This window comes from Mauremys mutica, chromosome 10, assembly GCF_020497125.1.
Source record: "Mauremys mutica isolate MM-2020 ecotype Southern chromosome 10, ASM2049712v1, whole genome shotgun sequence".
NCBI classification, from domain to species: Eukaryota; Metazoa; Chordata; order Testudines; family Geoemydidae; genus Mauremys; species Mauremys mutica.
The window spans coordinates 12695109-13194200 of record NC_059081.1 but is presented as its reverse complement, the minus strand read 5'-3'; the positions used below and the strand labels follow the sequence as shown (position 1 = coordinate 13194200).

Here is a 499092-nt window from a genome sequence, read left to right as displayed (position 1 = left end):
TTTTGTACAATACTTGCTGAGAGGCCAATGGGGAAAAATGAGAATTGGCAAACTTGCTTATTTTCACACTGAATCATTGTCAGGGTTCCTTCCCCAATCTGAACTCTAGGGTACAGATGTGAGGACCCGCATGAAAGCCCCCTAAGCTTATTTCTACCAGCTTAGGTTAAAACCTGGTATGCTGCCACCACCAAGTGATTTAACAAGAAACAGGGAAAGGACCACTTGGAGTTCCTTTTCCCCTAAAAGATCCCCCCAAGCCCTTACACTCCCTTTCCTGGGGATGCTTGAGAATAATATCCTAACCAATTGGTTACAAAGCGATCAAAGACCCAAACCCCTGAATCTTTGGACAATGGAAAAATCAGTCAGGTTCTTGAAAGAAGGATTTTATTAAAAAGCAAAAGTAAAAATCATCTCTGTAAAATCAGGATGGAAAATAACTTTACAGGGTAATCAGATTCAAAGAGCACAGAGGAACCCCCTCTAGCCTTAGTTTCAAAGTTGCAACAAAACAGGGATAAAGCTCCCTCTAGCAAAGGGAAAATTTACAAATTGAGAAAAACTAATACACCTTGCCTGCTTGTTACTTACAAGTTTGAAATACGAGAGACTTGTTCAGAAAGATTTGGAGAACATGGATTGATGTCCGGTCCCTCTTAGTCCCAAGAGGAACACCACCAAAACAAAGAGCACAAACAAAGCCTCCCCCCCCCCCCCCAAGATTTGAAAGTATCTTGTCCCCTTATTGGTCCTTTGGGTCAGGTGCCAGCCAGGTTACCTGAGCTTCTTAACCCTTTACAGGTCAAAGGATTTTAGTGCCTCTGGCCAGGAGGGATTTTATAGTATTGTATACAGGAGGGTTGTTACCCTTCCCTTTATAGTTATGACATGCCCCCCAAATCACAGATAGTGTTGGACAACCGGTTTCACACTGGCTATGATTTCTACCTGGAGCTCTAGGAGAAAACAGAGTTAATAAGACACATGTACTTTTAGATATACTAATGACTATATAAGAACTAACAATATTTTTTACATTTTAAGTACGATTTTAACCAGTTGATTCTGGGAAACTTTTACGGGAAAGTGAATCAGCCACTTTGTTAGAAGCTTTCGAAATGTGTTGTATTTTAAAATTAAAATTTTGGAGAGCTAAACTCCACTGAAGAAGTTTTTTGTTATTTCCCTTGGCGGTATGAAGCCACTTTAGCGCAGTATGGTTGGTTTGTAGTTGGAAACGCCGTCCCCAAACGTATGGGCGTAGCTTTTCCAGCGCGTACACAATGGCATAGCATTTCTTTTTGCTGATTGACCAGTGGCTTTCCCTCTCAGACAGTTTCTTGCTGAGAAACATGACAGGATGGAATTTTTGATCCAGTCCTTCCTGCATTAAAACTGCTCTCACACCACGCTCGGACACATCTGTGGTTACCAGGAATGGTTTGTCAAAGTCTGGGTCCCTTAGCACAGGGTCAGACATGAGTGTCGCTTTAAGCTGGTTAAAGGCCTTCTGACTCTCTTCAGTCCACTGAACTGCATTTGGCTGTTTCTTTTTGGTTAGGTCTATCAGTGGGGCGGCAATTTGGCTGTAGTGCAGTACAAATCGCCGTAATATCTGGCCAAGCCTAAGAAGGATTGGACCTACTTCTTTGACTTTGGGACAGGCCACTTTTGGATAGCATCCACTTTGGCCTGTAGGGGGTTGATAGTTTCTTGACCCACCTGGTGTCCAACGTAAGTCACTCTGTTTAGGCCTATTTGACACTTTTTAGCCTTAACAGTTAGTCCTGCTTCCCTTATGCGCTCGAAGACTTTTTCCAGGTGATCCAGGTGTTCTGCCCATGAATCAGAAAAGATGGACATATCGTTAAGGTAGGCAATGGCAGATTCTCCCAATCCCACTAGGAGACCATCCACAAGTTTTTGGAACATGGTGGGTGCATTTCGCAGCCCGAAAGGGAGCACATTAAATTCATACAGCCCGACATGGGTGATGAAGGCTGACCTTTCCTTGGCAAGTTCATCTAGCAGTACTTGCCAGTACCCCTTGGGTAAGTCTAAAGTAGAGATGAACTGGGCACGTCCCAGTTTCTCCAATAGTTCATCTGTGCGTAACATTGGATAGTTGTCTGGGCGAGTTACAGCATTTAGCTTACAGTAGTCCACACAAAAACGTATCTCCCCATCTGGTTTGGGAACTAGAACCACTGGAGATGCCCATGCACTGTCAGAGGGTCAGATTACACCCATCTGTAGCATATCCTGGATCTCTCGTTCTATAGCAGTTTTAGCTTGAGGAGACACCCATTAAGGTTGGGCTCTAATTGGGTGAGCATTACCTGTGTCAATGGAGTGGTATGCCCGTTCGGTCCTCGATAAAGCCCCTTATGAGTCACAATAGTCAACAGCTCTTGGGACTTTTCATCGACGTGCATCTGTAAATATGCTTGACTCAGATCAATCTTACTGAACTTTTGTCCCCCAGCCAGGCCTGCGAAGAGGTCATCGATGCGGGGAAGCGGGTATTGCTCTGCACACAACACTGGGTTGACAGTGACTTTAAAATCACCGCAAATCCGGAGAGAGCCATCTTTCTTCACGATTGGAACGATAGGAGTGGCCCATGAGCTATGGGTAACTGGTATTAGGACTCCATTGGTGACCAGGCGCTCCAGGTCTGCTTCAACTTTTGGCCTGATGGCATATGGCACAGTTCGGGCTTTCAGATATTTTGGTGGACTGCCAGGTTTAATGTTCAATGTCACAGTGATTCCCTTCATACTTCCCAAATCATCTCCAAAAACAGCAGCATGTTTCCTTAATATAGGGGTTAGACTGGTTTCTTCTTTAGTCATCCGGTGCACTTCTGCCCAGTTCAGTTGAATCTTCCCAAGCCAAGACCTACCCATTAAGGCTGGGTAGTTACCTCTCACCACAAACAGTGGCAATTTAGCCACCTGTCCATTGAGCTCCACCTTAACATCAATAGTGCCCAGCATAGGCACAGCTTCTCCCGTATACGTCTTCAGAACAGTTTTTGTTGCCTTAAGCGGAAGATGCTGTAGCTTTTCTTTATACACAGTCTCGGAGATCAGTGAGACGGCTGCACCGGTGTCCAGTTCCATGCGTATACGTTTGCCATCCAATAACGGGGTTACCCAGTATTCATGTGAGCCCATTGCCAAAGACAAAACATGCAGTGGCACTTCCTCTTGCGATGAGGTGTCACCTTGATCATCCTGGGTCTGCTCTAGGGTATGCAGGGTTCCTCTTTTTGTCGGCCAGACCACAGGCCTCTTTTTCTTTTGTTTACAGGCACACTCAATGTGTCCCTTTTTGCCACAGTGTCGACACACCAGGCCCTTACACCAGCATTCTGATGCCTGGTGACCTGGCTTACCACAGCAGTAACATTCTTGACTCTGCACAGTTTTGTGGGTCGGTTCTTGTGACACTTTTTGCACCCTAGGGGGTGCACCGATGTATTGTGCCTCCCTTGTAGCCAGTTCCATGGAGACAGCAATATCAACAGCCTTCTGTAAGGTAAGCTGAGCCTCTGTCAGTAGGCGCTTCCGTATAGCTTCACTGTACAGGCCACACACTAACCTGTCACGCAGGGCATCATGTAACATTTCTTTAAATTCACAGTGTTCTGCTAGCTTTTTTAAAATGGCTACAAATTGTACAACTGTTTCATCTTCCTTTTGGTCTCTTTTGTGGAACCTATATCTTTCAGCAATTACCAGTGGTTTTGGGGAGAAATGAGACCCCAGGATTTCCACAATGTCACTGTAAGATTTAGTCTCAGGCTTAACAGGGTGTAGTAAGCTGCGTAGCAGAGAGTAGGTTTTAGCCCCTACAACAGTTAAGAATATTGGCACCTTCTTTGCTTCTGTAATGTCATTTGCAATACCAAAAAGCTCAAAACGCTCAGTATACACATGCCACTGCTCTGTATTCTCATCAAAAGGCTCCAGGGGCCTGGTCAGAGTAGTCATGATTTTTAGTTTCACTTTCACAGTCAGTGCAAACAAGCAGCTTTTTTTTCTTTGTTTGGTCTTTACCTTGACTTCTACTTCCTTCTGTTACTGGAGCAGCACCGGAATCCCATCCTCGTCGCCAGTGTTATATCCTTGGGGCAGCCAGTGTAGGAAACAATCACTTGAGGCCAGAGAGCAGGCAGCTAACCAAAACCTCCATTTTATTTACATATCTACAGAGAGCTCCTCAGCCGGTTGAAACCGGTTGAGCTAACCCATAATAATCTAACTCAGTTGCCATAGCAACAAAACCATGACAACCAAATACACAACAGGTCCAATCTGGGGTGGCTGAGAACATTGCCATGAAGCTAGTGCAAAGCTCCTTGATCTGCTGTCGCTGCATACGTCCAAGGGTCATGGAGAGGTTCACCTCTTCCACGCCACCATCACTTTTTCCTTCATAGTATTATACACCTTCAGGCCACTTAGCATTATCCCTTCCCTGGGCTGTAAACTGACAAACCTTTAATTCTCTGGAATAAAGGGCTTTAGAGAAATAACACTGTACGCTTTAGGTTTGGGGTGGGGGATGCTATGAGATAGGTAACAGCTCCCAGGCACTCTTGGACTGTGAATGGCCCTTCCCACGATGCTTCAAGACCATAACCTGGTCCCCTACTTTGAAGGAACGCTCCCTGGCATGTTTATCATACCAGGCTTTTTGCTTTTCCTGAGCCTCCTTGTGTAAGTTTATCTGTTGCAGCTGCCAGTGCAGGCTTGGCGGTGCCCTCTGGTGTTGAAGTTGTAGACGGGTTTGCAAGCGCTGGACTCAGTGCTGGCAACGGTTCTGGTGCTGGTTGCTTTGCCAGTTCCGGTTCTGGGACGGGCTTTGGCTGGGTCTCTGGGATTTGATCTACTATGGCTGTTGCAGTCGTTGGCAGGGGATCTGGTTCCACCACCTCTGTCTGGGTCTCTGGTAACACAGACAGGGCCCTGTGGAAAACTCAGGAACAGGGATAGGTGCATAGGCGCCGACTTATATGGGGCTCTGGGGCTTTAGCCCCATGAATAAATCCCAAGCAGGGGCTCTGCCCCACCAATGTTTTTTCTCCCCTGCTTGGAGCGCCCCCCCGCCGCTGCCGCCGCCGCCAGGGCTGCCCAGAGCCCTTTAAATCCCAGCCGCGGCTGGGAATCAGAGGGCTCTGGGCTGCCTGCTGCAGCGGGAAGCCCAGAGCCCTCTGATTCCCGGCTGCGGCTGGGATTTAAAAGGCTCTGGGCTCCCCGCGGTTGCAGGCAGCCCAGAGCCCTTTAAATCCCAGCAGCGGCTGAGATTTAAAAGGCTCTGGGCTCCCCGCGGTTGCAGGCAGCCCAGAGCCCTCTGATTCCCGGCGGCGGCTGGGATTTAAAAGGCTCTGGACTGCCCGCCGCAGCAGACAGCCCAGAGCCCTCTGATTCCCGGCCGCGGCTGGGATTTAAAGGGCTCTGGGCTGCCTGCAAACGCGGGGAGCGCAGAGCCTTTTAAATCCCAGCCGCGGCGGGGATTTAAAGGGCTCTGGGCTGCCGGCCAACGCGGGGAGCGCAGATCCTTTACACTCTCTGCCGCGGCTGGGATTTAAAGGGCTCTGGGCTGCCTGCAAACGCGGGGAGCCCAGAGCCCTTTAAATCCCAGCCGCGGCCGGGAATCAGAGGGCTCTGGGCTGTCTGCTGCGGCGGGCAGCGCAGAGCCTTTTAAATCCCAGCCGCGGCCGGGAATCAGAGGGATCGGGGCGGTCTGCGGCGGCGGGCAGCCCAGAGCCTTTTAAATCCCAGCCGCGGCCGGGAATCAGAGGGCTCTGGGCTTCCCGCTGCAGCAGGCAGCCCAGAGCCCGCGGATTCCCGGCCGCGGGGGGGGTTGGGAGGGCTCTGGGCGGGCTGCCAACGCGGGGAGCGCCGAGCCTTTTAAATCCAAGCCGCGGCTGGGATTTAAAGGGCTCTGGGCTGGCTGCGAAAGCGGGGAGCGCAGAGCCTTTTAAATCCCAGCCGCGGCTGGGATTTAAAGGGCTCTGGGCTGCCTGCAAACGCGGGTAGCGCAGAGCCGTTTAAATCCCAGCCGCGGCTGGGATTTAAAGGGCTCTGGGCTGCCTGCAAACGCGGGGAGCGCAGAGCCTTTTAAATCTCAGCCGCGGCGGGGATTTAAAGGGGTCTGCGCTCCCCGCAGCGGCGGGGAGCCCAGAGCCGTTTAAATCCGAGCCGCGGCCGGGCCTCAGAGGGCGCTGGGCTTCCCGCTGCAGCAGGCAGCCCAGAGCCCTCTGATTCCCGGCCGCGGCTGGGATTTAAAGGGCTCTGGGCTGCCTGCAACTGCGGGGAGCCCAGAGCCTTTTAAATCCGAGCCGCGGCCGGGAATCAGAGGGCTCTGGGCTCCCCGCCGCGGCGGGCAGCCCAGAGCCTTTTAAATCCCAGCCGCGGCCGGGAATCAGAGGGCTCTGGGCTGCCTGCTGCGGCGGGGAGCCCAGAGCCCTCTGATTCCCGGCCGCGGCTGGGATTTTAAAAGCTCTGTGCTCCCCGCGGGTGCAGGCAGCCCAGAGCCCTTTAAATCCCAGCCGCGGCTGAGATTTAAAGGGCTCTGGGCTCCCCGCCCCAGCGGGCAGCCCAGAGCCCTTTAAATCCCAGCAGCGGCTGAGATTTAAAGGGTTCTGGGCTCCCCGCCGCAGCGGGCAGCCCAGAGCCCTCTGATTCCCGCCGCTGGGATTTAAAAGGCTCTGGGCTCCCTGCGGTTGCAGGCAGCCCAGAGTCCTCTGACTCCCAGCCGGGGCTGGGATTCAAAGGGCTCTGGGATCCCCGCGGCTGCCAGCAGCCCAGAGCCCTTTGAATCCCAGCCTCTGTCCGCTGATTGCCCCCTCCCCAGACCCCTGCCCCAACTGCCCCCCAGAACCTCCACCCCCTATCTAAGCCCCACTGGTCCTTGTTCCCCAATTACCCCCTCCCGAGACCCCTGCCCCTAACTGCCCCTTGGGACCTCAGCCCCTATCTAAGCCTCCCTTCTCCTTGTCCCCAACTGCCCCCTCCTGAGACCCCACCCAACTTCCCCCCCGCAGGACCGCACCCCCTACCTGTCCCCTGATAAACCTCTTAGACTCCCATGCCTATCCAATTGCTGCCTGTCCCCTGACTGCCCCTTCGAACCTCTGCCCCATCCAACTCCCCCTGCTCCTTGTCCCTTGACTGCCCCCCGGAACTCCCTACCTCTTCTCCAACCCCCAAACCGCTTACTGTGCCACTCAGACCAGCGTATCTGGCTCCATGCAGCTCCAGACAGTTGCTGCCATGCTCCCCCATGGAGCCCACAGCCCTCTCCCACCCCCAGCACCTGCCTTCCAGATTTGAACACCTCAAAATTCAGGAGTGCTCAAGCTCGGTTTGGGCAGCTTTTACTTCATTTCTCCCAAATCAGTTTCCCCTGCAAGGTGCCAACTGAAGGTGTTGGAGAACAGAGAGATCAGGTGGCCTCCTAATGCCTGGAAAAGAGACAAAGGCCGGAGGAGGGAGTGTCAGTGCCTGTGCGGACTTCTGGGAAGTGCACGGTGTGGAAGGGGATGCTGTGATGCTTTGGAACATCTCCATACAAAGCCAGTCAGGACTCTGGGGGAGCCTCCTCTCTCGGAGCATACTGTCTCCAGGGCAAGAAGCTTACACCTTCCTGGGTCTGACCTCGGAGCATTCAGCATGCCCTTCCACGTCATGCACTTTCCAAAGTGAGTCTGCCCAGGCTGGTCCTGGGGCAACCAGAGGTCGCTGCACCCCAACTCTGCAGTCAGATGTGACTCTCAGCCAGACAGTAAAACAGAAGGTTTATTAGATGACGGGAACACAGTTTAAACAGAGCTTGTTGGTACAGAAAACAGAACCCCTCTGTCAGGTCCATCTTGGGGGGTGGGGAGCCCAGAACCAAGTTCTGGGTCTCTCCCAATTTCCCCAGCCAGCTCCAAACTGACACTCCCTCCTCTGGCCTCTGTGTCTCTTCTGGACAAGGAGGCCACCTGATCTCTTTGTCCCCAACACCTTCAGTTGGCATCTTGCAGGGGAAACTGAGGCACCCACACAGTATTCAGAGAAAATATTAAGAACATTCCCACTTCATCACAACAGATGCAACAAAATATAATACCGTATATTGAAGTAGGCAAGTGCTGCTTCTGACTTTCCACTTTTAATTGACCCTTGTAATCTTGTGGCGCTGACGCGTTGTAGCTTCATTTTATATCGGCTTACAGGGCGGGAGCGGGGGGGCACCACCATTTTGGGCCCCACCAAAAATTATACAAACCTGCCGCCTATGGATAGGTGTGAAAGCTTCCTTAGCCTGGCCATTCCCACCCTCTTGGCTCGCTTCACGTGGTTGGCCAAATCATCCCCCAGCAGCATGGGATAATCATCATAGACTGCAAAAGTCCACATTCTTGACCAGACCTTGTACTGGACAGGCAACTCAGTTGTAGGCAAGTTTAAAGATTTTGACATGAATGGTTGAATTGTCACTTGGGCCTCTAGGTTGATGAATTTGGGGTCCACTAAGGATTGGTGGATAGCTGACACACGTGCTCCAGTGTCCCTCCACGCTGTAACCTTCTTCCCGCCCACACACTCAGTTTCCCTTCGTTCTGAGGGTACCTGGGAGGCATCTGGGCCTGAGGACCTTGGGTGTGACTCCGGCATAATGAACTGCAGTCTGTTGGGGTTCTTGGGGCAGTTGGCCTTCACATGCCCCAGCTCATTACATTTAAAACATCGCCTAGCTGACTGATCACTGGGGCGAGGTGGGTTGCTGGAGACAGGTATGGTGGGACGATAAGGTGTCTGGGGTTTTCCTTGGGATGTAAGTGGGGCCTTGGGTTGCCCCCGGTGATAGGGTTTTGTTTCGGGTTGCCCCTTCTGATATTCACTCCAACTGCTACTAGTTTTTTGGGGTTTTTTTCTGCCACCTCCACCCATTTGGCTCCAATTTCCCCCGCCTCGATTACAGTTTTGGCCTTTCTATCTAGGATGTACCTTTCTATTTCCTCAGGAACACCCTCTAAGAACTGCTCCATTTCCATTAGGAAGGACAATTCTTCTGGAGATTTAACACTTGCTCCTGATGTCCAGGCATCCCAATTTTTCACAATGTGGTAGGCATGTCGGGTAAATGACACATCTGGTTTCCACCTTAGGGCTCTGAACCGCCGATGGGCATGCTCAGGTTTTAGCCCCATTCTGATTCTGGCCTTGTTTTTAAAAAGTTCATAACTGTCCATGTGTTCCTTAGGCATTTCAGCTGCCACCTCTGCTAAGGGTCCACTGAGCTGCAGTCTCAGCTCTAGCATGTACTGGTGTGTAAAGATGCTGTACCCAAGGCAGACCCTTTCAAAGTTTTCTAAAAAGGCCTCAGTATCATCACCTGCCTTGTAGTGGGGAACTTTCTGGGATGCGAAGTGGTACCTGGGGAAGGATTGCTAGGGTTGTCTGGTGTATTTTGCTTAGCCCTCGCTAACTCCAGTTCATCTTCTGGGCCTCCCTCTGAGCCTTCCTAGCTCTCTTGTGGGCAGCCATTTTGGCTTTCTCTTCACTTTCAGCAGCTTCCTTGAGTTGTTTTAATTAGATCAGTTTCTTATGTTCCTTCTCTTTCTCTTGTGCTTGCAGTCTGGCTAAATCCAGTTTTTTCTGGACGTCACTGTCATCCTAGCCTTTCTATGTTTAACCTAGCTATAACTGAGAGCTAGAAAGAAAAAAAACAAACAAACCCCAGCTTGTGAATTCCTTTGCTACTGTAACTTGACCCCTCTGCCTTCAGGCAGAGGAAAAAAAACTCTAACAAGAAAAATTCATCCTTTTAAAATCCTGCTGTGCTTTTGGTTCAAAAATGATCCCACCACTATCACAATGTCAGGGTTCCTTCCCCAATCTGAACTGGGGGAGGGGGGGAGCAGTGAGATCCTAAAAGGTAAAGAGAAAAAATTCCCTGGGAGTTGTAGCATGAGATGAGCTGAGGAACTATTTTTGTTGTTTTGGCTTAAATTTGGAAAATAAAACTGCCTAAAAGAGACTCTGGGTGGGGCAGTGGGTTCCTTGGGAGAGAAGAGGAGAAGCCCTGTCTTGTTACACCATCCACAACCCTGTACTGGACATACACAGGAGAGCACTGTGGGTGGAGCCCTCACATAGGTCTCACCAACGTTCTCTGTGCACCTATAAGTGGCTGTGATTCAATGCATCAAAAAACATTCAGTAATAGTGGAGGTGATTTACCTTCCCACTCATCTTACAAAGGCCCAAACCAGCTAAGATATATTACCATGAGTAGTTTCACTGGCAGAGGGGTTCTGGTAGTACTGGCCTCTGCCCATTCAGGTCTACACCACAAAATAATTTTAGTTAAAGAGAAAATAAGGGTGATGGGACAAAAATGGATTAGTGGTTAAAAAGTGGAAGCGTTAAGAAAAGTATACTATAGAAAAAAATGAAATCAACTAGGACATAAGTGACAACACAAGTGTAGTCAGTGATAAGGAAGCATGCTCAATAACTGTCACTGGGTGAAATGTAAAAATATGGAAGGTGACAAACTTAACGAAAGCACAACAGGAAGTATGAGGAACTTTACATTAGATTTGGCTTTATGTGCATTATACAAGAAGATATACAATCACTTAGTCTTGGGGAAATACAGTGCCAAAAAATTCTGCACACAATATTTTAAAATTCTGCATATTTTATTTGTCAAAATAACGGTATAATCATGGCACTTTCAATTATGTTGGTAATTTATTTCAAAGTACCTGTCAGCAAGTATGTCTCTAACAATACAGGCAACAAAAAAGATTCTTCCAGGAGTAGAGTTAAAGAAACCCCTATGGCAAGCCAATTCCTGTTTCTTTGTCATGTTTTTGTTGGGCACCTCAGTCTGAGTGTGTCATATGTGCCATCTGGGCACATCTTGGGGAAAAATGCTGCCCCTCTGGTCTTTTAGTTGATTCTCATTTTTTCATCCTGTCCCCATCCTGACACTGCTGGGGGGAGAGAGGTACAACTGGGAGGTACTGGAGGGATTTGTGTTTACAGGGAGAGAGTATTTGGAGGGGGCTGCATGTGGCCCCCTGGCTCAGACAACCCTGGCCCCCAGAGCCAAGCAGCAGGTCCAGGCACCTGCACTCCCTCCCCCCAAAAGCCCAGCTACAGGATGTCCCCCAACCCAGACATCCACTCCCCACCCCTGAGCCCAGTCTCAGGCCAGACACCCGCACTTTCTTCCGCCAGAGCCCAGGGATCCAGAGGGAGAAACAGCCTGATGCTGGTCAAACCCAGCTTGTGTGAAGTTTCCTGCATGCTGCGTCCTTCCTTCAGGGTGTGCCAGGAACAGCAGCTGCTGAGAACCCTCCAGCTCCCGGTCCCTCTCCTGCTTCTCTCCTCCCTGCAGCAGTGTCCTCTATTTGGGGGCTGGGGAGCCAGGCACTGTGTGGTCTAGTGGCCCCTAGTGGTAACTAACAGCTCTGCAATGTCAGTTCTGTGAGGAAAAATGAAATTCTGCACAGAACTTCCTTTGACCACTTTCCCTCTGAGAATAACTTTGCCTCTGCTGCGGATTTGAGCCCAGTATTTTTATTTCCATATATTTGTTTTCTTCCTAGATTGGTTTTTGGTTTTGTGTATGGGAGGGGAAACAAAAAATTACAACAAAAAAGTAAAAAATATTAACTGTTGTAATACAGAGGGAGGTGGTGTGGCTAAAGGGCAGAGCAAGAGCCGATAGCTGCAATTCTCAGTTATGCCAATTTTGTAGGCTCCATATTCTCAGGCTGTCCAGGGACTGGACCTTCACACTGCCACTTTCACACCTTACTGTATCTCTCTAATATCCTGGGATCAACACAGCTACAACACTGCATTCTTTCACACATGACACACAGTCCCCACAACATGGCTGCTCCCAGCAGGAGGCTCGGAAGTGCCAGCTGTAATTAAAAACTTTCAGCAAATCTAACCTTTTCCCATTTTATTCATAGGGTGAAGTGCTAGGATTTACCAGACTGTATAGTGGACATTCCCCTTCCTAGAGATCCTTGCACTGCAGAAGGATTTAGAAGGCTATAAAAGACTAGGCCAGTGAAAACTCCTGCTGTCATAGGGGTGTAATTCAGAAAGTGTAAAAAAGTTGACAGTGGCTAAGAAGTTGAAAAATTGGACAGTAACAGATTATGAATCCCCATGATGATCTAACCTGGTGACAGTCTCAACAAAAAGAGCTCTCCAGCATGCTTGTAGCTGTTTCCATCCCTTTCCACTAACTCAACCAACCTTCAAGGGTTTACAATGACATAGGAGACAATCCTGACATCTCATTACATAGATGAATGTATTTGTAGCAGATTGTTACACAACCACCGGGGTCTTTCATTTCTTTCAGTTTACAACCCTTTAAAAGGTGCAAGGGGGGAGGGTGTCCCCAGTTGTGCTGTGTGATGTTACTGACATAACCTATGACCATATAGATCATTGTTGCAACTACTGTTATATACTTGCATCACATATTATACAAAGGTTGTAGTGTAAGGTGTCTATGGAAAGGTTATAATTTGCTGATTATGATTATGCTGTCTGTATGTGTGTATCATTTTTATAGTTAAAGGTATGAATATTGGCTATGTACTTGTATCTCAATGTGTTTTGATTCTAAGAAGCCTCAGTGAAGCATTTGGTCAGCTTCTTAAGAAAGGATTATTCTCAGTAAGTGCCCAATCAAGAAACACTTGGCTAACAATGAACTTTGGGAGATACCAATCCACATCTGCGCATTCCTGGGAATATTCAAACTAACATATAAACAACGGCATCGGCCTGTGAAGAACTGAGTCATGCATGAAGATGTGGCTTGCCTATGTGACTCCAGGCTCCATTTTGCTGTTGTGATCTTCCACAGGGCAGAAGATATAATTAAAAGGTCCTGAAAACTCCTCCTTTTGGTCTTCAATCCTGCTTCTTGCCTCTGGAGGAACTTTGCTACAAACTGAAGCTATGAACAAAGGGCTGAATGACCCATCCCAGCCATGGATGTAGTCCAGAGACTTGATTTAAACATGCAGCTTATTCCATCACTGCTACAAGCCTGAACCAAGAACTTTGCCATTACTGTATGTAATTGATTCCATTTAACCAATTCTATCTCTCATCTATATCTTTTTCCTTTTATGAATAAACCTTTAGATTCTAAAGGATTGGCAACAGTGATTTGTGGGTAAGATCTGATTTGTATATTGACCTGGGTCTGGGGCTTGGTCTTTTGGGATTTGGAGAACCTTTTTTCTTTTACTGGGGCATTGGCTTTCATAACTATTCGTCCCCATAACGAGTGGCACTGGTGGTGATACTGGGAAACTGGTCTCTCAGGGAATTGCTTGTGGGACGTATGGTTAGCCAGTGGGGTAAAACCAAAGTCCTCTCCGTCTGGCTGGTTTGGTTTGCCTCGGTGTGCAAAGGACAGGGGCGGCTCTAGGAATTTGGCCGCCCCAAGCACAGCAGCACGCCACAGGGGGCATGCTGCCGGTCGCCGGTCCCACGGCTCCGGGGGACCTCTTGCAGACGTGGCTGCAGCAGGTCCACTGGAGCCGCAGGATCAGTGCACCCTCCGCAGTCATGCCCAGGGCCGCCCAGAGGATTCCGGGGGCCCGGGGTCTTCGGCGGTGGGGGGGCCCTTCCGTTCCGGGACCCGCCGCCAAAGTGCCCCGAAGACCCGCGGTGGGAGCCCCCCGCCGCCGAATTACCGCCGAAGCGGGACCGCCGCCGAAGCGCAGCCCGGTCTTCGGCGGTAATTCGGTGGCGGGGGAGGTCCCCGCCGCGGGCCTTCCGGGCCCTTAGGCGGCGGGTCCCAGAACAGAAGGGGCCCCCCGCCGCCGAAGACCGGGCTGCGCTGCGGCGGCGGCGGGTACCGCTTCCCCCCGGCCCCGGCCTCTTACCGAGCGCGTCTCCGGCGGGGCCTGAGCTCCGTCCCGCTCAGAGCCGCGTGGTGAGGGGGCGGGGCTGTGAGCTCCACACCGAGCGGAGGCAGCTGCCCCGCCCCCTCCCCATGCCGCTCTGAGCGGGGCGGGGCTCAGGCCCCGTTGGAGCTCACAGCCCCGCCCCGCTCCCCACGCGTCTCTGAGCGGGGCGGGGCTCAGGGGCTCGGCCGGAGACGCTGAGGCTCCAGGAGAGGGGCGGAGGCGGTTGCCTCCGCTCTTCTCTTGGGGGCCCCTGCGGAGCCCGGGGCCTGGGGCAAATTGCCCCCTTTGCCCCCCCCTCTGGGCGGCCCTGGTCATGCCTGCAGGAGGTCCGCTGATCCCGCGGCTCCGTTGGACCTCTCGCAGGCATGACTGCGGAAGGTCCGCCGGAGCCGCCTGCCGCCCTGCCGGCAAAATGCCGCCCCAAGTGTGCGCTTGGCGCGCTGGGGTCTGGAGCCAGCCCTGGCAAAGCCTTGGGCTGTAACTCCCCTGCTCTCAGCAATTTGTCCTGAATTGGTACTCTCAGCTAGGTCCCACCAAAGCCAGCATCGTTACATGCTGTTTTATCTTTGTTGTGCTTTTTTTGGTACATCTGCAGGTAGGGCTGCGCTGGCAGAGGAGGGGGGGTGCTCGGGGGTGAGGTTGGAGGCTTGCAGTGTGCCCCAGCGGGGAGGTGCTTCACGTGCAAAGCTAATGCCTGCCCCTGCCCCCAATTTCCTAGCTCAGAGGCAGCCCTGGATCACGTTACAGAAAAGAAACCCTGGGAGGTGCTTTCTGGGAAATGAAAGTGAAAGCAGCTCAACAAGCAGGGAGTTTTCCTTGCCGTGCGGCGGCAGATTCCTCCTGTGGCCAGTTTGCCGCTGAGAAGTAGCTGATCATGGCCGGGGAGGCGAAGTGCCCCTTCCCGCTGCTGGTGGAGGGGGACTGGGGAGACTCGGGGCTCCCCAAGACCCTGAGGAAGAAACTCCTCTGCTACTTCCAGAGCGGGAAGAAATCCGGAGGGGGGGAGTGCGAGATCCGGGAGCGGCCCGGCCAGGTCCTGGTTTGCTTCGCCCAGGAGGACGGTAAGGGGGGAGTGGGGACCCTGACCCGTCTCTTAATGTTCACGATTTGCAGTTTGCGTGTAAGCCAGGGCGGTGCCGGCCCCTGGCCGTTGGGGGGGCGGGGGAGCTGAGATGGGCTGGACAGAAAATGGCGCGCGAGGGGGGCGGATTACAGAGCTTGTGGACACACCCAGGGGGGCACTGAGGCTCCCTGGCCCCTCGCTGCCTGTCTTGGCGGGAAGGGTCCCCGAGCCCTCGGACAGCCCGGCCCAGCCTCTCACAGCAGCAGTGTCCCCTGCCTCCCAGCTCGGCTGCGGGCTCGTCCCTGTGCCACCCCTGGGTGCAGTGCCCAGGTGCCCGCTCTGTAGGGTGACCAGACAGCAAGTGTGAAAAATCAGGATGGGGGTGGTGGGTAATAGGCGCCTGTATGAGATAAAGCCCCAAATATTGGGACTGTCCCGATAAGATCAGAACATCTGGTCACGCTGGCCTGTCTGCCAGTTCCCCACCCCTCCATGGGTAAATCTGCCCAGTGGTCTGTGAAGGGATGTTAGATGGGGTGGGGTCTGAGTTACTACAGAGAAGTATTTCCTGGGTGCTGGCTGGTGAGTCTTGCCCACCTGCTCAGGGTTTAGTTAATCACCATATTTGGGTTCAGGAAGGATTAGCAGAGGCCCTGGGGGGATTTCGCCTTCCTCTGCAGCGTGGGGTGCGGGTCACTTGCTGGGGGATTCTCTGCACCTTGAAAACTTTAAACCACAAGTTGAGGACTTCAGTAGCTCAGACATAGGTTAGGGGTTTGTTACAGGAGTGGGTGGGTGAGATTCTTTGGTCTGCAATGTGCAGGAGGTCAGACTAGATGATCATAATGGTCCCTTCTGACCTTAAAGTCTATGAGTCTATGGTGCCTGCACATCCGGGGCTCCTCTCCAATCCACACTCCCTCTGTTTGGAGCTGTCCGTGCCCCCCATTTCCCACAGCATGTCCCCTCTCTCTGCTGTGATTCCCTCTTATCTGTGCATCCTCCCCCATGTAGTTCCCCTTCCTCTATGCATCCTCCCCTTTGCCTGTTAATGAGTGATCCCTCTCCCCTATGCCTGTCCCCCTTCCCCTGTTCTGTGACCCCCTCCTCTAACCAAACCCCACCTCCCCCCGCCTGTGAACTCTCTCTCTTATGCACGATCCTTCCATCTCTCTCCCTGGATGCTCCCTCTCCACCTTTGTTATTTCCATGTCCTCCCCTTCCCTGTGCTCATATGGCCCCCTTCTTTGCTGCTGCTGGCAGCGCTGCCTTCAGAGCTGGGTGGCAGGAGTGCAGCGGCTGCTGCCTTGGCACCCAACTCTGAGGATTGCACCGCCACCAGCAGCAGCACAGAACTGCAGAAGTAAGGGTGACCTTTGTGCTGGGAGGGGTGGCTATGGCGGGGGGGTGAGGCAAATTTTAGGGTGACTACAGCCCCTGCAAGTCCCCCTCCCTGATGTCTCTGGAAATAAGTGTATTCTAAAAGAGTGTGTGTCAGAAGGTCCTGCTTCAATTGACTAGGCTATTCCTCTCTTCCTGTCCTTAAAAAGATACCATCATTGTGAACTCTAGTCACTTTCGAAAAGCCAGTTACAAGTCCTTTCAGTATTCTGCCTGACCCTGAGTCCCCCTGCCAATTTTTGTGCCACTGGAATAAAAAAATGTTATTTTTTCAAATATTTTTCTCTCTCTCCTGTTCTGGTGTGAGAGACCACCTTGAACAAGGGAAACTGACTGCCTGTGCAGAGGAAACAGTGAAAATGATTCTACACAGTGTTGCAGAAGTTGAGCAAATGGGGGAAAGAGAATGATTTTCCCCCAAATCTTTTGTTCTTGTAACTATGGGGGGGGGAGAAGTTACTGCTGGTTAAGATGAATAACTCCCCATATATATTTATTCAGCGCCCCTCCAAAGGAGGGCTCTGGAGCGTCACCCAGTGGGGACGATGCTGCCATGGGAGAAGGGATAACCCAGGGAGCAGTGTAGAAGCCCCATGTTCCTGCAGATTTCTCAAGATCCTCACAAATCTATGGGTTTAGGGGACCGAACACCCTCCCAGTTCCGTGCCTTTACTCACCCCACTATTACTAATGGAACAATTGGAAGGAAATTGTGAGGAAACTCATGTAGGGTATGTATTATTATTTATCTAGTCTCTTATTTATATAGCACCAACAATGTGCTAGGCGCTTTAGAGACTGGTGTGACAAGGTCCCTTCCCCAAACTGCCTGCAACCTAAGGGCATGATCTTCCTTGCCCTGAAGTCAATGGGCACAGAATTAGCCTTAACTAGGCAACATGAAAACAAGGGGAAAGACATGGGAGGTAATGAAGAGCAGTTTTATTGAATGAAGTTTAGCCCATCATTCTAGTGCTATGATTTTTTAAATGTTGGAGTTTGTTGTATGATTTGTTAACAGTGCCCAGCAGGGAGGATTATGTTGCCCATAATGGTGCATAGACCTATAGACTAACATCCCTTCTACCAAGATTATAATAGTTTTGTTTATTTGTGCTTTAGTGAGGCAGCGAGTTCTTAACAAAAAGACCCATGAGCTTGACAGGGCAGCGGAAGGAAAATTAAAGCTGGTTGTCATGCAGCTTGAAACAACTGGTGCAACCAAAAAAGACGTGTCCAGGGAAGTGCCGGGTCCTAAAGAGGTAAATAAATATGAAACAGAATCCTAACCTGCAGTATTCAGAGTTTTGAAGTAACAGCAAGACTGTCACATGCTGTTTTTAATTGGCTTACTGTTCTTTTTGTTTTAGGAGTCCAAGACACCAAGCAAACCCCAAGAACCAGGTACGGTTTTGTTCAAAACAAAAAACAAAATGTTTATAAAAACTAGAAAATTATTTGTGAGAAATGAAGCTTTTTCTTCTGTGTTGAGGAATGATGTATGGAAGATAAAAACTACTTTTAAGGGAGAGAAAACGCTTTCCACAATGACTCCTAACTCTTGGCCCAATGTAGAACCCATTGAAGTCAATGAAAAAATCGGAAAAGCTGAACTGCTTCCCCTGTAGAGATTTATTCAGCAGAAATTCTAATATGTGATTTTTCTGCCTGGATTTGGGTTCTACAGCCAGGCTGAATATAGTTATTCAGAAAGGCAGTTAATTTATGGTATGTGTATACAACTGCTGAAAAGTGATCAAGCTAGTGTGCTAAAACCAGAAGTATAGCCACTCGTGGCAGGAGGGGCTAGCCATCCCGAGTATGACCCCATCCAAAACCATAACTATCTACCTGAGGCGGCTATGCCACCATGGATACACTTCTATTTTTAGTGTGCTGGTTCGATCACAGTTAGTACGGGTACGTCTCCTCAAGCTGGAATTTACATTTTCCAGTTCCAGTGCAGACAAACCCTTAGAAGGAAGTAGTGTTTTGGACATAATCGGTAAGTTCTATTATCTTTTGCTGTAAGCGCTTCTCATACTCTGTTGTCATGTCCCTGTCCAGCAAAGTACTTTAAGTACATGGTTAACTTTTAGCACTGTGAGTAATATCATTGACTTCAAAGGGATTATTCATGTTCTTAAAGTTTGTCATAAGCTTAATTGCTTTGCTGGATCAGCATCTATAATGCTTTGCTCCTCCTCTCTAATTCCTGCAGAAAGTTTTAAATTTGTTACTCTTGTGAAAGCTATTTTTCTCCTCCGGTTTTTCATTAGTCTAGCTGTGAACTACAGCAGCCATAGCATATTTCCTTAACTGGTTGATTGCAGCTGAGAAACCAGGTGGATGTGGTAATATCTTTTATTAGACCAACTTCTGTTGGCGAGAGAGACAAGCTTTCAAACCACACTGACAGGTTTCAGAGTAATAACAGCCGTGTTAGTCTGTATCCGCAAAAAGATCAGGAGTACTTGTGGCACCTTAGAGACTAACAAATTTATTTGAGCATAAGCTCTTCTTCTTCCTGAAGCTTGGTGCCGCTCAAAAGCTTGTCTCTCTCACCAGCAGAAGTTGATCAAATAAAAGATATTACCTCACCCACCTTGTGTCTTTAATATCCTGGGACCAACATGGCTACAACTACACTACATACAGGGATTGCAGCTGAACATTCCAGGTGCCCTCAGGCCCGAGCTGTGCTACTCAGGGTACGTCTACACTACGGGACTATTCCGAATTTGCATAAACCGGTTTTGTAAAACAGATTTTATAAAATCGAGTGCGCGCGGCCACACTAAACACATTAATTCGGTGGTGTGCGTCCGCGGTCCGAGGCTAGCGTCGGATTCTGGAGCGTTGCACTGTGGGTAGCTATTCCCTAGCTATCCCATAGTTCCCGCAGCCTCCCCCGCCCCTTGGAACTTCCGGGTTGAGATCCCAGTGCCTGATGGGGCAAAAATCATTGTCGCGGGTGGTTCTGGGTAAATGTCGTTAGTCACTCCTTCCTCTGGGAAAGCAACGGCAGACAAGCATTTCGCGCCTTTTTCCCCTGGATTGCCCTGGCAGATGCCATAGCATGGCAATCATGGAGCTTGTTTTGCCTTTTGTGACTCTCACCGTATGTGTACTAGATGCCGCTCACAGAGGCGATTCAGCAGCGCTACACAGAAGTATGCTTTTGCTTTTGCATGACAGCAGAGATGGTTACCAGTCATACTGCACCATCCAAACCCTTCCATAAATTGGAACTGGTGAGGATGATTATGGCTACCAGTCCTTTTGTACCATTTGCTGCTGTCATAAGTGCCCCTGGCTGCTCTTAGCCAGGGGCGCAAAAGCCAAAATTGGGAATGACTCCCTGAGTCAATCCCTCCTTTTTTGGTATCTAAAAATAGAATCAGTCCTGCCTAGAATATAGGTAAAGTGTACTAGATAACCACTGTATCATAGAACCAGAGAGCACAGCTGCTCTGTGTCAGATCCTGCAGAAACTTGATCTGTATGCTATTCACAGGGGGTGCTCCTGTAACAAACCCCACCTGTTGATTCCGTTCTTCCCCCAGCCTTTCTGGGCTACCGTAGCATTGTCCCCCACTTTGTGTGATGAAGTTAATAAAGAATGCAGGAATAAAAAGACATGGTGACTTGCTAGTGAGAAATGAGTGGAAGGCAGCCTCCAGCTGCTATGATAGTCCAGACAGGACATTAAGCAGTGTGGAGAGAAGCCCAGCATCCCTCTGCTAGTCCAGGGGCAACTGAAATCTGTTCTTTACACATGAAGGGTGGGGGCTGATGGAGCTCAGCCCCCTGTTGCTATGATGACGATGGTTACCAGCCATACTGCACCATCCACCATCCACCAGAAAAAATTAGAGCCAGGAGCCCTTGATCGACCTGACGGATGCTAGTCAGCATGGTTACTGCCCCATGTGCCAATAGGCTGATGACGAGGACGGTTACCAGTCCTTTTGTACCATCAGCCACCCATGGCAGGGGGGGAGTGAGGATGTTGGTGTTGACGGCTGCAGCATCGTGTCTATCTGCAGCATTCAGTAAAGATAGGGTGACATGTAAAAGAGTCAGAGGGATTGTTTTCCCTTTCGCTTCTGGGGGTGGGTGGGGGGGGTGAGTAGATTGCCAAGCTATGCCTGACCCACCGCGGACACTGTGTTTGACCCTAGAAGCATTTGGAGCTCAGCCAAGAATGCAAATACTTTTCGGAGGCTGCAGGAACTGTGGGATAGCTTCAGTCCTCCAGTCCATGAGCGTCCATTTGATTCTTTGGCTTTCCGTTACGCTTGTCACACTGCAGTGCGCTGAGTCCCTGCTATGGCGTCTGTCTGGAGATTTTTAAAAAAGGATTCTGAATTTCATCTTCTGTAACGGAGCGCTGATAGAACGGATTTGCCTGCCCTTACAGCGATCACATCCGCATGGTCCGTGCTGGAGCTCTTTCTTTATTTTGATTTCGGACTGCATCGCCACCCGTGCTGATCGGAGCTCCACGCTGGGCAAACAGGAAATATTCAAAAGTTCGCAGGGCTTTTCCTGTCTACCTGAGCACTGCATCCGAGTTCAGATTGCGGTCCAGAGCGGTCACTGCTGCACTGTGGGATACCTCCCGGAGGCCAATACCGTCGATCAGCGTCCACACTAACCCTAATCCGATATGTTAATACCGATACTAGCGTTACTCCTCTCGTTAGGGAGGAGTACAGAAACCGGTTTAAAGAGCCATTAAAATCAATATATGGTGCCTCCTAGTGTGGACGGTTGTGGCGTTAAATCGGTTTTACGCTCCTAAAACCGGTTTAAACGCCTAGTGTAGACCAGGCTTCAGTGTGATTAACACTCAATCCTCATCTGTGAAACATCGGTGGAACATTGGCAGCACAACAGTTGCCCTGGAGAAACAGTATCAAAAGTGTTAATGCAGTTCAAAAGTTAAATTTATTTTTATAGAGGCTTGATGTAAGCAGTGGCACTTTCAAGGGACACTGTCAACATTGTTTAGCCATAAAATTAGCATGCAACTCTCATGCTAAACTCTGGTATCTGTGTTCCATGGTCTATTTTTAAAACTGATGTTTGCTTTATCAGTTCCACCCATCAACACCTGAATTCACTGTGAGTCACAGGGGAAACAAATCTATGCATAAAGGATCCCTTGTCTATTGAAATAATTGCTCATTGAAAATCCTTGTGCCTAGGCTCTCAATGTGAAGTCATACATATGAAACTCCCTTCAGCCCTTTGTGAGCTGTTGGTGGCTCCTACATGTCATCACAGCAACATTTCAGGGCCAGACTGTGGAGTGGGATCACTCTTAAAGGCTTGTATAATCATCAGAAATATTTGTTTAAATCATTGGCTTTTAGGATTCTTTCAACCCTGTGCATATCTGCATTTTTCTTGGCCTAATTAGAAAGGTAATTCCACAGCAACTTTTCTTTAATCCACATTGAGGTCTTTAAAAATAACCTTCCCATTTGATAAAACAAAGCTCCTTGACTAATCTCCAGTGACTGAATGAAAATTAAAGAGCCCCTTATGCTACAGGATTGGAGAACTCATCTGATATGCAGTTTTTGTTGCAAGATTTTTAGCTAAGAGAAGGGTAAGACTCTCCCTTCCTATTAGTCAGCCTCTTGCATACCCCTACATGATAAGTGCTTATTTGAGTAATCTTTACTTGCACATGTGAAAGGGCCAAAGTTTCAGGCCATAAATGCAGTTTGGCAGCTTTTGTCATTTACCTTCTCCCTTCTGTGTTACTATTATTTATTTGTATTGCGGTAGTGCCCAGGGGCTCTTAGTAATGCTTCTCACAACAAAAAGATTGGTTTCAGAGTAGCCACCGTGTTAGTCTGTATCCGCAAAAAGAACAGGAGTACTTGTGGCACCTTAGAGACTAACACATTTATTTGAGCATTAGCTTTCGTGGGCTACAGCCCACTTCATCAGATGCATAGAGTGGAACATATAGTAAGGTGATATATATACACATACAGAGAACATGAAAAGGTGGGAGTTGTCTTACCAACTCTAAGAGGCTAATTAATTAAGAGAAAAAACTTTTGTAGTGATAATCAAGATAGCCCATTACAGACAGTTTGACAAGAGGTATGAGAATATTTAACATGGGGAAATAGATTCAATGTGTGTAATGGCTCAGATCTCTTGTTCAACAGCATCCATTTCGCAAGAGCCAGAGTTTACTTTGAAATGCTGTAACAGATTGCAAAGGCTCTTAGCCATGTTTCTGACAAAGTGGATGGATACAGTCTAATAAGCTTTCTGCCTACTAGTTTGTTTTTAATATGATGCATCATAATTTTTGAGGTTGTGTGTTATTTTTGAGTAACATAATGCTTGGTTTGAAATAAAAAGATACATCACAAGGTGTAATTCTAAGGTAACTGCTGTCAAAGGAGACAATAATCAAAGTAGATTCATTCTGAGCTCTAAAAACTGTGACAGTGTTCCTTCAACTGCAATAAGCACCAAGCAATCACATTTATTTAGCCTTATGGGATTTTTTTTTTCCAATTAATGAATGCCATGTATCTTTTCCAGTCTGCTCTGATGATGGGAATTCTGGGTCTGTAGAGCAGGAAAAGAGGACAGGTACGTACACAATTTGTTAAATAGGACTATCACAAATTCTACTCTTGCATTAATTGATAGTTTGCATGGAAATTTAAACTATAACAGCTTCATGGAAAATTAAATGGCTTATGGTGTTTGTTTAATGCAAAGTACACGTAATTACATTAGTGTAAAAATACAGACTGTGTCTTTCGTAAGTTGCCACTGTCCTCGAGGAGCCTGTCCACTCTCTCTTCGGGGTCTCTCTAACTATATCCCACAGGTGTCAAGCATTGAGCCTTCACTTCTCCTAGGGTGGAATTGAACAGTTTGCCCACTCTCAGACCAGGGCCCGGGTTACAGCCCCCTGGTATCAACCATGGCTAATGTAGCGGGCGAAACTGGGATTGGACCCTGCAAGGCTTTGTCTTTGGGAGCTTGTGGCAGCATACATTTGCAGAGAGACAGAAATCACTTCTTCAGAACAAAGCATGATTTATTTTTGCCCAGAGGTACACAGCACTTTAAAAAGTGGATTTAAAAGCAACAAGGACTACTGCATGCATATTCACTTGTTAGATTAACCTCTCTTTCCACAGCTGAGGCAGGTCTGGTTTATTCCACATCTCTGAGTTGGGCGAACCAGCCTACGCTGCTTGCAGCCTGCCTCAGGGCTTGACTACAATACAAAATTAAGTCCATTAATTTAAGTCAACATACAGCCACCGCAGTAAATAAAGCGATGGTTCACATCCACACTTGCCCTTTCTGTCAGTGGTGCACATCCTCACCAGGAGCGCTTCCACCGACTGAAATGGGGCATTGTGGGACACTGACAGCTGGAGCCTGGCAGCCCTGCATGGGGCTGACAGCTGCTCTCCCTGTCCCACCAGCCGCTCCAGGGCTGGCAGCCAGGCATGGGCTCACAGTTGGGTCCCTGGCACTGACAGCATGAGTTGTCAGCCAGGTGCTGGGTGAAGCCTGCATCCAGATGACAGCTCAGGCGGTCAGTGTCCAGGAGCAGGAGGCAGCTGTGTACCAGTGCCCAGCTGACAGCTCGGGTTGTCAGTAGGGGGAAGTGGGGAGCTCCAGCTGTCAGCCATCAGCTACACTCGGGGCTGACAATCAACAGATGACATAAGTACGCAGTAAACAAACACTGTGTCGCCCTAACTACATCAACATAAGTACTATCCCTCTTGTGAAGGTGGAATTATGTCAGTGTAGCAGGGGACTTACTTCAGCAGAAGCAGCATTTTAATGTAGACACTGATGTAATTAGGTCAGCGTAAGCCACCTTGCATTGACCTAAGTCTGTAGTGTATCGCAGGCCTCAGTCAGCCTGTCAGCCTTTTCACTGACACATCCGGCTAATCTCTCTGACCACCTCCCATATCACTTTCTGCAAGGGGCTTTGAGGGGATTGGTCTCCTTTGTTTCCAGTCTTAGCCTGTAGGGAATCAGGTGAGCTCACTTACCAATTGGTGGCCCCGCCATTGTTATCTTAATTCCTTTGAAGATCCTTAAATGAGTCTGACTTCTCTATATCATTGTTTTACCTTTCTTGGGTTCCTTAACAAAATACATCAAAGGAGACTGTAAAATAACTCTATGCATTCGGTCAGGCAGCAATATAAAATTGAAAAGGGAAACCAAGTCATACAAAATATTGCTAAAAAATAATCCAGAGAGACAAGGTGGGTGAGGTAATATCTTTTATTGGACCAACTTCTGTTGGTGAGAGAGACACGTTTTCAAGCCACGCAGAGGTCTTCAGGTCTGGGAAAGGAACTCTCAGCATTACAGCTTGTCTCTCTTATCTACAGAATTTGGTCCAATAAAATATACTATCTCACCCACCTTGGCTCTCTAATATCCTGGGACCAATATGGCTACAACTAACACTGCATGCAAGAAATAATCCAGACATTTTCCCAGTTTGCCACGTAAGTATCAACAGCACAGAACCACTAGCCTCACTGGCAATCTCAGAAGAGGCCAAGTATTAAATGAGCATGAATACTGACTTCCTCTCTCACTGTTGGCTGTGTCTACACAAATTTCCCATTGTTTCCACTGACAGTGCATCTCCACCACTGTCAACAGTGGTGCAAACATTGTTATCCTACACTGCTCTAAATGGGTGTAGACGTCATAGTGGTTTAAAACACCAGTATCCTGTTTATGTCGGAGGTCCCATCATTGCTGGCACTGGTGGTGACAACAGTGGGACATGTAAGAGGAAAATGTCTGTGTAATCAAAGTGTTACAGGTGGTCCGCTTTGTCATGGATGAGCCAAACTGGGCATTGTGGAGAAGTTTGCACAGCCATTCCTCTGCTGTTCTGGTTTTGTGGAGGAGACATTGTCTCTAGGACTGTGAATCCACAACCCTTCACTATCATACATTCAGTTTATTTGGCTTTTTTAAAGAATTTTGTGAAACAAATTTAAGTAAAGTCATTTTAGAAATAGCTCTCTATTTCCCTTTCTCCTATCATTATTTTTGTGCTGATAAGCTTGATATTAATGCTGAGAAAGATAAAAAGATCATTTTTCCTTTTTAATTGTTTTCAGTCGATCAGATTTCTGTTCTGTGATTTCATCCTCTTCAGGGAATTTGGGAAAAGAGATGACATCCTCTGAGCAATCCACTGTAGTAATCATCACTGCCCCAGGGGAGGAAATTGATGATGACCTTGTGAGCATGTACTTTGAAAATAAAATGCGGTCAGGTGGGGGACCCATCAAATCCTGCGTCAGAAATAATCAACAAAGAATCATCACTTTTGAAAATGCTGAAGGTATGATAGACATACTTCTCAAAAATATGCCCTCTTTGGTAATGGGTCTTTGAAATTCCATGTTGTAGTAGGAAGAGAGCCTGAGACATAAGCCCTTGTATCAGAGGCCTGAGGCCTGAACTAAAGTAATGGTCAAAACTTGCTAATATAAAGCAAAGTTAAGTTGTGAGCAAGAGGCAGGCCCTGCTTACAGAATCTGGCAAGAATAGGGCTGATATTGCAGAAACACACATTCCAAAGTAGTGCTAGGCTTAAGAATATATACACAAACACATTCCAGAAAGGGGGTACCAGAACACCTTGATACCAGCACATTCCCCAAAGGTAACAGAAACACACTGGCCCAACCTAAAAATAAGGTCAGGATGACAGCATGATGGATAGAAATGTTTTGATCGAACCATTATGTGCAAGGTAATGGGTGGTGGTTAACCACATCTGACATAGTTAGGTGCCACCCTCTGAGGGGTGATACGTAATTTGTTGGTATCTGTGTATAAAGATGTATCTCAGAGGGAGTGTCTTTGGCCAGCCTAAGGAGCAGTGGAAAGTCCCACCACTGACTGAGATGTGTCCATTGTCACGGGCATACATGTCTTAGTATCCTCGTAGAGTCTGCCAGGTGCTATTACAATGCTTCATCGACAATAAACCTGGCCGGGCGCCTTCATATATGGAAACCACTGTGTAAGGTGCATTGCAGGGCAGCCTGTTCAGGGGCTAAAATAGCATGTGGGGAACTGCCCTATATACTGGCTTCAGATAGAAGGTAAATTCTCTCATTGGCCTTTTGCCCCACGCAAGTCCCATTTTGTTTAGGTTTTGGAAGTTGTGAAAAGAAGGCAGTAAGTTTCATGCCATTGTGAAAACCAGAGAAACACTACTGCTGTTTGTCAAAATTCTTCATACTATACTCAGTCTGCTATGGCACCATATGCTGGGGAAAATTTACCAGTTGGCTGAGGAGTTGCTGGAAATTCTGGACACAAGGTACAGGGCAGCAGTTAAGATAGGGATCAGGAAGATGAAAGGGGTTATAGTCATAAAGATTTAGATGGCTTTTCTTTAGGTTAGGTTAGCTTTGTACTGATGTGGTAGCTAGCTATTCACTTGATAATATGGAATCTCAACGGAATTAAAAAGGAAGTAAAGAAAAAGTTTTGGAACCAAGTTACCATCCTAGGCAAGTAAATTACATCCTCGTCTGCAATTAGCAAATAAATTAGCTCCTTGTCTGTTTCTCCTCTTCTGCAATTAGACACCCATTCAGAAAAGTCTTTATTTACCTTCCTAAACTGGGGGCCTTGAACATGAAAAGCAAAAACATCTATACCATGTAGCTTCCAAGAGAAAATAGAATCTCCTAACTCCTTGTTTGACTCCTGTTTAAGACAAGTTGCTGCATAGGGCAGAAAGACTGATTAAGATAAAGTACATAAATCTCCATGGCTGGCATCTGTGTGCCTCCTTGAAATTGTTTTTCTGCAGAATCGCTGAGCTGGGTGCAAAAGCCATGGTCTGTTGAAACTCACAGGTCTTTTGTGGAAAACAGACTCCTAGCATATCTCAGGTTTCTCACCTACAACTTTAAAATTGAAGAACTACTTTTTCCTTACTACAATGACAATATTCAGGGGAACTTTTCAGATTTTTTCCCCTAGAATCTTAGTCAAACTGAGACATGCGGTGCATCGTTCCTGTGTCTTCCTTTTGGACCACACTCTAGCTGCTTGTTGCCTGACAGTGACCCTCCCAGGCTGAGCCGGCTCGTACATTCACCTCTTGTGAGGCTCCACACAGCCTCAAGCAGGCCTGCAGACAGCAATTCTGTGCCCCTCTAGAAAGGTATAGCTGAGGTTTACGATACGACTACCCTTCTTACTTTTTTCAAGTTGGGCTTCTTTGTCTTGTTTTCCTCTCAGTTTCTGAGCTCCGGACTTAGGTTTTTGCTCCATAATGAACAGTAAGGACTGATTTGAAATACCACACTCCACATTTCAGTTGAGACATCACATGCTTACTCAGGCTGCTGTTGCTGATGCTCTGCCAGACCAGCAGGATGTAGCAGCCCTCTGGCAAACTGTGACTGTCACAATGAGGGACGCCACTCAGTACAGAGCAGCAGCAGGAAACCGGATTTCTTTCCTTTTTTTTTTTTAATCTTAGATACATATTTTTTTAATAAAAAAAATTATCCCATCTGCCCGGGCCCTTTTAAATTGCCAGGCACCTGGGCAGTTGACCCCTTTGCCCCTCCCCTCCCCCCCAGTCAGCAAGCCTGACCTCAAGTACTGCCCACCATTCACCCCACACGATTTACCATTAGATGGTAATTAGGGAAGCAACAGAGGAAATAAATTCTAATACTTAAACCAAGAGACAAGAAGAGAACTGACCAAGTAGAGATAAGAGAGTGCTCTAAGGGGCCCTGTGGCTGGCAGGTCAGGAATGTGGGGCGGGGGGTGTTTGTCTGTATAGTAAGGCTTCAGTGAAGCCTTATGTGGCATAGTCCTACACTCAGGAAGAACAATTGTATTAGATAATATTTGCTTGACTACATAGCTCAGTGGCAGATTAATAGGGCACCATCTAGCCAATTTCAAAAAATGAGTTTAAAATAGCCTCAAGTTTTACACTTGCCCCCCGCGATTTCCCCTGACCTTTTCCATGATTTTACCGTCACATTTCCATATGTTCTAAAATGCTTTTCTCTGCTTGTTGCTGTGTGAGGGATCCAAACGAACAGGAGAAACTGGCTGCTATGCAGGGGAAATGGCAAAACTGATATACACAAAGTGCTGTCAAATAAACAGACTGAAAAAATAGAAAAATATGTTTTCTCTAGTCATTTTAGGTGTTGTGAAAATAATGGTGAAGAACATTACAGACACAAGTGTGATATTTAAGTGTGGCACTGTCAACTTCAAGTCCAGATCTAGCAAAGCACTTCAGCAAGTATTCTCAAGGGAGCCTAGGGAAATTAGGGACATATTTCCTATTAAAACTCCAAAGGGATTTGGGCACCTAACTCCATTTGAAAATCCCAGCCTGAATAACCTCATTAACTTTAATTGTGCCTGTGGTAACTTTGCTCCATAGGGTCCTAAATACATATATTGTAAATAAATTAATATATTTCAGGAATAAATTAATCCGCTTCATTAGCCCTCGCTGAATGTTGTCATTTCAAATCTAATCTAGAGAACAATATTTGGCACTTAAGGACTCGTTGGCACTAGTAACATTTAGTACTAGGGGTAACTGCATTTTTTAAAAGGAGACTGAGATACTCTGGATGTCCCTTTATGGGGCTGTAGAATAACTTTTAACTTGATCATAACGTTTGACCACATGACTTGTTTTAATCTTTTCCATAACAAGAGAAAGTAAGACTCCACCTGAGAGAAGATTTTAAAATATATCAGAACTTAATATAGGACTTAACATATCGATCCATTCTGAGTAACTACAGGTATATAACAGAGATCTCCATTTATTTGTGCTTCTGTGAAACTAGATGCCCAAGAAGTCTTAAAGAAAAAGGATCATGTAGTAAAGAAAATTGCACTCCATGTGAAACCATGGCAAGTGGAGACTATCCAAGAACTCCCACAAATGACTTCATCCCTAGTCATGCTTGAAAATATACAAGAGACTACAAAACAATGCATGTTAACTATGCTGGTGGAGAACATCGGTGGCTTATCAGAAGATGACAATGACTTCAGTATGGAAATGATACCTGAAATAAATGCGGCTGTAGTTATATTTATCAAAGATATTGGTAAGATGGAATGTGTGTGTACAATATGTTGTTTTCACTTGATACTTTAAAAGGGGCCATTCAGCTAACACTTCAGCTGAGCTGAAAAACAGAGGAACATATTCTGCCATAGGCTTCAGACAAAATCGAATCTCACTTACATCATTGTAAATCAGGAGTAACTCCACTAAAGTAAATGGAGTTGCACCAGAGTAAAGATCACTGTGAGAAGAGAACTAGATCTAGTGTGTTTGGTAACTTAATGGGGAACTACAGTCATTTGTAAATTACAGTTCTGTGTACAGAAGTGCTGGGCAGCTGGCAGTGTGTAAAAAGAACTATTGGAAATTATATAAAATAATATTTTGTGCCTGGTGAATTATAATTATGGGCCAAATGGTGCCATCAGTTTATCAGCAAAACTGTTAATGGAACAGTGCATGTTTATTAAGACAGAAGCCATCATTAAACATTCATTAAGGACCAAAACCTTGTTCCATTAAAGTCACCGCAATAGTTTTGCCATTGACCACAATGGGAAAATTATTTGATCCTACGTAATGAATGGTCATTAAAAGATGTTTTTTTTTTCAAACCAATACAGATCTATTCTGTGTGTGTCAACATACGCACATATAACAGTCATATTATAGTGTACTCTCTTGAGTGATACTTTAGCCTATTTTATACAATATGTTCTTATTTACATCAGTATGTATGATTGGGAACATTATGATTACAACCATTTCAGAAGATAGGCATTCCCTTGTATTGTATAGCAGTGAGAAGTGTATGTGAATTTGTCCTGAACAAGAATTGTAGTTGATCTAATTAACAAATCAGATCTGATGGTATGGAGAACTATAGCCACTATGCATAAGACCAAATTCAGGTATGGTATAAGCAGGCACAACTGTTGTTGCAGTAAAGAGAGTAGCACCTGCTTATCAGTAGGGTTGAATTGGGCTGACAGTTTTAAACTAATTGCAGCATCCATAGTCCCTGGTATACATGAGTTCTTTTAGGACAACATAATTCCAATATCACCACTATACAGCATTTCAACATGTTTTTTTACTTTAAAAAGAGTAGTACCCAGTATAAGAAAACAACTATTATTTTTTTAGAGGATAGAACTTGAGCAATTTAAAGTGGTACATAGCTATCTTATTTTTAAATTAGGTTGAATAAGACAGTTGAGTTATTGATTCCAACTGCAAGACATACTAACTGCAAAAAGATTTGTCCGATATAATTAACCCACTGTGTAAAATAAACATCTCTGGAGAAGTATGGTCTATGGGAATTAGCATCCAGTTGGAAATCAGGAATGTCTGAATTCTCTAATCCTGGCTTTGCTACAGATTCCCTCTGTAGCCTTGGGGAAATCATTTTACATTTGTAAAACTGCTATTTACAAGTTCAAGCACAAAATCTACTCATCTACCCTCTACCACGATGGCCGATGATAGTGAAAAAATTAATGATATTTTGCTTCCCTGTTTAAAAAAAAATAAAATCACTCAGGCAAGTGGGAAAGTAGACTTTAGCAAAGCTGGTTAGTAAGGATTAAGTATAATATAACTTAACATTTTGATCCCTACATCTATTGCTTATTTTCTTCTGTTTTTCTAACGTCATAATAGTAAAAATCAGTTAAATGTTTTTCTTTTCTGTTTATAGATATAAGGGAATTTGTTGAAAAGTTCAACCAAAACCATAGAGCAAAGCAACAAAATATAACAGCACGGCATCTTGAGGTGACAAAAAGCATTAAGGCTGAAAATGTACCACCTAACGTATCTAATGACTATATAACTGTCTACTTTGAAAGTAAAAGAAATGGAAGTGCACAAGTATCAGATGTTCAACAGTTACCTGAAGAGAATGCAGCTATCATTACTTTTCATGATCAGAAAGGTAACATACAAATATGTATCATTTATTTAATCTTGCAGTTAAAAGATCAACGTGAAAATGAATGTACTCTTTTAAGAAATGGCTAACTTACCCTTAGGCCTGGTCTTCACTAAAAAGGGGGTTCGAATTAGGGTACGCAAATTCAGCTACGTGAATAGCGTAGCTGAATTCGAAGTACCCTAATTCGAACTACTCACCCGTCCAGACGCGGCGGGGTCGAACTCCGCGGCTCCAAGGTCGACTCCGCCACCGCCGTTTGCAGTGGTGGAGTACCGGAGTCGACCGCGGCACTTCCGGAGTTCGAACTATCGCGTCTAGATCAGACGCGATAGTTCGAACTCCGAGAAGTCGAACTCACCGCGTCGACCCAGACTAGCCCTTAGAGAAAAGTTTACTGGTTTGATGGTTTGGCAGGTTGTTACTCTGTTAGATTAGAAACCTAGATTTGGGACTGGATATAATATGAGGCACTTAGTTTCCAGTGGACCTATATTACATTGTTAGGATCTCTGCAATGTCTTTGAGTCTGCACAAGGATTCTGTCCTTTCTGTTTCTTAAATTAGGGACTCCAAAGCCAACAAAAATGCCGCATAAGTTGAAGGTGAATTTTCATCAGGCATTCTTAGGAGCCTGGATAGCTTTTTCTGTCTTTCTACCTAGATTTTTAGTCTACCTTCCTCACCATGGTATCCAAATCTCTTTCAGGGGCTTGGTCCTTGTGGGCACTTGGGCTGAGTTCAGTACATCTGAGGGGTGTCTGGATGGGCAGATATGGTGTTATTACCACATTTCTGCCCTCACACTCCTGGGGCCAGAGGGGGGTGAGTTCAGCTCCCAGCTTCATTACAGCAGCCCTGAACCTTATGCTCCCTTAGTCCTGAGGTTACTTGAATTTACATCAGCTGCAATGGCTCCCTGTGGATTGGTTGGAGCTCTGTGCAGAATGGGGAATGTTGTGCAGAAACCTGTATATTAGCTCTGCACCAGCCGAGAACTCCTCGGGTGACTCCAAGAATCCAATGAAGAATCTGGCCCCAAATTTTTATAAATTAGCCACTAGTGCTGAGCGCTCACATCTTTTATGTAATTGCCTAAATATGGATTTAGGTGCCTAACCTTAGTTAGAGTATGGATTGTGTTGTAGATTACTGGCACTGTATGAAAGTAGTTAAGGACTTTTTAATCTGTTTGGCTAGACACCACAGTAGTATTTGATTTAATTCTGATGCAGTATTAATTTTGGCTATAATTATGCCAGATCCTTTAAAATAATATATATTTACCCAGTTACATTTTAACCAGTCTCCTAAAATGGGAAGTGTTGCTCTGTTTTGTAGTGATAAACAAACAGCTATGGGAGAAGACGTTCCTGTAGCTTCAATATAGAACCAGATCCTCAGCTGGTATAAATCAAAATAGCTCCATTTATTTACTCCAGCTAAGGAGCTGGCCTTAATTGTATAGGTAGGTTTGGCTTTCTCACTCACCAGCCAGGAGCGTGGGAACTGTACCTTTCAAGGAGCTGTTAAGCAGCAGGGTGGCTGCCTCCTCCTCCTTACAGTGTTGGTGGGGGTGGGAGTCTCTGCTCTGCTGGACCAGGACAACCACACCCTCCAATTCACTTGTGTCTACAGGAATCTGGTGTCACCAGCCCTGTGGGAGTGCGTGCAGCTCTGTTGTCATGGAGCCGCTCCCGGGAGTTGCACAGAGCTCCTACACTGCAACAGGGCAGTGACACCTGATCCCTGCAGGCGCACCGACCCATTGATTTTTATTTTTCATCGATTTTAGTGTCAGCTGAAATAGACGTTTACCTACAGTTATCACTTATAATTGAATCCTGCCAAGTCTATGTATAGGTAAGGCAAGCAGCATCTGGTGCTAAGAGATTAAAAGTATAGAACACCAACATCTATGTTAAACTTCTAATGTGGAACATTGTGTGCATTATGCATCTGTAAGTCCACTTAAAATCTCATTACCATAAATGAATTGTTTTCCTCAGGAAGCTGATTAAAATATATTTGGTCTGACTCTGCAATCACATGATAGAGTTACACCTCTTTAATCAGAGTCTTGTTCATTGTTCACACAATGGATATGCTGTACATAAAAAAAGTAGAAAGAGCTTTACAAAGTAACTCTTTTTTTTCTGGATGGAATGTCTCAGATTTATTTATAACATGGCAAGAGTAAGTATTACTATTACTAGTATGATGACTTGTTAAGCTGTGGGCATGTACAGTAACATACAGTATATACAAGGGGGGGCTAATGTCAGGGTATCCCCCTGCTCCTGCACCCCACTTACCCCTTCTCCATATAGAGCAGGGAGGGAACATGGATGGAGAGAGACAGAGAGAGCTTGGGGCAGCAGCTGCTTTCTCAACTTCCTGATCCTCTTAAAAAGACAATGCGCTTAAGAGTGGGTCATCTTACTTAAAGGGGCAGTGTGCATCTCTCTCTCTCTCCCCCACACACAAGGTGTGTGTATGTCTCTGTCTGCTATGCTGTCTCCCTTCCCTTGTGTTTGTGCTGCCTTGTGTGAGAGGCTACATTAAAAACAGTGTGTTAATCCTTGAAGGCTCAGCCGAGTGCTAGTTCATCATTTAGCAGTAAGGCATTCCCTGGGAAATATCCCTCCCTCTTCCACCCTCTAACTTCACACCTCAACCAAGCTTCGCAATCATCATAGCTGTGAACAATATTAAATTGTTTGTTTAAAACGTATACTGTGTGTATATCTATATAATATATAGTTTTTTGTCTTGTTGAAAAAAATTTCCCTGGAACCAAACTCCCCCATTTACATTAATTTTTATGGGGAAATTGGATTCACTTAACATGGTTTCACTTAAAGTCACATTTTTCAGGAACATAACTACAAACGTTAAGCGAGGAGTTACTGTACTTAGAAAAATGGCACTTGTCAGTAACTTGGAAATATTCTTATTCAATTAAAAAAAAATTCAACCTAAAAAGCACTCCTATCAAAATAAAAAGAAATGCAATAACTCATGAATTGCAACTTGTAAGCTAATTATCTTCAGATGTTTTAAAAAGTGTTAGAGTTAATTGATTTGATTTGGGTAATTTTTATTTTATTTTTTATTTAGATGTAAACACTGTCTTGGCAAAGCAGCATTCACTCGACAAAGTACCAATTTCTGTGTATCCATACTACAGCTCATTGGGTACAGCGCTATATGGAAAGGAAAGGCCACAAATAAAGATGCCAGAACCAATTACAATGTCCCTGGATCCTTACATCTTGCAGTTTTTACAGACCGATAATAGGCTAATCCAGGAAATAAATCATGAAATGGCAGATTGCAAATGTGAACTAAAGTGGCCTCAACCCAACTGTGCAAATCCAGAAATAACATTGTGTCCCTCAAATGCCTTATCTAAACAGAGATCAATGATCAGGTTGATCAAGACCTGGAATGAAGATGTTTCTAAAAAATTCTCATGTAGCATGTCAAAGTACAAGGCCATTAAATGTGAAGTAAATTCAGTGGTGTGGGAAGCCATAAGAAACAGCTTGGTAAAGGATGGTGTTTTGGTCATACCTGACATTCCCAAGAACCTAGTTGTCTTAGTAGGTAACACAGAGATTATGAAGGGGGCAGAGCAAGAACTGAAGGAGCTAATAGAAAATGCCAGGAAAAAAATTGAAAGAGAAAAGCAGAGCATAGAACAAACTATGTCAGTTGACCCAGGAAAGTATGCAATTTTACACCTTGCTGGGCTAGAGGAGAATGTTTACAAGGAGTACCCATCTCTGAAGATACGTTATGATGCATCATCAAAGAGTATTAGTCTGTGTGGAGTGGCTGCAGAAGTATTTAAAGTCAAAAGTGAAATACTAGAAAAAGTGCACAGCATGGCGCAGAAATCGATCAATGTCCATCCTTACATTTTCCAGTTCCTACAACACGTAGATAATGAAACTCTGTCACAGCACTTATTTATGTCAAATCAAATTAATGCCTTTTATGAGCTTGGCACTGATAACATAATGCTGATAGCAGGTTCTCCTGGAGTTCTTCTAGAAGCAGAAGAAGAAATGAAGAAGGTTTTGACTTACAAATGCATTGACCTGGAGGACAACTCAGTCCTCAAAAAGAGAGAATGCAGGGAGCTCATCAACCATTTGTACAAGGCACATAACTGTTCCAAGGAAACTATAATAATTGTTGAGTTGGAGGATCAAATAGTCATTGCTGGTTATTTCAGAGCAGTAGCAGAAGCATATCAGCAACTTTCTGATTTTGTAGATAAACACACTCAGGTACAAAAAGTTATCATAGCTAGGTCTGTGGCAGTTGTAATGTTTGTGGAGAAGGAAAAGTCCAATATTTGGCTTGAATTAAAAAAGAACGGTGTGAAAATTGAATTTGGCACACCGAATAAACGTAACGGTATTTCCCTCAGTGGACCAAGAGGGGAAGTGTTCCAGGCGGTCACCAAAATTGAACAAATTCTGTCTCCGCTACATTCGGAAAATGTGGTAATTGATAAACCAGGGGCCAAGGTGTTTTTCAAAGAACAAGAACACTTGTATGTGACTGGTGTGAAACAACAATTTAACTGTCTGATCAGGCTGCAAGAAGGAGAAGAACAAAGAGAAGATGGTGAAGTTAGTAATGTGTATACGAAGCAAGGCCAGCCCGTCTATGAAAAGATCCTGCAAGATGGAGTTGTAGTAGCAGTTTATAAGGGAGACTTGTGCACTCATCCAGCTGACATTGTGGTGAATGCATCCAATGAGGACTTAAAGCATATTGGTGGCCTTGCTGAGGCACTTTTAAAAGCTGCAGGGCCAGAACTACAAACAGAATGTGACCGTATTGTGCAGAAACGAGGCCCTTTGCAGCCCGGCCGTGCTGTTATTACAGATGCTGGGAACCTCCGGTGTAAACAGGTGATTCATGCTGTTGGGCCCAAGTGGAGTGATCATGGACCAGAAAAGTGCGTGCACTTGTTAAAAAGAGCAGTTAAGGAAAGCCTACGCCTGGCTGAAACGTACAATCATCATTCCATAGCCATCCCTGCTATCAGCTCTGGGATATTTGGATTCCCATTAAAATTGTGTGCACAGTCAATTGTAACATCTATCAAGGAAACCTTGGAAGATTCTCCAGGGGAAAGCTGCTTGAAAGAGATTCATCTTGTGGACTCTTCAGAGAAAACCGTTCAGGCTTTCACTGATACCTTCAAAGACGTGTTTAGAGATAAATCACCCCGACACAATTCGTCACCTCCGTCTGAAGCAGCCTTCGAGCCCAGAAAAAGTAGAAATGCTCAAAGCAGAAAGGGTCTCCAGATGGTAACAACAGATGAAGGATTAAGCATCATACTGAAGAAAGGCAGCATTGAAGATGCTACAGTAGGTATTTTAATTATCAGATGTTATCCAACTTCAAGTAAAGTTGGTTTTCAGTTATAAAATATATGAAAAGATACTTAGATTTTCAGTTCTAATAAACAATTAAACATATACAATATGTTAATATAAGTCATAATTGATTATTTTAACACAATTGTATAGGTTAGACAAGTTTAGTTTTTCTATACATATATAGAGATGAGCAAACATATTTTAGACTGACTGTATTTTGTTATTTGAACTGTATTCATTATCACATTAAGCTGTTGCAACCACGTGTTTCTCTTCCATCATTTCTTTATGGTTTTGTCTGTGTTTATAGTTCACACTGTGATATGAGCTGAAACCAGCTGTGAAATGTGCTTTCAGGACATGTGCTTTGCACTCTTGTGCTCTCACCAGCTGTGTAAGAATACATACTTGTTAGTCTATAGGGCAGAGGTGGGCAAACTATGGCCCACGGGCCACATCCAGCCTGCGAGACAGTCCTGCCTGGTCCCTGAGCTCCTGGCCCACGAGGCTAGCCCCTGACCCCCCCCCTGCTGTTCCCCTCCCCCGCAGCCTCAGCTCGTTCACTCAGCCGCTGGCACAATGCTCTGGGCAGTGGGGCTGTGAGCTCGTGGGGCAGCGCAGCTGCAGAGCCTGGCCTGACCTGGTCTCTATGCTGGTGGTGGCGGTGTGGCCTGGCTTCAGTCGGGCGGCACGGCTGTAGCACCACCAGCTGCCGGTGCTCCAGGCAGTGCTGTAAGGGGGCAGGGAGCAGGGTGGGTTGGATAGAGGGCAGGGGAGTTAGGAGTGGTGGTCGGGGCTGGGGTATGGATAGGGGTCGGGGTGGTTAGGGGGGAACAGGGCATTGAATGGGGGCAGATGTCCCGGGGGGGGCAGTCAGGAAGGATGGGGTGGTAGGGGGCAGTCAGGAATGAGAGGAGGGGTTGGATAGGGTGGTGGTCCGGGAGTGGTCAGGGGACGGGGGTGGGGGTTGGATGGGGCAGGAGTCCTGGGGTGGGGGGCACAATCCCCTCCCCTAACCGGCCCTCCATACAATTTACGAAACCCAATGTGGCCCTCAGGCCAAAAAGTTTGCCCGCCCCTGCTATGGGGGAGGGGGTAGGAACTGCCTATAGTCTCTATGAGGGGAAGTGGCAGAACTTCAAATGTTTAAACAGGTAAAAATTAAATTGCTGATCCTGAACACCCTTAAATGCCATTGAAACTTGTCCCTGGTGGCATATGGGCCTGTAACAGTGAGCTATCTTCTATCTGTAAACATACATGGCCCCATTGCTGCAGTATCTTAGTGGTGCTTTGGATCACGTCTCTCAAAGATTCTTTACTGGGGAAGGATTAACTATCTCTGGTACCTGTAGTGAATCGATCTTGCATATTCCATGCAATGTTAACTGCCTACCAATTTTCAGATTCCACCAGCACTGAATTCTTTTAACCATTAATTGGACCAACAGCCAAAACTCCCAATTAAATAACTCACTTATTTCCTTCTCTGTTTTCTAACTATCTCTTCTTTTTCCTTAATGTCTTTGTCTTTTCCCTCTGGCTTTCGAGTTGATGCATTTCTCTTCCATCTCCACCACTTTATTTCTATCCAGTCTTTATCTCCTTGTTCTTTACATCTGTCCCTCTCACTCTCTTTGATTCAGCAATCTCTCCCTTTTTTGTCTGAGGCAGAGAGCATCTTCTGGAGCCTAATTTTTGCCCCTTTTAGTGCCACTCAGAGGATCCACATGATAACCTGCTGTCCATCCTAAGAGTGCTGGCTGTGTAAACATAACATCCTCTTTTGGTCAGAGCGGTTTACTAGAGCATGATGTACTGCACTCCTCTCTGGGACTGACTGTGCTGTTTGCACATCATTCATAACCCATGTTGACCTACGGAGTGAGAGAATTAACACTTTCCTCCTCCTCTTTCTCTCCTTCAGTTTATTCCTTCTCTTTTTTTTCCTCTTTCTCTTCTGTAACTCCTCCTTCCCTTCCCTTTCCACATAACTGCACCCATGTCGTTGCTCCTACTCATACCAGTTTACCCTGTGGTGCTAACAGGAGCAGCAAGGCATCTGGAATTCAGTAGTAGTATCATGCAATATGGGCAGGACCATTACAAGTATGTGACCCCCCTGCAGGAGAATCACATATGGGGTTTTTTCAAATGGACATAGAGGCAGTAGAGTAAGAACACAGGATTCTGACATTTCCATGTAAAATATAAACTGCTGCATAAGGGACAAATTTCACTCTATTATACTCAAGCTACCCCACAAAAGTCAGTGGGATGATGTAGGTATAACTGAGCATAATTTGGCCCATTGTGTTCAAAAGATTTGCTTTATTCCAGATTGCTACTTTTTAAATTTGCTTTATTTCTTAAATCTGTAGGTGCTGTTATAGTCACTTAGCCTTAAATGTTCCAAGTTTAATCTTATAACCGATATTTGATTTTGTTTAAGACGGACGTCATCGTAAACAGCGTTTCCCGAGATCTACAGCTTGATAAAGGTCCACTCTCTAAAGCCTTGCTGAGCAAGGCGGGTCCGATGCTCCAAGCACTATTATCTGAAGAAGGCCTAGAAAAAGTAGCTAGTGAAGGGTCTGTGTTCAAAACAGATGGATGTAATCTGGGCTGCCATTTTGTGCTTCATGCCATTGTTCCTGGATGGAAAAATGGGCAAGAATCTGTACAGAAGGTAGAAGGCTATTTTCCTAATTCTCATTTGATTGAATGGGTTTCTCAGTTGGTAGTAATGTAGATTTAATGTGAATTCTCCACTGAAATCAGCGGAGCATTTCCTAGGGGTCAGCTCTGTTAATTTTGATATAACTAAGCTCATTTTGAATTAATCCATGTTTAATTATGATATTTTAATATAAAATACACTATTAAAATATTTAACTGCATGTACTAACGCGAACTTCGTTGTGATTCACAGCTCCTAAGAGACATCATCACAGAATGTCTTCAGACTGCTGAGCAACTGTCTTTAAAGTCAATCACTTTCCCAGCAATTGGAACAGGGAATTTAGGGTTTCCTAAGCCTGTCGTTGCTAAATTAATGTTTGACCAGGTGTTCAAATTCAGTCGTAAAAAAAAAAATCAGTCTCTTGAGGAAGTTCACTTTCTGTGGCATCCAAATGATACAGAAAATTTTCAGGTAACTTGTATCCTATTACTGTGCTTTCTGTTACACATGGGTTAAGGAAATGAAGTGAGGCCAGAACTAGATTACACCATTTTTGTCAGTAGTTTCTTAAAGTCTCATCCTTCTCTCCCTCCTGCCTTTACACCGGGAATGGTCAGCCCTCCTTGCACTGGTGGTTTAGCACCAGTGCAGCTCCACTACTGGTAGCTATGGTTGATGTGTTAGTGTAAACCAGTCACAGGCATGTTTACCACTAAGAGTTAAATAATAGAGTGGTAGAAACACTTGTTGCCAGTCTACTCTGTGCTTCCACCATTGCTAGCACTGGTAGAGCTTCACTGGTGCTAGAGCAATGTTAGGAAAAGCACTGTTGGAGACAAAGACAGTGTGTCTCATGTCATCCTCCAGTGTCAGATTCCCCTTTAGTCTGGAGGCCATTAAATTATGCTGCTTCTGATTTGGGCAGATGTCAACATGCTCATTATCATGCTAGCCAAGAAAGTATCCTTGGATTTCCATCTTGATAATAATATTCAGGTGACCTCTGCTCCTGCTCTGATAGAATTGCCATTGGACTCCTCCTAGAATGTAAAGCTTCCCTTTGATTCTTCCATACACAGTCACCTGGCTTTCCTGCACAATTTTTTTTGCATTTGCTGGAGCTGGCACAAGTTAACACTGAAATATACCTTAGCCCATGGAGTCATGTGAATCTTTCATGCATAGCCTCAGGTAGCATTCTCTTTCCCCCTCCTCTCTCTGGCTCTGTCTTCACTGAATAGATCACTCAAATTATCTACACTTGAGTTTAACTCCTTTTGAGTTCACTTAGCTTGAATGAGAGCAGCCACGCTGTGCTGCTGCAAGCAGCATACAGTGATTGTGTTAGCAGGTGACGAGTTGTGCTAACTTGAGCTGCCGCCCATACTCCCTGATGGGCCATCCAGCTTGAGTTAAAAGCACCACCAAACTTGAGTTTTAAGGGTTTTTGTGTGTGGACAGGAATTGAGTTAGCGGTATCACTCCTGTTAGGAATAAGCCCTCTGTCTATGCACCCTATTACATGCTAATTATACTTTCACTGTACTGCCTGAAGGTGTTAAACCTGAAGCAATTTGCCAGTTTCTCTCCCTTGCCCATAATTTTGAAGGCATCATGGTTCCTTTATGATTCCAATTTATCAATATTTCCATTCAGTGTTGAATAAGATTGCTCGGTGGACAGCATCTAGTCCATCACCTTTAGTTTTTTCTAAACATTTTTAAATTTAATTTTTACTTTTCAAATCTATATTACTACTGAGGAAACGCTAAAGAAGTGATGTCTACAACTGATGACTGTGGTTCTTTTTCTAGGCATTTTCAGATGAACTGCAAAATAGAGCAAGTGGAAATATTACCAATGTCAAAATGCACAAGACTGTGCCAGAGAATGCCCAGCAAGGACAAGGTAAGTTTGTTTTGTTAATGTTTTGTAAGTTTTATAAATATTGTAGTGATAGATGAAAATTTTAAGATTTTTTCAAATATATATTTTTTGATATTGGTTTGGTGAACATGTCAGTCCCAGTGTTCAAAGTAAAGCAGTGATAATCCTATTAGTAAAAATCAGTAAAAGCAGAAAATTGTATCACTCCAGCAATAGGTTTGTGTACAATAGTAAAAATCATGCCCATAATTCACCACCAGTCATAACAGTAGCAGAAGCTGTAGTGTAGACAGGGCACAGGTATTTTTAGCAGCGTACCAACTAACAAAGATTCTGAGCAGGTAAACAGTTTTACTACCACCTGTGATGCTTGGTGAATTACTGGATCATACATCCCATGGGGCCAGTCTCGCTCCTATTAAAGTCAGTGGACATTCTGCAAGAAAGTAAGACTGAGGAGAAACAAATGTGAAACTAAATAGTTTTTTTCATTGTCCAACCTGACAGGATTACAAAGAACAGGATAAATATTGCAAACTTAATTAGATTTTTTTAAAAAGAATATAATATTCAGATCCTGGAATAGTGAACCAGCCCAAAGGCTACTGAAAAAAAATGAGAATCCACAAGCTTGCTTATTTTCATACTAAATCACATTTCCACTCGTATATCCTGCAGTGGGCCCATATTGTCTGAGTGTACAATCATACAGGGATCACCTCTGCTCCATGTACACTGTAAAAGTGTTTTCTGCGCCATCCCAGATTGGAGGGCAGTGATGAGAACAGGTAAAGACAGAGACCAGGGACTTTCCATTTACAAAGAGGCAGTGGCTACAATACATTAGCATTGCGGGGCTATGGCTGCTATTTGAGCCTACATATTGGAGCAGCAGCTATAACAGGATAGGTTGTTTTGAAGTTGTGTGCCCTAGACCCAGGTTGGGGGTGGATCTTATCTCCCTGGCTCAGCTTTCTCCCACACAGTTACCTGGGCTTTGTGTGGATGAACATGATTTAACTTTTTTTGTCATATTTTTTGGGTATTTTTGTCATCTTCTCCATGGGAATGTGCCATATTTTGGGTATTTTTGTCATCTTCTCCATGGGAATGTGCCAGACTAAAAATCAAACTTTTTGTGAGCTCTCTACTAAATGCACATAGAGGCAGGTGAGTCCCTCACTTTAGGGAATAGAACCTTTGCTGAGATACACTTTTATCCATTTTAATTTCTTTTTTTTCCCTTGCAGTTTTCTTTGGGCCCATTACAACCCCAGTACAAGGAGTGCATGAAATGCAGATTGGTTCCATTACATTCCAAATAGCAAGTGGAGACATTACCACGGAAAAGACAGATGTCATTGTAAACATATCAAATCAAACGTTTAACCTCAAAGCAGGTACTTTAGCCTAGTGATTGAGATTAATGAGAAATACATTGTGAGTGGTTTGAGTGCATGCATAAGGGAATGGGGGGAAGAATTTTCAATATATACAAGTCTTTTTTTATACATTGTACCTTGACATTTTCAAACCGGGAAAGCTGTACTAGGAAGTGTCTGTATTTTGATATAATTTGTTACACCAGAAAATAATACTGTTTGCCCCAGTATATAGAAAAATCCTATTGAATTTAATAGAGAATGAGAATCTGTCTCTAGAATGTTTAAACCTCCGTATAGAATTCTAAGGCGGGGAATCATTGTCTGTTATGTTCTGTGTAATGGGGTCAGCTGTCTCCCATATACCCCTCATGGCCAGGTACCTACTAACAATTTCTCCCTCAAAGGGCTTTTTAAACAAACGCCACATGGGCATTTCTGATCCATTCGTCACCCCTTCTCAAGGGTCCAAGTTTATTTGTTGGGAATAGAATGTGAAATGCTGAGATTGTTTAGGCTTCTGGGACGAGCCGATAACGCTGGGAATTGTGTATAAAGGGCTGGCCTTGAGCGGCCAGCTAATTGTAAATAGGATGATAAGTCAAACAGGTGTTAGGATGATAATTACCCTATGGGGTTACAGCTGCGGCTGTGTTAATTTTGTTAACCAATTAGCAACTGTCTGATTGCTGGCCATAATGGGATATAAGAGTATGCTGGAAATGAATAAAGAACTCTCTGCTTATGATCACATGGGTTGTCAGACTCTGTCCCTGCTCCTCTGCGATGCAACAAATGGTGACCCCGACGTGATTCGTATCGAATGAGGATAGTGTTGGTGGCCTGAACTGAAAAGAAGAAAAGGAGGCGCACCTGAGCTCAGTGTCGAGCGGCTAGGAGCCGCAGGGCGTCCGAAAAGAGGGACGCACCTGAGCTCAGTGTCGAGCGGCGGCCGCAGGGCGTCCGAAGAGAAGGGCGCACCTGAGTTCAGTGTCGAGCGGCTAGGAGCCGCAGGGCGTCCGAAAAGAGGGGCGCACCTGAGCTCAGTGTCGAGCGGCAAGCCGCAGGGCGTCTGAAAAAGGGAGGCACACCCCAGCCCAGAGGTGAGCAGCTAACATGGGAACCGCTGCATCAGCGGAAGAAAGGACGGTGCATGAATATTTGATGCGCATCGCGGAGCGGCAGGGAGAGAAGCTCCCCTCTGATAAGTTATCCCGTCTGCTGCGGTGGGGACGGAGAAGGGGACTTTCTGTTCAACCAAGTACAATTTTTGATAAAACTGTTTGGGAGCGGCTAGGCTCCGAGCTTTGGAAGTCGGTGGCTCGGGGCGATAAGGAGGCCTTCTCCCTGAGTCCAGTATGGAATAAGGCGAAGGAGATAGTAGAAACTCTCGCGGCCGAGGCAGGAGTGCAGGCGGCCCTTTCTGAGCTTTGCCGCCCAACGCCCGGAATGCCTTCTGTGTTGCCGGTTGGAGCCAGAGAGTTTTTCGGTGGTGAGGACACGGTGATACCTTTGGCTTCCAACCCCTACCCTATGGATGATGTTGCCCCTGCTACGGCCCCACTACCCTCCAATGTGGCTATCGGCCCCGACATGATTGATCCTGCTACGGTCCCGTTACCCCCCGATACGCCCGAGCCTATGGAGACAGCCTTGCCGTATGCACCCCCTCCAAAGCCATGCCGTGTCCACGGGGCCTGGGGGTGCCACGATTGCGGGGGGACAGAGGAGGCTCGGGTGGAACGTGTGCCATCAAACCCATATCCCGATTTGACTACGTTTACTCAGTTTACTCAGTTTGATGCCTTCTATAAGGAGATGGAGCGCCAGGGTCGACAGCTGCAGCATATATGTGACAAGTTGGACCAATTGGAAGGTCTTCCACCTGGATCATCGCGATCGCATCTTCACAAGTGCTTTCATTCGACTCGCCCCCCCGCCCCGCCTGGCCCCGGGGACCCTCCAACTGGAGACCCTCCGGATCCGGTACAGCGTTGGCATGGGGTTTTAAGAGAAGCCATCCTTGAAGGTCTAACACCCGAGGCCTTTCCGGTGATTACGCCAGATCCTCAACACCCTAATCATAGACGGTGGGCCCCTTTGGACTGGAAGTTGATCCGTGAGGCACAGAAATCGATCATGGCTTATGGACTAGATAATCCGTATGTACAGTCTATCATTGAACAGGTATTTGTTGGCCAAGCAATGTGTCCGTACGATGCGATTAAGCTAGCTGATATGCTTCTTACACCTACACAGAAACTGTTGTGGAAAGATGATTGGGCTAAGAGAGTTGACTTGGCTCTTGTCCGCAATTTGGATTTACCGGATGATGATCCTCGGCGCCTGGCCACTGCTGATATGTTTTTGGGAGCCGGTCGCTTTGTTGACCCGCATTTGCAAGCCCGCCTCGATCCCCGGATCCTGCAGCAGTCGCAGGAACTGGCTTTGGCTGCCTTTAAAGTGGTGCCCCAGATGGGAAAGCCGAGCCCTCCCTACGCTAAAATTATGCAAGGCCCATCGGAACCGTATTCCACCTTTTTGGATCGCCTTCGAGAGGCTATTGATAGATCTCCCAATCTGACGCCAGAGGCCAGAACTGCAGTTGGACTTGATCTTGCAACCCAGAATGCAAATCCCACTTGCCGCCGTATATTAGCCACCTTGCCCAAGACTGCGACCCTGATGGAAATGATTGAGGCATGTGGTAGGGCCGCTATGCTTGAGGAGACGGATAAGGCGGCAATTCATGCTAAGGCACAGGCCTCTGCACTGGCCGTGGCGTTACAACCCCTGCTCGGGGGACAGCGGGGGGCTAGAAGACCGACCCGGCCAGCCGGCCCCTGTTTTGGTTGTGGAAAACCCGGGCATTTCCGGCGGGACTGCCCTATGCAAAATGGGCAGCAGGCCTCTGATGTGTCACCTAAAGCTGCAACTGGCGCTTGCACACGATGTGATAAGTTTGGACATCGCGCCGCCGACTGTTGGGCGCGTTACACGAAGGATGGAACACCGCTGCCGGGAAACGGATCGCGGAGCGCCCCTCGGAGGAGCGCGACGACACAAGTGCCTCCACCCGCCAACCCGGCTGCCTGGAACACCTCACCGGAGCAACCCGTGGCAGTGCCGGAGTGGACTTGGCCACAGCGACAGATGTAGTTTTAGACACTGACGAGGTTCAAGTTCTTCCTTCCAACACCGATGGTCCATTAGGATTTGGACTGAGTGCCCTTTTGATTGGCCGTTCGTCGACATCGAAACAAGGTATTTTTGTTTTGCCTGGCCTTATTGATGCCGACTATACGGGGAATATTGGGATAATGGTACGTGCCCTCTGTCCCCCTGTGACTATAACTGCTGGTACACGTCTTGCTCAGTTAATACCTTTCAAGGGATGTGTGCCCCGATCGACCCCAATTGACCGCGGGTCTCGAGGGTTTGGATCCACTGGCCCTCCCCAAACTGCCTTTGCTATGGACATCACTTTGCGCAAGCCCACCCGAACTGCTCGGCTTTAGGGATCCGATGGGCGGCAAATCACTCAGGAAGCTTTTATTGGGGATGCAATGCAGAGTGGGGTAACTGAGGCACCTGGGACGACAGAGGTAGAAGATACTGTGTTTACCTTGGAATCAGAGCACACTGAAGCGGTTGCAGCTGAGGCCCCCATGCAGACTGATGTAGGAGATGCGCCATCTAACCTAGTATCAGAATGCCCAGGGGCAGTTGTAAATGGGGCCCCTCTACAGAGCGACATGTGTCCTCAAGAACTGCCTGTGTGTGGAAAGGGAGACGAAGAGGAGCAAGGGAATTTAGCTGTGCAGCTGGCAGATACTGGCTCACCCATTTTTAGTATTGAAAGCTCTGGGGCTCAAAAAACATTTGTGCCTGTTACAGCTGCAGCAATTGAAGAACAAATCATTGCAGAAACTGTAACATCTATGGAAACCTCAGCTGAAACTTTAAAGCCTTTAGAAGCAGTGCCTGGAAAATTATTTCCTGAACTAGTCCAGGATATTACCACTGCTCATTCGGGATTTGAGGCTGCAAGCAGTAGCAGTGAAGCAATTGCAACTGTGTTAGTATCAGAGATGTCTGCTGCAGTGGTGGATGGAATGTCTGAAAGAGCCACACGATGTACACAACCTGGGCCCCTGGAGGAAAGTTGCTTGTTTGCTATGCCAGGATTCTTTTTGTTTGATCCTCCCTGAATGATTTAATTGATTGAGATAATTTTTGCTTTGCCTGAATGTATAGGATGATGTCCTGATAATTTCCCCCATAGAACTTGAACCACGATGGTGGTGGAACAGGAGAAAAAACACTCACATCATTGATATTGCCAGTGTCTAGAAATTCCTGACTAAAAAGACATTGAGAACTGACCCTGGTAAAGAAGCAAAGAATTGCACACTGGCAGGAAAAAATTTGGGACTCCTGCTAAAAACTGTGGTATTGATTGGATTTTGGGGTTTATTTTGCAGGCTGCGCCCTGTGTTGTGGAATTTTTTTTTAGCATGTATTGCCCTCCCTAATTGGATTGTAAATGATATTACCCCTCCCCATTACTAACCCCTGTTTTTTAGAGCCTATTTGTTTTTTGTTTTTAAAGTTTGAGAAAATTCGGCCTAAAGGTTTGTTGAGTATTCTTAAAGCGGGGAGTTGTAGGCATAAATTTAGGAAATTTGGGAGAATGGCTTTGAATTTATGTGACCCAAAATACCTTTATGTAAAGTGCTTTGGATCGGGCCCAGGCAGGCACGCAATAGATAGAGAACTTGAAGAGGAAAAAAGGATCGGGCCCAGGCGGCGGGCAACAGACAACTAGCTTGGAATATTGGTTGATAACCTTGAGGGTGTAGTTGATAGAAAAGGTAATTAACTACTAGCGAGTAATGTTAGGCAGAGTACAAAGTTAACTCTGTGGTTGCTGGAGGGAATAGCAGTTGAATTTTGTAAAGATGCTAAAGAGAAAAGTTTTTGGTATTTTTGAAATGTTTGTAAATAAATTTAGGCAAAGAATTTAGTTTGCAATTGTTTGGTTATAAATAATTTTGTTGCATTAGTTGAAGATTGTATATTGTGCTATGTAATTGTAATTGTATTAGGCTAAGGGTATATAAGTGGTGATTTTTTTTTGGGTTTAAAAGTAGAAGTTAATAGTAAGAACCCTTAAGCTGTGAATAGCTTTGAATTTAGAAGTAAGTCAGGATGCAATTGTATTACTGTAAATGATTTAATTGATGATGTAATTTTTCTTTTTTGCCTGATGGTACTAAGGGTATTTGTATATTGTATGTAATGATTGATTGCCCAGTAGGGGTAGTTTTGTTTTGTTTTTTAGATATTAAGAAAATTGGTGTTAGCTGCATAGCATTTTATGTACCATGCATTTATTTACAGAGTTAAATTTATGTTATGTGTTTTTTGTTTTGTTTTGTGGTGTTTGTTTGTTTGTTTGTTTTTTTCTCTGGCCAGAATTGTTTTTTGCGTTTTATGTGGTTTATGTTGTGTTTTTTCTAGGACCCCCCCTCCCTCAGTGTCAGTTTGATCGCCTGACATCTGAGGGATGATTTGGTAATAGAAGGTTGCCACAAGTTGGTGTGCAATAGAGAAGGGGGGAATCCTGTAGAATTTACACCATTTATTTGTTGTGCTTTGTTTTTGTTTGGTGTTGTTGGGGTTATGTTAAGAATTGCATGGTTATATAGGTTGGCTTTATAAAGTTTTAATTTTGGTTTGTGATAGATTGTGGTGTTATGTTGTTATAAGTTGGAAATGTTTTGCTAATGTTTTTATCCCTTTTTTTTTCCCCTCCTTTTTGATTTTGGGTGGAGGGGGGAAGTGTTGGGAATAGAATGTGAAATGCTGAGATTGTTTAGGCTTCTGGGACGAGCCGATAACGCTGGGAATTGTGTATAAAGGGCTGGCCTTGAGCGGCCAGCTAATTGTAAATAGGATGATAAGTCAAACAGGTGTTAGGATGATAATTACCCTATGGGGTTACAGCTGCGGCTGTGTTAATTTTGTTAACCAATTAGCAACTGTCTGATTGCTGGCCATAATGGGATATAAGAGTATGCTGGAAATGAATAAAGAACTCTCTGCTTATGATCACATGGGTTGTCAGACTCTGTCCCTGCTCCTCTGCGATGCAACATTTATTCACCTAAATAAAGCTCCAAAATAAAACCCAAGAGTTCCAAAACGCAGTCCATCTGTTTTACTCTCTTGTCAGGTCACTCCCAAGCTTTTCCTGCCTGTAGTCTCAATAGGGAAACCTTGCGTCCCAAGGTTTTCTGCTGGAGCCTGATCATTCCCAGCAGTCTCCAATTCATCCTACAGGGGTCTTTCCCACTTTGGCAGGCCACTCCCAGGCCCAGTCTAGCTGGAGCCTCAGGTTTGTGGCTCTTGCTTCCAAACCCCGCTGGGATTAGGTTCTTCCTTGCAGAACCCTCTTTTACTTCCTGCACTTTCCTGAACTTCCCCCTGCACTGCAGCCACTTGCTGCCTTTTATTGGGAATTACCTGATCCAATCCAGGTGTGCATCTTTAGTAGCAAGGGTTCACTACCCCTAAGCCCTCCAGCCCTCAAGAGGCAAGCCATCCTGACCCTGTTACAGTCTGTATGAAGTTTAAACATTACATAAGAAGTAAAAATTTCTTTTTTAAATATTATAAGCTTTATAATATTTATAAACCAAGTTATTGATATCATCCCTATTAAATTTTATAGGACTTATCTATAAGGAAGTAACAGTTTTATTTGACCTCATTGGGAACTGTTGGGTATTTAGCACTTTTGAAGATCAGGCAGATGCCTTAACAGGCATCTGATGTAGGCTTTTATTTTTTAAAAATCTTGGCCTATACTATTACCAGATGTGAGAGATATTGTGTACTTGGTCTCGTTGACCTAGGTGAGACTTTAAGAGTACTCTTCATTTATTTGATTTGTCAAACTAATACGCCTTTTCTTATTTTAGGTGTCTCTAAGGCAATTCTGGAAGGTGCTGGACCACAGGTTGAAGCAGAATGTGCTCAGCTAGGTATAAATACAGCATTTGTGACCTGCTTTCTAGAGTCACTGAGCACCCACCGTTTCCACTGAAGGCAGTGGGAGCATACCACTGCTGAAAATTAACCCACTACTGTACTTGTGTATATCCATGATCTCACAACTCCTTAATTAATTAATACAATGCTTGTAAAACATCTTAAGAGATGTTAAAATAAAGTACAAAGCAAAAGAAAAATCCTTAAGAGATGTCAGCATCAAGATAAATTAAAAGAACCTGCTCTGCTATATGACTCATCCTCTTGTGCCAGTAAAACCCTTCAAAACAGGGCAAAATACAAAGGGTTAGATGGTGCCTTTGGTCAGAGCCTGAGCACTAGGTGGTACATATTTATATGTAATTAAATAAGCTGCACCACCCAGGGGAAGCCTCAGAAGACATTGTGCTTCTGACACAACCCTCTGACTTCCTTTCTTGTGTCTCCATTTTTCTTAAGTTAGGAAGTAGCAATGTGCTGCTGGCCTATACCAGCAACCCACCACATCCTCCGCATGGCTCAGAGACAAGTAAAAAAGGAAAGTTCCTACTTTAGCAGAACTTATATCTAATTTTAGACATAATCTATGGAAGAATGATAAATACAACCAATGGAAGATAAAGATCCAACAGGAAAAAGTAATGAGTTCCGTGTTTGTTAAGTAAACATAACTGGAGGGAAGAAGGTCAGGGAAGAGGTAAATGTGTAGGTTAGCACTGAAAGGCAATTGCAGGAAGTGGATCTGAGTTGAAAGAGGAGTGAGGCTGTGTAGTCCACAGAACCACAGAGGAGAGTCTGGATACCCGTGGAGCACTAAGTTGCACCAAGCTGTCTGAGTGCACAGAGCAAGCTGAGGAGTAAGGCCTGATAAGATGTGGACAGAAGCTGAGCTGTGGCCTTGAAAGCAGGGATGAGGGGTTTGAATCAGCTGGTGCAGACGGAGATTGGAAGCCAATGCAGGGGCTTAAGGAAAGGGTAGTACAGGCAGGTGAAGATGATGATTTAGAAAAGTTTGTATTATGGATAATTAAAAGATTTATCACTTTCTGTCATGCCTTATATATTTTCTTTCATCTTTCAGCCTCACAACCTCACAATGGCTTTATAACCACACAAGCAGGAAACCTGATGTGCAAAAAAATAATTCATCTTGTTGCCCAGAACGATACCAAATCTTTAGTCTCCAAAGTGCTCCAGGAGTGTGAACTGAAGACGTACACGTCGGTTGCCTTCCCAGCTATTGGAACAGGTTTATGTTTTTGTTGGGAAATAAAACTAAAACCAATCAGCCTTCTTGAGACCAAATTCATCCTGTGTGATTCCATTGACTTCAGTGCTCCAGGGATTTGATTTACCTGAAAAGTTTATTCTCCTATATTAAGAAAATTGTTGTGGTATTGGGGCATTCAAATAATGTCTAGTGAAGGTCAGAGCAAGGATTTTGAAATGATAAGGAAGCTGGAGATCACTCTTGTTAACTTAAATATGAAAACCATATCAAGTGATTTAAGACTGTCATGTTTTAACGTTAGAGACTTGAGAATATCCATATGATATTACTATCTAGAGAATCATGAATGCTTGTCTCAACTGATGTTCATGGATATCCCACTGGAAGGTGTCTGTGTGCCTGTTCCTGCTGCTACTGAAGTCAGTGGAAGTTTCCACTCTGACTTCTGTAGGAGTAGGAACAGGCCTTAGATAGGATATGAACCGATCTCTTTAGGCCTGATTTTTCCTTAGCCTGCTTCTGCATTCCTGGACCACCCAAAATGTCCATTCACATCAATGAGAATCACTGGAATCAAAGAATGCAGGATTGGGCGCTATGTTTAAGATCTAGTTTTGCATGGGTCCATTGCTTGAATAAAAGTATATCTGTATTAACTGTCTTTCAACACATTGTATTTTTTGTATTGTTACATTTGTTACAGGTCAAGCAGGCCTTGATCCAGCAGTAGTAGCTAATAACATGATGGATGCTGTAGTTGATTTTGCAAGTGATAAATCTGTTCAAATTGTGAAAAACATTAAAATTATCATCTTCCAGCCACAACTACTAAGTGTGTTCCATGCATGCATGCAGAAAAGAGAAGGTACTGCTAATGTACCTGATACACCTGCATCAGAGTCCTTCTTGTCAAAATGTGCTTGTAAGTAGATGTCTGGTTGTTCATTTTTAAGTTGAGGCATAAATAACCCTTATTTAATTTTAGCAACTGAGTAACTGCAAGTATTTATACTTCATTACAGCATTCTTCGGCTTTGGAAGACAGAAACAGAATTCTTCGGCTATGGAAAAAAAGCCTGCAATGGTTTTGCAAAAGAAAATTGAGAGAACTGTTTTTCAGATTTGTGGTGAAAGCCAAAAAAATGTGGAAGATGCTGTATCCTGGATTAAAAACCTGATTTTAAAGGAACAGCATGAAAGCACTATCTCAGATGAATGGATTTCAAGCTTTGATGACCAGGAATATAAGAAACTGGAAGACCTCCAGAAGAAACTGCACATCAATATTCATCTGGAATTCAAGGATTCTGTGCCCTTTATTCGAGTATCTGGTGTTACCAAAGACGTCTTACGTGCTTGTTTGGAAATTCAACATATGATCAAAAGAGTTAGAGAGGTTCAAGAAGAACAGTCTAAGGCAGAACTTCTCAGCAACCTCGTTGAGTGGCAATATCTAGAAAAGGATCGGTACCTGCCTTTTGACAGGCTAACAAATCTACGCTTAGAGGATGCTGCAGCATTAAACCAAAAAGAGATTAACATCACCATTTGGAATAAAAACTATAAAGTGGATCTGGAAGCCAAACGTGCCATAGATGACAGAGGGAAAATTATGGCCATTCTAAGAGTCTCAAAAGATGAAGGTGAATGAAAGCTGTTTGGTGTTACTTAGGGCCACATTATGTCTAGCATGAGTGAATTGTGGGGAGAATATAGAAGGGACAAACAAAGTAGCAGTTCATGTACACATCTGGAATACTAACAGTTCTGAGCAGCCATATACTGGAGAATTGAGAAAGGTGCTAGATTTGGAAACAAAGATGATAAAAGAATAGGAGTACTTGTGGCACCTTAGAGACAAATTTATTTGAGCATAAGCTTTTATGGGCTACAGGCCACTTCATCGGATGCATGCAGTGAAGAATACAGTAGGAAGACACACACACACACACACACACACACTCTGAAACAATGGGTGTTACCATACACACTATAAGGAGAGTGATCAGTTAAGGTGAGCTATTATCAGCAGGAGAGAAAAAGAACTGTTTGTAGTGGTAATGAAAATGGTCCATTTCCAGAAATTGACAAGAAGATGTGAGGAACTGTAGAGGGGGTGGAAATAAGCATGGGGAAATAGTTTTACTTTGTGTAATGGCCCATCCATTCACAGTCTTTATTCAAGCCTAATTTAATGGTGTCCAATTTGCAAATTAATTCCAATTCAGCAGTCTCTCTTTAGAGTCTGTTTTTGAAGTTTTTTTATTGTAATATTGCGACTTTCCGGTCTGTAATCAAGTGGCCAGGGAGATTGAAGTGTTCTCCAACTGGTTTTTGAATGTTATAATTCTTGACGTCTGATTTGTGTCCATTTATTCTTTTACGTAGAGACTGTCCAGTCTGGCCAATGTACATGGCAGAGGGGCATTGCTGGCACATGATGGCATATATAACATTGGTAGATGTGCAGGTGAATGAGCCTCTGATAGTGTGGCTGATGTAATTCAGTCCTATGATGGTATCCCCTGAATAGATATATGGACAGAGTTGGCAATGGGCTTTGTTGCAAGGATAGGTTCCTGGGTTAGTGTTTGGTGTGTGGTTGCTGGTGAGTATTTGCTTCAGGTTTGGGGGCTGTCTGAAGCAAGGACTGGCCTGTCTCCCAAGATCTGTGAGAGTGAGGGATCGTCCTTCAGGATAGGTTGTAGATCCTTGATGATGCGCTGGAGAGGTTTTAATTGGGGGCTGAAGGTAATGGCTAGTGGTTTTCTGTTATTTTCTTTGTTGGGCCTGTCCTGTAGTAGGTGACTTCTGGGTACTCTTCTGGCTCTGTCAATCTATTTCTTCACTTCAGCAGGTGGGTATTGTAGTTGTAAGAACACTTGATAGAGATCTTGTAGGTGTTTGTCTCTGTCGCATTTGCTCCAACCCCTCAGACAAATGTGTTGGGGAAAAGTCAACATGGTTTTTGTAAAGGGAAATCATGCCTCACCAATCTACTAGAATTCTCTGAGGGGGTCAACAAGCATGTGGACAAGGGGGATCCACTGGATATAGTGTATTTAGATTTTCAAAAAGCCTTTGAGAAGGTCTCTCACCAAAGGCTCTTGAGCAAAATAAGCTGTCATGAGATAAGAAGGACGGTCTCTCATGGATTGGTAACTGGTTAAAAGATAGGAAACAAAGGGCAGGAATAAATGGTCAGTTTTCAGAATGGAGAGAGGGAAATAGTGGTGTCCCCCAGGGGTCTGTACTGGGCCCCGTCCTATTCAACATATTCATAAATAATCTGGAAAAAGGGGTAAATAGTGAGATGGCAACATTTGCAGATGATACAAAACTACTGAAGATAGTTAAGTCCCAAGCAGACTGCAAAATGCTACAAAAGGATCTCTCAAAACTGGGTGACTGGGCAACAAAATGGCAGATGAAATTAAACGTTGATAAATGCAAAGTAATGCACATTGGAAAACATAATCCCAACTATACATATAAAATGATGGGGTCTAAATTAGCTGTTACCACTCAAGAAAGAGATCTTGGATTCATGGTGGATAGTTCTCTGAAAACATCCACTCAATGTGCAGCGGCAGTCAAAAAAGCAAACAGAATGTTGGGTATCATTAAGAAATGGATAGATAAGAAGACAGAAAATATCATATTGCCTCTATATAAATTCATGGTACATCCACATCTTGAATACTGCGTGCAGATGTGGTCGCCCCATCTCAAAAAAGATTTATTGGAATTGGAAAAGGTTAGAAAAGGGCAACAAAAATTATTAGCGGTATGGATTGGGTGCCGTATGAGGAGAGATTAATAAAACTGGGACTTTTCAGCTTGGAAAAAGAGAACTAAGGTGGGATATGATAGAGGTCTATAAAATCATGACTAGTGTGGAGAAAGTAAATAAGGAAGTGTTATTTACTCCTTCTCATAACACAAGAAGAAGGGGTCACCAAGTGAAATTAATAAGCAGCAAGTTTAAAACAAACAAAGGGAAGTATTTTTTCACACAAAGCACAGTCTGTGGAACCTGTGGAACTCCTTGCCAGACGATGTTGTGAAGGCCAAGACTATAGCAGGGTTCAAAAAAGAACGAGATAAATTCATGGAGGATAGGTCCGTCAATGGCTGTTAGCAAGGATGGGCAGGGATGGTGTCCCTAGTGTCTGTTTGTGAGAAGCTGGGAATGGGCGACAAGAAATGGATCTCTTGATGATTACATGTTCTGTTAATTCCCTCTGAGACACCTGGCATTGGCCACTGTTGGAAAACAGGATACCAGCCTAGATGGACCTTTGGTCTGACAGCCTTCTTTTGTTCTTACCTGTGAATCTTCGGATGTCTCGCTAAGATAAGTTTATGGCTGCTTTGAGCTGCCAGAATGGTGGAAAGCAGCTTGGGTGCATCAGTAAATCTGACCCAGAACCCATGGATTATGCATTCTCTTGACAAAGAATGGCATTAATTAGAGACTAGATAATAAATGGGTGTTCTACTTTTAGAAAGGATTTGTAATAAGTCATATGACTGCATAACCAGAGGAATGTAGTGTAAATAATATTAACAGAATGTTTACTTTGCAGGTAAACAGTTAGTAACTCTCCCTGAAGAGTGGTGTGATATGAAACAAGAACGTGTCAAAGTAGTGGAGCTACATCCAGAAATGAAAGAATATCAGGATGTTCAGATGAAGTTTCAACAGACGTGTTCAGCATTCAAAATTGATAAGGTAAAATGCTGCACTGGTTTCTGAGCCTACATATCTTGGTGACTGGCACTAGATTAGATAACGAAGGGTGGATGAAGAGTTGGTTTAGATTTCTAAAATGTGGACAGTTCCTTGATAGGAAAGGAATGATTAATAGATTTGTACATTCCAAGGTCCGAAAGGATCATTGTGATCATCTAGTCTGACCACCTGTATAAAACAGGCCATAGAACTTCCCCAAAATAATTCATTTTGAACAAGAGTAGATCTTTTTAAAAACATCCAATCTTGATTTTAAAATTGTCAGTGATAGAGACTCCACCAGGGCAAATGGTAAATTGTTCCATTTGTTGTTTACCCTTGCCGTTAAAAATATGTGCCTTCTTTCCAGTCTGAATTCGTCTAGCTTCAACTTCCAACCATGAGCAGACACAGTGAAGAATATCCTTTCCTAGTCTGTTTTTATTAAACAGAGAGAGAGAGAGAGAGAGAGAGAGATCCTATTATTGCTTTGGAGAAGGAAGCTCAGAAAAGAAGCTAAGCTATCACAGATATAGCACTAGCTTTCGGAAGTCTAGCAAAGTCACTCTGCCCAACCTTAAAGTGAGACTGCTTCTCAGAACAAGTCTTCTCAAGACAGTGCTGAGAATGGGGGCTGGTGATGGAAAGACATCAGCACTACCTTTCTTCCACCCTACGTCTCAGACCAGAACCTCTGCTGGTGTAAATCAGCTTTGTTCCACTGAAGCCAATGAAATGATGCTGGTTTATATCAGCTGAATATCTGGGTCCTGATCTATGACAGGTCTTCTTGGGAGGGAAGCTCATCAGTCTTCTAGCATCTATCAAAAGAATTTAGGAGATCATCTCTCCTCTCTAGAATCTTTGAGGTGGTTGATGGCCCCTCCCCTGTCCAGTGCTTTTAGGGAGTGGCCTGCATTCCCCTTTCAGAAACTTGGGATGCTTTGTGGAGATTTCCCCTGGAACCTCCAAATTCCTTTTGAGATCTTCCTAGGTGTAACTAGTCAGGAAAAGCAAGACCCAACAGCTCCTCTAATTGGTTCCACTGCTGTGCTTCTTTAAGGTCTAACTGCACACTAGAGATTACTACACACAGGGAATTCCTTACAAAAAATATAATAAAAAGGGACTTGACCATGAAGACGGTTGCTACCATTATATCTACACTAGCTTTTTCCCTAAAATCTCTCCCTACTGCATTATGTGCTGCTCTGCCAGTGGGAGCATACTATAGACGGTTGCTGGGGTTATAATCACCATGTAGTCTAACCCTGCTGAGAGCAAGTCTAGGCAACATGGGGTCAGATTTTTAAAGGTACACCTCTACCCCGATACTACACGAATTCGGATATAACGCGGTAAAGCAGCAGGGAGCCCTGGGCCCTTTAAAGCGCTGCCCAAGCCCTGCTGCTTTACCGCGTTATATCCAACTTCGTGTGGAGCCCGCCTGAGCCCGGCTGCCGGAACCCCAGGGCTCTGGCAACCAGGCTCGGGTGTGGATTTTAAGGGCCAGAGGCTCCGGCCGCTGCGGATAGCCCCGAGCCCCGCTGCCGGAGCTCCAGTGGTGATTTAAAGGGCCCGGGGCTCCCCGTAGTGGCTGGAGCCTCTGGATATATATATACCTCTGGATATAACGCAGTTTCAGCTATAACTCGATAAGATTTTTTGACTCCCATGGACAGCATTATATCGAGGTAGGGGTGTATTTAGGTGCCTAAAAATGCAGATAGGTACCTAGTGGTTGAAATCAATGGAAGTTAGACACCTAAATGCCTTTGAAAATCCCACTCGGCTCCTGTCTACATCTTTATGTGCCTAAATGTCTTTAAAAATCTGGCCCATGGTGTTTAAAACGCTGTCTGCCAGCACCTTGTCTGCTCTAGTACTTCCACTGTTATTGCCAGCAGTGCAGTTGCACCAGTGGTACTACAAAGATGGGAGACTTCAGGAAAATTGCTAGTGTAGACAAAGCCAACGTCTCACCTGCTGATGTGTGCAAACAACCTGCTAGTTAGATGATTTGGGAGAATATTAAGGATCTACAAAAAGAATCCTAACACTGGCAGAGCAGATGGTATCAATATCACCATAATACTAACCATTATCAAAGTTAACATCACAGTTAAGATATTCAAAGCAAATCTTATGCAGCGTATAAGTCATATGTTTAGTACACAATATTAACCCTTTCATAGTAGCCTTTTTGCTACAGTGAAGCATAGCAATGTACTGTTGTTTAAATTCTAGCAACCAAGAAGCTAAAATAAGGAAGAGTGCAGGAGAACAGATCTCTAAAAGCAGAGGATAAGCTCTCCTTCCTCTTCATCCCACTGGTTTGGGGGAGCTCCCCCTTCTTTCTGGCTGGGGTAGTGAGGACTTTCCAAGTAAAAGAATCTGAAGTGTGAGCAATAGGAGGAGGTACCTTTCCACTTCCTCGCCTATAAAAGATGTTCTGCCCACTGGCCATCTCCCTCTCTTTTCCAGACCAAATGCTGCCATTTGCTGCTCCTCCACTTGGTGAGGAGAAAAGACAGATAAACAATACATAATCATTTAATTTTATGCAAAATCCCTCTTTTGAAATACCTTAAATCTTCTAACACGTCCTGAAGCAGGACTTTAGATCTATCAGTTATAATAATTGTTACATTGGTACAGATGCACCATCCTGCTCAAGTCTAAATGATGGCAATTAGATGAATTGGGATGTTCTGCTACACTGATTACCACATTGCTAATACACACATGCATACACTTATTTAGCTGGATATAGGCCTGGTGGGGCACTGTTTCCTTTCAGATACTCTTCTTGGCTGGTCTCTACTCTTTTCCTTTTGATGCATGCCGATCATCACAAGAAGCTACCACATCATCATATAATAGCAAGACAGTAACAACATGCACCAAAACTGGTGATCTCCCCATCATATTTTGATATATTTTAACCACTGCAACATGCCATTTGAAAGCTAGCTCTTCACTGAAGATATATAAAAGATATGGGACAGCAGTGAAATGGTACAGAGAGAATCTAACTAATGATTCATTCATTCATTCATGCCCGTCACCCTAATCAGGGTATGGGCCGCCAACAACCTTTTCCTAAATGGATATGTTATTTTTGTAACTACTACTTCTCTTACTGCACATTCTAAATATTTTTGATATCCTGTTAACCAACTATAAAAATGATACATCAGTCACAGAATGAGGCTCTGAAAGCAAAATATTTTGTATCACGTTGTGGGCCAGGTGCTGCTCTCAAGTGATGCCAGTATCAATCTGCTTTAATTGCAGATGTTGGTCATTATCAATATCATGTCTCATTTTTTAACTTTGTAGATTGAGAGCATACAACATCGTTACTGCTGGCAGGCTACCTAGTAAAGAAACAGGAGATGGATACCAAAAATGGCAGCACAAATAATGAGAAGCTTCTATTTCATGGAATACCTAGTGCTGCCTCTATCATAACAAATCACAATGACACAATCAGTGCCAGTGACACAATCAGTTAAACCCATGTCAATTTGGAGAAATTACAGTGTTTAGTGGAGTTACTCAAGAGAAATATCAGTATAAATAGGGCCAGAAAATGCCCCTTTGTAATTAATCATCATGTTTTTCTGATTTGATGCCAAGGGTTTTGGTCATTATCAATAATATTTCATTTTTCTAATGTTGTAGATTGAAAGGATACAAAATCCATTCTACTGGCAGACCTACCAAATAAAAAAGCAGGAGATGGATTCCAAAAATGGCAATACAAATAATGAGAGGCGTCTATTTCATGGAACAACGAGTGGCTCATTAACCATTATTAACAATAAAGGATTTAATCGCAGTTACGCTGGAATGAATGGTAATATGAAATTTAAAGCATGTTGCTTTCTTACGCAGAGGATAAAATAGGATGACAAGGTGTAACAGTATCATGCCGTCTATATACACATGCCTCAGATGGACAGTGATTCCTTAGTGGCCCTGGAGACTATTCCTTTCTGTACATAGGTTGTATTCTGTATTTGCCTCAGCTGTGCTCCACTGCAGTCATGACTCAGCTTTAGAAGTAATAATACAATAATGATTCTTAACACTTCCGCACTTCCTTTCATCAGAAGATCTCAGAGCCCTTCACAAACATTAACGCATTTAGGCTCCTGTACCACCCCTGTAAAGCAAGGAAGTATTATCCTCGTTTTATAGATGGGGAAACCATGACATAAAGAAGTTAAGCATCTTGCCAAGGGACCAATAGCTGAACTGAAAATAGACCTCGGGAGTTTCAACTACCAGCCCTCTTTTTGTATATGCCAAATAGTGCATCAAAGATACATGTGTGCATCCAACATAAAATAAAATTCAAATGTGATCAACTGATTAAGTTCTCTTGTGAGCCTAGAATCAGCAAGGTGCTTTTATGAGACAGCATTACTTTAAACGTTAAACTAATTGTTTTGCAGACAGCCCCACCACAGTCTGGTCAGTGGAGGCATTCATCTATTTATATCAGTCTGGATTGTCTCCCTCCACATGTAGATCTCACACCTGCCATGTTGAGGAAGGATAAACCTCCTTTGCAGAATGGAAAGGGGTGGAGAATGGCAGATCAGAAAGATTTGTGAATTGGCTGGGAGCGTATAAGTATTTTGTCCATTTGGTCCTGTGAAGGTTAATCAGAAAAGATAATACAGCATAGTACTAAATGTTCTTTTTGGTATGGGGACAACTGTGATCAGACTGAGTCCCTGATGAAGCGGTTCTAATGGATCTGTGCTGCCAGGGAGCTGGGGGAGGACCTGACCTCCTGGATTGGTCAAAAATGGAAATGAGCCCACAGTCTGTTCTGTAGGGGTGAACCCCAGTCCTTAAAACAAAATGATAGAGGAGGAATTCTGCAGGGAGATTCTCTAGATGTCCTGTCCCAGAGTCTTCTCACTGGCCCCCAATTTTGTAGAGTACTGTGAGACAATACTATTACTTCTGTATAACTGACAGTGTTATGTCAGATCATCCATCTTTCTGTCTCTGCTTCCCTTCTCAGCCCCAGTGTCCCTCCAGAAACTCCCTGTTCGTTTCCCATTTTCAGAACCCCCCATCTCTGCCTTCTTCCAGGAAATACCCCCTCATTTTCCATGTTGATTGGTGCACTAGATACACCTAAGATAGAGATACAGAGATAACCATTAAAAGATAACATTTGCCAACCTACCATACATCTGATTTATTTTCTGTTCAAGGTGTCAGAATAAAGTGGTATCTCAGGTACTGCTGTCTGGAAAACGCTGTTGGCAAATACTGTTTTTGTTTTTATTTGTTTTTTTTAAATAATGTTCACTGTGGACAAATAGAGCATCTCACATGGCTATGACACGTAGCTCTAATATTTGCCTGTTGTTTTCAGTATGATGTACTGATAATATCTAACCCTTACAATACTACCCAATTTCCCGGTAGATGACACCTGGAAGCTGAGTACCTCGTGAGGGCTGGAAGTAGTTCTTGCCTGTGTATTTATCTAGGATTTGCAGGACTGTGTTGGGAGTGGGATGGGTGGGTCCTTGCGGTTTATTTTTCTGGTGTGGAGAGATTATAGGAGGAGAGTTTAGGCAGCTGGTAGGTACTATGTGTTTGGGGTGTGTGTGAATGTAGTAGGAGGTTTCAACAGCTGGGATTGGATTCAGATTTCTTATTGGGGTGAGGGTAAAGGGAGAATTAGGCTGCTTTGCCAGTCTGTGAATGAATATAGTTGTCTGCAGAAGCTCAGTGTAGTTTAATATGCTCATCTTCAGTGTTCTGCTATGCCTGTTTTAGCTAATGACTCACTGCTCCAATGGAAGCTCTAGGACGCATTGTGTTTGAAGCAGAAAGTGTCTCTCAAAGGTCTGGAGAATGTGGCCGATGCATTGGCCTTGGAGAGTATGCAGCATCTGCTCTCCTCTCCACCTAAACAGTTCTTCTCAGGTCTACTTTTACCTTTGACAGTGTGTCTCAGATCAGGACACAGTTGTTTGTAACCAATCAACAAGTTTTTATTAATTCACTCAGAACCCCATAGGTATATAATCAACAGTTGTCATGTCTTCAGTATTTCTAATACATTTATCAATCTTCAGGTCATTCTGCAAGATGTAAAGATGCACTTTGTCTAGGGTTTGATTTGAAATGGACTAGTTTAACACATCAAAAACACTTGTTTAAAAGTTTGCTTTGACATTCTATTAGTCTAGTTTGCTTGAACTTACAAAGGAGAAACATTTTTATAGAATCACTTAGTTAAAATACCCAAATAAATTTCCTTGAAGTCTGACTAGAAAGTGTGCAGACCCAACCAGTTTCTTATTCCTAGTGGAAGAGAACTTCAAATTTCAACTTATCTGGGATTCCTTAGACATGCCTCAAACATTTAAGATGTGGATTGTTGGTCTTTTGTTGTGAGCAAGCAGAGGTGGGGTGGACAAAGGTACATCTTGTAACCTTGGCTTGTAACAATGGAACGGCTGCCATATGAGGAGAGATTAATAAGACTGAGACTTTTCAGCTTGGAAAAGAGCTGACTAAGCTGGGGATATGATTGAGGTCTATAAAATCATGACTGGTATGGAGACAGTAAATAAGGAAGTGTTAATTTACTTCTCATAACACAAGAAGTAGAGGTCACCAAATGAAATTAATAGGCAGTAAGTTTAAAACAAACAAAAGGAAGTATTTTTTCACGCAACGCACAGTCAACCTGTAGAACACCTTGCCAGAGGATGTTGTGAAGGCCAAGACTATAACAGGGTTAAAAAAAGAACTAGATAAGTTAATGGAGGATAGATCCATCAATGGCTATTAGCCAAGACGGGCAGCGATGGTGTTCCTAGCCTGTTTGCAAGAAGCTGGGAATGGGTGACAGGATGGATTACTTGATGATTACCTGTTCTGTTAAGTCCCTCTGGGGCACCTGGCATTGGCCACTGTTAGAAGACAGGATCCTGGGCTAGATGGACCTTTGGTCTGACCCAATATGGCCGTTCTTATGTTCTAATCTTGTTTGTATACTCAATGGAGTGATCACTTTCCTGATTTGGGGCTGGAAGGTGTATAGTTATTAACAATATATTCCAGGCATATTTGATATCTGTGCACTTCGTGCCCATTCTGCTTATGAAATACTATTTGTTTTAGCAATTTTCTCCAGATATCGGTAAGAAGGAATGGGCCCCAGTGCAAGAAACATGGTGCCACTGCAGTCATGACATCTGTAACACCAATATACTAAATTGTAGTGTGAAAGAGATTCCACAGAGGATAAACAGAGCGAATGTGTGTAATGTCCTGCAGCAGCTCCACAGTGAGAAAAGAACCTGGAGCTAAGTGATAAACTCCCAGCTCGATATTATTACACTTGACATTAGTAAAAGCCTCCATGCCAAGTAAGTCTGGAATGGTGCTGTAGCTCTAATTTCAATCCCAGATGTTTTTTTAATTATTATTATTCATGGCAAGGTTTGGCAAAGGTTGTAGGCATCTTGGATATAGAAAAGTGAGACAAATGATGGTTGCTCATGAAAATTTCTAAAATCTTTCTTTTTCTGATCTCAGCTGCATGCTATGGGAATGGAACCTACTTTGCTGTCAATGCCAATTATTCTGCCCAGGATACCTACTCAAAACCAGATGCAAATGGGAAAAAATACATGTACCTGGCCCGAGTCCTCATTGGAGAATATTGTGCTGGACAAAAAGGAATAATTGCACCACCATCAAAAAGCAACACTGATCCTACAGATCTGTTTGATAGTGTGACTGACAATAAGACAAATCCATCGATGTTTGTCATATTTAATGACATTCAAGCTTACCCGGAATATCTTATTACTTTCACTAAATAAGCATTCTTGGTTACATGCAAGAGACTTTTAATCTTTATTTTGTAAGATTACCTCAAAGTTAATTATAAAATTATAAAAAATTAGTGAGAAAACATTTGCGACGAAGGATGGTAAAACATACTTCACTGTGAGCTTTTTAAAGTTTGATTGCTATGCATATGCCCAGTTGCTTAAATACAGTTTTGTAATAGTCAAAAAACAAGACAGCCTACTTTAAACAAAATATTTGCAACTACTAGAACACGGGTGGGCAAACTACAGCCCAGGGACCACATCCAGCCCTTCAGACATTTTAATCCGGCCCTCGAGCTCCTACTGGGGAGTGGGGTCCGGGGCTTGCCCCGCTCTGGCGCTCCAGCTGGGGGGGAGTGTTGGGGGTTTGCCTGGCTCCCGCAAGCAATAGCATGTCCCCCTCTCTGGATCCTATGCGTAGGGGCACCCAGGGGGCTCACACACTGCCCTTGCCCCAAGTGCGGCACCCGCAGCACCCATTGGCTGGGAACCGCAGTCGGTGGGAGCTGCAGGGGCGGCACCTGTGGATGGGGCAGTGCACAGAGCTGCCTGGCCATGCCTCAGCATAGGAGCCGGAGAAGGAACATGCCGCTGCTTCCAGGAACTGCTTGAGGTAAGCGCTGCCCAGAATCTGCATCCCTGACCCAGCCCTTATTCCCCTCCTGCCCACCAAATCCCTCAGTCCCAGCTTGGAGCACCCTCCTGCACTGCCAACCTCTCATCTCCAGCCCCACCCCAGAGCCCCCACACACACCCCTGCACCCCAACCCTCTGTCCCAGCCCTGAGCCCCCTCCCACACCCTGAACTCATTTCTGGCCCCACCCCAGAATCCGCACCCCCAGCCAGAGCCCTCACCCCTCCCACAGCCCAACCCCCAATTTTGTGAGCATTCATGGCCTGCCATACAATTTCCATACCCAGTTGTCACCCTCAGGCCAAAAAGTTTGCCCACCACTGTACTAGAACATGCAAACAGTTTACACTGCATGAAGTTTTGAGTTCAGTTTTCAAAAATGAAAACTGCTCAATTACATTACATATCAACCAAATGAAAAATATTCTTACATTGTATCCGAACACATTTTAATTATTAGTCTTTCTTATTCAGAATTATGACTGAGCACAACTAAATTCTACAAGCCAGGTATTCAGTTCTGGAGTTTGTAAATTTTACAGCAGAGGCTAATGTAAATCAAGGAACAAATAAACTTAAAATAGTACCAATTAATAAGTGAATGTCCTAAGCCTTATGATGCTAATATACTGAACAATTGTACTTCAGAGAGTTATCTTGTATGAAGATACAGACAGAGTAAGAAGCTATCATGTTACTAATTCAGCTTTATTGCAGATACTATAAATGTAACAGTAAATGGTTATGGCATGTTGTGTTATACTGATAGGATTTGCTCTGGGGTAGTTTGTATTTCTATTATAAATCTGTTACTGTGTTTTCATAATTCATCTATGAAAATATGGACTGCAAATTTTCTAATCAGGTTTTCCTTTTTTAGAAAAACTTTACTCTCAGGATTTTTCTATATGACTAGACCATAACTTAAAAACAAAATGACATTTAAAAGCTGTATATAACAGCAATATCACATTCCATAATCTTTCATTCAGCAGCAGCACATAGCATAGGGTCTGACCTTCCAAAAACTTACTTAACGCAGTAGTGGACAGTTGCAAGATTGGACCCATTGTTTGCATAATAATTTATAACACTTTTTCTGGTATGCTATACCACAAAAAAGCACTCATTCTGGGATAAAAGTGGGGAGATACTAGCACAGCTATAATGGTATAATTATACCGGTATAGTTCTGGCAGTAAATTTCCTCATGTATACAAGCCTGAAGGAGTTTTGCTCCATGGTAGCTACAGTGATTTTACCTGGTTTGTCGGGGTAAGTTGCACCATTGCAAATCCTTCTGTATGATGGTGCAGTTTTTCTGCAGTGCAAAAATCCCCAATATAGACAAGCCCTTGGAAAGTTCTGTGTACTAAAGTTTTAACACTTGACTGCCACTGTCTCTCTCCCACACACATTCACTTCTTATAGTTGATATAATTTACAGGAAAGTCTTAGTAGACTTATGCTTAGGCATGAACAATACTGCAGCCCTAAATTTCAGGTTATTTTTATTTAACAAGGTTTGGAAAAGGTTGCTGATTTCAGGAGCTACATCTGATGATGATTGCTTGTTAAAATGTTTCAAAACTTGTGTCTCTTGCCACAGCATTTGGAAGTGGAACCTATTTTGTTATCCCTGCGCAGTACTCAGCTGAAGATACATATTCTAGACTGGATGAGAACTGTAAAAAATACATGCACCTCACTCAAGTAGTCACTAGGAAATACGGTGTTGGAAGTGCAGGATAATGTGAGCCACCACCAAAAAACAGTAATGATCCTACTGACCTGTATGACAGTGTCACCAATAACATGACAAGTCCATCAATGTTTGTCATATTTAATGATGGTAATGCATGTTCAGAATATCTTCGAGTGATTGCTCATGTGTGTTCCACAATAGGTGCGCGTGCTCACCACGTGCACCAATGCCAGAAATTTTTCCCCTAACAGTATCCGTAGGGGAGCGCCCCAGTGACCCCTGGAGTGGCGCCTCTGTGGTGCGGTATAAGGGGCGTTGCGCGCTCCCCCACCCTCAGTTCCTTGCCGCCAGTGAAGGTGCATCGGAACTGCTCTGTTCCAGCTTGGCTGCAGCTTTCCTCTTGAACCCTTGTTTGTTCATACAGCGAAACCCTGCTCTAACACGAATTCAGATATAATGCGATATAACTCTGCCTCTCCCCCCTGCTTCCCCTTTTGGCGAGAAGAGCCATTCTCCTTCCCAGCTGCTTCTTGCTCTTCCTCTGCCCCTTGCATGTCTCCCCTGCTCTCCTCAAGTGTTTCCCTCTCTTGCTGCATGGATCTCCGCAGTCGTCACCTGGTCGGTACTGTTTGCGGTCTAGGGAATGTTCCCAACGCCATTCGCTGCTCAGCGACTGCCCCGTGCGCAGTCCGCGGCAGGCCCTGGTGACCCCCACCAGGTTGTCTGGCTGGGTTCTGACTGGCAGGAGTTCCAGGCACCGCTCCACCTCAAGAGACCATAGACCTCGCGAGGGGAGTGGGCCCCATCGAGACCAGGACAGATGGCACTGGAGGTCCTCATCTCTGAGAGGCTACCATAGCCCATCGCGATATGGGCATCAATGCCGTTCCCGTTCTTCATCTCGCTCCAGGACCCCGCCATGGCACCACTCCTGTAGTCCCAGGCATCAATGGCTGGCACCTCGCCATTGCAGATCCACCTGTTGGAGCCCATCATGGAGCAGCTGCTACCGGCAGTACTCCCGCTCCTTGTGTACTCATACCTGTTATGACCTGGTGGGAATCCCCCCACCACTGATTGTGAGGGCACACTCGACTAGGGCACAAGCCTTGTCAGCTGCCTCTTTAGTCCATGTCCCCATTCAGAACATTTGTCGGGCTGCCATATGGTCCTCTGTTCACACATTCACTTTGCATTATGCAATCGTCTCCCAAACCAGGGAGGATGCCGGATTCAGCAGGGCAGTGCTCTGTCCCGAGTGTCTGTGAATTCCTATATCCAACAGATATAGTTGGAATCACCTATTGAGGAATGCACATGAGCAGTCACTCCAAGAAGAAAAGACAGTTACCTTTTCGAGATGTTGCTCATGTCCATTCCACATCCCGTCCTCCTTCCCCTCTGTCGGAGTTGTCTGGCAAGAAGGAACTGAGAGTGAAGGGAGTGCACAGCTCCCCTTATATGGCGCCAGAGAGGCGCTACTCCAGGGGTCGCTAGGGGAAAAATTTCCAGCACCGATGCACGTGGCAAGCACACACACCTATTGTGGAATACACATGAGCAACACATCTTGAAGAACACCAGTTACGGAAAAGGTAACTGTCTTCTTTCAAAAAGCGACAGAGTCCGGTGGCACCTTATAGACTAACAGAAGTATTGGAGCATAAGTTTTCATGGTGGAAATTTCCAGAGGCAGGTATAAATATGCAGGCAAGATTCTTGCCTGAATATTTATACCTGCCTCTGGAAATTTCCACCACATGCGTCTGACGAAGTGGGTATTCACCCACAAAAGTTTATGTTCCAATACTTATGGTAGTCTATAAGGTGCCACAGGACTCTTCGTTACTTTTTACAGATCCAGACTAACAGTGCTACCCCTCTGATACATTTCTTCTTTCAGCAGATATTTTTTAATACAGAGGTGGGTTGGGTTGTGTGTCATTTTTAAGGAAGAATTCAAAGGTCATCTCTCCAGCACAGCTTCTGATTCTCCTGACTGCACAAATGGGCAATGCCTCTTTCCTGTGCTATTTGGAGGCAGTCCACTCTAATTTTTAAAGGTTTGGGAAGCCCCATCCCTCACTCTTGGCCACCAGTGAGTGTACACACAAAGAACACCACACAAATAAATATTAAAATGATAAAACACATTCTGTGGTTTGTATTAGGCAAGGGATCAAGTTAGATGAGCATAATGGTCCCCTCTGGCTTTAAAATCTGACTCTATGAACTCACTAAATGCAATACAGAATCAGGTGTCCCAGACCAGCTCTGCATGTCCCATTTTGGGTGGATTAGTCCAGAGGACATTCTGAAATTTTCAGATCTGCATATTTGTGCAGAACTGACTTATTCGCTTAATACTAACAAGTGGTTGTTGGAGTGTGTCTACAGCTTCGGAAGAACTCAGAAGTGAGGGATGGGCCTTAGTCCAGAGCTCCTATCAAAAATACTGGATCAGCTCCAAATTCCACAGAGAAGAGGCCCAGCCCATTGTGCAAAATTGGGAAGAAGTTGCCCACAGAAAAGACAATTATTGTAAGAAATGTGTTTTTAACAAGAAGTTTGAAGAATGGGGAAAATATTAACAACATGAGTATTATATATTTTGGCTTCTGAAACTCTGATGACTACTTTTATATAAACCCAGTTACCTACATCTTTAAAATATTAGGAAAAAAGTTTTATTAAATAGCTATTTGCTGTAGCAGTATTAATAATTTTGACTCAGTCTGGCAATGGTGTGTATGAAAGTTACAAGGACAGCCCTGAATGAGCCCTGCTCAGGTTAAGGAGGTAGGGCTGCTTAGAATGGTGCTTTGTTAAATTCTGCTCAACTGAAATGAGGAATTGACTATAGAGAGTTTCCTTAATCCCTAGATACATACATGCCTCACAGAAGCCGCTGAACTCAGTTTTTTTCTAAATGCAGCTGTTAATTGCACAGAGAATGCTCCAGACTGACAGTGGGAGCCACACATCCTAAAACTATTTGCTAAGCACCTTATGCATTCACTATTTCCACTCCGACACACTTTCAGTGCATAATTCCATGCTGCCATAACGATTTGCTCTTGTTTCAATGCATTCTGCACATCTCTGAGTTATGCAGAAGCTTTTTTGCACAGCTGTGGAGCAAGTGACAAGTGTTGACTATTAACACTGTCACTCAGCATTTAATTCAGCAACCTGCAGGATTTAACCTTTTAAAGTACAAAATCAAAACTTCTCAGAGAATTACAGTAATCAGTAACTGAAGGGCATATGTTAAACTACTGAATACTATACTAGTAAAAAGCCTATAATATACACATTGACAAACTACTTGTCTAAACTCTACAAAGCCAATGTATTGTGACATTTTACTTCCAAAAAAATAAGCTTGGCACCTTTGTGTTTCTGAAAATACAATCATATATTAGTTTCTAATAGGGCCATTTCCAATACCACAAATGTTATTAATCAATATTAGCTTCTTACATTGCCAATTCTAAAGCCAGTGTCATATTTATAGGGTCCCTAATAAACATTATTTTAAATCATTGGCTTTACTACAATGTTGTCATTTGTACAGCTGAAGGGAAATCATCAACTTTAAAAAAACCCACATTTTCCATCTGAACATTTTTTTTACCTATGTCTGATAGGCCCAAATTAGCAAAGGCCACTGTAGCAGTTCCTGCTCCTGGCCCCTCCGCAAACACAGAGACCAACTGAAGTGCAGCACCCATGTCCTTTTATTGTTGGTATCCATTCCCACCGCCTATTATTTACAGGTATTTACAGAGACCAACACTCTGAGGAACTACTAACACCTCAGACAGCAGGGATCTAGGGCCCACACTCCACCCCTTCCTGTCTCTTAGCCAGCTTTATAGGGCAGGCTGGCTACCCAGGCCTGCAGGTGGATCCACTCTGGTAATTAGGGCGTGGCCCCTCAGCCAGCCCAACTACTACCCTTCTTCCCCTGGAACAGGATAACAGGGGCCTGGCTTGTTTCTCCTAGCCAGCACCCTGTTACAGCCACACTCACAGTGTGTTTAAAAAAAATCCAAAAATTCCCCTGCTGATCAGTCTGGCAGGCCATAACATAGTGTAAAATGCCCAAGCAAGGGACCACATCTACATTGTCCTTTTTAAAAAACAAAAAAATGTCCTGCTATGGGTTTTGCTCTCTCCAGGTCTATAAAGTTGGCACAGCTTTACCCCCAAAAGGCTCTGCTACTCAGCCTTTTCAAAACCATGCGCATTTCCCTTTCCCCAGTGTCAGGGGCGGCTCCAGGCACCAGCACACCAAGCGCGTGCCTGGGGCAGCAAGCTGCAGGGGGTGCTCTTCCGGTCACCGCGAGGGCGGCAGGCAGGTTGCCTTCAGCGGCTTGCCTGTGGAGGGTCCGCTGGTCCCACGTCTTTGGCGGACCTCCTGCAGGCATGCCGCCGAATCCACGGGACCGGGGACCTCCCGCAGGCAAGCCGCCGAAGGCAGCCTACCTGCCGTGCTTGGGGCGGGAAAATACCTAGAGCCGCCCCTGCCCAGTGTTCCACATTTACCATAGGTCCTCCCCAGAGGTCTGCAAATTCCTCTATGTTGAAAATAACCAAAACAAAACAATTAATGGGTTGTTTAATTTGCTTCTAAAGAGAAACTTTCAGCCCCTCGTCCTCCTGAGAATCTCTCATCTGGGAGAAGACAGTTTATATTATCCCTTCTCCCAGGAAGTCTTGTCTCATTCCAGGACTACAATTGTCTGTTAGGGAACGACATTTCCCTGCAATCCCTCAACACAGAAAGTAGGGGAGTTCCAGCCCTACCTGCATTTGGAACCTTGCCCTTGAACTTTACACCGAGTTGGCAGCCTCGCTTTCTCACCTAAACCTCACATTACCAACCTGAGCCCTTTCCCTCAGTTAGGTGGCACCCTACCCACAGGGACAGCCTCAGAGAAAAACAGGGTAGTGCTCTCCATGGAGACTTCCCTTCCTAGCCTTAAGGACCTGGTATAGCCCCTCTCAAAGCAGTGCCATGGCCATGCTCTCTATAAGCACACATGACCTCACCTGAGAAAAAGGCTACTGATGTCGTATTTTGTTTCCCAGGGTGATCATAGATGCCCAAGGCACAGAGCTTCAGAGCTAGTTACCATCTTGTGATCCAGGGGTTAGCATCCTTCATCACATCTAGCCATCCCAATGGCTCCTGTTTGGTCACCTCGGAGGTGATGCCTCAGTGCTGCCACCACCCACCAAACAGTATCACTTCCTTTCTTGATGGTGGAATATCGGGTCTCTTATGATAGTGCAGATCCTGACTCGCGTCAGGCTGAAGCACTGGCTTTCAGTACAAACTGTCAATCCAAAAAACTGGGCTGTGTAAAAAAGGGTTGTGTACTTAATATTTCCTTTTTCTTACTGAATGCCTTTTCATAATGCTGAGTCCACATAACCCATTTGAGTGCCAACTGTCTTTTTTGTGTGTGGTGGAAACAGGACACTTTTTAAGTGTTTTTTTCTTGTCTATCAGAGTCTGAACTTGACCATTTCCTGCTGAATTCTCTGGTATTTGATGTCTTTGTTCTCCAATTTATACTTCTCTGGATTTGCTGTAAGACCAGCCTCCCTTAGAGGGAGGTCCATCTGCTGAGAGGAAGACTAGAAAAGGGGAAGGAACTCTGGGTTCACTTGTCAAAGGGCCAAGAAAAGAGTCTTGCAGAGACTTTGGAAGAGGTCTTAAGACTTTTTCAGGACTAAAGAAGCAGCCAGACAGCTGAGTAAAATATCCCAAGAAAGGGATTCACTTGCCTAGAGACCCAGACAGCCAAGTCCTGAGAAGGAGACATATGCCTCAGCACTAGAAGGGGGTTTTCTGTCACTGCTGTAAATCTACCCTCTTGAGAGGCAGTTGGTAGGTTGATGGAAGCAGTGTCTATACTGGGTCTTAGGTCGGTTTAACTGCGTCTCTCAGGTATGAATTTTTCACACCAATGAGAGCGTAGCTTGGTGAAGCTACATTTTAGGTGTAGATCAGGCCTTAGACTCTAAGGGACCACCAGGGGTATTGCAGTTACATCTTGAAGAAGAGAGAAGAGCTGAAATTATTTGCTTTTATTTGGGCTTTTGTTACTTTGACCGGTTGTTACCCTGGAAAGAGTGGCATTTTCAGCGCAGCTGGAGATGTAAGCTGAGCAGACTGCTGCATTCCTAGGACTAGAAGGTAAGGTTCTCCCTCAGAGCTAAGCCTTCAATATCGGCAGAATCTAAGTTTTCCTTTTAATTTTTTTTTATTAAGAACATAAGTTTTGTAATGGAAGATTCTTTTTCATCAATACATGTTGGTAGCTGTCACATCAGCAAGACAGGTGTCAGAACAAACAGCCCCCTTCCTTCATGAGGCATATTGTCTACTTCATCAGGACGACATGGTTCTTTGTACTCCTTGGTATTTTCTGAGCAAGGTCAGTGCTTCTTTCCACGCATCTCAAGAAACAATCTGATCATCCAGAGCACAAACAGGAAAAGTCGTGGCAGCCCAAAGAACTGGTGTAGCTGACAGAAAATGTTTCTAAGCACCAGCTTGAGTTGCTCCCCAATAATCCTTTGCAGAGCAGAAAAAAACCCAGTAGTGCAGACTAGTGGAGATGCTACTGAAAGAAAATAATCAGGAAAAACATTTGCCATACCCTCCCTGCCCTTCGTTCCTCCAGTCTCTGTCCCCTCCCCTTTTCACGGCTTTTGCCCCTTCTCCTTTTCCCCATTTTCTTTCTGTTCAACTTCCCTTTCTCCCTCCCAGCCTGTATTCTTCTTTATTCCATCCCTTTCTACCATCCCTCAGGAAACCCCATTCCATAAAATCCCTCTTCCTTATATCTGTCCCACCTCCTAGGATTTCCCTTAGTTGGGATTTCAGCCCAATACCTTTATTCCTCTTAATATATTTAGTTTAGTTATTTCTAGATTTAACCATTATATATGAAAAATATTAAATTCTATTTACATGTTTAAAATATATATTAGCTTGTACTGGAGGGAGGAGTGTGATTAGAGGTTAGGGTGACCCTGATTCTGAACTGAGGCCAAGCTGAGCAGGGCATAGTTTAGGTCAGTGGTTCTCAACCTTTCCAAACTACTGTATCCTTTTCAGGAGTTTGATTTGTCTTGTGTACCCCAAGATTCACCACATTTAAAAATTACTTGCTTACAAAATCAGACATAAAAAAACAAAAATGTCACAGCACATTAATACTGAAAAGCTGCTGACTTTCTCATTTTGACCATATAATTTTAAAATACATCAATTGGAATATAAATCTTGTACTTACATTTCAGTGCATAGTATATGGAGCAGAATAAATAAGTCATTGTCTGTATGAAATGTTAGTTTGTGTGGACTTCGCTAGCGCTTTGTGTGTAACTTGTAAAACTAGGCAACTATCTAGATGGGTTGATATACCCCCTGGAAGACCTCTGTGTACCAGCAGGGGTACACACACATACCCCTGGTTGAGAACCACTGGTTTAGGTCAGAGGACGAAGCAAGGTGGCTTTATATGATCTCTGTGTCCTCTCAGATTCTTGGCTGGGCTCCCACACTTCTAGTCGTTTCATACCTCACATTAGGGTGACCAGATACCAAGTGTGAAAAATCGGGATGGGGGTGGGGGGTAATAGGTGCCTATATAAGAAAAAAAACCCAAATTGGGATTGTCCCTATAAAATCGGGACATCAGGTCACCCTAACCCTACCTCACATGCATTTTTCACCAGAGGGCTGCTCCCAGCAAGAGGCCTAGAAGTGCCAACTGTAAATAACAGCTTCATAAATACAAACATCTCTTCTCTATCATGAGAAGGAAGTGATGCAACTTTCTAGGGTGTGTATTGGAAATTCCCCTCCCCAGGGACCAGGCCTTGCACTGCAGAAGAATATAAAAGATGGACATGATCTACATGACTGCAGATTATAGAGTAACCAGCTGTGTGTGTTGTATACTTATCCACTCTGCACTTTGTACCGTATCCCTCCCTGATTAGGCTATTTTGTGTAAATAAGGCTACAAAAACAGTGGCAGGTAGGGCTGCCTCTGGCAAAGGGACACAGCATGGGGGAGACGGCTTTCCCTGTGCCCAGTGAGAAGCTGTTTTCTTTGCCACAGTAAAGTTATATACACCAGCACCTCACTCTCTTTTGGCTTCACCATACTCTGAAGGTCATTTCGCTGCTTACACTGCACAATCCAGGCAGGTCTCCTCTGCTAAATAACACATTTTACTAGGCCACCTCGGTGGATGGATGAGTGTGGATGGGGGGGTGTCTGGTGGGTGGGGAAGGGAATGAGGGGTGCAGGGAAAGGGATTAGGCCAGGCGGGGGTCCAGGGGACATGTGTTTCCCCTGGGCAGGAGCTCTGGGTGGCGCGGGGGAGGGTTATTGCCTGCAGGGAGACGGGCGAGGCCGGGAGCAGAGGGAGATTTGGCTTCCCTGGGGCGGGGGCTGCTGCTGTGTCGGCGCGATGCAGGTTTGGTCACCGGCTCCGCCGCCCGCCCGCCCCGCAGCCAGAGAAAAAGAAACTCGGGCAGCAGGGAGGGGACGTGCGGAGAAATGAAAGTGAAACTGGCCCTGCAGGGTGCAGAGCCGCCCAGGCTACTCCGAAACAGCCGGTCATGGCCGGGGAGGCGAAGTGCCCCTTCCCGCTGCTGGTGGAGGGGGACTGGGGGGGCTCCGGGCTCCCCAAGACCCTGAGGAAGAAACTCCTCTGCTACTTCCAGAGCGGGAAGAAATCCGGAGGGGGGGAGTGCGAGATCCGGGAGCGGCCCGGCCAGGTCCTGGTTTGCTTCGCCCAGGAGGACGGTAAGGAGGGGGGCGTTGCCACGTTTGATCTGACCAGATTGTGCTCTAGAGAGGCAGGGGCACCATTGCAACTGGGGGGCAAATTTCCGCGGCGGTCTTAGGCCCCTGCAAGGTCTTGGGTGGTTTTTTTTTTAGGATAAAATGTGAAAATCAGTCTATTTTGGGAGCATGTGTTGCGAGGATTTCCTGCATTTTAAAATAACAATTCACACAGGATTCTTCAGGAAAAGCTGTAACAACTTTCCAGTACTGGAAATGTTTCAAGTTCTAGCTCTGTACTTTGTCAATTTCTCTAGTGAAATTTACCAATGCACAGAAAGCTGCTGTCCTGTATAGTGGCCTCATATGATCATCCTCACAGGTGTAGTTTATATCTGCCAACCCCTCATGGACATGCCTACAATTTCATCAGTTCATGGAGGCCTTGATTCAGCAAAATCTTCAACTTGTAAGCATGTGCTTGAGGCCTGTTGACTTCATTGGGGTTTGTTTAAGTACATGCTTAAGCTCCCATCCTAAATGGGCAAATAATATCCAGGCCTGTACATGTTCTTTCAAACCGTGGGTAACGGTATGTTTACGCTGCAGTTAAATATGTGTGGCTGGCCTGTGTCTGCTGACTCAGGCTTGTGGGGCACAGGCTGCAGGGCTATAAAACTGCAGTGTAAAGATCCAGGCGTCTGTGTCACATTAATCTTCTCTTGACATTTCACTGAGAGATGAGAATCTGTGCCACTTAGACCTCTATGCTGTTCACATCACATCTGGTAGTGTTAGATCTCACAAGCTGGGTGGCACTGGGCTTTATCAGTATTTGGATAAAAGACCTCCATCTTGGAAAGCCATGTGACTTGGGAAGCAGTGCTGGTAATTCAGGTGGCGATGTTCTTCCTCGATAAGTGGCGTTCAGAGGTTGTTATATGCCAGTATTTCTGCATTGTAGCTAGGGGTCCAGTGCTGTTAGAGATGCTTTTACCACTGAGCTGCACCCTTGCACTCTGTGCAGTCACATATGCCTGTGCAAAATGGGTGTATGATGTTGCCACTTTGTACTGACTTTGCACAGTAGCGCACAAAATGAAAGTCAGTAGGGAACCAGCTCTGCTGTCCTTTAGATGGGATATAATATAAAAATGAGGTGATGACTTCTTGAGACCGATAAAGATTTGTTGGCATTTTTGCTAGAGTTAGGGGAGTGTTGCAGTAATAGCAACACCAGCCCTGTGGTCCCTGACAAATGCCTCGGTGTAATTGCCTTCTCATTAACTTAAATTTGCCTTGTTGATTAATTAAATAGGATAGTCTCCTCCTCTGTCCTTAAAGGGATATGATCAGCTCAAAATCTAGTGATTTAAAAAAAAATACAACAGGTTACAGGTAGTTTTGGGTATTACATGTACTTTTGAGTCCCCCTGCCAATTTTTGGCTTTTGCAATTTTTTATATTTAAAAAATATTTTCTCCTATTGATGAAATAGCCACAGGAATTGGGGAAACAGAGAAAATTACTATATACAAGGTGCTGCCAAATACACAATTTAAGCAAACTTATAAAAAGAGAACTCTTTTCTTTTCGTAATCTTAAGTGTTGTAAAAATAAGTTCAGATGGAGGCATTATTTTGTCAGCACACTGTTGTTTAGTGTTGCTCTGTGCTGTTAAACAGTTCCTGCATGCCACCCAGAAGTGGCTGCATTTCAGGACTGGGTGAAATACTTCTTCCATATATACAATACTTTACCAAGAGCTAGATGGAGCCTTTGCTCCTGCCCTGAATAAGGGGCAGTATCTAAGTGCTTTGCCCCAGAAGGAACCTTGGGAAGGATTTGTGACTTGGAGAATGGAGTACTTAAATTATTGCAGCCTTTTACAGGATGCAGCTTACTTCCTGCTTGTGTCAGCCCAGCTCTGTTGGTCATTATATCATGGGGTGGGGCCTTGGAGCTGATTCAGTCCCCACTTCCTGCCTGTCTCTACCATTCTCTGTGCACATGCTCATGTTTGAGGGCTGGGGGAGGGAGTAATGGTCCCCCAGAGCCAGCTCTCCCAGCACCGATCTCATGATGATCTGTCCAGGCTGCACAGAGATGTGGAAATAAACCTTACTCCCCTGAGTGGCCACGTTAGGGGCACTGACAGCCTTCCCCAAGCTCTGTAAAGCACTGGGTATGAAAGTGCTATATTGGTGTAATATCTTATTATTTATTACAAGCTTCTTCTCTTTAGAACATATTCCTGTAAACGATTGACTCATAGCTCCTGAATGGAAAAGCGGGTGTCATCTGTATGTCCCTTTTCCCCATCCCACACACGTTAGATTCAGTAGATCTCAGGCCTCCTGATACAAGTAATGCTTTTTTTCTTTTTGTAATTTTTTTTGTTGATTAAGGCCGTTCATTTGTTCGTATCACAAACATGCCAAATATGTATCTTTGATGCTGAGCAAGCCTTAAAAACAAAAACCAACAAAAAACAAAAAATCCACTAGTTGGAGCCAGGGGTTCAAAAATGGTGTACAAGAAAGTAAACATATTCAAGTTTCATGGCGCAATCAGTATCTGGTATCCAGGATAGGTTAATCCTCTGGTATGTCTGCATTGACATCATGACATTTATGTTGGTATGCACAATGGAAAGTCTCTGTAACAGGTTCCCCTTCATAACGCAGGGACTAGATCCACCTGATACTCTAATCTTGCAAACATTTCTTGCTAACTTTCTGCATACAAGTAGTCAGAGGTGCTGGAACAATTTGTACAGTGTGGGTGCTGAGAGCCATTGAACTAAACAGTAAACCCTGTGTCTGAGGGAAACCACTTCAAACCAGCACCCCCAGCTAGGGTGACCAGATGAGGGGAAGAAAATATCGGGACACATGGTGTGTGTGTGGGGGGTGCCCGCAGAGCAAAAAAAAAAAGCCAGATCCTGGCCCGGCTGAGAAAAAAGCCCACAATGCTGCCGGCGGATATTGGGACAAAACGAGAAGACGAGACACGATACCCTGAGCATTAGGATATAAGAGTGCCACATAGACCTACAGACCATCTTTTCTACCAAGGTTAGACGTTTTCTTTATTTGTATTTTAGTGAGGCAACGAGTTCTTGACAAAAAGACCCATGAGCTCGATTTGCCAGAGAAAGGAGGATTAAAGCTGGTTGTCAGCTGGCCTGAAACAACAGGTGCAACCGAAGAGGCCGTGTTTCAGGAAGAGTTGGATCCTGAACAGGTAAATAAATACAAACCAAACCCGCAGCATCCAGAGCTTTGAAGCAATAGCAGGAGCATCAGGTCGTTCGTTAATATTCTACTGTCTTTTTATTTGTAGGCTTTAGAGACAGCAGGCAAAGCTCAGGAGCAAGGTAAAGTGTTCTTCATAATATAGTATATAGAAGAACAGTTTGGTTCTTGATAAAATGAAAATGTTGGTGCTAGAGGTAAAAACTTCTTTTTCACCACTGACCTGTACTTCTGTAGGGAGTTGTTCAGAACCATCTCTCTCTGGGTTTGGCTTCAAAAGCTGGTCAGAAAGACTGGCTGAGAAACAGGACTATCTGGGACGGGATCAGCAAGTGCCTATACCACAATTCTACTAAGAGTGCTCAAACTCTGAGACTTTATTATGACACTTTTCTCCTCCCTGTGCAGAAAAGACGACGTCAGTCAAACTAAAGATGCTCTTGAAACTAACAATTTTCCATTCCTTTTTATGAACCTGTCTCCTTCAAGGTTTAAATAGCCATGGTGTGTCCCTTAAATACCTTGGCTGTCACTGAAAATTCTAGGCATTACTAGGGAAAACACACCACCTGTCTGGTCAACGTACCAGATTAACAGGTACATCCAAAACTGTCTTTCATATTCCATTGGTTTCAATGGGATGCCAATGGAAGCTGTGGAGGACAAGCGTTGAAAGAGTTAAGCTTAGGTGAGGGATCTTTGTATACCTCGAGTTTAAAGATTCTTGTACAGAACTATGGTGCTTGCAAGTATTTCCTGGTTCTATGACATAGTTACACCGATGCCCATGTATTCGGGTCAGGTTGTGTAGTCACATGTTGTGATACTAACTTGAAAAGACACAGTGGGCAGAATGCAGAACCACGAAGGGATAACTTCAAATGTTGTTATGAAAAATGATACATCTCATTAATACGTTAATGAGTTTACTTAGACCCCCTTCCCAGCACTACTTTGGTAAACTTTCTCATTCAAAGTGTGGTCTAGAGCAGGGGTGGGCAAACTTTTTGGCCTGAGGGCCGCATCGGGTTTTGGAAATTGTATGGAGGGCTGGTTAGGGGAGCGGGGCGTGGCCCAGCCCCCACCCCCTATCTGCCCCCACTTCTCGCCCCCTGATGGCCCACCCCAAGGACTCCTGTCCCATCCAACCCCCCTTGTTCTCTGACAGCCCCCCGGGACCCCTGCCCCATCCGCCCCCTTTCTCTCTGTCACCTGATCACCCCCGGAACCCCCACTCCTGACTGTCCCCCGCCGCCCCATCCAATCCATCCTCCTTCTTGACTGCCCCCCCGGACTCCTGTCCCCATTCAACCCCCCTGTTCCCCACCCTCTGACCACCCTGACCCCTGTCCACACCCCCACCCCCTGACCACGACCCTGAACTCCCCTGCCCTCTATCCAACCCTCTCTGCCCCCTTACCACGCTGCCTGGAGCACCGGTGGCCGGCGGCACTACAGCCACGCACCGTGCAGCACAGAGCCCCGGGTCAGGCCAGGCTCTGCAGCGGCGCTGCCCCAGGAGCTCGCAGCCCCACTGCCCAGAGCATTGCGCTGGCGGATGGGCGAGCTAAGGCTGCAGGGGGAGGGGAACAGCAGGGGAGGGGCTGGGGGCTACCCTCCTGGAGCAGGAGCTCAGGGGACGGGCAGGAGGGTCCCGTGGGCTGGATGTGGCCCGCAGGCCGTAGTTTGCCCACTTCTGGTCTAGAGAATAGTATCTCAGACAGCAAAACTAATCATCACCAGTGAAAAAGTAATGTTCAGTCTTCAGGTTAAGGACGTTAGGTTAACCAGGAAATTCTTTTGTTGTTACAATTACTTTTATAGACATTTTTGATTTCTCAAAATTTAACATCAATCCTATTTTAGACATTACAATAAACTATAGCAGTAAATAGCTGCCTCTATCTGAATGTTTATTCAGTGCTTCTTTTCTTAGCTCTTCCCTGCTTCTAACAATGGGTACTTAAATTTAGCATCTATGTTGTATTAGTTCATGCTAGAGATGGGCCCCCCAAATAACCCCAAATATTAAAAACCTCCAAACTTTGGATCTGCAGCCATGTTTTGTATCTTAAGCCCATCTTCAGTTTATGCTTAGGTGTGCTTACTCCTGGGGGAATTCCGAGCCACTGCGCATGCGCAGAATTTATGTCTCCCCACATATTTCTTTGCTTTCCTGCAGAAAAATGATTTTCTGACAGGGAAGCCGCAAGAGCGGTCATGCGACCCTCTCCAGCAGAATGTTTCAGGTGCCCAGGACAGCCAACAGAGAGGTAAATCACAGTAGGGCAGGAGGCAGGACTGGGGAAGACCCAGCTGGTGGCTCCTACCCTGCGCCAGCCTCAGTTGCTAGTCACAGCTGGGCTGGGAGGACAGGACTTCCTCTTCCCCTGAACAGCATCCGGGTCCGGGTTGACCCACCCCCAGATTTCTCCCCCTGTTGCAGAAAGCTCTGTAAACTCCCCTCATGCCCCTCCCCATTGCTCCTCAGCTGCAGGGAGAAGGATCCCTGTACAGGGAGCTGCTCCCCCATCTGCCCAACCCCCGTGCATCCAGACTCCCTCATACCCAGACCCTCCTGCTGAGCCTCACCCCCCCTGCACTCAGAACTCCCCCTGGTGAGCTCCACTCCGCCTGCAGCTGGACCACCCTGTTGAGCCACGTGCATCTGGATCCCCACCCCACTGAGCCCCATCCAACGGTCCCATTACTGTTGCGCCCAGAACCCACAACAAGCCCCTGTGCATCCAGATCCCCCCCGCATGCGGATTCCCCACTGAGCTGCCCAAACCCAGATTGCCCCACCCAGAATCCTCTCAACCCATACCTGGATCCCCCCACATTAAGCCCCTCCGCAGTTGGATCCTGCCTTGCCGAGCCAGCCTGCCCACACAAAGGGGCAGCGTCCTGGGGTGTTTCTGGGGCAGGTCAGATCCTTGCACTGTGTCAGAGTTGGGTGCAGCCTCACCGCTGAGCCCGTGGCGGGGGAGTTGCACAGAGATCTCCCATCTCTGTGTAGCCAGTGGCCTGTGCTCCCCAATGCCATGCTAAAACCTCCACATTTATTTGACAAATAAACTTTGGAGAATTTTAAAATATTGTGCACAGAATTTTAATTTTTTTGGCGCAGAATGCCCTCAGGAGTAGTGTGCTTTCGACATTTTATTAGATGTGGTGGATGAGGCTCTATTCCTGTAGGTGATTTTCCTGTAGATAGGTCTGACAACCCTTTGATGTTTTACAGTATCCAGTAACTTAAGCGAAGCTTTTGTCCCCATAATCATTTACTTTTTCCAGAAGAGAAAGCAAGAGCCCTTTTAAGAGGAAGAGATGAAAGTTTTAAAAAATTAAAAACATTAGACAGTAAAATAATATTGAGTTTGCCCTAATATATTTACCCCATGAAATGTATTGAGTGTGTACAGCCTTGTAACCCAGCGACATCCTTTTATTTGTACTTCTGTCAAACTAGATGTACAGGAAGTCTTGCGAAGAAAGGAACATTCAGTGCAGAATAGTGCACCCTGTGTGGAGAATATTCAAGAACACCCCCAGACGACTTCATCTCTACTTGTGCTTGAAAATATAGAGGAGTCTGTCACAGAATGCATGTTAATTATGCTGTTGGAGACTATCAGTGGCTTATCGGGAGACAAGGACTTCAGCATGGAAATGATACCTGAAATAAATGCTGCTGTAGTTACCTTTATCAAAAGTATAGGTAAGACAGAATCTACACTGCCAGTAATTTTTATGTGTAGTTTTAAAAGGAGGCTACCACCTAATGCATTAAGAATTGCCATAAAAGAAATGTGAATAGTAAATTGGGATCTAAATTGACTACAATCACTCATGAAAAAGACCTGGGTAGCATTGTGGACAGATCCCAGAAAACATCTGCTCAGTGTGCAGCTATTATCAAAAAGGCAACCAGAATGTGAGGATGTAGAAAGATTTTGAGAGAAAATAATATTGAAAATATTATCTTTCCAACTTCATAAATTGATGGTGCAGCCACACTTGGAGTGCTGTGTTTCATTCTGGTCATTCCATCTCAGAAAAGATATAACAGAAATAGGAGTGGATGGAGTCCAGAGATGGGTTGAAAATATGAGCAGTATGGAAACACTCCCATATGACAAGAGATTAAAAAGATTAGAACTACTTATCTTGCAGAAGAGATTAATAGGAGACACGTCAGAGAAATACAATAATGAATAGTATTGAGAAAGTAAATTGCGTGTTCCTATTTTACCTTTATGATAACACAAGAACAAAAGGACAGCGAATGAAATTGGAAGACAATTAATTTAAAACTAATTACTGGAAATAATGTATTACAAAATAAATAAATACCTTATTACACAATTGGCCTGTGGAATTCATTGTCACAGACACTGTGGTATTTACACTAGGAAACTTGCCCAGTGCTGAAAATGGTTTCATTCCAGGTGTAAACAGAACCAACCCACACTCAGTACCATTGCAGAAATCATAGCTGAGCCCTAAGAATGATACAGTAAAGAATGTTTCACGAATGCCTTTTTTCTGATTTCAGACACCGTGGAATTTTTGGACCTATGTGCCCAAAACAACAGAATGAAAAACTTAAAAATTACTGCCAGGCTTCTTGAATTGACACAGAGCATCAAGGCTGAAAACATACCATCTAATGTTCCTAAAGATTATATAACCATCTACTTTGAAAGTCCAAAGAATGGAGGTGGCCCAGTATTAGATGTTCAGCATTTCCGTGAGGAGAAGTCAGCTATCATTACTTTTTGTGATCACAAAGGTAATACCGTCTCACTTTCAGTACGTCTTTTCATTAGAAAATGAACATGATATTCTTAGAAAATGGTTAACCAGCTTGGTGTCTGAAAGTAAATGGCTACACTACTAATAAGAGACCCAGGTCGGGTTTGGTGTCATAAAAGTAAAGTGCTTAGGCCCTGTTCCAAGGTTCTGAGTTCTTTCCAGGAGGTGTTGTGCAACCTCTACTCAGCATTGGCCTCAATGTGACTTGCAGGTTTTCAGCATCTCAGAACTTGACCCAACAAAAGTTCATATCTAAATAAGAATTAAGTAGAATCTCATGGTTTGATTCACTAGAAATACCCATGTGTATTTGTTGCCTGTTCAGGATTCCAGAACCATTCCATCCTGTGTTATCTTTATATAACCTTTAATATCTCTGTTATGCATGGATTGATGACTCTCGGATGTTGTTTTTTAATATAAACACATCCATGTTTTTTCACTGTAGTTTTATTATATGTGACGATGGGGAAAGCAGGTTCTTTAAATCACTTTGAGCTGTGATCTGTTTGGATTTCATAAGCTAAGCAGGGACAAATTTCTTCTGCGTCTGGACGGGATATGTCTAAGTGGTGATGATTCAGTAGGTTGCAATGTTTCCTTTGAATCAGCATGAAACCAATGCCCCATCCTAGTGTTAGGGTCACCTCCAATAAATAACTCCCTGTAGTCAGAGTCCCAAGGTTTCCAGAATAATTTTGTTTGACTTTTAATTGAAGACCTCTGGTAACTGACTTATTTTTGTCTAACATGCTAAATGATTGCTTAAGAGGTTTCAGTATATTAGACTTTGATGTATAACCTGGCTCATGGTAATGACACTTTTTGTACTCTCATCAATCACATTTTCCTTTGCATTGTCTATATCCCAATTAAAATTGCAGGAAAGTGCCCAAAAATTGACGTAACTTTCTGGTTGAACAGTGGACCAAGAGTTCTTTTGATAAAGTTTAGAATAAGAAATATTTGCTTCTCCTTTTGATATGGCACCCTTTCATGCCCATCTCTCAATAAGGCCTCATAGTAAAGCGTAACTGTGAATTTAAACGATGCCTGGGTGTACTTAATGAAACAAACAGAAAACAGAACCCTGAAAATAGTGTTTTGGAAGCCAAAAACCACAGAAATAGACACACAAGACAAATTATTATTCTATTTAATAGTGTTTCAGGCTGATTTTTTAATTTTTATTGAAGTTCTTTGTATATTTTAATTTTTAGATCTGAACACTGTCTTGGGAAAGCAGCATTCCCTTGATCAAACACCAATTTCTGTACATCCGTACTACAGTTCTTTGGGTACAGCTCTTTATGGAAAGAAGAGACCACTAATAAAGATGCCAGAACCAATCAGAATCCCAGTGGATCCTTACATCTTGCAGTTTTTACAGAGCCATGATAGACTAGTCCAAGAAATAAACCAGGAAATGGAAAATTGCCATTGTGAGCTAAAATGGCCCCAAGCCAAATGTACATACCCAGAAATTATATTGTGTCCTTCAGCAACTTTGTCTAAACAGAGAAGGTCAATGATTAAGTTGATTAGGACTTGGAAAGAGGATGTTTCCACTGAGTTCTCTTGTGTCATGTCAAAGTACAAGGCTAGTAAGTGTAAAGTAAATGCAGTGGTTTGGGAAGCCATACAAAACCGATTTGAGAAGGACCGTGTTTTGACTATACCTGACATTTCTAAGGAAATAGTTATCATAGCAGGTGACATGTTGGCTGTGGAGGATGTGGAGGAAGAACTGAAAGAACATATGGAAAATGCTGTGAGAGAAACAGAAAGGGAAAAGCAAAATATAGAAATAACTATGTCAGTTCCCCCAGGAAAGTATGCAATTTTGCACAATGCTGGGCTAGAGGAAAATATTTTCAAGGCGTATCCATGCTTGAAGATCTCTTATGATGCTGCAAAGAAGACAATTGGCCTATGTGGAGTAGCTGCAGAAGTTTATAAAGTCAAAAGTGACATACTGGAAAAGGTGCAGAACATGGCACAGAAGTCAATTACTATTCATCCTCAGATTTTCCAGTTCCTACAGCACATCAGTAATGAAACTCTGTCACAGAGCTTATTTGTGACAAATCAAGTCAATGCCTTTTATCTGCTTGAGAATGATACTGTACTGCTGGTAGGAGACTCTCCTAAAGTTCTCTTAGAAGCAGAAGAACGAATGAAGACAGAGTTAGACTATAAATGCATTCCTCTGGAAGACCGAGAAGTCATCAAAAAGAGAGAATGGAGGGAACTCAATAGCATCTTGTACAAGACATATAATGCATCCCAGGAAACGCTAATAATGGATGACCTGCTCCCTCTTGAAGGAGATCAGAAAGTAGTTATTGCTGGTTATTCTAAAGCTGTAGCAGAAGCTTATCAAAAGCTTTCTGAGTTTGTAGATAGAAACACACAGGTGCAAAAATTAATCCCAGTTCAGTCTGTGGCAGTTGTACAGTTCATAGAGAAGGAAAAATCCCACGTTTGTCATGAATTGAGAAAGAAAGATGTGACAATTAATTTTGGTACACAGACTTCACGTAAAAGTATTTCCCTGAGTGGACCAAAGGTAGAAGTGTTGAAGGGCATCCACCTGATTGAACAAATTCTATCTTCACTATATTCTACAAATGTGTTAATTGATAAACCGGGAGCCAAAGCATTTTTCAGAGACAAAGAACGCTTGTATGTTAGTGAGGTAAAGCAACAATTTAACTGTCTAATCAGGCTACAAGAAGATGGAGAAGAACAAAAAGAAGATGGTGAAACTGGTAATGATACGACCAAACAGCTCCGCTGTAAAATGATCCTGCAAGATGGAGTTGTAGTAGCAGTTTATAAAGGGAATTTATGCACTCATCCAGCTGACGTTGTGGTGAATGCATCCAATGAGGACTTGAAGCATATTGGTGGCCTTGCTGAGGCACTTTTAAAAGCTGCAGGGCCAGAACTACAAACAGAATGTGACCGTATTGTGCGGAAACGAGGCCCTTTGCAGCCCGGCCGTGCTGTTATTACAGATGCAGGGAACCTCCCATGTAAACAGGTGATTCATGCTGTTGGGCCCAGGTGGAGGGATCACGAACCAGAAAAGTGCGTGCGCCTGTTAAAAAGAGCAATTAAGGAAAGCCTACACCTGGCTGAAACGTACAATCATCGTTCCATAGCCATCCCGGCTATCAGCTCTGGGATATTTGGATTCCCGTTAAAACTGTGTGCACAGTCAATTGCAAAATCCATCAAGGAAACCTTGGAAGATTCTCCAGGGGAAAGCTGCCTGAAGGAGATTCATCTCGTGGACTTTGCAGAAAAAACAGTTCAGGTTCTCACTGATGCCTTGAAAGAAGTGTTCACAGAGAAATCACCCCAACACAGTTTATTGCCTCAGTCCAAAACAGGCCACGAGCCCAGAGAAAGTCGAGGTGCTCAGAACAGAAAGGGTCTCCAGATGGTAACAACGGATGAAGGCCTGAGTGTCATCCTGGAGAAGAGAGACATTCAGGAGGCTACAGTAGGTGTTTTAATTGATTAGATATTACCCAGTTTCATATAAAGATTTTTCTCAAAGTTAACTGGGAAATGAGAAGATACTAGGTTAACTTGATTTCTAAAATGAGTATTCTATAATGAAACACACATGGTGTGTTAATTAAATCAATACATGGGAGAGGGACCCAAGCCACAAAGTTTACATCTAGGTCTGAATTTCAAACATTCAGAAGTTCCAGAGTTTTTGGCCCTGTGGTTTTGGTTCAGCTCACTAAAACCAATTGAAAACTTCCCCGTCTGGGGGTTCCAAACCCCAGTTTTCCCCCAACTACCACAAATTCAGGATGTTTCAATCTAAGTTGAGTGTGATTTGGGGTCCACCTCTAGAGTCAACATACAACATAATTGGCTTTTTCAACAAACTGTATTGAAGTTAAATGGGTTAACACTGTTATTCATAGTGCTCCAAGCTGATAGAAGGGAATCCAGGCCATGAGGTGCCATCCTCTCTGGTCTTGCTACTGTACAAGGGGTGTCCTGGGAGTTTCCTTCCCTTCTGCCTCCACTGGGGAACGCCATGGTGCTGAGTCTGAGTCTGCAGGAGTATTGAAAGAGCAAGACCAGAAGCGGCTGCTTAATTTGCTTTTGCTGAAGGCTGGATCAGTAGGTTGGAAACCTGAACTAACTGCACTTTGGTTTTCACACTCTCTGCTTATCCAGAGCTCAGCTGATGCATTTCAGACTGGCTTATCTGGAGTGTCTTTGTGTAGTCCAGTGTGACTCCTTATTACACCCTTAGTGTTTGTTTGTGTTTTTTTTTATATTAGTGGCTCCAAGTGCAGCTCAGTAGTCTGGACATATTAACAGCCCCTGATTTTTCTTTTAAGTAAACATCCCCTCGCTGACTCACCGCAGCCAGTTGTGGTGCTCTTTCATAAAGTGTGGTCCTATTGCACTGGCCATTGGCTGCTCTCTTTGAAAGCTTTATATTTGTAAGTTCTATTGCAGTAGCAGCCCTATCCAACCCAATAACCCCATTAAAAATTCCTCCGTATTTAATGTTAAAGGGGAACTACAAAACAAAAAATGGTGGGTTTTGCTCTTTACTGTGTCTTTATGATGCAAACAGACAGCCTCAGTGTCTACCACCCAGGTTTTATATCTGGGATCTTGCTTTTCTGAGAAGTAGCATCCTGTCCCATCTCAGTTGTGGGGAGGGAGAAGAGCCCCAAGGTTACAGCTGTATATGACATCAGAGTCATAACTCATGGGTAAGGCTATGATTTGGTCGTGGAAGCCATGGAATCCGTGACTTCTGCAGACCTCCAGGACTTCAGCCCGCAGTGGCTGGGAGCTGCAGGGTACCCTCATCTCTCATGGTGGCTGGGAGCTGTAGGGTACCCCCACCTCCTGTGGTGGCTGGGAGCTGCGGGGTACCCCCACCTCCTGTGGTGGCTGGGAGCTGCGGGGTACGCCTGCCGCTGTGGGTGGGGGGGTCCCTGCAGCTCCACAGTCCCTGCAGGTGTGGGGATTCCCCTGGAGCTCCCCAGCCTCCATGGGGGGGAATCCCCTGCAGCTACCCAGCTTCCATGGGTGGGATCCCCCAGAGCGCCCCAGTCCCCGTGGATGCAGGAGATCCCCGGCAGCTCCCCAGCTGCCGCCGGGGGAATCTCCCAGAGCTCCCCAGTCACCGCGGGCAGGGGGACGGGTGTCCCCTCCATAGCTCCTCAGCTGCCATGGACGCGTCCCCACTGGTGCAGGGGACCCCTTGAGCTTCCCTGCCTGGAGGGGGAAATCCCCCAGAGCTCCCCAGTCCCCAGGATCCCCTGCAGCTCCCCAGCCACCACAGGCATGGGTCCCTCCCACCTCCCAGCCACTGTGCAAGAGCAGGGGCCACAGCTCCCAGCCACAGCAGGGCAGGGTGCTGGACCCTCCTCCCTCCCCATTTTGTCATGGACATTTGTAGTAGAAGTCAGGGACAGGTCATGGCTTCCCTGAATTTTTGTTTATTGCCCGTGACCTCTCCGTGCCTTTTACTAAAAATGTCCATGACAAAATCGCAGCCTTACTCATGGGTGTTAAGTTACTCAAGGGCATAAGTGTTTTGGCCTAAATTTGCTTCAGTTTCGTTTTGGTGCAGCTGTTTCTTCTGTTGGTGCTGCTGGGAAACTACCCTGGAAAGGAGAAGCTGCACAACAGAAACTCTTCCAGAGGAATTTAGAAAATGCTGCAGGGAACGTTAAGAAGCAAAATGCAGGATTCTTGTACTCCCATGACGGATTGACACCTCTATATACCTAGTATGCAGAGCTTTTGCTGAGAACCTCATGTCTGTGTCAACACATTACCTCTTGCAGCATGTGTGACATACACAGTCTAATGGTGCTGGTAAACACTTGCATTTAAGATCCTGTTCGAAATATTTTTGTTTTGTTTTTCTTTCAGACGGACGTGATCGTAAGCAGTATTGGCATGGATCTGCGGCTTGGGGTAGGTCCACTTTCTCAAAGTTTGCTGCAGAAGGCTGGACCAACACTCCAGCTAGAGTTCAATGAAGAAATCCAAAGACAAGTACCTACTCAAGGGTCTGTGTTCCAAACAAGTGGATGTAATCTGGCCTGCAGCTTTCTGTTCCATGCTGTTGTTCCTGTATGGGATCAAGGAAGAGGCGCTGCCATGACGGTAACAGTCTTTATAAATTTTCTTCAGGGCATTAATTTTGTTTGAAGGTGCTGCTCATTTAACATGAAAATGGATTTAATGTGAATCCTGTATTGAAGTTACATAGTAATGAGCAGGGAGTATCAGCTCCATTTATTTCAGTTTGAATGACCTCAAGGTGTGTGATGCATGTTTAATAATGAGGGGTGGGTTTTTTAGGACCAGCAGACACTGTTTGGGATTAAAGAATAAAGACCGTGTTGACAGACACAAATGTCGCTATTTCTTGTATACAGAACCTAGAAGACATAGTCAAAGAATGCCTGAAGAAAACCGAAGAGCTGTCTCTACATTCAATCACGTTCCCAGCAATCGGGACTGGCGGGTTTGGGTTTCCTAAACCCGTTGTTGCTAAATTAATGTTTGATGAAGTGTTCAAATTCAGTAGTAACCACAACTTGAAGTCTCTTCAGGAAGTTCATTTTCTGTTGCATCCAAGAGATACAGATAATATTCAGGTGATTTCTTTCATGTTAATGTTTTTCCTATTACACACTCTTTTAGTTATTTATGATCAATGTGATTTAGTTATAATGGTTTTAAAGGCCTGATTTATTATATTCATTATAAATTATTTTAGTGACAGGTTAAGACAGCTGTCTCAGTGGGCCTGATCCTCTGACCCTTACATGGGACATCCATGCTCATGAGAGAGGTGCTGTTGATCTCAATATTTTAGATTCTGAAATCGTTACTTGGGCAAACCCCTGTTTAGTTGAATGGGAGTTTGCCCTAGTGAAGACTTAGTGAAAAGTGAGTGAGGAGCTCAGGGTTTGGCCCAGTAAGTGAGGATTGCAGGATTGGGCTCTGAAAGATCAGCTGCTTCCTCATAGAAATCTGAAAACATGCTGAGTGAAATCATGGTGCCACTGCAGTCAAAGGAAGTTTTACTCATTGACTTCATTGGGACCAGCATTTCACCCTCTTGAGAAACCTTTCTTCTGTATACCACTTGTTTTCTGTTTTTGTTGGTTGTTTTCCTTTGCTCATTATTAATAGAGATATTTGCATGATAATAGATTATTTGTTTAATCAGATCCTTCTGCTTATTCCTCAGGTAGTCATTATCTTCTGCAGGTGACAGTATAATTGTTTCCATAGCAATCAATTGTGATGTCACAAACAGATGACTTTTGACTTAAAGTGGGGTATAACCTCCATAAGCAGATGACCCCTAAACCAAAAAATAAAAAAATCCTGTTTTCTTTCATATGTAGCCAGTAATAAAACTCTGGGGAAGAGGAATTCAGAAAACCTGTATGTGTGTATCTTTACTCTGTAGACACATGAATATAATGTGCATATATTCAACATTGTTTCCAAACTGAGGTCCTGATTTTCAGACCTCATTCCCCACTCAGACTTCTTAAGCACCAGTGCTTCTGCATGCAAGTGACAGGTGCTGCACTAGATGACATTAGACGGTGCCAAAAAGCACCTAACCAATTTCAGAACAAAGTAACTGCTTAGCAGTGTAAAGTTTCAGTAGGCTCAGGATTTTAAGGTTCAGTCTGCATTAGGCTCCCAAAATGTTTCTCATCTTTGCTATTACTGGCTCAGCTCCACTACTGGTAGAAATGTTGTATTAATGTAGATGAGATTCCCAGGGTGGTAGGCATTTTAAATGTTGTATTTTCTAACCCTGCTCAGAGCAGTTCTAGATGACACAGTAGTAAAAATACCTGCAACTACCAGCACCTTGTTTCCACAAAATTTCCCATTACTACTACCACTGACACTTAGACTCTGCTGTAAGGTGAACATTATGTGCATGCAGATACATAGCTGTTAATTTTACTTATGAGACTAGCCAGGTTTGAATCTGTGTCTGTTGGGCAAATTTCTGAAACCTTGTCTGCAGTATCTTTGATTCTATTTCTAGGCATTTACAGATGAACTAGAATCCAGGACCAATGGGAATTTCCAGGCTGCATCATCGAGTCCAAGTAAGGTTGTTTATTTGGATTGGGTTTTATAAATACACAGTTGGAAGGAGAATGTCACCAGGACGTAACATAGTCTAATGAACTGACATTCCTAAACCCGGGAGGTGAAAAACTCAGGGGAGAAAATATTTTGTTATGGCGACATTCTTGCTCTTCAGGGATGCTGCCAGCCTTACTACATGGAGGAGAATCCACTAGTACTATACTGATAGATTGCAGTGGTTGCTGGGATCGTAAAGATGCAGTCACCATGCCAAGCAAACCACAGATAACATGCTACAAGAGCAACCAACCAAAGGGCTCTCAGCAGCATTATTTCCCTTTGTGCCCTTTTAGGCCATCTGTGAAGATTACCCCCTTACCTCTGTAACTTGAATGGTCCACACAGAGGTATCCAGCAGATGTAGTTCCTTTCCATTTATTAATTTGCAGGAGGGGAAATGCTGACAGCACGGTATGTGAGTAAACAGCACGCAACACCAGAAATTCGTTCAGGAGAATCTAGCACCTATTCCCTCTTCCATTGAAGTTCATAGCAAAATTGCATCAGCATCAATGAGAGTAGCATTTAATGGATCCATGGTATTTAAACTGAATGAGTTCTCTGTCTCCTGGGTCCTATGGACTGAATAATGGAAAGCAGCAGTAAAAAATCTGGGTTAGAGAATATTGGAGTCACAGAGGATACTTTATGTCTGGGGATCCCAATCTGTGAACTCTGTACTGAACTTACAAAGCATACATAAGCTCAAGGGAATAGCACTTTTACTAGGACAGACCACTCTTAATGTATTTTTATTTTCCTTGCAGTTTCCTTTGGGCGTGTTTCAACCCCGGTATTGGGAGTTCATGAAATGCAGCTTGGTTCCATTACATTCCAGGTAGCAACTGGAGATATCACCAAGGAAAATACAGATGTGATTGTAAACATATCAAATTCATCATTTAATGCCAAATCAGGTACTTTATTGAATATACATGAATTTAATGATAAATTCACTGCCACGTATTGGAAATGGAGGGAGCATTTTCAATATGCAAAACTTTTATAAAGTTTTTTTTCATGCTGGAAAAGTGGGGTGGCAAATGTCTGTGCTTTGTGTTAATTTGTTACGTTAAAGGCCACCAGTTTTGTCCTTTCATTTTAGGGCTGTGGTTCTCCAACATTAGTGCTATTCCCAATGGTAATTTTCCATTGTGAAATGTATCACTTAGACCAGTGGTACCCAGCATTGCCGCATTTGAGAGCCTCTTCGTCTAATAGAATTGCAGAGAGCTAATAAATAATGGCTGAGTGCTGTCCTGACATTGCGTTGGGATGTTTCAAGATAGAAGCGCAATGCGAACACATAGCAATACAACCTCATGACACAAAATAGTATCAGGGTATCCCAACACAGTTATTTTGTGATTTCTTTTGACACAGTGGCCCACATTGTCAGTGGCTGCTCGTGAGCGCACAGTGTAAAGCAGAGTGGAGTGGCAAAGGTGACATCAAGCCATCTTTGTGCTTCTCTGAGCCTGGGTGATTGATATGCTGGGCTGGTACCCGGTCACAAGTCAGAGCCGCCTGAAGAGACAACCCTCTTGTTCTCCCGCTCTCTAGCCTATGCTGTAATGTTGATTTCCCCCACAAAAATACTAAATATATTGGTAGGTGCTTATTCTGGAAGCCTGGTCCATTAGCTAATATATGCAATGGGCCAGGTCACAGAAAGGACTGGCCATAAGTAAATTAACATTCACCACACCCTGCCAACCCTTAGCCTGCCCCCCTCCTCAGGAGCCCAAGAAATAAGATGGGCCTGGCCCCTTGCCTAGAAGACTAACAAACGTAGGCTCTGGCATTCCGTGGAGGTGAGTCAGTTCCAAAGTCAAGGACCCCACACAGAAAACACCCTGCCAGCAGCCCTCACTCATTTGTGTCAGGGGGGCTTCAACTTGAACATCTCTGCTGATTCCAGCAGTAGCAGCATAACACAGGGAAAGACGCAATCTGTCAGGCAACATAGCCTCGTGACTGACGTACTGTCAACCAAGAGAGCTATGAAATAAAGTTAATTCGTAAATAGAGTATATTCTTTGCAGGCAATATGAGATGTTATGCAGATTACTGAACACAATGGGAATTGGTGGGCCTCAGCATCTTGTAGGATGTGGCCCCGTGGGAGTTTTGGCTATTCAAAGAATGCAGAATTTGGTTGTTAGTGCATGAAACGATAGCTCAGTGGTTTGAGCATTGGCCTACTAAACCCTGGGGTTGTGAGTTCAAGCCTTGAGGGGGCCATTTAGGGATCTGGGGCAAAAAAAATAGTTGGGTATTGGTCCTGCTTTGAGCAGGGGGTTGGACTAGATGACCTCCTGAGGTCCCTTCCAACCCTGATATTCTAAGATTTATGAGAGTTTTCATACAGTGTGATGTGATTTTTGGGTAACATCACTGTATGAATGTGATGTTACCCAACATTCACTGAATGTTACACTGCTTTAGTGAACTGACATGCTTTCTCATTTATTTAAGGTGTCTTCAAAGCAGTGATGGAAGCTGCCGGACCCCAGGTTGAACTACAATGTGCTACGCTTGGTATGATGCATCATACATTCCATTTGATTCCATTATTAGTATACCTGCTCTTTCCACAATTTAAATGGCTGCTTATGCTTATTCATGATGTTACAACCCCCCAGTTGGATCATATAATTATAATAGGAAAGCACATTACAGTAAGTGAAATTGTGCTGGCTTTATTGATTTTTTGCAAACCCTGCCCTCATGGCACCCACATTATTTTTGCAAAAGGAAGATAATTTGGAAGAGAGAGGCTATTTGATCCTAAGGAGTACGTGGGAAGTAGTGCAACCCTAGGCTCCTGTTCATGAAGGTACTTAAGCACATGCTTAACTTTCAGAACTTGAAGAGGCCCATTGGCTTCAGTCACTTTAAGCTCATGTAATTTAAATTTACCTGCTTAAAGTTAGGCACATGCTTGACGTACCTTCTTGAATTGAGGCAATAGCAATTTGGGACTGATCCCGCTCCTGGATGAGACAATGGGAGCTTTGCCACGGACTTCAGTGCATGCAGGATCAGTCTCTTAGATACTATCAGTGTCTCTCCTTTTGTATTCAAAAGTGCACTGTTGTTAATTGAAATTATGTAACCCAATAAGTACTGTGTCTGTGAGCTCTTCTACAGTCTTTGGATTCTGCCAAACCAGTGCTGAAATTAAACCATTGCCAACTGTGGTTGGCACCCATTAGGCAAGAAAAACCCGTAGTGCACATCCTGAATCACAAAATGAAATAGCGCCCCCATGGTTCTGGCAGTTCCTTTCCAGTATTGCACCTTTTGCTTCAAATGTTTTCACTTTTGGCAAATCTGTGGATTCTCCCCATTTATTAGTCTGATCCTGCAAGGTGCTGAGTGCCTCCCACATGGTGCCAAGTGCCCTCAACTCCCAAGCCAATGGGAGTTGAATGTGTTCTGCACTTAGCAGGATGAGCACATAATCTCACAATCAATTTCTTGCCTTTCTGCATAGTAGTGCTATTTGTACCATTGTGCTCATGAGTCCATCAGTTTTTTGCAGCATAAGCCCTTTTTGATGTGTTTATAACTCACTTTAAATGACCTAGCACTTTTAAAGGATTTTATTACATGTGCTTCAGCCTCCTTGAAATAGCCCTAAAATCACATGAGCCCTTTTTTAGTCTCTCAGCTTATCTATAAAATGATAATTGTAGATTTCTGGAGGTAAATGACATAAATAAAGATAAGGGGTTTATCATGCAGAGGTATTGTGTATCAGTGGAATGTGCACATTTTAAGAAATGTTGATAATGCAAATAAAATTATTTAAGTTTCATATACATTAAAAGCTAGCGTGTGTTAAATTGTAAACTATTATTTGATGAGCACCCAGATTTCAGTCATAAGTAAAACAGGAAATTCTGAGCACATACAAAGTTCACCCCCAATTTAAGATATCAGCTTAAAGAAATTTTAAAAGCAGAATGTTAGCAGCGAAAACGTTAACCAGATAAAGCCGGTGGAATGTCAAGATCCTGAATGGATAAAACATTCAAGATAGATTTGCTTTCCACTTTCCTGTTTGCAAATACCAGGCAAATTTATATCCAGAAGCTATATTCTCATCTGGTGTAGATCAGCATGGCTCCATTAAAGACACTGGAACTGCTCCATTGTACACGACTTCACTTGAGGGTCTGGTCCTTTGTTATTATAAAGTGTTGATCTCTTTATTTTGTGTGTCATATTTTTTTCTTCTATCTTCCAGCCTTGCAGCCTCACAGTGGCTTTATAACCACACAAGGTGGAAAACTGATGTGCGGTAAAATTATTCACCTCGTTCATCAGAAAGATGTTAAAGCTCAGGTCTCTAAAGTGCTCCAGGAGTGTGAACTGAGAAAGTACACATCTGTCGCCTTCCCAGCAATTGGAACAGGTTTGTTTTTTCTTAGTAGATTTTGAAAGGAAAAGCAAAATCAAGATCACTGTAGTAAGTTTACACACACAGTCATACCAACTGACAGTGTGGTTTAAAACTGTCATGTAAAAATTACAGATTTGTATAGCAAGTATCCATATGGTATTAGCCTCTAAAGGCCTGACACTACTCTTACTGATTTCAGCAGACGCATATTCTGGTCCGAAAGTAGCCTAACTACTTGGTTCAGCTGGCTTGCTATAGACCAGGGGTAGGCAACCCATGGCATGGGTGCCGAAGGCGGCACGCGAGCTGATTTTCAGTGGCTCTCACACTGCCCGGGTCCTGGCCACTGGTCTGGGGGGCTCTGCGTTTTAATTTAATTTTAAATTAAGCTTCTTAAACATTTTAAAACCTTACTTACTTCACATACAACAATTGTTTAGTTATATATTATAGACTTATAGAAAGAGACCTTCTAAAAACGTTAAAATGTATTACTGGCACGCGAAACCTTAAATTAGAGTGAATAAATGAAGACTCGGCACAGCACTGCTGAAAGGTTGCTGACCCCTGCTATAGACAATCCGTGTGTCACAACATTGGCAGGTAACTGTATGGCTGAGGGACTGCATTCAGTGAAGAGATGTTGAAAAAGCATGCAGTAATGTACAGTCACCTGGCTAAGGGAGGTGCCAGCTGATGGCTTTCAGTTTAGAGAACAGACATTATTTGATCTTTTTGCTCAGACTGTTCACAAGGTCTTCAGAGAGTACAAGTGGGGAGCAGAGGGGTTCTTTGATATAGAGACCATCTCAGTTCACATACTGTTCACCAGTAAATATGTATTTTTTTATTTATTTGTTACAGGTCAGGCAGGACAGAATCCAGCTCAGGTAGCTGAGGACATGATTGATGCTATAGTTGACTTTGCAAGTACAAAAGCAGTCCAGCATGTGAAAAAAATTAAAATAGTTATCTTCCAGCCACAGATGCAAAATGTATTTTATGCAAGTATGCAGAAAAGAGAAGGAGAAACAATTTCACCAACATCAGAATCATGGCTTTCTAAGTTAACATGTGAGTACTGAGTGTTTTTTAAATGGGTACATAACATTAAATATTTTCTAAAATAAAAGTTAAGTAATTACAGCCCTTATACTTCATTACAGCACTTTTAATAGGCAAAAAACGTCATGCTGGAAAGAAACGTGGATTTGTTCTGGAGAAGAAAATTGAGTTAGCCACGTTTCAGATTTGTGGTGAAAGCCAAAAAAATGTGGAAGCCACCGAATCCTGGATAAAAAAGCTGATTTTAAAAGAACAGTATGAAAACGTTATTCCAGATGAATTAATTGACTGTTTTGGTGACGCAGAAGCTAAGAAACTGAGTGAACTCCAGAAGAGCCTACATATTACCATTCAGGTGGAAACCAAGGAAACTCCTCCTTTTGTTAGAGTTTCTGGCATAACTAGAGATGTCTATAAAGCGTCCATCAAAATTCAAAACTTGATCAAAAGCATTAAAGATAACCAAGAAGAGCAATCAAAGGCAAAACTTGTTAGCAATTTAGTACAGTGGAAGTATTCCATAAACAATATGCCTTTCACAGACTTTGACCCTCTGACAAATATGCACTTAGAGGATGCTAAAGCAGCTAAAAAACCTCACATTAATATCCAACTCCTCATGAAGGACTACAAGGTAGACATGAAAAATCTACGTGCTACAGATAAACAAGGAACAGTTGTAATCATTCAGCGCAAGCCAAAGGATGAAGGTAAATTAAAGCTTTGTTGAGCTGTTCTTCATAGCTTTATTATTAATTATTATTATTTTGTTTATTATTGCATGAAGGGTCTGACAAAGGACATACATTTTCATTCATATATTTAAAAATTCTGAATAATGCTAGTCTATTTTCTTAGAAACTATTAATGATTCTGAACATATTTTTAAACGTATTGAGCTTGATTCTCCTCTCACTTACACTAGTGTAATAACATTGACTTCAGTAAAGTTACCCCTGATTTATACCAGTGTAAAGGGGTAAAAAGAATTCAGAATTGAAGAGGGACATAGGATATCTCCCAACAGGGACTGATCAAAATTCTTAGGATATACCAAAAAGGCTTTCTCAAACATCCAGCAGCAGTGCTTCTAGATGAAGATTCATGCCCAGAAGTAAACATATCTCATGTCATAAATTTTCAGTTGCTAGGCATTACCTACCACTGGCAGTGATTCCACTCAGCAATTTTAGTTTGAAACAGGGCCGCCCAGAGGGGGGGGCAAGTGGGGCAATTTGCCCCAGGCCCCGGGCCCAGCAGGGGCCCCCACGAGAGTTTTTCGGGGCCCCTGGAGCAGGGTCCTTCATTTGCTCTGGGGGCCCCGGAAAACTCTCGCGGGGCCCGGCCCGGGCCCCCGGAGCTTCTTCGCTGGCGGGGGGTCCTTCCTCTCCGGGACAGAAGGACCCCCCCTGGCCGCCGAATTACCGCCGAAGCGGGACCCGCCGCCGGAGTGCAGCCGAGTCTTCGGCGGTAATTCAGCGGCGGGGGGCGGGGGTCCTTCCGTTCCGGGACCCGCCGCCGAAGTGCCCCGAAGACCTGCAGTGGGGGCTGCACTTCGGTGGCGGGTCCCGCTTCGGCGGTAATTCAGCGGCGGGGGGTCCCCGCCGTGGGTCTTTGGGGCAGTTTGGCGGCGGGTCCCAGAACGGAAGGACCCCCCGCCGCCGACTTACCGCCGAAGCGGGGGCCCCCCGCCGCCGAAGACCCCGGGCCCCTGGAATCCTCTGGGCGGCCCTGGTTTGAAATGTAACAGCAGCTGTGTCAGACAGACAGCACATAATTTTAAACTAAGTTTCTTAGAATCATAGGACTGGAAGGGACCTCGAGAGGTCATCTAGTCCAGCCCCCTGCTCTCGCGGCAGGACTAAGTATTATCTAGATCATCCCTGACAGGTGTTTTTCTAATCTGCTCGTAAAAATCTCCAGTGATGGAGATTCCACAGCCTCCCTAGGCAATTTATTACAGTGCTTTACCACCCTAACAATTAGGAAGTTTTTCCTAATCTCCAGCCTAAACCGCCCTTGCTGCAATTTAAGCCCTTTGCTTCTTGTCCTGTCCTCAGAGGTTAAGGAGAACAGGTTTTCCTCCCTCCTCTTTGTAACAACCTTTTATGTACTTGAAAACTGTTACCATGTCTCGTCTCAGGCGTCTCTTGTCCAGACTAACAAATCCAGTTGTTTCAATCTTTCCTCATAGGTAGGGCCCTACCAAAATTAGGGTTGATTTTGGTCAATTTCATGGTCATAGGATTTAAAAAATAATAAATTTCACAGTTTCAGATACTTAACTCTGAAATTTCACGGTGCTGTAACCGTGGGGGTCCCAACCCAAAAGGGAGTCATGGGGGGTGGAGGGGATTCACAAGGCCATAGTAGGGGGGTCGTGGTATTGCCACCCTTACATCTGCACTGTTGCTGGTGGCACCCTTACATCTGCACTCTTGCCTTTAGAGCTGGGCAGCTGGAGAGCAGCAGCCGCTGGCCAGGTGCCCAGCTCTGAAGCCAGTACTACTGCTAGCAGCAATGCAGAAGTAAGGGTGGCATGGTATAGGGGACTCCTCACTTTCGGGGGAGGGGTACGGCCAGCCTTATGGATGGGTGACGTGGATGACCGCCCAGGGCACTGTGGTTGGCGGGGGGTTCCCATGGTCACTCTCCCATACACACACAGCCAGCCTCAGGCCCGAATGCTGGGGCAATGGGTCCGTAGCCAGAGAGGGGCAGGGCTCGGGGAGCCCTGACCGAGAGCTCCTTCAATATGCCAGACTCCAGCGGCTGGTCCTGGCTGGGCTGCTCAGGGACAGGACTTCCTCTTCCCCTGCAGGGGCCTCTCCCAGGGCTGGGTCAGATCCACCTCCAGGAATCTCCCCCAGCTGCAGGAAACTCTGCAGCTGCTGGCTGGGAGCCCAGCTCTGAAGGCAGCACCACTGCCAGCAGTAGTGCAAAAATAAGGGTGTCATGGTATGGCATTTCCACCTTGACGTCTGCACTGCTCTGGCTGTGGTGCTGCCTTCAGAGCTGGGTGGCCAGCCAGCATCCACTGCCCTCCACCTGCCCAGCTCTGAAGGTAGCACAGAAGTAAAGATGGCAATATCGCGACCCCCCTACAATAGCCTTGCAAACTCCCCTTCCTGACCCCTTTTGGGTTGGGACCCCCAGTTTGAGAAATGCTGGTCTCCCCCGTGAAATCTGTATAGTATAGGGTAAAAATACTGAAAAGACCAGATTTCATGGGGAAGACCAGTTTTCATGGTCCGTGACATGTTTTTCACAGCCGTGAATTTGGTAGGACCCTACTCATAGGTCATGTTTTCTAGCCCTTTAATCATTTTGATTACTTTTCTTTGGACTTTCTCCAATTTGTCCACATCTTTCCTGAAATATGGTGCCCAGAACTGGACACAATACTCCAGCTGAGGCCTAATCAGCGTGGAGTAGAGCGGAAGAATTACTTCTCATGTCTTGGGCCTGGTCTACACTAGGGTGGGGGGTCGAACTAAGGTACGCGACTTCAGCTATGCGAGTAGCGTAGCTGAAGTCGAACTACCTTAGTTTGAACTTCTTACCTGTCCAGACGCCGCGGGATCGAAGTCCGCGGCTCCCCCGTCGACTCCGCCACCGCCGTTCGTGGTGGTGGAGTTCCGGAGTCGACAGGAGCGCGTTCGGAGTTCGAACTATCGCGTCAGACGCGATAGTTCGAACTCCAAGAAGTCGAACGCTACCTGTCGACCCGGCCGTAAGTATGGATGTACCCTTGCTTACAACACTCCTGCTAATACATCCCAGAATGATGTTCCCTTTTTTTTTTTTTTTTTTCCAACAGTGTTACACTGTTGACTCATATTTAGCTTGTGGTCCACTATGACCCCCAGATCCCTTTCTGCAGTACTACTTTCTAGGCAGTCGTTTCCCATTTTGTATGTGTGCAACTGATTGTTCCTTCCTAAGTAGAGTACTTTATATTTGTCCTTATTGAATTTCATCCTATTTACTTCAGATCATTTTTCCAGTTTGTCCAGATCATTTTGAATTTTAACCTTATCCTCCAAAGCACTTGCAGTCCCTCCCAGCGTGGTATCGTCCACAAACTGTATAAGTGCATTCTCAATGCCATTATCTAAATCATTGATGAAGATATTGAACAAAATCAGACCCAGAATTGATCCCTGTGGGACCCCACTTGATATGCCCTTCCACCTTGACTGTGAACCACTGATAACTACTCTCTGGGAATGGTTTTCCAATCACTTATGCACCCACCTTATAGTAGCTCCATTTAGATGTATTTCCTTAGTTTGTTGATGATGTCATGCGAGACAGTATCAAAAGCCTTACTAAAGTAAAGATATACCACATCTACCACTTCCCCCCTATCCACAAGGTTTGTTACCCTGTCAAAAAAAGCTATCAGATTAGTTTGACACAGTTTGTTCTTGACAAATCCATGTGGACTGTTACTTATCACCTTACTATCTTCTAGGTGTTTGCAAATTGATTGCTTAATTATTTGCTCCATTATTTTTCTGGGTAATGAAGTTAAGTTGACTGGTCTGTAATTCCCTGGGTTGTCCTTATTTCCCTTTTTATAGATTGGCACTATATTTGGCCTTTTCCAGTCCTTTGGAATCTTTCCCATCTTCCATAACTTTTCGCAGATAATCACTAATGGCTCAGATAGCCCTCAGTCAGCTCCTTGCGTATTCTAGGATGTATTTCATCAGGCCCTGGTGACTTGAAGACATCTAACTTGTCTAAGTAAATTTTAATTTGTTCTTTCCCTAATTTAACCTCTGATCCCACCTCATTTTCACTGGCATTCACTATGTTAGAGGTCCAATCACCACCAACCTTTACTGAAACTGAAAACAAAAAACTGAAACAAAAAAGTAATTTAGTCATTTCCACATTTTCTGTTATTGTTTCTCCTCCCTCCTCCTCCCCCATTGAGTAATGGGCCTACCCTGTCCCTGGTCTTCCTCTTTCTTTTAATGTATTTGTAGAATGTTTTCTTATTATCTTTTATGTCTCTAGCTAATTCAATCTCATTTTGTCCCTTGGCCTTTCTAATTTTGTCCCTACATACTTGTGTTATTTGTTTATATATGTCCTTTGTAATTTGACCTAGTTTCCACTTATATAGGACTCTTTTTTGAGTCTCAGATAATTGAAGATCTGCTGGTCTATAATAGGGTTCAAAAAAGAACTAGATAAGTTCATGAGGATAGGTCCATCAATGACAATTAGCCAGGATGGACAGAGATGGTGTCAGGGCTGGCTTCAGCTTTTATGCCTCTGCAAGTGGTGAAGAAAAAAAAAAAAAAAAGATAAAGCTGCGATCGGCAGCACTTCGGCAGCAGCTCTACCACGCCACTTAATTCTTCGGTAGCAATTCGGCGGCTGGTCCTTCCCTCCGAGAGGGACTCAGGGACCCGCCGCCGAATTGCCACCGAAGACCCGGACGTGCCGCCCCTTTCCATTGACCGCCCCACGCACCTGCTTCCTGCGCCGGTGCCTGGAGCCAGCCCTGAATGGTGTCCCTAGCCTCTGTTTGCCAGAAGCTGAGAATGGGCGACAGGGGATGGACCACTTGGTGATTACCTGTTCTGTTCATTACCTCTGGGGCACCAGGCATTGGCCACTGTCAGAAGATAGGATACTGGGCTAGATGGACCTTTGGTCTGACCCAGTATGGCCTTTCTTATGTTCCTGGTTAAGCCAGGGTGGTCTCTTGCCATACTTCCTATCTTTCCTACGCAGTGGGATAGTTTGCACATGTGTCCTTAATACTGTCTCTTTTTGAAAAACTGTCAACTCTCTTGAACTGTTTTCCCCTTAGACTTGCTTCCCATGGAATCTTAACTAGTAACTCCATGAGTTTCCTAAAGTCTGCCTTCTTGTATACTTGCTGCCATTTTCCAGTATACCAAAAACAACTTGCCCTTTTAAAAAAAATTCCCTTCAATTGTTTAACCATGGATTGAACCACAAGGTTTGAGCTTAATCATCCACCACATCCTGGTGTACATCAGCACACAGATAGGCTACAATGATGTGTGCTGTAGGGAAACTAAGATACAGTCCAACACACTTGATCTACCAGGCACTTCCATAGATTTATCAAATAGAGATATAGTCAAAGGAAGTTGGCGTGATTATGGCATGATTATGGGGAGAAGTTTTTAGTTCAGGAAATGTGAAAGTGTTTAAGATTTCAGGCTGGGTTTTACTTCCTCTGATTCCACTTCAAAAGATGGAGATGGTGAAGATGTATTTAAAGAACTATTTTAAAATGTTAACATTATTAGCTAGAATATATTAAATTGTAAATGTTTCCCTGTTCTTTTCCATGTTGCATTGTGGATTATGTTTTCCAAAACCGTTTACAGTAATGCCAGTAGAAGAGTATTCAGACCCCAGACACAGCAAAAGTACATGTTTATGTTTTTTGCTGGATCAGGATCTCAATAAACAAATATCTCCTACTGACAGAAGAGTGAATTAGCTGTAGCCGTGTTCTTTTTCAGCTTAATCACTTTGCTAATAAATCACTTGATTTACAGATATAACAAAAACTTTATAAGCCAGAAGCAAATACCATTCCATATAAAAAGGATAAATGTTCCAGTCTTGCCACTCACTTGAATTGTCCTTAGTCATGCGACTTGTCCTACTGACTACCGTTTGTACCCTTAGGTCCAAAATGTTGAGTGGTCCAGAAGTAATGAGTAAAATTTCCCAACATTTCTAAACTTTACTTTAGTTAATTGTTTTTGTTTGGTAAGGGAGAGCTCAGATTGGTAGCAAAATAGAAAATCTAATCTGTGCTCCAGAAGCCAAGGGGTATTCATGGCAAAGAATAGGCTTGCCAAAGAATTTGTGGAAGAAAAGAATGGATAATAGGTGCTCTTTTCAGTTTTTAACAAGGCACAAGCCCATATAAGCAGAGTCAGTTCTAGCTGTATTAACAGAATGTTTACTTTGCAGGTAAACAGTTAGTAGCATTCCCTAAAGAGTGGTGTGATATGAAACAAGAACGTGTCAAAGTGGTTATGATAAAGGCAGCAGAGCAAGAATATCAAGATGTTCAGAAGATGTTTCTAAAAACCTGCTCCACATTCAAAATAGAGAAGGTGAAGTAACATGAAGAGAGTGACGTTTTTTGTTTAAAAATCAAACAGAAACGTTCATCTTTTATTTTGTATTAAGTATTTATTTGTAGTCACCCCTTCCAATTCTGTATGTCCCCGATACTACACACTGAGGTCATTGACAAAATCCAAAACTTCATTGCAAATCTAAGGACATTTTCCATTCGAATAGCATATGACAGTGACTGTCAACTCTTAGATCAGTGATCCCCAAACTGTGGGGCTCCTAGGGGGGCATGGAGGAACATTTGGGAAGGTGTGGTGGGGCCTGGGCCAGCCCCAAGGGGGGCAGGGAGGGAGCGCCACCCAGCCCTGCTCTGCCCACAGCTTCGCATTCAAGCAGTCTGTGATCAGTATCCCCAAATTAGGAGATGAGATATTGACAGTAATTTATATATGAAATATAGGCTCACACACATACACCGTCGGAAATCAAATGAAAATCTGTCTGCTGCAAATGTTCTAGTAAACCGTCTCTAAGAAACAATCAGATTCATCTCCACTAAGTAAATGATTGACTCTTGAAGTCCTTACTTATGCAAACCTCTCATTGGGCCAAATCCTGCTTCTTCGTCTACATGAATTTTCATTGCTGAAAGGAGTCAGGATTAAGGAACCCTGTGCAGGAGATCTACACATATCTCTGCATTGTGGGACTCTGACCTGTAGAAAACAGAGCTCCCAACAGCCCATTGTACATGGTGGGAGGCAGGCAAGGGGAACACTGGGTCCAGGAGAATGGCACCTACTCTACACAGATGCTTCTGCAGGTAGAGAGCTGCTTGGCCACACACACTTCTGCAGCCATGAGGCTACAGTAGCAGTCATAGAGCAATTCCCTTGTTAATCCACAGCTTGGGGGACAGATTCCTTTCCTGTGAGTCCCATAGGGAGATCCCCTTCAAGCTATGTGCTGGTTATAGGATACGGGCCACTGACTTCAGTAAGTTTTTGTCTGAGTGTAAATTGTAAAGCACTTTACAAAGGTGTCAGCACCAAGGACAAAGTAGAATTAGTTAACATGAAAAGGGAATATAACTAGGAGAAATCGGATGAAATTAAGAATGAGAAAGTATTCTGAATATCCCAGGACACTTGCCAATGGTGAGAGCCTCTATCCTTGAGGGACAATGTTCTGAGAGAATAGAGAAATGCCATAGCACTTGGCACATTTGAAAAAATATATGGAGCAAAACGCTAGTTAGCATACAGTGGGAACAGTTATGCAATGGCATGACCTAAGCAAGCTTCTCCAGCTCTAGATCCTATTAATGTTAATTTGCCAATTGGAAGCTTTTATACCAGTGCTCTTTGGGCCAGCTCTAACAAGAGCGTTTCCAATTGACATCAGTGGGAGATGGATCAGGGCTTTGATGCCGATATACCAGGTTGTGCCCTGGAACCATATCCTGTTTACCTTACAAATAGATTGCTTTCATGAGTAGGCCAGCAAAATTTGCTCCCTGGAAGTGTATTCTTAAATGGCAATTTTCAGCAGGCTAAGTTATTGACATAATTTTAAGCCCCAAGTTGGGATCTAGAAAAGAAGCTTGTTCTTGTAAAAGCATAATGGTATCTCTACAATTCTCCCCTTTAATGGGAGAATTATCAGCAAAGAGCTCAGCTGTTCAGAGTGCATCTTACTCAAAAGCCCCTTTTGCTGCTGGTGATAGTACAATAGCAGAATACAACAGCACACCTCTAAAAACTTCATCACTTTGCTGAGAACATGCAGGTGTTTGCACCACATACTTGGCACATTAGGCAAAGCTCAAATGATTAAAAGGAAATAGTCAAACTAAAGAATTTTTCTAGGCTATCATATTCTGGTTATTTATTGGTTCACATTCTATAATGTTTGGATTTTCAGTGTCCCAACTCTAAATAGACACCACAGGGCAGAGTGATCTGAAAACCAATTAATTTATATTTATTTTTTGAATGCTCTGCTGTCATCCTAGATATTGGGCATTGTCAATAATGTATTTTATTTTCGAACTTTGCAGATTGAAAGGGTACAAAATCCTTACCTGTGGCAGACCTACCAAATCAAAAAACAGTCGCTGGACAAAAAGAATGGCAACCCAAATAATGAGAAGCTCCTATTCCATGGAACACCTAGTTCCTCACTGAGCACAATTAATTACAATGGATTTAATCGTGGTTTTGCTGGAATGAATGGTAAATTATTATTCAAAGCAAGTTAATTTCTTAAACAGGGAATGGATGAGTAAGACATGGTGTGAGATAATGGTGTCATATGCACAGCGCACGGTGAGGAATGAGGTCAGAGAAAGAGACAAAGAATTAGTAAATATAGGGAATAATTCTCTACAGAGGGAAGGAAATATTAGACGACCTGTTAGACTCTTCTATGCGTGCCTTGAGCGTATGAAAGTTCATATGTCACCATCCGTCCAGGCTCTGAAGTGCGCTATTGTATTCAATACTTATTGAAATATTTAGCTAATGAGTTCCAATATACCTGTGCGGATATCTTAATTACGCAGCTGTTTATTCTTATCAGACAGATCATTCCTTAAGCCAAAGGGTTTTCTTATGTTTTGGAGGGTTTTGAAATCTAGCCAGATAACATGCTTTCATTATTGGTTAATTTGCAGGCTTTAATTTTCAGTTTATTTGTCCTGTTTATTGTCTAAAAATTGTAAATTGTGAATAAGATCTGAGGAGTTTATCAGTGTCAAGTGGTTAATCCCTTGGCCCATGCACAGTATCAGCTGCAGGCTAGCACAGAGAGATCATCGTACTTCACAAATCTAAAATCATTTAAAACTTTGGTGGCCTTTGTGCAAGTTGATATATTATGAAATGTATTACCTAGCTCACAAAAACCATTAATCAGACAGTCACTGCCTGGCTTCCTTGTTGACATTCTCAGCTGAGATCTCACAAAGTGAATGGACATAGAGATACAACTAATTATCTTTTATGCCTAGAAAATGGTACCGCCTTATCAGATATGAGACAAATTGGCTGAACAGTGTGGGGAAAGCTTCCACCGCTGCTTGTGCTGTATCTATTCTTGGGGATAATTAGATGACACCACTCAATCTGGCATTGTATTTGGTGCAGAGACTATCTGAGGCCCTGATTCTGCAAAGACTTGTGCATGTACTTAGCTTTAAGCATTGAACTCAGTCGGATTACTCCGAAAACATACTTTGCAGGATCAGGGATAGTATTATACATGACACAATGGACAGATGTGATGAACAGCAAAGAGCAGATGGGGAAAGGAAGGAGGAAGTCTTTAGCAGTAGGATTAAATTCCCTGCATATATTTTTGACTATTTCCATTAGAAGCTTCCATGATTCCTCTGCCTCTGTGAAGTATAATTATATTATAATTACAATTATATAATCTTATATTAAAAAATTCTAAGTGTTTGCCATGTTTTAGATAGAAAACTACGCAGTGACAAATAGAGGGAGAATGTTTAACCTTCTTCACCATAAGAAAAGGCAAAGTCTGCATGATTAGCTCAGTGATAAGTGTCATCTCTTATGATTGATATTTTGGTACAAGGCCCTATTCCAAGTGAGGCTGGAACAATGCTGTCAAACTCTTCATTTTAATTTCAAATGATCCTTTTTCACTGATAGTAGAAGAGAAGGTTGCGCATTTTAGGGGTTACATAAGAATGAAAGTCTTGTTCTTTAAACGTTTTCAAAACTTTGTCTTTCTGACCACAGCTGCAGCAATTGGAAATGGAACCTATTTTGCTGTTGATGCCAGTTATTCTGCTCAGGATACATACTCTAGACCTGATGTGAATGGCAAAAAATACATGTACCTTGCTCGAGTTCTCACTGGACAATATTGCCCTGGAAGAGGAGGATTAATCACTCCACCAGCAAAAAACACCACAGATCCTACTGACCTATATGATAGTGTGACTGATAACGTGGGTCGTCCATCAATGTTTGTCATATTTAATGACATTCAAGCTTATCCGGAATATCTTATTACTTTTAGAAGATAAGATTTATTTTTTATTAACAGTGGAAGAGGTTTTTTTGGTGCCTTTATTTTGTGACTAATACCGCAAGGATAATTTTGTAACCAGAAATTTGAAGAATGAGAAAAGTACCGGCTTTCTTATAGTTCTTCATGTTTTGGTTTATTGACTCAAATGACCGTTTATATATCCAATTGCCTAAATAAATATAAATAATATTAAGAAAAGAGACGGAGTTAAGTAGATTTTAGCATGCACCTTAACAGTGCTCATAATTTTGGTGTCAATGAGGGCTGTGAGAATAGCACATTCAGGTTAGGTAGCAGGCTAGGTATAGGGCTCATAGCAGGAAGGGCTGTTGGATGCAATTTTTTGTTGTCCACAACCTAAAGTAAACTGAGTGTAGCAGGCTGGTGCGTCAGTAAGGACGCTATTCCCAGAACACATCATAAGGCACTGAATAGCTGAAAGAGAGTTTCTTTCAAACTCTCAGATGTGTATGCCACAAGCGGGGGGCCCTTGGTCTCAGTTTTTTCCAAGTACACGTATTAATCATTCTCAGCAAACTACTGCTCCTGGTTAGCTTAGGGTTCAAGGAAAACCCAAAAACATAGCCACAAAGCACATAATTTACATTCAGTAAATCACCTTTGCCCCAGGGGGAAAGTAGAAATAGGGACTTACCGGTACGGGGCTGGCTCTGGCCCCCGGAAGGGGCAGAGATGGGGGGGTCAGAGCCAGCCCCGGCCCACCCTGTACCAGTAAGTGCCCTCCCCCTCTGGGGTAGCAGCAGCAAGGGGCTCCGGCAGGAGTTTAAAGGGGCGAGGGCTTGGACGCCGCTACCGCCCCGGGCCCTTTAAACGGCTGCCGGAGCCCCTGGCTGCTGCTGCTACCCCAGGGCTCCAGCAGCAGGGCTCCGGGGGCTATTTAAAGGGCCCAGGACTCCCCTGCTTCTACTGCCCCGGCCCTTTAAATAGCCCCCAGAGCCCTGGGCTAGCGGTGGCGGGGCTCCGGCAGCTATTTAAAGGGCCCAGGGCAGTAGAGGCAGCAGGAGCCCCGTCCCTTTAAATAACCCCTGGAGCCCCACCACTCTCCAGAGCTCTGGCAGCAGGGCTCTGGCGGCAATTTAAAGGCCTTTAAATTGCCGCCTGGGGAAGCCAGGCCACCTCGGTATGGCTCACCGGCTCTTGTCGGTACGCTGTACCGGGGTGTACTGGCTTACTTTCACCTCTGCCTTTGCCCCATCTCCTACACACTAGGGCTCATGTCTATTTGGGTATTCCTCACATTTCTCTGCATTATCCAGATGCCTTTCTTCCCAGGTGCCTAGCTGACTGCTGGTGCTTTTGCACTTCATTCAGTATCCTGCAGAATGAAAACAAAATCAATCCTTCTGGAATATTCAAGATAATCATCATATAGAGAGGGCGGGCATGCTTTCTGCACAGTCATGAGGCATAATAAGCCCTTTTTCTGTAGAATTATAACCTTGTATATATGGTAACCTCTGGACATGTGTTAAATTACTGAATTCTAGAAAACGGTTGAAAAACCATCTGTTGATAAACTACTTTTCTAAGCTTCATAAAGCCAGTTTTAGAATATTTGTACTTCTGAAAATTAGCTACATTGTGATGATAGTGATATTAACTTCTTATGCTGCCACAGGGTCATATTTCTGGTGTCTTCAATAAAGCTGTTAATTATTCTGTATAGTTAATGGTGTATTATATGGTCATTAGTTATACAGCTACTACAGACACAATCAATTAAAATGAAACTTTGAACATTTTTGTCTGCTATGATACAAGTTATACATAGGATCACTATCACTGAAAGGGTTTAGCGAAAAAATAGTCTCTTTATTCAGTTTGTTCATTTTGTGTATTTGACAGCATTAGGCACGTAGGCCCTAATTCAGCGATTCATTTAGTACAAGCTTAAGTGCTTTGCTGAACAGGGATTAACTGATATGATGGGCCATCGACTGTTTCACCTTTGAAGAGATTCGGATGGTTTAAACCACAGGCTCTCTTCTTTGCCACTTGGTGTCCCCTTCTGCTCTGTTGCAGAAACTCTCCATCAAAGTGAATAATGCTTCTGGGTGACCATGGTAAATGTTTCCATGGCTTTGCACTGGAGATTTTATGATGCCCTATTGTACTGGTCCTCTGAGAAACGGTTAAAATACAGCATTGTGTCTTAAGATTGCTGGAGAACCACTGCAGATATACCAGAGATTTACTCTAGTGATGAGTTTATTGCAGCAGAGCCACAAGAACAACCCCACCCCACAGTGGTAGGAAAGAGCAGCATGAGGGGACCATCTGGTTCAGAGTCTCCCTCTTTTCTAACACAGTAAAATAATCTTTTATTATTTATAGAGCAACGTGTACCTGGCACTTTTCCAAAAAGGAAAAGACCCGTATTGGCTGCCCTCCAGATTGCTGTGGGGGAATCCCAGTCTCTGGATCCCAGGTGTTTTCCGCTTCCCTGGGTCTCCACAGGTTGCAGCACCGTTTCCTCCCTTGGCCTCTCTAGCACATTTCTTGTGCACAGACCCTCAGGCTGTTACCCCTTCATGGAAATGGAAGCAGGGACGCTGGAATGGGGCAGGCGGCGGGGGGCGACCCTCCCACTTTTTGAAAGTGGCCTGTCCACTTTTTGCCATGGACCTCACCTCCTGCCCCTCCTCTTCCCCCTGAGACTCCACCGCTGGCCAGGCCGGCAGCTGGAACCCAGGCAGCAGTGGGCAGCCACGGACACTCCACTTGCCCAGAGCAGCCCCCGGGCCTCCTGCCCAGAGCAGGTGGCGGATTCATGGCTCCCCCCAGGTTCTTACTATGGCTGAGCTGCTGCTCCGAGGCCCCATCCACTGTCCGGAGCCGGGCTGGGGTAAGAGCCACGCAAACAGGTGTGGGGAGCCGTGGACTCTCCACCTGCCCTGGGCGGGGCTCCGGGAGGCAGGGACACAGGCCGGAGGCTGCTCTTGGGGGCCCCCCCACCTCAGGTAGCTGGAGGGGCCCTAGGGTTGCCAACTTTCTGATTTCAGAAAACCTAACACTCTTGTCTCGGCCACTGCCCCGCCCCTTCCCCAAGGCACTAGCCCCACTCCCTCCATCCTCCCTCCTTTGCTCCCTCTCCCCCAACCTCACTCTTTTTCACCAGGCTGGGGCAGGGGGTTGGGATGTGGGAGGGGGTGGTGGCTGAGGGCTGGGGCATGGAGTTTGGGTGCAAGAGAGGGGGTGGGGGCTCTGGGGTGGGGCTGGTGATGAGGGGTTTGGAGTGTGGGAGGGGGCTCAGGGCTGGGGCAGGGGGGTTGGGTGGGGGAAAGGGAGTGAGGGGTCTGGCTGGAGGTTGGGCTCTGGGGTGGGGCTAGAAATAAGGGGTTCAAGGTATGGGAGGGGGCTTTGGGTGCAGAAGGGGGGTGGGGTGCAGGAGAGGGCTCAGGGCTGGGGCAGGAGATATGGGCTCCAGGCGGCACTTACCTCAGGCGGCTCCTGGAAGTGGCTGGCATCTCCCTTCTGTTCCTAGGTGGAGGTGCATCAAGGTGACCCCGTGCACTGCCCCAGCCTGCAGACACTGCCCCCACAACTCCCATTGGCTGCAATTCCAATTCCCTAAAAGTCTGGTGGGTGGCGCAGTGGGGGGCTATCAACTCTGGTTCTGCGGCATCTGGCATGTCCCTCTAGCTCTTAGGCGCAGGGGTGGCCAGGAGGTCTCTGCGTGCTGCTCCCGCCCTGAGCGCCGACTCCGGAGCTCCCATTGGCTGGGAACCACGGCCAATGGGAGCTGTGGGGGTGGTGCATTTTGGCAGGGGCAGTGCACATAGCCGCCTGGCTGTCCCTGAGCCTAGGAGCTGGACATACTGGTTGCTTCCAGAAGCTGCCCAGCCGAAGCCCGCACTCAAAACCCCTCCCATACCCCAACCCCTTGCCCCAGCCCTGAGTGCCCTCCCACACCCAAACTGCCTCCCAGAGCCTGCACCCCAAATCTGCTCCTTCATCCCAATCCCCTGCCCCAGTCCTGAGCCCCCTCCTGCACCCAAACTCCTTTCCGGAGCCCGCACCCCCTTCTGCACCCAACCTCTGCCCTAGCCCTGAGCCCTTCCTGCATCCAAACTCCCTCCAAGAGCCTGAACCCCAAACCCCTTCCCACACCCCAACCCCCTGCCCCAGGCTCAGCCAGGAGCCCCTCCCACACTCTGAACCCCTCAGCCCCATCCCAGAGCCCACGCTCCCTCCTGCACCCCAACCAGGGGTCAACATCACCATGTTGAGCAATGGACACTTGACAAAATTACTGGACTTAGTGATGGAGGTTGGCAGGCTTAGTGGCAGGCTGAGGCAGGGGGTTGGGTTTGGGAGGGGGATATGGGCTCTGAGCTGGGGGTGTGGGTTCTGGGTGGGGCCAGAAATGAGGGATTCAGTGTGCATGAGGGGACTCCAGGCTGGAGAAAGAGTTGAGGGGGTGAGGGCTCCAGCTGGGGTTGCAAGTTCTGGAGTGGGACTGGGGACGAGGGGTTTGGGGTGTAGGAGGGTGCTCCAGGCTGGGATCGAGAGGGTTGGAGGGGGATCAGGACTGGGGCAGGGGGTTGGGGCATGGGAGGTGGGCAGGGGTGCATGTTCCAGGTGGCATTCCCGGAAGCAGCAACATGTCCTCCCTCTGGCTCCTACGTGGAGGCATGGCCAGGCAGATCTGCTCCATCCGCATGCGCCACCCCCACAGCTCCCATTGGCTGCGGTTTCTGGCCAATGGGCTGGGAGCCACAGAGTCAGTGCTCGGGGAGGGGGGACCGAGGCAGTGTGCCTGCAGAGCTGCCTGGCGCCCGGCTGCGCCTCCGCGAGCAACAGCAGGGATGGGGAGCTGCTTGTGGGGAGCTGCCTAAGGTGAGCGCCCCCACAGACCTCAACATTTTTTTACCATGGACATGTTGCCAACCTCTGACCCCAACCTCATGGCCCAGTCCAGTGAAAGTGGGGGAGAGCCAATGATGGAGAGAGGGGGATGAAATGAAATGAGCAGGAGCAGGGCCTTAAAGAAGGGGCCGAGCATGGGCGGTGCCTTGGGGAAGGGCGTGGCATGGCTAAGTGTTTGGGTTTGTGCAATTAGACATTTCACACTCCTCAGCCTGGACTACCCACCTCAGCCCAGCCTAGCCCCGCCCACCTCAGCCTGGACTACCCACCTCAGCCCAGCCTAGCCCCGCCCACCTCAGCCTGGACTACCCACCTCAGCCCATCCTAGCCCCGCCCACCTCAGCCTGGACTACCCTCCTCAGCCCTGCCCCGCCCCGCCCACCTCAGCCTGGACTACCCACCTCAGCCCATCCTAGCCCCGCCCACCTCAGCCTGGACTACCCACCTCAGCCCAGCCTAGCCCCGCCCACCTCAGCCTGGATCCACCACCTCAGCCCTGTCCAGCCCTTCCCACCTCAGCCTGGACTACCCACCTCAGCCCATCCTAGCCCCGCCCACCTCAGCCTGGACTACCCACCTCAGCCCATCCTAGCCCCGCCCACCTCAGCCTGGACTACCCACCTCAGCCCTGCCCCGCTCCGCCCACCTCAGACTAGCCCCGCCCACCCGGCCCAGCCGAGCAGTTCAATGAACCCAGCCAGCCCAGCCCCCGAGGGCAGCGATTTGCTTCTGCTCTTACCCCGCCCCTTGGGTGTCGCCCCTAAGAGCCAATCAGACGCTTCTCTCGGCCGGAGCCCGCCTCCTCCTGCTCTCGGTTGGCTGCTTAGGGCGGAACGTGCTGCCAATCACTCGCTCCATGGAGACGCGGCGGAAGATGGCGGCCGAGCCCCGCAGTCGGGGCCGGGGGCCGTACCGGCGGCCGCCACTCTCCGCCCTCGCCGCTGCGTTCCTCCTGCTGGGCTGCAGCCCGGCCCCCGCCGCCGCCGTCGCCGCCTCTTCCAGTTGTCACCACCGCGTTCCCAGCGGCGGAGAGGTGAGGCGTGCCCGGGGCCAGGGCTCTGCGGGCGGCCTGGGGAGGTGATGGCGTAACGCGAGGGGCCGGTGTGAGGGCGCGTGTAGAAACCCTCCCGTTTTGCAACTAGGTGCAGTTTCCACGCGACGTAACCATCTGGGCTCCTGCTCAAGACTTGCTGCCGCCTGGTCCGAGGGGTTGCGAATCGGGAGGGAGGGGGGTTGTGGTCGAAAACACTCGCGATCCGCTTCCTCCTGGCTCATGTGCCAGATCGATCTATTGGATGATTGAGGCGCACTCGTTCACTGGGTTGTGTGTGACTACGTGAACAGGGAGGTAAGGGTTGGGGATATGGAGCACGCCCCTGAACCCAAGGTGATACCAGAGTGGCCCCTTTCATTTTTTCCACTGGCTTCCTCCTTGCTTTTTTCCAATGACTTGGCTGCCTATGCACCTGTCACACTGGTCCAGGGATGGTTGTGCACCTGTCACACTGGTCCAGGGATGGGGTTTGTGGTCGAAAACACTCACCATCTGCTTCCTCCTGCCTAATGTGCCAAACTGATCTATTGCATGGTTGAGGCGCGCTCTTTCACTTGTTTGTGTGTGAATACGTGTGTGGGTACAGAAGGGTTTCATTGCGTCTTCTCTCTTGGCCCCAGCTATTGTTCTCCCTTCGTGTTGCATTGATAGTGGATGGGTGTGTCTCGCCTTTTTTTTTTAATCATATATGCTAGGGACAGTCTTGTCCTCTTCTCCTCTCCTGATGTTAGTGTAGATGCAGGCAGTGCAAAATGTACTAGAGTCATATAGTATCTCAAATGCACAGCTGCATTTCAATGATCTGAGGTTTGAACTAGCTATTCTTCTTTGAGTGATTGCTCCTGTGTATTCCACAGTAGGTATGCGTGCTCGCCATGTGCACCAGTGCCGGAAGTTTTTCCCTTAGCAGTACCCGTAGTGGGGAGCACTGCTGCGACCCTTGGAGTGGCGCCTCTATAGCGCGCTATAAGGGGAGCTGTGCGCTCCCCCGACCCTCAGTTCCTTCTTGCCGCCAGTGAAGGTAGTCGGAACTTTGTGCTCTAGCCTTGCTGTAGCCCTTCTAGTAGTCTTACTACTCCTCTTCTCCTTAGTTGGATAACTTCTTTAGTTTGTTGCCTGGTGCGGGGCGTGCCCCAGGCTTCAAGTCGTGCGACTCCTGTCGCAGTTCTATGCCAAGAAGCAACCCGCACACTCAGTGTCTTCGCTGCTTGGGCGAGACTCACGTAACTGATCGCTGTAAGATCTGCTGGTCGTTCAAGCCTCGAACGAAATGTGAGAGAGAGATCCGGCTCCAGACCCTGCTGATGGAATCTGCATTGGCCCTGGCACCAGCACGCCAATCGGACTTGGCACTGGGTGCCTCATCCTTGGTGCGGAGCGAGGCGCCCTCCACCAGTCGGCACCCCTCACCTGCTAAGAAGCAAGGGAAGACTCAGCGGCGCCAACAAAAGGACAAGGGTGAGGCTGGACCTGAGTTGGGCAGCCCACGAATCTCCCCGGGACCCAGACCTCCGACTTGCACCTAGCGGAGTAGTCTGGTCCCGTCCGCATGTGCCCCTCCTGCGGTGAGAATGCCGTCGACGCCGGAGGCTGCACAGGTGGTGCCTCTTTTTATGTGTTTGCTCCCCTGATGTTAGAACCTGGCTATGCCACTGCTGTAGAGGGCTCATCACACAGCAGCTGGGGGCCACCAAGTGGGCTCGGCAGGGCTGCTGGCCACAGGGCCAATGGGTATGGGTGGGCTGGCTGGGATCTTGGGAGTCACGTCGCAGGGATCTGCCCCGCTCCCCAGCACTGCTCCAGCACTGAGCTGTCTCCACTGCCTGAGACCTGTGGGGCCCCACCTGCCTCCCCGGGGGAAGAGCCACCTGGGACCGGTGCAGAGGCTGGGCTAGTCTCAGCCAGTCACAGGGGACAGTTGGGGGAGTGGGGGGAGGCTCAGCTGGGTCCTAAGGGAGCCTGGCCCGAGTAAGCTCTGCTCCTGCTCCAGCCTGGCTGATTGCACCAGCTCTGGTCACCTCCCTTTAGGGCTGGCTATTGTGGCTGGGGGTTAGGGTGTGGGAGAGTAGGTCTCTAGTGGGTCTGGGAGGGTGCTGGGCAGTGGGGGGTGGGGAGATCTATGTGTGTCGGGGCACTGGGAAGTGTGGGGGGTCTGCGGGACACTGTGCAGTTGTGGTGGGGGGCACTGGGCAGTGAGGGGATCTGTGGGGGAGTGGTCTGGGAAGGCACTGGGCAGGGGGTTTGTGGGGGTCTCTGGGTGGTGCGGCACTGGGCGTAGGGAGTCGGAGGGGTGCTGGGCAGGGAGTTTGTGGGGGTCTCTGGGTGGTCTGGCACTGGGCGTAGGGAATTGGAGGGGTGCTGGCCATGGGGGTAGCATGGTGCAGCATGGGCCCACCCCCAAGGGGAAGAAGCATGATGGCAGCGCAGGGCCAGGCTGGACAGCGTGGGTCTGGCAGCTCCCGGTTTGCAAACAGTGCCCTTGTAGTGGGCTGGGTGGAGCGGGGCTGTCCCTGCCGTGCCATGACACATCTCCCATTGCCCCCGGCCGGCCCCTTGCTCTGAGGACTCTGCCCCCTGCCCTATGTCCCCATTTCCCCCATGGGGGCCCACAAATATGTTCAGCACCAGGCCCACAAAAGGTTCATCTGGCCCTTTTTGGGGTGCAGGCTCTGGGATGGAGTTGGGGTGCAGGAGGGTTGCAGGCTATGGGGAGTTTGAGTGAGGGGTGCAGGCTCTGATCTGGGGCAAGGGATTGGGGTACAGGAGGGGGTGCAGACATGTGGGCTCTGGGAGGGAGTTAGCAACTCAGCACGTGTAAGAGAAAGGAGCTGCAGTGATTTCATATAGACATAGAAACTGATAAAAGACACTTTTACATAGTCAAAATGTGAGAGGCAGAGTTTGGGGGAGGGAGGGGGTGTCTGTACAATATTTCACCACATTCAGTCTCCTGGCTGGAGCAATAACGTAGCCCCGCAGCACTTGTGTAAGACAAGTATCAGAGGGGTAGCCGTGTTAGTCTGGTTCTGTAGAAGCAGCAAAGAATCCTGTGGCACCTTATAGACTAACAGACGTTTTGCAGCATGAGCTTTCGTGGGTGAATACCACATCCGAAGAAGTGGGTATTCACCCACGAAAGCTCATGCTGCAAAACGTCTGTTAGTCTATAAGGTGCCACAGGATCTTTGCTGCTTCTTGTGTAAGACAGAGAGGAGCTGCGGTGTCTAAGCTTTGACAGTCTAGGAATCGGGCTGCCTGTGCTTTTAAGACTCAGCTCCAGGAACCCGCCCCCTGCTCCGGGGCTGACATGCAGCGTCCTGGGAGCAGAACGAAAACAGCCTCTGCACCCCCCCAAACCCCCAACACCCCCAGATTAGCGAGCCCAGCAGGTGGCTCATCCTGAGGGGCCACTGTTCCCCCCTCCCCCTCCCTAAATGGGGGTTTTGTCCCCGCACAGGGTCTGGCAGCGTCTCCCCCCCTGCCCCGGGCTTAACCCCGGCTTCCACCCCCCCACCCCTGATTTTTCCCCTTCAGCCCCTCTCCTGCTGCTACCTACAGCAGCTTGATCCCCCCGGCCAGTAAATTTCTGCCCCCTGCTCAGACCCTGGCAGCCCCCCTGCTGTGATTTGCCCCCCTTGGTGCTTTTAACCCCCCCCCCCCAAAAGAGCAGGCAGCAAATCGTAAGTAGAAGTGAGGGCAGTGGCGACAGCGAAAGTTACTGGGCATGCTCAGTTCGGGTGCGCATGCTCAGTGCAGCCAAAGTAGGGAATCGGGAGTGGGATCTGTTTGCATCGTTACACCGGCGGTAGTGTGGGTGCTCTCTGTGTAATGGGTGGGGGCGGGGCACGGAGTGTCCTGTGTGTAATGGGCGAGGTATGGGGTGCACTCTGCATATGGGGTAGGGGTGGTGCAAGGAGTGGGGCTGGAGCATGAGGTGCCCTGTGTGTAATGGGTTGGGAGGGGCATGGAGTGCCAGCGGGGCTTGCGGTGCCCTCTGCATACAGGGTAGGGACGGGACAAGACAAGGACTGGGTATGGGGTGGTGCCCTCTCTGTAATGGTTGGGGAAGGGGTAAGGGATGGGATCAGGGGGTATCCAAGCAGCCTGGTATCAAATGGGGTAAAGGGGGCATGGGGTAAGGAGGATTGGTCAAAGGGTGGGAGAAGTGGGGACCAGGCTACCATAGTATCTGGGTGGATTTTATAGGTATCTATGTTAGGAGTCAGGTGGTGGAAGGATGTTGGAATGTAATGGTGCTCCAGTGAGAGGTGTCAATATCTCAGTAATGCCAGAATCAGCTGTTTTGAAAAATGGCTCTGCTGAAGCTCTGCAGAATAACCTCAAACTAAAGTATCAGAGGGGTAGCCGTGTTAGTCTGGTTCTGTAGAAGCAGCAAAGAATCCTGTGGCACCTTATAGACTAACAGACGTTTTGCAGCATGAGCTTTCGTGGGTGAATACCCACTTCTTCAGATGCAAGAAGAAGTGGGTATTCACCCACGAAAGCTCATGCTGCAAAACGTCTGTTAGTCTATAAGGTGCCACAGGATTCTCAAACTAAAGCAAACAGATGGCAGATAATGAGATCATTCCAAAACAATCAGTTGCAAAGAAAACTGATATTTGATATGATATTCCAGGTTTAAATGCTTTGGTCATAATCCTGTTACTTCTAGGTCTGATCCTTGCTGAAGACATTTGAGGCAGCTTCCTGGAACTTGCATCAGAAATTCAAGAGAGTAAATGTAAATAGACAGTCAGGGCTTCTGCTGTAGTCAAAAATATAAATTTAGCCACTTCTGTAACTGTCTTTTTAAAAATTCAGACTATTTTAGTCAATATATAACTAATACAAGTAAGAGGAGATAAGGTGTGTGTATGTGGAAGTAAGTATGTTGACTTTTGGGATGATGCTCAGAGTACTGAGTGATCTTTGATTAGGAAGGTGAGAATTATTATTATTTATTATTTTATTTTAAATCAAGAGCCTTTCAATATGGAGGCATTCAGAATTTGTAAATACCTGTCAGTTTAAAATAAAATTGTAAAAATAACTTGTCAAATCAAGTTCTCTGTTCCTGTTTTTACCAGGTTGTCTACAAAGTTTATCTTAAGGAAAATCATGTTCTCAAGAGAAATGTTGATCAAAAACTGAGAATTAAGACTATATATGACAGAAGTGTCGAAGAGTAAGTATAGTGATATTTTTCTGCAGTTTTGAAATGTAAAAATATATTATCTATATCAAAATGTTTCCTTTTTTTCCCCCTAGTTTGCTCCCTGAGAAACGACACCTTATAAAGGTATGTTACACTTGTTTCTCCTTTTTGTTTGTATGTATGGTATTCTGCTCTCCCAAAAGCTATTCCACAATGTGCTGTACATCAGTTATCTGCTATTTTTTACTCTAAAAAATGTCTAGTTTCCAGTGGCACTTTGTGTATAGTTTATAAAGCACTTTGGGATCCTTCAGAGTAACTGTATATTACTGTCAATATTCTTGCTGAGACTGCAGTGCCATACAGTGGCTTAGCTGCACTTAAGACTTCAGCAAGTCTTCGTGTCATGCCATCCTTTCTTCTGCTGTGCCTTCATGTTTAGCAAATGCCCTGTAATGTGAGAGTTAGTGGTCCTAGGATGCATTTTGTACTTGTATTGCAACAAGGAGTCCATTGTGTGTATTTTTGTTTTTGTTAAATTTAGAACAAACTTTTCCCACAAGCTATTTCTTATTTGGAAAAGACTTTTCAAGTTCGCAAACCAACAGGTACTATTTTGCTAAGCAGGTGAGTGAAGTTGGTTTACTATTGTTTGCTGTGTTGATATTTAAAATACTTTGAGTGAACTTTAATATAAATGTGGAACAACATCTTGTTTTTCCACTAGTGTAATAGTAACCCCTTGCGAGTAATATTTCTCATACTAATGCCTTATACAGTAATATTGTAGCACCTGTTTATTTCAGTATCTTTAGCTGCCATGAATTATTTTACAGCTTGCCTTTTCACTTATAAAATAATTTTGACTTTAATTTAAATTAATTGAAGGCAATGCGCAACAAACCAGTATTTAAGGAAGAAAGGTGACCCTCATAGATATTGCCAAGGAGCCTGTGCAGAACACACAAGATGTGGCCCAGTTGTAGTTCCTGAGGAACACTTACAGGTAGTTCAAACCAAGTGACATCTACTTAACATTATACGTTTTATGGTTTGTGAAGATTACTAATAAAGTTAATATTAATATGTTTGACCTTTTTATATGTAGTTTTTACTTGTGGGAGGTGATCAGATTTGAGCAGTAAGACACAATATAATCTAAGGCAATAGCAGAGTTTCTCTGCTTATATTATAGAGCCAAAAGTCAAGTGAATTAATCCTTACAAAAATTGCTGTAATTGCATGACGGTGCATTGGTGTGGAGCGTGTCAAAATTATGCGATAGAAATTTTACGAATACTAAGGAAAATAGATTTAAAAAGGACATTGTTGAATATTAAGCCCTAGATATTACCAGAGTTCTAAAGCCAATTTATAATACCCCTTATTCAGTGTGTCCAATTTTCTAGAATTAATTTGCCATCATAGAGTCCAGTTTTGAAGTTCTTACTCATCCAAATCTTCTACTGAAGTCATGTTGACACAATATATTTTCTCACTTGGCTGTTTTGATTCATACTAAAATACATGATTAGCACTTCTCTTACTTGCTCTGATCATTGTAGCTTTACACTCTTGATACCATTTTTCAAACGTATTGTATGGCACTTTTACTCAGTTTATTTTTAAATTTAATTGAAATTTCATTAAAATGAATCAAGGGACACACTTATATGAAATACAGTCAGAACCTCTAGTGATAAGTGTGCCTCAGTTTTTGGATGTCCAAGTTGGAGACACCATAAAAGTCTGATTCTGAAAGGGCTGATCACTGCCTTTTTAGTACACTTCGTACTGGGCACCACCAGGAGTGAAAGTAACTTACAGGACTTATCGGTACTGCCGGAGTCCGGAGGGGGCGTGGCCTCATCCGGAAGAGGCATGGCCTCTCAAGATTTAAAGGCCCTGGGGCACCAGCTGTGGCTGGGAGACCCAGGGCCTTTAAATCAACCAGGGGCTCCCAGCTGAAGAGGTGGCTGGGAGCCCCCCAGGGCTCAGGGGCAAATTAAAGGGCCTGGGGCTCCAGCCACCGGGGGGAACCCTGAGCTTTGCAGGGCTGGGGCAGGGATTTAAAGGGCCCAGAGCTCCTTCCACTGAGGGGAGCCCCGAGCCCTTTAAGTCCTGGCCCCAGCCTGGCCGCCAGAGCTGTAGCCGGGATTCAAAGGGCTCTGGGCTGCCCGCCGCCGCGGGGAGCTCTGAGCCCTTTAAATCCCAGCCATGGCTGGGATTCAAAGGGCTGTGGGCTGCCCGCAGCCACTAGGAGTTCTGAGCCCTTTAAATCCCAGCCGCGGCCGGGATTTAAAGGGCTCTGGGCTGCCTGGTGTAGCCCTAAGAATTAATCTGTTGGTCTGTATAAAATGTCTTTTTGATAAATTTATGTATGTAATAGGCTTATAGATTTGCAATAGCTGAAATGCAAAATACCTACAGATCAGACATCCTGATCTGATGCTAAAGGCAACCTTTGGGATCCTTACTCAGAAAAGTAATAATAAGACAAAATAGCTATGCAGATGTCTGGAAACCTTTAACTAAACCAATAACAGTAAAGGGTGGAAAAAGGGATTTTTGCCCACAAATCTAACAAATACACCACAAATGCGTACATAACTGTCATTCATATGCACACACATGTTAGCCTATGAGGCAGGTGTACCCTAACATTTCCGTGGGGGACAGATGAAATTTGGGCATAGGAGGAAGGATTTCCGAATAATGCTCTATAAAAGCTGAAACAAATCACCATTAGGCAGGCGATACACCCATCTATCTGTTCCTGTCTACACTCCATCGCCTCCACCACATCTACGTATCGATGCTACCCATCTCCGAAGGCTATTAACTACTAATAGGCCGTAGTATTATCTTTTCAAAACTGTAAGTAAAAAAGAATCTAATTTCCCTTCTGCTTTACCTTCTAAAGCACCTACTTTATGTAGGGTTAAAACCAAAACGCAATCTTAAAATAGCTTCCTCTATCAGAGGGGTAAAAAACACCCAAAGTGCTGCTGCACTACAAAGCTTATAACAGTGTATTATCATAAATATCTCTCTTAAAAAACTGTAATATTTTGTAGCTTTGTAATCTTAAACTGTTTTAACATTTACTTATTGTTTCATTAATTTTAATAAAAAGGTCTTTATAACTATCTGTCTCAGTGTAAGTTCCTGTCATATACCCCGAAGTTCCTTTTATAAACTCTCTGAAGCCTAATTCAGAACGGACTTTATCTTCTAATCAAACACATTGGCGAGCCAAACCCATACTATTAATATCCAATAATAATTATTAATATTACTAATTAATAAAAAATTAATCAAATAAAATTAAATTAAGTGAATAAATTCAACCAACCCTACTAACCCACCCCAAATCAGGCTATACTGGTGCAGTCCAGCATGGCGTACTGGCTTACTTTCACTTCTGGCCACCACTCAAATTGATGAATCAAAATCACTAATCACTCTTTAAAACTTTGTCCCTAGTGTATTCACCCAGTCCACAGCAGGGATTCTAATCTTTACTTGGCTTAAAAGAACAAATATTTGTGAATGGCTTTAAGATTGGCATATTGCATTTCTAAGAACTTAAGTTATTTAGGCTAATTATTTCATATCTTTCCCATTTTAATTGCATTATCATAGCAATGTAGGGAATATAGTGCAAAAGAAGGGCATTGGGGACCTGCTGGCTTACCAGACCAAGAAGGAATTCGAGATGCCGATTTTGTACTTTATGTCAGTGCTCTTACTACTGAAAGATGTGGTCAGGAAAATATTATTGCGTACGCAGCCTACTGCCAACTGGAAGCAGAAATGGACAGGTAAAAATTCATTCCAGGCTAATTTTTACTGAGTAATTTTTTCAAGTCTTTGCATTCATTTATGCTGAACTCACTAGATATGTCTGTTCTGCTGAGTGCAATGGGTTGTTGGTTTACATCTTGTGTTCCTAAAATCTCATGCTTCATGGCTTTAGCTGGTCACCTGCATGGGTCTAGAAGGGACTCCCCCAGTGTGTTCTGGGTTTTTGCACTGAAGCATCAGAAATGGTCACAGCTGGAGATGGGACACTGGATGTGGTGGGCTGGTGCCCCAAGGTAGTTCTGAGCATTCTCTCTCTCTCTCTCTGTTGTCCAGCTGGCTGATTCTTGTTCGTGTGCTTATGGTCTAACTGATCACATATGTAGGTTTGGGAAGGAATTTTCCCTCAGGTTAGATTGTCAGTGACCTTGAGGGGTTAGCAATTTCCTTTGCAGCAGGGGTGTGAGTCACTTGTGGGGTTATCTGAGTGTATATCATTTAATCAGTTCCCTGCCATTGCAGGGACCTCGGGCATTGGTTCACCTCGGTCCCTCTTATGCGCCATAGGCAGAGAATAACAGTTCAGTCTCCTGTGACTTGTAATACTTAGGTCTAATTTTGGTTGTTGGGTTTAGCATGTGAGTGCTGGATGATGTTGGTGGCCTGTATTATACAGAAGTTCAGACTAGGTCAGTTGCTCTCAACCTTCCCAGACTACTGTACCCCTTTCAGGAGTCTGATTTGTCGTGTCCACCCTCCCCTCCCCGCCCTCCAAATTACACCTCACTTGAAACCTACTTGCTTACAAAATCAGACATTAAAAGACTGAAGTGTCACAGCACACTAGTACTGAACTTTCTAATTTTTACCACATAGTTGTAAAATAAATCAATTGGAATATAAATATTGTACTTACATTTCAGTGTATAGTATATAGAGCAGTATAAACAAGTCATTGTCTGTATGACATTTTAGTTTGCACTGACTTTGTTGGTGCTTTTTATGTAGCCTGTTGTAAAACTAGGCAATTATCTAGATGAGTCGATGTACCCCCCGGAAGACCTCTGTGTACCCCCAGGGGTACATGTACCCTTGGTTGAGAACCACTGGACTAGATGACCCAGTGGTCTCTTCTGGCCTTAAGCTCTGTGACTCCACTACAGTGGAACATGGTAATGTAGACAGGTTACATGTTAAGAACCAAAACAGTCATTCTCATATCTCTCCTTGACACAGTACGCTTTGAGATTTTGCAAAACAATATTTTGCGTAAATATTTTTCAAGTACAAAATATGCTAACAAATATTTTCAATATTTATTAAAATAAACTAAACTTTCTTATTAATGTGTGCGTACACACGCGCACACACACACGCGCACACAAAAATCAAACTACACGAAATCCTGAGAAGCTGGGACATACCGAGTCAAAGCTAAACCTCTTTCCTTAATATGCATACCGTATAAAGCTTCCATTGAAGTAAGTGCAAAACTTCTACTAATTTAAATGGGAGTAGGATTGGGCCCCTTATCTGCAGAATATGTGCACCTAGATCTTGCAATTGTATCCATTATCACCTATGTGGAGCCTTATGGAAGTTGACCTCAGTGTAGGGTGACCAGATGTCCCGATTTTATAGGGACTGTCCCGATATTTGAGGCTTTTTCTTATATAGAAGTCTATTACCCCTCCACCCCGTCCCGATTTTTCACACTTGCTGTCTGGTCACCCTACCTCAGTGATGCACTTTGCCTTAAATTTTCGTGCAGACTAGCTCCCACCCCTCTGCTGCTGCCTGAAGTTTTACAAGCTTTAAGCAAAGTGAAAATCTCTTTTTATTTTAAAATAGATCAGGGGTTCTCAAACAGGGGGTCGTGAGCTGTCAGCTCCATGGGGCTGACAGCCCAGAGCCCCCATTAAATTAAATTATACCCCCCCTTTTTAATTTATAAAGGGGGTCACACTCTGAGGCTTGATGTGGGAAAGGGGTCACCAATACATATGTTTGAAGACTAATGCCGTAGAGCTCCTAGGGGTGGTGGTAGAGAGGTCTATGTTTCTGCTGCAACAAGTCAATTTTTAAGAACAAATACTGGCCTTGTGGGACATAATTCTGCAGTACTGTATAAAGCAATAGCTTGACCTAATTTTTATTTTCATTTTTAAATAATTGTGTGTGGGTGGATGGGGATTTATTTTGGGTGGTCAAGTAAGGGAGCTGAAATAATACTCCTTGTGGGAATAGAATGTGAGATGCTGAGATTGTTTAGGCTTCTGGGATGAGCTGATTGGGCTGGGAACTGTGTGTGTGAAGGGCTAGCCTTGGGCTTGTTCTCATCGGCCAGCTAATTGTAAATAGGATGATAAGTCAGACAGGTGTGTAGGATGATAATTACCCTATGGGTTACAGCTGCGGCTGTGTGAGTTTAATTAATTAATTAGCAATTGTGATTGCTTACCATATTGTATATAAGAGCATGCTGGGAATGAATAAACGCATATGCATACACACACATGCTTTCTCTCTCTGCTTGGGATCACATTGAATGTTGAACTCTGTTCCTGCTCTCTTGCGATGCAACAACTCCTTACCCTCCACTTGAGGTTTTAAGAGATAACTGGTTGTCTCTGTTTTCTGTCTCTTATTATGGCTATAAAACAGGTGGTTTGTAATGGAAACTGACTGACTGACCCTGAGCTTCAGTTGTGCAGTGTCTGCTGCTAGATTGGAATTCTTTTATTTAACGAGTTAACTCAGTGGTTTTCAACCTGTGGTCCATGGACCCCTGATTTCCAAACGTGTCTACACCTTCATTTGAAATCTTGTAAGGGTCTGCAAATGAAATAAAGGTTGAAAACCATTGGGTTAACTTATTGACCTCCAATAATTACACACTTTTTGCAGAGTGTGTGTGTGTGTGTGTGTACGTACATGTGCTACTGCTAGTAATCTATCTAGTCAGGAAAAACATTACATGGAAGGATTTATCCCCAAAAGAGGGTGAAAAGTTATTTGCATTAAATCAGATGAGTGTTTTTTAGGTTTAATTTGTTACCTCCATATTTAATGTGATTTTTTTTTTCAAGTTGCCCAGCATTTAATCAAAATCCAATTTATAAAACAAAGCAATGTTTGTCTTCCAGGCCAGTAGCAGGATATGCTAATTTGTGTCCAAATATGATTTCTACTCAAGCTCAGGAATTTATTGGCATGCTGTCTACAGTGAAACATGAAATTATTCATGCACTGGTAAGACTTGATATTTTAACATGTCATTTCCTTGCATTCTCCCAGCTAGTTTATATAAAAAGGAATGCACTTAATTTGCATCTTTCAGCATCTGTGCTAATTGCCTTCAGGTATAATATTCTCAGTATATATATTGGGGGTTGTATATTGGTCTCTTAATGGCTTTTAGTATTTTAGATGGATTAGTATTGTCTAAACATGCTTTTTATTTACATTTTTGAAGGGTTTCTCTGCTGGGCTATTTGCATTTTATCATGATGATGATGGAAATCCTTTGACAGCAAGATATGCAAATGGGCTCCCACCTTTTAATGACAGGTATATTTTTAAATCCCTGAATCCTCTTGGTTTGGTAACTTGACAGTGTCCTTTCATTTTTGCAAGAATATATTCTGGCTGTTAGGCTCTTGAAAGTCAGAGTTGTTTCCTTTGCAGAAATGTTCTTTCCCTTCACACTCAAACATTAGTTTAATTTGTTGTAGAGTTGATTCATTTGTGGCATTATGCTTTTTTTGTGTTTATCTCTCTCACACACACACACACACACACACACACACGCGCGTCAGATTTAGGATGTCAATTACAGGGCTACCCGCACCTTTGCCTCCATTGGTGGTCTCTTTGGGTGCACTCCCTCAGGTGTCAGGCCTCATGCCTTCACCTATTTCAGAATAATTTTACAGTTTTCCCACTCTTAGATTGGGCGCTGGGCTGCAGTATACTGTGTATTAACCATTCGTACCTGAATTCAGCCAAACCTGCAGGGGTATTTGTTGTGCCATTCTTCCCTTTGGGAGGCTGTGACCAGTGGTACACAGTGATCGGACATCCTCCTTAAATCAAAGTATTGTTTGCTTTAGCAGTAGGAATAAAGAATTTAGAGCAGTGGTCCCCAAACTGTGGGTCATGCCCCCCAGAGGGGGGTGCAGAGGAACATTCAGGGGGTGGGGCCTGGGGCAGCCTGCATGGGGAGGGCGTGCCACCCACCTCTGCCACAACCATGGCTCTCTGCTGCGGCTCCGCTCCCGGCCCCAGCCTTAGCCCTAACCACGGCTGGGCCATGGCTTCCGCTCCCATCCCCAGCCTTGGCCCCTGGCTGTGGTTCCGCTCTTAGTCACGGTCCCAGTCCCAGCCTCAGTTCCTTTTCCCCTGTCTGTGCCCCCACCCCAAGGTGGGGGACTGACTCCTGGCTTGGTCGGGGAGTGGGTGGGCAGGGGTAAGGTGGGACAGACAGTGAAAAGTTTGGGGACCACTGATTTAGAGAAAAAGGATTGTAAATAAATATTCTATAAGCAGTGGGGTGTCTGTGTGCTGGTCTGGTTCCCCGGAACTGCTCCCTTTTCTGAGAGAGCATTCCTTTTTAAACCAGCCAGAGTTCTTTTGACCTGCTGGGTTCCCAGCCTTTTCCTGTCCTGGGATTGTCTCTTAACTCTCAAGTGTTTGCTGAGAAGTTGCTTATCTTGAGCCATTCTTTCTCTTTGGCTTGTGATTCCCCACAGCCTCCTATTAAACCAAAATATTCATACTATTAACAGCCCAGTAACCAGGTCAATATACAGTATTCATAAGCTATTCCAGAGCAACTCCAAATTAGTCACATAGGGTCTGTTGGATCTGGCAGCATAACTTCAGCTTCATTTCCCCCATTCCTCTACACTATGGGTAATGCTAAGTAGCAGTAATGCCCACAGTTAAACTGTGCTGATTAAAAGTTGACAGAATCCTATCAATTTTGCTTAAACTGACCACTTCACCTGCTAGCGATTCAAGGACAATCTATTCAAATTTGGGTATTCTGAATATATGAAATCTTCCTAGACTGAAAAGAGTTGGCAGTCCTGTCATACTGAAATGTGACTGTCTTCATTTTTCAATAAGATCTCAAATTTGACCCTAAACCTTAATCTGCAGTAATTTGGTCAGTTTTCATGTCTGTTCCTTAACTGATACCACCAATAGTTAGTTAACTAAGGGCCTTCATGTCATTGAAGTACTACAGTAGACAGCCATAGGTCTGCAGTATTATTATTCTGTGTGTTCAGTAATGGACAACTACTGGATAATACTGTAGGTTACAGAATATCGAGGTTGAAAGGGGCCTCAGGAGGTCATCTAGTTCAACCCCCTCCTCAAAGCAGGACCAATCCCCAACTAAATCCCTAAGTGGTCCCCTCCAGGATTGAACTCACAACCCTGGGCTTAGCAGGTCAATGCTCAAACTGCTGAGCTATCCCTTCTCCCCTGCAGCCCTTTTAGGACTTCAATCCGGATTATCCTGCAGTCCTCTTAGGAACACTGGGGTCTTGCCTCTGAGGACTGCATGATCCATCACTGTGGATCAGTTCAGTGGTGTACTTAAACATACACCTAACTTTAAGAACGTAAGTAAGCTTACTGAAAACAGTGATTATATTCATGATTACACTTAGACATATGCTTAAGTACCTTGCTGAATCAAGGTTTATTCTTCATATATATCTTGTATTGAGTTTACTTAAATCACAATGATGTATCACATGTCAAATATCATTGTAATTGAATTTACTCAGTATAAGATGTCTATCTTCCAAGGTTTTTAAATATAGAATCATAGAACTGGAAGGGACCTCAAGAGGTCATCTAGTCCAGTCCCCTGCACTCAAGGCAGGACTAAGTATTATCATTCTAGTCCATCCCTGACAGGTCTTTGTCCAACCTGCTCCTAAAAATCCCAAATGATGGAGATTCCACAACCTCCCCAGGCAATCTATTCCAGTGCTTAACCACCCTGACAGTTAGGAAGTTTTTCTTAATGTCCAACCTAAACTGCCCTTGCTGCATTTTAAGCCCATTGCTTCTTGTCCTGTCCTCAGAGGTTAAGAACAACACTTTTTCTCCCTCCTCCTTGTAACAACCTTTTATGTACTTGAAAACTGTTACCATGTCCCCTCAGTCTTCTGTTAATCATTTTTGTTGCTCTTCTCTGGACTTTCTCCAATTTGTCCACATCTTTCCTGAAATGTGGTGCCTAGAACTGGACACAGTACTCCAGTTGAGGCCTAATCAGCGCAGAGTAGAGCAGAAGAATTACTTCTCGTGTCTTGCTTACAATTCTCCTGCTAATACATCCCAGAATGATGTTTGCTTTTTTTGTAACAGTGTTGACTCATGTTTAGCTTGTGATCCACTATGACCCCCAGATCCCTATCTGCAGTACTCCTTCCTAGGCAGTCATTTCCCATCTTGTATGTGTGCAATATGTAATGGCACTATGTAGGATGATTTCTGCATGCCTATAATTCTCATTTACTATTAAAAAAAAATCACAATACACTTTCCTGTTTTTCAGTTAATTTAGATATTTTCAGTATAAATAAGCAATTTTGCAACTGTTTTCCCTTTTAGTAGTAAAAACTCATTCCTTTGTGCAATTTCTGCAAGTGAAAGTTCTTAGCTTTTTAGATTCTTTCCTGATATGTGCAATATATTTTATTAATGCATAATAATTCTGAAAATATCTCCTTAGTAAACTTCTTCAGTCTGGCTGATCACAAAATGCAAATTAGGCTTATAACTTGGAAGAATATTACTAAGGAGGAAAGTTGCCCAGTTAAACTACTTCATTTTCATAAGGAATTAAAGTACATATTAAGAGGATACTGAGCACTGTTCATTTTTTTGGAAGGTAATGTTTAGTTTTGGAGCGTAGTCTAGGTTTATTGCTTAGATTCTGGTAAAACATCTCTAATTAAAACATTCTCCTTACAGTCTAGGTTTGTATCAGTGGAGCAATAAAGTTGTTGATAAAGCAGTGAGGTTATGGGATATACGAGGTAATAAGATGCTGCGCCATGATGTATTTCTTCTGATAACACCTCGAGTAGTTGTAAGTACTGATTAACTTAAGCTTCTTTCATAGTGCATCTGTCCTGATTACCATCAGATACTTGAACTTCAGTCATTACCATTTTGTTGATAACAAAAATGTTAATTTACTGGATACTACAAAGAAAAAAGAATTCTTGACCACATAACCTGGTTTGGGTCAAACTTTAAAGAAAATCATACTCCTAGTTAATTGAGAGATATTTAAGTAAGATGGAAAACAGTTAATTGGGTCTTGAGGTGTAAGGGGAGAAGTAATTGAAATGCAAAGACAGAATGTAGGGGTTGGGTAGAGATACCATGAAGGATAGAGTAGAAGATTAAAGCAGATTTGGTAGTGATTAAATGGACCATCCCATCCTGCTCACATCTTGTTTCCATAAAGTCTGATCCTGAGGCTTTGATCACTCGCAATTGCTATTGACTTAAGTGATAAGGCCCTTAATCCTTTTTCTGTTCAGTATTCATCTTTTTTTTTTCATATGACTAGTATACCTTTCCTTTCCCGTTTAAATACTACTTGTTTTCCTAATTCCGCCTATAATGAAGTGTCAGCGTTGAAAAATTTCATCACACCTTTCCTCTTGTTTTAGAAATTATTCCAAAATGTTTGACACCCTTTCTCCTCCAAGCTCCCTCCACCTCACTCTCTCACAGTCTTTCCTTTCAAATTTTAACTTTTTTATTTTTAAGGAATTTGAGGACAGAAACCAATTAATAAATGAAACCGAACAACAGTACTTTCACCCAAACATTAATTTTGGTATTATAGATTGTTTGGAGAAATTCTAGTCAAACCTTTACTTTTAGGAAATTGAAATAACTATTTGTAGCCCAACTCTTTAAAGCTGTACTGCTAACTATAGTAAGGGGCTTCTGCTCATCCTGGTTACTGTCCTATTGTGAGGTGGGAGCTGGGAGGGCAGGCCACAAATCTTAGACAGGGTGATGCCTGTTGGCTAATAGCGGTATGTTTTGATTTTTCTAATGGAAAATTCCACCAGAATCTCTCTTCTCATGGAAAATTTTGATTTTGACAAAACCCCGTTTTCTAATGTGAAAATGTTTTGTTCAGAATTTCTTGAGCATACCTAATCGTGAAGGGGGGGCTATTTCATGAAAGCTTATTTTCTGTGAAACATTGTTTTCAGATGATCCTGATATGAACTTGGAATAAGTAGGTAGTATGGTATGTTCCTTATTAGCGGCTAACAGCCAGGTTGCTGGATTCAGTATTGGGAGATTCACTAGTTTGTTAGAGCTTCAGTAAGGAGAAGTCCTTCTGCATTCAAAGGAAAATAGCAGGCTGTGGTAAAAGGAGGACATTAAAATAGTCCTTTTAAAAAAAAAAATCTTAATCAAGAAGTTCATTTCTGAGTTTTTCTCAGTATTTTGAGAATGAGGTTGTAACAGTTCTGTTTTGTAGGAAGAAGCTCGGAAACATTTTGACTGTCCAATTCTAGAGGGAATGGAGCTTGAAAACCAAGGTGGTATGGGTACTGAGCTCAATCACTGGGAAAAGCGATTGTTGGAGGTTAGTGCTGGTAAATAATTCACTAAAGGGGATAAAAATGTAGATTTTTTTTTCTCCAGTTTTCCAGGTGTATCGTAGATCTATTGGAAACCCACCAGTGTTAAACTAACTGAAATACATTGCAAATAACTCTAAGCTGTGCACATTAAACCTCTATTCATTCCCACACAACTCTCATACCATTCTCCAAACTCTTAATTCTCAGAGCACAAGGTTCACCAGTACCTAGAAAAACAGCATCAAATGACAAACAATTAGAGGTTCGCTTTTCTATAGTTCTTTCCCTATCTTCCCCCAACTTGCCCTGTAGAGTTTATTAGTGTAATACAGCTATGCAGTGATCCTAGTTTAATTTGTTTTATGTACTTCTGTACCAACTAGTCTCTTCATAAGAAAACTACATTTATAAGGGCACTTTTGAACTTGATCTTTGTTTACTGAGTGAGTGTTTCTGGGAGGAGAGGGGAGTGGAACTTCCTTTGAGCCAGTTTATCTTTTTGTCATCCCCTCTCCTTCTACCTTTTTGTCTCAAATCCTGGGGAGCGCAGTTTAGGCACTACCGTGACTTCATAAAATCATAGAAATGTAGGGCTGGAAGGCACCTTGTGAGGTGATCTAGCCCTTCTCTGTGGGATAGGATTAAATATATCTAGACATCCCTGACAGGTGTTTGTCTAACCCAGTGGTCCCCAAACTATGGGGCATGCCCCCCTTAAGGGGGTGTGGAGGAACATTCTGGGGGGGCACAGTGGGGCCCAGGTCAGCCCCCACAGGAGGTGGGGAGGGAGCGCTGCTCAGTCCCGTTTTGCCCCCAGGTCTACTTCAGCCGTGGTCTCACACTCAGCCCCAGCATCGGCCCCTTACCGCAGCCCAGCCAGGACCCCAGCTGCCGGCCCCCATTGCGGCCCGGCCGTGGTTCTAGCTCCATCTCTGGCCCCAGCTCCAGACCCTCCCCCAAGCTGTGGCCCCAGTCTCAGCCCCCTTACCCCTGTTCGCATGTCCTCATCTCCACCCCCCCCACAGGAGCCATAGCCTTGGCTTGACCCTGAAAAGTCTGGGGACCACTGGTCTAACCTGTTCTTGAAAACCTTCAGTAACAGCAGATCCACATCTTCCCTAGGTAACCTGTTTCAGTGCTCATCTGAATTTCTATGATCCCCCTCCAGTGTGGCTTTTGCCATCTCCCCTGTGCAGAAATTCCTCTGAACAAGGCAATTGACTTTTCTCTCACTAAGACGGTGGTCATTTAGCCTATTTGATTGTCTGTGCAGCATTGTTCCTTTTATAGTACAAATGTTAGTGACCTCGTAGTCATGGGTAAAGCCACAATATCAAATCAATATTGTGCGTTGTGGAGGTAAGCAATAAGGGAACAAATTTCAATTTCAAGATTTCCTAGGGAAGTTGGTAAGAAAAAATTAAACATTTTTGGAAAATACTTTTGGTGTCTTTTAACTTGCAGTGAAATGTTTTCAGTATGGAAAAATAACTTCTTAAAATACTTGTCAAGGAAAATGTGCTCTGAAAACACTGTGAATCACTTTTCAGAAGCTTCCTAACGGTTACTGGTAATTTTCAGAATGAGGCAATGACTGGATCCCACACACAGAACAGGGTCTTCTCCCGGATTACCTTAGCATTAATGGAGGATACAGGGTAAGAGTGAAAAGACCAAATGTTGTTAGTCTTCAGTTTCAGACCTGTGTATTTTCAAGCTATAAACAATGAAAGTACTGTGGAGTTCATGCACCTAGAGATGTTGCAGTTAAATGAATACAGCTTGCTTTATGTAAAAAGTTAATAATTAAAGATATTTGGTATAGCACTATGTTGTTATCTTCATTTTTCTTCAGATGTCTCTTGAATGCCATCTATCATTACTCTGTCCATAAAGACCACACCCTTGTGTGTATCTAGTTTGTATAATCAAATTATGCCTTTGGGGTAAAATTCTCCTTGAAAAGCTACATAGCAGATCTTCACTGTCATTCAGCTCTTATTACAGGTATAGAATTTCCATGCCTGGAAGGAGGGCAGAATCAGTCAAGATCTAACCTGTGGATATGAGAGCAGAATTTCCCCTTTATATATGTAAGCCCTTTGGCCAATTACTCCTGTTTATTTGGCACACTTTATCCATTGTACAATGCCAGATGTAGTCACCATTTATTCAGCAAGAGATGCACATTAACAAATAAAACAAGTTTTAGCTTTAATTCACTATTTGTAAAGTCAGAAGGAAATATTCATATAATTTATATATACAAGGGACATAACCTACATTAAAATTTTCAGTGAATGAATAAGGAGATTATCAAGTTTTTAAACTGTCTTCTGCTGATTGGTCAGAAGACCAATTTCTCAGTTGTATTTCCATTTCAAAATATCTTTACAGCTGGTATAAAGCCAATTACAGCATGGCAGAGAAATTAGACTGGGGCCGTGATAAAGGCTGTGACTTTGTGATGAAAAGCTGTAAATTTTGGATTGACCAAAAGAAAGAGAAGTAAGAACACACTTTTTTTTTTTAAAGCTCAATGTTCATGTTCATCTGTGTGTGTTTGTCTTCATTCATATTATAAACTTTTTGAAATGTGTGGCTGTTTAGTGTTGTGAGCCAAAAGTCCAATGAACTATTCCACTCATCGCAATGCGTGGTAGCTTTTAAATTGGAAGAGAGTTCAATTTTAGCTGCAACAAAATTTCCAGTCTGTCTCACCAAAGTGCTACAAAATCATTTGACTTGCAACAGAGGACAGACGGCCTTGACAATAATTATCCTCTGTAGATGTTCGCTGCTTCCCTTCATCATGTGTCTCAATATGATGCTTTGAAACCTGTTGAATTTGCAGTTTGTCAGTATTCAGTATTCACCTACATCTTTCTCTTATGTTGTGTAGACCACGAACTCACTTTCATTAGGTTGTGCAAGAATAATAGTTGATTGGCTTCTATCACTAATATCCTTGCTTTTACTGTAATTTTTTTTACATTTAATCTTGAAAAGTGGACATGCTATTACTTTGCCTCCATTGAATTGGAAGTGCAAATGACTCTTAGAAGTCTAAATATCTGATTGCACCCGCAACAATGGGGAGCGGGCTACGGTCATTTTCAAAATCAGGCCTAGTTTGTGTTAGTTCTAATAGTATTTTAGATACTGCTCTGACCCATAGGGGGCATATCTCATTACACTTTGTATTAGCAGGCCTTCTCATGTTTTTAATCTTTTCACCGACTTAAAAATTTCTAAAGACTAGCAAAAAATTAGACCATCTAGATGAGTAAGAGCATCCTAGATGAAATACTTTTTGATTTAGAGAATATTGTGTTGGTAAATGTATGGATGCGTTTCCCATGACATTGAAGACCAATCAAATGGCAATAGTTTGCTGCCAAGCTCATTAAGAGACCAGTGCCCAACACATGATGGACCAATGAAGTGGGGAAAAGTAACACCAGTCCTTATAGAATTGTCTAGCAAAAGCAATTGATATAAATATGATCTAATTCAACTAAGATTTTCTTTCCTCTTTTGAAGGAGGCAATTGGTGAGTCCATATTGTGACACTCTGAGGAGTAATCCACTGCAGTTAACTTGTAGACAGGACCAAAAGGCAGTAGCAGTATGCAATTTACAGAAATTCCCAAAGCAGTTACCTCAGGAGTATCAGGTATAATGCATCTTACTCCATGGAACAGCTCAAATTATTTTTATTTACGTCAGGAGTTCTCAAATTTCATTGCACCATGACCCCCTTCTGACAACAAAAGTTACTACACGACCCCATGAGAGGGGACCAAAGCCTGAGCCCTGCCGCTTCGGGGATAGGGGAGTCAAAGCTGAAGCCTGAGCCCTGCTGCCCTGGGTGGGGGACTAAGCCTAAGGGCTTCAGCCTCAGACAGGGGCCTTATAACCTGAGCCTCGCCGCCCAGGGCTGAAGCCAAAGCCTGATCTCTGCCATCCAGAGTAGTGGGGCTCGGGCTTCGGCCCCGGGCCCCAGCAAGTCTAACGCCAGCCCTGGCAACCCCATTAAAACAGGGTTGCAATCCACAGTTTGAGAACTGATGACTTAGGTGGTGCAAGATGTAGTGGTGACTTAGGGTGTAGCATTCTTTCCCTCTGAGTTGGTACTGTACTAATATGTGAAGGGGATGTGTGTTGCTGAAAGTGCCCTATTTCAGAGAAGGACAAATGACATGCTGACCGTTTATGGTCATTAGAAATCTCATGTTGGTCTCTTCTGAAAGAACAATGATGTTCATCTGGCTCTCTGACCAAATTCCATCGTAAGTCATTGCAGGCTCCTACATAGATTTCCCTGGAAGATTTTCTGTATATGGTATTTCTTCAATGCCTTACCTAACCTGCTGCCGGGTATTGCTGTGCATTGTTACAATAGTGCTGTTTCACTCCGGAGGTGGCTGTGATTTGGCAGGAAAAGTGATTTCTCTCGTGTGCATATATGTGTGTATATACATGCAGAGTTTAAAGTGCTTTCGGATCCATCTGGCACAAAGGCATTTCTTAAACATACCAGTGCCCATGTGCAGCACCACTGATGTTGGCAATTTGTGATTATGATAGATTCAATGAAAGCTAAATATACACTTGTCCTTATTGCACAAACTATTTCACTGTCTCATTTTTTTTCCTCTAGTACTTTGACAGTCTTAATGGAGTACCATCAGAAGATTTGCCTTATTATGGTGGCTCAGTAGAAATTGCTGACTATTGCCCCTTTAGTCAAGAATTTAGTTGGCATTTAAGTGGTGAATTTCAACGCAGCTCAGATTGTAGAATAATGGAAAATCAGCCAGGTCAGTTTCTTGTGAAGTATATTTTCAAAGTGTTTTTCTTGTTGCAGAATTCACAAGGATGGTCTTATCTGGACAACCACACATTTCTAGTTAAGAACATTCTTTAGAAAACAAGGTTCTTTGCTGTTTTCAGTCCACTTTCTGTTGTCTGGTTTGTTCAGCAGACTATTTTTTCCCCCTCTTCCTTTCTCCACTCCCAACACTTTCCTTTTAGTCTCCATTTTTCTTCATGAACAGATGGGGTGGAGTAAATTATATTGAACAGTTACCATCTGATACTCCTGCCTAATTTGATAATCTGAGTTTTTACACTGCCAGTGACTCAGTGGCCTTACTGGGATGGTAAATTAGCACTGCTAGTGTACAGTTTAGCTGGCAGGCATACATTTGCAGTCTGGTGGAAGACTTATTCAGTTTAATGTTAACAGAAGTTGATTTATTCCAATGGACATTAAGCTGTTTCAGATTGTGGAAATGGTGTCCTAGCATTTTAGTCCTAACATTCTATGAGCGGTCTGAAGAGTTAGATTTTCTTTCTGGTGTTTGTTGAAATTGCCCTATAGATCGTTTACTACTTGAAGTTAATTTTCTTTACTAATTTACAATAGGGGCTTGCTGATGTTCATTTAACAAAGCTGAGTTAACTCTTCAAAAATGTGTTCCTCTTTCCTTCAGATCCTTTAAAAAACTATGGTGCAGAGAAATATGGACCAAACTCTGTGTGTCTCATTCAGAAATCAGCATTTATCATGGCACAGTGCAGAAAAAAGCTCAGTTATCCTGATTGGGGTAGTGGATGTTATCAGGTAAGGATGACATTTTAAATAAATTTAGAAACCATTTTTTAAAAATCACACCTTTTTTATAAAAACTCAGAATTTGTTTTAAAAAATAGGATAAGATTACTTAATATCACAGGCTGTTTTTGTTAAATAACCCAATATTTTTAGCAATGCTTTAAAAATAGCTTCCTAACAAGAGCATGTAACTTAAACTATCCACTGGAAGTTTAATAAAAATAAAAAAAGATTGGGGTTAAGAACAGGGCTAGAGGACAGATCTGGATGTTATATTTATCTCTACCACAGACTTCCTATGAATGACTTGTCCAAGGTAGTTTTTGTGCTTCAGTTTCCCTAGCTGTAAAATAGGAATACTAATTTTTCTATATTTTGTAATTTATATTGGGATGTCATCCACACAGGATGTCTAGCTTAATTTGTTTTGTGAGTCCCATTGAGTTTAGGTGGAAGGCACTGGATCTATGTAAGTTTATTTTTCATAATCATGATCATCTTGGCTATACTAATTAAAGAATGGGTTCAAAAATATTCTTAGCACAACTGAAAATGCACTTATATCAAATCATTGGCAGTATGCAGATGATTATAGTAATTCTTAATTCAGTGGTTCAGTTAGTATAATTGCAGAAAAGAATATGACCAAATCCTTGAAACAAATAGCAGATTAAAATAGTTAATTGTTCTAAAATTAGCAATATGGGTTTCCAGTTCATCTGTGCTGTCTCCAAGCCAGTTTGTGAACAAAATATTTACTTATTGGAAGAATCTATAAACAAGTTTGGATAATAAACAAAGCGACATGTTTAAACATAACAGACCTAACTTGGTTTCTTTATTTTAAGGTTTCTTGTTCTCCCGAAGGGCTGAACGTTTGGGTCAAGGACACAGCATACTTGTGCAGCCGCTCTGGACAAGTGTTAACTGTTAGCGTTCAGATGAATGGATGGGTACATGCTGGAAATCTAATTTGTCCAGCTTGTTGGGACTTCTGTGATTCCTGTCCCCCTGAACGGGATCCTCCAGCTTCTAACATAACAAGGGCACTATCAATTGGTAGGTTGCTTTATGATTTGCTTATGTGAAATAAAGATAGGTAAAACATCCGAAAACTTCAGAGGATCTTGTCAGTTATTGGAAAATATTAAGTGCTACAGGATTTCAGCAGTGTAACTATTCTTAAATAACTTGAATGGTTTGTACTTCGATTAATTAGATTGAAAATCGAAATGTAGACATCTTTGGGGAAAGACTGTATTGACTGCCAAGTAAATCAAAATGGAGGGGCAAACCCTCCCTTCCTCTCTATTCCAAAGTCCTGAAAACTTTGAGAGCGAAGGGAGCAGAGCCGGAGTGGTGGTATCTTAAAACTGTATGGTAATGTTTCTGATGGTCTGGGGGATGGTTGGTTGGAAGAAATATGGCTGGGGAACAGCCACTTCATATAGTATAATCTCTGGCAGTCCTCCCAGAGATGTCTCTGTAGCCTATGGAACTTCCAGTAGACCACAAGGCACTTGTGTGTTTGGAAGATTATGACTCTCTCTTGCAACCTCTATGGGCCTGGACTCCTGCTTGTAGTCCCCACTGGGATGTTGAATTAACACTTTTGTAATTTCACCTGTAAACTTGACCTCATGGAGATAAAATAACACAGAACATGTATGACCTCTCTAGACAGTGGTGGCTGCATGAGCATCAGATTTTAATAACTGGTGGTCTTCCTTTACTGACTTGGAGCTTTCATTTTATTATAATTTGTTTTGCCTAGCCGCTTCCTAAAATTGAAGTTAACAAAATCACATCATTTACCTTTAAGTATCAGAGGGGTAGCTGTGTTAGTCTGGATCTGTAAAAGTGGCAGAGTTTTCTGTGGCACCTTATAGACTAACAAACGTATTGGAGCATGAGCTTTCATGGGTGCATCCGACTAAGTGGGTATTCACCCACGAGAGCTCATGCTTCAATGTTTGTTAGTCTATATGGTGCCACAGAACTCTTTGCATCATTTACCTTATTCATACTAATGGTATATTACTTTTCCATAACTCCTAAAATGTTGTGTAGTCCTTAGATATGCTGGCCATATTCCAGCTTGGGTAACTACATTGTCTCTGTGAACTTGCCATCTAGTCTCAGCTGAATATGCTATTTATCTTCACCTCCTGTCCTTAAATTTCTATATAATTCTGTTGCAAACTGTTAAAACAGCTGTTTTTGTTCCATCGTGGAAGTGACCAAATTGCAGTGATTAGGGAAAGAACTAGTGTATAGTTTGTAAAGTTTTTCTAGGAAGAAAAATATTATACACATTAATATAAGGTAAATTAACTCGAGTTCAAGTATCTGCTTTAAGTTTAGCATAGTGTATCCTGTACTCCTTGTGTATAGAGATTATTCAGAACAGATCTCTGAGACTGCTGGTTATGTTAGTATCACCCACATTCTAATAAATCAGTAGAAAAACACGCAGTCTCCCTATTTCTTTCTTCCTGTTCTTTTCTTTACCTCAGTTCTGTGGTTTGGTTTTCAGCGTTCTGCTTTTATGGCAATCTAAATCAGAATTATTCAAAAACCCAACTCTTGTGAAAGCCTGAGGCACTGTTAAAATGTTGATTCTACCCACCCCAACTTCTACCCGCCTCTTTTTCGTGCTGTGTTCAGCTATTTTCTGACCATTTTCCTAACTGCTAATCCTGAATCAGCTGTAGAAGCAACACAAAGCACTTCCTATCCTAGGGGCTAATCATGTTGCTACTGCAGAGTTCCTAGCCATGGAAGGCTAATTTGCATTAACATAGACAGTATTTCAAATGAAGTTTTGTATGTTTTCATGCCTTTTTTTTTAACTGAAATTCATGCTTGTTAAATTGTTCACTATTTTGTGTTTTTGGTGTGTATTTTGTAACTGTATTTTCTTTATATTTGACTTTAGATTTGTGCTCCTGTTCCTCCAGCCTGGTTGTAACTCTCTGGCTGTTGATGGCTAACTTGATCCCCTTGCTGACAGGATTTCTTCTGTGTGTATGGACTTAAGTGTGGGTAAAAAATGTACTTACTCCAAGACTTCACCACCATGCTGCATTCCTCGAGTCAAGAGCACTACCGTAGTGCAACATCTCTGCAGGCAGCAGTCTCACACTGGACGATTGCCTTTTGGTCTATCTCACTACTGCTTGTAGCCAAGAAGGTGCTCACAACAGCAGCTAGCTTTTAAGAGGAGGCAAAGTTTACTATGCTTTCTCAATAAGTGCCAGTATTTTCGGAATTCAGACCTTTAATTTTAACAGTAACAACTTTTGAAGATCAAATATGCTAGCTGCATTAGGCAACTGGCAACTCAGTCATTAGTGATATACATGTGAAACTGTAAGAGTGCTTCTTGGATTTTGTTTTGCTAAATCCTCTGTGTAAGTGATAGCAGGATGTTGTTTTTTAGCATCCTCAAACTGGAGATATACCTCAATGTTTCTTTAGTGAAAAGCCATGGAAAAAAATCAGTTGGCATTGCTGCTAGGAACCTAGGCTGAAATGGGCTTTTAGCGAGTCTTGCAATTTCAGCCACACACGCACAGACATACACACAAAACACTGATATTATGGCATTGCTGCCAAAATACTATTCTGTACTTTGAAACTTATGGTGAATTGATGGTATATTTTTTCATCAGATTTGTTTCTTTACATTTATTCAAATATTTTAGTAATCCCACTTCAGCTTTTTGAAGCCCACTCTCATTGAACGCGTGCCAGTTATATGAAAATTGATGCACTACGTATTTGAATCTTACCAGGGTAACTTTAAGAAGGGGGTTCACTGATGTACTTTTGATGGTATGGTCAAAATATTTCACTTCACTACAGTAGTTTTTGTCCTTTACCTTCAGTATCAGTGTTCAGAGTGCAGGTGAGGTGGGGGGTGGGGGTGGGGGTGGGGGTGGTGGGTTTTGGGTTTTTTTTGGCACTTTATGGGTGTTGAGAGCTAAACAGCAGTGAAGTAATGTGTTCTATTCTGCATAGATAATGTGAACACACAACACCTGTACTCTAACTTGACTTTCCTTTGGGGGAAAAATAATAGTGATGGCAACTGTAGTAAACAAAGACAGTGACTACTTTAGGCCAAAACAAGATAAACACACTAAGAAAACTATAGACTGGCTCTTCTGATGGACATGTGGCTGATCTCTAAAGTGATACTGGATATATGAAGATTTAAAATACTGCTATGACAACAGCTATTTTTTTAAACCAGGGCATACTGTGCTATAAAGAAGCACAAGTTAGTGGTGCACAAAATCTACTAGATTTAGGGAAATGTGTAGAATTGCTGTTTCTACAGGATGGCTGCTCCTGGGGGCACTTAGAGATGCAAACTTGCCCGTATCTTACCCCTTTTGGACTTACAAATAAGTCTTGCCCTATTCAGTCTGTCCATGCTGATAGTTCTGATTCTCAGAAAACTGTTTCCATTACAGATGTGAGGGGGCAGGAGTGCCCAGTGGTTCCAGCATATACCAAGACAAGGAGGATAACTATCTTCTAACCTCCCTTTAAGCTGCTATAAGGAAATGGATTTGTCAGGGACTTTTTGCAAGGAAAAAAGGGTGAAGATATGGAATAAAAATCCTCTGGTCACAGATGAACTTGTCCATTAGTAGGGAGAGTTTCCGTTATGGTTATATGCATGTTAAAGAAAAATCTTTGTATGCCTACTGCATTTTTTTTAACATTATCCCCATAAAAATAGGGTTTTTGTAATGTGGCCAATGTCACTGAATCCCCAATTTGCTACACAAGTTAAAACTGCCCTAAGGAATCATAACTGAGAATCCTTTGCATTGGGCTAGTTCCAAGTTATATACACTGCTTTAAATTATACGAGGCCTAAATTAGCTTTAAATATGTGTGTTTAAAACATTTTATCCCTAATTGCTATAGTTTTTTAAAACGCATACAAATTTGGATTAAGACACACTAAAAATAATGAACAGACCGATAAATGTTAATATATACACAACGCAACAACAGTGTGAAATGGTTCCTTGAAAACGCATAATGGTTTGAAAAGATTTCTTAGGCCCCAGAGGTTGATATTGTATCTTTTGTCTGTCGTGCAATAATAGAATTTAAGTAGCATCACTCAACAATGATGCTTTTTATACTTGAAAATTTTTCTTGGTTATTTTTTCTTAATAATGTAAAATATTTGCACTGTCTCAACTTTCTGATTAACTTTATAGCTGTTAAGCATTTTTACCAGTGTTAATTTATTGCATTTGACATTTGATCTCCTGTCTGTACAAATGTGAAACTTGCTATCTTTGAATGAATAATCTTATCTTCAACTGAACAGTTATCTATCCCAATTGCTCAGTCTGTTCTCTGAGAATGTAGTGAAACATGTAAGGTGACTTGAAAAGACAGTGCTTTCTTACATCTGCATTGTGTACTATATAATAAGTGAAAGTGACCATCGTGCATTGTAGAGGGAGAACTCACCTACGTGTCAGAACACTTCCAGGCAGACTTAACAGTACTTGCTGAGTAGTTGTTTTTAATGTATCCAGTGAAGTAAAAATATAATTGCCTTAATAATCCTGAGATTTCAGTCATGATTTCTGTGAGCACATGCAGCAGTCAAGAATCCAGCTATGAATGGTAGAGTTGGAAGTGACTTCCTGATTTTTGTAGAAAAATGTATTTGAACAGGTTAAATCAAACACTCGATATTTTTATATTAGTAAGCTAATGACAGGTAGCCCCATTGTAATAACAATGTGATGGCTGATAGATGTAATGAGGTCACCTTTAAGGTGAGAGTGAAGAGGTGGCTGCCAGTGCAGTGGAAATATCCCTTTCCATCTCAGAAGGAATAACTGAATAAAACCACCTACCTCAGTTTTCTATACTGTCTTAGATTTAAATATTCAACATACTGTTAACTTCCAAATCTCAAGCTGAATAAGTAAAAACATCTCAGGTTTTTAAGAGCAGAATTAGAGTAGGAAGCATAAGCCATTTCAGAATGCAGAATATACAGCTGAAAGTCCTACTTTAAACAGTCATTTAGGCAGCCTTAAGTGTTGTCTAACAAAATTGTCAGTGTTATTTTTCTAAAATAACCTGCAGGAAGCTACTCTTGCTTCCTAGTTGCACTTATTCTGTGATGTACTTACAGCTTTCTTCCTGGACTAGCAAATAAGTTACTTGACTTGCTGTAGCTGAATTTTCTTGATTTATATTATAATTATTTTGTAAAGCACTACATATTTGCTTATAGGAAAAAACAGTGTCGCCTTTCTCAAAGGTGTTTCACAATTTTTTTTCCTAGTTTTAATCTAAAATAGCAACTGAAAGTTCAGGTGAGCTAGATTTGAGGAACACAACAGTGGCACTGGTCTCAAAGAATTACAGGGAGAGAGGGATAGTTCTTGGTCAGATAAATTGTTTGCAATGAGCAAAATGCTCCAAACCACCAGGCAGTACTGTTACTCCAGTGCTGTGCTCTCTTAAATGAGCTGACTCCTGGGACTTTGGAATCTGGATCCATTGCAGGTGTCTAAGGAGAATTTTGCTCCAATGTTTTACTTGACTGTTAGTACAATGTAGTTTATCTTTTTGATGTGCACTAGTAAACTAGGAACAAATATCTAATCTAAAATCGTATGTCCTCTGCCCTTATTTAGGAGGGACGGTGCCTGTTTTCAAATATTTTCTGTCCTGAAATTTTTTCTACACTAATGTATCTCAGTGCAGCTGGAGAGGCGTATGTTTTTTCTTCTCCAGAGTTCCTATTAATGTCAAGTTGGTGACCTGTGGCTGAGCAGTATAAAGTCCTGACTCTGCAAAGTGAGATGGAAGGGATGATGTGGGTGTAAGGCTCTGTATGCATTTATATCGCTTTGCAAGGTTAAGGTCCATGCGTATACATTAAGTGGTACGTTTGTGTGGTATGTGGTATTGGGCCTATGGGTACAAATGTCACCTTTATTCTGAAAACAGAATTATTTTGGATGAGAGAACTGACTGTGACCTTGAGTATGTGTTTCCTATTTTAGTACAGAATATAAATGTAGAGTAAATTTTACATTATTTTTTGTGACTGGAATTGAGGATTAAGGGCTAACTTTTGTTTGTGCTGTTGTGAGTGGAAGGTTTTGTTTTCATGTGTTAGGTACTGCCATCTTCAAATAATGAAACAAATCCTTGTACATCAATAAACACTTGTCTAGAAAATTGTATCTCAGTCTTGCCCTTCTCTGAGAATGACACACATTGTAAATTCAAACTAAACAGAGAGTAATTTATGTATTAGAATTGTCAATTATTTTAACCGTGCCTTTGCAAAATGAAATTACAGCAAATATTTATAAATTTAGCAGAGTTAAATTGCTTTATACTTATATGAACTCGTACTCGATATACATTGTCTAAACCTGAAAACGCACTATAATATTAAAATGACTTCAAATGGAGTTTGGCCTGACTAAGGAGAGCAAAGAAAGGGCCCAAAACTTCAAACCTATGATCGTAATTTCCATTTAAAAATCATGCAACATATTTACATTCAACCCCAAAAAGACGTAAGTTGAAGTTTTCAAAGCTGTGTAAGGAATTTAGGCATACACTTCCCATTGAAATGGATGGGAGTTGTGTGGCTGTTTCCTGATCATCTTTAAGGCGGAGGTTTTTGTTTTTTTTCCCCCATGGTTCTATATTTTTAATCTGAACAAATCAATGTCAGGGATGTAACAGGGTTCTTGTAAAATGTGGAAGAAAAAAATCTTTCTAATGTAAAAATCTTTTTCTTCAGTCTTTGTATAGAGAATTTATAAAATACTAACTTATGCCCTAGCATGACAGCGAAATAGAGGCAATTTTGTGCAAAAAGTAGGTTACATCCTTAATGTACATGTTTTTTCAGAAGGTTGGAATATAAAAAAGTACCACAATTCATTCATAGATGGCTTTAACCCTGGAAAACATCAAGTATGCAAAGTTAGCCAAACAGTTATAAAACGGTGTTCAAAAAGTTAAATTACAGCCTTGAAATCTGGCTGCCAACTGTAGCAAATTTAAAACATTGGTGCATGAGTCAGCATGGGTGTCACTAAGATTCAGTAGTGATGTGGATATCTTTGAGTGTAGAATGCATGATGGAACTGGCTAGCTTAATCTCTAGGAGGAGCAGGGTTGTGGCTGCAGTGCTTGCTGTCTACTGGATGATGCATGAAGTTGCACTGGCCTCTAATGGGGCCTCCTACCTAGAGTTAAAATGCAGAGACTCATTCACCAATGTAATATAGGAAGTCTGTGCGTTTATAGCAATTATTTTGTGCGTGTGTAGCAGTGAAACCTCAAGGGCTTTAACTTCACTGGCCAAATTCTACCGCTCTTTGCACACTTGTCACCCCCATTGAAATCAACAGTATTGCACATGGTATACATCAGGGTGAAGCTTGGACCCTAATTATCAGTCTTAGATACATTTGCTATCTTGACTAATGATAATTACTAGGCATCAGTTGCTGAGAAATACTGATGCTAAACACAGATGCATTTTGCACTGTTATTTAATCTCTCCGAAATCCTTGTACTTTAAGAAAAGAAATTAATGAAAATCCCTCACCAGGACACATGGAAGCTTCAGAGGTAAGATTTTCATTCTATTAAACTGCTTTGATTGTGTTTACTGAACAGTCAGTCATATTTGAGTAGAGTAACAATTACCCTTTTCTACAAGCTTTCTATTAGGAAATCAAATTGGGTAAGAAATTGTATTGACACCTTGCTTTTGAATTGGAATTGTATTTCAGGGGAACTGTATAAGCCCATGTTTGCCGCTTGACAATACTGAAGTAGTCTTTTCTTAAGGAAAAGTTAACTAATTTTTTATTTATTTTCCAAGTGGTTTTTCTCCAAATTACATGCATCTTTGCACTGTTTCTGTATGAGAAATATTAGTGGGCAAAGTGATAAGGTGCACGAGAATTAGATTTGATGTGGGTGGGGGGCAGATGAGTATGAGGACTGCTTATAATTAAGTCTCTGATTTAGTCATGGAATCCGTGACTTCAGCCTCCGATGGTTGGGAGCTGCAGAGTCCACACCGCCCACTGGCGCAGGGAGTTGCAGGGTACCCCCGCAGCATCTGGAGGGCCCCGGAGCTCCCAGCCACTGCGGGCAGCAGGGGAACCCCCAAACTCCCTGCTGCTGCAGGCTGAGGAACAAGCTCCCTGCTGGCGGTGGCAGGAAAAACCCTGACCTCCCAGCCTCTGTGGGCATTGCAGCAGGGGAACTGGAGTCCTGGCATGAAGTGGCAGGGGAGCCCCAAGCTCCCTGCAACCCCAGCTGGCGGGGTAACCCCTGCAGCTCCCAGGTGCTGGGGGGTGAGGGAAACATCCACCCAGTTTCAGGCTAGAGGTGGAGGGGAACCCCAAGCTCCCAGACACTGCAGGTAGCGGGCAGCCCTGGGCTTCAGTGGGGAACCCAAGCTCCTGGCTCCTGGGGGATGCCAGGAGCTGCAGGTGATAGGGATACCCAACAACCACCAACTGCTGCAGGCGGCTCCTTGCCCCTGCATTGCTGCCTCATAGTGTGGGGATCCGAGGATCCCCATTTTGTCAGGGATATTTTTAGTAGAAGTCATGGACAGGTTATGGATTCCATGAATTTCTCTCTGTTTTGCCCATGACCTGTGTCTTTTACTAAAAACATTTGTGACAAAATCTTTAGCATTACTTATTATCAACAGGAAAGAAAAGAATTTTCCTAGGGCTGATTCTGAAAAGACCAACCAAAGTCAAACCCGTATTAATTAAGGTTATTAAATCCTGTATCCATCCTACTTCCTTGGAGATAATATTGAAATATTCAGGCTGACTGTACCAAAAAAAAGTCTACATTGCCTTTACAAGAAGAGTTATGTGCCACATGACTTATTTGGCAGCTTTTATTTACTACCAAGTCGAGAGAAGCCCAGAAGAGATGAATGCACATCCGGATGAGCCACGTGAAATTCTTACATGTGTTGTGGATGATTCTGTAGACAAGAGATGAATTCTTGGACCAACCTACCCTCATAGCAGATCTGGTAGACAGTTGAGAACAATGGAAACCTAAAAGAAGGATGAAATAATTGAAAGTGGTTTTGAAAGTTTACTTTTATGCAAACAGCTTCACTATTCTTGACACCTATGAAAATGGGGGTTGGGGGAAAAGTGCTGCCTTTTTCTGCTTTGGGATGTAAAAGTTTGAAGGGTTTACATGCTGCTTTTCCCCACTCCTTTCACAATTTCCTCTTCTCTCAAAATTTTAGGCCTATCTATCATGTGTTTTTTTCCCCCCCAGAGATTGTCTGGATAACTGGAGAGCTAGTTGTAGGATTTAGACATGAAGTACAAAGAGAATGAAACTGGCCCAATTGAGAGGAAAGGATGTTACTGTTTATCTTAGGCAGACACCTTCCCTACCCCATTTAACACTAATGCTTGACAAACAGGTGGGAGAATATGGAAAAAACTCAACAACCTGTGCTTTCAATTAAGGACTTGGAAAGCTCCCTTCTGCTCCCTACTCCTCCTAAGGAGTCTTCCAGGAAAGACAAGCTGTGATATTTCTAAGCTAAAAGCATGCAGAACTGAACCTCACATGGTTTCCCTTACATAGCATAAAGAAGCAAAGAATTTTTTCACTTTGCTGGTTGCCTTTTAAGTTAGATAATTTTACAGTCAAGAATGAGAGAATGGAATTGATTTGAAACTAAGTGCATAATTTAGCTGTCAAAACAAGCTTTTATGAAATCTAAAACCAAGAGAAGTTTTTTCCATAATTATTATAATTCCAATGGACAAGGTTTTTTTTCCCAATGCCTCCTTACAGTGCTTCCACCCTAAATACTGCAGCAGTGTGCTAGTGTAAGAGAACCTGAAAGACTCAGCTACTTTCATTGTGCAAGCTGAAACAGAGGCAAAGCCTAATTGTAATTCAAATGTTTTCATTTGTAATCTCAAGTGCATATATAGAATCATAAAAATGTGAGGCTTGAATGGACTTTGAGGTGTCAGCAAGTCCAGCCCCTTTGGCCGAGGCAGGACCAAATAAACCTAGACCATCTGACAGGTGTTTGTCCAACCTGTTCTGAACTCGCTAAGATGGGGATTCCACAGCTTCTCTTTGATGCCTATTCCGGAGCTTAGCTATCTTTATAGTTAAAAAGTTTTTCCTAATATCTAACCTAAATCTCCCTGGCTGCAGACTAAGCCCATTACTAGTTGTCCTACCTGCAAGGACATGTAGAACAATTGATTAGTCCTCTTTATAACAGCCCTTAACATATTTGAAGACGTAAGTCTTCTCTTCTCAAGAGTAATCATGCCCAGTTGTTTGTTTTTGTTTTTTTAAACCTGTCCTCCTAAATCAGGTTTCCTAAACCTTTTATCATATTTGTTGCTCTCCTATTGACGCTGTCTCCAATTTGTCCACGTATTTCTTAGTGTGGCACCCAAAATTGGACACACTACTCCTGCTGAGGCCTTACCAGTGCCAAGTATAGCAGAACAATTGTCTCCCATGTCTTACATATGATGCTCCTGATAATATACCCCATAACTGCTTTTTTTTTAAACTGCATCGCACTGTTGACTCGTACTCAATTTGTGATCCATGATAACCCCCAGATCTTTTTCACCAGTACTGTACCCGGCCATTTAGTCCCCATTGTGTAGTTGCGCGTTTGCATTTAGTTATTTTTTAATTCAAACCCAGCCTAACCCTTCCTAACCCCATTGGGTGGGGTTGCAAGCACTTTGTCATCTGCAAATATTTATAAGCACACTCTCCACTCAGTCTTCCAAGTCATTAATTAAAATATTGAGGTAATTCCAGGCTCGGGACTGAGCACTGTGGGACCCCACTGGATATGTCCTTCCAGACTGACAACGAATACTTGAACTCTGAGTACTCCTGTTTTTTTTTACTCTCTGAGTGTGGTCTTTCCACACTTTGTGCACCCACCTCACATTAATTTAATCTAGACCATTTCCCCTAATTTGTTTGAGAATGTCATGTGAGACATCAAAAGCCCTACTAAAATCAAGATATCACATCTCTGGCTTCCTTTCCCATCCACTAGGCTAGTAACCCTCTAAAGGAGGAGATCAGGTTGGTTTGTTGTGATTTGTTCTTGACAAATCTATGCTGGCTATTCCTTATAAACATATTCTCCTCTAAGTGTTTACAAACTGATTGTCTAATAATATGTTCTAGTATTTTGGTATCAATGTTAATATGGCTGATCTATAATTTCCCAGGTCCTCTTTATTCCCCCTTTTAAAGATGGATACTGTGTTTTTTGTCCTGCGCCAGTCCTCTGAGACCCCGCCAGTCCTCCATGAGTACTCAAAGGTAATTACTAATGGTTCCAAGATTGCTTCAGTTGGTTTAAGTACCCTCGGATGAATTTCATCAATCCTTGCTGACTTGAATACATCTAATTTAAATAGCCTCTAATCTAACCTTTTATTTTCCTATTTTGGACGGCTTTCCTTCCCCTTGTTAATACTGTGAGTAGCTAGTCATTAACCTTTTTGGTGAAGACTGTAGCCAAATAGGCATTAAACACCTCAGCCTTCTTGATGTCATCGGTTATTAGCTCTTCTTCTCATCTAAATAGATGACCTACACTTTCCTCCGTCTTTCTCTTGATCCTAGTGTATTTAAAGAACTTCTTGCCTTTATGCCCCTTGCTAGATAACTCATTTTATGCCTTTATCCTTTCTCATTGACCCTACCTGCTTACACTGTTCTTTTGTACTCCTCCTTAGCATTCATCCATGTGTCCACTTTCTGTAGGATTCCTTTTTTGATTTTTCAGGTCATAAAGGAAACTGTGTTTAAATGGCTCTGTACTCCAATAGCATCCCCTTGTGCCACTAAAATGCTCCTACTGCACAGAAATTTTTCAGCACACAAACAGTCTTTGTTTAGAAAGATTATTCTGCATAGCTTACTAAGAGAAGGCACAGTTAAAGTTAATACTGTAGCTAGTATCCGTGAAAGGTGTAACACTGATACAGCATGAAATCTTACTTGTCTACAGATCAGGTACCCAGGTTTCCTCCAACACTGCATCTCAAACTTTCCTTTTTTGTTTTTTTGGAAAGGACCATTGTTAGGTGAAGCAGTTCGTTCTGCATACCATTCAGCCTTTGGCCTGTTCTGTTGGTACTGCCAGTAAGAGTGCAGGCTAATGTGAACAGTGATGGTGCCTTGAGATGTGGACACCTGGTCCTTTATGGACATGGACAGACTATATACTTGTTTCATAAAGACCTTTAAACAGTTGTGAACTAGTAATAACTTTTGCTTATAACAAGTCTGTCAACTAAATATTCAAAAAAATCAAACTTACTTATCAATCATGTTTTTCTGTTTCAGCATCTTATAGACTTCAGCTGAAGTCTGAGGACCTTGTAGCTTTTGTCCATTCAGCATCTCTTTTTCCAGTTCCTCAATAGACTAGAAGAAATGAGAGTGATCACACAAACAGAATAAAAGGAAGCTGCATAACGGAACAGAGTGTTTCAAGCAGAAGGCTTCTGAAAATGTTAGACAAAAGAATCCAGTGATTAAACTGCAGCCCACGCCTGCCTTGTACTTTTGTTATAGGCCAAGTGATTAATGAACAGAAGGTAGTGGGAGGCTTGAACAGATTCTTTCTCGGGTCCCTAAGCAGTGGCTGAGGCATTCAGTCCATATTATATAACCTTTTGCTTTTATAAGCAGAAGGAAGCAGCACTGGATGTGCTGTTCCAAGGGGGAAGAGGATTTTCACTTATTCTAGAATTGTGGGGAACTATTCTCTCTCCTTCCAATTTATTTTAGTTCATCTTTGTTCAGTCCAAAGCTTTCAACTCTTGGGACACGTTTGGAATAATATGTGCTACTGAAACAGTCTTTGCAGTTGGCAAGGAGAGCAAGAGTCACTTCTGAACCCTCCTCTCTTAGATCATTGAGGGAGTGTTATCCTTTCATCAGGAAGATGACTGTTGTGTGTGTAAAAACGCAATTGATTAACACATGGGCTTATGATGCCTCAAAAATGCTCCTTACTTTTCCTGTCCGCACAAAGGCTTCAGCTACTTTCCTGTTGCGCCCCCCGTAGCATGTAGTGATTAGATCAGCAACACCGCAGCTCTCCAGAAAAGTAGCTATTGCTACTGAACCCCTGCAGAACAGCTTTGCAAAGGCTACCATTTCCATGAGGCCCAAACGAATGACTGCTGCTTTAGTATTATCGCCAAAGTCCAATCCATCGCAGAATCCAGCTCCTACTGCTACTATGTTCTAAAACCAGTTTAATAGAAAAGGTGCAAAAGAGAGAAGGAAACCAAGTCAGATAAGACGTGCAGTTCTTTGGTAGCATATGCTAAACTGTAAGTGAACACAGTAAGTAAACCTGTTTTTACCTGAGTGCTCCCAGGTATTCCAATTCCAAATAATTGTAAGCATACTTCATAGCACTTAAATGTCAAGTAATTGGACTTCTAAGGCCTAAAAAAATGTTCCCACTTATTTCCGGGTGCAAAATGAAGGGCACTGTGTTAAAAATTTGGCCATATAATGCAGCTGGAATAATTTTTTCCCCTTGTTGCCAGGTTGGCAGCGGGATCTCGTGACCCTTCTGTTCTTATCTTTTAATTGAATCTTTGCCTAGCCTGGATTTCTACCTCCATAAACATTGGTTGCAGTAGATCAAACTTGGCCTATGCCTACAGCAGGAGTAGGCAACCTGCGGCACGCGAACTGATTTTCAGTGGCACTCACACTGCCCGGGTCCTGACCACCAGTCCGGGGGGGCTCTGCATTTTAATTTAATTTTAAATGAAGCTTCTTAAACATTTTAAAAAACTTATTTACTTTACATACAACAATAGTTTAGTTATATATTATAGACTTATAGAAAGAGACATTCTAAAAATGTTAAAATGTATTACTGGCATGCGAAACCTTAAATTAGAGTGAATAAATTAAGACTCGGCACGGCACTTCTGAAAGGTTGCCGACCCCTGGCCTATGGGAACATTTTACTATCCTTACAAAAGTCGGAAAGAGGTTCACTGGGCATCCCAATCAAATGCTTAATCAAAAATATCCCAAACTTTGTAGTCAGACAGCGTAGTTCACGATATATTGTAGTAGTAGGTGTTAGTGTGGCTACCTTTAAGTTTGAAGTCCCAGAAATGCTCATGCCTCAGTTTTGCTCTCTGCACCATTACTGCTGAAACTCTCATTTCAGTAGGAGCCAGGACTGGGCTATTTCCATACAAAAAACATTCCACTGAAACCTGCCTGGGATACATGTTTGTGTGTGTAAATAACTGATTTACTTATAGGTAAACCACACACCGATTCAGTTCAAGCCACTGATGCTTTTTGTCAGAATAAGTTGAATGATAAGAATATACGACTGCGCTGTATGCTGGAGTGCATTTTCAATGGGTTTTAAAGCAAACTATCCATCTCACTCAAGTGCTGCTTGGAACAGGCTTCAACTTTAGTAGTATTTCTCATTTACATTGCAGTTGAATGCAGAGGTCCCAATCAGGATTGGAGTGCCACTATTCCTAAATGTGTTACAACACCACTGGGAGACATGGTTCCTGCCCCACAGAGCTTACAGTCTGTTATTTCCTTGTAAGTTATTACTTGAACTTAGAAAGAAAACATTTGCTTAAAGAGGACACTCCATCCTTTTGCCACCTTTTTATTTATTAAAAAAAAACCAACTCTTTGATAAAGAAATCTAACTTAAGTTGTAATTGTAGTTTGAATGATAGTCTGTTATGATTACTTGTATTACAGGAGGGCTCTGAGGCACCAAATAAGATGAGAGTAACAATTGTGCTAGATGCTGCACATACACGTGCTAGGAATTCCTACCACTACGAGCTTATGATCTGCCTAGACAAGGAAGTATTAAGGACCAAATTCCGCTCTCAGAAGCATGCATACCTACAATAAGGAAAGCATTTGTATAATTTGTTCCGAAATGCTCTACAACCAATCATTCCTCAACACACTTATGAGGTACGTACATATTCCCATATGATTTGCCCAAGGCCATCTAATGACCTGGTGGTGGAGCCAGCACTAGACCAGGGAACCTTGAAACGAGACGTGAGGGTAGAATTTGGCCCTAAAAAAAACAATTATTTGGTTTGGAATCACTAACTTTTAAGGCTCCGCAGATCTCCACTGTATCACAGTCATCCACCACGGTAATCCTGAAATTTGGGGTCTGCATTAATTCTTTAAAGATCTGCCCATGCTTTTCATTTTTGCACCCTGTGGAAGGAAGGATGGGAGTTAAACATTCTTTGTTACATAAGTTACGGGGTGGACAAAACGTGTATGTTCATAAGATACTGAAGTAGGGGGATGACTCTGAGGGAAGGGTTAGGTTTTGTAATCTGTATAACTAGACATTATTAAAGGGGGATTTGTGAACCAATACCAGTTCTTGCAGCTGGCAGCCAGTATAACCGCACAAGTCAAAATGCATTAGCAAAACGTGTCCAATAACACTTCAAGTGGTTACGGGTAGATAGCCTCCAACACCCATCTCTGCCCAACAGGTGTGGTTAGCTTGTATAATTCCAAACCTGGCCGAGAGCGGTTTTCTAGTGTACGTTTAGTCTTTGTGTAAAGCACCGATTTACACAAATATGCCGTCAGCTCACAAAGCCCTGCCCGAGGGCTATGGCAGCCTGAGCACGGGGCTGAGTTAAACTCCTTAGCTCTAATCCTGCCTCAGCTGTTGACTCACGGTTTGGGTATGGCCAAGTCACTTAACCTATTAGCAGGGTGGTGTCAGGATCAATTCAAGTTTGCACACAGCAATGATGCTGTTTTACATTTTCAAAGCAAAGTATTACTAACTCACTAGGACAAAGGCTTCGTAACACCAAATACATTCCCACTTACAGGAGGATCCATAGACCAGGATGTTCGGTGTTGGAGCTGTTAGAAAAGTGGTGTTACCAGCCATACTGAGGTCATGTATCAAACTATTAAAACAGTGTCCTTCCGTATGGAGAAGGGGAGGAGGCAGTGCTACTGGGAAAGCTGTGTGGGGATCTTTGAATGAGTTTTTACCTGATTTTTAGAAAGTTGTGTTGGCCTTTGTTTTCATAATAGTGATGTGGCCCTGATGTTCAGTGGGCTGAGCATCAGGAGTCCCCATTCCAGTGGGACTTCTGGGTGCTCGGCCCCATGTTGTTAAATATCAGAGCAAGCCTGAGCCCTTGGATTAGTGCTCAAGCTCAGAAGCCTGGTTTGTATCCCTCACTCTCTAGGTGAGTTGGCATGTGGGAATACGTTGTTTCTCTGCAGTAACAATCCCTGGCCTGTCTAGCAGCAAAGGAAGCTCTTCTAGACGCTCCCAAACAGAAGTGGCAGAAACACTTTGAGGGAGGGCACAAGAACAAAGAGGCAAACTCCTCTGAAGAAGTAACCTCAAAACCATCGTTAAAACGTAGGCAAGCAAAGGTGCTAAACTCACCTCCGAGCCTTCAGAAAGATCTACTGCAACAGAATTGCTTAGCTAATGTTCATAATAGCCTCCTCAGGGAGCAAAAGTTGCCAAGATGCTATAGTTTTCACAATTAATATTGCACAGGAATGGGCAGTTTGAAATGTGTACATACAATCTGAAACAGCCAGTCAAGCTGCAATAAATTAAAGTTGCATTTTTAATGTTCATGTAGCGAGTCGGTGTGGCTCCCCTCCGGCCCAGCAGAGGGAGCTCCTTGCCAGACGCCCAAGTGGGCTGAGACACCACTTCCTGTCCCCGCCCCCCGGAAGTCAAGGGGCGGGACAGGAAGTATAAAAGGAAGACGCCAGAGCTCAGTCAGGAGCCAGCAGCCGCCGGGAGCAGACGTGCCGGCGGGAGCTCCTGACCGGGAGCCTTCTAGGAACCAAGGCAGCTGCCCAGACTGGCCTCCGCTTCCCCGCGCCCACTACGAGGAGGAGGAGCCGCCCGAGCCGCCCCGTGACAGGTACTGGGACCACCCGCTGGACCGCCCCTGCGCCCCCCCCGAAGAGGAGCCGCCGGGGCTTTCCCGGCCCTGCTTCCCGGAAGAACCGCCGGAGCAAGCCTGGCCGGACTTTCCGGAGGCACTACCCGACCTCCCCGCAAGCCCGGACCCGGAGGAGCCGAGGACCTTTGACTGGCCCGAACCTGATCCAAGTGTGCAGGTAGGCCCCGAGGGGGATATGGAGTGTAGCCCGGGGATAGCCGACCCCTGTCAGGCTACGGACACTGAGGTCCCCATGTCAGTGTGTTGCGGTCAGGACCCCACTGACCAGCGGCTGTGAGAGCCGCTAATAGGGCCCCGGGCTGGAACACAGTGGAGTGGGAGGGCCTGTGTTCCCCCTGCCACCCCACTCGCGGGTGGCAGTTTCCCCCTCACCTCAGCGCTCAGGCAACTGAGCCTATATTGACTTTGCTGTTGCTCAGCCCCTGCTCCAGAGGCCTGAGCCTATATTGACTCTGCTGTTGCTCAGCCCCTGCTCCAGAGGCCTGAGCCTATATTGACTCTGCTGTTGCTCAGCCCCTGCTCCAGAGGCCTGAGCCTATATTGACTCTGCTGTTGCTCAGCCCCTGCTCCAGAGGCCTGAGCCTATATTGACTTTGCTGTTGCTCAGCCCCTGCTCCAGAGGCCTGAGCCTATATTGACTCTGCTGTTGCTCAGCCCCTGCTCCAGAGGCCTGAGCCTATATTGCCTTTGCTGTTGCTCAGCCCCTGCTCCAGAGGCCTGAGCCTATATTGCCTTTGCTGTTGCTCAGCCCCTGCTCCAGAGGCCTGAGCCAATATTGACTTTGCTGTTGCTCAGCCCCTGCTCCAGAGGTCTGAGCCCAAGGACTGCTGTCCGGTTGCCCGCCCTAACTGAGGGCCGGGGCGTATACTTAGTGACTGTGTGCCTTGTGCGGCCCCTGCCTGAGGGTCGGGACCTGGACTCATATTGAGACTGATTGCCGTTATCCAGCCCCCCCTGCTCCAGAGGGACTGGACTTATATTGAGACTGATTGCCGTTATCCAGCCCCCCTGCTCCAGAGGGTCTGGACTTCCCACGTAGAGGGGACAAGGAGCGAGTCGGTGTGGCTCCCCTCCGGCCCAGCAGGAGGGTTGAGCCCCGACGCGCCAGCTTACAGTTCACAACAGATTTTAAGCTACTGTAAAAATATGAAGGTTAGAGACACCACTGAAACAGTTTGTGCTCAGGTAGGCATTGTGACACAGAGAGAGAAAATAATAAGTGATACCATTTCAGTTATAAAGAGGTGGGAGGATTGAGAAATTTAAACGAGGGGTGGGGGAGGCTTTGTGGGGCTGGTTGCACTTTCCTTGCAGTATGTCAGCCGCTGAAGGACTTGACACAATCTCTTTGACATTACTAGAAGTCTCCCATTAACTCCTGTAGAAGAATTAAGCCTCATTTTTAATGGAAGAGATTAGCTAATTGCTGCATGTACTAGCACCTGCAGCTGTTTGAGTCTGATCCTGTTTCCATTGAGATTGTTGGAAATGTGGCCATTCCTTTAAGGGAAGGAGGTTCAGAGTTTAATACATGGTGTATACATAAAACTGTTCAGAAACCTTTCAAAGGTTTCCATGTTTCATTTACATGTTGCTATGTTTAGATGCTGTCCTATTCCTCTGCTAGGGACTGCTAGAAGTAGAAATGAACATCTGTGGTAGAGCCAATGAGAGCTCTTGATGATTGCCCTGAATGATCATTACCAATGGTGGTTTCACAGAACTTCTCATCAGCCACTTCACTGGCTATATTGGCCCCCATGAGCACGCTGACTTCTATCTTCAGTTTCTCTCGAATGATGTCTGAGATGAGCTTCAAGCCTTCGGCACCCTCGTCAACCCCCTGGTGAAAAGATAATATTCAAAGTCAAGTCATTAGAAAAGAAAGGAGGGTGACAGAGCATCAGTGTGTGAAATGTAGGCCTCATGCGGTAGGCCCTCGGCAAGCAGTTTTCCCTTTAAGCGAAAGGACTTGGACCCAGTGCAACAGTATGTCCCAATGTTTTACTTTATGGTGAGGCTGCTTTTTCTTTATATGTTAAACTTCCCATAGTTGTAAAATAATCAAGTTTTCATGTAATGTGTTTTTAAATGCCCTAGGCAAGATTTAAACGTAAGACATATTCTATGAAAGCAGAAACAGCACAGCCCCAGTTTTGTTTGTATAAAGAAATAAGTCAAGGTGCATTATGCTTTCCTTCCTCTTCTGTTGCTGTTTGCAGGAGAATCTTAAAAGGGAGGGAAAAGGCAACAGCTGGAGAATTGTAGGTCTGAAATTTTAATTCTATTTTCTTCAATTCACGTTTTAAATGAGACATTTTCTGTAACAATTGGAAAGAAGGAGCAGTGGACTCAAAGCTGGAGGCAAACTGCAAGTTTTAAAAACATCCTAAATGTGTTTTTTTTTTCCTTTTCAGGATAGCCTCCCTGATTCCAATTGCAAATCACTTCAGTTCTGTAAAACCAGCTATAAATGTTGTTGTCCATTTTTTTTGTGTGTGCGTGTGTACTCTCAAAAACAGCCCTGGAAGGGGAGAATACATGACATGGAATAGAGCATTAAGGCTTTAGAGCTGTAGCTCTTTGGCATTTCTAGCCCCAAGTTTTCCATACTGCATACTTATTCCTTCACTGCATACGGACTGATGATAGAGATCCCAAATTACCTTGATCAGTGAAATGCCGAATGCTCCAGGTTTTATGTGACCAACAATCTGGTCACAAATTCGTGTAATGAACTGATGGGGTATAACAAAGATGAAAACATCTGCCCCAGCCGATGCTTCAACGACATCTGCTACAGCCACCTAGGACAAAAGTGAGGGAAAAAATTAATTAACCGTCCCTCGTACCATGAGTGAGTTAACGTACTTACAAAATAATGTACACCTAATCCATCACAGAAAGGCATTAAAATAAGAATCCATAAACTAAAAATAAAGGAATCCTTAAACTAATTAATGCTATGACAGTGTTGGCCTTTAATGCAATCAGCTATTGTATTCCAGATTAAAATGTCCCCGAAGGCAGCATAGCCTAACTTCTTAAACCAGTGTGCCATACTAGCCCTGTGGAGATGATCAGGGACGTATAATACAGCCCACAGCTGCATTACCTCCTCAAGTGCCCTTCAGAGCAGGGAAGGCCCTTCACCCCTTTCAATACAGTTCTTAAAGGCAGCCAAGTGACCCTGGTAATACAGTTAAATTGGAGCCATCCTGCCAGGGTGTAGAGGCATAGGGCCTCTCCTCAGATGACTCTGGTCACCTGTGAATGCTTCAAGATCCATGGGGATCTGCAGGATTTGTGCCAGACCCTATGGCTTACCATGTTTGGGTTACTCCTCTCATCCTGATGGAATGATCAAGGAGAAACTCTGCCAGGGGATCCTTATAGTTACCCTGCCCAAGCAGGATTCACTGCAGGAGATAGTGATTTGGCCTAGTATTTGCAAAAAATTAACACAAACATGCCAAGGAGCTGGCAAGCCCTACCCTGTCCCAAGCGTAAACCATTCCAGCTGGAATTAACAACAAAACCAGGGCTTATAAGGAAGTCAGCAGCTGAATTTCACTCTGCCACAGCTACCAGTAGCTTTATTGATGATGATAAGAGAACATATCCCCCTAAGAGTGGGGCCCTTCATCTGTGCCATAGTATGAGCTGAGCAGAAATCAAACCGCACTTTCAGGTCCACAGCTAGACAAACTGCAGCTCTCTGCATCAGCTCCTTCAAAGCCAAGGATTCGCATTCTTTTAAAATAACTGGCCTAACCCAGTTAGACCAATGTGAATGGGGAATTCCACTCTGTCGTCGAGCATATTGGAGCGACATGAGCCATCAAAAACAGGGCTGATTTTTAACTAATTAAATTAGCAAATTGTTCATGCACACGTCTCCCATAGCCTTATCCATCTAAGATGAACTGGGAGACTTAAGACCTAAGCAACGAAGAGCTACTCATTGTTTAAATTCTACAGTGATGTGTGTGGTACAAACCCCAGCATGGGAAGTGTCTCCAGTGGAGTGACAGGGTCCCTGCTCATTAGCATGTTATAAAAGGCACAAGATACACAGGTGGGTCCAGAATTCCTAGTGGTGTTCTTCACCTTCCAGTATAATTACCTCAGTGCCTTACCCTTTGTGCAATGCTGGGGCTTTTCTTTGGGGTAAATATCTGAGCTTCACCATCTCCTTTACCTCATCACTGTAACTATTCTTCCTGCAGGAGCAAAGTAGCCTGCACACACTCCTCTCCCCACAATGCAAGGAAATCTAGCACCTCCAGCCTGGACCGGCAGGAGACCAAAAGCAAGGAGCTCGTGATTTCAGCAAAAAGGTAGCAGATAACAGGAAGAGATGTGGCTGCGAAGGCAGTCCAAGGCATTTAGAAGCGGGGGTGACTTCCAGGCACAGTGACCCTGGGCAGTGGAGTTCAAAAGTGCTGCCGGAGAATGTATGTTGTATGTATGAAGGGAATGTATGTTGCATTAGGGACTGCAAGTAGAGGACTGCTTATACCAGTACAAGTTGTGCATTGACACTGCCACTGGTCTGATAGACCTATATCAGCAGGGACTTATGTTCCTCCGAAAAGGGGAATAACTATGCTGGAAAAAGTGGAAGGTTTTGTCAATAAAAGACTAAATTAAGCATGGACACCAGCCAGGCTGTGCTGGAAAAAGGCTGGTTTAGCTGGTACAACTTTCCAGCGTAGGTCAGGTTTTAGGGTGAGTCTGCTACCAGGATAGGAATAAAAACCAAGCTTTTTCTCGTGTTATATTGTTGTAAAAATAATCAAGGTGGTTCATGTCTTGCTTGCTGTTAGGTGGATTTGATCTCCTTCCTCTATGTCAATTTCAAGTCATGTGAGTGCAAACATGCTATTACAATACTAAATTTAGAAAAATTAACTACTCTAAGCAAGGAGGCCACTCATATGCAGCATGTTAATTTCTGTTTGCACAAATTAAAAGCTACTCTGTTAAGGCTGTGCTAGTTTCTTTACTTTCCAAAACAGGACCATCTGGCAAGCTCCTGAACAAACAAAATGTCACCCTGCTTGCTTTAAATTAAATAGCTATAAATAATCTAGAATGATCACGTTTCTTTAAGTTTATGAAGCTATAAATTATCTAGTATGATCACACATTTTGAATGGCTGTAAAAGTTATAGTTTTTTGCTTTTGGTAGATTTTACTGTATTACGAATTAAAGTGCCTCAGTTTTTCTACTCTGAAATCACACAGGTAATTACAGCAATGCTATTCATGCTGTTTGTTAGCTTTTCTATTGAACTTTTAGTTAGACAGGAAGGGGGAGTTGAAACAACCTTAATTTTGTTTAGGGTGGACGCTCTGGACCACATACTCTGCTGGTGTAAATCAGCACAGCTCTATAAATGCTGTAGAGATGTGCTGATTTACAGCTGGGCAGGATCTGGGACTTTGTGTACAAAAACACAAATATAGCTGGTTTGTTTGAAGTTGTATGTCCTTTAGAATTTAGATGAGACATTTGTAAGCGACGCAAAGAGTGGGTCAAATTCATAAGTAATGCAAATGTTAGAGTAAGTTGGCCAGAAAAGAGATGTAAGTAATCTTAATACTTGGCATGTGTACATAGGATGAGATAGTAAACCTACAGATAAGGTTGGCAATTAAAGCAGGATTAAAGTCCCTCTGATTCATACATTAATGACTAGTTGTAAATGATCCAGACAACAGGGATTCCATTTGAAGAATTAAGGTCTAAACAAAGAACTTTTAGTTTCCCCTGAGTCAACCTATCACCTCTGCCTAGTGTTAAAGCCCCTTTAAGGTGTGTTTTTTAAAGCAAAGCAGGGATTGTGAAATTCTTAGTCTGGTTCAACCATCAGTCTTAAAGCTTTGAACAAACATTTCAGTTGTTTAGCCAACTTACCACATTTTTAGGTAACGTATGTCCTGGAAGATACTTCACATTTTCATGCTCTTTGTTTATGATCTCTGTGAGTTTCCTCCCATTTATGATTTCTTCAAACACCCACATCTTCACAACAGGATCAAACCTGTTGGACTTCTGGATATTTTTGCCAATAATTTTTGCAATAGCAGACCCCCTGTGTAACAAAGTAAAATACTTAGAGACAGGAGTCTGTATATTTGTTTTGAAACAATCTCCTTAGGAAAGTTCAGTAACCCTAGTTTCAACTGGAAGCACAAACTGCACTGAGCAAAATACTCCTACCTCATTGAAAGGCCTGTATTACAGGACCCTATGGCCATGTTTATATGCTCACTAAGCCCAGCACAAGGCTCTTCCCTCAGTCAAGAAAATACCCACTCAAGAAATACAGAAAATGGATACGAAGTAAAATACAGTTGTGACCGGAAATCCAGGGTTAACATAAGCATGATGTACCATGTTACATCTTGTTTTTAATTTAGAACTTTGAATAATATTTTTTATCAGATACTTTTCTTAGCTTCTTAAAAAAAAAAAAAGTAGAGTAACCCAAGCAAGAAGATGCTTCTGAGCAATCTGGATACACTGAAGTCTGTGCATCTTACCTGAAATGTATCAAACTTTCCTATCAATAGCCGCACTCCAGGAGGGGCCTGCCTGAGGGATGGTCTAGCTTAGTTAAAGGGACACTATCAGGTTAAAAATCACTCTTAAAGTCTCTCGGTGTGACAAACAAGACCTTAGATGATTAAAACCTGAAACAGCTGAAGTCATCTAGTTTACTTTGCATCATTCATGCTGTGCATTTACTTGCTTTTCTGTCAGCTTGGACCAGTGGTTCTCAACCTGCAGCCCGCTGGGCTGCTTGCAGTCCAATCAGCACACAGCTGCAGCCCATGTGACATCCTCATGGCTATACAGGTAGTATATATGTTGTGTTGATGTGACCCACGTAACACACGTTGCCCACAATGGTAAATAGGCTCAGAACCACTGGCATAGGCTGTGAAATTACAATACAAAAACAAGGAGTCTGGTGGCACCTTAAAGATTAACAGATTTATTTGGGCATAAGCTTTCGTGGGTAAAAAACCTCACTTCTTCAGATGCATGGAGTCATGGAGTGAAATTAGACTAGTCCTTTTCCCTGATTTCATCTTCTCATGCACCAGCACAATACTGACATGTTTGAGTTATGAACACTGCAGGAAAAATATTTAAATTAAACAAAAAACTTGATTTAACTATAGAAGACACCCATGAAAATACTGGTTAGTGGTCTTTAAGTTTTAAGAAAGAACTTAACATTTTGAGCCTACTTTGACTTTCAAGGACCCGTCCACACTACAAATATTTTGAGTCAGAGGATCTGGTTACAATCCTCTTGTCCCCTGACCCAGTTACAATTAGAAGCATGAACAGACCATAATTTGTGTGTTAGCCAGTTATCAGCAACTGATAAAAGCTTGGGTTTATCCAAGGTTAAGTCCAATTAGATGTTGTCCAAACAGCAAGTCATAACTGCTTTGCAACTGGGACAGAGGGAAACCATGTTGTAACTGCCGCCCTTCACTCAACTATAGTAGTGACTTAAATCAGCTTGCACAAGGCCAATTGCTCAATAAGCAATAACAGAATAAGGGCCCCTGTCTTACTGTCTTTATTCATGCAAAAGTCCCACTGACGTCAATGGGCATTTTGCCTGAGTATTGGTTGCAGGACAGGTGCCAATGTATGCAGTGATACCAGGCTACCCAAAGACCATGGGGGTGTTGGGAGGCCTTGTCTCATGACGGCAATCTGGTTATTTTTTTAAGCCATTTACAAATGTAAAGTATGTAGGTAAAAATTTCAGGAGGAAATATTCATTAAAGGGGCATTAAGGATTCTCTTTGTGAAACAGATGAGGCCTACCATATTTAATACTAAAATTATATCTAATTTATAGTTCAGTTCTCGGCCCATCCCATCAAAATGGGAGACTGAAAGGAGGGCGACGGTTTGTGGAAGAGCGCAGTGACTAAGCGTTGGGAAGAAAGGTTGCTTTTGTGGTTAAGGCACTGGCCTGGGACTTTGGAGATTGGGGGTTCCTGGTTCTGCCACACACTTTCTCTGTGACCCTGGATAAATGATTTAATCTCTCTGTTCCCAATCTGTACAATTAGGATAACAATGTTCTCCCCCTCCCTCCCATCCTTCATCGGCCCTGTAAACTCTTGGGGGCTGGGACTGGCTCTTACCAAATGCGTACTCAGTACCAAGTACAATACAGAGGCTCAGATCTCATCTGGAGCCTCTCTGGGCACTACTGTAATATAAAAAGTTGGCCTAATTTTCAAAGCTACTGAGCATCCGCAGCTCCTGTTGATTTCAATGGGAACTATAGATGTTTGGCATCTTTGCAAATCAGGCCAACAAAGGCAAATCTAAAATTACTTAAGTATAAAAAAATTATGCTGATTATTTTGGATACCAGCTAAGGAGCACTAAACATTAAGAGAAACTGCTTGTTCTGGCATTTAAGCAATCCAAGCTAATTTTAAAATTGGAAGATAGGCTCCAGCACACTGTAACCTCTCTTTAAAGTTTTTAGTAGTTTACAATGGACTGGCAGCTCTCAGAGAACCAGACTGCTTTTCCAGCAGAGCCTTCATAACTGATGTGCTCAGATGCTACTGGGGCACAGTTCTGAAACTGACCAGACTGGAACACAATGGAATCTAGGTTACTAAATAAGCAATTTTAGAAAAATCTGAGGCGGTGTTCAGCAGTTAGCAGGAAAAGATTCTCACTGTGAATTAATGGGAGACTCGTACATAAACAAAGAGTTCAAAAACTGGTGCTCTATTTTACCTAATGTATTTGAAATTCATAGTTCAGCACTAACCAGCCTTTGGAAAGAATTGCTTTATCTGTGAAACTAGTGTTTAGTAGACTACAGGAGCATGGCAGGGAAGGTACACGAATGCACACAAAACCAAGGGACACTCCCACATAAACAACATTTTACCTCATTTATTTGCCAAAGATCAATTTAGTAAGGATAATAGAAGGCTGTCCTTTTTAACTAGCTACTGATTAAAGGGTTGACAGAAACCCAATTTATGGAAAAAATCAACAACAACAAATAGTTTTTGCTGCTAATTCTTAAAACAATTTCTTCGAGGATAGATGAATAATAGTAGTACTATGCTTCAAGTGCTGGCTCTCAGCATTACTGGACTGTAGAACGTTTGGATGGCAATGTTCTGGCTGAAGTCACTGACAATTCTATCAGTAACTTCAACAGAAGCAGGGTCAGTCCCCAGAGGAGCAGGATGGCTCATTAATATTAGAGTAGCGTCTTTTTCTTTAATCTGAATTGCAGTAGCATCCAGGAATTCCAGTCATGTATGAAGATCCCATTGTGTGAGGCCTTGTACAAACACAGAACAAAAAGACAGCCCTTGCCCTGAGCAATTTATAATCTATAGGTTTGGCTACATGGGGAAGTTATACCAGTGTGAGGTAGAGTTTGAACTACTATAGTTTATATTTATATGGGTATAACTCCCCATGTGGGTGGACGCACTTATTCTGGAATAAGAGGGTTTTTTTCAGTTTAGCCTACGTCACTCTGAAAATGGTTTACACTAAGATGGGAAAAAAGCACTCTTATTCCAGAATAAATGTGTCTAGATAGGGAGTTGTACTGGTGGAATTATAGTGGTTTAATTATACTGGTATAACTGGAACAATCTACCGAGGTTTTATACAGGGCAGACAAGTAATATTTTACAGCGAGAGAAAGTGTGTCCCCTCTACATTAAATAGACACTTGCTCCTTTACTAATAAATGTTCAGTCTTGTAATGTAGTGAGCACCCCCAACTCCTACTAAGTAAATTGGGAGTGGAAGCCATTCAGTGTCTTGGAAGATCAGGCCTCCAGATACTGTAATTTAGAAATTAATCTGTATTTTTTAAACAAATAGCAGAACCATTACTAACTAACAAAACCTATTGCTCCTCAGGTTTTGCAGGTACTTTATATAATCAAATCTGGCATAAGGATTCCAACACTGTTGGCATAATAAGGATCACTGTGACTCACGGGGCAGCTGAGAGAAGCTGTTGAAACATTTGTGTCATGTGCCAACTGTCTTGCTGAGACTCAGAAATGATCCCTGAACTGTTACCTAAATATCTAGTTTGAGGGCAACAGAAGGAATGGTGTGTCTGCTAGAGGTAAACCTTCCACTGTTATGGCTGCTTTTTAAAGAAACACTGTTCCAACTTCGATAAGCTCAAAAATAACAAATAAAAATGATCTTTTCTGCTTTAAAATGTGTTTCCACCAGCTGCAACTACCCTAAGCCACCCAGCTCCTGGCTTAAACAATCCAAAGAACCACTGAGAGATTTGGATCACATGCACACAGAAGTGTGCATGCCATGCTGTTCAGTCATATTCTGCTCTTATAGTCCAGAAAAGGGGTCGGCAACCTTTCAGAAGTGCCATGCTGAGTCTTCATTTATTCACTCTAATTTAAGGTTTCGCGTGCCAGTAATACATTTTAACATTTGTAGAAGGTCTCTTTCTATAAGTCTATAATATATAACCAAACTGTTGTTGTAAATAAGGTTTTTAAAATGTTTAAGAAGCTTCATTTAAAATTAAATTAAAATGCAGAGCCCCCTGGACTGGTGGCCAGGACCCGGGCAGTGTGAGTGCCACTGAAAATCAGCTCACGTGCCGCCTTTGGCACGTGTGCCATAGATTGCCTACCCCTGGTCCAGAAGGAAAGCAAAATCCAAAGTCCACTGAACTTAGAGGAAAGAGACCTATTGATTTCAGTAGGTTATGGATCACACCCAAAGTGCTTTCCAGAGCAAGGTTCTTGCCCATTTCAACATCTTCCTGATTCACAACAATGGGGAGAGCAGAATGGTAGGACAATATTCACTCATATGAAGCAAGAAACCCAGGACCCATTTAAGGCTGAATTGTCACAGAAATATGAAACCGTATCAACCTTTCTGGAGAACACTGGATTCCTGGGAAAGGTGCTAAAATACTTCAAAGGAAAATGCAAATGCTGTTTTAAATCTCTGTGTGGGCATGATGTTAAATGAAGGCTGCCCTGGCGTTAGTCCTCGCCCCTTCATGTAAGGAGCACATACAAGGCGTACTGACCCTTTGCTCTCCTTCTGAGCAATGAGTTGGCCTGATCCTGCAAGTTGCTGAAAACCTTCAGCTTCCATTGAAGGCACGTGGTGCTCAGCCCTAAAATGCTTTGGCAATACTTAGCATGTTGGGATTTTCCTCTATAAATATCAGAGCGTGTTACAAAGGTGAGTAAATATCAATAACCCCATTTTACAGGTGGATAATTGGAGGAACAGAGTGGCAAGGTGATTTGCCTGAAGCCACTAAATTCCTGGCAGTGCTGTGAGTGCAACTGAGGCCTCCTGCCTTCCAGTCTGGTCTGGTGCAATAGACCACATTAACAAGAATTTAGAGTGAATAAAGAGGCAGGGTGACACACATGCACCTATTTGTTTGCAATTGCCACAATCTCAGGGTCCAGATAGTGGTTTGAGTTGCCTAGGCCAGGAGCTGGAATTTTAACACTGGGCAGCCCTCCATAGTTGGAGCTGCAACAATGTTATTCCCTTGGGGTATAAGGATAGGGAAGTATATCGATATTAAAATGTACAGCGTAATTTGGTTTGCTGCGGGGGGTGTGGGGGGTTAAATTTTCAAAATCACCTCGTCCCCTTTTCAAAGGTGAATTAGGTGTTTAGGAGCTAAAATCCTATTGATTGAAAATGGGATTTGAGCTTCTCAGTTACTTAGGCGCTTTTCAAAATCTGACTTGTCATATCTATGGTGAGACTGTTCCTTTAAAATACAGATGTTACATAATGTGTGTCTTGGCGAGACATTCCTTTCCCTAATGCCCAATCTGAGCTCTGCACTTGAATATGCAGTTCAGAGATCTGCACTTGAATATACATGCACTGTTCTTTAGTAAATATGTAAAAGCAGCAAAGAGTCCTGTGGCACCTTATAGACTAACAGACGTTTTGGAGCATGAGCTTTCGTGGGTGAATACCGGATGCATCCGACGAAGTGGGTATTCACCCACGAAAGCTCATGCTCCAAAACGTCTATTAGTCTATAAGGTGCCTCAGGATTCTTTGCTGCTTTTACAGATCCAGACTACCACAGCTACCCCTCTGATACTTAGAAAATATGGTTTGAAATCTGAGTATAAACAAGACCTTAGGGAAGAAACTGTGTGTTCTCTAGCAGCAGGGTGGGGAAGGCAGAGAAATATTTTAGATTGTGTGTACATGCTAGTGAGAGGCATCAGATTTCAGACCTGTCCATCAAGGTTTGAACTGTGCCAATGTAGGATGCTACACCTTTCAACTCTTCTCTGGGGACACCATCAGCTTTTGCAGAATTTAAGCATTCAGTTTAAAGATGGTTGTGAAGATAATGACCAGAATGCTCATCCAATGCTGTCTTACTAAGTCTGCAGATAATAATACTCAACTATGAAGGACTGCCCTGAAATTCCATTCATCTCGGTGTGTTTACTCTGAAACCTAATGATTTAAATTTAAAATGTAAACATTATTTCCCTGTGATCTTTTTAGCAGGAATGGTTTGGTATTCTGGGATTGCTGGGGTCTTAGCAATGAATCCCCATTTTTCCCCAGTGTGAACCATGCTCTCAAATTTGTGTCTCTTTTTAGTGTAGAACTCCTTGAAATCTGTGTAAAGAACCAGTGCATTATTTTGAGTGCATATGATGGGAGACTGAGCTCCCTCACTGGGGACAGAAGGGAAAATAATTCCTTACAGAGCCCCAATTCTGCACATATGCTGATCCAGATTCTGAAGTCAATGGAAGTATTGTGTTGTATAACAGATGTAGAATCAGGACCCTCATGTTCTCTTCCAGTAGGAGACATAAGGATCTCTGCAATAATTCATTGAGGAGTATAGGAAATTACCAAAAACAAAAAGCCAAAGGGAGAGTAGAGAGCCTGGCAATCCCTCTAGAAAATTGCGTGCACTTGCCATTTTCAGGCAGAGGTAACAGTACTAAATATCAAAGGAGGAGAAATTTAATCTGCATTCAGTGGCAGTTACAAAAAGAAGAGTGCATGTGAAGATGGGTGACCATGAGGTTATTTCACAGCAGGGGCGGCTCCAGGCACCAGCACACCAAGCGCGTGTCTGGGGCGGCAAGCCACGGGGGGCGCTCTGCCGGTCACTGCAATGGCAGCATGCCTGCGGATTCTGGCGGATCTCCCGCAGGTGTGCCGCCGAAACCACGGGACCGGGGACCTCCCGCAGGCAAGCTGCCAAAGGCAGCCTGCCCGCCGTGCTTGGGGCAGCAAAATACCAGAGCCGCCCCGTTTCACAGTCAGGCTGGGGACTGGGGCACGTGGAAGACACTACAAACTCTCCTGGAGCCCCATGGAATCTCCTCTTGCCTCTTCACCCAAGAGGTACAAGGCTCAGAGTAGTCACTTGCTACCTTTAGGTTTCAGGATGCATTTTACTCGATCAGCCACGTATCTGCCATGTGCACATGCTTCCCCTCATAGCACAGTCGAGTGGAGAGGACACCGTATGAAGAATCAGCTGACTTGGATTCTGTTCCCAATCCTGCCGCTTACTTTGTGATTTTGGGCAAGCCATTTAAGCTCTGTAGCTACCTAGTTTCCCCATCTTAAAAAACCAGGGATAATAGTGCTGCACCTCTGCAAAGCTTTGAGATGTATACATGAAAATGCTATTAATTCTTATTAATAAGTACCTGGTGTTTCATATTTCTATTGTTTTTTTCTCCCATTCTTAGTGGCATGTGATCCTCTTCCATGAGCCACCAGCTTCCCTGATGTAGGAAGAACTCTCCTCTGGACTACCATTGGGTTCTCCTAGCACCCAACTGTGAAACCCTAAAACTAAAGGTAAAGAACAGCTTCTTCCACTAGTCACAGGCTTTCTGACTACGTCCCATTGTTTATCATTATTTCACATTTAGATTACAGCAGTCCCTAGAGGCCAACCACGTTGGGTCCCTGTTGTGCTGGACACTGTACGAGCATCTAGCAAACATCGGTCCCTGCCACAAAGAGCTTACAGTCTGAGACGAAACTTAACAGGTGGACGAGCCAAACAAGGACGTCAGGCTCGGGGCTGGGTAGAAAGAGCAACAAAATGAATAGATGCGCAGAGCTCTGAGCCAAGCAAAACCAATGATCTTGTACGGTTCACTAGGCATGTTTTAGGACCACAGGTTCCTGGTTTTGTAACTGGAATCGTTTAATTACCATCTCTTTTTCTGGCATTTACAGCCCAATTGTAGATTAATTTTTCCCCCAACCCAAACATTTCACTGACTTCAAGGGCCGCGGGGCTCAAGGCTGGGAGATGTTAACAACTTGTTGTAAAGTCCTGAGTGCCCCCTTCACTGACTGACTCTAGCAGCTATGAGGAGAGCTCAGCACCTCTCAAGATGAACTCAGCCTGGCAAAGGATCAGGCCCCAGTGTGTGTATGTGCCTCTTTCCAACGGAGGCTCAGGTGATGTGCAGTCCTCAATGTCATCTCAAAACCCAGGTAGAACCCCCCCCCACCCATTGCCTCACAATATAACTGACAGGTTTCAGAGTAGCAGCCGTGTTAGTCTGTATCCGCAAAAAAAACAGGAGTTCTTGTGGCACCTTAAAGACTAACAAATTTATTTTAGCATGAGCTTTCGTGAGCTAAAGCTCACTTCTTCGGATGCATAGAATGGAACACACAGACAGGAGATATTTATACATACAGAGAACATGAAAAGGTGGAAGTATGCATACCAACAGGCAGAGTCTAATCAATTGAGATGAGCTATCGTTAGCAGGAGGAAAAAAAACTTTTTGAAGTGATAATTAAGATGGCACATAGAAGGTGTGAGGAGAACTTAACATAGGGAAATAGATTCAATTGGTGTAATGACCCAACCATTCCCAGTCTTTGTTTAAACCACAGTTAATTGTATCTAGTTTGCATATTAATTCAAGTTCAGCAGTCTCTCTTTGGAGTCTGTTTTTGAAGTTTTTTTGTTGCAAAATTGCCACCTTCAAGTCTGTCACTGAGTGGTTAGAAAGGTTGAAGTGTTCTCCCACTGGTTTTTTAATGTTATGATTCCTGATGTCAGATTTGTGTCCATTTATTCTTTTGCGTAGAGACTGTCCGGTTTGGCCAATGTACATGGCAGAGGGGCATTGCTGGCACATGATGGCATATATCACGTTGGTAGATGTGCAGGTGTACGAGCCCCTGATGGTGTGTCTGATGTGATTAGGTCCTGTGATGGTGTCACTTGAATGGATATGTGGACAGAGCTGGCATCCGGCTTTATTGCAAGGATAGGTTCCTGGATTAGTGTTTATGTTGTATGGTGTGCGGTTGCTGGTGAGTATTTGCTTCAGGTTGGGAGGCTGTCTATAAGCGAGGACTGGCCTGTCTCCCAAGATCTGTGAGAGTGAGGGATCATCTTTAAGGATAGGTTGTAAATCTTTGATGATGCGCTGGAGAGGTTTTAGTTGGGGGCTGTACAGAGCCAGAAGAGTACCCAGAAGCCACCTACTACAGGACAGGCCTAAAAAAGAAAATAACAGAACACCACTAGCCATCACCTACAGCCCCCAACTAAAACCTCTCCAGCGCATCATCAAAGATTTACAACCTATCCTTAAAGATGATCCCTCACTCTCACAGATCTTGGGAGACAGGCCAGTCCTCGCTTATAGACAGCCTCCCAACCTGAAGCAAATACTCACCAGCAACCGCACACCATACAACATAAACACTAACCCAGGAACCTATCCTTGCAATAAAGCCGGATGCCAGCTCTGTCCACATATCCATTCAAGTGACACCATCACAGGACCTAATCACATCAGACACACCATCAGGGGCTCGTACACCTGCACATCTACCAACGTGATATATGCCATCATGTGCCAGCAATGCCCCTCTGCCATGTACATTGGCCAAACCGGACAGTCTCTACGCAAAAGAATAAATGGACACAAATCTGACATCAGGAATCATAACATTAAAAAACCAGTGGGAGAACACTTCAACCTTTCTAACCACTCAGTGACAGACTTGAAGGTGGCAATTTTGCAACAAAAAAACTTCAAAAACAGACTCCAAAGAGAGACTGCTGAACTTGAATTAATATGCAAACTAGATACAATTAACTGTGGTTTAAACAAAGACTGGGAATGGTTGGGTCATTACACCAATTGAATCTATTTCCCTATGTTAAGTTCTCCTCACACCTTCTATGGGCCATCTTAATTATCACTTCAAAAAGTTTTTTTTCCTCCTGCTAACGATAGCTCATCTCAATTGATTAGACTCTGCCTGTTGGTATGCATACTTCCACCTTTTCATGTTCTCTGTATGTATAAATATCTCCTGTCTGTGTGTTCCATTCTATGCATCCGAAGAAGTGAGCTTTAGCTCACGAAAGCTCATGCTAAAATAAATTTGTTAGTCTTTAAGGTGCCACAAGTACTCCTGTTTTTTTTTTACAATATAACTGGTAGTTTGAAGACTTTTCAATACACCCAAATTCTGCTCTGCTCTGCTCCAGGCTTCTGCTTCAGGACTAATTGCACTGCCTTCAGTGGAGTTAATCCGGACTCACACTGGCATGGGACAGTATGTGGCTTTGCAAAGGCAGAAATGGCTTAAATGTGCAGCCGGGACATACACCCCCCCCCCCCAGTAAAACCATCCCGGGCGTCACTTTTTTGCGGTGACTCGAATTGCTAAGTTTTGGGTAAAACACCATCATTCGCTTCTGCTCCGTGAGCAGGGGAGGCAGGAGCTGGCTGCGGACTGCCTGGGAGCAGCGGCTGAGCTCGCTGCAGCCTGGCTCTGACGGACTGAGCTCTCCCTTCCCCGAGCCCCCCGGACTCCAGCCCAGAGACACGAGCTCTCGTGCAGCTGAACAGGGCTCCAGGACTGGAGTCTCCGCTGCTCGGCCCCAGCCCGCCGGGGAAGAGACTAGCGAGGCTGCGACCCGCTCTCCCTTCCCAGCCCGAGGGACGGAGCCCAGCAGCTGGGCGCGGAGCGGCTACAGACAGCGCCAAGATCGCCGCACAAAGCTGGAGCCCGCCCGGCGCGGCTCCCGGGCTCCGGGCGCCACTCACCAGTTTCCAGAGCCGACGATGCAGACTTTCAGCGCGGGCATGGTGGCGGCTCCCGCGCCCTGCTGGGGCAATGGCTGGTGCTTGTCTCCGATGGCACCGACCAGAGACCCGGTGGCGCAGCAGCGGCTCGGTGCCTCCGCGTTGCTCAATCTTCCGCCCGTCAGTGCGTGTGGCCGCGGGAGGGCGGTGTGAGCGCTCCCCAACCGGCAAGCCCCGCCTGCGCCCCGCGGGTGTCAGCAGCAGGAGGCGGCCCCTGGAGACCAATGGGAGAGAGCAGGTGCCAGTGAGCGGCAGGGTGGGGTGCTGCCGAGGTGGCGCCAACCTTTGTCCCCCGGGAAGGGAGGGAAATGTCCCAGGTTCAAAACGCCCCTGTGCAAAGCAGCTGCCTTGTGCTACCCACCCGGGGGGGAACCCTGCTTAACCCGCTCGTGGCTGAACATCTTTGTTACCCCACCCACAATGTGCCGCCAAAGCACGGCTCTCGGGTACGTGGAACAAAACCCAGGCTTAAAGTCCACGTGTAACTCCGCCTCCCCGAGCCCGGTTATCTGCAGGCGCTGAAGCGATCACCCGAAATTGCATAGACAGGACAAGAGGCGCTGTAAAGCCCAGGCAAAGGGCAGAAGACGGTGTTTGTAATAGCCTGGGACCAACGAGGCTGCAACCCCGCTGCAAAGTGTGTATAACACCCATTCTTTGCATGCCTATAGCCTCTCTTAGGCGAGGGCACAAAGCCTTCTCCAAGCGCCTTGTCTAAACAGGAAGGGTCCCCCCCATAGTTATCCATGGATAGCTACAGCCCCGTGGGGACAGACTCCTGGAGAAGAGTGGCTTTTTTACCTTTAGCATAAATCCCTTCCCAGGCAAGGTAAGCGAAACCAAGAAAAGCCACTGTTATATTGGGCTACGACCACCCACTGGTATAACTGTTTAAATTCATACCTTAAATTATGCCAGAAAACTTTCCCATGGAAACAACACCTTAGTCTTGTAACCCCCACTATACAGTAGGTCAGTATCATCTCCATTTTCTAGGTAGGGAAACCGAGGCACAGAACGATTCAGTGACTTGTTGAAGATTAGGCATGCTGAGGCAGTGGCAGAGCGCAAGAATCCAGAACAAGTCCCCTAGTCTACCCAATAGACCACCCTGTCCCCCAATTTCACCCTGTCTGATTTTGCGTTTGCAGATGACTGAGCCACCCAGATTTTAATGGACACTGCAACCCTAAGACCTCCATGGAGAAGTTCGTGTTAAGAATGCTGTGTTCGATTCTGTGCTTCTCCTGTGGCAGCACTACCTGATGTGATATTCAGGATTTCTGCAAGACAGTGGGTGAATATGATAACAGATAGACTTCATAAGAACTGCAGACTTAAACCATAGTCTCAGTAAGAAGCCAGCGGTAGGTTACATCTCTCCATGGCCAGACTGGAGGACTTGCTCACAGCTTTAACTCTGTCAAGAGATCATGATCTGTTTCCTTTCTCACTCAGGTAAAAGGCAGTGTCTGTGTTTGGAGGGCTGGGTTCAGCTGATAACATCTCTCTGTCTAGGACTCATCACTGCACACGCACTGTTCCTGTTCTTTGGGCTAAATAGGGGAACTGAAAGGGTTATTTGGGAATACAAAGCCATGTCCCAACTTGATATTTCTTTAGTGCCTTTATTGTCATGACCACCTGTGACTTTGTCTAAAATTGACACAGTTACGCTCAAACCTCCTGCATCTACCTGTCTCCCCCTCACATGCTTTGTCATTCTCTTAATCCTGCAAGCTCTCTGCTTCATTCTCTCTCACATCTCCATGACTTTTCATATTTCCCAGTGTTCTGCCACAATCCTGTGATTCCCTGTAGTGCAGGAGACCGCAGCCTTGTTCACTATGTGACAGCATATGTTGCCTTTGCAGCAGTGTCCTTCCTGAGTCAGTGAGTTTCTGGCTCTGTGTGCTGAGGAGGGCAGAGGGAAGACAGGCTGCCAACATTTGACAGGCCTGTGGGTGGTCTGTGAGGTACACGTGCTCAGCCAGCCCTGCTGTCAGTGTCACCAGTTCAAATGGCTGGTGCCTCCTTCAGGCGACCTGCATCTGTTTGGGGTTACACAAACCAGGACAAACTCTAGACTTTGCAAAACTGACCAGGGGGTTTCCCTGACACATGGCTACCAGGGACACATGGCCACCCTTTCATATACACAGGTGTGTAACACTATTATTACTGTAAAAAGCAACAAAGAGTCCTGTGGCACCTTATAGACTAACAGATGTATTGGAGCATGAGCTTTCGTGGGTGAATACCCACTTCGCCAGATGCATGTAATGGAAATTTCCAGAAGCAGGTATAAACATGCAGGCCAGAATCAGTCTGGAGATAACGAGGTTAGTTCAATCAGGGAGGATGAGGCCCTCTTCTAGCAGTTGAGGCGTGAAAACCAAGGGAGGAGGAACGTATTATCAAGGCCCCATGAATGTTCTCAGTTCTGGGCTGACTGGGAATACATCTACACAGCACCTGGGAGGTGTAATTCCCAGCCCAGGCGGCCACACATACGCTAGCTCTGCTTGAGCTAGCACCGAACAATAGCCATGTGGTCACAGCAGCACAGGCAGTGGCTCAGACGAGCTGCCCAAGTATGTACCCAGGGGGTTGGGTGGGATTGTGCTTGGGTGGCTAGTCCAAGCTGTTGCCTGTGCTGCCACAGCCACACAGCTATTTTTAGGCACTAGCTTGAGCAGAGCTAGGGTATGTCTGACTAGCCATGCTAGGAATTACACCTCCCTCCCAGCCACTAGTGTGTAGACATCCCCTGGATGTTTGCCCCAACTCCCTCCTGGCCCCTGCCTTTCAGTCTCTTCACCTCAGCTTTACTCCATGCCTGAAGCTCAGATCTTTCTCCCCTCCCTCCTCTCACTTGCCCTGTCCCCTTCATCCTTCTCCCTGCCCTTGTCTTTCCATTTAGTTTATCCCCTCCTAACTAAACCCCATGGACCTAAATATTTGCTGCCATCACATTGTTCACTCTGCTTGCGTGTTCCCTTTCCCCACCCCGTGTCTATCATGTGTATTAGACCCCAAGGCCTTCAGGGCAGGGACTGTCTACTACTCTTTGTTTGCCTAGTTGCTAGCACAATGGGGCCCTGATTTGAGTTGATCCCCAGGCACTAAGATGAAAAAAAAATAATAGCATTCTCTGTAATAAGCTGGATCTAAACTGTGCACCTGTTAGCAAACATTAATCTTTCATTATTCTTCTTATATCAAACTCTCATGATTACTTGACCAAACCCCCCGAATCATTTCTGTAAGCCAAAGGTTCTGGCTGAACTCTGAAGAGTGTTTTATTTTGGATACATGAACGTCTTTGTCCTAGTACGCCTGTCCGTTATTATCCACTCTGTACTCTGAACTTTAGCTAACCCTAGTGTGTTATGAATAAACTGAACTTTAGCTGGACTATAGCGTGTTGTTAAATAATAGATTGCGTGTCTTTTGTACTCTAAACTCTTGACCCTTAGGGAAATGTCCAGAAAGGAACTACTTATAACTGATAGGGGGCAGGTGCTTTCTGTAATCTGTTGAAGGATGCTTTTAGCTTATCAGTAATTATTCTACCAGATGATTTCTGTCATAGTGATTTGGTTATAGATATCTTTTGCAATTGATAAAATAGTGGATGGTCGAACTGATGTCTTTCGCTTATCAATTATGTAAAACAGATACCATGAAAAGAAGTCTTCAGTCAATAGTTCATGTTCTTGGTCTCTTTTCTGTGAACATACATAGTATATAAAGAGATGCCTGTTACAGATGTATGCTGTAATGGACAAAATGGTGTAATTGAAAAGGGATGCTCATAAGTGCTCTGTAATTGATAAACTTAGTACTTGACAAAATAGGCTAGGAGATGTGTTCTGTAATCAATGTCTCAGTAAAACATTAAGGTATGGATTAATGTCTAAGCATTAAGAGCTAACTGTGGTCCTAGCTGTGATACATTAATTACAAATATCATTGGCTTATTGATTCAAAATAAGATCAAACACGAGAGGACTTTTCTTTGTTCTGAACAGTCTACAAGAGATGAGTTTCAGGGAGTTTGTCTGAAGTGAACTCAGGTAGGCGGCCTCACTTTTGTACTCTCAGATTAGGTATATATGTTTCCTTTGCTATATTCTGTATAGTACTGCATTAAGTATTGCTGGATGGTCTGTCTTAACTAACTCCGTTGAAGTTTTATTTATTTGACACTGTGACTTATTAAATCTAAACTGGCAACATAACAAATTCCCTAGTTTCCATGGCACTCTGGTGCAGCAAACTGGAAATTCCATGACAGCTTCATTTAGATTAAAAAGGTAGCAGCTTTGAATTAACTATAAAAATGAATAATTCAATCAGTCCAGTAGCTCCTGTGTTTATGCTGCCCCATGTTTCAGTTTTCAATATGCTGCTGATTCAGCAGATTCATGGGAGGAAGCTGAAGGTTTTGGCAGCTAGATAGGGGACAACTGGATCCTCTAGCACTTGGGAAGACAAAGGGTGGCAGTCTGGGATTGGGGGGTAAAGACATTAGATGCATGCTACTGCTGAAGTGATCAGCTATGAAATACTTCACTGTGTTGACATTTGAATCATCATCTTTTGACTGTGATGTCACCAATCCACCGAGATGACCGGGACCATTTACAGTTCAGAACTATTGTTTCAGGCTGTCTGCTGACAGCACTGCATCAATTTACACTTAGTTCACATTTGCAAAGTTATCTTAATGGAAGGCTTAGATTCCAGACTGCAGCAAGAGGTGGGTTCTGTAGCAATTTCCAGTCATGGAATTGCAGAATACAGAGATAGACACCGGTGGTTGTTATTTTATGAGGTAAAATGAAGGCTCTTTTCTTGAATGGAATTATATCAAATCCGGAAAGGCTATTTTAACACAAACGAGGAGTCCTTGTGGCACTTTAGAGACTAACAAATTATTTGGGCATAAGATTTCGTGGGCTAAAACCCACTTCATCAGATGCATGGAGTGAAAAATACAGAAAGTGGGTATATATATTACAGCACATGAAAAGATGAGAGTTGCCTTACCAAGTGTGTGTGTGAGGGTCCAGTGCTAATGAGGCTAATTCAATTAAGGTGGAAGTCACTCATTTCCAACAGTTGACAAGAAGGTGTGAGTATCAGCAGAGGGGAAAATTACTATTTGTAGTGACCCATCCACTCCCAGTCTTTATTCAGGCCTAATTTGATGGTGTCCAGTTTGCAAATTAATTCCAGTTCGGCAGTTTTTAACACAATTTTAACACAAGCACACACACCTCAAACATAAGTCACTGGGGCATTACGCAGATAAAAGCTCCATCTGTTTAACAAAGGGAAGATAGAGACTCCCCTACCCCACCTTCTCCAATCAGACCCAGTCCCACTGGTAATCAATTGTGCATCTTCTAAACAGCCATAGTTTACAAAGGCAACAGCCTCTTATATGGAGCTGAGGTCTTAATAGCTGCTCAGGCCCTGTTTAATTGTAACGATATACATCTAGGAGAAGTTGGAGAGGTAACGGGAATCTCCCAAATGAGACTCCCTGAAGCTAGCATAGGCCTTTTCCTACAGTCTCTCACTGTCATGCTACCATCAGTGTAGCCCCACCAGTGGTTTCTAAAAGATATGCTCTAGCTCAGCCAGAAATTATGGGCCTGATGTAGGAATCATTGGGTGAGGTTCTATGTCCTGTGTTACGCAGGCGGTCAGACTAGATGATCACAGTGGTCCCTTCTGACCTTAAAATCTGTGACTCAGTGGAAACAGCCCTGCTAGTGTAGACCATCCTGTGGTCTCTTTAGCATTACTCTGAACAGGGTTAAACAACACAGTGGTGAAATACCTCCATATCTGTGCCTTGTCTACATCAGCGCTCCAGCCACTGATGCAGGTGGAGCTGCAACAGTGAGAGATTTTTAGAAAAATGCCAGAGCAGACAAGGTAACATAGTGTAGGTAAGGCCAAAGTAAAGCTGTGTTGCTATATTCATTCCCCTCCAATCATAAAATCATAGGACTGGAAAGGACCTTGAGAGGTCATCTAGTCCAATCCCCTGCACTCATGGCAGGACTAAGTATTATCCAGATCATCCCTGACAGGTGTTTGTCTAACCTGCTCTTAAAAATCTCCAATGATGGAGATTCCACCACCTCCCTAGGCAATTTATTCCAGTGCTTAACCACCCTGACACTTAGGAAGTTTTTCCTAATGTTCAACCTAAACCTCCCTTGCTGCAATTTAAGCCCATTGCTTCTTTTCCTATCATCAGATGTTAAGAAGAACAATTTTTCCCCTCCTTGTAACAACTTTGTATGTACTGGAAAACATATTCCCCCTCAGTCTTCTATTTTGCAGACAAAACAAACCCAATTTTTTTCAATGTTCCCTCACAGGTCAATGTTTTCTAGACCTTTTAATCATTTTTGTTGCTCTTCTCTGGACTGTCTCCAATTTGTCCACATCTTTCCTGGAATGTGGCACCTAGAACTCTCTGGAGCCTCAAGCACAGGAATGCAGGGCTGTGTTTCAGTGAATGGAAATCATCTTTCTCTACCCCTTTCCCCACTACCACTACTCCGGTAAGTATCTGTTACTGATGAAACAGATAGAGGACAATTACATTGGAAAATAATACGGAGGGCTAGATCCTACTTTCCTGATTCACCCAAGCAATTGTGGTGCCTTCAAAGGAACTACTCTCATGAACCATGAGCCAGAATGTCCAGTGGAAATAGAGGGATGAAAGTGCAACATGTATTTTAATTTCTTTCAGTTTAAGGAGGAATCTTTGTGCTGCCGCTGGCCTGCATCGATGGCTGCAGGTTAGCATTGGCGCTCAGAGATGCTTAATACAACCTGGAGACTAGATGAAAACTCCCGCAAGGGTAGGAGGAGAAGAAGCAGCTGCATAGCAAGAGTCATGTGTTGCTAGACTCTGCTGCCACTTTCACTCAGCTCCTCCCCCAGCACATGCCCCATACTAGTAAAAGCAGGATTTTATCCCAAGGATGTTGTCAGCAGATGGATGCATTTTACTAACATAAGCGGTTAAAACTCAATGGAATGTATCAGCAAACATGAGAAAGTAAACACTGGTTCAGTGTGGACATGGGCTAAATGCAAATTTTAAACAAATAGTGTTAATGCAGCGGTAAGGCTACAGCAAGGGGTTCACTCTTGGAATGTCCTGAGTGCTCAATATTTCAACTTTAACTTTGCATTGAAGAAAGTTAATTTTTGTTTTAACTATTTTTTAAAGTGTGTTCTAATGAGAGAAAGAGAAATCTAGAGTTATTTGGCTTGGGTAGCTTACTCTGACTTTATCAGCCATGTTTGTCAATTGTTTGACCAAGTCCTACTGCTTTCCTTTTGCAGAGCTTTCAAGTTCTTTTAACAAGCAGGTTTTTGCTGAAAGGTCTCTACTTGGGGGTTCTCTCTCCTACCGAGTTTATAAGAATAATAGGCTCCCAGCTGCAGCAGAGCACATGGAGGCATCCTTAGCTGACCTTAAGTAAGTTCCTTGATGAATAAGGACCAATTCAGCCTAAGACCTTACAAGTCGGATAGCTTCAGCAACAATGTAAGAACAGCCTTAACAAATGTGTACTTGAAATTAGAGCTGGTTAGAAAGCCAATATTTTTCCTGCAAGAAATTTTAAATTAAAAACAGTTTTGAATTGGCATTGTCCGTCGTTCTTTTTTTAAACCAAGAAATCACAACAAATTACATTAAAAAATCAACATTTTCATTTCGATACTTTGTGTGTGTGTGTGAACATTTTCCATCAGAATTGATATGTCCCCTTTAAAATTTTCAGTTTTAATTAAATCATGTTTTGGGTAGGTAAATTTCTGCACTAAAAATTTTGACCAGCTCTACTTGAAATGTGATTTTAAATAAAATTGAAATGCACACTTCCTCCAGAGGCTCCCATAGGAGAGGGTGAAGGGGCATGAAGGATCTACAACTTGATTCTGCTCTAACGGTTTAAACATTTATTATTATTATTATTTAACATTTATTTAAAATTATTATTAAACATTTATATGGATAGCTCAGTGGTTTGCGCATTGGCCTACTAAACCCAGGGGTGTGAGCTCAATCCTTGAGGAGGCCACTTAGGGATTTGGAGCAAAATCAGTACTTGGTCCTGCCAGTGAAGGCAGGGGGCTGGACTTGATGACCTTTCAGGGTCACTTCCAGTTCTGTGAGATAGGATAGGCTTTATTAAAAAGAAAAAAAGTATCTAAAGGCTGCAATCAGTTAGATGCCCCATTGTGATAGGCACACTGCAAATACAGAATAAATGATAGCTCCTGTCCCCAAGGAGCTTACAATCTAAAATGTTTGTAACTTTAAAACTACTGACCTGATTTTTGTCAGGTACCAAGGGATTGTTTCGATTGGATGAAACCTCCACAAAATTTGGCATGGAAATCAGTGCAGAGAAAACCAAGCTGATGACAAACAAACGTGATGGGATCAGCTCACATATCACTATCAGTGGACAAGAGCTGGAGACCGTGAAACAGTTCAAGTATTTGGAGGCAATCATCACTGATGAAGGATCCAAGGCAGAAATTCGGGCAAGAATTGAGCAAACAGCAGCAGCAGTGGCAAAGCTAAAGCCAATTTGGAGGAATAAGAACATCTCCCTGGAATCCAAACTGAAATTGCTGCATGCACTGGTCATTGCCATTTGTCTGTATGAGTGTGAGACATGGACCCTTACAGCAGAACTTGAATGGAAAATACAGGTAGTAGAGATGATATACTTCTGTAAAATCTTGGGCATCTCCTACTTCGACCACATCACTAATGAAGAGGTCAGCAACATAATCACCCAATCCGCTGGGTCCAGGGCCGGCTCCAGGCACCAGCGTTCCAAGCTGCTGCTTGGGGCGGCATTCTGCAAGGGGCGGCAGTCCCTGTTGTTTTGCCCCCAGCAGCGCGCCGAATTGCAGCCTCCGGCGGTGGGGGCAATCCGTGTGCCCTTAGGGCGGCAGGCGCGTTTCCACGGCAGCAATTCGGCAGCAGCAGCTTCTACGTTTAGCTGTCCGGGTGGCTTCAGCTAAACATAGAAGCTGCTGCTGAATTGCCGCTGCCGCGGAAACGCGCCTGCCACCCTAAGGGCACATGGACTGCCCCTGCCACCCACGGCGGCAATTCGGTGTGCTGCTTGGGGCGGCGAAAACTGTAGAACCGGACCTGGCTGGGTCATATGAAGACCTCCTGACGACCATGAAGAAGCGCAAGCTGAAGTGGTATGGCCATGTAACAAGATCATCTGGCCTATCCAAGATCATCCTCCAAGGGACAGTACGGGGGAGAGAAGAAGAAGTAGACAGAAGAAGAGATGGACTGGTGACATAAAAGAATGGACAGGAATGGACTTTGCGGAGACTCAGGCACTGACACAAAATTGTCAGAGGTGGAGACAATTGGTTGATTGCTCATCAGTGATGGTGCCCCAACAACCAACACAGTTATGGGAGTAATGACTAGGGGGATGTATTTAAAAAAAAAACAAAAACCAAGTCTGAAGGTTTTAGCTTCACTCATTTTAGTTGGTTGGGTGCTCAGGTTCTGATTGAAACATATGGAGAAACCACTTGAATGGTTCAAAAACTGTTTATCTGATTTTCCTCAGGGCCCCCCAAAATGTATTTGTAGAGAAGACAAAGCATGGAAAATTTCATGAGAAAATTATAAGCAATCCAAAAAGCGAGAGAAGAATGGAAGCTGGAGTTCCACGTGCCATGTTGGTGCTTGCTCTAACACAATAGAGAACATTTTCAGGACAAGTAAAGTTTGTGGTCAATATTACTTCAGTGTTAGTTCTTTATTCAAAACAGAATTCTGTACAAATGAAAAAGGAGTATTATGGCATTTCAAGGAAAATGTCCTGTCGGAGGGCAAGGCATTCAGCACTTGTGAATGAAAAGCTGAAGAAACATTTGATCTGATTAGAACAAACCTGTGAAGACTCCCCAGAATCTGAGCACAAACAGCTTGTAGGCAGCACCAGTCATGATGAGACTGAAGAGATGACCATTTGAAGTTACGATGCAATTACAACTTCAGTTGATCAGGGTAAGGAGAAGAAATAGGGCAGCTGGCAACAGAAAGAGCATAGCAGCAAGCTTCCTTAAGTGAGGCTGATACAACAACATATCAGTCGAGCACAAACCAGCAGGAAACACAGGTTTGCCTACCAAAAATACGAATGGGTTTTGATTAATTTTCCAAACTGACCTGGCTGTTGTGATGTACCTAGAAATTGCACTTGAACACAGATGACATGGAGATAAACATCATAATGGGAGATGTACAGCAAATGGATAGATACCAACATTGCCATAGGAACCACTCTGCAAAAGTGTGTAGGAGTGCAGCAAGTCATGAAAAGCTTTTAGGAAGGAAGGAGGGGATCGTGACTGAGGCAGCTCAATTCACTCAGTGACTGGTAAATTTAATCTAGATATTAATAAAAGTGCATTAACTTTCAAAGAGATTTAGAAACAGAATGCAAAACAGAAAAGGACTTTGTCTTTTATTGCTCCTCTGTGACTTAGGAAGCAGCCTCATAAAGTGGCTCACCCCTCACCCCATTTCCTAGAGAGGCACCCAGGAGAGGAGGGAGCGTGCACAACGGATGACGGGCCCAATTTTGCTGTAACTGGGAGGAGAACCAGGACCTCAGTGTTTGAACTGTGAAGTTCTGGCTGAATTCCCTTTGCAAGGGGTCTGGTGTTCTTCAGACTAATGCAAGGAGAGTTTGTGTTACATGCGTTTTTACACTTAACTTTACATCCCCTTCACAGTGCACAATCCAGAACTGTTCCTAGCTACACCAGGCATTGACCCCATTGCTCACCTTTGCCTCTCCCGGCCTTCATGTTCCCAATGCAGCACTATGCAGGAGAGTTGGGGGAGAGGGAGGAGGACGGCACATGGGCTGCTGCTTCCTGGCTCTCCACAGGAGGGGAAGCCTCTGCAGGAGGTCCAGCACCTGCAGCTCAGGCTACCAACAGCTGCCTCTAGTGGCAGAGGCCACTGAAGCATCCACTGTAATTCAGCCAAAAATGCTGAGCTGTCGGGCACTTCCTGAGAGATCACATGAAGGAAAAAAATGCTGCAAAATCATACGACTCACAAAAGATATAATAGGAGTTGGCAGCACTGCAGCTGGTTCATGTGGTCTGCTTCCCCCTTAGTGTGTCCGTGTGCACATGCACACATAGGTGAAAACCCTGGGACAAGGCAGAATTTTAAAACAGACTTTTTTCTTTTTGCTTGTTTTGTACATTGGAAACATCAGCTGCTGTCTCCCCCCTGTGCTGGAGAACCCTTTGGAGCAATGGTTCTCAACCAGGGTACGCGGACCCTTGGGGGTACTTAGAGGTCTTCCAGGCTGTACATCAACTCATCTAGATATTTGCCTAGTTTTACAACAGGCTACATAAAAAGCACTAGCCAAGTGAGTACAAACTAAAATTTCATACAGACAATGACTTTGCTGCTCTATATACTATACACTGAAATGGAAGTACAATATTTATATCCCGATTGATTTATTTTAGAATTATGTGATAAAAGTGAGAAAGTCAGCAATTTCTCAGGAATAGAGTGCTGTGACCCTTGTGTTTTTTTATGTCTGATTTTGTAAGCAAATCGTTTTTAAGTGAGGTGCAACTTGGGGGTATGCAAGACAAATCAGACTCCGGAAAGGGGTACAGTCGTCTGGAAAGGTTCAGAGCCACCGCTTTGGAGGATTGAAATGGAAGAATGCCATCACAACAGCCCGAAACTCAAACTGCAGTTTTCTCAGCCTTGTTACGTCATGGATGTATAGATGGCTCACCAGCTGCTGGGTATTAGATTGTTGATTCTGTAAGTCTCTGGTTGGTGCACAGAGGGATGTGCAAGGTTGTGGCACTCCAGCACAAAGGCAGGGTAAGCACTACTGGACCAGAAGTAATTCTCCAGCTCCTTGTGCTTCCAGGGCCAGATATGTAAAGGCATTTAGATGCTTAATGCTCATTGGGAATTAGATGCCTAAATATCTTTACAAATCCTGCCCCCACTCTCTCTCAGAAGTGCAAGGGAAAAATGGGTGGCATATAGGTGGAGAATGGGCATGTCTGCAGCAGCTTGAGCTTATGAGCCTCATAAAGCCAATGGTGCTATGCATTCCCCTCTCTTGCCTCATTCCTGCTAGTAAGCAGGACCAACTTGGCCACACAACATTATTGTGGGATTGGGAATCCTCTGAGCTTCCTTGTCTACTCATATTTTAACCCTGCCTCTGTACCCCTGAACTATGCAGGATCAAGCCCCAAAGAAGGAATTTCCTTCTGGGGAAAACTTTAAATTTGTCACACTTCAAGCAAAAATTCTTTTACCTTTTTTTTCTCTTGACATGTTTGCTAGCTCCTGAAATTATTGATGTGTAAATGGGTTCTCTCTTTCACAGCCTTCTCGTCCCTTATTCCTAGTTCAACCCAGTGGCAATGCCAGACGAAATCTGAGGTATAAATCATTGCATAAATAGACACACTGAAAACTAGTCAAAAAGAGAAAAGATTTATGGGTGCAATGATCCCCTACATGGGAGGAGATACTTAAGAAGGTAATCACCTGGCATTGGTAGAAAAAGTATGAGGGGACCAAGGAAACCTGGGAAGGAGAGTGAAAGGAATGATCTCTGACATGCCATGCAACAGCCAGTCATATTCCCAACAGGTGTCTCCAAATCAGTGTGAGAATCAGGGCTGATATAAAATGCTGCAGTTAGCTCTGAATAATGTAGAGCCTTATTTATCATGGAGGACATGGAGCCTAGGGGGAAGCTATGAGTTGTCTAGAAGGACTGCAAGCTTGTTTCTGCTTTTTGTGTTTCCACTGTTGTCACTTTGCCTAATTATTTAACACTGGCCCTCTTCATGATGCCAACAATTACACCAGATCTTCTCTAAAGCTTTAGAAGCGAAGGATTCTGGGGCATACATGAGAACTGGTGTGCAGCTGGGGGATAAACATGTCTGAATGTCAGGTTGTGACTTGTGTCAGGTGTCACTAAAGTTGGGCAATCACCTGTCAAGTGGCCATTTTTTGGCAAAGAAGGGGGGCAAAAACAGATGGATCTGCATTTTAGCAAACAGCAGCATGGACCCTCTTTCACTGTGAGACACCATGACTCCAACTTCACAGCAGGAATGAAGTTTATCTAGGGGTGACCCTCAGGAAAATGCATTTCAAAGGGCACTGTTTGGAGCAAAAACTCGCCAAGGTAGCGCTCTCTTTCTCTCTCTCTCTCTCTCTCTCTGGGAGGGATCCTGACCTGAAATTCGGTCAGCTCTGTTGCTGTGAGCATCTGGTAAGGATATTATCTTGAACCAAGTCTACTTTGTTAAGTTTTAGCACTAGGAAGCATTTTGTCTTTATTTCTTTTGTAAGCATTTCTGACTTTAGTGCCTTGTGCTTACTTAAAATCTCTCTCTTTGTAATTAAATAAACTTGTTTTATTCTTTAATCAAAATCAGCAGTGGCCACCTGAGACTGAGAAGGAGCCAGAATTTACCAATGTACATTGCCAAAGAGTCACATTTATACGTCAGCAGCCCTCCCATCAGCTCTGCCCCCGCTTCCAGTGCCTCCCACCCACTGGCAGTCCCACCGATCAGTGCCTCCCCCTCCCTCCCTGCACCTCCCAATCAGCTGTTTTGTGGTGTGCAGGAGGCTTAGAGGGGGAGGGGGAGGAGCAAGGGCACAGCAGGCTCAGGGTAGGGGGCAGGAAGGGGTGGAGTGGGGGCAGGGCCCGTGGCAGAGCCAGGGGTTGAGCAGTGAGCCACCCCCCCGGCACATTGGAAAGTTGGTACCTGTAGCTCCAGCCTGGAGTTGGTGCCTATACAGGGAGCCACATATTAACTTCTAAAGAGCCGCATGTGACTCTGGAGCCACAGGTTGGCCACCCCTGATCAAAATGAATCCAGTGTTGCATTCAAACTGAATTGTTTGGGTAATTCCAATTAAAGTAGCAAACTGTTGGATATTGTTCCCTTACAGGGGCAATGGACCTAAAATATCGAACTGTCTAAGAAAGGGCTGGACAGTGCAGAACATTTGAGGCTGTGTGTTGGGGTCACCCTGCAAATGGTAACCAAGGCTGATGGAAGCCAGCATGTGACTGCAGCGTGCTGGCAGGCTGCATCTGTACACAGACACTCAGGATGTGACCTGCTGTTTTGCTGTAAGTGAGCTGCCCAGTTTGGGGTCGACAACAGCAAAGCATTGTGGGGTACCCCAGGTTGCAGGGCAAGTGGTGACAGAACTCCTCAGTGGTCATGACTGCACCCTGGAATGTGACGACAACCCTCCTGTTAAGGTGCTAAATGTTATCATCCCCATGTTGCAGGTGGGAGAATTAAGGAAGACTTTGGGCAAGGTGCTGAGTACCCCCAAGAGATGCTGAGCAGCCTCCACTCTTACTACAGACAAACTTAGCCTCTCCATTGATTTCAATGGGAGCTGAGAACATTCAGTACCTTGCAGGATCAGACCAAAGTCTCTATAGCTTATATTTTCAATCCTGGCCATCTCAGCTTTAGAGGGCTCAACTTTGACACCAATGGCCTCATTTGCAGACGTACTGCCTTTGCCAGCTCTTGCAGATGGGGGTGCTCAACACTGCTGAAAAGTGACTTACTCAAAGCTGTTTGGTAAATTAGCGGCAGAGCCAGGATTAGAACTCAGCAGCAGCTGGCTCCAGTCCCTCTGCTCACAGCACACCTCCCTGTCAAAGCATTTTACAGAGCTTACCATCATGGAAGAAAGCGATCCCTTTTGCCTCAACAGAAACAGTCATTTCATGAGCTGCAAAGTTCAGGAGGAAGGCTGCAGCAAATTCCTTAGCTTGTGCAAAATTAGCAAATTCAGCTGACATCCTTCAGTCACACGCTCGCATTGTGCAAGAGTGGCTTGGCCTTTCCACACAAAGGGAGACTTGGGAAAGCCCCATCCGCCAACGTATGCATGTGTATAAGTGAAAAGGGCAGGGGAGGGTTCCTGTGTGACTGGAGCACCCAGAGGCTGGAAGCCAAAAGGAAGGCTCTGTACACACAGTCATCTGTTAACAACAGCACTGACATGCTGCCAATTGAAAAACTGGGCTTGCTTCCAAAATCACTGCTGGCCTCTGGGGAGGTGATTTGCCAATAGCAGGAGTCACAACTAAGTGACTACATCAGACTATGTGGGAGGCCTCATCTAGACTGGCTACAATGGCGTCTAGGGATCTGGCCACCACATAGTTGCCCCTAACCCAGTGACAACACGGTTAAAGGCCATAGTGTAGATAGTACCTAACTGTGGTTCTGTAACCAGGTTGTAGTTGTGGTGCAGAGGGGACCTAAAAGTCATCCTGAAATCCTGCCTCCACAAGACATAAGATGCAATGGGACTGTGAGGTTCTGCTGTGTAAGTGTAGGGGCATAATTCTGGCAGCACATGCAGGGGTCCAGGGGGATTGTATGCATTTCACATGCCGTGCAACTGAGTTTGGCAAACTACATCCATGACAGCACATATAGGGGGGTTGTGATAGGAAAGGACATGATCAGCTGATCTGCAACTATGTAGATGTGGGTGACTTTCCTAGGGGCAGCATCATCTGCCACTGAAGGCATCTGCAGGTTGTGCGTGGCAGAACACTCTCCAAATATGGTAGGTAGCTGTGATATAAGCAGGGAAACCTGTTGAATAAGCAGGTACAGACAATCTGACAGCAGTGCATGGTGGCGGCGCTGCTGCCCTTATAAAATGCCACAGATGACCAAAGATGTTACTGGACATGGTGAATGGAGGCTGCCATCAAATAAGCCGGTAGCCAATTACAACTTATAGGGCAATGGTGGCCACATGCGGCCCATCAGGGTAAACCGATTGCGAGCTGTGAGACATTTTGCTGACGTTGACTGTCCGCAGGCACAGCCCCCCTCTGCAGCTCCCAGTGGCCGCGGTTCGCCGTTCCCGGCCAATGGGAGCTGCAGGAAGCGGCGGGCTGCAGGTTGCCCACCACTGCTGTAGGGGCATGCAATGGCCCCTCCAGAAATAACTCTGGGAATATGGAGGAACTATGAGGGCTCAACAGCAGTCGCTAGGAGAAGGAATTCTGAACTTACATCTGCACCCGGGTTTGTGACCCTACCCACTGCAATTTCTGCACCAGTATGGCATGTGGCTTGCATTGACAAGAGAGTGGGACTGGAACTGTACCCGTCTTTTTCCACTATAATCCAATCACCATGCAGGTGATTCAGCAACACAAGGCTGACTCTGCAACCTCTTAATCTAAGTGCTGCGGTGATGGGGACAGGCAGAGGATGATACGGCAGCTCCTGAGTCACAATCCTGTACATAGGTGGCCTGGGAGCATTTGTCATAGACTGGAGCAGATGCCATTTGTCATAGACTGGAGCAGATGCCATATTCATATCTGTCCTGTGTATCAGAGCAGCCCTATCTAGGGACATGGCTGCTCTCCTGAACTGGGGAAGGGGATGGAAAAAGATCTCTAAAAAACACTTGTTCTGTCAGAATTCCGCATCTGTCTGCTGCAGTCTAAATATAAAGAAAACCTGAATAAATGTTGAAACTTGGAATTTTTTCATGTGCCTCGACAGAGGCGATGGACCTGGGCATAGGTGGGCACAGTACAACATAGCTATTGGCTTCACTCAGTGCGCCGAGACTAGCTGGCGAGTCACAGCTAGGAGTGATTCTCTTTACACCTTTTACTAGATTGGCAAATCTGAGACTGGACGCAGATGCTGTGGTATGTGATTTGCCATTGGCTCTTCGATGGCCCGCAAACCTGTGTCACTGCCAAAGGGTGTTAATGACAAACTTATGCTCGTTCGTATAGGCCTTGTTAAAGATTGTTATGCTTCTGTCATCAGAGCATACGCATTGGCAATGATCCATCCAGGTGAGGATAAGGAGGGCGTCTATCAAACTCTCAGTAGCATCATCAGGTTGGTCCCATGTAATGATAAGCTTATCATTTTAGGTGATTTCAATGCCCCAGTTGGTCATCACTATGCATCATGGGGCAACGTGATAGGTCGTCACAGAAAAGGTAATATGTACTCTAACTGCTTGCTATTACTTTCAAAATGCACTGAGTACAATCTAGTTATCACCAACAAGTATAAGATGACCTGGATGCTCCCTGGTTCAAAACACTGGCATATGATCTGTAGGTGAAGAGATCTCAGGGACGTCTGGCTCACTCACGTCAGGAGAGGCCAGACTGCAAGTCAGAACCATAGACTCGTGAGAAGTCAAATATTTCTCTGTATTCTTCTCAAGCAGCATAGACAGTGACTCAAACTTGTGAAGAAAATCAAATTTTCAGCCTGGAAAACTGTGATACACAGTCTAAGATCCAACAGAAACTCATAGAAGCATTTTCCTTAATTACAGAAGCCACCGTGGTTGCTGAGACCGCTTGGAAACATTTTTGGGACACAACATGTAATAAGGCTGATGAAGTTCTTGGTTTCATTCAGAGGAAACATCATGATGGGCTTCATGAGAATGTCCCTGAAATATATCAGGTCTTGAACTCACAGCATGTTAACCATATAACTTACACAGAGGACAAGGATTCAGCAACTAAGAAGACTGCATATCATTGAGCCAAAAAGATGGTTGAGATCAGACTTCGGCAAATGAAAAATCAGTGGTGGGAAAAGAAAGTATAGAGCTACAACTGGCAGCAGACCATAATGATACCAAAAACTTTTTTGCTGGCCTCTGTGCTGTGTATGGCCCCAAGTGCAATCAGATAACCCCTGTGTGATCACTGGATGAAAATTGACTCAACTAACAAAAAATAAATATTTGAGTGATGGATGGAACATTTCAGTTCCTTTCTCAATCTCCCTTCCAACATTTCTGAGGAAGCAATTAATGCTCTTCCGCAACTTCCATTAAAAGAAGCACTTATACTAGCCCCCACCTTACATGAGACTATCACAGCAATCAAGCAAATGTCAAAAAGGAAAGAAGATGAACCAGATGGCATTCCAGCAAAGATCTATAGGCAGAGTGGCTACCACACTGCAAGGCATCTCATGTGGCTCTTCCGTATTATCTGGGAGCAAGAGACAGTGCCATAGGATTTCAAGGATGCCAACATTGTGCACCTCTATAAACGTAAGAGTGGTAGTGCAAACTGTGATAATCGTTGTGGTATTTTCCTGGGAAAATTCTTGCACGGGTCATATGGAATAGATTTAACACTATCTTGTGGAAACCATCCTCCCTGAGTCTCAGTATGGATTTTGTTCTGGATAGGGCACTATAGACATGATCTGCACAGCCTGTCAGTTTCAGGAAAAGTGCTAGGAGCAAAACCTTGGTCTTTATACAGGGTTTGTTGACTTAGCTAAAGCTTTTGACTCTATAAATCATGAGAGAATCTGGCAACTTTTTGTTCATCTTTGGATGTCCTCCTATGTTAATTTCTGTCATTCGGTCCTTCTATGATGAGATGATGGCCAGAGTGGTGGAAAATGGCAAGGTATCACACTCCTTTCCAGTCACTAATGGCACCAAATAAGGTTATGTGCTGGCTCCCACAGTCTTCTCCATCCTTTTTTCCAGCTATGCTTATGGTTGCATTTCATGACTTTGACAGAGAAGTATTTATCCTGTTGTACACGGATGGGAAGTTTTATAGTCTGCAATGCTTCCATGTTCACATGAAAGTGACAGATTTACTCATTAAGAAGCCTTTATTTGCTGATGACTGTGCACTGGTAGCTCACTCGATGACAAACAGTTTTTAACTGATCACTTTGCTCATGCAGTCAGCCATTTTGGTTTCATAATTAGCTTAAAGAAAACTGAAGTACTATACCAGCCTGTGCTGGGGGATGTGCATGTCTACCCAATTATTAAGATCAACAATGCTCTTCTCAAGTCAATGGAATAGTTTTCCTAGCTAGGGAGTATGTTGTCATAGAATACCACAATTGACGATGGAATAGAATGATAGCGGCATCGAAATAAGCATTACACTAAATGTCTATTGGGCAGTCAAGCTTACAACACTTCTATATAGTTGTGAGATATGGACAACATACTGCCACCACATTAGGAAACTTGACCAGTGTCATATGTGCTGTCTTCAGTCTGTTTGCTTCTTGAGTCAAATGGTGGGACAGGATTCCCAATATCTAAATTCTTAATAGTTGTCGGATGTCTGCCATTCAAAGCATGCTCATAAAAGCTCAGCTACATTGGCCTGGACGTCTCATTGGTATAGCCAACTCAAGAATACTCAAGGCCATATTTTATAGACAGTTAAAGCAACCCATTCTCATTGGGGCCAGTACAAATGATAAAAAGATAAACTGAAGTCAAACTTGAAAGCATTTCATGTTGACCCCAGCAACTGGGAAGCAACAGCCTATGACAAAGCTAGGCAGCGGCAGATTTGTCATGTTTCCATTAGCCACTTTGAAGGAAAGTGCATTAAAACCTTATTTGAAAAACATGAACAACCTACAATGATCATGGATGGTCTTGTTTGTCCCACCTGCACCATGTTTGTAGTTCTCACTTTGGTCTGACCTTGCATACACATATTCACCTATAGTGTTTGCTGAATCCTCATGCACTAACATCAATGTGAGACCCCATCATCATGTAGTTCCAGCAGCAAACCTCCTCCCCAAACACATACACACATAGTGGGAATTCAATTACCTCAGAAGCTGCAATAGTAGCTATAAAGTAGCTGTTCCATAGATTAGAGGAAGGATTTCTTTTGCCCCCAGTCACTGCATAACACCATTGGGCACAGGCACAACCCATTTGCTTAGACTGTGCTTTTTTTGTGAGGAGAGCTACTTAAGTTGCCAAGCATGAAATCCTACAGAAGGACTGGCTTCAGTGCTAAGACTGCCCACCGCATTGAATAAGTCCTGTTTATATTTTCATGCAAGGCTCATGTGCTGATACTGTGGTGCATGTGCACAGAGCGTGGCAATGAGTAATGCTAAGTAGAACTGGAAATACTGCAGAACTTGAGTTTGAAGGAGGTGAAAGGGGAATGGGGAAAAGAGGGAAGTTTCATACACAGAGTGAACTGCTGACAAATTCTGCCATGGCACTCAGTTACATAATCAACTGAGCGACTCTATATTTACACCAGTGTAAATGGGAGCAGCATTTGACCCTATGTCTGTATGACTAAGGTTGGGTTTAAGAAAGAAAAGTGAGGAAATTATGAGAAAATGGGCAGCTACTAAGCATCACAAATAACTTACAAAAGGTGTTGGCCTATTAAAGCTACATGGGGAATTAGCAGTATCCAATAAAACTAAGCCCCTTAGCCTGTATAAAGGTCAGCAACCTAGAAATTCCACCAGGCTATTTCAGCAATTTAAAATATTATAGGTCAAATTCTGCTCTGTGTTACACTGACTCGGCTACTTTTGTAATGGGGGCAGGGAATACCAGTTGGTATGCAGGTTATCTTAGGAGGCCAGGCTGTTCTTTTAATTATATTTTCCCTTCAGATTTTGTGCTATTGCTCTGAATAATACCCCTTGCACCCAGTTTCTACTTTATTATTGCCATCAGCTAGAGAGTCACAAGAAGCAAGAAATGTGTTTCCCAAACTATTAATAGACCAAATGTCAGTTGCTCTGAGTAAGTGATTAACCTTAATAGTCAGTCATTGGTCAATCATTGCAAAGATTACAAACACAGGCATTGAGCACTACTAACAATGATATCTTGTCATCCATTTTCTCATCAATGAGTAACTATCTAATTCACTAGTACTCATGGGGAAAAAAAATCAGTGTGGGGAAGGTGGGGTAGCTTCTTCTCTTCTCTTTTCTTCACCAGGACCATGTGCACCAAGGCATAGGTCTCTACCATTTTCTTCTGTGTGGACCAGCTACTGGACGGGAACACAATGCAATCAGCCAGGGTGTTTAAACATGGTCTCAGCCAAAGGTAATTTGTTTTTAAAGTTGGAGAGAAATTTGTTCAGTTGTTGTAAGTGGATGGGGAAAATATCTTACCTGTTGTTTTTTTTTAAATAAGACTTTTTGGGTCACAAATAACTAAAACCCCTTTGATTTTTAAAACTTCAAACTTTGAATGTGGCTAGTCTCCAATGAGGACTGTAGGAAAAGCTGATTCAGAGAGGTGTGGAGCACCCACAACTCCTACTCATTTCAGATGATGTGGTAGCTGTGGGTGATCAGGATCAGGCCTGGGTAATTTTTCTTTAATGCCACATTATGGAACTCCATGGTACTGGAAGTAATGACATAAGTAAACACCTTAACTAGTTTTTTTAAATTAACTATGTATGAAGCAAATCTATACTCATTTATATTCTTGTTACCCACGGCGTGATTCTGTGGGAACCCAGGACCTCTCAGGAGGAAGCAACTGCCTTACTCTTGTTTTGTAACAGATTGCAGGCAAGATTAGCATCCCAGTGCAGGTGTAGTAGCAGTTACACAGGGCCTAGTGGAAAGAGGTGAAAAGTTATTGAGTTCCTTTCAGTAACAATTGCCCACAGCAGAAGAAAATGAATTAGGGACATGAAATTTCTGACTTAGTTCTTGTGTGTCATGTTGTGGAAAATTTGCCAGGTATGTCCGTATATTAAAATACAAGTTTTTTTCCTTAGAATGTCGGGCCACAGAGAGGGCTATTTTTGGCAGAGAATTTCCTCTGAAGAAATTCTATGGCCCCCAGCCCAACGTGGCATGGGTTCACAAATTCAAAAAAGCAGTAGAGCCAGCCTGGTTCTGCTGTAGTGAGGAGTGAGGCTGCAGAAAGACAAAACAAGGGACTTTTGCCTTTCTGCCTGCCACAATCTGTTCAGTTTGTGTTCAGCTCTGAGGGAGGAATGACACCCCAGTTACTAGGATGAGCCCTCATATTGGGTCCTTTCATTCAGGCTTTTGGTGAGGGAAAATAATTTGACCCCAAAGTAAAGTTCTAGAACTTCACTTTTAATACTGGATACTAGTGAAGGTCCAGCCTCACTCTATTTCCTCATTAGGCAAGGATGTTATGAATGTTACTGACATTCTCATGGCCCAAGATTGCCTTTGTGTGGTATAGAGCCGACTGCTAGTGGTAAGTGTCCCTTTCAGTTCTAAAGGGATAGAATTGTGTACTGAGGGTTTTTTTTATTTGGGATAAATGCTCTCACGATATCCTTAGTCCTGGGTAGCCTATGCAGCCATGTGTTTCAAGTATTTTAAACATTTATAACATGTACATAGAGTGCCACAGGAGTTCTGAGTTAGACCTATTTTTAGGGGTGGGTATGGTTGCTGCCTTTTCACAGGAAGATGTCTGTTCCCGGGGATTACTTGCTCTGTGGAGAAAAACTGAGTCTCTTAATGGTCTGGTATTGCTTTTTCATTCTGATGCCACTTAATAAGCTCTTTGTTTTTGTAAGGAGAACTGTCCCCGTTATTTCACCATTATCAACCTTGGCTTCGAGGTGTTGTACTTGATTTGAAATCAAACTTTCTTTAACATTCATCATTCGCTAGAGGGCACCAACTGATCAACTAAAACAATAGCTTCTTCCCAGGCAAAAGTTTCCCCCTAGAAGAGAATACAGGTCATAGCCAGGGCTAGAAGAGTGTTCTACAAAGGGTTGCAATCTGGTGAGGCCCATTACCTAAACTGATGTGGAAAGAGTGACATTGACAGATACCATGGGAAGATATCTAGTTAAAGAAATGTCATCCTTTGAACTCAAGAGATATGAAACAATATTGAGCTCTTCATCCAAGTAAGAACAGAACTTAATTTTAGCTTTTTTGTTGGCAGGGTTACTGGATTGCATATTCCTGTCTAATTTTCCTATCTAAGTAGAGTCTCCTAAACCATACAAGAAAAGATTAATTTTCTTAAACAAACAGCAGCAAGAAACCTGAAAGGGAAATAAGTAAACAACCACCAACCAGAATGCTGTTGCCAGGCTGTAGAATGTAACAACTGAGAGCCATTATTTAATCTGTCCTCACAATGCAATTTGGATCTTTTTTTTATTTGAGGGTAAAATAATTTAAACACTTGCTGCCCACATGTTGACCTTTATTTTAACCTGTAGCTATGAAAGAATTTCAGACACTTATCTCCCGGAAATATTGGGTAGCATCACATTTTTGCTATTGTTTGTAACCTAGTGCCTAAAGAGTCAGGGCCCCATTGTGTTAGCTACTGCATAGACATGGAACCCAGGCCCAAGGGTTTACAGTCTCTTCGTGTACTATATTACTTAAGGTGTTTGTTCTAACAGTATCACGGGACATAAAACAGGATGGGGGAAAAAAGAAAAAGAGCAGTTAAAAAAGGCTTGAAAAAACAAGTAGCTAAAAATGTTATTAAAAAGATTGGGAAAGGATAAAAGAATTCTATTTGGAAAGGATAAAAGAAAAGAGCAATTTTTTATGTGTTTAAAAAACTGTTCAGGCACTTCTTTTGCGCTCATCAGATTAAAATAGCGTAACACATTTGGAGACATTGAGAATTGTCACTGTGCTACATAGCATGGCCATTTGGGACTTCACGGTGATGAAACTCAACACCTACTGTAAAAAAACAAAAAACCCCTCACCCACAGCACTAAAGGAGAATCTCTATTAACTGTGTCATATTCTGTCAACAACTAAGTAGTTTTTCTGTTTATTAGAGAAGTTGTACACATACATACTAGCTAGTCCATCACTATTATTTGTACTGCTGTAGAGTCTAGAGGTCCAAACCTAGCATGCTAGAACCATACACACACACAAATATGGTCACTGCCCCCAAAGAATTTATGCTTGAAGAATAAGAAGAGAAGCAATAGTTAGATCCAACAAACATGAGGGGAGAGCATTTATTCTTCTCATTAGACAGAGGCTGCCCTTGAATGTCTAGGGTTCAGAGGAGTTCAAATCTCAGTGCTCACACCAGCATAACAAATCTGTGGCCACTTAGGGCTCCATGATTGTTGCTATCCTATATACCATGGCCATTCCCAACTTTACAGCAGCAACAGGGACAGAAACTCTTTACATAAGCACAAGCCCCTACTATTTGAAATAAGGGAGACTGTCCTTTAACCCTTAGCATTACAGGGCCTGTAACAGAGTGGAGCTGTTTGGATTCTATTCAGGGGTCAGAGTGGATTATGCATACATAATAATAACTAGCTTAGTTATAAAGCCTCAAATTTTACTTAATCCTTGGGAATCCAAATGCCTCTGAGCTGTTTGAATTAATTTGAATCAGAACTATATTTGAAAAATGCCATACTATGTAGAGTAAAAAAACCCCTACATTTACAAAATATGCCAAGTTGCATGCAGTGCTCCAGATACATGAACCTTCACATCTCAGCTCATTCAGAGGTGGTGAACCAGATTAAGAACCTTTCTGTCACTGCTGAACAAACAAACCTTTTCTGTGGGAAGCCATGTGTTGATTTGATTAGAAGGTGAGGGGTTTTCCCCCGAGTTATACCATTTGAGTAAACAGCATCCTAATTTGTGCTATGACAGCCTTGGAACACAAATATGAACAAAACACCTGCTATCATGTCTGTGAGGTTTGGTTGTTACAATGCCCTCTCAATAATGCTCCCCACCCCACAATTGTTTTCTGTCACATGTGGCTTATTCAGAATATGGCAGTATTTTAGTATGACAATTTTTATTAATATTTAATATTTGTTATGGTGGTTCCTTGAAGACCAAGTCTGGATTGTGACCACATTGGACTATACTCTGTACAAACACAGAGGAAGACGCATTCCTGCCCTAAAAAGACAAAGATCTCCCAACCAAAGTGATCTGGATGCTAATAGTCATAAATCTTACAAATTACATTGTTGTTGTTTGCTTTGTTGTTCTATTAAAGCCAAATACACTAAATCTCCTTGCCCTGCCTTCCCTCCTCTATTCAGCCCTTATCTTTCTTCCACACACCAGTTCCAATGCTCTTTACTGGACCCTCCCAACATTCAACTCCCTCCCTTCCATAGAGATTCATTAAACTGATAAATATGTGACTGGGTTCTTGTAGAAGTGGGGCAGGCAGGAGCGATTTAAATGAGGAAAGTGTTGAGGACCAGAACAGAAAGGGCATCCCATGATGATGGTGATAGAGGGCAGAGTGTAGTTCAGGCAGTCAGACTATCAAATTAATCAGTCAAATAGATCCACAGTTTACCACATGGGTATCACCCCAGATCTGTGGTATAGCCCTTTTTGTAACTTTTACAACAAATGTTTGTAGCTCTCTCCCAGTGGTTAGGGCACTCGCCTAGGCTTAGATGATCTGGATTTGAATTGCTGCTCTCTCACAGATTTCCTGTGTGACTTTATCCCCATCTGTAAAACAGGGATAAGTAGCTCTTCCCTCCTTCACAGGGGTGTTGTGATGATAAATACTAGAGAGTCTGAGGCACTCCGATACTACGACAAGGGGAGTTGGATAAGTACCAGAGATAGGATTGCCACCCTTAGCAGACTGATGTGCAGGTTAAACTCGTTTGTGTTGACATGGATGGAACCACTGTCATGACCTGGGGACAATTTTGCATGTTTCCAGACTCCCACAGGCAGGTTTCCACACTGCCCTGGCAACCTGAACGCAGGAGTGTCTGAGGGCCTGACTGAAACACACCCTGCCCGGCAAACTGCTCCTAACGGAGGTGGCGCCTGTCCCAGAATGGGATCGTCCCCCTTTGCCCCAAGGAGCTGCTGTGGAGGAGGGAGGCGCCCCCTTCTCCTGGGGGGAGGGGCAGTACCGGGCCACAGGGGCTGGTGCTGGGGTTGCTGACGCCCCCTGGCTTGAAGTGGTTTCCATCACAGGGGTTTACAGCTCGGTTCCAGGGGTCTCTTGAACCCCAGCCCCCCTGGATGGAGGTGCCGCTGTGACGGAGGGAGGCGCCCCCTTCTCCTGGGGAAGGCGGGACTGGGGGCAGCGGGACGGAGGGAGGAGCCCCGCCTGGGGAGCGGTCAGCGGGTCTCCGCAGCTGCCCTCCCCTGAGCGGAGCACGTCGCTGCCCGTGACAAAGATGGCCGCCGAGCCTTCCCTGCCCCGCCATGCGGCTGACCCGGAAGGGGAGGCGGCGCTGGTGCCGGCGCTCTCCGTGCGCAGGGAGGACGGCGGCGGGCCCGGCCCAGCCCAGCCGAGCGGGGCGGGCTCTGTGTCTCCGTCCGCCGCACGCGGAGGCCGGACCCCGGTGGGTGGGGCGGGACCTGGAGCTCACAGGAGGCGGGCGCGGCCGAGCCCCACTGCCGGAGCAGCGGCCTGGGGTGGGCGGTGACTTAGGCGCAGCCGGGGAGCAGAGCCTGTGCCGCGGGCGGCGGGGAGCGAGGAGGCCGGGAGAGAGAGAGAGGAGCGGCAGGGGCAGCCCCGCGCCATCTCCCCGGTGTGCACCAGCCGGTTCCTCTGCCCCGCTGACGGCTGCACCCCGGGACCTGCGCCGCCCCCTTGCCCGGCGTCTCCCTCCCCCAGGGCCGCTGGCTTCCCGCGGGGACCCGCTGCGGGAGCGGCGTCTGGGGCGTAGGGCCCTCCGGATCCCTCCTGGGTCAGGCGGCTTAGAAGCGGTGCCATGCAAAGTGCGGAGTCCGCCGCGGCCGCGGCCGTGAGGGTGTCCGAGAGCGAAGCGAAGCTGGAAATCCCGCTCCCGGCCCAGAACAGCAGTAGGAGCCCCGGCAGCCGAGGCGGCGGCAGCGCCAAGGGCTGGCAGTACAGGTAGGTACCGCTCTGATGGCCCGGGGACCATCCCCTAAGGACGGGGGGTGAAGGGGATCCCGCTTTCCCGGGTGCATCTCCCTTGGGGTAAAAGCCTGTCTCCAGGCTCCGGCCGCCCTGTGATGTAACAGTGTAACCCCAGAGGGGACCAAACGTGGGGGGAACCAGCCTGCCTTTGGGGGGAGGATAGTCCCCAGGACCTCATAGGCCTTTCCTGCCTCAAAGGTCAGGAGAGACAGGGAGGCTGGTGAGAGGAGACAGAATGGGAAGTCCAAAGCAAAGATTCTCAAGTAAATCTAACCTATATGAATAAGTATGTAGCATCTCACTTTAGGACAATATGTTTACTTTTACTCTGTGTTGTAACTTACTAGCATAATTAAAAGACTCAAGAAGCTGAAGTTATAGAGACTACTATGAGAGAGATGGAAATTAATCCCAAATCATTTCAGCTTCTTACATTTTTAATTATTTGAGTTGTTTCAGATCTTACCCTGACATTTAGGGTTTACAAGGGAACTCTGTGGTTAGTGAACCTGTCTAATCAGTTCCTTGTTTCCACTAAGTGAATTAATTTTCTTGGATGAGAAGTCACCTTTGTGAAATCAGTTGTCTTACACAGGGAAAACACTTAGTTTATTTGTGCTGTTGTGAAATTCTGTACATCTGTTTCATTGCCACAACATGTCATTTATGACATTTGTCTGTTGCAGCTGGAAACCAAGGATACTGCTGGTTTCCACTTCATTTGATTTTAAGAAAATGATCTTACTCTATAAAATGGTTGTCAACAGTACTGTAATATCTATGAAGAGTGAGATAAAATCACACCTAGTCATTCCATTTGCATGGAATAACATAGCCATGGATTTAATTATATTGCGTCTGTATTTTATGTAGGTTTGTATTAATATTGATGCTTAGTTCAAAGCTTGTTAGAAATATTAACCTATATTAACTATATTAGCTATAGTATTAAAGTTATAATATTCTCAGATGAATTTGTTTTGAAATCAACTATTGTTTTTATGCTGTTCATGCTTTTACATTTCTGTCATCTTAGACAATGAAAATATGAGTTTCCAGTCAGTTACCTTTTCAAGTTCTTGTGCATTAACACAAGGCTGCAATTTGAGTTGCAAATGCTATAAGGGAACGTTTGTTGGCTTTTAAAAAAATCAAAACACGGCAACATTTTTATTTGTCTTAACTTTTGAAAAAGGTGGTTTTCTCCTCACTTCCTCCCAAAACTTAAACTGTAGGTCAAATTTGACCAGGCAGTGTCTTTCAGAGTTTTACTAAAACCTTTATAATTTATATTGAAACAGCATACTTTTCACTGACTGATGGTAGGTGGAAACTACTTCTTTCCCCTACAAAATGCAAAGACTTTTCTCACTCAGATGTTGAGATCTTTGATGTCATTAATATTCAGTTGGACAGTAAGTGTATGCCATTTTTAAAATAAAAGAAAAACAATGTTACCAATGTGCCTGACAAATTAAACTGTAAAAGGTAAACTCCGTGGTAGTGGAGGCAGGAATTTTTTGTTTTGTTTTTATTCTATAGACAATATCAAGTTGAAATCTGGTCAGGTAAAAACAAAACAACGAAATAAAAATAGATTTGGGTGCTACATTTGCGGTGGAATCCCCCTGATTTTTTTGTTTTTGTTTTGCATTCATATTCCCCTTTCTGCCATTTAATATCCTCCCCCACATGTAGATTATGATGGGCACCATCTTTGTTACACATGTGTACAGTAAGTCCTTGATCCTTGACTGGCATTCCTACACACTATTGTAATAAAAATTCTAAATAATGATGCTGTTTGTAAGACTTTCACAAACTGAGAAAGTGACTGTTTAAATGGACATTACATTTAAAGTATTAAAAGTATTACATTTAAATATTAGTCAAAATAGGTTAGCTCTTGTATCCACCTCTTTTATACAGAACAGTATTTGATGTAATGGGTTATATATTGTAAACTAACTACTGACCTTGACATGGGGATTGCTTCTATCGTTGAGCAGATGTGCAGGCATTAAGGACGTGGAATAACTTGTGGCTGAAAGGTAAAGAAATATGTATTCTGCATTTTAAAATGAACACAGACTATGCAGTCTTTAGAGGAATATTGCAGGAAGTGAATTCTAAAGGCAATGGACACAGCAAACAAAAGCCTTGCTCCCAGATGACTTGGAGTAACATTCTGAGGAGATTAAAAAGTTCAGCATTCTTGCATTTCAGGCTATGAGTAGGAAGAAAACTATGTAAGGCAGTGAAAGACCATGAAATACATTAAAAACCAACTTTAATCAGATCTAAAATAACTAACAGCTAAGGCATAAAATTGAGGTGCTTTGCCCCTTGGGTTTGACTTTGATAAGAATTCTTCCTAGTGAAATTGGCATGAGTTGGAGTTAATCTGAAAGATCAAAGAGATCCTTGGTGGGTGGGGTGGTAGCTATCTAATATCTGTAGGCTCTTATAACATGCCCATCACCAGAGTATCTGAGTCCCTAAAATGCCAACTTTTAAACCTACTGATCTGCCTTTTAAGGCTGTAAATTAAACTAGGGAAACTAAGTAAACTCGGTTATTGCAGCACACACAGTATTTGAGAGCACTGGTTGGTTATTCTCTAACCTCTGCAGTAGGTTGACCCTTAACTTCCAAGTCTGGTTTTCTTTGGTTTTGTTATATACTTACTTATTGTTTTTGTTATAAACTAATAACTAAGTTTTAGCTGTGCAGTGCGTCAGAATTGCATAGTTAGTAGTAACTGATTTGATTAAGATTGGATTTTTGAGAATAAGCCAGAGCTTCCATTAAAGTCAAGGTCCCTAGTATTGTGATGAGTAAGGAAGTTTAGATGAATCAGTTTTAGTGGCCAATTTTCTTAGGCCACTTCTTTGTAACTTCCACTCTATCTCTTGTCCCTACCTGTTCTCTCTCATCGTCATCTCTGCTCTGTTCTATTTAAAAGTAAAACTTATTAGACTCCTTACCTGTGGAATTTTTTTTTGTCGTGATTTCAAATTATTATTCTAAACTTCTTTCGCTTTGCTGCAGCCAGCCCACAGAGCCTTTCAGAAAGAGAAGCAAAATGACAGATTATTACCTGATTCTTTTTTAGAGCTGGCATGCTTGCTTCTCCTCTGTCCCCTTCTTACTTTTCTTCTTCCCCCTCTCTTAGTTTTTCTGTTACTGATGCCCTTAAAAAAACTCATAGTTGGGTGCTTGATTGTGACATCAAGAAGTAAGTCACCAATTGACATCACCCTCTCTCTCCTTCCACCTCTACCTTTCCTGTGTTTTCATACTGCTTTCCTATTGGTTAAGTGCCTTAGCTCTAAATTTTCAAATGATTAGAAATTTGGATGCTTCAACTTTTAGTTGTTCAGCTTAACACATTTGAAAGATGCCTGGCTTTCAGAAAGCGCTGAGCCCCAACCCTTTGAAAATTTGGACCCTTTAAGGTGACTCAAGTTAGGTACCAAAAACTTGAGGCATCTAAATAGTCATTTGAAAACTTGGGCCTTAATTCTTAATGTGTGGCTTTTTAAAATCCTTTGTTAAAGTTAAAATTAGTATGTGCTCTGTCCTGTTTAGAGCTCATCTTTCTCCTTCCCTTTCCATTTTTTGCTTTCCTTTTCTTGTATAGTGCCTGCTCTTCAGTTCTCCTTTTCCCATTTGCAACTCTGTGCCTTTTTTTCATGTCACCCCTATGCCTGCTACGGACTCGCTCTTCCTATGTATTCAGTGACCTCCTTCTCCTTGAAATCTCTGAGAAGTTGCTTCTTTTATGACTGATCTTCTCTATGGCACATGCAAAAGTTAATAAATCTTTTATTTAAAAAAAAAAACCCAGTAAAACAAATTCAGAGTGAAGGCGAATTAATTTACCCACTTACGAAGTAATACACCTAAGCAGTCTGTAAAGCACAGCATGCACCTGTGATTAGTAGATAATAAATAATTACATGCCAGCATGGAGTTACAGCATCACTGTTCAAACATTGTTTGTTGGGAGCTGCATTGGCAAGCCTCGTTCATGGGGATCTGCACTGGCATGCAGTCAGTCATTGTGATTTGTCAGCCGGGATGGCTGAAAAAGACTTAGTGCTTGATCCTGTTTATCTTAATTTTGGACTTCTCTACTGAGAGATTGCACCATGTTATAGGGCTGTCAATTAATCACAGTTAACTCACACGATTAACTCAAAAAAATTAATATTGATTAAAAAAATAATCATGATTAATTGCACTGTTAAACAGTAGAATACCAATTGAAATTTATTACATTTTTGGATGTTTTTCTACATTTTCAAATATAATAGATTTTAATTACAGTGCAGTATACAAAGTGTACGGTGCTCACTTGGTGGTATTTTTTATTATCATTTTTACAGTGCAAATACTTGTAAACAAAAGAAGTAGTATTTTTCAGTTCACCTCATACAAGTACCCTAGTGCAATCTCTTTTTCATGAATGTGTAACTTAAAAATATATATTTTTTTGGTTATATAACTGCACTCTAAAACAAAACAATGTAGAACTTTACAGTTTACAAGTCCACTCAGTCCTACTTCTTGTTCAACCAATCTCTAAGACAGACAAGTTTGTTTACATTTATAGGCGATAATGCTGCCCACTTAATTACAATGCACTTGAAAGTGAGAACAGGCGTTTGCATGGCACTGTTGTAGCTGGTGTCGCAAATTATTTACATGCCAGATGCGCTAAAGATTCATATGCCTCTTCATGCTTTGGCCATCGTTCCAGAGGACATGCTTCCATGCTGATGACGCTCGTTTAAAAAAAAAAAAAAAAGCATTAATTAAATTTGTGACTGAACTCCTTGGGGGAGAATTGTATGTCTCCTACTCTGTTTTACCCACATTCTGACACATATTTCATGTTATAGCAGTCTTGAATGATGACCCAGCATGTTGTTTGTCAAATTTGCAGTGAAAGTGTTCTTAAAACAAAATGCAAAGAAGATACCAATGTGAAATTTCTAAAGGTAGCTACAGCACTCAACCCAAGATTTAAGAATCTGAAGTGCCTTCCAAAATCTGAGACGGATGAGGTGTGGAGCATGCTTTCAGAACTCTTAAAAGAGCAAGACTCTGATGCGGAAATTACTGAACCCAAACCATCAAAAAAGAAAATCAACCTTCTGCAGGTGGCATCTGACTCAGATGATGAAATGAACATGTGTTGGTCCGCACTGCTTTGGATCGTTATCGAGCAGAACCCGTCATCAGCATGGACACATCCTCTGGAATGGTGGTTGAAGCATCAAGGGACATATGAATCTTTAGCGCACCTGGCATGTAAATATCTTACGATGCCAGCTACAACAGTGCCATGCAAATGCCTGTTCTCACTTTCAGGTGACGTTGTAAACAAGAAGTAGGCAGCATTATCTTCTGGCAATGTAAACAAACTTGTTTGTCTCAGCAATTGGCTGAACAAGAAGTAGGACTGAGTGGACTTGTAGGCTCTAAAGTCTTGCATTGTTTTATTTTTGAATGCAGGATTTTTCGGTACATAATTCTATCATGAAAGTTGAACTTACAAATGTAGAGATTGGACTATGTACTTGTATTAATATTTGTAATAAAAAATAAATATAAAGTGAGCACTATACACTTCGCATTCTGTGTTGTAATTGAAATCAATAAATTTGGAAATGTAGAAAACATCCAAAATATTCAAATAAATGGTGTTCGATTGTTTAATAGTGCAATTAATAGTGTTAACATTTAATCATTTTTAATTGCGCAATTAATCTCTTGGCAGCCCTAGTTATAATACATATTAACGAAGGAGTTAAGCACAACTTAGCACTCAATATAGACAAGGACTGTCGAGTTAAAATTGTCAGCTGGTTGTGGTTAACCTTAGGGTCCATTCTGGGTTCACAATTAATATGGTGAGGAGATGTGATTTTTAAAACACAACCATTCTTGTTTACCTTGAATGTTTAACATTGTTATAACAGAAAGCACTTCCCCAGTGTAGGCAAGTCCTTCATGTTTATGCATGAACTAAAGAACTAGATGGGTGGAACAAATTGGAACAAAGGGAAGGTCACACAGGATGTTGACGTATGAGCAGTGAACCTGTCTGGCGTTAAAGAAGTTGACAGGATTATGAAAGAATGGCTAAAGGAGTTAGGACAGACACTCGGAGATGTAACTCCCATGGTTAGCTGTCTGCTACAAAGCAAAAAAAAAAATAAAAAAAATACCTGGGCCCAATTACATATGAAGTGGGCCAATGGGGAGGGAGTGCTGAATGTTCCTCTCCACTGGCTTGTCAGGGCTGATGAGTGTTTGCTAAAAGAGTGTTATCCAGGTCTTGCTGCCATTGAGCATCTTCATCATGTAGGACCCTGAAAGTGAAGGCAGTAGAACCCATGGGGGCAGGAATGTGCAAAAGCCTCTATTGACTATATCATAACAGAATATTTGTCTTAGTGATTTGACCCCAGATTACATCTAGATATTAAAACTAAATGGAATGTACAGGGGAAATGTCTTTAACATGTTGTTCTGAGAGATCAAATCATTTGTGCTGTTGATGGCTTCCTGTGGAATAAATTCCCATGAGAACCAAGGACCGTCACAAATCTTGTTACCTTTCACTACAAGTGCAAGCTCTAATGTAAAAACATAACTACATGTATAGTAAAAGAATAAAAATCCTACCAAAACAAAATGTTCCACTACACAAACATGAAATTTTCCCCTTGGGGAGAACAAACCGTGCATGGCAGATGTTTGTCATGTCACTTAATGTACTACAGGAAAGCACTTGAATATTACTGTTGTGTACAGTATAAGAACGTACAAAGAATAGAATAGTTCCCTGAAAAATAGGGAATGTATACAGGACTCTTACTTATCCTGGACATTCTATCATGATACAGGTTCCTCTCATTTGCAAGTACTGACTCATTTGATTATAGGTGCAGCTGGTAGCATCACCTATCATTAAGGTTGCCTAACACTTCCCATTATAAGACCCTGTTTTTAGTTGCTTGTAACTTTGCTAAACTTTAACCATTTAGGCTGAAATTTTCTGTGCTGGCTGGCTGCCTGAGGCAGATTTTTTTTGGGGAGAAGTTCAGCCGTTTGAGAATGAGGCTAGGGAAAAATACTTTGTTTTGCCCATGTTAAAATAATCTGGAAATCCTTTCTTTGAAAAAGCTCTAGCCCTCCCATGCTTTGGAGCAGAGCCTTGAAATTTGGCAGGTGGTGACTTCTGTGTACTATCCCTGTGAAAATCTGCCCAAATTTGGCCAAGTTATATGCCTTTGCAAAATTGCAGTGGGCACGTGTTCTGTAGTGACATCTTAGATTTTAGCAGCTAGATTCCCCGAACACTGCATCTACACTAGGCGTGCTCCATCTCTGTTTTTGCCACAGAGCTCCTGTGTGATGGTAGTCATTGCTTAAACCAAATTTTTCACTTGTGATCACTAATGGTGTGTTCCTTATCTTCTGAGTGCTTGATTTAAGATTCTGAGGCTTGAGTTTTCAGAAGTTCTGAGCACTTACAGCTGCAACTAAAGTCAATGGGAGCTGTGTTTTATAGCATATATAATGCTATGTACAGTGAAAAATCAGATCTTGGACATCTCAAATTGGGCATCCAAAATTAGTGGGTAGGTTTGACCTTGATCTCTTGGTGCCTCAGTTCTCCATCTGTCAAATGGGGATAATACCTCTCATCTCACAAGGGTGTTGTGAAAATAAATTAATGTTTGTGAAGCACTTTGCTACGACAGTGATGCACACTATAGAAAAGCCCATTGGGAAATTAATAATTCTGTCTTCAGAGCAAGGTTTGAATAATGAATTTAGTTGGGGATTGGTCCTGCTTTGAGCAGGTGATTGGACTAGATGACCTCCTGAGGTCCCTTCCACTCCTGATATTCTATGATTAATGTACAGCAAATAAGGCATTGAGCAAGGAGGAGAAAACACAATATTGAATAGCTGTTAAATGAGCAGTTTATTCTGTGCTCTGAATGAAGTATGGCAAAAAAAAAATCATGTAATGAAACCCTATCATAAGGTATACACATGGAGGCGAAATTAAAATTGCAAAGGCAACCTTAATTCTGGCATTTCCTAGCTTTTGAGTGCTTGACTTTGCAACCTTAATGTTCTTTTAACTTTTAATTTTTTGGTGTGTATGTGTAGTATTTGAAACAGAGTCCTCTGAGTATCCAGACAAATTGCAGTTTGTTGTAAAATGAATTCAGCATTTAGATACTTTCCAGCTGACACGCACAGAGAATAAAATCAATGAATCGGAGAGTCTTGTTTTTGAACCATTTCCGAGATGTGGTAATTAACAGTTAATTATTTTTCTTCCAAGATTCTTCCAAAGGTGGTTTAGGGGGTGGTGAAAGGACTTAATAGCGGATGTCAATCGGTTGCATAATTGATAAGATGTAGGCTGTTCAGATTGCTTATGACTTGATGTTTGCGGCAAAGTCTGTAACAGTCATAGAGTATCAATACGATTCTGGGATACTGTAGTTTTACAGTTACAAGAAAATCCTCTCATGTTTCTTGGTAGGCTGGGACTTACTATGTACTATTGTTTAGCAATTAGCACTAGGCAAAAAATGCAGCTGTGAAAAGAGACAGGAGCTGCAGAGCAAAACATTGTTCTGGGCCTTGCTTGTGCTAACCTAGATATGCTTTATAGAGATTTGTTATTTTGCCTATTTCTATGCATAATTATTGCTTAGGGTCCATTACTCTAAAAGTGAAATCCTTTTTATTTGGCTTCGAGAATAAGCCTGACATTTAAACCAAATAAGATGCATAGAAGCAAATTTTGTGTTGTGACGTAACTCTGAGTAGAGCAGCTTTGATTCACCTACTGAACTTAATGAAATTGATGTCAGGAGACTAGCAAGTGAATGTTCTGTTGATATTTATCAGAAACTGCAATTACTAAGAGAAATGGTGGGGAAATTTGCTGATATAAAAATTATAATCGAGCTGTACCTTGCAGACAATAACAATGTCTGTGCTCTACTGTGTAACATAACCATACTATTGAAATGTTGGCCTGTTGGGAAATTTGTTTGACACACATCTCCAAAACCTTGCAGTTCATTTTATCTAAATGTAAATGCTAGACTGTATTAATGATGATTGTAAATGGTGGTCTTCAGAAGCAAGATAATCCAACCATAGGATTTTCAAAAATGGCTAGTGGTTTTGTGTGTCTCCATTTTTAGGTGCTCAATTTGAGATATTTTAAAGAGACCTGTTTTTCAGAAAGTGTTGAGAATGTACCTTATGAAAATCAGGCCTCTTTAAAATGTCTCAAATTGAGCATTAATCACCAGTACTTCTGATACGGTAAGCCAATGTCACCCATAGATTTACTTTAGATTTCATTTTGAATTGTTGTACATACTTGTGTATGTGGGAGGAGTCTTTGCTAAATTTAGATGTGTTTTACAGAGTAGTTTCAGTATTAATGTAAGCAGAAGTTAAATTGCTTTTTTAAACACCCACTTCAGTTGGTTTGCATGGCAGATATATTTTGAGTGCTAAAGAGCCTTCTAAATAGCAGTGCAGTTAAACAGGCCATTTTACAGCTGTCCAATGAGAGCAGTGTTTTGCTTTTTATTCATTAGATGTAGAGTTTTTGCTCTGTTTGCTAATTTCTGCCCTGCACCAGAGTTAGCATGGTCACTTCAGCAGTTTCATTAATATAATGGACAGTAAGCATTACTATACATCCTTCCCCCCTTCTCTTGCAGAATGGTATTTCAAAACACGTAGGGCTGATTTGAATTTCCTGCTGACAAGTTTTCAAGGGGAATAACTCTTTTCTCCCAGTGTGTACTGGTACTTTCAGTGGGTACAGAAATATTCATATCTTACAACATATTAGGATTTGAGCCTTGCTACAAAAACTGAACACTATTATTGACCCAGAACCTAATGTAATAGCAAATTCTCTCTCTGTTTGAACTTTGAACAAAGAGGGATGATCTCAAGTAAGTCAAAGGTTATATCATGAAACATTTATATATGGAAAGGGGTAAGCAGTGTGTTTCACTGAAATAAGTGTCTTGGAGCACTTCTAGAGGCTTACTTTGTGTTCTCCTCAAATTATTGGTGTCTTTGTCTTACAGAATCATAGGAATGTAAGGGAGGGCCCTTGAGAGTTTATCACAATGGTGGGCAAACTTTTTGGCACGAGGGCCACATCTGGGTATAGAAATTGTATGGCGGGCGATGAATGCTCACGGAATTGGGGTTGGGGTGCGGGAGGAGTGAGGGCTCTGGCTGGGGGTGCAGGCTCTGGGGTGTGGCCAGAAATGAAGAGTTTAGTGTGCGGGAGGGCTCCAGCTGGGTGTGCAGGCTTTTGGGTGGGGCTGGAGATGAGGGTTTTGGGGTTCAGGAGGGTGCTCCAGGCTGGGACTGAGGGGTTGGGAGGGTGGGGGGAGGATCAGGGCTGGGGCAGGGGGTTGGAGTGCGGGGGGATGGCTCGGGGTGCAGGCTCTGGGCAGCACTTACCTCAAGTGACTCCTGGAAACAGCGGCATGTTCCTGCTCTGGGTCTTACGCAGAGGTATGACCAGGCGGCTCTGCTGAGTGCTGCCCCGTCCACAGACGTTGCCCCTGCAGCTCCCATTGGCTGCGATTCCTGGCCAGTGGGAGCTGTAGGGGAAGCGCTTGGGGCAGGGGCAGCGTGTGGAATGGAGTCCCCTGGCTGCCCCTACACGTAGGAGCCCAAGGAGGGGACATGCTGCTGCTTCTGGGGACCGTACAGAGTGGCCCCCGACCCTCCTCCCCGGCTGGAGCATGGGAGCGGGATAAGCCCCAGGCTGAAACTCAAGGGCCGGATTAAAACAGCTGGGGGCCGTAGTTTGCGCACTCCTGGTTATCAAGTCCAGTCCCCCGCCTTGAGGCAGGACCAAGTAAACCTAAACTATCTATGACAGGTGTTTACCCAGTCTGTTCTTAAAAACGTCCAGTGATGAGGATTCTACAACCTCTCTTGGAAGCCTTTTCCAGATCTTAACTACCGGTCGATATTTCCTAATATCTAACCTAGATCTCCCTTGCTGCAGATTAAGCCTATTACTTCTTGTCCTACCTTCGGTGGACATGGAGAATAACTAACTGGTCATTGTCCTTTTTATAACAGCCCTTAATGGGTTTGAAGACTATCATCAGATCCTCTTTTCTCAAGAGTAACCATGTCCAATTTTTTAACTTTGTCCTCATAGGTCAGGTTTTTTCAACTTTTTATTATCGTTTTCGTTGCTCTCTGCTGGACCGTCTCCATTTGTCTCCATCTTACCTAAAGTGTGGTGCCCAGAATTGGACACAGTACTCCATCTGAGGCCTCACCGGTGCCAAGCAGAGTGGGACAGTTACCTCCCATCTCTTGCATATGAAACTCCTGTTAATATACTTCAGTGATATTTGCCTTTTTCATGACTGCATCATGTTGACTCATATTCAGTTTGTGATCCTCTTTAACCCCCAGCTCCTTTTCAGCAGTGCTATTGCCTAGCTAAACAGATGTTTATCCAGTCTGTTCTTAAAAACGTCCAGTGATGAGGATTCTACAACCTCTCTTGGAAGCCTCCATTTTGTAGTTGTATATTTGATTTTTCCTTCCTATGTGAAGTACTTTGCACTTGTCTTTATTGAATGTCAGCTTCTTAATTGCAGACCAACTCTCCAATTTGTCAAGGTCATTTTGAATTCTTATCCTGCCCTTTGAAGTGCTTGCAACATCTCCCAGTTTGGTGTCCTCTGCAAATTTTATAAGCTTACTCTCCACTCCATTATCCAAGTAATTAATGAAAATATGAATAATACCAGACCCAGTACTGACTCCTGCTGGACTCCATTAGGTACTGCCTCCCAGTTTGATAGCGAATCACTGATAACTACTCTCTGAGGGTACATCTATACTACCCGCTGGATCGGTGGGTAGTAATCAATCTATTGGGGATCGATTTTTATCGCGTCTCATCTAGACGCAATAAATCGATCCACGAATCGATGCCCATACTCCACCTTGGCAGGAGGAGTAAGCAGCGTCAACGGGGGAGCCGCAGGAGTCGACTCGCCGCCATGAAGACGGCTAGATAAGTTGAACTAAGATACTTCGACATAGCTGAAGTTGCGTATCTTAGATCGATTCCTTCCCCCCCCCCCCCCCCCGTGTAGACCAGCCCTGAGTATGGTCTTTTAACAGGTTGTGCACCCATCTTATGGTAATTTAATCTAGACCACATATCCCTAGTTTGCTTATGAGACTGTCATGTGGGACTGTGACAAAAGCCTTACTAAAATCAAAATATATTTTGTCTACGGCTTCCCACCCTCTCCCGGGCCCCATCCACTAGGCCAGTAACCCTGTCAAAGAAAGAAATGAGGCTGATTTAACATGGTTGCTGGCTATTCCTTATAACCCTTTTATCATCTAGGTGCTTACAAATTGATTGTTAGGTAATTTGTTCCAGTATCTTTCCAGGTGTCAAAGTTAGCCTGACTGATGGTCTGTAATTTGTCTGTAATTTGTTTCTGCACTTAAATGTTTACCTGTTTCCAGTCCTCTGGGATCTCATTCCTCCTCCTTGAGTTCTTGAAATAATTGCTAATGGTTTTGAGATTGCTTCAGCTAGTTCCTTAAGTACCCTAGAGCAGTGGCTCTCAACTTTTCCAGTCTGCTGAACCTCTGTCAGGAGTCTGATTTGTCTTCTGTACTCCCAAATTTCATCTCACTTAAAAACTACTTGCTTACAAAATCAGACATAAAAATTCAAAAGTGTCACAACACACTGAAAAATTGCTTATTTTCGCCATATAATTATACATCAATTGGAATTTAAATATTGTACTTACATTTCAGTGTATAGTACATAGAGCAGTATAAACAAGTCACTGTATAAAATTTTAGTTTGTACTGACTTTGCTGGTGCTTTTTATGTAGCCTGTTGTAAAACGGCAAATATCTAGATAAGTTGATGTACCCCCTTGAAGACCTCTATGTACCCTCAGGGGTACACGTACCCATGGTTGATAACCACTGCCCTAGAGGAACTTGTTTTGTAGATTTGGTTGCTCTCTATTTGACTGAATGCAGGAGAATGTGCTGATTGCCACAGAAACCAGTAAGTGTGAAAAATACAAGGTCTAAATGAAGGAACAGAAATCACTGCTTCCAGTTTGCAGTTGACTATTGAAATGCTGATGAATTGCACAGTGAATCTTCCTAGTTTTCCCCCAAGCTATTTAGAATTAAAAAAAAGTATGTCAGTGTATATGCTCGACTTTTGCACTCTCTCACTTGATGCCTAGTCCCACCCATGCCCAAAAGACAGCAGTAGTGAAAGTAGAACTCTTGGGATTTTGGTGGTTTCCCAGTACCACATGGGCAAGGCACCACAGTTCTGGGGACCTATCGTCAGAGGAAGTAGTGGGGGTTAGTTTTGTTTCCCTTTTTAAAAAAAAAAAAAGAGAGGGGGATAACTAATAATGCTATGTAGATGGAAACTTTTGGATAGTTCATATACAAGGGGAATAAACTAATATAGGCAGCAAGCCCATGCACACTTTTCCTGAGATCGGGGCATGACCTTTTAATTAGGAATTTTTAAAACAGTAACTTAGTTTACATTTTTCAAAAACAGAGTTGTGCATACTATTAGCTATGTATACTCTCTTCTACTCTCCCCTTTCCTGCTTTTTTTCTTTTGTTTTTACTCACTTTGTTACAATCGAATTGAAGGCAACAAGTAAGTTCTTGATGGGTGAGACTCTGGTTTCCTGTGTACATAGCTGAGTACAATGGGGCCCTAATCCTGGAGATGCCTTCATGCACTATTCTGTAATAAATAAAAATGTTGTGATGGGAGTCGCCAGACCTTGCTGTTAGTCTTCAAGTTTTCTCTTAGCATGCAAGCACTTCTCAGTCTGCCGAAATGTTGCATCATTGTTAATTTTTTTTAGTAGATTCTTTTTTTTTTTGTGTGTGTGGAGAGCCATGGCAATCAGCTTGGGAGTTTGATCTCTGATTTAATCTGTTTTATTAGGGTTAGGTTTTGAAGCATATTTGCTCACTGGAACTGGGCATTGGTGTTTTGGCTGAGTTTCTTGAATGAGGGGGCTGCCTGCATGCCCTTTGTGACCACCTGTGTTCAAGCACTGCTATATATAATGTGAAGTATATATATAATGTGAAGTGCTATATATAATGTGAATATAACAAGTTGCGCAAAGACTATATCTCGGTTTAGCATCACAGATTTCTCCAACAACAGGAAGCTGACCTGCCAGGCTTTGACATCTGCTGTCACTTGACAGAGGGCCAACGCTAATAATACAAATGGACTAATGATAGTAAGTTGTGGAAATGATGCTTGGACGTAATTGTGTTTAGGTATCTAAAATCTGTCTCTTGAAAAACATCTGAGGCTTTCCCCCCTTGTTTTCTTCAAGGGAGTGTATGGGCTCTGAAGGAATCTAGCTTGTTAAGAAAAGGTACTTCAGTGGCGTAGTTTGCCCGTCAGTAAAATGGGGATTAGTCCTACCTATCCCAGAGGGGTATCTGTAAAGGAGTTGGAAGGTGGAAAGTGTTTTGTGTGTGTATATAAGGAACTGCCTAACTTTAGCAGCTTGGAGTGCTTCCAAGGGAAGGATGGTTTTGTGGCTAAGGCACTGGACTGTGGCTCAGATTTGCTTTCTTTTTTTTTTCTCTGCCACAAACTTCCTGTGTGATGTTGGGCAAGTAACTCAGTCTTTCTGTTCCGCAGTTCTCCAAGTGTAACATGGGGTTAATACCTCCCTTATTAGAATGGTGCTGTGAAGATAAACATGGTCTGACATGAGCAGGTATTGTGGTGGTGGTGTCCTTGCAAAGTTTATAAATAAATTCTATTAGCTAAGGACTATCAAAGATCAACATTTCCATATAATATTGTATACAGGTTTGGGTCTGAAGCTTGTTTATCAAGGGAATGCATAAGGGTTCAACCTTGATATGATATATGGACATATTTTGTAAAAGCAGTTACTGCACACCGAGGAATATCAAAAAGCAAAATAAAGGCTTCACAGAGGAATGCAAAATGAGTTCTTATTGGATTTCTCTAAAACAGGTGCAAGTGGTAGAAGATGACAGAACAAGGAGTAATGGTCTCAAGTTGCAGAGGGGGAGGTTTAGGTTGGACATTAGGAAAAACGTTTTCACTAGTAGGGTGGTGAAGCACTGGAATGGGTTACCTAGGGAGGTGGTGGAATCTCCTTCCTTAGAGGTTTTTAAGGTCAGGCTTGACAAAGCCCTGGCTGGGATGATTTAGTTGGGGATTGGTCCTGCTTTGAGCAGGGGGTTGGACTAGATGACCTCCTGAGGTCCCTTCCAACCCTGAGATTCTATGATTCTAAGGATTTCATTGCAACACATGCCTATCTCTCTAATATATTTGACAAGTATTATAATAAAAGTGGCAGACTACTCTCCTGTAGTAGTAGTTGTAAATGAGGCTAAGATTTTGGCACAAAATGTTTTAGTAAATTTCATGGCAGAGGTGCAGGAAAAAAAAGGAAAAGTCACAGAAAGGTCACCAACGTTCCTGGCAGGGGCAGTGTGGTTTTGCTTTATGCAGGTTAGCATAAAATGTACTTCTCATTAAAGGCAGTCCACAGAAAAGACATTTCATGTCCTTGGTTCTTGGTGGCCTAAATATAATCAGTGAAGTCTTGGGAAAAGGCTGGGTGGGGGGAGGATTGGAGAGCAAGCTGACCCTGCAGCAGGTCCTGGACCAAGCTCCCCACTCTGGGCATGAGACCTGATGCTTCTAAAGTTTGGGTATCTGCCCCTCTGTATGTGGAGGGGCAGATGGGCCAAATTCAGTTGGTGGTGTGACCCCATGTGCTGGGTTGCAATGGCATTTTGGTTTGGCCCATCTGCCCCTCCTCCTCCAGCTATAAGAGAGGTGGATACTGAAAACCTCAGTGGTGCCAGATAGCAACACCTGGAGCAGAAGCTGGGCCTAGCCCTGCAGCTGAAGCACTCCCCTCTTCTTCCCCCAGCCATTTCCAGAACTGAACTAATTTTATTTAGAGTCACAATTTCTGTGACCTCTGTGCCTTAGTAGTAAGTGTTTATACTGTGGTAGTATCCAAAGGCCCAGTCGGAGTTGGGCCGCATTGTCCTGTTCTCAGTATATCCTATATTGGGGGGAAGCATCTACACAATGTTCTTGCTGTAGTTGTGCTAATATTTTTTTACTGTATACATAACTCATCTTTTGTAATACAGTGGAAACAATTGTATTAATATTCTTGAAAATATAGTCTTCTAGATTAAATGACATGGGTTGTCTTAATTTTGTTATTTACAGGCCTGAGAATATTTTTAGGACTTACTACATCCAAGTGTACTTACTCCTGAAACTTAGATATGTTGTGAATGGTTGCAACAATTTCAAGTTACTATCCGCTTAATAGGATAGTGTAGAGTTCATATTACTGGTACTCAAAATCCTTTCCCAAGTCACTTTGAACAGTTAAGTTACGTTTTCACTGTTACAAATAAGTGAATCAAATATGTATATCACAGATTTAGAGTGTATTGTGCAAGAAGGACATTATTTTTATATTTTTTATATATAATATAATAAAAATATAAAGATGGGGTCTTAATATTGATCCATGAAGTGCCATGATAAAGATTTTAAGGACAACCCTATTTTTTTCTGATATTTTACCACCTATTTTCCGTTACTCGGTTAATCTGTGAACCAAGCTAATGCCTGAATTTCCAGACCAAATTCTAGAATATTAAAAGCATTCTGTAGATCCCTGAAAAGAGCATAAGTATTGTCATTATGTTCCACCCAGTAAAATGGTACTGTATTTTTTTTTTTAAGCCTAGATTTTCAGAAGTGCCGAACACTCATAAAACTCATTGGGAGTTATAGGTGCTTGGCACTTTTGAAAATAGGCCACGATAATTTTAAATATGCACATTGTGATAGAATCAAATGTATATCAAGGAGAAATTACGGGATTTGGATTTAAATTATAAATGATAAATAAAGATGTCTATTTTTAATAGAAATACTTATGTGCAGGCATTAGATCGAGTTTTGAAAATTCCACTAGTTCCAGACAATAAAAATTGTTCCCGGGCAAGTGTCATCAATGTCTGTAAAATCTAAGCTTTCTTGCTAATTTTCTTTAAAGTTTGTAACCCTTTTGGCTGCAAAGAAAACATTCCAGCATGAGGCAGAAGTAAACTGGTAGAATTGCTGTCGTCTTAGTCTACAGGCAGACTAGTCTTGTGCCTCTGTTGTTGCACAGAGCTTTCCCAAGGAGTGGTAGAGTGAAAACTAATTAGCCTTGTTAGTTTTCTCTGCTACTTTTGGACATTAGTAAACTAACAAGAATTGGATCAGTTTCACACAAACTGGATGAAAATTAAAGGCTCGGGGAGGGGTAAATTAACAGAGACTTCCACCCAGGGGAGTTAAGGATGGGTGGTGGTGGGAGAACCAAAGGGGAGAATATACTTCTTCATCCCAACAAATAGATTAAATTACCTACTAGTCAGAGACTACAAAAGATGGAACTACTGAGCAAGGTCCCTGGTAAGAATCCCAGCATCCTCCTCTTTCTCAGCCACTGGGCAAGGATGGGTCTTGGCTCCTGACCTGGCATTGCCTCTGGTCGGTGGGATCTCCCATCTTTATTTAATCTCTAGCTATGAGGTGTTTGGTAAATTTTTCTGACTCTTTTTGTGTGGGAAGGTTACAGGGTGTGTGAGAGAGACACACCAGAGGTGGTGGTGGTTTTTTTTAGCTCATTTGTGCATGCTGGTTGCTTATCATAAGTTAGGTACCTGCCCAGTACAAATGGCAGTCGAAGTGAGGAAGCCAGAAGTTGGAGAGCAGTGTAATGGAAAGGGAGATTGATTTCAGTGCGAAGGTTGGAGGGAGGGTGTGTGTGGAGGGAGACAGCAAATATAAGGGAGAAAGTGAACATAATATGGGAAGAAAGAGAATGGAGGCGCAAGCAGAGAAGGAAAAGAAGAAACACTGAAAACATGGGGAATGATACTCTGGATTCCTCTGCTACTGGATTGAAATGAGAGAGAAAATGGAATGAAGCTAAAAATGGGAAGAGTATAACTAAGCAAGAGATGTTGCAATTTGCATTTAAAAATGCTATACTGTATAAAAACTTGATTAACAGTGTTTCCATGATAGTACAGAATGAACTGTGTGCACACTTTTATTTAGAGGGCATGACTTTGGAGTAGCAACACAAGTAGTTTTAAACCTGGTGAGGAGGCTTAGTCCTGGGGTTGATGTGTTGGGTGAATTTTTCCAGCCATACTTTAATTATTTCCTTAATTGTGTACCGTACTGGGTGTATCTCCATGAGGGAGAGGATGGGTTAGCTTGGGTTGTGGGAGACTGAGGTGGAATTTCCTGCTTTGCCACAAACTTCACGTCTGACCTTGGGCAAGTTATTTAATCTCTGTAAAATGGAAATAATAGCACTTCTCTACCTCATAGGGGTGCTGTAAGGATAAATATATTAAAGATTGTGAGGTGCTCAGATACTAAGATGATGGGGACTGTGTTGCTCCTACTGTACTTGGGAAATGCAGTCTGCTGGCATGGTTTGTGAAAAGTGCTGCTCAGTGCAGGTGAATGTATGGGAGGCTGGAGACTCCATGTGGGGTTAAGGTAAATTCCATTACTCACTAGAAGTTAACTTAATTCCACTCTGAAAGTGTCCAAGTCACTTCCCTTATGTATTCATCTGCTGAGCTGCACTTCCCTATGTTTCAGTCAGTGTCCTCAGACTGGGAAGATCACAGCTTTCTGTTTCATTGTTACTGTTTCATTAAATTTTTAAACTCTCTGATTCACCACCATCATAATCAGATAAGGCAATTTCCAAAACATAGTATGTAGATTGCCATATTCCTTTACTGGTTGATTGCCTTTCCTCATGTTGATGTGTTGCTTGCAGAGCTACCACTCTGAATTTCCTCACTTTTATTTGTTTACAGCATAAGCATGATTTAGATTGTGGTGTCATGAAGCATGGTGGTTCTTCTGTTTTGCTGAGTGTGCGGTGTTCTAAGGGATGTGTAAATGAAAGGCAGGGCTTGATTTATGTTCTATAGTTTGTCTCATATAGTGAAAAAGTGGTGGGTGGGTGAATCCAATCAAAGGAGATTGGAGACAGGCTTCAGACCAAAGTTTTTAAAAATTGAACTTCATACATGTTTACAAGCAAGCTTGTCTTTTAAAATTTCAAAACACTTTTTTTTTCTGTTCAAAGTTGTTAAAACTTCACCAAAGTTTAGGTAGCTCTAAATGAGTGCAACTAATTTTTGTTTTGTGTATGCCAATAATATGGTAGCAGTTCTGAAGCATTTTCAGACAGTTTATTCCATTAGTGTTTCTCCCTTAAAATTTTTTCTGTATTCAGAATATATAAGACCCTTGGTTTTCAGTTTAAACAGATTTTTACTGAAAAAATCCTGGGTTTTACAAACAGTATTTGTTTTTTTCCCCTGATTTTCACCCTATTTTGTATCATTCAGATATATAAACTTGTTTTATTAGGAAAATACAATACTTTGCATGAGATGTATGTATTTACGCTAATACACTAGTCTGTGTGTATATGCAAAGCTGCCTGGTGAAGTAAGGCTGTGTATAAATCTAGAAGATACACACAACAAACAAACAGGCACGTGAGTTCTTGATGTACTGATGAATTTCACGCCCACTACGTACACATTCACACTCTTAAATAATGGTTTAGAGATCTGACACACTAAAATGGAAAGAAAACGAAAATCTGTATCAGAATACATATCAGAACACAAGGAAGTAATTGAAAGTTAAAAACAAAATAAAACAGGAAATCATGAAGTTGAGTGTATGCGCTGCAAATGGTATGGTCCAACTATTAAATATAAATATTTATAGGCTAATAGTTTTAAGTCTACAACAGTAAACTGTTTATTCAAATGAAAAGTTTTATTTGGGGATAGAGAGATACTGTTTTCTTAAACTCAAAGGTGGCACTGTATTTTGAGCTTTAGTTCTGCAGCAAACCATATTGAATTCAGTTAATCAAAGTATTACTCTACTGAATACTTTCTTCTCCTGTCCTTCCATCCACTAAAATAACCCCCCATATTTACCCAGAAAACTATTAATAGTTTTTTCCACCAATTTTCATGTTTTTGTTGTCATAGTAATAAACACCCATACATTTTTGGGTAAAATAAAAACCGAAAATGAAGGGCCCTAAGAATATATGACTGCATGATTCCATTCCCCGAATGGCTTTGTTTTAGAGCCCTAGTACTGTTTGAGCTGCTATAAATAGTCTTCCGATTCTCTGTTACAATGTTGTTACTTTAATGCTGACTCCACACAGAAGAAAATGGTAACTCTGCGGGTAACAGCTGATATGAACTATTAAGCTCTGTTTTTAAATGGGGGGCAGGGGAAAGAGTGGAGGAGATTGTTGTGCTCTAACTAGCATGCCCAACCCACTCTGTTCTGTTTTGATCTTGTCTGCAGTTATAGCTTAGAATGAATCATGGACTGACTCTTATATTTAGGGCAAGTTTCCTCATGATTAAAGTGAGGAATTTAGAAGCAGTTCACTCAGCCTCTGAGAGAACTGCTTCTAAATAGATTGTATGGAGGAGGAGAAATGGAATTTGGTGCAGTCAGTGCAGTGCTCTACACAGGCACAAATGTACAGTTTATCTGCACAAGCAGGACTGGCAGTTCCAGTAGTACCACGAGGTTCCTCCTACCATCCTCACCCAGCTACTGCATCCCAGTCTGGAGGAAACAGAAGTGGGAACCTAATTCATTTCCCCAACCTGTCAAAGCGCTGTAATTCTGCTGCTGGTTTCTGGCCTATTTGTGTCATATGGACAGCTACCCATTAGGAACTAGACTGAGACAACCAAACTGCTGTTCTGCAGCCCATATTGTAGAAATCAATGAGTCTTCAGTGCAATCCTACACTGCCCGTACCCATGCGTCAGGGACAGCTTCCGCAGCTCAGAGCACTTAGCTACTGGCTGTGTGCAGGCTCAGGAGCAACAGAGGCAGTACTCAGCAGGTCTGAGCTCTGCCCATCGCTTCCTCCACCCTCGAGGTTCACTGCCCCAGCCTCCAGGGCAGGAGCAGAGGAGGTCACAAATGTATAATGAAAAATACGTCTTCGGTAATATTTTCTAAAACATGTAGATCTTGTCCACAGGGATCCTCTTGCTATATAGAACAGACACAAGCAGTGGTCGGTTACGTGTCTGGCACATACCTCAGTGCACTTACTTTACTGGAAGTTGTCTCGACAGTCAGTTCACTGCCCGAGCAGCATCTCTGTACTCCTGAGCAGTTTAAAATAGAAAACACAAAAGGATCATTAGTTAGAGGTTATATGAGACAGGCAACCTGCTCTTCTACTTAACTTATGTATATGTACTTAACTCCCTCTGGTTCTCCAGCACCTATTTTTTCCCTCATTCCTATGAGTGATTCATCCTCCGGATCCTTTAGGGCGTTACCTAGGGAAGGGAAGATGAGGAACTTACTATAGGCCATAATGAGGCACCCAAAAATATGTCTTCCCTCCAGACCTAGAGCATACCTGTCTCTCCCTCTTAGAAGAAAACACTGATGAATGGAATTGTTGTTGGAGCTATGAAAGAAGAGGGGAGGATGTCATGAAATAAACAGTTTTAAACTTGCAAAGATTGAATAAATGAACATACGTGCGCGCACACACACACATCATCAAGCAGTGTCCCCCAAAGACAGTGGAACTCGTACTATATACCAGGCCTTGAAGCCTGGAACTGGTATGGCAGGATTCTTCCAGCGTCAGGGTGGAGCGTGGCATAGCCCCTGTGCCTCATGACTTGTGTAGATCCTCAGATGTAGGACTATGTGTGGAAATGGTGCACTATTGGAAACTGGATGGAGCTAATGTGGTCACACTCCCCTGTTGCAACTTGCATTGGTTCTATCACACCTGTTTACGTTGCTGCACTGCAATTCTCTAATGAAGAGAAGGCTTGAATGACATTTCTGTGCAGAACTGATGGAGTTGAGAAAGGAACCAGTCACTGGGTTTCTATAGAATACTTTTTGACATGAGAAATGTTGGTAGATTTCAATATTGTGAGGCAATTCTCTTCCTCATGTTGTCTCTCTAAGATGACTGTTTCATTCCTTTGTTTTGTCAGTTATTTACATGCTCACTGGGCATAGTTTTAAAAGGAAAGAACTTTGATGGAGACTAGCAAAAGGGAAAAATAGGTCATCGCATTTATTAAAAGTTGCAGTCATACATGTCATCCAACACAGTTCCTACATTTTGTGTGTAATAGAGCTAATTGTCCAGCTGCTTTAGCAAAATCATGATGCCTTAAGGAAAGAGATTGTCTGGTAGACTAGGAGCCTCTCCTCAGCCCTATATAGACCTAGTTTTGTATTGCTGTATGACCACATTCAACTGTAACCACTTGTGTTTTATAGGTCACAAACCAGTTGCTACATAAAATTAAACTGCCTTACTTTTTTTTTCTTTAAAGCTCTGTGCTTCAGATGTGCCAGTTTCTTATGTACTATAATTGGGTGAAAGAATTAGTGCCACTTGTTTTGATGTCCTCTGCCAAAAAAGAATATTTTTCATAAACTTAATACCTTCATAGAGACAAAGTCAGCAAGACCTCTTACTGGGATAATGATTTAGCATGTTACTTTGGATTGTCTATTAGGTATGTCAATTTAAGATGTAATTGGGTGTAATTTTTCTGCATAATGTTTAAATAGCAAGAATTTCACATATATAAACAGTTTAACATTGTCATGTTAGTGAAACCTTTTGTAAACAAAATGTAGGCAACAGATTGATTTGTGCATACAGACAAAGATTTTCCACTGTGCCTGATACTTACTGGCTCTAGCAGTCTTTGTTAATGAATGGATTTTACATTAATCCCTTGACTTCAGTAGCCATATTCTGCCACCATGTTTTTTTAAGTAAAGATGAAAAACTTGTTTACCTATCAGTAAGTTACCTGGGTAAGGTGTTCCCATATATTCTTAATTCCGGGAAATGTAAGAACCACCAACTACTATAATAAGGACGAGGTTTGAGATTTAATTTGAGGTTTAACTATGAAGAAAATATTTATAGAGAATTATCTTGATAATTCTCTATAAAAGTAAACAATTGTCATTACAGCCAATGATTGCAGTCTTATGAGACTTGGATTCAGTTCTTGGTTCTGCTGCATATTTCCTCTGTGATGGTAGGCAAGTCACTTAATCTTTCTATACCTCAGTGCCCTCATTGTAAAATTCAGAACTTCTTCCACCCTTTGTTTTGTCTATTTGGATTGTAACCTCTTCCAGGCAGTGACTATATTTCACTGTGTGTGCCTGGTGCCTAGCACAGTGGGGTCTCCAGGAACTACTCTGAGCTGGTCTCATAAGACGACTGTCCCTAACCAGTACAGTCAGAGTGAGTAACTATTTTGGCAAATATTTATTTATTGAAAATACATACTAATAGTTCTGTATATGGAGCTTAATATTGGTAAGTACTGACGGCCCTCAGTGCCTCTTGTTTTCACTGGGAGATAGTGCTGAGCTTCTTACAGATTTGGACCCCAGAAGGGAAGTTATTTGTTCATCTTTTGTGCCAAATTGTTATAAAACAAATGGAGAAGACATTTTAATACTTTAAAGTGTTTCTTAATGTGATCCGAAACTATCTCTTGGGTTTCTCAGAGCATCTTCTCTATTTGCAATATGGCATTTTTAGTGTAGTTGTTGATGGTTCTGGAAATTCAACATAAATAGAACTTACTTAATTTGTAGTGCCTAATGACAGATTTCTTTTCAATTAGTGAGATTAATAAGGGTCTTTTGTAAGGTGGTGAAAATTAATTGTGTAGAAACTCAAAACTACCCCCCGGAGAGAAGAGGGGGTGGGTAGGCAGAAGTCATAAATAGTATATTCACTACTTAATATCGAAGCGTCATAAATATGTCCAGAAGTGTCTGTTTTATATTATGGATCCAGACTGTCTTTCATTGCTTCAACAATATTGAAAATTTTTGTTCTTTAATTTTACTGACAGTCCAATAAGTTTGCTTAAAATTTCTTTATTCTGCAGTAAGCCTGCAAAAATTTTCCTTCTTAAAATAAATTTTGAGCAGTTTGCTGAAAGTGGACTTTAAACTGTATAAATGAAGATCTAGATCTACTTTAATGGTTTTAATTGTCAGTTTATTTGGTCTTAGCTGACTGTTTTTGTCTTGCTTTTCTAACAGTGATCACATGGAAAATATTTATGGCTATTTAATGAAATATACCAATCTCGTCACTGGCTGGCAATATCGGTAAGTCTTTTTTTGTTTTCCGGGCAATTTTTTTTCTGCTAAGCAATTAAAATAATGGAAAAAAATTATGTCTTTTTCAGATTTAATATGGATTAAACCAACAAGTAGATAAAAGATGGACCTGCTACAGCCATATTAGGGATAACATCTTGTTTTAGTATATGACTAAGAGATTAATGAAAAGCAGAGAAGGACTACTAAGCATTTAAATGGCCTTTTGTTGTTCTGATGTATGAGTGTAAGGCGGGTATTCAGCAACACTTTCTCAAACTTTATATGGCACCATAACAATACAACCAACGTTGTGGTTGGAGGCACAAGCTTTCTAACGCAGTATGTTGCACAACAGTAGTGGCAGAGAGTTTAGCTAAGGACACTTGTTGAAATACCTTCTATTGTGCACTGCATACGTTGTGAGTATGTCTATTCCTAACTAGCATTGGTCCAGTGATGTAAATTACACTCCCCTATCTTTGTGGCTGGTATTGCTTTGTCTTAAAGTTTCTCATGTGCACAGTGCTAAGTCTTCCAAGACTGCATTCCTGAAGTATCATAAATATACTTTTAATTTACTTAGTGACAGTTCACATACACCATGCAAAGGTTTGATCTTTAAAGAATCTTTGTACGAGTCTAATCTTATGCAGTTCTAAGCTATAGTTAAAAGCAACAAAGTCTTGTGGCACCTTATAGACTAACAGACATATTGGAGCATAAGCTTTCGTGGGTGAATACCCACATCGCCAGATGCATGTACTGGACATTTCCAGAGGCAGGTATAAATATGCAGGCAAGAATCAGTCTGGAGATAACGAGGTTAGTTCAGTCAGGAAGGATGAGGCCCTCTTCTAGCAGTTGAGGTGTGAACACCAAGGGAGGAGAAACTGCTTTTGTAGTTGGCTAGCGATTCACAGTCTTTGTTTAATCCTGAGCTGATGGTGTCAAATTTGCAAGGAGGTCCACTTCCTAGACACCACGGTACAAATAAGTGACGGTCACATTAACATCACCCTATACCGAAAACCCACCGACTGCTATGCCTACAGCTTCCATCCCGGACACACCACACAATCCATCGTCTACAGCCAAGCGCTAAGGTACAACCGCATTTGCTCCAACCCCTCAGACACAGACCAACACCTATAAGATCTTCACCAAGCATTCTCAGAACTACGATACCCGCACGAGGAAATAAGGAAACAAATCAACCGAGTCAGACGTGTACCCAGAAGACTCCTGCTGCAAGACAAGCCCAAGAAAGAAACCAACAGAACTCCACTGGCCATCACCTACAGTCCTCAGCTAAAACCTCTCCACCGCATCATCAGTGATCTACAACCCATCCTGGACAACGATCACTCACTTTCACAGGCCTTGGAAGGCAGGCCAGTCCTCACCCACAGACAACCCACCAACCTTAAACATATTCTCACCAGCAACCACACACTGCACCATGGTAACTCTAACTCAGGAACCAATCCATGCAACAAATCTCGATGCCAACTCTGCCCACATATCTACACCAGCGACACCATCACAGGACCTAACCTGATCAGCCACAACATCACCGGTTCATTCACCTGCACGTCCACCAATGTAATATACGCCATCATGTGCCAGCAGTGCCCCTCTGCTATGTACATCGGCCAGACTGGACAGTCCCTACGTAAAAGGATAAATGGATACAAATCAGATATTAGGAATGGCACTATACAAAAACCTGTAGGAGAACACTTCAGTCTCCCTGGACACACAATAGCAGATTTAAAGGTAGCCATCCTGCAGCAAAAAAACCTTCAGGACCAGACTTCAAAGAGAAACTGCTGAGCTTCAGTTCATTTGCAAATTTGACACCATCATCTCAGGATTAAACACAGACTGTGAATGGCTTGCCAACTACAAAAGCAGTTTCTCTTCCCTTGGTGTTCACACCTCAACTGCTAGAAGAGGGCCTCATCCTCCCTGATTGAACTAACCTCATTATCTCTAGACTGATACTTGCCTGCATATTTATATCTGCCTCTGGAAATGTCCAGTACATGCATCTGGCGAAGTGGGTATTCACCCACGAAAGCTTATGCTCCAATACGTCTGTTAGTCTATAAGGTGCCACAGGACTCTTTGTCGCGTTTTACAGATCCAGCCTAACACGGCAGCCCTCTGCTCTGATACTTGAAGCTATAGTTAGTATATTTGGTGAGTGTGTTGGCAAATTGTGGTATTTGCATAAACCCATTTGATGTCTCATGGTCCGATTAAAACAAGAACTAATTTTCCCCAAACTTATGTGGAGAGATGGTCTTGGTTTGAGTGATTATTTATATTAAAAAGATGTACGTTAGTTTTATTTTGTAAATGGACTTTTTATCACAATCACAGATTTTTTGTTTTAAACAATGAAGCTGGCCTACTGGAGTACTTCGTGAATGAACAGTCTAGAAATCAAAAGCCCAGAGGTACCTTGCAGCTAGCTGGAGCTGTAATTTCACCCAGCGATGAAGACTCTCATACCTTCACCGTTAATGCTGCTAGTGGAGAGCAGTATAAACTAAGAGGTATGACTTTAGTTGTTGGACAGAAGAATTTTCCACTAGAGGATACTCCTGCCTCCTGTATGATGTTGTAGTTTTGTGTTTGGTTGTCTTTGTTTGCTTTAGAAACATATGAACAAAACTGCACACATAGAGTATAATATCCTCTTTGTGTGTAGCCCCAAAATCTATGGGATGGTGACTTTTCCAAGATGATAAATTTGATTTGAGGAGGAACCTCAATAGATAGTCCCTTTAAATTCTATGTTTCAGTGTTTCATAAGTTACGTTAGGTAACTTTTGCTAGTGGGAAGAGAGCCAGCCAATAGTTCCAATGGAAAGAAGCTTAAAGTATCAGTACTGACACTTGAATCAGTGGTTGGGAACCACTGCTCTACAGGCATCTTAGTCTAGAGCAGGGGTAGGCAACCTATGGTATAAGCTGATTTTCAGTGGCACTCACACTGCCCGGGTCCTGGCCACCGGTCCGGGGGGCTCTGCATTTTAATTTAATTTTTAAATGAATCTTCTTAAACATTTAAAAAACCTTATTTACTTTACATACAACAATAGTTTAGTTTATATATTATAGACTTAGAGAGAGACCTTCTAAAAATGTTAAAATGTATGACTGGCACGCAAAACCTTAAATTAGAGTGAATAAATGAAGACTCAGCACACCACTTCTGAAAGGTTGCCGACCCCTGGTCTGGAGCCATGGAAAAGACTTTTTTATGGAAATTTGGACTTGAGGCTCACCATTGCATTCTTCCTGACCTGTGTGTGTGTTTTCTTGTATCATGTGTAGATTTACCAAAGAGGAAATTGTACATTCCTTCTGAAGGACAATAAAACCAGGATATGATATTGGTTCCATGCACTATAGTTTTATTTGGTTTCTCTCTTTACCCAGAAAGAGAGAGAGGGGGAAAAAAAACCTATCGTGTACTAGTGCTACATTAGTGTTATTTTAAAAGAATAAGAGAAATTATCTGTACTCTTGCCTATACTTCAATTTTTGTTCCTGTAAGAAATTCTTTGTTTGCTTTTTATCAGCCACCGATGCTAAAGAACGGCAGCATTGGGTTAGCAGACTCCAGATATGCACGCAGCATCACACGGAAGCAATTGGAAAGGTACTGAATGGTTTTAATGGGTTCTTGCTCAGTTTGGGTCTGTGGCAAAACTAATTGAAAACTGATGTATTCTATTAATCCATGAGCCAGATAAGGTTAAGTAAAAATCTGAAAAGTTCCAAATACTTAACGAGGAAACATGAGAGTGTGGCTCAGTACACTTGACATAGATAGTCTGTAATAGAAATGGTCTTTTCCTAAAATATGTAATATCATAGTATGAAATGGTGAAGGTACTGCAGCCTGTGAAGGGTTAACAGGTCCTAGTTGGTCATGTGGCTGATAGTTCAGAGTATAAAAGGAAGAGGAAGCTGAAGCCTCTGGGGGTTTTAAAGCTGAGTGTTTTTCATAGTTTGCTTTTGTTTTGTGGGTAACCCACCAACCCTGAGGAAAGGGCCATAAAAGGACTAACGGTTGGAGCTTGATTTCTCCTTCCTTGGTTGTTTATACCATGTATATTTTACAGGTACATTTAGGATGAAACTTGAAATTTAGTGACTTGAGCCAACATTGCGTCCTAACCTCAAATGTACAATAAAATTGTTCTAGCAACATTCTATAAATCATGTGTTATTTTACTTTAATTTTCAGTGATTTTAAAATAATATTTACTCTTAAGGAATTTCTAAAAATGTTTTTTTCTTTAAGTCAGTATTTATTTTAAGTTTTGTAAAGTAATTCCTGTATTGACCTGCTGACTAGTTGGGGAGTAGCATAGTGGACATTTGATGAAAAGGTATTGTTCACTGTGCCATGCCATTCCTAATTTTAGCAGGTCCATTTTGAAGGTGTGACCCTGAGTGAATTGAGGGTGAGGGATTAAGACTCCAGGAGTTAATTTATGGCAGTGATACAATGCAGACATTCATCAAGGTGCAAATGCTTGTGGGGAGATCGTGTTCTTTTATTTAACAAGGATATCTTGCTGCATCAAGGGTGACTGTTATCTCGTAACACAAGAAGTTCGCTCCACCACATCATTATACTTAAGGCCGTTTTTTGTATTTGCTCCACAATACATTTCTATTAGTTTTGCTATCTGGATAGCTTTTCAGTGCTTGAAAAATTCAGAGATATACTGAATACAGTTTTTGGTCCTAAATTTCTTGTTTTTAGAACTGGAGTTTTGAATTGTAGCTCAGATTTCCAATTGGAAATTTCATTTTTTGCTTGGCTTGTTTAAAAGCAAAATTTGTTTGTGTCCAAATTAATTCCCTTCATAGAATCTCAGGGTTGGAAGGGACCCCAGGAGGTCATCTAGTCCAACCCCCTGCTCAAAGCAGGACCAAACCCAACTAAATCATCCCAGCCAGGGCTTTGTCAAGCCTGACCTTAAAAACCTCTAAGGAAGGAGATTCCACTACCTCCCTAGGTAACCCATTCCAGTTCTTCACCACCCTACTAGTGAAAAAGTTTTTCCTAATATCCAGCCTAAACCTCCCCCTCTGCAACTTGAGACCATTACTCCTTGTTCTGTCATCTTCTACCACTGAGAACAGTCTAGATCCATCCTCTTTGAAACCCCCTTTCAGGTAGTTGAAAGCAGCTATCAAATCCCCCCCTCATTCTTCTCTTCTGCAGACTAAACAATCCCAGTTCCCTCAGCCTCTCCTCATAAGTCATTTGCTCCAGCCCCCTAATCATTTTTGTTGCCCTCCGCTGGACTCTCTCCAATTTATCCACATCCTTCTTGTAGTGTGGGGCCCAAAACTGGACACAGTACTCCAAATGAGGCCTCACCAGTGCTGAGTAGAGGGGAATGATCACATCCCTTGATCTGCTGGAAATGCCCTTACTTATACAACCCAAAATGCCATTAGCCACCTTGGCAACAAGGGCACACTGTTGACTCGTATTCAGCTTTTCGTCCACCGTAACCCCTAGGTCCTTTTCTGCAGAACTGCTGCCCAGCCATTCGGTCCCTAGTCTGTAGCAGTGCATGGGATTCTTCCGTCCTAAGTGCAGGACTCTGCACTTGTCCTTGTTGAACCTCATCATATTTCTTTTGGCCCAATCCTCTAATTTGTCTAGGTCCCTCTGTATCCTAGCCCTACCCTCCAGCGTGTCAACCACACCTCCCAGTTTAGTGTCATCTGCAAACTTGCTAAGGGTGCAGTCCACACCATCCTCCAGATGGTTAATGAAGATATTGAATAAAACCGGCCCCAGCGCCGACCCTTGGGGCACTCCACTTGATACCGGCTGCCAACTAGACATGGAACCCGTTGAGCCCGACCATCTAGCCAGCCTTGAATTAGATTTCTTTTTTTAAAAGGCTCCTCCATAAGTTTGTGTTCCTTGAGAGGAGTTTCTAGCAAGCCTGAAGATTGTTAAGGCCTGCTAGCTCCTTTCAGAAACCATTTTCAATGCTTTGTTGCTTTAGTGTATATGTGTATTGTATGTTACAGAAGTATATTCTTAAATTTTTGCTTCATTTAACCTAAAATCCGAAAAAAAAATCCAAAACTCTAAGGTTCTTCTAAAATAGGATTAACTCCTTGTGACTGGCTCAGACTCCTCTGTCATAAAGAGATTGCACCCTGGTCTACATTACAATCTTATGTCATTATAACTATGGTATAAAATCCGCCCCCTCCCCTGAGCGACATAATTATACGGACCTAACTCCCTATGTAGACAGAGGGAGGGATTCTCCCATCAACATAGCTATGAACTCTCCGGAAGGTGGAGTATCTAAGCCGATGGGAGAAACAGAAACTTTCCTGTCAGTGTAGGTAGCGTCTTCACTAAGTACTGCGGCGCTATAAATGTAGAGAAGTCCTGCATGAGTTTCACTTTGTCTTCTAAATGGTTGTAAATGAAATTCTTCTCTATTAAATGCCAGGTTCACCCCATGTAGTCTGTTGCCTCTCAGTTTACATGTTAATCTTCCTGCAGAGCTCAAACCTGAATAGAAGGGCCTACTTCCTAATCATATAAAGTGATGTATATTGTTTCATCGCAATTCCTGGGTTGCATGTTAGCAAACACAAGCTGACTGTAAGCAGTGGAGCAAGACAGTTATCAGGAAATAGCACAAAGGAACAGAAACTTCCTCACTTATCAGTTAATACTTTGTGCACATTAATTACCAGAGTAGTTGAAAAACAGTGAGTTAAGGTAGCTTTCCCTCACTTTATTTAATTCTTGATTTTATATTCTGATTTATGTGCCTAATGAAATGTTTGAGTATTAGGAATTTTAAATTTCTTTATATGCTTGTTTATTCACTAGAACAATCCTCCACTGAAATCTCGCAGCTTCTCTCTTGCATCCCAAGGAAGTGGCAACTCTCCTGGTGTTCAGAGGAGACCCAGTCAAAATCCAGTTTCTTTTTTTAATGTTGGACATCACAAGTTGCCAGCAGGAAAGAGAGTTCCTATTCTGCAGCCAGACCACCTAGTAGATGTTAAAGAGGTTTGTATGAATAAAAATTAAAATAATTTTTTTCGAGAATGAGAGAGAACCAACATATTATTTGGTTGACACAGAAACCCTAATAATTTGTTGGATATACACCTCTACTTCACTATAACGCTGTCCTCGGGAGCCAAAAAATCTTACCGCGTTACAGGTGAAACCGTGTTATATTGAACTTGATTTGATCAGCCAGAGCGCGCAGCCTCGCCCCCCCGGAGCGCTGCTTTACTGCATTATATCCAAATTTGTGTTATATTGGGTGGTGGTATATCGGGGTAGAGGTGTAGTATTCCTAAATTGGCCTAAACTGCTAGTGTGTTGCTGTGTGGAGGTTAAAGAGCTGCTGTGTTCCCACCCCAGAGCTGGCACTATTTCAGTGGTGGTGGAAGTGATACAGAATGTATTTTCCACCTCACTTTAAATATGTAAAGTGCTTTGGCATTAAAGGTTCTTTAGAAATGTCATATTTATTATTTAAATTGTTGGGTGGGAGGTGACTTTGGTGGTGTTACCTGTTATAACATCCTGACATTGACGACTGAGTATCACATATTCCTGTCCCTGCTAGTCCTGGCATTACAGCTCAAGAAGATGTCGTATCACATACTTCTTCCTTTCTTCCCCCCCTCAAGCCTTGGAAGAGTTGACTTCAAGGGCTGAACTTTTTTTTTCATGAGCTTCATAGGCTGGAGGAGGAATCAGTTTGGTTCATATCAGAGAATTTTGCTGCTAATATACAAAAAGTAATGTTATAGAGTTTTATGGCCAAGACCTCCAAGTGTGATTTGAAAGGGGAAAGCAAAGAAAAGGATGAAACCCAGCAATATGATTCCACTGAATAGTAAATCTGGATGAATGGTATACGTTGCTAAAAGTATACAGTGCATGACAATCCTTTTTTTGTATCCTTCCATCCCTGTCGTCAATATAAAAAGTTGCAAATATTTAAAAACATTTAATCAATATATATCAATGACATCTAACCCATCTCTAAAAGGAAAACTTGTTGCACCACTCACCAGTATCAAGTATCTGTTGTTCTCCTTATGTGGCATCTCTATTACTGGAGGTTTGCAACCATGGTAGCCTGTTCTGTATGATCCTCTGCTAGTCTTTTGTGGGTGAATAGTCCTTTTGATCCATCCAAGATACCACATTGTCCATCCAAGACCTTTTTCTGTCTTTCACTGCCAACTTTCCCTTCCAGTGCCAATCAACATGTTACCCACTGAAACTCTTAAAATGTGCTCTGCAAATTGAATCGTTCCTTCTTTTCATAAGCTCTCTAACTAGTGTTGGCCTATGACTAGTATTGCCAATATTAATATTGTCACGGCTAATAATAGTTTAATGCAATGTGATCAATACAGTAAATTACAACAAAAGATGTGTAATACTGACAGACCCCAGTCATTGGTGGGTGGGGTTGAATCTGGGACTTCTGGAGCTAAATGCATGAGCCTCTACTGCATGAGCTAAAAGCCGTATGGACCTTAGCTAAGGCTGTAGAGCAGACTCACTCATTAATATCTCTCTCTAAGTGGTCTCGGTGCCACTAGAAGGGACAGAGCACCACACCCAGGCATGTAGGTTACAGATATATTTGGCCACTAAAAGATAGTTGCACAGAAAATGGGATGTACTGGGGTATTAATAGGTGAGCAAGAGTTAGTTTTTCTTTTCCCTTTCAATTATAAGATTCTTGTAGACCTCGCAGTAGAGGCAAGTTTATAAAAGGGACATGATGAGTGTGAGACTTGGCAAACTGTCCTAGACAGGGCATTCCACAGTCACAAGAATCACATTTCTCTGTAAAAGATTTCTGGAAGAGCCTTGGCTGTCAACGTACCATAGCAAGAAGGGATCTTGCTAAAGTGGTGGAGAGGTGACTGAGATATTGAAGAGCCAGTGACTAGACTGCCAATATTAGGACCAACACTATTAGAAAATATATTACAAGGTGAAATCAGTCTTGAAAATGCATCCTACCCCCTTAATCTGCATACAGATCCTGAGGCCACAAATACCTTGAAACAAAAACATTGGCAGTATTCATGAAATGGATCCAAATATTCGGTCACTTATTGTGACATTCCTCTGTAAAAAATAAAAAATTCCACATTGCATCATTCAGAATTACTGTTTTAGATGTGGTATAAAATTCAGAAAAATACAGCTACAGAATTCATGGAATCTAATTTTATCCTTCCTTACAGCTGGTTAGGTGTGGATCAGCTCAAGAAACGTGTTGGTCTGGAAAAACACTCCAAGATGTAGACATGCTGGGTACGTCTACGCTGCATTTAATTTAAAAAAAAACAACAACACAAAAACCCTCCCATAAGCTGTGATAGCGAATCTCGGAGCCTGGATCAAGTGACTTGGGTTTGCAGGTCTTGCATTACAGGGCTAAAAATACCAGTGTAGACATTCCCTCTTGGGCTGGAACCCAGGCTCTGAAATCCTGTGGGTGTGGAACGGCATGCCCCATGATCCTGAATTGGTTGATCTGAGTTCTGAGACTTGCTGCTGTGGGGGTTTATTTGCAGTGTACACTTATCCACTTTCACTTAAAACATTTTTTCAGTGCCACCAGATGGAAAAGGCTTCTACTTTCCATATGTAAATAAATGTCTTCTGACCAATTATGCCTCCCTATAATCTACAGACTAATCAATCTGTAAGGTTCCTTTAGGTGCTTGTATTTGGACAAGGCTCTCTCCTTGTAGCTGAAGTTTTCTCTGTCAGAGCACATCCTGAAATATGAAAATTGCCTGCCAGTAATGTTTCCTTTCTGTTACGGCATGTACTACTTTCTTTAGCTCATAGAACTGAGAGAAAACTGGGGTCACAAAGATATTTGTAAAGAATTCTTGCTTTATGAGATGAAAATATAAGGAATGTGATAGAAATGGCAGGGCTTGGTCTCTTTAAATCCCTGCATTCTGTTTGGTTGCTAACAGCTCAGCAGTTCCTGTAAGCATCATGAAACACTGGAGTTTTGAGAGCAGGGAACAAATTCTGAAGGGAGAACGTTCTGACTCCTAGGCAGTTATGGTCCATAAATGGACAACTATCCTCCTGTTTACTTTCTAATAGAAGGTAGGGATAATGGAATTGTCACAGGGGCCACCCTCTTGTGCCTGTGCCGGCTGGTTAAATAAATAGTCCTCATGCCTTCTTCAGTGCTTCACCCTTGTGTCTTTATTTACAGTGCAACCCCACTTTGTTCCCCCAGCAGTTATCCACATTTAGACCCTCCCCAGGGTCTGCTGGCCCATAAGGCTCCTTTCCTTGGATGGGGAGACAGAGATATTGCCCTCTTGTCTCCTCCCAGGATAGCCTCATGACTGAGCTTTTCCTCAGGGCGTTTGTAGCCCTCCCATCCTCAGCCCAGCTGCTGGCATTTAACTCAAGCCATTGCTGTGAGTCAGCCCTCATTAGGGCCTGCAGCTGGGCCCTCTGCTGACTGCCTGAGCCCCTGCACTTGGCCTCCTTACAAAAAAGCAGGGCTTAGCCAGCGTTTTAGCAGGGCATTCAAAGGGTTTACCCCTGCCCTGTCACAGCAATGTATGGGATGTTGCTGTGTAATGGACTCTGAGATCTGTGTATGAAAAAAGCTGTTATTTTATCTTCGGTCTTTTCATATTGTTAGAGTAGAGTTAAATAATTTATCCATAGCTTTCTTTTGTTATAGGCTATTGCAAGTTAGCCTTATGTAAGGGAGAGGAAGTAAGACTTGTGAATGTAAAAAGTCATAATTTTGCCGTTGGATAAATGTGCTTGACTTCTGTTGATTTAAGTGCATGAGGGAAGAATTTGGTCCCCAGTATTGTCTAAAGTGAAGCTTAGGGTATCTGTATTCCCTTTTCTCTGCTTCCTTGCACCATATCAACGAATTGGGTGCCTGGTAAGAGCAGGGTGACCAGACATCAAGTGTGAAAAATTGGGACGGGGTGGGGATAATAGGCGCCTATAAAAGACTAAGCCCCAAATATTGGGACTGTCCCTATAAAATTGGGACATCTAGTCACCCTAGGTAAGAGGTGTGTCTGTAGTAAAGTTACCAGCTTTGCCTCTGAAGTAGCTGCTTCTGTAGGCAGCAGATCTTCAGTAGCTCACCAAAGGAGAGTCCCAAACCACAAACAGGTGGCCCATCAGTCTGGGATTGCCAGCAGGGAGGCTGGAGGACATAGTTAGGGACAGTGTGGGCATTTGCGATGTTGGGGGACAATAAGAGGAACTGTCAGTTGGGAACATTGTCAGGATGAGTCGACACTGCCCACAATCTCTCTTTGCTCCTCTCTGTGCCAAGCACAGCCTCAATCAGGGAGGCAGGCTGAGTGTGTCGGAGGGTGTTTTGTACAACTCTTACATTCCATACCAGATAGAATCTGTTAAACATTGTAAAGTTTGCAAAATCAAGCCCTCAGAAATTAGGAAATGTGAGAATTCAGGTTGTTTGAGATTGGAGCTGTGGTGGAGAGGAATTTGATGTGTAGTGGTTGGTTATATGTTGGAATAGGAAGGGACGTTTACCATGGAGTGTGTGTTTGTGTGTTGTGGGGATTGCGTAGTAAGGCAAGCAAGCTGAGATTGATGTGGAGGAGAATCCTGATTTAACTGGGTATTGTTTGAATAGAAAATGTATTTAAGCATCCTTTAGCTGTCAGTTACCAGATCTCTTTAGTGTGGAAATGGCCTTGACATGAACAATCCCTCTGCCCCTCATCTCTCTCATGCCTTTCTTAACCTCATCCTCTCCCACATCTCTACTGTTCCCTCATGCCTCCCACATTGCCTTCCCGATGAATTCTAATACCTCATTCTACTTTAAAATGCTGTGGAGACGTGTGGGTCAGAGAAGTGAGGCTGAAGAGAAGTTCCTTGTCATGAATTCCCTGTGGATCATCACAGTGGAGCTTGTCTTCAGCTACATGTCTTCCCTGAAGGTAAAACATTGCCCCTCTTTTCCTCTCTCTATACTGTGTGTCTTAGACAGTGCTGTCCACCCATCATAGTCTCCACATAGCCCTGCTCAACTGTCTATTCTCCCCCACAAGCTCCCTCAGACTTTAGTGCCCCAAATGGCTGCGGACTTGTCCAGCGTGCCAGGCAGCCCTCTAAGTGGTAACCCTGAATCAGCACACATCTATCTCCAGCTGCAGGTGTTATATTCAAAACTATTTTAGGTAGTGAGTGTGCTAGTTTAGTAGATACATGCTCTCTTTAAAACACACCTTGTAAGCAAAGAGCCCAGTAGCTGTTTTGTGTTTACAGTATTAAGTTAGTTTTAGGTCAGCTTGCACACATGGTGGGTTTGGTGCACATAAGAGAGACCTTTCCACCTCTCCCCTTTCACAGGAAAGGAGTAAGGAAAAGAGAATTTAACCTCATAAATACACCCCCCCCCCAAAAAAAACCAGTGTGTGTGGGGGGGGGGGGATTAGAAGAGGAAGGAAGGAGACCTTATGAAAGGGATGAGAATATTTTAAGTTATAGGTAAAGTGTGATTCAAAGGGATCTGTATTTCACAGATCTTAGGGTATCAGTTTACACCAGACGAGTGTCATTTGCAAACTAGGACAACTACTATGTTGGGGCTTCAATGTGATTAATAAAATTTGCTTGTAAAATACAAAAAGCAAAAGAAAGATGTGGAAAAAAGATAAAACGCCACTGTTTTAAAGATGAGAGTTTTAAAATAAAACCTCTCCAAAAGGGGAAAATAAACTTTTGCACATTGTGTCCTCAGTAAGATGTTTTTTACAGTGGTTTTGGAAAAAAAATAACTGCCACTGTCATGCTATGTTCTTCTTGTAATAGCAGGGTTAAACAACTGCTAACATTAAGACATGAAGTGCCCTCCGGTGCCTAGAAAAACCTTAATCTGCATTCCAGTGGTTTCTGCTGTTTTAAGAGCTTGTTAAACCACTTCATCCTTCAGTTTGAAAACTGTTGTTACAAGTTCATGTTTGCAACTTTATATGTTTAAGTTTAAAGGTAGACTGTTTTAGGTACTTCAGTATATCACAAATGCCCTTCCTTTCAAGAGATGGATTTGACACTGGTAGAGCTAATGTAGCATGCGGTGAATTTGGATGCTACCTGCCCTTTTTACCTCATGTCACGTAAGAATAGAAAACTTCAGGAAGAGCAGAAGAGAAAATAAATGACACTGATACTAGTCTTCATATAAAAGTTTTATACTGTAGCTGTATTAACAATTTATCCTTCTGTATATTTCTATTTTGCTGTGCTTAAACAGTAATTTTCTTTTAGCTGAGGAGACTTTGAAGATTTTGGTTAAGCTTCCAGGTGGTGCATGGCATTTCTTAAGTGTGAGACTGCATTCCTCAAAAAGAGAGGACCTGAATCGGAGTGATATGATGAAGGCATAGATTGAGTCCCCTTGAAATGGCCAGCGTGCATTAGGCAGAACTTTGATTTTCCCTGCATCTGTTTGAAGTGAGTTGCAATGATTTTCTTAAAGTCAGAGAGAGAGAGAGAGGCCTGTAGAAAATTAATATTAATCTTCTGGTTTTAAATCAGTATTGGACTGAGTGATCTGGTGTAATCCTATATTTACGCAGGAACAGCAGTAGAGGCTCTGGAAACATAAAGACAAGGATCATCAGTGTCAGTTATTAATCTAGATGTGTTAAGCAGACTGCTTTTCTTTTCCTTGGTGTGTTGTTGCTTGGTTGATAGGCATGTCTAAAAGTTTTGTGTCAGAATTTATAACATGTAATTTACCAATTTGTGAAGTATAAGGCCTTCATTGTGATCATCTAGTCTGACCTCTTGTATGACACAGGCCATTGAACTTCCCAAAAACAATTCCTAGAAAATACCTTTTAGAAAAACATCTGAGTTTGATTTAAAAATTGTGAATGATGGATACTGCACCATGACTCTTGGTAAATTGTTCCAGTGGTGTAATTTATCTGACCATTTAAAAAAAAAAATCAACCCTTATTTGCAGTCTGAATTTGTGTATTGTCAACTTCCAGCTATTGGATTCTCTGCTAGATTGGAGAGCCCTATATTAAACATTTGTTCCCCAGGTAGATACTTATAGATTGTAATCAAGTCACCCCATAACCTTCTCTAACATTATATAAACGTGTATATGTTCATTTATGAATGCTATACTTTGATATACCATTCCTCGACTAGTTGCAGTCTCAGTTCAAGAGTCTGCGGCAGAACCAGTCTTTCTAAATGCTCAGTGCACAATCCTCCTTTAAATTGTATAAAATCTGCACATAATCAGACCAAAAATAACCCCAAACTGCACAAAATGTCAACTTCCCGACTTTCTTGGCTCTTAACTGAATCTGTACGTTGTATTGGTGCTTTGGAAACCTTGAGGTAGTTGCTTGCACTACATAGCAAGAGGCCTAAGAGAAGAGACCACTTTACTCTGAGCAGCAGTACTTCTGGATGTGCTCTTTTGCTAGGAACTATGGCAAGTGTACTTTGGACCGGTTGATAGTTTTGAACTGAGTGTGAACTGTTGTTGTATATGAACCTGGTTGTGTCACTGAAACTTAGAATCCTTGAAAGAGTGGTTTTTAAAAAAACAACAAAAAAAATTAGGTATGTCTGGACGATTTAAGTACTTTCTATGAATGGCTTCACTGTGTCGAGTGTAGCTGTTTTCATTTTGCTTGTGTCGTGATAGGAGAGGTTTCATGATTGACTGGTTATTTTGTGTACGCTTCTTTTCCCATTGAGTTAATGGGAGCCGGGTTCCTATGGGTAGGGCACTTGGAGCTAGGGTTAGGGTTCCTATGGGTAGGGCACTTGGAGCTAGGGTTAGGGTTCCTATGGGTAGGGCACTTGGAGCTAGGGTTAGGGTTCCTATGGGTAGGGCACTTGGAGCTAGGGTTAGGGTTCCTATGGGTAGGGCACCCCACCCTAAGGTTAGGGTTCCTATGGGTAGGTCACTTGGAGCTAGGGTTAGGGTTCCTGTGCGTAGGGCTTCCCGCCCTAGGGTTAGGGTTCCTATGGGTAGGGCTTCCCGCCCTAAGGTTAGGCTTCCTATGGGTAGGGCACTTGGAGCTATGGTTAGGGTTGCTGTAGGTAGGGCACCCCGCCCTAGGGTTAGGGTTCCTAAGGATTGAGTACTTGGAGCTAGGGTTAGGGTTCCTATGGGGAGGGCACTTGGAGCTATGGTTAGGGTTCCTATGGGGAGGGCACTTGGAGCTGGGATTAGGGTTCCTATGGGTAAGGCACTTGGAGCTAGGGTTAGGATTTCTACGGGAAGGGCTTCCTCCCCTAGGGTTAGGCTTCTTAAGGGTAGGGCACTTGGAGCTAGGGTTAGGGTTCCTATGGGTAGAGCTTCCCCCGCCCTAGGGTTAGGGTTCCTAAATGTAGGGCACTTGGAGCTAGAGTTAAGCTTCCTATTGGTAGGGCACCCCACCCTAGGGTTAGGGTTCCTATGGGTAGGGCGCCCCGCCCTAAGGTTAGCGTTCCTATGGGTAGGGCACTTGGAGCTAGGGTTAGCGTTCCTATGGGTAGGGCGCCTTGCCCTAGGGTTAGGGTTCCTATCGGTAGGGTGCCCTGCCCTAGGGTTAGGGTTCCTAAGAGTAGTAGGGCACTTTGAGCTAGGGTTAGGTTTCCTATGGGTAGGGAACTTGGAGCTAGAGTTAGGAGGTTGGGTGGCATAAGCTAGAATAGGCTAATAAAGGATGAGAGGCATAACCTGAAGCTATCCTGTGACTTTTTTTCCAGCTTTGCAAACTATGAATCTCCTTTGAGACAGGGATAGTCTCTTTTTCTGTGTGTTTGTACAGTACCTAGCACAAATGGTACCCCAGTCCTAACTTGGGGTCTTTAGGTACTACTACTGTGCAAATAACTAATGAGGAAGACTCTCAGAAGAGCTTGTGTGTGTATGTGGTGTGTGTTGGTTAAACACCTTGAAGGCATGATTGATCCTGAAATCCAGTTTGTGTCATTACTCTGCACAGTTTTCAGGACAGTTGAAAAGTTCACATGTAAGCCATTTAGAGAATACTGTGACAAGAAGAGGTGGATTTGACATGTATATTGTAGAGCAGGGGTAAGCAACCTATGGCATGGGTGCCGAAGTCGGCACGCGAGCTGATTTTCCGTGGCACTCATACTGCCCGGGTCCTGGCCACCAGTCCAGGGGGCTCTGCATTTTAATTTAATTTTAAATGAAGCTTCTTAAACATTTTAAAAACCTTATTGATTTTACATACAACAACAGTTTAGTTATATATTATAGACTTATAGAAAGAGACCTTCTAAAAATGTTAAAATGTATTACTGGCATGCGAAACCTTAAATTAGAGTGAATAAATGAAGACACAGCACACCACTGCTGAAAGGTTGCCGACCCCTGTTGTAGAGTATCTGGTGGTAGGTAGTTGGTTGTTGGCAAAAGACATAGTAATGTTACCAAATAATACTGTGAGATTGTTAAACAGTTTTTGTGATTTGCTGATGTACAATATTATTTGAATATTTCTTTGAAATCTAAAAACCATTGCCTAGTAGAGACTGTATGTTATGAGACTGATAGAAAACAGAATGAAAGGGTACTGTCAGAGTGGGTAAACTGAAAACCTCACCAGCCAGTTTGAAATCAGACACACTGATGAATCTGACATGATATGAGCACATGCAAGAAACTCTTTTTCTCCTTTGCCTGTCAGTTCTATTTTTGTGTTCAGGCGGTTAACAGAAATTTGTGAGAATCCAGATGGCAGCAGGATTCTTCTTAGATTCCGTTTGTTGCCTCTACTGAGGAAGAGAGACCGGTAAAATAAAAAAAGAGGTTATAAATAGTACCTGTGATCACAGAAAACCTGTGCAATATTTTGTCTTAGTGATTTTTTTTTAACCTACAAATTTTCGTTTTCCCAACCCTATACTGTGTATGAATGCATGTGCCTTTCTTTTAGGCTTCACCACAAAATGTAGGACCAATAATTAGTCACTGTTGTAGCTTCACTGATGGTAGCAATGGTGCAGGCTGTAGAGTTAGTTGACAGTGTTGTCTAACCTTGCTCTGGGGGAAGGAGCAACATGGGAAGAACGAGGGCGGGGAGAGGGAGGTAATCCACTGAGGACAGGAAGGCTTGTTTTTCAACCTTTCGTGCATATTTTACATATGTATATTATGATGTAAGTTTGAGCCAAGCTATCTCTGTGTAATTTAGGCCTGACCCTTTAAGGCACTGAATACATCCTATCTTGTAAGGTACTGAACACCCTTACCCATCCCATTGATTCCACAAGGTAGACTGTGTCAGCTTCCATGTTCTGTATAGCAGTGAATTTGCTACTGGGTTCTGTATAAAGCATGGTTTTCAGTACTGTGTGTATCTATCGACCAAGCATGGAGAGCACTCAGCACTTAATAAGGTTATTAATATGTTCAGATTTCTTTTTCACTTTGTAAAATCTTCTTAGTACATTGTCTCACTATGTAACTAATACAATAAATACCATGGACTGCATGGGACTCGTGGCATGCATTTTGTGGGGGTATTCAGCACAGAAATGTGTTTAATTTATATTTTTCTTTTGCAGTTCATCATTAACCATACATTTAAGTGACAAGATAGTACTTTTATTTTTGACACATATAAAACTAATTCTTATTCATTCTTTGGGACTTGTATTAAGTTTGTAATATTCTTCGGGGTCATCTGTTTGTGAAGCACTTCAGTATAGCTGTATACCACAAAAATGTCTATCATCTTCTCTGACACCAGCACTGTTTTGTTTGATAGATGATGTCTCAGGCTGAGGGACAGCAGAGAGACTTGATCAGAAACATAGAATGCCTTCCTGCCTCTGGTCACCTTACATCCTTGGATCCAGACCTGTTAATGCTGAAAGCAACTTCCATGGCAACTATGAACTGCTTAAATGACTGCTTCCATATTCTCCAGCTACAACATGCATCGCAGCAAAAGGGATCCTTACCAGCAGGTGGGTCATGGATTAAGGTAAAGGTCTGCATTCTGTGTGACTGAAGTATAAAGCCTAGAATTTATTGATTTTTAATTAAAATGTTAAATTCAGTAGAATAATCTTCCCGTGGGTTGGTTATCCCAAAACTTCCTATTGCAAGGTTTCTTTCACCTTCTTCTGAAGCAGCCTCTGTTAGAGACTTGATACTGGGTTAGTTGGACCACTGGTCTGATTCAGTATGGCAGATCTTGTGTTCCTGCATGATTACTTTTTTTAGGCCAGGTTATTCTAGTCCTGATGCAATCGCATTGGAGAATTACACTTCCCACCACCTACCATTGTGACCACAGTAGTGCTGTCAGGACTCGTCCCTTCTTATGTGACTAGTGGGGTGGAGAGCAGGCAAAGGCGTAGCTCCATCCTATGTTCATCTCTAGGCATGAGGTGTGGGGAGCAATTTACTCTACTTCCCGGGAAAGGGGTGAACTGGAGAGGTATGACTGTCAGAATCCTTTCTACTGCTCTTCTTGGGGAGGCATGGCTATGTGCCACTCTCTACGCAGTACTAAGACTAAAGGCTAAATCTTGCCCCATGTTTGTTGAGCCAGAGGTGTTCATGATGGTTTATAGACAATTAAATTGACAGGAGCAGTTAGTGGGTATTTATTTTCAAAAGTGTCGCCTGTTGGTGGGAATCATGGAACCTTCCCACTATCTTTGATTCCTTCTACGTCTTTCAGCAGAAGCCCTTTAAAGCTAATTTCGTCATTTCCTACTAGTGTTCTCAAGACCTTTCAAATTCCCTAAAATCCATTTAAAGAAAATCATACAATCATCATAGGACTGGAAGGGACCTCGAGAGGGCATCAGCTCCAGTCCCTTGCACTTGTGGCAGGACGAAATATCATCTAGACCATTCCTGACAGGTTTGTGTCTAACCTGCTCTTAAAAATCTCCAATGACAGAGATTCCACAACCTCCCTGGGCAATTTATTCCAGATCTTAAGCACCCTGACAGGAAGTTTTTTCTAATGTCCAACCTAAACCTCCCTTGCTGCAATTTAAGCCCACTGCTTCTTGTCCTATCATCAGCGGTTAAGAGAGGACATTTTTCTTCCTCCTTGTAACAACCTTTCACATACTTGAAAACTGTTATGTCCCCTCTGTCTTCTCTTTTCCAGACTAAACAAACCCAGTTTTTTTCCATCATCCCTCCATAGGTCATGTTTTCTAGACCTTTAATAATTTTTGTTGCTCTTCTCTGGACTTTCTCCAATTTGTCCACATCCTTCCTGAAATGTGGTGCCCAGAACTGGATACAATACTCCAGTTGAGGTCTAATCAGTGCAGAGTAGAATTACTTCTCATGTCCATCTCACCACACTCTTGCTAATACAGCCCAGAATGATGTTTGCTTTTTTTGCAACAGCGTTACACTGTTGACTCATATTTAGCTTGTGGTCCCCTATGACCCTCAGATCCCTTTCTGCAGTACTCCTTCCTAGGCAGTCATTTCCCATTTTATGTGTGTGCAACTGATTGTTTCTTCCTAAATGGAGTACTTTGCATTTGTCTGTATTGAATTTCATCCTAGTTACTTCAGACCATTTCTCCAGTTTGTCCAGATCATTTTGAATTTTAATCATATTCTTCAAAGCACTTGCAACCCCTCCCAGCTTGATATCATCTTCAAACTTTATAAGTGTACTCTCTATGCCATTATCTAAATCATTGATGAAGATACTGAACAGAAGCGGACCCAGAACTGACCTCTGCAGGACCCCATTCATTATGCCCTTCCAGCATGTCTGTGAACCACTCTCTCTCTGAGAACGGTTTTCCAAGTAGTTTTGCACCCACCTTATAGTAGCTCCATCTAGGTTGCATTTCCCTGATTTGCATTGTTATAAAGCAAAAGATTAAGAACAGTATTTAATATATACCTATTTAGTGAAAAAAATCTTAATGACAAATTATTTTGTAGTTAAGATTAAGATTCCTGTTGTGGCTCAGACTTTGTCAAAACTTGTTACTCTTCTTTCAACATGCCTCTTATTTCGTGAGGTACCACAACGTGCAGTACTGATATTTTTGGTTTTAAACCAACTTTTGAAGAACAGTTTTTTAACATTTGATTTTTTTTCTTTCATTCTGATGGTGAAGTTCCTGGTTTTGTGTGTGTGTGTGTGTGTGTGTGTGTGTGTATATGTGTGTGTGTGTATGTATATAATATTTATACATAACATTTATATAGCTGCTTTTCATTTTCTAGTATCTCAGAGCATGTTAAAAATTATTGTGCATGCAGCACAATAATGAGGTTTTTTAGTTTGTGGGGTTACCCCTGGGGTGTGGCTGGAACCAATATGTGCATAGCATGCTTGACAACAGTGATGGTGAAGGCAACATTTTATGGGCTTGCAAATTCTTTGGGGGCATGAACTGTGTCAGGGGTTTTGAAAAACATAATTTTCTTCTGTTTTGATTTAAAAAGAAAAAATGCTCTAGTGAATTCTATCACTGTTCTATTTTAGAACTTTAGTGTCACTCTGAAGTAGTGACATGAACATAGCCTATATTTTAAAATTTTACACTACAAACATTAAGTTCTAATTCTAGGCCTTGTCTATGCACAAACTTTCACCATTCAAATTTGTATGTGGGTGCTCCTATTTTGATTTAGCTTAATCCAGTTTTTGCAGGAGTCGATAAGGGATGTTAAGCTATGCTCCCTTTTGAGGCAGAAAGCATCTTTTAGGAAACTTCAAATTGGGTTGAATATAAAATTACCCTCTCTCTTAAATTAGAAAAGATGCTTTCTCCAAGTAGTAATCATTGTGGAACAATATGCGGTGCCTCTGCATGCACAGAGCCTGTCTTTGTCTCTAATTGTTCATTTTCATGCAAACAAATGTTTACCAGAATTGTTTCCATTTAATTTGTTTATAAAGTGCACATTTGAATATGTGCCTTTTCCGTTTGTGAGTCTCTCTACATTAATATGTTAATTTTAGTGTATCTATTGGGTGTTTTTGTGCTAGTAAAAGCTTTTAAGGAAGCTAATGGTTTCTACTGAATTGCTACAGTTATATCAGCCTCTTGATAATTATTGTAATAAACTGCCTAGATAAATTACTTTCATGATGGGAATATATTAAAGGTATTGTAGTATGTTTTGCATTATATATATTTTGAGATTCCCAGCTACGTTGAACTGCTTTTTGCAACAAGAACTGATGAATTGTACAGTAATAATTATTTTTAGCTCTCTCTTTAAACAAAAATTAGCCCATGTGGTTTTAAATAACTACATAGTAGGGTAAACCATCTTTCTGCCTTTGTAACTTCCAGGCTTAATTTTTAAGATGAACATTTGAAAGGTGTTGTCCAAACTTTGACCCTTTTTTTTTTATGGCTTTAACTTATAACAAACTAAAAAACCCACTGTGCCTGGGAAAAATATTTCCTGTTAAAAAGCATCTACTGCATGCAGATTAACTACTTACATTAAAAATCCTATTTTTTTTTAAGTGGCTGGAGATACTGATTAAACCTTCAGTTGCAGATTGGCCCAAGAGCAGAAAGGCTTTCTCTTAGCACTACACAAGATTAAGAACTAATATTAGAAAGTTTGGAGCCCTTACAGTTCCAGGGGGAGATCTGGGAGAAGTGTAGTCCCATTTGCACCACTTCAGTGACAGAATTTTATATGCATCTTTGTGGAGAAGTTGTAATCCGTGAATTTTTTTTGTTAAAATCACTGAACAGGAAAAAGTTGAACAAATATTTAGTTGACATAGGTTGGTATGCGTGTTTTTTTTCCCCATTAAAAATATCATTTAGAACTTTCATGGTATATTGCCTATCAGGTGCCAAGGTTAACAACGCCACAATAAGGGTAGCAAATCTTAAAGAATTCTAGTGACTTTTTATTGATTATAGTTTGCACGGAAACAAACACTGCTCAAGAGAACCATACTTAATCATGAAATATTTTAGGAGCCCGTGGGAAGAACTGAAGATTGGAGCAGTGCATGTGTCCTTCTCAGAAAATCAAGAAAGAAGGAGAAGACTGGTAGTGGGTACAAAACAATGCCTGCATTGCAGGTATAGAGAAAAAGGGTTGCAATTCATTAAGCATTGGAACGTCTTTGATGAAAGCCTGTTTGGATTAGCTGACCTCCACTCAACTAAGAAGGGTACTGATTTGAATTGCAGAGTCTTTAGGCAGGCGTTAAAACTTGATTATGGATGAATAAGGATTCTTTGCTTAACCAGAATGAGCTGTTACGGACTTTTGACATACAAATTAGGGTGAGGATGAAGTTCCTAAATAAAAGATGGAAAGATTTAGAAAATAATAAAAGCTTTAGAAAGATGAGCAGGGTGATCTAATAGGCCCTTTTCTACTGTAACGTCTTTGATTCCATGAAGAAGACTAAATGTGTCAGCATACATAGCATATGTCTAATGCTAGAAATGCGGGCTATAACAAACTAGAACTAGAAGTGATGCTAAATAAACAGACACACTGCGTGTGTGTAACTGAGTAGTGCAGAAGAGGTGGAAAAAGTACTTAACAGCAAGATACAATTTGATAGCTAAGAACTAGATAATCACAATGATCATATCTGGCCTTGGTATCTGTGAATGTGGTGGTAAATGTCTTTGAGTTAGAATACAAGGAATAAAAAAGATATGACAGTGGGCATCTGCTACACACCCTAAGGACTGAAGGAAAGTATGAAGAAAAAAATGTCTGGACCAACTGTCAAGGTGTACTGCAAGTGACAAGCTATTTTAATTGTGAAGTTGAGAATGTGGCGGTTATTGGAAGGCTTCAAACTGTTGATCTGAATTTTGTAAAATACAGAATGGCTGCATAATGCATCAGATAAAATTGTGTTTAGTTGTCAGAAAAGCAAATTTTAGAGCCCAAAAACTACAATTCCCGTGAAGAAGAATAAAGCAGGAAATAAGAACTGGCAATGTGGTGTCACAAGGCATTGTTCTAAAATCGGAGGTAAAAAAGAAATCTGCACTGGAACTGGGAAAAAGCTAAGGCAATCAAGCAAGAATACATGGTATTAATTTAAGGCTTATAAGGAGAGAGAGGGACAGCAAAAATGTAGAATAGGTTCATGTCTGCTGCTTTGGCTAAGGGGAATATATAATACATTGTCCTGGTTGAGGGAGAAGTATTAGAGGGCAAATCTGTCCATTAATAGAGTATAAAATGAAACTATATTTAGAGAGAAAGATTTGAAATACTTAATTTTTAAAAATCAAACACAAAAAGATAAACATGTTTGAAATAAGTAGTAAAGTGGACTAAAAATAGCCGATAAAGCGCAGAAAAGGAAATACTGGTTAAATTTGAATAAATAAGTTTACAAATCAACCAAGACGGATAATATGCAACCTGTGTAGGTTTCTCAAGGATACGAGGAAGAAATGTAGTATTTTATATATATATATATATATATTATATATATATATATATATATATAAAAAGGAAGGAATAGTTATCCTGGCAATTAACATGCTGAAAGTATAATTTCTAACACTTTTATAAAAAGATTGACAAACTGAGAGATTACTGTTTATTTAGATGCTAATGCAAGCAATGGTAATGGTAGCTTCTTTCAACTACCTGAAAGGGGATTCCAAAGAGCATGGATCTAGACTGTTCTCAGTGGTACCTGATGACAGAACAAGGAGTAATGGTCTCAAATTGCAGTGGGGGAGGTTTAGGTTGGATATTAGGAAAAACTTTTTCACTAGAAGGGTGGTGAAACACTGGAATGGGTTACCTAGGGAGATGGTGGAATCTCCTTCCTTAGAGGTTTTTAAGGTCAGCCTTGACAAAGCCCTGGCTGGGATGATTTAGTTGGGAATTGGTCCTGCTTTGAGCAGGGGGTTGGACTAGATGACCTCCTGAGGTCCCTTCCAACCCTGATATTCTATGATTCTTGTTTCCATGAAGATTAAATCTTGCCATACAAAGTTAAGTTATACTACTGAGTCCAGGCAAAGATGTTTAGCTAAGATGTTTTAAGACAACTCTATCACACAAACAGTGGCATTGGAACCGTTTTTCTAGGGAGTGCTGAAAGCCATTGAACAAAACTGTAAACCCTGTAAATGATGGAAACCACTTCAAGCCAAGAGGGTCTGCCGCACCGCTCGTGCCAGCACCCACGCATGCAAATTGCCCTCACAAAATGGCTACTCCATTTTTCTGATCCTCCTTTACATGAAACCCATGTTATCTGAAGCAGGTTCCTGTCCCCAGCTTAAATCGGGGGACATGACCTCTTTCCGATAAGGGAAGTTTGGATAATTGAGGTTACAGTGTATAAGAATAGAAATGTCCAACATGCTGTTTTTTTCTGAATGTCCCTAATTTCTTTTACTTTACCAAAATGCAGAATACAGAATTATGGACAGAAGATTCCAAGTTACTAGTAATTCTTATGCTTCTGGGTTTGTGTTATAGCCAGAATGTTTCTGTCTCATAGCATTTGTGTGTGATTTTAGTAGAACTTTATTGGTGTCTACTGTACATTAGCCTTTGAAATAAAATGGAACATTTTCATTATTGATGAGGAATTGCATCTGATAGACTAGCGGAGAGTAACAAGACACTTGAATCATTAAATTAGTGGGTGACAGCTTTCCAGGTGCTGCTGCTATCTCTTTGAGCAGCTATTATTTATTCAACATAGCATGTTGTTCCTTCAACTGAGAAAAGACAAGTACTTTTTCCAGAGAAAACAATGCCAAAATATTGTTTCGTTTTAGCCTCGATTTCTGAAACTGACTGAAGTTTGAGAATGAGCTATAGCTACCATTTCTTTAATTGGTGCAAAAACTTCTCCAAGGGGTTACATAACATTCCAGTTTGGGTTCTGTTTCTAGTGTCTGATTACACCTTTTATAACATGATCATCTTCTCCAGTACAAGTCACATATATTACAGCTGCCCAATCACAGTGCTCATGCTAATGATCAAAGAAGGTGTTGTCCTGGTGCATTCACCTTGTGTTCTGTGGCTGCTGAACAAGATTAACTGCTTGCAGCTTTTTGAAAAAGTGCTTACTCAAAAACATCTTTTGTTGAATTCCCAGAGTATGAATAAGTTTCAGCGCAAACTTTCTTTTGCTTCAGGGACAACGATCAGTTGGTTGGAACCAAAGATTTCTTTGTCAAACCATTTCAAAAATGGAACAGCTCAAGATTTTTCATCAGAGCCAAACAAGCCAGCATCTGCCATAAAGGAGCAGTCTATGCCAGAGCCCTGCCATCTAACAAGGGTAAGGTAATGTGGCAGCCCCAGGTCTGTGAGGAATGTTTCCATTTGCAGGATTATCTGGAGATATTTAGCAATTTTTTTATATAATGCAGGAAAATTATGGTGGTTCTCCTGCCAGTACAGACATTTGAGTAGAATAAGGAGGACCATTTCTGAATTAAATGTTTTATTGCCCTGTAGCAAGTCTGTCGTCTTCTAGTAAACCGCTGCAGGGTGACATATGAATAAAATGTGTAATAAGAGGTATGGGGAAGGCGCAAATTTAAAGCAGCAGTTTACAATATGTAAATACACAAATTATTCCAGTTAGTGTCATTTTAATACTAGAAATCAGTGTGAAGTGAATAAATTGATTTTTTCCAAATATTCACCGTATAAACTACTTTTGAAAATTTCTTAGCAGAGGATAGATGAGGGAAGCTGGTTGTTAAAAGTATTTTATAACTTATTTTCCTGTATATTATTGCTTTTTTCTTTTTCAATCTTTAGAAAAAACTAATCTTTTTAACTTCCCTGAAGTCAAGTGATGTTGAATTCTGTTGTATTTTCAATACTCGAAACTATCAATTATTTTGAAGTGCAAAAACATTCTTGTAAAATACAAGAATAATGAAGATTGTGAAACAGAGGCTTTTAAGTTGCAGTTGTAGGCAACTTGGTTTCTGAGAGTTGTGTGTGTATGACACTCAACTCTTTGGGGCAGATTACATGTTTAGGGTAATTATTATTCTATATGCATGTAACAATATCTTGTCTCACTTTTTTCTTTTTTATAACATCTTTCAGTAAAGTTTGTATAAGAAACCTAAAAATATAGACTAGGTTGAAATTAAGTATTTAATTCACATAGACTTTTCTTTCCGTAATACAGGCAGATAGCAACCCCTATAGGCCAAGAAGCAGAATTACCCTTAAGATGAATAACTCCTTATCCTTACAAAGTTCATTCTAAATTTATTTGTCTCGCCAAAAGATTTAAATGTAGGGCAAGTACGTAAGAAGTGCTTTGATTACTACATTGTCTGTGGTTGGAATATAATTATTCTCAATGACTTCTTAGATTTATAGGATAATAGAAACATAGGACTGGAAGGGACATCAAAGATGTCATCAACTGTAGCCTCCTGCGCTGAGGCAGGACTAAGTAAACCTAGACCATTGGCAGGTGTGTGTTCAACCTGTCCTTAAAAACCTGTATACACTCTTTCATTTGTAAGTACAACATGATGTAGCATCAGCAGAAAAAAACATGGAACACTTGTGGTAATATAGAGGTCTGGTTTTCTTTGGAAGCTCATTTGAGACCATTCCCAGTCTGATAAATTTCTTTAAGGTTTTTTAGACTTGCCTCTCCTGCCCCGTGAGGCACAGGCTAAGCTTTTTAGTCCGTGAGGTCTTTGAAATGACTGTGGATTTCTCACACCAGGAACCTGAAGAAATAAACCCAGACGAGGAGCTGGAGGATACATGTGTTAACAAAGAAGATGACCTCGGAGCAGTGGAAGAACAGCGCAGTGTTATCTTACATCTATTGTCTCAGCTGAAACTTGGCATGGATTTAACAAGAGTAAGTAGGCAAGATGTGAAAGCTGTCTGTAGTGCAAGTGAAGTGACACCTAACCTTTGTCCATCCAAATGCCATATGGCAATTTGCCAGGAGCTTGCGGAAACATACCTATTTTGTGTAAAATGGAATAGATAGTAGCTATTTTGTACAGAGTTTCAGCCTGCAGAAACTTCAGGTCCCAACTTCAGCCTGATCTGCAGGAGTTGAAACATGTATTTGAAGCCTACTAGCCACTAAAATAAATAAAATATATAAAAAATACCGTATAGCTTACCGTACCACCCTAAAGGCACCTCCGCTACAATTTAAAGAAACAGCTGTATGCTGTAACTGTGTGTGTAAAGAGAGAGAGAAAATTCTCACTTCATCCCCTTTCTCTCGTTCTTTGGAGCTCTTTCTTTACCTACTTTGTGTTTCTTTACTGCTCTCCAATATTTTCTCTTCCTCTGACATATCTACATACCACTCTGATACATCCCCACACCCTCGCACAAAGGGGTTGGAGGTTTTACCAGATTCATAGTAACTAGAGGGCTCAAGCGAACGACCAATACAAAAGGGAGTCCAAGGGCAACTTCCCTGCAAAACTCTGGGGGAGAGAAAGGGGCTGACTCCAGAACCTGTTTTGTGTGTATATCTTCTTTAGCAGTCTCTGGCTAGCAAGCCTTATAAATATGAGTTCTTTTTCTCCAACCCTCATCTGGCTGTTAGAAAGAAGAATGAATGTTCTTTCTTTCAGTTCTCAGCCCCAGAGCATCCTGGCATTCACAAGCAGTGGAGTTCTGCTTCTCTTTCACTCTGTTTTCTGTTCGCTGCTGGGAAGTAAGAGCTTTCTGCTATCCTGACCCCCTCCCATCCACAGTTTTGCTGCTGCTCAGAACTTTAGATAAAGGTAGCAGAATGAAATTGACCTCCTCTTGTCAGTTTAACTTCTGCCTTCAGGGATCCCAGTAGCAGCAGTGAAAACTTGACAAAACTAATTAGTTGTCCCGCTGCATGGTACAGAAGCAGACACACACTGGAACTGTTTTTTGCAGATCTGGGAAGATTAGGCTGCCACTAATTTATTCTTAGTTTACACATGGAAGATGGGGAGACTTTCTTCGTAACGAGACTAGAAACTTTTTTAAAACTAAAGATTAGACTCTGCAGAAGTTGATGGTATTTGGCCAGAAAAGCTTTCTCCTCACCACAGAAGATTGAGTTTTTCAAGTCTCTCTGATCTGAGTGGTGGTTTGCTTGAATCAACATGGATAATTGCATGGTGGAGCTTGCATTCCTGCATTAAAGATGAAGGCACCTGTAGGCCACATTTTTACCACCCCTGCTCAATCAGGATTCAGTTTAATTCTTCCCACAACTTGGTCCTTAATGCTATTGATAAAAAGGTAGTTAAGGTTAGATTTGTTTTTATTCTTCTCCTTTTCCTCATAACAAATTGTTAGTCATGTTTTCCCTTCCTTTATGGCTGTTTCCCATTTTTGAGTATTGTATATACTCGATCAGAAGCCGGTTTGTTTATAAGCCAACCCCTGCAAGATGGATAAGTAAAAATGGAAAAAATTTTATAATCTGTTCATAAGCTGACCCTATAATTCAAGGGTCAGCAAACTTTGGCTCCCGGGCCATCAGGATAAGCCACTGGTGGGCCGAGATGGTTTGTTTACCTCGAGCCTCCGCAGGCACGGAGGTAAACAAAGTGTCCTGGCGTGCCAGCTGCTTACCCTGATGGGCCGGGACAGCAACTGGTGGGGAAACTTTTTGGTGGGGAGAAGCTGGGAGTCAGGGGAGTAACCCCTGTGACCCCCCCCCCTTAGTCTGGGACCCCCACTCTCTCCCCATCCCTTCCCACCTTATCTGGGGAGGGCCAGGGGAGGATGTCTCTGACCTGGCTGGAGCTGTACCGGCAGGCTGGGCAGCATGGCATGGCCGCAGCGTGCTCCGGCGCCCGGGCAGCATGGCCACAGCCTCCTCTGGGGGGTGGGGCCGAGCGGCATGGCTGCAGCCTCTGGCTCCGCCTCTTCCCTTCTGGCTGTGCTGCCTCTCCTTGCTCCCTCTGTTGTGAGGAGGGGCTGTGTCCCACCTCTCTATATCCGTTCATAAGCTGACCCCCTTCTCTGATGCTTCCCTTTTTTTACTAAAAAATTCGGTTTATGAATGAGTATATATGGTAAGTTCTCTTAGGTTTGGGTGTTTACTTCATCATAAGTTTTTTTTTGTGCTACTTGTTTTAAGTCTTTCATTTAAAATAATTTTAAAACTTTCTTTTTCATGCCATTCCCATTATCCTGAGAACATTTTGCTTATTAATGCCAGAATGGACTTTGCATCTCTGTTAAAAGTATCGTATCCCTATTTCCCATTCCCTTTGTAATGTGATTACTTCAAGAATTTATTCATAAATATAGTCTACTTACATATTTTTAAGTTGTTATAGTTTTTTGTCTTTATTTCAGGTGGTTCTTCCCACTTTTATTTTAGAGAAACGTTCTTTGCTGGAGATGTATGCAGACTTCATGTCTCACCCGGACCTCTTCATTGCAATCACAAATGGAGCTACCCCAGAGGAGAGGATGATCCGCTTTGTTGAATATTATCTCACTTCATTTCATGAAGGTCGGAAAGGAGCAATTGCTAAGAAACCATACAATCCAATCATTGGAGAAACGTTTCACTGCTCTTGGAGGATGGCTAAGGGTGAAGTAGCCTCTGACTCAAATAGTAACTCTTCATCCCACTCCCTCTCAGAGCAAGCCACTCTTTCACAAGAGCCAGAGGGCCAAGTGGAGTCAGACTACTATACAGTCAGATTTGTAGCTGAGCAAGTGTCCCATCATCCTCCTGTCTCAGGGTTTTACGCTGAATGTGTAGAGAAGAAGATGTGTGTAAATGCTCATGTCTGGACAAAAAGTAAATTCTTGGGAATGTCAATAGGAGTAACAATGGTTGGTGAAGGTGAGTAATTTATTCACTGCAGAAATGGAAGGTGGTTAAAAAATCAGTGAGATAAATATAAAATTAAGTTCTGTGAACTCCAGTGTCAGAATAACAAGTGACTTTTGCTCAGTTTCATCTATAGGATTTTCAAAAGAAGTCATTTGCAGGTTGTTAATAGGCTATTTTAAGTGTTTGTTTTTGTTTTTTTAACAAAATAGCTCTGGGTCTCCTCCATTTACGTTGAGAAAGAGATTGAGAAACCTTAAAGTCCTGTTGTTAGATGACATATTTATTTATTATGGAGTACAGAAGATGCCAGATGTGCATGGTAGAAACAATCAAAAGATTGCGTAAGATCACAAACCTCCACAGGGCTATAGTATATTGCAGAAAAGCAAGACGTATCTAGAAACACAACATGAGGTTTTGAAGCAAAAGTACAATTTGTACAACCTAAACTGACATTATTATGTCTCCAAAGCACAAAACAAATTAGAATGTACAACATAAAATACTTAGGGCAATGGAAAAATGAACATTTATGTTATCTACTGTGACTCACAGATGTTTGAATATAATCTGCACTCCTGATACAATGAGGATAGGTAAGGAATGTGTAAATCAGTGCTTTGAGTCTGAGGAAGGCAACCCCTGGAGCTGAAGTCTCCTTCCAGACAGTTTCAGAGACCATATGAGCACCCTTGCACTGCTGTTCTTCAAAGATCTGAAGTTTGCCCTAACGTAGTTTCTTTAAAACTTGATGCCTCATTCATCTGCCCATGAGGTGAGAGGAATTGTGCCTAACTCTCACATAGGGGGTGTGATCCCTCAGCATTATGGAGGTGAAAAGCTGCCTTCTTAAGGGTCTATGTCAGCTGCTGCCAAGGCATGGATGGAACAGAAGACTGTATGATGACAGTTAAGGTTTAACTTGTGAACCTGAAAAAGACAGGATACAAGAGAAATTGTGAAAATCAAATGTCAGAAGAACACAGTGACCTAAGTCTACAGGAGGCATCAGCTGGCATATGCACAGCACAAAATCACTTTCTTTTCACTTTTTTTTTTTTTTTTTTTAAAAAGAGACAGAATCAGAGATAGGTAGATCTGATTCCTGAGAAAATGTCAAGAAAATTTGAATATCATTTTAAAATTAATTGTAATGACTATTGCATGAACAGCAGTCAGGCGATAGTTGTGTTTATCTACAAGTCAGTAATGAAAAGGAAGTGACAGGAAGGAAGACTAAGGCTGCTACACCCCTTCAGGAAAGGTGGAATGTACCATCTACTTGTGGGGGAGGGAAGTGAAATGTGAACATCAACCTCCAAATTCTCTGGCTTCGGTAATTCATTGCGCATCTCATGCTTGTAGCCTGGTTCCAGAGTGTGAATCTCTTACCATTGTAGCAGTAAAACTTTTACAAGTGAACAGTTAGCTGCTACTATGCCTATACAGCACCAGGCTTTTAAGATCATGTTTAACAGGAGGAATGTGGGTTTTCAAGGCGAACAGCAAATGTACTGGTACCCATGATACCCAGTGTCTGCACTTGTCTGTTGTAAACCCTAACTAATGGCAGTGTGGGGTTAACAAAATTCTTTTTGTATCTGGAATCTGTAATAATTGTGATAGTTTTACTGAGAATGTTAGATGTATTTCCTTCAACAACCACTTGCTTCTGTACTGTAAATTGGAAACATTTTGACAACACTCTTATTTTTGCATGCAGGACTCTTAAGTCTTTTGGAATATGGAGAGGAATACACGTTTTCTCTACCTTGTGCATATGCTCGATCAATTTTAACTGTTCCTTGGGTAGAATTGGGAGGAAAGGTCAATATTAACTGCCCAAAAACTGGATATTCTGCAAGCATTACTTTCCATACCAAACCATTCTATGGTGGCAAACTGCACCGGTAAGTAGACACATTTATATTTTACTGAATTCCCTATACTGTATCACTCAAACTCTGTAAATGAATACCTTGCCTCTGGTTTTTGTCACCATCTGTTTGCATGCTAAGTAGCCTTGTGCTAAGAAAACTCTATTCACTGATGCATTTTTTTTTTCTATTCTTGAAACTGTTGAGGGATTGTGGAGTTATGAGGCAGTATTGCAGGCCCAGCCACACAAACTTCACAAGCAAAAGACTGTTTCATTGCTAATTAGTCAGATAAATTCAAGGCTGCGAGTATCTGCGTGCGTGTTCCCATGCATCCGGTTCAGGTGATCAGGAGACCGGACTTCTAGGGTTTCATTCCTGGCTCTGCCAATGAATTGTTTTTGACTGAGCAAGCCATTTAACCCTGCTCTGTCTTTTGTGTGTGTGTGTGTGTGTGTGTGTGTGTGTGTGTGAGAGAGAGAGAGAGAAACAGGGATGACACATCTGCCTCAAAAGGATGGTGTGAAGTTTAATGTTTGTAAAGCATGTTGTATTTATATTGCGTTTTCTATCTGAGTTATCAGAATACTATTACTGTTCTGATGAAAGAATCTCCAACTTGCAGTAAAAAACAAAAATCAAAACCCTGCAAGGTTGTTAGCTTGAGAAGGAGAGTGGGGTGCCAATGATTCGTTTTAACTGAAAGCATGTCTCATAACCAGGAATATATAGAAACATTTACAGGCTTCTGTAATATTGAATAAAATATGAATGAAATTTCATTAAATACAGAAAAGGGGTGAATACAAAACCAGAGCTATAATCAGTGTAAATATTAGTAACACTAAATTATCCACACAAAAAAACCAAAAGAAAAACATTGTGGTCATTGCTATTCCATCCCAAAGGATATAGTAGACACTGAGGATGTGATGCACTGCATGCTGTGCAGTGTTGGGGATTGGATTCTCTCCCCATAGTCTGTTCTGTTTCCTACACACTTACTCAGGCTTTGTGTGTGATGGAGGTAAAGGCTGGGAATGATTTCACACTATGACATTTGGATTCAAGGGAAGAGACAAGTTAGATTGCTGTGGGGCCCATTAACACTAATGATATCCCTTTTAAAACATAGTGTAATAAGATCAAGTGATCTTGAGCACTCCCATACAAAGATGCCGACACTCGATGGAAGAAGGAAAAAATATATAGAAAGGAAGCCTGTAGTGAAACAGTTTCTGGCACTTACTGTTATCTGACATCAGCAGATTCATCTTTCAACCATCCACTGAACACAGTGCTTGTTGTTAAAAACCTTACTTAAATATTTCATATTTTTTCCATGTTTAGTCCAATAAGCCTGAACAATAGAGGCTTTTACGTGTAATTGGCTTTGACAGTTTATTGCGACTCTGCAATTTGCTGTTGCGGAGAAACAGTTTAGGGAGGCTGTCTTAATAAAATGTAAAAAGCATCTCAAACTTGAGGACCCATGGTGCCAGGGTAGTACCCTGGTGGGCGCAGAAATCTGCAGGCTGGTGCAGTTAGATAGCATCAAGCGGATTTTCCCCTCTTCTGCTAGGAGCAATTAATACAGATAGTTGGATTTGTAAAACATTTTTGTCCCTAAATCCCAAGATTCATATGGAAGATGAAAATCTAATTATATTGACAGGTTTCATATGTCCTTCAGGGCATTTTGATGATTGAAGTTTACCTGTTCTTTTTGTTTGTCATAATTTTTTTAATTTCTTAAATAGCATATTATTTGCTTTTTATTCATACCCTACATATTGTATCTTCAACTTGGTAATCATTTTGTTATGGCATTTTCTTTACCCGTGTCTGTGTTTAACAAAAGAGCATGGATTTTTTTTTTATTGTAATCGTTAGTGATTTGGGAGGAATGGTTTCTGTGATATACGTTGATTATGTGGTGTAGTATATTGCTACATAAAATTAGGAATTCTTACAGAGGGGGTCTATTTGGTGTCACCTGTATCATTGATATAGCCACAGTTGCTTGAACATATTTTCAATGAAATTTTGAAATTATGGTATTTTGACATTACCCAAAGCAGTCGCTCTCTGAGACCTACTAGCAGCATTGTTATAGTGACATGGGCTGTTAGTGAATGTTGCCATGACAGCAGCCATTATAGACTTGGTTTGAGTGACCCTTGCTGTAAGACATTGGTTGGATATCTGCTTGTCAGCTCTGTGCCAGATAAGATTGCACTGTACCCAGCTGCATTGCTGAGGATATTATTATTCAACAGAGTAATATGAATGTCATCTAGATGATTAAAAAATCCAGTATCAAGTATGTGGTATTCTTTGCTGAAACTTGTTCTGCCATAGGCTGCATGATATACGGGACTGGGAATGGTTGTGCAGTGCAAGGTAATGCTAATAGGAAGAAATTTAGGTCATAATGATCACTAACAATGTGACAGAATATCACTTGCGAATACCCATGATTGAGCTAAAATCCCAGTTAGCTTTATCTTTAAATCAAACAAAGATACCAATTTGTGATTGACACTGTGATGTCTCAAATTGTACAAGCATCCAGTGTCAGTTTAACTGTATTACAATTTAAATATGAAGCTGATAAATACATGAAATGTGTAAACACAAATACTGGCCGTCTTAGTCTGTAATTCACTCAGAATGCACCAGTCTGTTTAGAGATATAACAGATAAATGAGAATTTCATAATGTAGAATAGCTTCAGTGATGTGTGAAAGTCACAGAGGATGCAAAGCAACATAAAATCAACGGACTTGTAGGTTACTGCCTAGTCTCAATAGTTGTTTTAAAAAATCATTTAACCCACTTTATCCGTACACTGTAGGGTGAGCCATGCTAACTGGTAAAACAAACCTTCATAGGGAAATACGATTTTCAAGTTTAGTGTTCGTCTAACTCTCACATTGTGTTCTTCTCAACTGCAAATGTATAGTTAAGATGCATCAATTCTGTTCAGTCTAATATTCCGGTAACTACTCCAACATTTTTTTGATCTGGGTAAAATCAAACTTATCATTCAAACATTTGTAAAGACTTGTGGGAATATTGCATATTTTTACAAGTAAAACACAGAGGGCCAGATTGTCTCATGTGCTGAGATCTGCTCAGGCCTGGGCTACACTAGCGGGGGCAGGGGGGGCTGTTGAACTAAGATACGCAACTTCAGTGTCGAAGTATCTCTTAGTTCGACTTACCTGGCCGTCCTCACGGCGGCGAGAAGACTGCCGCGGCTCCCCCATTGACTCCGCTTACTCCTCCTGCTGAGGTGGAGTACGGGCATCGATTAGCGGATCGATTTTGATCCCCGATACACTGAACACTACCCGCCAATTCGGCAGGTAGTACAGATGTACCCTTAGTGTGGGAGAGAGGAGTGGGCTGCCAGACAGCCACTGTCTGCCTTGTGCAGCTCCAACGACAGTCCTGGTGTAGGTTAGGGCAAACATGGGGATGTGGTTTTAATCTGCGTCAGCTGCCATCTGCCCCCACAAGACTACCTGTCACCTGAGAATTGCTGGAGTGCAGTTGTGCTCCAGCTCAGCCCTGGCATCTCACCTACACTTGGGCCAGGAGAGGTGTATGGGCTATCCTAGCATTGTGCCAGCTGAGAGCTTTCCATCCCACACGGAATTCTCATCTAATCCTATATGGCCAGTAGCCAGCCCTTTTGTGCTCCGTAAGTGGCACCCGGTTTCCTTTTCCTTGCACCTGGTGGTTCAGAGAACCATATGTGTAACAGAAGTTAATGCTACGGTAACTTCACACGCTGAGCCCCACAGATGTGGTTGGGGACCAATGGCAGTGTCACCCTCGTTTCCAGTGGGAAGGAGAACCTGGGGAGTAACATGGTATAGATCCATTCTGTACGGATAACTAGAGATACGTAAGGCAGGGGCTGGCATCCCCAGTGAAGCCTTGAACTCCATGCAGCTGAGAGATGACTTGTCTTATCTGCATCGCTAGCAAACTCTCTCACTCTTTCCCTCTCATAAGGGAGAATAAATCTTTACTGCATGAAAGAGTGGGGAAATTTGGCTACTTGTTGCTAAGTCTGACTGGGTCAATCAGGCTTTCGAGTCTCCCTCTCCAGTGTCACTTCATTGTAAACCCATTGTCATGCGTTATTTGGGCATGTGGTTTGTCCATCTCCCCGCCCCCCCTCCCCAAAGTATGCACTCATGGGAGTGATGCTAATACTGTGTGTATATATAGCATCTTCTATCTGAGGGTCTCAAATGTTATACGAAGCATGAATCCATCTCAACACCCTGGTTGCTCTTAATCACCCAGGAAATCTCTGGCAGAGCCAGGAATGGAACACAGATCTCAGAGTCTGAGTTTTGTACTTATCTTCCCCTCTGTTCTTGCCTCATTGTCTCTTTTAATGCAATACTTGCATTATACATCTAAAAAAATAAAGAGCAAGTGGCCTATAGGGCCAGCAGGTGAAGATAATTCTACAGAGAGTTAGCTTGTTAACATGTAAATAAATATCAAACTTGATATCCAGGAGAAAAATATTAACTGTAGTAATGGTTTACTAGTGTAACCCATATGTCAGTTACTTTTCAGCTCAATTCTCCTGTGAAAAGGCTTGCAAGTTTTAAGTTAAAGCCAAAAAGCTGAGTTCTGTTGGGTAATATCACAAGAATGATAGAAAAATGGCATTTTCAATATTCTCCCTCCCAGCTTCTCCATGCAAATGCACAGTTTAAGTAACTGACTTAAAAATTTAGAATGTGTGAAAGACTAGCTTGCAGTTTCTTTCAAAATGAAATTAAATGACATGGCAGTCAGAATAGGCCCTAGCAGTCTATTTTCAGTTGTGGTCTTTTTTTTTTTTTAAATTGTTTTCCAGAGTCACAGGTGAAGTAAAGCAGAATGCAACAAACACTGTAGTCTGCAGAGTGCAAGGTGAATGGAACAGTGTGCTTGAATTCACCTACAGCAATGGAGAGACCAAATACGTGGACTTGACAAAACTGTCAGTGACAAGAAAACGAGTACGGCCCCTGGAGAAGCAAGGGCCATTTGAGTCTAGGTAAAAAAAGATATTTACATCTGTTTAATTGTTTTATAAAATTCATGGAATTCCTCAACTTACAAACCAGGCTGCCTAGGAGAAATCTACAGACTTAAATATCCAAACGATGGGTAGTGTGTGGGACCAGTAGAGCCAAAGTGATCTTGAATATTCAGGAATAGATAGTACTGCTTAGAGCTAGACTTAGTGCAGGCAAGTGCTATTTAAAGTGCATATTCAGGGCACAGATGATCACTGTCTCGTGAGTACATACAGTGCCTGCTATAGGGAGACCTCGGTCTTGAGCTTTTGGACATTACACAGTACAAATAATATTCCTCCATGCAGCCCAGCAGTTCTTTACAGGAGTTGTCCTCAGCAGAAACAAAACTTGTGTGGCAGTTTTAAGATGCATACAAATGTCCATTTGGGATTAGGCTGAAATTTCCTATACCTTTTCATTTACGTGCCAATCTAGCATTACAGTCGAGAGCAGCTTAATGCTGGCCTAGAGATGGAAGACTAAATTCTGAGCTCCCTTTTTCTTGTGCCTCTCAATCCTGCTCTGTTTTACATCAATTTGTCATCCCCAAGAAGAGGTTGGAGTATCATTGTGCAATAACGTCACCTGCTGTACACCAGTTCTGTATGTCAAGTGACTGCAATCCAGGAAGCTGCCGAAAAATGTGAAATCAATTAAAGCTTCTGATTAGGGCTCTCTCTGTCACGGAGGTCAAAGAAGTCACAGATTCCATGACTTTCCATGACCTCCGGGACTTCTGCAGCGGCCAGTGTGGCTGATCCTGGGGCCACCCAATGAGCTGGCTCTGGGGCCAGCTGCTCAGGTGGCCCCTGGGACTGCAGCCAGCCTCTTGGGCAACCCCGCAACCAGCCACTGCTCCGACGACCCCTGGCAACTGGTGCTGCTGCTGTCCCTACCCTCTTCCCCACCTCCCCCTCCCCCGGCAGCAGTGCCCCCCCCCCCCCAAGATTTAGTCACAGATGTTTATAGTATACATCATGGACAGGTCATGGGCCATGACTTTTTGTTTATTGTCCATGACCTGTCCATGACTTTCACTAAAAATACCCATGACTAAATCGTAGCCTTACTTCTGATTTATAGGCGACTGTGGCAACATGTAACAGAGTCTCTGAAGGATGGAGACATCGATAAAGCAACAGAGCATAAGCGAGCCCTTGAGGAACGGCAGAGAAATGAAGAGAGACTTCGTGCTGAAAGAGAGGCACCGTGGAGCACAAAATACTTTGTTAAAGAAGTAAGTAACTACTGTGTGTGAGTAAAATGTATGTATTGTAAATGCACATATGAGCATGTATATTAACGTACAGGTCGTGAGCCTATAGAGGACATGCTAGGGAATGCTGATGACAGCATGGCATAGGGCCTTGGATCATATAATACATGTAATGACATATCAGGCAATGCATTCCTATACAAGGCTATTGCTATGTTATGATTCTTCCATTCCACACTGGGTGACTCTAAAGCTAAATGGTTGTTGGTAAAGAACTTTTGTGCATGAAATGCAAGTGTTAAGCACCTAGCTCCTTGCCCATAAATAATAAAAATGGAAACAGCAGCTTTTGATCTGTTTATATAAAGGCATAAAAATATACAAACGTAGCAAAGAGTCTTGTGGCACCTTATAGACTAACAGACGTTTTGCAGCATGAGCTTTCGTGGGTGAAAGCTCATGCTCCAAAACATCTGTTAGTCTATAAGGTGCCACAAGACTCTTTGCTGCTTTTACAGATCCAGACTAACATGGCTACCCCTCTGATACTTAAAAATATACAGTGACTCTGTTTCCAGAGCACTAATGTATTTTTCACCCAGCGCAACCAGCACTAGAAAAATAGTAGTCTTCTCTACTAACTTACCAAGTGGTTTAAGAAATCAGACGACTTGAATGGGGTATTTATTACCTCTAACCATCTCAGGAGGTCCCAAGAACTTCGTTATTACGCATCTAACTTGAAAAATCTCTTTAGTGCCCTGAGGGGAGCTCCCTCTTCCTTTCTCTGCCTGTTGGTTCTCTGTCATTCTTAATGTGGGATATATAGATACACACACTTTTCTCATTTTGCTAGCTGGTATAAGAACTTATATCCGCAATATCAACCCTAGTGCCAGTTGCTGTTCAGCCTGAGTCTCCTGTCAGGGTAAAGTACTTGGCCTTTCGCTTCAGAGTTCTTCTGTTGGGGAATCTGGATTATTGCCTTGTAAAGCAGCCGGCTGGTTTAAGAGCACCCAACCCCCTAGCATGCAGGAGAACATCATCTGCCAGCTCACAGCGCACCCTGGTTTTGCAATTGTGATCCCACAACTGCAAGTGTTTCTTTATGTGGCTTAACTTTCTTCGAAAGTAAACAACGTTCAGCTGAGACACCTGGAAGCTGTGATGTGGTTTAAAAGTGGACGGAAGCCAATGAATACCTGAGCAAAACACAAGGGAAGCTATAAGAGCTGATTGCATGGTGTGTGTGTGTATATAAAACAAAAACATCAGTGTGACTTACCAGTAAGAAATGTCAGAATAGTCCCTCTACCTCAGCTCTTCATCAGCTTGTTTTCATGAATGTAGATTTCAGGTTTTAATGCAGCTTGTCCATTCCATGGTTGGAGCACGATCAAGCTGTTATCCTTGTTATCTGTAAAACGGGCCCCAAAAGACTAGGAAGTTCTGGTGTGACAACCTTAGAGCAGATTTTCCTTCCTATGTGGAAACCAGTAGCTGCTGAGGTAGGTAGCCTGGTTCTCCTTTGTGGGGGGAATAGAGGTATGTATGTCAGCTATGCGGTGGTGATTCAGATCCATATTGTGACAAATTTGTGTGGTCACAAATGCAATAGTACAGGAAAATATGAAAAGCAAAAAAAATCTCTAATTCAGCAGAAGGTTTTAAAATACTTAGAACTAGATATGGTTCTGAACCACAAACTGCAGGGTATTCTAAAGCTAAATCAAATGGACCACTACAGAGTATTCCTTTTCTCCCAGGATATGTCTACACAGCTGACTCAGGCTAAGGGGCTGTTTAATTGTGATGTAGACATTCAGGCTGCAGCCTAATCTCTTAGACCCTGCAAGGTAGGAAAGTCCCAGAGCCCCGAGCCTGAATGTCCACAGCACAGTTAAAAAGACTCTTAGCTGGAGCCCAAGGTAACTGCTACCTTGAATTAACTTGTGAACACACGAACTAAATATTTCAGACTAAGAATGTTTTTTAATCAAGTAGTTTGTTCTAATTGCATCCCTGAGTGACTGTTGACAGGAGAAATGTGGGTTGTGTGGTTTAAAAAAAACCAAAACACTGTTGTTTTCAGATTTTTATTTGAAAGCAGAATTTGAGATACTGGGTGGCTCAGAGAAGGGTAAATAATATCCAGAACCATTTAATCTGTAGATCATCAGTTCAAATGTAGCCCAAATTGCTTGTGAGCACAAGCCATTTCTCTCTGATGGCTGTTTGCTTAGCCTTTGCAAAATAAGTTGCTGGTCTCAATCCAGACCACAGCGTGCCAGAGTTCCATCATCATATCTACATCAGTTAGTGCTGACTGCCATTGTTGTTAGTCCCAGCAGAAACACATTACTTTACTGGAATGAACATGATTTCTTAGGGCTTTTCTACGTGGTCAGTTACTGTGTGACAAGCCAAGGTCTGTAAATCTGCAGCGTGTTAACTTTCTGTGTGCTAACTGGCTGCGTGGACACTGCTGTCACACCCTGACAGTTCCGTAGAGCACTTCGGCATATTCTGTTTAAAACAGCCAGATGTCAAGGTGCACTACAGACCTTCTGGTGTATGATAGTAGGGCTCACACTGTGACTTAGTGTGTGGCAGACTAGTGCACTGTAGATTTACATCCTAGCTTGGCACACACTTTGTCTGAGTGTGGACAAGCCCTTAGATATCCTCATCCCTAGAGATGGTCTCTCCAGAGCAAAGTTAAGACATGTTGGCAGGAGACTATTGGGATGCTTGCACTGCTGATATCTGTGTATACATAAGCTGTGTACCTCTAGTTTCCAGTGCTGTCAGTCCAACGCCTGGCATCACAAAATACTTTTCTATGTGAATTCTTCTATAATTATTCTGTGTAACTTTTTTCTTTTTTCCATTTGAATTGCAGGGAGATGGCTGGGTGTATTATAACCCCCTTTGGAAAACAGTCCCCACCATACAGACTCAGCAAATGGACACTAACTAGATAAGACTCTTCAGGATGAGTTCCTCTGTTTATCTAATCTCTATCACTCTCAAAACACAGTAAATAACACTGTGTCTCCTGTTTTTATAATTGCACAAATTCAGATGAGCGTAAAGGAATAAAATACTAGGGCACTTTAAAGGTTACACATAATCAAAGGTGTAGAGCCCACCTTGCCAGGTATGTTCACCAACTTGTTTTTGTATGAACCAAAAGATTTTATCTGAATTATGGAATGTGTTCTTTTAAGCAGGTCCTGCTGCAAGCTGCCTAAGATATAAACCATTTGACTTCCTGAACAGCAGCAGTCAGATGAAATGTTGTTGCCTCAATGGCTTTAACTTTGGAGTGACGTGAGCCTTTTTTGAGAATCTGTGCACTGAGCTCTGTTTAATAATTGTGAAATACTCAGTACCCATGTAAACAAAAAAAAGTGTTTGCTGCTTGTATACCCAGTGATTAATCTCCTGACAGAAAACTGGAGGAGGTTTCAGAAGTTGCACCTGGAATCAGTGTTAAGAATCATCTGGATTTGACAAGACTTTTTTCCTTCAGAAAGAATGTGTGCATGCATCGGTGGGATATGGAAGCTAAGTAGAGACTACCTTTTTTTTAAGGATTTATAAAATTGATTGGAATTGTAACCATGGAGACATTTTTCCTCTGAAACATTTTAGTATACTTGAAAGAATTGAATTGGAAGAATAATTCAGAACACTTTTTTCAGCTCCTAATTTTATTAAATCTCACTTTCTGAGTGACTGTTTAAGATTTATTCACATTGCAAATGTAAGGAAGTTAAGCCTTTTTTCCCCCAAGGACTAAGGCTTTCAAACTGAACAGCAACCATAAAACAACTGTTGTATTAATTTCTTCATCTCCGTGCATGTGATCATCTTGAAGGTGAAGTGCCAGTGTTACATGCTGTCCATTGGATTGGTTTGATTTTTCTCCTTTGTATATTTGTTCAGAACAAAAAAACAAAGCAGTTAAATGTGACCATTGAACATATGGACTGTGGTTTAGTTTTTTCATAGTACATGAAAAGGCTTATTTTGCTGGAGACTTTGTTTTAATATACATACAATCAGATATCAGGAAACTGTATTCAGGTACAAACATCCTTCATTTTTTATAGTGTTAAGTATTTTATTGAAGTCTAAGAATTGCTGGCAATTAAGAATAGTACTGATTGTCTTTCATTATTGTTACTACAAGCTACCTTAATTTTCCAAGAGTGGTGCCTTACTCTGTTTTTTCTTCTGATGTAGTCTTCCAATCAGTGTATATAACATTATCTGCCACTCACCAGCCGTTGTAAATGGCTTGACCTGTTCCATCATAGTGAGAACTCATAACTGTGTGATCTGGTAAGATGTTTTCCATTGAAGGCATAAGAATGTAAGAAGGCATCAAAGAGAATTTCAATAACCATGTTTAACATTCAACAAAAAACTGTAAATTGTGCAAAAAAGAAAAAAAAATTGGGGTTTATGCACAGCTACTTTGATTCCCTTGTACATTTTGCTGTGAAATGCACTGAGGTCTGAATATAACTCATAGTCCATGTGTGAGGAAAAATGGGGGGGGGAAATAAAACTAAAAAATGATTAGCTTGTTTTGTCTGTTTTCCCAGAGTCCAGGTGATTAGGATGAATATTGTACGTACATCATTTTTTCATGTCTCTATCCATATTTCCACGGCCTCCCCAAGCTGTAGTATCTGACCACCAGTACCTGTAAGAGTAACTTTCTTCTCAAGAAGGGTGTGCAGTTTAGGCCCTGTGTAAACTATATGCTTCTAACTTTGTATAGAATACCCTCTATTTTTCCTTACAATTTTTTAAATAAATTGTTTAGCGTGTCTTAAATTCAGAGCAGGAGTAACATTAAAAACTGAAACTACTGGCTTAGTTCCCTGTAGTGCCCTTATGTTTGAAAAATAAATCTCAATTTATTTTAAAGGCAATCTTGCTATAATTTTGACTAATCATTATTATAAAAATGAACACTTTATACTAGCCAAGATGTAAAGAAAACAGAATATCTGTTGGTATTAATGATTTTTTTAACGATTCACTTAGGATTTTCAATTGACAGGCTGTGCTTATTGTCAGTGTATACCTTTACTGCTCCATCTATGAATCCATCTTAAAGGAATATAGAGAGAGCCTATTAATAACAGGCTTAATATGTTAATTGTGTGCAAGGGTCTGTTTGTTAAATCCACAGAAGCACAGAAATCAAAGTGAATGCTGAAACTTTATCCTTTACCCAACTGTATTGTCCCCAGCTATTTGAGCCCTGTTGGGGCCCTGCACAATGCAAGATTTGGGCCTATGTTCCTTCCTTCCTCTTTCTGGTGGGGCTCGATCTTGCACTTGTTTAAGTCAATGGCAAAATTCCCATTGACATTGAAGGTGACGAATCAGGTGTCTACATACTATTTTTCATGTGTCAGTGTTTCTTTCCTGGACCGTTAGAAGTATTTCAGTGAAACATTTGGACAAACTCAATAGAAACAACCATTTTCAATCTGAAAGCAGACACAGCAATATAACTAAACACAAATGTTTAGTTTCAGCTATTCCTGGAAAATCGGGACTAAATAGAAAGTGACAGTCACAACTTTCTTAAGTAGCCAGTGAAATATCAGTGGGATGGTAATCTTTAAAGGTACTTACTGATCAGAAGTACAAACTTGCTAGATAATTGGCCAAGGAGAATAGATGCCCCCTAAGCAAGTGCAGATATATGGAAACCATACTTTGTGTGATTATTGATAAAAACTTTTCCTAAGCTGCTTCTGTGCCTAAATATGAATTTGAGCGCTTAAATAAGTGACCTTGTTTTCAGAGGTGCCGAGTGCCCACAACTCATTAACTCAGTGAAAGCGCCGGGTGCTGAGCATTCCACTTTACTCAGATGCCTGACTTCAGGCACCGAAGCTTGAAAACTTTGGTTTCACTTCTTTTTTTCCTGTTTGTTTTCTTGAAAACAAAGTGGCATAAAAATAGCAGAGTTCCTGTTTTCAGGCAAAATTCTCCCCCTCCCCTCAACGTGCTCTTTACAATATCACCCACAGACTACGTATACTCCCTTTACAAAGGAATTGGACTTCAACCCTGGGATACGATAAGTAGGCTTTACTCTTGCTTACAATGTTCTCCTTCCCCCCACACTTTGGTGGATACAGCTCCCCTTGTGAGAGAGCATTCAGGATGCTTTTGGAAGCATCTTAAGTTTATACTTATTCTGTGAGTTGCACTGTTTCTTCAGCATAGTGTCAATTTCAGACTTGGTGCTTTAAAACTTAGTGCAGAAATCACGTTAGCCACCTGCAGATGTGGGAGTGGCAGTTTCACCTTTTCTTTCCTATGCGTATGCTGTAGATGGCTGTCTTGCTCTCTGTGTATAATCGGTGGTAAGAGAGGAAGTGGGTTGTGATTAGTGGCTGAAAGAAGTGAGGTGAGGGGTTGGCTGGGGGAAAGGGAGGATGCTCCTGGTAAATGGGAGAAGAGAAGCTGTTCCAAGTGCAGAGAGCCGCTTGGAAAAAACCCCAAGTCCCAAGCAGCAGGAGGAGGTAGAGAGCAGTCAGGGGAGAGGATTGAAACACAGTTCCTGGCCAGGGGCTATGAGATGGAGGTTTAAAATAGGTGCCCACCAGAATACCTAGCAAAGCTTTTCAATAAAAAAACATTCCCTAGAATTGATGCTTCTGTAACACCCACATCTATACTCATGCAGCCTCTCTCCTTTGCCCTATGTAACAACCTGAGAGAGAGATGGAAACAAAGCTGGGAGGATCTAGGAGGAGGAGCAGTTTTAAATTGGGTCACACTCCAGTGAAGCAATCCACTGCAAATCCAGAGTCAGGAGTCTTTATACTGAATCCCTCCCAATATCAAAAATTGCAAAATCCTGCACAGCCATTGTGCTGCGCTCTCCCACCCTTCCCCTTACCTGTACGGTAGATCCATGCAGTTGCAGACTTACGGGCAACGTGCCCCTCCGAATGCTACCACATACACTGCCATTGTGGAGATGACTTTATTGTGCAGGAGCTTGTAGGCTTTCTTGCTGAGCAGAGCCACACTCTTCTCATTGCCTTTCCGTCCTAGCTGGGCATGGGAGTGTGTGAGGGAGTGGAGCAGGGTTTGGGTCAATGTGAAGAGGCTGGAAGTGGGGCGTGACTTACCTTATCTTCTGCCATTCAGCTAAGAGCCTTTCCAGTAGAGGGGAGGAGCCCAACTGCTGTAATTGGAAAGGAAGGTCCAGGCCCTACCTAACCTTCATGTCATTTGCCACTTGACCCTTAGATCACAGAAGGTGGAGAGGGAAACGATCTATGTGGTGAACTAGACCTTCCCTGTCATCTTGCCAATATCACTGTTAAAGCGCATGTGCTGTTACAATATATCCTCATTAGTTTGATTTAGAAGATAGCTGGGAGTCAGGAGACATGGGACTTGAAATTAATACTTAGCTGACATTCTGCATAAGTGCGGTTTAGAGTGGAACCACATCCTCTGAATTGGTCATGTTCTTTTTTTAGCCAAATAATTTTGTACTCTTAAAACACAGCTGGAAAAGTCAAGCATTCCCAGGCATTATACATTGAGGAAAAAAGTGTTTGGTGTTAAAGCTAGTCAGGCTTTTGCTAATCTAATTTCAGGTGTCTCATTGCACTATAAAAAGGGCTGGCTGATCTCTGAATGGTTAATCAGAGACAATGCCTGTTTTAATAAGCTCCTGTCTAACATCTGAGGTTTATAGGCTAGAAAATTAGGGGTAAGGCTCAGTGGTGCAAGAATGAACATGAAAAGAACTAAACTGAAAGGGATAGAGGTGGAATCCAGGTCTTATTAATAAAGGTTAAACATTCATTTTAAAATACTAAAGAAAATGTGTTAACATTGTACACTTAAGTACAAAATAATCAATTTCTATACAATGTGGCACTTTAACCAAAGTATTGATCCCAGGGCACTTTGAATCATAGAATATCAGGGTTGGAAGGGCCCTCAGGAGGTCATCTAGTCCAACCCCCTGTTCAAAGCAGGACCAATCCCCAGACAGTTTTTTGCCCCAGTTTCCTAAATGGTCCCCTCAAGATTGAACTCACAGCCCTGGGTTTAGCAGGCCAATGCTCAAACCACTGAGCTATCCCTCCCCCTTTGCTTTGTACTTACGGGATGAAAGGTCTGATAAATAAGTTATAAACTAGCTCTTAGTTCATTTTAGGAAAATGAATTGAGGGGTTTTTTTTAAATTTATTTTTTTAGAGCCACGTGCTTGTCTTTAATTTCCTTGTTTCTTTTTGATACGAGGCTTTCATTTCTTCCTGTCACTGGGTATTTCTATTCCCGTCACTGGCTTGATGTTCCCCACTTCGATGGGCTGTTTTGCTGCCTTCATTGTCTGTATTGTTGTTGAGGATGTCATCACAGTCCATTTGTGCCATCAGATTGAACCGCTCTGCCACACAGTGGGCTGTAAGGCGAGCCTCGGGGTCATGGTCCCAACACTCTGTGATGGTGTCGCACAGAAAGTGCATTCCCTGAAACGAGATGATCTGGGATTAGGTTTGGAGGGTCAGGAGAGAGAGGCATGGGAAATCAGCATTTTGAAGGCCTAGGATTACAGTGCTTTTGGGGATGAATTGTCTCAATGTTACTGCGATTATTTCCCATTCTAAGTACACGGGAAACAGCGGTATCATGGATACTACTGGGTTATAACTGCTGCCATTCTAATTATTACTTAATATTTGTTTTACAAGAACACGTAGAGCCCCCAGCTGAGATGGGGCCTCTCACTGTGCTAGGCATTATCTAGACTCCTAGCAAAACTGATGCAAAGTTTATAACCTAAGGGGGAGATTTTTAAAGGAGCTTAGGGAGTTAGGTGCTCAACTCCCTTAGTCCTCTTTCATCTGCTTTGTCTAGGGGGGTTGGAGCCTTCAAAAGGTGGATAGCAGAATAGGCTCAGAGAGGTGAAGTGACTTGCCCAAAGTCATACAGCAGGTCGACTGCAGAGCTCAGATAGAACCCAGGTCTCCTGACACCCATCCCTGTGCCGCATCCCCTGGAGCACGATGCCTCTCTGTGCAGAAAAGAAATGACTTTACTGGAACAGTTCATCTTCCCAAAACTTTCCCTTTTTACAGTCTGGTGTGCTGTACTGCTGCTTTCTCCCCCCAGGAAATCATGCCAAAGAACCATAGTGATACACAAATGAAAGACTGTGGCCTGGTGGATAGCACACTTTACTGGCACCTAGGGTCCATTCCCAGCTCTACCACTGGCCTGTTGAGTGCACCTGGCGAAGTCACTTCGGGGTGGGGGAATAGCTCAGTGGTTTGAGCAGTGGCCTGCTAAACCCAGGGTTATGAGCTCAATCCTTGAGAGGGCCATTTAGGGATTTGGGGCAAAAGCTGTCAGGGAAGGTACTTGGTCCTGCTGTGATGGCAGGGGACTGGACTCAATGACCTTCACAGTCCTTTCCAGCTCTATGTGATAGGTATATTTCCATATTAAATATATATATCTCTTCAGAGTTCCAAAGAAATCTCCTGAGAACTCTTTATTTTTTGGAGTAGGAGAGGGATAGGTCAGTGGCTTGAACATTGGTCTGCTAAACCCAGGGTTGTGAGTTTAGTCCCTGAGGGGGCCACTTAGGGAACTGAGGTAAAAATCTGTCTGGGGATTAGTCCTGCTTTGAGCAGGGGGTTGGACTAGATGACCTCCTGAGGTCCCTTCCAACCCTGATAGTCTATGATTCTATGAAAGGTTTGTTTACTGACCACCAAAGGAAATAGCTTCACCCAGGCTTGTCAGTGCACTCTCTAGCACATTAGTCTTTCCATTATAATAGCCAACGCTCTGTACAGCCAATTACTTTTTATCCTGTAGGCTTTAAAGAGAGACCAAAACTGTCAAGTGTAGAAATAAAATGGCAGTTGTCTGTCAGATGGTTTTTTTCTGTGAGCTAACAACTGCACAGAAGTTGTCTGACCTTCCTTTCACCCCACAATCCTAATTTGTGCTACTGCATTTTACATCATCATGTCAAATTTGCAACAGACACTATTGGGAAGAGAAATTCTTCTAAATAAAACATGTTCATATTTTTCAGTGGATTTGTGTATTCTGTGCATTCACAATTAAAATATCACTGAAAAACCTCCAGGATCCTAATGCTAAAGTTAAATATTATATCTTGAAGTATTTCTCCAATACTCTCTTGACACCCTTTTCTAACCCCTCACACAAATCTCAGATAAGTCTCTCTTCCGATTAAAAAACATGCTAGATACATTAGGATGACAAAAGTTAGAGAGAACAGAGTTGTCTACTTAAAGTGATAGAGACTACATTTCAGTACCTTCTAAAATAATTCATGTATTTGCCTTATTGAAAAGATTTAGATTCACTTAACAAATTTCAACCTAATCTTTTAATAAAGTTTCCACAGATAGAACACAGCTTTGCCATCTGTCCTAGTTTTATTGATTAAGCAGTAGATTGTCTACCACTCTCCCGAATAATATCTTATTTTACCCAGCAGTAAACATGTTTGCTTTTTAAAAAAGTTAGTTTAGAAATAAATTAGATCCTTTAAAACAAATGACTTCTAGGTTAAGATGACAAAAAGCAAGTTGAAAAAGGTTTCATCTTGCTTTTCTAATGGCACAACTAGATTTTTTTTTTTTAATTCAACCTGATTTTACATTTGAGTCATGCCATATTTACAATATAGAGTAGTAAATGTGTCTCTGGTTGTTTTAACAGCTTTAGGTTAAAGTTGGACTTTCCAACAGTCTAAGGGAGTTAGGCACCAGATCTGGGTGACTAACCCACATAGGTGCCTTTGACAATCTCAGCCTAAAACGGTCAGGACAAATGGATCTGGCATTTTGAGCAGTGCATTGAACTTAGAGCCTGCTGTCATTTTTTCTTCGTGGGAGGGTTGTGTGTAACTCCCATTAAAATGAGTAACTTGTGCCAGTCTCTCAGCATCAAACGGATAATGTACCTCTAAGTAGTAAGGACCTTTGGTGGTAGTGGGGTGGGAACTAGTTGTAGAATGAATAAACACATGTTCTATTTTCCTCCCAGCAGATGGCTGTGTCACACTGCATTTTAGGAGGACTAACTCTAATGTGCCAGGGGAAGATAAGGATCATGATCAGAAACACTTTTTCAGCTTAATAAAAATCAGTCGAGGTAGAGCTTGGCCTTTGAAATCTAGCTTGGCATAGCCTCAAGTAGGTGCATATTTTATCTGCAGTTCCAAATTTTACCTAAAAGCGGATAGGGTGCAGATCTGAAGCCTATGTTCAAAACTTTAAAGAACATAGTTGTGAGATTTGAGGGCCAATAACTGCCTTCAAATGCAAGTTGTAACAGCTGAGTGAACATTGCCAAAAATGTGCTCGCAAACTTTCTTCCAGCTAGAAATCACATTCATTTTGACACTGTTTACAGCCTGGTTCTTTCGAGTCCTACGAGCGTTTATACAAATAGTGTTTTGTTACCGAGATGCTCATGCAAAATGTAGCAAATGCAGGGCTCAGATTTTATTCTGCAAGTGTTGTGTGTGTGGCCATCTTGAAAACTCTTTGCGAGTTTAGAGGGCCTCCATTTAGGAAACAGAAACCAATACCCTGTGAATTAAGGGAGCAATTGCACTGTGTATACAGGTGACTTGCTCTAAGCTACAGGTTTTGGCTCCTAACATTGAGTCTATCCCTCAAATGAGCTAAGTTGCAGAATAGGGGTGGGATTTTTTCAAAAGTGCTTACATGATTTAGGAGCTCCTAAATCACTTAGGCAATTATGGAAAAAAAACCCCTTCCTCCAGTGTCTTTGTGATTCAGGTAATTTGGATCATAGATGTATTGATACTGTCATTCAAGGATGATCATGTCCATTGCAAGTCAAGGCAATGAATAGATGACTTAGGTTGCTATAGTCTTTTCTTTGATTTACTATTTACCTGATGCACTAGCCAGTTGCAAGGTATCTCTGGGCGCCCTCTGCCATGCAGCACAATGTCTCTCATGGTATCCACACAGGGTTGCTCCTGGACTTTCGACCCAAAAGGTAGCTCGTAACTTTTTACCTCTAGGTGATAAATCAAAGCAGCATTACGGGATGTCTTTCGTGGTTTGGTGGTACGCGTGTGTTTGCTCATCTGGCTGCTATCCATGGCATGGAACTAGAAAGAGTATGATTTTTGTAGATGGGTCTAGAGCCTCGAAGTTTGGATTCAGAGCTTAATGTCCTCAAAGGTCAGGAGTGTTAGGGAGCAGGTTTTTGGTTCAGGCTCATCACTAAGTTAAAATGACTCCTTCCCCTACTGAATTTAAATGGGCAAAAACATGAGGGTGGCCCCCGCTGTACACGACATCAATGGAGTTGCAAATGAAAAGGCAGGGGGAGGGAACACTGATTCTTAATAAAAAAAATTTTTTAAACATCTCAGAATCTTTTTGTTGGAAAGGATTTTTTGCTTTTGGCCTCCTTTTGACGGCACTATTTCATCATAGGTGCGGCAAATGTTTTTAGAAAGTGACTTTGGGATCTGAGACCCACTCGCAGACTGGACACGTGCCCTCTTGAGAGCAGGAGACTGGGAAGTGTTCCCGATGTAGACCCCAGAGCTGTGGAAATAGCTCCCTTGTGGCATGGGGGAGCTGAGAGACTCGCCCTTCAGGATATAGTGCAAAATTCTTCTCCCCAACTAAGCTTTTGTCAGGAAGGGTCTAAGATACAGTGACTCTCTCCAGCCTTTAATTTTCAGATTTTCGAGGTGCTTTTATATCAGTGTGTATCAAGTTAAAAAGGTGAACGGTGTGAAGTTTCTAGATGCCACAGCAATTGCAAGTCAGGCGCATCTTTCCTTGTATGTGATGAGCCTTGTGAACCTTTTCCTCTGTCGCTCTCTGGTGTAGCAGAGGGGAGGGCTCTCGGGCAGCTTTCATGGCAAAGAAGGGCAATTCTTGCTCCCCCCTTGGTTTGTGTGGGGATTGCTGAGAGCAGAGCTCCTGAAAGAGGAGGGTAGGATCTCCATTGCTTTCCCCCATCCCATCTCTTTCAATCTGTGAGTCTCCTCTGTTCCAGGAACCATTCCATCTCCCTGGGGGCAGGGCAGGGCATGGGAAAGGGGACTGGAGTGAATTGTGGGGACATAAAAGGAGGCCAGGAGAGCTCAGAGAATGCAGGAAGGTGGGGGGGATGGATGGCGTGGAGAGAGGGCTGAGGCAAATGGGGAGATTTGGATGGAGGCCGGGGCGGGGGCGGGGGAGAGTTTATCATAAGGAAAACGGGAGAAAGCTGAAAGCCTGAAGGAAAGGGACAGGCAGAGAAGGAAGAGGAGAAAACTTAGGAATCATAGTAAATTGTTGCACAGAAAGATTAGTACCAGGACATTGCAATGAAATAGACACTGATTGAAATGTTAGGGGACATGACTGGGTAGGATGCCAGAGCTCGTGAACTGCTTGTGGATGGGAGGTAGATGAACTTCATAGTATTGTCTAAAGGGACGGGGAGCCTGCTTTGGTTTTTAGGTGCCTGGCTGATGGGAAATGTGTATAGTCAGGGCCTGATGGCTTTGATACATGTTTGTTGATTATTTTAATAGAATATAACTTGCCTATGGTGAGCTAGTTAATTCCCACGCTAGCTTACTGTGTGCACTCACATGCCTATAATCTGCCTTCTGAAATGAGTACGTCTTCACTGGGTGCTTTGAATTTTTGGTGGGTGAGAGCCCCTAGGATCTCACCAGTCTCTAGTCTAAATCATGGCATTTTTAGAAACTGGGAGGAGCACCAGGAATGTGCCCCTGCAGGGCTCCACTCTGTGCATGCAGGTGTGTTTACTTGGCTGGCTATGGGCCTGCTTGGAGGTGTGGGATAAAATCCTGGCTCCACTGAAGTCAATTAGGGAAACTCCCATTGATTTCAGTGGGGCTAGGATTCACCCATGAGCTCTTTTTAGACCCACTTTTTTCTCTTGTTCATATTCCCTCCCCTTTGTAGTATTCCATCACCATGGACAACAGCCTCCAAAAATGAGGAACTATCGTGGAGATCCTGTTCTTTTCTCCATCTGTATTTGTTTATCCTGCACACCATCATGGCTTCTGAGAACCTACGCCTGAAGACCATTCTGCAGCAGGCATGTAGCAAGCAGGGAATGCTTAGCAGATTGCATGCCTGATCCTACCAGGTGCTGGAGAATCTAACTTCCATTGGTGCTCGGCACCCCTCAGGAGCTGTTGAGCATCCAAGACCAAGCTGTATGTGAGATGAGCCGCAGGACTGTATCAGTGGAAGATGTAATGGACTGATTGTTGCTTGGTGGGAAGAGAGCATGAAAACTGTTGTCTAAGGGTGGTTAATTTACAAAAATGCAGGGGCTAGCTAGCATGGCCTTTGGTTCTAGAAAGAAGGGAATACATGGGACTATGTTGCAGTTTTCCTACCTCCTACAACCTCACACCTGGAGGCCAATTCCCATAAAACCAAGGCCATGGAGTAGACGTCCATTTGTTTGAAGGACTCCAGGTCTTCCAGATTCACTCTAGACTCTAGAACCTCAGGAGCCATGTACCTGGCAGTGCCAACCTAGCCAAAAAAAACAACAGAGATGAGCAAATATATCTGCAAGCAGCTGCAGCATGGTAAGGACCTGCCACTTTACAACTGAGGTGAGTAGGTGGAAGACACTGAAATATCTTCATAGCCTGATTGTTCTTGCTCAGGAGCAAACTAACACCAACTGCCAAGCACTAGGAATATGTAAGATGGTTTCCCATCCTCCCTTCCTCCTGTTCATCTTCATTATGAGCAGCCACAGGGAGTTCAATGACCAGGCACTGTCTGCCTAATGAGTGTGCAGGTGGGCCCCATCGCCATAGTATCTGAGTCTCACTCCTGCACTAGCTCTTTTAGAAAAGCTACAGTAGATAGTTTATTTGCTGTATCATCAGCATTAAACATTACTATGCGCTGAAACGTCTAAACTCCCTCCTTGGGCCTGAAATAGATCAATGACTGTACTGGGTTTGTGTGCAATTTTAAAGATAGCATCATGGTTTGCAGGTGTGCCTAAGCATATCTCAGTCCAATACTGAGCACATTTGTCAGATGGTCAACTCTAGTTAGATTTCAGCTTTAAATCCAAGTGGCATGTGGGCAAATTCATGAAGTTCTCAGACTTCCTCCTCTCCCCACAGACCCTTTCTCATCTCCACCATGGCCTGCATTTGGCAGCATGTGGTTTTCTTGCATTTGGCAGCATGTGGTTTTCAGCTTACGGCATACTTGGGATGTATTGTTAAGTGACGCCAAGAATTTCTGTAAAGTCAAGTCAATAACCCAGCTTTGGCTTCACTCACCTGCCCGCTGTTAGCAAAGTCGTCTGCTGTTAAGGAAGGGTCTAGCTTTAGAGCAATGCCAAAATCACAAATCACGCACTCCCACTCGCTCTTCACCAGGATGTTGGTGCTTTTGATATCCCGGTGAGCGACTGGGATCTTTGGCCTGCCACAGGCAGTGTAGTCGCTGTGCAGGTGGGCCACGCCGTTCACCAGGGAGCCGGCCATTTTTTGTAAGTCTATCCAGCTCAGAATGTGTCGGGACAGATAGTCCTTCAGGTTGCCCCTTCTATGGTAGGCAGTGATGAGCCAGTATTCCTTCCGGGGCCCAGACCCCCTGTCCTCTGCTGTAAGGAATTGAAGGACGCTCTCATGCTTGAGGCTGGCATCTGTAAAGATCTGGCTTTCATTTTTCCATGAGGAATATTCCTCGCACGGGAAAATCTTAACAGCTACTGTCTCGTATTGCCCCGAAGTGGTGTGGTTCAGCTTGGCCCTCCAGACCTCAGCAAACTGGCCTTTCCCCACTATCTCATCCAGCTCAATGGGCAGCAGCTCGGTGTTATGGTTGATGCTGTTGGTGCAGGTGAAGCTCATGCCGGAGTGATTGTCGTCTGTCATCACAGATAATTTCTCATCGTCCTCATCAGCTTTTCCTGGCTCGGGCAAAGCCTGGTGCTGTGTGTGCTTCTGGCCCCAGTCCTTGGCTCTCTTTTTCTGCTTCTGGGTGCGGCAGAGGTAAAATATCACCGTTATCATGACAGCCACGAGCAGAGGGGGGAGTAGGCTTATTGCTGCTACAGGAATGACCTCTTTGCTCTGCAGCATGGAGTATCCTGTAGAAAGGAAAATGAATAAGAATGTGCTGCTATAAAATACCTGCAACGCCTAGTTTTGGTAGTGCCTGGGGAGAAAAATGGGAGGTAGTTAACTAAGTATTGCCAAGGACATAACACGCACTGCCCGTAACTCTGAGGGTAAGAATTCTCCTGTCTCTGGTTATTAAAGTGACACTGTCAGCTAGTTTTAGGCTTTACATTTAGCTTGTGCAACATGGTGAGGGTTCCAAAAATTAGTATTTTAGCGCACTACCTTAGTGAGCGTATGTGCCCCACTGCCCTCTACTGGATGGAATCAGAACTGCTCAACTGTCAGCCTGAGGTCTTGTAAGCTTGCAAATTCTGTCTTACAGGGGTGCTGGAACAATGTGTATTGTGGAGGTGCTGAGAGCCATTGAACCAAGCTGTAAACCCTGTATATAATGGAAACCACATCAAGCCAGCGGGTGCAGCAGCACCCCTAGTTCCAGTACCTATGCTGTTGTAGCTCAAATGGTAGCGGTTTCTTGCAAGATGATGATAATGTTGAGTTCTTATATAGCACTTTTCATCAGTAGACCTCAAAGCACTTTACAAAGGAGGTGAGTATTGTTATCCCCAGCTAGGGAAACTGAGGTACAGGGAGGTGAAGTGACAAAGTCAGCCAGCAAGCCAGTGGTAGCCCGAGGAATAGCACTCAGGGCACCTGGGTCCCAGTCCAGTGTTTTATCTACTAGGCCACGCTTGCTCTCCAAATTTCAAGGTATGAGACCATTCATCTTCTCTGTAACAGACGAGGTGGGATTCAACCTGTGACTATTTGCACACAAAGAACAGCATATTTCTACTGTTCCACTAACCAAGAGAAGAGTTTTGTTTCTATTCCTGCTGTCCCCGTGAAGTCTCAGTGGCCATGATATGCAGCATTCCCACTGAGGTCATGTCAGGAATTCTTGGTTGGTCCACCTACATCCTTTGTTTATGCAATGTGCATACCACCTATGTGTGTATTAGTTCCTCAACATCTTGGAGCTATTAAAAACTGATTTCTTATAAACTATGTGCACAAACCTTCCCGTGATCTGAAAGCCAATGATGAAACAAAGCTGGAACGTTTTGGATTGGCATTTTGAACACCACAAAGATTGGGATAGTTTGGATCTGGGGATCTGGTTCATAAACAGAAGCCCTTTGCAAAACAGTCAAAAACCACTGTTGGTATAATGAAATGTATATTGTTAATGGAGATAAAGCTGTGGATTAAGGTGGAATGGAGAACCAGACTCTTATGTCAGTGCATTAGATGCAGTCTTAGGGTATGTCTGCACTACGGGATTATTCCGATTTTACAGAAACCGGTTTTTTAAAACAGATTGTATAAAGTCGAGTGCACGCAGCCACACTAAGCACATTAATTCGGCGGTGTGCGTCCATGTACTGAGGCTAGCATTGATTTCCGAGCGTTGCACTATGGGTAGCTATCCCGTAGCTATCCCATAGTTCCCGCAGTCTCCCCGCCCATTGGAATTCTGGGTTGAGATCCCAAGGCATGATGGGGCAAAAACAGTGTCACGGGTGATTCTGGGTAAATGTCGTCACTCAATCCTTCCTCCGTGAAAGCAACAGCAGACAATCATTTCGTGCCCTTTTTCCCTGGATTGCCATGGCAGACGCCATAGCATGGCAACCATGGAGCCTGTTTTGACTTTTGTCACTGTCACCATGTGTGTACTGGATGCTGCTGACAGATGCGGTATTGCAGTGCTACACAGCAGCATTCATTTGTCTTTGCAAGGTAGCAGAGACGATTACCATCCCTATTGCACCGTCTGCCATTGTAAATTGGCGATGAGATGATGGTTATCAGTCATTTTGCACCGTTTGCATTTGGAATTTGGCGATGACGGTTATCAATCCTTTTGTACCATCTGCTGCTGTCATGGGTGCTCCTGGCTGGCCTCGCTGAGGTCGGCCGGGGTGCATGGTCAAAAATGGAAATGACTCCCTGGGTCATTCCCTTCTTTATGTTTTGTCTAAAAATAGAGTCAGTCCTGCCTAGAATATGGGGCAAGTGTACTAGCGAACCAGAGAGCACAGCCGCTCCGTGTCAGAGCCCCAGAGATCCCGCAGAAACAATGAGCTGCATGCCGTTCTAGGGGGTGCCCCTGCAACAACCCCACCCGTTGCTTCCCTCCTCCCCCAACCCTTCTGGGCTACCGTGGCAGTGTCCCCCCATTTGTGTGATGAAGTAATAAAGAATGCAGGAATAAGAAACACTGACTTTTAGTGAGATAAAATGATGGGGAGGCAACCTCCAGCTGCTATGATAGTCCAGGCAGGACAGAATCTTTTCTTTAGACATGAAAGGGGGGGCTGATGGAGCTCAGCCTCCAGCTGCTATGATGAGGACAGTTACCAAGCCTTTTGTGCCATCTGCCGGGAATGACCAGGAGTCATTCCCATTTTTACCCAGGTGCCCCAGGCCGACCTCACCGAGGCCAGCCTGGAGCACTCACGGGATGATGATGATGATGGATACCAGTCATTTTGCACCGTCTGCCACCGGGAAGGGGATGCTGGTGTTCAGCGCTGCAGCACCCTGTCTACCAGCAGCATGCAGTAGACATAGGGTGACATTGAAAAAAGGCAAGAAACGATTTTTTCCCCTTTTCTTTCGGGGGGGGGGGAAGGGTGTAAATTGATGACATACACTCTGAAACACCCGGGAAAATGTTTTTGACCCTTCAGGCATTTGAAGCTCAGCCAAGAATGCAAATGCTTTTCGGAGACTGCAGGGACTGTGGGATAGCTGGAGTCCTCAGTCCCCCCTCCCTCCCTCCATGAGTGTCCATTTGATTCTTTGGCTTTCCGTTACACTTGTCACACAGCACAGTGCTGTGGCCTCTGTCTATCATAGCCTGGAGATTTTTTTCAAATGCTTTGTCATTTCGTCTTCTGTAACGGAGCTCTGATAGAACAGATTTGTCTCCCCATACAGCGATCAGATCCAGTATCTCCCGTACGGTCCATGCTGGAGCTCTTTTTGGATTTGAGACTGCATCGCCACCCGTGCTGATCAGAGCTCCACGCTGGGCAAACAGGAAATGAAATTCAAAAGTTCGCAGGGCTTTTCCTGTCTACCTGGCCAGTGCATCCGAGTTCAGATTGCTTTCCAGAGCGGTCACAATGGTGCACTGTGGGATACCGCCCGGAGGCCAATACTGTCGATTTGCGACCACACTAACCCTAATCCGACATGACAATACCGATTTCAGCACTACTCCTCTCATCGGGGAGGAATACAGAAATCGGTTTAAAGAGCCCTTTATATCGATATAAAGGGCCTCGTTGTGTGGACGGGTGCAGGGTTAAATCAGTTTAACGCTGCTAAATTCGGTTTAAACATGTAGTGTAGACCAGGCCTTATATAAGGCTAAATTCTGCCGGTATTAACTGAGGAGTACCTTACTCCACAGTATTCCTATTGAATTTGGTGAATCGACTCTTGTAGCAGGGCGCTATTCAGAATGAGCAAAGATATCTGAATCAGAACGATAATGGAGAGAAAGTTCCTTGCATTACTGCTAGTGTGAATGACTATAACTTGAGATTCATGTAACTGAGGGCCTGACTGCCCATAGAAAACTTTAAGTTTCTGTTTTTGTTTTTCAGTTTTGTTAAACACTTTTCACCCAGATATTGACCAAGAATGTTTTTTAAAAAATCCCTATCATCCTTCAGATCACTTGAAGACGACCCTCACAAAACATATAATTCGCTGATCCTTTGATGTTTGCAATTCCTTGAGTAAAAATGCTGACTTCAGTAGAGAGATTCAAGTAAAATCTTACTCAGATATTTTTCTGCCAAGTACAATAACTGTGGGGAAGGAGTATGAGACGCATTCCTTAAGCAAAATCCCCTGCTGTTTGACCTCAGTGTGTACAGTTTATAATTCAGGTTCTGGAAGAACGGACCGCTTTGCTGTTTTACTTGGCAAATTCCAAAAAAAATCTGCTGCAGCTAATTTCTGCAAAGCTGTGAAAGTATTTCTAAAATAGGCATCAAGTTCAAACCACAAGATCAACCAAAATGGCTATAAATCAGTAACGAACCCAGGAATATGTTTATTTTGGAAAGTACTAGACGTGGGTATCACCTACTGCTCTAAAGGATTTACCCAATGGATATGATCACCTCTGTGAAAAGCTGAAGTTCAACAGAGTGAGAGTAAAGAATTTGCAGGGTTTTTTTAGGGAAGTACGTGCATGAATCCTGCTAATAAATAGTCAGAGCTGTGAGCATAACTTTTGCCAATTACTTAACAATGAGGTTCCTCCATGCTGCAAAATCCCCAGATATGAGTGGGGCCATTACACATTAGATCTTTTCTGCTTTTTCTGAAAACAAAGGCAGCACGTTGAAAACCAAATATTGCAGTGCATTACTGGCCATGTAATTCAGTCCCTGTCAGATGTGAATTCGAACTCCTAGGCCAAGCTCCATCAGCACAACTTTTGAGACCCCAACTCAATATTTAACAAGAAATGGCATCTTCTAAATGCATCGTTTCCTTTTCCACCGCCAGTGCCTTGCTTCCTAGGCTGGGGTTATCAAGCCTGGCTTGGAGGAAGGGAGGAAAGGAAATGACACATCTGCACATGTAATGAGATCACTGATAAGCTCCAGTGTAGATGTGTTGCATTTGTATAGCTTAGTCCCAGCAAATTACAAGAGTAAATCATTCCCCTGCAAATTTTCATCTACACCAGTGCAGTGTCAACACTGGAAGTCCCAGATTTCCTTAATGAAGGATGGGTCTAAGACTGTAAATAAATGGACAATTGCTTTGGAAAAATGCTTGTCTGCTTTAGTCATTTCCTTCTTAATCATTTTTCTTTAATCAGATTTTGTGTCTATAATATTTAAAGTTTAAAAACAAAACAAAATGCAAACAATCTTTTAAAATAATATAAGAAGTTCTAAACAATTTATAAGGGCATGCATCAAGTCTGGGTCTTGCAAAATTGTCATTGGCAAGGTGGTTCAGATAATAAAAGCAGAAGAGCGACTACCTGATTGCCTTCTATGACCAGCCTGACCAACCTGATTGCCTTCTATGATGAAATAACTGGCTCTGTGGATATGGGGAAAGCAGTGGACATGATATACCTTGACTTTACTAAAGCTTTTTATATGGTCTCCCACAGTTTTCTCACCAGCAAGTTAAAGTATGGATTGGATGAATGGACTCTAAGGTGGATAGAAAGCTGGCTAGATTGTCGGGCTCAACGGGTAGCGATCAACAGCTCAGTGTCTAGTTGGCAGCTGACATCAAGCGGAGTGCCCCACAGGTCTGTCCTGGGGCCAGTTTTGTTCAACATTTTCATTAATGATCTGGATGATGGGATGGATTGCACCCTCAGCAAGTTCACAGGTGACACTTAATTTGTGGGGAGAGGTAGATATGCTAGAGCGTAGGAATAGGATCCAGAGTGACCTAGACAAATTGGAAGATTGGGCCAAAAGAAATCTGATGAGGTTCAACAAGGACAAGTGCAGAGTCCTGCACTTAGGACAGAAGAATCCTCCTCCCATTGCACTATCATTCAGTATTCAAGAGATGATGCCAAATTTGGTTGAGCTGTATTGCAGTCTTTGTGACCATGAACTCTGATTCCTCTACCTATTTGAAGCAGCAAAGAATCCTGTGGCACCTTATAGACTAACAGAAGTTTTGCAGCATGAGCTTTCGTGGGTGAATACCCACTTCTTCGGATGCAAGTGGGTATTTATTCTTCCACTTGCATCCGAAGAAGTGGGTATTCACCCACGAAAGCTCATGCTGCAAAACGTCTGTTAGTCTATAAGGTGCCACAGGATTCCTTGCTGCTTCTACAGAACCAGACTAACACGGCTACTCCTCTGATACTCTACCTATTTAACTGCTTGGCAGCCACCAAGAGTGGAATGCATACGCGCAATCACTTGAAGAAGCAACAATGGTTACTAACCTTTCATAATTCCTGTTCTGTGAAATGTGTTGCACATGTCCATTCCATGACCCCCACCCCACCCCTTCGCACTGGAGTTTCCAGAAAGAAAGAACTGAGGGGGTCAAGGGTCAACTGGGCCCTTTATACCATCCCCATCATCGCACGGCAGGAGAAGGTGTTTGAGCTGCCCCCACAGGTACCACTGAGGAAAAAAAAAGTCCAGCAACTGTGCACGAAGCACGTGCACACTGAGTGGAGTGGACATATGCAATACATCTAGAAGAAGACGTTATGAAAGGTTAGTAACTTTTTTTTCTGCTCTCATTTACACCTCGGCAGTTCCTCTGAGGCTTTGCACCCAAAAGGTGAACTAACGTGTGTGAGCGATCCAGCTCTAAAATCCTAGGCTCTATGAAGTAAACTACGTGAAGTGAACTGTAGTCAGGGGTCTAGTGTTGACCTCCCCTAGTTACCTTACAGTAAAAACTACGATGTCTTGTCTCCTCTAGGATTTTAGAAAGGGATAAGTCACACGTTAGTTATCCTGTGGTTAAAAAAACCTCACTTCAAAAAAGGTAAGACACACCCTGACATCAGTGGGGTTTCATGGCTGTTTCTGGGTAGAACTTGCTCTAGAATTTCATGATTTATTGTAGCTAAAATTTTCAGAAGTGTTGACTAAGTGTGGGTGGCTCAGACTTTCAGTTTCTAATCTGAGCCCCTTGTGCCACAGGAAACACAGGCCAATGGTGGATTCTCCATCTCTTGATGTCTTCAGATCAAGACTGGATGCCTTTCTGGAAGATCTATTTTAGTCAAGTGCAAGTGAAACTTTATAGCCTGTGACATTCAGGAGGTCAGGGTAGAAGATATAATGGTCCTATGTAGCCTTAATAACTATTAATCTGGTTTTCAGAAGCACTGAGGGCTGCAGTTTCCAATGGGAATTTTGCATCTTTAAATTGACATGCCATCATTTAAATAATAATAATAAATAAATACTCACCATTGGTGTGGTTTTCAAATATTAGTTTATCGTTGCATTCCTGTTCATCCACACAACCACAGATGTAAAATATTCCTTCCTCACTAGACTGATGGGTCATGATGCACCGTGAGGTGTTGTAATTTGGAACCATTACATTTTCTACTGGGAGCTGTGGGTTGTGGCACAGAGTGCTGATCTTAATGCTGTCATTGTCTTGCTTCCTGAAAATATGCAAGGAATCAACAGGGCATCAGGGCAAAATCTCTGCATCCAAAAAATGTGCAATAGCCCTGCATGATAAAAGCGTCTCAAACCTGGGCTGCTTGTTAGTTTGATACCATGTGGTGTATGGATTGTTTGCAATGGATATGGTGTAGAGCAATAGCTCTCAACCTTTCCAGTCTACTGTACCCCTTTCAGGAGTACGATTTGTCTTGTGTACCCCCAAGTTTCACTTCACTTAAACTACTCACTTACAAAATCAGACATGAAAATACAAAAGTGTCACAGCACGTTATTACTGAGAAATTGCTGACTGTCTCAATTTTACCATATCATTGTAAAATAAATCCATTGGAATATAAATATTGTACTTGCCTTTCAGTATATAATGTATAGAGCAGTATAAACAAGATGTCATATGAAATTTTAGTTTGTGCTGACTTCGCTAGTGCTTTTATGTAGCATGTTGTAAAATTAGACAAATATCTAGATGAGTTGATGTACCCCCGGGAAGACCTCTGTGTACCCCCAGAGGTATGTGTATGCCTGGTTGAAAACCACTGGTGTAAAAAAACGTTGAAAAAAAGTAACACTTTTCTTGTGTCAATGGGAAATTTACAATAGAGATCAATAGCAGGATATGGGCCAAAGAATCCAGCTGTTATCAGGAGATTACTCGTTGGTTAATGATCTGTAATGCAATGTGTGATAATCAGGTAGCTCCTTTGCCTTAAATGGAACTGAGCCGATTTACATCAGGTTGAGGATCTAGTCCATTGATTCCAGAAGTTCAAGGAAGAAGCTGCATCCTTCACACATTTATTGAATGATGCCACTCCTCCAATAGTCCAAGGACCCCTCTTGACAGTGCAAAGCAGTGAGCTTTTAACTGTGGTCCACCTATTTTCACCATGATAGTAGGATCTGATCCTGAGTAGTTCTGAACTCCTGCAACTCATTGCTGTTCAGCACCCCTCTGAATTAGGTTGTAAATCTGCATGTGTGTGCCTGGTTCATCGTGACACACCACTAAATGTTCATTCTCTCTCTCTTGTACTTACAGTTACTGTGTCAACTTCTTTTGGGGATATTTGTAGAAAAGAAAATATGGTGGTACAGCTGTGTGTAGTCCTTCCCCCCCAGCTGTGGCTTACGCCTCCTCCCTTTTCTCTCCTTGGTACTTGCTATCCCTATTATTTGGAGCAGCTTCTCCCCTCTCCTCACATGGTTCAGGTCCTGGGTTCTGTGCTTAGTGCCTCCACTCAAAGGGTCTCATCACTGTGCCACAGGGAAAGGAGACACATCCTGGTCCCATCAAGGTTAATGGGGGTTTTGCCATTGACTTCAATGAGGTCCAGTTACTGTTCCAAAGTCTACTGAGGCATCATGAATTTGCATAGTCTATATTCAGAGCTCTTTCAGTGCCCTGCATTCATGACTTGTAATTAGGGCTGTTGATTGATCGCAGTTAACTCACATGATAATTCAAAAAAATTAACTGTGATTAAAAAAATTAATCGTGATTAATTGCACTGCTAAACAATAGAAAACCAGTTGAAATTTGTTAAATATTTGTGGGTTTTTTTCTACATTTTTACAACAGTGCCATGCAAACACCTGTTCTCACTTTCAGGTGACATTGTAAACAAGACCTGGGCAGCATTATCTCCTGCAAATTGTAACCAAACTTCTTTGAGCAACTGGCTGAAGTAGGACTGAGTGGACTTGTAGGTTCTAAAGTTTTATATTGTTTTATTTTTGAATGCACTTATTTTTTGTACATAAGTCTACATTTGTAAGTTCAACTTTCATTATAAAGATATTGCACTACAGTACTTGTGTTAGGTGAATTGAAATATACTATTGTTTTTTACAGTGCAAATATTTGTAATAAAAAATAAATATAAAGTGAGCAGTGTACACTTTGTATTCTGTGTTGTAATTGAAATCAATATATTGGAAAATGTAGAAAACATCCAAAAATATTTAAATAAATGATAGTCCATTATTGTTTAACAGTGCGATTAATTGTGATTAATTTTTTTAATAGTTTGACAGCCCTACTTGTAACGTAAAGTATTATTCAAGCACATGCTCTTCCCTGACAGGGAGCTTTTCACTAGCCCAGATTTCATGGGTAGTGTGGCATTATTGATGTGGTCAAATATCTTCTGGTGACTATAATGAGATCGACACGTAATTGTTACATGATCCTACTTCCAAACCAGGTCTGCTGGAATGATGTGTTTGGTGCCCAACTCTTTGTAGCTGCCCCATGTATGAAAAGCTGGGAAAATGTCTGTACTATCTCTTATGAATATTGTGTGACTCTGTTTCCCAGTTCAGTTTTGTACTGCAGCTTGCTTGACTGCATAGAGCTAAATCAAAGGAGGCTGTTACAGAGCTTAGCAGGAAAGGTAAAACAATGATAAAGGTAAAGTCACCCTCACATACACAGCTTCAAAGGACTTAACCCAGGGGTGGCCAACCTGAGCCTGAGAAGGAGCCAGAATTTACCAATGTACATTGCCAAAGAGCCACAGTAATAGGTCATCAGCTCCCTGCTCCCAGTGCCTCCCGTCCACCAGCAGCACCGCTGATCAGCACTTCCTCCTCCCTCCCCACATCTCCTGATCAGCTGTTTCATGGCATGCAGGAGGCTTGGGGGCAGGGAGGGGAAGGAGCAAGGGTATAGCAGGCTCAGGGGAGGGGGTGGGAAGGAGTGGAGTGGGGGCAGAGCCAGGGGTTGAGCAGTCATTGCCCCCGGGCACATTGGAAAGCTTGCGTATGTAGCTCCAGCCCTGGAGCCTGTGCCTATACAAGGAGCCGCATATTAACTCCTGAAGAGTCGCCTGTGGCTCCGGAGCCACAGGTTGGCCACCCCTGACTTAAGGTAACAATGGCTGGGCCATTAATGGTGGCAGAACATAGGAGTTAAGGTAACAATGGCTGGCTCCATCCAGGCTAGGAAGTTTTACTCTTCCCAAGTCTAAGCCTGAGATCAAAGGGAACTCAAAAAGCTCCCAGAACCTAGAAAAGGTAGGGATTGGGGATGGGGGGTGGGCAGAGGCTGGCCAGCATGCATCAGTGAAAAGGCTGACTGTGGAACTGAGCCATTCAGAGACAGGGAGAGAGCTGCAAGCAGAGTGGGCTGTTTTTCCCAACTCTGAGACGGGGAATAAGCCAGAAAGAGAGGTTAAGCTTAGGTAAGGCAAAATGCGAGTGGGTCTCTTTGCTATTTTAAATCTACTCCTCTTAAGCACTGTGTAACCTTTGCTGCAGAATAAATCCTGCTTTGTTTTAGAAGCTGTTTCTGTATCACTACAATGCTGTCACAGGCTCCCAAAGAGAAACCTGTGCGGGGTCCAACAATTGTGTTGTGGTAGCACCTAGAGATACTAATATTTAATTACAATGATATGTCTGCAACCGGTGGTGGTGGTGATCCAGATCTCTGCTCTCCAAGATGTGCCAGTAATTTAGCTGATAGAAATGTTCACTCAGAAGAAGGTACTTGAATAAGCACTTATATTTCATTCTTCTTTTTCAGGTGGAGCCAGTACATGGTATTTTCTGGACTCTTCCTCAGTTGGTCACCAAGTGTGTGGTTTAATTGCTAGGTCTAACATGCTGTCCTTGAATGACCACCCCATGTCTGGCTTTCATTCCACAGGGGACAGAACTAGTTTACATAACGGATTCAGTTACTGAGTAACTGCTGAGCAGAAAGAATGGGTGATGTCCCTTCTGAGCATTATCTCCTGGTATTTACCCTCCAGACATCCCCCGAGGGAAACTTCAGGGGTAGCCACCAGCAAGGGCCTATAAAGGACAGTGGCTCTGGAAAGAGCTGTACTACTATGAAAGATGGGAGTGGACATCTAGGGAACGTTGTGAAGGGTCTTGGAATGCAGGATTTCCCCGTGGATCTCAGAACAGCCAACGATCTAAAGGGGCAAATATCCTTGTTTCTCCCTACTCCAAATGGGACATCCCAGAGGAAACAGAGACATTGATGTCTTGGAGGTTCCAGGAGAATTTTCCCTCCTTCAGTGGGTTTCTGTGCAGAAGGCAATAACAGTGGTTTGTTTTTTTTAAACATGACTGCACCATTTAACTACACCCAGGTAATACAGTGATCAGTGCCCTGAAAATGCATGCAATAAACCTTGCCAGAGGAATAATTCTCGATGTTGTTATATGAGGGGTGTTATAATGTAATCAATCCTAGCGTTGTACAATCCTCTAGTTCAGGGGTCAGCAACCTTTCAGAAGTGCTGTGCTGAGTCTTCATTTATTCACTCTAATTTAAGGTTTCGTGTGCCAGTGTACACTTTAAGGTTTTTAGAAGGTCTCTTTCTATAAGTCTGTAATATATAACTAAACTATTGTTGTATGTAAAGTAAATAAATTTTTTAAAATGTTTAAGAAACTTCATTTAAAATTAAATTAAAATGCAGAGCTCCTGGACCAGTGGTCAGGACCCGGGCAGTGTGAGTGCCACTGAAAATCAGCTCGCGTGCCGCCTTTGGCACACATGTCATAGGTTGCCTACCCCTGCTCTAGTTAAACAATATTTTTAATGGACAGAGTTCATTTACTTTTAGTATCATAGATCGCCAGCCTTTTTAACAAGGACGTTGTGGAATATTTTCAAAAGTGTCTCAGGGCCAGATCTTTAAAGGTCTTTAGGCACCTACTGGCATCTTTAGGTATTGCTATTGCTAGGTTTAACATTTCATCCTTGAATGACCACTCCATATCTGGCTTTCATTCTAGAGAGGACATAACTAACCTTTGGACACTCTCTTTACTGCTTCTAAAGATGTCTTTGACCTTTTGATTGACAAAATTATAACGTGCAGGTAATAGGGCCCTGAGCATGTTCAGTATGTGAGTGTGGTGAGTATCCGTTGTGTTCATTCCCTCTGGGGCACCTGGCATTGGCTACTGTCAAAAGACAGGATATGGGGCTAGATGGACTTTTGGTCTGATCCAGATGGCTGTTCTTATAGAATCATATTTTAATATCAGTAGTAATTGACTTCTCAAGAGATTTCACTTTCTGGAATTAATGCATTTGTTTGAACAGCATGCATTTTGAATTAAATGTTGATGAATTTTCTGCACCCATTGTAGCTCCGTTGTTTTAGTCAACAATAAGACTAGTTCAAATATTTAAGGACCTGATCCTGAAAACTCACTCGAGAAGCTGCACTCATTGTAGTGGAATTACATGAATAAGGCTGGCAGAATTACGCCAAAGCTATAATAGCAATAGTCTGTACTTTGAGGTTTTATTTTAAATTAGTATTCTATACTATGTCATGTTATAAAGTCAAACAGCCTGTTAAAGTCAATGGAAATCCAATCTAGATCCAAATTCGATAGCTTGGGTCCATTTTTAGTTATTGTTTATTGCTTGTAATCATCACAAAGGGATAGCTCAGTGGTTTGAGCATTGGCCTGCTAAACCCAGGGTTGTGAGTTCAGTCCTTGAGGGGGCCACTTAGGGATCTGGGGCAAAAATCAGTACTTGGTCCTGCTAGTGAAGGCTGGAGGCTGGACTCGATGACCTTTCGAGGTCCCTTCCAGTTCTAGGAGATAGGTATATTGCCAATTATATTATAGTGCTTTACAATACAGATGAAGATTAGATTAAGCTGAGAACAAACAGGAAATGGTAAGAGAGAACACACGGTTATGTAGGTGCTTGGTGCATGTGTCTTGGTGGCAACCAAATGTTACTTTATTATTGAATTAAGTTATTTCAAAAGTATCCGAGCGGATAGGAATGTAACGCTCCTTGAGAAGTGTTTTAGGAGGAGGATGCCTGGGCTCAGAAACTAGGTAGATAAACATTGTATGAGAACCTACATAGATTAGAATGACCAGTAGGGACAGAAATCTGTCTTGGTGCATGGCCTCCATCACTGTAGCATCTGATTAGGACACTATGATCAGGTAGTCACTTGGGCCCAGATCCTCAAAGGTAATCAGTAGAAGGTAGGAGCCTAGATACCTGTTGAGGGTCTGGGACTTGGAAGTTAGTGTGTGGCATTGTTCTTGAGAAATCAGCCAGAACAAAATAAGGTATGAAGGTGGATGTGGGCAAAAAATACAACGAAGGCATCCCCAGGGAGGAAGCAACTCGGGCTAAGTGGAAAGGTGATCAGGGTAAGAGCAGAGAGGTCAGAGGGGGAGCAACTTTGTGAAGATCTTTGAAGACGAGGGGCCTGATTCTGCTCTGATAAGGAACCGTGAATTTGTGCATATGCTAGTGTTCATTATAAGGGGCAGAAAAATGCTCTTGGGGCTGAGACACAGGAATGGGAGTCAGGAGACCAGAACAATATTCCTGGCTCTGCCCCAGACTCCCTGTGTGATTTGGATACTTACATTCTCTGTATGTCTGTACTTCATCTCATCTCATGGGTATTGTGAACTAAATGTCAGTAAAGCACCCTGAGATCCTCGGACAGACTGTGCTCTCAAAGCGCAAAATAGCGTCCTTTGTATAGCACCACAGGGCTGGATGGTGAGTAACACCCATGGCAATAGTAGCCCCTCTCCATGGCTGTACCGTGTTGTATGGTCAATACAGCTGGATTGGTCTCAGAAGGCCTCAGAAGGTCTCAGACTTTCTTTTAAGGAGAGGAGGGTGGGAGCTTGGCAGCTATTAACTGGGAGATTGTTCCAGCTCTAATGGGTGGCGCATGTGTGTGCACGGTATAGAGCCATATCTATTTAACAGCTAATAGAATGGTTTCCTGTTAGTAACTGTGAAAGCAGCATTCCAGAATTAGATGTGTGTCCCTGGCGCTTTGCAGAGAGCACTGACAATGGTCTCCAGGGGGAAGAGCTTAACCACAAAACTGAGTCATCGTGTTTTCTTTGGGCTCTTGGGTTTTTCTTTCAAAAACAGCTTTTATCAGCGCTTCAAGAACACAGATTTGGAAGGAAATGAAAAGTCAATGCAAAGCCAGCCCCAGAGAGTGACTGAGGTAACCATGCCACAATCTCCAGTGAAAACAGGCACTTTTACACTAGGACTGTGAACATGCAACTCTTCCAGACGGGCCTCTGCGGTGCTCAGCACCAAGAGTGGCAAAGAAACCCTGCAATGGGCAAGTTGTCAGCTGGATGCTTTTCCCACTCATGGCGGGTGAATACTGAAGGTACCCCCCCCCCAAGTCTCTCCGGAGTGGGTGAATGCAATGTGCTTCTAAGAGACCAAATGCCTGTTCCAAAGCCCATTTGCTTCAGTGGGGTTGGACTGGGCTGCTGCTCTGTGGTAAGCTGTGTTTACTAGCAAACAGATTTCAGGCATCAAGGCATTGGAGACCATATGGAGACCTTGAAAAAACGAGGTGAGGTCATGGCTTCTGTGAGTTCCTGTGCATAAGGAAACTATAGACATAATTACCTTGGTACTCATGATCTGCACTCGCTAGCATCTCCCATCCTGGGATCGCCAAGTGGGGAAAGTGAGGCACACAGAGGTTCCATGACTTGTTCAACGTCACTCAGAAAATCAGTGGTAGAGCCAGGGGTAGAACCCAGATCTGCTCTTCTTTAGCCACTAGCCTATGTGGAAAACTGAACTACAGTCCTGAAACCAGAAAGCCAAAGGACACCTGACCTAGGAGGATATCAAAAACTTTGAGGGAAATAATTCGGAAAGTTACAATAATGATCTCCCTTCTGAGTCACGGAGAACAAGATTGTATTTTGGGGGTGAACTTGTCACTTACACCTGGAGCACACACGAGAAAAAACTGTAAAGCTGGGTACCAAACAAAAGATGAGGAAAAGTCGCTTAAATGTGCCTTTGTCAACAGAAGATGGGATCTAAAGCCCACTCTAGTCAGTAGGAGTCTATTGACTTCAGTGGATTGGCCCCTGAGAGGTCAATGTTTTCCGGGGGCGCGGTCTTCACACAGGAAATCTGAATTTCACAAAACAGAACAAGCCGCATCCTCTGTGGCAGACTGCCTGCTAACAGCCTTCCAGGGCAGGATAAGATAAAGTGCTAACAAGCTCCTGGCAAGTGAAGATGCTGATGAGGAGGAAAGAGAGGTGTGGCGACGGGCTTTCATACCAACTACTCTTTCACAGCTCACAGAAACATACCTGCCTCTTCCTTAGTGATTTATTAATAAGGATCTGTTATCCTGTGGCCACCAGGTGACTTCCTCACCAGACGAGGTGAGTGATTTGCTATGAGGATTTACAGTTCGATTCCATGAGAGATGATTAATGCTGCTGTTTTGGTTTCTTCAGCAATGGGTTTCTCCAGCTTCTGCTGATAGAGCCAATGAAATGTCTGGGGGTTACTATCCCCCAGATTGAGATTCAGTTTTGTTTTCAGACTTTAAGGCCTTGTCTTCACTTAGGAAAAAAAAAAGGTGTGTTTACCTCGTGTTAGCTAACACATGGTAACTAACTCAAGGAAAAACCATAGTGAAGACGAAGGAATTTGCAGCTTTGAGGCTAATTAGCCGGTGAAGATGAAGACTATGGGGAGCCTAAAAATTTATCTCAACCTGCTAGCTAATATGAAACTACAAATTGCCTGGCCCAGCCAATCACAGCATCTCCCTATATCGCGAATAGGAGATTCATAGGTTCCGAGGTCAGAAGGGACCATTGGGATCCTCTGTTTGGGTGCAGGGCTAGAATTTCTGCTGAGTTTTATGGCACTGGCTCCATGCACTTTTACATTCCCTTATGTGAAGTCTGGGTCTGTCCATATAGCCATCAAACGTGGAATACCTGACCATGTAGTAGGGCATAGAGATTTGGGTTTGTGATGGCTGCATTATTCCAAGTGCTAAAGCCATGAGTGAATTGTTCAAGTGTCTTCTGATGTGAACGAAGACTGCCCACAAAAGTAAGAGTTTGATATATCAGGCCATGAGGAAGGATTTGAGGATCTGGCCCCCTGGAACTTGCTTGCAAGGTTAAATTCATGGGAGCTCTGCTGGAGTAGGGTTGCAGGATTTGGCCAATAGTAAACCTGAATATAGTGAAATTTCATATATAGTGCATTTGAAAGTCTCAGATTGTATCAGGGCAAATTGCAATTGTGAATACTGGTGTGTGTGTGTGTGAGAGAGAGAACAGATTAATGGAGAAGGTACCTGTGCGTGTGTATATAATGTGTAGCATGCTAAAAAGCCATCATTTCACACTGGTCCTTCTTTTGCTCTGTAAATAATTCAGATATTTTTTACCATACTGTCACGGAGTCACTGGGCCAGTGTTCTGGAACTGCTCTGTATGAAGCCAGTCAGGACTCTGAGGGAGCAGGCCTCCTCTCGCTGACCATACTGTCACCAGGGCGAGAAGCTTACACAGCTTCCACCTTCCTGGGTCTGACCTCAGAGCACAAGGCATCCTTTTCCACACCGTGCGCTTCCTGCAGCGAGTCCGCCCATGCGGGGCTCCTGGGGAAGCCAGAGGGCCCTACACCCCAACTCCGCAGCCAGCAATGACACTCAGCCAGCGTAAAACGGAAGGTTTATTAGTCGACAGGAACACAGCGTAGAACAGAACTTGTGAGCACAGAAATCAGTGACTTTCAGCGAAGTCCATCTTGGGGGACCTTGGGCCAGACACCCTGGACTCCCCCTCTTCCAGTCCCCCCACGCAGGCTGCCCGGGTTCCAGCCAGCCAACCTCTGACACACCCGATGCTCCTCCTCCTGGTCTTTGTCTTGCTTCCCAGGCAAAGTGTCACCTGGTCATCACCTGGTTGCATCCCCCTCCTGGGTCTCAGGTTACGAAGGGCATCGGCCATTGCAGCTGGAGCAGCATCACCTGCCCCCTGGGGGGTCTCAGCCAAAGTCATACACCCCATCCCACCACCTACGCATTGGTGCAATACACAGGGAAACTGAGGCACACACCTTATTCATGCAAAACAGTAAAACTCACATAGGCTCAACAGTAAGACTCCCATACAACTTAAGAAGGGAAAATCCCCACTTCGTCACACATACAGAAAGCACATTGGTAATAGGCTTGTTGCTTACCATATGGCCACACAGATTTCATATGGACTCTCACAATAGGAGTTCAAATTACAGTTGCTGTAGCACACCTTTTCCTCACACACTGGGGAGGTGGAGTCACACCATTTACACAAGTTGGTCTTCAGATTTCTCCGTGCCCCGGCAGAACATGCTGCAAATAGAAACAAAGCCTTTGAATTACTGATTTTCTTTGTCACTCTTGTCTCGAGTCTTAGCTGGCACTTAGTTTGCCTATGAAAAAATGTGTGATTCAGAGAACCACAGGAGGAGAGAGGGAAGCCTGCACACAAGCCCGAGCTCACTCTGCTGTTTGTAAGTGCATTTGTTAATCATTTTCCTTTGCTGAACTCTTTGGTCAAATGTGTTAGGCCAGAATTCACAGACAGCAGCTGCAGCTGCTACATGAGCACCAAGGAAGCAGGTCCTGCTGGAGAGTGCTTATTTCAAAGCTGAAAATTCTGAGCTACCAAAGGTAGTGTGGTCCAGTGGATAGTGCACTGGACTGGGAGTCAGGAGACTTGGGTTCTATTTCTAGCTCTCCTACTGACCCACTAGGCAGCAGGGGAGGGGCATAGCTTTAGTGGGAGTTTATGGATTCCAATACACCCACAGAAATTGGAAAACCAAGGGTGCAAAAACACCCTGTGGAGGTGAGAGGGAGGCTCATTTGCACAAGAAGTTGCAGATGGCTCCAAAGCCTGGACCCTGTGTCATGGTGGTGCTACTCCTGGCCATGTTGCTGCATAATGATGTCAGAGTCTCTACAGAGGCCCAAAGGGCAAATTCTCCTCCACAGAGGGAGCACCAGAGGAGGGGCAATACCTCCGTGTGTCCCAGTCTCCAGGCAGCAAGGATGTGGGGCAGGGCACCAGGCTTGTGGCAGGGACTCTGAGCAGCTGGGAACAGATACTGAGTGGAGCCACCTCCCCCATCGCATCTCGGGTGGGATGTCTCTCACTGCCGTGCGTAACCGGGACTGGCCCTGCACTGAGGTTGGGCCGGGCCCCCCATCAGACCACACACCCACCCCTGGCACTGTCATTGTGTCATCCTCTCTTTGTCCTTATTGTTGTCACACAGCGGTTACACTGGATTTAGTAGGCTGCACCCATTTAACTGGGATGCTACATCCACCCCTGCTACTGTGTGACCTTGACTCTGATCACTTCACCTCTGTTTCTCCATCTGTAAAATGGGGATGAAGACAATTACTTTATAAAATGCTTTGAGATCTGCAGAGGAGAAGTGCTATATCGGAGCTAAAGATTAATGTTGTTTTCCCTTTGATGGGCGTTGAGAGATGAGAGTGAACCACAGCCTTTCTTCAAATGCCCCTGAACTTAGGGACGGGATGAGGAGGTTGGAAATGTTGGTCTGAAGCTGAAGTTAGCTAGTGCCTCTGACGTTCTAATGGGCCAGCCCCAAGCCTCTATTCTGAACAATGCTGAGCTTTGGTGGGGGAGGGGTTTCCGGATTTCGCTCTGGACCCAGACTTTTCAAGGTGAGGCCCCCCCTTCTAACTGAAAGCCTTTGGGTAGCACTTTCTGCAGCACAGGATACTGTTGCGTACAGAGACCTTTTTCTAAACACACACCACAATGAAGAAATAATTGCAGCAGGCGTGCAGTAGCTGCTGTGTACATGGCCTGGGTACAAAATCCTATTTATTTTTGTACCAGAGCTGAAGGAACTATTTTAGGTTAAGGAATAAATCTCAGCTAAATTTAAACTTCCTGTCGGAAAGCTGCTTATTTTGATTTTGAAAAGGGCAAACAAAAGAGCCATCAAAGAAGTGTTTTTTAAAAAATGGCTCACATGTAGGCACCGAATTAACGCAGCCTGATTTTCAAAGGTGCTGAGTATCTCAAATCCTCACTGATTTCAATGAGAGCTGTCAGTGCTCTCCCCTTCACAATGAGATTTTCAAAACTACCAGAGAGATTTGGACACCCAATTCCCATTAAAACCCCACTGTGCCTGATTCTGCTGGGACAGTGATTGGTTTTATGTCCTTAATATTAACATCCCGTTAATTTTAATGAGAATTGGGTGTCCAAATCCCCTATGTGACTCTGAAAATCTTAGCCTTTGAAAATCAGGGCACTCTAATTTAGGAGCCTAATTTTAGGCACCTAGATTTGAAAACTTTGGCCATGTGTTCACGTTTATTTTTCCAAAAGACTAGCCTGAAACTTAATTTTCAAAATAGAGCCCCAATCCTGCAAACTCCCACTCACCTCGCTAGTCCCTACTCACATGAGCCATCCCACTGATCTCAAAGGCGCCTCTTGCCTCAGTTGCCTAACTCCCCACAGGAGTACAGATTTTCAGGATCAGGTCTTTGAATGCCAAGTGTCAGTGAATTAAGAACTTCGTAGCAAAAACTTCAGGAACTCTTTAAAAGAAGCACTGACGCCACCAGCCCTACAGTATGTTAGTGGGGGATGCCACAGTTGTACGAAGGAGGATTTGGGGCCTTATGAGAGAGGATTTGTTCCTTTAATCTTATCACACATGGCAAAGAATCTAGTAGCAGATGACTGTAGCAAAATAAAAGGCCAGTTGATATATATGGAGTCCTAATTTTTGGTTGCTTGAGCTGTCTATATTAAAGTATAAAATTAAAGTACCCCAGGCAGAATGTGCTTTTTTGTCCAGATTTCTCCAAAGGGCTTGTATTTAGGCACCCGAGTGAAGTGACTAGGTACTCAACTGTACTGCTCATCCTGCAGCCACCACTGTTCTCAATAAGGCAACCCTCAGTACAGTCCCTATCAATGGGATCCGCTGGCTGCTGAGCACTTTGGGCATCCGACCTTTTCCCTTCATTGCCTAACCCCAAGCTCCTGAAAATCTGGCCCCAAGTATCTTAGTTATTGTTACTTTATATTTTGGATAGCAGTGCCAAAAATCCAGTGTAATAACATTCTCTCTAGGAATTGATATCCCACCCATCACTGTGGTAACTGATTGCCTCAGCTGAGAATAAAGTCAGCCTTCTCCAGTATCTGTGTCCTTTTCATCCAGGCCTAGTGGAGTTCAAAGTTTTCCATTGTTAATTATCTAAAGTTTATTCTATGGAAAAGTCCAATTCTGCCCAGGGACGTGTGCCAGAGTTTCCTATTGACACACATGTGGGGAAAGAACCTCACCTCGCATGTTCTCTAAGTGCAGGCATAGTTATCCACTAATGAACTCAAAGGCATCCTGTGGTACCCCCTTAGCCATTAGTCTAAAGATACATAACTTGCACCTGGGGAAGAAAACCTCAAAGACAATTTGGGAGTTAGAGAGGGAGTGGAAAAATGCCTCATGGCATTAAGGGATTTTAACTTCCTTGCTTCCCAAATCTAAGGAGTGCAGGCTGCTCTGAGATCATCTTGTGTGCCTGGCGTGATCCTTCCATCAGCACTGCTGCCTCTCTGACGAGCATCAATAAAAGAACACCTGGAACCCTTACACACAGAAATAAACCATTTACAAGCTTCCGTGGCCTCAGAGCTGAGCCCAAGGTTCACAACCAAGAAGGAAGCCTGGCTGGCGCAGACAAATCTGTTGATTCCGTAGGCTGGGAAGAGGATTTTTTTTTTTAATTGACCCATGAAAGAGTTAAAATGCCACACAGCCAGGACGTCTCCAAGAAGCAGCATTGTGGCTGTGAGATGGGAATTGGGGAGGGGTGGGGGCCAAACCAAGAAGATAGGCAAGGTTACTATAAAACTTCGGTACAAACTGATACCAAGAGTTCTGCACTTGGGGCCAGCTCTTGGCCTTGTTGAAGCCAATGGTGATTTTGCTGATGACCTCAGTGAGACCAGGATTGGAGGATAAACCCCCCCACACACTGTTTTGAACACTGGTACTGGACCTCCTAAAACTGGCCTGAACTGAAACCCTGGCGCCAAATGCCCCTTAGCTTTAAAGAGTCATTCCAGGTCTGGGTCTCAACAGCTCCTCTCTCTCTCTCTGGGTCTGATTCTCATTTGACATAAATGTAAATATACTTGATGCCCCCTTTAAGGTCCCTTTCCACGTTTACCAGAGTCGTCTTAGTGTAACTGAGTCTGGCCCTCTGTCACTGCAACTGTGGAAAAATTGGAATCCAGCTCCCAGCTTTGCTGCTGGAGGGCTCATTGCAAGCTCTCGCTAGGAGATCTAGGTGAAGAGGATGATGCAGATATAATTTGGGTGATGACTGTCTTCCTCAGGAGACGAAGCTAGAATGTTGGTGACCGGCTATGCTGAAAAACTAGATCAAGTGGGAAGGCTCTATGCTTTTCTTTACAGATGTCCTCCCTGAAGCCCAGTGAACAAGACAGTGCTTGAGCTGGCCCAGGGAAACTCAAACCGGAAGAGGAGGATTGTTCCTCCGTTGTCTGCAAAGGAGAGGAAGCACACAAGCTGTGGGGGTAAAATGAAAAGAAAATGAAAGATTCTTTCAGTGAAGATCTGGGGGCCTCCCTTCAGAATTTTTGGATCTATTTACTAAGAAAGACACTAATAGATAGTGCTTGATTTTCTTCCATTCCTGTGAATAACCCCTGTTGCAGTCAACAGGAGTTGGGAAGGTGGAACAGTAATTATACTCAACAGTTGTGTGGTGCTTTTTATCTTCAAAAAATGTTACCGCAACCATACAAGATAGATAGGGATTATTATTCTTGTGTTACAGGTGGTGAAACTGAGGCATAAAACATAAACATAGACAGTGACAGAACCGGAGCTCCTGGCTTCCAGTCCTGTGTTCATTTCATTAGTCCCCACGTCAGTCCACATATTAGCCTGTTTACATTCTGCTTGTGACAGATGTGGCAATTCCTCACAATATCCCTGAAAGCCCTCATTATATTATTGTGGGCCATGATTGTATGTAATCTTTCTAGTGGGGAGATGTGACAGATGTGGGACCTGGGAGTACAAAAGACTATATTGGGACAGGTTTCAGAGTAGCAGCCGTGTTAGTCTGTATCCGCAAAAAGAACAGGAGTACTTGTGGCACCTTAGAGACTAACAAATTTATTTCAGCATGAGCTTTCGTGAGCTACAGCTCACTTCTTCAGATGCATAGAATGGAACACACAGACAGGAGGTATTTATACATACAGAGAACATGAAAAGGTAGAAGTATGCATACCAACAGGGACAATAAGTGTTAAGAGAAATTAATGCAAATTATCGCAATTCTGATTATGCAAACCCCAGCCTTTTGAAGCTATGCCCTGAGGTGAGGGTCATTGTCGTCTGACTGCCTGTCACAGAAGGCCAAGATCAAAGGCCAAAGCTGTATAAAGAAATGGTTTTGGATCTGGATTGAAGCCGCATGAATTTGTAACCCTGGAGAAAGCCCATTTGTGGATTTTGAAGGACTAAAACCTAGCAGAGCCTGAGGCTGGAGTTAGGGGTGACCTAGCACACTTTGTAGCATGCCTTTTGTTTTAGCATGTTTTCTCTGTCATGCTTTTATTTTAAGAATAAATGTGCTTGCTTAGAAGGAGCTATGTCATAACTTATAGTTGTGGGAAATCCACTGGTTATAGCCCTTGGAAAGAAAGCCAGGCACAAACACGGGCCTTTTAGGCAGTCTGGCTTGCTGGGGATTACAGAGGGTAAGGCAGGGAGCTGTGCAGCCTTCAAATCCACGGTCAGGAGGAAGTGAGATGAGGTTCTCCGCCCAACAGAGGTGATGTCGGAAGCCTGAAGTAGTTGCCCTTGATGGACTATGGAGGGGGAATACAGACGCCCCCCCCCCCGACTTACCCAATCATTCCATTCCATTCCAGAAAGCCTTGTGTAACTCGAAGTTTGCATAAGTCGAAAACGTATGCCCGTACGTTATGCAAAAATTTCTGCAACTTGAAAATCCTATTTCTGGCTTATGGAACTTTTTCCGTAAGTGCGACTTTGTGTAAGTCGGGTCTTGCGTAACCCAGGGAGCATCTGTACAGGTGCAGTTGCTCTGAAACTCGGACGTTGCTCACTATGTGTTTGCTTGGAAACAATGTTTTGTGACTGTAAATACTGGAATGGAATCGTGAGTGAACTACGTGCAATTGTAATAGTTGCTAAAGTGTGTGTGTGCGTGTGCGCTCGTGTGGAGATACCACATTCTCTAAAGAATGATTTGGTTTGGTTTGTTGTTTGTTTGTGCCCTTATCCTGCAAAACACCACATGCAGTCAGATTCTGTGCATTCATACTGATTTCCAGGCTCAGGGCCTCAGCTTGTTTAACCAGACAATATTGTACCAGTACCTGTGGAGGAACTAACGATTTGACAGTGCCATTTGTACTGCACAATGAAGAAATCAATGCAAATATCAATTTTTTAAAAAGACTAATATAATTATGTAAATAAATAATGTTGCAATGAGTTAAAATTCTGTGGAGATTGTCCTAAACTGTTTTGCATGGAATCCATGCAACCTTTTCTGAGAAAGATTATGGCAGGAACACCTTCTCTTTTTTAACAAGTAAAAATAAGTGTAAGAAACCCACCAAAGTTCCTTCAGAACTTTGTGTCCCTGAACAATTAGCTCGTAGGCACAGTTTAGCTGCCACATCACTCAGAGTAGTCCTAATTAGACCCAGATGAACGCTTTCAATATTAATACTCAGATGATTTAATAAAGCTGCACAAGCAGTAAAAGTAACAATACGCTTCCATAAACGGGTTCCAGATGTTGCTGAGGCAAATGCTAAACATCAAAATAAAAACTTAAAAAAAAGCTGGATAAGCAAAACTTGGAACGAACTATAAACTAATTAAATGCGGGGTGAGTTTTCCAAAAAATAAATTGAAGCCATACGGACGTGATGTGAGCCAATAAAATAATAGGTAGTCAAAGTTACTGTGAAACAACAGTTTGGAAGGGTGGTCTGAAGTCACCAATAGGTGAGTTACTTTGTGCTTTCTCTTCCTTCACAGTAATCTTTTGTGCCCTCATGTACGGGGACAGGTTCATGCCTTTGGGTGTTGGTTGCTATGAATCAGGAGCTGTTCCAGAAAGGATAAGAGCTGACTCTAAGCATTTGAACACAGACATGAACCACAAAAAATGTTTTGGGGTCTCTCTTACTGGAGCGGCAGAACTGATTCCACAGCCAAGGGGCTTTAACGTTTGCTTTTCAGTTGCTTCAGTTGCCTGTATAGAAGACAGTTCTACCAGTAGCTTTGAGAGACCCATGTTCTACCCTGTCGTCTGTGTGCTATTGCTCACCTCAGCCCATAGGGGCCCATGTTCTGCCGTTTCTGCACTTGCAATTGTCCCCATGATGGGGCTGTTAACAGCTTCAAATTGGGCTCTCTGGAAGCCAGCACCCTGGCCACTTAGAACAGCCAGAGCCCTGGCTGTTCTAAGATAGAAGGGAGCGTTTACACTTGCTGGTAATCTGATGAGTTAATTAGCTCGCCAGCTGGAGAGACCAGGTAGGAAAGCAGGAAGTACAAAAGGCTGACCCTGGGAGCAGGAAAGGGGCTTCTCATAACTTTTACTCACACCTCAGACTTCGAGGCCAGAAGGGAGCATCATGATCATCTAGTCCGACCTCCTGCACATCGCAGGCCACAGAACCTCACCCACCCACTCCTGTAATAGACCCCTAACCTCTGGTCCAGTTGCTGAAGTCCACAAATCATGGTTTAAAGACTTCAAGTTACTGAGAATCCATCATTTACACTAGTTTAAACCTGCAAGTGATCAATACCCCATGCTGCAGAGGAAGGTGAAAAACCCCCGAGGTCTCTGCCAATTTGACCCAGGGGAAAATTCCTTCCTGACCCCAAATATGGCAATCAGTTAGACCCTGGGCACATGGGCAAGACCCACCAGCCAGAAACATGGGAAAGAATTCTCTGTTACTATGTGTTTTTAGTTTGTACTGGAGTTTGTGAAGGAGACAAACAGTAAACACACATGGTGATAGTACTTTGGGGTACCTGTGTGCTGCTTAATTCACCAACAGATCTTAACAGCCAGGCTTTTCCTGGAGTGGAAGAGGGAACCTATTCACAGTCCCCTTTAAAATACTTGTTTTCTACACACAATGCACCATATTCTTCCTGTTTATATGGTGACCTAAAATCGCTTGCCCAGCAGCTCTCTCTGCCAATCTTGTCCACCTCAATAGACTTAATTCAGTCCCTGAAACATCAGGCTCCCAGTGGATAATCTGAATGCACTAGGAGGAGGTGCTCGGATAACACAGTGATGGTTGAAGCCACTGGGAGCACATGAGGGCGCAATCATCTTCCACAGCATATCTCAAACAGGTTCCATATCACCGTTTGGCTACATATCATGTAACGTCTGTGCTGGGCCTTCTGCAAAGTCCCAATATCGTTGGCCCCACATGATAACCAGTAAGGATGGCAAGGAATTTCTAGTATGTCGCATATGTGCCAGTGAAGCAAAAGGCATGTTCCAGCTGAAACAATGACACATGCCATTCAATTAATCTCACATGTGCCTACTTGGCTCTCCATATGGCACTGAAGTACCAAGTGGAGCTTTATACATCCGTTAGAAGGTGTGGATGAGTGTGAGCCATTTATTGATGAATAGAGACAAAATGCCCCGGAGGGTGTCCCCAAGGGCTGGATTTCATGTTTGGGTCTTTGCTTTAACTGACAGCTGTGTCAAATGACACATTGGCAAGGCAGCTGCTTTGGAGGAGACTCGTGCACATTGTTTATTTCCTCATGTGTATATAGTAATTGCCACTCAGCATATTTGTTGCTAATATGCCTATGTGATACCACAGGCCATGAATAACTGGGATGCAAAACTAAGGCCTCTCACATGGGGTCAAACCACATCAGATTGGAGCCCAGTCAGACACAGATGAGGAAGACACACATGGCACTGGGATCAGACAGAGCTGCTGCTTAATGCACGGGCTTCCCTGCACCTCTCAAAAGCACAGATTGAAGCACTTTTTTGCGAGGCGTACGTGTGTATCTGAGCTCAGGATTAGACTTTAGAATTGGATTTCATCCTGTGACTATTGTATACACAGCTATACAATAACAGAGCTACTCATAAAATTATTCTGAGAATGACAAAATTCTTTCCTTGTTATACACATTATTTGTTTCTCAATATTAAAAAGAAAAGAAAAGCCAATGGGATCTAGCTTCCCTTTGATCCATGTGAAACTTTCCCCATCGGCAAGTTTTTCCATAACTGCCTACTGCAGAGTTCCTTTCATGATGTCCAGTGTCAGAGACAAGATACTGGACTAGATCCAGTGTGACAATTCCTATATTCCTGATCCTCAATAGATTGCAGAGTCGTAACAAGGAATTTTTGCGCCTGAGGCAAGGGCCGGCTCCAGGCCCTTCGGTGGCAATTCGGCGGTGGGTCCCTGAGTCCCTGTCGGAGGGAAGGACCTGCCGCCGAATTGCCGCTGCTGCTTCATTCATTCTTTGGTGGCAATTTGGCAGCAAGTCCCTCTTGGAGGCAAGGACCCGCTGCCAAAGAATAAATGAAGCGGCGGCGGCAATTCGGCGGCAGGTCCTTCCCTCCAAGAGGGACTCAGGGACCCGCTGCCAAAGAAGCGTAGGCGGTAGAGCTGCCGCTGAAGCACCACTGATCGTGGTAGAGCTGCGCCCGAGGCAAGTGCCTCACTCGCCTCGCCCTTGTTACGGCACTGATGGATTGGTACATGACTCGAGTACAAGGCCAGAAGGAACCATTCTTACCATCTAGTCTGACTTTCCTGCCTAAGACAGGCCATACGGCTTCCCTGAATTAATTCCAATTTGAACTAGAGCAAATCTTTTAGAAAAACACCCAATCTTGATTTAAAAATTGTCAGTGATGAGGAATCCACCACGTGCTTGGTAAATTGTTTTAATGGCTGTTACCCTCCTTGTTAAAAATGTGTGCCTTTTATCTAGCCTGAATTTGTCCAGCTTCAACTTCCAGCCATTGTTATTCCTTTGTCTGCTAGACTGGAGAGCCCATTATGTTCAAATGCCTGTGCCTCACATAGATACTTTTAGGCTCCATATATACACATGGGTATCAAGGAGAGGACAGACCAAATTATTTGAGCCAGAGAGATTCAGTAGCAAATTTTCCAAGATACCCCATGATGCGCAAAGCACATCTCCTATTAGAATCTCAGTGTTGCTGGAACAATTTTTATCGTGGGGGTGCTGAGAGCCACTGAATCAAACTGTAAACCATGTATATAATGGCAACCACTTCAAGCCAGGGGGTGCAGCTGCCCCTCCCCCCGCACCCTTGGTTTCAGCACTTATGGTGTTGCTTACACTTTATTTGGTTCATACAACTGAATCCTGCCCTCACATTGCCCTATGCAATAAACTACTGCACTTGTGAAGACTGGAGTGAGTCCATAATGTATCCTGGTGAATAAAAAAGGGTCAATTTTGATTGCATTAGACACGGTGCTTCCTGAGGCCAAATCAGAAGTGCAGTATATCCTTTGTGGACTAGCTGGACCTTTTTCAAAGGTAGGATCGTAACGGACTTATTCTGTCATTTACCTTTTGTTCTTAAAAGTATCTTCTTTAAATTAGTGTGTTTTGTAAGTAATGCTTAGGCCGATTACAAAGTAAATGCTGATGTGCGTGGGCTATACCAGGAAAGGTCTCAAAACTGCTGTAAAATCAGAATAATGGAGATCTGTAGAATAATCTCTCTCCTGTCTGGCTGTCTAATCTATTGTATTTCTAATCACTAATGTCTAAGTGCCATTGTAATTACTGGGCTTTGCATGCGGCATTTGCCTCATGACAGTTTATCATGATATGATGTTTTATACAGTAGCATATGGGTGCAATGTCACAGAACAAACATCATACCACGTGTGCGATTTCTGAAGTCAGTACCAGCACAGTCAATGGTATCATTCTAGCTAACAGAAAGCAGGAGTGAGCCCAGAATGATATGCAAGGATTATCTTATGTTTTGCTTCAGTTTCTTTGGCTCATGCAGTTGTTCTCCAGCTCTTGAAACCACAGGAGCATAGAAATTAAAGATAGATTAGATAATACATCTTTTCTATTTGTCTATGATATTCTTTAATGTGCTCCTCAACATACTATCAAGTTGCTGTTACTGCATGTCATCTAGCCGATCCCCAGTGCACCATTCCTGCATTACATCCTACTATTTTTTAGTGCTTTGCCCAGTCTGGTGTTAAGTGTCCCAAGCAATGGAGTTTCCACTTCTTCCTTTGGCAGATTATTCCATTGTTAGGAATTCTTTTCCTGACATTAAGTCTAAATTTTTCTATTCTGAATTTCATCCCATTGCTTCTAGTCATGTCCCCTTGTACCACCCAGAATCCAATAGAACCTCAGAGTTATGAACAGACCAGTCAACCACACACCTCATTTGGAACTGAAGTACACAATCAGGCAGCAGCAGAGACCGAAACCCCCCCAGCAAATACAGTACTGTGTTAAATGTACACTACTAAAAAATAAAGGGAAAGTTTCAAAAAAAGAATTGACAAGGTAAGCAAACTGTTTCTGTGCTTGTTTCGTTTAAATTAAGATGGTTAAAGGCAGCATTTTTCTTCTGCATAGTAAAGTTACAAAGCTGTATTAAGTCAATGTTCAGTAGTAAACTTTTGAAAGAACAACCATAACGTTTTGTTCAGTGTTACGGACATTTCGGAGTTACGAACAACTTCCATTCTCTGAGGTTCTTCTGTAGTTATTCCCTCTCCTTGGAACATGTGCAGGCAATTATCATATGCCTCCTCCCTTAGTTGTCATATAGCCAGCTATCCATATTTAAAAGCCTGATCCTGGAAAATTCTTGATCACATAAATAGTCCCTTTGATTCTTGCGTGAGAAAGGGCTGCAGGATACACAATGCTAAGTTCTTTCAGTCTTTCCATTTAAGCCAATCCCACCAGCCCCCTTAATCACAGATGTTGATCTTTTTCTGAACTCCCACAAGTTTGTCTCCATCTTCCTGGTAATAAGGTGCCCCGTACTAAATATAGAATTCCCGGGGGTAGTCTCACCAGAGTGCCGCTGCATTAGATGACAGGTTTGTTGCAGCACAGTGGTACTGATCATTATTTTCCATATTGTGTGCCCTCCTTTTCGTTTGAAAACAACAACAGTGCTGACTGACTCATCGAGCCTACAGCCTCTGAGTCATTTTTTTATTTCTGGATTCCACCGTTGGACCCTTTGCGGTGCAATGAATAGCACATACACACACATACAACGTGCACAAGGAGTTCACGTTTTTCCAGTAATAATGAAGCAATTTCCATACCATTAAAGAGAAATGATTGTACTTTGCACGCTCTGGCTTTTATTTTCCATCATATAAACTCTGCACATGAAATAAGGATAGTTGTAAACTAAAACTGTTGTTGTTTTCACTAGCTTGACTGCAAGCCAGCGTTAGGAGTCATTTAGACAGTCAGCTTGAACTTTGAAAGTATAGGAACTGACCATTTCACCCCCCTGCATTTTCTCTCTGCCTGGTTTGTAGCAGGAATCATGGCAAATGGGCACTTCCTGAGCAGGTGGGATCCATAAATTCTAGGGCTGGAAGGGACCTCGAGAGGTCGAGTCCAGTCCCCTGCCCTCATGGCAGGACCAAATACTGTCCAGACCATCCTGGATAGACATTTATCTAACCTACTCTTAAATATCTCCACAGATAGAGGTTCCACAACCTCCCTAGGCAATTTATTCCAGTGTTTAACCACCCGGCAGTTAGGAACAGTTAGTGAGTCGTGATACCTGTGTGAGGAAGTCCCAAGTGGTCACACCGAACCACCAGGGGCCATTGGTGGAAGAGGTGTAATGGGGAGCAGAAGAGGCGGGCAGGTGAGTGTGGGGAGCCCCCGGAGTGAGTGCTGAGAAGTAGGCAGGAAGCAGGGGCTGCTGAACAGGCAGTCAAGGGAGGGGAAGCAACCCCCCTTCCCCAGGCAGGTGCTCAGTAGCAGAAGGGAGAGGTGCATGGGTCTGGATGGTGGCTGCCCAGTCCTTGGATGAGAGGGCTTGCCTATTGTACGACAGGGGAGAGGGGCTACGTGGTGGCAGGTCGGGGGGGTAGTAAAGGGAGGTGGCCCTGGGAGGGCTAGGCGGAGATATGACCCAACACCTGCCAGCCATTAAGCGCAGACTGTGCATTGCAGCCCTTTGATCAGACAGCTGGTTCTTAAGTTGATGTCCGACAGAGCTCAGCGTGTTGGCTACAGATCAGACTGTGCACAGGTGGCTGGGACTGAAGAGCTAAAGGTGACTGCAGAGCTAAAGGTGACTGCTCTCTAATGCATAGAGCCATCTTCGTAGTACTGTCCCCAGCTCTTCTTGTCCTGCTGTGATTTCCTGCAGCGAGGCCCTTAGCTAACGGCCGTGCATTGGGAATAACCCAAACGAAACCAACACAACCAGGAGTTGGTTTGCTGATTCAGAGGCTGATTCTGGTCCCTGTTGCAGTGGTACCTAAGGGCCATATGGGTGCTGCAAGGGGTTGAGGGAGAACTCCTTCAGAGCAGGAGAAAAGTAGGGCCAATGTAATCAACATTATATTGCCCCTCTCCCCCCAGGGGGTGTAGTGCTGGGAGGGTGCGTGCCCATGGCGCTGAGCACTCTGGGGGATTCCAGGCGCCTGTGCAGCCCATAGGCAGCTCGGGGGAAGCTACCATAAGTTAGAGCAGCCTCTGGGCTGCCATTTTGCCCACACAGCAGCCCAGAATCCAGACACAAAGCTCCTGCTGTTCCCTCTCTCCTAGGGCTGCCCCTTCTGTATTGCGCGTTCCGCCCTTTATGGGATCCTTGAACACAACTTCCTACCAGTCCTCCTCAGCTTTATGTATAATAGGTGCACACAAGGCATAATACACGACTCCAGCCAAATTCTTCCTGCACAGGAGCTTGGGGTCATGCCAACCTTGGGGCGGTGGGGAGGGGGTTAAACAGGAGTAGCGTGCACAAGGTTCTGCTCAGCTTGGTAACCACCTCTAGTCCCCGTTGTGTGTCGCAGCACTTCCAGCATCCTCCCCACTAGGCAATGCTACTAGAGAAGCACGGTTGGGCCACACGGCCAGATCTGTAAAGGCATGTAGGCACCTAAAGATGCAGCTATTCATCTCCCATTGGGGAGTCAGATGTCCAGGCTCCTGTGAAAATCCCCCTAGGTGCCTCTTTAGGCACCTAATTACCTTTAAAAATCAGGCCCACTGCCTGCGCCCTGAGCTGAGTGACTAATGCACGGCAAATAATTTTAATTTTCAGATGTTGCCTCTGCTGTGCACAGAAGGCTAGACTGATTTGCTAGGAAGGGGAAGTACAACCTGGGTCATCCCAGGAGCAGCGAATGAATTGTTACAATCCCTTCCCTGCTCCCTACGCTTAGTCTGGGGGAGGAGAGGAGTCAACTATTTTATATGGGGCAGCCCACAGCCAGGGCTCCTCTCATGCCGCACCCACTTGCTTGCAGGGCCTATCGGGTTGTAGCTGGAGTCTCAGTCTGAGCAGGGGAATAGAGAGGAGGGTGCCTTTGCTCCCCTGTGTGGCTGAGACAGGGCTGTGACAATCTACCCAAAATGTATGATGCAATTGCAAACTGATCATTCTTAATGTATTCATTGTACAGGATTAAACACATTTTTTTCCCATAGTACGACTAGTTCACAAGCAATTGATGGCAAATGCACTTTGGCATTTGTGGTTTGTTGGCTAGCGACCTAAATCCTGGTACTGGTTCTCTTCCCTGCTTGGATGATTTGTTTTATTAATATTTCTTTTGGATTTATCCAATGCTTAACATGCTGTAACGAGCTTGCCACCCCGGGGTGCATTTTGAAGTTTGAATATTAGAATCAAATATATAATTTATTTGCTTTGGCTGAATATTCAAGTTTGAATTCATTTTCTGTGACCATTCGTGTTAGCAAAACTGCGCTGATCAAATGTTTGTGGAGAGCAAATGCAGAAGGGTCATGAATGGGCTGAACTGAAATCCTTTTGCAGATTCAAAAGAATAATTACAGGATGCTTTTCCCTCTTGCTCCTCAGTCAGGCTCCAATTACTCCCCTTAGGAATAAAGTTATGGAAGGATTGGGCAAGAAATTATAAGGTAATACTCTCCATTTATTCTTTTGGTTTAGATGATTAAAGTCATAACATTTATTGGAATGAAGCAATCTTTCCCTTTTGTATGGATCTTTTCCCATTTCATTAAAATGTGGGTACCTCTGATACACTGATTTATGATTTCTGTTTTACTTAAAGAATTTTTTTGAAAAAGTAACAATTAGCAGGCAAAGGAAGACATATAAAAAGAAAAATAATAACCTATGTACTTGAGATGTTGAAGTTAAGGAGGACCTGATAAAGTCCATTGAAATCAGTGGAAAGACACCTATTAAATTCAGTGGGCTTTGGATCAGACCCAGAAAGGATATGAATGCAAGCAACAAGAGGTATAGAATTTACATACATTTTGAGGGCACCAGTCAACCTAAATCAATGTAACCTCAACCTCAGGCTGTTTCAGGAGTGATGTTTCTTCAGCATCGAATGACAGGAGTATGGCAAACCCCACAGGAATCTCCATTAGATGTTTAAGCAAATTTTACTGTAGCCACTTATATTTCAGTTTCAAACAGAGCTGATTGAAATCTTTTTACTAAAAAGATAGGCCCATTGGAAAATGCTGATTTTTAAAATGTTGCTAGAAATTATTCACCGAAATGTCTGCAAGGATTTTGTTTGTTTTCAGGACCTGGTTAATCAAAGCACTCCAACCTTTTGTTCTGTTACGAGTTGGTACCATTGTTTCTCAACTCAATAAGGCTCAGATTCAGCAAATCTCTTAAGCACTGGCTTAACTTTATGCATGTGACTTAATTCCATCCCTATTTGGCAAACAACTAAGTCAAGTCATTAAAATTAAGCACATGCTTGAGTGCTTTGCTGAATCGGGGCCTTCTGATGTCAAGAAATAATACAATTTATTATAACAGAACATTCTGTTACAGTGATGTAATTTTAAAATGATTGCCCATGGCTCCCTATGGGTGATTCCTGTGCCAGACTGAGTTAATTTGACTAGTCCTAAATAATAAAAGTCACCATCTAGGGGAAGAAACAATTTAATCAGGGCATCTGATAGGGTCCTACTGCAGTATATAGGTCATGACAACAGAAGAGCAAGTGGGAATTGGCCCTGGGTGCATTCACAAATCAACACGAGTATTACAACAGGTTGGCACTCTGCCTGTAACACGTCAAATGAACAAGGTTGTTCTAAAACCAGGCCTGGGTGGTTATAACTCCTGATACACTGTTACACCCCTGAGGTTAGTAGGTACCACGTTTTCAAAAGTGCTCAACACCCAGTAAATCCCATTGAAAATCTGGCCATACTTGGGTTGTATGTCAGCACAGTGGTAGAAATTGCAGTAATACTTCAAGTCACACAGGACATAAATACTAGATAACTGCTCTTTAATGACATGACAACTTAATCTTGTTTTTTTAATACCATGTAACTGCATAGCGTGTACTGGCGCTTGCAGATTACTGTGTAATTACGTGCGAAAGCAAATACCATGCAATGTAAACGGGTGTGGAGGAGAAAAGCAACTGTGGGTTTACCCTGTGATGATTGTTCCTAACCTGTTAAAAATGCAGCAGCTGTATGTTAATTACAGTACTATGAAATTCCAATGTGAATAGTTACTACGTAAACGATGGTGTCCAAACTTTGTCCAAGTAGGGGGCCATATAGGCTGCTTGTCAGTTGCTAGAGGACCAGGTCTAATTACCTAATTTAGTGAAAATGGAGCGGAATGCGTCTATCATCATCTTTAATATGGAGATACAACCCATGGGTCCCAGAAGCAATGGGCCATCTCATTATGTGTGTGGACTTCAGTTTATTAACATGTGCTCCCCCAGAGTCGTGTGTAGACTCTTTATAATAATGTCATACCAATGTTCAAAAGCTAAGAACAACCTTGAGCCCCTCCAACCTAAAACCCTCCAATTACTCCCCCTCTAGACACTCTCACCCCATTTGCCTCCCCTTCAGATCCACCTGGAAAAGCGAGAGAGGACAGAAGGTGTCACTTGAAGGTTCCTGAGGTGACCAGGACCTAGAGCTGGTTGAATAATGACAACATACTCATGAAATAATTCTACCAGCTCTCCAAGAACCTCTTGATTTACAGCTTTACAGACTAAAGCCAACACCTCAGAATATACCATGTCACGACTTGAAAGAAGAAACTGCAGCCCCATGAAGAGCACATGGCAATAATCCTATCTCCAAGTGGCTAAATCATAGGTCATTGAGGTGAGGACCCCATATGAAAGAAAAAATTACAATCTACTGGCTGGTACTAATGCTGTGAAGTGCTTTTGTCTAGGTGTCTAGAAGCTGCTGAAGATGGTCATGGCGCTAGCATGGCACTGGAGAGACCTGGATTCAATTTTCTGCTCTGCCACAGACTTTCTGTGTGATCTCAGGCAAGTCACTTAATCTCCCTGGGCCTCAGTTCTTCTTCTGTAATATGGGGATACTAGCACTTCCCTACATTGCAGGGGTGTTGTGAGGATAAATATATGAATGAGTCTGTGGCATTCAGATGCTACAATGATGGAGCCCATATAAGATACTTAGATAAAAATACAGGTTGCAAACCTGAGTGGCAAAAGGAGGGAACTAGCACCAGCTCCGCCTTTTTCTGCTTGTTTCTTCCGGGCTCCTGACAAAAGGTCAGATGGGATGATTTTGTCTCAGCCAGCTCACCGTCGTTCAAACCCCATTCCCAGTAAGACACTGACCAGGGAGCTGCAGGCTTTGTAGGCCACCTCCTGCCCGTATTAATGGTGAAAGTAGCAATAGGCCAAATAGCAGAACAAAGGGAGCTGTATTTGGCCCACAGGCTGCTATGCCTTGACCACCTTGATCTTAGGAAAAATATTTCTATATTTTTTTGCCCAGGAACTGAGCATTGTGTGTATTTTCCTTGCTCTGCAGGAGCAGATGGAAGTAGGAGAACAAAAAGGGCAATAAAAAAAGAAAACCCTAAAGATATCCTCAGAATAGGTAAACATAACAGAAACATTATCTGGGTCACATTTGGGCAACAGAGTTTGCTCTGTTTCAAGTGCAAATGGTTTACTGATGATTTAGATGAACTTCCTGGGGAGTGTTTGAAAATTCCTGGCACACGTTCTATTTACCATCTGTTAGGAGGACTTTGATGAGCCAGCAAAGACATGTTGGAATGGAGTAGCTGTTATAACAGAGTATTGTGATCCACTAACTTAAGCATCTTTTAATCTTTTTGATTATTTATTTACAGTGATGTAAATAAATGTACTTTTATCAGAAAGTTCCAACACTGACTATTCTTTCATATCTAATAAAACTCTTTTACGTTTCTACCCAAACTTGGAAATAACAGTCTCAACAAGCTGAAAAATATAGAAATTTCCTTCCTAAAGGTCTTCTTATGAGGTGTTAGAACAGTCGTAATTTATTTGCATTGGTATTAGTACTTAATCTTAACATTCCTACCAGGCCCATGTGCCCACACCTGGAAAGAAAGCTGATGGAATTTTTTTCATAATTTCAAATTTTTGGACAAGAAATGTTACCATTTTTGCAAAAAATTTCCTCTGTTTTTCAACCAACTAAAAGAATTGGTCAATAAAATGTTTACCAGCTTTATTTGTAAATATTATAGCCTACAAGATACCAAATACTTTATCCTGTTGTACCAGATAAAGACATTGTTAAACTGAAGTTAAAGTTGAGAATACATATCCATAACATAGAGGTTTTAAAAAAAACATCTTTATAAGGGCACTGAATTATTAAAACCAACCATTAAAATTTTTTAAATATTATTATGATTAAATTTAACCATGCTCCAAACCCCCTGAAAAAAACAAACGAATCAAGCCTAAACCAGGAAACTGAAAGTAAAAGTTGAACTTAAAAGAAACCCAAACATTTGAATACGTAGGTATATGGCCAACTGATCAACACTGCGCCTTAAAAGGAATCTACTAACACTTCCCTACTTTACCAAGATGTTGTGAGGCTTAATTAATTAATATTTGTAAAACACTTTGAGATCCTCACATGGAAGGCACTATAAAACTGCAAAGCATTATTAAAAAAATATTAGTTACAATTTATATATGTATACACAGGATTAAATTATGATCACGTTTCTTTCAATAGGCGTTCATTGCCTTTTATGATGTGTCATGGAAAATAATTAAATCTGATTTACTTAGACATAATGTACATATTTTTGCTAACAAATTAATAATATAAATGATATATAAGTAAAACAGTGAAACATAGTTTCACTTTGGAAATTGGTGTGAAAAACTCTTATGTCTAAATAGTGTCAGAGTATCATAAATTTTAATGTGGAATATTCTTAACTGTCAATGTACAGTGATACTGAGCAGGTCATCCATATTTTCCATTTTTTTGCAAGAAACACAAATGACCAATTAAATCAATTGATAGTTGATGATAAGTGAGAATAGTTTCCTCTTCCAGGTACATGGAATGATAGTTTTTGTAGCCACTTCTTTTTTCTTTCTATCTTATTTTTGCTCTAGATAAACCACACTTGAAATAAAGTCCACTAACCTGGACTTTAGTTGCTGAAGTCAGTGGATATGAGCGTACTCAGTAACAGGCCTTACATTTGTAAATTCCTAAGTATATTGGTGGAAATTTTCAAAAGTGTTTAGTGATTTTCAGTTGTTGAACTGGAGACACCCTAAAGGGGTTTCATTTTCAGAAAGTGCAAGGCACCCATACGCTAAAAATAAGGCCCTTGCAGGGAGTCTCAGGTTGGGGCACCCAAAAATTGAAGCATCAAAGTCACTTTTTAAAATTGTCCCTTGGTTTACACACATTCCTTGACTCAAATACTTTCCTGATGGTCACCAATTGGGCAAATCTGTGAAAAATGTCAATTAGCCAGGGCCGGCTCCAGGCACCAGAGAAGGAAGCAGATGCTTGGGGCGGCCAATGGAAAGGGGTGGCACGTCTGGGTCTTTGGCGGCAATTCAGCAGCAGGTCCGTCACTCCCCATCTTCCTCTTTGAGCTGCCGCCGAAGTGCCGCCAAAGAGGAAGACAGGGAGCGAATGACCCGCCACTGAATTGCCACTGAAGAATGAAGCAGCATGATTGAGCTGCTGCCGAAGTGCCGCTGATCAGCTTTATCTTTTTTTTTTTTTCTTCTTCACCGCTTGGTGTGGCAAAAGCTGGAGCCAGCCCTGCAATTAGCAATGACAATCCCATGTTGGTGTGGATTACTCTCATATGCCGTGTGGAAGAATGCACAACAAAAAGAATTTTAGCTGACTGCAGCCCAGAAAGAAAGAAACATCTCTGCACAAATAAGACTATTTCTTATGAGAAAACTCCTCAAAAAGTGCCTGCAAGTCCTCGGCACACAAAACTATCCACTGAATTTAATGGGAGTATTATGTGTGTGCAAACCCTGGTCCCTAAACATAGCCTGAACACATGGGCTATGGACAAAGGAATTGACGTGGGTGAGCAGCCTGGGATGTGGGGATGGAATTGCGCTTCCAGTATGGAAGCAGGTCCCAGAACATCCTCACAGACAAACCATGGTGATTAATGATTCCCGCCGACTATGCAGCTGATATATGTGGTGTTTGGGTAAGGGGGATGGAACCCAGGTGGATTCCCTTTCAGGGAATTCCTGTGCCATAAATGTGGCACAAGAGTAACATAGGTGGCTCTATGCTGGCCTGGGATGGGAGTACCCACCCCACACAAGGCCCAAACAGGTAAAACAGGCCAATTAAGCTATAGGCTACACCTGGTGGAAAGCCAGGGACTGCTAAGGCCTAATGACTGATAAAGCCTGCTGAGGTTGAGCTGGGATAAGCTTATAAAGAGAGGAAGTTGGTATAGGAGAAGGGCTGCAGGGAGGAACTCTGCAGTCACTCCCTAGAGAAGAGGGGATTTGGCTAAAGGCATGAAGAAGTTCTAAGGGGGTCATTCACCAGGTGGACAAGGATGGCCTTTGGACTTTAAGAAAGCCTTTGACAAAGTCCCTCACCAAAGGCTTTTAAGCAATGTAAGCAGACATGGGATAAGAGGGAAGGTCCTCCCATAGATAAGTAATCATTAAAAGATAGGAAATAAAGGGTAGGAATAAACAGTTTTCACAGTGGAGAAAGGTAAATAGCAGGGTCACCCAAGGATCTGTACTGTTGGGACCTATCCTGTGCAAGTATTCATAATTTATCTGGAAAAAGGGGTAAACAGTGAGGTGGCAAAGTTTGCAGACAATACAATATTACTCAAGATAGTTAAGGCCAAAGCAGACTGCGAAGAGTTACAAAGGGATCTCACAAAACTGGTGACGGCAATGTTGAAATTCATTTGTTAAGTGAAAAGTAATGCACGTTGGAAAACAATGCTAACTACACACATAAAATGACGGGGTCCAAATTCCTGTTACCACTTAAGAAAGAGATCTTGGAGTCATAGTGGCTAGTTCTCTGAAAACATTTGCTCAATGTGCAGTAGTGGTCAAAAAGCTAGCAGCATGTTAGGAACCATTAGAAAAGGAATCGATAATTTCCTATCATAATGCCTCTATATAACTGCATGGTATGCACACACTTTGAATATGTGTCCAGTTCTGGTTGCCCCATCTCAAAAAAGATATATTAGAAATGGGAAAAAGTACAGAGAAGGCCAAGAAAAATTATTAGGGCTATGGAACAGGCCCATATGAGGAGAGATTAAAAAATCTGGGAAAGTTCAGCTTGGAAAAGAGATGACTAAGGGGGGATATGATAGAGGTCTATAAAATTATGAATGGTGTGGAGAAAATGAATAGGGAAGTTCTATTTACCCTTTGACATAACACACAAACTAGGGGTCACCCAATGAAATTAATAGGCAGCAGGTTTAATACAAACAAAAGGAAGGATTTCTTCACACAGTGCACAGTCAACATGTGAAACTGGTTGCAGGGAATGTTGTGAAGGCCAAAACTATCTCTGGGTTCCAAAAAGAATTAGATAAGTTCATGGAGGATAGGTCCATCAGTGACTATTAGCCAAGATGGCCAGGGGTGCAACTTCATGCTCTCGGTGTTACTAAACCTTTGATTGCTAGAATCTAGGACTGGATGACAGGGGCTGGATCACTCAAAAATTGCCCTGTTATGTTCATTCCCTCTGAAGCATCTGGCCCCAGCTACTGTCAGAAGACAGGATACTGGGCTAGATGGACCATTGGTCTGACCCAGTATGGCCGTTCTTATGTTCTTAAGCCCAGGATCCTGCCTTGGAATACAGACTCTGGGAAGAACCCAAGAGAGGGTGAAGTAGCCACAGGGAGTAGAGGAAGCTCCAGTGGTAACCCAGTGGGGAATCCAGAAGATAGGGAAGAAAGGTAGGAAAGCGCCCAGGGAAAGAGTAAGAAAGTCAGAGATTGAGCAGACTGTGGTTGCTGGGCGTAGAGTTCCTGGGCTGGCACCTGGAATAGCAGGCGGGCTTGGGTTCCCCTACTAGCCATAGGGAAGTGGCACAGTCTTGATTGGGAAGACTGTTTGGAATGGCACCCGGACAGTGGGTCCAGTGAGACTTTGTTATCCTGGAAGGGGAAAACTATATAGTGACCTGGCCGGAGAGCCAGGCCATGAAGACAAAGGGCCAAGTGACAGAGAGGAAGCACTGCGACTCCTAGAAAAGGGCTATGACGCGAGCGAGAGACGGACGTGAGCATCAGCCTGAGCAGAGCTAATCCCAGGACACAGCCATAAGGGGGCGCCCCAGCAGTGAGTAGAATCCCCATGACATACCCTGTCTCGCAACCCCTGGTGTAGGTGCATGGCAGAAGTAGGTGCATGGCAAAGATAGGAAGGGGCATATTGGGAGGGGTGTGGCCAGAGAACACCACACTCTGGCTATTCTGGACTATGTGATTGCTACATGTGGAACTGTGAGCAGCGGTCACCCCAGCCACCATAAAAGCCCTGAACTGGGGACAGAAAGGTGGCACATAGCCACTGCTGTGTTCCCCCCCACGCCCCAGGCTATGTCACTCAGAGGTGCAGCTCATAATCTGGTCCCTGTTCTGCAACAGTTATTTGTTTTAGCAACCCAGCTCCTGCTCAGCGAGTTATCCCTGAAACATGCTCCAGTGGGTATATCACTAAACAAGAGTTTTGTTAAACAAATTCTTTCCAAGCTGAGGCCTTCTGTGCCATGGGGGATAGTGCTGATGAGGATATATGGAACAGGACCTCTCACTCCTCCACTGATGGTGTTTTACAAACAGGCAAGCCTAGAACAAATATACAAAACTGGATTGAACGTGCGTTGGAGGGAATGCAACCCGAAAGTTACCTTCCTGCACATATGGTGGGAATGTCCTAGAGTATTTTCCAGCAATTCTGGAAAGATGCCTGTTGACAAATTAAAGACATAACAAGAACTGAATTCCCACAGGATCCATTGCTCTTGCTTCTGTGGATGGGTCTATTCCATGGATCTATGATTTGGAAAGAACTGAATTAATCACCCATGTATTGGTAGTATCTGGATGTATTATCACTTCCTATTGTAAGACGAAGGACCCTGTTATCTCTCATGGAATGGTTTGACTAAATTTGGGACATTTGAAACATGGAAAAAATGACTTAGTCAAAAGGACAATTGAATCAGTGTCTTTTAACTTGGGATGCTGGCTTTTAAATTCTCTTAGTGTAAAATAACCAGCAGGCAAAGACATAAACAAATCTTTATTTTCGTGTCCTGATTTCTTGCAGATTGCTGACTGGTTCGGACACAGGGATTTGCTCTGCATGTGCAAATGCAGGTGCGTTTTTATTTTATTAAAATGATTAAAATAAAACAGAAGTTTTTAAAGCAATATCTATGTAGAATGCTGCCCTTTGCACATTATTATTATTATTAGTTTTATAGAGCCCAGAGGTATCGTAGGCACTTTGATGAAACTTGAATCGTGTGTGGTTTTTTTTAAAGAATGTACAGTCTTAAGGTCCTGGTACTGCAAGCATTTCTTCACATGAATAACGTTGTCCGTGTTCGTAATCCCATGCACATACAAAGTTGCAGGACTGAAGCTTATGCGCTGCAACTGACTGACAAATGAGGATATAAAGAGCACTAGGAAGGGGAGGAAATGGGTTACAGATATATGATAAACAGCCAAGGTATACATTCATTTTGGTGGTACAATCTCTTTAAAGCAAGCACGCACATTTTCCACCCTGAATGCAAAATACAGAGTAAAGCTACCTGGTTTGTGAAATACTGGCTGAAGTGACAAAAGCACTGTCAAAATCTCAGTAACCTTTTTGTCCCAGGTATTGTGCATTATTGCTCTTAAAACCATCCCATTTGTTATGTGCAAGCACACACCAGTAGCTACAGAGAGTTAATGAGATGAGTCCAAACTAGAACCTCTTATGCACCCTCACCCGCAACTCAAATATTACTGGTTTGGATAAAACAAGACCTGGCGAAAGTGAAGCAGAGACTTTGGAGATGTCACTTCGTCTCTCTGTACCTTAGTTCCCCATTTGTAATAGCACTTCCCTACCTCAAGGGGTGTTGTGAGGATAAATACATTGCCGATTGTGAGTTGGTTACTACCATGACGGGGCCATATAAGTGCCTAGGAAAGAGAGAGAGAGAGAATAGTTTGACGGTGGAGCAGATGGCTGCTTTGTCACTTACAGCCTCAGGTCTGGTGCTGAAACAGGAGGAAGGGCAGGAGCTCTCCATGAACTCTCAGAGACTGCCAGAAGGTATTGCTGTCAGAATCTGGCAGAGGGGTGAGGATTGACGCATCCTCGAGGGAGGCTGGTGGCCCTGCATGAGACTGTGCAAAGACAGGTAGAAGTTTTTTTCACTTCCCTGGACCAAGGGGAAAAGACCTAACCAAACCCTCGATCTGTTTCTCAGGACAAGATCCTGAAGGAAGGTTGATACAAGCCTTCAGTGGGCAGCCAAGAGGGGGAGAGTGGGACGAAGACTGGCTGATGAAGCTACTGTTGGTGGATTGCTTTTTGTGCACTCCAGAAGAAGGTGGAGTTTTTGTTTTAGCTGGAGCACTAAACTACTCCGAGAGAGGAAAACTGAGCCTCGTCCTCCACAATCAGAGGTACGAGACTTTGCCACATTGCCCCAGGCACAAGAGGGCAAGTGAAATTCAATAAGATACAGACTCCTTTAGGCCCATGGAAAGTCCCAGCCCAAGTGTTTTAGCAGAGGTCTCATTGCAGCAGAGGTCTCTCTCGACAACATAGAGGGGAGTGGAAAAGTGAAGTGAAATGCAGCAGCTGCCAGAACTGGCACTGTAGCTAGGATCTTTAGTGCAGTCTGTTCTTATTAATAGGTGCAAATTGTGCACTGTGTAAAATGATAAAAAGATGTTTAAATCTGATTATACACAATTCTGTCTTGTCAAGAATAACATTTCAATTAAGGTGCATTTTAAAACTGCCAGCATCCAGGTAGGCAATGACTGTCAGCTTGCTGTAAAATGGAAGATTGCAGTATACAGCTGGATAAATTAATTTCCCACAAGACAAGATGCAGTTGCTCCAGCATAAATCAGCTGTAGTTTAGCTTGTTAGGCATGTTCAGGGCTTATCACAGGGATGCTAAACACTACTGATGGCTGCAGTGCAATAACTGCATGCAGGGGTAAATCCTCTTGAGTGCAGTTGTTTGGAGCAGAGCCTGCACTGGTGGATACAAGACCTGTGAGTGCTCACATGTCTGATCTTCTGAAAGGCAAACAGCTATCAGCAGTTGACAGTATGAACTGATGTTGTCTATGCTAAGTAGAAGGACCATTTGAAGAACAGAAACATGCCTGTGATGGGGCTTTTGGATCCTTTCTGGAGACTGGTGAGGAAAGGGTTAATCCTCTCCCTCTGGACAGAGGCAGGCAGGATCAGGATTGTTTCCCCTGCATTCAGGGAAATGCAGAATAGCAAGGCTGAGCCAGTTATGACCCACTAGCCCAATCCTTCAAGGCCCTGAAGAGTTTATGGGGGACTTCAGCCCATAGTCTGGGTCCAACGATCTTCTCTTGGTGCACATAGATTTGATGATGCCATTGGCGGTTGACTGGTCTATTGTCCCTAATAAGTGCTGGTCTTTTCTAGAGGTAAGTTTTATTCTTTAAACTTATTTTTGTTTCTCTTGCATTTGGCACTGAACCTTTTGATGTAAACAGAGAAGCAAGCTGGTGTAGTTCACAGGCCGTTCCAAGTCATGGACACTGATGATTTCATCTCAGTCCCCATCAGGGTAGTTTGCTGAGCTATGCTTAATGTACTGTGGGTACTTCTTTTTTATGAAGATGTGGGATGTTGCACATCTAATAAAACATGACAGTCCACAGTGGGGTGCATTCATTTTATTCCAAATTACAATACAAATCCATAAAGGACCAGATTGAAAGCAAACGTGATGAAGATGAATCATTGCAAGGAGGGAGAAAAACATCTTCAGAGAAACAAACTAGACAACTGGTGGAGCTTCATGTAGCTTACAAAAACTATATCAATCAGGGTAGACAATAGACGCTGGCATTACTTCAGAATACAGGAACACTTCAAGAGTCCCCTTTTTAAAAAAAAATTAAGCCAGTGATTGCTTATTTAATAATCAGTGAATCTGAGGAGTAAATACGTTAAGGACTTTCTCTTTGATAAGGCACTGATAAAATTTACACGTGTTGTAACTAGAGTTATCTGAACGTTTTAAACAAAAGAATGACTTCTGTATTAAATGGAAATTTTGACAACAATTTTTCCCCCAGTTTTTGGTTGTCCAAAGTCTTAAAACTTTTATTGGGGTTTTATTTTTATGTAAACCTGAGAAATTCCATAAAAATTTTCGACAAAAATGAAAAACTTCATTTTTGTCAAACTTTTTCACAGAAAATAATAAAAACAATCGCTTTAGTTGTGACCATCCGGCTTCAAATCTAGATCCCTGTTCCACCTTCTGGTTGTGTTGCACTGCTCAGGCAGCATAAAATAGCTGGAAAAGCAGGGGAAATTTCTGAGTGGCATAAAGCTAACATAACCAGTAATATGCCACCTGCTCCCTGCCCTACAATTAGGGGGAATTCTGCAGGCATAAGGGATGGTGAGCAGAGCAAATTGCACTCCAGTAATCCTGGGCCTGTTGGAACAGCTCCAGAGAACCATTACTGTCAGAGTAATTTAGAGCAGCCCTGAGGCTGCTCTAAGTTATACCAAAGGCTGAAACAGTCTGTGTCTTGTCCCAGCACGAGGGGGAGAAGAACATAAAGAAGAGTTAGAACCACCTGCCCCTGTCCCTATTTGTTCCTGAGCCAATCATAACCTGGTTGGACCCATGAATCTGGCCATGCAGCTTCAAGATTGTGCTCAGCCTTCTGAAGTGTTGAATAGGTTCCTATTCCTTTTATTTGCTTACCTCAGAGCTGTTGTTATAACCTAGCTCTCATTCAGCTTTTTCATAACATCTGTATTTGGTTTCCTTTACAAGGAGGCAGAAGTTGCCCAAAGAATCAACTATTTTTCTCCCCCACAGACACAAAGCTAACTATGGGCAGAAACCATTGATTGGTCCTTTAATCCATTATCAGATTGAAGGGGGAATCACTGAACGTTTTGATGGTGCTAATTTGCTCTTGGGCATTTCTGGCTATTAATGTAATAGAAAAAAATAAAATAAAAGTCAAATCCTTGTAAGAGGAACACCTCCCGTTGCAAAACATGTAAACAAATTGACATGTGCCAAAACCAAAACAATATACTCCCCTTCCGCCCCCGTCCCACATACCCCACAGCACAAGTATTTAAATGAGAAATGTGCACCAACTACGCACCTGGGTAGCCATGCCTCATAGAATCTCCTTTCAAACTATACCACCTTCTCTTTATTAGTAAAATGTGTGGGTGGGTTCTGTTTTGATCTCCCACCTTTAAAAAAAAAATCCATGAATAACCATTTGAATCCCTCTTTTGCCTTCTTTTGTGCCTTAATATGCATAGAGTCTGTCCCCATCTACTCTTTTCAAAGTAGTGGTTGAAGTGGGCCAGTACAATGGATACATCTACAGGTCATGCTAAGGCAGGGAATACTATTACTGCTAAATATATTAAGGTATTATAATGCTAATTCATAAATGTAGGTCTCAACCTGTTTTACAAAATAAAGTGGTTCCTCTCCTGAGCTCCACTTACAACCCAAGGCCCACTCACGTATGGCATCAAAATGAGATGCCACCACGAGTAGATTGGGCTACTCTTCACAATATGATCGTCCCTGTCCTGTCTTGTGTGTGTTTCGGGCATCTGTGCATCCTGCTAGTGTTTCCCTGCAGAGCTGTGGGAAAGGGTTGCCATGTAAACTTGCAACAGTGAATCCAGGACAGAAATTGTCTCCAAAGCCTGGTTTTGGCTCCAACTGCCATAGAAACAAGAGCCCCTCCTCTTCAGAAAGCAGCCTGAGGAGCCTGGGATAGGTCACCAGAGATCTCTGAACAAATACTAGGGATGTTTCTGTGACAGCTTTGGAGCTGCCTGTGGTAATTTATGAATACTCTATATTCTATATGTTTGGCTGCTTGTTGTAAGAGGGTTTACCACATGAAAATGTGGGGTTCGTTCAAGAAGAGGCTGGCTGCATGTAAGCAGGAAAGGGAACAATGGGTTCAGCTAGCCATACAGCTCCCAACAGTTGAGGTACAATGCAAGTGCCTTCGCTCCAAAAGTCTACCACCACCACCCTTCTGAGATCACCAGATTGTTTTTTGGGCAGTAGAATAAAAAAGGCCTGTTAAATTGAGAACAAAGGACTTGGCTGGATTTTAAAAGACAGTCCCTCAAGGAGAGGGGAAGGAGAGTTAAGAGGAACAGAATGAGACTTAGACCCTCAGAAGTTAGGGGTCTGGGGCAAGATAGACATGCTTGTAGACCTTTTGTTGTTTCATAAACCTTCTCTTGTGCCAGGTTTTGGCCTTACTGTTAAGATTAAGCAATACTTTGTTATAGGAGGGCTGTTTTGGGTCACTGTAATCCAGACTCCTGAGGTGAAGAACCTCAGGTGCCCAAACCCAGTTAGTCTTTCTGGGTGAGCACAGCTAATCCATGAGGTATTGTAGCCTAGGGACAGTCTACGTCTCTTGGGATATAATCCTACAATTCTCCCATTCATAAAGGCCCAAGGCCTGAGACCGGACAGGATGCACTCAAGAGACCAGAAGAGGGGTCATAAATTCAGCTACCCTTGCAAATGTGACCATTTCCCCAAAGGGAGGCAGTCTGAAAGGCTGAAGATAAACAGCCCCGAAGTTGGGAGAATCACATGGGGGCACTGTAGGCATAGCCAGAGCTCCCATCTTATCCTCTGCAAGTACCAGTCCTTGCTGCTGCCACAATGAACCTAAGATCCCTGTTTACAGCTTGTGAGAACTTCAGAGACCAGGGGAGGAGAGACTCACCACAAGTGGATCTAGGTAGCCCCCTACTACACTTTAGGATGTGTGAGGGTGAGGCTCTCACATCACCCTCATGCAGAGAGGCAGCAGTTCCCGAGAGAACATTGTGCATCTTGTACCCTGCCCCATTACTGGAGTCTCTTATCCCCACCAACAAACAGACCAATTTTGAGCACTTATGACTGAATATTTTCTTGCCATTGACTAGTCAGCATTCTTAGCTAACCCAAAATGTGCATTGGAGTTAGTTTTGCATAAGGGAGATCCATTCGGTGGGGTGTTTGGGGGTGAAGGTTGGGTCTTGGGGATTATACTTTTAGCCTACAATTACCTAATGCAGTAAAGGCAGTCAGCCTTTTTTTACAATAATCTATTTTCTGATTCTTACCCCTTGTGAGTTTATACAAAGCCCTCCAGGGTGGGCTGCCCACACCTGTGGCTTTCCCTTGTCCATGTGTGTGTCTTATTAACAAATCATGTCACTCCCATTAGTGTAAGTGTGGTACTCTGGGTTTCCCTGCAAATCAGCTTCTGGGGGAGGGGACTAAAGGGTGCACTCAGGGTGTACCGACTACTTTGCCCCCTTGAGGCACCACACACTCTTTAATCTGGTACCCAACATCCTTCTAGAAACCCCCTTCCCAAGGATCTAATAGCCCCGGACTGTTGCTAAAACCCTGATGACAGCTACCCAGATGACAGTGCCCTTACTTGGAGCCAAGGGCAACCAAAATATTATCCTTGAGTTGAACCGGCTGAAGCAGTGATACTCTTCCGAGCTCCAGACACAAAATAAGCTCTGCCCACATGAGAGAGCATTCACTATATATTGTGCAGATATTCCAAGTATGATCATGCGCATCCTCTGGAATCCTTGGGCTCAGTTTGCTGTAGGTGAGATCCAAGTATACCTATTAGCTCGGTTTGGTTTTCTCTTGGTGAGGCTCACCTCCCCTGCTGGACTTCTTGAGCTTGATTCCCTCCTTGGGCACTCAGATGCCCAACTGCAAATGCAGAGAGATGTCACTACACCAGTTACATATTTCCAAGAACAGATTCATAGATTTTTAAGATCAGAAGGAACCATTATGATAAACTATTCTGACCTCCTGTATAACACAGGCATTAGAATTTCATCCAGTAATTCCTGCATCAAGCCCATAACTTTTGGTTGAGCTAGAGCATACCTTGAAGAAAGAGATCCAATCTTACAATTCAAGAGCATTCACCACGTCCCTAGGTAAAGTTGTTCCAATGGGTAATTACCCTTAATTTAAAAAATCTGTGCTTTATTTCTCTTTGAATTTGTGTAGTTTCAGTTTCTAGCAAGTGGATCTCATTATGGCTTTCTGCTGGATTAAAGAGCCCTTTACTATCAGAATTTTTCTTTCCATTACAGACTGATTAAGTCACCTCTTAACTGTCTCTTGGATAAACTAAATAGATGGATCTTCTTTAGTCTCCCACTGTAAGGCAGGTTCTTCAGACCTTGAATCATTCTTGTAGCTCTTTTCTGAGCCCTTTCAACTCTGTCAATGTTCCTTTAAAAATCTGGATTCCAGAACTGGACACAACCCGCACTCCATGTTCAAAAAGATTCTTAGCTTTCCAGAACTAGAGCTCCATAAGTTAATAATGTAATCAAGTATCAAATTTTGCTGGGATGCCACTGAGAAGTTTCCTGTCTTCACATTCAGCTTTAAAAACCCTACTTACTCTTCAAAAAAGCAGCCACAACAAGGAAAAAATATTAAGGATAATTTTTTTTTAACAGAATCTTGTGTGTCTTTGTGTAACTTACTAGTGAGAATTATGGAAATCCTCTATTACATTCTTAACTGTACATTAAACTACAGTCTTTGCTTTTATCACATACAGATTAAAATATTCAGTTACATTATCTGGTGACCATTCAGCCATGTGACTGAAGAAAGTAATATGAAAAGGACATTTTAGAAGCTGATATTGCACTAAATATGGTTCTCAACAGCTCCAGTGTAAATCCATAGTAATGTCTTTACTACATAACCCTCTTGACACCCCTTCCAGCCCTACATTTCTATTATTTTGTGATGATAAAGACTGAAATTCATGGGATTACTCTGGTAATTGAGATGGAATCCAGCCCATTTTCTTTATTATATGATTAAGAATGTGTCATTTATGCTGAGAGGAGTTACTTTCCAGTTGCCACTAAACAGTTAATCCAGATGCCCTTTTACAATTAATCAACATGGTTTTGGGAATTTGTTGCTTTAGGTGGGATCAAATACTTGTTTTAAAATATTTTGGTACTTTGGGCTGGGAGTTTCAAAGGAGTCTAAGGGTGTTAGGTGCCCGATTCCAATTAAGAACAATGGGATTTGGGCACTAATTTCCTTAAATTCTTTTTAAAATCTCAGCATTACTGTGCAGCTGATCTTAACTGTATGCATCATAGAACAGGAGGTAGCACTTTAAAAATAGCATTGTTGAACTAAATCCAGTAAAAGAGATTCTGGCTTTTTCCTCTGAGACACTATATATTTAAACACTCAAAATTAATTGAATAACATTAACTTTGTCGACATATCAGCCTCTTAACCTTTCAGATTAATTTAGTAATGGCGATATCTTTTGTTTTGACTCTTTTCAGATTAAAAATTTGCCTTTTATAGAGGAAAACCAAGAATTAAATAACTTTAAAATTGGGCATTTCTCAAGGATAATTAGAGGTTTCCTTTCTTACCAACAATAATCCAATACTGTGATTAAAATACCACCTTGTAGTACTTCAGTTAGTTCTACTAAAAAAAATTATTTATTTTCATAGTCACTTTCCAGTGTAACATCCTGTCCCCTCTACATTACAGCAATAGTTAGGGTTTTATCTGCCAGCTTATTGTTAGTATCACCAGTAAAATTTTGTGCAACTCTTTGAAAATCTTACTCTAACTATATATACTCAATTCCCTGGTTTGGCTCTCTATGATTCATTAGTTGCAATGATGTCATATTTGAAGGCACACAAGTTCTCTGTCTGTCATATTTCATTCCCTTTTCTGTAGACACTGGGACCCACTAAAAGTGAATGTGGAGAGAGATCCCCACAATCATTTCACTTGGATGTGAACAAAGTGAAATAAAAATCCCAGTGCTTCACTGCATTGAGAAAAGAGCAATTCCAGTCACAGTGAAATTTACACATTGAGCAAAACTAATCTGTGTTTAAAAAGATTTCACCATAAGAAAGTTCCAGTGTTTGCATGAATCTATAAACATACACTATAAATAGATGTGTATGTATACATATGTATAGGTACTGCATATACAGAGAGACATGCATACTTACTTACTGGATGTGTATATAACACCCATTTATATACAGATCTATTCCTCATCTTGAAGCTATCATTAAGATTTAAACAAGAGAATTTAGAGCATAGAGAGGTATATTTTCAAATCCTGATGTAGGGAGTTTATCTGCAGTATTAAGAGTGTTATAGAATCCCAACCAGAGTATTTATTACAAAGAAATCTTTACATAAGTGCTGGAATGGTTTGCTGAATAACCAGATGTTGCTGCAGAGTCTCCCCACCCTGTTTCTTTAATAGTTTGATTAATCCTGCACATAAAACTGGGGCTGATTTAAAAAAAAATTCTATGCTGCAAACATCTCAGCATCTGGACACAGCTGAAGTCAAATCATTCAACCATACATCTCAGTTGCTTTTATTGTGTTTGAATAAAATAAAACCTTCCAAGAAGAAACATTGACCTATATATATATATTTTTTTTTTGTACGGTAAACACTGACATCTCTGAGCAGCTCAGAGTGCATGCAGAAACTTACATGCAAGTCAAACGTTAACCATTTGTTAGAAGAGAATTATACTGCTGATTTCCAAGCCAGTGTTACTGCTACAGTATTGTACTAAAATCTCAGCTATTTCAAACCCTCTAGCTAATGGCCATTAGGGTAGAAATCAATGATTATCTATCTGCTGGAGAAAGGAAAAAATAAATGAACTCTCTGAATATGTTGCTTAACATTGCCTACCAGAAACTTTTTTCTACTCACAGAAGGACAGCAGCAGTAGGGAAATCAGACCCAGCCTCTTCCAGTAACCCATTTTCTGGATCCTGCCAGCAACTGGAAACCCAGCTCCACAGTTTTGATCAATTCATCCTCCACCAGTGCAGCCAGTCTGGGATTATTTTGCTCCTAACCCAAAGCTCCCAGGCTTGTGAGGCTCCTGGCTAAACTTGCAAGGAAGGCGGATCCAGCTGTTTCAAATCCAGCTGTGTGTGGGGTCCGCCCAGGAACTGGAGTTTATGAACAAACTAAGCCTGACTCTCCTCTCTGACTATATACAAATATGGGTGGTGGTGGAGGGGGGGGAGCCTGGGGGGAAGAGCTCTGGCTCTGAGAGCAGAGTTTGATTTTCTGATGACAATATTCAGCTGCTTCAAACTCCATATTGTCCAAGGATCTTTGAAGAGCACTTCACTTCTATTGCAGGCATCTAATCAAAATGTTATGTTTACTACAACACACTCCTTTCATTAGAATAAAACCCAGACTGTGGCAGTTCAGTACATTGAGAATTGCTAATTTACCACTTTTCTCACCTTAACTCTACTTTTGTCAATACATTTGTAAAATTATTTGTTTAAAAATGCTTAATTGCAGGGTTCAGGACAACATACCTCTTCAGAAAGGGCACTTCAGCGCATGCTTAACTTTAAGCATATCTTTAAATTCCATTGATTCAGTGGGAGTTAAGCACATATTAAAATGCTTTCCTGAATTAGAAACTAAAATAATAATGCTTAGTATTTACGCAGTGTTTTTCTTCCCAAGATCTCAAACTGTTCTTCAAAGGTTTGTAAGCAATATTCTCCCCACTTTACAGATGGGGAAACTGGTACCTAGAAAAGAACTGGCTTGCCCCAGTTATTAACACAAGCAGTCTGTGAGAAAAATGGGAATAAAACTTGTGTCCTGACTTCCAGTTCTGTCTTCTATCCCCTGAAACACAAATATGCTAAAGTAGTGACCAGAGTAATTTACCATGACAGAGAAAGAAGTGATGATATCCATTCTTTTACAGCCAAAAAGTTACTCTAATTTGAGGCTTGTTTTCCGCAGTTATTGCTAGGTGATACATCCAGAAATTTCTGGATATATACTTAGTACTATGTATATATACTGTAAAGCTATGATTTTTCACTTACTCATTTTACAGTTTATTAAACTCTGTGTGTTGCTGATGATATATAGCCGAGTTTAGCTTCAATAAGAAATGAAACTTCAGGTCCTTATACTTATCTTCACGTTCAAGGCCCATCACAATCTATCCCCATCCTAGCTAGCATCCCTACTTTGCCGTGATGTCTACAAAACCCTGGACAATGATGAGGCTGCTGCTTTGCTGAGACCATTGGCTGTCATGATGACCAGTAGTGTCTCTTTGTTTCCTTGTACTCTCCCATCTGTTTGTATCCATCTATTGTCTCTTGTCTTACACTGAGGTCTGGTCTACACTGGGGGGGGCAGGGGGAGGGAAATCAATCTAAGTTACACAACTTCAGCTATGTACTTAGATCTACTCACCGCAGTGTCTTCACTGCGGTGTGGCGACAGCTGACACTCCCCCGTCGACTCCAGCTACGCCTCTCGCTCCGGTAGAGTACCGGAGTTGACGGGAGAGTGCTCGGCGGTTGATTTAACCAACAGTTATGGCTTTGATTCAGGAATTACTGGGTGAAATTGTATGGCCTGTGTTATGCAGGAAGTCAGACTAGATAACCATAATGATCCCTTCTGCCATTAAAATCTGTGGAATAAGGAGGGAAGTTTTGAACTGGAGGCTGAAATGTTTAGAATTCTTTGCTTAGGGGCAGTGTCTAAATATGTAGAGATCTACAACAGTCGAGAACTTTCCTAAGAAATGCAAACTGGAGAATATGATCCTGCCTAAGAGTAAACTGAGTCAGATTGTCAGCTGGTGTAAACTGGTATAGTTTTCATTACAACTGAGCTATGCTGATTTACACCAGCTGAGGCTCTGGCCCTGTATGTCTAAGTATTAGCAAATGTTTAATAACTCTTTTAAAATGAATTATTGTCCAATCTATATATTGAAATACTGAATTTTTAACCAGGGGTTCTTTGAGCAGATCACTGACTCCTTCTCATTTCGGAATTAGTGCACTTCAAAAGGTCCACAGTTCATTTCTGTTTGGCCCTTCGGTTTCCAGGCTTGAGCATTGTGTGTTTTTTTGTGTGTGTGGAAGTCAGAAGCAGGCAGGCTTTTGTTGGAAATGTCACAGATTATTCATGATGGATGTTTAAAACGCTTTAAAACCAGGAAGAATCTCCTGCGGAGAAGGAAAACTTGGAGAGAAGCGAAGTCCCCAGCAGGAGCCCAAAGGAACTTTAAACAGTGGTGGACACTGACAAGACAAGGTCTCTGTACAGTCAGTAGCTCTGAGTACAGCAAAATTTCAGCAATGGGATTTTTTAATGATCAGAAGCTAGAAAACTAGTGATAGCCCTGAACTAAAGGCCTAGATCAAAATAGCCACAAACTACAGGCATGTTTGAAATCTGAACCTACATGTGGATCCAAATAATCCCTAACTTTTTATGAGCCAAAACAAACCTTACTGTGAATGCTACTATGTTTAGGAGCATTCCCAGCCAAGATCCAGGTTTTACAGTCTGCATTCATCTTCACTGAAAACTAAAAATAGGAGATAGATGGAACATTAAAGGGCAAGAGTGTGGAATGCAAGAAAATACATAACGATATGCCCATGCAATATAATTTGAGGAAAAGATTCCTGGGTCAAATTCACCCACCTGAGCTGGAAACGGGGGATGCTCACCCTGGATGCAGGGCAGCAGGTTCTCCTGTGGGATGGTATCATTAAGATCCAGTTGAGGTTCTGTAATATCGCTGCCAGTGGAGGTTGTCTGGAAGAAATGTTGACTCAAAGCAACATCCAGCTGGCTCGGCCCTCTCCTAGGGCTGCCCTGACCATTTCTAATGCTGCTTTAATCAGAGCTTCCCTAGCCCGTGGCACAGTGCGGTTTATAAGTGGCCAGCGCTACTGAGCTTCTCTGTAGGCAAACCTCCCACAGCCTGCATTGCTCCAGAGTGTGCGTGGCCTGGACACTTCTGTCTGCTTTCAGATTTTTGTTTTAATAAGCTTAGATGAAGTCCTCCAATAACCTACATTTGATATTTGTCTGCTGAGCTGAGGCTATTTATTGTCAATCAGGGCTTGTCTACACAGCATGATCGTGCATGGCAACTCTGGAGCTGTGAGCACACAAGCCGGGAGTGAATGTTCAGTTGGTGTGCTGTAGGTTCCCACCAGGGCTTGCCATGCACGAACTCGCTCTGTAGACAAGCACAATGTGTTACATATATTTTTCAGATGAGGAAACTGAGAAAGGGAGATTAAGTTACTCTCCCAAGGACATGGAGCGAATTGGTTTCAGAGCCAGGCTTACGGCGCAGTACTTTTTTGGCTCTCTGCTCAAACCACTAGACCAGGCCTCTGCCTCACAAATAGCTCAGTGCTGAAGTCCTCCCTTATTTTTCAGACTTTATGCAAGAAAAAAACCCCCAAACTTACTGGGCGCTTTGCCTGGCTAAGGAATGAGTAAGAAGTGAGTAACAGCTTCAGGATTTGGCCTTTCATTTATATTCCAGTGCTTTGCTTCAGTGACAGAACACAATGAACTTTGGAACAAGACATTGAGGAGGAGGAGGAGGAGGAGATAAATGGTGTTTTTTTTAAATTGTTGACTTGTTTATGCCTTTTGGTGTAAACTCCCCTGTTCCTCTATTAGAGGTCTGGACAACCTCATAACTCAGGACATACTGAAGGCTGGATTTTGAGCTCAGTCAAAAAGATTTCTGCGGGATAATTTTAAATTGCATTGTGGGAGTAGTTTTTCCTAAGTTCTCACTTAGAGACTGAAAGACATTTTACTGGAGAACCAAAATCAGACTTCAGCCACCTGAAACAATGCATTGTGTAGTTAAACAAAGGGCCAGATTCAGCCTTGGTGGAACTAAGGAACCTGGCAATAAAAAAAATTGCCACAGGAAGAGGTTGTGGTAACAGAAAGTGGCTTCAATCTCCCATCCACCAGAGGGAGCATCCACCCCAGTGAGTAGTACTGTCTGGGACTGGTCATAGACAGAGCAGCAATGAGGAATGTTAGCAGGAGCTCTGAGTGGTAAACTTATGAACAGCCAGGCAACAACACTACTGGCCTTCCTTTCATGTGAATCACCCTTCCTCCCGCAGTGCAGAGAAAATCAGCTGGCACGCAAAGGTATAATTGACACCTCGCTGTGTCAGCCAGAGTAAATCCAGCCCAAACGTGTAATTTTACAGTAGTCAAGTCTTTTCAATGATTGTTCATCCAATAATAAAGCAGAATGGAATCCTGTCTGGGTCTCTCCCACTGAGCTTCCAACCAACCACCACTTTGTATGATACCACCTTCTTAGCAAGATAGCTACTATCAGCAGTGGGTTCAGAAATGACAGCTGGACAAAGGACAATTGGCCTTCAAATAAACCTTGCCAAGCTCATCATCAGAAGCAAGCTCCCCACAGACTAGGACACACCAACTCAAAGCAGCATCAAACCCTGCCAGAACAGATGCGAAACCTGCAGACATATCTCCATTGCTAGGATAATCAATACTTCCCACAAACACTTTTCAAGATCCATGGGTCCTACACATGCCTATCACAACATGTGGTGTATCTCATCCAGTGCGCTAAATGCTCCAACATGTGGGTGAAACTAGGAAATCACTACACTTTCAAATGGACTCGCACAGAAAAATAAATGATAAAAACACCACATCACCTCTGGGGGAACACTTTTCACAGAGCGATCAGATCAATCCATATCTGACCTCTCAGTCCTTGTCCTCAACAGAAACCTGCACAACACCTTCCAAAGATGAGCCTGGGAACTTAAATTCATAACTCTGCTAGACACTAAAAACTAAGGACTTAACAGAGATGTTGGGTTTATGGCTCATTACAACAATTTGTAAAACACTCTACTGCCTGCTAACCCTTAATTGCCCACTTCATTTTAAGTGATCTCTGGCAGCATGTGTGAATCTGCTACACTTAATCTGTGCCAACTTGTATTTAGCTTAGATTCTCTGGTTACCTTCCTTAGATCTGAAGAAGATACGCTGTTGGGTAGGGATAAGGTCCAGAGTGACCTAGACAAATTGGAGGATTGGCCCAAAAGAAATCTGATGAGGTTCAACAAGGACAAGTGCAGAGTCCTGCACTTAGGACGGAAGAAACCCATGCACTGTTGCAGGCTGGGGACCAACTAAGCAGCAGTTCTGCAGAAAAGGACCTAGGGATTACAGTGGACGAAAAGCTGGATATGAGTGAGTATTGTGCCCTCATTGCCAAGAAGGCCAACGGCATATTGGGCTGTATTAGTAGGAGCACTGCCAGCAGATTGAGGGAAGTGATTATTCCCCTCTATTCAACACTGGTGAGGCCACACCTGGAGTACTGCATCCAGTTTTGGTCTCCCCACTACAGAAGGGATGTGGACAAATTGGAGAGAGTCCAGCAGAGGGCAATAAAAATGATTAGGGGTCTGGGGCACATGACTTATGAGGAGAGGTTGAGGGAACTGGGATTATTTAGTCTGCAGAAGAGAAGAGTGAGGCGGGATTTGATAACAGCCTTCAACTACCTGAAGAGGGGTTCCAAAGAGGATGGAGCTAGGCTGTTCTCAGTGGTGGCAGATGATAGAACAAGAAGCAATGGTCTTAAGTTGCAGTGAGGGTGGTCTAGGTTGGATATTAGGAAACACTATTTCGCTAGAAGGGTGGTGAATCACTGGAATGCGTTACCTAGGTAGGTGGTGGAATCTCCATCCTTAGAGGTTTTTAAGACCTGTTTTTTTTACAATGCCTTAGCTGGGATGATTTAGTTGGGGTTGGTCCTGCTTTGAGCAGGGGATTGGACTAGTCTAGATGACCTCCTGAGGTCTCTTCCAACCCTAATATTCTATGATTCTAAGATCTGTGAATCTCAAAAGCTTGTCCCTTCCACCAACAGAAGGTGATCCGATCACCTACCTTGTTTGTCTCAACTGGAATTAAAAACATTGGGTCATATTCTATTCTAGCGGTTCTCAGACTGTGGATTGAGAACCCATACTGATAGGAATGGAAGCTTTGCCTGAGATAGTGGTGCAGGATCAGGTCCAACAGCTTGAACCACCTTTTGTTTGTAAGGATACTTGTTCTGATTCTGTGCTGAATGTCCACTCATATTGCAGTGCTCCTGATTCCTGGGGCCTTGTTACTGAAATTATACAAATGGGTTATATGGCTTGGTTTTTATATGGGTTCCCTTACATCATCTATGAGAAAACCCCAACCTTAGTTGGGCTTTGTCATTTTTCATTCTCTTGGTGCAGCTCATTCAACATCTGCTGTGATGACATTTAAATAGTCATGGAGAATAGTTATGTACAGCTTATTCCAATGATTTCTTATCAGGGATAAACTTTTTAATTTTTGGATGGGGGGCACATTATGCTGTTTTTTGCACACACTAGTCTCACACATCACCTAACACACCTCTTGTTCATATCACTAAATGGATTGCATTGCTTCTCATGTACACCTACCTGATGATTGACCCCTATTGGCCGTGCATGGTATTACTTTTTTCTATGTTGCTATGCTTGTTATTTTTCTTTATAGGGTTTGCCCTGTCGTAGACCTTGTACAACTTCATCCAGTTCACTGAAGATGCACAAAGCCTATATCAGGGCACAATTTGCCCCACTATGCTATCCTTAATCTCTTTTTCTGTTCCATTGTTTCCCATTTCTGTTTGGCTTCTTTCCATAAGGCTTTGGGTTTCTCTTGTTTCTTCCTCCTGGCTGCTTTTTGGACAGTTTTCAGCAAAGCCTTGTTTGTGGCATTGGTGATCCCTTCCGGCTTCTTTCAAAACTCTGAGTTGGTTTTGGCTCTCTAGTTGGTATTTATGGGCCCAGTATTGCTCTTATTGAAGACAGTGGCAAAAACTCCCGTTGAGTTCAAAGTGAGTGAGACAAAGTGAGTTCAAAGTGACTCGGTCCCTTCTTTTCTCTGAAAGGCTTCCAGAGCCTCTCTAATTATTTTCTTTTTATGAGTTTCTGCTTCCCTGTCTGGGTGCTTAGTTTGACTTTTGCTTTTATTGCTATCTTTATGGCCCCTTCACATAGTTTTTCAATTCATATACAAACACATCCATGAGGGTCTTGGGCTGATCTGTGGTGAAGGATTTCTCTTTTTGGACCTATTAGGCTTTCTCCTTGCCCTCTCTCTTGCATTCTTGCATGCTAAAGCAGGCCATCAAGGATTTTTTATTATTTATTATTGGCAATTTCCCTAACAGTGATTCTTCACCCCAGTGTCTCTTAAGGAACATAAATTTCTGCCTTGTTTTATCATTATAACAAACATGGTCACATGCAATCAGATACCACAGTCTTCAGTGGGGCTCAAACATAGGCCCTTCAGCACCAGAAGGACAAGCCACTAGCATCTCGGGCTACAGAACTAATTTTATTAGCAAGCAGTGGGCTTTGTTTGCTGGAGCCAACCGTTAGGGATGGGGAGCCACGACCAATTTCACTGAGCCAATATACTGTGTCATCATTATACATTATTATTATTGATTTGTGTTGTGGTAGCGCCCAGGAGCTCCAGTCATGGACCAGGGCTCCATCGAACGAGGTGCTGTACAAACACATACGTCATATCTTTGGGAATAAGATTTGCCAGTTAATTGTTTCCTGCTTTGGTTGCTGACTGCACAAATATTATTGGGACATGCAGAAAGCATGGCGGCTGGGTTTTTTTGTTTTAATTTCTCAGCAATAGAACGGTGGATTTAAAAATCTTTTGCAATCTTTGTTTCATTCTAGATGCTTTTAAAATGCCCCTTAAAGAGAAAAATACACATAGTTTTGAAGCTGTAAATAGCACTAATGCAAAGTAGGGTGTCTGACAAACTGCAAAATATGGATATTATTTTTTATGAATATGGTGCATGCTTCTGTGTGTTTGTTACAATGGGCTATTTGCTTTGGAATTAGATCAAAAGGGATTGTTAAAGGAACCAAGCAGGAAAGGTAAAACAATGACACAAAGGAATCCTTGCACAAACAATAAGGAATCTGTTTTGGGGGGAATACACTCTACTAGTGCCAGCCAAGCTAAATATGGTTTACTCCTCCCAAGACTAAATCTAGGCCCAAAAGGAGGATACTAATCATTAGGGCAGTGGTTCTCAAACTTATTTGACCATTCCCCACTTCTTTGTGTCTGTAGTAGTTTATGCCCCATCCTCCTTCTGGGCACCTGGCCAGCAGCTGCTGCTCTCTGGCCACCCAGCTCTGAAGGCAAAGTGGAGAGCCTTCCAAGCTGGGCAGCCAGAGAGTGGCAGCTGCTGGCCGGATGCCCAACTCTGAAGGCAGTGCCGCCGCCAGCAACAGTGCTGAAGTAAGGGTGGCATGGAATATACAACTGTATGAATACAGCCGTGAAATTTGCTTTTTATGCCCTGACCAACCAGTTAAAAATATGTGACTTCTCTGTGACTTAAGTAGATCCATGCTGCCTATTAATTTAATTGGGTGACCCCTGGTTCATATGTTATGTGAAGAGATAAATAACACTTCCTTATTCACTTTCTCCACACCATTCATGGTTTTATAGACCTCTATCTATCTATCATATCCCCCTCAGTCATCTCTTTGCTAAGCTGAACAGTCTCAGTCTTTTTCATCTCTCCTAATATGGAAGCTATTCCATATCCCTAATCATTTTTCTTGCCCTTCTTTGTACTTTTTAAATTTCTGATGTATCTTTTTTGAGATGGGGTACTCAGAACTGCATACAGTGTAAGGTACCATGGATACCATGGATATGCAAGGTACCATGGATATGTACTGTGGTATTATGAGATTTATTGTCTACTTATCTACCACTTTTCTAATGGTTCCTAATATTGTTAGCTTTTTTGACCGCTGCTACACATTGCGCAGATGTTTGCAGAGAACTATCCACGATGATCTCAAGATCTGTTTCTTGAGTGGTAACAGCTAATTTAGACCCCATCATTTTATATGAATACTTGGGATTATGTTTTCCAATGTGCATTACTTTGCATTTGTCAACACTTGAATTTCATCTGCCATTTTGTTGCCCAGTCACACAGTTTTGTGAGATCTCTTTGTAACTCTTTGATGTCTGCTTTGGACTTAACTATCTTGAGTAATTTTGTATTGTCTGCAATACACCTCACTGTTTACCCTTTTTTTCTAAATCACGTATGAATATGTTCAACAGCACAATACAGATCCTTGGGCGAACCCTGCTATTTACCTCTCTCCACTGTGAAAACTGACCATTTATTCCTATCCTTTATTTCCTATCTTTTAACCAGTTACTTATCTATGAGAAGACCTTCCCTCTTATCCCATGATTCCTTACCTTGCTTAAGAGCCTTTGGTGAGGGACCTTGTCAAAGGCTTTCTGAAAGTCCAAGTACACTATATCCAATGAATCACCCTTGTCCACATGTTTGTTTACCTCCTCAAATAATTCTAATAGTTTGAGGCATGATTTTCCCTTGCAAAACCTCTGTTGACTCTTCCCCAACATACCATGTGCATCTGTGTCTGATAATTCTGTTATTTACAATAATTTCAGCCAATTTTCCCGGTACTGAAGTTAGGCTCACTATCCAGTAATTGCCAGGAGCACCTCTAGATCTTTTTTTAAAAATTGGCACCACAGTAACAGACCTCCAGACATCTGGTACAGTAGCTGAGATAAGCGATAGGTTACATACCAGTTCTTCAATCATATTTGAGTTCCTTGAGAATTCTTGCGTGAATACAGTCTGGTCTGGTGACGTATTACTGTTTAATTTATCAACTTGTTCCAAAACCTGCTGTATCAACACTTCAATCCGGGATAGTTCCTCAGATCTGTCACTTAAAAAGAATGGCTCAGGTGTGGGAATCTCCCTCACATTCTCTCCAATGAAGACCAATTCAAAGAATTTATTTAGCTTCTCTGCAATGGCCTTGTCTTCCTTAAGTGCTCCTTTTCATACCTCAATCGTCCAGTGACCCCACTGATTGTTTAGCAGGCTTCCTGCTTCTGATGTACTTAAAAATCTTCTTTACAGTTCGTTTTTGTGTCTTTTGCTGGTTGTGTTTCAAATCCTTTTTTTGGCCTGCCTAATTATACTCTTACACATGACTTGCCAGAGTATGTTCCTATTTTCCCTCTGTAGGATTCAACTTACAAAAAGACATTATTTAAAAATTGGTTCTAACCCCCTATTATACTCTGTTGTTTAGCCATCTTAGCATTTATTTATTTTTTTGGTCCTCTTACTGTTTTGTTTTAATTTGGGGTATACAGTAACTCCTCACTTAAAGTCGTCCCAGTTAACGTTGTTTCGTTGCTGATCAATTAGGGAACATGCTCGTTTAAAGTTGTGTAATGCTCCCTTCTAACATTGTTTGGCAGCTGCCTGCTTTGTCTACTGCTTGCAGGAAGAGCAGCCCATTGCAGCTAGCTGGCAGGGGCTTGAAACCAAGGTGGACCGGCAGCCCCCCTATCAATCAGCTCCCCTATGTTCCCTGTGCAGCAGCTACCCAGCAAGCTAGCAATTGCAGCTGTCCCTCTCCTCATTGCCATGCGCTGCTCCTGCCCTCTGCCTTGGAGCTGCTCCCTGAGACTCCTGCTTGCTGTGCGGGGGCGAGAGGGGGGATAGAGGGGGACAATGTCAGGGTGTCCCCCTCCCCCTGCTCTGCACCCCACTTACCCCATCTTCCAAAGAGCAGGGGGGGACACAACAGGGCTCAGGACGGAGGGAGCTTGCAGCAGCTGTGGTCTCAGCAAGCTGATCTAATTAACAAGGCAGTGTACTTAGAGGGGAAATGCGCATATCTCCCTCTATTCTTGCTGCCTTGCAGAGTGAGAGAGTTAATCCTTGAGGGCTCAGCCAATCGCTAGTTCATCATTTAGCAGTAAGGGAAATATCCCACCCTCTGACTCCTCCACCTCAACCAAGCTTCACAATCATCATCACTGTGTACCAGTATTAAATTGTTTGTTTAAAACTTATACTGTGTGTGTGTGTGTATATATATATATATATAGAGAGAGAGAGAGAGAGAGAGAGAGAGAGTCTTTTGTCTGGTGAAATTTTTTTTCCTGGAACCTAACCCCTCATTTACATTAATTCTTATGGGGAAATTGGATTCACTTAACATCGTTTCGCTTAAAGTTTCATTTTTCAGGAACATAACTACAACATTATATGTGGAGTTACTGTACATATAATTTGAGCCTCTATTATGGTGTTTTAAAAAAAAGTTTCCATGCAGCTTGCAGGCATTTCAGTCTTGTGACTGTTCCTTTTAATTTTCCTTTAACTGGCCTTCTAATTTTTGTGCAGTTCCCCTTTTTGAAGTAAAATGCTACTATGGTGAGTTTCTTTAACAAGGATGTTAAATTTAATTACACTGTGGTCGCTATTACCAAGTGGTTCAACTATATATAACCCTAACCCTAACCCTGTGCAGAACTTAGGACTAAATCAAGAATTGACTGTCCCTTTGTGAATTCTAGGACTAGCTGCTCTAAGAAGCAATCATTAATAGTGTCTAGAAATTTCATCTCTGCATGCATCCAGTTCTGAGCTGACATGTTCCCAGTCAATACAGGGATAGTTGAAATCCCCCATTATTATTGGGTTTGCTGTTTTTGTAGCTTCTCTAATCTCCCTGAGCAAGCACAGTCCTTGCTTTTTCTGTTGGTCTCTGGAGAATGCAGTTTGAACCAGTATGTGCAAGTCTTACCAGCTGGTGGGACCTCTTAAGAGGTGTTACAACCTGAGTGAATTTTCCTAATCATTCCCCAATATTCTTAGTGGGCTATGGTCTACCTCTTCCATGGAATTATACATAATCCCTGCCCACAACGATACATAAACATAATATATTAAGATCTTCTAAAGATATTGCAGGAAATAGCCATATCTGTCACAACCTCCTTTCTCAACCATTGTGGATAACACTACCATCCTATCTGTCACTCAGGCCTGTAACCTGAATGTCATCTGGAATTGGAACTTGACTCTAGCTCTTCACATCCAGACTATGCCTCAATCTTGCAGATTTTTTCAACATCGTATCTGTACGATGGGGCCTTTCCTGTCAATCCGTACATCTAAAACTCTCATCCAGGCTCTCATTGTCTCCCATTTCAATTACTGCAACATCCTTTTCTCTGACCTTGACGAATGCAGTCTTGCCCTGCTGATATCTATTCAGAATGCTCCTAGCCTGTGGCTTTGACCATGGCACCCCTCTCTTTGCAACGCTTCACTAGCTCTTTCTTCCCTAATGAATCAAATATAAGCTACTTGTCTTCACTTTCCAGGCCCTTCATGACCTATCCTCACCCTGTCTATCATCTGTCATCAGTATCAAAAAGTCAACTCCAGCCTCTGACTGGACCATGATGTCAGCCTCCATCACCCACCTAAATTTTCAAACAAGCACCTTGGTGTTTTCTTTCATGCTGCTCCTCATTTTTGGGATCCCCCATAAACATCCCCCAAACTAACTCATTATCCTCCTTCAAAAACCTTCCTTAATCCACTACTGTGCTCTCAGGCTTACAAAAAATGTGACAATGGTTAAGCTGTTGGTGTGCTGACAAATATTGTCTCATTTTTTCCTTGTACTCCCCTATCTTTTGTCTCTTGTCTTATACTGACATTGTAAGGTCTTTGGGGCAGGGACTGTCTTTTGGTTCTCTGTTGGTACAGCACCTAGCACAATGGGGGTGGGACTCCTAGGCACTATGATAATAAACAATAATAAAATAATGCAACAAGCAGTCTGCTTCTTACTATCCAGACATGGAGGTACTGGGCTAGCTGAAATGTACGAAAGCTTATAAGGAAAGATTAAGGGTTCCGTAAATGGAAATATACATGTTGACCTTGATTGTTTTTAGCATTTGCTATGTGTGCTTTGTACCTTTGGGTGAATGAATAAATAACTACTTTGTTTAAAAAAAAGAAGGGTTGGGTTTTTTTAGTCACTTTAACCACCTCACTGGTCACAGGTCCCTAAAGTGAAAGGGCTCACAGATGCCAAACCGAGTTGGGCCTGTCATTTTAACATGATTGATCCCCAGAAACCCTATCCCTGTTTGGTCAAACTGTGGGAAAGAGATGCAGGAAGCCAGGCCTGTCACCTAAAGGGTGCACTCAAGAAGGACTAAAGGGGTCCAAAATGCCATTGGTCCTATAACTGTGACAGCATGAAAACAATTACCTAGTAGTGGTAAACTCCTATTTACAAATCTCAGCCCTGGTACTGCAGTACTTAATCAGGCAAACCTCCCATTGCCTTTAGTGGGACTTTTGCCTGAGAAAGGTAGTTGAATAATGCTCATGTAACTGTCTTAGTGAGATGAATGTCTATACACTCCTCATGCATTGATGGAAGACTAGGCCCTCAAGTGCAGTACATATACTTCAGCATCAAAATTAGGTAGCAAAACCCACAGTACTTCTAACTGAGTACAAGCTATAAGTGATATAAAAGAAAAAATATTTAAAGAGTACTATTCAACATGAATAATGATGGCAAAATCTGGCCCTATGTTTTTCTCTGTTACACACTTATTCACAGAGAAGCAGTGTTGTGTATTGGTAAAAGCTCAGAACTAAGACCCATGACTTCGGAATTCTATTCCCATCTCTGCTAATGTGATCAAGCAAGTTACTTGATCTCTTTCTGCAGGGCCGCCCAGCGGATTCAGGGGGCCTGGGGCAAAGCGGGGGAGCTGCAGCGCTTGTACTCACCTGGTGGCGGTCCAGGTCTTCGGCAGCATTTTGGCAGCGGGGGGCCCTTCAGTCAGTCCGTGTCTTCAGCAGCACTGAAGGGCCCCCTGCCACCGAAATGCCGCCGAAGACCCGGACTACCGCCGGGCCAGGGCTCGTGGGACCCCTGCAGGGCCAGGGGCAAATTGTCCCACGTGCACCCCCACCCCCGGGGGGCCCTGTCTTTCTGTGCCTCAGTTTATCGGTCTGTGAAAGAGATGATAATGTTTACCTCTCTCACAAGGGTATTAAGAGAATTCCTGATTAAAGAGCTTTTGAAATAATTGGATGAGAGGTGATGTGTATTATTACTTTTACTGATAGCACTGTTTTCATAATAAAAACAAAGTTTGATATTGTATATAGGTTTCACTAAAGAATTTCAATTATATTACTGATATAGATCAGAAAAATTTGAGTATGCACATCCTTTAAATGCAAATGTAATGGATACAAGATATGTATCTTAATGTATATCTTGAGTAAACATACTGAGGACTACACCATAATGGGAAACAGATTTTGTGCTACAGTGTGCAATCATGCATTTACATCTAAACTGGACTTTGGGTTTATAAAACAAATCTTAAATCAATCATATTCAAAGGACATATCAGCAGTTCGCATATTTGTAAAAGGCTTTCATTCCAAGAAACCCTTCAGTGAAAAAACTTGGGAAACTCACTGCCCTGCTAGAAAGAAGGGGTGAGATAACAATTCAAGTCATCTGAGAAGAAATTTGAACAAACACTGAAGACAACAGAATAGAAACCAGATGCAGGATATTCGTTCACAGTTCTGTGAAGAAGGTTTTGGGGTTTATTTGAAATGCAGTTGGGAGAAAAGGATAAATTATCGATGAAGAATGTGTGCAAGTTCAGCTGTGGTTAATGCTGAAGTTGTGCCCACTGAAAGAACAATGAAGCACAGTTTTACTTCTCAAGCTACAATGAAAGATATTCAGCTTAATCATTTATTATTATTTGTAGTATTATAATAGTGCCCAGAGGCCCTAACTGAGATCAGGGTCCCATTCTGCCAGATGATATATGTACATGTAGGAAAAGATAGTGTTCATAATCTAAGACAAGATGCAACAAGTGAGTGCAACAATCAGAAGGAATGGGGAAGGAGGACAAAGTAAGTAGTAACAAGAACATTAGTTTAAAGGCTAAATAAATGAGATAAATATCAGAAGCCTCTACTGGCCATGTACCTAGCTGTTATCAGTTGGCACTTTCCTGTACGCATCATGGTAGATGTGGGTTTTGAGCAGGGATTTGTAGAACAGGATTTATGGACTGGTTCAGGAAGGGTATGTCATGTATAAGGGGGGTAAAACAGCATGAAGGTGCCTATCAGAAAAATTAGCAAAGAGGCACTGGAGACAGGTGGGAGGGAAGATACAATAGTAGCTAAATTGAACATGTATAAACGGGAGGATCAGAAGCTTGCCTGTTCCCCTTCAGAAAAGGCAGGTAGCAGAGGGATTCTAAAGTGAGAGTGAGGTGGTCAGAGTGATAGTCCACTGAATATGTTGCCAATGTAACACAGCTCTTAACAACTAACATTAGCAGCTATTTTGTTATTTACCAATAATAAAACAATGAAATAATGAAGAGAACAATAATGCAAAAAATGACTTACAGTACAATGCTTAGTAATGTAATTATAAATCCTCAATAGCTACTCTGTTCCTGTAGGACAGCTGGGTGGAGTCAGAGCAGGGATGACTGTAACAATGCCAACATTTCAACCATGAATAATCATTGATAGCTGTTTTGTGCTCGCTGTTAACATATTATTAATGTATCCCTGACGGGCGACCAGAATCATCAGTAATTCTTCTCCAATCTGCATGATTACTAAGTAGTCTATCCTGTGCATTCTGAGGTTATTATTTTATCACCGCACCAATATTAGTTTGTTGCAGTTGGAGCACGTTTATTGACCGCTATTGCTGCTGATTACCCCCCTGTCCAGGGCGCAGCTGGGCCCTCCCTGTGGTTTAGTGGCGGAGGGACTGGGGGGCTGCACCCCGTTACTCCGCGTCACCGGCAGGGGATCCCCTCGGGGTACAGCAGGAGGAGCCGGGGGCGGCATGGGGCGGCTCTCCCCGGCCCTGCGATGAGTTTGCCCAGCCGGGCCGGTCTCAGCCCCGGGAGGCGCCGCGGCTGAGCGCCTGCGCGGAGGGGGAGCCGAGCCCCCATCCCCATGGAGAGGCCGGAGGCCGCGCCGCTTGGCGCTAGCCACAGCTGCCAGGCGGGCGAGGCTGAGCCGGGCCCCGGGCCCGCGGAGGAGGAACCCGGCGGAGGAGCAGCGGGCACGGTGAGGGGGCCGGGCGGCCCGCGAGCGGGGGCGGCCCGGCTGGGGAAGAGGGGGCGGGCGGGCTCCGCTCCGGCCTAGGCGCCTCTGCCGAGCGCCGCTCTTTCCTGCGGCCGGCGGCCGCTCTGGGAGCAGCCGCTCGGGGCGGAGGTAGCGTGGGGCGGGCTGCAGCCCGGGTGGAAGGGGGCAGGAGAGAGGAGCCCAGGCCTGGGCAGAGCCGGGCAGGACAGTGGCCCGAGTCCTGGGGGCGGCAGCCTGGGTGTAGAGAAGCGACAGGTGGAAAGTGCCTCTCCCCAGCTCACCTGCCCGCCTGTGAATTCCTCTCCGGGGCGGTTCCCCCGCCCTGGGCTTCGCACTCCTTGTCCAGACGCCTCACTAGCCCGCTAATGGCGCGTCCTTTGCCACCTTCCTTTCTGGCTGGCTCCTGCCTTGTGTTGGCCTTTGCCAAACCTCCCCCTGTAATGCCAGAACCTTTGTCCGACTCCCCCGTTCCCGCCAATGCCACACACAAATCATTGCGCCTACTAAAGGTAACGTTTCTTCCTGTGGTGCCAGGAGCCTGCCTTTGTGTGCTCCTGTCTGATCTGTGTTTGCCGTAAGTACTGCATAGAGTGGCCGCCCCTTATTTACTGTAGAAGCTAAATCTTTGTGCCTTGACTTCCCGTCTGTGACCAATACCGTGCCCATCTAGAAAAAGGGAAATGAGGACAACTCAGGGAATTACAGACCAGTCAGCTTCACTTCTGTCCCCGGAAAAATAAGGGAGCAAATAATTAAGCAATCAATTTGAAAACATCAAGAACAGGGGTGGGCAAACTTTTTGGCCTGAGGGCCACATGGGGGTTCTGAAACTGTATGGAGGGCCGGGTAGGGAAGGCTGTGCCTCCCCAAACAGCCTGGCCTAGCCCCCGCTCCCTGACTGCCCCTTTCAGAACCCTCCCCCCCATCCAACCCCCCCGCTCCTTGTCCCCTGACTGCCCCCTCATGGGACCCCCCCGACAGCCCCCTCCCAGGACCCCAGCCCCTATCCAACCCCATCCCCTGACCGTCTTGACCCCCTATCCACACCCTGACAGACCCCCCTGGGATTCCCACACCTATCCATCCCCCCCATTCCTTGTCCCCTCACCGCTCCCCTCTCTCAACCTCTGCCCCATCCCACTGTCCCCTGACTGCCCCCTGGGATTTCCTGCCCCTTATCCAGCCCCCCCTCTCCCTGCCCCCTTAACATGCCGCTCAGAGCGGCAGGACTGGTAGCCACGCTGCCCGGCTGGATCTAGCCATGCTGCAGCACTGTCTGGCAGGAGCTTGCAACGCCACCGCCCAGTGCGCTGGCGGCATGGTGAGCTGAGGCTGCAGGGGAGGGGGTAAAGCAGGGGAGGGGCCGGGGACTAGCCTCCATGGCTGGGAGTTCAAGGGGTGAGCAGGACGGTCCTGCAGGCTGTAGTTTGCCTGCCTCTGATCTAGAAGTTTATAAGGTGATAAGTAACAGTCAACATGGATTTGTCAAACCAACCTGATGGCTTTTTTTCATAGGGTAACAAGTCTTGTGGATAGGGGGGAAGTGGTAGATGTGGTATATAGACTTTAAGGTCAGAAAGGACCATTATGATCATCTAGTCTGACCTGCGCAATGCAGGCCACAGAATCTCACCCACCCACTCCTGTAACAAACCCCTAACCTATGTCTGAGTTATTGAAGTCCTCAAATCGTGGTTTAAAGACCTTGACTTTAGTAAGGCTTTTGATACTGTCTCGCATAACATCTTAAACAAACTAAGGAAATACAATGTAAATGGAGCTATACTATAAGATGGGTGCATAAGTGATTAGAAAATCATTCCAAGAGAGTAGTTATTAGTAGTTCACAGTCAAGCTGGAAGAGCATATCAAGTGGAGTCCCAGAGGGATCAATTCTGAGTCTGATTCGGTTCAATATTTTCATCAATGATTTAGATAATGGCATTAAGAGTGCACTTACAAAGTTTGTAGACGATACCAAGCTGGGAGGGGTGCAAGTGCTTTGGAGGATAGGATTAAAATTCAGAATGGTCTGGACAAACTGGAAAAATGATCTGAAGTAAATAGGACAAATGCAAAGTACTCCACTTAGGAAGTAACAATCAGTTGTATGCATACAAAATGGGAAATGACTGCCATGGGAGGAGTACTGCAGAAAGGGATCTGGGGGTCATAGTGGTCCACAAGCTAAATATGAGTCAACAGTGTAACGCTGTTGCAAAAAAAAAACAAACAAAAAAAACCATCATTCTGAGGGACATCGTGTATTAGCGGGAGTGTTGTAAGCAAGACATGAGAAATAATTCTTCCTATCTACTCTGGGCTGATTTAGGCCTCAACTGCAGTATTGTGTCCAGTTTTGGGCTCCATATTTCAGGAAGGATGTGGACACATTGGAGAGAATCCCGAGAAGAGCGACAAAAATGATTAAAGGTCTAGAAAACATGACCTATGAGGGAAGATTGAAAAAATTGGGTTTGTTTAGTCTGGAAAAGAGAAGACTGAGAGGGGATATGATAACAGTTTTCAAGTATGTAAAAGGTTTTTAGAAGGAGGAGGAAGAATAATTGTTTTTCTTAACCGCTTGAGGATAGGACAAGAAGCAGTGGGCTTAAATTGAAGCAAGAGAGGTTTAGGTTGGACATTAGGAAAAACTAACTGTCAGGGTGGTTAAGCACTGGAATAAATTGCCTAGGGAGGTTGTGGAATCTCCATCATTGGAGATTTTTGAGAGCAGGTAGATGAACACTTGTCAGGAATGGTCTAGATCAGTGCTTCTCAAAGTCGGGCCGCTGCTTGTTCAGGGAAAGCCCTGGTGGTCCGGGCCGGTTTGTTTACCTACCACGTCTGCAGGTTCAGCCGATCACAGCTCCCACTGGCCGCTGTTTGCTGTCCCAGGCCAATGGGGCAGTGGGAAGCAGTGCGGGCTGAGGGATGTGCTGGTCGCCCTTCCCACAGCCCCCATTGGCCTGGAGCAGCGAACCGCGGCCAGTGGGAGCCACGATCGGTCAAACCTGCAGACACGGCAGGTAAACAAACTGGCCCAGACCGCCAGGGGCTTTCCCTGAACAAGCAGCAGCCTGACTTTGAGAAGCACTGGTCTAGATAATTAGTCCTGCCATGAGTGCAGGGGACTGGACTAGATGACCTCTTGAGGTCCCTTCCAGTTCCATGATTCTATGACATGCCTTGTTTTCCAATCTGTAAAATGGGGATTACACTTACCTCCTTCTCAGCGGCGTTTTGAGGCTAAACCCGCTAGCACATGTGAAGCACTTTTAGACCCTTGGGTGGAAGGTACAGTAGAAAGGTATTGTAACAAACAGAATTATATTAAAATAACATTAGACTTTTCTGAGCGTCTCTGCTCACACATTTCTTCCCACTAACAGTGAATTTTGACCATCAAACCTATGTATATTCATAATTTTCTTTGTTTTTTAAATAAAACAGAAATTTGTGTAAAGGAGTTGGAGCAGTGATAATTTGGAGCTTATCAGTGATGGTCTTACTTGATAGTCATATCTTTTAAAAAGATACTAAAGCAACTTTTAAAATAGATTGGAATGCATCTTGTTGGCTCCTAATAAATGGCATACCTGTTTCATTGGGATGACTGTCAGGAAACCGATTCAAAATGATGGTTTAATGACACACCATGGCTTACATAGTGTAATCTGCTGGTGATTTACCAGTATTCAGGTGAGTTTATACTACAAACTTTGCGCAGCTGGCCCTGGTTTGAGCATTGGCCTGCTAAACCCAGGGTTGTGAGTTCAATCCTTGAGGAGGCCACTTAGGGATCTGGGGCAAAAAATTGGTCCTGCTAGTGAAGGCAGGGGGCTGGACTCAATGACCTTTCAAGGTCCCTTCCAGTTCTAGGAGATTGGTATATCTCCTATTATTATTATAACTAGTGTTGTACAGGGAAATAAGTGTTAGCTATATGTATGCAAAATTAAGACGTACCCAAGTGTTCCTGGTACTCTCACCCATGTGATTCTCTAATAGTGGCTTGAAAATTGGCTGAACCTACAGGGCATGTCACATAAACCGTTGTAGATGTAGTCACAAAAGAATGTTTAGTTCACTCTACATCTAGACCTTTATTGCATTGTCAGACTAGGATCTTAAAATTCTTTGGCACTTTCTAAGTAACCTTGTTTTTATGAAAACTATTAACAAAGAATTTCATTCAAAAGGTGGAATGAAAAAGTCCTTTGAGGAGACTTGCAAACTCTGCTCTAGAGTCTTAAAGTAACTTCTTCATTATAGATGACCCAAAGCCTCAGGACAGCAGGGATATGGTAGGAAATTTAAAGCTACCTGGAAGGGTCACTATCTGATTATTAAACATTAAAAATTCTGTTTGTTCATTCTTTAGTTACTCTTAAATAGCACTCTTTCAAGGGTGGCTGATACTTACATAATCTGCTTCTGAAGTATCACTTTCACAAATAATATAGACCCTATAATTCTAAGTGATCTGATTAAAGGAGATGAGTATGGGTGTGGTGGGAAGTGGGGGGACTAGGAGGTGGCTTAGTAAAGATTTTGTCACAGATATTTTTAGTAAAAGTCACGGACAGGTCACAGACTTCCCTGAATTTTTCTTTATTGCCTGTGACCTATCTGTGACTTCTACTAAAAATTTCAGTGACAAAATGGGAACAGAGAAGGCTCCAGCACCCATCACTAGTGCTGGGATTCTAGGGTCCCCCGCCACCAGCACCGGCGGCTTGGCTGCTGCGTGAGCCCCCCTGGGAGACTCAGCAGGTGGCGGGGCGAGTGCTTCTACAACCCTTATGTGTTGCAGAAAATGTCTCCAGTGACTGACCCAGAAGGACACACTGGGGATGGTCCATGTTTACACAGCTCCAGTGGGCCCAGTATCCACTGCATAAGGAACAAAAATTTGATAATGGGCTCTTCAGTCTAGCAGACAAAGGTATAACAAGATCCAATCGCTGGAAGTTGAAGCCAGACAAATTCAGATTGGAAATAAGGTGCACATTTTAACAGTGAGGATAATTAACTATTTTACAAGGGGTTGTGGTGGATTTTTCTATCACTGACCATTTTTAAAATCAAGATTGGATTTTTTCTAAAAGTTATGCTCTTGTTCAAACAGGAATTAATTCAGGAAAGTCTGATAGCCTATGTAGACTAGATGATCACTGCGTGGTCCCTTCTGACTTAATCTGTGAACAGGTACATAGGGGTTGTGGCCTCTATTTCAGCCTTACAGCGTGCTTCTCATTTGGATGATACAGAGCACTTTTGGAAACTTGTGCTGCAACGTGCATGTATAAGATTGCTAGCACATCCTTTGCTAGATTTTTTTTTTCTACATTTCCTCAAATATACCATTTCCTGGAATATTTTTGTTGGTCTTAGACCGTAATTTACATAACCACATTCTGCTGTTTCCAGCATGTAATGCTTGGTAGGACAGCTCATATGTATCACTTTACAATATATCTTTATAGCAACTAAAAATACAAAAAAAAACCACTGCTGTGAGTGTCATCTAGGTCGGTCTCTTGGATGAAATGACAAACCAAGGTCCTGACCAGATTCCATGTAAACTCCCTGAAATCAGTCAAGTTGAATTTCGGCTGGACGCTGATACTAGCACATCTAGCTCTTGTTTAAAAATCACTCAAGAGGTAGAGGTGATAGTTTCAGTGACCCACCCAAATTCAACTTGACTAATTTCAGGGTGAGTTTATGTAGGGAGAATGTAGTTTCAGTAGAACAAGGCTTTTGTTTTTTGTTATAGTTTGTCTTAAACTGTTGGGTAGAATTTTGCACTATTCAACAAATGCCACGTCCTGCTTTTCTATACTGGTAATTTCCTGAAAGTCTTTCACCAATGCTAGCTCCAAAGGGAGTGCAAGTTTAGGCCAGCCGCCATTGGTTTTTATTGCTGTATTGTCTAACTCTGGTTGTTCATACTGTAGAAATTAAACTTTCTTCTTCTCCAAAAGCTCAGTGATAAAACCATTTTTTAGAAGAACCCCCACTAAAGAAAAAGGCATTTGTATGTATGGTAAATCTGTTTTCTGTTGACACCTGTTGCAACTTCCAGTAGATGAAGGTGTCCTTTATATGTGCATACATTTCTTTCTACATGAGAGCTGAGGTTTTCTGTAGTTTCTAAGGTTGCTTATGACATGAACCTTTCACTGGAAAAATTAGGAGCTGCTGGATTACATTTTAGAGTAGAGGAGAGGTTAGTTCCTGTAGAGCACCAAATGCAGTCCCTCCCCACACAGATCCATTCACAGTACTGCTGCAAAAAATCACTTTCATCTCTCATTGCTTTGATCAGATCACCCCTCTCTTTGCATCCCTTCACTCGCTCCCTTTTCTGCATCACATCAAACATAAATTGGTTTTCATTTTCAAGGCCATTCACAGCCTACCATATGCTATCGAGATGTTGCCTCCTGCCTCCACTCTACCATTGATGCCAACTTTCATCATCCACTTGTTAAATTTACAATAAGCACCTTTATGCTTTTGTCCATCCTGCCTCTCATGCATGGGAGGAGTTCCCTGTAAGCATGTGCAAAGCTATCTTATTGACCTTATTCAAATCCTTCCTTAAAATGCTCCTTTACCATAAAGCCTACAACAACTTGACGGTGGTCAGACAGCTGATGTACTGAGATTGCTGCCTGCCACTTATACTGACTAATATTCTTGCGGTTTTTCTTGTGCTTCCCCATCTGTCTGTATCCACCTGTTGTCTCTTGTAAGCTCTTTGGGACAGGAACTGTCTTTTCGTTCTGTGTTTGTACAGTGCTAGCACAGTGAGGATCTGATCTATGCCTGGGGCTTCTAAGTGCTGCTGCAAGATAAATAATAAAATAATTCTCGGCGTTACATTGGGAAAAGCTAATAAAGTGGGATGGCGGGGAGGGGAAGGAGGAAGGAATTGATGCATATTTCTTTCTCAAATGACTTGTGTGACCCTTGTAACTTTTCTTCTAAGATGATGGAAGATTGTTTATCAAAGAAAATAGAGATCACTGTCTCGGAAGCAGAAAAACGGACTGGAAGAAATGCCATGAACATGCAAGAAACCTACACTGCTTACCTCATTGAGACAAGGTGGGTAATAAGAACTAAGGTGAATGTAGGTTAGTAGATGAGCTATTTTTTTTTTAAAAGGTAGAATAGCTTCTGATTGTACATTATTTCTTTAAAACGCCTATTTAGAGTCCAAGTGCAGTTACAGTGAGAGAACTGGGTTAGTTTCTACTTTCAATTATACAATATCTATTTATGTAGGAAATAGTACAACTTTTTATGTGAAAATGTGGGAGGTGACAAAGGGGTAGAGGAACTCTGGGCTGGTTTACACTCTGGAGGGAGATCGATCTTAGTTATGCAACTTCAGCTACGTGAATAACGTAGCTGAAGTCAACATACTTAGATTGACTTACCGTGGTGTTTTCACTCGGTATGTCCCGTCGATTCCCCTTGCGCTTATCATTGAGGTGGAGTACTGGAGTCGATGCTAGAGCAGTCGGTGGTCGATTTATCGTGTTTATACTAGACACGATAAAACGACCCCCCACTGGATCGATCGCTGCCCGTTGATCCAACCACTAGTGTAGACATGCCCTCTGGATGAGCAGCTCTAATCCATATTGTAGGTAACTGTTCATCCTGTGTTTTTTGGAAGGTGCATCTGGAAGATTTTTTAACACTGTGTTAAACAACAACCTTCCTTGATGCATGCTTGAGTCTCAGGGTGAAATGTGCTTGGTCAGAATGTACGTTGTGGCTGAAAATAATGACTTATTTGGCATACAGGAAAGCAAAGGGATCTCATATTTTGAATTGTGCTAGTTAAGTCAAAACTCATAGCATTTAGCTGTATGCTAAATTTATCTATTTTTTTTTTTAAATGGTACTGATGAAATCAAATTAACGTTTTCCTCTTTGAGGGGCATTTTAAAGTAAGCATTTAATTAACCTACTTCTCTTACCAAGTACCAATTTGGGCATACTTTTGTTGTTTTTTTTTTTAATTAGCAATTGTTTTTGTTGCTTAAATGGTTTTTCAAATCAGGTGCTATTAACTGTCTACGTAATGCAAATATGGCAAATACATTTCTGTCTATGCAATGAAGATTGCTTGCAATTGTAAATGTTCAAACAGTAGTGAACAAGTGTAAATAAAAACAGGTCAGACTTTTTCACAAGATAGATTTCCACCTGTCGAAGAGCCACTTTGATACCTTTACTCACTTTGGAAAGCACTTTATTCCCTAAGTGGTCCCATCAATGGGATAGCTTGTGGAGATTGCTGCTATTAAAAAAAGTAAAAGGTTCACAGTCCGGCCCTAGATAGGGTCCTGTACCTGTTGCCATTGACATCAGTAGCATATATATGTATATGTATGTATATTTTATGAGTAAATCTGGAAACGTGAAGTCTACACAGAACTTTGTGAAACTAACAAAGTTTTAATAATCTTTTACATAGATACAAAATTAATATATCCTGAGGAATTTAAATTGCAACATAAGTGACATTTCCCATGATATGAGGCACCCAGTTGTTAAGTAGTTAAGTGGCTCTTTAATTTGTAATGGCTTTCAAACATTCCTTTGTAGGATAATTTATTTCACACTGATTGTTGATACTGTAACGCTACAACATACTCATGCAGAAATACCTTTGTTATATATTATGCTGAATTCTAAGAATAGGTCATGACATCTTCTTTTTTTTTTTTTTTTTTGTGCATCATGCCTCTATATGCTAATAGAGTACATGAGGTTCTCTCTCACTTTGGAAGTTTAACTTCTTAAAAGAGAAGCTCCAGGAGAGAAATTCCTGCTTTATTTGTATTTATGGGTGTAACATACATATTTCCCACCACTGTAGTTTGGGTAGTTGGTTACATGTGCCTTTATAAAACCATAGTACATTTTAAAGAAAAAAAATCCTATCTTAAAGTTAGGGATGTAATGAATCTTTCGTTTACCAAAAATACCATTTTGCCAGTATTTGTATTTGACAGCTAGGGAAGGGCAAAATCTGAATAGGTCTAGTAGCTAGCTGTGATATGAAGCGCACTCTGGTGTGCCTCTGTTAGAGCTGGGCAAAATTTTCAGGTAACACTTTTTTTTTGCCAAAAAATGCATATTTAAGTTTGACCAAAATATTTTGCAAATAATGTCAAATTCACGAATTGTTGTGGCTGAAAATACCAAAACAATTCTGAAAAAAAAGAAACATTCTGTTTCAATAATTTCAGAATAAACATTTTGATCTTTTTCTTTTCAGACTGATTTTTCCTTCAGTTTTATAAAGGAAAAGCCTTCAAATGAAATATTTTGGTTTTGAATGAAATGTTTTGTTTGACCTGAAACAATTTTTTTTTCTGGTTCGGCCAAACTGGAAAATCATTTGTTAGCACAACTCTAGTCTCTCTATCCAGCCCTAAACCATGCTGATGCCTTCTCCAGTTCCCATCATTTTTGCTTGCACAGCTCTTTCCCAGTGCCAGAGATGCCTCTCATTGGTCTTGCTTGCTTGCTACCGCTCAGATTCTTATTCAGTGGTCAGCAACTACAAAGGCTAATTACACAGTTGTCAGACAAATACTGAAAATGTGGATTTGTCCCATTCTGTTTGCAAGGAGTGCTGGCTTCCCAGTACAGATGTAGTTGCAGACTATTAAACTTGCATCATACTGAGCTTGTAAATTTGAGTGGGCTTCACAATATGCCTGAAGATAATAGGATATTTTGATGTTCTGTAGCTAAGGAATAAAATTCAGTTCACAGTAGTATGAAAGAAGAACATTCAGTAACAGTTGCATTATATTTACCATTATTCATGGGTTCCAAGGCTTCCACTGTCCAGGTTTTAAATATTTTTTTTAAGTCAAATTGTACAAATAACTAAGAGTGAACTAAACTTGAATGCTCCTCGGCAGTCAAAAAAGTTAATAAAATGTTGGGACTCATTAAGAGAGGGATAGATAAGACAGAAAATATCATATTACCTCTATATCAATTCCTGATACGCCCACATCTTGAATACTGCATGCAGATGTGGTCGCCCCATCTCAAAAAATATATATTGGAATTGGAAAAGATTCAGAAAAGGGCAACAAAAATTATTAGGTGTATAGAACAGCTTCCATATGAGGAGAGATTAATAAGACTGGGACTTTTCAGCTTGGAAAAGAGACAACTAAGGGGGGATATGATTGAGGTCTATAAAATCATGGCTGGTGTAGAGAAAGTAAATAAGGAAGTGCTGTTTACTCATTCTCAAACACAAGAACTAGGGGTCACCAAATGAAATTAATAGGGAACAGGTTTAAAACAAACAAGAAGTATTTTTTCACACAATGCATAGTCAACCTGTGGAACTCTCTGCCAGAGGATGTTGTGAAGGCCAAGACTATAACAGGGTTCAAAAAAGAACGAGGTAAATTCATGGAGGATAGGTCCATCAATGGCTATTAGACAGAATGGGAAGGGATGGTGTCCCTAGCTTCTGTTTGCCAGAAGCTGGGAATGGGTGACAAGGGATGGATCACTTGCTGATTACCTGTTCTGTTCATTCCCTCTGGGCACCTGGCATTGGCCACTGTCGGAAGACAAGATACTGGGCTAGATGGACTTTTGGTCTGACCTGGTATGGCTGTTCTTATGAATGTGCCTTGGTAATGGAAGATAAGTATGTGGCTATTGGAAATGTACCAAGCTGGGCACACGTACAAACTGAGCTGTGAGAAGACCTAATGTGTTTCGAACTATCCCTGGGAGTCAGTGAAACCCACTAACTGGTTTGTTTCAAAATGCAAGTGATAGTATCTCCATCTTCCTTTAGGAAAAGGATGTATGCAGTGCATTTTAAAGTTTTACCCACACCATCATCTGATGGGATTTCCTTATTGATCTGTTGTTTATCAGTGACCATTAGAAAACTTGGTGTGGATTTCTTTCTCTGACAACACATTGCAGCACTGTAGGCTGCAAAAGTCCAGCACATCTCAGATGTCGGACTTCCCAAAGGGATCCCATTTTATTTAAATTCTTGGTTTACATTGTTAGCATTGACTCAATAGATCTTATGGATAAAACTTTTTTCTTCTGTTTTCTATTTTCTAAGTCTTGAGAAAGCGTATCCACATCACAGCTTCCACAAAATCACTGTCAGAGCACTTGTTCTCTTCAAAGCACTTGATAAACATACATCAGTCTTTGCAGTACCCCCTTGAGAGAAATAGGTAAATGCCATCCACATTGTACAAATGAGGGAGAGAAGCTAGGGTGAACATGGGTGCCTAAAAGTCAGGCACCTAAATAATAGTTGCCTGATTTTCAGAGATGCTGAGCACCTGCAACTCCTGCTTCATGCAGGAGGAAATGCAGGTATTCAGCACCTCTGAAAAATCAGACAACTTTTAATTTAAATAAGTGTTTTAGGTACCCATCTGAAAATGCTGATGCAAGTGATTTTGTTTGATGGCAGCTCTCTTTGGCAGCTTTCAAACCTGCTAGTGTCTGGTAGAAACAACTGAAATGTGAGACAGATGAATGAAATGTGGCAGCGTGGAACACAGGTGGGCCACAACTGACAAACTAAATGGCTTTTAACCATGGAATCTGTTCAAGAGTGGTTCTCTTTTTAAATCCAGTTTGTCTTAAAAAGAAAACTGGAAAAAGAGAATTTCTATCACGTGCAACAATAAAGATACTGTCATTTGGGCTGTTGGCAGGGTTTGAACCTAAGACATACGGAGCTAAAGTATAAAGTTTTAGCCTTCATGTAGACTAGCCAGTAGAGGGAGAAGTACTGAAACACATACCTGACTATTTGCTATGGTGGTAGAATGTTATCAGGAGTCCCGGATTCTAGTCTTGCGTCTGGGAAGAGCATGGTGTAGTAGTTAGACAGGATAGCTAAGTACCTTAGTTTGTTGCGTTCAGAAGGAAAGCCAGTGGGGCAGCATGGCTTTGACCCAAGTTTTGTTTCTAGTTCTGGTAGAAATGATCTTGTAAACTCTCAGCTAAATTATTTGTAAAATGGGAGAAATAATACTTGCCTCCCCCTAGGGTCCGTTGCTTAACTGTAAGGGGTTTTAAAGTGTGTATATATAAATACAGATAGTGAGAGAAGTGATCCTGGAATCCATAGCCTGCTGGCTCCTACCTCAGTGCCCTTTCCTTTACTCCAGAGTATTGTGAGGGTTTCTGTCTTCTCCATGGAACATAAAGTAAGTTTCACAATTCTGTATTATTCCATGAGGGCAGTATAGTACGTCAGCACTGACCTAGGTGTTCAGATTTCATGGTGAAGGCATATGACCAGATAGGTATGATGTAACCTATAAAGATGTTAGAATGCAGGCTTTACTTTAAAAAAAAAAAAAAACCAAACAGAAAAAAGATAAGAAAGTATACATCTCTACATTGGGCAGGATGACTATTCACGATGTAAGTAAGAATATCTGCTAAATCTAAGATAATACTAAACTAAACATGGTAAGTTTGTTTGTGTGTATTATTTTTTCTTTTCCTAAATATCTTTCCACTGCTGGAGGCACAGGTTCAGGTTTAGTCCATATGTTGACTTGACCCTTGTCCTAAAATCTTATTCAGGAAATTTAGGGGGATGAACCCTGCTAACCCTGGTTGGTTTGGTTTTTTTTGGTTTGATTTTTTTTGTTTTTGTTTTTTTTGTTTTTTACCAAGTGGTGATTCTTGGGATGCAAAAGTGTTTTCTGTCAACAAAACTACCTTTTATCAATATATTTTGGCACACTATGATCAATAACTTGCAAAGGATGTTTGACATTACTGTCCCTTAATGGCTCTTATTCTGTTTGTCATGAGACCCCAGTATAGAGATCCATTTTTGGAGAGGTAGTGAAGGAAGGACTGCGTGACTCTTCTAACAGGTACACATATACAGCATCTATATAGAGAATCAACACGGTGTGTTTCAGTGGAGCAACAGTGTCATTTATTGCGTGAATGCTGAAAGATCAAAGGCAAAACCTAACCATGTAACTTAAACAGTCGAAAGGGGGTGTTTGGTTTTACAAGGAAATAAAGCTCATATGTTTCCTTCCTTTCTCATTTAAGATTCATGAAGTAATTTCTCTTTGTATTACATTAAGAGCTGTTTAATGGCTCATTTCAGATCATTAGTTTATATAGCAAATGGGAAGACGTGAAGTAGATGAGCTAAATTTTTCACATTGGCACTTTGAATTAGGGTAAAGGAATGTGGCTTTTAGAGTAACCTAATCTCCTAATCACTTATGATAACATCAGTTATGAAGGTAAAAGTTGAAGGTTTTAATGTTTGTCATTTAATTTTTTCCAGGCAGGCTGGTTCAGCCAATGAATAAAGTGTATTGTTGGAACTGTACTTCGAGGGGAAACATATGGTTTTCCTATCTGAACATTGTACAAGCATTATATTGTATTTTTAAAACCAAAACAAATTGAAAAGTTTGATTGAATGTCAACAAGTGATTATGATCTTAATTGAAGCTGTGTCTACAATACTTGCATTTTATGATGGAGTTCATGATGTGGCCTCAAAAATTAGATGGTAATGAAGGTATTAAGTGTAATGAGTACCTCTGTGAATTTCTACTTCCTTTTGGAACAAGTTCCTTGGGAGACGGATTCTTGTAATCGGTGACATTTTATGGCTTCATAATGCAGCCAGGTGGAGACGTATTTTATAAGATTAAAAAATGCTTTTTCCCATCGTGTCTGCTTCTCCCAAATCCATCCCCACAAAATTCCAGTCCCTCATTAGTACTGTATAGAAAAAGCCAATTCTGTGGATGAAGATTCACAATCCAAGATTTGTATGGTTTTTGTCCATCACAGCTCTGCAAAAGCATCCGCTCTTACTTTCCCAGTCTTATCCCACTCAAACTCTCCAGTTCTGTGTATTTCTCCAAGTTACATATCATCCATTTCCATCCATAGAGGTGGTGTTTCCTCTCTTAACTATTCACTGCAGCAAAGCTAAATGGAAAGCTAAAGCTAAATGGAAATCCATTTCCATCCATAGAGGTGGTGTTTCCTCTCTTAACTATTCACTGCAGCAAAGCTAAATGGATTCTTTGCTTCAGTCTTTACGGCTGAGGATGTTAGGGAGATTCCCAAACCTGAGCTGGCTTTTGTAGGTGACAAATCTGAGGAACTGTTACAGATTGAAGTGTCAGTAGAGGAGGTTTTGGAATTAATTGATAAACTCAACATTAACAAGTCACCGGGACCAGATGGCATTCACCCAAGAGTTCTGAAAGAACTCAAATGTGAAGTTGCGGAACTATTAACTAAGGTTTGTAACCTGTCCTTTAAATCGGCTTCGGTACCCAATGACTGGAAGTTAGCTAATGTAACGCCAATATTTAAAAAGGCTCTAGAGGTGATCCTGGCAATTACAGACCGGTAAGTCGAACGTCGGTACCGGGCAAATTAGTCGAAACAATTGTTAAGAATAAAATTCAGACACATAGGAAAACATAAACTCTTGAGCAATAGTCAGCATGTTTTCTGTAAAGGGAAATCGTGTCTTACTAATCTATTAGAGTTCTTTGAAGGGGTCAACAAACCTGTGGACAAGGGGGATCCGGTGGACATAGTGTACTTAGTGTACTCTTACGTAAATTAAGCTGTCATGGGATAAAAGGGAAGGTCCTTTCATGGATTGAGAACTGGTTAAAAGACAGGGAACAAAGGGTAGGAATTAATGGTCAATTCTCAGAATGGAGAGGGGTGACTAGTGGTGTTCCTCAAGGGTCAGTCCTAGGACCAATCCTATTCAGTTTATTCATAAATGATCTGGAGAAAGGGGTAAACAGTGAGGTGGCAAAGTTTGCAGATGATACTAAACTACTCAAGATAGTTAAGACCAAAGCAGATTGTGAAGAACTTCAAAAAGATCTCACAAAACTAAGTGATTGGGCAACAAAATGGCAAATGAAATTTAATGTGGATAAATGTAAAGTAATGCACATTGGAAAGAATAACCCCAACTATACATACAATATGATGGGGGCTAATTTAGCTACAATGAGTCAGGAAAAAGATCTTGGAGTCATCGTGGATAGTTCTCTAAAGATGTCCATGCAGTGTGCAGAGGCGGTCAAAAAAGCAAACAGGATGTTAGGAATCATTAAAAAGGGGATAGAGAATAAGACTGAGAATATATTATTGCCCTTATATAAATCCATGGTACGCCCACATCTCGAATACTGTGTACCGATGTGGTCTCCTCACCTCAAAAAAGATAGTCTAGCACTGGAAAAGGTTCGGAAAAGGGCAATTAAAATGATTAGAGGTTTGGAGAGGGTCCCATATGAGGAAAGATTAAAGAGGCTAGGACTCTTCAGCTTGGAAAAGAGGAGAATAAGGGGGGATATAATAGAGGTATATAAAATCATGACTGATGTGGAGAAACTGGATAAGGAAAAGTTATTTACTTATTCCCATAATACAAGAACTAGGGGTCACCAAGTGAAATTAATAGGCTGCAGGCTTAAAACAAATAAAAGGAAGTTCTTCTTCACGCAGCGCACAGTCAACTTGTGGAACTCCTTACCTGAGGAGGTTGTGAAGGCTAGGACTATAACAGCATTTAAAAGAGAACTGGATAAATTCATGGTGGTTAAGTCCATAAATGGCTATTAGCCGGGATGGGTAAAGAATGGTGTCCCTAGCCTCTGTTCGTCAGAGGATGGAGATGGATGGCAGGAGAGAGATCACTTGATCATTGCCTGTAAGGTTCACTCCCTCCGGGGCACCTGGCATTGGACACTGTCGGTAGACAGATACTGGGCTAGATGGACCTTTGGTCTGACCCGGTACAGCCGTTCTTATGTTCTTATGAGGCTGAGGGAACTGGGATTATTTAGTCTGCAGAAGAGAAGAATGAGGGGGGATTTGATAGCTGTTTTCAACTGCCTGAAAGGGGGGAAGGAGTCCAAAGAGGATGGAGCTAGACTGTTCTCAGTGGTAGCAGATGACAGAACAAGGAGTAATGGTCTCAATTTGCAGTGGGGGAGGTTTAGGTTGGATATTAGGAAAAACTTTCACTAGGAGGGTGGTGAAGCACTGGAATGGGTTACCTAGGGAGGTGGTGGAATCTCCTTCCTAAGAGGTTTTTGAGGTCAGCTTGACAAAACCCTGGCTGGGATGATTTAGCTGGGGATTGGACCTGCTTTGAGCAGGGGGTTGGACTAGATGACCTCCTGAGGTCCCTATTCTATGATTCTACGATTCTCTTGTCGTGTTAAGGCTGCAGTCCTTAACATAAGAGTAGAATATGACATGAGTAAAGTAATACTAAGTGATCCCACTTGATGTCTTGAGTCTTAATTCAATATTAGTTAAATGATATCTTGGAAGCAAGCTTTAAAGAAAGTAAAAGTACTGTCCTCCTGATTGATTAATAGAAGATGTACAGTATTGCCAGTTTCAGGCATTCAAAAATCATGAGTCATGTCTGAAAATCATGAAATGTTTTTAAAATAATAAGTTCTGGGTACGTTTTCTTTGCCTTCTGATATGAGTCTTTAGATTACAGTTGGGGCATGTTTTCTGGCTCTTTTCATCAACCATGGGGGCTAGTGACTTTTCTTTAAATGAAAGGTTGACTCTCTTGACTGCAGAAGCTGGGGTTTTAAGAAAAACACCAAATATTATGCTACATGATAAAATTGTGAGAGTTGGCAACACTGGGTATAACAGAACAATTATTTTAGAAGGCTGATTTACAAGGGGGAGAAGTACCATTCTCTAGTCTATTAATTATTTACGGGCCAATCCGACATGAAAGACAAACTCCTTAACTTTATCTTAAGGAGTGATGGAGAGCCATACTGAATTCCAGCTGCAGCCTTTATTAATGTAGTATTACCAAAGCCTGGATGACTTTCTAGTATCTCTGTGAGAAGAGACATTTTTAAATGATATAAAAGCATATTCATGGTTCATTTGGGGAAGGGATTAGCAGCGTTTGCAGCTGCAGACTACTGCTATCCAGAGTCATCCTTGAAAGGTGCAAGCTGGTGTGCAGATTTTTCAGTACTGACTCACTGATACTATTGATCTTGGTCTTGAGAGGCCTCACTTATTTGGAAAGTGAGAGATGTAAACTCAGGTCTTAAATAGCACTGAGAGATTGGATTATACACACAAAAAGTGATTTTTGTGGTATGGAGTTTGTCCAAGAGTTGCAGTGAAACAACCACTGAATAGCTTCCCAAAGGTGAAAAGCTATTGGTTTATCCTCTAAATCATCTACAGCTATGTAAGCCTGTGGAATGATTTAGCGAGGGGTGGGAGGACATCGCAGTCGGCAGGACCTCTTCCTAAAGGGCTAGTGTTGTCAAGAAAATAAAACAAAATAATGTTGGCAGGTAACAGAAACACTTCCCAGCTTGAGGTTCAGCTCAGTTTTTTGTCCCTCTTCCTCCTCTCCCCCAACTCCCCCCCCCCCAACTTCCTGAAGACATTCTATCTCCCAAATAGCCACCTGTGAAAAGAAGCAGGTAATGTTCTTGTCCCCTATCATAAGCAGAAATTTGTAAATAAGAATTAAGGTAACTTTTGTCTAATTTGAAAAATTGACAGTCCTACTAAAAATTTTCAGAAACAGGTTGTGAAGAAGACCTGAAACAGTCAGCGTAAAATTGACCACAGGTTGAATTACTGTGGCCCATATTCTGCAGGAATTCACCCTAGATTATCATAATTTTTTAAAGGCCATAAGGTACCATTATGAAGTTGTTTTTAATAACTTTTGCTCTTTTAGTGTATTTAACTTGTAAGGGAGCTGGGTTGCTTTTAGCAGAATTTTGACCTCTAGATCCATTAAAGAAGTAAACATACCAGAACATTGTCTGGTACGTACGTGCTTTTTCATACTGTGTGTTTCCTCTGAGACCCAATGAATTAACTCCCAAAAGATTGAACATATGTGTCTTCTGTTAGTAGAGACAGTATAATTTAAAAATAGCCCGGTACTTCAATGAAGATGAAAAGTCTGCTTGCATGGAAAAACTTAAACTGTAGAAGGAAGATCTAGGAAAACATAACAATCCAAAGCCACATTAAATGCTACACCAGGGGTAGGCAATCTATGGCACGCATGCCGAAGGCGGCACACGAGCTGATTTTCAGTGGCACTCTCACTGCCTGGGTCCCCGGCCACCGGTCCGGGGGCTCTGCATTTTAATTTAATTTTAAATGAAGTTTCTTAAACATTTTTAAAACCTTATTTACTTTACATACAACAATAGTTTAGTTATATATTATACACTTATAGAAAGAGACCGTCTAAAAAGGTTTAAATGTATTACTGGCACGCGAAACCTTAAATTAGAGTGAATAAATGAAGACTCGGCACACCACTTCTGAAAGGTTGCCGACCCCAGTGCTACACACTGTGTTCAGTAAATATTGTTATGCTCATAAATGGTTGAGAGGGTCTGCTCTAGATCACTAATTAGTAGTAATTTTTTTAACCAAATCTTAAAGGGATTAAAATAGGAGTGGACCAAATGTGTTCTACACTCTTACAATATAGCCCACCCTCTGTAACAGGGAGGTAGTGTTCCATCAGATCAAGACAGCACTTAATGGAGGAATCTGTATTCCCCATGTAGTCCGAGTGGTGGCTGATCTACTCCACTTTGTACAGACTGAAATATGGCCTGCTGGCTCCAGGCACTTTTTCAATATGGTTCTTCAGCAAAGCTTTCTCTTTCCCTCTGTACCACAAATTAGAATAAAGTTGCATCCTGTTGGTGGCAGTCTTGCTTAAGTGACAGTTACAGCCATTGTAACAATATCATTCGAGGAGGCCACAGTTTGTAAACTAAATGATCTTCAGCTTTAAAAACATGCAGACTGGAGGTTTTTAATATTGAAATACTTAAAATTGTTTAAATGCAGACGACCCAATCCTGAACTCCCTACCAGTGTCATCAATGGGGAGTTACTTGCTGAATTCCATTGGGAGTTACTCCTCCATAAAAAGCTCAGAGATGAACCCTAAAGTTCTTTTGTTGTAAGTCAGTTTCTCTGTTTTGCTTTAGTACTGGTCTAATTCTTTTACCTACTGGTCACCAGCAATACCATTGATACTAGTTATAATTCAAATAGTCTTGAAATAAGTTATATTCCTCTTTCCTCACTCCTAAGGAAAAAATAACTTGCAGCTTACATGCAATGAGAAATGTTTGCTCTGAACTCTGAGTGCTGCACTGCCTTTCATACCTGCATTACAAGGGGCTGAGCTAATGCATACATTCTTTGAGTACAGCTGTGTAGGCAGCCGCATCTTCTTAGCCCTGGTCTACACTACAGAGTTAGGTCGAAGTTAGGTCAACATAAGCTACCTTACAATGTCAGTGTATACACTACAGCCTTACTCCCTCTGATGTCAGTGTAGTAGGGCACTTACATAATAACTCCACTTCCATGAGAAGCATAGGGCTTGTGTCAGTGTAGTTAGAGCGATGCAGGGTCCATGTAGACAGCGCATTCCTTACATTGGCTGTTCCCTGAGCTGTGAAATTGACAAGAAAGTCCTCCCCGCTGGGCTGCCCCCGGTGCTGGTTTCCCTGCTCCCAGCTGGATTGTTGCCCAGGCTCCCTGCTCCCCGCTTGGAGCTGGACTGCTCTCAAGATCCCAGCTTCCTTCTGGAAGCCCGGCTGCACCAAGGCTCCCGGCTCCTGGTGGTGAGGCGAGATTCCAGGCAGCTGCCTTGCTCTCAAGGAAAGAGGACAAGGAGGCAGAGCCCCAGAGCTAGCCAGGCTTCTGGCATAGAGTGCGAAGCTGAGAGCCCCAGAGGCTAGCTAGGCTCCTCACACTGCCCCTCTTAGGTCAGTGGAAGCACTACTGGTGAGGACACACAAGTGACCGAAAGAGGGTAGTGTGGACATGAACCACCGTAATAATTACTGCGGTAGATGAAAGTCAACCTAATTTAGGTCTGCTTAAGTTTTTAGTGTAGACATGACCTTAGAGTGGAGATGGATTGTGATGCTGTGGCAATGTTCTTGGATAAAGCTGTGGTTTGATTTAGTTCTGTTTTATAAATCTTGGCGTCTGTCAGCAATTTGAGTGTGTTTTCTGGCTTAAGTGGGGCTCATCCAGTTTTGTTTTTTAATCATCAGCAGTTTTGTGTGTTGGAATGTTTATGAATGAGTATCTTCTTGGTTGTTGTTGTTTCCTGTGGAAATCGAGTATGTGGTTTCAATTATTTGGAGTAAAGCTACTTAATCAAAAGGATGCTTTAAGCATCCTGATTAAAAACATGCTCTGCCCATATGGGGAAAGAATCATTGACTTAAAGTAACGGATGATAATGGGATAGCTCTTTGTTTAAAGTTCATTTACTTAATCCAATGTTAAGTCATTAGTATAATACAGGAGCTGAAACAGCATACAGAACAAGGATTTTGTGGTTCTTATATTTATAATGGGGCTGTGTTTTTCAGGGTTCAAATGTTGATCATATAGCTTCATTGTCTTAAAATGTACCACATAGCTTTGGTAAGATTATTGGAATTTAGTCTTGTAACTTAGAATTTTGTTTTAAAAAAATCAGATTAATGGTTGTCTTAGTTCTTTAGATACCTTTTAAAAAAAAAAAAAAAAACTTTCTCCACAGCTAGAAATAATGGATTGGAGCAGGTTCAAAGTTGACATTGTGCAGCTTTAAATCTGCTGGAAGAAACAGGGCACTGTACTGCTGAGTACCATTAAGTCTTTACAGCTGGTAATTCCATGGCAGAGTTAATAGTACTCACTGTAAGTTTATACCAGCAGTTCCCAGAATACATTTACTGCTGCTTAGAAAAATTAAATTTGGTCACTTAATAAAAAGCAGTGATATTTTTAAATCTACTGTAGGTTTGCACATTGAGGACCCTGTTTTGAGTTTCTCTGCATGTGCATATTTCACTATATCAGTGGTGGGCAACCTGCCGCCTGTCAGGGTAATCCCCTGGTGGGCCACGAGACAGTTTGTTTACATTGACTGTTTGGAGGCCTGGCCGCCCGCAGCTCCCAGTAGCCGTGATTTGCCATTCCTGGTCAATGGGAGCTACAGGAAGTGGCGGCCAGCGTGTCCCTGCGGCCCACCGCTTCCCGCAGCTCCCATTGGCTAGGAACGGCAAACCACGGCCACTGAGAGCTGCGGATGGCACAATGTAAACAAACTGTCTCGCGGCCTAACAGCAGATTACCCTGATGGGCTGTGTGTGGCCTGCAGGCCACAGGTTCCTGACCCCTGCACTATATAGTGGTTTATAGGTGAGCAACATATCAGTAATATTTTCTGGTTAAATTCTAACATATACTGTTGCATTATAGCAGAATGTCCTGTGTATGTTAGAGGGTGGAGGTTATTTATTACATAATTATTTTATTATTAATATATGTATATATTGTTTCATCCCAAAGGATCCCAAAATGCTTTACAATCTGTAGCAATACAGGTTTCAGAGTAGCAGCCGTGTTAGTCAGTATCCGCAGAAAGAACAGGAGTACTTGTAGCATCTTAGAGACTAACAAATTTATTTGAGCATAAGCTTTCGTCGGCTGCAGCCCACTTCATTGGATGCATGTAGTGGAAAATACGGTAGGAAGATATATGTATACACACAGACTGAGAGAACATGAAACAATGGGTGTTACCATACACACTCTAACGAGAGTGATCAGTTAAGGTGAGCTATTATCAGCAGGGGAGAGAGAAACTTTTTGTAGTGGTAATCAAAATGGTCCATTTGCAGCAGTTGACAAGGTGTGAGGAACAGTGGGGGGTGGGGAATAAACATGGGGAAATAGTTTTACTTTGTGTAATGACCCATCCACTCCCAGTCTTTATTCAAGCCTAGTTTAATGGTGTCCATTTTGCAAATTAATTCCAATTCAGCAGTCTCTCATTGGAGTCTGTTTTTGAAGTTTTTTTGTTGTAATAGTGCAACTTTTAGGTCTGTAATCGAGTGACCAGGGAGATTGAAGTGTTCTCCAACTGGTTTTTGAATGTTATAATTCTTGATGTCTGATTTGGGTCCATTTATTCTTTTACGTAGAGACTGTCCGATTTGGCCAATGTACATGGCAGAGGGGTAGTGCTGGCAGATGATGGCATATATCACGAGCCCCTGATGGTGTGGCTAATGTGGTTAGGTCCTGTGATGGTGTCCCTTGAATAGATATGCAGACAGAGTTGGCACTGGGGTTTGTTGCAGGGTTTGGTTCCGGGGTTAGTGTTTTTGTTGTGTGGTGTGTAGTTGCTGGTGAGTATTTGCTTCAGGTTGGGGGGCTGTCTGTAAGCAAGGACCTGCATCCATCTTTGCACTTTCTTTCCATGCTGCTTTTTACCCACATGGAACACTCCTCAGAACCGGTTCAGAAAGCCACTACCTTTTCCACATTTAAATCCCATCTGAAGATGCACTTCTACCATGATACCATCAAGAAATTAAGCCATGGGGCAGTTGGGGTAGATTATGTATCTAATGAAAATAACAAAATACAATATTTTTGAGGTGGGGAGTAGGGGGAGAAGGGTTGTATTATCCGGATTTAACCAATTGCGCTGACTACTTTACTTGTATGTTGTACCTGGTTACCCTTCCTTTAGCCAGTTTGTTTTATTTTGGGTTTGGGTTTTCTTGGACTGTAAACTCTTAAATCCTCTGAATACGAAAAGGACACCATCTTGAAGTCTAGTCAACTTAGAAGATCTTTCAGGTACTACACTTATTTCTGAGGCCTCTTTAAACATCTTTGTGGCTTTAGAATTGCACTTACATAGGTGTTTTTAAAATGTGTGTTTTCTCCACAGTTGCTGTGTGAAGATCCAAACAAATAGGGAAGACTGATTTTAATGATGGGGTTGAGCCAGTGAACACTTAGGCTGTGTCTACACTGCCACTTTCAGCACTAAAACTTTTGTTGTTCAGAGGTGTGGAAAAAATACCCCCTTGAGCTACAAAAGTTTTAGTGCTGAAAAGCACCAGTATAGACCACATTATCGCTGGGAGCCACGCTCCTGGCAATAAAGCTACCACCGCTCATTTGGGGTGGCTTTTTTTTATTGCTGGAGAGCTCTCCCCCAGTGATAAAGCATGTCTTCACTACCCACATCACAACGCTGCCGCGGCCGCGCTGTAACGTGGGTAGTGTAGACAGTACTTATATCAAGCATAAGATTCAATCCTGCAAGGTGCTAAATACTCCTATGAAGTTCGGAGGCCCTTTGACTTCTGCAGAAGTCAGTGGGACTTGAGGGCTAGAGGTCCTTAGAGGATTGAACCCGCAGTGCTTACTGCTGTGAGTAATAACTTTGGTGGCATGAGTACAGTTACTCATATGCATAACTGTTTGGTGGATTGGGCCCTAACTGACTCTCTGAAGAGTGAAGTGAAATGCACAAAATAAACGAACAGGAAAACGGGGTAAGGGGGAATATCAAATCTTCCAGTTACTGGTAAATGTAAATATCTTGAGGGATACTTATAACAGTAGTAGGTTTAAAAGAAAGTTCAGGTAGTTTTGTGAAATAACTTGGTGTCCCTTTTAAAAAAAATAATCTTAAATACTGAAGAATGTTAAATTATTAAAGTAATCACAAGTGGGATACTATGATTTTTATTTTATTTTTTTTATATTAGGTGTCTGAATTGTACTGATGGTCTTAGAAAAATATCAGTAACACTCAGTTTGGATATTTTATTTTTCAGAGCTGTTGAGTCTCAGACTGAAGGACAGTGCTCCCCACCAGACTCCCTTTGGAGGCGATACAGTGAATTTGAGTTGCTGAGGAATTATTTGTTAGTTAATTATCCGCAAATTGTTGTTCCACCTTTGCCAGAAAAAAGGGTAAGAAAATTGAAACTTCAACTCACTTTTGCCTTACATTTAGCACTGAATTTAGCTGCTCTTAATTCTATTCTGTTCACACAGGCTGAGTTTGTTTGGCATAAGTTATCAGCGGATAACATGGATCCAGACTTTGTGGAAAGACGAAGGATTGGTTTGGAAAACTTTCTAATACGTGTGGCTTCGCATCCCATCATTTGTCAGGACAAAATTTTTTATTCCTTTTTAACACAGGTATTGTAGAAAGACATTCTTTATTTCTAAGTACTTCCCTCCACTTTTACTTACTTGTTCAGCTTTTAAATATTAAACACTAATAACTTTTCTTCAGTGACTTATAAACTGTTTCCTGCTCTACTTCTGCATTAACAGATTAAAGGTGGGCAAGTGTTATTAGATTATCTAATCTACCTCCTGTCAGTACACAGTGGTGCTTTACCATGTGCCTTATAATTCTTTTTCCAGTCTCATTCTAAGGCTGTTCGGGGATGAGATTACCACATCCCTTAGAACTCTATTCCACAACTTAATGTAACTCAGTCAGGAAGTCTTTCCTGACACTAAATATAAATATTTAGCATATTATACATTTTGCTGCATTTACTGCACTGACTTCCAGTTTGTTGGGGTTTTTTTGGGGGGTGGGGGCAGTTTGGATGCAACTGACTAATCTATTAAACCAGTGGTTCTCAAACTTTTGTACTGGTGACTCCTTTCATACAGCAAGCCTCTGAGTGAGACCCCCCCTTATAAATTAAAAACACCTTTAAATATATTTAACACCATTATAAATGCTGGAGGCAAAGCGGGGTTTGGGGTGGAGGCTGACAGCTTGGGACCCTGCATGTAATAACCTCACGACCCCATGAGGGGTCCTGACCCCCAGTTTGAGAACCCCTGTCTTAAACCTTATGTGCTTTAGTTCTTGGCTATTTCATGCTCCAGTCTGACAGCTGTGATTAACAGGAATCCTCTCACTGACAGTCCTAGAGTGTCCACTCTGGGGGAAGGACAGAACTAGAACTTACTGATGTTCAGGTCACATTGTAAAGTTGTGACTGAAATTTCTTTTTTGACTCATAGTTCTTATTGAGGTAATATTATTTTAATTGCTTTGTGTGCCTAATAGTTGTGATATTGCATTTTACACATTGGGATGAAATTAATGAACACTTTCCATGATTCATAGTTACACATATATACCCTCCTGTACCATACAATATAATTCTTCAAGCCTATTTTGGTGTTTAGGTGGTTGAATTATTTCATTTTCGCATCTCTCACTCAGTTTTTACTTAGGCAAGCTACATCGTTAGTTCTTTTTAATCTTTCTTGATACATTACAGGCGGCTGGACTTGGTGACTTCTTCTGAGATCCCTTCCAGCCCTACATTTTTATGCTTAATTCCTCCAGCTCTTTAATCCTTTTTTCTTGCTTTCCACTGAATTTTCTCCAATGTGTCAAGAATTGTCTTTGTTGTAAGTCAGTGTCCAGGACTGTGTCAGTATCCTAGGTACAGTCTGATAAGAATTAGTCTCCTTTCTTCTGCTCAAATAAGATTGAACTTTTTTTGTTGTCATCACCCTGCAACTGAATATCTAGTGTAGGTCTAGGATCACATTTGTCACTGCTAATAGTGATCATCACAGGAAGGTTGACCTAATGAAGAAAAACGTAATTAAAACTTACAGGAAAGTGGCATGTATGGTACTTGCTTTTGCTTTCTTAATATTTTTTTCTTGTTTGTGAAAGTTTCTCTATTACAGTTCAGCTTACAACCTTTAGAGTATTCTGCTGTAGGTTATTAGGAGGAGCATTCTGTGAACATGCTGAATGTTTATCATCTGAATTAGCCAGACAATACAAAAGATCAGTTTTAAATTTGCAATGTGAACATTGCCATCTTGACTACTTCAGTTTCTTACTTAAGTTAAGACACTTAAAAAAAAAATTAATGTGCTCTATTTTTGAGGTATGCTGTTTTGAAAAGTGGTTCATTCATTTGGTCTCGTTGGTCTGATGGCTTAGCCGGTCGTATAATGAGCTAGAAATGAGGCAGATTGAGGCCTCAACTCAATTTCAGTCCTGGAGTTGGTGGTGGCTGGGAACATTAAAGAAGTGACTCTGCCATTACCCCTCTTCTTATAAAGTGTGAATCACTCCTCAGACAAGAATCCTCTTAAGTACACAGGATAATGCAGCCTGCTGGTGTCGTGTAGTGAAGGGGAAAAGTTGTAAAGGGGATGGTGGGTAAACATAAAAACTGTCATACAGAATGACCCATTATTCTAAGTCCAGATGTTGAAAGGAGGATTTTCTTGACATACCTTTTTTAGAACTTGGTCTAGTGAGTGGGACTGAGCCCATATTTGGATGCTTGGGGTTCCCACATAACCCAAGGAGGATTCTCCAATGTCCTTTCTGCCTAGAAGTGGTGCTATTATCATGTCTCACGTAGACTGTGCTTGCTGTATGTTTGTCAGTGACAATTACTGAAGTGAAACTTTTATTTCTAGGAAGGTGGATGGAAAGAAATGGTGAACGAGACCGGGTTTCAGTTAAAGGTAATAATTATATGCATTTGTGTAGTGAATGTTGTGACCCTGTGAACTGTTCTGACCACAGTTAAAGACCATAGTTCAGTGTCTCTGCAGAGTTATGCTTGCTGTTGTGTTAAAAATAGCAGGCCCATGACGAACTGCATAATTTTGACCATATAAGGAGACAGTGTAGTACTGGTATTATGTAACAGATAATTACCAGATTTCATAAGTGAGGGAAGTTGCAACAGGTCAGTTAATCTGCCCATGTTTCATATTTGATGCAGTGTAGAATTAATATTAAGGATTATGACCCCTGTATTTTTTAAAAGAAGACTGAGCTGGTTCAGAGTGACACTAACCTAGATAAATATCATGCCAAAGCAGGACCGTAAAGGCCAGCACTAAAGGTTGACAGCCTTGAAGGAGAGGGTGCTTATTTGGGGTGGTGAAGTGGAACGTACAAATAGGAACTGAAATGCTTCAGCCAAAGCTCTGAATACAGTCCTGAATGAATTTTGAAACAGAGCCTGGGGTTTGGTAGGATAAGTTAGGTACCTCAAAGAAACCTGAACAAGACAACAGACGAGAAGCAGAGATGGCTAAGACCAAGGAGGATGTCTCTGACGGGATGAGTAGCCAAAAGGATCAGATAGGAGAAAGGACAGTGCTCCCTTGCAATGGAGGTAATCCAAGATATACTTACCTGGTTCAACTGTTGCTGAGTCTCAGACTAGATATCTTATGCAGAATTTTATTTGCTTAATTAGACCATTTGAATTTTAATTAGTTTTGAGGAAGTCACTGCAATAAATCCTTAGAGGGAACATGTTCCTCTGACTTCTTATAGGAGGCAGTTGAGAAGAAAATTGAACATCCAGTTAGGAGAAACTCCTAACAAGAGCCAGCTATACTCTGATTGCAGTCAGTACTGGGAGAGGGAAAACTGGTGGAGGACAGGCAGGAATAGGTGACCTAGTGTTACATTAATACACAGGCAAAGTATGGGTGCATGGGAATTTGTTGACAGATTCAACTTTTGGGCATAGCTATATGTACTCTGATTCTGTGGGTGCAAAATATAGTGTGTATGAATCTAAGCCTTCACCTTAAATATATAGTCTCTAACTCTTGGTTGCAAAGAAAACCTTTCAAATGTGAGTATAAAGGAATGAAGTACTGTTGTCCTGAATCTGCTGAAAGCCTTAAAAATAGTTCTGGGGTGTGATCTGTCCCCATTAATCACAAGGAGGTTTAATGCTGGCACCTACTGATGATGGCAATTTGACTTTAATTCACTGCTGACTGTATTACTGGGCACATCCTGCTGATGTCCATATCCCATAATTTCAAACTGCCTACCTGGTGTGAAAATCTGCACCTGTCCCCTATCCACCTACCACAACCTTTAGCTTCCTTCCCTCCCAACACATACAGCATGTACAGACCACATCTTCAGTGCCACTATGTATGTTCAATAAAAAATTCTGCAACCGACTGAAAATTAAAAATGTAGAGCCAGGGTAAAATAAATTGAACTAGTACAATATTCCTTTTACATACTTTTTCTGGTAAATGAAAATGGAGCTTTTATTTATCTGAAACTGCTGCAGAATATAGGGTCTTTGACACCAAATTATGGGTAAGCATGCTGTGGATTTGTGGTAGACTTTTTGTCTTGGGGTGTCTCTTCTAACATTGCTAGGCATCTAGGACCATCATTCTAGGGGACAGTTTCTTTATGGCACTGGAGTCTTAAGAGTGGACTCTCTTTAAAGTTTGTAACGAGATCTGTATTCATTCAGTACATTGAGGCATATAGGGAACTCAGCCATATAATGGAGAGTGGGATTTTCCACATAGTGATTAAGGGTACTGTCAATGTTCAGTGGAAAAAAATAGATGAACAAGAAGACAAGTATTCCTTATAAAAGAGAGGCCAAGTTATCATCCAAGGACTTAGGCTGTAAATTCAGGAAGAAATATATATGGCAAATAGTAGTAGAGTGGAAACAATGTGAGAGAGGAGGTTACAGGGGAATATTAGGTAAATATTAAAGGTAAAAATTTAAACATTTTAGGGATGCACATGTAGAAGTAGGAATAGCATTTGCAATGGTTTTCCTGTGTATTCATTTGAATTGCAAGAATGACCATGTTTTTATTAACCTCTTGATTATCTGTGGGCTGATACGTGGATGTAACATCTGCTTGACAGATCTTTTTGGAAAAACTTGATCCTATCCCTCCTCTGCTCCTTTAAGAGTGTTAAAACTGCGGAAGACAGTTTTCTGAACTGTCATTTAAAATTACTGATCGCACATCATAATTTGCAAAGCATTCAGATGGTAGACACTGCTAACTCGTATTTTTAAATGACGTCATGTATGTTGTGCCCCAAAATCGTCAATTAATGAAAGCTTCTGTTTTAGGCTGTGTTTGAGAACAGCAGTGTGGGCAGTTTGAGTTAGTTGCATTGAGAATGATGGGAAGGGCATAATAATTTTTTTTTATTAAACTCTTAGGAATAACTCAACATAGATACTCCAGAATAATAGTGGGAGAAAGGAGAAAATTATGGCATGTAAGAACAAGTGAGAAAAATATAGTTTCTCTTAAACAAATTGTCAGATACCTGGCCTCTTCAGTTCATTTAGCTTTATTAAAATGTAGGTTACTAGAGAGGGGAAGAAGGAACCCAAAGAACAACAGTTAAATTACTGCAAAATATTCAAAATAAACAACTGTCTAAGGACAGATGGTATCTTAGGTAAAATGTAAGATGGCAATTGCCATTCTGCTTTCTAGATTTCTGGCATGGTTATTTTCTCTGTGGAATCCCTGCTTCCCTAAGGAAAATAATGGGGAATGGAGCCTTTCTGTTTCCTTTGCTAAACCTTTTAATTATACATTCAGTTTCTGTGCAGAATGTAAAAATAAAAGGTTTTTAGTAAGCAGATTGATTTGGTGACTTATGGTAGATTAATAATATCATCAGAGGCAGATTTATACTTGGAGTGCGTAGTTGTGTAGGACCAGAAGCATGCCATGGGCCCATTTGCTGCCTTTGTTCTGTGACGCCAAAGGGTTTACAGACTAATTAGATAGCACAGTCCAGACACTGCAATACACTAGTCGAACAGATGAAGATTCTGTGTTTAAACCAGGAGGATTTATTTTGGATTACCCTGACTACTCTGGGTTAGAATTCTTAGAATTCTCTCTCTGTCAGCTGTAATGCTTTTCCCCCTAACCCCAAAATACTGCAATTTAGAATACGTGTTTAAATATTCTTTCAAACTTTTTTGCTCTGGGAGGTCAAAATACAATGCACTATATTCCTGACCTGCAGTCATAGTTAATCTGGAGGAGGAAAAATATGGTGTACAATTCTTTTCTCTCCCCCTCTCCCCCACAAAAAGACCACAAAACAAAAACAAACAACCCCCCCCCCAAAAAAAACTTAACAAAACCGCACTGGCTGCTCCTGAGCACAAAGCCAGTATCTCTTTTTAACTGTTATATTCCATATTGTCGTCCAGTTTTTGTGTGTGTGTGTGTGTGTGTGTGTGTGTGTGTGTGTGTGAGAGAAAGCTACTTGACTCAATCTCAATTGACAGCCAATTCCTCTTCAAATATTCACTCAATTTAACCACTTCTGTAAATTCTTTTTGCATGTACTCTCAATTTACAAAAATGTCTGTCCAGAAACCTTACATAAACTTGCTCTAGCTTTGTAGTTACCCTTAGCTAGCTTGTAGTATGATTTTTGTTTGAAATTACTGTTTAAAAAAAAAAAAAAGAGGCCAGGTTGATAACACAGCCTGACTTCTTGTGCATTATTTCCTTCTTGTGCATCATCAATAGTAAAGATTCTGGAGGACAAATTGTTTCCTCAGTTACACCTGTGAAACTCCTTTGGTTTTGAAAGATTATGTATGTGTAACTGAGGGCAGAATTTGGTCCTGTAATTGGAACTTAGTTAATCCTTTTGACGATGCATTCAGAACCCATAGTAGAATTGACTGTCTTGCTCTCCCAGAGAGCAATTTTAGCTCTGTAGTTGGGACAACTGCATATAAAGTAGTGTAAATACTTTTTGCCCATAACGTAAGTAACTATGAGTCGGACTGTTCAGAGGAAACTGGTCTCATGACCAAGATGTTGCCAGACACCTTTGAGTAGAACAGAGTCTTGACACCTGTCACTATCTTTGTGGAAAACTAGCCAATCTATTCTTAAATAAAATTTTAAAACCCCTTCCTTTGCACTCTGAGAGATGGCTATAGGGGGTTTGGGATATTTGCTCCCTCAGTCTGTAGAATGTTTGGAGAAGCAGAGTTACTGCTGGAAAGTAACTCCTTTTTATTACTTGACCACACTTTTGTATAATACTCATCAGTAGCTGTCATGCCAATCGCAATAGCAAAATTACTTTTTAATTGAGCTCAGACGTTGTGCTCAGCGCTCTACCAACATGAGATGAGATCCCAGCGTCAAGGATATTACAGTGAAATTCAGACACGGTACAGCTTGGACACGATGTGATGGGAAGCGTAACAGTCTCGTTCTGGTGCCAATCTCGTAAATAGAATTTACTGAGAGGCTTATGAAGGGAAACTTTCTACTCTAACTCCAAGCGAGCATTGGGTTCTACTGGAATCAGTTGCTAAATAACTTTTTTAAAACTGCTCTTAAGAGTTGCTGACTTCACTGCAATTGATGCACAAAATATTATTCCTATAGCAAACATCATTGCTAAAAACTCTCTCTGCCAGAAGGTACAGTTGTGAATTATCACTCTTATTGAGCCTTTTGCACCAGAAGTCTTGGTTCTTTTAAACCTACCTCTTTTCATTTGAAGAAGGATTAAGCTAAAGTGAACTTGGGCAACTTCTGAAGGAGAGCATCCACACAGGGATTGCATGTGCTCTAATTTAGCACCTTGCACCTTTAGTTAATTTGTCTTAATTTTCTTGAGTGTCCATCTGGACATGTCCTTAAAGGCCTTACTATCTGAGGCAGGGACTGACTTTTTGTTGTGTGTACATGTCTAGCAGTCAGGCCCCAATGACCAGGACATGTAGGTATTACAGTAATAAGCATTGTAGTAAAACAAATAAAATAAGTGGAGGCATATTGCCTTTTTACAGAGTAAACAAAAACTAATTAATTCTAACTGACTTCTTAAAAAATTTAAACCACAAAAGCAAGAATTAGTGTTGAGAATTCTATACCTCGGTTGCAGGCACTGGTAGAATAACATGTTTCTCAGAAACAGAGCAGAAAGTTTAATTAAAGCAACTGTTTCTTTACTGAAGAAAATCCAGTGATCCAATTTGTGATTCAGTATAGCAGTCTCCTATCTATTGAAAAGGAACACTGCATCAAAAGCTGACACTATTCTCATTCACAGATATATGTATGCTTTCCTCTACAGTAACTCTGAAAATGAGAGAACACAATAGATTTGTGTTTGATGCCACTGGGGAACTGTTTTTGGTAATTCAGACCATATAAAGGTCATTTCCGCTATTGGTTTTATTTTGGTTTGAAAAATATATAAAATAATTTGTCCATATAGCCTTAGACCTACTTGCATCACCTGAAAAGAATGTAGGGTTATATATCTTAATTTTGTGGTTTGTGTAACATTTCAAGAAAAGAATATTTTGCTGGGGTTTGTGATTATACTAGTTTAATGATATTGGATACTGTTTACATGCTAGTTCACAGAACAGTTTAGTTTTCTAGGCTTTTCTCTAAAAGCAGCCTGACATTAGCTCCTTCACTTGTCAGATTTGTTCATATGTTTGAAATTTTTGATGAAGTACCATGACAGAAAACTGCAGCTTTCTACTGTGGCTGCCAGCAAAGAGAAATTGTTGCTTGCTGTTTGTTATAATGCAATTATATTTCAAACTTTTTTTTTTTCAGGCAGACTCCAGGTTAAAAGCTCTTAATGCCACATTCAGAGTGAAAAACCCAGACAAGTAAGATTTTTCGTACTAGTTACAGTTGTAATTATGAATGATAGTGTGTGCTATCTATATAATTTTTCATTTCTGTGTGTATGCTATCTGAACACTTTTTAAACCTCATTAACAAACAGTTAATAAGAGACAGAGAAAAGAGGCTGAAAAACCCAGTTCGCAGGGAGAGCAGGAAACTCTTAAGGGAAATGCCATCACCTTCTGCAGAATCTAAGCTTTCATTTTAAAAAACAGAAGAAAAAAAAATCTAGTCTTTGTTTGCAAAGAAACCTTTGCAAATTAATGCAGTGGAACCTTCCTGAATCTGCAAGCATACATAGCCAATATCTCTCTTGTGAGCACACACACACAACTATATGCACTTGCCAGTGCTGCAGTACCCAAGCTGCCAATTTTCACAGCTGCTATTGGAAACCCAGATCGATTTCAGTCTACCGTGTCTTGGGAAGCTGTGGGTAGCTGCAGAGGCAGGCACTGGAGTTATTAGCTGGATAGGAAGTCCATTAACAGAGGCTGAAGTGTGGGGAGCATATAGTAGCAGACACTCCTCGTTTTGGCCAGAGGAGGTTAGTATAGGACACTGGTTTCCAAACAGTGGGTTGCAGGAAAGTGTCAGATGGTTCCACAGGTGCTGGCTTCTTCCTTTCCCTGGGGGTTCTCAACCCCAGGCCCTGCCCCCACTCCACCCCTTCCCTCAAGGCCCTGACCCTGCTGTGCCCCCACTTCGCCTCTTCCCAACCAGTTCCACACCCTCCCCTGAGTGCGCCCGTTCCTGCTCCTCCCCTTCCTCACAGCGCCTCTTGCACATTGCGGAACAGCTGATTGTGGCAGGCACGAGGAGGGGGACTGGCTGCTGGTGAGTGCTAAGCAGCCACAAATTTTTTTTCCATGGGTGCTCTGGGTGCTCACAGAGTTGGCACCTATGGACGGTTCACTGTATCCAGGGCTGGATTAACCCATTGCTGGGCCCTGGCCTAGGCAAACATACACTTCTCCCAGCGTGGTGTGGAAAGGAAGCCACAGATGGGTGGGGAGTGCAGTTTGGAGAGGTAGCCTGCTCTGCATTCACCCCAGAGCGGTGGCACCTTTCCCATGGGGCCTGTCTCCCCACTCTAGGTGTTGCCACCTGGCGCACATGGTTTCAATGCCACTCAGGTTTGGGCTGCCCCAAACCACAGTGGCGCTGAGACTGCGTGTGCCAGGTTGCAACACTTGGAGTGGGGAGCTGGGCCCAGCCCCATGAGTCAGAAGCTGCCACTGCAGGTAGGCTAGCTCTCCAACTCCCCCCACCCCTCCGAGCCTTCTCAGTGGGCTGGGATTAGGGTTGTGGTGCCAGGGTGGAGGGTGCATATATGTAATGGTGAGTAACAACAACGACAAAATGCAGTTGGTGCATCCCCTCAGTAGAACATTTGGAACCACTGATATAGGAGACTCTCTGTAGCACCTAGGAGAGTGGGAGGGGGGTAAAGTAGCAGACATTCCTGCAGCACCCAGAATAGTCTGACATGGGGGAGAGGGAACCAAGAGACAGAGTGCTACTTCTCCCTTCCAACAATATGGTGCTACTTAAAATCTATCAGAAACTGAAGGATGGAATCCTGAAGCCGTGTCAAGAGATGACATCTTCCCCTTTTCCAGCATCTGAAAGTGGAATTGGGCCCTTGTTTGGATATTATCTTCCCTTCCCCCAAATCTTTTTTTTTTTATTAGTCTGTGACTAGTAGTGTTAGTCATCTTGTTTTTAGGGCTTGGAAATTTTACCAGCCTCCTTAATATGGGAGGGAGAGATTGAGGTAACACAGAAAAGAGAAATGCAGTATTTAGAGAGAGATTTGGAAAGGGGACGTGGAAGAAAGAACACAGTGTAGGAGAAGGAAAAGCAAAAGAGCAAAGTAGGTGATACTGGTGGTCTGTGGTATACGAGAAGTCAGACTGGATGGTGAGATGAGGAAATTGATACTAAATGCCGCTAAGGAAAAGATGCATTATGATCTGGTTTTGGAAAGAAAAAATAGAATACAGACAGGAATGGAGAGAATGTGTAATAAAAGCAAGAGTTGCATAGAGCTCATTGAACAACATTTATCAAATTTGTTATATTAGGGATGTTACCAATATTTAACAAATTTATTTGCCAAATACTTGTTGTGATATTCAGCCTGCTCAATGGCTGGCCAAATGCTATTTGACAAATATATTATTCAATAGATATTGGGGAAATTCAACAACTAATATATTGGACACTTTTTTCCTGCTATTCCGTGGTGCCACTAGCTCTTATTGCAGGTAACATTTTTACAAGTTTCTTAAATAGCTGATTGAAATGGTATAATTACAATACACGGTCTGTTTTATTCATTTGTACAGTAATGGGTGGCTTGGCGGTTGGGGGTTGGTTTTGGAAGTGTGGGAGCACCAATATCTTTGGCTTGGCTAGTAGGCTTAGTCCCTGAGGTAGCAAGTATCAGTAGCTTTCTCAATCCTTAATTTAAACCAACCGTAGAAAGTTGGATAGCAACACAGCATTTCAAAAGTCTAACTACTGAAGTTGGTTTGGAACACAACCAAAGCTCTTCTGGTAGGCTGAGTGTTTTTTATTGAAGGGGTCAGTGGTGATAAAAATGTGCTCTTCTGTTGCTCAAAAATAAATTTGCAGTGACATTTCCGCTGAATTCTCTAATCCAGTTTCGTTGCAAACATCCTGCTGTCTTCCTTCTGTACTTCAAATCCAATCAAAAATTGCTTTCCCAATGGTGCATTGTTACTTTTTCATACAGTCCACTAGATAACAATTTTCATACTAGTTACTTTCCTAAAACAGAATGAAAAGGATCTGGGTAATATCACTGTGGCTGAGCCATATTAGAAAATAGATTCTGCTTATGGCAGCTGAACTTGTGACTCTCAGTAGTACACTTGATCCTGAGTCCCCATGCCATCTGTGGTTTTTCTGCCCCACATACCTATTCTTAAAAATACCTTTTACTCCTCTATTGTTTTGTGAAGGGGAAATTGACCATAGTTATAGTAACTTTCACTACAGACCTAGTGCTGTCAAATGCACAAAATAATTGGAAATAGAAGGGAGAAATTCTCTGGTGTCTTTCAGTTACAGTAGTTATGGTATAGTTATAGTAATTTTAAGTATGACTAGTAATAATAGTTGGTAAAGTATTTTCATCCAGAAGTGAGTTTTTAATTGGTAGTATCTCTATTAAAATGTGGTTCTAGTCTGAAAAGCGACTGTAGAAGCAGTAACATCTGACTCAACTTACTTGCTTTTCATCTGTATTGCTAAAAGTTTGGCTTCACTAGAAATGCTACAGTGGCACAGCCGTAATGGTACAGCTGCACTGCTGTAGTGTAGACACTTACTACAGTGATAGAAGGGGTTCTTTCGCTGCTGTAGTAAACTCACCTCTCCGAGAGGTGGTAGGTAGGTTAAGAAGAATTCTTCCATTAACAGAGCAGTGTCTACACCACAGCTTAGGTTGGCTTAGTTACATCTCACAGGACATAAAGTTTTTCAGTGCCCTGAGGATGTAGTTAAGCCAACCTAACTTTGTTGTGTAGACCAGCCCTAAAATAGGTTTTTACAAGTGGTAGCATTGCAGATCCAACACAGCTGATGGGTTGGGCATCGGGGAAACAGTTTTGGACTTTTGAGCTAGTTTTCGCATTATCAACATGTTCAACCATGTTCTGGCTCTACAGCTTTTACTGTTGGAGTTGCAAGAGCAGGAAGCCATCACTAGCTTACCTTTCTGATTCCAGGTAGCTTGGAGTAATGGCATTTAGAAGCATATTTTTAGTAGTGAATTGAACAGATTTGATCTAAAAATCGTTGAAAATCAGTAAACTTGTAATGCTGCAATGCTATTTTTAGTTATTTTTCAGAGAAGAACTGCAATTTAAGTTCACACATCCCTGTTCATCAAGGAATGGTGAGGAACAACACCAGTTTTGTTAGTTGTGCATGGAGCCTGGATACCAAAATTAATAGGCACCCTAGAACCACCTAAGATAACATTTTCTTATAGCAGAGGAAGAGTTGGCATCAGATTTTAACAGGAAGAACATGGTATCTCAGATTTAGCGACAGTATGGGAATCCTCTCTAATCCTGGGCTGTCCATTTTCAGTCTTCATCTGTTTGGAATAAGAGATGTCTGAAAGCTCTCTTGCTACTTAGTGTACTAGAACTATAGGGTATTTAGATTTTCAGAAAGCCTTTGACAAGGTCCCTCACCAACGGCTCTTAAGCAAAGTAAGCTGTCATGGGATAAGAAGGAAGGTCCTCTCATGGATTGGTAACTTGTTAAAGGATAAGAAACCAAGGGTAGGAATAAATGGCCAGTTTTCAGAATGGAGAGAGGTAAATAGTGGTGTCTCCCACGGCTCTATACTGGGCCCCGTCCTATTCAACATATTCATAAATGATCTGGAAAAAGGGGTAAACAGTAAGGTGACAGACTGTGAAGAGCTACAAAAGGATCTCTCAAAACTGGGTGACTGGGTAACAAAATGGCAGATGAAATTCAATGTTGATAAATGCCGAGTAATGCACATTGGAAAACATAATTCCAACTATACATATAAAATGATGGGGTCTAAGTTAGCTGTTACCACTCAAGAAAGAAAGCTTGGAGTCATTGTGGATAGTTCTCTGAAAACATCCACTCAATGTGTAGGGGCAGTCAAAAAAGCGAACAGAATGTTGGGAATCATTAAGAAAGGGATAGATAATATCATATTACCTCTATATCAATCCCTGATACGCCCACATCTTGAATACTGCATGCAGATGTGGTCGCCCCATCTCAAAAAATATATATTGGAATTGGAAAAGATTCAGAAAAGGGCAACAAAAATGATTAGGGGTATGGAATGAATTCCGACTGAGGAAAGATTAATAAGACTGGGACTCTTCAGCTTGGAAAGGAGATGACTAAGAGGGGGTATGATTGAGGTCTATAAAATCATGACTGGTGTGGAGAAAGTAAATAAGGAAGTGTTATTTACTCCTCATAACACAAGAAGTAGAGGTCCCTAGATGAAATTAATAGGGAGCAGGTTTAAAACAAACAAGAAGTATTTCTTCACACAACGCACAGTCAACCTGTGGAACTCCTTGCCAGAGGATATTGTGAAGGCCAAGACTATAGCAGGGTTCAAAAAAGAACGAGAGAAATTCATGGAGGATAGGTCCATCAATGGCTGTTACCCAGGATGGGCAGGGATGGTGTCCCTAGCTTCTGTTTGCCAGAAGCTGGGATGATTACCTGTTCTGTTCATTCCCTCTGGGGCACCTGGCATTGGCCACTGTCGGAAGACGGGATACTGGGCTAGATATTAGAAACATGTGGTGTAAGCAAAGATTATTTTTTTTTAAATGGGTGCTGAAATTTGGTTCTTAAATTCATAATTAGCCACCTAAATAAGTGGCTTTTTTTTTTGTTTGTTTTGTTTTTAGTGAGACCTGCTGGGTTCTAAGCATTTCTGAAATCAGACCACTTGTATGTAGGTGACTAATTAAGAATTTAGAAGCCTAACTTTAGGCATCTGTTTGTTTATTTATTTTTAAAATCTTGGCCTGGATTTTTTTTCACTACAATAATTGAGAGACATCATTCTGTAGTCAGTCTGTTCTCTAGTTCCTATTCTTTACTTTCACTCTGGATAAAACGCGTGACTCTGCACAATCTAAGGCTTCAAAATAGGGTTTAAGTTGGTCTTAAATGGTGTATAGCTCTTGTTCTGATCATCTGCACAGGAGTAAATAACCCCCTCTTGAGGCTTTCCCCAAGTCAGCAACCTGCTCTGGGGTTCAGCTTAGCCTTGGACATTATATCCATTTTACACACCACCTAGGTGTATTCTGAGGCTAATTTAATGTTTTTTAGAGTTCTTTGAGATCCTTGCATAAAAGGCACATTGTAAATACAGGTAATATTTTATCAACTTCAAAAGAATTTAAACAATTTTTCATTAGTAAGCATAAAACCCATCAAATGGGATTTTAAATGAACCATTTCTTCCTGCTCATTAGATTATATCTATCAAATAACATTCCGCTTCATAAGTGCTCTTAAAAAAACCCAGATGCAGCAGTCTTTCAGAAAAAATGTCTGCTGTTTATATTTCTTAAATTTATGGCATATAAATTGATCTGAACCTTTACTGTTATTGTATAAAAGTACAGTAGTTTTGCATGTGTAATTATTTGCTAAAAAGGAATTTGATTCTGTTGTCATTTGCTAGGAATCCACAGCTAATTCCACTTTAACATAAGTCAAACTCAGTGTCACCAGCTCCTGTGTTGTGGCTCTATCTTACATTTTGTGAAAGCTTGCTTTTGTGATAGCTAATGATGTACTATCTGTTTCCTGTTCCTAGGCGATTTACTGAGCTAAAACACTACAGCGATGAACTGCAGTCTGTCATATCACACCTTCTGCGAGTCAGAGCTGTAAGTATTTCGCATGTGTGTCCTGACAAATAATAGAATATATTTATAAGACAGCATTTCTTCTTTAGTCAATAGAAAACTGATGTATGTATTCTTCACTTGAAATTGGTTTGTTGTACTGTCCAGGGTGTTTTTTTGTGGGGGGGGCGGGGGGGGTCGAGTGCGAGCGTGACCATACACTTTGGGGGGAAGGAATTCTAAATGTGCTTGGAGTAAAGCAGTGTGAAATGCTTATCTCCAATATTGTTCCCCAGTCTGAATTATATGTTTTGATAGTCACTGGAAAAAGGCCATTCTTACACCACAGATTTCTAGTTAAACAAATGCTTACAAATGCTTCCACAAACATTCATAATGCTGTTGTTTGGCTCGTTGCTTTATTCTGTCTTGTAGAATAGTTTACATGCAGTACCTTATTGTATTGGCAATTTAAAACCCCACGAAAGTCACTTGGGGAATTGGGAGGAAGGTTGGTTGGTACTTAGCTGGGACAGTAGAACCTTGGAACTCAACGTTGATACATCAGCGTCATGTCCAAAGAACTAGACAAGACCTGTAGTGATTTGAAGTGTTTTTAGACCCCAGTTTGTTGCACGTTCCATCAAAATCTGCAGCATAACATTGCATATTTCACAGAATTAGTGAAAAGTGCAAAGTATACTGTTACCAGAGAGTAAGATGCACATCTTCAATTACAATTCACAGGAAAGGGAGAAGAGCAGAATAGCATTATTACTTCTTCTTCATAGGTGTTGCCACTGGAAGAAGCAGCAAGGGGGCCAGAAGCCCACATCAACTAGAAAACGTTGGATCCCCACTGTACAGTTGGCAGGATTCTGCCTTTCTCTCATGTGGCAAAAAGGAGTTAGAACGGCATGAGGTTTTTCTGGAACGTAGACATATAATACAGCGCCACCTCGATATAACGCTGTCCTTGGGAGCCAAAAAAATCTTACCGCGTTATAGGTGAAACCCTGTTATATTGAACTTGCTTTGATCCACTGAAGTGCGCAGCCCTGCCACCCCGGAGCACTGCTTTACCGCATTATATCCGAATTTGTGTTATATAGGGTGGCGTTATATCAAGGTAGCAGTGTATTGTGTTTTCTAGAGCTTGTGGTGTGAATTCACAAGTTATGCAAGTTCCCCACGACACTTTTCATCTTACAGACCGGTCTGTAATGAATAATGTCTTTTAGAATGATTAGAACAGTCATGTCATGGAATCAGGATGGCTGTCTCATATGGCTTGAAAACACAAGCTTTAAAAAAATACAAAACTGAGAGGGAAATAGGAAATTACAACCCTGGTAACAGGGAGCATGATACTAGTTCTTAGTGTGTTCAACAGGGGTTTACTTTTTGGCAAAAGTGTGCTGTAGGGGAGGATTGTAATTGATTGCCCTGTCGAGTGGAGGCATGTTAGAGGATTAATTGCTTGTATTCCAGTAACTTGCCTTCCTGCCAGTACATGTGTGTATGAGCTGTGTGACAGTGTTCTAACTTAATTCCTTTTTACCTCTTTGACACATGAATAATTATGGCTTTTATAAAACTTCTGTTTCACTCACTGACATATCAAACTGCGATTTTAATAATCGTGAAGGACAAAAATAAGTTGCGCTTCGGAGTTCAGTGTAATGTAGAGGGAAAAATCAGTAACTATATAGTTACCAACACTGTAGCATGTGCAGGTTTCTGATTCTCCGAACGCATGAATTTACTTCTAGCTTTAGCAGCAAGTGTTGTGATGAGTTGACTCTTCCTTTCCCATTCTTTGTAGTATTGTATTTCAAGGAAAAAAAAATAGGCTTGTGCCTTTTCGGATTCTTCATCGTGTATGGAAAAGCCTTGAAGTTTCTTTTTTCTGAACCAACCCTGCTTTCCTTTGCAGTTCATTTTTAAGGCCTTTGTTAGGACTGCATGGGGAAAGTGGCCATGCAGGGTGAGAGATGGGAAGAGGCTTAACCACAACTCTGAACTGAAGCATAGATTTTTGTCTTCCTGTTTTCATATACACCCTCTTACATTCCCCTGTGTGATGTCCACTTACATAGGTGTTATACAGGTGAAATGAATTGCGCCTCACATTAACTCGGTTGTTGGTGATCTAACTAGAGTGGCTGATTGACTGGATGTATAGACAGTCTGATGCATTTCTGTAGATTTTCATACATAGAATGGTCTAAATGTGATTTTTTTTTTCCAGTATAGTTTGAAGCCGTTGATTTAAAAAATAGTTATACTATTGGTCTTAAAAGACAAGTCAGAGCTATGCTTTAGCCTTTATAAAATAACATTTTCATCTCATATACTGCTGTTGAGTTATTACAGCTGTAGACCTGAAGGGTTAGTCTGTAAACATTAGTCTTTGCTTAAGATATGTATGTTTTACAAGAAGCTAGTAAACTGCATATAAAAGAAATGGGCTTGTCCAAAATCTAACTCTTACAAATGTTTGTTTTAGAGAGTGGCAGACCGTCTCTATGGTGTATACAAAGTGCATGGGAATTATGGGAGAGTGTTCAGGTAAGAATTAGAACAGGTTTTTTAAAATACATAACCTAGTTTCCTGAAGCTTAGATAGTTTGCAGGTAATGGGTGAAGCTTATTTATCCTTATTTTTGAATTTTAAATGTTGATATATTTTGTTTTACTAAATAATATGTGCATTGGAAAGTGTCACTGCTCAGTATTAAGACATTGACAAGATGCTGTATTTGACACAGATCTCTCTACCTTTGCTGAACTTTTTAGTTTCAACTGGATGAAGTTTTTAGGTTGTTTTTTTAATATAACTTCATGATTTTTGTCTTTTTCTATTAGTTCTTAACTGTTTGCTCCTCAGAATGCTTCCTAGTAATTTATTTTATATAGTTAATAATTGTTGCATTGTATCTGTAGTGCTGAAAGGTATCCTGATCCTTTTAATACATTAAAAAATCAACAATATCTCAGGTATATTGTAGTACACTTTTTAGAAGTTGAATTAACCAATAGTTTTTGATTTATGTGCCTGAGTTGCATGCTCAAGTTTTCCATCTCGCTGGAGAATTAAAGAATCTAACTTCTGGTTAAGGGGAACCTCCTGCTTATACAATCTGTACAAGTGCTAAATTTAATTCACCAGGTTAATGGATTGCAGATGTCTTTCTGGCTGGGGGTTTAAAATTAAATTAGGTGCAGTTTTGTAATAACACAAGGATAAACAAATGTCAACATTATAGACAATTAAAAAATCTACTCTGTTAAAGTATAGAACAATAAATACTAGACATAAATTACACAAAGAGGAGGATAACTAAAAGTACATTCAATATTTAAGAGGTGGGGGGGTACAGTTTTAGGATAATTGATAAAACCAAATAACGTGCAGAGTTAAGAGATAATGAGATTAATGTATAATTATGATTTACTTGTGGTGAACTTCTAAGTGATTGCCATCTCCACTCCAGTTTTGGTGTCTGTGTAATCCATAAACTGACTAGATTTAATCATATAGATATAGATATAGTTTGTCAACAATATGCAGTGATCCTAAGGGGGAAAAAAAAATAGGTTTGGAGAGTCTTATTTCAGAAGTGAGACTCCAGTGTTTCTACTGTGAATGCTATAAATCCATCAGTTTTTTCCAGTGTATGATGTGGCAGGTTTCGGTCTGATGATGTGTTGCTCATCTCTAATGGCTATTCTCTTATTAGTTTTTAAAAAATCAGCATTCCCATATTGAGATTTGGTAGTATAGCTTTACAGACCATTTGTATTGCAGATAGTGGCGCTAAAAGTGTCAACACAATGGAATGAACCTTATGTTGCAATTCTGTTAGAAAGTATTTCTCTTAATCTCTTTAACTATTAAAACAAGGTTCTTTTCATGCCTGCCTCTTGAACTGGAACTAAAAAAACAACCCCCCTCTCTGTCTGTGTCTGGAGAGGGATGGAGCAGGGCAGTTCCTGACCAGAATGCTTTAAAACTGTCTCACTATTAAATTGTGTTCAGTGCTGCTGCTTAGAGGTAGAAAAGGAGTTTGGCTAGGTACAACTTTTGAGGCAATTTCCATTCAAATGTCACCTGGAAAGAAACTATATACAGGATGCAGCTTATTAACTTCCTTTAACTTCATGTGTGATGTTGTTTCTCATTGGATTTGCTTTTTTCTCTAGTGAATGGAGTGCAATAGAAAAGGAGATGGGGGATGGGTTGCAAAGTGCTGGCCATCACATGGATGTGTAAGTACTGATAGTTTGATGTATGCCAGATGCACATATATTAAGGGGGGGCAGGGAATTCTATCAGAAATGTACTGAGAGAACTTTTGAGGTATATTACTATTGGGTACACAACATTTCAGTGACTTTTGGATGTGGGCTGTTTTTAGAGTCCATGTACTGTATTAAGTAGCTCAAAGGGCCTCGGGGGAGCCAGAGGGGTTACTTTTTATTATTATTTTGAAACTATAGAGGTGTTTGGAATTCTTCCAGCTTTTCTTTTAAGCTGCTATGCCAGAAACTAGTGGAATTAAACTGTAATGTACTGCAGACCCGATGAGAGCCATTTGTTTTTGGCAGGAATGCCTTGCACCATGCGGTAGATGGTACGCTAATTTGTACTTAACAAAGTTTAAATAACCTTTTTTAATTTTTTTTAAACTGTTCAGCACCCCAGGCTTATTTAGTGGATTCCAAAATAATTTCAAGTACCATCCTGAAATAATAGTGGTTGTAACCAGGAATCGCTACTGAGCACCTTACCACATATGTTTAACTTCCATTGGATTCAATGATGGTTATGTACATGAAACAAGGAGAACAGAACCCTCAAAATAAAAAAATAAACTGTTTAGCGCTTCAGATTGCTTATAGTATCTGTATTACAGCAACAGGGAATTCTTTTAGTTTTGCTTTCTATGTAATAATAATAAACATAGTAGAGAAATTCTTATTCACTGTATCTCTGGTTCCTTCCATTTCACAAAATCATAATGACTGGTAGAGTAGTTGTTTAACCCATTCAGGAGTTCTGTGGCTTTGCAAGTGGAACTATGAAACATAAAATAGTTTTAATTGGAAAAGATAATATTTTAAAAGTGAATCATGAGAAAACTTTAAGGTTGTCAGTAGTACTATTTTGTGATGCCAGTTTACGTCTGTATTGTAAATTGATGCCCTTGTCCAGTTTTAGTAAGGGATATAAATTTCCAGATTCCTGCTGCCAAATAGAATTTTATGGAGAAGCTCGCTTAACAGTGAATTCTCAATTAACGCTTGGTTTAAAAAGTGAGAATTTTATCACATCCTTAAATAATATGAGTGTTTAGGAATGAAACATAGAAGCATTTATTTCCATGTTTAAAAACAGTTTTATGGTTAATGTTAAAATAGTTTTATTATACAGCCGAAATCCCATTACAAGAAATAACTCCAAATAAAAGGGCATAGAAAGAATAAGGAAGTGGAGTGCAGCGTTAAATATTTATTACAATACTGCAAAATTTGAACAGTCCCGTAGAAATCAATTTATTTTCAGTTGCGTGAACAAGTACTGCAGATAAATGAAAACGTACTTGGACCTGCCTAGCTTCTCTTTTGTGATACATCAACATGCACCATGCTGTGCTGTCAGAATGTTGAGAAGATGTTTTAATCAAATAAAGTAAAGCAAATAGAACAAATACCTCCTTCAAAAGATTATACCCCCCTCCAGTTTATACCTGCTCCACTTTACCATAAAACAGCAGTTAGAGGCACAAGGAGGTTGTAAGACTTAACACCTAAGACTTCTGCCCTTTATGTTGTTAGTGCTGAAGACCCAGAATGATGGTGGTGGAGAGTTCCCAGGGTAACCTATATTAGTCCATGCTTTAATGAATAACCATCAAAGGCAATCTCCGATGGCATAGTTTTTCTCTCTGCTCTAACAAACAGGTGATCCCAGAAGTGGCCTCTCTAGCTCATTTCTTACTGGAGACAGCAGTTGTGAGGTTCAGAGACAGTCTTCCCCAGGAACTGAAATTAGACATGGTATTCGAATTTACAGGGGCTATTGGAAAGCGACTAAATTGGCAACACTGCATGTCACTAGTTGACCACAGGGGTGATGGGGAGGGCGAGAGAGAATGGGGGAGTTCATGGTGGGTGTAGGGAAATCTCTGTTCAGGGACTCATTATGACTCTCATAAATTTGGTTGGTTGGTTTTTTTGGGTTTTTTTTCCCCTCCCACCTCCAGGATCAACTGGAAAAATAATTGAGCAGTACAATTCTTCTTCCCCCACTCCTCCTCCCCTCCAAATCTAATGTTATGGGAAGTAGTATGGAGTACTGCACAAGGAGTATGGTTTCTGAGCAGGAAGTATACATTATAAATATCTAAACCTGTTCCTGCAATACATTTAAAGCTATTCTGCACATATCCTGCTTATACCAGCTTCATTTTTATTAGGATTTTTGATGGTTAGTCAAATGTTTCTGTCCCTTTTATTTAACTCATTATTATTTAAGAAGCCACATAGTTGTGTAGTATGGGGGGAGTGTCTGTATGTGTATTAATTTTCATGGTGCCATCCATTTTTTCTTTTATCCCATGATAAAAATGAATGACCCCCCTAAATTTAGAAACTTGACTCTAGCCTTGCTGGCATTGCTGCTCCATAATCAACTGACAACCTAAAATAGTTAGTTTGTTTAAAGTATAACAAGAGTGGGTTAGCTGCACAACTCCCATTGACTATGAGGTGAATCTAGTATGTTGGAAAGTTTTAGCTCTGCAACATTTATTTCCCTGTTTGTAGAAGCGTGTTCCCTGCTGTGCATTTCCCTTTCTCTTTGGGGATTTCCATGATTTGTTTAACCTGTTTTGGCCTAAAGTGCGCAAAATTGGGTTCAAATAGTCAGAAGTGCAGCTTCTGCTGACCTACTACTTTGTCAAACCATGATTTAAGTTTTTGTATAAATTCTGCTCTGGGGTATGTTTAGGTGGGAGTTGGGCAGAACAACTCCTAGCATTCGGTCATAAATCTTCCCTTGAAAAACTTGGCTGCAACTGAAGTACAGTCCATCTGTAGCCCTAAAAAATCCCAACTCTTTTGTTTTAGGAACTTTAAAAAAACAAAAACAAAAAAACCCCCCAGAGCCTTAAATTCAAGTCTTGATACAGACACGGTGGTAATGCTCCTCTCTCACAAAACTGGGCAGATGCCATTGCCCTTTTATAGATGATTATGCAGGAGATCAGCCCTTCAAGCTCAAAGACAGCACCTTCTCAACTTGCTTGGGGTTTAAGCCCAGAGTCTTCTCTCACCTCCTTGGCTGTACATTATTGGTGGGCTTTAAATTCAGAACACATAAAAAAGACACGTATCTGGAGCACCAGACAGTAATTAAAGGTAGCATTGAGACGTGTTCCCTGCTCCAACTACCAGTGTGGTGTGTTTTTTACTTTTATTTAATTTATCCCTGTATCCTTCCTGCCTCCTTTGAAAAGCAAGCTGTTAACAGATTATCAGACTTCTGTCACAAGGTCACCTTGCCTGGACCCTTCTTGGATGTGCTGTACCTCAGATCTCCCTTCTATAAAATCATGCGCACAACAGTCACAGCCCAGAACAAAATCTCACTCCTAGGCTCTGGTTTATTAATATACAAATTATATATTGTATTGGTCTGAGATCAAGACGATCAAATTCAATAAAGACAAGTGCAAAGTACTACATTTAGGATGGGAAAAATCAAATATACAACTACAAAATGGGGACTAACTGGCCAGACAGACGTACTGCACAAAAGGATCTGGGGTTACAGTGGATCACAAATTGAATATGAACCAACATATGATGCAATTGTAAAATAGGCTAATAACATTATGGGGTGTTGCATGTAAGACACAGGAGGCAGGTGTGGACAAACTTGGGAGAGTTCAGAGGAGAGCAACAAAAACGATAAAAGGTTTGGAAAAACCTGACCTATGCAGAAAGCTTACAAATCTGGCCATGGTTAGTCATGAGAAAAGAAGACTGAGGAGGGATGTGATAACAATCTTCAAATATGTTAAGGACTGTTATAAAGAGGTCTGTGATCAATTGTTCCTCATGTGCACTGAAGGTAGGACAAGTAGTAAAGGGCTTGATCTGAGCAAGGGAGATTCAGGTTAGCTATTAGGAAAACAGTTCTAACGGTAAGGATAGTTACGCTCTGGAGTAGGCTTCCAAGGAAGGCTGTGGAATCCCCATCATTGGAAATGTTTAAGAACAGGTTGGACAAACACCTGTCGGGGATGGTCTAGGTTTACTGTCTCAGGGCACGGGGCTGGACTAGCTGACCTCTTCCAGACCTACATTTTTTTGATTCTACAGTCCAGCTCTTGTATAGGAACCCTCTGTCCAATCCATGTCTTCTCCTCAGGATTCCACAGTCCCCCAACTAGAAACTACAGATAGTTCTCCCAAACATGACTGGCTTTCACTTTTCAGCTCTAAGGGCTCACATCACCTTCCAGCCGGCCCCCTGATTTGCTTGCCAGCTTCTGGCTATATCCCCCCTCAGGCTCCTTACCTTGTCCCTTGACAGGACGGACCTAACAGCCACAGTTGTTTCCTATGGGAATCTCAATAGTGGAACTCCCAGCACTCTTCCAGTTCACACTCCCAGCTCCCTTTCAGCGTGGGAGCCACCAGCAGTCCTTCCCTAGATCCTAGTTGCTGGAGAGCCTCCCTGCTGAAAACAGGCTGTCATTTACATATGCCAGCAGGTCTGACTTTGAGGGACAGGGAGCAGGTGATAAAGTCCCATGATTTTAGGAAGAAAACCAGACACAAATAGTGCTTGGTGTATGAAGATGCCTTACACGGTGACATGTGCCCAGAGGTCCCTTTTGTGCTGGTTGCTTCACAAACACAGATAGGAGAGGAGACTGAGAGATCTTACAATGTGAAAGACACAGATGAAGTGTTGGATGCAAGGAACAACATGAAAACAAAGAGTGTGGTGGTGATTAGCAAAGTTTTGTTACTTCTATATTTTGTTGTCATTTTAGTGGGTTTTTATACTTTTTGCTTTAGCCTTTGCAACAAAGACTCTAGAATTCAAACTTAGTTGGTTTTGTTGATGCTACAGGGGGTGGAATATAACACAGCTCATTCATCCCAACTGCATTGGCTCTGTGTTGCTGACAATAGTAAAATCTTATTTCTGTTAGTAGGCTAATCAGATATAACTCAAAACATACAAGAGAAGATACGTGCAGTAACCATTTTACAGAGGTACTTCTGTCCCTAAGCATGCTTGAAAACGCTAATCTTTTTCAAACAATGGGAGCCCGTTGAAAGCTGTCATACAACATTTCTTACCTTTTTAAGTGATTGTAAATTTAAAATCACTTTCTGCCACGCACCGTAGGGGGTGGGATTTTTCAAAATGTCTCAGCGTCAGCCTAACTCTGCTCCATTGAAGTCAACGGGAGCAGTGATAAAACTCTCAATGATTACAGTAGGCACAGTTAGGTCAACATTGAGTACTTTGGAAAATGTGCTCCTCAAAGACTTGCATATATAGCTGCTAGTCTGAATTGACACTCTTGTATGTGAAGGACAGGTTGTTGAACTTGCTACTTAAGGAACTAAAAGGCTTGATTCTGCAAAGTGCTGAGGATTCTCAAATGCCATTGTTTCCATCACCATTGACTGAGGGTCAAGTGAAAATCGCCTCTTAAATGTTGCCTCTAGCCTCTTAGAAGGCATCAAGTTCACGTCACCAAACCTTAAAGATGCCATTCTCCTTCTGAAATTTGTTATGAATATTTTTCAGTTTGCTGCTGCCTGTTGAAAATCACTGAAGAAAAGGAATAAATTACTTTAGCCAGTTGTTTTTTTCCTTTTCCTGTAATAAAAACAGCCTCCTCTTCAGCAGAAAACGTTTGACCTAGTGTAAGATTTATCACTTCACTGTAGTAATAACTTCAGAAACAGGCCTTCAGGAGAGTGTACATTCGTCTGTTCAGCATTAAAATACACCTTTTAAATCCAACAGTAAAGAGCCCTTTTAAGGTAACTTACGATTATCGCTAAGAAATAGGGTTCTTTCACTTTTACAGTATTTATATCATTTAAGAAGCTAAATCAGGGGTTCTTGTGTTTAACCAAAGGTTGTACTTTACCAGATATGCAGCTTCTATTGATGACATATTGGAAGAGGAAGAGCATTATGCAGATCAGCTAAAAGAATATCTTTTCTATGCAGAAGCTCTGCGGTAAGTATATTAACATAAAAGATTAGAACCCCTGTACTTCTGTTGCTTTATTTTAATACATGCTCTGCAGATTTGTCTCTATCCTTTACAGTTTTTACTTTTGAAGAAAACATTACACGGTTACGTTCTGAAGTCTGCAAATACCTTGCATCATTTGTTACCCAGTAAGCCAATCAGAGTTAAGTATAGCTGAGCTGCTTAGTAATTCAATGGTAGACAAAATCCAGCTGCTCTAGGAAGTAACATTGTGTGCAGGGCCGGCTCTGGCTTTTTTTGCTGCCCCAAGCGGATAAAAAAAAGGGGGGGGGCGGAGCGGCAAAGCAGGAGGGGAAAAAAACAAAACAAAAAATCTGTGGCGCGACCAGAGCAGCAAAGTCGGGGGGGACACCTGCAGCACGGCCAGAGCGGCAAAGCAGGAGGGGAAAAAACCAACCAAACAAAAAAACCTGCAGCGCGGCTGGAGCAGCGGGGAGGGACCCGCAGCGCGGCCGGAGCGCCAAAGCAGGGAAAGAAAACAAAATAAAAATCTGCAGCAAAGCGGGGGTAGGAGGGAACCTGCAGCAAGGCTGGAGTGGCAAAGCAGGGAAAGAAAACAAAACAAAAAACCTGGAGCATGGCCAGAGCGGCAAATCGAGGGGGGTGGGGGGGAAACCGGTGCGACCGGAGCGGCAAAGCAGGGGGAAAAAAACAACAAAACCCTGCCGGGCAGCCAGAGCCGGGGTGCAGAGGGACTCACTCCCTGTGCTGCAGAGGTGCTGCAGAGTGCGCACCCAGTCTAGTGGGGAAGAAGGAGGGAGTGGGGGGGGGAAGAGAGAGAGAAGGGGGGCGGCCAGGGCTTTAGCTGGGCGCTTGTCCCGCGGTCCCGACCACTGTGCCGCCTGCCGGGAGGGCTCCGCTCCGCTCCAGTCGGCGGAGAGGGAAGAACAGGAGCTGCCCTGCCCAGTTTGCTACAGGGCACTCCCCTCCTCGGCTCTGCCGCCCCCTACAGGGTGGCCGGAGCGGCAAACTTAAAAAAAACAACCGGCCATGCTGCCCTGGGTTTGGGTGGAATGCCGCCCCATAAAATATGCCGCCCCAAGCACCAGCTTGCTCAGCTGGTGCCTGGAGCCGGCCCTGGTTGTGTGTTGATTAAGCTGTGCTCCTCCCTTTGAATCAATGCCCCAGGACAGTCTTCTGCTGGAGGTGCTATCTTCCATTATGAGACACAAAAGAGTCTCTTGCCACTTACAGCTGTTCAAAACTAGGCATGGGAATTTTTTTTAAGTTTCCCAAATAATGTCTGGTTGTGACAGATGCATTCTGCCTCCCTAACCTCCCCTAGTACTCCTTCCTGCCCTAAAGTACTGTGGTTTTTTGCTGTGAACAGTTACAATTGCCACATTCACTAAGGAAGTGGCGACACTTGTGTTTGCAAATCCATTCGTAAAGTTTGCAAAGCACGTTGAGATCCTTCTGAATGAAAGGTGCTGTATAAATTTAGGTACAGTATCACTTTTTACAAACAAAAATTTTTTAGTACACTCTAAGGAATTTGAAGACTCTGGGTTAAGTTACAATGAAAGATATTTTCCTAAGATTAATGTGCATCTTTGCCTGTCACACAGGCACAATGTCCAAAATGACATGTAAACCCTTTCCTACAATTGGAATTTTTACTGTAACGTTGAATGAAACCATTTTACAAGGATGTCCATAGATAGAGGATGGTTTTATATGGCATACAAAATCTTAGTATGAGATTATGGAAAAAGGAGCAGCAGGAGAATATGCTTCGGGTCACTGAAGTATAAAATCACTAACGTACCAGAAAATTTGTGTAGATTGCCACGGACTCGCAGGGGCGAAAGAAAATGCAGGCCTGTTATTTACCAGGCTGCACGTGGCAACAGACTATATTGGTAAGGGATGCAAGGAGAGTGTGGGTTACGATGCAAACTGCAGACACACACACACTAAACTTAATCAGTTTAAAAGTTTTATTGGGGATAATTACAAGGGGTAAGGGAGCAGCGTATGATTAGCTAATAGAGTTAATGAAACTTAAAACACACAATGACTAAAATATCTACTAACAATATTTATAAACAAAGATGCAGCATTTAGTAATAACTGATACTTACAAATACAAACCAACGCATAACGACCGGCAAACGTAGAAGCTCTGTTTGAAACACGTGAGCTGAGAGAGAGGCTTCGAGGTGATCAGGCTCGGTTACGGGCATACACAGGATACACGGGTATACACAGGATACACGGGTATACACAGGATTCGTTTTTCTTTCTCCTCTCCCTGCCTGCACATGGCAGGCAGGCCATAAAGTACCCACAATGACATCATAGAAGTGTCATAGGGGACGGGGCCCAAAACCTGTTTGTGTTCGTTTCTGATTGGCACAAGCAAAGTTTACACCATGTAGGGGAGCAGGTGCCTTAAAGTCTGGCTTCGCCCCCAAAAGGTGAGGAAATGCATATTGTCTTAGAATGCGTTCAACACTGAATGACAAAAGAAGAGGCCAGGGCAATACTGGTATGGCAAGTTTTACAGGATGCAGACAGGAACTCATCTCAACAATTTGTAATTTAGCAGGCTTGCACTAGACTTATGTTTACTGTTATAGGACTATTAAATACAGGCTAGATAAATAAGTGAACACGACATATGCTAAAAAAAAACATTTTAACCTTTTTTTTAAAGCTTCGAAGGTGGTGAAAACGTAGCAAGACAAAACGTTAAATGACAAATTGTTCATTGGTTGTTTTCAGGGCCGTTTGCAGGAAACATGAACTAATGCAGTATGACTTGGAAATGGCTGCTCAGGACCTGGCATCTAAGAAACAACAGTGTGAAGAACTAGCAACAGGAGTGAGTCTGTTTTTCCATTTTCTTCTTCAAGACTTAGATTTTATTTTTTTTTTAAGAGATCTAAACAAGTTAGGGTGCCATCTAAATGGCATTTAACAGATAGATAACGTGGACAGCTGGTTATGATGACAAGTATCACGTGAGCTGTAGATCTTTTAGTAGTTTACACTAATTTTTTTTTCATAGTGATTAATACCATTTGTGTGGGGCTTTTTATATTAAGATCTAGCAAATACAGGCTTGCAGGTAAGGTGCTCTGAAGTGTTTCAAATGAGATGAAATAGAATACTACCAAGACCAAAGTTTCTGGTTAGTTATGGTCATCTAGAGGAAAAAAAATCTTTGTTGTACCTTTTTAAAAGCTTACCATCCTCATTATGAAATGTTAGGTTCACCTTCCCCCGTTGCCCCTCTCTCCGCCCCCCTTCCCCCCTCCCAGGAAAATGGCTGAAATTAGATAATATCTAAAAACAAATATTTGCATTTAATCTGAAAGGTGAATAAACAGAGTAAACAATTACTGCTAAAGTTATTAATATCTTAGTGTAGAATTATTTCACTGTTTTTTCATATCATATGACAAGAAATATTACTTGAAGATTAGAAATTGGTGACTGAAAACAAATTAATTCAATATGGGCCCAGAATGAAGCCCATTAAAGTCAATGGGAGTCATTCCCTTGAGTCCAGTGGTCAGTGGATCAGGCCATAAGAATCTTATCGATCAAAGTATCTGAAGAGAGAAAGTGGGTGAGGTAATACCTTTTCCTGGACCAACTTCTGTTGGTGAGAGAGACAAACTTTCGAGCTAACACAGAGCTCTTCTTTGAGGACATTCCCAGACCTGAAGAAGAGCTCTGTGTAAGCTTGAAAGTGTCTCTCTCTCTCTCTCTCCAACAGAAGTTGGTCCAATAAAGATATTACCTCACCCACCATGTCTCTCTCTAATGTCCTGGGACCAACACGGCTACAACACTGCATACAGCAATGGAAATAATTTGAAGGCAGTTTTTGAAGAGGTTAGAGACTTTATGTGAAGTTTCAGATAGAGGTGTATTTACTAAAAATTGTCTATCCCGATATAATGCTGTCTATCCCGATATAAGAGCCAAAAAATCTTACCATGTTAGAAACCGTGTTATATTGAACTTTCTTTGATCCACCGGAGTACACAGGGCGCCCCCCCCCCTCCCGAGCACCGCTTTACCACACTATTTCCAAATTCGTGTTATATCAGGTGGCGTTATATCGAGGTAGCAGTGTAATATAGGTTTGTTTAACTGTTGGTTTTAATTTGAACTACCATGCCTCTTGCACCCACCTCACAGTAGTACATTTTTCAGTGTCTGAGCTCCACCAGCCAAATATTAATTCTCATTCTACTGGAACAAAGCATTTAGAGCATTTTTCTGTTTGATTTTAGACTCTGAGAACGTTTTCTCTAAAGGGAATGACAAGCAAACTGTTTGGTCAGGAAACTCCTGAGCAAAGAGAAGGCAAGATAAAGGTTCTAGAAGAACAGATACATGAAGGGGAAGAACAACTGAAATCTAAAAATGTGGAGGGCAGGTAAAGGTGGAATTTTTAATATATCCTTGGTGTTTATGAGTTGTCTATAAAAATTCCTGTCATTTACAAGTTGTGAAATTAAGTACAGTACACTCAGTTAGCTCCTGATCTGAGACGGTACCATATGTAAGAGCTGATCGCTTTCCCAGTTACTGAGACCCATTTAATGGCCGACTCCTTGTTTTATGTTCAGCTGGTAATATGTTTAACAGGTGGGCTGTAAGCAAACGAGGATTTGAGCTTTGTAGTGGCTACTTGAATGTAGAATTCAGATGTAGTTTTAGTCCAGTCTATAAATATAGCTCCTGACATTAGAGCTAATAATTCCTTAGAAAGTTTTGTATGAAGGATAGTTGACTTCTGTTTGTGATTAAATGTTTTAGCAAGCTACATTTGAATGACTAAGTCTTAGTTTTCTAACTAGTAGGAACTCACATTGCAAAACCTAGACATTTGTGTCAGAACACATTCATTGTTGTTATAGGAAAGATGAGTGTGCTATCTGTTAGCTGTAATCCTTCCATGCCAAAAGATAAGAAACAGACCAGTTCATACACAGTTCAAAACAACAAAATACTCAATAGAAATTAGGACCCGGTAAATGGAATTCCTTAATCATCTTGACAGAAGTGCTGGACATCTGCTTTTATAGCTCAGGAAACAGTTTTCAAATGAATACTTGTCTAGTTTGTGCAGTGCAGTACAAACAGTAAGCTATGAGTTATTTTACAGTATGAACTTGCCCCTGTTTTGGTTAGGTGTAGCGCTGGAGGCAAATATTGCAGACAAACAAGAAAAGGGAGTATTCTATTCTGAAATAAATTTGCTTCAGCTAAGCTTGTGCCCACTTCCTGCAAACATTCAAACAATCGTACATTACTGACTTAAATGCTCGCGACAAGTGAATTTTAAGAGGGTCTATAGGATTCTCACAGGAAATGAGATGATCTAAGAGGATGCTAAGGCACAAAGCCCCTCAACCAGAGCACTGTATTTAGCGAGGCTGTCAAGGATCCGAATATAAATTCGTTATGAATTATTCATTTAGTTCAGTGGCCACATAGATCTGACTGAAGTTTATCTGTGAAGGTCTCCAGTTTATAAAAAAGTATGTGATTTGCTATTAAAAATCTCTGAAGAACTAGGTGAATTATTGTGGCACACATTCCAACATTAGAGCAAGTAAACATATAAAATGAGGATCCCATCCACGGTGCATAGAAAAGACTCTGATCCAACTCGTAGACTATAAAAGTGTAGCACTTCAGGTTTTGACAAAGGCAGAGTCCTTCTCCAGATAATTTCAGTAGAAGCTGGCTGGGGCCCATAATTTATTAAGTATTTTTTAAAAACATTCACATTAACAAAACTATATTGTTTTCATTTCAGAGAGTTTGTGAAAAGTGCCTGGACAGATATTGAACGCTTCAAAGAGCAAAAGAATCATGACTTGAAAGAGGCCCTCATAAGTTATGCTGTGATGCAGATTAGTATGTGCAAAAAGGTAGGTTTTGCTTCTGACGGATAGGACAAATATGTAAATAGTAGTAGGGGACCCAGGGGCAGATCTGTAACAAATGAGAGAACTGCTGTTGCAGAAGGCTGGAAATCAATCGAGTAGGAGCTGCAGCATAGTCCATCTTGCATGCAAGATGCCATATCCTTGCTGCCTACTCTTTCTTCCTGGCATGCACTGAGGTTAAGAGAGATTCTCCTGTGTTGGTAACAGTTTGCATTAAACAGTGTGGACCAAATCCTCAGTCTTTTCCCCATCCTTATATATGTAAAGTTCCTATTAGTCAGTGGGAGTTTTGCATTGCTTAAGTCTACAGGTAATGTATGCAAACATGTCACATTTATTTATTTGTTGCAAGGTTCCTTTGTTTAGAATAAGCAAAAATCACTTTTTTTCAAAAAGGGAATTCAAGTTTGGACAAACGCAAAAGAGTGCTTCAGCAAGATGTGATTATCCAGAAACTAATTTCTCCTCAACAAAGTGCCAGAGAACAGAAGCACAAGTGCACAATCACAGATACTAAGTTGCTACATGACCTACATATAAATCATGAAATAAATGAGTTGAGTAAATACAGTTTTCTTTATGCTGATTGTAGTTGTGTTAATAGAGGACAAAAAGGAAATGTCCTTAAATCTTTAGTCCCTAACAGTTACTTTTGTGGCATATTTTACATGTAGCAAATAATTGAGGGCAAAGGGGTTAATGAAAGCTGCAGTTGTACATTGAGGCAAAGGCTTTAGGGAAAGTCCAGACTAACCCAAAAAAGTGTAGTGTCATCCACAACTGAACTGTTCTCTGTGTGTATCTTCTGAACCATCACATTCCGCTTTAGATCATCTCTCAATGCCCGCTTTCAGCCTTGCTGGTTAGGATTTGTAATACTCTGGGGGGGGGGGGGGAGATGTTTGTTTGCTTTTTAATGGTGCACACACAGTTGTGTTCTTGAGGTTTACACCATAAGAAAACAAAAACTGAATTCATTGTACTGCTTAGGGTTCATAGTTACATGGCTGTGCATCTCCAAGGAGAAATTTGTTTTTTTCGAAATTCAGGTTAAACACAGTCTCAAACTTCTGAGATTTTTTTCATACCCTCTACAGTAGAGGAATTGAACAACAGGTCTCTACCATACTCCTCAGTTATTGTTTCCCATTAGACTGTTAATACTGACATTGATCTGTCATCTAATTTTCTACTACTAGTAAAGGAGAAAACTGAGCAACAGGGCCGAACTCAGACCTGGTATAATCAAGTGCAACTTCAACTCACTTTATGGAAACCGCTTACCCCAGGTGTAAATGCGGGCGTGTTTTCAAAACTGCAGTTATTGTTTAGCTCTAGCAATAGTCACCTTTAAAATGAATATGTGGAACATCAGAATAGCTGGTTTTCTTTTGAATATTTAAGATTTGTGGTGCTCTGCAGGCTTGGCTTGCTCTTGAAACACCATATTTCAATATTGCAGATACATACCTGTGAACCGATTTTACAGATACCTACATTAATGTGGTTCTTTACTGTTTTGGCTGTAACATTTAAATTTATTCATCTGCAATTTAAATCTGTTAGACTGAGCTATTTGTCCTTATGATACGATACGTTCAAGAGCCAAACATTTTTATTTCTTGCTAGCTTTGCAGAATCTTAAGTATGAGATGCTGTTTCTAATTATACCAGAAAAAAAAAACCAAAACAAAGAAACCCCACCACTACTCTGTCCTGGGGCCTTTCTACATGTTTAAAATGTCCCTGGAATTTGCCAGACCTAATGAGTAATCCAAAAGAAGATTTGCAGTAATACTTACTTGAGTCACGTATGATTGTTTATTATATACTACAAATAACACTAATTGTCAGATACTGATTTAATGTATGCCAAAAGTCTTTAAATTTGCTATACCTTATATAATGTATCCATTCATTTTTCAAATACCAGATCCTGTGTTTTGCTGTGGCATTATCTGTTAAATCATTAAGAGCTGGTGTAGGCTAAGCTCTGAATTATTTAAAAGGTTAAACATCAGTTTATACTTTTAGCTCCTCTACCTTTTCAAGGCAAATGATAATGACAAATCTATGTCATCCTCTGAAGTGATGTTGAGCAGAAAGAGTCTCTCCTTTTTTAATATTTTACAGAAATACAAAATCATTCCATTTTAAAGAACTGTAGTATTCAGGTCCTATAACAAGTAGAGGAAGGACTTGTACATTCCAGAAACCAGGATTTGCTTATCTAGAGTATCCAGTAAACATTCTAGACTAGTGGTGCCTTAATCCAATACCAGGAGGCACTTGGAGTAAATATTTTTCATGCACTTTGATTTTGTTTGATAGATCTTTCTGGTGCCTCTTTTTCCCCCCATTTCACATTCTGTACAACTTACTAAATGTATTATATGCTTTTTTTTCTTGCTAGTTGTATTAAATTTGAGAAGGGAACAAAACTGTTCTTGTAAGCTTTGTGCCAAATATGCTAAATAAAACTGTTCTTTGATATTTTTGTTGTGTTGTTCTTTTGCAAAATATTTTATTTTAGATTTTCCAGTTTTGAAAACGATTGCTCCATATTTGGGTTCAGATTTTTGCACTGGTTGGGCCTTAAAAGAACATTGCAGAGATTAGGCTCCAAAGTTGGGTTTAATATTTTGTTTTTTAGAAATCACTAAGTGACTGACTTGCTTTTTATGTAAAGAAGCTAGTGTCTGGCTAAGGGTGAAACTAGATTTCTGTTGAAAGTTAATTTTTGGCCCCACCCAATCTTGATAGAATGGAGCCACGTGAGTTTCATATGTACCGTTGCCTTACTCGGGGTAAAACTTTTTTTTTTAAAGGTTTAATCAAATCTGACAAAACTTGGACGAGACAAAAGTGTAAAGATTGAGGTCAATTTCTGTGACCTTGGCTTAGAAACTCTATATTTGTTGGTCTTGGCAACCACTGGTGGCTTTGCCAAATTTTGAAAGGGACAGTCTCTTTTTTTAACAGCAGTTTCCATGTTGCTAATAAGGTCCACATAACAAATGCACTTTAGAAAACACATACTTTGTGAAGTACACATCTACCTTGATATAACGCTGTCCTTAGGAGCCAAAAAATCTTACCACGTTATAGGTGAAACTGTGTTATATTGAACTTACTTTGATCCACCGGAGTACACTGTGCAGCCCCACCCTCCCGGAGTACTGCTTTACCACATTATATCCAAATTTGTGTTATATCGGGTGGCGTTATATCGAGGTAGTGGTGTATGCACAGCCATGATGCAGGCTGCATAATCCACAAAATACCTTTTACACCTTAAGAACAGTTCTGAAATCCCTGCCCTTGGCTTAATTCTTAATTTGTCCACAGTTACAAAATTATTAGCGGAACAGACCAAAATGCTGCTATGATGAAGTGTCTATATAGACCAGTGGTTCTCAACCTATTTATCATTGTGGGCCGCATATGCAGCTCTCTGTGTGTTATGTGGGCCGCATCCACACAATATATATACTACCTGAATAGCTTTCTAATGACTGACTTAAGCTACTGCCTTGGTTCAAGGCAGATTTCTTACCAATCTTTTTTTCTTCCCAGCCATGGCTGGTGTTCTCTGTCAGGCCCTTCCATAGAATTACAAAGTGCTGGTTTCCCTTGTCTTCCTAGGGAAGATCTTTGCCTAAAACGGGAACTGAATGTAGGTGAGAAACCTGAGACTTCAACCCCCCTGGTTGAAGGACTCATCTTTCTCAGCTTGCAAGATTTCTGGCCCGCTGTGTCTAGCCACAAGATGGCTTCTTTCTCCTTCAGTCTTACCAAACTCACTGTTTAGTCCCCAGACCCAGGATGACCTCATCCTGTTCTTCCCTTTCTGTGGGTTTCCCATGCCCATGCTGATTTTGTATGTAAATAGGGCTTCCATTCATTGTTTTGGTTCCCCAGTGCTACCTTCTCTCCTGCCTGGGAGAAAACATGTTTCTTCCCGTGTTTAGTTACAGACTTTAAAGCATAATATCTCCTTTAGCTCACGTAGCAAAGGCCAGTATGTTTGTAGCTGACCCACCAAGTTTCTAGTCTCTGCTCCACAAGGGCACCTTTGTAATGTAGTATTGTCTACGTTGCAGCTGTCTGATCAAACTGCTCCATCATCAACATCTTCCAGTGCTGGCAGGTGCATGACATCTATCACGGAAATGGGTTACAGTGTTTCCTTCTGCTTATAAGTTGTCTGATCAGCTCTGTTTAAAAAAACCCATGATTTGCAAGATATTAAGGCACTTTTCATGCATGAGTTTCTATAATTTGCATCCTTTCTCAATACTTGGGTGAGGTGATTGGGATGCATTTCTCCACTGACTCTTTAGCATCACTCAGTTTTATTGCTATCTTCAGAGGAAATAAAGCCCTTGGCTGTCTCCATATTTGACCATTTTAAAATTGCACAATATGCCCAAACGTCCTGGCCTTGATGAAGTCTACCTACCATTGTGATGTATTTCCTTTGCTAGGAGTCCTTTTTCATGGCTGGGCATGAAAAATATCACTCTATTGCCATTGTGTTTCAATGTCTTGCAGAGAGAGAGAGAGACCACTTGATGAAGGATGTTGAAAAACTGAGGCGGGCCAGAAAAAAGAGAGAATTACAAAATTTTAATTACTACACTATCAGAAAAATCCCTTGGTGTTCCTCTTCATAGCGGTGGTGCAGTGATCTGAATCTGATCATCCCTGCATTGGTGATGAGCTGAGATAAGAGAATTCTTCTTAGAAGTGCTGTTTGACACCAGACCAGAAGGAAGGAAATATTAATTTTATTGGAGGTGCCTAGGAGCCTCAGTCATGGATCAGGTGCTGCACAAATATAACAAAAACACAATACTTCCCCCCCACCCCAAAGAATTTACACGCATGAGGTATCAAGCTTCATTTTGACGTCTTCTCAGGCCGTTGCATCTTTGCCTCTTTCCAATCCATCTCAATCAAAGCCATATATTGTATGTTAGACGATGACCCTTGTCCTTTAGAGCCAAAGAATACTATCTGGGAAATCTACCATTATCAAGTGCTTTCATGGCTTTTTCTCTACTCTCAGTTCTGAGGTGTTTTTCTTGGAAAGGCAGACTAAATTAGCAGTGACATCGCTTATGGGGTTGTATTGTATGTTTGCATTCCACCAGTACTCAAAGGTCCCGGTCAAACTGTAAGCACTGTGCCAACACATAGTGAGAGGCAGGTGCTGCTTTACAGAGCTTACAAGCTAAATACACCGGACCAACAAAAGGGGATGAGAGGCAGAGAGGTAACAAGATATGCTCATGGTCACAGAGCAGAGGCAGAGCCAGGAATTGAATCTACGACTTCCTAAAATATAGGAGGGGTAGGCAACCTATGGCATGCATGCTGCTTTCAGTGGCACTCACGCTGCCCGGGTCCTGGCCACCGGTCCGGGGGCCTCCGCATTTTAATTTAATTTTAAATGAAGCTTCTTAAACATTTTTAAAACCTTATTTACTTTACATACAACAATAGTTTAGTTGTATATTATAGACTTATAGAAAGAAACCTTCTAAAAACATTAAAATGTGTTACTGGCACGCGAAACCTTAAATTAGAGTGAATAAATGAAGACTCGGCACACCACTTCTGAAAGGTTGCCGACCCCTGTGATAGGACATTAACTCCTAATTTAGTGCCTTATTCCTTAGGCCACCCAGCCTCGCAACAGTGGAAGGAGTGATTGTCATAAATACTTTGGACACAAGTTGGTTTAAACATTCATCATAATTCAGGAGAAAAAGGGTCTGGCCTTGGGTTCATGGCACAGGATTGGGAGCAGGGATTCCAGTTCTAGCTCTGCCACTGCCTCCCTGTGTGACTCACCTTCATTAGAAACAAGAGGGATGCCTGCCAGGTGCTGAAGTGACTGATTCCTAAAAAACTAAGCTTAGAATGTTCCAAAACTGAGCATACGTGGTGACCCCTGTGGGCTAGGGCCTGTGTGTCAGTGAGCGTGAGGACAGTGCCTAACATACTGGGAGGTGACACCAGAATGCAAACAATAGTAGCTGGTTCCGGCTTCATTTACAATTACAGCTGTGTTTGAAGCTGATGTGGAGATGAGCACAATGTCTTAAAAAGAATTTTGCTCTACACTGGTAAGATTTGTGGGTGGCAAACTCTAGCAACTCTGATTAAATGAGAAGCAGAACTGTCAGTCTGCAACGCTGCATTTTTTTAAAAACAGAACCTGCTTGAACCTGGGGTGGGCGGGGAAGCTGCATCTACCTTGATGGGCTTTATAACTCAGGATAAAGCCCAGAGCCTGAGCATGCAAACACTCATGTGACTAGTCCCATGGATCCAGCAGCACAACTCGTATGAGTAATGCTAACTCACAGACCAGTTACAAGCTTCTCCATATTAATTCAGTGAGCTGTGATGATTATCTTGTTTACTTACAGTAAATGTTTTGACAGACAAATCGGTTTCTTTACATATCCTGGCACATGATGAAAACAATCAGTCTCGCTTTAGAAAATAGCTGCATATAATTGAATGTCAATAATCTACGTCTGTTTAGCATTCTGGTAAAGTTCAGTGTGCATAGATGGAATTAATGTAGCAAAAAGAAAAATACAATTTAGCTCGCCCTCTTGTGTCTCTCAGAAGTAATTCTGATTGGGCTAATGTAAACTATACACAAAATACTGCAGCCATTTGCTGCTGTCTATAGCAGTAATACAAATATTTAGTTGCTAGTCTGATAATGTTCTCTAGAAAGCATATTAAATATTTTAAATATAAAGAGGCACTGTATATGGCTGTAGTAATGAACTCAAAATATCACTGATTAATTCCATTGACTTCAGTGTTGTTAACTACAAATTAATTGGATGCAGTGTGTTTTAGAATGATTGTACGTAACCAACCAACCTTGGCTCTCACATGTGTGTGCAGTTCCATTGACACAGTGGGAGTCCTGCATATAGCTCTGAGGACAGAATTTATCCCATAGTTTTTCATCTAGTGCTAATTTCCTTTGGCTAGATTAACAATTGCCTGTGAGATTCATAGAATATCAGGGTTGGAAGGGACCTCAAGAGGTCATCTAGTCCAACCCCCTGCTCAAAACAGGACTAATCCCCAGAGAGATTTTTGTCCCAAACCCCTAAATGGTCCACCTAAAGGATTGAATTCTCAACCCTGGGTTTAGCAGGCCAATGCTCAAACCACTGAGCTAGCCCTCCCCCCTTCATATGTTCTAAGGTCAGAAGGGACCATCGTGACCATCTAGTCTGCCCCAGGGCTGGTGCAAGGATGTTTCATGCCCTAGGCGAAACTTCCACCTTGCGCCCTCCCCCTTCCCTGCGCCCCTGCCCTGAGCACCCCCCCCCTGCAGCAGCTCCACCCTGAGGCGCCCCAGCTCACCCCTGCTCCGTCTCCATCCCGAGCACGCCATTGCTGCTTCACTTCTCTTGCCTCCCAGGCTTGTGGCGCCTAAGCTGATTGGCGCCACAAGCCTGGGAGGCGGGAGAAGTGAAGTGGCCACAGCGTGCTCGGGGAGGAGGTGAGGCAGGGGTGAGCTGGGGTGGGGAGTTCCCCTGCGTGCCACCCCCCACCCCTTACTTGCTGCAGGTGGCCCTCCCCGCACTCCCCTGCCCCAGTTCCCTCCGCCTAAATGCCGGTGGTGACTAGGGCGGCCGAAGATCCGGCTGCCGCGGTCACTGCCAAAGAAAATGGCGCCCCCCAAATTCTAGCGCCCTAGGCGACCGCCTAGGTCGCCTAAATGGTTGCCCCAGCCCTGATCTGCCCTACTGCATAACACAGGCCATATTGCTTTTTGAACTACAACATATATTTTAGAAAGCCATCCAATCTGGATTTAAAAAGCCACGTCTATGCTACCCACCGGATTGGCGGGTAGTAATCGATCTATCGGGGATCGATTTATCACGTCTCAGCTAGACACAATAAATCGATCCCCGAATTGACGCCCGTACTCCACCTCAGCAGGAGGAGTAATCGGAGTCAACGGGGGAGCCGCAGCAGTCGACTTGCCGCTGTGAGGACGGCCAGGTAAATCGAACTAAGATAGTTCAACTTCAGCTACGCGAGTAGCGTAGCTGAAGTTGTGTATCTTAGGGCTTGGCTACACTTGAAAGTTGCAGCGCTGGGAGTTACAGCGCTGGTCGTGCAGCTGTGCAGGGCCAGCGCTGGTGTGTGGCCACACTCACAGCTACCAGCGCTGGTGTGTGGCCACATTTGCAGCATTTACAGCGCTGTTGTGAGTGCTGCGTTATGGGCAGCTATCCCAGCATTCAAGTGGCAACAACGTGCTTTTCAAAAGAGGGGGGTGGAGGGTGGTGTACTGTGACAGGGAGCGGGGAAGATAGAGAGAGTGGATTTTTGGAGCCAACACTGTGTGTTAGCTTCCCTGGATTGAAAAATCACAAAATGTTCGCGAACCCTTAGTCTTAATTGCAAACAGCCTGCATCCAATGCTGTTTCTCTGTCAAGCAAACTGCTTGCCTCTCATTTGATCGTTCACAGCCAGGTACGGATAGCTCCTGTTTGCTGTGATCAGTGTTTGTTTTTTAGATAAGCAGTTCAACGGAGCTCCGATCGGAGTTCACAACAAAACAAAGAGAGGCTGCATAACAAAACAAAGGAAGTAATTTAGTTAAAAGCATTCTGGGATATCTCCTCATTCCCTGGAGGCCAATAAAAGCGCTGGTGTGTGTCCACACTTGATGAGCAGCGCTGGATCACCAGCGCTGCAATCGCTACACCCCAACCTGGCCAGGTGTACAGACAGCGCTGCAGCCAGGGAGTTGCAGCGCTGGATGTGCCTTGCAGGTGTGGACGGTTACTAATTGCAGCGCTGGAAAGCCTCTACCAGCGCTGCAACTTGCAAGTGTAGCCAAGCCCTTAGATCAATTTCTGCCCCGCCCCCCCCCCAAGTGTAGACCAGCCCAAAGTTTCCAGTGCTGGAAAATCCACCATACTTCTTGGTAAACTGATCCAATGACTGTTAAAAATGTGTGCCTCATTTCAAGTATGAAGTTATTTAGCTTCAGCATCCAGTCATTAGACCTTTGTCTGCTAAGTTGCAGAGCTCTGTCTTACCAAATTCCTATTCCACATGTAGATGCTTACAGACTGTAATCAAGTGGCCCCCTTCTTTCTGATAAGCTAAACAGGGTTGAGCTCCTTCAGTCTCTTATAAGTAAGATTGACCAAAATAGTGGGAAATGCTCTCGTGTTATTTTCTGATCCTCCTCAGTTTTTCAACATCCTTCATCAAGTGTGGACACCAAAACTGGTCATAGTATTTCAGTAGAGGTCTCACCAGTGCCAAATACAGGGGTAATATAATTCTCTACTCCTGCTTGCTATTCCCCTATTTATGCATCCAAGGATCTCATTAGCCCTTTTGGCCACGGCATCATATTAGGAACGAACATTCAGCATTTTAGCCAGCATGACACCCTAGTCTTTTTCAGAGTCACTGTTTCCCAGGATGGAGTCTCCCATCCTTTTAGTATGGCTTACGTTCGTTGTCCCCGAAAGGATGACATTGTTGGCCATATTGCAATGCATATTGTTTGTTTGCTCACAGTTTACCATGCAATCCAGAGTACTCTATATCAGTGACCTGTTCTCTTCATCGTTTACTATTCCCCAAATCTTTGTGTCATCTGAAAACTTTCAGTGATGATTTTGTTTTCTTCCAGGTCATCGATAAAATATTAAATAGAGTAAGGCCACGAACCAATCCCTGAGGGACCTCATTAGAAACACACCTGCTTGATGATGATTCCGCATATACAATTACATTTTGAGACCTAGCAGTTAACCAGTTTTTAATCCATTTAATGAGTGCCAGTGCTGATTTTTGTCTCATTCTAGTTTCTTAATCAAAATGCTGTGTGGTACCTAATCAAATGCCTTATTAAATAGTCCAGGTATATTACATCAACACTATTACCTTTTATCAACCAAACTTGTAAACTCAGCAAAAAATATCGTTAGTTTGCGAAGATCTATATTCCATAAACCTGTGTTGATTGGCATTAATTATATTGCCCCCCTCAATTCTTTATTAATCAAGCCCTGTGTGATCCACTCCATTATTTTCCTTGGCATCAATGTCAGGCTGACAGGCCTATAATTATCTGGATCATCCCATTTAACCTTTTAAAATTCTGGCATAACATTAGGTTTCTTCCAGTCCTCTGGACTTTTCCCACTGTTCCAAGACATGTTGAAAATCAACATTAACAACCCAGAGAGCTCATCAGTCAACTCTTAACTTGCATTCAGGAGGTTTTTTTAATCTGGAGTTGCTAGTTTAAAAATGGCGGTCTTTATTAGCTACTGTTTAATATCCTCCTGTGTTACTGTCGGAATGGAAAGTATTTCATCCTCATCCTCGTGATATGAATACATCATCTAGCTTTTACCCAAACACAGAACAGAACTATTTACTAAATACTTCTGCCTTTTCTGCATTATTGACAATTGTACCATTTCCATCTAGTAATGGACCAATTCCATTGTTAGAATTCCTTTTGTTCTTAGTATACTTTAAACTCTCGTTTATTGTCCCTAAATCAGCAGGCCATTGATTTTTCTTTGTGACCTTTTGTTTCCCTGATCAATTTTCTACAATTCCTAGTTTCTCATTTATATTCATGCTATAAACTTCTCTGTTTTTCCATTTATTATATTTTTAAAGCTGGTTTTACTTCCCCTCTAAGCCAGGTTGTTTTGTGTTTTTGTTTTTTGTTTCAACCTATATAACCTTTCTCAGTTGTGGATTTTGGGGCATTTTAATCAAATAATCTTTAGAAGTTCTCAATTATCATTCACATTTTTCTATTCAGTTTCTTTCTCCCATGTGATTTTGGCTCATGATCACTTTCAGCTTCATGAAATTGGTGCTTTAAAAGGGCTATGTATATATATATCACTGGTTTGGAATCGATTCTCTTTACACACAAAAATGATCATTTGCCACATAAGCACCCACTAATTTTTACTTCTGTAATCCATTCCCCTTTCTCTGTGAAGACAAAGTCTAATATAGAATTCTCCTGCGTTGGATAAAACACTTTTTGAGTTAAGAAATTATCATGTATTATAATTAGAAATTCTGAAGAAATGTTAGTACTATTAATGTAAGATCTCCAGCATATGTCACTCAGATTGAAGTCCCCCATTAATGATGCAGCTTCTTTTCTATACGTTATAGATAGGTCATAAGGAGCCAGTTGTCCTGTTCCCTGGTGTGATTTGGTGGTCTGTAGCAGACACCAACCCCTACCCTGTCTCTCAGGACATAGATCCATAAGCATTCAAGTTCATTTGCTTCCTAGTTGTTGATGAATTGGAAACTGGTAATGCCATCTTTGACACCCAGTGCCATTCTCCCTCCCCTTTTTGCCACTCGATCGTCCCTAAATAGGTTATAGTAATTGATTTTAGCATTCATTCATGTGAATCTTCCCACCAGGTTTCAGTATATCAAGAAGGTTGAATTTGCACTTATAAATGAACAATTCCAATTCCTTTTGTTACCCAGGTTCCTAGCTTTGGTACATACGGAATTAGAGAATTTCACTTCACATCCCTTTTTTTCACCCTCCCCTCGTGTTGTTTGTTTAATGCCTTTCTGACTACACAGGACAACCAGTCCCCTAGAAGATTGGCTACTTCTACTGATCCTACTGAGCAGGAGGGCATCCTAATTCTGCCCCCTTCTCCCCATAAGAGGTGGACCAATGTTCCACAAAACCCAAACCCTCTACTTTACACTACTTACTCACCCAGCTGTACATTTCCAGAATCTTCTGCCTTCTGTCTTCCTTAAGAACATAAGAACATAAGAACATAAGAGAGGCCGTACCGGGTCAGACCAAAGGTCCATCTAGCCCAGTATCTGTCTACCGACAGTGGCCAATGCCAGGTGCCCCTGAGGGAGTGAGCCTAACAGGCAATGATCAAGTGATCTCTCTCCTGCCATCCATCTCCATCCTCTGACGAACAGAGGCTAGGGACACCATTCTTACCCATCCTGGCTAATAGCCATTTATGGACTTAGCCACCATGAATTTATCCAGTCCCCTTTTAAACATTGTTATAGTCCTAGCCTTCACAACCTCCTCAGGTAAGGAGTTCCACAAGTTGACTGTGCGCTGCGTGAAGAAGAACTTCCTTTTATTTGTTTTAAACCTGCTGCCTATTAATTTCATTTGGTGACCCCTAGTTCTTGTATTATGGGAATAAGTAAATAACTTTTCCTTATCCACTTCCTCAACATCACTCATGATTTTATATACCTCTATCATGTCCCCCCTTAGTCTCCTCTTTTCCAAACTGAAGAGTCCTAGCCTCTTTAATCTTTCCTCATATGGGACCCTCTCTAAACCCCTAATCATTTTAGTTGCTCTTTTCTGAACCTTTTCTAGTGCTAGAATATCTTTTTTGAGGTGAGGAGACCACATCTGTACACAGTATTCGAGATGTGGGCGTACCATGGATTTATATAAGGGCAATAATATATTCTCAGTCTTATTCTCTATCCCCTTTTTAATTATTCCTAACATCCTGTTTGCTTTTTTGACCGCCTCTGCACACTGCGTGGACATCTTCAGAGAACTATCCACGATAACTCCAAGATCTTTTTCCTGACTCGTTGTAGCTAAATTAGCCCCCATCATGTTGTATGTATAGCTGGGGTTATTTTTTCCAATGTGCATTACTTTACATTTATCCACATTAAATTTCATTTGCCATTTTGTTGCCCAATCACTTAGTTTTGTGAGATCTTTTTGAAGTTCTTCACAATCTGCTTTGGTCTTAACTATCTTGAGTAGTTTAGTGTCATCTGCAAACTTTGCCACCTCACTGTTTACCCCTTTCTCCAGATCATTTATGAATAAATTGAATAGGATTGGTCCTAGGACTGACCCTTGGGGAACACCACTAGTTACCCCTCTCCATTCTGAGAATTTACCATTAATTCCTACCCTTTGTTCCCTGTCCTTTAACCAGTTCTCAATCCATGTAAGGACCTTCCCTTTTATCCCATGACAGCTTAATTTACATAAGAGCCTTTGGTGAGGGACCTTGTCAAAGGCTTTCTGGAAATCTAAGTACACTATGTCTACCGGATCCCCCTTGTCCACATGTTTGTTGACCTCTTCAAAGAACTCTAATAGATTAGTAAGACACGATTTCCCTTTACAGAAACCATGTTGACTATTGCTCAAGAGTTTATGTTTTTCTATGTGTCTGACAATTTTATTCTTTACTATTGTTTCAACTAATTTGCCCGGTACCGACGTTAGACTTACCGGTCTGTAATTGCCAGGATCACCCCTAGAGCCCTTTTTAAATATTGGCGTTACATTAGCTAACTTCCAGTCATTGGGTACCGAAGCCGATTTAAAGGACAGGTTACAAACCTTGGTTAATAGTTCCGCAACTTCACATTTGAGTTCTTTCAGAACTCTTGGGTGAATGCCATCTGGTCCTGGTGACTTGTTAATGTTGAGTTTATCAATTAATTCCAAAACCTCCTCTAGTGACACTTCAATCTGTGACAGTTCCTCAGATTTGTCACCTACAAAAGCCAGCTCAGGTTTGGGAATCTCCCTAACATCCTCAGCCATGAAGACTGAAGCAAAGAATCCATTTAGTTTCTCCGCAATGACTTTATCATCTTTAAGCGCTCCTTTTGTATTTTCATCGTCAAGGGGCCCCACTGGTTGTTTAGCAGGCTTCCTGCTTCTGATGTACTTAAAAAACATTTTGTTATTACCTTTGGAGTTTTTGGCTAGCCGTTCTTCAAACTCCTCTTTGGCTTTTCTTATTATACTCTTGCACTTAAGTTGGCAGTGTTTGTGCTCCTTTCTATTTGCCTCACTGGGATTTGACTTCCACTTTTTAAAGGAAGTCTTTTTATCTCTCACTGCTTCTTTTACATGGTTGTTAAGCCACGGTGGCTCTTTTTTAGTTCTTTTACTGTTTTTCTTAATTTGGGGTATACATTGAAGTTGGGCCTCTATTATGGTGTCTTTAAAAAGGGCCCATGCAACTTGCAGGGATTTCACTTTAGTCACTGTACCTTTTAACTTTTGTCTAACTAACCCCCTCATTTTTGTATAGTTCCCCCTTTTGAAATTAAAGGCCACAGTGTTGGGCAGTTGAGATGTTCTTCCCACCACAGGGATGTTGAATGCTATTGTATTATGGTCACTATTTCCAAGCGGTCCTGCTATAGTTACCTCTTGGACCAGCTCCTGCGCTCCACTCAGGATTAAATCTAGAGTCGCCTCTCCCCTTGTGGGTTCCCGTACCAGCTGCTCCATGAAGCAGTCATTTAAAGTATCGAGAAATTTTATCTCTGCATTTCGTCCTGAAGTGAAATGTTCCCAGTCAATATGGGGATAATTGAAATCCCCCACTATTATTGGGTTCTTAATTTTGATAGCCTCTCTAATTTCCCTTAGCATTTCATCATCACTATTACTGTCCTGGTCAGGTGGTCGATAATAGATCCCTACTGTTATATTTTTACTAGAGCATGAAATTTCTATCCATAGAGACTCTATGGAACCTGTGGATTCGCCTAAGATTTTTACTTCATTTGAATCTACACTTTCTTTAACATATAGTGCCACTCCTCCCCCTGCACGGCCTGTTCTGTCCTTCCGATATATTTTGTACCCCGGAATGATTGTGTCCCATTGATTGGTCTCAGTCCACCAGGTTTCTGTGATGCCTATTATATCTATATCCTCCTTTATCACAAGGCACTCTAGTTCACCCATCTTATTATTTAGACTTCTGGCATTTGTGTACAAGCACTTTAAAAACTTGTCCCTGTTTATTAGCCTGCCTTTTTCTGATGTGCCAGATTCTTTTTCATGTGATTGTTTATCATCTGATCCGGCCCTTACATTATACTTCTCATTCCTCTGCTCCTGACTATAACCTGGAGATTCTCTATCATCAGACTCTCCCCTAAGAGAAGTCTGTGTCCGATCCACACGCTCCTCTGCAGCAGTCGGCTTTCCCCCATCTCCTAGTTTAAAAACTGCTCTACAACCTTTTTAATGTTTAGTGCCAGCAGTCTGGTTCCACTTTGGTTTAGGTGGAGCCCATCTCTCCTGTATAGGCTCCTCCCATCCCAGAAGTTTCCCCAGTTCCTAATGAACGTGAACCCCTCCTCTCTACACCATCGTCTCATCCACGCATTGAGACTCTGCAGCTCTGCCTGCCTACCTGGCCCTGCGCGTGGAACTGGGAGCATTTCTGAAAATGCCACCATAGAGGTCCTGGATTTCAGTCTCTTCCCTAGCAGCCTAAATTTGGCTTCCAGGACATCTCTTCTACCCTTCCCTATGTCATTGGTACCTACATGTACCACGACCACCGGCTCCTCCCCGGCACTACACATAAGTCTATCTAGATGCCTCGAGAGATCCGCAACCTTCGCACCAGGCAGGCAAGTCACCATACGGTTCTCCCGGTCATCACAGACCCAGCTATCTACATTTCTAATAATCGAATCTCCCATTACTAACACCTGCCTTTTCCTAGAAACTGGAGTTCCCTCCCCCGGAGAGGCAACCTCAGTGCGAGAGGCAACCCCAGAACCATCTGGAAGGAGGGTCCCAACTATGGGAAGGTTTCCCTCTGCTCCCACTGACTGCTCTACTTCCCTGGGCCCTTCTTCCTCCTCAACAACACAGGAGCTGTCTAAGCGGAGGTGGGACACTTCTACAGTGTCCCGGAAGGCCTCATCAACATACCTCTCTGCCTCTCTCAGCTCCTCCAGTTCCGCCACCCTGGCCTCCAAAGTCCGTACATGGTCTCTGAGGGTCAGGAGCTCCTTGCACCGACTGCACACATACGCCACCCGCCCACAGGGCAGGTAATCATACATGCGACAGTCAGTGCAATAAACTGGATAGCCCCCACTCTGCTGCTGGGCTTCTGCCTGCATTGTCTCCTAGTTAGTGAAAGGGTGGTTTAAAGGAAGAGGTTTTGAATGTGGTTTGGTTTATAGGTTTTAGGGGGGGGCCACGGGGAAGGGGTTAGGGCTGGCGGGGGCTCCCACTCCCTTCCCACTCCCCTTGCGAAACTCCCTTGCGAAACTCCCTGTTAGCAGCCCCTGTTCGCAAAGCTCCCTGGTCGCTTGTGCGCGGCTTTATAAAGCCCTGGCCTGGCCTGAGTGAATGCCCCGCCCACTGATTAAGGCTCAGCCAATTACCAGAGGCTTCGAGCTTTCAAACCTGCCTCCAACTGCCAGCCAGAGCACATGGTCCCTCAAACTAGGAGATGGGGGAAAGCCGACTGCTGCAGAGGAGCGTGTGGATCGGACACAGACTTCTCTTCACTCATGGGATAGGAAAGCTCTGTCAGAAGATCACTTGGACATTCTTTTTCTTCAGGAACATTCAGAGTTCCCTGAAGTCATCTCTATTCTCTGAGGTATCCTGCAAAGCATTGTCATTAGTGCTGACATGCATCTATGTCCAGTGGTTCCTGGCCTATTGACCTCAGAACCCTAACCAATCTTGGAATGACATCCTGTATCTTGTCTCCAGGAAGACAGCACACCATCCTGTTGTCTCTTGCAGAATGTTCTTTCCATTCTTCTTAGTACAGAATCCCCAACAAGGATCATCAGTCTTCCATGGACAGTTGGAGATCTCATTGTGCACATACTTGATTGCCTTGTAGGTTGGGCTGAAAAGCCAATAGCAGGTATGTCCCATACAACTCTCCATTCCATTCATCCAGCTTGATTGTCAGAGATGTTTTCTGCAGTTTCCAGCTGAAGAACAGAACGAGTGGCTACATCTAGCTTTGTGCAGTTCTTCCTAGTCCTCTTCTCTCTAGTAGTCACAGCCTTCCCTTCCACTTTTGCTTACAGCTGTGTAGAATGCCACCTGGTCCTCTTGCCTCTGGTGACTATGAACAGCCAAGGTTCCTCTAGTTTCCAAGGTTCTTCTAGTTCCTCTAGTTTCCCACTGTTCCAAGACATGTTGAAAATCAACATTAACAACCCAGAGAGCTCATCAGTCAACTCTTAACTTGCATTCAGGAGGTTTTTTTAATCTGGAGTTGCTAGTTTAAAAATGGCGGTCTTTATTAGCTACTGTTTAATATCCTCCTGTGTTACTGTCGGAATGGAAAGTATTTCATCCTCATCCTCGTGATATGAATATGAACTGGTTCCTTGGTGACCAGTTCCTTTCTGGACTTTGAGATGGTGATGCTTCCTGGATCTGATTCTCCAAAAACACCTCAGCCTTTTTGGTGCTCCACAGTGTCTGTAATTGTCCTTCCAGACCACGTATCTTTTCTTACAGCACAGCCACCAGTTTGCATGTCATACAGAGAAAGTCCCTTCTGGCTTTGGGCAGGAAAGAAAACAGGGTGTATCCATTGCAGTCACAACCACTGTTTCATTGCTGGCCATAAGAAAGTATGTAATATTCAGTTTAAGGCACAGAGACTGTAACTGATCAACAGTTACCGAATCAACAGATGCATTTTGGTTCATGTAAGAGAAAATTATCACATGGTTGCATTTTAATTCTAAGTCCACTTATCATAGTGTGAACACTGAAGAAAAATCAGCAAAAAATAGCAGAAGCAAGGAAACTGCATTAAACAACATCTGTTCACTCTGCCTGCTCTGTTGCTGTTAGTCCCTCAGTTCCATGCACAGCAGAGACACATTCACTCTAACAAAAAAGTTTGTGGCAAAGATGTATATTCTCCCTTCTGAATGAGTAGGAGTCTCTGAAATTTCTGCTTTTAGAAAGCACCAGTCCTCACTGCACCTTCCACAGAGCCTAAGTAGTTCCTCATATTGCAGAAGCAGTCACGAGTAAAATGAACTCTCATTATCATCTATCACAGGAGATCTGTTTTCCTTTTAATTTGCCTGAGTTGCTTAAATTTACCTTAGTAGCACAGAGCAGTCCAGGAAAAAGTCACCTTTTATTTGTTTCCTTTTACCCTATATGCCTGGCCCTGAAAATCCAAAACCTTCCAGAGCCAAGTGGACATGCTCAGTATTGCTGCAGCGTACACAGCTGTGACAGACTTGTCCAAGAAGGAATCAGAGTCCATTCAACATGCGCCACAATGACATCCTGGGCAGAAGTAGAATCTGTTGCTACAGAGGGAATTTCTAATCCACTTGGTCATCCATTAACTCATTGAGTAAACACTCCAGGCTTAGCCTTCATTCCTCTGTAGAAGCACCCTTCATCAGGAACATTCTCCATAAAGTCCCTTCAAAGTCTAACTATATTAATTTGTAGGGAAATCCTTTCCTTCTATCTTACATATCTCCCAGTCCCTACTATTTCCCTACTGTTCCCTGTGTCCTAAATGTCCCAATTCAGGTAAAGATCATGGTCCAGGATGGAACATTTGTTACCTGATTATTTTCTTTCTGGTAGTCCTATTTTACCACCCTGATTCCCCTCCCGCCACCCCCAAACAATTCTCTTCATGTATGAAGTCCATCTTTGATCATCTCCACAGGGTCCATATGGGTAGTGAATATGATTTAACAGGTATTATGGCAACATCCTAATAAGAATTCAGTGTTTCAAAACAGTGCTGGAACTATTCGTCCAGAATGAGGGCAGCAGGGGCGTGTGACACCAAACTCCAGAGCCTCCTAAATGCATGGCAGTGGGGAGCACAAGCCACTGGCTGCACAGAGATGGGAGATTAGCCTGCAGCCGCCCTTCCCCTCCCTCCCACCCCAGGACACAGACTGACCCTGACACAGCACAAGGGCCAGGCCTGCTCCAGAAACACCCCAGGGCCCTGCCCCTCCACATCAGGCGCAGCAGGTGTGGGGCAGGTAGGTTCAGCCCGGCAGGATCCAAGTGTGGAGGGGCTTAGTGTGGGGGGATCCAGGTGTGAGGTGAGACAATTCTGTGTAGAGCAGTCTGTGTGTGGGTAGCTTAGCGGGGGGGGGGGGAGGGGGGAATCTGGATGCACAGTGGCTCATTGGGAGTTCTGGGTGCAGGGGTAATGGGACTCTGCAGAGGGGTCCAGGTGAAGATGGTTGGGGCTCAGCCGGGGGGGGGGGTGTCTGGGTATGAGGGGATGGCACTCAGGTGGGGGTCAAGTGTGTGGGGTTCAGCAGGGGGAGGTCTGGGTGCTGGGGGAGTGGGGCTTGGTGGGATGGGAGTTCGTATGGGGGGGCTCAGTGAGGGGTGGGGGGTTGGGTGCAGGGAGCTCATTGGGGAGGTTCTGGGTGCAGGCAGGTGAAGCTCGACAGTGGGGTCTGGGTAGTGGGGGGGCCAGATGCATGGGTGGCGGACGGGGAGCAGCTCCCCCTGCAGCGACTCCTCCCCCTGCAGCTGAGGTGCAATGGGGCAGGAAGTGGGGAGGGGAAGGTTTCTGGTGGTGCGTCTGACCTGGCCACGGCTGCTCTTTGCAGGGGAAGAGGAAGTCCCTTCCTTCCCCGTCCCCAGTCCAGCCAGGACTAGCAGCTGGGCCCGGCGCAGGGTAAGAGCCACCAGCCAGGGCACCCCAGCTCCACTCCCTGCTGTGATCTACCTCTCTGCCAACTGCTCTGGGTGCCTGAAACAATGCACCAACTCTGCTTGGGAGGGGCACGTGACCACTCTTGCAGCTTCCCCGTCAGAAAGTGATTTTTCTGCAGGAAAGCAAAGAAATCTTCGGGGGATATGAATTCTGCACACGTACAGTGGTGCAGAATTCCCCCAGGAGTAGCATATGCAAGGGCACAACTTGCTTTTAAATGCCTTGTTGAATAATGCACAGAAATAGGTTAAAGAAATATTCGGGGCTTCCCTGTGTTTTAATTTAACATTTGTGCAGGAAAGGAAAAGGAAATCAACATATGTGACATGCTTATATGTTGCTACATCCACCAGCTAATGGTTAATTTGTAAGGCGAATTGTTCCCTGGCAGTTCAGAACGGAGTGCAGTCTGTGCCACTCCACTGATTTTCAATTTGCTGGGATTACTTGCGTCTATAAACAAAACCTCTGACTTCTCGATTGGAAATGGGTAGGCATGTGGGTGAGTGCCCCATGAACATCCACAGCTGGATGCAACAAGAGGCCTTGATCCTTCAAACCCTTTTTTACCCTAATAATCCGACTGACTTCTAGGATAGTACAAGTTTGCCGAATCAAGCCTGTAGGGTAGTTGTTGTGAAACCATCAAAGGGAAGAGTGGGCCAGGCCTCCCCTTCCCACCAGGAACATAAAAGACAGCTGCACTTCAATCAGTTTGGGATTCTGAAATAAAGGAAAACAGAAATATTAGCAATGCACCAACCTGTATCTACCTCAGTAAGCTTTGTAACCCATGGGCTAGAGCATCGCCTCCCACAGAAATGCCTGGCAGAGGAAAACGTGTAAGGAATCCCCTGTGTGCATCTTCCTGAAAGTTAGGGAATGAGAGTTTGCCCCACCCCTGGAATGACCCACAGAACTGGAAGATCCCAGGCAGCCACAGTAAAGCAGGAACATCTTCGTGAAGACCTTTGCTTCCAAGGAACTGTAGGGCCATATGCGCTGGTGCTGCCCCTTCTCTGACTTGCTGGTAGAATGGCTCTGTGCTACCAGGACCCTCTCTGGTTGCACATGCCCGCACACCAGATTTCTGTGCGTGCTGAGCTCAGCCTGCCAGGAGGAAGGGGGCTTTGTCCTTCTCCCTCTGTGCTTCCTCCCCCCCCCCCCAGCACGTTTCCAGCTCGCTTAGTCCCTCCCCCTGACAGCCGGGCCAGATGGAGCTGCTCCTCCTGCTGAGTGAGGGTGACCAGATGTCTCGATTTTATAGGGACAGTCCTTATTTTGGGGTCTTTTTCTTTTATAAGCTCCTATTACCGCCCCCCCCAGTTACTTTTCTGACTCGCTTGGACCCTGTCTGTGGCAGCCAGGCCCAGGTGGGGAGCGGACTGGCACTGCCCTCCCAGCCAGGCTCTCTCCCAGGCAACTGCCACACTGCACAGAGGCAGCTACCCGGGGTGTAGGGTTGCCAGCGCTCCAGGATTGGCCTGTAGTCTCCAGGAATTAAAAATTAATCTCTAATTAAAGATTATGTCATGGGATGAAATCTCCAGGAATATGTCCAACTAAAATTGGCAACCCTACCAGGGTGGCCACTCTCACCTGGCATGAGAAACAGCTCTGTCCTGCCCCCTCCACTCCCTGCCTGAACCCGGGTGCTGGAACAGGGACCAAGCGAGCTGGAAACACGCTGGTGGGGAGAGGGAGCTGCAGAAGGAGAAGGACAGAGTCTCTCTTTACAGGAAACTTTGGTGGGGAGAGCGCAGCGGCCCCAGGCAGGGCACAGAGTCCTGGGGGAAGGTGCCAGGAGCAGGTTCCCTGTGCTCAGCCCAGGCTAGGGGCATTGCCTGCACCCAGCCTGCTGCTGAGGTGTCTGCAAGGGCATAGGAGCTCCGGAGTCCAGGGAGAAACCGTGTTGTTGTGAACCCTCTGCCCCCCACCCCTGGACAGTGGAATTGGCTGCCTTGACCCAGGGAGGTGGGGCTGGAAGGTTCCTCCCAGAGGTGACATGTGGGGCAATCAGGTGCCCCTCCTTACAGGGTGCCCCCCCCAATATCAGCAGGTACAAATCATCTCTGCAGAGGGGTCCTGCAGAAAAAAGGAACAGGCTGGTGCTGTTTTACCTTTCACTAGTAATCTATGTAGGGTTAATTGGGTGTTGATGTGTGTCCTACCAACTGCCAATCCCCTCCCCCACTCCCCCCGTAACAGGGTGCTAGGAACAGCTATAAATGGAGCCCTTTGGAAGTCACTTAAAACACCCAGGCACTGGAAGTAGTTAGACCAGGAGGGACTTAGGTAGTTTGGTTTAGGAAGGGCAGAAGGGATCCCTTGCACCTGTAGAGCCAGATGAGCTAATGAGCCCACCAGCTGGAGACCCGTGAGAAGAAAGCAAACGATAAAAAGCTGAGCTAGGGAGCAGGAAAGGGGGTTTTGTATGACTCAGGCTATGTTGTGATGTACCTGGAACACAAAAAGCAATACAGATACTCAGGTGAGGCTACTGCTAGGCTATGTGTATTGCTTAATTCACGCAGAAGGTTTACCACCCAGGGCTTCCAGGAGATGCAGGAAGGGCTTGTTCCTAAGTGGGGGCATGTCTGGGATCTACTTGTCAGCCAGAACCAGGAAGGGTTGGTAGGTGGCCTGTGAGAGGCCAGGCTGAACCTGGAGAAGATGGAGGAGCTGATGTGGTGGCTGGTAGACCAACAGAAGGAGGTGCTGCGGATGTTGCAGGCATTCCAGCAGACTGAACGACAAGCTCTGCTGGGCTGGCAGGTGGAGCAACAGTGGGTGTTTCAGGAATACATGAAGGAGCAGACCAAGGTACAGCAGCAATTACAAAACATGAGTCCTTCTGGGGGAAAAGAAGCCGAGGGAGACTAAGACTCTGTAAAAGTGGCCCCAGGGGCGATCCTGATGTGTTCCAACTGACTTTTGAAAGAATCGCTACTCGTGTGTGCTGAGATAAAGGGTTATAGGCCCTACAATTAGCCCCTCATTTGGTCAGAGACACCCAAGCCACTTACGTGGCATTGAGTGAGGAGCAGGCCAAGAACGACAGTGTGTTAAGGGCTGCTATCTTGGACCCAGTAGGCTTCTCAGCTTAAATGGAAAGGAAGACTAAGGGAACTCCAGAAGTGATGAGAGATTGCTGCCCTTATAAGGAAAATAGCGCATGATCAGGGAGAAACCTGATCCCCCAGTGGAAAACGGGGGGACTGTAGCCAAGCTGGGAAACGTAAAGCAGGGAGGTATGTAACAGGGTGCTGTTGGTAGTTATAATGTAATATATAGCTATGGGCTATGGTAATGCATGTACCTGTACAGGAAAAAAACAATTCTAAGCAGCACAAAAGCCTATAACACCCCTTTTACATGCTTGTGAAAACAGTGGGGCATCAATCCTTCCCATACTATGAATGACCCTCAACTATTGCTTGAGGATTATAAGCAGGCCACCCTTTCCTATTAGCTTTGTTATGAAAGCCTGTAGTAGGAGCTATGGTGGACAGCACTCATGTTCCCACATAGCTGATCAGCTGAAGAGGGCTGTGATGGCGTTCTTACCTAAGTTCTATGTCTCAGTTACTGCTTCTGTCAGGACTCTTACCACCGGTGCCAACAGATTCTTCATAAGGTCTATAGAGAAATGGCAGCATGCTGCTCTTTTTGCATCCCCAAATAGACCATTCCACTTTAAACACACATTCTCCCCCATGAAAGAGAAATGCAAATCAATACTTTAATAGTTGGGCACCTGGATTCCTCCTTTCGAAGCATTGGACAGCGGCCAATGTCCAAATTAGGATATTAGACAAGATGGATCGATGGTCTCATTTGATATTTCCTGTGCCTTGCATAATACTATGTGATATTTGGTTGCACCCTTGCAAAATACAGTGGAAAAGATCAGATCGGAGACTCCTATCCAGCACTCCAGAAGACACAAAGTAGTGAATCTCACACATTACACAAAGCAACTGCCAATGCACAAACTAATTTTTTTTCTTATAGGAAAAACGAATCCTGTCACTATCTGTGTAAATTGGCACCTGCTTTTCGGTCAATTATGATGCTGTTGTTTGAACACCACTCTCTAAACACTGACATACCTAATACACTGAACACCTGTTGGGTTTGTTAGCTCTAAACCAATAAATGCACTGTGTATTAATAAGATCTCTTGTAAATGATATCAGGATTTCAAGAACTTTCTATTTAAATAGTTAATTATGTCTTTAAAGTGTGTCAGATGATATACAGTGGCAGTACAAATCAAGTATAGTAATACAATCTCTTTCCATGCACGATTTTGTCAAAAGGCTGCTGCTAATAGAGCTAATCTGGTAGATTAAAAAACAAAACACCTTATTTGGAAATATTTTAGCTAATATAAGTGCTGGGTTCGGTTCTCTATAATTAATGGAGTCTTATATGTTGGTCTTGAGTATTCGAACAACAGGTAAGCATTTGTGAAAATGTTTCTGGATTTCCCAAAAATTTCATAGTTTTGACATGAATGATTATTCATGCCATGAACTGCATTGTTCCTTGTGTGCTGTTTTCTTGGCTAAAACATTGGTCAAAGAGTCAGGAAGCAGAAACGGTACATTAGGATTTTGAGGTCACTGAGCGCACAACATAGAGAATAGTTGAAGCAAAGAGTCTTCAGACAGCTGACTCGTGCTCTGAATATGATTCATTCAAATATATTTGTCATTCAAAAATTTTCACTGAAGAAAATTGGGATTAGCTCATGAATGATTCACTCACACGAGAGAGAGAGAGAAGCAAAGGGCGTAGGGCCAAGACTTTTAAAAGCTGATTTTGGGTGTCCCAATTTTTTGTGTGCCCCAGTTGAGACACTTTTAAAGGGGCCTGACTTTCAGAGCGTGCTCAACACCCAACTTCAGAAAGTCAGGTGCCTCTTTAGAGGTCTCAGTTGGCCCCCAAACCATGATTATTATTCATAATAGATAGTTTCACCAGCTCTTACCATACATAGTACAATCATCAACATTGTCTGTATTTGCCATAGTTACTACAGAATCACCCCCATATATTTCCTGTCCTTGGTGTAGGAAGAATTTGCAGTATCTCATCTCCGATTGTGAGAAAACTATTGGCAAAAACTGCCTCTTTAATGGCAGCTACTGTAATTCAATTATATGCAATGGGGGGCGGGAACATGTTAATATGCTAAAACTTTCTTTTCTCTTTTGGCATTTGACAAATTTCATAGTAAAATGAAAGTCATGTATTAAACATTTTTCTACTAGCTCTTATATTCCATCGGGAAGGAACTTTCAAAAAGCCAGTTAGGTACTATACCATTGTTATCTATACTTGGTGTGGTGATGTAGTTATCCATAACCATCAAAATTTAAAAATCTTGCTGCTTGGGCTATGTACTGTCCTCCTGCAAATCTGTTCCCTACTTTCCCCTTGGCCACCTCCTTGCTCCCACTCATGCCCCTGGGGGCAATCTGTATCCCCAGCATGTAGCAGTATGAACTGCTTTGAACTGAAGGCAGTTTTGTAGTGGACTGTGCCTTTAAGAGATCTAGAAGCAGCAGTTTCCAGGAAATGCAGTTTGGTTCAATAGAATTTAAAATAATGCTAATTACTCTTCTGAGTAAGGTTAACTCATGGAGTTGCTAGCAGGGGTCCAGGCCCAGGGTTTAATTTGCAATGAAAGAGGTCTTGGGGCTCTAGCAAGTTTTTTACCTTCATAACTGATGCAACAAGCCCAGAGGTGCTGGGGCTAGGAACTTCCAAGCTTGGAGGTGCCAGGGCCAAGGCGGCTCTAGCGATTTCGCCGCCCCAAGCACGGCGGCACGCCGCGGTGGGTGCTCTGCCGGTCGCCGGGCCCGCAGCTCCGGTGGACCTCCCACAGACGTGCCTGCGGAGGGTCCACTGGTCCCGCTGCTCCAGTGGACCTCTTGCAGGTGTGCCTGCGGATGCTCCACCGGAGCCGCGGGACCAGCGGACCCTCCACAGGCACGTCTGCGGGAGGTCCACCGGAGCCGCCTGCCGCCCTCCCGGCGACCGGCAGAGCGCCCCCCGCGGCATGCCGCCCCAAGCACGCGCTTGGCGTGCTGGGGCCTGGAGCCGCCCCTGGCCAGGGCTCAACCTCTACAAGCCCTGGCACAAATTAAGCCCTGTCCAGGCACAAAGTTTAGATACCGATCCAGACTTCCCCAAAATTCAGCGTGGACAGATCTGGAATCTTCTTTCAGCCTAGCATGGAGCCAGATGTGAAACTGGCTGCAGCTGGTTGAGGGGTATTTGGATCTGTGGTCTTCTTGGGGCCTAGCTCAGACAGAAATACGACAAATGTGGTTTGAGCACACAGCTCATGAGAAACTGGGTCAGCATATTTACAGCCGAGATTCTTTTTTGCACCACGCTTTTCTGTACCTTATTTCCTAGGCTGTTATGACAAGCTACCATCCCCCATGTTGTTCTTCTCATCTAATGCCAAATATAATCTAGTCCTGATTTCTTCACTCAAAGGCCCCTGCCGTGGTATTTGCTGAGCTTTAGCTCTCTTTGATCGCTGTGAAACTCTCCTTACCTTATTCCTATTATTTCTGACAGTCTTGTAGCGCAATTAAAGAAGCGCTGCTGCACCTGAGCATTCCTCGCATCCTGTTGCCTACAGCGGTGACACTGATGTTCTAAATGAGCTATATTCAAACCTGAACTTCAGATGCAACTAGTATAACAATGACAGCCACACACTATTGGAGCTGGCTGACGCAAATAATAATTTAAATGCTGAATCAAGCGAGCATCCCTGGGATGCAGGTTAAGGACGGATGAATCAGATGCCACTGTAGAAAGGGGCTGGAGTGCTGTTTACTCACATCCGTTGTTCACTCTGGGCATTTATAGTGTAAAAGAGGAAGGCTAGAGAGATGGTTTCAATTGGTAGCCAATTAGCAATCTGCAAAAGTGAAGTGCTGCGGAGGCAACAGCATTGAATAGTGTTGTATCCCTGGTTACTGGGAGTCTTGAGATTCAGTAATGAGGTACATAACAATGAGCTGTACAGATCATGTCTGTACTGCACAGGGATCCATGCAGCACTGGTTAAACTCCCCAGGTCCTGTCCTAAGATACTCTTTGCTGAGTGTAAAACCTCGGCTGGATTGTCCTGGGGCAGACTCTTCTTTGGCTATTTCAAATCCCAGTCAGGAATCTGGAGAGAACATCCATAGAGAGTTACCACTGGCTCGTTAAGAAGGGCCTGTGTCCTTCATGCAAAATGTGCCTTGTGATCTCTGCACCATAAGAAGGAGCAAATATTTGATTTAACGCTGTTTCTGCCCCTTTATCAGAACATTGCTTTAAAAAGAGAAACTCAGGATGGATTCTCCTTTTTACACTCCCTTATGACATGTGAAGTGATGAGAATTCTAGCTCCAGGGCATCAATAGCTTCTGGTGCAAGAACTGCAGTGGGACATGGAAGCAGTTTAAAGAAAATAGGAGGATATTTAAGGTTCCCAGTGGGTGAGGGAATGGGAAGGTGTCACAGAGTGGCTGGCCCTTTTAAAAGGGAGCGGGGTCCAGTGCACCTCGCCTGATTTCCTGCTGCCCCATTGACCTTCAGAGAAGGCACTGGCACTCTTAAAGGGGGAGACAGCTACAAGTTGTTAGCAAATTCCTTCATAGCTGCATGGAGTAATCAGACTCCTACAGGGCCATGAGTCAGCAGAGGGAAGATTGCTACCTGTGGGCTCTCGTCAGCCCAGAGGTGAGGGAAAGACCTACATAGGGAGCTGCAGGCAGGGCTCCCACGTAGCGTGACCCTATGTCCGGTTTTGGCCAGGAGAGTCTCTTAGGCTCTGTCCCGGCCACCTGACTTTTTTGACAAAATTGGGCATTTGTACCGTTTGCTCTTGCCAACTGATCACCAGTGTGTCCAAAAAGTGGGGTGGGACCCCCTAGTGCAGAAGAACGTGCGGGGGTGGGGCGAGACCGAGTGGCAACACCAGCTCTGCACTGGAGGGCGGGCTAGGGAGAGTGGCTTGGGCTGGCTGGCCTGCCCCACATGAAGGGAGGAGAGGGGCCTTGGGTGGCCCCTATGCGCAGGTGGGCGGGCTTGGACCACCAGCCCTGTGGGTGGGTGGTGGGAGGGGGGCTCAGAGGACTAGCCCTGCATGTGGGGCGGGGGCTAGGGTGGCCCTGCATGTGGGGCCAGCAAAGGGGGGGCACACTGGGGCCAGCCACAGGGGGGACCTCAGGCTGGCCCCATGCTGGCAGGAGGCAGGGAAGGCTTGTGGCTCGGGCTGGCTTGGGGGTATCCTGTTTTCCTTTTGGGAAAATATGATCACTCTACTCCTGAGGGAAACAGCTGGTACAGGTGCTGGAGGAGCTCCTGAGAGCCCAGAAACTCAGGGCTTAGAGGCCGGCTGTGCAACTCCTGAACCCAAGGTGAGACTACAGGTCAAGGAGACTGGGCTTAAGGAATATAGGCCACCCAAGGAGGGCTGGGCAACCCCTGAGCCTGCTAGGAAGCAGTAGAGGCCAGGGAGATCTTGTGTCTGGAACTGGAAGAGACTTTATTTCAAGTTTATTTGGACTTAATAAAGTGCAATTCCAGAAGGGGAATTTTGTCTTATACCTTTTGGACTATGGTGTTCTTAAGGAGCCATGTGAGAAGGGGAAACTGAGGCAGGATGCTATTGAGCCATGCTTGGCCATGAGGGGGTGCTACAGGGCAGTCACACCTGTTGACAAAAGGTCCAACAACATTAATAACAACTGAGCAGTTCCATCAATGAAGAGGCCGCACAGAGATAGGAGCTGAGACATCAAATGCTTTATCTGTTGTCAGCAGTTCAGCAGCAATTCCAATACGTTCACTGGTCTACAGGACACAAAACTGTATAGGTGAAGGACTTCCCAATCTAAAAAGCTTGGACACAGAGAAGTCAAGATGCACTTGGAAACCAGGGGAATGAAGTAACTTTTGTTTAAATGCCCCTTTCTGGGATACCAATCTTAAATGCATTTAAATCCTGATTGCTGCTTCATAGTGTCTGCTGTTTGTCCTGTATTGAAATGGACGATGTTTAATGTGCATTGGATGTTTTGAGTATGTTGTGGGCTATTAAGCAGCAGTGTGCTTCATAGTGGGGCGATAACTACTGCCAATAAACAGCGTAGCGTTTAATGACCAATATCAATTTTTCTAGATTACGATGTTTCATATACAGGATGGAATTATTAATCTTTTAGCCACAATATTTATTGAAGGAAAAGGATCAGAAACACATGGAAAAGGATAAATGATTCATCCCAGAAAAAGCAGCTACAATACTAAAACTCGTAACGAGTAAAACATGTCAGACTTGTGAAAGTACGTTCTACATCAGGAGTGCTCAACGTTTTTCTTTGAGCCCTCCCCCGCCCCCCTCCAACATGCTATAAAGATTCTACAGCCCACCTGTGTCACAATATCTGGTTTTCTGCCTATAAAAGCCAGGGTTGGCGTTAGGGGTAGTAAGCAGGGCAATTGTCTGGGGCCTCATGCCAGAGGAGCCCCCTCAAAGCTACATTGCTCAGGCTTCGGCTTCGGCCTCAGGTGGCAGGGCTCAGGTCCCGGGCTTCCCATGCGTCAGGGCTTCGGCTTTCTGCCCTGGGCCCCAGTGAGTCTAATACTGGCCCTGCTCGTGGGCCCCTGGGAGCCTCGGTCCCCTGGTTGAGAACCACTGGTCTACATGACTCCATTTCAGTAAGAAACTGGATACATTCACAAATAGGAAGGAAAAAATGTATCCTCCTTCCTTAATTTTTGTGTCTTTAGATTGTAAACCATTTAGGGCAAGGATTGTGCCTCTTTGTTCTTTGTCCAAAACTAGGAATAATAACTCTCTACTTAGACTGTAACCACTTTCAACGGTAAATAACATTTTTAAATACTCTAGTACACAGAACTATTTGTCTTTAAAAAGCACCTTGCTTTTAATGGGTAAGTATTGTTTCAACATTGTATAACTGGGAATAGTTGCTATAATCCAGTGCTTTTAGAAGACATTTCTTTGCAATGACAAGAAAAATATTATACATTCGCATGTCTCATTATTTTTTCTTATCTCATTTTACCCCAACATACATATCCTTATAGCTCAAGAAATATGGATGTGAAAAATATATTCTATTAAAGAACAAACTTTGATCCTGTAATACTGATTTTTTTTTTTTGGCACTGACCATAATGTACAAAACGGAGTGTTGTCAGACCTTTTTAGATAAATGTCTGGCATAATGTCACTTCTAAAGATATAGTAATATAATCTGTATAAGATAAACAATTGTTTGTCTAAGATTATCACGTGCCTTAAATGTGAGCATGGGTTTTTTTAGATATGGAAGAGGAGCTGTTTTACCCTCACTTTTGATCTAGTCTATCCAATATTTTTGTATTGTATTGTTATTTTCAGTATTTTTTGCAGGCTGAGAGAGAACTTTCCCTGAACCTTTTGCTACTTTTTCTAATTGGGGTTCAGGTACCTTTTAGGATTACAGAAGAATTAGTTCAATAAAACACTTTGCCTGCAAAAGGGAATGATGGTTCATATTGCTGGCTTTATTCATTTCTTCCCACAAAGAAGCAATGCTACATGTTTTAAGGCCATCATGACAGTCAGTCCTTTTTCTGTCCTTTTTTTTTGTCTAGCAATTACTTCCTATAGGAAAATTAGGGTTATTGACAAGTGTGCATAGCTACAGTGCAGAGTATTTTGTTTTACATCCCTTTTTGACTGCTCCCCAGTATTGTCAAATCTTTTTTGTTTAATGAGGTGGGGGGAGTACATAAGTGGATTGTATTTCAAAACAATATGTTTCCTAAATGTTTCCTAATAGTGCTCAATTTGTGTCCACGTAGAATTATGGTCTCTTATTATCCATTTTAATTAAATACACCAAATGAGCTGATCCAAAGTAGTTATGATGGCAAAATTAAAGCCACCGTAATCTTGATCTAAATATAAAATTTTAAAGGGAAGCCAAAGATTTTTTTTTTTGTCTTTCAAACTGTATTATGGTTAGCGAACAGTATTGATTTCAATCTGTCACGAAGCATTTGCTAAGGAATCCACGATAGTATGGTGTCTTTTTATGTTTTTCCCCATAAAGGCTGCAGGAGGTTTGGCCCATCTCCTGAGGCCAGCCTTTGTTTGCTGAATCAGTGGTTCCATGTTTTTTGCATGTAATGTGGAATCTAAACTGCTAGATAATTTATCAGTCCTTGAAATCCGAAAAGGAAACTCTGAGGCTACTTTATATTCCATTCCTCTACAGCGCTCAAGGCCTCAGGCTTGCGAAAATTAAGATCAACTTTTTGTAGCAGTTGGAGGCAACAGATTATAGCCAGCACCAAATCCCTTCCTCCGCATTGTATTAAAGAAATCATGTCTCAGGTTTGGGCAAGTTCGGGATCAAGTCAGGTCCTTTACTTCAGAGCCTAATGGCAACTTCTATCTCCAGATTACATGGAGGAAAAAAAATCTACTTTTTCATCTCAACCCCGCTTTTCTATCTGCTCCTTCATTGGTCTCAGCTGGAGTCCTCCCTCTACATCCACTGCAGCTCAGGCAGCTTCTCTTAGGCTTAGGCAGGTTCCTCCCCCCAATTTACCCCAGTGAAGGATTTTTAGTCCCTTTCTTGTCCTGTTGGGTGTGGGCCATATTCTATCAGCACACAAACCAAGGTCACTTTTCAAGGAACTGCCCTTTTAATCAACAACAAGACACTTTTTAATCACACAGCTCACTTTAAATGATCTTAAGCAAAGAACCTTCCTCTGCTTTCTAGCTGGAAGGCATAACTTAGTAAACAGTATTTATTGAAAGCTTCTGTTATTATTGGGCTGGGATCTCTCCAACTCCTGACAGAACTTTTTAAACACTGTTCTAGCCATGTTAATGTGCGTCTCCATATGGCTCAATCAGGTTTTCTGGGCATTTATTTGGTAACAGGTTCCGTGGAAGTACTCTGAGCAAGCTTTGTGTACTTGAGCCATCTGACCTAGCGTTAGAAAGGACTTTCAAGGATGTGTGGAGTGGAGATATAAATAATCATAGGCTGAGCTACAAACGAGAAGGCAGGATGTGTCGTGATACCGGATCTCATGCTGGAGACTGAAGTGATTAATTTTCTCATGAAGGAGCATACTAGTGTTAGGCAGTGGTGATTAGATCTTTATAAGTGTGTCTCTGGATACTCCAGAGCATTTAATCTGAAGTTTGTAGGTGCATTAATCTCAATAGCTCTCACTGGTTAAGAATAGAAGGGAGCTGAGTCGGGCTAGATGAAAGGCAGGCTTTTAATTCATGTGCCATTTGAAAACCATGTAGAAATAATGAATGCCTCCGTCATGTTGCCTGAAAATCATCAATTTTAGCTGGCTCTTCCTTGGAGAAATGAATGGGGTCATCCATAGGAAGAACACACACAGTATATTGTGCCCCTATTTACCAAAATTGAGTCAAGGAAAAAGTTTCTAGCATGGACATCGTTCCAGCTATAAAATAAAGATTTCGACACATTAGCATAACAAAGGTCACATTTTTTTAATGCCCAGTTGTGCTGCTTCATATGGGGCCAGATTCCTTCCCTGAAATCGCCGATCTGTTAGCAGCTGTTTTGTATTATTGCTCTCTTACAGTTGAAGGCTTCTTAAACCAATTTCTGACAAGCTCTGGCATCTTTCCAACATGTATCTACATAATTGTTTGCTCTTGTTCTAGGATTCCCTTTAAGCACAGGTCTTGAATTTCACAGTCGTTATACTGATATGGAATTTATACATAAATACAAGACCTGTGGCAGTGGTTATTCAGTAATAGCTTCTGTAATGGTTTGTTTAACTTGGGATAAGACTTTGTAAAGAAGACCTTTGTCCCTGTGTTTACAGAGACTCTTAGTGAATGTTTTAGTACAGGCTGGGGATTGTTAGACACTGTTTATTACTAGATAAACTGTATATTTCCCAAAACAACTGGATACACACATGAAAGATTATTAGCACATGTAATTTACTTATGTGATTAGGAAAACAGTAACTAGAGGTCTTTTAGAGGGCTGCCCAGTGACTTTTTGGGTAAGCATCAATCTTGTTGGATCAGATCACAAAACTTGAGTTAAAAATAGTGACTGGGCCAGTTCTGGCCTCAGTTCCATTGGGGTTGCGTAGGTGTAACCGAGGATGAAATTTGGCCTCATGGTTTACATTTTTAAGTATTTATTTCTCTAAGAAATATTCCTCCTCCCTGTTTCAAAATCCTTTCAATTCTACTTTCCTGTTCTTATTTAGGAACACAACTAATTAAAAATTTGCCTTTGAATTGTCTAGTCCTAACATGTTGTATGGCCTATCAACATATTTGGCAGGTTGTTTTTGAAATATTTGGAATGTGAGTAGCCTGGCAGGCAGGGCCAGCTCCAGGTTTTTTTGCTGCCCCAAGGAGGGAGGAAAAAAAAAAAGGGCTGGAGTGCTGCCACTGAAGCAAAAAAAAAAAAAGGGGGGGGTGCCACTCCTTGAAAAGGGTAGAAGTAGCAAAGGAGGGGCACGAGTTTGAATGCCAGATGTTGACTGTCGCCCGTTGCACTGGTATTAGCATGGAGGCTTGGGCTTTCAATATAACAGGATGCAGTGCATCGTTCTAGCAACCTGGTTAGCTAAAGAATAGCACCGATGGGATGGAATGTCAGCTCAATAGAGGGACCATGAGGGAGAGGAGTAAAATAGAGGGAGATCATGTAAGACCATGTGGAAAGGACAGAGATGAATGTTAAGGCCTGAAGGGATCATTATGAGCATCTAGTCTGACCTACTGTATAGCACAGTCCAAAGCACCTCACCTGGTAATCTCTGCATCAAGCTCATCATTTTGATTTGAGCTATTGTGTATCTTTTTTAGAAAGACATTCAATCTTGATTTAAAGACTTGGAGTAATGGAGAATCAACCACACCCCTAGATAAATTTTTCCAATGATTTATTTCCCTTACTGTTAAAAATGTGTGCCTTATTTCTAATCTGAATTTGTCTAGTTTCAGCTTTCAACCACTAGATTTTTTTCTACTAGATTAGAGAGCCATCTGCTATCAGAAATCTCTTCCCCACATAGGTACTCACAAGCCATATTCAAGTCACCTATTAACCTTCTTTTGGATAAAGGAATAGATTGAGTTCTTTAAAAATGTTTTTTTTTACCTTTGTTCGTTTGTAACCATGTCTATCCTTATTCCTTAAACCTATGTCCTTTTTATTAGTAAACTTGTTTTACGTTTACCATTAGTCAGCTCAGTGCTTTGACTGAAATAGTGTTTGTTAACCACAGTTAAGGTAAAAAGCTGCAGTGTACTTGTCTCTTTAAAGGAGGAGTGAAGTTGATAAGATTATGTGGGCACTGCAGAGAAAGATGTCACTGAGGGACTCAGGCATTGGGGTTCACTAATTGTTACCAGCTAGGCACAGTCTGGACTGGCAGAGTCCAGGAGAGTTTGCTGAGAAGGCAGACAAGATGGCATGTTGGGGAGCTGTCACAGAGCTTAGCAGCAGCAAAACTCTCACTTGCTGAGGCTGAGGAGTAACGCAGTGGCTCACAATTCTGGGAACTCCAGCAAATTGTCACAGCATGTCATTCAAATGAGCCCACCTGACCAAGCAATCCAGGTTAGCCTGTATAATTGTCCTGTTTCCTTCATTATTTTCTACTCCCCAGATGTTTGTCATCTACAGATTTTACTGGTAATGATTATATCTTCTTCCAGATGACTGATAAAGGTATTGAATAGCAATGGGGCAAGAACAAATCCATAAGGGACCCAACTAGAAGTACTCCCACTTACAATTTATTGTGATCTATTAACTAACCAGTTTTAATTAATTTTAATATGGGCTACACTGCTTTTCGACTAGACTATAGGAATGTGGGAGCTGCCATACTGGATCAGAGCTGAGGTCCTTCTAGTCCAGAATCCTGTCTGATAGTGGCCATGACTAGGCTTTTTTCCTCTGAAACATCTGGAGTAGCCAGATGTGGGATAATCTGTTTCCTGAACACTAATTGTAAGGGACTGGCTTAAATAAAAATAATAAATCCTGAAGCACAAAGTTTAGTATCCCGTCCACAATTTGTGTTGTTAATAACTCTGAATATTCTTGATAGCAATATAATTATCCAATCCTCTTTTACTCTTAAATTATTGGTGTCAATTAGGGTTGTGAAGCGATTAAAAAAATTAATCATGATTAATCGTGCAATTAAATAATTGTGATTAATTGCATGATTAATCGCACTGTTTAAATAAATGGTATGTATTATTCTTTAATATTTTTGGATGTTTTCTACATTTTCAAATATATTGATTTCAATTACCACACAATACAAGTGTATAGTGCTCACTTTATATTATTTTTTATTACAAATATTTGCATAGTAAAAAACAAAAGAAATAGTATTTTTCAATTCACCTAATACAAGTGCTATAGTGCAATCTCTTTATCATGAAAGTTGAACTTACAAATGTGGAATTATGTACAAAAAATAACTTCTCAAAAACAAAACAATGTAAAACTTTAGAGTCTACAAGTCCACTCAATCATACTTGTTGTTCAGCAAATTGCTCAGACAAAAAGTTTGTTTACATTTGCAGGAGATAATGCTGCCCACTTCTTGTTTACAATGTCACCTGAAAACGAGAACAGGTGTTTGCATGGCACTGTTGTAGTCACAAGATATTTATGTGACAGATGCGCTAAAGATTCATATGCCCCCTCATGCTTCAACCACCCTTCCAGAGGACGTGTGTCCATGCCGATGACGGGTTCTGGTCAATAACGATCCAAAACAGTGTGGACTGATGCATATTCATCATCTGAGTCGGATGTCATTAGCAGAAAGTTGATTTTCTTTTTTGGTGGTTCAGTTCTGTAGTTTCTGCATTGGAGTGTTGCTCTTTTAAGATTTCTGAAAGTATGCGCCACATTTTGTCCCTCTCAGATTTTGGAAGGCACTTCAGATTCTTAAACCTTGGGTCAAGTGCTGTAGCTATCTTTAGAAATCTTCTTAAAATGAACAAGTACTGGCTCATCATCCGAGATTGCTATAACATGAAATATATGGCAGAATGTGGATAAAACAGAGCAGGAGACGTACAATCCTCCCCCAAGGAGTTCAGTCATAAATGTAATTAACACTTTTTTTTCTTTTTTTTAATAAGCATCATCAGCATGGAATCATGTCCTCTGGAATGGTGGCCAAAGCATGAAGGGTCATGTGACTATTTAGCATATCTGGCACATGAATACCTTGCAATGCTGGCTACAAAAGTGCCATGCAAACTCCTGTTCTCACTTTCAGATAACATTATGTCCAGTAAATGTAAACAAACTTGTTTGTCATAGTGATTGACTGAACAAGAAATAGGACTGAGTGGACTTGTAGGCTCTAAAGCAGGGGTAGGCAACCTATGGCACAGGTGCCGAAGGCGGCACGTGAGCTGATTTTCAGTGGCACTCACTGCCCGGGTTCTGGCTACCAGTCCAGGGGGCTCTGCATTTTAATTTAATTTTAAATGAAGCTTCTTAAACATTCTGAAACCTTATTTACTTTACATACAATCATAGTTTAGTTATATATTATAGACTTATAGAAAGAGACCTTCTAAAAAGGTTAAAATGTATTATTGGTACGCAAAACCTTAAATTAGAGTGAATAAATGAAGACTCGACACACCACTTCTCAAAGGTTGCCGACCCCTGCTCTAAAGTCTTACATTGTTTTGTTTTTTAGAGTGTAGTTATGTAACAAAAAAAATCTACATTTGTAAGTTGCACTTTCATGATAGATTGCATTTCAGTACTTGTATGAGGTGAATTGAAAATGATTATTTTTACAGTGCAAATATTTGTAATAAAAATGTTGAGTACTGTACACTCTGTATTATGTGTTGTAATTGAAATCAATATATTTGAAAATGTAGAAAAACATCCAAAATATTTAAACAATAGAATACCAATTGAAATTTATTAAGTGTGATTATTTAATTACAATTAATTTTTTTGAGTTAATCTTGTGTTGTGATTAATCGACAGCCCTAGTCTCAATGCTTTCCTGTGGCAATGAGTTCCACTTTTTTACACAATGTGATTTAAATGCTGATTATTGTTTTTAATCAGTTTTGAATGTCCCATCTTTAATTTCATTGAATGTCTTCTTGTTCTTATTTTATGAGACAGGAAGAACAAGAACTACCTTTTCTATGCCACTCATCTTATATACTGTTATCCTAACCCCTTTTTATTAACCTCCTTTCTTAGATAAACTGTTGTAATCTTTTCAATTTCTCATCAGTTTTCCATGCCCTTGATCATTCTCATTCCACTCCTTTGAACTCTCTCTTCTCCCCCGCACCCCCAATATTCTTTTTGAGATGGGGTGACCAGTACTGCCCACAATATTCCACAAGGCCACACCATTGATTTATATCAAAGAATGTTCCATGTCTTGTATTATTCCCCATTCTATTCCTTACACATCTTAAACTACTTGTTTGCTTTTTTGACAGCAGCTGCACGATGAGCAGAGGTCTTCATTGAGCAGTCTACAGTGATGCCCAGGTCCCTTTCTTCAGATGAGTTAACTTACAACCCTATATGGTCTAGGAGTAATTTATATTTTTTCCTCCAGTGTGCATTACTTTGCATTTATGGACACAATTTCATTTGCCATCACATTGCCTCTTCACCTGGTTTGTTTACGGTGTCTCTGATGTTGCTTATAGTCAGGACCAGAGAGGATTAATCTAGATAACTTTCTCATCTGCATATCTTCCTTCCTTATTGTTCAACCCCCCTTTCGAGATAATTAATAAATATATTAAACTTGGAATCATGTGACATCCCCCTTAACCTTCTGCCACGATAAAAATTGACCACTTAATCTACCTTGCTTTCTGACTCAGTCTCTTAGGTTGTTGACAATGACACACCTTGCCTCTCACCCCATGACTATTTTCGCTTCTTTACTAGCCTCTTCTGTAGGATCCTGTCAAAGGGCTTTTGGAAGTCCAAATAAATTGAGTCAGTCCTCCTTTATTCACTATGTTGACACATTCAAAGAATTCTACTAATGAGACACATTTTTTCCTTGCAGAAACTGCTGAGGAGAGCCTATCTTGAGCTTCCATGTGGTGTTCTGCTTTGAATTATTATTTCAACCAATTTGCCAGAAGAGATGTAAAGTTTGCCAGTTTATAATTCGCTAGATCACTCTAGAGCCTTTTTAAATATAGGTACAGCATTTGATACCCTTCCCATCCTCCTGAACAGTGTTTACGTGAGTGCCCATTTTTGTTAGCACTCAGCTACCCTGTACTTCCTACTTAAATTCCTTCAGAACTCTTGGATGTACCATTTGGGGTTGGTGACTTACTGCTTTTTAAATTATCACCCTGCTCCAGTGCCTCCTAACACTTCAATCTCTGAGAGCACCCACCTTCATTACCAGAAAACAGCAGATCTGGGGAAGAAATCTTCCAACAATCATATAACTCCTCAGCTGTGTCCCTCTCTCTCAATTGTTCCCTTTGAACTTTAGTGATCCAGCAGACTCACCCATTCTTTATCAAGTATTTGTTTCTGAAGAAACTTGAAGAATTTCTTGGCTTGTTTGCTTATTTATTTAACACCTTTATTTGTTCTTTGAAATCTATTTGGGACCTTCTGATTTTCCTTACTGCATGTTGCAACATGCTCCCATTTTAATTGGCTTCACCAGAGTCAGATTTCCAAATACTGAAGGTTTGAATAGATTCTCAAAACTTTCCATTTAGTCATATGGGTTCACTCCTTGCCTTCCTGGTTGAGTGGTAGGGAGCTGTGCTCTTACGGAGGTATGTGTTTGGTTGTGGGTTGTTTTTTTTTTCCCCTGCCTTGCCACCTCTAAGGACTTTACTTCAGTAATTTAACTTTAGAGCCTTTTTGACTAATTAAAAACCCAATATATAAATTAAACCACAAATTCAATTAGGGATGTTGAAATGACAATAAACACTTCAATGCTTTCTCATTTACTTTTCCTCATTGGGTATTTGTACTGATATTCCTTATACTCCCTCTTATCCTAAGTATTTGAATTGAAGAGTGGGTGGAAGGAGACCTTCCTACTTTTAGTAGCTATCATTTTCTAACTACTGCTATCTCTGCAAGATATGGTGTTCATCCCTCATTCCCATAGGCACTGCTATAGAGTCATTTTATTCCTGAAATGCACCCAACTGTGTCATAAACCCTAGATACAGTTGTTATGATCATCAGTGGAGCTCAAAACTGGACCTTTGACACCAAGGCCCCAATTCAGCAAGGTACTTGAGCACCTGTCTAACCTTGAGCATGTAAATTGCAATTGAACTAATGTGTTGTTTAAAGTTAGTCATGTACTTAAATACTTTGCTGAACTGGGGCCCAAATGCACAAATTTATACCATGTGAGCCAACGACTAACTCCATTATTAGATGTGTAAAGGTTTATCTTTGCCAGAGCAAGTCATGTCTTAAACCAATGTATTACATACTCCCTGGAATAAACGGAAAACTAGCTTGTCTAATGAGAACCATGCTGTCTGTGGTTCATTACATTCAATTTCGAAGCATTTCCATGTAGAGGTGTAGGTTTGTTAGATCAAACACTTGATGCCAAAACCAACATTTGTAAAAACAATCCATAAGGCAAAAAACCCAGTATGATTAAAAAATCAGATTAATCTAATACCAAAAATACTATAATCCTTTAATCATAATTGTTTGGTTTTTGCATAGAATCACAACAAGATAATAATAGTGTTGTTTGCATGGATTACCTGTGCATTTCGATACGTTAACACCCCAGTAAAGTGTTTTACTTTTAAATTACTGATATATACTCAACCTTAATGACACCTTAAATCAGGGGTAATCAATTATTTTTTTTCAAGGTCCAAATTTCTTGGTCAAGGGATAGTCAAGGTCCAGACACCAGAGAAAATACAAAAATAACAATAATAAGTAAATAAAAACTTCATGGTCAGTTCAAAAGTGTCTGACAGTCTGGATTTGGCCTACAGTCCACCTATTGACTTCCCCCTCCTTAAGTTGTTTTTGTGTGAGATTTAGTATGGGTTTAAAATACTTGGAAAAAAATATAATTATCTATGTAGCATTTCACATTGTCAGAGATCTATACAAACATTGACTCTGATCCTGCAAATACTTGGTCACACTGAGTTCAGTGGGATTTCTCGTGTGTGTGGAATTAAGTGTGTGTTTGGAAGACTGAGACCACTAAGCAGGACTTCAGAGTCCACAACAAGCTCATGGAAAAGAGAGGGAGAGAGAAGTTGTATCCCCATTTTATTGATGGGGAAGCACAGAAACAAAAAGGCTAAATAACCTGGTCTTGATACAGAGTGAGTCAGTGGAACAATAGTAGAAATGATGCTGCAACTAAGAGAGCTAAAGCAATCCGTGATATAAGCAGGGCCCACAGGGGAGTATCAAGTAGAAGTAAGCTGGCTCTGGGAGGGTCAGGGCTGGGGTGGGGGATGTGGGGTGCTGGCTCTGGGAGGGGGCTCAAGGCTGGGGTAGGGGCTTGGGGTGCAGGAGGTGGCTCTGGGCTGGGGCAGTGTGTTGTGGTGCAGGAGAGGGTGCTGGCTCTGCGAGGGGGGGTCAGGGCTGGGTGCTGCCTCCCACCAGGTGGCACTTATCTCGATCCAAGGCGCAGCAAGGCTGGCCCCACACCACTCCCAAAAGGGGCCAACATGCCCTTGCGAGCTGCCCCTCTCTGCAGACACCGCCCCTAAAGCTCCCATTAGCCACAGTTCCCCATTCCCAGCCAATGGGACTTGCTGGGTGCTTGCAGGCAGGACCAGCGCATGGAGATCCCTTCTGGCTGTCTTCCCAGGGCTGCGGGGGCATGCTGGCCACTTCTGAGAGGGGGGGGGGGGGCTGTGGCAGGCAGAGAACCTGCCTTAGTGACAGGCAGCCCAGCTGCGGCCGGAGATCGCAATCGACTGGGAGAGTCCCCGGGATCAACAAGTCGATTGCAATCGACGGGTTGGTGTCCACTGGTCTAGACCATCAGAACGGTTCATGGGTTAAAAAATTTCTGAAGACATTGTTTAAGACCAGCTATAACCCATCAATATCCTCCAAAGATCCCAGTTACTATTTTTATGATAAGGCAGCAAAGAATACCCACTTCACCCACGAAAGCTCATGCTCCAAAACGTCTGTTAGTCTATAAGGTGCCACAGGACTCTCTGCTGCTTTTACAGATCCAGACTAACACGGCTACCCCTCTGATATTTTTATGATAGTTCCTGCTTCCTACCTTTGTCATTCACTCTAAACTTAAAAGGAAAAAGAATAGGCAATTTTAATCACTTTAAAAATAATAGTTACTTACTGTGGTTTATTATAAGCCCCTTGGAAACTTGAAACTGAAATCTGTTTCCTCCCATAGCGTATGCACGTTAGTTTGCTACTGCTGTAGGGTTGCCCACGGCTGGAGAGATTCTGGTGGTATTTTATTTGTTGGTGTTTTAAATAGTATTGAATTTTTTACCTAATGAAAACATACAAATATTTCTATGGCCTTAACAAAATATTACACATGCAAAACCAACAATCCAATACAGTATCTTGGAAAAGTTTTATAAGGACACATTTGCCCTACTCTGTTTCTTATGCCTGTTTGCAATGTGTAATACCTTCCATCCAAGTACAGTATTTCAAAGTATATAAACATTAACAAGTTAAGCCTCACAACAGCCCTGAGTTGTGTAATTAACAACCTCTGTTAGTTTCCTTATCTAAAACACAAGGATAAGGCCTAAATTTTCAAGTGTCCACTAGTTACAAGTGCCTCAATTTTGGGGTGCTTAACTTTGTATGCCTCTAGCCTAGGGGTTCTCAAACTTCATTGCACAATGACCCCCTTCTGACAAAAAAAATTACTACTGGACCCCAGGAGGGGGGACTGACGCCTGAGCCTATCCAAGCCCTGCCACCCTGGGGGCTTCAGCCCCAGGCAGGGGGGCTGTAACATGAGCCCTGCCACCCACGGTTGAAGCCTTCAAGCTTGGGCTTTGGCCCTAGGCCCCAGCAAGTCTAAGCCAGCTCTGGTGGACCCCATTAAAACAGGGTTGCGACCCACTTTGGGGTCTCAACCCACAGTTTGAGAACCGCTGCTCTAGCCTCACTTTCAGAGGAACAGCACCACCTGCAGATCTCACTTCTATATTTGCAGGTGCTGAGCACCTCTGAAAAAGTGCCCCCAAAACAGAGGTACCTGTAGTCAGTAGGCATTTGAAAATCCGGTCCTAAGTATCTTGCTCAAGGTCATAGAGGAAATGTTAGGTAACAGCCAAGAACAGAACCTGCTGACTCTCAATCCAGTGCTTTAACTACAAGATAATCCTTCCTCAAATTACACTATTAATTCCAAATACACTTTTGAAAAGCAGGTTCCCATTGATGCATCCTAGGAAAAAGTGTTGTTGTGCTCACTCTGCTAGAGGCCTGTAATCCTGAAATGTATTTTAAAGTCAAGTTTCCAGTATTGAGGTTCTTTACTCCTTCCTTTAAGGAGATTCAAAAATTTTGATAGGTAAAAATGAATAGTTATGAAGTTAATTGTCTTTGAAGGAAAAAAATCAATTTCATAAGTGTACAATTTTTCTTGGTTTCTATAACCCTATTTTTAGAACATCTAGTCTTTCATTTTGTTCAGCAAGCAAGTCAACCACAACTACTTCTTGTTGTGTTTGAACAAAATGGAAAATGACTGCTTGCAAAGTAGTCATACTTTATTAACTCCTTGCTTTGTTCTTACAGATCTATTACACAATACAATGCAATTACCAAAAGGTTTAAATAAACCTGTGTGCAAAGAGCCAGCATAATACAAATCCTCAAACTTTGGCTTAACTTCAGTGATATTTTGTCCTTAGCAATGCATCACAATATAACCAGATGGCAAGATCTATGTCCCTGCAAAGAGAAGAGCTCATCTACTGAGGCACTCTGTTAACAGGAGTTTAAAAACTGCACAAAGCTGATAACACCTGCTGACTTCATGTGGAGATGCAGCTTGTTACACTACCAGAATATGGGAGAAGGGCATAAGCCTTACAGCAGACAATGAGGTCCTGTAGGACAGCCTAGCTTAGGGAGAAAACATGTTCTGCAGTTATTTGAATTATCCACTTTGTAGAATTTGGCTTTATGGGTAAGTATGACCTTGCACAGCATGTGCAGATTTTAGTCCCATCCACAAAAACACTTAAGCACAAGCTTAAAGGTAAGAATGCACTAAAAGTGTTTTGCTAGACTGAGACATTTATTTGGAGCAGAATGGAAACATTTGCTCATGGTCTCTATATGTTTGACTGCCAGAGCAGGGTAGACAGACAAATCCACACACTGTTCAGGTGTACAATATCCATATTTGGGGTATTTACATGCTAAAATTCCAACTTTCACATTTCTGAAGATATGGCCCACAACCCAAAGTACTGTACAGTGGTAGTCACAAAAATATTAAAAATATACTGAAGAAATTATTCACAGATTTTTAAAGCCAGAAGAGGTCATTATGATTGCCTAGTCTGATTTCCTGCATAACCTAGGCCCAGGGTTCTCAATCTTTTTCTTGCTGAGGCCTCCCTCAACATGCTATAAAAATGCCAGGGCCGGAGCGGGAGGGGAGAATACTCAGGGCTCCGGGGAGGGACCCTCAGCCATAGGCATAGTTTTATTTCTATTTTTTGGGGGGGGAGAGAGGTAAGGGGTGGCAGGGCTCAAGCCAGGGGTCCAGGGGTGTTTTTCATCTTCGCTCCTTAAGGCAAATCCTGAATAACAAAGGAACACAGCAAGGAAAGTTAATACCAATTACAAAAGCTGTCTAGACTGTAGTAGAAACATCTGTGAAAGTAGAATAAATTATATTGTAAAAATAAGAATGGATTAAAGAAATGTTGTATGTACCTTTAAGCAGAAATAAGAAATGTTGAAATACAGGTGCCAGGAAAAGAAACATTAGGCATAAACAATGGTGCTAATGGCAAAACATTAACAGAAGATGGGTAGTAGTTAGTAAGGGAATAAAATATGCATGCCTAACCCAGGTAAACTTATCTGATTCTGCTCCCTTTGTTATCTTGTTAAGTTCTCATCCTTTTATCTGTATAAATAAGATAGTTTGTGTCTTGCATGGGGCTCACATTATCTGGGTGTTATTAGCAGAAGCGCTGTGCTAATAAAACAGAGTGGTCTGACAAACTGTGAGTCCTGAGTCTAACTTTGACAATTTGGAGGTTCCACCGAGATGGCAACCGTCTTCACTGGGGCTGTGTGATTCCTGACTGTTTTTGTAGGACGACCGTGGAAGCCGGCACCTGGGCATTTGGCCCGAGCGGTCCTCCACCAGAACGGAAAGGTGCACAACCACAGTGAAGTCTACGCCATTGAACCTGTTGGTTCCCACTCTGTTCTGGTAGGGATCCCGGGATCTGACATCAGGAATCTGGTCAGGTAATTATTTCTGTGTTTTGTCCGGACTGAGGACTGTTCTGTCTCTGTGTCTATCCGTCTTCCTGTGGAGTGTTTGAGTCTGGGTGCCATCTCCGTCCGGGGATCGGCCAACCAAGGGGTTCCTGTCCCTGCGGTCTGAGTGAGTGGAATCTGCACAATTGCAGCCGCACCACACTTTGGGTAAATCCCTGGGTGTGAAAGCAAGGGCAATTGAGGCAGTAGCCTGTGGGCTCCTTTTGTGTGTTGCACTGGGCATTGCTCTGACAAACCCGAATTTCCTTCTTGTGCGATTGGTGTGTGAAGTCCTCCTGTATGGGTAACCAGACGTCTAAGTAGGGACAGTTCCCTAAACGAACGCCGGCTCATTTTATGTATTTAGGATGGGTCCAGACTCCTGTAAGAAGGGTCCGGACTCCTGTAAATTTCTGGAAAAATGGTCTAGGCTAACTCAGGGGGATCCCAAAACTCAGTGGCCACTGTTAAAATCTTGGAACAAAGACCGAGTGGACATCTTAAAGGACAAACTCGGCCAACCTAAAACTAAATTGGCTAAAGAAGAGGTTAATTGTTTCATTCAGTGGTGGGAAGAGGCAAATCGTAGCTGGACAAAATCAAAAACTCGCCTCTCTCAAATATTCAAATAATAAGTTGAAAGCTTTATTAAAAGCCTCCTCTCCCACCACCAGACCGAGCGCTCCCCTTTACCCCGTTCTCAGAAAACCCACCCCGGATCGATCCAACCCCCTTAATACTCCCATCTCATTGTAAAAAGGACAAAAAGCAGGATCGGGCCCAGAAAAGCAGGCAAGCAACAGATAAAAAAAACAACTGAAAAACAGGTTGGAAGCCCTAAGGGCATAGTGTAAGGAGTAAGAAAAGCAGTAAGTGCAGGCATGAACCCCTGGAACAATACTTAAAATGGTGAAATCTGAGGTGATAAAGGTGTTATTTTGGGAGATAAACGAGTGATTTAAGGAAAGAGAGTGAAAAGTTAACTCTACAAAGGCTGGAGAGAATTAAGCAGTTAAACTTTGTGAAAATGTTAAAAAGGACCATGTTAAAGAGAGAGAATTCTTGGTTTCTTTGCAGCCATTCTGAAGGGAAAATGGGCCCTTTTCCAAAAGAATGCCTGTAAATAATCCAAATATATATAGAGCTATGTAAAAACAAAGCAGTGCAAAGGAATGTTAAGGAAAAGAAAATGTGTATGTATCTAGTTGTCTGTGAAAATATGTAAAGTTCTAAGAATCTAAACCAGCACATCTGGTTTGTAAAACTCCTGTTTTGTAGGTGTAAGATAAATTAGTTTTGTTTTTGTTTTTAATGCCACTAAAAATTCATTTGACTCTTAAATCAAAGTTGCAAAACTGACAGACCTTTTTGCAAGACACAGGTAATTAGTGTTGTTTGGCTTTGGGATTTAGCATTTAACCCTTAAGGGGTAACTTGATTCTTTATAAAATTTAAAATGTTTTTTAAATAAAAACCAAGTCATGGCTGCAATAGGGCAGTCAAAATCAGGAGAATAGGGAGAGATTCTGGAGTCTTTTTGTTTGGTTGGTTGTTGTTTTTTTTGGTAACAATAGCAGATAAGAGCTGTAGTGAAAGAATTAAAAAAAAATATTTTAACAGTGCCCCTCTGAAGCAACAGCAGAGGTGAGGTGCACAAAACAAAAAGAAGCAATGTTAAAAACACTGAGCCTTAAAATGGCTCTGTGTAATCAGACTGTCACTTTTGATAAGGGTACATGAAAACTCTGTAAGAAAAAAGAAACAGTTACATCGTATGTAAAAATTGATATGGCTAATGTTTAAAAAAAAGTTGTAATATAGATGGAATGTGCTTTTTCCCTAGGACATGTGCAGTGTATATTGTAAAAAGGGGTAAAAGAAATACAAATGAAATATGCTACTGAATTAAAAGCCCTGTTTTCTTTTTCAGATCTCTGTGTGTTTTGTAAGCAGGAGTTGAAAGTGGAAAGAAATTAAAACTCTGGTGGAAGTTAATTGTGTCCCTTTTAAGACAAGTCTCTGAGCTCTGCTAATGGCTTTGAATCCACAAGCCAAGCCTGTGTTAATGCAAATTACCTAACTGATAAAGGAAGGTAAAAACTGCCAGCACAAAAGAAATTGCCTAAATAAAAGACATGGTATAACAAGATCCCTTTAAGAGATTTGATGCTAAATGTTATTGTTAATATTAAACATTGAAATAAATTTAATGTTAGTAAGTACCCCTGTAACAACGTATAGTGTGTATGATTTTTGGAAAAAACCTTGAAGGTAATATGGTAATAATGCTTCTCAGCTATTACCTGTGAATAAACTTAAAGCTTAACACAGCAGGAAAAACATTACAAACTTGGTCTGCTATATAAGAAGAAAAACTTTAGTTATTAAATTCATGAGGTGGTATACCTCAACAGTGGAATAACTTCCCCATAACTCTTAAAAAGTAGAACCCATTAAAACCTGGCCTGCCTATAGAACAAAAAAAAAAACCACAGGAAAATATGGGGGTAATTCCTCTGTTTTGCCTGCAATCAGCAAGGGTATTTGTAAAAGAAAGGAATATTTTAAGCAACAATCAATGCCACCCTGAAAGGGGTAGAAAAATGTTATTTTTGTCTTTCAGAAAATCAGAAAAAGCTAATACCAGCTACAGAACAACCTATTACAAAAACAAATAAGTTAAAAAAAAAAAAAACATACTGCAATAGCTATGAAATGTACTAAAATGCAGATAATTAGAACATAAGATGTTTTGGGTAATATCAGAAAATATTAAGGTTTTGATGCATCTGTTAAATCAAAGGAAAAGATTATTGTTTAATACCTATCAATATAACTGGATGCAGTATGTCTCCAGTACGGTAAGACAAAATTTGTTAAGTGAAGAAATTGTTGTTAAAATTGCACACCAACAGGCTCTGGAAGCAAAAAAAATGAAAAGTTAGCCCACTCCACAGATTGCACCTGGGATCCTTCTGGCTACCTCAAACCTCAAGCCAGTGGGCTGGGGAGGAAGGGAAACTATTGGACACTAGAGGTTGTACCAAGTGAACTCCTCAAAAGTGGTTATGCTTATCCATGCCTGTTGCTCCAAAGCTCTGTAGTAAAGACACCTCACTAGGATCCTGTATGTGGGAAACAGAACCATTCATATTATCTGGATGGTCTCCCACAACTACTGGCATACTAATGTTACTACCCCTAATTGTTTTTGGTTTTAAATTGTATGTGTTTAATTAAAATGTTTAAAATATGCTGGTAAATAAAACAAATGTATGCACAGCTAAAGCCACAGGCCCAAATCACCTCCCAGTATTTTACTACATAAGAAGTGACACTGGCGATTGATAATCTTAGTGTCAAAAGGGGGATATGTAGGAGCTGGACTTTGTAATGTATAATTTGATTTCATCCTACCAGCCACCCTTTTTGAATAGCAGAAAGAAATGACCCTCTGGGACTATAAGATTCTGTTTTCCCATATGCATTACAAATTGGGCCCTCTCTAACTCTTTGTTTTAAGATGTAGGTAGTAAGAGACAGGATTCTCTATTGTGTCTATGTTAAGTAAATTAGAGAAACATTGAAGGCCTGGGTCTCAATGTAAATTGTCTTGGTTAATTGTAAAACTTAGCAAGGTTTAATTTGCAATGCCTTTTTGCTCAATATAAAATACTACTGTTTGTATTCTCAATCTGTTTGTGTGAATGAGGAATGAATGCATCAGGAAAAGATAAGGTGTGAAGGCCATTGTTATAGCCAGAGTCAAGAAAAGAAGCAAAAAGACTTAAAGAGTATCAAAGAATCATCAGGCACTGCTTACTACCCAAACTGCTGTTAAACTGTCTGGCATCCGCAGCATGAATACATGCTTTGCCGTGTAAGAATGCACCACCCCAGCGAACCAATCATCACCTCAGGACCACGCAGAGTCAATTTTGACTCCAGAAGATGACGTAGAGGAACAGCCTGCAATACCTTACAATCTACGTTCTCGTAAGGGTTGCCAGAAGCAGACGACTACCTAAAGCAAGGCCCAAGAAAAAGCAGTAGTGAGCCTAGCGCCTGCTGCCTGGTGGACATAAAACCGTGACTACAGTTCCCTCAGTTGAGGTTGTCAGAACCAGAAGGGCCCTGCCTCCAACATGTGGTGCCTGTTCCTCGGCTGTTGGTGTCTGAAGGTCGGGGGAGTCCACAATGACAATTCTTTTATCCAGCAGCAAGTGTGGATAGCTCAGACCCTTAATATTTCTAAATGCTGGGTCTGCAGCCACATCCCAGCCCACTGTCAAACTGATGTTCCTGTCCTGGCTATCCCACTCAATTCCCCAGACCTCACTGGAGGACCTCGTCCGTTTAATACAATATGGAACAGTAATGACACCTGGGAAGAGACTATTGGCAGTTCCTTTAACCCACTTGGGGGAGTAATACACCGGGCAAAAAGGCTCCTGAGGTTAAAAGAAGTAGTTAAAATAATGGCAAATAAAACTGGAGAAAGTTTTAAGAGCCCTGGCCAAAGAAACAGGGGCGGTCCGACAGGTGGCCCTCCAAAAACGTCAGGCATTGTACATAGTGCTGGCGGCCAAAGGAGGGACCTGTGCTCTCATTAAAAAAAAAAACAATGTTGTGTGTTTATACCTGACGATACCAATAAGGTAATAGATCACGCTAGCCACTTAGAACAAATCGCATATATTCCCCATAAAAAGCCAAGTTCTTTATGGAAGTGGCTAAGTATTCTGTGGTATAGGAAACTGGTTGTTTCAGGAAGCCCTAACTATCCTGTTTGAAATCCTAATAATTTTTGTATGTTTTCAGTTAGTCTCCTGTTGTACCCAAAATTGTGTAAGGCATGCTACTCAGGTAACTGCCCCAGAACAGAGTGCTAATACAATAATTTTAAATATTGCTAATGAACAAAGAGATAAAAAAACGGTTAATATGTAAAACCCAGTAAAATTTTGGTCATGGCGTAAGCTTGACCAAAAGGAGGGATTGTGAAAGTAGAATAAATTATATTGTAAAAATAAGAATGGATTAAAGAAATGTTGTATGTACCTTTAAGCAGAAATAAGAAATGTTGAAATACAGGTGCCAGGAAAAGAAACATTAGGCATAAACAATGGTGCTAATGGCAAAACATTAACAGAAGATGGGTAGTAGTTAGTAAGGGAATAAAATATGCATGCCTAACCCAGGTAAACTTATCTGATTCTGCTCCCTTTGTTATCTTGTTAAGTTCTCATCCTTTTATCTGTATAAATAAGATAGTTTGTGTCTTGCATGGGGCTCACATTATCTGGGTGTTATTAGCAGAAGCGCTGTGCTAATAAAACAGAGTGGTCTGACAAACTGTGAGTCCTGAGTCTAACTTTGACACATCATATGGCACGTCCCGTCTTCCCAGTGGCTGCGAGAAAGTTGGGATACCTCACTTAACACAGGATAATATTTTGATGGCTGTTTTTTTCTGTAACTTTTCACTAGTTTGAGGATTTACTTTTTTTATTTAATGACTGGGGCTTCTATCTCTGTGCAATCCAGGGGAATGGGTTTGGGGGCAGTGGTTAAGAAAATAAGAGTATGGAGGACATTGGTAATCATAGTTTGCATGTGGAATATGCACATTGGTGGGAAAACTAAAACTGTAACTTCTGCAACATTTTGATCCCATTGTGTATTTGTTGCTCCACCTTCCCCAATCCTTCATCTTTTGTGTATTTAGATTGTAAACTCCTTAGTGCCCAAGTCTTTATGAGCACCATGGGAGCTCAGCTGTGGCACGGGCACTTTAGGTGCTATTGTAATGAATATTTAATAACATTAAAATAAATGAATTTTGGCAAGGATGATATCAAGTGATACATTAAGAATAAAATGTTTTATCAAGAGAACAAATTATTTAGCAGATCCAAGATTCTGTGATCGATATCAATGAGTATTTCAAACTATTGGAAATGCATTTCTTTTTAATCTCGCTCCAACCCACCTACCCACAAAAACTCTAGTTATTGAATGCTACCACATTTCAGTATAAAGTTGAGATGCACTGTCTCCTTCAGGTTAGGTCAAGTTATGTTCTAGCTCAACCAGAAGTTATGGGCTCGGTGCAGGAATTGCTGGGTGAAATTCTGTGACTTAAGTCAGCAGTTCTCAACCAGGGGACTGTGAGCCCTTTCGGGGGGCTGTATGGCCCAGTGGCTGAAACCTGGTGCCCCAAGCTCCAGTGCTGAAGTCGGGAGTGGCCAGGGCAGAAGCCGGCGCCCCCTGCCGAGAGCGGCCCAGGGCTGATGCCAGATCCTTCTCCCAACAGCAACCTTTAAAGAAAACTTAAAGCTTAAAATAAGTGTACTTTTCATGACTGTGTGCAGTAGAAAGTATGGATGTGGATTCATATGACTTCAGGCTTGTCCTACTGTGTGATCTCTTCTGTACCATATTTTAAATGTATCTAAATAGTTAGTATGCAGGTAGCTGGCATACTTGCTGTTGCTCCTACTTCTACAGTTCTCCTGCCTTTTGGTGCTGCTGTTCCTACAGCTTTACCTGCACCTGGCTTTATTCTGCTCCCCGTGCCTGGAACTTCTCCAGGATTCTAGACAGCTGCTCTTGCAAGTTTGTAGTACTGAGGCTGCTTGGTGCTTCTGCCCTTACACATTTTTGACACCTGGACTCTGGCTTGTTGCTAATGCAGGTTTCTAGAGGGTCTGTATTTTTTGTCCCTGCCGGATTCCTATACCAAGAGCTCAGCTGCCCCCAGCATGTCCAACACCAAGGATCTCACTGCTAATACCCCTACGGATTTCCTGAATTCAAACATTCATTGCTACCACAGGGCTGCCCAGAGAGGGGGGCAAATGGGGCAATTTGCCCCAGGCCCAAGGCCCTGCAGGGGTCTCCACGAGAATATAGTATTCTATAGTATTGCAACTTTTTCTTATGGAAGGGGCCCCCGAAATTGCTTTGCCCCAGGCCCCCTGAATCCTCTGGGCGGCCCTGTGCTACCAGACTTGTAAGGTGCCTTGTCTACTTGGTACAGGTTCTTCTGTCCTTGAAGGCATCATACACCTAGACTGTGGGAACATCTGCCTCCTCAGATTTCCTGCATACAGAATACTCAGCCTTGCTACCTCTGCGGCCTTCCTGGAGACAGGGTGCTCAGAGCTGTACCTATTCCAACAGGTTTTGTGCACCCCCAATCCTTGGTGGGGGTGCTGCTGCTTTTGCTGATCTACACCATTCAGTTTTTCTGTTCCTGCAACTTCCTCCACATCCAATACCTTCTTATCTTCTCCGGCAGATATCTGACAGCAGATACTCAGTGCTGCTGCTCCTGCAGGTTTTCAGCACCTCTTTCCCTTAGTGCTGCTGTTCCTGCAGTCAGTACTTCCCATGCATATTTCCTCTACGCGGAGCCCTGCATACTGCTACCCCCATAGTTTCCTTGCACGCAGGACACATACTGCTGCTCTTCCTGCAGTTCCATATCTCATTGTTGCTCCTACTGCTTTTCTTCACTTAGTGCTTGTGCACCCACGTTTACTGCTACTTCTCCAGGTTTCCCTACACCCAACACACTGTAGGTTTACCTCCACAGTTAACACTGCCATTGCTGTGAATTTCCCTCTACACATGGCAGTAGCTCCTGCAGGTTTCCAATGGGCTGGGCCACACCATTCCTGAAGGCTCCTTACACTTAGTGGCTCTCAGTGCTTTGGTTTATAGCTAGGGTGACCAGATGTCCCGATTTTATAGGGACAGTCCCGATTTTGGGGTCTTTTTCTTATATAGACACCTATTACCCCTCACCCGATTTTTCACACTTGCTGTCTGGTCACCCTATTTATGCCACACCATAGAGCACATGATGCTGTGGCCCACCACCACATATTTCCACACCTTGGGGCATCTAGTATTGCAAAATCCGCTCCATCTCCCTGTAGCCTGGGGTGCCCTGCCCCTATGCACTACTGCAGGGCCCCCTCTTGCCCCTCCATACAAGGCCCAATTCCCAAGAGCCCACACCCACCCTATCCCCCACTGTGACCATTCCCCAGACACCCTCCACCCCCTAGAGTGACCAGTTCTCCAGACCCCACCCCCTAGTATGAGCAGCTCCCCACAGCCCCTCTGCTCCCCACCCCCAGTGTGACCAGTTCCCCAGACCCCCCCGCCCCCTAGAGTGACCAGTTCTCCAGACCCCATCCCCTAGTATGACCAGCCCCCCCACTCCCTATCCCCCAGTGTGACCAGTTCCCCAGACCCCCCCGCCCCCTAGAGTGACCAGTTCTCCAGACCCCATCCCCTAGTATGACCAGCCCCCCCACTCCCTATCCCCCAGTGTGATCAGTTCCCCAGACGCCCCCACCCCCTAGAGTGACCAGTTCTCCAGACCCCACCCCCACGTACGACCAGCTCCCCACACAGCCCCTCTGCTCCCCACCCCCAGCGTGACCGGTTCTCCAGACACCCCCCGCCCCCATCCCGCAGTGTGACCGGCTGCTCAGGCTCCCTTCCCCTACCCGCATGGCCCAAGGCGGCCGGTTCCTCAGGCCCCAGCTGCCTCCATTCCGCCGCTCCCCAGCCCCCGTTCCCCCGCAGCGCCGAGGTTCCCGCGCGCCCCAGCAGGCAGCCGAGGCTCCGTCCGCGGCTCTCCCCGGCGACTCCCAGGGCTCCGGCGCCTGGGCGGCTGCGGGTCCTCCCGGCGGTTTCCCAGCCTGCACCGCGGCGCGGCGGCGCTCTGGCCGGCCTGTCGCTGTCACCGCCAGGAGGAGGCCGACGCTGCTGCGCTCCTCGAGCCGCCGAGCAGGAAGGAGCCTTCGCCGCCGCCGAACTTTCCCTCAGGGCCCGCCATGCCCGGGGCAGCGGCCCGGGGACTCTGAGCGCCGCTCCCGCCTTCCCCTCGCAGCGCCGCGGCCGGTAAGCCCCGGGGCGCGGGGCAGCTGGGTCGGCCCGGCCGCGCACGCACAGGGAGGGGGAGGGAGGGAGAGGAGCTGGGCCTCGCCGCTCCCTGTGCGCGGCGCTGCGGGCCAAGCGGCCCAGAGGCTCTGCGGAACCGCGAGCGGGGCGGGGGAGGCCGGAGCCCCCGCGGGGCTGGCGAGGCCGGAGCCTGAGGAGGAAGAGGAAGAAGGAGGAGGGGGGGCGAGGAGGCTTCCACCCCCTTTTGTTGCTGTGGAGGGTGAATGTGAGGGGAGCTTCCTTCCGCTCCCCCCCCCCCCCCCCGCTTGATGCGGGCTGCGCTCGGGGCTTTCCCTGCCGGAGTCTGAGTTCGGGGTAGGAGGTGGAGTGAGAGCTGCTGGGCTGCTGCTCCGCCGCGAGCCGGGCTCGCACTTGGGGGACTGACGGACAAAGACGGAGGAGTGAGATTCGGGGATATGGAGACAGGCAGACAGACCTAGAGACACCCCCCTCCCCTCACTGTCTATTGTTCTCGGGAAGGGGAGCTGCTGATTTGGGGATTTAATCTTCCAATGCGCCCCCCCCCTTTCTTGGCAGCTTTGCGAGTGGTCTCTCTAGTGTCAGGAGCTGCTAACAAGTGCTTGCTTGGAAGTCCTCACACAAGAGAGAGAAAAAAGGGGTGGCGGAGTTGTGACGGGTATTTAATTGCGATTTAAACTCCCCCCAGTACCGCTGTCAGATCTTAGTTTGGATTAGCACAATAGTGAGTCTTTTTCTTTAACGGTGCATAGACATGGGCTAGACATCAATGTTGCAAATATAATGTATTCTGTTTAGCTAACCTTTTCCAATTTCATAAACCTTCTTGAGTTCTTTAATTGAGAATGTTGTATAATGATGTAAAGTATTATTATACATAGAATCCAGTGAGCAAACTTTTAAGTTTGTTTCTCAACCCCACCTAGAATATGGCCATGGATCATAAAGTAAAATGTATGTGATTCTGGAAAGCTAGAAGTTTAAGATGAGACTGAGGGAGATGGTGGTTTCACAACACATTGAAAAAAAGATTATTGGAAAGGCAAACTACATAAAATGAAACTTTTTTTATTAAAATACAAACAAATAAAGATTCCCTTTAATGTGCTAGATTAAGGCTGAGCCCAAGTACAAACTTTAACATTACTTTTCAAAGTCTCCAGGAGTATGTACCTGGAGCTTGAGCTCTCTGAACACAGTGGATCATCCATGTTCAGATCTACTCCTTTGCTTGTGGGAAGCACGGTCCCTACACTTCCCCTCCCTAGGTTTGGAGATCCTTGCCTGAGGAGGTAAAAGATGTTGAGGAATGGTATCATCCTATCCCACTTCCTGCAGGGTGTCATGTTATACTGGAGGTCAGACTAGAAGATCTAATGGTCCCTTCTAGCCTTAAAATGCTTCAATTTACAAAAAAAGTGTATGCCCCTTCAGGCTGCATTAACTTTTCTGTATTCCCTTGGCATCCTGTGGTATTCATGCATGCTTCCAGGGACAGCTGTCATTGAGGGAAGCCTGGACAGTGCCGGGGGGCCCACAGCCTCTCAGACATAGTCTTCTGTGGATCTAGTGGAATTTGACGTCTCTGGTTTGGAATCCTGTTGGTTTCACAGCAGGGACAAATGCTGATCTCCCAGGAATGGTTAGAGGAAAACTCCTCAAGATCAGCTTTACTAAGTCAGTCCTCCCCACCATAAAAATCCCTATCATGGGTTTTTATCAAGAAGTATTGCAGAATATTTATGTATTAAAACAAACAAGAAACAGGGACTGTTTAATTATAATAATTGTATTTTTTGTTACTGATTTTTTAAAAGTGTTTTCTTCATAGTTGTGTCTGAGCATATTTAGAAATTATAAAAAAATACAGTTATTTGGCCAATATAACTTAAAAACAAAATAAAGAGACTAGTCTCCTGTATTTGACTATACAACGTAGCATTCACATTTTCTGCCCTCACCCCCTCAGGCAAAAGTCTGGGATAACAAGTGTATATGTAATATATATTTCTGGTGTGGTTCTTGATTGCTTTATTGTCTTGTATTTAATTTCTACCCTATTCCAAATTTAAGTCCCGATCCTGTAAACACTTAGAAATACATTAATTTTGATGGAAAGTCTCTAATATAACAGATAATGATATTGTCAGTTTATAAGTCTCTAAATATTAGCACTTTATTCTGGAGGGAAAATGGCATTCTAAATCTATTGAAGTTGAAAACTGCTGCTTCTAATTTGTGAACTTCTGTGACAACATTAGTGATGTTTTAAGACAATATTATGGACATACTTTGACCCAGTGAAATATTATGAACTCAAATATAAAAGAACTGAGTTGACAGCTCATGGACAGGACTGTGCACCACAGATTTGGTGATGTAAATTTGGAAATGGTGGAATTAAAGTTTTCAATTGTGAGTTCAGTCAGTTTAGACTAAGTTTCAAAACCCTAAAAGAGTTTTGGGGATGAAAATGTGATCAGTCACCATTTTTTAGTGTTTTGGAAAAATCCTGGACAGGGTTGACATTTTGCCTTCTACTGGTAATTAATTATGTCTATGGTGGCAAGGATCTTTTGTAGTTTTATTCCCCTGTGAAGAAGAATATTAAGTGTGCTATTGTTCCATTGTAAATATCTCCAGTGGAAACATTTATGTACTTAGGGCACTTAGGAAAGTTAAGGTGAATCAGTTAGAGATTTGAAGTCAGTGTGCATAAATCAGGGTGTTAAACTCCCATATGGAGGCTCCTACTCAAGAGTAAAATGGTTTTAAATTATAATGAACTAAGACCACCTAGTCCTGAATGAAAGCATCCACACGGGGGTTAAAATGATTTAATTTAGGATTATGTCTACACTTCAAGTGCTACAGTAGCACAACTGCGGTGCTGCAGCTATGCTGCTGTAATGTGGACACCTACTATAGTGAGGGAAGTGGTTTTTCCATCTCTATAGTAAATTCCCCCCATTCTGATGCTTTAGCTAGGTTCATGGAAGAATTCTTCCGTTGACCTAGCTGCATTTACAGTGGGGGGTAGGTTGACCTGACTAGGTCGCACAGGATGTGACATTTTTCACAGCCCTTAGTGATGTAGCTAGGTCAACCTAAGTTTTAGGTGTAGACCAGGACTTATGTACATGAACCTCACACTTTTAGTTGATTCACCTTAACTTTCCTGAGGGTTTGTCTACATGGTGTGGCAGTGCTCACCAAAAGGGTGTATGCAAATTGTACAGTGCTCTAATGTGTTGCATGCCAACTGTTCTGTGTAGACCCTGCTGACACATTGTAAAAGGTTCCTAGTGTGTGTCAATGTAGTGCTGTTTCAAACAAGACTGTCAGTGCACGCTTGGTACCCTTTAGAGCGTGTCAGGAAGGTCTACACGAGGCAGTTAGAATGCAATACATTAAGCATTCTGCAGTTTACACACCCTGGTAATGCGCACTGCTGCACTGTGTCCACAAGTTTGAGTGTCCCTTTGTAGAAAAGCCCTTAGGCTGTGCATGCTTAGAGTAGCTTGCAGGAATGGGCTCCTAATTCCAGTTTGTCAGAAATATTGTCAGATAGATTAGGCTTAATTTAGTTTTGGTTTTAAAAAATGCAACCTCCCCCTTTAATATTAAGAGACGTGTTTTTGTGACATTAAAGATACATAAATAAATTACAAGTTTTCTCTTTGGGTTTAAACATTATCCTGCAATGTTTGCTGGTTAGCATTGTTCAGGAGAACCTGAAAGTGAAACTGACATGTCTATTTGTATTGTTCAAACTGAGTGAAGGGCTAAAATTAAATCAGCAAATTAAATTATTTTAGTTGAAATCATCTAAATTGTTACGTTTTTCATTTGACTAGACGTTTTAATGAAAGCTGCCTTCTCAAATCGCCACATAGTGATTGGAGAATAGACTAAGGCCTTTAGCATGCAGTCTGATCTGTGTAGGTGGACGCTGAAGCTACTGAGTCTCCACATGGACATACTGAAATACAGATAAAGACCTTTGAACAAATGAATCCCCACATACAAATTGCTTGATGTCCCTAAAGAGCAGAAAGTTAACTGTTGACAGGACATGGACTGTCAGCAAGGCACAAACCATTGGCTCCAGCTATTAACTCTGGAGTGAGCACTCTTATTAGAGAGTTTTTCACAACATTTATCTTCAGTTACACAGATTCTGTCAGTTACTTTATTTTAGTACTTTCCAGTGAAGTTAAAAACACTATCCCATCTGTTTAGCTCATTAGTACTATATATACATTCTAAACATTCAATTATTTTTAGGGTTTTTTAATCTTCATATTTATATAGCAGAGTGTCCTTTTATATATTAGCAACAATGCTTTAAGCTACACGTGCAATAATTAACATACCGCTTGAACATATCTTACTTACATGTAGTACACAATATGAAATAACATATTCAAAGACTATTACAATAGGATTTGTGATTAAAAAATGTGATCTTGAATAGACTGCATAATGAGATTTTTTCATATGTAGTCAGCAGTTCAAATAATATATCAGAAAAACTTAAAATTATTTTCTCATATTGCTTGGTGTGTGTCTTGATTTTTTTTTTTTAATATTTTTTTTAAATGTGCAGAAAGAAGATTTACCTTCCTTTGGAAATGCACTGAGAAGTATATCATGCAGAGTGATAGATCTACATACGCATATATTTCTAATGACATTTTAATTGTATTGAAATGATTCTGGTAACCCAATCTACACAATGTCTGGAATTATCTATTAAAAAAAAAAATCAGATAGTACTTTTGCTCTAAAATTCCTATTTTTTTAGCATTTATGCTTAGGATATTGTCAGACAGGGCTGGATTAACCTTTTGTGGGCCCTGGTGCCAAACATATTTGTGGGCCCCCATGTAGTCATTGTGGGCTCCAAGTGTGGGCCTGGTGTGGCAGTGCTATTGGTGCCATAGTAAGAAGTGAAAACATTATCTACTACCTGGTCCTGAATCTCAGAGACATTTTTCATTTTGATCACACACCTCTGCGTGACTAGATGCATTGCCACACACAGCACCCTCAGCCCCCAGTTTTTCTCATTAAGCTGTATATAAATGTGGGTTTACCAGTGTCCATAGTAAGCAGTAATTTCACAGTGATCAGGGGAAACTCCCCACAGATTTATCTCCTTCCTTATTCCGATCTTCTGTAGCCATGTCTCCAGTACAACCCCATGTCAGCAGTCACTGTATGTGGTTCTGGTCTCAGGTCAATAAAGTTGCACAGCCAGCAGATATCTGATCAGTTCTGCCAAATCCCTTCCTCAGCACTCATTCTGCCATTTGAGCAAGCCACTTGCAAACACCATTTTCCCAAATGAGGACTTAGCCCCTGGGAACCTGAAGTCACCAGCCTTTCTCCCTCTGCTCCCATCCACTACTTGGTCACCTCCATCTCTCCCTATGCTTGTTTCCCTGTTACCTTGGACATGCTCCCTAGCATTCTCCCCCTGCAAGCCTGATCTGCTTCCTCTTTCCCTGCTCCAGTTGGAATTGGAAGAGGTTCAGAAAAGGGCAACAAAAATGATTAGGGGTATAGAACGGCTTCCATATGAGGAGAGATTAATAAGACTGGGACTTTTCAGCTTGGAAAAGAGGCAACTAAGGGGAGATATGATAGAGGTCTATAAAATCACGAGTGGTATAGGGAAGGTAAATAACGAAATGTTATTTACTCCTTCTCATAATACAAGAACAAGGGGCCACCAAATGAAGTTAATACGTAACAGGTTTAAAACAAACACAAGCAAGTATTTTTTCACACAACGCATTGTCAACCTCTGGAACTCCTTGCCAGAGGGTGTTGTGAAGGCCAGTACTATAACGGGGTTCAAAAGGGAGCTAGATAGATTCATGGAAGATAGGTCCATCAATAGCTATTAGCCAGGATGGGTAGGAATGTTGTCCCTAGCCTCTGTTTGCCAGAAGCTGGGATTGGGTGACAGGGCATGGATCACTTGATAACGTCTCTGTTCATTCCCTTTGGGGCACCTGCCATTGGCCATTGTCAGAGGACAGGATACTGGGCTTGATGGACCTTTGGTCTGACCCAGTATGGCCATTCTTATGTTCCCCATGACATTCCTTTCCTATAAGTGACCTCTGTTCCTTGAGATTAATTCCAGTTTCTTTATCCTCCCCCTGTAGTCACAGAGCCACCTGCAGCTTCTCAGACTACAGCCATGGGCCAGCCTTAGAGAGCTGCAGCTGCTAGCAAGGGAGGGGTGACAAGCCCAAGGCTGAGCATCCATGAACCTTGCAGTGGTGGCACTAGGGGTTCTAAATTCTCAGCGCTGGCCCTAGGCAGCTGCAGACTCGAGTTAGGTGCTTCCCTCCTTTAGGCCATGGCTTTAAGTACCTGAGTTGCCCATCACCTGCAGCGGAGACCACCAATTCCCACTCACCCCTCTGCTAGCAGATAGTCAAGCAGAAAGTACAGCCTGAATGATTTTGGAGGCTGGAGTGCCAGGAGGTTCACATCCCTGAGCAGCGGCTCTGCAACAAGCTCACATGGCCCCCCTCTGCTGTGGGACCAGGACCCTGTGAAGACAGTGGAGTTACCCTGTGTATAACCAGTCCTGTCCAAAGCCTGTTGAAGTGAGTGGGAGTCTTTTCATTGTCTTTAATGGACTGCGTATAGAAGCAAAGGACCCTATTCTAGACTCTAGGAGCAAAGTGTATTCTATGCTGCACTGGTTTACTATTGTATTAGGAAGGTCTCACATTAACTAGTGAATAAGCAATACCTCCTACAGCACCTAACTTTTTCTGTTGGGCCTCCTGCCCAATTACTAAATGTAAACCTGTTTAGCTTACAAGGGATGAACATATCAGGTAGTATGGTTACAAAAGCAAGGCACTTCTGAATTCCAAAGTAGGAATTTTGTATGTGCACAGAACACGCACAGGATTGGTTCCTGCACGGTTACAGAGCTGCAGGCAAGTGGAACAATTTTCAGCTTGCGTGATTGGAGGATATCTGGATCCATATTATAAGACTGTCCTACATAAATGAGGAAAAGTTGAGGTGCCTTTGTTATTCTTTTCTTCCACTCTTCTTTGCTATGGGGAATTTGCCAGTGCAATATTACTGTCTTCTTTTTAAACAAACAAAACTAAAAAAAATGGCACTGGCTGTTGAAAATAGCAATTCCAGTCCTTGTTAGCAGAGGGAAGACCCCAGCATTTGTTGCTCAATTTTATCCTACTTTTTCTACACCAAATTACAGTGGATCAGTATATTTGATTTGGGAGAAATGAGGTAACAGCTGCCCAATTGATCTTGAGCGCTCCTGAATTTTGAGAGTGTTCAAATCAGGAAGGCATGTGCTAGATTCCCTTTCTTAATATTGGATAAATCTGGAAAGGAAAAGTCAGTTTCTGCTTCCATGGCTCAGATGTGGAAATCCTCCTACATGCCTGGTACTGTACCTAAAGCTGTCCAGGTCCTCCAGTAGAGTCTCTCCTCTCTTACTTTTCATTTTCACTTCTCCAGGTGGTATCCCAATACCTCCCTTGCTAGGCTTCAGATAGAGAGGTGCATTGTCCATTCATTTTACCCAGTTCCTTCTTTGGGGGCTGCCAGGCGAGGTCACACTAGCATCCCATATCCAGTCTGGGGAAGTCTTCTGAGGGTGATATCTGGGCCAAAGCCTTCTACTCCTTGGGCATACTTGTTCCCCATTCACAGGGCCACCCCCTTCTAGCAGCCAGCTCTCCATTCACAGCAAGCTGCAGCACATGGGGTCTTAGCTTCCCTACTCTTTCCCCCTCCCTTTCTTGTTGATAGCAGCCAAGGGAATGCTGGGAAATGTAGTTCCTTCCCTGCTCCAGGGCCGGCTCTCTAGGCAGGGAGCTGGCCAAGGAACTACAGCTCCCAGGGCCCCTTGGGTTTTCAGCTCCCATGCTGGATCCCTGCTGCTCCAACGCTCTGCTTCTGCACCGCTGCGAGAGGGGAGGAAGTGAGTGTTATGGGCCCCCTTCTGAGCTTGGGCCCGGCACTATGGCGCCATTGGTGCCATGGTAAATCCAGTACTGTAGTCAGATTTTTCTTATGTTCAGGAGTACAATATAATTTACAATATAAGTAGCAATTTTTACTAGTGATGAAATATATTTAGGTTTAAATATGCCTTCAGCATTTTATTGAGTTTTGGAAAAATAATGTGGGAAATTGTTGTTTAACTGTATATCCTGTATGTATTGGTCTGATTTTGGAGCTAGTCTTCTGAACTGCTTTTATTGACAGTTTAGTATTACAGTATCTGCATCTTGTCACAATTTGTACAGAGAACTTTTAAGACAGTGCGGTCTGATTCTTCTTTTATGGCTTGGATGACATTTTTATAAGTGCAGAATTAAATAGTCTGATGATAAAATGAAATCTGTGTGGGCAGAAGATCCAACCTGCAAACAGCAGAAGGATATAATTTGTGAGCAGCCTATCAAGTATAAACTGTCTATATCTCTAGCACTGAAAAATCAAGAAGCATGTAAAATGACTGTAAAAATAATTCCTTGCAATAGCAAGTTATTTTAATAATGCATAAAGTTGTTGTAATGACTGTATGGATAAACTCTCTAAAGTGGGAGGCTATATGCAATTTTAGAACAAAGCTGCATACACATAAGGTAAAAATATGCCCATTCTTAAAAATTGCAAAGATTATCTTAATGCTCTTGTAATATTCCACAATGTCTGTATTAACTTTTTACTACTGATGTTTCCCAAAATAGAATATAAAAAAATTGTCAAATAGAACAGTTTACAGTAAAAGTAACATCGTGATTGGATAATATTACATTATTGAAAGAGGTGGAGTGAAGAAGATTGTTAGCTGGCAGATGTGATGTAGTTGTGCATTCACTAAATATTTAAGAAAGGGAAGACAAACCTTTTTTACACTATCAGAATGGTGTACACTTCTAAACGGCTGTTTTTCAGAAATGTCAAATACATTTATATTTTTGCAAGAATTGGAGTTGAGGGTTGGAAAGTTCTGGTGTACTCCAGACAAGTATAACTTACTCCTGTACCTAGTAATCCTCAATTCCCTTGCCCTCTCTGATCTGTTTCTGCCACAGATATAGTAAGTGGGTTACATATTGGCTCTTCATTTGCCAGTATACTGTATGATTGTCTGGTCCGACTCTGACCCATCATTCTTTTGCCAATGTCCCTAGACTGCCTCCTCCTCCTTTTCTTTATCCCAAACTCATGGAGATCACTGGCCTAGGGTTTTGTTCATTGAGTGTTGCAAATATTCAAAAATTATAGGGGAAGAGGTGCTGTTACTAAGCTGCTTGGAGAAAGATTGAGATCTGTAGGTTATGTGGGAGGGACTAGAGCAGCCTTTGCTGCCATTGTGCTGTCTTTTGCAAGTTTCACAGTGGTAGGATGGTAAAATGTATGGATTTTGCTTACAACATACTGATCCTAGGAAAAACAAATATGGAGTGTCATTGAGGCCAAGAATTTAACAAGTTTCAAAGAGGGACTGAATGTTTATATGGGTAACAAACTACCCAGATTTTTGATACTCTTTTTGTAAGAGAGAGAACCTCATGTTTCAGGATTTAAGACAATGTCTAACCATTAGGGATTAGAATGAAACCTTCACCGGGCACATTATGCACATTATGCACCTTTCTGAGAAATGCCTGATGTTGGCCGCTGTTGGGGCTAGGATATTGGACTAGATGGAGCAATGTTCTGATCCAGTGTGGCAGTTCTTTTGGAACAATATGTGCTTGTGGCTGCTGTTAAGAAGGACTGATTTCATAGATCCTACCAGGGACACTAGTGGACCCAAATAGATTTCAGAGTTCTCCAGGAGAAAATATGCTACAGCCAGTGGCCCTGTCTGTTGATGGCCTATTATGATATCCTGATTGTCATCTGCTCTTGATCGTTGTTATGATGGTTCTTAACACAGGTCACCTTGCTATCTTGAGAGCCTGTGACAAGTGAGATGGGTGGCAAAAGTCAAGCTCTTAGGTTGCATCATTTGTAGCGTTGAGCATTTCTAAAGTCACATGGTAGGTATAGTGAATGTGAAAAAAGCAGTTTTCTTGTCTACCATTATGTCCATAAAATTGCCCTGTAACAGAATTGTTCAGGGTAGTTGGCAGTTTGGTATATCCTAGCTGACTCATTTTGCAAAGAGAATCTAATGTTTTTTCTTGCTGTGAAGTGATTATTTATTTCATGGACATGATTTATTAGATTCAGAAGTGATGATCAGTCCCCATTGTAATCCAATGCAACAAAATCTCTGAATGAATTTGGGCCATTACCACTTGCTTGTTTTCTAGAAGTGTGTGAGGAGTATTGGCCTTCAACCTGCATGTGATCTCATTCCACTTTGGTAGAATCCAGTGTGTGTGTATTGAGTCAATTTTTGTTTGAGATTGTTAATATATTTATATAGGAGGGTAGGTTGTCACCTTTCCTCTAGGAGAAAATGGTGATTAGGCCTTGCATAAGAAGCCAAGCCTGCCAATTTTAGTCCTGTGTGAATCTTCATTGGGGCAGCAGATGGGTTGCAGGGGTGTGTATGTGGTAGGGATGCTGTTGGTGTGTGGAGGCCATGAGGAAGCTAGGTGATTGTTTTGTGGACCTTGTGAAAACCACATGGTTTCTTCTTCTCCCATGCAAACTTCATAATCTCCTGTAATACCTTTAAAATGAGTTGTCTAAATTACCTTTAATGTAATTTTAAAAAAAAGTATGTTAATGCCACAGACCATGTATACCATATTTGAAGTTGAAAGTTGTTTTGGGGGTAAAGTAAGGCTTATGATGGAAAACAAGTCTGAACCTTACTTATGGTGCAGATGCCACCAACCCATAATCAGTACTTTGGTCAAAAGGTCTTATTTTTAGAATTAAAACTTGGTGTAACAGAGTCCCCTGTGGTTCCTCCCACAGATGATAGGAGAACCTGACCACACCCAGTTATTTTCACTGGGTGGTTCCAGCAGAGGTCCTGGTTCCTTACTACTGGCAAGGAGGCGTGGAAGGGCTGTTCTTTGTGAGCCTTCTTAAGTCTCTCCGGATGGGGGATCGAAAGAAAAGTCACAAACCCCAACACATTTGAGGGTACTCCCATTCCCAGGGCCTCTCAAAAAGTCAGATGGGGAAAAGTCCAAAGTGCTGCCATTGATCCAGCACCTGCATAGTGAGTTTTGAGAAATCTCACTGGCTGGGCTTCTGAGTCAGGCTTAGTGTGTCTGACTTACCATGGGAGTTCGCTGCACTCTCAGTAGGGTCAGGGTGAAGGTCTCCTGGCTGGGAGTTCCCTCTGTGACTTTAGGAGTCACTTCTGCAGTCTGCTGCTTAGGGCAATTCCCTCCTCATCCCCACAATAGCTGGCTGCCGTTTCCTCCCTTTTAAAAGCCTCCTTCCTATTATACAAGATTGACAGGGCCTTGGTGGGAGGGCTAGCCCAGGCAGCCCCGAGGGCCTGTCTTGGACCTTCCTTATCCGTGTGAGGTCTATGTACACCCCATCGGACTTGGTATTTATATACAAGTTGATGATTTATCCAAAGAACTAAATACATTAAAATGTATTTCTAGCTCAAATTAGTTGATTGACATGAATATTCAGTGCATTTTATGCAATGTGGTATTATTCAAGGTCTACACTAATTAAACAGTGTTTTCATTCAGCATGGGAAAAGCATGCAGGGGGCAGCACTAGGAGCTCAAGTCATCTTATGTGGTGGGGATGATGCACTATGGTGCCTGGAAGGTATTTTATATTCATTCTGGCTGACAGCCAGCTTTGAAAATCTGAGCCTCTGACCTTCTGTTAAGTCGAGTTTTGAAACAGCATCACCAAACAGCTCAGGTAAGATTGTATTTAGTACTTTTACAACTTGAAGGGTTTGAGTTTAACCTAAAAGCAAATTATTTACTCTTGAGAGTGTGGTGAGAGTGTTTTTTGTCTGCATTATTGGTCTTGGGGAGGATGGCAATCCTTTGGCCAAATAGCAAATTTTTTGAATTCCCAGGTGGAAAGGTGTCCCAAAACACCTTTTTTGCAAGACAGTCATGACTATTTCTTTCAGATGCTTTGGATAAATGCCTTTTTTGTGACTCCTAGACAACCTTATTATTTTGTTACTTCTTATTTGTAATCAGGTAGTACAGTGTGCTGGAAATGTCCACATGCTTACTTACACCCACCAGCACCTCATGCACAGGGAAATAGTCTATGTCCTGAGAGCTTGGTATCTGAGAAGACAAGCAACATACAAAGGGTAAGGGAAAGGCATATACAGTTTTTATGAATATTATACATTACACTACATATTTTTAAATTAAAGAAATGTATATCAGCTATATCTAACTGCCCAGAAACCTAACCGTTATTAGGTGGTCAGCTGTTATATGCGTTATGGAATTAATATCTGGAATTACTGCATTACACTCTATGTAGGCTCTGAACACCATATAGAAGCTATAGCATGTGTTGAATGTGACTGTGGGACATTAGTCAGAGTGTATATATTACACCAGAATGTAGGGTGGGGGGATCGATCTAAGTTACGCAGCTTCAGCTACGTAAATAACATAGCTGAAGTCCACGTACTTAGATCTACTTACCGTGGTGTCTTCACTGTGGTGTGTTGATGGGAGGCACTCTCCCGTCGATTCCCCTTGTGCTTCTCGTTGAGGTGGAGTATTGGCATTGACGCTAGAGTGATCGGGGTCAGTTTATCGCGTCTATACGAGACACGATAAATCAACCCCGCTGGATCAATCACTGCCCGTCGATCGGCTGGTAGTGTCGACAAACCCGTAGTTTCCTGCCTTTTTTGTGATGTTGGTTGCAGTGACCGTATTACACCAATTCTGACTTGGTGGTGGAGTCCCCTTGGCTGTTAGTGGTAGGAGGTTTCCAAGTCAGTGCAGATGATAGTTCTTAATTATTGGCTGTGAGTTCATGGAACCAGTGTCTTTCATCAATTTGTCCCTGATAAGTACAGGGAGTACACACAGAGATGGAAACATACTTTTGCCTTGTTTTTGGATCAGTCCAAATGTCTGTTCTTCTGTATTCTGACACTTAATTAGTGCAGACAGTGATCAGGGTACCAGTGCCACTAAGGTCAAGGCTCAGTTTCAGTGGTCCTTCCCCAGAAAAGTGCCTGTTCCAGAGAACTGTTAGAGTGTTCTCGCCTGAATTGCTATTGAGTCATTTCTGAAGTGGGTTAATGGATTAGTATAAACGTGTTTCCCATTGCCATTCATGAAATGGCTCCAAGACATCCTCTCTTTTTGTATCATCCCTTTGGCTTGATTTAATAATAGGCCTGAGTAATTAAAAAGTCAGGGAGAAGACTGAAGTCTGGTGAAGGCCAACCCACTTGGAGTCTGTGATGGAGGCCAATAGATTTTTCTTTTTCTTAAAGTTCTCTTAGTCTAGACTAGAGTGAGGAATTATCTGGCAGAACTAGTTTGGGTTGTTGGTAGTCTGGTGAATACAGCATGCCAGTGACCCATAATGGATTCAGCAGTAGTTTGCTCTTAACACTTTTCCCTCAATCTTTGGACAGTAGTTCAACCAGGTTAGAAAAGATTGGTTTATGACTGTGGTATCAATATCTAAGATGAACAAGATGTCTGTACCCAGTCTGTCCTGGCTGAGTTTCAGATTCCAAGATCAGAATGGTTCTCAGTGGGTTTATTCTGACCACAAATGTCATGTACCTCTTTTGCTACCAGTGGGTTAGTGATGGGCTTGCTGCTAATAAATGTCAGTGATTCTGTTTAAGTTAATAAGGTCTTGACTGTGGTTAAATGTATGAAGGTGTGGGCCTTAATTTAAAAAAAATTCTGGATTGTTCTGGCAGTTTTGCCTGGTTTCTAATTTTTCATGTTTGGGAAAGGTTTTTGAGAAAGGCATGACTTGGGTGTTCTGTTCCTACCAGTCTGTGGTTGATTAGTTATTTTATTTCTTTCAGTCTGTGTTCAGACTGTCTTGTAATACAGACATGTTCTGATCAACTTGCTGAATGCTCTAATGATCCTTGCTGATAATGTTAGATACTGACAGCAGCCTTTGACACAGTTGATAGCATGGTGTTGGTGGCCAGGCAGCTATTCAATTCTGCTCAACACAATCAGGTTCTTCAGTCACTGAGTTCCATAACTGGAAGAGGGATTTCAAAATGTGGTGATAGACATTTTCTCATCATTACTCGACACTCTTCTTTATGGAGTGTTGCAAGGTTCTCTGCCCCCTGTTATTCATTATGCATAAAAAATCAGAAGGGGTTATCATAATGGAATATTCCCTGAGATACCGCTAGGGCTGATACTCATTTTAATGTCACCTTTACTATTCTCTCCTCTTGAGGATCTTATACAGCTCTCATCATCATAGTGTCTTATCACTTCCAGAAGTGCATTAAAATCATGATTAATAACTGTCACTTGTGTTTCTCTCTTCCTCTCTCCAGGAGAGTGTTGTACAGGAATTTTTAATTTCTATTTTATTTTAATATATGTACACTGTACTGTGTGTTTACATTAATACAAGCAAAGTCAAATAACTTTTTCCTTGTTCTTGCAGTGGTAATAGTGAGGTTTATGGTCGCTCTTAGTTATTGTGGGAATTTATTCCACAATCTTGGATGGGCCCCTGAGATAGCTCTTTCTCCTGCCCATGCAAGCTGTACCTTTACTGTAGACAATTGCAGTTCTGTTGTGCCTGAGGAGTGGAGCTGTCAGCTGTGGTCCTCACTCCAGAAATTTAGAGGGGCTCTTCTAGGTATCCTGGGCCCAGGCTGTTTATGGTCTTGAGGATCAGGACTGAGACCATGAATTTTGTATTCTTAGGAAACAGTGTAAAGAACAGAGGCCAGGGTCCTCAGCTGGTCTCATTCTTATCCCCACTTGTTGTTTCTATCCCCACCTCCCAATCCAAGTGTCCTTGCTCAGACACTCCCAGTGCAGATAGAAGTCTGTTGAGCATGTGCCAACTGAATTTTTTCAGAGGATGATAATTTGACCAAATTTGTGTGGATTTTCATGGGATATAAGAACCTGCAGGACTAGAACATGGGACCATGAGGTTCTGGGTTGCTGACTCTTCCTCATTGCAATGGGAAGCTTAGGCTGGATTTCTGCTGGAGGACACTGTGAAGCTAGACACTGCAGGAAGTACCACTGAACAGGGCCTGTGTGGCTGCCTCCCTCAGTCCACTGATTGTTAGTATATCAACTAGGAAGCCATCTTGGGGAGCAGCCTGAGCAACAATGCAGACCGCCTCCTTGCTTCTGCTCCAGACCTTGCCTTGCTGTGGATCTTAGTCTCCAACTTCTGACCCTGGTTCATCCCCAACTCTGCTTTTTGCCTGGCCCCTGACCCTGACTCCCTAATATCTTGACCTGGCCACCCATCTCCTGAATGCAACTTGGTAACTGATGGATGCACACAGGCCACCTGTGGATGGGCCCTGACATGGGGATGGAAAAGACACAAAAGCCATCCCCTGCCAAATTCCAAGTTCCTTCTCCAAAAGATGGGGTCATTAGAGCTTTTCAAAGAAAAGGTCACTAGAATTTTTTAATATGGGCAAAAGAACATGGACAAATACAATGGGGTATTTTTTCTTTGGCCTTGCTCTCAGAAACTGCTGAACTGTTTTGGCCGAAATAGTAAAAAAAAAAAAAAAAACCCCAAACAAAAAACCAGACCAAACCAAAACAAAAATTCAGCCCCTGGCAGATATCTGGCATGGAAAATTTCATCCAAAACAGCTGAAGTTTGGCAAAGATATAAGCAAGTGAAAACAGAGAAGTGTCAGGCAACCTTAAATATAGGCAGTGCTACTATCCCACCTATAGTAAAGCTAAAGCTAGAGCTAAGACTTCTTAGTGTTTAAGTTTCACAATGTAAGGACACAGATACCATATGTATTCTATTCATTTCAATTGTACAATAATAGAAATTCTAATGGGTTTTTGAAATATTGCATTTATTAATGTTGTACAGAAGCTGATAATACAGTGTCACAAGATTCATGGATCTTTCCAGTTCAGAAAGTAAACAAATGTTGCATATTTTATTTTCATCCATGGTTTTTTGAATGGCTAAAGTGTGGTTGCCTCTCTGGTTTGTGGTTTTTAACTTGCTTTGTTGCTGAAGTAATATGGAAAGCTTTTTGAGACTTGTGTTCAGTATTGTTACAGTATGATTATGATAAATGATCAACTAATATAGAATTTAGAAAAAGCAGGAAGTTCTAGACTATGGCCCTAAACCTCTAAAGATTTTCACACGTGCGCTGTGAGGAGTCCCACATTTTAATATGGCTATTCACAGTGCACAAAGTTAAGCATATAGAAACATCTTTGCAGGATCAGGGCCTATATTGGCACAAGTTCAGCAACATAGTTATTCACAGGGGCATATGCTGAATGATCTGAGTCTTAAGAGGGTTTCAGTCATACGGTACAGTTAGAATTCTCTAATTTCATGATCTGTCAACTTTTTTTCTGTGTGTTGATTTATGTTTGGTAACTTTCTTTGCAATTCAGAACTCAACAGCTATAATTTATTACCAAGTGATACTTTTCTTAATTTCTAAGGAGGGTTCTGCTGATAGTATTGTTTTATTAATACGAAGGATAAAAATGCAACATGTTAAGCACTTATAGTTTTTAAAGCATTATTAGGTCATTTTGCCATCTCTCTTTTTGTTAGCATAAAGAGTTGCAGGAATATTGCCCTATTTCCTCCTGTAAAAAATTCTAATAGTTACGTTTGAGAATTTTAAATACAAACCCTCTGCTGGTGTAAATTTTGGGCTAGGTAAGGTTCCTACACCAGTCTTACCTTTCCTACTCACCAGTGTACATACAGTTAGGGTTTGGACTGAGTGGTTCTGGCAAAATAGGAACACAGACACAAGAACAAGACACGGAATGGCCTGTGGACAGGGCCGGCTCTAGACCCCAGCGCGGCAAGCACGCGCGTGGGGCGGCCCTTTCCCGGGGGGGCGGCAGGCTGGGCCGGCGGACCTGCCGCAGTCATGCCTGCGGGAGGTCCACCGGAGCCCCGGGAGGACCGGACCTGCCGCAGGCATGACTGCGGAGGGGGCGCTCATCCCGCGGCTCCAGTGGACCTCCCGCAGGCATGACTGCGGCAGCTCCAGCGGAGCCGCCGGACCTGCGAACCGTCCGCAGCTGCGGGAGGTCCAGCCGAGCCACGCGACCAGCGGACCCTCCGCAGTCATGCCCGCGGGAGGTCCGCTGCTCCCGCGGCTCCGGGGCGCCTCCCAGGCATGACTGCTTGGGGCGGCCAAAAACGTAGAGCCACCCCTGCCTATGGAACAGGACTGGAGGCTTTTGTTTGTTTTTCCTACCTGAATTTTGTGATTGATTTATTTAAATCTTCCACTTGTCTTGTGATCTGCTGCTGGTACTTTTTTTTTTTTTTAATGAGGCTTCAGCAAAAGTTGCTTATTTGTGAAGGTTTTTATCAGTTATACCTGTGTAATTATACTGGTATAGTTATACTGATATAACTTATTCTAGAATAAAAGTGACTTTTTTTGGTTTACCTTAACCCTCGTCGAATTAGTGTAAGCCTGGGTTCTCACACTTCATTGCATCACAACCGCCTTCTGACAACAAAAATTGCTACACGACCCCAGGAGGGGGGCCTGAGTCTGCCCGAGCCCTGCTGCCCTGGGGGGGCAAAGACAAAGCCCAAGGGCAGCGGGTCTCAGGCTTTTGCCTAGGTGGTGAGGGTTAGGCTTCAGCAAGTCTAATGCCAGCCCTGACGAAAATGGGGTCACGACCCGCAGTTTGAGAACCGCTGATGTAAGCTAAACTGAAAAAAGGCATTCTTCTATGGGAACCAGAACACAGGGAGTTGTCCTGGTATAACTATATCTGTTTAAATTCACACCTTAGCTTATGTGTAACTTTTCCATGTAGACAAGCCCAAAGAATAGACGACATGTCTGGAAATGTCCAAATGTTGCACCAAAATTCGTTAAGCTTCCTCGGTTCGCTATTTGCATGAGTCGACTCAGCACAATTTTCTTCTGGGGGACAAAACACTAAACCTTTTTCCAAAGATTGTTGTGGGAGATAGGATATAGTGGGAAGAACCATCACACTTGTATTTTCTAGCTTCAGGTATTTGTTTCCTTGAAAGCTTTTTTTACCTTTAGCTTGGTCTAAAACAATACCCAACAAAAAATGAGAAGTTGCATTTTGAAGAAGCAACATTATCAGAGTATTTCTGTTATGGGGGATGGGAGGAGTATTTCTGCTCTGAGGCCATTTTATAACTTGAATCACATTGTATCTTGATTTTGATTTTTGGGAAATCCTGAAGAGAGATTTTTTAACATGGCATCTAGTTGAGAAAGATATGATAGAATTTCCATTATACACACTATTTTTACATTTATTCCTGGCTGAAATTTGGAATGCACAATGAGAGGGAGTTAGTGCCTGCATCTGTTCATAATACATTATTTAATTAAATTTCACAGTTGAATTAGCTGGTAACTTTCTGGGGGGAAATTATTTACCATTTATTTAAAAAAAATGCAGATGTTCCATTTTGGAGTAGGATCCCCCTCCCCCTCCTTTTTTTCTTTTTGCCATTTTGCCTCTGTAAAAAGATGGAGACGGTGGAGGGGAGGAAACGAAAGTGATGAAAACTCAAAACTTTTTGATGTTTTGTTTGAAACTCAGAAAATTTAGAAATAAATTTTTAAAACGTATATAAACATTTTCATTAAAAAAGGGCCATTTTTCATTAATTTTTTTGGCAAAAAATTTCAACCACTTCTGTTCTACAGTTGGTAGATAGATAGATAAATAAAAAGCAGTGTGAAACCTAAAGAATGCACGTTTGATATGTGAGAAAAGATAGTCATTTTCCTTCCTCTTTATTTACGTTATCAGTTTTTCCAGATACTTCCCCATTCTTTTCTTTTGCGCAAGTTGTCTATTCAATCATTAAAATCTCCTAAATTCTTCCAAGGCTATATTGCACATATTAATTTACATCTAAGATTTCTGAAATGCACCCAATTAGTATCTCAACGTGCATGTTAATTATTTAATAAAATCAACATTATTTGTACAAGAATAAAAGGAAAAACACATATATACACCCATCCACCACCAGTCAAAGTGAGAAAAGAGCTTGGTCTTGCATTCTGTCCTGATGTTAAACAAGATGATTCTTTCCTCTGGGGTGTCTGTTCTACTCCAGTGAGTAGTCACTATCGTCCTAATTATCGAGTTAGGTTAGGTCTGATGCAGTCATTTGGACAGCGTACAGGCCACAGAATACATCATGCAATTTCATGATGTGCTGTTCTGTGTCAAATCTAGTGCATTACAGGATAGAATGGCTGTGAGAGACAGGGATCTGTTGACACTGTCCAGCCATTGTGTTTTAGGTCTTCTGGGGGTCTTTTCTATCCTGCTTTCAGTGGGTCAAAGTAGATAATGAGTCTTGCAGAGAAGAAGGTAGGCATTTGAAGTAGATGACCATACCACCTTAGAGAGTGTTGGGAGACTGTATGACAGAGCACGACCTGTTTAGTTAGAAAATGGAGTTCTTCATTAGACTTTAATTCATGCCATTTGATATTTTTAGATCATTTGGACATGCTTCATCTGAATGGTGTCCAACTTTTTTTTAATCTGGACAGAGAAGCACCATGTTTCAGTCCCACAGGTCAGAACACTGACCACAGAAGCTTTATTTATCCTCAGCTTTGTCTCTGTACTTATCAGGGTGTTTGGTTCATGAAAGACATTCTTAATAAAATGCCCCACTACTGATGAGCTTTTGAAGTGCAGGCTTCACGTTCTTTGTTGACACTGCTTGTATTATCAACAACACAGACAGTGTTGGTGAAATCACTGACTGTCCCAGATGGGTGGTCATTCATATGCTAAAGGCCACAGCATATTTAAAATTGGAAGAATTTTGGGTTTACCCCCAATTAATTTTCAGGCCGACTTTGGCTGCTGAGTTTTCCAGAGATTTAAGAGCCACAACCAGATTGTCTGTTGATTTGACAGCTAGTGCTCTATTGTTGGCAGAATTGATGATGGTAAGGTTCTTATCATCAAGACATATGCCTAACCTGCATTTACTTATTGTCTGGTCAAGCATGTAATCTGTGACGGCATTGAAGAATTTTGGGGTAGTAACGTGTCCTTGTTGAACATCCAACCTTATTTTGGAAGAAGGCAGTTCTTTTCCGATTTACAAGAATGAAGCTTGAGGAGTCATCATGTAGAAGTTGAAACATTCTACAGAACTTATCAGGGATGCGTGCGAATTTCAAGATCAGCCAAAGCGATACCCTGTCAACAGAATCAAATGCCTTGATATCCACAAATGTAACGTGAATGGGGCACTTGAATTCTTGGGCCGTCTGAATAAGCTGTGAAGATTGGCTCCTTCCATCGTTGAACAGCCGGGAATGAAACCAGCTTGTTGGGTCTTGTCTTATTGCTTAAGATATCAGCAGTTTGGGCCAATGAGACAGAAGCAAAAACCTTCCCCTGGGTGGACAGAAGAGTAAAGCAACAATAATTACAGCAGTCTCAATTGCTGCCTTTATGTTTCCAAAATGGTAGAATATCACCTTTTTTGCCCGTCGCATGGGACTGACTCTGCTCTCTGGATCATAATGAACAGTATCTGCAACCATAAAATAATAGCTGGCCAAGAACTTTTTAACAGTTCTGCAGGATTTTCACAGAATCTTTCATATTCCTTCCACCTTATTTCTCGTAAGCTTCTTTACAACTCTATATTTTGTTTATAGTGAACTTGTTAGCGTCATTTTATGCAGAATGGGTCAACTTGGCGGTGGCGATCAGGTTACGTTATCAGGACACATTTCTTTTCCACCCACTGCCAAAATTGTCTTTTTGTTCTAAATAGGCAAAGGCAACAACATTTTGCTTTCAAGATATTTTCAGTTAAGTAGTACCTTTTACATTCTGAGTCGGGGGATTGGGGTGGGCTTGAGAGCCCAAGATGCTGCCTGAGCCACAATATCCACACTGCTTTTTTTAGCAAGTCCATTTTCCCAAGTGGAAGGCTCGTTCCTAGCTTTAGTGTAGATATATCTTTAGATCTCCTTAATGTACCAGGAATCTTTGGAAAAACGTATGTGAGGCACACTGAAACTAACTGTACTGAGGTGCTGTAGTTGGGTTTGTCTGAGTAGCTGTTTCTGAAACAAATCAACATGGTTCAGTGGCTCTAGAAGGGGTTCTCACAACAAATTTTTTGGTGGCCTTTGAGTGCTGTCACCAACTCTTGCTGGTGGCCAATATGACAATTTTTCCGAAAAATGTAATTAACTTTAGGAAAAACAAATAAATATGGACACATACCAAATCTTTGTAATTTATTTATGTCGTTTTTTTTTCCAAACTCAATAATAATAACAATGTGCAGTTGTCTCTATTCTTTAGAAGACCTAACCAGAATAGAAACACAAATAAGGTACTTTTCATGTTGTTGTCTTTTTTGTTGTTGTTTCTTTTGCTTTTTTGGCTTCTGTTTTTTTGTTTTTTGTTTTGTTTTTAAATAGAATTGCTAGCTAGTAAGTCTGCTTCTGTGAAAAGTGATATTTGTATGTTTGTTAATATCACTTTTCACTGCCATTTGTTAATATCACTTTTCTCAGCAGCAGAGTTGTTAGCTAGGGGGAGGCAGTGAAAAGTGGTATTAACAAACATACAAATATCAGTTTTCACAGCAGACTTACTTACTCAGCCCTGGCAAGCTGGGAGACAAAGTAAGCCTTGGGTGGGGAGGTGGGTAGGGAGGCATTGGGGCCAGGGGTGATGGGGTGGATGGGTCAGGGACTGGGGAAGGCCGCAGGGGCCAGAGGTGATGGGCTGGGGGTGAGCCTGAAGCACGGCTGAAGCTTGCCGCCCACCACCCCGTGCTGAAGTCGGAAGCCTGAGCCCCACCACGCACGAGAAGGTGGGGAACTCACATTGGCTGTCTGCTCCTCCGGCATTGTGGCTTCAGAGGGGTGCAAGGCCCAACCCCTACTTGCAGACCCAGGGTAGGGGCCAATGGTCTGTGTCCCCTCTCCCCCCCGCTCCCAATCACTGCCCAGATGGCTGTGGCTGCAAGAAAAGCCTCTGGTGCCCACATGTGAGAAATGCAGTGTTCTGCAAGCAGTTCCTGAGCATTGTATCAAAAGAGAAAGAAGCTGTAGGATGGAGCAACTGTTCTGAGTTTGTTTTTTCCAGTCCTTTCTTTTTCTTTTTCTTCCTTCCTTCCTTTCTTTTTCTTTCTTGGTATACATATCCATGCAGTCTGTCCTGTGGAGCCCCACATTCAAATGCCTTGCTCGAGGCAATGAATTTGGGGAATCTCTAACAAGCACAATGAACATCTTAACTCTGCATTTCTTTTAGCTTTGGAGCATTTAAGTTACACCTTTTATGTTACCTTTTTTTAATTGTACCTCTGTCTTTACTGAGAGATTTTTAACTATATTTTCAAAGATGGTGCTAAAAATCCTCTAGGATGGCACTAGAAGCAGAAAGTTAAATGAGACGGTCTCAAAATCCTCTCTCTCTAGCAGTATATGAGATCCAGCAAAGCTGAACTGGCAAACAGATTGGCAGAGTTAGAAGGAACTCTCCTCACGAGATTGGAAATTTAGGACACCTTCATTTACCTGACGCAGATGTGCTTCCTTCCACAAACAGATTTGTTTGCAAATTTTATCAAATAAGAAAGTTCTGAACTTTTACTTTGTTCCAGACTCTTGACGACAGCAAGATTGGACAACTGCTTTCTTCTTCACATGGGATGGCCTGCAGAGAGACTTTGCTGCCTTCCTCAGTGAAGACAAACGATTGTTGATCCTCATCACCCGAAACTGCCCCTACAGACTGTGGTTTCTGCATCTTGCAGGAACATCTGTCTCTGAATCATTGATATTCACACTTATGGAATCTTGCGTACCGAGCCCTTCTAACATGACAGTTCTCAACATTTTTGTTGAAATCTAGGAGGACATCTATTCTGGAAAAATACAAAGGGTCTGGAAGCCCTTTTTGTATGGTATTGCTCACTGGAATATTAATTCCATGCAAATGTGTTGGAGTCTCTCTTCTCTAGTTTCATCAAAGGCCTTGTTCTTCAGCTACCTCACAGGTTAGGTTGTAGATTTGGGGAGTATCAGTCTTTACTTTTTTGTCTCAAATGTATTCCTCCATTTTCATATTTCCACATTTTTGAAGGTTGTTGGTTCCTTTTTACTTTCTTATTCATTTATAAATATCTTTGACCTTTTGTGTGCAGAAGCTTGGGTTTCAGTGTCTCCCAAAAAACAAATGAAGCCACATCATTAAATCTTTTAATGATGTCAGTGCCTTACATATTTAGGGTCAAGCTGAGTGAATACATCAGTAGTCAATCCATTCGGACTTCCAGCAGTGGAAAGTTTACTGGTACAAGGTCCACTTTATCTTGAATATCCAACATGCTTCACTCTTTTGACTTGGCTGTTGAGCAGCTGAACTTGAAAAGGGGGAGGATTATTAGGCAATCCTGCACAGCTCAAAAATCAGCCACCTCTCTGACGTATTCAAGGAGTTAGAGATTCTTGCTCTTGTGTGATAGGGCAGGCACATATCCTCTCCTGTCTTGATTAGATTAATGCTGGAGAATGGTAATTTTGGCTACATTTTTAATTCTGTTTTAATTTGCTTGTGTGCATTGAATATTCACAAGAATCAGGACTACCAATAGTACTGTCTGGAATCAGGTATAATGCAGATGAGTAATGTGTAATCTTTACCACTCAGTTCTGTCAGTGGACCACATTCCTAACATCAAATGCTCCTGGGCCCCACTTGAGGCGAGTCTGCCCTTCATGCCAGATTGTGTGGTGGGTTTGTGAAATTAACAAATCTTCACTAGAAATTAGGATAAATCCAGAATCCTCACTATTTTTCTCAAATCACTGCAAGTGTTTTTTGAGACATATTTTCTATTTTCAAACTGAAAACTGAAGTTTAAACATTACATGTTGATCTGTTTGATACAAGTTTGTGGATGGAATGTATGCTTTGCGAGTAGCAGGATGTTAAATTGGCTGTAGGGCATCACAATGTAATTCTTAGGAGATGATGGAGAGCCCTTCTGTACTGCTGGGCAAGATGGTTTGGCTTCTTTGGCTATTTAATTGGACGATTAGAACATTAGGGACAGAGCTGACCCAGAAACTAATTAGCTAAAAAGCCTAACTGAGGTGGAGCTGAGCCTCCCCCTCAGCGTGATGAACTACAGCCTATTTCCTACTATGTTTTTGCACTATTAATGGTGGCAGTGTCTAAGCCCATACACCCTGACTCATGCTCTAGTGTCAGAGTGGGTGTGGAGGTGATCACCCCCCTATAAGTATGTTTAACTACTCCTCTTCCTTCTTTCACGTGCAATAACAGCAGCCCAAGAAGAGCCAAAAAATTCTCCTTCCTCTCCCTTGTGAAGATAAAGCTGTTCTGGTAGCCTGGGGCAGTGGTGACAGGAGAGACAGACAGCACATACAAAGGGAAGTGGAGAAGAGAGAACACAGTGAAAGGAGGCATCTTCAGGAGAGGGATCAGGCACAAAAAAAGGTGGGGAGAGAATGGGGAAGAGAGGCAGAAAATTAAAAATGGAAGCAGTTTGCTTCCTTTAAAGGGTAGGGAATGTATTTAAGTTTCTTTTGGCTATCAATGTATATAACTATGGTATCACCCCATTATACTGGTAGACAAAAGACAACCACAACTCAACTACAACCTATTTGAAAGTAAGTGTGTGTGTGAGTGTGTGAGAGAGAGAGAGAGAGAGAGAGAGGGATTGATTGATCTCCTTTAGCTTATTACAACGAAGATGAAGTATTGAAATCCTGGACACTACTTACAAGAAAGGCATGTGTTGTTGACTATTTTGTAAAACTTTTTTTTTTTAATGTCAAGTAAATTTTTAAATAACTTCCCCATTTGTAGATATTCACTTGCTATACTTCTTTTTGTAGGCTATTGCACTTAAGCATGAATATTGAAGACAAACTTGGAGGATTATTTCTTAAATGTGGTGGCATAGACCAAATGCAGTCATCCAGGGCTATGGTAGGGATGGGTGCAGTATCTGACCAATCTTCAATATCTGGGGAACGGCAAGAAGCAGTGCTTCAAGATCGGACTATGGCACATCAAGAAATTCTTACAACAGATGAAGTGTTACAAGAAAGTGAGCTTCGACAGCAAGAGATGATTTCACATGATGAACTCATGGTCCATGAGGAGACGGTAAAAAATGATGATGAGCTGGAGGCTCAAGATAGACTTCCTCAAGGGCTACAGTACGCAGTCAATGTTCCTGTAAGCATTTTCTTCATGAAATATTGCACACTCATTTAGGAAGCATGGTTTGGTAATGTTGTTGTGTTATGTAAGGAATACATTAATGAGTTGTTTGCATTTTGATTATAAAATATTTATTAATAATAGATGCTGTTTATGAAAATGTCTTTAGCTGCTGACTGGGTGAAATTCATCTCAGTTAGAGGGCCGACACAAGGCCCTATACATCATTTAAACCAAGCTTCATGAGCTTAAGTGTGGTATTAAAAGTGCGTTACAACCTTTTGTACCTCATTTGAGTTGAGGTGAGTTTCGCCGAGCTATATTTCATTTTTATATTAAGCATCTATTTGTAAAAAAATTGATAATTATATTGGTTTTGTTACTATATGAATTGACTGGTTAACATTAAACACTTAAAAAAACACACAATAATAAATTTTAAAGAGCAAAGATAAACCAGGATAAGTAATATTATTTAAAGGACCTGGATGATTTATTTGTTTTATGCAAAGCACATTTCTTTTTGCCATCTTGAAGCATTTCTGTACATGTTTTTAAAGTATATCTCATATAAAATGTTAGCATTTGATAGCTGTTGCTTTCATTCATGCTGCAGATCAAACATATAACACTTTGTAGATGCCCATATATGTCCTCCTTGATATTTAATAGAAAGTGTCTTCCATCTACCACAGGGAGAATAAAAATGGCTTCCATTTCAAAATAATGCATTATTACTGTAAAGTTTGAGTGTTTACTGAAATGTCAACGATTAAAAAAGATGAGTTATATAGGTGTAAAAAGAAATAATAGTCTTTTTCAACTGGAGATTTGTTAAAACACTGTACATTGAGAGGGCTTTCCTTTTAACTGAAGTTCAGAGATTGTTGGGCCGTTTAGAAAACATACCAGGAACATTTAAGAATATGATCTTTAATAAAGTTGACATTAGATCAAGAAGTATTACTGGGGGAAAAGTTCATTCTCTGTATTTTGGGGTTTTTAAAAAAAAATTTTAGCTCAAATATATAGTAAATTAATCTGTTTCTGTTAAATCCTGGCATTGACAATACGACAGGCAAAAGTAATATAGGTATGAAACAAATTGAAGAGTGATTATATGCACATATGAGAGATTTTGATATACACTAGGAGTCACAAGGAAACACTACAGGTCAGAAAGAAAAGCCTAAATTTTTGGGGATGAATGAAGAGGTACAGCAAACTGTAAATCTGTAGAGAATTATTTCTTTTCTGCATTTAAGATATTGATTACTCCCTTTTTGTTAAATTTCTGAAGGAATGAAACCATGGGACAATCCCTTCAGAAAAAATCTTAGCCTTTGTTTCAGCTGTTTGTCATCTGAAAATGAAAAATTGCTCTTTTGTAATGAGAACCTCACCTGAAACTGGCACTTTGTATCTTAACAGATCAGTGTAAAGCAAGAAATTACTTTTACTGATGCATCTGAACAACAGAAGAGAGACAAAAAACAAATACGAGAGCCAGTAGATTTGCAGAAAAAGAAGAAAAGAAAACAGCGTTCACCAGCAAAGGTAAGATGGATTTTGTAAAAACCAAGCTTGAAAAGAACCTGTAGATTTACTATGACTTTGACTGATTTCATTAGAATTTGAAGTAGTTATGTCGGAAGTTGTTTTATTTGCACAGTAAAGATGCAACTTTGGAGCTTTCCAGAATCCAGAGAAGACTGTGATATAAGGCATTCATAGTGTGTTTCTTTGAACTCCTTTTAGCAACATGAACCTTTGACATACTTTAACATCTGTCTCTCCAGGCAGTTCCCTTTCCAAATATATTTTTTTTAAATTATGAGTCAGTAGTTTTGTGGACAAGTTATAAATCATTTCACTATGTTCATCTAATAATAGTTGTACCTTTCTATGAGCCTGAGAATTATTGTGTGCCTTATGCATTGAGAACAGTTTAAAAACAAATTTAAAATGAGTTTTCAAAAATTTTAAAAAGTTTTCATTCATAAATTTAGTAAAATAACTTGCTGGTAGAGAGCATTCCTAAAATTTAAGTGTCTTTGTATATATTCTACTCCTGGGGGAAGTCTGTGCTACTGCATACATGCAGAAATATGTCCCTGTGCAGATTCTCTTTGCTTTTCCACAGAAAAATGGTTTCTGTGGGGAACCAAAGAGAAGCTGCACCAGTGCTCACTCACCCCTCTCCGGCAGGGTCTGTTTGGGTAGTCAGGGGAGAGGAAAGTCACCGCAGTGAGTGGGGGGCATGTCTGGGGATGCCCCGGCTGCCCCAGGATGTTAGTCCCGGCTGGGCATGGGAGGGAGGAGGAAGACGACAGAGACAGAGTTTCCCCCTCCCCTGCCCGGAGCAGCCGGCACTGCGTCAGATCAACCCTAGAAACTTCCCCTGGCTCTAGGAAGCTCTGCACTGCGGGCGGAGGGTTGGAGGGAGGGGCTTAGTGCAGGGGGTGAGGCACAGCAGGGGCGGGTGTCCAGATGCATGGGAGTTGCGTGGACAGGAACCAGCTCCCCCTCAGTACCCTCTTCCCCCACTTCATGGTCCCATCACTCCTCAGCTACTGTATGGGAAGCTGCTCCCCCTGTCTGCCCAACCCCGTGCATCTGGACCCCCCCCACCAAAATCCCTCCTGCCGATCCTCACCCCACTCTCCCCGTGCATCAGGAGCCTCCTGCACCCAGAACCCCCCCCACCCCCAAACCGAGCCCTCCGAACTTCTTCCTGCTGAGCCTTACCCCCTGCATCAGGAATGCCTCACAACTGGACCCCCACCCCACTGAGCCCCAAACAGCTGCACCCTGACCGCCACCCCACCAAGCCCCACTCCCCCAGACCCCTGTTGAGCCCAAACTGCCTTCACCTGGACTCCCTTGCTGAGTCCTATTCCCCCTGCACCCAGAACCCCCCAAGTCCCTGTGCATCCAGATCCCTCCTGGACCCCCCACTGAGCTGCCTGCACCAAATTGTGCCACACAGAACCCTGGTACTCTTGAGGGAATTCTGCACCAAAATTTAAAAATTCGGTGCCAAAAAAATAAAAATTTTAAAATTCTGCATAATTCTATTTGGCAAAATAGCACAGTAACACAATAATAATATAATCTCACAATTTTCAATTATTTTGATAAATTATTTCAAAATACTTGTCAGCAAATAATTGAAAATAGTGTGATTATATTGTGTTATTTTAACAAAATATGCAGAGTTTTGCAGAATTTTTAATTTTTTGCACAGAATTCCCTTACGAGTAGTATTCTTATTTGTGTTAGAAGTTCTCATGATAACTGTTCTGCATTATTTTGAGAGTTTGTTTTCCAGATCTACTGTCAAGAGGGATTTAGCAATTTACCTGTCTGCCTGTGTCACTGGGTAGCCTGCCCTTCAAATGTAGTGGCACATAGGGGTCAGCCCACTCTGCCAGATGGCATGGCCTTTTAAGATTTTGAATGGTCCTATATATATAATATAAGAACTGTCCTAAGAGATATCGATAGAGAGGAAGTGGTTCCAGGAGTAAGTAGTGCTTGCAAGGAAATTCCATCACTGTCTTTAAGGGCTGGGAGTCTTGGAGAGGGTGGGGCCAGGCTCTCCTGTCATCCAGCCAACTGGGCATGAGCTGGGAGATGCAGACCAGCATAAATGCTCTCTCCTTCCTCATAGCTTGTTACCTGAAGAGGAATTGAATTTAGAGTGATCTAGCCAGATGGCTGAGCCACATGAACCCCAGGAGACACAGACAATCCTGGGGAGGAGAAACTGAGGCAGGGAGTGCCTGCAGTGGGTCCTGTAGGACGGTATTGCCCTGTGACAGTCTGAGAGCTTAGATTTTCCTATAGCAAAGGGGTACGTTTTTGTTAAGACAAAAACAGGATCAGCTATCCAAATTGCGGCTGTAGCAACGTTTTGCCCTCTTCTACTAAAACCCAAGCTAATTATTTATTTTATTTGGATTTATGCAACAATTAAAATAAAGCACACAGATGCTGTAGCAATTAAGTAAAATCACAGTCCCATGAAGAGGACCACACAATAGCATAAAAATAAGTGTATTCAGGAAACAGCCCAGCCAGCAAATAAATTAAAGCAGCAAATCTCCTCTGCCCTCTCTACTCTCTCCCCCCCCCCCGAAAAAAAAAAACACCTTTTGAAAGAAAATAAGCCTTTTCATTTTTCCCAGGGTTACCTATCCCATAACCTCCCCCACAAATAATCTTAGATAGGTGGCTTTTGTGGCATGCCTGAAGGGCTGACAGATTATAAATATTTAAGACAGAGTTTGGGAGCAAGTTCCAGGCTCTTGCGTCCCTGATGGCAGCACAACTCTCTCTTTTATAATGAGGGGGGATCCAGCTTGAATGCCTCACCCTTTCTCCTCAGAGACCACATCTGTGGGAGTATTGTTTGGTGGGAGAGGTTGGTGTCCCTCTTACAGAAGGTTTCATGGGCATTCATGTATGCTTCCTTCCTCTAACTCCCTGTCTGCCTGCTCCATTCTTTTGAGATGAAGAAGGTTTGAAAAAGGTTGAGGAAAATCCTTGAGCAGGTTTTGTATCAATCTTTTATTGGCTCATAAGAATAGGAAGGGCAGGAAGAGCCGAAGGATTGGCATGGCATAATCCCAGTATATTGGTCTTGATTTGCCGTCAGTCCAACATCTGGGTTTTTAGTGTGGAGGTCACTTAATACACTGAAATATTTTTAGTACTATTTTCCTTTTATTAATTGACTACTTGAAAAATCTAGTTTTTATTCATTTTTACCCCCATTATTTTTTGGACTACATTTTGGTGAAACCGCATTGGCAAAACTAATTTTCTTCTTTTAAGGGGAGCTACAATGCAGTCAATTAAGATTCCAGAATTTAGAAGGAAAATGGAGGAATATGAAATATTTTTTTCTGTTTTCAGCGGTTACTTTAAAATGTCAATAATATACATAATACATGTGATAAAATTTAATTGTTTTATAAAATATACTTTTATACCTGACAGTGTCCGTTTAAGTAGTAGCATATTGTTACAGAACATAATTTTATAAGCATTGGACTTCACAGGTCTGTAAGGCCCCTGCAAACGTATGAATGTGCTTATTGATAAACATATGAGTAATCCCATTGGTTTCAAGTGTGTGTGCTAGATCAGAGTTTAAACTGTCTGTGAGGTTGGCTGTAGCAGAACGAGCGGTAAAATTAGATCATTTTTCAAAGTAGGTCCTATAATAACAGTTGATACTGAGTTTATCAACAATTGCAGAGCAGTGGAATGGCTCTTTTGCTTGCTCTGTTAAAATATGCTGGCTATTTAGAGTGCCAGCATGCTTTCCTCCTCGGTTTATAGTGAGAGAGCAAATCACTATTTATTTGAGATTATTCTGTTACAACACATTATTATAACACTGTTTTCGGTCACCTAAAACTTTCTGAAAATTTCATTTGTTGGGCTGCCATTTTCCTGCTGGTCTCTTCCCAATGGTGTTATTTTGGGGCAAGTTTGAGCAAAACTGTACTGAGCTGTATCAAATGGGGTGTGGAAATGAACTTTCCCTAGTTTTTAAAAAATTCGTGCAACTTGAAAAAAAATCTGCTATGGTCATCAAAATTATTGAAAGTAGAAAGCTGAATTTGGCAGGGAGATCTTCTCAAGGGATACACTAAGTGAGGAAGGGCTCTGTAAGATGAACAAGTTAGGAGGGGTCCAAGGTGGGGTTTTTTGTTTTTGTTTTTGTTTTTTTATCATCTCCACATTACAGAATATTGGGAGAGGTTGTCTTGTAGCCAGTTAGCATATAAAAGTGATATAAAAGCCTGCTAAGTGCTGTACCATGACAATATATCAAAGAATTAGAAAGCCAGGCTAAGGGAATATAATGGAAAATAACTAAACAATTAAAGAGTTACTTTGATACTTCTGTACTGACTTTTTATATGTAACTGGACAGGGGTACAGTTTTATTAGTCCAGTCTTATTTTTAGCTATGATGTGCAGTAGCAGACAGGTTATGTGGTTACTCGGGGATAAGCTTTTATACATCTTGACAGTCCTACATTCTTGCTTTATTTCCACAAAGATCATACAGCATTCCACTTATCCTTTAAAATATGATGATGCATGGTTCTGTGCCAAAGATGATTTGGTTACTTTACCTCCTTCCCAACAGCTGGAGAAAGTAAACACTGACATTTAAAGTGACTCCACTCTGAATAGAGAAGCTGTAAGCTGGTTTTCCATCAATTGCTTTTGTCTCCAGCAGGTGGAAATATCTCTTGACAACTGATGATACACAAGTTTGGAACAGGCAGATGTTGCAAATGTAAAACCAAAATCCTGTCGGTGTAGATTTATAGAAGTTAGCACTATTTTTATGTGAAATATTTGAATTTTCTGCACTACAAAGTTATTTTATGTTTTGATTTGTAGTTAACAAAACATATTTAGTGGGTAGTGTGAGAACAAATTTTACTTTTTTTAAAATAGATCCTTACAATAAATGAGGATGGATCACTTGGTCTGAAAACCCCCAAATCTCATGTTTGTGAGCATTGCAATGCTGCCTTTAGAACCAACTACCATTTACAGAGACATGTCTTCATTCATACAGGTACTGCTTAACTTCACTTGTCTTTTCTACTATATAAAGATCTGTTTACTCACAGTAAAAGTGTTTTCAGCTCTATGCGAATTTCAGTTCTAAGAGTGTAGGTTACTTGGCATCTAAGCTTAGTGATTCCATGCACCAAAGTGTCAAAAGAATACCAGAAAAAAAATCAACTTATGTTCATTAAACTGAAGATATAACTGTTTACAAGATTTCTTTTCTTTCTTTATCAGAAAGTAATGGGTTGACCTGTAGCGTAAATGCCAAAATTAACCCCTTTGTAAAATGTGCTGTAGATGCTTATCTGCCTGATGAGGTATCTCTGGTTTGGAGAGATGAAAAAGGTACTTACCATTATAATAGCTTGCCGGAACCCAAAATGCAGACTTATGCCAGCATCATGATTGATTTTGTTCTTGAGGAAATTACAGCCATTTCAGCTTCAACTCCTCCATGTTTGTGTTAATGTGACTCATGGGGAGAATTTTGAAGTCCATATAGTTAGCAGGGATAAATTTTTTGGTATTAGACTATTTTGGAATTCGCTCAGATGCTGGTTTCTTATAGACAACTATTTTATTCCTCAAAGTAAACATCAGAAACAACAGTTTGTAGTTATTAACTTATGGATGTGGAATTATATTGTTCAAGGTGAAAAACCATTTCAGTGCAGTCAATGCGACATGCGTTTCATACAGAAGTACCTGCTACAGAGACATGAGAAGATTCATACTGGTGAGTATAGTGCCTTGAGTATCTTTATTGGCGTGCTTAAAGAACTGTTTCCCAAATCAGGCCAGGTTTCCAATAATAAGTGTGCAGCTTAATATCTTGTTGGAGTTTGTTTTGATTTTAACATATATGATACAAAACACTTAGTTCTGTGCTTTAGCCTTGCTTCTCTTTTCTTTGGCTGCAAAGTGAGTGTAAACTATAGTGAGCAAAGGGTGGGAATTACATATTCTTCTTAAAATAGTCCCACAGTGGCAAATCATAAAGTTTAACAACCCATGATTTTTTTCAATCTTCTCTTTTGTCATATAAAACTGACTTTTTCACTGGTGTCTTCATAGCTTAGAAGATTTCTTATTTCCTATTGAATTAAAGGAAAACTATCAGGACTGTAATGGCCAAAATGCCTAACCCTCGAGGTATTAGCATCAGCATTACTTTTCACTCTATTTTAAAAGTTTTAATGCAGAATTATTCTAATATATTTTAAAATATTTTATATGTATATATATATATATATATAATAGGTCAAATAAGGCCCAAATTTTAAAACAAATGAGAGTTAGTTTATGCGCATTTGTTTATTTTTGTCTTATTGCAATGTGCAAAACCACATTCTCTAACAGGTTTGGCTGTATTGGGTTTTTGGCATTTTGGTGCATGGCCTTTCAATCCCTCTGTAAATATTTTGTGATATGGTCCTTTTGGACTGGATGCCAATTTCTCAGCCTCTTTTACAGAAAAGCAGAGCTGGTGAATGTGCACAGTGTTTCTTGGCTGTAGCATTTAAATGGATATGAACGGTACTAATGTGAAAGTGTGTATGAAAGTTGAGAAAGTTAAAAACTCTGCAAAATGAATTTTTGAGCAGTGTACAGAGAGTTACATGCACAAGTATCCTGTTGTTAATGGGATTTCTGTGTCTTATGTTGCCATGAATTCAGACTTAGTAGGTTTCCTTTGGCCAGTCAGCCACAGAAAAGTCCCGCATTCTTTTTCTGTCCAATGGCTTTGCTCTATTCCTAGTTTTTCCTCTGGCTCTGAATTGGTGAACTTCACTCTGGAGAAACTGCTGCCTTCACTCTCTGTAGATATTATTCTTGTCAAGAATGGATCACACCCAAAAAAAAAAAAAAAGAAAGAAAGCAGGAAAGGGGTTTAAATGTTGTCACGTTTTGCAGAATCATTTTTTCTGCAGATTATTCCCTGTACATAGCTTTGAAAATGAGACTGGGCAATGTATCCAATTAACAGCTGAGTACAAGCATTATATAAATGTCACTAGTACAGTATTTTTGAAATTCAACATTTCCAGCCCTATAGAGAAAGCTATGTTGCTTTTAGTGTTGGTTTGTTTGTTTATGCCAACTCTTGCATAGGTGTGTTACTCTTTTGTGTATAAGAGAAAAACACTGCAGTCTTAACAAATTAACCTTACTGTTTGCTGAACTTTTGGAAAAATATTTTCCCCCTCTCCTCAGCCTCCTACTGACTTGCATAGTTTGGTAATTTTCCTCTTGGAACTGGAATAGAGGATTTGGTTTAAACCACTAGAACACTGGTGTTTCCCAGATGACAGTTAAATGAGTGTTTAGGACAATCTCCACTGGGGTAATTCTCTGCTTTACTGAGCATGCAGTCAGTAGGGGCTGCCTTACAATCTTAATAAGTCCCAGTGAGCTGTGATTATTATATTTATATGGCTTATTTGAAAAAAAAGGAAATAACTTATTTGGTTGTTTTAAAGTTTTCTAAAGTTCATTTAGTAAATAAATAGAAAATGTAGTGATGGAACCTCTGGACCTGTGTTATACAGGAGGCCAGACTAGATGATCACAGTGGTCCTTTCTGGCTTTATAATCTGTGGATTTTGGTGTCCTGCCCCAATTTTAGTTTGGCTCCTTACAATCTACATACCTAAAAATCCTTCTGTATTTTAATTTAGATATGGTATTCTTCACCACTGGTCCTAAATTGTTGTCTAGTGTTGCGGTATGCTGTTCAACAGCTGCATACTGGGATCTTCCAAATAATTTACATTTTAAGATTGCCTTCTATGACTAGAAGGTGAATACTGTTTCCATGATTTTACTCTGGGGGGGGGGAGGTATTTTCCTTGGACTTCAACTTCAGTACTGCCATAGATTCTTTATAGTCTGTAAAGGGTGAGAATCCATGGGAAGTATTTCTGCCTAGCTCTCCCTTTCTCTTTTGTAAACAGTTTTGGTTTTCTTCAACCCTCAAATGCAGTAGGTCTGATTTGCCTTTATTCCTAGTGAAATGATCCTATATTGTTTCCGCCTTTGGTACAGTGTTTAAAAGATTAAATAGTAACAGAATTTTTTTTTTGCCTTTTTAAGATTTGTATCCATTCTCCAACTACCAGTATTAAGGTTGCTAAAGACAACACTAACACAGACAGTAGTCCCATTAATATCTTTGTAAAAGCAGGGAACTTAGAGGTGCTCAATCAGTAGCAGTAGGTAGGGTTTCTGTCCTTGGAACTATTGCCTCAAATTAAATACTGTTCAAAGACGGTAGGAAGTCATCAATCAACAGCCCTTATTCTATATAGGAAATTAACAAGTTGCATTAATACAAAATCATGTTACCTAGAAACAGCCACACTTGGGAAGAGGGTGATAACCAGAAAGATCAACTGCTAGTTGTAATTTTTTATTATTTTGCTTGTTGCTAATGATACTGAGAATCAACATTCAGTTTGTGGGAGGAGGGAAAATCGTAAGTAGACTACTACTTTGGTGTTCTTAGGTCACTGGCTCCTGAAGAGAACAACACCACAGGCTTTCTTCAAATCTCTTCTGCTTTGTTTTCACTGATGGAGATTTCTGCACCAGCTCCCTACCTCTGCATTCTTGTCTCACGTCCTAATTCTTTAATCCAGCTCACTTCACATTTTGAGTAGACATTTCCCTAGTTTAAGAGAGGAAGATTGTGTCTTAATGATCTTATCAGTTCACATAATGTGTCCTGGTTCAAACATTGGATAGAATTTTACAAAAAACGTCTACCTCAAAAAATAGATAAAACAGTCTTGGGACTAACAAGATGTCTGCCAAACTTAATTGCTCAATCACTCTGCTTTTATGTTGCTTGCCTTTTCTGCTCTTTTGTCTAAATTTTGTGTTAAGATTGTAAGCTCTTCCTAGGCGTTTGCTTGCATAACTGTTAAGCGTCCTGTTCACTACTCTTTGTAGCTGCACTTTATAAATACATTTTAGAATTAATATTAAGACTTCTAGTACAGACATGTCCAAAACATCTGAGATGATTTTTCTTTTATACGATTTAGATCAATAACCTGCATAATATATTGTACATTCCAATTAAGTTATTCCTTTCCTTCTATGTGCAGTCTTTTCCCATTCATTAACCCAATTAAGGAAAATATGTCCTCAACTCTTTCCCTAGTTTAAGAGAAGAAGATTTTGTTTTAATGATCGTATCAATTCACATAATGTGTCCTGGTTCAGAAGTTGGATAGAATTTTACAAAAACCGTCTACTTCAGATTTCAGCTATGTTAAATGGTTTACAGTAGGCATCAGATCATCTTAAGAATAGAAGAATTTTCTGATACATTTTTTAATACTTTTCTAACATACTCATCCTTACAGAGATTAAAACCAGAGTTAACGGTGGTATTAACTTCACAGACTCACCTTCACAAGGCATTTCTTAATCTTATCTGGAAGAACATTATGCCACTCTGCTGAATAATATCATCTTCCTAGATGTAGCAGCTCATTTGGGAACAGTTTCCTCAAATCAAGATACCTGCTCTTTCCAGTCAAGATCTAGACAGAAATAATGTTTAGATTTGAAGGAATACTAGTGTATACTCGCAAAGGCCCCAAATTCTCTCTTGTGATCTCACCCATTCACACTTTTCAAATGTTGTAAAGGGGACAGATAACTGGCAGTGTAACCTACCAGCATTTTCCCCGTCTCACCCCGCCGAGGGCCTACCCAGTTAGAGTAAAGCAGTGTAAGGGCTCTACAACAGTCCATTTATGGAGCCCCTGGGGCATGCTTAGGGGTGAGAGGTGTGTGAACAGAGCACTCTATGCTCCAGCCTTTACGGGCTGGCAGAATGACTTCTACAGGGATGTTAAAGCTAAAATAAGTTTGAGCTTTCTCTAGTGTTGTTCACATTTGGGCTGGGGAGGCCCAAAATGTGGGAGGCAAAGCCACCTTTGCGCCAACTCCAGAGTTAGGTTTTAAAGGGGGATTTAAATGACAGTAGGGAGGGCATTTGGTAGACAAGAAGCAGGAATTTATTCCAAAAGCAGGGACAATGTGATAATAGCACAAAATTGGGAATGGTAGGAAACAGGAAAAGGAAACAGCAAGGAAAGAGGATTGAAAGCAGGATAGGGAATTATGGGAGTGATATGGAGTTTAAAACTAGAGCAGAAATATAGGTGGGAAAAATTTTCAGGGCTTTGAAGGTAAAGGTGAAGTTCTTGAACTTGATTCAAGAAGCAGGTAGAAGGTTAGGCAAAAATACAGTAGTATGGTAAAAGTGGTATAAACACCTAGATAAATAAGTGTGAAAGTACTGATCTGATTACAGTGAAAGTGGAGAGAGAGAGAGACAATTTTAATAATGGCTAAACTAAGTAGACTGGAGTTGGAGAGGTAAAAAGCTAGAAGGCCAGAGAGGAGAAACGTATGATATTCAATACAAGATATGACCACGTTATGAGCAAGTGGTTAGTGAAGAAACCCAGTTTGGTGATAGATTTAAAAAGGAAGAAGTAACAAAGGTTAGCAAGAGACTAAATGTGGAAGGAGGAAGAGAGAACTCAAAGACGATACTGAGCTTGTGAGCCTGGGGGGAAGGAGCAGCAAAGAGCGCTCAAGATGGAAGATAAGTTCAGTTTTTGAGAGAATAAATTTGAGATGGCATCAGGCCATCCAAGAGGAGGTATCTGAGAAGCACTGGAGATGCACTGGCGTTGGAAGCTATCTGCATAAAGGTGAGAGATGAAACCGTGGTAGCTGATGGGGTCACCAAGAGAGACAATAAGATGATCTAAAAAGGTCTTTTCTAGTTTCTATGAATCAAATTTCCATGGTTTTATTGTAGGTGTGTCTAATTATATAAATGAAGAATAATAATACACAGATAATTAAAACAAAAACTTCAATAGTAGGCTACTTATAGTAGATGCAGAATCTGTTCACTACATGGATATTGGAAGGAGGGTTACATAGAATATATACAGTTGTTGTTTTTTTAATTCTGCATCATCTGTTTGGAATTCTAAGTAGTAATGACTTAAAACTGCAGTACTATAAAATTTTAGTGTCTTATATGAAACTTTAGCCATGCCACCCTCATTTACATTAGTACTGGGATGTGGTTAAATTCCTCTCTATTGAGTGGAAAACATACCTCTGAATATCAATAAATTCATAACTTGGTAATAATGAGAACAGATAACAGTGTGTTCCATCCTTTCCATCTGAAGTTAGGTGACAATCTAAACCTTACTTCTAGAAACAAAGGAAGGATGCCAGTATTGTCTGCAATAAAAAAACATTGCGTTGTTTTCCAGGACCAAAACCATGTTGGCAGATGCTGTCAGCAGAATCCCTGTTTTCTATCTCATTAAATCACAAGATTGCAAAATAAATATTGAGAAAAAAGAACAATCCGTCACATCAACAATAAATAAGTTTGACATTGGAGAACAAAACGATAACCGCATTCCAAATGCAGAGGCTTAGATATGGTTATTAAGAAGTGGTAGGACTTCTATATTATTTATGTCTAGATACTGTAATTCCTATTTCCTGAAGAGATTTACATCTATAGAGAATCCACTCTGTAATATAATATCCTATTGGCCAAGATGATACTGGTTTAATTTATTTTTTTTTAAATTTAATTTTGCCCCCGTCTCTCTTCATTATGAAAGATGGAACCTTTTTCCTGGACAAATACCAGGATCTCAGTAATTTTTTCCTTTCAAGAAACTAGTTTATATAGGAATATGTGTCATTAATTAGGTATCAGGGGGTTGTTGTGTTAGTCTGTATCCACAAAAACAACAAGGAGTCCGGTGGCACCTTAAAGACTAACAGGGACTCCTTGTTGTTTTTGTAATTAATTAATTAATTCATTCATTCATTCATAAAGAGTAATGTGCCATAGCTCTGGAGATTGTTTTGCAGTTATTAAAAAGACAAGATTTTTGCCTTTATTCTACAGACTTGAAGCCTTAATATTAAATCTATAATGCAAGAGATGTCTTGCTCTTCAGGTGAATTCCATTGAATAACAGTGAGTTCCTGTAAAAGAGAGACACTCTGCAAGACAGGTAGATTTTTGTTAGGCTTCATCAGACAAACATAGACAATGAAGATAGCAAAGGACAAAAGTTAAAACAAAGAGTTAATCTGAGTTACTTTATAATGTGAATGGATCTTTGTAAATTTTGTTTATTTTTAATTAAGAACAAATTAGGTGAGAGGTATAAGTAGCACTGGAGTTGAAGTAACATTCAGAATATGCTGTCTGAACAAATGAATAATGTGACAAAGGGCAAGACTTCCATTTTCATTTGCCAGAATGACTTTAACTACAGAGATTTGTTGTTTTTATATTTAATTACAAAAAGAAAAGGTAAAGTGAACATGCCTTTTACTTATTGGAACTATTCTATAAATCAAACCAAAATGCTTAAATTGTTCAGGGCCATTATTTCAGCTTTTCATACAGATATGGAGAGAAAGAAGAGGGAGAACTATAGAAAATAACACAGATATTTTAAATTTGTTTAATCACTGACATCTTGAAAATTTAAATTTCTTTTTGAGAAAATGGAGTCAAATTGTGCAAAGAAGGTGAAAGAATTTAGGCCTTGTCATCAGTACAGTCTTCTCATTGTCCTAAATATGTATTTTTGGCAACAATTCATCTTGAAATATATTTTTCTATCTTATGCAATCTTTGGTAACACTTTGATGGATTTACAGTACATATCTGCACGCAGGGAACAGAGATGGTAATAGAAACAGGTTACTTAAAATTTCCCCTTTTTAATTAGAATTTTTTGGTATAATATTCCCTTTTTGCTTTCCTTCATGGTATTCTTGACATATTAGTGAGTACTAGGGAAAATTGAGACTTATATGAACGAACACAGATTGCCTTTTCAATGGGAGCATATTAAATCCTCTTCTCCGTTACTTCCAGTAGAGGCTAGTAATATTTGCCAAGGTTACCATATGGAATAACTCTGTTTTTCTGTTTTTATTTTGTTTAAACTATATTTTAATATAATGACTGTTTTTAGGTGAAAAACCATTTCGCTGTGATGAATGTGGTATGAGGTTCATACAGAAGTATCATATGGAAAGGCACAAGAGAACTCATAGTGGAGAGAAGCCTTACCAGTGTGAATATTGTTTGCAGGTAAGATGGTTAATTGAAATAATTCACATCATTTTAAAAACTGAAATAACAAACCTGATTCTAAAGTAATACACATAAGACTTTCTCTAAATTTTGAAGTCTGACAAGCCTACAAATCGATCTAGAAAAAATTATACTAATGCAAACTGAATGTATGTTGTAGGGCAGCCTTCAGTTGAAGTGGCTGAACTGTGTGTGAATTAATGAGTAAATTACTTACAATCAAAGATGGCTTTTCTTATTTATATATTTTTGTCTAACTTAAAATATCCTCTACAGTACTTTTCCAGAACTGACCGTGTGCTGAAACATAAACGTATGTGCCATGAGAGCCGTGACAAGAAACCTAATAGGAGTGCCACCAAAGTTGGCCTTTTGACATCTGAGGAAGATCCTGGCTTCTCTACACCGATGAAAGACAGCTCCCTGCCAAAGAAGAAGAGACAGAAAACAGAGAAAGCAAAGTCTGTGGACAAGGAAATTGGAGATAAATCAGAACAGAAGAAGGATAAAAATGACTACTTGCCTTTGTATTCTGCCAGTGCTAAAGTAAAGGATGAATATATGGTGGCAGAATATGCTGTTGAGATGCCACATTCTTCTGTCAGTGGGTCACATTTAGAAGATGCAAATTCTGGAGAAATACACCCACCTAAACTGGTTCTCAAAAAAGTTACTAGTAAGAGAAGTCTAAAACAGCCACTTGAGCAAAGTCAGACCATTTCACCTTTATCTACATATGAAGAGAACAAGGTTTCAAAGTATGCCTTTGATCTTGTGGATAAACAAGGTTTATTGGACACAGATGGTAATGCTGACATTGACCAAGTTGATACTTTACAGGAAGGACCCAGTAAACCTGTACACAGCAGCACTAATTATGATGACGCAATGCAGTTTTTAAAGAAAAAGAGGTATCTGCAAGCGGCTAGTAATAATAGTCGAGAATATGCCCTGAATGTAGGTACTATAGCATCTCAACCTTCAGTAACACAGGCAGCTGTAGCAAGTGTCATTGATGAAAGTACCACAGCATCCATATTAGATTCACAGGCACTGAATGTGGAAATTAAAAGTAACCATGACAAAAATGTCATTCCAGATGAGGTGCTTCAGACCCTACTAGATCATTATTCCCACAAGGCTAATGGACAACATGAAATATCTTTCAATGTGACGGATACTGAGGTGACCTCCAGTATATCAATCAATTCTTCTGAAGTATCTGAGGTCACCCAGACTGAAACTGTTGGAACAAGCTCTCAGGCTTCCTCATCAGATAAAGCCAGTATGTTACAAGAATATTCAAAGTTTCTACAACAAGCATTGGACAGAACTAGCCAAAATGATGCCTATTTGAACAACCCAAGCCTTAATTTTGTGACTGATAACCAGACTCTTACAAGCCAGCCAGCATTCTCTTCCATAGACAAACAGGTCTATGCTTCTATACCTGTCAATAGCTTTCGATCGGGAATGAACTCTCCATTAAGAACAACTCCAGACAAGTCTCATTTTGGACTAATGGTTGCTGATTCCCAGCACTCTTTTCCCTTTTCAGGTGATGAGGCGAATCATTCTTCCTCCTCCTCTACACAGGACTTCTTGGATCAAGTGACTTCTCAGAAGAAAGCAGAGGCACAGCCTGTCCATCAGGCTTATCAAATGAGCTCCTTTGAGCAGCCCTTCAGAGCTCAATACCATGGAGCAAGAGCTGGAATATCACCTCAGTTTAGCACTCCCAACGGACAGGTGAACCTGCGAGGGCCAGGGACAAGTGCTGAATTCCCTGAATTTCCCTTGGTGAATGTAAATGATAATAGAGCTGGGATGACTTCTTCACCTGATGCCACAACGGGCCAGACTTTTGGCTAAGAAAATCTTTGTAAATAATATTGGCACTTTAGAACAGATCTGTCAAGAGTGGTGTTGCTCTGTATAAAATGGAGTGCTGTACAGCTTTTAAGAACGTTGTGTTATAACAAAAATAAGCTGATATAGCAAGATCAATAACTTCATTTTTGTTAGTCCACCAGTCATTGAACTGCCTTACATGTTGTCTCTCCTATAAAAGGCAGTTTATTACTCACTTGTTCGAGACCAGAAACTTGCTCTTTTACATACACTTAAATTTAAAACAAAACAAAAAACCCAAGGTAAGGTTTCCTCCCATAATAGTTTCCTATTTGGTTTCATTGTACGTTCGTGGTAGAACAGTAATTGTCATGTTGTCATTTTCTAAGCTTGTCAGTGTAGTCATTGCTCTTCAGTAGGGAACCTAAATATACTAAACAGAATAAACTAAAAGTTTAAATGTCAGGCGATTATGGCTAAACCACATTGGTGTATTCTATAGAAATACCCTTTCTTCCCTCTTTCTTAAAATGAAATAAATGCCATATGCCCTTTATTTTTGCTTTGCATTACACTGAGCTGTGTTTTGGAGGAAAAAAGTAATAATAAATTCTGATAGACTAACTCCATTATTTAAAAGTCTAATTAATTTAAAATACTTTAAAAACTTTTTTAGCAAAATACATGTCTGCTAATGCATTTACTTCAGTCCTGAAGTGTGTTGCATATTTCTTTGTACAGTTGAACCTAGACATAACTTTTTATTATTCTTTCACATGCAGATATCAAGATTTTGAAGTTTTAGTTAAAATACTCTGTAGATTACATTCCCAATTACATAAAGCTTACACAAATTGTGTATTCCGAGATTTTAAAGCTTAATTGTACTTTATCCTGCATATTCACAGTGATTAACAAAGAGCACTTAGATTCTATTTGATATTTTTTGATTTCTCAAAGAATAAAAACTATTTTAGATTTTTAGGTCTGATATGGCTGCATCATTATCATCTCATACAACACTGATTAATATTTTTTAATATAAAATGAGATTGGAATTTCTTAGCTTCTGTAAAAACTGGTTTAATTTTCTCTATCTAGAACTTTGACAATTCAGATAATTAAACATACTAAAGCATCCCAATAAGCTGAAGTGGGCCTTCTAATTGCATATCTTTTTAGCGATTTCTTAATGAACAATGTTCATTACAATTTTACCAACCAAAACTGTTGACTAATGCTGGTGAACAGAATTTTTTTCAGTATAGATGGATGATCAGAAGCTTTTGTTGCATTTCACAGTATAAATAAACTGCAAACTTTATCCCTGTACCATGAATATGTTTTTTTAATAGTACTTTGGCTTGAAGTATACAGTAAGGTACGATAAATAGTTCTGTGTGCATTTTTAAGGTGGTGAGATTGGAATAACATAAATGTGTTGTGTAGTTTAAGTTAACAATTTTAAAATTTTGAACTTTATGTTCATTCGTTTGCACCTTTCCCTAGAGGATACACGGTCAGGTAGTTTAAGGCAGTTTAAACCTAATATTGTAGGTTGATTAACCATTACGTGGGGATACAGATAAGGATGCATACATCCCTTTACAACACTGTCCCTGGCTGACATCTCCCAAATGAAACCATCAGCTCGGAGAGGAGGTTGAGCCCCATCATACTGAAGAACACCCTCCCCAGACAGCAGACTCGAGGAGTGGGAGAGCGCAACTTACCCGTTCCCAAAATACTAAGAACGTTTTATTGTTTTGCATCATTGTAGCTGCAGTAACTCCCTTGGCCCGTTTTAGGAAGAAAGTTCATCTGGAATCCATAGACTGCACCTCAAGTGGCCAGGGAGATCATTTACATGAGCTTCCTGCATAACTCATTTGTATACAGTGAGACCAGATTCTTATTGCCCTGTGATGGCCTTAACTATTCTTAGGATTCATTGTGCAGCTGTTTTATGATGCTGCAAGGGGTTATATACTCTGCCATTTTCTTACAGGAACAGGTCTGAAGATTTGGCCCTGAGTTAAGTAGAAAAATAAACATCAAGGGAGAAAAGCAAAATCATTGTACAATATTAGCAGCAAAGAATCCTGTGGCACCTTATAGACTAAGGTGCCACAGGATTCTTTGCTGCTTCTACAGAACCAGACTAACACGGCTACCCCTCTGATACTTGTACAATATTAGTGACACATAAGGAAACATCTTTAAAAGAATATTTTTAACCTGGTTGTGTCCCTTGAATTTTTTCTACCTTATTGTTTTAGTCTCCTGTCCTACTTGCATAGACATACCTGTATGGCACCTAACTCACAACAAGAAACAGCCTATCATGAATCAGATATCTCATTTCCATTAAGATTACTTGCATCGCATCCTAGCTTTCACTGTCCCCATAGATCTATATCGGCATCTTTGGTTTAATATCCTACCATTGCAAATATATGTCCATTTATTTACCATTGTTTTAAGAAAATTCCCTTGGGGCTAAATTATTACAGCACTTATTTGGACACACAGGGAAATAAGAGGGAGTAAGGCCTACTCGGCCCTTGCCAGGTTGATGACTGGCTATGTTGGAGAGGGCAGCGGCTACTCTGCTGATACTCTGTTCTGAGAAAGTGGCGGGGGAGAGGGAAACCTTGGCTCCCTCTGCACACTAGCCAGAATAGTTAACTTTTTGCATAGTGGTGAGTAAAGTGTTTCACACAAAGGGTGAAATAACTTGCTTCTCCCCAGAGGAGGAATTGTGGTTCTCTGAGTCACAGTTCATTCTTTGATGTGTTCCTGGGGTATTATAGCTGCGCTCTGTGACGTAGGGCAAAATGTAAAGTCTTCACTCTATCCCATGGTGGTTATTTTGTAGACTTACTTTATACATATAGATAGAGGCAGTGCTAGTAGTTAATCTGTGGAAATTTAGGCTTTTTCTAGCTGGAGAAATTTACCAGCAGAATTCTTCCAATATGATTTTGTTGCTATAGTTATACCAGATTTGTTGTGCCAGTAAATTTCCCTCTCTAGATAAGCCTGTATTTTTAACAAGTTCGTCATTTAAAAAAATATTTTCCCCTTCAACATGTTTTATTGTTTTACACACACACACACACACACACACACACACACACACACACACACACACACACACACACACACACACACACACACACACACACACACACACACACTCTCACTCTCACTCTTCCCCCCTTTTGATCTGGCAGATGTTTATTCTCATCTGGGCCCCCTATGTATTTGAAATAACTAAACATGAAAATGACTTTTTCTTCACTACATTGTTCATGTACCAGCATCATTAAGCCAGAATGCTTTTGGGAATAGCATTTATATCCCAGCAAGCCAACAGTTGAAGCTCTTATATTATTTTATAAGTTGTGAAAGGTGTGCGTGTGTAAGGTGGAATCTTTTATGGCTGTTTTTTTTCTGTGACAGAGTAAGGATAAATGAAAAACATATATTTAGAAATTTTAGGGCATTTACTCCCAGACTATAATAATTTTAAATAGATAGTATTTTGGGCCTAAATTACTTGAGAGTATCCCTTTGAGCACTAGTCCTTTGTTATGTTTTACCATGATTATAACTAATAATGAAGGAATTGGCTTGCAATGGTATATTAGTAAGCATCTACATTTTCTTGTACTGGTTTGAGAGTGAGTTAATCATAAATGATAAAGTTTGAAGAGGAGGATAGAATTGTGTACTATTCTACACTGGTCTTATAAACAGTAATATGAAGAATTTAAATCAGGCTTTAAAATGAATTTTTTCATGGT

The 499092-nt window shown here is 42.6% G+C and overlaps 8 protein-coding genes and 1 long non-coding RNA gene across 24 annotated transcripts; 7 read left to right on the top strand and 2 right to left on the bottom strand.

Annotated features, from left to right (window-relative positions):
• The first annotated feature begins 14717 nt into the window (after positions 1 to 14717).
• LOC123378826 (protein mono-ADP-ribosyltransferase PARP14-like) lies at positions 14718 to 64593 on the top strand. Its single transcript, XM_045033035.1, has 19 exons — positions 14718 to 15033; positions 17559 to 17698; positions 17807 to 17840; positions 23016 to 23066; positions 25642 to 25830; positions 29348 to 29614; positions 31277 to 31513; positions 34631 to 36906; positions 39371 to 39607; positions 39851 to 40072; positions 41416 to 41509; positions 42739 to 42888; positions 49857 to 49919; positions 51008 to 51175; positions 51861 to 52079; positions 52180 to 52800; positions 55747 to 55892; positions 59580 to 59754; positions 63480 to 64593. The coding sequence occupies exons 1-19, from the start codon at positions 14847 to 14849 to the stop codon at positions 63767 to 63769; spliced, it is 5766 nt and encodes a 1921-aa protein (XP_044888970.1). The 5' UTR covers positions 14718 to 14846; the 3' UTR covers positions 63770 to 64593.
• A 10184-nt stretch (positions 64594 to 74777) lies between these two features.
• On the top strand, positions 74778 to 108040 carry LOC123343355 (protein mono-ADP-ribosyltransferase PARP14-like). Its single transcript, XM_044978427.1, has 17 exons — positions 74778 to 74964; positions 78050 to 78189; positions 78289 to 78322; positions 81673 to 81921; positions 82759 to 82995; positions 84239 to 86529; positions 88953 to 89189; positions 89465 to 89686; positions 91111 to 91174; positions 91985 to 92134; positions 93696 to 93758; positions 95473 to 95640; positions 96493 to 96702; positions 96795 to 97403; positions 103675 to 103820; positions 105845 to 106019; positions 107553 to 108040. Exons 1-17 carry the CDS (start codon positions 74778 to 74780, stop codon positions 107840 to 107842), a joined length of 5472 nt encoding a protein of 1823 aa, XP_044834362.1. The 3' UTR covers positions 107843 to 108040.
• A 5553-nt stretch (positions 108041 to 113593) lies between these two features.
• Positions 113594 to 140951, top strand: LMLN (leishmanolysin like peptidase). Its single transcript, XM_045032015.1, has 17 exons — positions 113594 to 113770; positions 118882 to 118979; positions 119063 to 119093; positions 119494 to 119576; positions 119838 to 119955; positions 122595 to 122773; positions 125900 to 126005; positions 126229 to 126323; positions 129753 to 129870; positions 131296 to 131403; positions 132983 to 133059; positions 133799 to 133909; positions 134945 to 135077; positions 136065 to 136224; positions 136900 to 137030; positions 137870 to 138080; positions 139960 to 140951. The coding sequence occupies exons 1-17, from the start codon at positions 113594 to 113596 to the stop codon at positions 140058 to 140060; spliced, it is 2037 nt and encodes a 678-aa protein (XP_044887950.1). The 3' UTR covers positions 140061 to 140951.
• A 3365-nt stretch (positions 140952 to 144316) lies between these two features.
• Positions 144317 to 202391, bottom strand: LOC123378361 (glycerol-3-phosphate dehydrogenase [NAD(+)], cytoplasmic-like). Of its 5 annotated transcripts, none has more exons than XM_045032028.1 (11): positions 202276 to 202391; positions 201152 to 201219; positions 193774 to 193898; positions 172289 to 172541; positions 161052 to 161229; positions 157795 to 157935; positions 156833 to 156971; positions 153262 to 153374; positions 151140 to 151373; positions 150439 to 150545; positions 144317 to 147145 (listed from the first exon to the last, which is right to left on the bottom strand). In XM_045032028.1, exons 4-11 carry the CDS (start codon positions 172327 to 172329, stop codon positions 147049 to 147051), a joined length of 1050 nt encoding a protein of 349 aa, XP_044887963.1. In that variant the 5' UTR covers positions 172330 to 172541; positions 193774 to 193898; positions 201152 to 201219; positions 202276 to 202391; the 3' UTR covers positions 144317 to 147048. The 5 variants fall into 5 exon arrangements, with proteins under 5 accessions (XP_044887963.1, XP_044887962.1, XP_044887964.1 ...); XM_045032027.1 differs by having other exon boundaries at positions 193778 to 193898; XM_045032029.1 differs by lacking the exon at positions 193774 to 193898 and adding an exon at positions 184745 to 184866.
• LOC123378362 lies at positions 166310 to 174111 on the top strand. Its single transcript, XR_006582569.1, has 3 exons — positions 166310 to 166406; positions 168935 to 169046; positions 173479 to 174111. It is a non-coding gene; the product is annotated as an uncharacterized LOC123378362 (long non-coding RNA).
• On the top strand, positions 193231 to 266291 carry OSBPL11 (oxysterol binding protein like 11). 4 transcript variants are annotated; one of them, XM_045032012.1, is made up of 13 exons: positions 193231 to 193376; positions 223570 to 223638; positions 226018 to 226193; positions 227226 to 227305; positions 230540 to 230722; positions 241498 to 241699; positions 248852 to 248997; positions 250423 to 250563; positions 253020 to 253518; positions 255233 to 255419; positions 260278 to 260460; positions 261569 to 261722; positions 264604 to 266291. In XM_045032012.1, exons 1-13 carry the CDS (start codon positions 193336 to 193338, stop codon positions 264679 to 264681), a joined length of 2139 nt encoding a protein of 712 aa, XP_044887947.1. In that variant the 5' UTR covers positions 193231 to 193335; the 3' UTR covers positions 264682 to 266291. The 4 variants fall into 4 exon arrangements, with proteins under 4 accessions (XP_044887947.1, XP_044887946.1, XP_044887949.1 ...); XM_045032011.1 differs by lacking the exon at positions 193231 to 193376 and adding an exon at positions 198706 to 199148; XM_045032014.1 differs by lacking the exon at positions 193231 to 193376 and adding an exon at positions 199340 to 199438.
• Positions 266292 to 269951: 3660 nt separating this feature from the next.
• Positions 269952 to 418110, bottom strand: LOC123378359 (TGF-beta receptor type-2-like). 6 transcript variants are annotated; one of them, XM_045032018.1, is made up of 8 exons: positions 416480 to 418110; positions 411902 to 411943; positions 295132 to 295282; positions 284892 to 285094; positions 277093 to 277907; positions 276178 to 276319; positions 273682 to 273809; positions 269952 to 270241 (listed from the first exon to the last, which is right to left on the bottom strand). In XM_045032018.1, the coding sequence occupies exons 1-8, from the start codon at positions 416484 to 416486 to the stop codon at positions 270029 to 270031; spliced, it is 1701 nt and encodes a 566-aa protein (XP_044887953.1). In that variant the 5' UTR covers positions 416487 to 418110; the 3' UTR covers positions 269952 to 270028. The 6 variants fall into 6 exon arrangements, with proteins under 6 accessions (XP_044887953.1, XP_044887957.1, XP_044887956.1 ...); XM_045032022.1 differs by lacking the exons at positions 411902 to 411943; positions 416480 to 418110 and adding exons at positions 344277 to 344362; positions 345257 to 345396; XM_045032020.1 differs by lacking the exons at positions 411902 to 411943; positions 416480 to 418110 and adding exons at positions 270691 to 270786; positions 328715 to 328942 and having other exon boundaries at positions 270108 to 270241.
• On the top strand, positions 344580 to 402587 carry SNX4 (sorting nexin 4). Of its 2 annotated transcripts, none has more exons than XM_045032024.1 (14): positions 344580 to 344957; positions 351976 to 352094; positions 368756 to 368894; positions 368979 to 369128; positions 371412 to 371459; positions 377373 to 377428; positions 383827 to 383899; positions 386367 to 386428; positions 388064 to 388129; positions 394051 to 394140; positions 396904 to 397003; positions 398427 to 398572; positions 399962 to 400076; positions 400491 to 402587. In XM_045032024.1, exons 1-14 carry the CDS (start codon positions 344844 to 344846, stop codon positions 400536 to 400538), a joined length of 1326 nt encoding a protein of 441 aa, XP_044887959.1. In that variant the 5' UTR covers positions 344580 to 344843; the 3' UTR covers positions 400539 to 402587. The 2 variants fall into 2 exon arrangements, with proteins under 2 accessions (XP_044887959.1, XP_044887958.1); XM_045032023.1 differs by lacking the exon at positions 344580 to 344957 and adding an exon at positions 345326 to 345484.
• A 3843-nt stretch (positions 418111 to 421953) lies between the features above and the next one.
• ZNF148 (zinc finger protein 148) lies at positions 421954 to 497358 on the top strand. 3 transcript variants are annotated; one of them, XM_045032656.1, is made up of 8 exons: positions 453037 to 453196; positions 477736 to 477909; positions 478314 to 478659; positions 480076 to 480201; positions 485131 to 485254; positions 485903 to 485986; positions 493311 to 493429; positions 493709 to 497358. In XM_045032656.1, the coding sequence occupies exons 3-8, from the start codon at positions 478330 to 478332 to the stop codon at positions 495302 to 495304; spliced, it is 2379 nt and encodes a 792-aa protein (XP_044888591.1). In that variant the 5' UTR covers positions 453037 to 453196; positions 477736 to 477909; positions 478314 to 478329; the 3' UTR covers positions 495305 to 497358. The 3 variants fall into 3 exon arrangements, with proteins under 3 accessions (XP_044888593.1, XP_044888591.1, XP_044888592.1); XM_045032658.1 differs by lacking the exons at positions 453037 to 453196; positions 477736 to 477909 and adding an exon at positions 421954 to 422492; XM_045032657.1 differs by lacking the exon at positions 477736 to 477909.
• The last annotated feature ends 1734 nt before the right edge of the window (positions 497359 to 499092 follow it).

Bases quoted from the DNA above. Each gene is read 5' to 3' on its own strand.
- LOC123378826 (XM_045033035.1), top strand. From the start codon at position 14,847: ATGGCCGGGGAGGCGAAGTGCCCCTTCCCGCTGCTGGTGGAGGGGGAC. The intron at 17,841-23,015 runs GTACGGTTTTGT...TATCTTTTCCAG, and splicing joins AAGCAAACCCCAAGAACCAG to TCTGCTCTGATGATGGGAAT. The intron at 25,831-29,347 runs GTATGATAGACA...CTGTGAAACTAG, and splicing joins CACTTTTGAAAATGCTGAAG to ATGCCCAAGAAGTCTTAAAG.
- LOC123343355 (XM_044978427.1), top strand. From the start codon at position 74,778: ATGGCCGGGGAGGCGAAGTGCCCCTTCCCGCTGCTGGTGGAGGGGGAC. The intron at 103,821-105,844 runs GTGAAGTAACAT...CGAACTTTGCAG, and splicing joins CCACATTCAAAATAGAGAAG to ATTGAAAGGGTACAAAATCC. The intron at 106,020-107,552 runs GTAAATTATTAT...TTCTGACCACAG, and splicing joins TGGTTTTGCTGGAATGAATG to CTGCAGCAATTGGAAATGGA.
- LMLN (XM_045032015.1), top strand. From the start codon at position 113,594: ATGGAGACGCGGCGGAAGATGGCGGCCGAGCCCCGCAGTCGGGGCCGG. The intron at 126,324-129,752 runs GTATATTTTTAA...TTCTCCTTACAG, and splicing joins CTCCCACCTTTTAATGACAG to TCTAGGTTTGTATCAGTGGA. The intron at 137,031-137,869 runs GTAAGGATGACA...CTTTATTTTAAG, and splicing joins GGGGTAGTGGATGTTATCAG to GTTTCTTGTTCTCCCGAAGG.
- LOC123378361 (XM_045032028.1), bottom strand. From the start codon at position 172,329: ATGCCCGCGCTGAAAGTCTGCATCGTCGGCTCTGGAAACTG. The intron at 156,972-157,794 runs GTAATTTGGGAT...TCTTTTCACCAG, and splicing joins TCGGCATTTCACTGATCAAG to GGGGTTGACGAGGGTGCCGA. The intron at 147,146-150,438 runs GTAAGTTTGATT...TCCTTCTTTTAG, and splicing joins CAGAAAAACATGATTGATAA to GTTTCCATTGTTCTCAACTG.
- OSBPL11 (XM_045032011.1), top strand. From the start codon at position 199,006: ATGCAAAGTGCGGAGTCCGCCGCGGCCGCGGCCGTGAGGGTGTCCGAG. The intron at 226,194-227,225 runs GTATGACTTTAG...GCTTTTTATCAG, and splicing joins AGAGCAGTATAAACTAAGAG to CCACCGATGCTAAAGAACGG. The intron at 260,461-261,568 runs GTAAAAAAAGAT...TCTGATTTATAG, and splicing joins CAAGGGCCATTTGAGTCTAG to GCGACTGTGGCAACATGTAA.
- LOC123378359 (XM_045032017.1), bottom strand. From the start codon at position 328,766: ATGGGTTACTGGAAGAGGCTGGGTCTGATTTCCCTACTGCTGCTGTCC. The intron at 295,283-328,714 runs GTGAGTAGAAAA...TTCTATTTGCAG, and splicing joins CCTACTGCTGCTGTCCTTCT to CATGTTCTGCCGGGGCACGG. The intron at 285,095-295,131 runs GTAAGCAACAAG...GCATATTTTCAG, and splicing joins GAAATCTGTGTGGCCATATG to GAAGCAAGACAATGACAGCA.
- SNX4 (XM_045032023.1), top strand. From the start codon at position 345,341: ATGGCGCGTCCTTTGCCACCTTCCTTTCTGGCTGGCTCCTGCCTTGTG. The intron at 368,895-368,978 runs GTAAGAAAATTG...CTGTTCACACAG, and splicing joins CACCTTTGCCAGAAAAAAGG to GCTGAGTTTGTTTGGCATAA. The intron at 383,900-386,366 runs GTAAGTATTTCG...TGTTTGTTTTAG, and splicing joins ACCTTCTGCGAGTCAGAGCT to AGAGTGGCAGACCGTCTCTA.
- ZNF148 (XM_045032658.1), top strand. From the start codon at position 478,330: ATGAATATTGAAGACAAACTTGGAGGATTATTTCTTAAATGTGGTGGC. The intron at 485,987-493,310 runs GTGAGTATAGTG...GACTGTTTTTAG, and splicing joins ACATGAGAAGATTCATACTG to GTGAAAAACCATTTCGCTGT. The intron at 493,430-493,708 runs GTAAGATGGTTA...TATCCTCTACAG, and splicing joins AGTGTGAATATTGTTTGCAG to TACTTTTCCAGAACTGACCG.